The 524,572-nt window shown below is 44.2% G+C and overlaps 2 protein-coding genes across 7 annotated transcripts; both read left to right on the top strand.

Moving 5' to 3' along the window:
* The first annotated feature begins 39,365 nt into the window (after positions 1-39,365).
* ZBTB7C (zinc finger and BTB domain containing 7C) lies at positions 39,366-326,151 on the top strand. Of its 5 annotated transcripts, none has more exons than XM_084628971.1 (4): positions 39,366-39,553; positions 197,843-197,904; positions 309,977-311,173; positions 323,828-326,151. In XM_084628971.1, the coding sequence occupies exons 3-4, from the start codon at positions 309,993-309,995 to the stop codon at positions 324,462-324,464; spliced, it is 1,818 nt and encodes a 605-aa protein (XP_084485097.1). In that variant the 5' UTR covers positions 39,366-39,553; positions 197,843-197,904; positions 309,977-309,992; the 3' UTR covers positions 324,465-326,151. The 5 variants fall into 5 exon arrangements, with proteins under 5 accessions (XP_084485097.1, XP_084485099.1, XP_084485098.1 ...); XM_084628973.1 differs by lacking the exon at positions 39,366-39,553 and adding an exon at positions 46,823-46,881; XM_084628972.1 differs by lacking the exon at positions 39,366-39,553 and adding an exon at positions 149,139-149,206.
* Positions 326,152-382,593: 56,442 nt separating this feature from the next.
* On the top strand, positions 382,594-448,564 carry SMAD2 (SMAD family member 2). Of its 2 annotated transcripts, XM_084628967.1 has the most exons (11): positions 382,594-382,743; positions 396,327-396,612; positions 428,631-428,720; positions 429,826-430,019; positions 430,589-430,723; positions 436,161-436,235; positions 439,114-439,167; positions 440,934-441,146; positions 442,509-442,646; positions 442,807-442,951; positions 446,627-448,564. In XM_084628967.1, the coding sequence occupies exons 2-11, from the start codon at positions 396,377-396,379 to the stop codon at positions 446,748-446,750; spliced, it is 1,404 nt and encodes a 467-aa protein (XP_084485093.1). In that variant the 5' UTR covers positions 382,594-382,743; positions 396,327-396,376; the 3' UTR covers positions 446,751-448,564. The 2 variants fall into 2 exon arrangements, with proteins under 2 accessions (XP_084485093.1, XP_084485094.1); XM_084628968.1 differs by lacking the exon at positions 428,631-428,720.
* The last annotated feature ends 76,008 nt before the right edge of the window (positions 448,565-524,572 follow it).

Raw genomic sequence — 524,572 nt, 5'->3', positions numbered from 1 at the left:
GGCGGAAAATGGTCAGGTTTGTGACAGTCCTTAGTTCTGAAAGGAGTTCATTCCACAGTCTCAGCCCACTCCTGGAGAAAGTTTGGTCTCCCTGAAGATACCATGAACCAGAACAGGAAACTGGAGCAATTTGTAGCATAAGAATATCAATTCCATTTCCATCCATTTGACTGAATTAAGCTCTTGAGTTTGTTGGCCAAAATTCTCAAGAATGATGACAGTAAATATGGAGAACCCACCCTCTGAAAAATCATCCCTCTAGAGATGTCTCCTTGTGGGTATCCAAAAACCCCAAACCAGTTGCTTAAAAAAATCTTAGCTGCTATCCTCTCACAGTATCTAGATGCCTTTGATCTTCTTGACCCTTGGCAATCTGGGTATAGACCAGGCTATGGCACACACACTGCATTGGCTGATGATCTCCACCTGTCAATGGATGAAAACCAGGTGTCTATGTTGGTATTATCTGCTGCTTTTGACACAGTTGATCACAAGGTGTTGCTGACTTGCCTGCAGAGCCTAGTGGGAGGAGACAGGGCTGCTCTTTGGTGGCTTCATTCTTTTGTCTTGGAGAGATCTCAGTGGGTAGTTGTGGGCAATTGCTCCTCCTTCCAAACAGCAGTCAATACTGCTTCTAGGGGGACCAAGTAGGTAAGGGAACATCTTTTACTGGACCAACTTCTGTTGCTGGAAGGTACAAGCTTTCGAGCACAGAGAGCTCTCCTTTGGGTTATGATGGCAATTCTGCTTGGACTCAGAACATGAAATGCTGCATCCACCCCCTTCTCCCCATGTTAGAAGATTTCTAGATCAAAGATAAACTTCAGTTTGGATAGACTGCCCGGCGCTAGTTTATGTCAATAATTTTTTCTAGAGCACCACATTAAATAAATATAAACCCATCTGCTAAAGGGACATCCCTGAACAACAGCTACCTTTAACGTTGATTAGGGAACACTCAGAACAATGTGCCATACTTCAGTCCTGTTCTCTATTACAAAGCCATCACAGTTTTTAATAGGTCATAGATTCTTAGATTTTCAGGCCAGAAAGGACCATTCTGATCATCTAGTCTGAGTTCCTGCATAATGCTAGCCATGAAATTTCACCCAGGGGTTCCAGCATCTTGCCCAGTAACTTGTGGTATAACAGTAACTCTGAGCATTTTGCATCTTCAAGGAGCTTATTTACATTTCAGATTCTGTAACTGGGATCAGAGCCCCACTGTGCTAGGCATGATCCAGACACAGCGTAACAGAGTCCCTGCCCCAGAGAGCTCACAATCTAATCTAAAATGCAAGAAGTGAGTGCTGCCAGAATGAGGAGGAGCAAGAGGGGCGGGGAGAGAAATGAGGGAAGGACATGCATTCACATAGGCAGTCGTGCACAGCTAAGTGGTTTTGAATGAGTTAATTAAAACTAGAGATCAATAATATCAAGAGTCCCTATTAGCTCTCTGACCAGCTTTACAGACATAAGGAGGTTGATCACACGTTGGAACTATGCACCTAGCTCGTAGAATAGGCACTCTACTAACCAACAAACAGAACATGCTCAGATCCCTCCACTCCTGGGAGAGGCAAGGTATGGAAGGGATCTCAAGCCACGACCAGGTGCAAGAAACATAACCCATAAATTTAGAGAACTGGAGCAAATGAAGCAGAGGCAGCCATAAGCTGGGAAGCGAACTGTCACATCCTCACATTCCAAACTAGTCATATTGAAATAAGGTGCTATTGGGCTGTTAGGCACTATCAGGACAGGATTGTATTTCTATCACCTCCAGAGAAAGGGAAGTGCCTAGAAAATGTAAAAGGAAACTTAGTTTGATAGCATCCTGTCTGGCAAGAACTCACTTATCAATAGCTGGGATGTGAAATCCTCACTTCTGTATTGTCTTGTCATTATAGTTCCCATTTTGCTATTGTTTGTCTATATAATCTCTGTCTGGTTCTGTGATTGTTCCTGTCTGCTGTATAATTAATTTTGCTGGGTGTAAACTAATTAAGGTGGTGGGATATAATTGGTTACATAATCATGTTACAATATGTTAGGACTGGTTAGTTAAATTTCAGGAACATGATTGGTTAAGGTATAGCAAAGCAGAATTCAAGTTTTACTATACAGCCTGCAGTCAATCAGGAAGTAGGTGGGTGGGAGGGGGTGGGTGTGTGGGTGGGTGAGGGAGATGGGAACAGGGAATGGGGGTAAGAAAATTGGAATCATGTTTTGCTAAAGGGGGAAATGGGAACAGGGAATGGGAGTAAGGAAGTTGGAATCATGTTTGGCTAAGGGTAGGAATGGGAACAGGGACACAGGTGTAAGGCTCTGTGGTGTCAGAGCTGGGAAGGAGGATACTAAGGAAGGAAACTGGAATCATGTTTGCTGGAAGTTCACCCCAATAAACATCGAATTGTTTGCACCTTTGGACTTCGGGTATTGTTGCTCTCTGTTCATGCGAGAAGGACTAGGGAAGTAAGTGGGTGAAGGAATAAGCCCCCTAACAGCTTCCTTCAGCCAGAGTTTAGCTAACAAGGGCTTCTGGGATCTCAAGTGCAATACAGACAGGACAAAGGGACAGTCTCCTTCGTTCCCCACTCTGCAAAGCTCTTTTCATAGTTCTGGATCGTTCCTGCTGGGCTAACTGGCTCCTGTCCCTTCCAGCCCTGGCTAACAGTGGGCAGAGTATCTGAAGGGACAGGAAAGAGACCAATGCCAGATGACAGGGTGGAGTGGGAAGGAAAGGGGAGAAGATCAAATCTGAGGTATGCTGGGGCAAGTGGAGTCTTAGAAAGAAGGGCAATTTGAACTAGACTTTGAAGTGAATGGGGTACCAGGGGAGATGTAAAGTGAAGCTGGAATATGTTAGTGGAAGATAACCTCACGCCAATGGCTACTCTAAGTACAGATGATTTGGGGCGGGGGGAGAAAGAAACATACACAAAGTGACTAATGATGATGCAGGAGCTCAGATATTTAGAATAGTGCCTGTGTCCTTTTCACACCTGTATGATGAACATCTGTTATAAAGCAGGACCAGCCCCATAATCCCCATCCTCAAACAGCCCCATGGGTCCCGGGTCACTTGCAAATCCTGGTTTCGTTTGCCTTTTAAAAAAATGCAGCACCATGTTGCAGGGTGTTTTATGTCTCCAGCATCAGGTTCAGCCACTGGCTCGGCTCCCTGATTGGTTCGGTAGTTTAACCAAAAACAGCTCCCGCCCTTTCCAGGGTAAACTACACTCCAGGGGAACAAAAGCTCAACAACTCTCCAGCTCTTGGTGCAAGGGCTCACAAACTGTCCTGTACCAAATGGTAAACTCTTACTCCTCCCCGGGGGTCTTTCTCCCCTGGCTGCACTAGCCTCCTCTCCACTCCCTCTCACTGGGAAACCCTGGCACAGGTGAATTCTCACCCACTCACCTCGCACTGAGAACAGGGAGGTTACGTAAGTCCCCTGCCCCTTTTCCCAGCAGGCTTTGCTCTCAGAATAGACTTGCCCATGCTCCCTTGGGAACTGCAGAATGTGTCAGCTCTGGGTTGCAACTGTAACAGGGCTATATCCGGGCTTGGTCTTAAAGGGCTAACATGCTGTGCCTCCATTGACTCACCTAGGCCTGTCCCCTGGATCTTGCCTGTCTCTGCTCCCCTTTGTCACCGCAGCTTCTGCTTGCCTAGCGTTGGCCTCCTTTAGAGCTGGTGGAAAAAACAGGCACATGGTTTTGTGAGCTTTTCGGTTTAAAACGTTCAAAATTCTTTGACCAGCTCTGGTCTCCTCTCCATCTTTTCAAGCAAACTGGCTTCTTGCTTCGAGAGCTTTCTCCTGTGCTGCGCATATAACCTGGGGCGGTCTGCCTGTTTCTCTGCCTCATCCATTGTCTTTTTCATTTCACATCTCAGCTGAATACCAGTTTTCTCTCTTGCTCTTCAGTTCTCTCTCCATCTGCTCTTATTTGGAACACCGCTCGTCCCCCTTTTGCACTTCTATAGCACTCTGCAGCCAAAGATCTCAAAGAACTTCCACAACTATTTAGGAATTCAGCTGTGCCTCAACCCTATGAGGTAGGTAAACAACAATGACCTTGTAGAGAGAGAAACTGAGGGCATTCTCTGTAGCTCAGTCACACAGCACGTCTGTGGCAAAATCAGGAATAGATTCTAGATCTCCTGTCTCGCTCTCGGTTTTGCCTTTCACCCCATGCAAACACCCTTCTTTCTCTTTTTTTTATAACTGTGTTATACAACTCTAAACAGCATTTTGGGATACAGCTTACATGAAAGATGCTATACCAAATCTCTTTGTATTGCACTGTGCTTGGATCAGATCTGACCACACCTGCATTTGCATATGTGATGTTGGTCTAAAACTGGAACCCATCCCAGATCCTTCTGCTTCACTGTATATATTTAGAGGCCTTGCAGAGCCTGACAGGCCAGGCAGCAGCTAAACTGAACTCACATGGTGTCAGGAGAAATGTGCTGCAATATGAGGGTAGCAACTGAAAGGCTAAGGTAGAGCAGCAGTTCTGCAATTGAACTGGGCAGAGGAATCCAAAAGCATTCTTTGGATCTTAGACACAGGCTCATTCAGAAGAAAACGCTATACGGTCTGCAGCACGAGATGTTTGGGAAACTAACATTCTGGTGATGATAATTGCACAAGGACATCTTATACTGTAGGCTCTGAGAGTGGCCATCCTCCTTCAAAAACATAGGGCAGATTTGTGCTAGGATTAGCCTGGTTGTTAAACTCTGTTATTACTTCTCACCTGGCTGGTTTATATGGGGAGGGTTTTTTTGCTGGGGCCAGACACCACTCAAGAGGAGTGGGAGAGAGGGGGGTAGCTGCGGGTGGGCTATGCTGAAAAAGAGACCGATTTGGTCATGTTGAGATTTGTGGAAGATGTGCCAAAGAAAAAAGACTAGGGTGAAATCCTGGCCTTGTTGAAGTCAAAGACCAATTTCCCATGGACTTTAATGGGGCCAGGAGGTCATTCCACATGTGATGATCTGAGGAAACTTGCAGAAGTCATAGATGCATTGGACCGTGCGTCTGGCAAGGAATTGAATCTTCATTTCAAAATATCAGGTGATTTTTTTGTGCTGATGCTTTGTTTTGTATCCAAGAGTACAGCTTTATAGAAGGTGGATATGTTGCTCCCTTTCTCTTGAGCTGGGCAAATGGTTCAGAAACCCCCTAGATTCAAGCCCTGATTGAGTTTGTGGGACTGAAAATCAACATCACTGGGCTAGATCCTCACCTCATGTAAATTGGCCAAGCTCCTTAGACTTCGGTGGAGCTACTCTGATTTACAAGGCTAAGAATCTGGCCCATGCATGGTCTCAAATGCAATGCCCTCAACTGATACAATGGCAGCCTAAGGGCAGTTGCACTTGATTATGCAACTGTCTCTGCTGTCACCTGTACAGGCTCTGCAGGGTGGGTGTCACAGAAAAATGATACTAAAACATGATGTACACATTGGGGCCTGGGCTGCAGCTATATCTGGAATCTGAAGCTCCTGAGTTTACTTACTACGCCTCAACACTTCTTTCAGTTTTGCAAACACTAGTGAGTTCAGCCTCGGAATTAGCTGAAAGTTAGAGGTCCCTTCACCTCTAACTACCATATCCGCACTTGCGACCAGATAGAGGCGCAAGAATCCAAATCTGCACCGGAAATTGGTTGCAGGCCCCAAAATTTCATGCAACTGTTACTGGTGCAAATTGCACCTGCTCCAACTTCGCTACCGCCCACGTGGGAGTAAGGGGTAAAGCCCTGCCCCCACTGAGGTGTCTACCGTTGCTGGAAGTAGCACACCCCTGCCCCAACCCCTACCCACCCAGCCCTTGTATTGAGGAACAATGGTTGTCGTTTGTGAAGGAGGAGAATGGAGAAAAGAGTTCTCAGCTCTCTCCCCAACCTCTCACAAGAGAGATCAGATTGTGGCCCAAAGTTCTGAGCAACGGGATGAACTTGGATGGTCTGCAGAATGGCTTTGGAAAACACTCTTGCACCAACACAAATTTAGCAAACAGTTGTACACAGAGCAGTATTCCACTAGGTGCTGGAGCAGGCAGGTAGAGTATTGGGTCTCAGTGTCAGTAATCAAGGGTCTTGTGCAGAAAACTGGTCCTTACGTCCACAGGAAGGTCCCTGAATTCTGTGGCATGTTGGTGAAGCCAACTGGAAATCAGGCAGCTCTGGATGCTGGGCAGAAAACTCTGCCCTGAATGTTTCTTCTAAAATAACCAGCAGTAACATATGTAGGCAGTGTTGTTGTCACCGTGATAGTCCTGGGGTATTAGAGAGGTGGGCGAGGTAATATCTTTTATTGGACCAACTTCTCTTGGTGAGAGAGGCAAGCTTCCGAGCTTACACAGAGCTCTTCTTCAGGCCCGGGTAAGTTCAAAAGCCCGTCCCCCTCACCCACAGAGGTTGGACCAGTAAAAGATATTACCTTACCCCCCCCGGTCTCATTAGTGAAACAGGTAGAGTTGTGTCTTCTTCTCTTTACACAAGAAATATGAAGAAAGCACAAGGTCACCATGTTTACTAAATATTCACACGTAGCAACGTACTGCTACTCCGATTGATTTCTGGAGGCTTCCACAACAGAAAACACAATGAGCATTAGTACAGGGCACATAGTCTAAAGGGATAATACCCAATTCCTATACACTACATTTAGCAATACTGCTGTTTAACGTCTCACCGTTACCATTAATGCTCCATTAAGATGAATGGGGCACTTCACACCTCTCAAAACTATATTTCAAGCTGCCTGCAAATTAAGGCAACAGTGCACCAGTTGAAAAGAGAGCTTAGACTATGGGCTTGTCTACACTTGAAATGCTGCAGCTGTGCAGGTAATTTGCCTCCCTGCGAAGCAGTAGCTAGGCGACCAAAAGAATTCATCTGTCAACCTAGTGCTGTCTACACTGGGGTTAGGTTGGCTTAACTATGTTGCTTAGGGGTGTGGATTTGTCACCCCCCCCTCCCCCGCGTGACATAGCTATGCCAATGTAAATTCTCAGTGTAGAACAGCCCTACATCTATATGGCCCCATAGTTTGCACAGTTTGAAAGGAGAGTATGTTAACACAAACTAAATACCTTTTAGTTCACACCAGCAACGTCCACATGGGGGAGTGACAACACAGCATGTCAGCGTATGTTGCAGCTCACACCCCCGTAGTCTGACCTGGGGGGCCATATAGATAAGCCCTTAGAATTCTGCAGCACAATTCGGGGGCAAGGAGTGGATTCTGCAGCAAATTCCATAGCTGTGGAATTGTGGAATCCAGGAGGCCCTATCACTATTTATACACTTCCTACAGTTTTACATATTTCCTTGCACTAACATTCCCAGCTTGTAAGAAGGAAAAGCACTGGGGAACCCTGAAAAAGTGTGGGGATAAGAGACAGATGGATTGTGAACCCCCATTTCCACACAAGCTTCCCATTCAAACCTGCCTCACTTCTGGCTCTGCTGCCTTCTCTTTCTGCTACAAAAAAAAAAAAAACAGAAGAGAAAACTCTGATGGGCTCCAACAGGGCTGCTCCCTTTCTGCTATATCTAAGCATTGGGAAAAAGAGCTGGAAACTGCCTCAGAGCTGACAGCTGAAGCAGACTCAAGCTGCATGTAGCTGTTTGGGAGCTGATGTAATATGTAAATCCCCTTACATCAAAATAACAGCATCCAAAAAGCCTCAGTCATCGTCACTTGGTATCAAACCCAGGGTCTGCTCAGAAGCTGCCAGCACAACAGCTTAGGGAAGGTGACAAAGAGGAGTTTGATATTGCTAGGGACAAAAATGGTCCTTCATGAACACCTGCCTTCTGAGATCTATCTGTGGTGCTTACGTGGCGTCCGTTACTGTAGTAACAGATTATTTTCCCTCCCAACAGCCCTGTGAGGAAAGGAAGTGCTGTTATCCCATTTTACAGATGTGGAACTGAGGGACAGAAAGGCTAGGGCCCAGATCCTCAATGGCTCTTAATTTCCATTGGATTCAGTGGAAATTAGGAGCCTAAATACTGCTGATAGTTGGGGCCCAAGTGACTTGCCCAAGGTCCCATGAGAAATCTGTGGCAGAGCCAGGAATTTAAGCCTGGTCTCCCAAGTCCCATGCTAGCACCTGGACCACTCTGGACCACCCTTATTTTTCTGGTGGGAATTTAAACACAAGGAATAGGAAGGAGAAATAGTGCCCGTAGCAGTGGTCCTGAGCCCAGCACAGTTTATTTCAAACAATACATGCATGCATATGTGCAAAAACACAATGGGTACAATTTTAAGAACCTATGTGACTTAGGATCCTAAAACCCAATTATTTTCAATAAAACATAAGCTCATAAATCACTTAGGCTCATTTGAAAATTTTACTCACTGGTGATGTTTTGACCAGTCGTATAGGAAATGAGTATGATTGTGTGGGTGCAGAGGGTTGCATAAGATACCCCCAAAAAGCCCCTAAAAATTACTTGTGTGGCATAGAAGGTATGTATTGATTTAATGCTGGTGAAAGAGGTCAGATATTGCTCAGACTGCCAGCTGTTTTATACTCTGCATCTGCTGAGTTGTGTAAGATGCTCAGATACCAGTGTGACATGTACTATAAATGCATAGAGCGGGGTGGGCAAACTTTTTGGTCCGAGGGCCACATCAGGGTTCCAAAACTGTATGGAGGGCCGGGTAGGGAAAACTGTGCCTCCCCAAACAGCCTGGCTCCCACCCTCTATCCGTCCCCTCCCACTTCCCGCCCCCTGACTTACCCCCTCAGAACCTCCGACCCATCCAACCCCCCCTGCTCCTTGTTCCCTGACCACCCCCTTCCTAACTGCTCCCCGGGACCCCACCCCCTATCCAACCCCCCCGCTCCCTGTCCCAACTGCCCTGACCTTTGTCCACACCACTGCCCCCGACAGCCCCCATGGGACTCCCACGCCTATCCAACCACGCCCTGCTCCCTGTCCCCTGATTGCCCCCTGAGACCCCCTGCCCCTTATCCAACCCCTGCCCCCCCGCTCCCCGTCCCCTTACCATGCTGCTCAGAGCACCAGGACTAGGAGCCGCTCTGCCCGGCTGGAGCCAGCCATGCCGCTGGGCAGTCTAGAGCACTGCGGCAGGCCAGGAGCACTCGCAGCTGCGCTGGCTGGCAGGAGCTCGCAGCCCCACCGCCCAGAGTGCTGGTGGCATGGCGAGCTGAGGCTGCGGGGGAGGGCTGGATGTGGCCCGTGGGCCGCACTTTGCCCACCTCTGGCGTAGAGACACAGCTCCAAAGAATGAAGTCTTCCATTTACACACACAACACGGGTACTGTAATGCAAACTTTCCTGCAAAGTCCTCCAACCAATGTGTGTCAAGCCCAATCTGGAGGAAGTGAGAGGAGAGTTCTATCTTCCTGTCTGTTCAGTCATTGCTAATACTGCATATAAGCAGCGAGGCCAGTCAGTACTGGCTTTTGTGATAGGAACACGAGCCCATTTGGAACTAGACTCACATCACCAAGGTCATCTATCTGAGGATAACAAATTTCAGTCAGTACCAGGCTGGATTTGAACCAGAAACCTAAATGTTCTTCATCCCATTTAAAAAAAAAAAAAATGACCCATCCAGCTCCTGGTCTGTCCAAATTACATTACCTGACTGGTGCTGTCATCCACTCAGGTTGTTTTGATTTATCTGCCTATTGCGTCTTGTCATTCACCGAGATTATAAGGTGTTTGGAGCTGGGATTCTCTTTTTACCTATTTTATACAGCATCTGGAACAGCAAGACCCCAATCCCTGACTGAGCCCTGTGGGCTCTGCAGCAGTGCCAATAATAAACATAGTGATGCAGTACATACAGGGAGATACCAAAAACTGTCTTTTAGAAGGAATAAGTGAGGAGTAACGAACTCACAGGAGACAGGGTTCCCTATGGAGCTTAACAACATCAGACTTGTTTTGTTACATTTCAGAGATAATTACTGTAGTGACGTGCACATTTCTGAAGTGCAAAAACAATACTTTCACTTTGCAAATGCGAAGACACGTCTCTCTTTTTGAAAAAAAAAGTCTGATGGGATCTCAGCTCAAGACAATGAATCCATCTAATCACAAAGGATGACAGCACTTAAAAAAAAAAAACACATAGAAAAGCTGCAGAAATCTTCCCAGTGTAAACTCCTGCTCCATGCACTGATCCGTAGTGTAGGAAGAGAGGGCGGCCCAGATACAATCTTGCCTTAACTGAGGTAAAATTGATATTACTATACTGCTGTGGCAGGGAAATGATTACTGTGTTGTATTGGGGGAGGGACCGCAAATGCCCTGGAGGTGTTAATGGACTAACAAGGCTCTTGGCACAGGTGCTGACTTTTCAAAGTGCTCGACCCCCCGGCTTCGCCCCAGATCCCGTCCTCACTCCACTCCTTCCTTCAAGGCCCCACCCCTGCCTCGCCTCTTCCCACTCCCCTCTTCCTGCCCTGCTCCACCCCTGCCCCTTCCTGCCCAGTTCTGCCTCCTCCCCACTCCCTCCCAGTCTCTTGCCTGCATGCCATGAAACAGCTGATTGCAGCAGGCAGGAGGAGGAGGCGCTGATCCGCAGGGCCCGCTGGTGGGCAGGAGGTGCTGGGGGTGAGGTGGGGGGGAGCCGATAGCAGGGCTGCTCCAGCCCCGGAGCACCCACGGAGTCGGCACCTATGGCTGCAGGTATCAATCCAGCCCTGTCTGGTAATGACCAGGAGTTACTCTGGGGTAATCTGTACGAAATGAGTTGACCCCGCTCCTGGTTCTAGTGGACAGTTGTCCAGCCAGCATATTGCACAGCTTAGCATCTGTGTTGGTAGAGAAGTGGTTTGGAGGTGTCTCCTGGAAGTGCACAGTTCAGGGAGGCTGCACCTATATTCCCCCCTGCGATCTACCAAAGGCGCCCACTCTGGGCTCCCAGCTCCTCAGCCATCACCTCTCTTGGGTGGAGACCCATATGTCATCACGAGGCTGCACAGTTCCCTGCCTATGCTGTGATATTCTCAGCAAGCCAGACTGCCAAATAGGCCAGCACCTGCACTTGGCTTTCTCTATGAAGGCTAAGAGCAGCAGTTCTGAGATGCCACAGTGCTTTCTGTAAACAAGCACATTTATTCTTAAGGTGAAAGCATTAACAGAAAAAATATATTAAAAACAATCAAAGAACCTACACACATGCTAATGATCTTACCAGAGCTCACCTGCCAACTCCAACAAGAGCTGTGGGATGAGTCAGTCCTTCAAACACCACAAATGGATTTTTCTGTGGTTACATGTTCAAATCAGTCTTAGCCCAGAACAAGCACCTCCCTGAATAGTTCTGTTTTTCCTATATGCATCTTGGGCCTTTGATCTTCAAATTTCGGGAACAGGTCATCAGCAGTCAAGAGGCCCCTCCCTCAGAGAGTAGCTTCAAAAGGCTGATGTGGGAAATTTGCATTCATCTCACCATGCAGATCCCTAGGAAAACCACTTGACACTGTTTACCCCCAAAGGCCATTCTTGTCTGGCCTATTGTTCAATAAGGTCCTTTGAAGTTCATAACACTTACTAGGGTTCACCTTCCCATCTGCCACGTAGAGAAATTACATATAATCCCAGCACACAATAATTCATAATCTTTGCATTTCATACAATGGACTCCAAAGATATTTGAACTTAATTCAATATGGGTTTCCAAGGACGCTGCAGGAAATTGCCAAAACTGTCAAAGTACCCTTGGGGTCACATGTGTTGCCAGGTCTCATACTGGCTTTGACCTGTGAAGAATGGAGAATTTTACTCTCGGGGACTGAAGGGCAGCACCTTTCGCCAGCACTAAATTCTCACACAGAAACATTGACGTCAAACAGTTGCCTACAAAAGGCAAAGCCGTTAGCGCAAAGGGCCTCCTTAAACCCCAGAGATCCCTGCCAGCCATAATTTCCCCTTCTGGCTATCGCCAACCTGTGTAAACTACAGAAGCGTCTCAGATGCTCTTTATTTATGTGTGCGGCTGAGCCAGCCCAAGACTGGGGTGTGTGCACAAAGCAGCAAATCAAGGCAGTATAGATTGCCAGCCCCTCACCAGAGCATACACTGTGAACATGCACACCTTACACCAGGGTTTATTACAGGATAAGGGGAAAAGATTTTGTCAAAGCCCCTTCTTAAAATACTGGTAGCACATAACTGGGACATCTGTAGGCATTTAGGGAAGGCAAGTCGCGCAGGATTGGGTCCAATACATATTTCTGCTATCGTCTTTTTTTCTAAGCCCAACTGCCCTTTAACCAACTCTGCACCCCTGTGGAGTCCTGCATCTCCTAGGACCAGCATCTGCTTCCACTGACATCAATATCAGTGCTTGGACGGAAGCAGGAGTGAGGCCCCGATGGGTAGATAGCTCTGCCCATGATAACCTGTAGCCCCTGCTGTTTTGTTCCTATCTGTGGGAACAGGATGTGGGGGGAAGCCCTGCCTGCATCACTGCGTTTTCTTCCCTGTCTCACACCTCACTGTGCTCATTGCTTTTACGTAGGTCTTTTTTTTTTTTTTTAAACTAAATTAATTGGGCTGAACAAGTCTTTCAGTTGTAAGACGCTTGCTTGAGGCCACAAGAAAAGAACCACAACTCTTTTAAGTAAGGATGCACCTTTTCATTTTCATGACCACCTTTCTAACAGTGAGTGATGTGTGCGCAGATCAAGACCAATTCACCAAACATGAGCACAATAGTCTGATAAACACACCACCACAAAATGCTGATATGCAGCCTAGAAACACATCCACTTGCCTGCAGGACATAAAGCAGCCACAGCTAAACTGTGTTTATAATAAGGACAAATCTATACAATGGACAATCTTGTCTTCTCTGCGCTTTGGGAAACGCTCTCGCACTTTAGAATTTTTCACACTGAAGGACAAAAGAAATCACACAAAACTCCTGCATCCCTTAGCTCCAATGAAAGTCTTTTGGTAGGAGTGAGCCTCTAAACCATTTGCATAAACCATAAACATTATCTAGGGACAAGTGCATTCGCCTTTACAATCAGATTGGATTAATCAATTTATTTTCATTAGCTAACCATAGTCTTTGCCATACAACCTCTCCCTACATTTGGGGTATGCAATAAAAAGTCAGGAGAAATTACAAGTTAAACTTGATCTCCAGCAGCTCAGAGCTGAATGAACCCTTCCCAAAGGCCTGATCCAAAGCCTCCTGAACATAAGAGTGGCCATATTGGGTCAGACCAAAGATCCATGTAGCCCAGTATCCTGTCTTCTGACGGTGGTCAATGCCAGGAGCTTCAGAGGGAATGAACAGAACAGGTAATCAAGTGATCCATCCCATCACCCATTCTCAGGTTCTGGTAAACAGAGGCAAGGGACACTATCCCTGCCTATCCTGGCTAATAGCCACTGATGGACCTATCTTCCACAAACTGATCTAGGTCTTTTTTGAACCCAGTTATAGTCTTGGCCTTCGCAACGTCCCCTGGCAACGAGTTGCGCAGGTTGACTGTACATTGTGTGAAGAAATACTTCCTTTGGTTTGTTTTAAACCTGCTGCCTATTAATTTCATTTGGTGACCCCTAGTTCTTGTGTTATGAGAAGGAGTAAATAACACTTCCTTATTTACTTTCTCCACATCAGTCATGATTTTAGAGACTTCAATCATATCCCCCCTTAGTCATCTCTTTTCCAAGCTGAAAAGTCCCAGTCTTATTAATCTCTCCTCATATGGAAGCTGTTCCATACGCCTAATAATTTTGTTGCCCTTTTCTGAATCTTTTCCAAGTCCAATATATCTTTTCTGAGATGGGTGACCACATCTGCACGCAGTATTCAAGGTGTGGGCATACCATGGATTTATATAGAGGCAATATGATATTTTCTGTCATGTTATCTATCCATTTCCTAATGATTCCCAACATTCTGTTCGCTTTTTTGATAAGCGGAGATGCATGGTAACATGGACACAGATGCTGATGGTGCCTATCTCATGGATATGAGGGGCCCATTCCTTGTGGATTGCCAGGATCCATGGGGCTTGCAGGTCTTGTCCCCGAAAATGTTGCCTGCCCCCAACCCCTGCCCATTCAAAAGGATACTTTGCAGGAAGCTCAAGGAGCTTAGTTTCTTCTGCCTCTCTGGTTTCACCGGCCGTACTTTCGATACCAAGGTGACAGGTGCCTTCAAGATCCCTAAAACTGTAAGCATATGTGGCACCAAGAGTCTAGGATTATTTTATACAATATTCACCAGTTTATGAAACTCCACAGTGATAACCTTCTACAAGGTGAACAACAGAGTTATATAACTAAGGTTTCTTTAAAATTGCCACTGGGTCTCCTTATGGATATTTTGGAAATGCCAGAACTATTCACGGGAGCTTTTTAAGAGGCCTTATGAGATGAACAACAAAACATGCTGAAAGGTTACCATCAAAATCACTAAGGACCATGATCATCTGTATGTGATGTGCAGCCCTTGCTTCAGCGGCATATTTCCTGTGCAGCTCTTCTTTGGCTCATGAAAAAGACTGTGCTCTGAAAGGTCAGAAAGGTAATTAAAGAGACAAAAGACCAGCTCTTCCCAACACCAAAGCAGGTTCTCAGTCTAAACGTTTGCCTGCCAGATCGTGTCTCCTTAGGCTTATTAAAAATTAAGTGTTTGTTTTTTTAGGGATGGATCACGACGATAGGGGACTGAACTGCAAGTACAATCAGAATCACTTAGAAAACTATTCCATTTTGGTTATGCAAATGTTTGAAAAGCAACCTGCTTTGTTATACTATTGCAACATTAGAAGACCCTAAGACAGACCTCCCCCACCCTGCCCCAGCAATGCAAACCCAATGTAACTGGCTAGTTTATGGGTTTACAGCTGCGATGCATGACTGGTGTGGTGCCAAGGTGGCCGGAATAAACCAATGAATCTGGCTCACTGTATCAAATAGGAAATGGGTATGCCTGATTTGTGTTCTAGGGTGACATACTGACAGTGGGGGAGGGATTCTCCACTGTGCTAGACAGGCTGGAAAGCAGTTGGATCTGGCCAGCTGAGAATTCACCTGGCATGATAGGCTGGCTCTGCACTATCTGGCTCCTGCAGCACCTGCCAGCCGGTCCCAAAGCAGGGGATGTATCTAGGGCTGGGGCTGAAGTGCACTGCACTCTGGCTGTAACCAGCTGCTGCATGGTCTCTTAGAAAACTTGGCTTGTGTTTGTAAAGACCAGAATATGTACCACAGTGCCATCTTCCGTCCCAATTATTCAGTCGTATCCTGTTGGATCAACCCAGGCTATCAGTTTGCAAGAGCAAATCTGGGTCTCTAGCCTTAGCTGCTTTCCCCCCTCAATGGTATTTGATTGCTCCTGCTGACTGCAGTTGTTGCATGCTTTTCCTCACATCCAGAAAGGCAGGTGAGTAATAAGCCCACCCACAGAACTGGTGCCAGTTCCTTTGCGTGCATGAGCTGACTCGGGACTCTCTGGACGGATGTGCTATAATCCTTTTCTCCCGGAGGCTCATCTTCATTCCTGAAAATGCAGCCAATCTTTCCTGGCCCAGAGCCTGGGAACAGGAGTCTCTTCCTAAACTCAGGTTTCCTTAGCAGCTTACTGACTTGGGGATACTTCTCCTTGCCATTTTCCCTGAAGGCAGTTCACATCCATGCCTATGCTTTCTTGGTTGCCTTGCCTTCACTGGATGGCTGGAGCCCTTTTGGCAACTACGTTAAATGTCATAAAGGAGAATGATCCTTGTACCAATACCAGAGAGATTCAGATGCTCTCTCCTCTGGAATCTCAATTGCCAGGAAATTCTTACACTATCAGGGCTATATTCCCAGCTGGCTAAGTCTTCCCCCAGCAGATGCTGCATGGGGTTGGGATAATCATCATAGACTGCAAAAGTCCATGTTCCTGACCAGCCCTTGTACTGGACAGGCAACTTGGCTGTAGGCAAGTCAAAAGAGTTTGACTTGAAGGGTTGAATCATCACTTGGACCTCTGGGTCGATTAAGTTGGGGTCCACAAAGGATTGGTGGATAGCCAACACTTGTGCTCCGGTGTCCCTCCACGCTGTAACCTTCTTCCCGCCCACACTCACAGTTTCCCTCCACTCTGAGGGTATCTGGGAGGCATCTGGGCCTGAGGACCTTTGGTGTGACCCCGGTGCAATGAACTGTAATTTGTTGGGGGTTCTTGGGGCAGTTGGCCTTTACATGTCCCGGCTTGTTACATCTAAAACATTGCCCAGCTGACTGGTCACTGGGGTCAGGTGGGTTGCTGGAGAACGGTGTGGTGGGATAAGGTGTTTGGGGTTTTCCTTAGGGTGTAGTTGGGGCTTTGGGTTTCCCCTGGTAGTAGGGTGTGATCTGAGGGTGTCTCTTCTGGTATCCGCTTAAACTGTGACAGGGTTGTTCCTCTCTCCTCCCTCCACCCATTTTGTTACAGTTTGCCCCGCCTCTCTGGCAGTCAGGGACTGCTCATATTGATCAGCATAAGAAGCAAGACTTTCTGCTGAGTCCATTTTCTTATCATCTTTGGACATATTCAGGAATTGCTCCTGTATCATCAAATCCCTCATTCCTTCAAAGCTAGTTACATCCCGTCCTTTGAGCCATTTATCAAACAGATCTGTCATCTGGTTTACATAAGCCACATTACTTCATCCAGGCCCTCTCGTAAGGGTTCTAAATTTTACTCTGTAAGTTTCAGGTGTAACTTGAAATTGTTTTAAAACCAAATCCTTGAATTTACCATAGTCAGAAGCCTCACCAATAGGCATCTTATTGAATATGTCCAGAGCTCTTTCAGTCAATTTTGCTACCAATGTGGTCATCTTGTGAGCTTCAGGAATTTTATGGAGTGTGCACAGTCTCTCAAAGGTGAGAAAATATTCAGCAATATCACTGGATTCATCATACTGTGGACATAGTTGCTCCCATTTGGGGATTGTTGGGGAAGGATGGTTAGAGTTATCCAGTAGATTCCACTCAGTCCTTGCATTCTCTAACTCCAGTTCATGCTTCCTCTTTCCCCCCCCCTCCTTCATTTCTTTTGCCTCCATAGCTCTCTTATGGGCAGCCTCCTCTGCCTCCTCTTGGGCTTTCGCTGCCTCCATAGCTCTCCTGTGAGCAGCCGCTTTGACTTTCTCTTCTTCCATAGCTCTCTTGTGGGCAGCATCTTTGGCTTTTTCTTCTCTTTCAGCAGTTTCTTTCTCAAGTTGTTTTAATTCGACCATTCTCTTGTACATCCAGTTCTTTTTGGCTACCCCTCTCTGTCATCCTAGTCTCTCTGTGTTTAACTAGCTTGACCCGAGAGTTAGAAAAAAAATAATCATCTTGTGAATTCCCAATTCGCTGTGCTGTAATCTGATACCTTTGCCTCTGATACCTTTGCTTCCAGCTGTTCCCAGCTAACAGAAAAATCCTTTTGTTATGCAGCTGCTTTGTCTCCAGGCAAAGAGACAGAACCTGCAGCTGTAATCAGCTTTTAAAAAAAACCCTTCCTGCTTTTTCAAAATGATCTCTGATTCAAAATGATCCCACTGCTCTGCCACCATGTCAGGGTTCCTGCCCCACTCTGAACTCTAGGGTACAGATTTGGGGACCCGCATGAAAGACCCCCTACGTTTATTTCTACCAGCTTAGGGTAAAACTTCCCCAAGGCACAAACTTTTTGCCCTTGGAGGGTACGCTGCCACCACCAAGTGTTTTAATAAAGAATCAGGGAAAGGACCACTTGGAGTTCCTATTCCTCCAAAATATCCCCCCAAGCCTGTACACCCCCTTTCCTGGGGAGGCTTGAGAATAATATCCTAAACAATTGGTTACAAAGTGATCACAGACCCAAACCCCTGGGTCTTAGAATCATAGAGAAATGAGTCAGGCTTTTAAAAGCAACAGAACTTTATTAGAAAGAAAGGTAAAAGAAGCACCTCTGTGAAATTAGAATGGAAGATAATCTCACAGGCAGGTAGATTCAAAACATAGAGAATCCCTCAAGGCAAAACCTTAAATTATAAAAAGCCACAAAAACAGGGATACACATTCCCTCCAACACAGCGAATTTCACAAGTCAAAAACAAAAGAAAATCTAACGCATTTTCTAGCTAGATTACTTACTAACTCTATAGAAGTTGGATTACTTGCTTTCTTGATCTGTCCCCAGCAGAGGCATCACACAAACAGACAAAGCCTTTCTCCCCCCACCCAGATTTTAAAGTATCTTGTCCCCTTATTGGTCATTTTGGTCAGGAGCCAGCCAGGTTACTTGAGCTTCTTAACCCTTTACAGGTAAGAGGATTTTATAGTACTGTATCAGAGCTTCTTACCCCCTTCCCTTTATATTTATGACACCCCTGTTTCGGGAATAACAGAGGAAGTTCAGGGTATAAATGTGCTTTCTCCCCCTGGGAGAGAGGGAAGTTGTTTTTGTAACAGCAGCAGCAAGAAGGCAGCTGCCTCTATACCTTCTAGATGCCTTTTTGTTATAAAGTGGAGGGGGATAAATTGTTCTCCTTATCGACTGAGGACAGAACAAGAAATAATGGGCTTAAAGTGCAACAAGGGAGATTTAGGTTAGACATTAGGAAAAACTGTCAGGGTAGTTTAGCAGTGGAACAGACTAACTAGGGAAGTTATGGAATCTCTGTCAATGGAGGTTTTAAAGAACAGGTTAGATCAGAGGTGGGCAAACTACAGCCTGCGGGCCACATCCGGCCCGCGGGATCGTCCTGCCCAGCCCTTGAGCTCCCGGCCGGAAAGGCTAGCCCCTGGCCCCTCCCCTACTGTCCCCTCTCTGCTGCAGCCTCGGCGTACCATGCCACCAGCGCTCTGGGTGGTGGGGCTGCGAGCTCCTGCTGGGCAGCGCAGTGGTGTGGCTGGCTCTGGCCGGGCGCTGCGGCTGCCAGACATGCTGCTCTGAGCAACATGGTAAGGGGGTGAGGAACAAGGGGGTTGGATAAGGAGCAGGGGGTCCCTAGGGGCAGTCAGGGGAAAGGGAGCAGGGGGCGGTTGGAAGGGGAGGAGGTTGGGGGTGGTGGTCAGGGGACAGGGAACAGGGGGGTTGGATAGGTGTGGGAGTCTCGGGGGGGCCTGTCGGGGGCGGGGGTGTGAACAGGGGTCGGGGCAGTCAGGGGACAGGGAGTGGGGGGGTTGGATAGGGAGTGGGGTCCCGGGGGGGTGATTAGGGGACAAGGAGCAGGAGGGTTGGATGGGTTGGAGGTTCTGATGGGGGCTTTCAGGGAATGGGAAGTGGGAGGAGGCGGATAGGGGGAGGGGGCCAGGCTGTTTGGGGAGGCACAGCCTTCCCTACCCGGCCCTCCATACAGTTTTGGAACCCCAATGTGGCCCTCAGGCCAAAATGTTTGCCCACCCCTGGGTTAGACAAACACCTGTCATGGATGATCTATACTTAGTCCTGCCTCAGTGCAAGGGACTGGACTAGATGACCTATGGTGGTCCCTTCCAGTTCTAACTTTCTACCAGTTCTGCTCTGAGCAGGGGGTTGGACTAGATGACCTACTGAGGTCTCTTCCAACCCTAATCTGCTATGATTTCTAGGATAATAAAATAATTGATAAATACATGTAATATTCCATAGGACCAACTTCTGTTGGTGAAAGAGATAAGCTTTCAAGCCTTCAATGAGTTCTTCTTTAGCCTATGTGGGTGACCAGATATTCTGGTTTACTGGGATTGCCCAGTTTGAAGTGACTATCCCAGTGTCCTGGTCAATTTGACTAAACTGGGGCTTTGTCCAGGTTTTACTCCAACTGTGGGTCATGTCTGATTACTCCTTCCCCCTCAGGCAGAACCAAGGAAGGGGAAGCAGGGAAATAGAAGCGGTGGGGGAGCAGCTCCCGGCCCAGCAGATATTTCCAGAAGGTGAAGAGAGGGAGGAGGAGGGCAGCCTCTGAGTACTGCCCCATTAAAAGGAATGAGGAGAGGAGCTGAGGATTGTAGATGGGCTATGGGGAAGATTGGTAGATATGGGGTGGGGGGAGTTTGTGGGGAAAGGGAGAAAATAGGTTTGGGATGGAGGTTGGCATTCACTGGGGGGCATACAGAATTGACTTAGAGGGCAGAGTCCTTCCCCTGTCCTGCCTTTCAGGTGTCCTGGTTTTGTACCAGGGCAATCTGGTCACCCTGCTTATTCACCATGCAAGCCCTAAGGGTATAAATTGGGCGTAAATGATGCCTAGGCCTTGGTGCAGGCCCTCTTCACAATGGTGAATCGTGCCAGGGCGTTTCCCTAGTTCATGCCAGTTGAGTTCAACTTCAGCCATCTTGTTTCATAAGAGAAGAGAGGTTGAAATGTCTCAGTGAGATTCAAATCCCAGTTTCAAACCTGGGCATTCAGATACCGAATTGGAGCTCTCCGGTTTGCGCTAAAGGGTATATGGGTCCTGGGGGCCCTGAACCTGCAATGAGGATCCCTGTCAATGTTGAAGACAAGGGGGTGCCTGTGCAGAGTGAATTGCAGGATCAGGGCCTGTACGACTATTTAGTAGCCTCATGTAGGCTTCATGGGTGAAATCCTGACCCCAGTGAAGTCAATGACAAAACTCCTGCTGACATGAATGGGGTCAGGATTTCACCCCACAATCCCTAACTTAAGTACCCATCTTTGAACAATGGGCCCACAGTGTGTTTTTCGGTCATCAGCTTAATTAGATAATGACATTATAGTGTCTTAGACCTCAGAAGGAATAGGGACCTATCAGGCGTATAGGATTTTACAACAAAACCACACTCGCCACCAGATTTAAATCATTACACATGAAGCAGATGCCTAATCCGCTAAACTACAGCCTTAGCAGTTAGAGAAATCTGCAGGAGTTAAATTAGCCACCAGAGGGAGCTCACAGTATTCCATGAAGGCAAAGGAAACAGAGAAAGCTGTCAAGCAAACATATGAAAGCGGCCGAATTCCCAGCCCATTCAGCGAGGTGGATTTCCATGTTCTGGCTGCTTTACTCGCACCGCTCACAAACCAACACCCTACACCATAAACTGAAATGCAAATGATGTTCTGAGAGAAGGAGAACTTTCCTCCAGCACTGATTCTGTTTGTCCTGAGGTCTTGAGCCAAGACTATTTGCATTTGAGCCACTTGAAAATCCAGAGTGTGCCTTGGTACTAAGTATTACATGTATTTTATTTAAAAAAACTGCACATAGATTTGCCAAATCTTGAGGTCCTCACTCAGGAAAAACTCTCATGAGTTTCAGCGGGACTTGAGAACTTAGCCCTATATTCTTGTCTAGTGATATCTTTTATTTAGCTATGGTCAAATCTATGCCCCTCATTCTAGGGTATTACATATTACACTCTGACCCCTCAGAACAGCCAGTTTAGGGTTAGCATGTATATCCTCTGGCTCCAGAAGCACAGGGTCTTACCACCATCACTAATGAACACTCTCCATTAGCAGTTATTAGTAGAAGGGTCAATGGCACACAGCTGAGCAGTGCCTGTTCCATCCAGAAGGTGGCAGTGGTACACATACACCCTTGCCTACAGTATTATAACTAGTCACGCCAATTGTTGTCTTCGGTGCAATCCACAATGCTTTTAACAAGCTAGCCGATGATCCCCACTGGCCATCTTTATTCTTTTCACTTAACATACATCAGCAGGCACAGGAATCTGCTAAATTTATCCTCTGTGCCTGAATCTAAGTGCACAGGCCACATAGGATATTTTTAATTGTAGGTAAACCTCATCTACAAACAACCTCTCATTTCAATACTATAGATGGTACATTTTCTAGGCCAATTGCACTCAAAACCTGTGCTTTCTTTCCACAAGTCCCAAATCACTGTTTTCTCCTGAGTCTTTTGGTGCTAGTGTAAGCAGGATGCCACTTGGCAAGGAAATCAATTCTACAGGAGAGCTGGGGAAGGATGTGGCCCATGGCTCCGAGCATTTGGCTCACGCTGGAGTTAAAGCCAGGGAGGTTTTTGTGCCTAAAGCAACATGGTTCATGCAAATGCCAGAGTCACAGAAAGTGCTAGGCTCTGAGGACAAACAAAATGTCAAAAAATAAGTTATTTTTCTGCTAGATTCACAAAACCCCATGGCATACAAATGAAAATGAGCCATCTGGTCAATCATTTTGAGATCTTAAGTTGAGCATCCAGAGTCAAATTTTGCTGTCAGTTACACCAATGCAACCCCATTGGCGCTATTCATTGGCAAAACACATATATTTGCCATCAGCTGCTGTCATGAAATAAGCTTAAGTAACTCTGGGCTCATTCATGCTCTCATTGAGATCAACTAGTGTACAGGATTGGTCTCACAGATGCATCCCCCTCACTCCCTCTTTTGAGCAGTTTCTAAACTGAGATCCTGTCCATTCTCTTATGTTTAGGTGCTTATAGTGGACCCCTTCAGCATATGTGCCGCATGGCATCTATCTGAAGAATGCTCTGAAAAGATACTTGGTCCCACTGAAGTCAAGGGAGTTTTGTCATTGGTTTCAATAGGGCCAGGATTTTGCCCCTGATTTTCCTGGTTCTCTCATCCTGTCAAAGGACACTCTGTCATTATAATGAATGTGCCACCTGAAATTGGGGCCCCCAGTGCTAAATCCTGCCCCCCAAAGTTTACAGAAAAAAGGGAGGATTATTATCCCATGATACAGATGAAGATTTGAGACACAAAGTCACAGGCAGAGTCTGTGGCAAACCCAGGAACTGAAGCCACATCTTCTAAGTCACAGTCCAGTGCTTTAACCACAAGGCCATCCTTCCTCTGTGCTTTTTCCCTCCCTGTTTATCTTCAAATAGTCAGGTGTCCACCCCTCCTCTTGAGGGCCCGATTCTTACCTCACTTGCACTACTGTAAATCAGTATTCAGAGTAACAGCCGTGTTAGTCTATGTATCCGATGAAGTGAGCTGTAACTCACGAAAGCTTATGCTCAGATAAATTGGTTAGTCTCTAAGGTGCCACAAGTACTCCTTTTCTTTTTGTAAATCAGTAGTAATTCTACTGACGACAATGGAATTAGCCTGCTGTTAAAACCCGTTTAAGGGAGAGAAGAATATAATTTATCAACGGAGAGTTCTGCGTGATTTACCAATAAATACATAAACAAATAAATAAAAATCAGTTTTGCTCCTTGTTGAACTGTCAGCTCCAGACCAAAATCAATTACTGAATTCTTTGAGTAAAGCAAATAATGTTATAATGGAAAGGGAAGGACCATTAGATTTCTTGGCAGAATCCCACACTTCAGCTGTGAGCATTCAAACTGGCAGCATACCATATTTAAAAAGGCAGACATTTCAGAAACAGGGATCTATGTCTGTAGTGAATATACCTATGCAAATTCTTTTGTATGGCTTGGGTAGGTAGCAGCAATTACAAATTTATATCTAGATTTGATAGCCAGCACATTGTCATAGCAGTGAGCTGGTGAATGACCTTCAGGCCACTGGCAAAATAATGAAGGAGACACTCAGATATGATGTGCTCCATCATTTGTGCCTGGTGACCACAGTCACATACAGGTGTTCGCCTCATTTTCCATTTAAAGAGGGTTTTTTCCCACATCTCCCATGAGATGTCCTGATCTGATTCAGGACATGATTTATGTCTTTCCAACATAAATCAAAACCCAGTAGTTCCTCGGCAGGGACAATGACGAGCTGTTTGTTTTGAGCAGTCAAATCGCTCCATGTGGCTCTCCCCTGAGCCTCGGCATCGAGTTGGGTGTAAGGGTCTTGTGCGGTTCCATGGAGAGTTGCGGGATTTTAATCTTGTCTTTGGCGGTTTCTGCAGGCCATCATGCAATGGGATCCTCGTGTTTGCATTGACATGGCTGAGAAAGCAAGATGACTGGGCAGCTCTTCTAATCCGTGCAGGCTGGATGTGTGATAGGATCAGGAGCCAGTCAACTGGAGTCGATTTGAGCATCCCTGACACTGTACGCATGGTCCTATTGAGGTGAGTATCAAGGAGTTTAGTATGACTGTTGTGAGACCACACTGGTGCACAGCATTCAGTCGCAGAATAAATCAAGGCAATTATTGTGGTTCGTAAGGTCTGTGGACTGGAGTCCCATGATCTTCTGGCCAATTTTCTGATAAGTGCGACACAAGACCTGACATTATCGCGGGTGTTCTTGAGGTGTTGTCAAAAGGTCAAACTCCAGTCCAGTGTAACGCCAAGATACTTTGGGTCAGCCTCATAGCTGATGATCTCACCTCAGAACTTCACACCCAGTTTGGTATTATACATCTTATTGCTCAGATGGAAAGTGGTCACTATGTTTTTTTTCAGATTAGGCCTATGTCATAACCATACAGCTAAGGGTAGCCTAGAATTCCTCCTTACCTGTAAGGGGTTAAAAAGCTCAAATAACCTGGTTGGCATCTGACCAAAAGGACCAGTGGGGAAAGAAGATACTTTCAAATCTTGGGTTGGGGGGTGGGGGAAGCTTTGTTTTGTGTGTTCTCTTGGGAAGCAGAGGAGCATCAGGTCAGAAAACTCCTTCTCCTATAAACCATTCTAAAAGTCTCCCATATTACAAAAACTGTAAGTAAAAGGCGTGTTAGATTATCTTTTGTTTTACTTATGAATTTTTTCTTTGCTGGAGGGAGGTTTATTCCTGTTTTTTGTAACTTTGAAACTAAGCCTAGAGGAAGTTCTGCTGTGTTTTTGAATCTTTTGCTACCCTGTAAAGTTATTTTCCATCCGGATTTTACAGAGGTGATTTTTACCTTTTTTAAAAATAAAATCCTTTTTTAAGAACCTGACTGATTTCTCTATGATCCTAAGACCCAGGGGTTTGGGTCTGTGATCACTTTGTAACCAATTGGGTAGGATATTATTCTCAAGCCTCCCCAGGAAAGGGGGTGTACAGGCTTGGGGGGATATTTTGGAGGAATAGGAACTCCAAGTGGTCCTTTCCCTGATTCTTTATTAAAACACTTGGTGGTGGCAGCGTACCCTCCAAGGGCAAAAAGTTTGTGCCTTGGGAAAGTTTTACCCTAAGCTGGTAGAAATAAGCATAGGGGGTCTTTCATGTGGGTCCCCATATCTGTACCCTAGAGTTCAGAGTGGGGAGGGAACTCTGACAGTCTACATTTCCAGCACTGGAAATAATCAGCCATTGTGTTAAGATCTCAGGTTAGGGTGCAGCTGATGATATGGAGGCTTGTGTGCTGAACAGCTAGGGCAATGCCAACTGCAAATGTGAATTTCCTTGACTCCATCACTGGTATATCTGTGGTGTATTGATAAAAAAGTATCAGGACCAGGACAGAGCCCTGAGGGATGCCCGAGTTAAGAGTTCTTGGTCTACTGTTCTGGCCATTAAGGTGTACCTTAAAGCGGCAGTCCCTAGTCATTGCCGCCAAAAGGTGGATAGTTTGTTGGCAGTGAATGACATAGGAGATCTTGAGGAGGAGGCCCTATCTCCAGACAGAGTCATATGCTAAGGACAAATCAACAAGGGTGATCCCTGTCTGCGACTTACGTTGGAATCCTGCCTCAATGTGGCCAGTGCGTGAAGCTATTGGTCACAGCAGTTTCTCTTCAGATGAAATCCTGCCTACTCCGTGGGGAGGATGTCTTCAATGTCTGACAGATGGCGGAGCAGCACCCATTCCATGGGCTTGCTGGTGGCTGAAAGGAGAGAGATGAGGCGGTAGTTGGTTGCATCCTTCTGGGAGTTTCCCAGGCTTCAGTAGGACAACCACTGTTACCTGTCGCCAGCTCATTGGCACTTCTCCAGTTCTATGCACAGCAGTGAAAAGCACCACCAGTTGTTCCTGCCCCGTCTCCCCAGGTTCTTGAGAAACTCTGAAGGAATGCCATCAACCTCTACAGCTTTCTGGCTTTTGGTTTCTGACAGTGCAAAGCTGATCTCCTTGACAGAGTATGGAGAGGAGAGTGGAGATTCCTCTGGGCATTGGTGAAGGTTTCTGCAGAATTCCTGTTGGACCTCGTGGAGTGTAATCTTGTCTGTTGGTGTCTTGCTGTTAGAAAGAAGATGAGAGGCGACAGCATTTGCAGTAACCTTTACTGGGCGACGCATTACTGGCTGGGCTCCTCCAAGTTGCCACAAAAGAGCAACGTCACCCATGTCTTGTGGCTCGAATGGGTGAAATCAAGGCTTTCAACAGTCTCTTTCCACTTTTCCAGGCGCACCGAATTCAAGGACTCAAGCAGCACAATGGCTTTATGTCGTCGCTCCTTTCATATTCCATTAGGAGGGGCTCTTTTGTCCAGCAGGAGGTGAAAGCCTTGCGGTAACTACGCGGGACGTACTTCTTGGCGGTCGATTTTAGGATGTTTGTAAAATCGGTTTGAGCCGTGGGATCTGACGTTCTGTTTCTGAAGTGTAGGCGTCCCGGTCAGCCATGCAGAAATTCCAGTCTGGCTTTGGCACCAACTGCAGAAGAGGCTCCTCCAGGCTGATCTGAAGTTGGACCATGTTGGCTACGTGGGAAGTGACTCGGGATGGTTCTTCTTGTGGCCAGTGGGATACCTGAGGTTTTACGGGTCATAAAACACAGGTCTGTGATCCGTTTTCCACCTCACAGACCAAAAAGATCCAGATTGCTTTGGATCATAGAGCAGGTGGAGGTCTTCAAGGGAGGCCCATTCTGTGATCTGCTCCCCAGCTGTGTCATTTGAGCAGTATCCCCAGTTTTTGTGATGACAGTTAAAGCCACCTATGTAGATGGCCGGGTGAGGAACGAAAGGTAAGATTGGACCAGGCCCCATGATGTTAGGTGGCTTGTATATGTTAATGATGTCCCTGATTCTAACCATGTTGATCTCTCTTCCACTAGTTGATGATTCTTCCACATCCTCTAATCCATTCTGCATGTTCACTGCTAACCCATGTTTGGGATGGCTAACAGCAGTGATTGTGTCTGTAGAGGATATAGCTATGCAAATTCAGGGGCAATGTTATGATTCTGTGCACTGTCCCTTGAAATGGGTAGGACCAGCTTCTCCACTGGTGTAAATGAAATCAATGAAGCTATGCCCATCTAGCTCACTGAGACCTTCTTCTGGGAGTTAAGAGCTGTGCCGGGAGTTACATCAAGATAGCTGTCATAAAATGAGGAACCCACTGCGTGGTCTCTCTGTAAGGTGACAAGTCATCCCTGAACTAGAGCCTGATTAAGCTACATATTCACTGATTAGTCATTTCAGTGCTAGGCTCCAGCCAATCCACAAGCCAGGAACTGGTCTGGTGACTCTCAGGGCAGGTATATAAGTTTCACAGGTGAAACAGCAGCTCAGTCTGCTCCTTTTCACTCCCGGGCTTGGAACTCTCCCCTACCTGATAGTGGCAACAGACTCCCCAAACCTTAATCTGCTCTTGCTCCAGCCCTGTTCCTAGTCCTGCTCCAGCCTTGCTGTCTCTCTGGCCTCGTTCCATCCCTGCTCTGGACTCCTGATTCTGGCTCTGACCGTTAAGCTCAACCATCCCCACCATGATTTCTGACTCTCTCATTGTGATTTTTATGATCTGAAATTAAAGATTGAAAATGCAGTGCACGTTTTGCACTAGGAAATCATCATCTACCAATTTTCTTTCAAAATACATATTTGTATTTGATTATCAGCATAAAGATGTTGCAACCTTTCTTCCTCCACTCCCAATCATTTTATAAACTAATGCCAGGTATAGTCTGGCCCTTTGTCTAATCATCCTGTTCTACAATTTATACCATAGACCAGATTTATTTCATGCAAACTTTTTTCTTTTTTTCTGCTTCTGAATGTGGACAGAATTGGTGCCTAGATACCATGTGGATAAGTGTCTTAGAAATACTTGAGATTGTCAGACCTCGAGATAAGAAAATGAAACTGACAAAGGAGTAAGGGCTTACTTTGAAGATACATTCACTTTGAAGATAATGCACTTTCTCAAACACCCTGAGTTGAAACACAGAGTAGTTCTAAGTCAATCTCTGCAGGTTGGACTGAGTATTCTGTTCCCAGCTTAATACACAAGTGACACAAGCCCTATTACCCACTAAAGTATATGATAGAGAAGACATGGAGCTATTTATCTGTAAGTCCATCTCTCAAGTATCAGATCGAGGTTTTGGTTCAGCCCCATCTCCAGTTTACATATGGCTGGGCAGGAGAAAAAAAATTCACAAGTGGATCCACCCAAGAGAGACACTTGGACTGCTTAGAATAGAGAATTATCTCACTTTGCATTGGAGCTGCATTTGTCAGTGCTTTCCCAGCTAGCAGCTGTCCCAGTACCAATAGAGACTGCAGACTGTTTTCCATGGGGAAAATAACTGGACTGGCAAGGAGAAGATGGGCCTCCCTTCCTTCCAGCCTACTCACTTCTCCCCGGAATCACTCACTGCCCATCCCCGCTACCTTGGATCTGCAGAGTGCCCTCCACTGGGGCAGAAGGCACAGGGGAGCACTGCTGCAGAGGCCAATGCTCTCCCATTCTGTGCAGAGGCGTGAGAAGGAAGGCCCCCTTTGTGCATGGACCTAGGGGATACAATAAGGCTCATGTTCACTGAGTGAGAACAGAGAGTCAAAAAAGAAAGACTCAAAGCAGTCTTTTGAAAACCCTGTCCCTGGGCTTGAGCTACGTTTCGTGATACAAACTACAAAGCCAAGGATACTCTGGCAGGGGCTTTGGGAGGGTTCCTATGAGCCCCTTGTTAAAATTCCCCCATCAAACTGAAGGGTGGGTTGTGACCATTTTCCTGTCCTGGTGGAGTTTTGTTGTTGCGTGATTTTCTCTCTGCAGTGACACTTTCTACCCCTATCGATGTGCCTTGCCTATGACTGCCTGCCTAGCAGTGTATTATCCTTTGTGCCTATCAAGTGGTCAGTAGGTGAAGGTGTCCACTGGTTAGTTAGCACGTCTGGTATGGCTTGTGCTCAGGGTATATCTACACTACGAAATTAGGTCGAATTTATAGAAGGCGATTTTTAGAAAGCAATTTTATACCGTCGATTGTGTGTGTCCCCACTAAGTGCATTAAGTCGGTGGAGTGCGTCCACAGTACTGAGGCTAGCTTGACTTTCGGAGCCTTGCACTGTGGGTAGCTATCCCACAGTTCCCGCAGTCTCTGCTGCCCACTGGAATTCTGGGTTAAGCGTCCAATGCCTGATGGAGCAAAAACATTGTCGCGGGTGGTTTTGGGTACATGTCATCAGTCGCCCCTCCTTTCCTCCCTCCCTCCATGAAAGCAACGGCAAACCATTGTTTTGCGCCTTTTTTCCGTGCAGGCGCCATACTGCTTTCAGCAGATGGTGCACTAGGACTGCTAACCGTCGTCGTCATCCACCGTTTCAACTCTGCTCGGCTGCTCTTGTCTCACCATAACACGGCAAGCGTGCAGCCCGCTCAGCTGTTGTGTCCTGGCAGCAGATGATGCAGTAGGTCTGCAAACCATCGTCACTGAACGACTGCTTCCGCTGCCACTCTGCTCTCCTGCAGACGCCATACCACGGCAAGCATGGAGCCCGCTCAGATCACCGTGGCAGTTATGAGCATTGTAAACACCTCACGCATTATCATGCAGTATATGCAGAACCAGAACCTGCAAAATCAGGCAAGGAGGCAATGGCAGCGCAGTGATGAGAGTGATGAGGACATGGACACGGACTTCTCTCAAAGCACAGGCTCCACCAATTTGGCCATCCTGGTAGGAATGGGGCAGGCTCATTCCATGGAATGCCGATTCTGGGCCCGTGAAACAAGCACAGACTGGTGGGACCACATAGTGTTGAAGGTCTGGGATGATTCCCAGTGGCTGCGAAACTTTCACATGTGTAAGGGCACTTCTGTGGAACTTTGTGACTTGCTTTCCCCTGCCCTGAAGCTCAAGAATACCAAGAGGAGAGCAGCCTCACAGTTCACAAGCGAGTGGCGATAGCCCTGTGGAAGCTTGCAACGCCAGACAGCTACTGGTCAGTCGGGAATCAATTTGGAGTGGGCAAATCTACTGTGGGGGCTGCTGTGATCCAAGTAGCTAATGCAATCACTGAGCTGTTGCTATCAAGGGAAGTGACTCTGGGAAATGTGCAGGTCATAGTGGATGGCTTTGCTGCAATGGGATTCCCTAACTGTGGTGGGGCCATGGACGGAATCCATATCCCTATTTTGGCACCGGAGCACCAAGCCGCCAAGTACATAGACCGCAAGGGGTACTTTTCAATGGTGCTGCAGGCACTGGTGGATCACAAGGGACGTTTCACCAATGTCAACGTGGAATGGCCGGGAAAGTTACATGACGCTCGCATCTTCAGGAACTCTGGTCTGTATGAACAGCTGCAGCAAGGGACTTTCTTTCAAGACCAGAAAATAATGGTTGGAGATGTTGAAATGCCAATAGTTATCCTTGGGGACCCAGCCTACCCCTTAATGCCATGGCTCATGAAGCTGTACAAAGGCAGCCTGGACAGTAGTCAGGAGCAAGTGCAGAATGGTGATAGAATGTGCATTTGGATGTTTAAAAGCGTGATGGCGCAGTTTACTGACTTGGTTAGACCTCAGCGAAACCAATATTCCCATTGTTATTACTGCTTGCTGTGTGCTCCACAATATCTGTGAGAGTCAGGGGGAGACGTTTATGGCGGAGTGGGAAGTTGAGGCAAATTGCCTGGCCACTGATTACGCGCAGCCAGACACCAGGGCGGTTAGAAGAGCACAGCAGGGTGCGGGTGCGCATCAGAGAAGCTTTGAAAACCAGTTTCATGGCCGACCAGGCTACGGTGTGACAGTTCTCTTTGTTTCTCCTTGATGAAAACCCACCCCCTTGGTTCACTCTACTTCCCTGTAAGCCAACCGCCCTCCCCTCCCCCCTCGATCACCGCTTGAAGAGGCAATAAAGTCATTGTTGTTTCAAATTCATGCATTCTTTATTAATTTTTCACGGAAATAGGGGGATAACTGCCAAGGTAGCCCGGGAGGGGTGGGAGAGGAGAGAAGCACTGGGTGGGGTGGGGGAGGAGGGAAGGACAAGGCCACACTGCACTTCAAAACTTATTGAATGCCAACTTTCTGTTGCTTGTGCAGTCCTCTGGGGTGGAGTGGTTGGGTGCCTGGAGTCCCCCTGTGTTCTTGGGCGTCTGGGTGAGGAGGACTTGGGGAGGAGGGCGGTTGATAACACAGGGGCTGCAGTGGCGGTCTGTGCCTTTCCTGCACCTCAACCATATACCAGAGCATATCAGTTTGATCCTCCAGTAGCCTCAGCATTGCATCCCGCCTCCTTTCATCATGCTGCCGCCACCTCTCCTGTTGCTCCAGCCATCTGTCCTCACATTCATTTTGTACTTTCCTGGACTCTCCCATTGTCTGCCTCCACGCATTCTGCTGGGCTCTTTCAGTTTGGGTGGACTGCATGAGCTCAGAGAACATTTCATCGCGAGTGCATTTTTTTTGCCTTCTTATCTGCGCTAGCCTCTGAGATGGAGATGCTAGTCGCAGTGTTGAAACATTTGCAGCTGGGGGAGGAAAAAAAGGAAAATTAAAATTGAAAAAGACACATTGGCCATTTAAAAGGAGGGGCTAATGTTTTCGGGTTAATGGGCATCACAAACCCAACTAACCCTCCCCCCCCAATTCTCTGGAATGATCGCTTCACCCCTCCCCACACCACCTGACTAACAGCGGGGATGATTTCTTTTCAGCCACAAGCAAACAGCCCAGCAGGAAAGGCCACCTCTGAATGTCCTCTGAATAAAATTCCCCTATTTCAACCAGGTGACCATGAATGATATCACTCTCCTGAGGATAACACAGAGAGATAAAGAACAGATGTTGCTTGAATGCCAGCAAAAACTGGGACCACACACTGCCATGCTTTCTTATGCAATGATTGCAGACTATGTGCTACTGACCTGCCGTGGTAAAGTGTCCTACCATGGAGGAAGCAATAAGGCTGCCCTCCCTAGAAACCTTTTGCAAAGGCTTTGGGAGTACCTCCAGGACAGCTTCATTGCAATGTCCCTGGAGGATTTCCGCCCCAACCTCAGACACGTTAACAGACTTTTCCAGTAGCTGTACTAATTTCTTTTCAGCCACAGGCAAACAGCCCAGCAGGAACGGCCACCTCTGAATGTCCTCTGAATAAAATTCCCCTATTTCAACCAGGTGACCATGAATGATATCACTCTCCTGAGGATAACACAGAGAGATACACAGATGTTGCTTGAATGCCAGCAAAAACCGGGACCACACGCTGCCATGCTTTCTTATGCAATGATTGCAGACTACATGCTACTGGCCTGCCGTGGTAAAGTGTCCTACCATGGAGGAAGCAATAAGGCTGCCCTCCCCAGAAACCTTTTGCAAAGGCTTTGGGAGTACCTCCAGGACAGCTTCATTGAGATGTCCCTGGAGGATTTCCGCCCCATCCTCAGACACGTTAACAGACTTTTCCAGTAGCTGTATTGGCCGTGAATGTATCCCAAGTCTTCAGGGAAAAGTAATCATTAAACACGCTTGCTTTTAAACCGTGTATTATATTTACAAAGGTACACTCACCAGAGCTGCCTTCTCCGCCTTCAAGGTCCGGGAGCCCAGGTTGGGAGGGTATTGGCTCCAGGGTGATAAACAGTTCTTGGCTATCAGGGAGAATGGTATTTCCACTTGCCTGGTGTGTGCTATCTTCCTTGTCCCCAAAATCCTCATCCCTGTTGCATGAGACTCCCACCTTGCAGGGGTGGGGCAGTGGTAGGGGCACCCCCTAGAATTGCATGCAGCTCATCATAGAAGCAGCATGTCTGGGACTCTGACCCCGAGTGGGCATTTGCCTCTGGGGTTTCTTGGTAGGCTTGCCTAAGCTCCTTAAGAGTCATGCAGCACTGCTGCGGGTCCCTGTGATAGCCTCTGTCCCTCATGCCCTTGGAGATTTTTTCAAATATTTTGGCATTTTGTCTTTTGGAATGGAGTTCTGATAGCACGGATTCATCTACCCACACAGCGATCAGATCCAGAACCTCCCGTTCGGTCCATTCTGGAGCTCTTTTGCGATTCTGGGACTCCATGGTCACCTCTGCTGATGAGATCTGCATGGTCACCTCTGCTGATCAGCTTGCCACACTGGCCAAACAGGAAATGAAATTCAAAAGTTCGCGGGGCTTTCCCTGTCTACCTGGCCAGTGCATCCGAGTTCAGAGTGCTGTCCAGAGTGGTCACAATGGAGCACTGTGGGATAGCTCCCGGAGGCCAATATCGTCGAATTGCATCCACACTATCCCAAATTCGACCCGGCGATGTCGATTTCAGCGCTAATCCCCTCGTCGGGGAGGAGTACAGAAATCGATTTTAAGAGCCCATTAAGTCAACAATGGCTTCATTGTGTGGACGGGTGCAGGGTTAAATCGATCTAACGCTGCTAAATTCGACCTAAACTCGTAGTGTAGACCTGGGCTTTGACTCTAGAACGCGGATGGAGTCAAAAGGCTGCTGATGGGTTTAGGAGGCAGGACATGTATTCCGAGATCAGGGAGCAGCAGCACGTTCTGTCTGTCAAACACAGGGGTGTGATTTACATCTGCTTGTTATTTTGAAAATAATCAGGGCCAAATGCGGTAGCTGGTGAGCAGGCTAAGTGCCAGGCTGCTAGCTAGACTTCTCCATGAGGGCCGGAAGGAAACCTCCCCAGGAAGGCTGCAGGGGGGCAACCCTACAACTAGTACTCCAATTTCTGTAGCTGGTGCACTCCCTCTCTATCGGGGAAATTGGCTGGTGGATCCTCACAGTTGCTGATCCACTAGCCCTGACTCCAAATCCTTGAGGCACGGAGGGGGTGAGGGGAGGAGGGGGCAAAGTCAGAACAGATCTTCATGACAAGCAGGCTTTGTGGATCCTTGGTGGTGTCTACAAATCCTGCCCCAACTTTCTGCAGTGGAAGCACCCTTCCGTGACAGTAGAGGAGGCTCAGGATTTGACTCTCCAGTTCTTTCTAATGGGGACCCCAATGTTTCAGTCCTAGGGTCCAATCCTACACTTAGTTATGGAAGATTTCTATTTAAATCAATGAGAGTTTTGTCGAGGTGAAACATTCAGCATCAGAACCCTAGTTTGGATAATTAGCTGAACAAGGTTATCGGCACTGCAGCAGCACCAAACCAGGATCAGAGCCGTATTGTGGTAGGTGCTGTTCACACACAAAAGATACACTTGAGAACAACATACCAAAAAAACCAGTGGCTTGATACTAAGCATCTCTGTAAAATATGAGGGGAGTTTGTTTTCTGGCCCAACAGTGTTCGAAGATATCCTGGAAATGTCCTGGCTTTGGATTTAGGTATGAATTAAAAAACAAAAACAAATGACTGACATGAAGGATGGAGTATGCAGCAACTGCTTAATGTTAAAGTTCGGAGCACTCTGGTATGACTCATCATATGCTTACTGCTCTCTGAAAGCTGGAGGACAGGAGGGGAAGGGAGCGGAAGAGAGGAAAGAGGAAGGGAGGAAATTGATGACATTCAGGGTTACCAGATGAAGCTCAATGTAGGTTACTTTCTGATTGATTTGGGTAAACTTCACATGAAAAATAAACAAACTGTCAGATGCTCATCTTTTCTTCCTTTTGCAGCAGAGACAAATGAGTACTTGAACTAACCTGATTCAACAAAGAGAGGAGCTGTGGAGACTATTTTAAAGAATAAATAGGATTTATTTTAGTTATTTATCTACTTTCTGAGAGCCAAATCTTACTCTCTCTTGATGTACCCACAGGAGGTTGAAAAGCAGCCCAGGAAATTCTGCAAGAGTTACCTCATTGTGTCTTCAGGGGTGGCATTAGCATCTGCAGAGGATTCAGGGAGTGTAGCCTCCAGATCTTAAGATCCATGGAAAAGGACACATCCCATTCCCATGGAGGATCTTTTTCTCCATGTAGCTATTCAACCTCCCCACACATCCTTTGTAAGCACAATCAAGAATCCCTGTACCAGGTAGCATCCATACACAAGGGAGCAACAGCAGCAGCTGTTGCAAAAGAAACTCAGTGGGAATTCATGCTGCTCAAACATCCCTAACTCCCAATGAGATTTCCCATCAAAAATCCATAAGGTCAGCAGGGAATAATGCGCTGGATAATGTCTATTTCCCTGCTCTGCCACTTTGCATATCTAGATCTACATGCATAGATCTACACACATAGACAGAGATCTACACGCGTAGAGCTCACTAAAGAGCATCCCTGAGGGTCACCGTCTCACAGAGAGGTGACGAAGTTATAGAGCAGTGGCTCCCCTCTGACAGCAGGGACCTGGGATATTTCATCTTCTCCATGTATGAGGGCTTCTTTACGGGAACTGCTCAACAGAGCAGTTTGTCCATCCTTCAGCTTTACTCTAGAGGGAGGGTGATTTCCAAAGTAAACTCTGCACTGCTCATTAGCCACTGTGAAAATCAGCAGAGCTGGCTGTATTGGAAATGGAAATGGACTGGCACTGTTTTTGTCTGTGTTTGCAGCAGTTTGACCAAGAGACCCAGGAAACCCTGACAGAAATTGTGTCAGTCTGCTGTTTAATTGGGCAGAAGGTAATCATACCATCAAATATATTGGGGGGGGGATTACATGGGGGAGAAAAAGAGTGATTTACACTAAAGGACAATAATGGCACAAGGAAAATGGGTATAAACTGGCCATGAAGCAATTCAGGCTGGAAATTAGTAGGTTTCTAACTATCAGAGGCAGGGGTGTACAAAGGAATAAAAAATGTGGCTGCTTCTGAAGGGGCACTTTTTGTGCCCTCCCCCCACCCCGCAGCCAGAGGAGCTGCCTCCCCTCCCCCCCCATCTGGAAGAACTGCCTCCTGCCCCCGCTGCAGCCCTGGGGCTGGTGGAACTGCCTCTCCCTCCCTCCACAGCCCCAGCAGCTGGAGGAGCTGTCATCTCCCCCCACAGCCCTGGGGCCGGTGGAGCTCGCTCTCCCTGCTCTGGCCCCGGGAGGAGTTCTGTGCCCCTGCTGATTGGGGGGCGGGGGGCATACCTTCTGGAACAGCTTTCCCTTAGGAGGCATGGAGGCAAACAAGCTAAGGAGTTTTAAGAGACAGCTTGATGAGTTTATGTTTGGGATTACATGAGGGTTGCCCCCAATAGCAGGGAATTGAATGCAAAGACCCAGAAGGCCCCTTCCAGTCCAATGTGTCTAGATGCCTAAACCAAAACACAGCCATGTACTGCCACCTTCACCCATCCCTGCCTTAGGCTCTGCCATTGTGGAGCATGAGGGGTAAGTCTGCACCCAGGACAGGTAACATCCCTCTCAGCATGGCTGCATGAATACAATTTTCTTTCTTGGGCTCTTTCCTCCCAACTTTTCTTTATGTTTCCACTTCTCTTCTCTCTGCCTCCCTTCCCTGCCCTCTGTTCAGTGAGCTTACTTCTGGCATAGTCTCCTGCCACCACGCTGTGCTCAGGCAAAATTCCCACTGGCTTTTACTCGAGCACTCCTGCAGTGAAGATTACAGAGTTTATTTTCTTATTATTTAACATTTACATTTCAGTAACCACTGGAAGTCACAAGCAAGTCGGAGCCTCATTGTGCTCGGTGCTGTACAAACAGAGGAAATTACAGTCCCTGCCTCAAAGAGTTTACAGGCTGAAAGAAAAGACAACAGGTGGAGGAGAGAAACAAGTGGGAAGGGAGAGGGGTGGAGAAGAGTGGCTAGGAGAACAGAACGAATAGGATAGCTCTTGCACAGAGAGCTCACAGGGGCAATTCTTAGCCAGGCAGTTGCCGCCAATCACAACTTTACCACCTGCACATCCAGTACCCGAGGCCCATTTGCCCTGCACTGTGGCAAAGGGATTTGAAGGAGAATAACAGGGTGGCTTTACAGATTTTGGCTGGGAGTTCCCCCAGGCCTGAGGGGCGGCACAGGCAAAAGCACAAAGGTGCTCAGGGTGGGAGAAGCAGGCAACCCTGGCTGGTAGAGGGAAGGCGGGAGTCAGCCTTGCAGCAGCAGCAAGGAGAGACAGAAGGAGGCTGAGCTGCGAGGTCGGGACAAGGAGCCTGTCTGTGCTCCATGCGAAGGCGCCCAGCCCCTGAAGAAGTGGGGTTTTTACCCAGGAAAGCTTATGCTCAAATAAATCGGTTAGTCTTTCAGGTGCCACCGGCCTCCCTGTTGGTTTTTTTTTTTTCCAGCCTGAAACCTGTGCCCCCCACCCCCGGGGTGCCCCCCGCGGGCCGGGTCAGCTCCGGCCGCAAGGGGGAAGGTGAGGGGCTGCGCTGCAGCAGACGGGAGAGAGTCGGGCCCTAGCAGGGGCTCCCAGCCACTCATTCATCTGGGCTCCGCCTTCGCTCCCCCCCCCGCGCCGGCCCGCGCCCTCGGCCCCTGATTGGCTCCTTCCCGCGTCAGTCGGCCTGAGTTTATTTGGTCGCGTGGACCTGTCAAGTCCGGCGCGTGTGGTGGGGGGGGATGTGCCTTGACCGGCCCTCCCCGCTCCCACGTGGCAGGCTGGGCTGGCACCGGCGGCGCGTCCGAGGCCAGGTCTCCCGCGGCTTTTGCAGGCCGGCCGGGGGCAGCGGACAGTCTGAATCAGCGCAACCAGGGATCCGGCCGCCTGCCACGAATCAGTGGGAACTTCCCCTGCCCCCCGCAGAGCGCTAACGGGGCCTCCCGCTGGGCAGTGAAATCCACCCCCCTATGGGACAGGCCCCCCCCCCTCACCGTTAGCAATAAGCTGTGCAGATACTTGGGAGAGCCCCCCCATCCCTGGTAGCAATCACCTGTGCAGAAAGCTGGGACAGCCTCAACCCTCCCCCCCTCTCGCCATTAGCAATTAGCTGTGCAGATACCTGGGACAGCCTCAACCCCCCTCTCCTCGCCGTTAGCAATAAGCTGTGCAGATACTTGGAAGAGCCCCCCCATCCCTGGTAGCAATCACCTGTGCAGAAAGCTGGGACAGCCTCAACCCCCCCCCCCGCCGTTAGCAATTAGCTGTGCAGATACCTGGGACAGCCTCAACCCCCCTCTCCTCGCCGTTAGCAATAAGCTGTGCAGATACTTGGGAGAGCCCCCCCATCCCTGGTAGCAATCACCTGTGCAGAAAGCTGGGACAGCCTCAACCCTCCCCCCCTCCCGCCGTTAGCAATTAGCTGTGCAGATACCTGGGACAGCCTCAACCCCCCTCTCCTCGCCGTTAGCAATAAGCTGTGCAGATACCTGGGAGAGTCCCCCCATCCCTGGTAGCAATTAGCTGTGCAGAAAGCTGGGACAGCCTCAAACCCCCCCCCGCCGTTAGCAATTAGCTGTGCAGATACCTGGGAGAGCCCCCGCATCCCTCGTAGCAATTAGCTGTGCAGATACCTGGGACAGCCTCAACCCTCTCCCCCCCCCCCCGCCGTTAGCAATTAGCTGTGCAGATACCTGGAAGAGCCCCCCCATCCCTGGTAGCAATTAGCTTTGCAGAAAGCTGGGACAGCCTCAAACCCCCCCCCCCCGCCGTTAGCAATTAGCTGTGCAGATACCTGGGAGAGCCCCCGCATCCCTGGTAGCAATTAGCTGAGCAGACACCTGGGACAGCCTCAAACCCCCCCCCCCACACACACACCGTTAGCAATTAGCTGAGCAGATAGCTGGGACAGCCCCCCAGCAATGCACAGGACCCCCGGCTGCAATGACTAAGGGAAACCCTACGTGCCGCGCCTCCCGGGGAGCTCCTCGCGCCATGCCCAGAATTGAGGGAACCCCTGGCGTGCAGTGACTCAAAGGGACCCTCCTTTCTACGCAGCGCCTTCAGGAGATTCCCTTGTTCCCACCCACACACCCAGCCGCGGGGAAACCCCTGGGCCCTCCGGGACACCCCGGGGCTCGCCTGTTAGTTGCCTGCCTTGAGCGCGGGGTTCGCACGGGCTGGCCCATGTCCCCCCCAGCCCTGGGCAAACTTCTGCCTGCTCCGCGGGGAGGGAGCCCACCAGAGCCCCCAGCCGGCAGCATCCCCCACCCCCTGGGCACGGCCTTGCCCTGGGGCGGCAGAGCTGCGGCCCCTTCCTCCAGCCCCTGTGGGTGCCCCGCTCCGGCAAGCCCGGGGGTGGGGGACAGGCACAGGGGCGGCAAGGGAGGGAGCCTCCGCAGGGTCTAGCAAGGGGTGGACGGCGCGCCTGGCCCCCTTCCTGCGTCTCTCCCAGCAACAGTTTGCCTCTCAAGCCCTAGAGGGAAGAGTGTGCAGAGGCGACACGCCGAGTGCATGTGTGAACGGGGGGGGGAGGAAGAAGAGGGGAGGGGAGGGAGCAGGCTACAGACATCCGGGCCCTTTGCACATTCCAGTCCCCCTGCCCTGTGCAGCAGCCGCCACCTCCGGGAGACGCTGCCAGCCGCCAGCAGAGCGAGCGCGGCAGGGCTCGAGCCCCGCGGTGCAGCGGCAGCGGCTGCCAGCGCCCGACGCTGCCAGCCCGGCCAGAGCCGCAGCTGGTGCCGGCTGCGCGGCGGGGAGACGCGGACAGCTGAGCCGCTGCCGCCTCCGGGCGACCCTGGCAGCCGCGCGCCGAGTGAGGCGGGGGCGCTGCGCCCGCAGCTGGGCGGCGGGCGGAGAGGAGCCTTCCTCCACCACCCAGGTTGGTGCCCCGGCCGCCTTCCCCAGACCCCCCCCCCCCGCCCGCGGCTCTGTCCCACCCTGGGGTCCGGCTCTGGTGCCCGCCGGAGGGATGCTGCCATGCTTGCGGGAGGAGGGCTCGAGTGATTCTTTCAGGTCCCTGGGGGAGGGCTCTGGGCTGGCATTAGTGGGCGAGAGGAACGGGGGATGGCTGGGAGGCAGGATCTTGCAGCTGGAAGCAGGGGAAGGTTGTGTCTGCAAAGGGCGGGAGCATTTGCAGAGCGATCAGACAGGTGGTTTTCTTGGGAAGTTTCGCTGTAGTTTGCGTGGAAACCATAGTTTCCATAAGTCTGCCTGGCATTTGGAGGCGATTTCCTGTCCTGCCCTATTGGAGTTTATTTATTTACAGAGGCTGTGCCGGAGCCATGGAGCTGCCTGCAGCTGGGCAGTGTAACAACAGCTCCTTGGGATGGCTAATGGAAAGGTGGGGATGGGGGGTGCTCGTGCTGAAGTAGTGAGAGGACAAAGCTTTCAGCACGTCCCTGGGGTCCAAGGCACACAACAGGCTCTGCGAATTGGCAACTTGTTACATTTTACAGCAGCAGTTAGAATTTTATCCTTTAATTGTTTTTAGTGCAGACTTCTAGATGGGCAAAAGATGTATAGTGTCTGGTTTGGTGACATGAAAGAGAAAAAGTAAAGAACTAAGAAATTGCTTTAACAAGTCTCTCTTGGCTTAAAAATCACATACTAAAACCAAACCCCAAATCTCTTTACCTACTGCTGTTAATAACACGGTCAATTTTAAAATCTAAATGGATGTTAATTTTGTAGACAGCTTTACTTTTAGGATCTTATGTTCTAGTGCAATGCTGTATGTTTTGGTAGCAAACATTGGGCAGGGAGTGTGTGTGTGTTTAAACCCTATTTATAATGCTTTCTAAAGAAGAGTGAACACATTTCCGTTGCTTTTAGTTTCTGTAAATTCTTGTTTTTACAAAATCTAAATTTTCAGCCAGATTTGACCCCAAGACTTACTGTACCTTTAAGCATCCACAATGTTCATGCCACAATTAGGAATGAAATGGAAAGATAAGTATATCCTTTCACTGATTTGCTCCATAACTCGATGTAAATGGTTAAAAGAAATCCATCAAAACTCTGCTAACGCAATGTGTTTTTGTACTTATAACAAATGGAGGAACAGTCTCTGACTGTAAATTTGTATCCAGGAGGGAAAGGCTGGGCTTGTGGTTAAGGCACTGAATGTGACTCAGGAGACTTGGATTTAACTCCCAGCTCTTCCTGTGTGACCTTGGACTTGCTTCATTTTCTGTGCCTCAGTTCCTTCTCTGAAAATGGGTTTAATAATATTTCCTTACCTCGTGGGCATGCTGCAAGGATAAATCTATTAATATTTGTGAGTGCACGCAAGATATTCTGGTGAGGGACCTGTGTAAGTAGATATAACTGAAATTGCATTTCCCTCTTGTCTATACTCTAATGGGATAAAGAAACATCATCAAATGGAAATCCTCCTAGGGAACTGTAGGAGACCATTGAAGTCTGTAAATTCTTGTTTTGTTTGGGCCTGAACTTGCAGTCATTGCACATGGAGGTTAAGGACTGCTGGGTCAGTGATGAGAGCTGCCTTGAGACCTTCTGGAACAGAACTTGGTATCGGGGGGGAGGGGGGAACTGAACACCTAGACTTTACGAGTTACTCCCAAGCAAAGCCCTTTAGAAGGAAGTCTTGCTGTTTCAGTATTCCAGCAGGGATTAAGGAATGTGTCAGCCTTGTGGATTAGTTTGTTGTCGGCACAGATGTTAAATTCAAGGATTTGGACACCTTTCTGGATTCCTTTTTTGCAATAGTTTAGAAGCTTGCAGATGAAGAAAGATGGGGCTACCCTTTCACAGGGCTATTGTGGCTTTAGTTTATGTTGTAGCTAACAGCATAAAAAGATTAAAGAATAATGATCCAACACTTAAGTAAAACAACAGGAAGCATTATTCTCACCTGAAGATTCTCTGCTACTTTACAACAACCTACGTTGCAGACCCTGAATCACAGATAGCTGAGAGGGCAGAGAACTCTTTTAGTTATGTTGTCCATCTCCCAGCTAGCTGAAAACTTGTTGCACCTTGCATTATTCTTGAGTATTCTCCCTGAGATTCAGGGAGCAAATAAGCAAGCCAAAGACTAGATTGAAGCTGACTAGGTAGAAGGTGCTCATATTTAACAGTGCAGATAACTAACCGTTGGAACAGGTTGCCAAGGTCTGTGGTGTAGTCTCGGTTTCTTGGAATCTTTAAATCAAGACTGGAAGGGTCTCTGAAAGGTAGACTGTAGTTCAGACAGAACTTATGGGCTAGATGCATAACACAAGCTATGGAATTTCACCCAGTGATTCCTGCAAGAGGTCAGACTAGATGATCGTAATGGCTTTAAAATCTATGATTCCTCCCCACCTTGATGGCCCAATCTGCTATCTTTATTGAGACAACACTCCTGCTGAAGTTGCTGGTAACAGTACTTAATTTAATAGCTCTTACACTCAAGCAAATATAACCTTGAATGAGAACGTCTGTTTCAGTTAATATAGCCTGCCATAGAGCAGCCTGTAACTTACAAGATGTTCTTTTACTACTTGTAAATGATACTGTCTTCCTATTTTATGCCCTCCAATTTTGTGTTTATGGGGAGGTAGCTCTGCTGCAGCAGATTGCTGCCATGAATTATCTATCACATCTCCTTTGCTCACCCTCTCAGCACTAATTTCACAAACTCGCTTTACAATGGAGGGGGCCCAATCCTTTTCTCATTGAAACCCACTGCAGGACTCCCTTTGACTTCAATGGGAGCAGGACGAGAACCCTGTTTCGTGTACTAGCTTTTCAAATTCACTGCAGGCCAGATGCTTCCTTCTGGTTGTGGGAATGGAGGGGAGGCTGAAGCCATGGGTCTCAGCTGGGAGGCAGAGGGAGGGAGCGAAAGCTGCATAGTATTCCCTCCTGGGTAAGGATAAGCCTTGTCTGTGGGAGCTCATGGAGCTTCAGCCAAATGGGTAAAGTGGGGACTGGCTGGAGCAAAAAGGGGTAGAGAAGCAGCTGGACTCCACTGTATTCTTCTCCCCCTTCAAGCCCATAGGCCAAGCCTGTGCCCGCTACTGCTCTGTGCATGTACAAATGCAGTGGCTCCCCTCAGCTCTGCATGGATGCAATGACTCCTTGCTTCCAGAGTATCTTCTACAATGGACTGTCCCTGGAGCTCATGGAGAAGTAGGGGAGGTTCTGTTGGTCCAAACTCCACACCTACGTTTACCCATAATGTCTAATGGAATGTGGACCAAGGCTGGGGTGGGGATACAGCTGTGGCTAATTAAATGGCAGGACCTGCATACAAACTTACTAGTTGACTCTTGTCCTGTAATTGGATCCATATGTGTGGAATGGTCAGTGGTGCTCAGCATGTGTATCGGGGCCCTCCTGTGTAGCTCTGATGGCTGGATTGCAGACTTGCATGGTAAATTCTTGGAGGCAGAGACGGTGGGTGAAATCCTGGCTCCCTGCAGTCAATGGGAGCTTTGCTACTGACTTCAGTGAGGCCAGGATTTCACTCCTTAACGTGGGTACTGTGTATATATACAGCACCTAGCACTGTGGGGCTCTGAATGGAATCTTTGGGCACTGCTGAATTTCCAGTACTACTAATATTACTAAAAAGTGGAAAGGATTGGCTGAGAAGTGGAGTAGGGAAAAGACTGGACTCCTGCTGGACAGCGAATACATTGCTCTACTCTACCATGGAAAGGGGAGGGGAACTTGGTGGGCCGCTTTCAGTGCTGATGACGGAGGGACCTTGCCTTTGACAGGTCTGTTAGCATTCACAATTACCAGGATGTACAAGCAGTGGTTAAAGTAGATTGGAACAGGAGGGGGAGCTCTCAGGGCATCAGTCAGGGAGGCTGGGGAGCTGGGAGGAAGCACTGCTTACACAAGCCTGATGTAGCTCCCTCTGCTTTTAGCAAAGGAGGGGCACCTGTGCTCCTCTCCCTCCCCCACCCAATTCCCCTTACTTTAACCTGCTGTATACAGAGAAATATTAGTCATTACCTTTGACTTTATTATTAAGCCTTAAGATGCAGGTTTTTTTATTTAAATCTGAATATTGCAGGCTATACTATGCCATTGATTTTTTTTAAGTCAAACTCCCCACTGAAATCATTAAAGCTTAAAAATTGATGGTACAATATGGCCTTTTATTAGCAACATAACTTTCTTTTTTAATCAACACGAAAGGGCAGAGTCTAAGCTCAGATTTGTGTTCCACATCTCTGCAACACTCAGACAATGCCCCCTCTTCCGCAGAGCAGTTCCATAGCTGTCAATGCAGCTTTACAAGGCTATTCTTTAGGAAAACATAAAGAAGAGAATCAATGTCTGCGAGGTCCCCTTTTCTATTCTCAAAAAGAAAAGGAGTACTTGTGGCACCTTAGAGACTAACCAATTTATTAGAGCATAAGCTTTCGTGAGCTACAGCTCACTTCATCGGATGCATACTGTGGAAAGTATAGAAGATCTTTTTATACACACAAAGCATGAAAAAATGGGTGTTTACCACTACAAAAGGTCTTCTCTCCCCCCACCCCACTCTCCTGCTGGTAATAGCTTATCTAAAGTGATCACTCTCCTTACAATGTGTATGATAATCAAGTTGGGCCATTTCCAGCACAAATCCAGGTTCTCCCCCCCCACACACACACAGACCCACTCTCTTGTTGGTAATAGCTTATCTAGCTATTACCAACAGGAGAGTGGGTCTGGATAAGCTATTACCAACAGGAGAGTGGGTCTGTGTGTGTGTGTGGGGGGTGGGGGGGGAACCTGGATTTGTGCTGGAAATGGCCCAACTTGATTATCATACACATTGTAAGGAGAGTGATCACTTTAGATAAGCTATTACCAGCAGGAGAGTGGGGTGGGGGGAGAGAAAACCTTTTGTAGTGGTAAACACCCATTTTTTCATGCTTTGTGTGTATAAAAAGATCTTCTATACTTTCCACAGTATGCATCCAATGAAGTGAGCTGTAGCTCACGAAAGCTTATGCTCAAATAAATTGGTTAGTCTCTAAGGTGCCACAAGTCCTCCTTTTCTTTTTGCGATTACAGACTAACACGGCTGTTACTCTGAAACTTTTCTGTTCTCCTCTTCCAAGGCCTTAGAATGTGGGGAATGGTTCTATGTGTTGTTTTAAAATGAAAATAGGTGAACATTGACTTTAGTGGTCTATTATTTGTTATGTCTCTCGCTGCTCATGCAGAGACAGAGTTTCTGGTAGGAATGAACTTGCTATTTTAGTAACTGTGGCATTTTCCTCAAGGGAATCCCTCAGGGTTGGCCATTATGGTGTCGTACTGTAGCTCAGTAAAAAGATGGATTCGCTGGATGGATCTCCTCAGACATGATTCTTTCCAAATGGCAGGTTTCAGCTATTTATGCCTGCACCTGTTATAATACTTAGCACTTATATAGTGCTTTGCATGTTCAAAACCTTGCACATTCACTAGTTAATCCACACAAACACCGTCTGAGAGGTAGGTATATATTGGTGTCCCTTCTCAGCTGGACTGATCAAGGTCCAGTGTTGCCAACTGTTATGATTTTATTGAGTCTTGTGATATAGTTGATTTATTTAAAGCCCCCACTCCTGGAGTCAGGTGAGCACATCAGAATCTCAGTTTTTATTATTTTTTAAAAATGAGTGTCTAACCACAGAAAAGCTTGCAAATGGGACCTGAGTGCACCCCAAAAGGCTCAGAAGACAAATAAAAAGAGCCCAAAATGTATTTTTTTCAAGTCTCATGATTTCTGAGGTGGGGAGATTGCAATCTTGAGGGTCACATATCTAGTCAATGCCAGAGTAGGGATTAGAAATCATGAAGACCAGGTACTAACTTGCTGTGTGGCTTTGGCCAAGCCATTGCTGCTCGCTGCCTCAGTTTCCCCAGGTGTATAAAGTGCGTGTTATACGTAAAATTGGGTTTCTAGCTTTCACTGCTATAGTTATGTGAGTGCTGCACAGTTTCCTTGCCCTACCACCTGAACTGGTCCTGCACTCCGCTGTTCTCAGGGCTCCTATTCTTCTGCTGGGCAGGGTGTGGTATACCTCCACCCTGAAATGTCATCCTGCTTCCTGCCCACATCCACTCTCCCATAGCGGGAGCAAGAAAATCCACCCCTGAGGTGACTGATGTAGCCTTTCTTTCAAAGCAGCTGGAATTGCAAGAAGGATTTGCTCTCTCCACTTGAATAGCAGCACTGGTTTCAGGCCTAACCTGCAGCTGGGGAAAATGCTGCCCCCTTCCAGTGGACAGTGGATGTGCTGTTCGCCTAGTCATCCTGTAGGATATACCCTAGGAATCGTGGGCTGTTTGGAACTGATATTCAATGTTAGGACTTGATTATGCTCAGGGCTCTTAACTCCCTCTGATGTTGGCAGGAGGGGAGAGTTCTCAGTGCTTCTTAGGATTCGGGCCTTGGTTTGTGGTCTTGACTATCAATTTCTGTCACTTTATTAGCACCTGGTTGTGAGCACAGTGGGCTGATAACTCTGATCTGGCTGAGCCAAGTGCAGGACTACATAAGGTAGAGCAAAGGTGGCCTTAATTATGCAGTGACTTGTGAGCTGGAGGCCAGCTTGGCTCCTGGTGCCACTTAAAACAGAGGTGACTTAAGGAGAATGTGGACTCAATTGTGCAAACCTCACTTACTGCTGGGAGTAACCCTTATTCATAGGAGTGGTCTGCCACTGCCTTCAATGGAACTGTTTGGGAGAATGTGTGTTTTTCACGAGGCTACGGCTTGCAGGATTGGGCCCTGTGTGAGAAATTCCTCCTTCAGAATGGAGGAATGCACACAGTATAAAATCTGGGGACTATTTCACTGCCGATAGTCACATGCCCCTACAATCTGTAACTATTATAGAATACATCCAGACTGGGAATAAGGCATACGTGTTTAACAATGAGGGTAATTAACCACTGGAACAACTTAACAAGGGCTGTGATGGATTCTCCTTCACTGGCAATTTTAAAATCAAGATTCGAAAAGGTCTGCTCTAGTTCAAACAGGAATTGTTTTGGGGGAGGTCTCTCGCCTGTGTTATGCAGGAAGTCAGACTAGATGATCACACGGGTCCCTTCTGACCTTGGAATCTGAATCACACTCTGTTACTGAAAATTGCAAAGCCATAAAGCAAGAATGGGGCTTGTATAAACCAGGCTGTCTGGAAAATTAATGAAAAGTGTGGTGATGGCTTACTCAGAGTGACTTCTCTTATCTCTGTGGTAGGTAAATCTCCTAATAATGTTACTTCACTTTTTACAAACAAGAAGAAATACAAGTAAAGATGCTGGAGGTGTAGATTTTTTTTATCATCATGTTTTTAGGACTGTTATTTCCACACCTGATTATGCAAATGGGTGAATAACTTTACTCTGGTGAATAAAGGCATGTGTGTGTTTGCAGACTTGGGCCTGTAATCAATATGGGGAGAGGTCAGAAAGGGATTTTGGAAAGTACGTAAGTGACTAAGGAGCACAGGACAATGGGAGTTGGGCACCTAAATCACTTCTGAACATCGCACCTCTTTGATTTTGACCCTTGAAATTATATATAAAAGCAGGATGAGATTTTTCATAAGTGTCTGCAGGAGTCAGACGCACCAGGCCATTGACTTTGAGTGGGCGTTGAGTACCTAACTTCCTTAGGTGGTCATGGAAGTCTGATCCTATTATAAGGAAAAGGCAGAATGAATTCTCCAATGACTTATTGCTTACCTGTACCCTGAAGATCACATGGTTTACTGCCCACTCTTCAGTTGCTTGCTGGAAACAAAGTTTCTTACCCCCAGTTAGAGTAAGCCAGAGATTTCACATTTCTTGGTCAAAATCTGGTGACGAAGAAACTTTTGAAGACAAAGTGAAACTGAGGATTTTAGAAATGAGGCCGAGGAACATAAATATCACTTTCAGCTACTTTTAAAACTTCAACGCCCACATTTGCAAACATGGGTGCTTACAGTTATGCACCTAAATCCAGATTCAGGCTTCTACATGAAAGTGGCCTGATTTCTTTTCATAGGTGTTAAGTACCCCCAGATCCTAAGGGACTCCGTGACAACTGTGGGTGCTCACACCTTTGAAGATCAGGTCATTTATATTTAGGTGCCTGCACATGGCTTTAGAAGCCTAAAGTTAAGCACTAAGTTTGGAAAATTTTGTCTAGTATATCCTCATTTACTGCCAGACCTTAACCACATTTGCAGTGCTGCTATTCTTCATCACCTGTCATTTAGATGAGGTTCACTGGAACAGACATTTAGTGATAGAACATGTGCATTCAACTAGAAGTACCTACTGTCATTGTTTTATGCTGTGTTTGTACAGCGCCTAGCACAACTGGATCCTGCTCTGTGACTGGGGCTCCTAAGTGCTAGGGTAATACAATAATAATAATAATACTTTATTGCAGTAAAATGGAGAGTTCTTCTTACTAGCTTATCTCACATGGGTGCTGTGAGCCTTAATTAGTCTTAGCAAAATATTTGGGATGATCAGATATACCATGCTACATACATACAAAATATTATAGTTATTGGTTTTAAAAAGTATCCAGGAAGACATCAAAGCTCTTTAAAGGCCATACCCAAGACCCATGGAAATCAGTGGAAGGATACCTGTTGCCTTGGGTAGGTGTTGGATCACGTCCTAAGAGCACATTTACACTGCAAAAAACAAACACACACACCCCTCCCCCCCCCGTAGCAGCGAGTCTCAGAGCCGAGGTCTGCAGACTTGGGCTCACAGGGTTTGCGCTATGGCGCTAAAAATAGCAGTACAGACGTCCCTGCTCAGGCTGGAACACGGACTCTGAAGCCTGGCAAGCAGGGTGGGTCTCAGATCCTGAGCTCTAGACAGAGAGGGAATCTCTACACTGCTATTTTTAGCACTGTAGCATGAGCCTCAGTCTCTAGACCCAGGCCCTGAGACTCGCTCCCACAGGTTTGGCTGGGTTTTTCTGTTTTTGCAGTGTAGATGTACCCTAAGTGTCTTACCTTACATGTGAAGAGCAATAGCCTATGCTAATTCTCAGGCTACCATTTCAGGTAATAAATGGAAAGGAGGAAAACCCCGTAATCGTTAGAATAGGGAAGTTACAGGATTATGGACTGTCATGTGTGCTTCTGTGACAGAGTGCTGGGCAAAAGTACTTGAGCCAGCACTCTGGTTACTGTAGCTGAATTCATTACACCAGAGCAGACCTCATTAAGAAGAGCCGTGCCTAACTGATAGGCTGAGGAGTACTAAAGAGGCTAATTAGACATTTAGGGAATGATACAAAAGGCACAGGAAGGAAATGGGATGGGAGGAAATTGGGAGGTCGCTCTTCCCTGCTTGCTTCAGGAGCGGAGGACTCCCTAGGACTGTAGGTGCAAGGCTTAAATAGCATACAAGAGTGGTGGAAACCAATATGGTAAATAAACTGTATGGGGTGTTTTATCAGCAAAAACGTCGTTGAGCTGTTTGTGAACTTGAGCAGAGGCAGGAGCAAGCAGGCCCTGCCACATGCTGATATAATGCATTGTTTGTTTTTTCATTGATTTGTTTTAAATTAAATCAATTAAATTAAATCCTAACAAAATAAAGAATAGGCCTTAGCCTGCATTCTTTCCATGCATGCCACTCCCACTGAAGGCAATGGGAATTCAGCATGCTTTTGGACAACAAGATCTAGATGGCGTATTTCAATGCTTTGTACTTCTGCAGTGCTTCCTATCTGAGAATCTCAAAGTGTTTTGCAAGCATTGCTGTGGTGCCAGATCTCCTGATTTATCCTGAGTCTTGCAACACTTGATGGTTTTCTTGAGGCCCCAGCTCCTGGAGTCATGGGAATATGAGAATTTCAACTTTCATTTTTTAAAAATGTTGTAGCCCTCATGGCTGTAGAGAAAATCTTGAAAATATGATCACAGTGTATCTCAAAGGTATAAAAAACAGAAGGTGGAAAGAACTTAACATATACGATTAACATTTTTTTAAAGCCAATTTCATGATTTTTGAATGTTTGAGTTTAGCAATACTGCATTAGTAAAGCCTTGTCATAACTCTTTCAGGCACTATTATAGCCATTTTACAGATTGGGAAGACTCGGGTACAATGGTGTTAAAAGAGCTTGATTCTGTGAGGCACTAAGCGTCCTCAACGCCTTATTTAGGCTCAGGTACTAAGATTTTCAATGCTTGGTGCCTCAATCCAAATTTAGGCAGCTAAATACAAGTGGCCTGAGTTTCAAAAGTACTGAAATCAGTGGGAGCAGATGAGTGCTGAGCACTTCGGAAAGTCAGACCACTTGTGTTTAGATGCCAAAATACGGATGTAGGAGCCTAACTTCTGGCTCGTGTTTTTAAAAATCTTCATCAAAGTGACTTGCCCCAGGCAATTCAGGGAGGCTGTGGAAGAGCTAGGAATGGAACCCAGACTATATGACACCCCAGGCTGTGTTGTTACCACAAGACCACTCTTTCCCTCTTAGGGCTTGTCTACACTTAAAATGATACAGCAGCACAGCTGCGCTGCTGTAGCTCTTCAGTCTAGATACTGCCTATGCCAGTGTGTGTGTGTGGGGGGGAGGGGTGTTTTCTCCCATCACTGTAAGTAATCCACCTCCCCAAGAGGCGGTATCTAGTTTGATGGAAGAATTCTTCTACATTGGACTTAATTCGGCTTAACACCACTCAGAGGTGTGGATTTTTGGCACCCCACAGTGACGTTGCTATGCCGACCTAATGCTTTAAGAGTAATAGCCGTGTTAGTCTGTATTTGCAAAAAGAAAAGGAGGACTTGTGGCACCTTAGAGACTAACCAATTTATTTGAGCATAAGCTTTCGTGAGCTACAGCTCCCTTCATCGGATGCATACTGTGGAAAGTACAGAAGACGTTTTTATACACACAAACCCTGAAAAAATGGGTGATTGTCACTACAAAAGGTTTTCTCTCCCCCCACCCCACTCTCCTGCTGGTGCCACAAATACTCCTTTTCTTTCTCCTTACAATGTGTATGATAATCAAGGTGGGCCATTTCCAGCACAAATCCAGGGTTTAACAAGAACGTCTGAGGAACGGGGGGGGGGGGGGGGGGAGGGGAAGGGAAGGGGAAGAGGAAGGGGGGGAGGAGTAAACAAGGGGAAATAGTTTACTTTTTATAATGAATCAACCATTCCCAGTCTCTATTTAAGCCTAAATTAATTTTGTCCAATTTGCTATTACCAACAGGAGAGTGGGGTGGGGGTGGGGGGAGAAGGTCCACCTTGATTATTATACACATTGTAAGGAGAGTGATCACTTTAGATAAGCTATTACCAGCAGGAGAGTGGGGTGGGGGGAGAGAAAATCTTTTGTAGTGATAAACACCCATTTTTTTCATGGTCTGTGTATATAAAAACATCTTCTGTATTTTCCACAGTATGCATCCGATGAAGTGAGCTGTAGCTCACAAAAGCTTATGCTCAAATAAATTGGTTAGTCTCTAAGGTGCCACAAGTACTCCTTTTCTTTTTGCTAATGCTTTCATGTAGGCCAGGCCTGAGTGAGGAATTTCTGTCCTCCTCTCCCATAAGCATGGACAAAGAACAACCCTAAGCTTATACCATTTTCTCCAGGCAAGATTCTCATAAGCTATTATTTTGGGTACATTGTTTGTTTGTTTGTTTTTCAAACAAGATAAGTTTTCATTGTGTTTGAAAAGCTCTGGGGTTTCCTTTTCCCCTCCCCCTCCTGGATAGACTTTTATAGACTCTGGCTATAAAAATGGGGAGGCTCCATCCAGGAAGTATTAGAATATAAAAGGAAATATTTCAGTTCTGTAATGAATGAAGCTTGGCAAGTCCAGAGAGGATGTGGAGAGAAAGGGGAAAAAAAAAAGTGGCAGGTGTGTTTAGAGGGAAGGGCGTGCCACCAAATACATTTTAAGCTCTGGAAGTTGTGCCACTCATTTTACTGCACTCTGGAGAAAAGAGATTTGGTTGCTTTTTTTTTAATCTCCTTGTGACACACTTTAAGAAACAACGCTAGCCGTTCTTTTATCTTGTTTCAACTCATCAAATGAATCAGAGCTTCGGTTATCTCTTGTGCTTTTCAAGGGAGATGCCCAAGGTTTATTTAACAAAGAGCTCTTGCCTTACAGAACACAAGTTTGCATTTCTGTAGGAAATGGCCGTTTGGGGGAAATATTCTACCCATAAGTCTGCCCGCTTCCTCTGCTGGATCCCGAGGGAGTGGCTACAAAGGACCTGGGTTACAAAGGAAGGCTTCAAAGAGCGAGATGAAATGAGCAGCTCAGTCGGATGGGGGGAGGATTGGAGTTAGGGCACTGCTCCTGTTGAAGCTGATGAGAAAACTCCTAGGGAGCAGGATTGGGCCCTAAGGTTTTTGTCAAAGAAAAACTGTATAAGGGAAGCCAAATGGAGTGCAGGGTGCTCAGCACCTTGCAGGACCAGGCCCAAAGATGTAGGGAACCAGCTGCTTGTTCTTACCTTCAAGTAGGAGAATCACTTTCCAGTGTTTAACTCTTTGACGTTCAGAATACTGCAGTGAGGCACTTGCATGGGCTGATGGCATATGATCTGCCCATCCACACGGACTAAACCCAAATTAGGGGGAGGGGGTGGAGGAGGAGATGTGGCTAATGTGGGAAATATGCAGGATGTTGGGGAGAGATTCTCTAGTGTGCAGAAAACAATTATCCTAATGAGTGCAAAGCTGAAGAGCCTCTTTTTCCGTGACTGTATTTGCAGAGCACCTCCCGGGGGGGGTGGACTGATGCTGTTGTACAGGTGAGTCGCATCATACGCACATTTAACTTACATGAATTCAACTATATGCACTCAGCAAAAAAAAAAGAAAAATAACAAGATACCTGTAAATAGTGCGGGCGATTCCTCCCACCATTCCACTCAATGAGCGTATGCCCCAGAGTGAGCGTGAAATGGGAGACGTGAATCTGGTGTTCCCTCAGTCAGTCTCAGTTCCCACGTGCCTCTCATAGTGTGAGCATCTCGCCGCGCTGAGTGTGATTCTAGTGTTTAAAGATACTGTACGTATTTTTTGTATAACTTGGCCCCTAAATGCAGGCCAGCTACTTCAACTGGTGCTCAACCGAAGAAACAGCGATCTGTTCCAACGCGGGAGGAAAAACTGGCTGTGTTGGACTTATTGAGAGACTGTATGTCGGTTTCCAACGTGGCGCGTAAATATGGCCCCAATGAATCTAGCATCCGTGCCATCAAGATTCGAGAGAGAGAAATTCATCAAACCGTGGCATCAAGTGCTCCAATTACTGCTAAAGTGACAAGCCAGGTGCATGATAAGACTTTAGTGAAGACTGAAAAAACTTGTGGCTGGAAGACATGAACCGTAAATGTGTGCCTATCGATGGCAACATGTTGCGAGAAAAGGCTCTTGGCCTCTTTGCGCTGTTAAAACCTCCTGCCAAAGAGGGACAACCTTCTGATGAGAAGGAATTCAAAGCCAGCCAAGGTTGGCTTTACAGTTTTAGGAACCGCTTCAACCTCAAAATGTGCAGACTACTGGTGAGGCTGCGTCTTCCAATGAAGAGGCACCAAAAGCCTACCCCGAACAATTAAAAGAAAATCCTAGAAGAAAAGGGCTACCTTCCAGAACAAGTTTTTAATGCTGACGAGACTGGGCTCTTCTGGAAAAAAATGCCCAACCGCACTTACATTTCGCAATCAGAAAGACAAGTCCCTGGCTTCAAAGCAGCTAAAGACTGTGTGACTGTTGTTTTGTGGCAATGTGGCTGGGCATTTAATAAAGCTGGGCTTGCTCTACAGGGCTGCAAATCGCCGTGCCCTAAAAGGCAAGAACCAATATCTCCTGCCTGTGTTCTGGCAATCAAATAAAAAGGCTTCAGAGTAACAGCCGTGTTAGTGTGTATTCGCAAAAAGAAAAGGAGTATTTGTGGCACCTTAGAGACTAACCAATTTATGCTCAAATAAATTGGTTAGTCTCTAAGGTGCCACAAGTACTCCTTTTCTTTTTGCAAATAAAAAGGCCTGGGTGATGGCAGCATTATTTCTGGATTGGTTCCACAAGTATTTCATTCCGGAGGTCAAGCAGTACCTCGAAGAGAAAGGACTTGGCTTTAAAGTGTTGCTGATCGTAGACAATGCTTCTGGCCACCCTGCAGTACTCCGGTTTGCGCATAACAATGTTGAAGTCGTCTTTCTACCCCCCCCCACCCAATACCACCTCTATCCTCCAACCTCTCGACCAAGGTGTGATTCGCTGTTTCAAGACCACGAGGCTTACGTTCTCACGGATACGTAGCGCTATGGATGCTGATCCCAATCTTAATGTGATGGAGTGTTGGAAGTCCTTCAACATTGCCGATTGCATCACTATTATTAAACAGGCAATGGATGCAATCAAGCCTGAAACAGTCAATGCATGTTGGTGAAACTGATGGAAAGAAAAGGAGTACTTGTGGCACCTTAGAGACTAACCAATTTGTTTGAGCATAAACTTTTGTGAGCTACAGCTCACTTCATCGGATGCATACTGTGGAAAATACAGAAGATGTTTTTATACACATAAATCATGAAAAAATGGGTGTTTATCACTACAAAAGGTTTTCTCTCCCCCAACCCCACTCTCCTGCTGGTAATAGCTTATGTAAAGTGATCACTCTCCTTACAATGTGTATGATAATCAAGGTGGGCCATTTCCAGCACAAATCCAGGTTTTCTCCCCCTCCCCACCCCCCCCCCCAAAAAGAACCAAAAAAACCCACTCTCCTGTTGGTAATAGCATTTAGCCAGAAATGGCCCACCTTGATTATCATGCACATTATAAGGAGAGTCATCACTTTAGATAAGCTATTACAAGCAGGAGAGTGGGGTGGGGGGGGGAGAGAACCTTTTGCAGTGATAATCACCCATTTTTTCATGGTTTATGTGTATAAAAACGTCTTCTGTACTTTCCACAGTATGCATCCGATGAAGTGAGCTGTAGCTCACGAAAGCTTATGCTCAGATAAATTGGTTAGTCTGTAAGGTGCCACAAGTCCTCCTTTTCTTTTTGCGAATACAGACTAACATGGCTGCTACTCTGAAACCTGTCATTATGATGGAAAGAATGTGCGAATGATTTTAAGGGTTTCCTGACCATTGAAAAAGAAGTGAAACGCATTGTTCACGTGGCCAGGCAAGTGTGTGGTGATGGCTTTGTCGACATCGTTGAGGAAGAAATTTAAGAATTAATTGAGAGCTATAGAGAAACAATGAATAATGAAGAGTGAGAGGAACTGATCAAATCGTCTACAGAAGACAAAGATGATGACGACAAACAGGAAGAACCAGCAAGTTGGAATCTTCATAAATTTGCTGAAGTGTTCCAAGCAGCGAAACACTTGAATGATTTAATTTCTGAATACGATCCCTCTATGGAATGAAGCCTCAAAATCACACGTCGTATTACGGATGATTTGAGACCGTATCAAGACATGTTTGAGCAGCTCAAGAAACAACAGTGACAGTTGCCGATCACCATGTTTTTCAAGGAAAAACAACCAGCAGCAGATGAGCCTATGCAATCAACTTCTTGAGCTGAGCAAGAGCCAACCACTTGGTCTACGACTTGCTCTCTGTCACTTCCGTCTCCTGGATTGACATCAAGCCCTGACGACCCCCTGTAATTAAAAATACAGTACTGTAAAATTTGCATATGTACTCTTTATACTGTACGTTACTGTATACATTATACATGCATACATATTACTGTACAGGGTTGTATACACAGAACCATGTACAGAATACTGTACTTTATGGGCGATTTAAGGGATTTTCAAGGGTAATTTTGACTGTATGCGATTTTTGCCTTACGCGCTGACTTTAGAACCTAACCCCCGCGTAAGATGCGACTCCACTGTATTGTTTGTGTCATAATGCTGGTGCTGTCATAACATAGGCTCATGTGTAGATGCAATAACACAGTACAGACGTCCCAATATGACAGGACTTTGGGGCATTCTGACCCCCTAGTCTCCCTACCTGAAATATGGACTCCATGCCAGTCACATGGAAGGACAGTCTTATGGTTAATGTATTGGATTGGTACTCAGGAGCTCTTGGTTCAGTTTCTGGCTCTGCCATAGCCTTCCTATGCGACACTGGGCAAGTCATCTTTTCTCTGGGCTCAATTCTCCATCTGTAAAATAGAGATAATCATACTTTTTTATTTGTCTTCTCTAATTACATTGTAAGTTCTTCACAGCAGGGACTGTCTCTTACTATTTGTGGGGATGGTGCCTGATACAATGTGGCCTCAATCTTGATTGGCATCTCAAGGAGCTACTGTAATACAAATAAATATTAATAAAGTAGCATTCAAAAGAGTAATGGGTTGAAGATCTTACATATACAGAGGCCTTTCATCAGAAATGATGCCAATGTGTTCACATAGGCATGAAATGCTGCTGCTAGCGCTGAAATGTAGCCATCTCTGGGGTGGAGGGCAGCAGCTACCTAACACAACTAACACAACAGCGTAGGACCTACAGTATAGAACGCTGCATCCGCTTGAAATGGTAGGAAGAATGTGGTTCAACCAATGTAATTAACCAGACTGGAATTTGGCCAGGCTCCTACTGCTAATACCCAACTCTTGTGAAAGGTGTCACAGGATCTTTATTGCCTGTCGTTGGGCATGACATTGATTTTATGGATCATCTGACAGTTTTGACCTTCTGCAGCACAGTGATCCCTGCAGGGGCATTGGGTCTTTGGGATCCTGAGTGTCAAGCTGCTATATAAAGTGTGGAGTATTCTCATTTGGTACTGACTCACAGGGAAAAGTGCTGCCTTCTGAAATGCTGTCCCCACTTCCTGTAGATCTTGGGTTTTCCCCATATAGTGCACACCTAATTTACCTCTGCTTAGCTTCTGCGATCTGGTGCAGTCACATCTCTTTCAGTCTCCCTAGTATGTCTGAGCTATAAGAGGGACAACTGTGCAATTTGAAACAGCCCTTAGCAGCTGGTCTAACATACGTACAGGGAGGGGTAATTGTTTTTAATGCCCAGTTTACTTGGGGCAAGTCTACACTAGAAACACTAGCACCTGCACTGCAGCTGGGCCACCTTAGTATAGACGTTTACACAGTGACGGAAGGGGGTTCTTCCATCGCTGTAGTAAATCCACTCTCTGAGAGGCGATAGCTAGGTGATAGAAAAATTCTAATGGTGTGTGTAGTGGGGTGTAGGTTGGCTTAATTATATCGCATTGGGCATGAAATTTGTCACCCATAAATTTGCGTTTCTTTTCTTTGTGGCTATTTGACTGTAATATTTTCTAGCCGAATGTATTATTTTTTATTTTACAGTTGTGCTTTGGTGTGGAGGGAGGGATATGGCCATGTGTGAATGCATAACTTCTGGTGTTAAACACTAGCTGTGTTCCACTCCAGAAGTAGCTGCAGGAATATTGGGTGGAGGGGTTCTTGTTCCATAAACCATGCATGGAGTGGTTTGGGATCTCTTACTATATAAATCCAAATTACTATGTCCTGCTTTCAAATACAAGCTACTGAGTAATCACACAAGTAGGTACTTATTCTCCCCATAATATTTATAACAGCCACAGAAAGAAAGAGACAGACTTGATGGTATTAATGGGGACCATGTGGTCCAGTTGCATGCTCTTACATGGAAGGTTAAAACAGCTGTAAATGGACTCTTATAAAGCAACCTGATCAAAAGGGCAGGCAAGGAGAAGACTGTTTTTTGTTTTTCATTGTACTTTTTTTTTTTTTTTTACATGGGCTGGCTTTATGATAAACACAAGATTAAAATGAAAACCCCAAAGTAAAAATAAAAAAGGGTGGGCAGGAACACAGTGACCTCAAGTAGACCGTAAATGGGCTTGAGGTTAGAGTCCCAAAGGGCCTGAGACATGAAAGTCTGTGACTGTTTACAGTTTAAGGATTAAATTTCCTCTCTTGGTTTCCAGAAGTCAATCTCTGTGACATGAAGAAGGATATGAAAGAAAACATTCTGGGTATTCATTGTCACTTTTAAGCATGCTGATTGTCAATGAAATAGAGGAGAAGAGAAACATGACTGATGATAGTCACTTAAGTTGCTCAGTAGGGATTTGTAGCTGGCATTATTACTGCAGTGCCGTCTGCCAGCAGTCCTATAGTTCAGATCTGTCAGCATTTCCATTATAAATCTCTGTTTTCAGAAGTTCAGAACATGATGGTAAAATTTCTCTCTGGGCTGAAATTTGGTAGAGGAGACCTCAGTCTATCAGATTTCAAATGGAAAAAAAAAGGGTAATTTTTAAGTTGTATAAATGCAAAAGTCAAAGGACTACATATATCCTGCTAATCTTTCTCATGTGAATTGACTCTGATCAGTGACGACTAGTGAATAGGACTTAGACGAGTGTCATGGATTTTGCTGCTGTCTTGTAACTTAAACATATCTTTGTTTTTTTACTTCTTTTACATGAAACTTCAGGCGGGCAAATCCTTCTTGGTGAATGTATTGAAAAGTAGGTAGCTGAGAGATGGAATTTAAAATAAGGAATGAAAATGGAATGAAAATTAACAAGTAACTTCATTTCTTGACAGGTTTTTTTTACTACAATATTTCAAATTTTGGGTCCATAACATGCATGTAAATGCACATTGTTAACGATACACATTCATAACCTACATTTGGTATATCATAATGTATATTGTAAATGCGGTTATGTACGTTTATACACATGCGCACCTACACTTGAGCATACAGGTCTGTGCAAAATATTGTAAATTCAATATTAAAGTTGCAAATTTAAAATCACAAAATAGTAAAGAAATATAAAAAATGAAGGTTCCAATAACAACATTAACTTGACCACGTTGCATATCTTCTGTATTTTATAAGTAATACATTTTATGACATAACTTCAAAATATTAAGCTACACATTTAACAAAAAGAAAAAGCCAAGATAATCTTGATTTTTTTTTGTGGTGTTAACTGTGCAATTTTTAATATTGCATTTGCTGATTTTTGCATTTGTGTGTGTGTGTGTGTGTATAATATATAAATGCATGTGTGTATAACATTGCATTAATGGAGTTTTTGTATGTAATTTCGTAGGCTTTTAAAAAGGAAAAAAATAACATAAAAATGCCCATACCTAATAAAGTTAGTATTTTAAGCGTCTTTGTTTAGAAGTTGCATGTCTTTGTATTACCCAGGTCCTCCATTCCACTATTGCCATCGTTCAACTAACTTTGACTCTGATGTTTTCTATCTCATATTATAGCCCAATCTTGCAAACACATACTGTACTGTGTGCATATCAGTGATTTCACTTCCATGTCCCATTGATTCCAGAGTCATGTCTTTCAACTGGAGGACCTTTGGAGTCATGTGTACGGATGGTTCCAAAACCCATTGACTTCAGTGGACCTTGGATCAGATCCTATAAAAAACTGTGACCAGATTTTGGGTGCTGTGTAAATCATAAACAATCATGAGCAGAAATGATCAGGAATGCAGTCTCCTTGAGAATCAAAGCCAACAAACCATTTAGGCCATCAGAGAATAGAGATCACATGCAAATCCAATACTTTAAAGGATTCATCTAATGAAGAAGCATCTAGATCCTGTTGCAGATTTTCAACAGCAACTATTCAAGCCTCTCCAGTTCTTCTAGGGTTCTTATAATAAGAAAACAAAACAAAACAAAAAACCCAAATCCACCCTTCCCTTGAAGCAGTCTAAAATAACCAAGAGTTTACATGTAAAAAAGGATGTTCTTGTGGTAAGGGACTGGGCTGAGAGATCTAGGTTCAAATTGAACTCTGCCACAGCCTCCATATGTGACTTGGGCAAGTTACTTAGCGTAACATGTTCAAAGTGTGTAAGTGATTTAGGAGCTGAAAAACTGTAACCCTTTTCTGGGTCTCAATTCCTCATCTGTAAAGTGGGGATAATCTTACATTCTTTCTCACATCCTCTGTCTGGCTTGTCTTTCTAGATTGTAAACTCTTTGGGGCAGAGACTGTATCAATGTGTATGCAGAGTGCCCAGCGCAATGGGGCCTTGTGTTCAGTTGTGGAATGCTGTATACTACAGTAATATTGCTAATAACAATAATAAAAGCTGGGGGAAATATGCTGCTTGAGCCCCAGTCTGAGAGAATTTTACTTGAAGAAAATGTAATTATCTTGGCTTGTTTGTTTGGTGAGAGAGACCCAGCTGGAAATGTGTCTGTCTTCCCTTGTAAAATACCTGTTTGTTTACTCTACTACCAACACATGAAAAGGAAAAGGAAGAAAAACTAACTTCACCTCTCTGCAGAAGATCTTCCATTCATATCGGTTTGAAGGAAACAGAGGGTTGGGGAGGGGTGTGTTATAGGTATTCTAACCTCATGAATGGCTCAAATTTAAAATCAAGTAACAGCTCAAGCCCACACCCCCCCCTTGCATTATGGCTGGAGTTTACCTCAAAGCCCCCTTGTTCACTATAAGTACCTGATCCTGCAATCTCTGGTTGTGGAAAACTTCCATTCAACTAGGTGGGAGTTTGAACAAGGGCCACGGACAAGGGCACTGTATTTGAATGGTGTATTCTTTTGTTATTTTAGTAAGAGCCACACAGTTGTAACTGTGGCTGCAAATGACAGCATTTTACGCATTTAAGCCCAAATCCTACCATCTGATCTGCCTGGGCAGACTCCATGTCCCTACGCAAAGGCCCACCAAGATCACTCTCAGGAGTGTGGCTGTAGTTACTTGATTTTTGCGTGCAATCAGGTTGTGAAACCATATAGGGCCAGATCCTCAGTTGGTGTAAATTGGTGTAGCTCCATTGACTTCAGCAGCGCTATGCTGATATACACCAGCTAAGGATCTAGCCCATAAATGCTGTCGTTTGCACTGACACTTAATTGGGGAAGCAAGTATGTGTGGGATCAAAACTGTGCCTGCAATAGTGGGAACTGGGCTTTTGGAGCTAGATTTTTCAAGGCACTCACAGTTGGAGCCAGATTTCCCCAAAGTGCTCAGCAGCTCTGCAACACTTCTGCCCAGTTTCCTAAGCAGCTGTGCACCCAACATCTTGATCTCTTTCGACAATCTGGCCCATTTACAGCAGTGCCTAAAAGGGAGCTGAGCTCTTCTGAAAATCTGGTCACTGGACCACAGCAGAAATGGCTTAGCTACCAACTGCTGCTTCAGATGGGCACATAATGATTTTTGCTAACTAAGGAATTTAACCCCTCGCAACCAAAACAGCGCAGCAAATTTACTGTGTCTAAAGCCTGGAGAAAGTGGGTATTATGTTATCTCATAATGATGATATTGGGCAGCTTTAGTTCCGAGGCCAACCCCACAGCAGTTAACATGATGATAATGTTATTTATCACATCACCTCCACTTCCAGTGGACGCATTGCCGTGAAACTAGATGGAACCTTAAACAATGTTTGCATTAATGATTTTCATCCCGTAACCAAGCTGAACTGAGGGTTGTTTGGTTTTGGGGGCTTCTCCTATTTTAAAATAATGCATAGAGTTTGTGCAGAGGATGATGCGATATCACTGGTTATTACTTCCTTCCCTTGTGCACCCCGTACAATGGGCAACCACAGAATGTTACCAGCATAGCCAGACCTTACATCAAGACAAAGCTTTCCTTGGATATTACCAGGCAGTTTGGATGAAGGATTTGTTCTTGGGAGTTGTGGCCCAAAGGCAAAAGCAAAGTTTAAAAAAAAAACAAAAAACCGAGGAGGAAGTTAAAGTAACCTTCCAGTCTTGAGCTAGTTTCCTTTGTTGTGTTTTTTGGCAAGAATTGGTATAGCACTCAAGGGGAAATTTGCTGTAACTTTCCATTCTTGCTACCCATTGTCCTGCCCGTGGACACCAGATAAAAGGGACGAGGGGGGCGGGTGGAGGGGGGGGAATTGTTGGTAGAAATATCAGGAGATTATACTTCTTTTAACCCTCTGATGCTCACCCCATAACAGTGTCCAATTATGGGCAGATGGATCTCATGTTTGTTGCACACACTGTTTGCTTTTCAGGTTTGTACTGTTTTAAATTAAATTAATTAATTTGCCTTCCCAGGTCATGTTTCTATGAGAAGCAGGAGGTCTAATATCATGATGCTCCCTGTGGGAGGTGTAAAACTGGGGAGAGCTGGATACTCAACACAATCCCTCCTTTGCCCTAGGCCCAGAGGGAGCCCATCTAGCAGGGCCACCCCAGAACCCGAGATCTGTAGGTCAGGTGGGGTAGGGTTGGCATCTTCCCTTTCCCTTCAAATCTTTGGGGCAAAATGGCAGAGTCTGCTGTCACTGGTGCAGCTTTCCCCTCTGTAGTATTAACCCCCTTCCTGAGTCCCTGAGGCCAGGGGCCATAGAGAGCCAGTGTGTCGGACAGTTCTGCAGAGGCAATGGGCTTCTCCATAGGTAGGCCTTATCTTGGTAGATCCCCCGTGCAGATCTTGGTGGATCCAGAGCTTTAGCAGGCTGAGCCTCTGGTCTGTTCCTCAGATGTAGGAATACCACTCTGCTCCTGAGGAGAGCAGCCCAGGAGCCACAGTGGAATAGAAATCCATTGCTATTTCCACCACACCTGGGCATTTTCAGCTGCTTTCTAGTCCTAGCCCCTGTGTTTCAGCAGCACATAGGGTTAATTTCGTTCAGTAATGAGCCTCTTCTCACCCACCTTAAACTGTCGCTGTGATTTTGGCCCTCTTCCCTTTTGTCTCTCGCCTTTGCCTCCTGGTTGCCTGGCAACCCCATTGCTGTTGATGGGACTTAGTCATTATACGTTACTCTTACTCCCTCTCCCCCACCCTGTACTTCTCAAAAATAGAAAAATGGCCCACGCTGGATTCCAGGAACACTGCCCCGGGGAGTGCCGAGCGCCTGCGTGGCAAGCAGAGGTGACTTATCACATGTCCAGGCCAGCTAGAGGACTTACCTCTTCAGGAGTCACTAGCTAATCTTGGGCCACATGTTACGTCTCTGCAGGGGTTTCCCTCATGGGGCTTTGGAAGTGGCAGACACTTCGTCTGCCTAAACCTACTAATGTCCTGAGAGCTGGATGGAACTTAAAGCACCTTACAAGGAGAGAAGCATCCACCTCTCCACCGCAACCTTGGCTCTTCCTTGCTCCCTGGGGAACCACGGAGCCATGTAGGGGGAGCAGTCACTGGATCTGCCCACACCTGAGATAAGCGTACCACAAAAAAACAGGTGCTTCATGCCTCTTACCCATACTCCCCATAAGGCACGGATCTCCAATCCTGGGACAGGCCTCAGGGAGGTCTGAGATCGAGTGGGAAGAATGCAACAGAGCCAAACCTCTCCCCCTGACTTTCAGTGGCACTTGTGGTCCTTCAGTGCATCTAAAGATCCCACCTCGGCCACTGGCTTGGTGCAATTTGTCACCCTCCAATCCCGATAGTGAAGGGTAGCATGCCCCAATCTGGCAGTCCTTGCCTCAAATGGAGTCTGTGGGGAGTTTTTTCTGACTAAGGGGTGTAGAATCAGGCCTAGAGAGGGAGCAAGTGAGAACAAGGTTGCTGCCTGTTCAAAGCCAGTGGGGATGTCTTGTCTGTTTCTGACACTGACTGAGCACACAAAACACACACTATAAACAGTACTCTAGATGGGGCCTCACCAATGCCGAATAGAGGGGAATGATCATGTCCCGTGATCTGCTGGCAATGCTCCTACTTATACAGCCCAAAATGCCGTTAGCCTTCTTGGCAACAAGGGCACACTGTTGACTCTTATCCAGCTTCTTGTCCACTGTAACCCCTAGATCCTTTTCTGCAGAACTGCTGCCTAGCCACTTGGTCCTTAGTCTGTAGCAGTGCATGGGATTCTTCCTTCCTTAGTGCAGGACTCTGCACTTGTCCTTGTTGAACCTCATCAGATTTATATTGGCCCAATCCTCTAATTTGTCTAGTTCCCTCTGTATCCTATCCCTACCCTCCAGCATATCTACCACTCCTCCCAGTTTAGTGTCGTCTACAAACTTCCTGAGAGTGCAATCCATGCCATCCTCCAGATCATTAATGAAGATACTGAACAAAACCGGCCCCAGGACCGACCCTTGGGGCACTCCGCTTGATACCGGCTGCCAACTAGACATGGAGCTATTGATCACAACCCATTGAGCCCGACAATCTAGCCACTTTATAGTCCATTCATCAGTCCATACTTATTTAACTTGCTGGCAAGAATACTGTGGGAGACCATAACAAAAGCTTTGCTAAAGTCAAGGAATAACACATCCACTGCTTTCCCCTCATCCACAGAGCCAGTTATCTCATCATAGAAGGCAATTAGGTTAGTCAGGGATGACTTGCCCTTGGTGAATCCATGCTGACTCTGCCTGATCACTTTCCTCTCCTCAAAGTGCTTCTAAATTGATTCCTTGAGGACCTGCTCTATGATTTTTCTAGGGAACGAGGTGAGGCTGACTGGCCTGTAGTTTCTCCCGATCCTCTTCCTTCCCTTTTTTAAAGATGGACACTATGTTAGCCTTTTCCCAGTCATCCGGGACCTCCCGCGATCGCCATGAGTTTTCAAAGATATTGGCCAACAGCTCTGCAATCACATCCGCCAACTCCTTTAGCACCCTTGGATGCAGTGCATCCGGCCCCAGGGACTTGTGCTCGTCCAGCTTTTCTAAATAGTCCTGAACCACTTCTTTCTCCAAAGAGAGCTGGTCACCTCCTCCCCGTTCCGTGATACCCACTGCAGTTGTCTGGGAGTTGACCTTGTTCATGAAGACAGGCAAAAAAAGCATTGAGTACATTAGCTTTTTCTACATCCTCTGTCACTAGGTTGCCTCCCCAATTCAGTAAGGGGCCCACACTTTCCTTCACTTTCTTCTTGTTGCTAACATACCTGAAGAAACCCTTCTTGTTACCCTTAACATCTCTTGCTAGCTGCAACTCCAAGTGTGATTTAACCTTCCTGATTTCACTCCTGCATGCCCGAGCAATATTTTTATACTCTTCCCTGGTCATTTGTCCAATCTTCCACTTCTTGTAAGCTTCTTTTTTGTGTTTAAGATCAGCAAGGATTTCACTGTTAAGCCAAGCTGGTCGCCTGCCATATTTACTATTCTTTCTACACATCGGGATGGTTTATCCCTGTAACCTCAATAAGGATTCTTGGAAAATACAGCCAGCTCTCCTGGACTCCTTTCCCCCTCGTGTTATTCTTCCAGGGGATCCTGCCCATCAGTTCCTTGGGGGAGTCAAAGTCTGCTTTTCTGAAGTCCAGGGTCCGTATTCTGCTGCTCTCCTTTCTTCCTTGTGTCAGGATCCTGAACTCGACTATCTCATGGTCGCTGCCTCCCAGGTTCCCATCCACTTTTGCTTCCCCTACTAATTCCTCCCTGTTTGTGAGCAGCAGGTCAAGAAGAACTCTGCCCCTATTTCGTTCCTTTAGCACTTGTACCAGGAAATTGTCCCCTACACTTTCCAAAAACTTCCTGGATTGTCTGTGCACTGCTGTATTGCAGGATTATAACTGGGTGAAGTTCTCTGGCCTGTGTTATGCAGGTGGTCAGTGTAGGTGATCTAATGGTGCATTGTCGCCTGAAATTCTAGGAATCTACAAATTGATTAATACCCCTATGATACAGACAAATATGTCATACCCTTCTCACAAGTGGAAACCGAGGCATGGAGAGGTTAAGGGACTTACTCAAGGTCAGAAAGTGTTTTCCACCAGTGGTAAGGCTAGGAACAGAACCTAGGAATAGTTCTTTAATCAAACCAATCAGATCATTTATCTTAAGAATATTTCCTTGAGAGTCATAGGGTTGAATTTAAAGAAACGGATGCTTGCAAAAATGCTTCTAATTGGCCAACTGCATACCCATTCATAGTAACTTTATATGCAGATTAAGTGCCGTTTGCATTCATTCTGTACATGCATTGCACAATCTGTCCTGCCACATACAAACACCATGTGATACCAGCATTAGTCATAAATGAGGGAAAATTGGTTCTCCTGAAGACTGAAAAGTGTTGACCTATTGAAATATACAGGGATGAAAATGAGCCCATTTCTCCATAGGATCTGCATAGTCATGCACTTCCTCCCCATGCAGAAACTCATATATAACTGATGACCTGTGGGAAGAACTGTGACACCCATGAGAGATCCCCAAATGTTTCTCATTATTTAGGGAATGCAGGTCATTTTGTATTGCGATATGTAAAAGGGAGTCTGGAGGGATAACAGAAGAGGCTCCTCTTAGTCTGTTTTGTTAAGTGGACAATAGTTTTTTAATTTATGATCAGAATAAGCATAGGAAACTGCATAGGTCATGCATGCTTCATCTTAGGCCTCTTTGTTCTACCAAAGGAGGAGCATTTATACATGATTTACTTCCTATGTTATCCAGAACTACTGTTATTGATTTATGCTCCAGAGGTTGACACCAGGTTTAAACTATAATTCTCTGCTTCGACTTTCAGTTCATTGCATCTTGAGGCTTTTCCTTTGTAGGAGTCAGGGCTGCTCTAATAAGCTTTAAAATATTTCCCACCCTCTATTTACCTAATATACCTGCATTTGTATGGAATAATTGATGCTATAGGGCTCATCAGTGATGTCTTGACTGGGCCACAGTTGAATTGTGCAGGTTATCCCAAACAATGCCAGCAAAACCTTTCTGCCAACGCTGCGCCATCACACATTATGTGTGTGCCACTTATTTTACAGAGATCATTTTAGAAACTCGTCAGTGTGTTTGGATTTCTTATTGGTACAGTTTCCACTGGGAAAGCCAAAAATCTCTGTAGAACTGTGAGTCCAACTATACAGGGCTTGGAAGGAAAGGGAAATTATACATTTTGGACACCACTGAAAATTACCTAAAATAGATTTTCTATATATAATGATGATGTGGTTTTTAGGGTTAGGTATCTCGGAACCTGCTAGGGCTGGAAGCTAGTATCCCAGTGGAAAGGCAAAATCCTCAGCTTTCCAGTGATGTCAGTTTCCCATTTTTAAAATTCATGTGTTTAGAGAGTCAGGAAATTCAAACTATTCCGGGGGCAAAGTTTACTGTTTTCTGTTGTCCCTCCTGTCCTTTAGGGCCTGTGTAATTTTGTAAGAGAAAAGTCCATATTTGGGGGAAATCAGGAAACATTTTTTGGCAGGATTCTGTTTTCTTTAACAAAATTAATAGTTGTTTTGAAGTGGCTCAGACATTCTGAATGTTAGAATAAATTCTGGGTGAGATGAGTTAGTGGTCAGAGTGCAACTGATTTGTCAAAGGGGCATAATAAGTGTACTTATCACATGGGTCTGCAATTTATCCCCTGGATACATGGAATATATATTTATAAATTAATGGCACAATATCTGTGGTGAAACTGTGACTGCTTCCTACCATGCTGACAAGTTTGGTCTCATTGTTCCTTATGCTTTCCCATCTGCCTATCTGTATCCACCTTGGATTGTAAGCTCTTTGCGGGAGAGACCATCTTGTGCTGTGTTTTTACAGCACCTGGCACAATGGGTTCCTGGTCTATGATTGGGGCTCCTAGTGCTACTGCAGTACAAATAATTATGGTCTGGATCCACAAAGAGACTCAGGCATTGCAGTGCCGAGAGCATGCCTACCTGATCGGGCCATGGAGGCAAGATAGATGGGGCAATGGCTGTTTATCCCTTTATCCCTTGTTTGATGATTATGTGGGAGCTGAGATGCAGTCTGCCTGAGGAGCAGAAACTTGAGCATCTAGGGGATTTTTACAGCCAAAATGTGGACGCTGAGTGAGTTTAGATGCCCACAGGGTTAGGAGGCAGCTGAACAGGGGTTTTATGGATCACAGCAGTACCTAAAACTGGGACTTAGGCAGTAAATCCCTTCGTGGATCTGGCCCAATAAAACTACAAATTTTGCAGATCCACGTGAACCAGTTTGGTTTCTTAAACTAACTAGAGTAGGTGGCTTTAATTGTATGTTTCCTGCATGACTTTGGTACAGTAGAACCTCAGAGTTACAAACCCCTCAGGAATGGACCTTGTTCATAACTGAACAAAACGTTATAATGGTTCTTTCAAAGGTTTACAACTGGACATTGACTTAATACAGCTTTGAAACTTTACTGTGCAGAAGAAAAATGCTGCTTTTAACCATCTTAATTTAAATGAAACAAGCACAGAAACAGTTTCCTTCCCTTGTCAAATCTTTTTTTAAACTTGTCCTTTATTTTTTTAAATAGTTTACGTTTAGGCCAGAACTGTATTTGCCTTTTTTTTTTTTTTTTTTTGGTCTCTGCTGCTGCTTGATTGTGTACTACTGGTTCCAAATGAGGTGTGTGGTTGAGTGGTCAGTTCATAACTGTGGTGTTTGTAACTCTGAGGTTCTACTGTACTGACGAACAAGTGTGGATAGGTGCCTGAGATCAGCAGTAATACAATAGTGATATCTGTCTCTGAGCCATGCAATGGCATTTTTGTGATTACCTGTATAGCATTACCTGCACACGCCCTTTGAGCTGATAGCATTTTACTGGAGCGCCAGTGGCCACAAATTCTGTGTCTTTGTGAGTGACTGTTTTGTTTAAATTGAGGGAGCACGTCCTGATTCATACAAAGTACTCACAGCAGGGAGGGATATGCCACCAGGTGCCGCTGTGACAGACGTATGGCTTTGGTAGCAATGCAGCAGGGAATCTGTGGAGAGGTTTGGAGAGGTTATAAACCCTCATGCTTCAGGGCATGAGCTGACCACTCACTGCAGGATTTAGGAAGGAACTTCACCTATGGGCACGTTATTCCATAATTGCTCATTACAGGGGTTCTTTCGTCTTTCTTTGAGACATCTGGTGCCACTAGGGACAGGACACTGGATTAGATGGGCTGGCAGTCTGATCCAGGATGCCTGTTCCTATTTCCCCTATCCTCCTAGAGATGGTGGGGGGGAGTGGGTGGCTAGCCTGTTAAATGCCTGCTTACACTTCCACAAAGATCAGCTCTCCCTGTCCCCGCCACTTGCAATCCCAAGGGCGCCTCTTCCCTAAGAAGAAAGGTGTGGTGTTAACTAACATGAGGTAAAATCCTAGTAGAGACAAGAGACACCTTAGCAGGTTGAGGCAAACGCTGTGGAGGAAGCCTGGGGTTTACCTTGACCTGCTAATTTGTTTGGAAACTGCAAAGTGCCTTGTCTTCACTAGGATTTTACCTCATGTTAGCTTGTGTTAAGGACACACCTTTCTTCCTAGGGAAGACAATGAGGAGCAGCCCTGCCTAATCTGAGTGAAAAATCAGAGGGACTTAGGCCAGGTCTACAATATAAATTTACATCGGTATAACTCTGTCACTCGGGGGTGTGAAGAATCCACACCCCCGCGCAACACAGTTACACCGACCTCACCCCCGGTGTAGTCAGCGCTATGTCGATGGGAGGGCTTCTTCTGTCATCATAGCTACCGCCTCTCGTGGAGGTGGATTAACGATGCCATCAGGAGAAGCTCTCCTGTCGGTGTAGTTGCGTCTTCACTGAAGTGCTACAGCGGTGCAGCTGCGTTTTAAGTGTAGGCTCCTAAGCTGCATTTGAAAATTTTACCCAAAGTGTCTCCGTGCCCTCAGGGTTCCATGTGTAAAATGCGGCTAATAGCGCTCCCTGCCTCCCAGGGAAGTTGGGAGAATAAATACACTAAAGATTGTGAAGCGCTCAGATGCTTCAATAATGAGGGCCATAGATAAATAGATACTTGGTGCAGATCTTGATTCCGTTTGTAGCTTACACAGCGAGGGTCTCAGTCAGTTCAGGAAATAGCAGGGTTTGGCTGCCTTTTGTGAATAGGCAGAAGACCAGCAAGGCCTGTTGCAGGACAGAAGGGCCCGGAGCCTCCAGTGGGGCCCCTCTGCCATTCCACAGACTTCAGTGATGCTGCACTGATTGACCCCCGCTGAGGGCCTGCCTCAGCAGACACCCAGCTGTGCAGAGCGCAGAGCAAGACCCGTGCTGTGGCGGAACAGGGCCCGGGAGTGGATGTGGGGGATCTGACATGATTTCTGTGTTACAGGAAGTTGTCTCTAATTCAGGCTCATAAATAGACTGAATACAGGTGGCTAGTTTTGCTTTGCTTGGTTAATTCTCTGGAAAGGTTTCAAGTCCCAGGTCTGAGCGTTGCCACGTGCGTGTGGTTGGGGAGGGGAGCTGTGCGGATAGAGTGACTGCTGTAGCTGGCACTTAGTCATACCCCCTTAGGAGCAACCAAAGGGCTCTTTACACATGAGAGTCAGTCATGGAGCATCACTGCAATACCGGGTAGGTGCCTAGCCCTCTAGCCCTCATTCACGTGCATAGTCCCATTGATTTGTGTGCGATGACTCATGAGAGCAGGAGCTAAAGGATCAGGCCCTTTGATAAGGGTGCTATTAATCTCTGCTAATGCGAGGTGCACGTTCCACTCAAGGTCGCTGTGACGCAATGTGATCCACTCGCAGGGAAGGGCAGGGGGTGTTTTCACTGCTGTGCTTCCTTGAAGTGTCACACTGAGCGAGGGCAGCTTTTTGTTCCACTCCATAGGAACCCTGCTGGTGATGGGCTGCAGCAAGGATGCACTGATTGGGGGCATCTCCAGCTAATTTAGCAGAGGTCCTACCTCTGCCAGTGACCCCAGAGGTTACAGCTGTTGGCCCTTTGCATCTCAGCACCCACCCTCTGCCATGGGCCTTGCACACCTGCACAGACTCTAGAATGAATCTGGATCAAGTCAAGATTGGATGTTTTCCTAAAAGATGTGCGCTAGTTTGAACAGGAATTATTTCAGGGAAATGCTCTGGCCTTTGTTATACAGGAGGTCAGACTAGATGATCGCAACAGTCTCTTTTGCTTTTGTAATCTATAAATCAGTCTATGCTGACAACTGATCTTTTTTTAACCAAGAGATTTTGAGATGAAGTGTGGGGAGTAGAGGAACAAGCCATGCTGCTTATGCTCCCTTGTTTGGTTAAAACTGTTTCAGTTTGTTCAGGCCGTTCACCACCCTCATCTTTGTTTCCCACTCCCAAATCCCATTAGCAAATGAAGAACCTAGTCCGGATTACTTGTAGCACCTTAGAGACGAACCAATTTATTTGAGCATAAGCTTTCGTGAGCTACAGCTCACTTCATCGGATGCATACTTTGGAAAGCTTATGCTCAAATAAATTGGTTCGTCTCTAAGGTGCCACAAGTACTCCTTTTCTTTTTGCGAATACAGACTAACACGGCTGTTACTCTGAAACTAGTCAGGATTGTCTGTCTTGCGGGTTTTTTCTAACTGACTAATTTTAAAAAAAGCAAATGTGTTTGCTTGAGATTCTCTGCCACAATCAGCTTTTGTTTGTTAGTGTTTGTAAAACAGAAATAATCTGGAGGCTGCCTTTTTTTTTTTTTTAAAAGGGAAGGCACCTCTCTTGTTTGAGGTGAAGGGGGTGGGGGAGGGGGAACCACACAGTGGGACGATGTCTGTGGCTAAGGCCCAGAAGTGCCTGACATCAGCGCTAGTTTCAGTGCCCCTGACTCCCACTGTCTAGAGGAAGCAACTGACATTTCCTGTATTTTAAACTTTCAGACCAAATAATCACAGAAGCCGTTTTTCGAAACTCACATATAGGGCACAACTCCTCCACAGTGTAAGTCTTGGTGGAATCGCACCAGAGATGAATTTGGCCCATGATATTCGTTGGCATGTCGTTCTCATGCTCTAAAATTAATCCCCTTGTTTAATCTCTTTTGAGCCCTTTTGAATTGCCTTTATGATGAAGCAGGAGTTGCTCAGAATTTGTCTACGAACAGTTGTTTAGTTTTGTTTCCTGTGGGGTCTTCTTTTTAATAACATATGCCATCCCACAGCAATGGAGATTCCGTCTCATTGCGTCTTAAGGTGGGAATGAGTTTCTGTTCTTTCTCTTGCCAGCCTTATGACTCTGAGTTATAAGTAAATTACATCCATATCTAACTCCTGCTTATTATCATAGTTACAATGAGGCCAGAAGGGAGAAGGCCGTGGTAATAAAGGCAAGACTAAGATAATGGGCTAGAGTTATAGCACTGGGGATAGTAAGGCAAAGGTGAGGTTTTGCTTTACAAAGAAGAAGAAAGTGGCAGGCTGGATAGAGGACAGGAAAAGAAAGAGTGGGGTCAAAGAAACAGGAGATGGGGAGAATAGGGGGATGGTAAAGAAGGGAGGAGGCGAAGGAGGATTAGGAAGAAGAATATGAAGTTTGGTTTCGGGGAGGCTGAGTTTGAAGTGGGAGCAAGATGACGTGGGGGAGATGTCTGAGAGACAGCTGGGGTTGCAAGGCTAGGCAGAGGGGCGGAGGCTGTGAGAGGAGAGCTGAATTTGGGAATCATCTGTATAGAAGTGACAGCTGAAACCAAGGGGGCAGATGAGGCTACAAAGAACCCTGTCCCCAACAGGTAGGGGAAGAAGAACAGCCATCAATGATGCTGCTGCTGGAGCCATCACCAAGGTGAGAGCAGAGTCAGGAGAACACAGGACCGTTGAAGCCAAGGGAAATGGGAGTATACTGCAGCCTACTGCGTCTGGGGCAACAGCGAGACCAGGACCAGTGAGAATAGAGAAGATCTCTGTTGCCTCACCTAGGAAGAGGGCATTGGGGACACTAGAGGGAGGACAGGAGCCAGGCTGCTGAGGAATGAACCAGGAGCTGGAAGAGAGGCTGTGGGAACAGACACGCATTTTAGGATTGTGGAGGCGATAGGAAGTGGGGAATAGGATAATGCCAGGAGACTGAAGGTAGCAAGGTTGTGTCTAGAGGGAAAAGGGGTCGAGCAGATACAGAGAAACAGATAAGGAGGCAGAGACGGAGCGAAGGAAGTGCAGAAGTGGGAGGGTGTGGAGCCATGGGGACAGGCTGGGCAGGTAAATGCAGATGGCTGCTTCAATGAATGGGGATCCCAGTTACTCGGAGAGCAAGGTCAGCATTATTGGGCCCTGCCTATTTGCTTTTAACTGAGCATGAAGGGCTGCATGGCTTGCCCTCTCTGCTGCGGCCACAACTTTTTGCACTGTGAAATGCTGAGGAGCTGAAGATATTTATTGGTCAATAATATGATGAATGTTCATTTACAACTAGAAGAATCAGTGACAATGAGTTCTCGGGGATGATTTCTAACAAAAGGCAACAAGAAGCCGCGCTTTCCTATGGAGGCCTGGGGGAAGCGTAAAAATATATAACCAGACTCTTGTGCTAACATGAACCTACAGGCACATATTACCAGGTATCCCTCCATCCATGTATGCAGGGGCTGCAGGAGGTAGCTGCATGCAGACTGCATGGGGCCACTGAGCCAGAATAATCCATTTTGGGTTTTGTTTTTCTGGACCCTTTTAATCTTACCCGTTGACAAAAGCAGGCTAGTACGGTAAGTCATTTCCTTTCCAGCAAGCATTCAGCGTGCCACCCCTGGGCTCTGCCTCCCCCACCCCCATGCCCCTCTGCACAGATCGCTCCTTGTTCCATGTTCTGTACCACCCAGGGCTTCCTTTCCAAGTTTTCTCACACCCTTCTATATTTGTGCAGAAGAAATTTTAAACTTTTTTTAGACTTTTAAAGTCACAAAGCCTGGTAGCTGAGCATTCTAAAGGGTCATCTTAAAAACAGGCTCAATTCTCCACTGAGCTCAGGCGTGGTGGAAAGGAGGATCTGACAGGGCATCCTTAAAATGCTTACTGCAGCAAGGAATTAGGCATAGGGGAGCCTTGCTAGAGAATCATAGAATATCAGAGTTGGAAGGGACCTCAGAGGTCATCTAGTCCAAGCCCCTGCTCAAAGCAGGACCAATCCCCAATTTTTGCCCTGATCCCTAAATGGCCCCCTCAAGGATTGAACTCACAACCCTGGGTTTAGCAGGCCAGTGCTCAAACCACTGAGCTATCCCTCCCCCCAAAAGGTAAATAGCACAGGATGGTTTTGATCCATCGACCTCTGGGTTATGGGCCCAACACGCTTCCACTGAGCCACTCTGCTCTACAGTGGAGGGTGCAGTGGTGATCCCTCTACCAGGTTTACATCACCAGAAGTCCCAAAACAATCTTTGGTTTCACTTAATGCTGGTTATGTGGTACAACGTGAACCTGGTGGGCCAGAGGGAGTTACCAAAATCGCTTTGTGACATTGCTGGCCCTAAGGCTGCTGGCATTTCTGTTAGCAAGCCAGTTGGAAGATGGGAATAGGACAGGATTTGTTAGTGCATGCTAGATGAGTTGTTAATTATAGTACGGTAATGCCTAGAATCTCCAGAGAAGATCAGGGCCCCATTGTGTTGTACGCTGTGTATATACACATCAGAGACAGTCCCTTACCTAAAGAATTTACAATTTAAATAGATAGTCTCATTATCCCCCTTTTACTGACAGGGAATTGAGGGCCATATTTTAAAATGTATTTAGCTGCCTAAAGATGCAGATAGGTGACTAATGAAATTTTCAAAGTGCTGAGTTGTCGTACTTTCATTGATTTCAACAGGAGCTAGGTGCTTAGAAGTTTTTGAAAACCCCACTAGGTGCCTAAATAGCTTTGTAAATCTGGCCATGAGCAACATGCCCAAGGTCATGCAGGAAGTCTATGGCAGAGCCGGGGCTAACGCTGGGTCTCTCAAGTCCCAGGCTAATGCTCTAACCACTGGACCATCCTTCCACTCTAGGCCCAGCTCAGTGATGACATAAATAAGAACATAAGAACGGCCATACTGGGTCAGACCAAAGGTCCATCCAGCCCAGTATCCTGTCTGCCAACAGTGGCCAACGCCTGGTGTCCCAGAGGGAGTGAACCTAACAGGTAATGATCAAGTGATCTCTCTCCTGCCATCCATCTTCACCCTCTGACAAACAGAGGCTAGGGACACCATTCCTTACCCATCCTGACTAATTGCCATTAATGGACTTAGTGAGGATGTAACTCATCAGTCTAGTGCCTTAACCGTAAGACCCTCTTCCCATCCACTTTTATTGTACCTCAGTGCTGGCGTTTTTTTGAAATTTAGGATTTGTGCTATTTTATCCTGTCCTCCTCCTGTTTTATAGGTTTAATTTCTGCCCTTTCCCCATCTTGTGCGTGTGAGAAAGAGAAGGATGTGAGACTGAGAGCACTGTACACCTAAGGCCTTTGCGTATCCCAGAACAGATGTGATGCAGACTTCCTCGCCCTGCGTAACAGGAGCTACCTGTTAAGTATGTGGAGATAGTTCAGTTTCCATGGCCCATTCAGACCTTGGTCTGTCTCCTAACACTGCCAGGTATAATGGTGGTTTTGTCGTAGACACCTGGCCAGTAAGAATTAGAAAGAAACCTGAATTTCAGAATTCAGATCCAGATCCTGATTTTGACCCCCATCTGCTCCCCCAAAATTTGGGCTCTTCAGATACAGGGTTTGGCATGGGCACAACTCCAGTGGGAGTGGAACTGAGGCCATCAACTCATTTCACTGAGTTCACCATGAAATATCTTTTGTTCATTACTGACCTAGGCTGGAATTAAACTTAGTGACCTAGAAGTGAACGACTTTTAAATTAAAGTCTGTATCTAATGTGTAATATAATGTAGACTGTTCCAGTGTCTGTCTGAGTCCTTATTACTAATATAGCACTACCGTTATTACTCTTTCTTACTCTTTTATTGCTAGTCATTCTTTAAGTTGTATATTGCATAGATGAAAAGGCAGAAGATAATTTCTTCATATCAGATAAAGGCTTATTGCAAACCTTCTTTGCTGAAATCTTTGTGGCCTACACTCCGAATTCCCACTCAAGTTGTAGAAGTGTTATTGTTAAACTGTAATTGGTTACTGAATTATTGAACTGTACAGCTACCTCTACCAGGAACAAAAATGAACACTTAACTTGCAGTTGTCTCAGCTGGGAAACAAATATAGGGCACTGCAAGCCCAATCCCAGAGGCGGAATAATTCTTCAGAGTCTGTTTTAAAAGTTATTTTGTGAATGGAGAAATCATGCAGTGGAAGGCTTCTACCAGCAATCTATTAACTGCTGCCTTTATAATTTGTAGCTAGACTACCTGAAATTTGTACTTTTTTAGGAAGAGGTAAAATAAATCAATTCTGGGTCCCAGAAAACTAAAGCCTGATCATGCTCCTTTGGAAATCAATGGGTGTCTCTTCAATGCAGAGTTAACTTGAGTTGTAACTCAAATGTTGCCCTAACTCAAGTCCCACTCACAAAAAATGATAACTCGAGCGCGGTGGTGCTTTTCACTCAAGTTGGCTGGTCTGAGAGGGGTTGTAGGCTACAGCTTGTCAGCTGCTAATCTGATCGTCGCAGAATCATAAAATTATAGGACTGGAAGGGACCTCGAGAGGTCATCTAGTCCAATCCCCTGCACTCAAGGCAGGACTAAGTATTATCTAGACCATCCTTGATGGATGTTTGTCTAACCTGCTCTTAAAATCTCCAGTGATGGAGATCCCCCAGCCTCCCTAGGCAATTTATTCCAGTGTTTAATTACCCTGACAAGAAGTTTTTCCTAATGTCCAACCTAAACCATCCTTGCTGCAATTTAAGATCATTGCTTCTTGTCCTATTTTTAGAGGTTAAAGAGAACAGTTTTTCTCCCTCCTTGTAACAACCTTTTATGTACTTGAAAACTGTATTACATCTTATGTCTTGCTTACGACCCTCCTGCTAATACACCCCAGAATGATGTTTGCTTTTTTTGCAACAGTGTTACACTGTTCACTCATATTTAGCTTGTGATCTACTATGACCGCCCGATTCCTTTCAGCAGGACTCCTTTCTAGGCAGTCATTTCCCATTTTGTACATGTGCAACTGATTGTTCCTTCCTAAGTGAAGTACTTGGCATTTATCCTTATTGAATTTCATCCTATTTACTTCAGACAATTTCTCCAGTTTGTCCAGATCATTTTGAATTATAATCCTATCCTCCAAAGCACTTGCAACCCCTCTTAGTTTGGTATCATCCGCAAACTTTATAAGTGTCCTCTCTATGCCATTATCTAAATCATTGATGAAGATATTGAACAGAACCAGACCCCAAACTGATCTCTGTGGGACCCCATTTGATATGCCCTTCCAGTTTGACTGTGAACCACTGAAAACTACTCTCTGGGAATGGTTTTCCAACAAGTTATTCACCCACCTTAGTGCAATTCCATCTAGGTTGTATTTCTCTAGTTTGTTTATGAGGTGGTCATGTGAGATGGTATCAAAAGCCTTACTAAAGTCAAGATATACGTCTACTGCTCCCCCTCCCCCCCCCATCCACAAGGCTTGTTACCCTGTCAAAGAAAGCTATTAGGTTGGTTTGACACGATTTGTTCTTGACACATTCTGTCATGTGGATGCAGGCTAGTGCCACTCCAGTAGCTTGGTAGAATTCCTCCTGTGTGCCCAAAGAGGGCAAGCAAGTTCTCCCGCAGTTTACTAGAAAAGAATTCACAGAGTGGCTCCGTAGCACAACGAACCATGGGATGTGCCCCCAGAAGTCTTAGTGCTGTGACTATAATGACAATGAGGGCACGGTAACTTGAGCGTTATAACTCACTATGGCAGCTCTCCCTTGAGTGAGGCTAGCTTGAGAGGAGTAATTTGAATGTAAATAGCTTAAGTTAATGCTGCAGTGAAGACCTTCCCCAATGGCAAAATTCTCCTTGACTTAAATGGGAGGCAAATTGTACCATAAACCTCTAGGGGCTGATTTTCAGCTTGGCCTTCACCAGGCCGTTTTAAAGTCGCACCTGCAGTTGTGTGCACATAGGCATCCTACTGACAGAAAAGGCCTCTGCCAAGAATTACAGCTGCAAAACTGCACCCACAGTTATATTTGTCCGCAAGTTGCTGGCACAAAAATCCATCCCTTCAGGTTGAGAGAGAAGTTTTTTCTCATTGGTGAGTACTAGCATTAACTCAGCAATGAGCCGGAATCATCGTTCATTTGGAACCGTTTCAGTTCCAACCCTGCTATGCAGCTTCTTCTGTCCTTCTGGTGTCTCTCTGTGCAGGGGTATCTGAGAACTGCACTGTGACCCTTCAGGGTTTGCTCTGAACTGGACTGTGAAGTTTTCTCCTCCGGCTGCCGACATACATGACTTGTTGGTGCTGGCTGTGGCATTGGGGCAGTATGAAGTGGCTACACCTCTCAAACAATTCTGCACCGTGCTGTTGACCCTGTTCTCTTTTAATTAAAATGTGAAGATAAATAACTTTGCTCGAGCACTTGGGGAAAAAAGGAAATGAAGGTCATTTGTACATTGGGCTGCTGTCAGCCTCAAGTTAGACTCATGCAAGAGCCATTTATCCTGGATATTGCTTACTCCCAGCTAGGGTGACCAGACAGCAAGTGTGAAAAATTGGGACGGGGGGTGGGGTGGGGGTGTAATAGGAGCCTATATAAGAAAAAGCCCCAAATATCGGGACTGTTCCTGTAAAATCGGGACATGTGGTCACCCTACGCCCAGCTATAGTGCACGTGGCAGTTACCTTCAGACAAGAGAGTTTTTCCACATTTGTTTTTTGTTTGTGTTGCTCATAGAAAAATCTAAACACACCCCAGGAAGCTGGCTATGTATTTTAGGGACATACCTGGCCCTCATTACTTTATTATTGCTGTTATTGTTATTTTTTACTTGTATTACCATAATGATCGTGTTGTCCACAGATTGAGAAAGGAGGTGGTGGGGAGGCTTGGAGGAAGAGATTGAGAGCTCTGTTTTAGCCATGTTAAGTTTGAGCTGACACCTAGAAATCCACAAGGAGATGTAGTTCTAATAGTAATGATAATACGTGGGTCTCTGAAAAGCCCAGGGCTTGGGGGAATCCCTGGCTGGCACAGATTTAATGTAATACCCGACTGCAACATCCCCAGACCCACTAACCTGGCCCTTAGTAAGGTCACTGAAAACTAAATTAATGCTCAGTGGAAAGAAGAGTGGTAGTGTTTAATTGTTCGCACGGTTAGTGCTCCTTTGCTTTGCTCCCACCCAAACTCTATGTGCTAGGAAAGTGAGATTTACTACAGTTCTTTTTCTGCAATGAAGCAAGCCCAATTCTGCTGTCAGTTACTCTGTGTAACTCCACGGACTGCAGATTTATATAGGTGTAATTGAGAGCAGTATCCAACCCCATGTTATAGAACTTTCCATTTACACCTTTTGTGCAAAATTACTCTTCCTGTGTGGAGTCGGCCGTATGGCAGCTGTGGTTATAAAATCTATCTATCTATCTATCTCTTAATCTTTCAAATAAACTGCCGAGACCTAGAGCATTCATGACTTCCAGAATGAGTGATATACAAAAAAATCACAATTAACTTCAAAGCACAGAAGAGCAAATTAGTTTGAAGCCACACTTCACTGACACCCGACTTGGGATCAGAAACCAGTGCTTTTCTTCATAGCAATTTAGCTGTGACTTTTAAAACCCTAATAATATTTTTAATCCTAATTTGTAGCATGTAAATTTCAACAGAGATCAAATGTATGTGTAGTGCCAGGAAGTGGGCCCAAAATAATCGCCTGCTCCATGGCATTCTTTTTATCACACTAGTAGGTAAACAAAGTATAACAAAAGATCCAGCCTCCTCGGCACCATGCCTGTTTCCATCACCTGCACTTTTCTGGTGCTATCATAACATGGATGTTTTTACGTCATCAATAACACAGTAAAAAGGTATCTTATGCTGGCAGGTTGCCAGGGCTGAAAAGGTTGGTGGCATGACACCCAGGCTTGCTTTCTTAATTCCACCTTGATTGGCTTAGCACTGCATTTTCACTCACTGGATGCCCATATTCTACAGCTGTCCTGAAAAGAGCTGAAATGTTCACACCATTTCTATGTGCATCATGGATACAGACAGCAAAAAGGCTGGTTGAGTGCCAGAAAATGGGGTGATCATAAGCGTCTATTCTCTCTCCCTCCACCTGCCTAAGCAGCAAAGCTTTATTGCTGAAATGGATATTGCACCAGATCCTCAGCTGGCGAAGACAATGGAGCAACTCTGATTTCCACCAGCTGAGGATATGGCCTATTATTAAATTGTTGATCTTTGTCTTTCATACTTTACAGACTGCTCTCATTTTAATGCGTATTAAAGGACCTGGTATACTTTGACTGAGCTACTTTCCAGCAAAGTAGAAACAAAGCAAAACAAGAAAGAATGATCAAATGAGAGTCTAGAATCTCTGGGCCAGATCCCCAGCTGGTGCAAATCAGCATAACTCTATAGAAGTCAAGGGAGTTACGCCCATTTCCGTAGCTGAAAAGCTGGTTCAGAGATGGAAAAGATGTATTAAGTCATTTAACACATCTTCCTGCAAGCGCAGAATTGTTCCCCACAGTTTTCTTTAATCTATTCTTTATCTCTAGTTCACTGTTCACTATAGGATTTAAGCACTATATTCTCCAGTGCTTTGTCCACTCTAGTTTCCAGTGACCCAAGTGATTGAGCTTCCATGACATCCCTTACAATTCTTCTCCTAGCTGTTGAAAGATGTAGTTTTGTGGTGATATCGTTTAACTGCGTACAAAGACTTCAAGAGTGAGAATGTAATGGGGGGGGGCACTTGCTACTGAGCGCCTCGTAGTGGCTGAGTCCTTTTCTCACCCCTGGCATGCCCTGCAAGCTGCTGGCTCAGCTTGGTGGGTCTTCTGTGGGTTGGCCCTCTGGCAGAGTCACAAAGCTGATTGAACCCCTTGTGGGACAATAAAGAGTCCGGTAAATTAACTGTCTATTTGCCCTCGCTAGAGACTTCAGCTCTAGCTCTGGGCCCTTTAAATTCAGCCCTTTGTTTGGGCTCTCAAATAAACCCTGTCCCCTTTTTGGGGTTTATGCCACTGTGGTTGGTAGGGGAACCTTGGCCCAGCAACTACTCCGAGTTCCAACCCAGCGACTCTACATGGCCACCACGCACTGTTCAACTTCAGTTTCTTCCTTGGGCCTCTCCCTACCTGGCCCCTTTTTGCTTCACCCATATCTCAGGTCTTCTCTTCCTGCAAATGGTCTGGGCAAAAATTACATTGGAGAAGAAAACTACTAGAGCCTTCCCTGTGATAGTGTTTGGGGCGTGCTATAGACCGCCGGGATCTAATTTGGATATGGATAGAGCCCTCTTTAATGTTTTTAATTAAGTAAATACTAATGGAAACTGTGTGGTCATGGGAGACTTTAACTTCCCAGATATAGACTGGAGGACAAGTGCTAGTAATAATAGTAGGGCTCAGATTTTCCTAGATGCAACAGCTGATGGATTCCTTCATCAAGTAGTTGCTGAACCGACTAGAGGGGATGCCATTTTAGATTTGGTTTTGGTGAGTAGTGAGGACCACATAGAAGAAATGGTTGTAGGGGACAACCTTGGTTCAAGTGATCATGAGCTAATTCAGTTCAAACTGAACGGAAGGATTAACAAAAATAATTCTGTAACTAGGGTTTTTGATTTCAAAAGGGCTGATTTTCAAAAATTAAGGAAATTTGTTAGGGAAGTGGATTGGACTGAAGAATTTATGGATCTAAAGGCAGAGGAGGCCTGGGATTACTTTAAATCAAAGCTGCAGAAGCTATCGGAAGCCTGCATCCCAAGAAAGGGGAAAAAATTCATAGGCAGGAGTTGTAGACCAAGCTGGATGAGCAAGCATCTCAAAGAGGTGATTAAGAAAAAGCAGAACGCATACAGGGAGTGGAAGATGGGAGGGATCAGCAAGGAAAGCGACCTTATTGAGGTGAGAACATGTAGGGATAAAGTGAGACAGGCTAAAAGTCAAGTAGAGTTGGACCTTGCAAAGGGAATTAAAACCCATAGTAAAAGGTTCTATAGCCACATAAATAAGAAGAAAACAAAGAAAGAAGAAGTGGGACCGCTAAACACTGAGGATGGAGTGGAGGTCAAGGATAATCTAGGCATGGCCCAATATCTAAACAAATACTTTGCCTCAGTCTTTAATAAGACTAAAGAGGATCTTAGGGATAATGGTAGCATGACAAATGGGAATGAGGATATGGAGGTAGATATTACCATATCTGAGGTAGAAGTGAAACTCGAACAGCTTAATGGGACGAAATTGGGGGGCCCAGATAATCTTCATCCAAGAATATTAAAGGAATTGGCACATGAAATTGCAAGCCCATTAGCAAGAATTTTTAATGACTCTGTAAACTCAGGGGTTGTACCGTATGATTGGAGAATTGCTAACATAGTTCCTATTTTTAAGAAAGGAAAAAAATGTGATCTGGGTAACTACAGACCTGTTAGTTTGACATCTGTAGTATGCAAGATCTTGGAAAAAATTTGAAGGAGAAAGTAGTTAAGGACATTGAGGTCAATGGTAAATGGGACAAAATACAAGATGGTTTTACAAAAGGTAGATTGTGCCAAACCAACCTGATCTCCTTCTTTGAGAAAGTAACAGATTTTTTTAGACAAAGGAAACACAGTGGATCTAATTTACCTAGATTTCAGTAAGGCGTTTGATACCCTGCCACATGGGGAATTATTAGTTAAATTGGAAAAAATGGGGATCAATATGAAAATTGAAAGGTGGATAAGGAATTGGTTAACAGGGAGACTACAGCGGGTCCTACTGAAAGGTGAACTGTCAGGCTGGAGGGAGGTTACCAGTGGAGTTCCTCAGGGATCAGTTTTGGGACCAATCTTATTTAATCTTTTTATTACTGACCTCGGCACAAAAAGTGGGAGTGTGCTAATAAAGTTTGCGGATGACACAAAGCTGGGAGGTATTACCAATTTAGAGAAGGACTGGGAAATCATACAGGAAGATTTGGATGACCTTGTAAACTGGAGTAATAGTAATAGGATGAAATTTAATAGTGAGAAGTGTAAGGTTATGCATTTAGGGATTCATAACAAGAATTTTAGTTGTAAGTTGGGGATGCATCAATTAGAAGTAACGGAGGAGGAGTAGGACCTTGGAGTATTGGTTGATCATAGGATGACTATGAGCCGCCAATGTGATATGGCCGTGAAAAAGGCTAATGCGGTCTTGGGATGCATCAGGCGAGGTATTTCCAGTAGAGATAAGGAGGTTTTAGTACCGTTATACAAGGCACTGGTGAGACCTCACCTGGAATACTGTGTGCAGTTCTGGTCTCCCATGTTTAAGAAGGATGAATTCAAACTGGAACAGGTACAGAGAAGGGCTACTAGGATGATCCGAGGAATGGAAAACCTGTCTTATGAAAGGAGACTCAAGGAGCTTGGCTTGTTTAGCCTAACTAAAAGAAGATTGAAGGAAGATATGATTGCTCTCTCTAAATATATCAGAGGGATAAATACCGGAGAGGGAGAGGAATTATTTAAGCTCAGTACCAATGTGGACACGAACAAATGGATATAAACTGGTCATTGGGAAGTTTAGACTTGAAATTAGACGAAGGTTTCTAACCATCAGAGGAGTTTCAGAGTAACAGCCGTGTTAGTCTGTCTTTGCAAAAAGAAAAGGAGTACTTGTGGCAACTTAGAGACTAACCAATTTATTTGAGCATGAGTATGCATCCGATGAAGTGAGCTGTAGCTCACGAAAGCTCATGCTCAAATAAATTGGTTAGTCTCTAAGGTGCCACAAGTACTCCTTTTCTTTTTGCATCAGAGGAGTGAAGTTTTGGAATAGCCTTCCAAAGGAAGCAGTGGGGGCAAAAGACCTATCTGGCTTTAAAATTAAACTTGATAAGTTTATGGAGGAGATGGTATGATGGTATAACATGATTTTGGTAATTAATTGACCTTTAACTATTCATGGTAAATAGGCCCAATGGCCTGTGATGGGATGTTAGATGGGGTGGGATCTGAGTTACTACAGAAAATTCTTTCCTGGGTATCTGGCTGGTAAATCTTGCTCATATGCTCAGGGTTTAGCTGATCGCCATATTTGGGGTTGGGAAGGAATTTTCCTCCAGAGCAGATTGGAAGAGGCCCTGGAGGTTTTTCGCCTTCCTCTGTAGCATGGGGCATGGGTCACTTGCTGGAGGATTCTCTGCTCCTTGAAGTCTTTGAACCACGATTTGAGGACTTCAATAGCTCAGACATAGGTGAGAGGTTTATTGCAGGAGTGGGTGGGTGAGATTCTGTGGCCTGCGTTGTGCAGGAGGTCGGACTTGATGATCATAATGGTCCCTTCTGACCTTAGTATGTATGAATCTATGAAACCGAACTAAGCAAATGCAGCCAGAAACAGACTCTGGCTATCCTGTAAGCTCCTAAGGCCAGACAGGAGCACCCCACCTTACCCCTCTGGCGCCAGTGAGGGACTGACCTGCTCGGGCCCTGCAGCGCCTTTTATCTGAGCCTGTTGGGCTCTGATTGGCCGCTTCTGAGAGGCCTGTAGGCAGGCCTGCAGAACCCACCCTTTTTGTTTCCTGGGACAGGGTGTAGTAGGACCTGGGGCCTCCGGGAGCCGCAAAGGCCAGCTGTACCCCTCACAGAGAGAGATAGGGCTGGATCCGTACCAGACTCTGCAATAGCTTCCTCCATCGTAGCCATTAGTAGTGGGTCTTGGTGTGCCGGAGCCCCCCAGGGGATGCAGTTGCAGTGGCTGCACTCTGGCTTGTACCAGAGAGGAGGAAGTAGCTGCGATCACCCTTGCACCAAAGGGGCAGTTACTGCCCTCAAAATGAGTGACTCAGGCCAGGCAGGGTGTGCAGGCAGAGCTCTGTGTCAGGCCTCCCTGCAGCAGCCTCTACCTGTGCCTCAGTGGCAGGAGTTACAGCTGTGCCCTCTCAGAGGAAACCCTGAAAGTAGTAAGCAGAGGCCCTGTGTGTGGCTGATCTCAGGGGGAAGCAGGAAGCAGGGAAGAGTACAGGGCTGTTATCCTCTAGGTGTAGGGTGAACATGAGAGGACTGAACTGGAAGTAGGTAAAGAGTAGGTTGAGCACTTGGAGAAGAACAGTAATATTACCTAGCTTCTCATCGGTAGATCCCGTTGCTGAGGTTGGGGGAGACTAGCTCAGGTGGGCAGAAAGCCCAGGTGCAGCTAGCCCAGGTGGGCAGAATGGGGAAAAAAAATCCCAAGAACAATGGAGTTTGGATAGAACATGGGATGCTGGGATGAGCAAAAAGGAGAGCCCAGGAGTAGTGCTGGATTGTGGGATCTCAGGATGCCAAGGTGAGCTGGGTTGAGACAAAATGATCATGGAAATATGGCATTTGCCTTTATAAAAACAGAACGCATCAGCCTGCCCTGCTAGCTTAGTATTGCTTATTGTTACCATATTAGTGTTCTGAGTCATAATAATGAGGGCTACAGCGTTGTCCTGGAGTCTCCTTGAATTAAATATTAAACTTTAATTAAAGACTGTCATGTGATGAAACCCCCAGGAACACATCCAACCAAAACTGGCAAACCTAATAATAATAGTAATGCAGCCTTACCATCTTGCCTTAGGCAAGCAGCTTGTTTTGGCAACCGTCGTGGCGGAGCAGGTTCTGTGCCTGGGCTGGCTGCAACCAGAACAATGTTGGACAAATGGGAACATAGAGTGGATTGCTGAGTTGATGGGGGGAGAAGCAACAAGCAGGCGATGATGGGAGAAAACAGAATGAAGGAATGAAACTGCAAGTGCAGGGGGAGGCATGAAGGGAGTTGGGATATTTTAGATTTAAAAGGTGAATGTTGTGGGCCAACTCCTGGCCGCAGCTGAGGCTGACTTGCTGTTCTTAAGCAGCACAAATCAGTTGGGAAACCCATCCAGCCAGATACCTGGGGATTCCCCTGCCTTAGGGGAATTCCTGGGTGGTACAGGACTGGTGTAATGACTCCTAGGGCACCTCTACTCCTAGCCCATTGGGTATGAAATCTGGCAAAGGAAAAGGGCATGTGAACATGGTGCCTCTGTGCCTGGTTGATTCCTAGGTGCTGCAAGAACCCCCTCGGGTCCATTGGCAGCTGGCATAAGATAAGTCAGCCCTGAGAGTGCTCTGTGTTGTATTGGAGACCAGGGCAAATGCTTATACTGGTCATGGGATTGGGGCGTGACCAAGGTGGTTTAATGCCCCCTTTGCTGCTCATGTCCATGGACCTGCCCTGAGTGCACCCAGTTTGTGGGTGCGGTAGGGGATTGGGCCTTTGTCTTTAAATCTTATTGGTGACATAACACAGAAAAGCAAGGCATGATAAAAAACCAGTCACTGAGGTTACTCAAAGGCCCACGATGGTTTGTAATAACATAATCATAGAATCATAGAATATCAGGGTTGGAAGGGACCCCAGAAGGTCATCTAGTCCAACCCCCTGCTCAAAGCAGGACCAATTCCCAGTTAAATAATCCCAGCCAGGGCTTTGTCAAGCCTGACCTTAAAAACCTCTAAGGAAGGAGATTCTACCACCTCCCTAGGTAACGCATTCCAGTGTTTCACCACCCTCCTAGTGAAAAAGTTTTTCCTAATATCCAATCTAAACCTCCCCCACTGCAACTTGAGACCATTACTCCTCGTTCTGTCATCTGCTACCATTGAGAACAGTCTAGAGCCATCCTCTTTGGAACCCCCTTTCAGGTAGTTGAAAGCAGCTATCAAATCCCCCCTCATTCTTCTCTTCTGCAGGCTAAACAATCCCAGCTCCCTCAGCCTCTCCTCATAAGTCATGTGTTCCAGTCCCCTAATCATTTTTGTTGCCCTTCGCTGGACTCTCTCCAATTTATCCACATCCTTCTTGAAGTGTGGGGCCCAAAACTGGACACAGTACTCCAGATGAGGCCTCACCAATGTCGAATAGAACATATTTAAACCACATTTTGAGTATGTCTTCACTGCAGAGTTAACCCAGTGATTGGCACCCAGGTCTGAGCAGCCAGGTTAGCCTAGCCACACTGCAAAGCCCTCCTGGAGTTACGGCGTCCTCACTGGCATAGTGCTCACCCGTGTGTTGCTAGGACATCTGAGGGCATATCCCACAGTTCTTAGCACTGAAATGAACTGAGGTGCTCTATTATTCTTTCCCCGTGAATTGGGGAAGAAATTTTCTGCCCTTCTGGGCATAAGGGAATTGTGGGAAAGCTCTGGAGGACTTCCAGAACTCAAGTGCTTTAGCCTGCATCCTCACTGCAAAGTGGGCGGGTTACCAGCCTGCCTCATTTGGACTTTAGCTTATGCTCTCTGTTGGGCCAGCTAGCCTGGCTGTAAAGTACCTGCAAACTTTGGTGAGAGAGTTTTGTGTGTGGACAGTAGCTGGGTTAGGGGTAGCACTTGAGTATGAGCCCACGTTAACTCTGCAATGAAATCATTCCCTGCAAGACAAGTCCCCTTAAACTCACAAGCCTCAACAGGAACCATGCCAGGTTCTTTACTGTGCATCGCTTGGCACTAGACTCCTGTCTTAATAACTGTAAAGACCAGGGTTGCCAAGGTCTTTCTGTTGCTATAGTGAGATTAGATAGCACAGGGCTTCTGAATTCCGCCTTCCCCTATGCTGAGGAAAACACAATCAGTTTGCTTTGCTTCACCAATAAGATTTTCCCAAGCAGTGACTCCTAACTGCACCCGAAATTCATACCAAATGCCTTTCTCTTAATATAAAAAAAATTACTTATAAAGGCATTTTCCCCTTGAATCAATTTAAAATTCTCTCAGGCTGAAATGAGTTTACAGCTACAAATTGTGAAGTTAAAATATGTATTCATCTTCATATACATGTCAGTCCAGCACAATGCTTCCTATCTGGGTAATTAGTAAGTGCTGTGTTAGTCCAATCAGCAGGCTGCTCTGGGACACAGCTTTGCCTTTCAAGTATGGGCGTGGTGCGGAGATGATTTATGAAATGAATTTGAGTGCTCTGAATCTGGTGAGACTGCCGAGGGGAATTGCTATTGAAATCAAGAGCTGGAGGGGTTGCATGCAGAAAATCGGGGCACAGTTCTTATTTTACGACATTGCCAGCTGTTCGTTGTCTATTGCACATCATCAACAATTTATAGCATCTGGCCCAAGGATCAGTCAAGAGTAAGACACAGTTTTATTTTAGGTTTCAGAGTAGCAGCCGTGTTAGTTTGTATTCGCAAAATTTTATTTTAATTTTCATGGTGGCTCTGACTACTGTCCCCTTTGTGTATTTAACAGTAATTCAAGTGAGGTTCCCCAAATGCAGGATCATGCTGGGTAAGAGGAAATTTTTCCCCCCTGTTTGTGTTTGAGATGTTCTTTACAAAGCAACGAGATTGAACTCTATGTGACCTGGTACTAAGTGGAGTGAGGCACATCCATCCCCACTTCAGTGACTGCAGAGGACCCACTGTGTTTCTGCTGTGTGTGTGCAGGGGGAGGGCGTTTGCATGATGTCTCTGTTCAGTGTGGGGCTTCAGGTCTGTGCACACCATGGATCCCAGCTCTGCAGGGATGTCCTTGCATCTTTGCTTAGTGTGCCTTGGGGGAAGAACAAGGGCTGGAGTAATGCATCTGGTCTCCATTGCCCCCCAGGGAGAAGAGAAACAATGGGGGCTACTCAGGGCTGCAGTAGTGTCTTCAGGCTGGCTCCACTCCTGGTTTGTGGCCCAAAGAAACAGGCTTGCTTCCTCAAGAGCTTGTGGAGGATCCCCCTATGCAAAGCCCAGCTAGTCAGGCTTGGTAAAGTGGGTGTGGGAGGATTTGCCTGGAAGATAGAGGTCTCTTTAGAAGAAGCATTGCTTTGGGTTTGGCAGTCTCCCCATGTCATATGAGGCATAGAAGTGGACTAACGGAGAAACACATTCTTGAAATGTTCACTTTAGAGTTGGGATGCTGGTCTAAAGACTTAATTCTCTGACTCGGGTGGAAGGAGCCCGAGAAGTTTATGTCACCAAAAATGTTCTGTAGTCACTGAGCAGAGGGAGACGTGTTGGTGAGGGACAAACTAAACACTGAGATAAAGACATCACCATCATTTAAGACACTGGCTCTCAACCTTTCCAGACTGCTTTAACCTTATTATGAATCTGATTTGTCTTGCGTACCCCCAAGTTTCACCTCACTTACATACTACTTGCTTACAAAATCAGACCTAAAAATACAAAAGTGTCATAGCACACTATTACTCAGAAATTGCTGACTTTCTCTTTTTTACCATGTCATTATAAAATAAATCAATTGGAATATAAATCTTGTATTTACATTTCAGTGTGTATCCTATAGAGCAGTATAAACAAGTCATTGTGACATTTTAGTTTGTACTGACTTCATAGTGCTCTTTATGTAGCCTGTTGTAAAACTAGGCAAATATCTAGATGAGTTGATGTACTCCCTGGGAGACCTCTGTGTACCCCCAGGGGTATGCATACTGCTGGTTGAGAACCAATGATTTAAGAGACTGGTTCAGGGCTGTTCCTTAACTAGGGTAAATGATCCAACAGAGCTTACACCTGCAAAGGATCGACTCCCGAGTTTTTATGTTAGAGAGCCCATTCACACTAATGACATAGACATGGATCCACATAATCATGAGTGCAAAAGCTAGATTAAACATTGCATATGATACAGCCAAGACCATTCCAGTATCATTCACAATATCACCTAGCTTGCGCTCTCAAGGCTGTCAATAAAATGGAGCTTCTTGCTGGTGCGCACTTGCATAAAGTGCTTTGGGGTCTGGAGGTGAAGATGTGCCAGACATTCAGCACATTTCACAGGTGGAAAAATGGAGACACAGAGAACCTGAGCGACTTGACTTTGTAGCATACCAGTTGATCTCTAAGCCAAAAGACCTGGCTTCAAACCTATTCAATAGATAGATATATCCTTAGAGCTTGTTGAAAAATGGAGTTTTTTCTATGAAAAGTTTCAGGTTTTGGTGGAAATTTGAATACTGAAATACTTTGGCTGAAAACTGAAATATTTTGACAGGCCTGATGCATCATAGGAATTGTAGTTTCATTGCCTCCAGCTCCCATTCTCTTCTATAAGGTGAGCTCCCTGATCTGATTATGTCTCCCATAGAATCATATTAATATGGGGCTGGAAGGGACTTGGGAGGTCATCTAGACCATCCTGCTGAAGAAGGGAGGTGGTGTATCATGGGAGATGTAGTCTGATTGGGGAGCCTGTCCCATAAAGGAAAATGGGAACATGAGGCGATCGAACTACAACTGCTATGAAGCACCATGGCAGCTGTTATAAAGAGGACAGCGTTTAGTTGCTCTCCATCTCCATGAAGGTAGGACAAGAAATAATGAGCTGAGCTTAATCTGCAGCAAAAGAGATTTAGGTTAGATTAGCAAAAACTTTCTAACCATAAGTGTAGCTAAGGACTGGAATAAGCTTCCAAGGGAGGTTGTGTAAATCCCATCACGGAACTTTATAGGGATGGGTTGGACAAACATCGGTCAGGGATGGTATAGGTTTATTTAGTTCAGCCTCAGAACAAGGGGCTGGACCTGATGACCTCTTGAGGTCCCTTCCAGCCCTACATTTCTATGGTTCTATTATTTCCAAATCAAATTGTACAGTATCTGTTTTCAAGAGTTTGTTTCTTCAACAAAAAATTCCAAAATTTCAATGCAAAACACATTTTTACACATACACAAGAACTGTTGTAGTTGAAAATCCAATTTTCCATCAAAAAACAGTTTTGACAGAAATATTTCAACCATTCCTATTTATTCTGCATCTGACACTTGTCATCTCTGTGGCTATATTTAATCTCTTTGCGTCAGTAACCCCTTCTGTAAAATGGGGCTGTACTTCTGCATTGACCTTTGTTGACATGTGAGATTATCACAGATTTTTTCTTGCATATTGAAAGGGTTTTATTGTAACCACTCTGCATTACATGCATGGCTGCTGGACTACAGAATCCATATAAACACAGATCCCAACCTTATCCTTGATCTCACCACTGCTTTTCTCAGCGCTGCCCTTCCTGACTCATAGTCACTTCAGGGTGGAGCTCTAAACGTACTATGTTAACATATTTTTTGTTGGAACTGTCATGACTTAATCTTATCATCATTCGGTGGCAATGGCTAAATGGCACTAAGTATGTTAAACAATTATGGCTTGCATGAGCTCTGTTAAAAGGTTAAGTCCTGTTGGTAAATGTCATGCCCAGGAAGTCCAATTAAAGCTGATATTTATGCAATTGCACTCTCTGATCCCAAATGATTATTTAAGAAGCGATCGAGGGCCTGTTTCTTCTCCCACTAAAGTCCAGCTATTTTGGTAGCAGCAAGATTAGGCCCCAGACATGTTGACTTTTCAGATTTCTGGTGATTTTTATGAGCATCTTCCCTGTCCTTTTTCTACAGCTGGTTTCCACTGTTCCCTCTTGCGTTGCAGCTGTCATAACAAATGTACTTGGATTAAGAGAACATGGAACTTTTGAGGAAGCAGTTTTTACTTACACATATTTAAGTCCAAAGAGAAAAGCTTAGTTAAATATTCCCTAGGAGGAGGTGCATGATCTGTCACTGTAGTATCCGAGCACTTCACAGCCATTAATGGACTCTGTTCTCACAACCAATACCCCACAAGGGAGGGAAATATTAGCTCAGCTTTGAGTGAGGAGCAGCTGAAGCACCATGTACAATAAGAGCAACATTTTCCAAAGTGCCTAAATCCCATTTGGAAAAGTGACAAAGGGCCAGATTTAAAAATGGATGTAGGTGCCTAAAGATGCAGATAGGTCCCTATTAGGAGCAGTGGTGGGAAAGAATGAGGTGACAAAGAGGAAGCCAATACCAGATCCCTGATGGAAATGGGAAGGAGAGTAGAGAAAATGGAGTCCAGCTCCAACCAGTGGAGCAATCCCGTGGAGAGTTTTCAAAGCAAGGAGAACAGTTCATAACTGGATTGTGAAATGAATGGAGCAAGTGATTGGATTGTAGTAAGAATCAGGCTAGGAGTCCTTAATCTTGTTTACAATTGATAACCTGCTCTATTATACTAAATATAAGTGCGGTACGTCATGCATTTTTCTTACTCTTTGGGAGGGTTGATTTATGGTGTTTACAGGCATATTTGCTTTGAACTGTTAATACCCTAAATGAAACTCTTAGGAATCTTTTAAAGCCTTCCATCCTCACCCTGGCATGATGAAGTTGTTTATTACACAGCTCACAGAGCACTGCAAACAGTTGGAGCACTTGATTGTTTTAATGTTCAAATGTTATTAACCACATCCTACAACATGTCAAGCTTATTCTGCTGGTTGTTAAACTAATGTTATACTTCATAATGAGTACTAACGCCAGGAGGCCTACATTATGCATGGCCACTAATGCTTTCACTTTGTTACTTTGGTGTACAGGAAAGTCACTGATGGAGATTTAGGGGGCCAGTAGCATCCGTGAAACCCTGACGTGAAGAGCAGAATTTGGCTTTTTGGGAGCCACTAAGTTTAGGAAGGCAGCAGCAAAGCTTCAGCCCTGTGGATCCTAGGTATCCAAATCCCAGATTTCATAAAGAACCAATATCTTCTTAAAATTATTTGCGTGTATTTTTAATCCTTTGAGACTTTGAACAGAGCCTATGTTACATTGTTACTTCCTCTGAGCTAGAGTTTAACTAGCCTTTCTGTGCTTTAGCTTGTTCTAGTTGCTTAGAGGAAATATAGAACAATTTCTGAGTTTAGTTTTCTGTGCTGAACTGGACTTCTAGCTCAGCTGAGCTCTTCTGTAATGACAGACAATTGGAATTTAAGATCCCAGAAATTCCAGGCGTGTGCGTGCTCTCTCTCTGTGTAATTATCAAAGCTCCTCTGATAGTTTACACCAGCTGAGGATCTAACCTAGGATATCGGTGCAAGTTTGGAGCCCTGCACTACTTTTATACTGGACCTTAAACTGGGGTGCTTCAGCCTTAACAGTGGAGCATCTACCACCGCTCTTGTAGCAAGAGAGATCTTGATTGCAGCAGAAAGAGCCGCTAAGGCTGCACATTTTGGTCACAGTACACATGCAAAATGCCCTAGGGTTTCTAGTAAACGTATTCTCAACACCTTTCTGCTTTACACAGAGCAGGATCATTTCTCAGCTCTTCAAAAACAACTTTCCATAGGACTGAGTATAGGAGTGGGAGTGCTGAGAGCCATTGAACCAAACTGCAAATCCTGTTGGATAAATAAAGGGGGGAATAGTTCCCTTTGATGGACACCCAGCCAGTTAGCTGTAAAATTCCTCTTGGTAGCTGTTCTTTACCCTTGCTTTACCTGTAAAGGGTTAAAAAGTCCCCCACGTAAAGAAAAGAAAGGAAAAAAGTGGGCACCTGACCAAAAGAGCCAGTGGGGAGGCTAGATTGTTTTAAAATGGGGAAAGAGAATTTTCCCTTTGTCTGTTGTTCTCTGGGCTGCAGGGAAGGAGTATTATTGCTATAAGCAGAAATGCTGTGTAAAGTTTGAACCAGGTATGAGAAAATATTTTCCATACCTAGAAGGAATAATTTGGATAGGGAGCGTTTAGTTAGATGCTATTAGCTTTATTTCTTATTTCGGCTTGTGGATCTCCTCTGTGCTAACCCCTGATGCTTTTGTTTGCTTGTAACCTTTAAGCTGACCCCCCAGGAAGCTAGTTTGGATGCTTAATTTTTGGAATTGCTCTTTTAAAAATCTAGCAAGTGCCTAAGTTCCAGATGTATTTTCTTTCTTTTTGTTTTAATAAAATTTACTTTTTTTTAAAGAACTGGATTGGATTTTTGGTGTCCTAAGAGGTTTGTGCATGTTGTTTGGTTAGCTGATTGACACAACTAATCTTTGTTTTCTTTTTCAGCTCTTTCCCGGAGGGGGAGTGAAAGGGCTTGAGGGTACCCCACAGGGAGGAATTCCCAAGTGCTCCTTCCTGGGTTCAAAGGGGTTTTTTTGCATTTGGGTGGTGGCAGCATTTACCAAGCCAAGGTCAGAGAGAAGCTGTAACCGTGGGAGTTTAATGCAAGCCTGGAGTGGCCAGTATTAATTTTTTAAATCCTCGCAGGCCCCCACTTCCTGCACTCAGAGTGACAGAGTGGGGATTCAGCCTTGACACCTGTATATGATGGAAACCCTTTCCACCCAGTTCTAGCACCTATAACTGTAAAGCTTAGAAACTACTGTTTTGAGAATGTTAAAAAGACATAGATATAGTTAAAAACCCCTCCACCTGATCACTGGATGTATTGTCTGTCTAATTTAGAATGTCAGCTTCTTGGGACAAGGACCATGTCTTTCTGTTTTGTATAGGAGCAAGCAGGCTGATGATGATCATCTGATGACCATTTGAGTACACTGACAATATTATGATGCCAGAATGAAACAGCACTAATTCCTGCCTGCACAAGCCCATGAAGATGTTAACATGTGTCAGTGTGAATGTGACGATGAAACAAGGTGATGTCAGAGTTAACCTGTGGAGACTGTGGTACAGTGTCAAGACAAAACGGTCTCAGTGCAGCTCTTTGGAGACTGGAGTGGGAGGACATTGTAACATCTGATGTGAAGCAGTGTCAAGAAAGTTCTGCAACAGCAATGAAACAATCACCATCCCTTCCCCTTCTCCCAGCACAAGAAATCTCATACACACTATATTTCAGTATATTGAAGGCATAAATATGGAATAGCAAAGACACGTCCACAGCCCACTAGCAAATGGTAAATCTCACTGGGATACATTCATTATGGAAGGAGCTAGAAGCAAATGGTTTTGTGCACTCCTCTGCCGTACATTTTTGATCCTGCTTACCTCTGTAAACAACCCCAGGGACGGGTAATATTTGCTTTGGCTCTTCCTATTGTAACTGTCCCAAACCTGGTGTAACTTGATGCAGTGGGCCTGTACTTTATTTCCCAGTATCTCTGTGTGTGTGTGTGCGTGTGGGTGCCAGAAGTGTACTTGACAATGTAGTTTGCACAAGGGTAATCCCATCAGTGCAGAACCTAGTGCCATGTTGTTTTGTACTTGATCTCACCCATAGCAGTGGTGCCTGATGACCATTTCCCCTGGGAGCACTCCTATACTCAGTCCTATGGAAAGTTGTTTTTGAAGAGCAGAGAAGTGATTCTGCTCTGTGTGAAGCAGAAAGGTGTTGGGCATATGTTTACTAGAAACCCTAGGGCATTTTGCATGTGTACTGTGACCGAAATGTGCAGCCTTAGCGGCTCTTTCCGCTGCAATCAAGATCTCTCTTGCTACAAGAACAGTGGTAGATGCCCCACTGTTAAGTCTGAAGCTAGTTCCCCTTTACAGGCCTGACTGAATTCCCATTGAAGCCGAAAGGCTGCCACTGATTTTGACAGTCATTAGATCAGGTCCTAGAAGCCACATTTTCAAACCAGTCCTAACTTGCACCAATGAGAAACCAGTCATCTTCAATCTTTGCATGCGGTCTCTTTTCCCATAGATAGAGGCTTTCCGGGAAATTTTGGTAAAAATCGGACTTTGAGTTTTGAAGTTATGGTGCTCCGAAAATGCAGCTGTAGTCTGCTTTTTAAAAATTAAAACCAAACTCATGATTCTAATGCTCAGATCATGTCTTCAGAGCAGGGTGGATTGATTTAAATAATGATTTAAGTGAAAAGTCTCAATTTTAATCATTGATATGAATCAACTTTTCCATTTGTACTTCAGTTATTTTCAAAGGATCTCCATCATATACAGGTGTCAAGGCTGAATCCCCACTCTGTCACTCTGAGTGCAGGAAGTGGGGGCCTGCGAGGATTTAAAAAATTAATACTGGCCACTCCAGGCTTGCATTAAACTCCCACGGTTACAGCTTCTCTCTGACCTTGGCTTGGTAAATGCTGCCACCACCCAAATGCAAAAAAACCCCTTTGAACCCAGGAAGGAGCACTTGGGAATTCCTCCCTGTGGGGTACCCTCAAGCCCTTTCACTCCCCCTCCGGGAAAGAGCTGAAAAAGAAAACAAAGATTAGTTGTGTCAATCAGCTAACCAAACAACATGCACAAACCTCTTAGGACACCAAAAATCCAATCCAGTTCTTTAAAAAAAAAGTAAATTTTATTAAAACAAAAAGAAAGAAAATACATCTGGAACTTAGGCACTTGCTAGATTTTTAAAAGAGCAATTCCAAAAATTAAGCATCCAAACTAGCTTCCTGGGGGGTCAGCTTAAAGGTTACAAGCAAACAAAAGCATTAACATAACCATTAAATTTTTTGGTTTACAACTAAATAGAGATTTTATGCTAAATTTGGTACATCATTTTGCTACCTGGGAGGGTATACTGTAACTATAGTGCTTAAATAAATGTATATAGCTTAATATTTTCAGATTCTTGTCAGTTAATTGTAAATTTTAGTATGCTAGAAAATGGTGAGTGATATATTTCTTATTTACTAGATAATTGGCTTTTTGCTCATGATTTGTGTCAAGCTTCCTTAGGATGGTAACTGGAATTTAATTAAACACACAACAGTATATAATTTTTATTTTTATTAAACTAAACAAGCCCTTAATGCAGTACATGACCTATTGTGCCATATTTATAAAGCTTGACCTCAAAAGTTAGAGTATCTCTTTTTCCCCTGATTCTGTCATTATCTGGAAAAGCAGCCTTTAACTCAAGTTTTGATAGAGATTCATGGATTCAGCATATTTTTAAGAGATTTTTTTTAAAGAGATTATAATAAATTTAGGACTTAATATACTTCATATTTAAATTCAGATTTCATTTTAAACAGGTTTATGTTTAAAAAGAAAACTAACAAAACAAAAAAAAATCCAGCTTTTATTTTGCTGGCTGTGCTGGAAGACCTATTACAATAGTTTTTGGAGAGTTAATAGGAAGGGAGATTAAAAAGCTATGAAAACTTGATGCGTATAAAGAGCAGCTCCTGTGGTGTAAATGTTCATGAATATGAACTGATCTTCTGGCACCAGCTGCTAGACTGAGGTGGGAGGAAAGCAGGGGGAAATGTGGCAGGGCAGGAGTCCAAGATGGGGTATGGGGGAAGGGCAGGAAACCAGGAGGGACATGTACTGGAGGGGGTAGCATGAGGCTTCCTGGTCTTGAAATGGGGGCATGAGGTGGAAGAGAGGACTTTAGAGGAGCTAGGAAGAGGGGGCACCAGAAGGATAGCAGAAACTGGTGGGAGGGGTGAAGAGACTGCAGGAATTCCAGGTGTACAGAGGAGGGGAAGCACAGAGAGGAGATGGAAGGAGGGAGCAGGGAATTGGGGAAGACCTAAGTACATGGGTGCAGTTGGCATGTGGAAACCCAGAGGGGACAGGGAAAGGCAGAGTGTTTAATACTTCTGCTTTGAAGGCATAATTATTTACTAACATACGAAAGCCTGCTTTGGCAGCTTTTCAGAAGCTCACAGAGCAGGGCTGTCCTCCTTCAGGCCTTTTGCACTAATCAGCCTCACATTTTGTTGATCGTTTAAACAACAAACCAACACAGAGAATTTCATAAACGAGAAACTTTGTTACAAAGAGTTAATACTCACGGTTGGAGGCAGTGTGGCCTAGTAGGTCAGGTATTGGACTGGATGGATCTGTCATTAACCTTCTGTGTGACCTTGGGCAAATCACTTCACCTCTGTCTCTCCCACTTTGTCTTGTCTGCTTTCCTGGTCAGTGCAGGGACTGCTTTTCACAATTTGTTTGTACAGGGCATAGCACAATGGAGCCACAATCTTGGTTGGGCATTACTGTATTACAAACAATTAATAATGTTTTTCAGTAGAGTCCAACTAATGCCCAAAACCAATAGGACACTTCTTTTGTTGTTGCAAAAGTTCTGTGCCATTTGGAAGATTTAAATGTCCGGAAGCCACCTCTGCCATATAATCCATCGTCACCCACTCTCAGCCCATACAAAGTGAACTTTCCATCCAAATGTCAACGTTCCCTCTTAAGAACCTTTGCAAAAAATATATGCAAAGGGCAAAATAACAAATTGCTGGGGTTTTATCATCTTCTTGTCCTTAGCCAAAGGATTGTAGAAGTTCGTTGTTTTGACCTTTGCATCTATTTTTGCAAATTTTATTGGGAGTTAATGAGAAATTTGGCTGGGTTGTGTAAATCAGCTGGAGTGAAATAAAGTGCTGAGGGACTATATGTAGGCTTGGGAGAATTAAATTTTTTTCTTTTATCATTTTGATGGATTATCAGTGTTTTTAAGCATTTTTTCCCCAATTTTATCAACTTAAATTTTCACATCTGTGCAAAGTTATGGAGGGTAAAACTATCTGGCAGTCAGACAATAATTAAATGCAATAGATGTTGAGATTCAAAAAGTTAAAGTTTAATAACTATTACAACACAAATGATCAACATCACATATCAAAACATATGAAGTAAAGTTAACTCAAACTCTTAAGTTCTCAAGCAGTGTTCTTCTTACTTTGCCTATCTGTAACTTTTGATTATTATTGATGGAAATATTTTTTCGTTGGTCTGTGTGTGTACAGTGAAATCGACATTTACCAGTTAAAAAACCTAATCCTTCCAACTCTAATTATATGGCAACAGGGGACTAACTGGATCTCTTATTGTAGCAGGCAGGCAGTGTTCTCCTGTTAACATGAACCGTTGCCAAGTGGTTTTGATTCTGCTAGGAGATGTTAATATGATCCAGCTGTGACTCACTGGTGCAAGAGGTTTGTAATTCTGCCTGCATATAAGGGAGATGGGAATGGTGCTTTAGAGCGCAGGGAGGATCTAGGGTGTGAGCTGAGCAGTCATGAGGGAGGAGCCCCCAGAGCCGCCAAGTCTGGGGCAAGGTTTGAATGAATTTTCGTGATTTCTATTAATAGACACAAATGCCAGGAAGGGGTGAGTTTTCACTGCATAGTAGATGAACTATGTTTAAGAGCCTGGTGGGAAAGGCTCAGACTCGGAAAGGGGGATGACTTTATTTTTTCTTTTTAAACCTAATGCTGTTGTTGCTATCGCTAGTTTTCTGCATCTGCAACATTCACCTCTTTTTAGTGAGCAGGGTGGTCTTGTGATTAACACACTGGACTGGGACTAAAGTATGCATTCAATTCACGACTCTGCCACAAACTTTTTGTGTCACCTTGGTACTTAGGCCCTGGTCCTGCAAACTCTTGGACACATGCTTGACTTTAACCACCTGAGTAGCTCCATGTGGGACTGCTCATATGCTTAAAGTTAAGTATGTGTACAAATATTTGCAGACTTGGGGTCTTGGTTTCTTTGCCCTCACTTCCCTATCTGTAAAATGGAAATAGCAGTTTCTGTGTCTGTTATGTCTATTTTTGCTCATTTGTTCTTTCATTATTGGGATATATGACTACTTTGTAAATTATTGATTGATTTCAGGTCTTGCAGTTTTCATAGACAGAAACATTTACAATTCAAAGAAAGTCAGAGCTTCTGCTGCGGGGCTTTGACAAAGTGCAACAGGCAAATGACCAAACGGAGAGTGGGGAAGGACAAGGTAACTGCAAAAACAAACACGTTTATATAAACTAGTAGTAACAGTGCTCTGAGGAGACAAAAGTGAATCTCAGAAAACAAAATAATAATTCTAACTCAGAAGTGTGTGGGAACTGCTGAGATGGGGTGCATCTGCAAAGGGAACCAACAAGCCTAAAAACCCCTTCATCGAGGAGCACCAAGCTTTCTGGCATAGGGGTCTGAAATAGCCCTCACCTGGGCCTCTGTCCAGCAAAATACTCAAGAATGTGCTTAACTTTAAGTCTGTGAGTAGTCCAGTTGGTTTCATCTGGATCTGGGCCCTGAATCAGGTCCTTGTGAATCACCCATGTGAATCACCAGAGCTCCAGGGCACTGTGGTGTTGCTGGAAATGCCAAGAGGCCATGAGAGCCTTGCTTTAGGCAGTTGCTTATTTTCATTTTTAATAAAAAGAAATACACTTTAATTGAAAAATGAGCCAGTGCTACTCCCCTCACACCCTTTACAGTTCTTCCTCTCCTTTCCGTTTCCTCCTCCCACCTCCTGTTTCCTTCTTCCCACCAGAGTCCACTCCCTGTTAAATAACTCACCCTGTCCCATTTTTAGCCGTATGGTATATACATTCGCATGGATCCAAGAGTGTCCATTTAAAAATGTTTCAGTGGCTGAAAATATTCATTAAAGCAACATATGTTACTAGCCCAGGAGGTTGGTTGAAGTAATAGAGAAGGAGCTTAAACAGCAGTGTGCAGAAGGGGAGCTATGGGGAACTCCTTGTTAAAACTTTGTTACGCAGCTGAAATGCAGATTGGGATGATTTTCATGTCTCTGATGGATTCCCCCCTCCCTGCCTTCTCCTTCCATGCATCTTCCCTGGGGACATGGGGTTTGTCTCTCACTAAGGGGACCATTTTTTCTTTTTTTTGTGTGAGTAACCTGTTAAAATGCCCGCCGCACATCCCTTGGTGTTAGTCACTCTTGAAAGTGATCCAGATTCTACTCTCAGTTACAAGGGCGCAACTCCCATTGACTTCAAGAGGCGCTTCACCCATTTATGGTAACCGAGGCGTATCCAGGGGTTTTATCACTTATTCCAAGCATAATTTCCAGGTTGTTCAGTCTCATGTCAAACTTCAAAACAAGATGTTTATCCTCCTTCATGCTGCCGGATTATGACTTGTAGTAAAAACAGTGTGCATAGATCTCTCTCCTCTCACCCAGCTGCTGTATGACGATCCTATTGTACACACATAGTACATGGGAAGAAAAAGGTGTACAAGAAGCCACATGGTAGGGAAAAGAAATGCCAGGTGAACCAAAAGATGAATGTTATGCTGAATAGCTAGTTCTCACTGAGATAAATCACTAGGCCAATTTGTAACCATAACTGAAGACATGCGTCCTATGTGACATTTGAGTTGTGTTGCAATGTGTGGGTCTCTGTATGGAATAATGTAAAGTGTATACAACAAGACCCTGCCAGTCAGTGGAAGAAATATTGCTTCTCAGGAGACTGAATTGAATAGTGTGGCTTATAAGACATGATGTATACTGGCCTGAAAACATTTCCTCTGAATGTGAAACCATATTGCAGCATAGAAGGAGCAAGTGCAGATATGTTCTTGTCAGAGGAGAAAGGAGAGGGAAGCAACTCACGTTCTCTTTAATATACATGCGCACATACATGTTAGAGCTGCTTGGGAAATGGGGTGGGGGGGAAATAGTTGTTGAATTAGGAGATCTATGAAGCCAAGATTCTCTCCTTTGTTTTTGTACAGCACCTTGCACAATGGGGTCCTTATTCTGCTTGGGGATTTGGGGATCCAAATTCCCTCAGCCTCTCCTCATAAGTCATGTGTTCCAGACCCCTAATCATTTTTGTTGCCCTTCGCTGGACTCTTTCCAATTTATCCACATCCTTCTTGTAGTGTGGGGCCCTGTGCAAGTATTTCACTGTAGAGTTCCATTGTTGCTTAAAATTTAGACTGTGCAACTAGTTAGTGAAGTCCAGAGAGAGAATAATGGTTTAGGGCTAGGTTCTGATGTCCATCGCCCCAAGGTATTTGAAATAATAACTCCTTCAAAGTCAGTGGTGAGTTGCTATTAGTTGGAATTATGCAATTGCAAGAGAGACTCAGTTCTGAGATACCCGAGTAACTCTATGGCAGTCATTGGATACTCCGTATTTACATCATGTACCTGGGATCTGGATCTGGCCCAAAGGGTGGGAACTGGCCCAAAGTTCTGGCCTCCACGTCTGCTTGTCCACCAAACTGCCAACTTACTTCCCCTTTGTAATAAACCGGCCCCCAACTCCTGAGATCATTCTTGAAGAGATGCAGAGCAGTTGCTTGGTATATGGACAGTAAGTTATAATCAGTTCCCAGTATTGTGTGAAATATTGGGTGGCATGCACATGCATGATGTTTTTGGCTGGTGAAAAGTGATTTTAAATGTCCTTGTTTCCTGTTTCACTTTTCTTAAGTGAACGGAGTGCCATCCAATGTTGGCATGGACACAGGATTCAAGGACACTGCCTGCTCCCAAGTGAACAAGGGACTGACTTCAGCTTCATTTCCCTCAGGACAAAGGTTGTAAGAGAGGGGAAAGCATGCCTTTTGGAAGGTTGGCCTCCCCATCGGGGGCGGGGTGGGGGGGAAGAAGGACAGGCTGAACTCCCAATCTCTGCGAGCTTTTGGTTTCCTTTCTGCATGTTAACTTAGTTTGCTTCCAGGTGACAAACACTATGCCTAGAGGAAAAGACGTTGCTGTCTGTGTGTCTTCTACAGAGATGTTCCACGAGTTGACAATCCATCATCTGTGGAGGGGCCCGGGCTGCGAGTTAGTGAGCACCCTCAATTCCTACTGCTCTCAATGGGAGTGGAGGACACTTAGCACCTTGTAGAGTCAGGCTCTTAAACATGCTTATTTAAGCATCACCTCATAACATAGTATAGTCACTATTCAGTGATTTATATTTGTGCGGCCAGAGGTCAAATGGGTTGGAAAATCTGCACTGGGGAGAGGCGGCTTTGCGAAAGAAGTTAGGTTTGGGGTGTGTGTGTGTGTTTTTGGTGGTAGCTTCTCACCTTTCCTCCTTGCCCTAGTCTCTGAGTATGCATGTATGAATACAAGAATTCCCTCTTCTTTCCTTCTACTCTGGCTGTTGGCTCCTGGACAATACAGCATTTGCATGTGCTTCTCCATGGCTGTGACTGATTTCCCAAGCAGCTGCAATCATGAGAGGCAAGCATACATCATGTCTCCAGTGCCACAGCACGTGCAGTTTTAATCTCCTGCAAGGCAATATTTCTCACGATGAGTGGCAGGTGCCTTCATTATTTGTCAGCTAGATACTGATCAGCACTCTCTGGGTATATCGGCACCGCAACTAAACACCCGTGACTGGCCTGTGTCAGCCGATTTGGGCTCGCAGGCCTTGGGCTAAGGGGCTGTTTAATTGTGGTAATTGTGGTATGGACGTTCGGGCTCGGACTGCACCCTGAGCTTTGGGGCCCTCCCGCCTCTCAGGGACCTAGAGCCTGATCTTTGCCAGATGCTACAAATGAGCTACATCTTCCCAGCCAATGAGTGCAAATGACAACTGTGTTGTACTCCTAGCTCTAGCCCCCCAAGACAGGGGTCGTGTCCCTGGATTGCCCATGTGATACCATGTCACCCACGACCCACCACATCCGGTCTATAATTCTAAATAAAAGCCCCATATCCATTGCACCTCCACTTTGGTTTTTTTTCTACCTCAAGATTAGACAGGCTGTGAGTCCTGCGTGAGTGGCCTTTACAACAATCGAAATAGCTGTTAATAGATACAGGTAATAGCAATAGGTCATAAATAAAATAACTGCCAGACAAATATAAAGGTAAAGCCTGTAGGTCCTAGTCAGTCTTTTTAAAAACACACAAAACTGGATGGGGCCTCTAAAATATCCTTGGAGACTGGTTCTTGTTCTCTGTAGATCATTTGTGTGGCAGGATAGTGGGTGGGTAAAACCTTTAAGTCCTTTTCTTTCCTTTCTTTATAGCCTTGGGACTCAGACAGAGTCACAAAAGAGGGATAGTCCAGTGGTTATGGCACTAGCTGAGGACTTGGGGAAACCTAAATTCAAGTCTCTGTTCTGCAGCAAACTTCCTGTGTGACCTTGGCAGATCACTGAGTATCTCTGTGCCTTAGTTCCCAATTTGTGAAATGGGGTTCATTGCACTTCCCTACCTCACAGGGGTGTAGCAGAAGGCTCAGACTTTATGGCAATGGGTGCCATGTAAGTGCCAAAGGTAGATAGGTAAAGCTACAGTAGAGAGAATGAACTAAAAATTCTTTCTTAACCCCAGGGCCATGTTCTTCTGCCATGCAATCTGAACAACCTAATGTCATTTCTGAGAAAAATGTTCCTTCCCATCCTGTTGAGGAGACTGAAGGAGGGGGAGATACAGTGTCATTCCTGTCAGTGCGCTAGGGAATGCAGTCACTTTTATTTTGATATTAAAGACATATTTTAAAGAAATGTCAACTTGTGAGTTGTCACTTTTATGATAAAAAAAAGATGTTTTCGCCCCCATCCGCTCCCGGGGGAGTTTCAAGAGTAGCAAAGAAGAATCTGTTGTGGGTTAGCAACCGAGCTTTTAATTAATTTTAATTATTTTGAAAATGATGTGCACTGTACTCTGATCCTTAATGGTCAGCCTCTAAATTCCCCCTGGATTGGGATCTGCGCTCTTGGCAGTGGAGTTGGGTATTATTGCTGGAAAATATTGTTTAGTTTAATCTTTCTGGTAGATCTAGTCTCCAACTGACACAAGAAGCAGGAAACGCTAAAGGCAAAATTCTCTTCCCTAAATCATCTGTGAACCTCTGAGATTTCTAATGAATACTCTGCACTCCCTCCCCAAGGAAATCTTCCATTGCAGTGAGTTGCATAGGGACTGAGTGGTACATGCCATGTCTGAAATAAGACACCATGTCCACAAAGCACTTAAACCCATGCGTAAATCCCACTGAATTCAAAGTTCAGGTTAAGCCTGTGCCTACATGCTTTGCTGAATCAGGGCTTAAGAGGGAGTGTGGGGAGGAGGTTTCCTGAATTTATCAAGCATCACAAGAGATTTCTCATCCAAAAGTGATGTGATTAGACCTGTGCTTGGCCCTCTGAGAATGGAGAGAGGTGTGGTGTAGAGATCAGCTGCTAGATCAGGAACGGCTCAAACCCCAAACACATTAGGGTAAATCCTCAGCTCATGCAAACTGTCACTGCTCCATCAATGGAGTTTTGACGATTGACAGCAGCTGAAGATCTGCCCTGGTTCCTAGCCCTATCCTGAGTGTGTTGTACTTACCTCTGACACATGCTGGTTTGGGGGGACACGGGTGTGTGTCCCTTTTTTACACTTTAGCAACACTTGTGTGGTTTGTGGTGCCAGTGAAGCTAAATTAAATAGCATGTGGGATATACCATAGAGATCTGCACCATAGTTCCAAGAAGGGAAAACTTGGCTGAAATTTGGCATATGAAGAGAGGATAGTGGATTTGGGACTGAATTCAATGCAGCCAAATTATTGTTTTTCTATTCTGGCAGTGCCTGAAGCTCCCCACCAGCTTGGGGCCCCGTTGCGCTAGGTACTCTACGAACATAGAATATACGGCAGTCCCTACTTTTGGGGAGCTTACATTGTAAAAGACAAGACTGACAAACAGCAAAAAAGCAGCTTGATGCAAGTCCAGTTGGGTCCCTTCCTGGTTTTCCCCTTCTCATACCAAACCATCTCCCCTGTGCCTGGCTGCCAGTCAAACTTCTTCATAGCCCGTGCTCAGCTGTGCCTGGATTCATACCCGTTTACAGCAGTGAGTAACTGGATCCTTTTATTTTCTTTGCTTTTCATTCAACTATTACTCTCCTAAAAAAAAGTACTACTGTATTGTCAGATTACCCCCTCCAGGTATTTTCCCTAGTTGAATTCCTTGGGGCTGATCCTGTGAGGTGCTGAGTGCCTTCAGCTTCCACTGCCTTCAGTAGGAATTGAGTGCTCAGCACCACAAAAGAGGTACTCAGGATCACACATCATCAGGCCTCTGCACTGATTTTTCTGACTTCCTAATTCTTTCAATTAAGACACAAAGCAAATATTTTCCAATGTCAGTACAGTATTGTTGGCAGCACCAAGGGAGGCTCATAGAAATGTAGGGCTAGAAGGGACCTCAAGAAGCATCAAGTCCAGCCCTTTATGCTGGCATAGGACAAGGTAAAGCTAGAACATCCTTGACAGGTGTCTAACACAGTGGTGGGCAACCTGCGAGCCGTGGGCCACATGCGGCCTCTCAGGGTAATCTGCTGGCAAGCTGTGAGAGAGTTTGTTTACATTGACCATCTGCAGGCACGGCTGCCTGCAGCTTCCAGTAGCCTCGGTTTGCCATTCCCGGCCAATGGAAGCTGTGGGAAGTGGCGGCCAGCAAGTCCCTGCGGCCCACGCTGCTTTCCGCAGCTCCCATTGTCCGGTAATAGTGAACCGCAGTCACTGGGAGCTGCGGGCAGCCATGCCTGCGGATGGTCAATGTAAACAAACTGTCACACGGCCCGCCACCAGATTACCCTGACAGGCCGCAGGCTGCCCACCACTGGTCTAACATGTTCTTAAGAATCTCCAATGATGGGGATTCCACAACTTCCATTGGAAGCCTGTTCCAGATCTTAAACTCTCTAACTATAAGGGTAGTTTTCCTAATATCAAACCTAAAACTCCCTTGCTGCAGATATTAAGCCCATTACTACTTCTCCTACCTTTAGTAGACACTGAGGGCAATTGAACACAGTCCTCTTTATAGAATCCCTTAACATAACTGAAGACTAATCAGTAGGGCCCTACCAAATTCATGATCCATTTTGGTCAATTTCAGGGTCATAGGATTTTTAAAATAGTAAATTTCATTATTTCAGCTATTTAAATCTGAAATTTCACGGTGTTGTAATTGTAGGGGTCCTGACCCGAAAAGGAGTTGGGGGAGGGCAGGGGGGTCGCAAGGTTATTGTAGGGAGTGGGTTGCGTACTGCTACCCTTACTTCTGTGATGCTGCAGTTGGTGGCTGGTAGCTGGAGAGCGGCGGCTACTGGCCAGGAGCCTAGCTCTGAAGGCAGAGCCGCCGCCAGCAGCAGCGCAGAAGTCAGGATGGCCTGGTGTGGCATTGCCAATTTTTACTTCTGCGCTGCTGCCTGCAGAGCTAGGCCTTCGACAGCCACCACTCTGTGGCTGCCCAGCTCTGAAGGCAGCAGCGCAGAAGTTAGCAAAGCTTTTGACACGGTCTCCCACAGTATTCTTGCCAGCAAGTTAAAGAAGTATGGGCTGGATGAATGGACTATAAGGTGGGTAGAAAATTGGCTAGATTGTTGGGCACAACAGGTAGTGATCAATGGCTCCATGTCTAGTTGGCAGCCAGTATCAAGCGGAGTGCCCCAAGGGTCGGTCCTGGGGCCGGTTTTGTTCAATATCTTCATTAATGATCTGGAGGATGGTGTGGATTGCACCCTCAGCAAGTTTGCAGATGACACTAAACTGGGAGGAGTGGTAGATACGCTGGAGGATAGGGATAGGATACAGAGGGCCCTAGACAAATTGGAGGATTGGGCCAAAAGAAATCTGGTGAGGTTCAACAAGGACAAGTACAGAGTCCTGCACTTAGGACGGAAGAATCCAATGCACCGCTACAGACTAGGGACCGAATGGCTAGGCAGCAGTTCTACAGAAAAGGACCTAGGGGTTACAGTGGACGAGAAGCTGGATATGAGTCAACAGTGTGCCCTTGTAGCCAAGAAGGCCAATGGCATTTTGGGATGTATAAGTAGGGGCATTGCCAGCAGATCGAGGGACGTGATCATTCCCCTCTATTCGACATTGGTGAGGCCTTATCTGGAGTACTGTGTCCAGTTTTGGGCCCCACACTACAAGAAGGATGTGGACAAATTGGAAAGAGTCCAGCAGAGGGCAACAAAAATGATTAGGGGACTGGAACACATGACTTATGAGGAGAGGCTGAGGGAACTGGGATTGTTTAGTCTACAGAAGAGAAGAATGAGGGGAGATTTGATAGCTGCTTTCAACTACCTGAAAGGTGATTCCAAAGAGGATGGATCTAGACTATTCTCAGTGGTAGCGGATGACAGAACAAGGAGTAATGGTCTCAAGTTGCAGTGGGGGAGCTTTAGGTTGGATATTAGGAAAAACTTTTTCACTAGGAGGGTGGTGAAACACTGGAATGCGTTACCTAGGGAGGTGGTGGAATCTCCTTCCTTTGAAGTTTTTAAGGTCAGGCTTTACAAAGCCCTGGCTGGGATGATTTAGTTGGGGGTTGGTCCTGCTTTGAGCAGGGGTTTGGACTAGATGACCTCCTGAGGTCCCTTCCAACCCTGATAGTCTATGATTCTATAAGTAAGGGTGGCATGGTATGGTATTGCCACACTTACTTCTGTGCTGCTGCTGGCAGGGTGCTGCCTTCAGAGCTAGGTGCCCGACCAACAGTTGCTGCTCTCCAGCTGCCCAGCTCTGAAGGCAGTACAGAAATAAGGGTGGCAATACCGTGTTGCGCCTAAAATAACCTTGTGACCCCCCCCCCCCCGGAAACTCCCTTTTGGGTCAGGATCCCCAATATGAGAAATGATGGTTTCCCTGTGAAACCACACAAAGACCAGATTTTTCAGGGGTAGACCAGATTTCATGGTCCATGATGTGTTTTTCCTGGCTATGAATTTGGTAGGGCCCTACTAATCAGGTATCCACTCAATCATCTTTGCTCAGGACTAAACATGCCCAGTTTATTTTAAATCTTTCTTCATAGGCCAGGTTTTCTAAACCTTTTATCATATTTGTTGCTCTCCTCTGGACTCTCTCCGATTTCGCCACACAGTACTCCAGCCAAGGCCTCATCAGTAACAAGTACAGCATGACAATTACCTCCAGTGTCTTACACATGACACTCCTGTTAACATACACCAGAATATTAGCCTTTTTTGCAGCTGCATCACACTTGTTGACTCATATTCAATTTCTGATCCCTTCAGGGATTAATTTGTAATGAAAGAAGTGCCAGGGCTCAAGCAAATTTTTTACTTTCATAACTGACATGGCAAACCCAGAGGTGCCATGGCTCAGCCATGGCAAACCCTGGCACACATTAAGCACTGGATCCACTATAACCCCCAGATCCTTTTCAGTAGTACTACCACCTACCCGGTTATTCCCCATGTTGTAGCTGTGCATTTGATTTTTTTTTCCTTCCAAAGGATAAGTGCAAAGTACTTCACTTATTGAGTTTCATCTTGTTGATTTCAAACCAGTTCTCCAGTTTGTCAAGGTCTTCTTGAATTTGAATGCTGCCCTTCAAAGTGTTTGCAACCTTCCCAACCTGATGTCATCAGCAGATTTTATAAGCATACTCTTTTGCTAGTCTCTAAGGTGCCACAAGTACTCCTTTTCTCTTGTCCAAGTCACTAATGAAAATATTGAATAGATTGGACCCAGGACTGACCCCTATGTGACCCCACTAAATACACCTCCTCAGTTGGAACCATGAACCTTTGATAACTGCTCTTTGAGTACGGCCTTTCTACCAGTTGTGCACCCATCTTTATAATAAGTTTATCTAGACCACATTTCCCTAGTTTGCTTATGAGGGGGATTGTATCAAAAGCCTTACTAAAGTCAAGATATATTATGTCTACTGTTTTCCCCCATCCACTAGACCAGCAACCCTGTCACAGAAGGAAATTCAGTTGGGGTTTGGCATGATTTGTTCTTGACAGATCCATGCTGGCTATTCCTTAATCCTGTTATCCTCTGGGTGCTTACAAATTGATTAATAATTTGTACCAGTTTCAAAGTTAGGCTGACCAGTCTATAATTCCTGGGGTCATCTTTGTTCCCCTTATTAAAGGTAGATACTATGTTTGCCTGTCTCCAGTCCTCTCACAACTTACCTGTCCTCTGAATTCTCAAGATAATTGCTAATGGTACCGAGATTGCTTCAGCTAGTTCCTTAAGTACTGTAGGTTGAATTTCATCAGGCCCTGCCAACTTGAATACATTTAATTTACCTAAACATTCTTTAACCTGTTATTTCCCTGTTTTGACTTGTATTACTTCCCCCTTGTTGTTAATATTAATTGTTGAGTATCTAGTCACCATTAACCCTTTTAATGAAGGCTCAAGCAAAATAAGTATTAAACACCTCAGCTTTCTTGATGTTATTAGCTCTCCTTCCTTACTAAGTAGAGGACTACGCTTTTCTTCATCTCTCTTCTAATGTATTTTAAGAACCTCATCTTATTGCCTTTTATGTCCCTTGCTAGGTGTAACTCACTTTGTGCCTTAGCCTCTCTGATTTTGTCCCCTCATGTTTGTGCTGTTCTTTTGTACTCCTCCTTAGCAATTTTTCCATGTTTCCACTTTTTGTAGCATTTCTTCCTGATTTTTCAGGATCATTAAAAAGCTCCTGAGGGAGCCATATTGGCTTCTTCCTATCTTTCCTTTGCATCAGGATGGTTTGCATTTGTGCCTTTAATGTGGTCTCACTGAGAAACTGCCAGCTCTCCTGAATGCCTTTTTCCCTTAGATTTTCTTCAATTCCTCCCTGTTGGTCAGAATCAAGTCTAAAATGGCGGTCCCCCCCCCAGACCTCCGTTTACTTCCTAAAAGCAGTCCCCACAGGCTCTACCTTTTTTGCCACCCCAAGCAACGAACCAAAAAAAAAAGCGCCCACTGAAGAAGAAAAAATGAAAAAGCTGCCGCCGAAGTGCCACTGAGGAAGGGAAAAAAAACAAAACAAAGAACGGCCGGAGTGCCGCCCCGAGAACGGCCGGAGTGCTGCCCCGAGAACGGCTGGAGTGCCGCCCCTTCTGATTTGCCGCCCCAGGCACCAGCTTCAGGTCCCCAATAACTTACTGGGAATTTTAAGTTTTGCCATATTACTTTTGCAACAGATATCTGGGTAGTTACAGCCCCCCATTACTACCAGGCCTTGGGTTTTGTATATTTCTGCTGTTCTAGAAATCTCATCTACTTCCTCTTCCTGATTTGGTGGTAGACATTTACATGACATCATCCTTATTTTTCATCCCTTTTATCTTTAACCTTTACCCAGAGACCTTCAGCTGGCCTGCCTCTCATCTTCTTGTGGACCTCAGAACAAGTGTATATTATGTTGATGTATCATGGAACACATCCTCTGTTTTTATCCTGCCTCTTCTTCCTGGACAAGCTATACCCCTCTCCACCACTATTCTGGTCATCAGAGTTATCCAACCAAGTCTGACACCAATTAAGTCATAATTTAGCTTATGTACTAATAATTCCAGTTCTCCCTGGTTACTCTCCTTCCATACTCCTTGCATTTCTGTATAGACACCTAAGATATCAAGCGTATTCACTGATTTCCTCTTCTTGCTCGCATGACTATATTGTAATTTTCCATGTCTCCCCACTTCCCCACAATATAAATCCCTCTGTTAAGGTCACCTTTTGGTGCTTACCTGTGAGCTTTTGTCACCCGTGGGCTCATGACACAAACATCCCTGATTTTCAGTTTGATAATGGAAACCCATTATGATCCATGGAAGATATGGTTAGGAAACAAACAGGGAAACACTCCAAGACATGGAAAATTAATGTTTTTTTCTGTTACATTTAAGGTTCTGAACAATTTCTCCTTACTGATAGAGGAAGTTCAGCTTGGCTAAAATTGCTTGAAGGAGGTATTAAAACGATATATTTGTACAAGTTGCCATTATGCATAGGATACATTTGTTTGGGTGCAGATTACTGTTGACCTTTCATTGATGCTAAGGGGAAAAGGGATTTCATGTGTTTTTCGTCAGCACCACAATTTAGCTGCAGAGTGGATAAATACTAATGCAACTGACATATACCCTATTAGAGCCCACTGATACTCTATTATGGTCTGGGACCATTTCCAATTTGGATGAAATCTTAACAGGCGTCATAAGGTAATATTAGTGATGTCATGTGTTTATAGCACCTTTAATTTCAAAGTGCTTTACAAACTGTGCATCAAGAATCTCTTCACCCACCACTGAAATAGTCACTTCTGGCGTAGAATACAAGAGCTGCTTAGCAAGTAGATCCTTTAAATCATTACTCATGGAAGTAGTCGCACTGAAGTCAGTAGCTGCCATGGAAACTTCATTACCACAAGTGGTCATGGTCTCCATCTTACATCTCCCCCAAAAGGTGGCACCTCCACCAAAGCATAACTTTTTCAGATGCTATGCTGGTGCATTAGTATCTCAACTCATGCTTGTTAACTCCGTGGTATGATTTCCTGCACTACCTTGTGTTTTCTGTTGGAGGGCTATTGGCTAAGTACCACCCAGGCCTGACCTTGTACAGAAAACAAAATCTGGTGAGTTTTCAGCCTTAACTGAACAGAGGAGAACAGCAGCTGTGCCTAGCATGGTTGTGGCCAGTCAGTGTGTTCCATTCCTGGTCTGCATATCTTGGATCAGGGCCTTATTTTTTCCAGGCATTAATTCTTTACTAGTTGAAGGGCCAACTTAGTTTCAAAGTTGTTTCATTTAACAGTGGGAATTGATTTAACCTGTCTCCCACAGTATTTACTGGGAACCAAGGTTTGGAGGTTATCCATCAGTGGGAGGGCATCAGCCAAAGACAGAAAATACATGGGGAGAAAAGACCCAAAGAGAAGAAATCTGTTCTCTGTCCCCAACCTCCAAAAAGAAGCTGTAGAGAGACCCAAAGAAAGAAGGGAGGCAGACAGGAGAGGGAAAGGAGACATACATCTACATTCTTTGTAAAGATTCAATTGCATAAATTATTCTTCACTTCCATCTCCTAAAAGCACTGTTGTCATGTTGCATTATGCCTCACCCATTCCACTCCAGAGGTGGCTGCACATAAATGGTGGATAATGCAATTAGTGTAGACACTGGGCCAAATTCTGAACTAACTTACACCCAGTGTGGCCTCAAGTAAATGGGAATCACAAGATGAGGGAATAAATCAGCAAGGAATGGAGTCCGCGGTCTGTGAAACACCTTGCTATGGAAGCTGCTATATACACGTGGAAATTACTCTTAGTCCTCAGTTCTATGCTAAATCCTTAGTTGCACAGACTGGAGTGGAGAGAGGAGATGAATCAGTACTTCAGATCTCCTGCAGCCCTGGTCAAGGGTCTCATTGCAGGAGGCAGGCATGTTTTCTTATTGAATCAGACTCTTAATTATAAATCCAGGTGAGTGGACATTCCTGTGGTTGGAATGTCCATTTTTCACAGTTTTATCAATTGGTGCAGTGTGCTATCATTCGGCGAAAATTACAGTATTAAAAAACAAACCAAACCCGTGGTACTATCAGAGGAACGCTAAAATGGGGAATGGACACTGATAATAGTCAGGGCTCTTTATTTCTATTTCCTGCAGTGGGAAAGAGTTAGGATTTTGCTGGGAGTCATTGGGCCAGATTCTAATACCCGTAACTTATATTCAGTAGTAGGCCCATTGAAATCATGTCCACATGGTGGAACCCAGAAGTCCAACCCTGCAACTCTTCCGGTCTGTTTACAACCTAGCACATGGCATTTGGGTGCTGACTGAGATCACAGGCAAGAGGATTACTCACATGAGTAGAGGTTGCTAGATAATACCCTTGATTGTCATTGCTGGACTAGTCTCACAAATCTGTCAAGGCTTGATATGTTTGCACACGTGTGTTGGGGGGAATTATTGGAAAAACGATATTTATTATATATGATTACTGGCAAATAAATAAGGCTCTGACTTCCTCTGCCGTGCGAATGCTGAGACAGTTTTCTCCTGTGCCTTCAAATCTGGTGATTAATATAACAATTATTCCTCACGAATGACAGCAGTATATTAAGAATGAACCCCATGTCAAAATAAATGGAGAGGTTATTTTCAGGTCATAGGCCAACCCTTCTCTTCATATATAAATATATTTTTACACGGTAGAAATATTTCCAGACTTGAGGCATTTCCAGTGTTTGGTGTTTAAGGCATGTACAGAGATAGATCAGATACAAGCACAGCGAAGATTTAAAACATGGGTTCTCCGCCTGGGGGTCATGACCACCCCTACCGTGCCCTTCCTGTGTGGTTAGATGGGAGGGGGATCCCGGCTAGGTAAGGAACAGGTTGAGAACCACTGATTTAAAACATAGCGGGAAGGGGGAGTGGGGTAATCCAGAATAACACTAAGAGGTGAAGATCCTAAAAGTAATATTTTGTGAAAGGGAGATAGACCTAGAAGTAGATTAGATGCAATATATTTCTGCCTCTTCTGGTGACCAGGTGTGTAAGGTAGAGATTATGGGCTTGACCCTCCCTGGTGCAGGTGCAGGGTGTTGCATGTATCAGCACAAGGTGAAAATGGATAAGCAGCCCAGGGAACTTAATCCTGTATTGATGAGATGTGTAGCTGCCCAGTTACTCCCATCTAGTAGTAGGAAGAAGGTCAGAGAGGTAACACAGAGCTAAGCCCCTCATGCATGCCGAGGACTGCATTTGAGCCCAGACATGCCCATTCTTTACACAGCCTACTACTCTTCTCTACAAACAGACTTGTAAGTATGGGAGAGGGTCCACATAGGGCTTGAGACTCACTCCTGCGTAGTGCAGAGGATAAAGCATAACCTTGCACATTCCCAACCCTAACCTCTGTTCATCTGTACATAGCTGCACAGGTACAGCTTGCCCTTCCAGCAGGGCCTTCCACAGTAACTTGCAGAAACTAGCCTTACAAATTGAGCGCCTGGAATTTTTTCATCAAAATGGTTTTAAGATCCAAAATGGAGGGTTGGGGTTTTTTTCTGGTGAAAGTTAAAACATTTTTTAGAAGTGTCAGTTTTGGCAAAAAGGTGGTGTTTTGATAATGTTGAAATGTCCCATTTCAACATTTTCAGAAGAGAATGTTTCAATTTTTTGTTTCCAAGTGACTTTTTGAGACAATTTTTTAATATAAAGTAGAAATTGGAGTGGAATGTTTCCATTTTATCAAAATGAAACAACTTGATTGACCCAAAATGGAAAAAAAATCCAAAACTTTATTTTGCGGGTAATTTTTTCTCTTTGTTCTGTTGTAGAACAGATTTTTTTTTTTTAAATTGCAGAATTTCCCACAAAATGGAAAACCTGGTTCCTTAATAACTGGTTAGAAAGTAAAGCCTTCATATGTGATCCAAGCAAAATTCAGCACTTCTTTGATAAGGGTCCATCTTGATTCAGGAAATCTTAAATAATATGCAGAAACACTGAACTTTCCCCTTGTATCTTTCTAAGGTACTTATGACAGGTTTCAGAGTAGCAGCCGTGTTAGTCTGTATTCGCAAAAAGAAAAGGAGGACTTGTGGCACCTTAGAGACTACTACAGAGACTATAAGGTACTTATATGGCCCTATAGACAAGTGGTCACCTCATGAGGCCCCCTGGTGGCCGCAGGGCAGCTCTGCATATAGTCCTTCACCTCAAGTTTCCTTTCTGGGATCCCCAAACTCCACACTGGGTTTTTTCTGTCCAGTCACAACAGCCCTCCTGGGGATCTGATTTAGTAACTTAAAGTTCACAACTAAACATAAAAGTCTTCCCTTCAGCATAGCCCAAGCTCCCCTGGTCTGCTCTGGTCAGGGTTTCTTACTCCCAGCCCTTCCTAGCTGCAGCAGGTCTCCGGGTCTTCCCTGCAGGAGCCTCTCTCAGGCTAGTCTCACTGCAGCCTCCTGAGCTTCTCCCTTTACAGCAACAACCTCCTGCTCTTTCCAGGAAATGGCCTGATTCCCCTCAGGTGGGACTCATTCTGTAATCAGGGTTGGCGTGGCCCAAGGCTCTCCAGCCCAAGGCAAGCCACCCTGTTACAGGTCCACAGTGTCAGAGTATTTGGTATCTCACAGCCTTGAATGTATTTATCTTCCCAGTGCTCCTGTGAGGGAAGGAAGGGCTGTTATCCCCATTTTACAGAAGGGGAACTGAGCCCCAGAGAGACTCAGTCACGTGCCCCTGGTCACTCAAGGAGTCTGTGGCAAAGTAAGGAAATTGGGTCTCCTGAATCCTAGCCTAGTGCCCTAACCTCTGTGTGATGCTACCTTTCAATCCTGAGGCAGGAGTTTCCCAGATGACCGCTGCCCGTTGGCTCCTCCCAGAGGGAAGGGAGGGAGCCGTATTCTGACAGATCTTGAAAGGGAGTCATTCCCCTTTCTTTTATTAACTTGGTTTATTTGCATTAATTCCCCTTGCTGTTTGTTCATGGAGTACCCTGGAAGGGGAGAGACTTTAAAGTGACTTGGCTGGAGTGCCAAGTTGGAGGAAGAGGTGGACCACTGCAGAGGCGGAGTGCCCATTGGCAGAAGACACCCAGCCAGGGGGTGGGGGGAGGAGAAGAGCTGCTACACCACACCTGGCCACAAGGTTATGCGAGAAGTGTGTCACCCCCTTCACACCTCCCTGCATGCTGTGACTGGGCAAGGCCAAATGGCTGTAGAAAAGTAGTGGGTGGGAGATATGTTAGGTCCAGGCTAAACAAATCCCTGGTATCAGGATAAGTTAAATGGCAGCTGCGCCAGGTCAGTTAAGACACCTGGGGCCAATTAAGAACTTTCCAGAAGGCAGGGAGAATGTTAGGTTGATTGGGACACCTGAAGCCAATCAGGGGCTGTCTGAAACTAGTTAAAAGCCTCCCAGTTAGTCAGGTGGGGGCGGATGTCAGGAGCTGTGGGAGGAAGTTGCACTGTTGGAGAGACTGAGCAGTACACACCATATCAGGCACAAGGAAGAAGGCCCTGAGGTAAGGGTGGAGCTTGAGGAAGTGGAGCTTGAGGAAGTGAGGGCTGCTGTGGGGAAGCAGCCCAGGGAATTGTATGTGTCATGTTTCTAAAAGGTCAGCTACCATAGCTGATACTATTAGGGTCCCTGGGCTGGAGCCCAGAGTAGAGGGTGGGCCCAGGCTCCCCCTTCCCTCCCCTCCATCCCCCAATTAATCACTGAGACTGGGAGACAACAGAGACTGTGCAAGGGAGGATAGCTTCTCCTCACCTCCCTTTCTGGCTTATGATGAAAATGGCTCAGTAGACTGTGACCCTTGTCTCTAGAGAGAGAAGGGTTAGGTGGAGGGTCACAGTGAGCCTCTGAGGCTAGCAAAATCTGCCAGGAAATGCGGGACCCATGGAGACAAGGACAGAGCTTTGTCACAATACTTAAAGCATGATTGTAAACGATTCACACTCCTTCCTGTAGATGAAGCTCAGGGGACTGCTAAGTAAAATGAAACATATCATGTGCTTTTCTGTGGCAAGCATTAATTATCTCAGGAAGTTTAGGGCCTGATCCTGCTCTCGCTAAAGTCAATGGCAAAATTCCCACTGATGATAGTGGGAGATGGCCAAGTCCTTGATTACTATTTTGAGAGAGAAAATGCTTGATCTGTTTTTCCAGAGCTTTTGGGGTACAGGATACCTCTTCTGGAAGCCTGGAGTGCAGAATCATAATAGAGATGGGAAAGATCTATCAATCCTTGAGATTCTCCCCTCACTTCCCTGGCTAGTTCCCATCAGTGCATTTCCTGGCACTTTGTCAAGCATCATTTTAAATATCTCAGCTAAGTGATGGGATATGCATGACTTCCCTTGCAAGAATATTCCACTGTGCAATAGAACAGGCTAGGACTTCTTTCCCTTTGATATTCAACCTAAACTTTACTCTGGTTACTTTCATCTGAGTATTCCTGGTTATGCCCTCTGGCTTGAGGTGGGAGAGGTCAGGAACCAGAATCTAAACCAAGTCTCCCACATGAATAAGGTGCTCTATAGATTCACCAAGAGAACCTGGTGTGAAGCATGCTCTGATGGAAAAGCCCTGTAAAACTCAATAGGGGTGAAACCAACCCACTCATACAGAAATGTATTAAGGTTCTACAAAATGGCTCTGAAGATTCTATAGAATTTCTTTAACAAAGCATGGAATCCTTTCTGTTGTGTAATTTTTTTTTATAACTGTCTTTTGGAATTGTATTACTGAGATGTAATTCTCTGTTAAATTCTATAGGATGGTCCAAAAACCTGTAGAAAAGAATCATGTTCTAGGAAATTCAATAGAGCTTTTCTATGGGGGGGGCTGCAGCTTGTGCATCAGCATATGGAGTTGCTGAGCAAGCATGTTTGAGCAAAAGAGGAGATGTCTGTAAATCCTTAATTAATAGGCAAGCTGCAAAGCATCACCCAAAAGGTTGGTATCTAAGTTGGCTAGATAGGGCTGCCCACTAGTCACACCATCTAATCACCAGTCCCAGTGCCTACCGGCAACTCTAGAGCTGTCAACACCATGGCATATAAGACAGGCGTCAGGAACCTCTGGATGAATGATTCTCACAGCTTGGGGCGTCAGCTGTGAGCCAAAGCAGAGGTTTGGGAATAGCCATCTGTGTGGTGGTGGCATCCTATTGCCTTTTGTTTCTTTAATTGCTAAGGGCTAGATTGTACCGTTTTTGGCACAGCCTTGCGTTGGTGACAGCAGCAGGGTCAAAATATTTAATCTTGTTGCCTTGGTTTCCTCATCTGTCAGCTGAGGGCAACAATACTTACCTACCTCCCAAGGCGCTTGTGAGCACTAATTCAATAATGGGGCGCTCTCTTGCTCCCTTTGAATCCAGTGAGGGATTTCTCCTTGATACCAGTGGTGTCCAGATTGGGTCCAGTGTTTGTAATGCTTTGGAATCTGAAGATGTCACATTCTAGGAGTTCGATCCAGACCAGTAAGGGGTTGTCACCACCTGCCCTGTAACCCTGGGAGCTTTAAATGCTCTGCTGCTCTGTGTCACAGCTTGCACACCAACGACCAGCAAACAGGGATGCAGTTTCCTGAGTGTCATATGTTGGGCTTTACCTATCGCAGCCTGCTGACAACAGAACAGCCTCACCGAGGTCTCCACCAGCCTGGGTTACTAGTTGTAGAGTGACCCTAACACACCTCCAGTCCTGAATTTCCTGAAATCCATCTGCCCTATAACGTGCAGATCTCTCCTGGAACATTCAGAGGAATAATAAGATTTGTTGCTCCTTTTAAAGAGACCAAAGCAGAGCAGCTGGTTGCTTGAACTGGAGTCAACAGTCTCTTCAATTCAAACACAATACAGGGTTGGTTCAGATTAAAAGTAAAAGAAGTTTAACAGAGATTTTAAGTGAGTTCAGGTGCAAGGGATAAAGACAAAATGGTTACAAGCCAATAAAATACACTTTATAATGGCTAAGAAGAGCTGCAGCCTTGGTTCAAGGTACATTTCTTACTGATCTTTTTTTCTCTCCAGCCACGGATGACTTTCGCAGAAGTACAAGGTGCTACTTTCTTTTGTCTTTCTCAGTGAAGGGTCTTTGCCTAAGTAGGTTTCTCACCTATATTCAGTTCCCAGAGACTTTAACCCCCTTGGCTGAAGGACCCATCTTAATCAGCTTGCAAGAGCTCTGTCCCCTTGTCTGTCCAGTGATGGAAGCCAGCACGGCTTCTTCTCTCTCTCTCTTCCCTTATGTCTTCCCAAACTCACTGTTTTGTCCCCAGACTCAGGGTGACCTCATGCTGTTCTTCCCTTCCTGTGGGTGGGCTTCCCCTCTCCCTGCTGATGTGTATGTAAATAGGGTTTCCATTGTTTTTGGTCACACTTGGTTAATGTCATTGGCAGTAGGTATGTAGCTGCCTTCCTCTTGTCTGGGTGAGTACTTGTTTCTTCCTTTGTTTGGCCACAGACTTTAAACCATAACATCAGTGAGTATCTATAACTCCTCGTGTAGTGCTAATACTCAACTTTCACAATGATATTTATCACCAGGGTGTCATTAACTTTCATAAGAGACGTTACTTGAAACACTTCTATAATACAGCAATACTGTATACAGTCAGTTGATTAAATTACTTATCATTTGAGATTCAGACCTCCTGTCTTTATAGTCCAGTAAGCCATTGAAATGTATTCTCAGATAAAGATCCTTTTCTCCTTCTGGGAAAAGACACCATGCAGTCTGGTGAAGACTTCATGCTGGTTCCTCCCCTACTGGCAATAGTTAAGTCATTACCTCTTCCCCTTGTTAGCTTGATGGCGTTGTCTACCTTTTATGTAAATGAACCTTCATTGTCTGTGCCTGATGACCAGGCTGGTCAGCCAAGCAAACACATTTCCTTGTGTAGGGTGGACTGGGCTTATGCATTGCTTGCCAAGCACTTAATTCTAACACATATTTATAACTCTTTGTATTCACCTTGTGCATACATCACACAAGAATATTAGTGATCAATGATATATTAACATGCCACCTCTTGGGTATATATAATGATGACAGTGTGTTAAGTGTAGTGATAAGAGTTGCTGATGGAGTAGTGAACCACAAATGGGCTTCTGTGTCACAGTAAGTGTGATTTCCCCCCCCCCCCACCTCCCTGCCACGCTCCAAGAGCTCTTCATGCTGTGCTAACTCTGCTTCCACTGAGCTGAAGGAGAGTTTTGTCATTGACTTCAGTGGGAGCAGAGCGAGGCCAATGTTGAGTGCCTTTGAAAATCCTACCTGGTAAGTGTTCTGGATTGATAGCTTACTGTGAGTCAAAATACTTACAGCAGGTGCCAAGAAGATACTGAACCACTTCTGCTATTTCCTCGAATGATCTCAGCCTGAGCACCACATGGACTTTTAAAAAAACCTGTCTACATTAAAATAAATAAGGCGAAACCGAAACAAGGGCCAACAATACTTGAGTTGGTCGTTTCTCTTCACCTCGCATTTTTGGCTGACTCACTTCTATTTTTCCAGCAGGCTCCTGAGCATTTATGCACTTTCAAAATGGATTTAACAAGCACACAACCAGGATGCTTTAAAACCCGATTTCTTGTCACACGACTCTTCTTCAAAAGACGCTCTCAGGGCTAGAAGTTACGCAAAGATTTTGGGGTTCTGAAATGTGGCTGCTTTTCAAAGAAGACTTAAGGCTAAGTTCTTTCATTTTCCCATTTCCATCAATAAGGCCTTAACCCTGCAAACACTTAAGCATGTAATTAGTCACATTGACTATTCTCGTGCTTAAGGTTAAGTACATGCCTAAGTGTTTGCAGGATCAGGGCCTAAGATTCCAAACGTCTGCTTAAAAAGTTAAGCACATGCTTAAGTGCTTTGCCGAATCAGAAGAATAGCCCATTTACATCAGTGGGGCAACTCACGTGCTTAGCTGTATTAAGGGCTAACCGAGGACAGAATTTTCCTAACAGTATTTAAAACGACTAAGGGCCACAATTATACATTCTCCTAATTTATACTTTCCAGATATAGCAGTACAGTATTTGTCCCGAACGAATGCTGGCTTGTTTAGCTGAAAAAAATCACTTGTGTCTATTTCGAGTGCCTGTGATTTTTTTCTTTATATAGTGCAGATGGTGTGTGTCATTTAACAGTGCAACTCAGAAAGGAAAATGCTACCAAACATTTGCTTGGTTATTCCTATGTGTTGGCACAGCAGAGTTTTCAGAAGCTTGACTGTAGGTGGGGAAACAAGCTTTCTGTTTCTCGTATGCAGGGTAAACAGCTTCACTTTAAAAAAGTGACTTGCCTTTCTGGGGTGCTTACGTATGCAGGGCCTGATCCAAAGCTCATTCAAGTCAGTGGTAAAACTCCCAGTGTATGCCTACGCAGCATTTTGGAGCAAGCCTCCCAACCCAGGCTGAGAGATCTGGGCTAGAAAAACAGCTGTGTAGACAGATAGCACTTTGAAGTTGCAGCTCAGCCTCTGAAGCCTAGGGAAGGGGGTGGGTTTCAGAGCCCGAGCTCTCGGCTGAGCTACAGCTTCAAAGTACTGTCTACACAGTGATTTTTAGAGTGCAAGCCCAAGTCCCCCCTGGAGCCTGAGTCTGACCTGGGATTGGAGCCTTGCTTCCACTCACTGCAAAATGCTGTGTAGACATAACTGAATTGACTTCAGTGGGCTTTGGTCCAGATCCATATTTAGTGAAATGCTTTGTAATCCTTGGGAAAGAATCATGTTCTAGAAATGTAAGATCCTTACGAGTATTAGCCCTTTTAATGTAGGATAGTATTCAACCCATAATAACAAATAATACAGTAACTTAGATTTCTAAAGCACCCTTTATCCTGAAGTATCCCAAAGCACTGCATAAATTGCATCCATACAAATCACCCTTTCAAATTCCAGCTTGAGCTTACTCGTATAATAGTATTTTTGTAGCATTTAGGAGCCCTAGTTGTGGACCAGGATCCCACTGTGCTAGGTGCTGTACAAACACAGAACACAAAGCCTGTCCCTGCCCCCAAAGAGCTTGCAGTCTAAGTATAACTGGGACCAAACTTATGTAACCCACTGGTTAGTGTGTGTGGTACTGGGCCCCCTCTGTGCCCAATCCACAGAAGATATGAATCTGTTGTGGCTCCAACTACAGAGCCATGGCTTTTTAGCTCAAACTGTAGCAGTTCATACTTTTAGCTCTGGAGGCTCCCAGTTCAGTCTCTGGTGAACAACATGCTCACCTCCTCCCCCTGTCTCCTCCCTGGCCAGTGCAACTCCCTAGTAATGGTCTTTGCTCAGAGGATCTACTACGTGGTAGCTGAAGTAGCAACTAGGGGCTCATGCATGACTCATATATCAGTGTTCAGGCCTGTGAAATTGGGCAGTGGCATGTTCCCTGGCCTCTTCCTTTTCCTGCTCCAGCCTATCACCTCTATACTGCTTCTCAGGCCCTTCTTTCTTGCCTGCAGAAGGGTTGGCTGGAGAGCAGCGTTAGGCCATAGTGTGATGTTTCTGTTTATTAATAACACTGGGCCAGATTCTTTCCCCCTGTACTGGTCTTCACTACCCAGCTTTTTCCTGGACTGGGGTCTTTGGAGCTGCCATAAAACAGCATAACCAGCCCAGGATAGATGATACGGCAGGAACAGGAAGGGATTTGTCTGGGCCAGGGCCAAGTGTGCCTGAGCACCACCATTTCTCACTGGGCGTAAGGTCCCATGGAAACCATGGCCAACTGACGCAAGTAAGAGCAGCCCCTAGACTCCTGTAACAGATGCCAGAGTTGGGGTATCTTGAGAATCTGGCATCTGTAACTGTTTCCCTAACTGCCCTCCCTGCCCCTCCCTTGTGCTATGTGGATCATAGCACAGGAGAGAATCTGGGCCCCTGGATCTAAATCTGCCCTCAGACACTGAGGGCGAATCCTGTTGGAGTAGATTGTGAGTCTCTGAAGGCAGAATTTAGCCCTTTGTTTCTTCACCCGTGGTAAAGGACTGTTTAGAACTAAAATCTTCTGCAATACAGTGTGGTATTTTACGTTACGTTCCAGGCAACTCTGTCTCGGTGAGCCTCCCAGTAACATCCAAAGCAATAGTGAGAATGAGGCAAGGTATGAAAATGTGGTTCAGGTTCAGCTATAAATTAGCCTCTGCATTCTGCCTCTCAGCCTGGAGTGATTTCCAGATTCATAATGTACCTCGCCAGGAAGCGCGGAGCCCAGAGGTGTTTTAGCCTTCATTTTGGAATGACCAATCTGGCAGCTTCAGTCACTCTCAAGTGGCAACTCTAGGCTCCTACAGAGATAAAGGCTCAGGTAATCACACAGGTCCCAAACTGTGCTCTGCCTTATGTCGTCAGGGCAATTTGAAAATCAATTTGATGTCTCCCACAGGACCAGAGTGACATGCTGGGTCCACTCATTAGAATTCAGGGGGCAGCATTTTGTGCGAGCCAGAGGCTTGTGCAGTATTTTTCCGGGAAAGTCATAAAAATAAAGCATGACAATCATCCCCCCTAACTAAAGGCAACAGTAGCACGGACCACATCCCCGGCCCCAGCCGGTTACACAGCTGGATTCTGTTTGGGCTTCAGAGATGGGTAAAGCGAAGTGCTAACCACAGAAAGTAGTGTGATGAGCAAGTAAGAAAGCAGATGCTGCTACCCCCTCATTTCCAGCACCGGCGTGAGGGGGACTCTTTGAACAGTGGTTTAGTCAAGCGGTTAGAAGATTTGAGGTCAGAGTCTGACATGGCTAGTGATGAATTTGAAGGCAATGGAAGAAGAGCAGCAAATGTTATGAGTAGGCTGCATAGACTTTCATGGACTGACTCCTGAGGAAAGATTAAAAGTGTTAAATACCTCTGTTGTGGCTAAGTGACAGTAATAGGGGCATAATTACAGTCCACAAGATACTGGAGGATATAAGAACCAAAGATAAAGAGAGATTGTTCAGAGTTGGGGAGGATGGTACTATGAGGGGTAAGGGGATGAAACTAAGCAAAGGAAAGTACAAGCTCCATTTACGGACACTGAGATCTGTGAGGCTTTGTAATCTATACATTATATTAGGCGCCTTCTACATCATCTGCTCTCATGTCTTTCCAGTTTATCACCCTCTGTTTTCAGTATAGCTACAATTACCTAATAAAGGGCTGGATTCTCTTCTCATGGATACTGGGGCGAATGCAGAATAATTCCATTAAACTCAAAGAAATCATAGTGTAACTGACATCAGAATTAAAGCCCACAGGAGCAACTCCTTTGAAAAAAAACAGGGTTGCCTTTTGTAACACTTATTATAAGGGAGGGTGTCAAACATAGGGCTTGCTCCCTGTATTGATATTCAGGACAGTCAGAATCTCAGTAAGTACATTTCTAGACTTGAGAGTTGAGAGAGACTCTAGAGTTGCAGAGTTAACCTTACAAATGGGAGTGTAGCCGACACAATGTCATCTTCCTGAGTCTCCAGGCAGCCTGAGACAATAATGAAAAGTGTGAACTCACCTGCCCCCTATTCATCTCATTGGGATGCCAGTGATTTAACTCCCTTCTAGATCATCATTAACTCTTTCCATGTTGATTATTTTACTATGGGAAAGGGAGGCTAAATTTTCAATCGTTCTACTAATTTTGCATGCCTGACTTTCTGAGTTCCCAGCATGAGACAGAGGCATCTGGCTTTGAGAGGTGCTTGCCACTTGCAGCTCACATTGACTTCAGATAGAGTTGTGGGTACTCCACACCTCTGGAAATCAGCTCCTTAAAAGTGTTTCCATATCCCACAGCATGTATGTTACATCTACTAAGGGCAGGTTACACACAGGTTTTTTGCACTGGTTTAAACCCCTAATGTTGATACACTTGAAATGTCTAAACCACCTCTAAACCAGTTTAGCTTAATCCAATAATTTCCTGAATTGAACTGAACACGTATAAACACTGCATTTTTGTTACGGGTTTGAAATCAATGTAAAATCACTTTAGTTGCACTGGTGCAAGTTTTCTAATAAAGCCCTGAGACCCCCTTACACACATGTACCTAAATGAAACTTACACAGCATTACACGTCGCATCTGGATATGGCCGTTTAACCCACCACTGAAATTAGGTCATCATTCTTATGGAAAATAAAATAAAATTAGCCACTCTGTTTCCTGCTGCACTTTCATTTTCTTCTTGGTGCTGTTGAAGCAATGTTTGCTAGGGCCTGTGCCCACTTTTATTTCAGAGTTCATAACGTGTAATTGTGTTCAGGGCCAAATATAGGGAATGGAATTCTAGGGTGGGCTGCCTGCCTGTCACACAACAAAGCCTCAGAAAGGGTGTTGCCTCCTTTCAACATCCTCCTCCATAACCACTTGATCTGGTTGCGTGGTAACCCAGTGATCGTGCACAATTTACCTCCCCACCCTCCTTCCTTTTAACCCCCAGTCACCGCAACTGGCCTGATTTAGCCACTCGGCCTCTCTGGTTAATGTCAAATCAGCAAATGATATTTGTTGAGTTCTGTATTTCCTTGCCAAGTTTGGGTGGGGTGGGGCAAGAGGAAAAAGTGATCCAAAATATGGAACGATCTGCTGCATCACTGCACTCACTTCTCTGCTGATCTATAGAGGTGTCAAGGAATTAGGAAGAGACCGTGCTAAAGTTCTGCAAGTTCAGAATGCATGGAATTCCTTCTGAAAGGCAAGCAATGAGTTAAGAAGAGTTTAATAACTGCTGTGTTGACACAGAAAGTCATTCTCCATGCAGAAGCAACCTGACTCTCGAGAGGGAATGCATTTGCAGTGCAATTCTGCATTCTCTCTCATTTCTAGAGTGCCCATTACCATAGTATGTAAGGGCCTGATCCTGCACATATGCGTGCGAGTAACCTTATTTTTGTAGCAATCCTGTAGGTTTTGTGGGAGTAAAGTTACTCGTGCATGTTGGCAGCATTGGGCCCTAGGTCAGTATGTAACTACACACACAGCCATACCCGCAGCTATGTATATCCTGAACAGCTCAGTTAGGAGAATAATCCTTTATATGTGCCCAAGTAAATCTGGGATTTAGGGCTGGGAATTTCAAAGGACCTAAGGGTGTTAAGTGCCCAACTCTCACTAAAAGTCCATGAGAATTGGGCACTGAATCCTTTCCTAGATCCCTTTTGAAAATCCTTGTCTAGGTGGTGACAGCTGCTCCAACAAATTACAATAGGTATAAAGAAGGAAGCTGGGTTTTCCAATTCAGGCCCACTGAAAGCAGCAAACGTCCTCCTTTACAATGGGTCCTGCCAATTGATTGTATTCCAATATGTTTGAAATGTACTGGAGGACATAGGCACCGACTCCGTGAGTGCTCCGGGGCTCAAGTACCCTCAGGCCTGGATTCATCTTTTGTGGGCCTTGGTGCCCCTGCTCCTCCCCTGCTCTGCCCTGAGGCCCCACCCCTGCTCGGCCCCTTCCCACCGAGGCCCTGCCAACGCTCCGCTCCGAGGCCCCACCCGTCGCTTGCACAGGGGGAGGGGGCGGAGAGGAGCACCCACCAGGAAAAACAAAAGTCGGTGCCTGTCTGGGAATTCTGTGCTGATTAAAAAAGTATAATGTACAACTACAGCCATGATCTAACGTGTTGGAGCAGGAGTCAAGAGATCTGGGTTCTGTGCTGGGCCATGCCACACATCTGCTCCGTGACCTGTGGCACATTAACTGAATTTCTCTGCAGCTCCGTTTCCCCTTTGGAAAAATGGGGATAATACCCATGGCACAGGGGTGGGCCTTGATTCATTACTGTTCGTAAAGGTGCCCGAGGGAATAAATAAATTGTTCATTATTAATGATTATATGATATTACTGTTTATTGGTGTTAAGATTTGCCAGGAGCAGAATTTTTCCCCAGTGTGTTGTGTAACTCAGTGATTGCTGATGGGAATTGTTTGAATAACAAGAGCAGACAAGGAGCCTGCAAAGTGTTTAAAGCCAGGGGGAAAAATAAGACAAAATTGGACCAAACCTGACAAAGCGCCATTAATGAAATTCTACAGCGGGCCGTGGGAGGGCACCCCAACACAGTCAGCAAAAATGAATGTGGGAGCATACGACTGCAGTGTCCTCCTTTAGGGACCAACTGAGCGTCTTGGGGGGGCCGATCCAAGTTTGAAGCTTCACCTGTTGATGTGGGGGGAGGGGGAGAGAACTTCCTCAAAGGCCTGTGACGTTGCTGTGATTACCACTACTTTCCACAGTCAAGCGGAGTGACCAGCTAGTCTCTACTACTCAAAGGAAACACATGTCTAGGAGCGCATGGGCGGCGTGTGACCCCCCCAACCTCTTTGGGGAGGCTAGCTCACTGGCCCCGCCCCTTCCACCCAAGGCCCCGCCCATACCAGTTGCCTGATGGGGGAGCCCTGGCTGAACTGCCCTGCTCCCCGGGCTGCTGTGAAACAACTTCCATAAAAAGACCGGGACTGTTCAGCTTAGCAAAGGGACGATGAAGGGGAGACATGACAGAGGTCTATAAAATCATGACTGAGGTGGAGAAAGTGGACAGGGAAGTGTTATTTTCCTCTTCACATAACACAAGAATTAGGGAACACCCCACTGAAATTAATAGGCAGTAGTTTTAAAACAAACATAAGGAAGTACTACTTTGCAGAACGCACAGCCAACCTGTGAAACTTGGGATGTTGTGAAGGCCAAAAGTATAACTGTGTTCAAAAAAGAATCAAATAAGTTCACGGAGGACAGGTCCATCAACAGCCATTAACCAAGATGGTCAGGGATACAACCCCATGCTCCAGGTGTCCCTAAACCTCTGACTGCCAGATGTTGTGACTGGATGGCAGGATGGATCACGTGAAATTGCCCTATTCTGTTCATTCCTTCTAAGGCACTGGCCACTGTCAGAGACAGGATATTGGGCTAGATGGAGCATGGGTCTGACCTAATATGGGCCTTCTTATGTAGTTATGTGTCTTTGTTTAATACTACCAGAGTTAGAGCTTTTATTGTAAGTAACTATAAAGGTTAGAAATACACATGAACAGAGGACATTCCAGGTTAAGGCTGAAACCTGTTCCTTAAAGGAAACCTTTATTTTATTTAGGCCCAAAATTTAGGTATTGTTTAAATAAAAGAGAGGAGGCGGGAGATATTTACAAAAACTAATATTCTCTGAATAGAAAATGTATCAATATATTAAAAAATACATACAAGAAAATAGAGCTGGGGTGATTTAAATATTCTCCTGTAGCATCAGACAACCCAAGAAGAAGAGTGTGTACTAGTGTGCCAGAACCAGAAAGTGAAACCGACTATAAACAGAAAATGAAACTAACCAGTTTAGTTTCAATATCACCAGTGAGAAAAAGTGCAATAAATAAACAAATAAGCAAACGCCTACAATGGTGAGAGGTAAATTTTATGCTTAAAATTATTTCAGCTTTAATCATCTAAGATGTTTTTACCCTTATGGAAAAGGCCTATAGGATTTAGTAAGGATAAAACCAATGGATTCTAGAGAAATGCAATAGGGATCTGCAGAAGCTACTCTCAAAGTTTAAAGAATGTAGAAGAGAATGATCGCTATGCCATGGGTTTTTGAACCATCTTATTCTTTTTCTCTATTAAATTTTATAGGAAGGTTAAAAAAAACCTGTAGAGAGGTAAAAAGAAAAGGAGTACTTGTGGCACCTTAGAGACTAACCAATTTATTTGAGCATAAGCTTTCGTGAGCTACAGCTCACTTCATTGGAGGCATAAAAGTGGAAAATGCAGTGAGGATGTTTTTATACACACAGATCATGAAAAAATGGGTGTTTATCACTTCAAAAGGTTTTCTCTCCCCCTACCCCACTCTCCTGCTGGTAATAGCTTATCTAAAGTGATCACGCTCCTTACAATGTGCTGGAAATGGCCCACCTTGATTATCATACACATTGTAAGGAGAAAAGGAGTACTTGTGGCACCTTAGAGACTAACCAATTTATTTGAGCATGAGCTTTCGTGAGCTACAGCTCACTTCATCGGATGCATACCATGGAAACTGCAGCAGACTTTATATACACACAGAGAATATGAAACAATACCTCCTCCCAGCCCACTGTCCTGCTGGTAATAGCTTATCTAAAGTGATCATCAGGTTGGGCCATTTCCAGCACAAATCCAGGTTTTCTCACCCTCCAACCTCCCCCCCCCCCACAAATTCACTCTCCTGCTGGTGGTAGCCCATCCAAAGTGACAACTCTTTACACAATGTGCATGATAATCAAGTTGGGCCATTTCCTGCACAAATCCAGGTTCTCTCACCCCCTCACCCCCCTCCCAAAAACCACACACACAAACTCACTATCCTGCTGGTAAAAAGAAAAGGAGGACTTGTGGCACCTTAGAGACTAACCAATTTATTAGAGCATAAGCTTTCGTGAGCTACAGCTCACTTAAGCTTATGCTCTAATAAATTGGTTAGTCTCTAAGGTGCCACAAGTCCTCCTTTTCTTTTTGCAAATACAGACTAACACGGCTGCTACTCTGAAACCTATCCTGCTGGTAATAGCTCATCCAAAGTGACCATTCTCCCTACAATGTGCATGATAATCAAGGTGGGCCATTTCCAGCACAAATCCAGGTTTTCTCACACACACCCCACCCCCATACACACACAAACTCACTCTCCTGCTGGTAATAGCTTGATTATCATGCACATTGTGTAAAGAGTTGTCACTTTGGATGGGCTATCACCAGCAGGAGAGTGAATTTGTGGGGGGGGGGGGGGTGGAGGGTGAGAAAACCTGGATTTGTGCTGGAAATGGCCCAACCTGATGATCACTTTAGATAAGCTATTACCAGCAGGACAGTGGGGTGGGAGGAGGTATTGTTTCATATTCTCTGTGTGTATATAAAGTCTGCTGCAGTTTCCACGGTATGCATCCGATGAAGTGAGCTGTAGCTCATGAAAGCTCATGCTCAAATAAATTGGTTAGTCTCTAAGGTGCCACAAGTACTCCTTTTCTTTTTGCGAATACAGACTAACACGGCTGTTACTCTGAAACCTGTAAGGAGAGTGATCACTTTAGATAAGCTATTACCAGCAGGAGAGTGGGGTGGGGGGAGGGAAAACCCTTTGAAGTGATAAACACCCATTTTTTCATGATCTGTGTGTGTAAAAACATCCTCACTGCATTTTCCACTTTTATGCATCCGATGAAGTGAGCTGTAGCTCACAAAAGCTTATGCCCAAATAAATTGGTTAGTCTCTAAGGTGCCACAAGTCCTCCTTTTCTTTTTGCAAATACAGACTAACACGGCTGCTACTCTGAAACCTGTAGAGAGGTGCCATTGTCTATGAAGTTTTATAAGATTTTCCCATGAAGTTGCTTACAAACAGTATCACTGATAACCCGATTGTGTAGCTGCGCCTACAGAGGCAGAATTGACTCACCGCCAGAGCAGGGCTAGACACCATAGTCTTAAAAACACCTGCGCCCTGTGTACACCTCAGCTACCCTTGTAGCCAACAGTAGTGCAGCTGCACCAGTGGTGATTTACAAATTCTAATTTTCCTGCGGTAGATACAGCCTTTTCACATCTCTAAACTGCAATACAATATACATCCCATGCAGTATATAGCATGTGTTATTGATTTGCAATACTATAGGAGAGGCTGTGTGGCCTAGTGGTGAGGGCATTGGATTAGGACTCAGGACTCATCTCTGTGGTGTGACTTCACACAAGTCACTTCACTTAGAATCATAGAATCATAGAATATCAGGGTTGGAAGGGACCCCAGAAGGTCATCTAGTCCAACCCCCTGCTCAAAGCAGGACCAATTCCCAGTTAAATCATCCCAGCCAGGGCTTTGTCAAGCCTGACCTTAAAAACCTCTAAGGAAGGAGATTCTACCATCTCCCTAGGTAACGCATTCCAGTGTTTCACCACCCTCTTAGTGAAAAAGTTTTTCCTAATATCCAATCTAAACCTCCCCCACTTCTTTGTGACTCTCTTTTCCCTCCTACCCTTTGTCTGTTTAGACTGTAAGCTGTTTGGGGCAGGGCTTGTCTCTCTCTCTGTGTACACGCAGGGCCTAGCACAATGGGTCTCTGATCTCATTTGAGGCCTCTAGGTGCTGCTGTAACCCAGACAATAAACAATATTAATTTCAGAATCTCTCTGATTTTGAGGATTTAAGGTGATCCCTAGGTATTGTCTCAACCTGTGGGGGTGTGATTTAAGTGTGATGCTGCTTTTTTTCCTCCACTTAGATTAAAAATGAGACCAGTTCCATAGCGCTGGTAACTCAGAGTTGTAGGGACCTGCACTTACTTTAAGAGCCTGTACGGCTCTCTGATCCATCCCATTCCTTCCAGCTCCTACATGGCTGCTGAAAAGGCAGAACTGGGCAAACAACAGTAGCTTTTTATATTTTGATCTTGTAGTTTTGATGTGATTCAGAGAAAATAAATGCTGCATCTTTAAGGATTGGCCTGCAGCTAAGTATAAGGGTGTATTAACTCCACCCTACTGCTTTTTTTCCCCCTTTGGTGGTCCCCCCCCCCGCCCTTCCTCTCAACCATGAAATAACCAAAGTTTTAAAGCAATGGTCCTTCAGCATGCAGGCAGAGTTATCTGACTACGAGTGACCCACAGAAAGCTAAAAGAGTGGGACCTAGTGGAAACCAAATCTCATCTTCATGTAAGTATTGTGCTCCCTTATCTGGTGCTTATGCAGTTGTTATAATGAAGAGCTTAACAGAATATGTTGCTGTACTGAAGACATCTCTCAGAAAATTCCAGCCTGGTGGTGTGCTGATGTTAGGTAAATCAGGTACAACTATTCTCTGCTTGCAGGTGAATAGCTCTGAGCAGATAGATCTATGGTAGAGACAGGTTTTTAATTAGAACTGTGTGCGTTGGTAAAAGCTGTGGAGCTGGTGTGTTAGTGTATTTTCAATCAATATGCTTAACGGTTTAGTCAATTCAATCTTAGTTTAGTCTATAGTTTTCGGCTATTGAAAGACCAATTAATTCCCTCCTCCATCCCATTCTTCTTCAGCAAGAATCTGTTGATTTATCAGCTATCTTTTAAAAGTGACGTTTGCTCTGATGTGCATCCACTTGCTTTTTATATGGTTGGTAAAGGTGTGGGCTCTTGCTCATTTTGTACAGTTTTTTTTCTCTTGATAAGCCAAAGAAACTGCGGGACTAGAGACTAAAAATCGCAAAAAAAACCCCACATGCTGTGCTATTTTGGTAGCAGCAAATTATGCGTTCTACAAATTACAGTTGGTTATGAACAAAATGTGTCTGTCTGTTACCATATAACAATGTTCTGCCTTCAGATGGCCACTAATATATTTAAACTTATGATAATACCGATTGAAATCCAGTGCCCTCTTTTTTCTGAGTTCTGATTTATTCCTACCCGCCAATGTCATACTTAATTATACAGCCATAAAACTTATACTTCACAGATGGTTAGGCATTTTATTAGAAAGGACTTGAAGTTTAGGTTGTTCCTTGAATAGCTGGAAAGTTTTAGTTCCCTGGTTATAGCTTGCTTCTTTTCTTTTCTTTTCTTTTTTCTTTAACTGTGAGACTAGAAAAACAGTTTAAAACTGAGGATATATACAGTCTGTTTATTCTGAAACACACAAATGTCAACCCAGAGATACTGTAAGCATTCAGAAACCACAGTGAAGCATTTGATGTATATACCTTGATAGAAAGAACAGGAGTACTTGTGACACCTTAGAGACTAACAAATTTATTTGATCATAAGCTTTTGTGAGCTATAGCTCACTTCATCGGATGCATGAAGTGGAAAATACAGTGGGGAGATTTTATATACACAGAGAACATGAAACAATGGGTGTTACTATACATACATACCATACCTTGATAGACACATTAGATTATATTTGAGAAGTTGCCCCACCTAAAATAGTACAAATTGACTCTAGCATTTGAGGCTTAATGGGTTATCTACCAACTGTAATAAAAAGTAGTAATTTTCATTTGGTCTTTTTTTTTCTGCAGAAGCTGGATAAAACCCAAGATACACATATTCACTTGCACTCTCTCTCACACACACACACTTACAGAAGCATAGCAGATCCATTGCAAATTTCAGTAAATTTTCAAGTTGTAATATCGAGATAACTTCAAATTGTAAATTTCTAAATTAATCTTTAATTAAAGAACAGATGAATTGCTCTTCCTCTCCTCCCCTGCCAACTTTCCTCAGAACAATACGCCATCCAGCCTGGAACCTTGTCCCACTCCCATCACAACCACATAACCAATAGTCATCTAGGTTGGTACCCTGTTCTCACCTGCCTCTCCCATCAGACCAATGGTCCATCTAGGCTGATACCTTGTCTTCAACAGAGGCCAGTACAAGATGCTTCAGAAGAATGCCTGCCTGGGATTTGTTGTGAGGCATGAGGCTGAAGGTTAAGACCTACATTTTCCAAAAAGATACTAATCTTAGATGCCTCCATTTCTGGGTGTCAAACTTGAGACTTGATTTCCAGAGTCACTAAGCAGCTTTCATTGACTTCACATGGAGCTGTGGCTATTCAGCACCTTTGAGAATCAGGCCCAACCTGTGTCAAGTGGCAAACTCAAAAATGGAGACACTCAGAATGAATGGACTCTTGAAATTGTAGCTGTAAATTAAAGCTGGGTGGGAATCTTTTGAGATTTCAAAAGATCTTCCTGTGCCAAATTGGGACACAGGCAAAATCTCAAGAATCTGGAGCGGGGACGGACGGACACACAGAATGTTTTATTTTGATTTTGACCTTTTTTATTTAATTTTCTTTTATTGTAAATGAACTTAAATTTTGAAGTGAAGAAACAGAACTTTTCATAAAAAAGTTACAAAATCCCATTGACAATTTCAAAACAATTTTATTCAAAAAATTTTCATCAGAAGTCACCCTTTCCTGAAAAAAATTTGGTTTCAAAGAATCAACATTTTTCCTGATAAAAAAATAGTAAGTTGAAAAATTCCTGTCATACTGTACCCTAAATGGTTTCATACATCTCTGGGCTTAGCTTACTCCTTACAACAGATCATTGCTTTTATAAATAGAGAAAGGGTAGGTGAAACTATGGTAATATGGTTACTAAATCCTGAGCCAAATGATCATGTTCTCCAGAGCACTCCTTAGCTAGATTTCTTCTTCTATGAACCTCACTTAATTGATTTAGATTTAAATAGATGCAGATAAAAGAACACTTCTCCTAGTTTCTAGGCACTCTTGCCATCAGAAGACAATACCGTTATCATTCCAGATCCAAAAGAGCAGCAAAACATACTACAAGCCAAAACCCTGCTCCTTCAAATACTTAAACACATGCTTAACTTTACTCATGTGAGGCTAATCCTCGAGTCTAGACCATGCTCTATACATGTACTGAGAATGGTGAATAAACACATGCTGAAAATGTCACCGTACTATGAGCTACTGCCAGTGCTGCTATTTGATCATACCAGCTATGAGTCCCCGGAACAGATCTTGTCGTCTTGTTCCACTTTTACACGACTCATTGTTTCCTTTCCAACTTCCCCCGACCCACCTTCTTCACAGACCGCATCACATTTTAAAAAGGAAAACCACACACGCTTTGGGGGCAGAGCTGTAACACATGATAGAGGACGGGGAGACAGGGTTTATTTGCCCTGACGTTTTCATTCAAATTACAGGTGCCTTTTGCCTTGGCGGATGTGTTTCTCTTACAAGTAAGCGCCTCGTCATCGTTTCCCCAGTGCTCTCCCGCTTATCAGGTCTGGGCTTTTTGCTTTCCCTCCTCTGCTCCCTGCTAGCCCATTATCTGTACTTACTGGAGTGCAGGAGGTCAGCCATTTTGCTGACTGCTTGGAGAGAAACCTACACAGTGGCCTTACTCCATTCTGAGCACCCTCACTGTGATCCAGGCTTGGATCTGCATTTATATGTTAAGGCTGAATTCAAAGTCGAGGGGGAATCCCAGGTCCCTGCCTTTTGTTCAATAAACTCGATGATCCTTCAGTCACTGGGACTCACTCAAAAGATATTATTTACATGGGTGCTTCTGGTTTCAAATCTCACGTGCTCAAAGGATTATTGGCTATGGGATTGGGATAATAAATCCAAAACCAGTCCCCAACATTATAACAGTACTAGGAGAAACTATTGTAACTGCAGCTCCTGCCTGTCTTTTTACGTCTTTCTCACTGCTTCCAGCAGAGTTCAGCACCCTCCTTAGAGTTCTGTTTATTTCTTCCAGTGGTTTCCATAAATGCTCTGAAAATGTGTAATGTCTACTGCACTTCACAGGGTTCTGAAGCATTTCAAGATCCTCAGATGGTAAATGCTGTACAGATCTGTCTATCTCACCCCTCACCGTTGCGTCCTCATCCATGTTTGATGATGGTGATTTAACATTTATATTGCAGCAGCACCTAAAAGTCAACCAGACAGGGCCCCATTGTGCTAGGCGTTTCCTGCCCTAAAGGTCCTACAGGCTAAAAGACAAGACGTAACAGGGGGATGAGACAGGCTCATGGTGGATGGGGGATATGGGTTGTTGAAGCTGAGGTATTACTCTTATTCCATTCAGAAACATGTGAATTTGATTTTTTATGTCTGATGCATCTTTTTAATTCTGATGAATAGACTACAAGTTAGATCCTACCAGTGCAGACCAGCCCTAATACCAGCAGATCCAGCCACAGGGTCTCTCTCCTGTGCAGGGGGATCTTTGGGTGGAGTAGAGCTGGTGCAGAGGCTCCTAAACCATCCCCATTCCTGTGGCTGGGGTATTTGCAGTCAGGGAATGGCAAGGGATTCCCTAATCCCCAGCTGCTGCAGTGGCCTCTTGAGGCTCATGCAGTTTAAAGCAGCTCTCAGGCTGCTCCAGCATGTGCTGGAGAACCAGCCCAGAAACCAACAGGCCCAGAATTGGAAAGGTCCAAATGAGGCATGAAGCCACTGTGACAGGGAGGCATTCGCCTCTTGAGTGCCTCCTAGCAGCTGTGTGTGGTACTGTAATCTTTTTTTCCCATTCCTGGCACCCCCTGAAGGTTGCTGATCTCATGAGGTGGGTCTCCAGTGGTTCAGCCCTGCAACCAAGTCACACAATCAAAAATGGATTCCTTCTACCATGGCAAAGAGTTCCCCAATTGGCCTGTCCTCGCCAGGACTTCAGCCCCATCTCTGGGCCCTTTAAATCCAGCCCTTCGCTTGGTCAGCTAAAGGAGCCGTGTCTCCTTGGGGCTAGGGTGCCTTTGCCAGTGCCTGGTGGGGAACCCAACCAGGGACCCTATAAACAGCAGCCACATCCTGCCTCCTTTAATTAGTTGCTGCTGCATTCTTGGGGCCTCTTCTCACCTGGCCCCTTTACCTTCACCTATTACCTTAGGATTACCGTTGTCAGGGCCTCTCTCTCAGGTCAGTAAATGCAGTCCCGTCAAGCTCCTCTGATCAGAGAGAAGCCCCCTTCCTCACTCCTCTGCTTCCAGCCAGGGACTGACTTGCTAAGGTCCTGCAGCTACCTGAGCCGGCTGGGCTCTGTTCGGCTGCTTCTGTGCAATCATTCTAAGCAAGCCGGGGAGACCCATCTTTCTGCTGCTCCCTGGGGCAAGGTGTGGTGGGACTGCAGGGTCTCCAGCAGGGGGCCATGAAGGGGTAGGTGCACTCCGTCACAGCTACTTTGCACACACCCCTCCTCAGCTGTGCTTGTAGCTGAAGAGCTGGCCCACCATTTTTAAACAAGCTCTCCCATACCACTGTGGTTTGTTCCGTATCAGTGTCCAAGGCCAGCTTCTCAGGTGCCGTGTGGCCACTTTGCATGTGATTTGTAGCCATGGAAACACAGCATTTTGCCCTGGGAGGATCCCTCCAGAGATGGCCAATCCCCTTGAAGCAGAGAGTCTCCTTCTGCTGGGACACCCCTATGCTATGCTGGGACACCCCTATCCGTGGCTGTGGTTTTGGCTCTGTGGTGGCATGGCATGTACCATTTGTAGGGTTAGGGGAGTGCAAAGATTATTAGTGGTAATTATTTGTACTGCAGTAGCACCTAGGAGCCCTAGTCACGGGCCAGGACCCCAGTGTGCTAGGTGCTGTACAAACACAGAACAAAAAGACAAAGAGTTTACAATGTCAGTGTAAGACAAGAGACAACAGGTGGATACAGAGAGAGGAGGGAGTGCAAGGAAACAGTGAAACAATATTGATCAGCATTATGAAAAGGAGTACTTGTGGCACCTTAGAGACTAACCAATTTATTTGAGCATAAGCTTTAGTGAGCTACAGCTCACTTCATTGGATGCATACTGTGGAAAGTGTGGGTGGGGGGAGGTATTTTTTCATGCTTTGTGTGTATAAAAAGATCTTCTACACTTTCTACAGTATGCATCCGATGAAGTGTGCTGTAGCTCAGGAAAGCTTATGCTCAAATAAATTTGTTAGTCTCTAAGATGCCACAAGTACTCCTTTTCTTTTTGCGAATACAGACTAACATGGCTGTTACTCTGAAACCGATCAGCATTATGCCACCATTGTCCACTCCCACCTGCATAACTTGCCCAGAGTTCTCATTGGTTGTGATTTACAGCTGGTAAAAAAAAAAAATTGAATTCCCATCCCACGGGAAATTCTGGGAATCTCAGAATGTTTCATGAACTGAAATACTCCAAAATATTTCATTTCAACCTTATTGAAATGTTTCATTTTGACTTTATTGTTTCCACACAGATTAAATCAGAGTAGATTCAAAATGATACAGTCTGACATTCTCGAAATAAAACGTTTGGATAATTTCCCACCGAAAATCTTGATAAAATCTGTATGTTTCCACAACACATACAAATTTAATCGAATAAGCATTTTCAAATGTTTCATGGAAACCTATTGTTTTCGGGGAAAATTTTGACCAGCTGTAGCTATAATCACGGATTTGCCCTATAGAGAGCTAGATTAGAGAGAAACAGGAGTAAAACAAGATGCCTAGCTGTCTTACAGTCGGAGCTGGTGAAATATTTTTTGAATGAAACATTTCAAACAAATGAAGAATGGCCTTTTTTCAACAAAATGTTTTTCAGAAAAATTTTGCTTTTCTTAAAAAAATAATCAAAATACCCCCCCCCCGCTTTTCCCATAAAAGAGAAAGATGGAAATTAAAAAATGTTTTTTTTTTAAACCAAAAATCTTTACCACTGAAATAGGAAATAAAAACCCAAACTGATTTTTTTTCAGAGTAACAGCCGTGTTAGTCTGTATTCGCAAAAAGAAAAGGAGGACTTGTGGCACCTTAGAGACTAACCAATTTATTTGAGCATAAGCTTTCGTGAGCTACCGCTCACTTCGTCGTCGGATGCATACTGTGGAAAATGCAGAAGATGTTTTTATACACACAGGTGTTTATCACTACAAAAGGTTTTCTCTTCCCCCACCCCACTCTCCTGCTGGTAATAGCTTATCTAAAGTGATCACTCTCCTTACAATGTGTATGATAATCAAGGTGGGCCATTTCCAGCACAAATCCAGGTTTTCTCCCCCCCACACCCATCCAAAAAACCCACTCTCCTGTTGGTAATAGCTTATCTAAAGTGATCACTCTCCTTACAATGTGTATAGACTAACAGGGCTATTACTCTGAAACCTATGATAATCAAGGTGGGCCATTTCCAGCACAAATCCAGGGTTTAAAAAGAATGTCTGAGGAACAGTGATGGGGGAGGGGGAAGGAATAAACAAGGGGTAATAGGTTGCTTTTTATAATGAATCAACCATTCCCAGTCTCTATTCAAGCCTAAGTTAATTGTATCCAATTTGCTATTACCAACAGGGGTGGGGGGAGAAAACCTGGATTTGTGCTGGAAATGGCCCACCTTGATTATCATACACATTGTAAGGAGAGTGATCACTTTAGATAAGCTATTACCAACAGGAGAGTGGGGTGGAGGAAGAGAAAACCTTTTGTAGTGATAAACACCCATTTTTTCATGGTCTGTGTGTATAAAAACATCTTCTGTATTTTCCACAGTATGCATCCGATGAAGTGAGCTGTAGCTCATGAAAGCTTATGCCCAAATAAATTGGTTAGTTTCTAAGGTGCCACAAGTACTCCTTTTCTTTTTGTGATTTATTTTTTTTAGTTTTCATTAAAAAAATATTTTTTGAAGTTTTCACAAAACATCCTTACAATTTTTCTACCCGTTCTGCTTATAACAAGACCTAGTGGTGGTGATAGCGGGGTTATTGTTAGTGGGCCTGATTCTGATTTCACACATAGCAGTATAAATTAAGAGTAACTCTACTGAAAAGCCAGGTGCTGCAGAAATCACAATCATGCCCAATTTCTTTCCGCCTAAGGGTCTCAAAGTGCACTGGGCTGTGTACTTAGGGAACACTGATATACCACTGGAAAGCCACCACACAACAATAAAACTCCAGTTTAAGAACAGGAAGAAAGGAATATTTTTCCACTGGAAGTGCAGGTGGAGCTGTAGGCATTGTGATGAGCATTATTTATGAAGTGGTGGTTGTTCCTCAAACCTATAAAATGATAAAGGATGGTACAGTGGTTAGGACGCTAGCCCGGGACTTACTGTGCGGGTTCAATTTCTTGCTCTGTCACAGACTTCCTGTTTGGCCTTGGGCATGTCACTTAGTCTCTCTGTGTCTCAGTTCCACATAATTCCCTACCTCCCAGGGATGCTGTGAGGATAAATACATTTACGATTGTGAGGTGCTCAGATATGACAGTAAAGGGGGCCATATATGTGTCTTAGATAGATGGCCTCTGCCTACGATACTTACAAAAAGTAGCCAATCTAAAACCATTTAGATGCACAGAATGTACCAAGTGATAATGCTGGCTCAAGCTGGGCAAGTAATCTTGCAGTGATCATTGTTGCTTTGCTTTGCTTTGCAGAAAGACTGTTTCAAGTAGGCATGAGAAGGAAAGCTATCCATTGTCTTAAATAGACTGTGGATCATAGTTTCATAGAGATTAAGGCCAGAAGGGACCATTAGATCGTCTAGTCTGACTTCCTATATAACACAGGCTATTAAGTGTCACCCATATAGCCCTGTATGGATTCCAATAGCTTGAGTTAGACCAAAGCATTTCAGTCCTGAGGAGACTAAATTGTTGTGTGCTGCAGGCAAAAACTAGGAGAGAATGAGGGGCCACCAACAGCCAAGACCCCTGCAATGGGCAGAAATTGATTACATAAGATGTGTCCAGGTACTCCTAGCAGGTGACCCAGGCCCCATGCCACAGAAGAAGGTGAAAACTCCCCAAGGTCCCTGCCAATCTGACCAGGGGAAAATTCCTTCCTGATCATACCCATAATGCATGGGTGCACATGTAATGCCGACAGATCCTGATCGTCGGCAGGTGGTATCGAACCTGGGATCTCTGAAGCTTAGCATATGAGCCTCTACTGCATGACTTATCTGTCTCTAGCTGGCCTAGGTGCCACTAGAGGGGGACAGAGCGCCACAGTAAGCAGGCATGGGTTACACACACGCACCCAGGAGGCCGGCGGCAGGGGTGTGAGAGAAGGGGATGGCTTGGAAGAAGTTGTCAAATGAGATTGGGAGAAGCCTGCAAAGGGAGAAGCTTGGTCAAAGTGAAATAGGTGAGAGTGTGTGATTCAGTCATGTCTAGCAGAGAACAGCACCACCTACTGAATTACCAGCATCACTCCCTGAAGCACCTATGTCTTCCTTGCCTTCATGTGACAAGACCAGAGCCCCAGGTGAAATGCAGTCCTGACATCACAAGAAAGCAGAGTGAGAATTAAAGAGAACTACTAGGATACCGAGCATGGGGAGAATGGTCAGACAAAACTCCAGGGCATTTAACTTCCCAATCAGATTTCCACTTCTTCATGGACCTGATTCTTTAGTCATTTTTTCACCTGGATAAATCGAGAGTGAGTCCACTGAAGTCCGTATAGTCACAGCAGTGAACCACTGGGCTAAGTGTCAGGAGAATCAGGCCCAATAGTTAAGACCTGGGTTCAATGTCCCAGTGTACCACAGCCTTCCTGTGTGACCTTGGTAAATCAGTGAGACTTACGTGCTTTTGCAAATGTTACCCTTAGTTGTTCCAGTTGTTATTTGTGTTACCCCAGGACCCCACTGTGCTAGGCGCTGCACAAACACAGAAGAAAACAATGGTCCGTGTCCCAAGGATCTTACAATCTAAGTATAGGATAAAAGACTATAGACTGACCGATGGAGTAGAAGGGAACAAGGACAGTAGTGCCAGCCTGATCGGCTGTGGTCTCAGTGTGGCCTAGTGGGGTGTTGTGAGGATGGATACCTTAGAGATTGTGAGGTACTCGAGTACTACGATGATGGAGGCCCTGGCAGCAGCTGGAATAGATTATCTGTGTTGCGGCATTGGCAAAATCCACATTCTCCCTCCAGCAGCACTCAGGCATGGTTTGTGAGGCTGGTGGGCCAGGCTCTCTAATGCAAAGCTCTGTTATATAGATTTCACGGGGTTACAATATCATACTCCTGTTTTTGTGACTCCATGACAAGCCTCCCCATACTGTCCGTTGCAGCTTTTATCGTTCACTCTGCAAGGCCCTGCCTAGGGTCTGGAAATGCACGTGTGAGTCAGCGGAAGAGAGAGGGGCTCAAATTCTGCTCTCAGTATCCCCCAGTTTATCCCCATTGCCTTAATTTGACAGATGAGGTATAAAAAATTGACGATGTGCCTTTTGCATGGCAGCCTGGAGAGGCCGTTGGCATCCTGCTGCAGCGCTAGGGGCTTGGCTCATGGGGGTGGTGGAGAGGAATGCCAGGGAGATTGTGCCTCAGGCAGCTTCTTCTGTTGATGCTCCTTGCATACATGAGGCATGCGATCTGTTCCCCTTCACGGGTCAGTGCAAAGCAGGGCCACGACTCTGCCTCCTTCAGCCCCCCAGGGTGCAAGTGTGTGCAGGGATTGGCTTCCCACTTGAGGTGGCAGGGCCCTCAGAGCAGAACGGGCTGAATGGGCTCCGTTGCTGTGCAGCTGTACCTCAAGCCTAGAGTGATGCTAATGGCCAGGCTGTTTAGAGGCTTGAAATGAAGCGAGCTGGTAAAACCTGAAAGAAAAAGCCAAGTCACAGAGACAAGAGCACGTAACACTGGTCTCCTTCAGATCAGCAGTTAACACAGCACAGATAGGCCTCAGAGAGAACGAAGTGTAGACAGTGTTGTCAACCCCAAATGTTCAAAAATCATGAGTCAGGCTCACTAAAAACCATGAGATTGGCTTTAAAATCTTGAGATTTTGTAAAAATAATAGCATTCTTTTTGTTTGCCTTCTGCTTTTTGAGCCTTTAGGGTGCAGCGGGGTCACATTTTAAAGCTTTCTCCACAGCCACGGGGGCTAAAAACTTACTTTTTCCTTAAGAATGAAGGCTGAAACTATCACCTATCCACCTGACTCCAGGAGCTGTGGCTTTAAGGAAAACAATAATTATCATGAGACTCATGACAAAGTCATGAGTTGGCAACGCTGCACAGAGCAGAGGAGGGCAGGCCGGTGAGCTGCAGACTGGAGCGCGGGTTTCAATCCCCTGGGCAGAGGGAAGATAACATATGTACACTCGTAGCTGATACTAACACCTGGCAATATCTGCTCAGAACGGCCATTTCGAGACCACACTGAAGCAGAGAGCAAAGCACTTTGGGGCAACAGTCCCATGACTGAGTGGCAAACAGGGACGCTTTATTCAGCAGCTAAGGAGATGGCGTGGCACATGCTGGGGAGTGCAATGGACCTACCACTAAGGCTACTTAAGAGCTTGCTTTGCCATGGTAGCCACAGCAAAGGGAGAGAATTCTCCATTGCAGTGCGTTGGTTTGGCAAGGGCAGATTCATCTGAGCTGCCCTTGTGGTAGCCAGCCAGCCAAGAAATGAAAGAGTGGAGGAGGGAAACCCAGGCTGCCACATCACAGGACCCAGGGAAATTTCTGTCTTTCATCAGGAATCTGCAGCCTTGCAGAGAAAATCTTTCAGGGGACTCTGAAAGGAGTCACAGGGCCAGATCGTTGGCTGGTGTAAATTGCCCTAGCTCTGTTTCATCAGTGGGGCAAGGCCGCTTTACACCGGACAGGGATCTGGCCCAAACTGACTTTAGTATTTATCAGTCCATCCAACATTGCCAGAAAATATAAGAGAGATTTCCTAGGGCACTGCAGACAGCCATAGTACCAACACTGACGGTGGGTGTGTTTGCTGTAATCCTCCCTCAGGGTCCACCCGTGGAGGTGACTTCCATGCATGCATCTCCCCGTTCCTGTGCAGGGAGTCGGGTGTTTCCGTGGCACTGTTCTCCCTTCCCGGGAGCCATTTGAGATCTCTCTACCATCTGAAGAGCTGCATGTGGGGAGTGGATTGCAGGAGCAGTGTGAGGGGGATCAAGGGCTGTAGGTGAGGGAAGCTCAGAGTTCCCATTCCCAATGAACCCCCGGGGTAATCCACGGAATTGTCCAATTGAGTCTGCCTGAGTATTGTCACTGAGCCCTTTCCATTCTGGGGAGCCAACTCCCTTTGTAGAAGCTCAGGGGGCAGCTATGCTGGGGCAGCATAGTTTATTTGGAGCTGGTGTGGAGGATCGTAGCCACCCTGTGGGTAGCCCTGGGCTTCCTGGACATACCTGTGGATCTAGAATAATCTGGGGGTGTTTTGGCTCAACCCCCTGCTTCTTCCAAATGGCAGAAGTGGGGCAACCCTCCCCCTTCAGATGATTTAGGAGGAATCTGTGTAGGTGGAACCCCTGTCCTTCATCTGCTCAGTTTCTGGGATGTGTGTACACAAGTCGGTCTCTGCCCATTGTCTGAACTTGGTGTGGTACAAACATTTCAGGGAGGTTCTTGTTGGTTTAGGGTTAGCTGCAGTAGGTGTTGTTAAAATGGAAGGTTACCGTCTCCTAATGAAACCAAAGCAGCATCTGCTTGCAAATTTCAGCACATATTCAATAGCAAGCCAAAAAGGAGTGTGGGTGTGTGTGTGTGTTTGTGTGTGTGAGAGAGAGAGAGAGAGAGAGAGAGAGAGCACCACCTGGAATGGCAAATCTCATGTAGAAACCCAAGTGAGCCCTACTCTTCCATGGTTGCACAGTATGAAATTAACTTGGTTCTGCCCTGCCCGTTGTTCCTAGCCATCATATTAAGTGCTGTGAAGACCCTTATATAGGCGGCTTCTTTCTGTTCCCAATTAATAATCCCAGATGCATGAGCTTGTTCATTTGTACAGCATTTGCTCTAACAGCTATCAGCATTCACCAGTCTGTGGAGCAGCTCTTTACAGAACAATAGGACAATCAGCACCCCTGCAGTCTCAAGTGCTCATATGCTGGCCTTGAAGTGGCAGCAAAGAATTAACTGGAATAATAGTTTGACCATTTAGGTTAATTGATTCCAGGGAAAAGCCTTGATGGAAGATCAGGGCTACATGGGGTGTGAATCATAGAAACAGAGGTAACCTCAGCTTGCAAGATTTGGATGTGGATTTTAATTGCCCGAGAGTTGGGGCGTGTTCAGAGCGGGGGTTTTGGTTTCACATTATTCTGGAGGTGGGGATCAGCGGAGACATTCAGAGTCAGGTGTGCGTTTGGGTTCTGTGCCCCACCAAAGTCTGGAAGAGTTTGACTGCAGGGCCACATCTCTAGGGGGAAGGAATGCTGTGTCTATGGGCCAGTGCTAATCCAGTGTGTAACACTGGCTAGTGAAGCCACTGCCACTAGGTCCAGGAGAGCGGGGTGCAAATCAGGAGGTAACTTGACTATGTGAGGGGTCTAGGCCCCAGAATAAGACTTTGAACAAAGGCCAGTCATTATGAGAGCAGATTGTGGCTAGTCCTCGTATGTGAGCACATCTAGGCCTTCCTTCTCCTTGGACAGCCTGTTTAAGGGCCAGCCTCATACTTGGCCTTTGGGGAAGTTATGGGATGAGTCCACTCCCTCTGCATCTTGGGACATCTGGGAAGCAATTCACATGGAATAAGGATGAAGTTTTAATGACCAATGTCCTGGGGAATTCCAGGGCTAGAAGCTAGGCCTGTGTGTCTCTGGAAAACTGGGAAACTCCTTTTTCCAGTGGGATAATACTCCTCTTTGTGGCCCTGAGATACAAGAGTGTAATCCTTTTCCTGGTCCAGGAGGGAATATTGCCCATCTCATGCCTCTGGCCATTTTTAAGGGCTCACAGGCCTCAACCATGGGCTCACAAGTTAGGCCATGACCATCATCCGGCAGCTCACCCAAACGACAGGAGAAGGGGGCTAGCTCAGAAAGAGCCCCACCCACAAAGCTCCTGATTGGGGGAGACATCCAGTCCCACTGATTGGCTGGAACGTACTATTTAAGCCAGAAAGAGGCACTGGAAGGTGTCTGAGCAACTAGGTGAATTCCTGGTTGGCTGCTACTATGGTCCCTGCCATCGTGCCAGACTCCAGAGCCCGGCCTTCCCTTCTGATCCCAGACCCCTGTCTGTTCCTGGATCCTGCTTTGCTGCCTAACTCCGTGTCCCTGTTCCTATGCCTTGCCTCTGACTCCAGCTTCGACCCTGGCTTGGTACCTGCCTCTGACCCCTGTTCCAGTTCCCAGCTCCTGATTCTAACCATTAGGCACGGCTGCCCATGCCCCAGTCCCTGCGCCAGGTCAGTTTTGGGAAAACAACAACACATGGGTGAGAATGAGGAACTGTTTATAAGTCTAGTAAATAATATGAGCCTAACAATGGCTTTGAAGTGGCTGTTAGTTCTGGTTTCTTATTCTTCTTTCCATCATTTTGCTCTCACCCTGTTCTGTAATGGCAGCATGGGCTCTTCTGAGAGTTCACCCTTTGGGCTACTAGGCTGGTCCCCACTTAATTAATTAAGCCTCTGCCCTGGTCCCTAATGACATCATTGATCAAATGTAAGGCCTTTTGCTCCTCCTCCTCCTCTGATCCCAACTCCAGCTTCAAATGTGTTCCCCCTTCTCACTGCTCTTCCAGTCCTTAATGAAACGGCATGACATTTACAAGTCCCTGCACTATGTTACTTGCTTCAGCCTTTCCCTATCAATCATGTGCTCTGCCCCGTTTTCTGAGTCACATGTCAGTCTGCCTTCAAAGTTGCCATTGCCTGTTGGCTGGCAGCTGGCCGGCCGGAAGCTACCCAAATGACACAGTACTGTGTGTGCCAGCAATCTCTGCTGTTTATTAAAACTATAAAGCTTTTGTGACTTAGGTCAAAAGGGAAAACTAAAATCCCATTTACTTGGATGGAAAAGCAGGAGATGCTCCATGACATGAAGGCTTGAAGCTGCTGTGAAATTAGCACAGTGCATCTGGAGCAGAGAGGAGCATTTGCTTTCCTGTTCCATGGCTCTGGTAAAGCTAGTCTTAGAGATTTGGATAGCACAGGTGCATCCTTTGTTTCTCTGTAGGGGTGACACTTGTCCAGGGGAATTGTAGGAGCATATTTCCAGCAAAAGGGTTGCTCTCTGATGGGTTCTGGAGAGAAGCATCAGGTGTGTGGTTAATATGATTGTTCTGTTCCTCCATCTTTGTATAAGTCTTTTCAGCTCACATTACATTCTGGCAAGGAAGAGTGTGGGGGAGTCAGAGGAAAGGAAATGCCTTACAAAGTTGTTGCTCTAAGTAAAGATGGAACTTTATAGAGAAACTTACAAGCAGGCCTCTAGTCTGTACATCCTTTCATTAGGAAAGATCTGTAAAGCCAGGGCATGGTTGATGGCTCTTCCTGACTGATATTCTGTTTTCAGCATGCACTGATGGGAACACTTTGGTGCCAGTCACATAAATTACAGGCATGCAGAACATAGACAAGAAAGGACCCAGCTCCACCAAGGCTCACCTTCTAGAGAGTCTGGGTTGGGCTATATTCTCCTGATTCTAACTGATGATCCCTGTTTGATGCTCCAGAGAAGGGTGAACAAGCCCCTGAGATTTGCACCAATGGGGACAGTCCTTCCTGCCCCCTGGAGAGGAGATTCTTCTGTGCAGGAGTGAGGGCAGGATGAACCATGGCGCTGTGCTTTGCTGGAACATTAAGGGTATAGGAGTCCTGGATGATCAATGGGGCTGCGGCTGCACAGATTCCCCAGCCAAACCTCCCTCTGTGCAGGAGCTCCAGGCCAGCAGCCTGGAGAATGCAGTGACTGCTGCAGCCTTCAACGGAAGATTCCATTCCCCTGCAGTTGAGCTCTCCTCCGCATGGTCTGTTTACTCTGGCTCAGTACAGGGAGCAGGACGGGGCCCAATATTCCAGAGAGAATTTCCTTCTTGCTCCCAGATTTGGTGATCAGTTGACTCCCCCTGTGCATGTGAGCTGGAATCACAAAGGCTAAGTATCTCAGAGCAGAAAGTTACTTTCTCCATGTGCTTATTGTGCTTGGTAGAAAATAATGGCCTCTTAAGTATCCATTTGTGCTATTACGAAGATGCCAGCTAAAGTGTACAGAAAGTCAGCTATTGCCATGGGAACTATTGGTTAACCTTCTAAAGTATATACATAACAAAGAAGAAAAGCTTTTATTTATTGGCAAGTCTCTTTTAAAAATAGATTCAGATTTTTATTTTAACTTCCCAATATTCATTTGGAAGCTGATTTCTTAGGAACGTAGGACTGGCTATAGCTGATCAGATTAGGGTCCATCTATCCAGAATATTGTCTCTGATAGTGACCGATACTGGATGCTTCAAAGAAACCCCATAATGGACAACTGTGTAATAACCTTCCCAAAGAGGAAGTTTTCTTCTTATCGCCATCATTTGGTTATGTCCTGAAGCTTGAGGGCCTATATCTGTTATTTTTTAAAAAATTCTGTCTGAAGTAACTATTAGAGCAGTCCAGGGAACTGAATTACGCTTCTGCAGAAAATGTCAAGGTTTTGGAAAAGTTTTCATCCCAAAAGGGGATAAAAAGCCAAAACCTCCACATGTGCCATGGAAATGAAATTCCACAATGTTTCATTTTGGAAATGCCAAAACATGCCAACTGCAGGGGTGTTCTGGTGTTTTCCAAAAAGAAAGATGCTTTGCAGGACCCTGGAAGCTCTGGAATCCCCCGCTCCATGGCAGCCCATCAGGCAGGCTGCTGAGGAAACCAGCTGGGATTGCATCAGGAATTTTGTTGAAATCTACACATGCCCATGGAATGTTTAGATTTTGAGGAATCAGTATTTTCCTATGGAGAAATGTTTCATTAGAAACTTTCCTACTAGCTGAAGTATCTGTGGATATTCTCATGAGCCTTATAAATAGCCAAGCCTTTTATGAAACCTACTAAGCTCTTAGCTTCAATGTCTTGTGGCAATGAGTTCCATTGGTTATAATTATGCATTGTGTTTAAAAAAAAAAAAAAGTATTTCCTTTTATCAGGTTTAAATGTTGCCTTTCAGTTTCATGGGATATTCTCTGTGTTCTTGTCCTTAGAATTGCCTGATTTACCTTTTCGAGACGATTAATTATTTTATATGTCCTCTCGTTTGTCACCTGTCTAAACTAAACTCACTCTGTGTGTGTGCGTGCGTGCGTGTGTGAGTGTGTGAAAGTCTTTTCCTGACCCTACTCATTTTTCTTACTCTCCTGTGAAGAAAATCTCCTATATCTGCTGTATCTTTTTCTGAGATGGGGCAACCAGAACTATGTACTCTATTCCAGGTGAGGCTATGCAATTGATTTACATAAGGACACTTGCCGTGTTTTCTCTCTTATTTCTTAATTCTTTATTTGCTCTTTTGACTGCATTGAGCGGGGTTTTTCAGTGTACTGTCTGCAACAGTATTTTTTTTCCGAGTGGTTGCGGATAGTTTAGAAAGCAGCAGTGTGTAGGCGGGGTTCAAGGGATCCGTTCCCCTGGGAATTGCCTGGCCTTGGTCAACCATAAATTTACTCGGGCATACTGCTGCCCAGTTGCTTAGCTTTTTTGGGTCCCCCTGGAGCTGTTCACAGCCTTCCCTAGCCTTGACGACTGGGACATTATTAAGCACTGTGCTAGGCACCAGTTTCAGTTAGGGATAGAAAAAAGAAAGCTAACATGCAAAGGAGCTGTTTGTTTAAGCTGCTTTTCTTCACAAGGGTTGTGGTCACCTTGCCAGCACCCAGAAATAAGTCTGGGCTAGATCACTACATCCCACAGAAAAGTCTCTGGGGTAAGGTCAGAGGGAGGAAAAATCTTCAAAGTGCTCTTCATTGCCAGATCATTCTATAGGGGGAGAGGGGTTGTATCCTTTGGTTCATCTCCCACAGCCTACAACCTGCGAAACCCCAGAGTCCGTTTGTATCTTTTGTGCCTCCTGACACGTCCCTGACCTGCTGTTGGCCTCCCTAGCCGCATGACTCCACTGGAGTTGTGCTATCAGGGAATGCCCCACTGCCTCTGGGAGAACAGGTCCAGTGGGGCCACACTGCCCCTGGGGACCTGGGTGGGGTGTAGTGGTTCTGCAGTATAGAGGGAGCTCAGTTCAATGCTTGTGGAGCTTCTGGCAATATCAGCTCTCTCCTGGAATTTCTGTGGGGTGGCTGGGAGTGAAGTGGGTCCCACTAACTCTGCTCCCTTTTGCCTTGTCCCTTTTCCCCTCCCCATGCGTGAGTCCCAGCCCCTGCAGACCTAGCTCCTGGGAAAGGGAAAAGCTGATGCTGTGGAGCTGGCAGAGACCTCCCTGCTCCCTCTGCTCAGAAACAGGGAGATCCCTGCATGAAATTTCTCCTTTGCATGTGAATCACGGGGACATTATCTAGCCTATTATAAATCATTAATACGACTTTGAGGAATGTAGATTAGATCAGAAGTGCAACAATTTGCCCTCTCGGTAACTGAGAAACGTTTCTTTCCTTGCCCATTTCATCATTTCCTGTTTGATAAGAATTCCCTTTCCTTATGTTTCCTCTGGGGCACAAAACAAGCCACTCGTTCGCTTCCTTGTGTGTCAAATAGGACATGGGCAAAGATGCCAGTGGTGATAAGGTTGGTAGATAATTTGTGCTTCCTTTGCTGACTGGAGTTCTAGCTCTGTAGATGTGGACACAAATTGTAGCTGCTACAAAAAGAATGACTATTTTTTTCTCACTGAAGCGTAAAAGAATATCTACATATTTCGGGCAAGGTTTTTGAAAGTGACTAGTGATTTTTGGGTGCCAAGCTAGAAGGGGCCTAATTTTTCAGAGGACAGGTTTCTAAGCCCTTTCTGGAAACCAGGCATCTTTAAGGTTCTCAGGTTGGACACTCCCAAAATTGAGGCACCCAAAATCACTAATCCCTTTTGAAAATCTTAGCCATAGATGCTGGAGTAGTAACGTGGTTATCAAGAAGAAAAGGAGGACTTGTGGCACCTTAGAGACTAACAAATTTATTTGAGCATAAGCTTTCATGAGCTACAGCTCACTTCATCGGATGCATTCAGTGGAAAATACAGTGGGGAGATTTCTATACATAGAGAACATGAAACAATGGGTGTTACCATACACACTGTAACCAGAGTGATCACGTAAGGTGAGCTATTACCAGCAGGAGAGCGGGGAGCCGGCAGGGGGTGGAGGGACCTTTTGTAGTGATAATCAAGGTGGGCCATTTCCAGCAGTTTACAAGAACATCTGAGGAACAGTGCGGGGTGGCGGGGGATAAACATGGGGAAATAGTTTTACTTTGTGTAATGACCCATCCACTCCCAGTCTCTATTCAAGCCTAAGTTAATTGTATCTAGTTTGCAAATTAATTCTAATTCAGCAGTCGCTCGTTGGAGTCTGTTTTTGAAGTTTTTTTGTTGAAGAATTGCCACTTTTAGGTCTGTAATCGAGTGACCAGAGAGATTGAAGTGTTCTCCAACTGGTTTTTTAATGTTATAATTCTTGACGTCTGATTTGTGTCCATTTATTCTTTTACGTAGAGACTGTCCAGTTTGACCAATGTACATGGCAGAGGGGCATTGCTGGCACATGATGGCATATATCACATTGGTGGATGTGCAGGTGAACGAGCCTCTGATAGTGTGGCTGATGTGATTAGGCCCTATGATGGTGTCCCCTGAATAGATATGTGGACACAGTTGACAACGGGCTTTGTTGCAAGGATAGGTTCCTGGGTTAGTGGTTCTGTTGTGTGGTGTGTGGTTGCTGGTAAGTATTTGCCTCAGGTTGGGGGGCTGTCTGTAAGCAAGGACTGACCTGTCTCCCAAGATCTGTGAGAGTGATGGGTCGTCCTTCAGGATATGTTGTAGATCCTTGATGATGTGTTGGAGAGGTTTTAGTTGGGGGCTGAAGGTGACAGCTAGTGGCGTTCTGTTGTTTTCTTTGTTGGGTCTGTCCTGTAGTAGGTGACTTCTGGGTACTCTTCTGGCTCTGTCAATCTGTTTCTTCACTTCCGCAGGTGGGTATTGTAGTTGTAAGAATGCTTGATAGAGATCTTGTAGGTGTTTGTCTCTGTCTGAGGGGTTGGAGCAAATGCGGTTGTATCGTAGAGCTTGGCTGTAGACAATGGATCGTGTGGTGTGGTCTGGATGAAAGCTGGAGGCATGTAGGTAGGCATAGCCGTCAGTAGGTTTCCGGTATAGGGTGGTGTTTATGTGACCATCGCTTATTAGCACCATAGTGCCCAGGAAGTGGATCTCTTGTGTGGACTGGTCCAGGCTGAGGTTGATGGTGGGATCAGTGTGTAAGGTAACACCCATTTTTTCATGTTCTCTATGTATATAAATCTCCCCACTGTATTTTCCACTGAATGCATCCAATGAAGTGAGCTGTAGCTCACAAAAACTTATGGTCAGATAAATTTGTTCGTCTCTAAGGTGCCACAAGTCCTCTTTTTCTTTTTGCGAATACAGACTAACACGGCTGCTACACTGAAACCTGTGGTTATCAAGATATCAGCTGGGTTGCTCAATATGATGGGTTGGAGCCATGGTCCATCCCTCCCTTCCTTCCTGTTTAGTTAGTGTGTTTTCCCCAACTCTGTCATGTAGTTGAATAAAGCAGCATGTTCCCAGCCTGCAGTTCTGTAAGGAAAGTGTGCTTCTTACGCACTGAGCGGTCCCCTCACAAAAACTGGAAAATGTTTCTCTCCTGGTGCCAATCATTTTGAAGAAGATCAGTACAGGAGCTTAAACTAGAGGGTGGGACTTTTTAAGGCACTCAGCATTGCCCTAAGTCTGCTCCCATTGAACTCAGTGGGGGTTTAACCTTTACTTCGATTATAAGCTCTTTGGAGCAGGGACTGTCTCTGTGTTCTGTGTCTGTACAGTGCCTAGCACAACTGGTCCATGACTGGGGCTCCTAGGCAATACAAATAATGAATCATGTATTGCAATACAAATAATGAATCATGCTAATTAATAATGCCATTGACTTCAAGGGGGGGCATGGGCGTAGTGAGGTCAATACTAAGTGCTTTGGATAAATCCTGCCACCAGTGTCTCTTTAAAATTTGTGAAAGATAAAATGGCTGGTGATCACCTTGCTCGACCCCAGCATCACCAGCTCTTGTGGGATGGTTATGAGTCTTGAAAGATTTGGTGTTTTTCTTAAAGCCCCAGCTCCTGGAGTCATGTGCAAATCTGAGAATCTCAGCTTTCTTTCTTTCTTTCTTTCTTTCTTTCTTTCTTTCTTTCTTTCTTTCTTTCTTTCTTTCTTTTCTTTCACCCTTCAGCTTTTCTGCCTATGCAGGAAAGGCGAATTGTTTTTCTGCAATGAAATTTTATATAGAAAAACTGAATGCCTCCTTGGTGTGCCTGGGTGGGGGGAGCCCTGAAAAGCAGAGCGTGCGCTGGTTCTAATTACAGGTCTGGAGAGGCTAAGTGCTACAGTCCGTCAGGAATTTATACCTTTCCAGATATACTTGAAAAGAAATAGCCTTCTTAACAAATTCAAAGCAGGAGCCCAGCCTGACAAGCTTTCTTTGATTTGTGCTTATGTTAATGCTTCATCTTTGAAAATGTTCAGAATGGAGAAAATGAGCCAGGCTGTTTTTAAATTGGGGGTCGACAAAATGTGGGTGTGCCCCACTTGTACTTGCCAACTCCCCTTTCCCGTGCTGGATGTATGCAAGCTGGCATTGATGGGTGCACCATTATTAGTGGCATTCATTAGCAGTAGTGTGCGTATTATGGTAGTGTTCAGAGGCTCCAATTAGGACTCAGGTCTCATAGTGAGGAAGGATGGGTTTGTAGGTAAGCCATGGGGCTGGGACTCAAGAGATTTGGGTTCAGTTCCCTGTTCTGTTGCAGACTCCCTGGATACATCTATACATCCCCCCCCCCCAAAAAAAAAAACAGAAACAAAAACTAAAACAAACCCCCGTACGGTAGTGAGTCTCAGAGTCCAAGCTGCCGACTTGGGTTTGTGCTACAGTGCTAAAAATAGCTGTGTAGACGTCGTACGTGAGCTGGAGTTCAGCTCTGGAGCCTGGGGATGCAGGTGGGATTCAGAGCCCAAGCTCCAGTCCGAGCTGGAACATCTACATGGGTATTTTTAGCAGTGTAGTGTGAGCCGGAGCCTGTAGACCCAGGCTCTGAGACTCACTGCCACAGGGTTGGAGGGCTTTTTCCTGTGTACCCCTTGTGTAAGATCATCTATATCTTGCTGTGCCTCACGTCCCCACTTGTAATGTGGAGATAATCATCCTTCCTTTCTCCCACTCATTATGCGTCTCATCTATTTAAATGGAAACTCTTTGGGGTGAGGGCTCTTTTACTGTGTGTGTTCATACATCACCTAGCACAATGGAGGCGGATCTTAGCTGGGGCCACGAGGTGCCACCAACACATAAATAACCATCCTTATTCTGCTGAGGGGTGTACCGACAAGTAGTGAGAGACCATTCCTGCCCTGCGAGCTTCCAATCTAATTTAAGCCTAGTGGCTTTTACAAAATAGTGGAGGGAATGGGGGAGGGAGAACAATGATAACAGTGATAGGAAAATGTGATCCCATAGACTATTTGCACAGTTAGTCAGTTTAGGAATGACCAGAAGGAGCAGCCTAGCCATTATCAGCTGGCAGCTGACTCTAGGCATTGCAGTAGAAGTGAGTCATGGTAAGCGACTGTGAAGGAGGACACGGTGGCTTTGTGGACTAGCCCAAGGAGGGCATTCAGTGCGTAAGGAGCAGTATGGGAAGGGAGTGTGAAGACATTTGGGGGTACGAGAGGTAACCTGGTGATGTGGGCTGGCATTGTTGGGAGAAGGGAGGATCAGAGATGGCACGATGTACCAGAGCAGGCCTCTGCACACACATATACATATGCATATGGTGCATGTGCCATTCAGCTTGCCAGTTTGGGTAATTTGGCCCATCCTATAAGCTATATCACGTGACATTTTCATTTCCTGGGGTATAAAATTAAGTATGAGAGCTCCAACCTGCTGGATCCAGCTGCTAAGATGGGCTGAAATCACAAAGCTGACATGTGGGCCCCATTTTGAAATCTGCATGCTAATGAAATACAGTTCAGCGGCCTCTTTTATTTATACCGGGGACTTGCCGTGGTTGCAGCCAGGGTGTAGCTGCACCAGTGCAAAGCCCTAGTTTAGACAGACAAAGCCACTGGATAAACTCCATTGGTGCAAACAGTGGCTTTGCCAGTGTATGCTAGGGCAGCAGTTCTCAAACTTTAGCAACCCAAGGATCCCCATTTTGATTAAAAAAAATTGCGGACCCGCTAAGCTCCCCGCTCAGCCCCAGGACCCGCCCCCACTCCACCCCTTCCCCCCAAGGCCCCACCCACCCCACCTCTTCCACCCCTGCTCCACCCCTACGCCTTCTCCTCCCCGCCTCTTTCTGCCCCCTCCCCCGAGCGCACCCTGTCCCCACTCTTCCCCCGCTCCCCTAGCACCTCTAGTTCCCCAGCGTGCAGAAGGTACTCCGGGGGTCCGCCGGCCCTGTTGATCAACTCTTCCCCCTCCCTCCCTCAACTTCTCCCCCTGCTGTTCCCCGTCATGCAGGGGGTGCTGGGAGGGAGGGGGAGGAGTTGATCAGCGGGGCCGGCGGACCCCCTGGAGTGCCCTTGTGGGCTCCCAGCAGCCTGCGGAGCCCGGTTTGAGAAATGCTGTGCTAGGGGGATGTACCAGTGCACTTACACTTGTTTCTGTCCAATGGCTGTAATAGATACTCATCCCAAGTGTAGACAAGGCCTTAGTCACTGCTAATGTAATAATAATGCTACTCATAGGAACTCTACTGTGGAGGGAATGATGAGTTACCTACTCCCTAGGAAGAGGGAATGCCCCCATTTAAACTGGTTCTCGGGGGTATCACCCCATCCTTTGAGCTGCGTTTCGAGAAAGGCAACACTGGAATCATTGCAGAGATTTTAAGGGCTTCGCCAAGGAGTCGAGGAGGAGTCTTTGCAACTACTGAACCCTTCAGCAAAGGTTGGCTGTTCTGACACACACGGCAGATGTTAGTCATGCTGCTTCATGCTCTTGCGGAAGGTGCTTCGATACCATGGTGATGAGGAGGGCGGCATAAGAACCCAAACAGAAGAGAATAGCCAGGGAAGGAATTTTGACACACTGTGTAGCTTGTGAGTGTGTAATGTGCCATATACAGTTCACAATGTGTAAACCCCATTGTAGTGCACAAAAGTGCCCATGGTCCATTGCACACATTATACAGTGGGCACTGAATAATAATACTGCTGCTTTCTAACACCTTGTAAGGGGCAAAAATTGTATGGGGATTGCTATTAGGATTGCAGTATCATCTTGGGACCCTTGTCCTAGACCAGGGCCCCATTGTGCTAGGTGCTGTACAAACCCATAACAAAGAGCAAATCCCTGCCCCAAGGAGTTTACAATCTAAGACAAAGGAGAACAGTTGGATACAGCAAAAAGACGTAGCACAAAGAAACAATGAGACAAAACTAGTCAGTATGAAAAGCAGCGGTCACATAGCATATACACAGTAGCACACAGTACTGCAAGATGCTACATATGCATATCTAAGGGAATCGAGAAACTGCATCATATTCTATTGTATTATTGAGAAATAGTGTGTAATCATGTAAGTAAAGGGTTGTGTTGCAACGGATACACCCCAGGGGAGAGTTAAGATTGCTTATAAACAACCTTAACTCTGGCATTTCCTAGCTCTGGATGGCTCCATCATGCAATTTTAATGTTGTTCTAATGTAGCTTTTTATGGATATGTTGTAGTAATTGCCAAATAATTGATAATTGAAAACAAATATATTTTAAATTATAAATCCCAGAAGAAAGAGTTAAAGCTGAACTTTGCATTATAACTCTGCATTCTGTTTTTCCTACCTACATACTTGTACTCTCATCCTCGTGTTGTCTGTGTGTTTGCTTTCTCATTCCTAAGACTGCTAAAATGCAATATTTTTTGCATGGAAGAAATAGCACATACAGGGTATGTTCGCCACTAGAGTTATGTTTTCTTAGTCCAATCAAGGGTGAAAGAACATCTTTAATAGACACAAGCCAGAAGTAGTTTACAGCTCCTCAGCTGCATAGATCAAGGATTCTGTAAGGAGTGGTGCTGAACTACCTTTTGAGAGGATTAAGCTGTGGATTAATGAGAATAGGGGGAAGAGTTGGTACAGTCAATATTTTTATTTTGAAGGACAGCTTAAAAGCACAGACTTGTTCACTGTTAACATCAAAGGTGTAGGTGGGAGGCTATGAATGGTTGTGATCTAAAGGCTGAATATTTTACTGTAATAACCAAGTGTATCTGAGTTTTTCTCAATTGTAACCTTGGATGAGCATCTTTTAGCATGACTTCGGCATCCGGAGGATTTCATTCAGCACTGAGAACTGCGAGCACAGGGGTGTTATGACGTGATAGGAATAAGAGCAGAAATGGTTTTATCGTGTATGGTTTATTGAAATTCAGCTTGGGGGAGGAATAGAAATACATTTTGGGCCATATCCTGATCCAGTGTCACTCCACTGTCAGGGATGCATTTGGCCCATGATATGTTGCACTAAGAGGTAAGGTTGGGATTTCCAAAGGAGCCAAAGGGAAGTGGGTGCCCAAATCCCACTGAATTTCAATGGGGGTGGGTGCCTAGCTCCCTTGGGCTCTTCTGAAAATCCCAGCCTTAATCTTGTCCCTGTGCCAAGGGAAATCTGTGTCCTGACAGCTAGGCTTGCCAAAAGGGATCATCCTGGGACGAAGAATTCCCAGACTGCTGGGCAGCCGCTAAGACTCCAGTAGCCCGATTGCCCCGGCCAATGTAAGAGGCAAGCTGCCAAATGAATCCACACAGCAGCCGATCCACCATGCCCTTCTTTGTCCCCTATCCCATTATGAGGCTTGCATGAGGATTCCCCATATAACGGAGCTTTGAGTTCTCCTCCCCAGTCAGCTTCCCCAGATCCTGCCCCCCTGCTCAGCCGGGCTGCATTGGTTCCTGTTGTATCTCACTAGGTGCACCTAGCTCCCTCAGTTTGGGTTTGTAAGTTTATTCCTACAGCGTTCCTGTAGCGAATAGTCCAGACAATTCCCAGAATGCACATGGGGAGGGAGTGGCAAAGAAAAGGAAGAATGTGAGCTCTTGCCAAAGAATGAGGGGAATTTACTTTACCTTTGAGTCTTCCTCAGAAGGGTTCAGGTACAACGCAAACCGACAACGAGCCTAAAAGAACCACAGAGGTGCAGAAATCTAACTTAGTGAAATGCCTCACGACTCCTGCTGCTGTGATCTGCTGTTGCTGCTCCCAGGGAAACTCCCCAGGCCTAACGCAGCTTATTAAGGAGAGCAATTTACAGGGGCAATTCTTATTTTTTCATAATGCTCCTTTTCCCCAGCTGGCACGTTCCTCTGCAATTCTGAGTACCCCAGCTTGGAGAAAACCATAGAAACCACCTGACAAGTGGAAAGTGCCATCCGCTGTGCTAAGTCACTTTTCACGACACCAGCCCGCACAGGCGAAGGCAGTCCAATACAAGACTGCAACCCGCAAAGCTCCTAAGTCTACATCCTCGGTGCCTTTTTCTCTCCCACACACCACGTTGCTCCAGAGCTACAGGTGTGGTGACAGAAGACAGACTTCCAAGGGTGTCCTTCCAAGAAATCAGTAAGCAAGAAGAGTAACAAAAAAGGATATTTTGCTGGAGTCTGTAAGCCTGCCATCAACGTTGCATCTGGAGTTCTCAGAGGTGAGGATGATGGCCAACTGAATCCTGAGGGTGTTCTGAAGGTGACAGGAGATCAGTGAGCACTCCACGCTGCCAAGGGCATGTCAGCAGCCATGAGATGAGGCTGTTAGCAAATTCTGGTTCATCTTACACTATAATTCTTAACCAGCTCCACACTGTGCTATTTGCCAGTTCCCAACCTGAGGTATGTCCTCCAGAGTTATACCCTGAAAGGTACAGGTGCCGACTTACTCAGATCCCAGGGGGTGCTTGACCCCTGCTCCACCCCAGGCCCCACTCCACCCCCTCCCCCTGCCTCTCCCTGCCCCCGCTGCTCCTCCTAACTCCCCCCCATGCCTCCTGTACACCGCTGAGCAGCCGATTGCAGCAGGTGGGAGGTGCTGGGAGGGAGAGGGAGGAGCTCATCAGTGGGGCTCCCAGCAGGCATGAGGTGCTGGGAGGAGGGAGAGGTGCTGATTGGGGGTGCTTCTGGTGCGTGCTGAGCACCCACAGTTTTTTTCGGTGGTTGCTCCACGGAGTCAGCGCCTATGCTGGAGGGAATGGTGGATCTCCCCTCCCCATAAATGTCTATTTTACAGCTACCCTTAAGTACAAAGACCGTAATGCTCCAGGGAAAATCTGTGTAGTCCTAAACAGAGTTTCTATTTCAGGGTGGAATCATCAAAGGACTCTTCAGATAGTATTAGATATGAATAGTACAGAACCTGTCTTGTAAACTGAAGATGGGATACAAGCAGGAATCGTCTCTGACTTTCTAATACCACAGGTGTTGCAAAAAAGTTCAAGCACAAGATCCACCTAGAAACAATGTGGTGTCTGTACAGCATAAAGTGCAAAATGCATCAATTGCACTGAGACCACTGCTTAAGGAGGAGATTCTGAAATTATGCAAAGCAGATATCATTGAACCGACTGATTCATCAGAATGGGTTTCTCCTGTTCTCAGCAGGAAGCCTACTGGTGCTGCCAGCATGTGTTTGGACTTGAGAGATCTAAACTCCAACATTGTGGTGGATTGTCGTGCTCTAGCCAACATCAGTGAAATACTGCTCACCTTGAAGGAGGCAAGAGTCTTGATGACCCTTGGTTTATCCTCCACTTACTACCAGATCCCCTTAATGGAAGAATCCCACAAGTACACAGCTTTCATCATTCCAGAAGGTTTGTTACAATTCAAAGAAATGCCATTTGGGTTAGCCTCTGCAGCATCTGTATTCCAGAGAATGATGCATGGGATCTTTAGAGAGACATGAGGGTGTTACTTACAAGATGACATTGTAATCTATGGCAAAGATGAGTCCAAACATGATATCATCCTTAAAAAAAGTTCAAGAAAAACTTCAATGAAATGGACTTACCGCAGCAAGAAGAAATGTCAATTCCATACCAACTCAGTGACCTATGCAGGACATACGATCTCTCAGAATGGCATAAGCCAAAACCAGACCTGGTGAAAGCCACACCAAAGCCTGACAACAAGGACAAACATTGATCATTTTTGGGATTGTGCAAATACAATTCCAAGTTTGTACAGCAATTTGCTATGAAAGTAATTCCTTTGCGTCATCTCCAAAAAAGGATGTGAGGTTTGAATGGGATAAAGCATGCACGCACAGCTTTAATGAGATAAAACATGCATTTTCCACCAGCCCAGCTCTTGCCCTTTTGATTCTGAGAAGTATACAGTTGTCACAACAGATGCTTGTGAGTATGATTTTAGTGCTGTCTTGACTCAGCTAAAAAATGGATGAGAAGTCACCATTGCATTCACCTCCAGAGCCCTTACTCATCCATAACAATCCTATTGTGTCACTGAGAAAGAATCTCTGGCATGTTTCTGAGCAGTAAGATGCTTCAGAACCTACCTGTGGGGTAGGAGATTTATCTTAAGATCTGATCACAAAACTCCTTCAGCTTTATTCACCACATGAGGTTCTGGATGAGCAATACCAAGAATTGCTGAATGGGCCACCAAACTAATGGACTTTGTCAGGAAATCAATGTAACTGCCATGTGCCAAGAACAACGCTGCAAATTGTCCTTCTCACCTACCCATACTTTATCACGAGGGTGCAATAAAGATGATGAAGAGACTGCCATTGCACAGATCTCTGCTACAACTCAAGGAATGATCAGTCTCAGAGTGGGCAACAGCCATGAGTGAAGATAAGGTACGTCAGGACCTAAAGACTTACATAGTCAATGGATGGCCTTACAAGATAACACCAGAATACTTGCAGCCATATAGATACTGTGACAGAGTCAGGCCAGATGGCTACTGAAGAGTGATAGAAGGCAGATATATTAGTCCCAGATTAAGTAGATCTCTTTCCCCTGAGTAAGGTAACGGGCAGTTCCAGAACAAGCAGGAACTTGCTGGAACCAGTTAAGGCAGTCAGGCTAATTAGGACACCTGGAGCCAATTAAGAAGAAGTTGCTAGAATCAATTAGGATAGGCTGGCTACTCAGGGCACTTGGTCTTAAAAAGGACCTCACCTCAGTTAGGGAGAGGCTCGTAAGGAGCTGGGAGTGAGAAAACGTGCTGCTGGAGGACTGAGGAGTACAAGCGTTATCAGACACCAGGAGGAAGGTCCTGTGGTGAGGAGAAAGAAGGTGTTGGGAGGAGGCCATGGGAAGTAGCCTAGGGAGTTGTAGCTGTAACCCAGGTGTTACACAAAACACTGTAGACAACTGCAATCCACAGGGCCCTGGGCTGGGACCCGGAGTAGAGGGCAGGCCCGGGTTCCTCCCAACTCCTGATCAGACACAGGAGGAGTTGACCTGGACTGTGGGTTCCACCAGAGGGGAAGGTCTCTGGGCTGTTCCCCGACCCACATGGTGGATCAGCAGAGACTGTGGGGATTGTTCTTCTCTTTTCCCCCAGGCTGGCTAGTGATGAGGTTATCTGAGTGAACAGCAGATCTGAGTCATGAAAGTGGCCAAACTGAGGGCTGCCGTGAATCTCTGAGGCGAGCAAATCTGCCAATAAGGACCCACCAAGGCAGAGGAGGAACTTTGTCACAGTACACATAATGTGAATGGTCCCTTGTAAATTAATGGATTTTGAGAATTGACCATCTTGTTGTGCCTACACTTCTGAGAGAATGATTCATTCACCTGAACATGAAGGACATCTGGGGAAGAGTCTAATGAAAAGACAACTGTGACAAGACTTTTTGTGGCCAGGGATGGAGAAGCAGGTTGAGGAAATAAGAATTTCCTGGCTGGTGCTAGTAGTAATAAGTCAGAGAAAACCTTCAGCATCTGTCGCACACCTGTTAACTATCCCACTGGCCATGGGAGAAACTGACTCTCCACATAATGGGACCTTTTTAAGAGCAGCCTGTTGCGCAAAGGTTTGCCATAGTTATGGTAGACTATCCTTCAAAGTGGCCAGAAGTTACATCCCCTGGAAAGGTTATCACTGAAATAGTGGCTAAGTTCATGTCTAAGCCTTCACTTGAGAAGGATTTCCTAAGGAATTGGTACCTGACAATGAAATGCAATTGACCTCCGCTGAAATGCAACACTAGCTTAGTCGCAATGGTATCAAGCACGAAAGGGTTTCTTTATACCATCTGAGAGCTAATGGTCTGCTTGAGAGAATGAACAGATTAGTGAAAGAAAGTTTGCAATTTACCAGGTTGCAAGTGAGACCAGAGAAATCAGCTTTAAATGAAACACTGTTTGCTTACAGGACCTCTCACCACTCAACAACAGGAGTATCACCTTTTGAACTGTTAAGAGGACGCACGGCCAATATTTGACTTGCTACCTGTCAAGGGCTTACACATTTTCCTTTTTAAACCAAAACTTCTAATGGAACTATTTGCAAATGTGTTAAGAACAAGCAGGAGAAATACAGATAGTGTGTAGATTGTAAGAAAGGTGATAAACCTCAAGTTTCAAATTGGAGATTTTGCTTATGTGAAGCTGCCATACAGAGTCAAAAAAGGATGTTAAAAATATTCATGTCCTTTTCAGATAATCGAAATCCAAGGTGATTCTGCTGTATTAATAGTAGGAAAGAAGTGGAATATTTCAAGCTCATCAGCTAGCAGCTGAAAAAGAGAATGCTGAACTCCACCTTGGGCCAGAGAATGTCAATGACGCTGATAGTGATGATGGACAATCTATGGTAGCAGGAATTGCTCCACCGCCTAGTCTCATTCCTGCCTCTCCAGGAGACATGTGAGACAAAGGATACAGCCTAAAAGATTGGAAGATTTTGTTACTGGAGTCAAGTGACAGCGAGAAATGATTGTTTAAAATTTTACAATGATTATTCTAAAGGGAAAGGGTGTGTTGTACTTAGCTAAGTGCAGATGGCTACTCCAGTTTGTGTGTTTCTAGGTGGTTCCTGTACCTTAGAGTCCAGGGACTACAATTCCCAGGATGCACCAGGGGAGAGGGAGGAGGAGAAAAAGGAAGAACGTGAGCTTTGTGAATGAGGGGAATAAACCTTACCTTTGCTGTTATCAAGCCTCCCCCGAGTCTTCCTGTAAGGGGTTCAGGTATGCAAGTTCTTTTGCATTTGGGCCCCTCTAGTGGATTTGCAACAACCAGAAATGAAGGTGGCACCCGAGTAGCTTGATGTAGCAATCTGGTTAATCACCTGGCGAGAAGCGAATTGGATTGGAAGGTGAAATCCACAGTGCTGGTTGGTGGTTCTGTGCCTGCTACGGGAGGTGGCCATCTTGCTAAACTGAATCAAAATCATGATCTCTCTCTGCTGGATCGCTTTGCCTCCCATCCAGTCACAGGGCTATCGTAGGACTCCCCTGGTGTGTAAGTCCCCATTCAGAACAGGAAAAGATTATGGAGCACTGCACTGATGGAGGTCGTGCAATTGTCCTTTTGTCGTGTGCTTGCTTTTTAAAATACCAGTCTGAAATTAGGAGTATGGAGACTGCAGCATCATAACTCACTGCAGAGCTACGTATAGAGCCCTGATCCAAAGGCCATTGGAGGAGATGGGATTCTTTCCCTTGACTTCAGTGGGCTTTGGATCAAACCCTAGCTTCTTCTCTGTTCATTAAAATAGCTCAGGATCCAGACAGGCTGTTATTTAGATCCAACAAAGCCAAAGTCTCCCCTCCGTATAATGCATCTGTATCTAACTTAAAGCTCCTTGATAAGTAGGGCTGGCAACTCTTCCTACAGATAAAACCTCACTGGCCTCACAGCATCCTCTCCTGAGAATCCCATGCCTCCCTCCCCTCTCCCCCCCCAGCTCAGGTTAGTCATGTTGGAGCAATAAAGGGGGCAGGTAGGATGCTTTTCCCCTTTTCTGCTCTGTATTGTGTTGTTGGGTGCACTTCACAAGAACATGGACAGCTTCCTTTCGTATCCTCTGTTTCCAACAGGACAAATACATCAACCCCGGCCAACCCAGAGTAGTGGTTGTAGCAAACAATGAGTGTGGCTTATCTGTATTCCAGTAGCGCCCCCAGGTGTGATTACAAATGGCCAGTTAGTATGATGGCAGAGGTGGTAGGCTGCATCTGCGCTAAGATGCTAAGGGGGGTTTCAAGTCATGTTAGCTAACTTGATTTGCAAAAGTGCCTCTTTTCCTTGTCTAGACAGACCCTTAGCCCACAGGGGAGATTTCTGAAGGCAGAAATGGCAGCGAGGTGCCTAACTCCTGTTGAACGTCTGAAAACCTACCCACTTGTCTAGACTATTTTTAAGGTGTCTTGATAGAAAGTGCTAGGGTTCAGTCAACCAGTTTAGCACGTTAGTCTACTCTGCCTTGTCTACCCCTGACACTAGGACCTGTTCGGTGGAACGTGTTAGCTACCTTCTGATGACCCCCCTACACAAGAAAAGGTCTAACAGGGACTCCAGCAAGACCTGATTCTCAGGGGTTGTGCATGTGTATCCCCACAGCAGGCCTTAATGTTTGGCCTGGTTTAGCCTCAAAAGACTCCAGCCATGGGGCTCTCACTGCTTCTGTCCTGAGTGCTGCTTTTCCTCTGGAATGAGGGAGCAGGGAGAATTCCCTTTTTCCTTTTTTGCTTTGTCTCCCCCTTCTTTCCCAGGCGTGTCTCAAGCCGTCCCCTGGCATTCCTTTTCCCGCCCACCCTCCTGCAGAGCAGAGCCCTGCTCAAACCCTAACTCCTGCAAGTGGTGGAGGAAGCTAAACGGTCTGAACTGCTCCCCCTGAGTCACTCCCTCCCAGCTCGCCCTCAGCACTTTTCAAGGCCCAGCACATTTGTTGCGAACTCCAGTCCCGCTGCCATAAATTTCAAACGCAGCTGGAGTTGACACTGTGCGATTGCTTGGCAGAGTCAATCCAGCATGAGGGGCCAATGTTTTCTAACAGCTGAAAAGAAGAAAAAAGAAAAAAGACTTTCCAGTCTATAATTGCCAGTGCCCTGAGGAATCAAGAGCTCTGTGTGCCCAGTTCCCTCCCACTATGGCTTTTCACTTCCCTCCTGGCAGGCGCCCACCAGCCACAAACCCTGTCAGGGTTTCTGTTTGTTTGTTTCACAGCCTGCTTTATTTCCTGCTTAGGAAAAAGAAGCAACTCTAGGTTTTAATTTCTCTTTCAAGGCCTGCTCCTACTCCACTGAAGGCCATAGGAACAGCATAGGGCCCATCAGTCTGTAATCAATGTGGTTGCTCAGAGGCAAATGTCTTTTGCAGGGCTCAGTGTTCCTTCCAACGCCAGTTACTTCTCATGTTCAGTGTTAGCAGTATTGCCAACTCCACGTGTTCAAAAATCAAGCCCCTGACCAAATCACGAGATTGCTTTAAAAATCATGATAGTTATAGTCAATAGTAAGTTTGGGGTTCTTTTCATTTGCCTGCTCTTGTTGAAACATTTGGGGTTCAAGATTTCAAATTTTCCTCTGCAAGGGCTAAAAATGTACTTTAAAAAAGAAAATGTAAGCTGAGATTCTCAGGTAATAAGATAATTCCAGCAGCTGCAGTTCTAACCAAAATCACGAATATCAAAAGACTCAGGATAAAATCGTGAGCATTGACAACTCTGCTAGGGATTTTTGTCTTGGGTTTTTGGAATTGCTTACTAGTAGGGCTGAGCTACAAAAGCATTTGCACTGTGCCCAGTTCTGTAGCCCTTACTCACACTTAGAACTGCTCAAATTATTAACTCTCAGCAGATGATTCTGCAAACACAGCTTTTTGTGTTGTTTTTTGTGACTCATCCACAAGTGGGTCATGACGTTTTCTACTTTGTTCGTCAGCAGATAGTTTGTGTTAACAAATTCCAACCTCTGGATTGTTCCCCAGCTGTTTTTCCTATTCATTGCATGGCCTGATTGGTCACCTCAGTCACGTGGTGTCGCCTCTGTTTCCTGGTTGGATGACCATTGCTTTATAAGCAGGAGGTGTCTGCCTTTGCGTTTGCAAGCATTTGTAGTTATCTGACAAACCTGTTGCACAAATAATAATAGCTTTTCAAATGCTCTTACAACTGAAGTCAGAGGGAGTTGAGGACATCTAGAATCTTCCAGCAGGCATGGAGGGCTCTGTACAGAATTAGGCTCTGTGTCACTGGAGATGATGCACCAATAATTTACCGTACATGTTATTGGTGCAATGCTGTCCAATGGCTGAAGAGCATGATGCAAGGCTGATGCTAAGGCTAGACTTGAGGCTGGATTTCTTGCAAGATAGTATGCTGTCTGGCCGGGCACAGCATAGGGCCACATGCAGTTGGATTCTACATACCCAGTTGTGGTTTCAAATATGATTTTGAGTATTTTCTTTCTGAATATGCTTTAAAATGCATCTCTCCAGGGGAGCAATCCAGCACACTGTGGGGCTAGATCCTTAGCTGGACGCTATGCCAATTTAGACCAGCTGAGGATCTGGCCCATTGTTCTGCCTTGTAGATAAAGCAGGATTTTGTGAATAAAAACAAATCTAAAACTTTGCAGAACAGTTTTGTGCAACTTGTATTTTCCCAAACCATGGTCCTTGCTCCACCAGGGCTCTCTAGAATGCTTCCTTTACAATTCCTTTACAGGATTGACCATGCTGAGAGCCAAACCATGGAGGGATAGAGAAGAGATGGGTGGGAGAGAGTGGAGAGACAGAGAAGAGAGCAGTGGTGGCTGGAGAAGAGAGACGGGTCCATGAGAAGATCTCTCTCACTTAGTTATCCGCTGAATGTAAACTCTGGACAACCCTGTGTGTAACTCATTCCTTTGTGTGGACCAGATCCTCAGGTGGGGTGAATCCATTGATGTAAACAGATGATGGTCTGTCTCATTATTTTAGAAGGTTTTTTTTATGTTCATATAACCATATCTATAAATGTAAACCGTATTTTTTTTAAAGCTATAGGGACAAACTCGTTCTCAAATTAAACTATTTCTACATCTGTAGAAACACTATTGACTTCAGCGGCGTTACACCGGATTGATACACTTTTGTTCATTTTTCAGTGCACGTTAAGTTGCTAATCACTGTTGATTAACCTTTTGAACACTACAGGCCAGGTTCTCAGCTGGTATAAATCTCAACACAGTTCAAAGGAGCTCTGCTGATTCACACCAGCCAAGGCCTACATCTCTAGCATAATCATGACCTTCCTTTTTGTCAAATGTCCTTCAGGATTTGGAGCATGTACCTCAGTTTGTATGGACCCCCAGGTTCTATTAGTGCCCCTTCAAGATATGTAGGCTGTACTCACTGGATCACCCAAGGAGGATGGTTAAATAGGTGAGAAGAGCCGTTCCTGATCAGGAGCTCAGCATGTATTCCTCTTTAATAAAATCAATTATATTATTTTGGAATCCGTAGCCTTATTAAAATATTAAAACTATTCTAATATCCCAGCACATGGCAGTATCGCAGTAGGAATCTGCAGGATTTTGAAGCTTTTTCTGCAGTAATATTTTTTGTGATTTCCCCCCCCTCTTTTTATAAAGCTAGTGGTGGTGAAAATTCGGATAGTGGAGCTGGAAAAACACCACGGCAGCCATTAAAAACTCATCAGCCTTACTGAAGAGAACTAGATTTAGGACACTTCATTATTGGTAGTATTCCTTTGTACTTTCTTTACTTAGCCTAGCACATATCTTGAATATTCCAAATCCTCAGGTTTACTATCACAATTATTTATTCAGTTATCCAAGCCAATTGAGCAAGTTTTAAGGGCTCTCCTTGTGCTGTACTTTGCCCCTTTTGGGTAAGTTTGTTAAAACGTCCTAGCTCTCTGCATTGTGCATGAAAGCTCCCGTATTAACCCGAAAGCAAATAAACCTTCCATGTTTGCAAGTATAAAACTATGCGACTGCTAGGATCCCTAACGGGTTATTCCATAGAGCTGAGCCATCACTTTGGAACACTGCACTGTTTCTTTAAATTAAAGAAATAATTTAAACAGACAAACAGAGTTTCTGGAAATTAGAGCACAGTAAGAATGAGGAGATTTCTTAGGCTTCTGTTTAGAGCAATAGCAGAAGAGCTAGGAACTGCACTAACCAGTCAAGGGGGGGAGGGGAGGGAAGAGGGAGAAGTTTGCCTCCAAACAGCTTTAAAACTCCATTTCCATGGCTACTGGGTGATGGGACCTTTCTCTGAGCAAACAGCAACAAAATGGGCCTGATTCTGGTTTCTCACACAAAATGGGCCTGATTTTATTACACACCAGTGTAAGTGGGAACAGAATCAGGCTCTGCATCTCTGGGGATGGGAAGGCCATCCGGGAACTGGTTTTGGCCTAGGCACTGTAAGTAGAAAATCCAAGCCAGTAACCGTAGTTGGGTGAGTGCCCGGACACAAATTCAGAGTGAGGTTCCCCACCATCTCCCCACATGCAGTGCTGCAATGCCATCGTTCCCTTTCCATGCTCTTCCTTTTATGTCCACCACCCAAAACGTCATTCTCGTTATGTCACCGTTTACTGCGCCCTGGTGACTCTCCGTCCACCTAGCCCTATCTCTCCCCACCCTGGAGGTGGCCTCTTCTCCTGTCCCTTCCGTGCCACATCGCTAATTCCAGTAGTCTCCACCTCTCCCCGTAACTGCCTTCACTCCTTCCACTCCCTTGCATACCATATCCATTGCTGGCTCTGTGAAGGTGGTCTTTGGAAGAAGCTCTGGTAATGCTCCTTAGACTCACAGCTCTCCCCTCCACTCCCTAGCTTCACAGAGGTGCAGGAGTGGGAGTTATGCCAGGGAATAAGTCAACGAAAGAAGCACGGTATGAGCTGCTTCTACCCCTACACACCTAACCCCACCTTTTCACTGTGGGAGACAGGCTGCGGCTTGATCAAGAAGGTTATGGCTCTGAATCTAGGATGCTCTCATGATGAGAATTTTCCCTTGCTGTCCTGTGTAATCCATGGGTATCCTAACACCTGTTGCAACTTGTAGTTGGTACCCGGCCAGAGGCAGAGGTGTGAAGCGGCAGGGGGAGAATGGTGAGGAAACCTGCCCTCTGGTTTAGTCACTTCACCAAGAATCTGGATAGCGCAAGAGATCCAAGGCTGATTTCTTCACATCGGAGAGGGGAAGGGAGAGAGTGGGGGCACTCATGCTTTTATCGTGCATGGGTGAGATGGTTTGTTTGACGCTCGCCCTGTGGCGTAGACTGTATCCCCCACTTATGGAGGTGAATGTTTCTGTAACAGGGAAGGGATGGGAGGTGAGAAGAAAGGATTGTTTGCTTCTCAAATCCCTTCCCCTTGGAGAAAGAGAAGGGGGACTGGCCACTCAGAGCCCTGGGGGTATCCAGGCCACCCATGCAGAAACACCAGCACAAAAGCCCCCTCAAGCTCTCCCTCTGTTTAAAGTGTGCCGGGCTTCCCTACCCATGATGGTTCCCTTCAGTGGTGCTTTGCTAACTGAGTCTTCCTATCTGTGTAAGGTACTAGTATGGCCCCCGTCACCACAGGATCTGAGTGCTTCACAATCTTCACTGGATTTATCCGCACAACACGCCGGGGAGGTCAGGCAGGACTGTTATTTCCATTGTACAGCTGGGGAACTGAGGCACAGAGAGGCTGAGTGACTTGCTCCAGGTCACACAAGCAGTCTAACGGAGAAGACAATTGAATCCAGGTCCTATGCCATAACCACTGGCTCATTCTTCGTCTCAAGGTTTCTTAGCTTCTTTTTAGACACTCAAAGAGGCACCGTCTATACTGAGTAATTTTCTTTCATATTCTTTGTGGAACAACCATGGACATTTGACTCTGTTAGGTCCTGTGCAAACAAAACATTCTTGTATTAGTGTTATTTATATAGTACGAATTCAGCACTCATAAAAGGTGCCAGCGTGGCAGCTCTGAAGACAGAAAATAGCATCTGTACAGCATGAGCAGTTCCATGAAAGTTTTCCTAATGTTATCCCTCTCCCTCATTTCTCCAATGCCATTGGGTCTCAACCCTGAGCTAGAGAGACCACCTCAAGGACTAAGAAGCTACTTTAATCTCTATGGCCTATTTGATTCCAGGCCTCTCTTCTCAGATGGCCAGCGAAGGAACAACTGATGTTGCTATTAATGTGTGGGGGTTTTTTTTGGTCATTTCACTTCTCTGTTAGGGACTGGACTGAGACCACCATCTTGCTTTGCCTAGGCCATGAAGGCTAATCCTGGAAATGGTTTAGTGCTTCCAGAGATACTGAAATCAATGGAAATTGAGAGCTCTCAACCCCACTTAGGAGGCACTCGGCATCTCTCAGGATCAGGTCCTCAACAATTATTCTGTTCTAATTCACTGCATGAATTATTGGGTGAAATTCTATGCTTTATGTTATGCAGGAAGTCAGATTAGATGATCATAGTAGTCCATTTTGGCTTTAAAACCTGTGAATCTATTCTATTTAGGTTCATATAGTCCAACCAGCCACTATGGGAAATTAGTGCCTCGGTTACTACTGACTTGAGTTGTTTCAGACCTATTAATCTAGAGGTGAAAAACTCCAGAATTCGTCTTACTAGGATCCTGAGATTGCTGCCACATGGCATTAGAAATTTTGCACCTAGTATTTAGATCCAAGGGCTGGATCCTGATTCTAATCTGAGCTGGTTACTCACTGTAATCTTCAGTATAACATATCCTTCTGCCCGCTAATCCGCCTGGAAATTAGTCAAGTTTAGGCCCTCACTAAAAACCAGATGCAGTCCGCGAATGGAACTTTCCTGGCTAAATTCATTTCTTTTTCTCAATGTTGTCACACTGTAGATCAGTGATTTGATGCTGTAATAAAAACTGGTGTTCCAAATTACAGCCTCAACGCCATCCAAAAGAATAAAATTAAATCATTTACTTCCAGAGTGGGAATTTCTTGATCACTAGTCTGGCTGTGTTTTCGATGTGTCCTGTTTAGGAAAGAGCACTCCTGAACTTAACTTTCAGAAAGCTGTAACAACATTTTTAATAAAATCATTTCACACCATCAAAAATAATCCCAAACTCAATGTGTCGGCTTTCTCTGGAGAAAAACCCCACAAGATTCAGAATTTTCAGAAGAGCTCAGTACAATCAGGGACCAGATTTTCAAAATAAAACTGACTCCATTTAGGCACCAGAATGTGGCTAGATCCTTAAAAGGGATCTTTATGTTGGGGGCTGAGCCTATGTTTGGGTGCCTAAATGGGAGCTTGTCTGACTTGAAAATCTGGCCCCAGATAAGGGTGTTGAACACTTACTCTGATTTCTTCTTAAAAATCTGCTCTAAGCTGCATAATTGGACATCAGAACATATAGGTGCCAATTCTGCCCTGCTTTGCACCATGTGCAGTTCCACTATTATCAGATTACTCCTGGGGGAATTCTGCGCAAAAAATTAAAAACTCTGCACACAATATTTTAAAATTCTGCATATTTTATTTGTCAAAGTAACACAATATAATCATGCCAGCTTCAATTATTTTGGTAATTTATTTCAAAATACCTGTCAGCAAATATGTCTGTAGCAATGCAGACAACAAAAAAGATTCAGGAAATGTTTTTTGACAGATTCCTTACTAGGCATATTAATACAGAACTCTGAGTAATAATTAATTTAAACTACTATACAGAAATGTATTTCCCGCACCGCTCAGAAGCAGTGTAAGGGCTTGCGGAAGTCAGGGGTAATGGAGGAGCAGAGGGAGTGGGAAGTAATTATTGGGAAGGAGCCTGGGTGTGAACTTGGAGTGTTGTTGGGTGTGGGTGGAAAAAGTATGGAACAGGTTTTTTGGGGACAGGGAGGGATTGTTAGGGAGCCTCCACCATGCAGGCCCTGGCTGACCTCTAGCCCCTCTCATTCAGTCGGGCACATCTGCCCCCCATCCCCATGTGGCCTTTCACCCCCTATCACCATGTGGCCCTTCACCCCACTCAGTCACCCCCCCACCCCATGTGTCCCTGCATCCCCACGCCCATTCAGACCCCACTCCAGTCTGCCCCCCCACTAGCTCTTCTGAACCCCAGTCTGTGATCCCCCAGCAGCCCCATGTACCCCATGCTGTCCATTCCCCCTTATCCCATGTCTCCTGACCTGGCCCCACAAGCAGGGCGCTGTGAGGAAGCCAGCCTCTTTCTCTTCCCTATCTGCAGCTGGGGCTACTGCTGCCTGGGAGTGGCTACTCTGTTCTGGTGCCACAATGGCCACTGGTGGGCGAAAGAAGTAACTGCAGTACCTTTCTGGAAGAGTGTATTTTCTGTGGGAAAATTTTTTGCATGGCATATGAATTCTGTTCGTGCGCAGTGGGACAGAATTCCCCCAGGAGTAATATCAGTAGGGCTGTATGGGTTATGAGCATGGATAGAATTTGGTCCAGACTTCTTTCCATTTGAAGGGCAAGATTCTGCCTTCCACCTCAATAATCCCAAAATAAAAAGCCCACTGTAAACTGGAGCTAACTCTAAGGGCCTGATTTTGAAAAGTGCTGACCCTTTATGGAAAGGTCTAACTGAATTTAATAGGGATAGAGCCAACAGAGTGGTACAGAAGTTGCTCTGAACCCCAATCAAATTTAAGAGAAAATGAACTTCTTTCTGTAGGGTTTTTAGGTTTCAAACATCCAACAGAATTGTATAGCAGGTGTATCTGTCTCTCTTAAATTCTATATGATGGTTAATTTAAAAAAAAATCTGTAGAAGGTTATCATTTCTATTACATTCTGTAGGATTTTTCCACAATAGGAGGATTAATAACAGCAACTTCCCTTTGACTTCAGTAGGACTTGCGGATGCTCAGCACCTGTCGGGATCAGCCCTTATTTTAGGAGACCAGGAATAATAGTGTTACAGCAGAATGAAACTGATGATGATGAAACTGGCTTCACAGTCCTGGAGTGGCATCCATCAGTACCACAAGACTGGTCCTATTCTAATTCTGGTGCAACAATGTACAGTGACATTTCCAGGATCAGGGTCGGAGGGTTTCGACTGGGCTGGGTCCTGTTTTGACAGTCTTCGTTACAGCTGTTATGCCCTGCGCTGTTTTTAAAAAAGAAATTACAGCTCACTGCCTTGTAAATCGTAGTGAGGAGTGGGGATGTAGCTTCCTGCTCAGGAGCCTTGTTAGTTTCCTGTGTGAAGAGAAAAGAGATGAAAGTAGGTTGAAAAGGACCAAGCAGGGAAAGAGGAAGGGGCGAGGAGCAAGAAAGGGAGTGAGTCTTTGTTAAGCAGCAGCACTGCAATTAGTATTCTTTCACATCCCCTTTTGGGCTTGGTGTTTTTCTTGAATTAAACGAGCGGCTAAATTCATTCACTCTGTGTTTTTAATGGCTGGTCTCAAAGCTTTGAACGTAATTGACGCAAAGATGTCGTAGGTCAGATGGTGGTTTTCCAATTGCTTGCTTTATTAGGATGTTGCAACAGAAACCTGTGGGAATAAACCACTGAGCATCCCCTCCCCAACCATGCACACACAGACTATTGGTCTGCATGCTGTCAGCTGTGCAGGTGTGAGTCAGAAATAGCTGTACAGCAATACTCAGGTAAAGCCCCTGCAAGGACTGGTTACACACCATTTGAGCACCGAATTAAGCTATAGGGCATTCTGAATTTGAAATGAGTGTCCACATAAAAGATTTGTACCAATTTAACGAAATCGGTTTCTCATCCAGTTTAGCTCAAAAGGTGCAGCTTTTGTGTGGAGCCTTCAATGAGATCAGAACCAGGCCCCATATATTCAGGATGAAGGGATAAGAAAATCAGCTCCATGTTGAGGTAGCCTGGATGTGAATCTGATCATACACTATGTAACTCCATTAGACCCCGTTCTGATCTCATTTACACGGGCATAAATCCAGAGTATGTACACCAATATAAAAGCAATCAAAACTGGGGCCTGTGCCTGGAAATGGGTTCTTATGACTCAGAGTTTCTTAGCTATGGGCCATATCCCCAGCTGGTATACACTGGCTACAGCTCCATTGACGAGCTGAGGATCTGGCCCTGTCTTTTCAGCACTTCCAAAACAATCAACAATACCTCCAGTTAAATGAGAACTCATTTGGGCCTTATGGTCACAGCTCTACACTGTAGGAACACTAAGGGGCACAATACCTCCAGGAGATTTGACAGGGGTATACCTGCTGCTACACCCCTTAAGCAGGTACAGTTTGCATTCCACTCCACAACTGGCTGTGGCCCCTCCCTTTTTAGTGCTAGCCTCATGTTCGGATACCAGAACTAGCATTAAATTGTAGGAAGCGCCTGAGAAGGGGGGGAAAGGGGAAGAATCAACTTGTCTCCTTCCCCCTGCAGTGGTAGAAAACCAGACCACACCCTGGTCCTAATTTAGTTATAAAAGCAAAAGTGACTACATGTTACACAGCATCAGCAGAGCTGGTGGCTAGCTACACATTGATTCATGTACCTTCAGGGCTTTTAATGAGCTGTGAGACGTGACAAGACATTAAAAAAACACCTGATGAGTGGAAACTGAACAGAAGGTGCTATTCAATCTTCTCCTACCCTCACGCCTATGGATTCTCTCTCTCTCTCTCACACGCCCACCCACCAAGCGTTCTGAGAGACTATCCAGGTAACTGGACCTCCAACTCCACTTCTCAGGATTCTTCATGAATTGTCTTCAAGATTTCAACACAGCTGATTATTCCTCAATTTGTTATAACCTGAAAATAAAGACAGATAAAGGCAAAATGTTCTGGGAAGAATGCCAAGCCAAAGGCATTAAATTATTAAGTGATCTGTATCCAGATAATGGATTTATGGCCTTTAACAACTTTTAGGAAAAAATATAATGTTTTTCAAGACCAGTTTGGGAATTTCTTTAAAAAACAGGCTCTTCCTTTTTATTTTATTGCTATTAATAATAACCCCCCCTCCCAATGAAACCATATAGGAGAATATAGTCTGCAGATTTCTATATAGGAATTGGAAATTAACAATGGGAAATGATCAACATATTTTTAAAGGCACTTTACAAGTCTCTCTGTATTGGAAAAGGTACAACTATCCATCAAAGCAAGGCTGGGGATAAAATAATTAGAAATCACACAACCATAGCAAGAGAAGATTAGTGCTAAAATTAGAAGGCATAACGTTGTTTTTAGATGATATTGGAATCTGAGCAGTGTTTTATTATGTGGCATTAGTTAAGGAAAAGCACAGCAAGAGGTGTGAATTGTCCAGATTTGGTTGTGTTAGAATAAAAGTGCTATTGCCACTTTTGCTTGAGATGATCTACAAGACAATATTGATTGAAATCCTGGGTTGTCACCTAACGTAACTCTACTTTTCCAACACTTGGGCTTGAAGAGAGGTAGAATGGTCTGGCAGTTAAGGAATTGGTTTTGGCCTCAGGAGAACTAGGGTCAATGTTTAGCTCTGCCACTGATTTTCTGTGTAACCTTGGGCAAGTCACCTAATCTTTTTGTGCCAAAGTTTCCTGTCTGTAAAATGGAATGATTCTTTCTCCTACCCTTTGTGTATCTTTGGGCAAGAACTGTCTCTTGCTGTATTTGAAGGGTGCCTAACACAATGAGGTCCCTGATCCTAGTTGGGGTTTCTGGATGCTTCTGTAAATACTACTAATAATAATGATGGTGCTCTCACTTACATTGATTTTATACCTATGTTACGCCATTGACTTCAATGGAGCTACTTCTGATTGACACCAGCGCCAGTGGGATCAAGATGAGGCCTATTGGCTGGTCTTGTGGACAGCTGTATAGAATGTTCCAGTTTCAGAGAGTCCCTAGCTTCTCCCAGCTGAGTCCTGTAGGAGGAGCCTTTGTTTTTTTGGTAATATAAAACTTTTCATAGATTCTAAAGCCTGAAAGGACCACTGTGATCATCTACTCTGACCTCCTCCAAAACACAGTGCATAGAACTTCTCCAAAACAATTCCTAGAGCAGATCTTTTAGAAAAAACATCCAATCTTGATTTAAAAGTTGCCAGTGATAGAGAATCCACCATGACCCTTGGTAAATTGTTCTAATGGTTAATAGCCCTCACTCTTAAAAATGTATGCCTGACTTCCAGTCTGAATTTGTCTAGCTTCAGACAGGAAATCAGGCGTAAATTTTAACAGGAGGATAGATACCGTGCATTGGGATCTGTGTTTTAAATGGATCTTTGCTATTCAGGATCATGTCAGGTAAAGGCTGTTTGAGTAGCTATAAGGTGAAAAGTCCCTCTCCACTCCTTTTCAGTGTAATTGCTTTTAATCTTTAGACACTGTACTGCTCCTTGATGTTTACACACTGGGGAGTGGCACTGGCTTGCTAGTGCTGGGTGGGGAGCATAGCTTGGGAGGGGTGCTAGAAAGTGAGGAAAAGCTGCCTGGATAAATGCTGCCAACTGGCGTAATGCAGAAGCTAAAATCGTAGCCTTCCAGTTCCAAGGTTAAAAAAAAAATCGGCAAAGAAATGCATGAAATTTGAATCTCCAGAAACTGTTACTCACGGTTTGTTTTTCAGAGAGCCGAGGCCTGATGTTCCTATGCGTGTTCACACATGTTTGTGTCCCTACTTTGCATGCACAGTTACTGCAACTGCGTGTGCAGTCTAGGCATTTGAGCTTACAACTGGGGATGTTGGACTCATTTGTGTATGCCAGTGGCTGCTTTGCAGGCCCACTCATCATTCATCAGCACATCACTTTTAAGTATGTGAATAGTCCCACTGACTTCAGAATTCAGTGAAAACCGTTAAGGAGACGTCCCACTCATTGGCTTCAATGGGACTGCTCGCCTGTCTAAATGTGTCTTAGTGCTTTGCTAGATCAGGCCCTTACACACTAAAAGGTGGACACTTACAAGATAGGATGCAATGTGAAAAACCAGAGGTGGGGGAAAATTAAGTGATTGTTTTGAGGTAGAAGAAGATTAAAAAAAATTAGTGCCTTATGCTCCTCTGGGCTACTTTAGACGAGTGTAACTGAGTGGAGTAACTCTTGATTGACACCAGCACAGGTGAGAAGAGAACCAACCCAATAATCTCACTCCTTAGGGACCCTGTGGTAACTGTGAATGCAGAGCTGGCTTGCACATGTCAGCAGATCTTGGGCATCGACCTTCTCAAGATCAAGCCCTCAGCTGGAGCACAAGACACGTTATTACTTACTGAGCACAGACAGAGTGCTTGGCACTGAACATACAGGGGAAGAGAGAGCCCTTTCCCCAGTGGCTTTCAGACCCTGACAGCACAATTAGGACCCACGTAATGCATTGGGTGATGGAGTCTTGCAAAGGTTGTTGTTGAAAGGCTTGGTGGAAATCTCCAGTGAAACATCTTGATTTTGAATAAAAACGTCGAGGATCAAATCCAGCCGAGGTGTCAGCCGTAGATTCCAGTGAAAGCAGCATGTGGGCCTCAGAGGGCACGACTGGGGTTTAAACATTGTTCTGAAAGTCAGAGTGAGTTAGCACGAGGCCTGCTCCTGCATTCCCCGTACCCAAAAAGAAAAAATTCCTGTTGGCCCTGTTCCTGTTCTCCATTGACCTGCACCTTGTATAGTCATTTACACTAGTGCAATATAAGGGTAAAACAGGGATAAAGTGATACCATTTTACACTCATTTTGCACTGCAGCAGGCAATGGAAAATCAAGCCCATTGTGTTCAGTGGCTGTTTAGAACTGCGCTGCAGGATTGGGCCCATTGTTAGTCCTGCGTCTCAGTTTAGTTTACATTATTGTGTGTGACTCATTAATGTACACATTAGCTATACATTTGTAGGTAAAATGGAGAACGGGTAAGGTGCCCATGCTCTGTGGCTTGGGAATGTTGCACAGTGAATAAACCCCTGACCTGATGCTAATGTCCACTGTGGTGGGCGTATTATTTCTTTTGTGTATAGTCTCTAATGGGGAGGGAGGGAGGGCGGGGTAACATATTAGCTAGATGGTCACTAAGCACAAAGCAGTTGCTCTTGGCAATGAGATCGTAAAGCGAGATCCAAAACATAGATGGATTTGGAACAAGGGGTTGTGTAATGCATGGCTGCTGGTCTGCGAGTTTGTTAGAGAGACATAAGGGGACTTCCTACATCAATGGAGAGGGTTTTGTCCGGTCTGGCTGTGTTAAAGCCGTGTACACCCGGGTTGTGATTTATTTATTTATTTTGGTTCAGAAGAACTTGCTTCTCTCCAGTATCAGGCCCTCGGACTGTATGTTTCTCTTACAAAAATCGTCCAATTTCAAATTGGGGCCAATAGCTGCTGTCAGACACTCCCAACCCAGCTAGTCCATCAGCACTAATAACTCACCCACTCTGAGGCTCCACAACCCACCCTCTAATCAAAAGCCTGGGAAAACAAATAAACCTTTCCTGGAAATGAACAAACTCTGGTCCTGCCAGACCAAGGTGGGGATGCAAGTTCCAGAATCTAGGGCTCTCCACTGTCTATGCCCTTACACTGGCCTCCTCCCATTTAAAACTGGGGAAAGTTAACTGGAGCATCCCAGCTTGATCCAGTGACCTAAAAGGACAGAAGCAGCCCTCTCTAAGGTACCCAGGACCCAGCATTCTGAGGGTGCTTTAGATTAAAACCAGCACCTTGAATTGCAGTGGACTGTGCAGAATGTGGGGTGTTGGTGTGATGTGTTCCATGGGAGATACCATGAGAAGCCAGTGCACTGAGCACCAGCCACAGTCCCCACATGGTGGTGTTACCAACATTACTATTCATTTTATTTGTTGGGTCTGCACTGACTGTCTTGACCCAGGGGTCTTGGACGTGGGTCCGCAGGGTGCCTGGGGTCATGATGCTCCAACCCTCTACCTGATGGCTGATTGTCATCGGCTACAAGTGGGGCCCCTTGAAGCCCAGCTCAGCTAGAAGGCTCCGTCCCTGGGTCCTGATTGGTGGAACACTAGAGCTCCTGACTAGCCTGCTCCCCTTATTAAAGCCAGAAGGGGGAACAGGAAGCTGTCTGTACATATGGGCTCCACCCTCCTTCTGGCTGCTCGCCCAGCACTACCCGCTACTGTCTCCTGGCCCTGACCTCTGGGTTTCCTGACTTGGTCTGATTCCTGGTATCTCACTCTTGGTTCCTGACCTTAGCTCCTGGTTCTGAACCCTGGCTGCTGTGGGGACGCCGCCTGTGCCTTACACTAACCATTAGGCCCAGCCTATGCCCTGGCCCTGACACTGAACATGTGCTTGTCGCTGTATGGGACATGGCTCTAATGACACCCCCCGCTGTTGAAGGGCCAGATGGTGGCTGTCCCCTAAGCAGCTCTACAAGGGGAAGGGAGTAAGGGCACAGCAGAAGTCAGCTATCAGCTTCAGTGGAGTTACACAGAAGAATCAGGTCCTATCTGATAGTGCCCCTGGACCATGCAAAGCTGTGGTCACTTGTTTTAATGAGTTAGGATGCAGTCACATACCTTTTAAGAGGCTTGCCACCATGTAGGCACAGTAACCCGTGACGTACCTCACTACCAGTCATCATAGTGCTCTTTAACCCATCCTGCTTTGTTCTGACTGCACTTGCAAAGGCGGTGGTGCTGGTTCTAAGCCAAGTAGCTTTTCCCTGGGGTGGAAGAGAGGAGAAGGTGCTACGTGCAGAGCAAGTATACACTAATAACCATTAGGGATGGGCTGAAGAGATGGACGATTCAGAGATGGGAGTTGGGTTTGAAAACCGAGAGTAGAGTCAAGGTCATCTGGGACCAAAATCTTGTAATGGCACCTGCTAGCTCAACATACTGACTGGGTCCAAAGCAGAACTGCAAAATAGACGCATTCCAGCTGTAGCTCTCACTTGGACCACAGTCATCAAAGCTTAATATGTGTGTATCAAGTGGTGACTTGATTATGATGTATAAGTATCTTCACAGCGAGAAAACACGGGGTGCTAAAGGGCTCTTTAATGTAGCAGACAAAGGCTTAACAAGAACCCATGGCTGGAAGTTTAAAGCTAGACAAATTCAAACTGGAAATAAGGCATCATTTATTTTTTTTAACACTGAGGGTGATTAAATCTTGGAGCAACGATCAAGGGAAGTGGTGGTTTCTCCATGTCTTGATGTCTTCAAATCAAGACTGGATGCTTTCTGGAAGATGTGCTTTATCCAAACACCAATTATGGGGCTCCATAAAGGACTAACTGGGTGACATTACTGGGTGCCTGTGATATATAGGAAGTCTAATTAGATGATCTAATGGCCCCTTTGGGCCTTAAAGTCTATGTATCTATGTATATTCAAATGCGCACCCATTTTGTCATAGTGTGGTTCTCTCTCATTAACTTGCATTGAGAGAGTTAAGTTTGACAAAATTGAGTCATTACCCCTCAAACACACTTCAAAGAGTTTTTCTACTAAGTGACGGCAAAAGTACTAAAATTGACTCTGTGGCCTTAGAACGTGGACTTTAAAAAGTGGATGTGGCAGAATTTTGCTAATTCAAACTCATGACTCCCTGCAAAATACTGAATTATGGGTACAGTTGGGTGCCTTTAAGAGATACAGACAAAAGATGCATGACAAAACACACTGTATTGTAATATCAAACAGAACAGAACTTGGTCTTATGGAACACGTTTCATATTCAGTGTATTTCAAAGCACTTCACAAATGGAGCATTCATTATGTGCTTAACAATAGCTCACACACAGCCCTATAGAGGAAAACCTGTTTCACTGAGAGAGGGAATATTGGCCAGGACACTGCGGTTATCCAGAACTCCTGTTTGAAAAATACCATTAGATCCTTAGCATGCATTTGGACAGCTACCAGAGATGGTCAGAAGGGGCCTTAATTTAATGCATGGCTTGACGGCGCTATATACAGAGATAGGTATATGCATGCATATCACTGAACACAAGTGGATCACTGTGAGCATCCTGGTGTGAGAGGGACTGAGCTGTGAATTTTACAAGGCTGTACTGTCTATAAAAGGATGGGGATGAAGGTAAGGAGTTTTTGCTCAAGTGGATGTGGCTGAGAGACTGTTGTTGATGCGTGTAATATAAATACTTAAACAGGCAGATGAGATGCTGGGAGTGGACGATCATTTTTGCCAGAAGCTGGGAGTGGACGATCATTTTTGCCAGAAGCTGGGAGTGGACGACAGGGGATGGATCACTCAATGAGTGCCTGTTCTGTTCATTCCCCCTGAAGCACTTGGCATTGGCCACTGTTGGAAGACAAGATATTGGGCTAGATGGACCATTGGTCTGACCCACTATGGCCGTTCTTATGTTGTTATGTTCTTTGGGTTAACCCCTTGTTCTCTGTGTCCCGTTTTGCCACATATTGCGGACGCCCTGCTTTGGAGGCTGCTGGATGCTGGCTGTGTAATAATGCACAAACGCACATCTCCCTGTTTTTATTCTCCTGCCAGTTTCCATGACAGCTTCATTGGCTTAACTCATGACTATTCATTGTCTGTTCTCATTTACGGTCAGCCTTGCAAACCAGATCCCTGTATTGGAGTTCAGTGGTGTAGCTCACCCTTCGAAGGGAGGGACATTAGCTCTGTGCTCTGCAATCCTAAATGGAACCAGTTGAACAAGATCAGACTCCTGTCATCGGCTTCTGAAATTGCCATACACTCAGTATCAGGCGCCTCACAAACAGGCCTTTTTTTGGTTTTAGTCTGGAAAGCACGGCGTTGACATGGGCTAGCTGTCAGTGAACAGACCTCATATCTGGAGCGGGGAGGTGTCTGTTGCTCCCAGGAAGGAGAAGAAAAGGTTAATTCACTTCCCTGGAAGGGAGGAAAGGTACCTGCCACACCCTGAAGGGACTGTACAAATCTGTCAGTCCAGGAGGGTGGGGGCTGGCGGAGGGGCCTCATTAAGGAAGTAGCCCTTTGAAAGGGAAGAATCTGGGGCATGGGGAAAACCCTTGATCTCTGGGAGGGAACCTGCTAGATCCCTTCCTACAGTCCTTGTGCTAAACAGGGGGAGGGTGAGACCCTTTACCCCTTTACTTAGACTGTATTTGGAATCAAAGGCAAATCTGTAATGTTCTCTGAAGTCCCAGGGTCACGTGTAAGAAACTAATCCCTCCAGGGGATTGGAATAAATCCATGCAAATAGGGGTTTTCTTTTCTGTGGTTATATTGTATTGTATAGTGCCAAGAAACACTAACCAGGATGAGGGCCCATGGAGGGAGGCTCCATAGAGGCACCGAGGAGGATCCAGTGCTAGGAGAGAAGAAGTATTATTGTTCCCATTTTACAGGTGGGGAACTGAGGTGCAGAGAAGTCAGGTGACTTGCCCAAGGTCACACAGGGAGCGTGTGACAGAGCTGGGAATAGACCCTAATCTCTTTGGTCCTCGTAGTCCCATGCCTTAGCCAAAAGACCTATGTTCATCTGCGCAGCTTCTTGTTTGAACCCTGGCATTGGCTGAAGCCTGGGGACCTTACAGCTTCATTTGAGGATCATATAGTTGCTGGGATGAATTGTTGTCGTATTCACTGTGTTACAAACCTCTAAGCAGGAGGAGAAGCAGGAACCAGACAAACTGCTCCGAAGCGTGCATTTCCGTCACCGCTGTCTCCATTTTCATGCAGCCAGTGTTCACAGACAGGTGGAGACGATGCAGTAATAAGAGTTCGCCTCGTAGCCAATGCTGTCTGCTGTGCTGTCACCCTGGAGTAGGATTTTGATGATGTGCAGACTCTTTCCTTTCCTGTGTGCCTCCTGTTCGGTCAGGTCAGGTCTGCTTTCCAAGAGGAGGTGTCTTAAACCGCTGACGTGAGCAGCAACAGTAGCAAATGCAAACTGGCTGCCAGCCCCAAGCTCGTGTAGGTATTTATTGGACACCACTTGTAAATTAACTATTTCAGAAAAAAGGGAGGTAACCCTCTTAGCTTTCGCTGTGAGCCAATTAACCTGCATTTAAGAAAAAGAAACCCCTGCACGATGGCACTGTAATGGATTGAAGCCAACTCCAGACAATTTACGGGGGTTGAAGACTTGTTGTATGTCACGCATCGAAATTCAAAGCCGTGGCATGTGCATTGACACAGGGCATCACGTTGCATGCATGTTCATATCAGTTCAAAGCTTTGTCCCTCCTTACTTCAGCAGGGGCTAGGTTCTGCTAATCTTTGCTCGTGGGAATGACCCTTACTCATCTTAGCAGCTGCTTAGAGCTTCATGAGACTTCTCGTGTGAGGAAGGAATGCTCTGGTGTGGAAGGGTTCGCAGGATTGGGAGCCCTGTTTGGGAGACGAGGATGTTATAAAGGTTTAAAGAGAGATGATGTTAAAGTGTTACAACACTCCCAGTGACTGCGCTGGGAGAAGGTTTGGGATAATTTAAGTCCTGGTGGTTGAGGGAATAGCCCCCTACACCACTTGTCTATGGGCAGAATCTCTACATGTGGATCTCTTGCCTCCATGGCACTGTTTCTATATCGACCCCCTACCTACTATGGACTCTGCACTATGCATTCAGGGTTTGCCCAGGGAAAGAATTGTGCCAGTTATCCGGCTTCATGGGGATTCTCTGGAAAGCCTAGCTGTGCTATCTTTTCTGTGGTCTCCAGGGTAGCCAGTGCTGGAGGGCTCTCTGTTAGTCTGGCTCCCCTGGAGCTATGCCACTAAGGAGCAGCGTGGGAGGTGGTATGTCTAAGGAGTGGTGATCCTACCTCCTGTGAGATGGGATAACATGGTTTTGGTAATTAAATATTCATGGTAAATAGGCCGAATGGCCTGTGATGGGATGTTAGATGGGGTGGGATCTGAATTACCCAGGAAAGAATTTTCTGTAGTATCTAGCTGGTGAATCTTGCCCATATGCTCAGGGTTTAGCTGATCGCCAAATTTGGGGTCGGGAAGGAATTTTCCTCCAGGGCAGATTGGAAGAGGCCCTGGAGGTTTTTCGCCTTCCTCTGTAGCATGGGGCACGGGTCATTTGCTGGAGGATTCTCTGCTCCTTGAAGTCTTTAAACCACGATTTGAGGACTTCAATAGCTCAGACATAGGTGAGGTTTTTCGCAGGAGTGGGTGGGTGAGATTCTGTGGCCTGCGTTGTGCAGGAGGTCAGACTAGATGATCATAATGGTCCCTTCTGACCTTAGTATCTATGAATCTATGAGATGCTAAGTAAACTCCGCTCCCATTGACTGACTGGCCATTTGGGATGGACAGCATTGGGTCTCTAATAGAGTTCCTGGTCATGGAATTGCAGAGAAGGGCTTGCAGCGAGCCTAGAGAATGTGTGCCACTCTCTGTCATGACTGATCTCAGCGCAGGGCACAATGGGGAGATGTAAATGGCTCCTTCTGGGAGCAGGGCAGACGCTAGTCAAACCAAACCAGAAAGGTTTCGGATGTAGGAAAACGCCCGTTAATACAGTGACCAAAAGCTAGTTTCAGGAATTGATCAGGGAACAAGAGGTGAATAGAAATATACGGAGAGGGGTCACACAGATGTGCATCCTGCCCAGAACTTAGCCCAAGACTGCAGCATCTTGGAGAGGCCTGCGCTGTCTGCCTTGCAATCCGGGGGTAAACCTCCTGCGGCGTGAATACACCCGTGGATAACCTGCACTGTAATTATACACATCCAAGACAAAGAGACAATCACCATGAAATCCTCACACTGCAGAAATAAGAACAATGATATTCATATCACTGTCCACACCTTCATATATTAGGCCTTCCCACAGCCCTGTGTTATTATTCTTCAGGCTGTAAGAAAAATTGAGGGCTGCAGTTTTGTTGTGGAACGCCACTTTTACCACACGCCACAACTTTTGATACTTGTCGCAAATTTGAGTGAGTGGCATTCCGACATGATCCTCAGGGTCACGATGCCACTAAATTTGGCCCAGCCATCCCTTCATCTTGCTTGCCTTCAAGGGCAATGTCTCTTCTATGCTGCTGGCCTGCTTTGGAAAGCAGGCTGCATACCGTGGAAGAAGGTGCTGGAGCTTAGGTGTGGGTGAGTACCAAGGGCTGGTGCTCCTTGTAGGGGTACCCAGAGTTTCCATTTCTCATCAGGAAGCAGGTAATGGTCCATGGACCTGTAAAGTACCAGAAAGATTGAAAAAGTTCTGTTCTTTACACAGTATTTTCTTACTGGTTTCCTTTGTATATAAATGAATCATGTGTGTTTGTTTTGGATTTTTTATGGTACTTGAACAGACCTCACCAAAACGGCAACTTTAACAAACTGGCCACAACTTTTAAACTTAAAATAATCACAACTTTCTCACAGCCTTAATTATTCCCATTTTACAGCTGGGGAAGAGAAACACAGAGGGGCAAAGTGATTTGCTCAAGGTTACATAGTGAGTCAGTGGCAGAGCAGGGATTAGCATTGTTACTGTACTGACTCCTAGTTCCCTTCTTCCAACCACTGTCCAGCACTCCAGAGAGACCAAAACATAATGGGAAGCAATCAGCCAAAGTATTAATGATGCATATTGCAAGATTCTGCGTAAATGACCCTTTTCAGCAGAATACTGAACAGGGACACCAGGGGACAGGGTACCAGATCTTTGAACATGTACAGGAGGAGATAGAGTATCAGATCTTTTGTCAGCAGGGTCTCAGAAGGAATGGATTTATTGGGCCAGGTCCTCAGCTGGTGTAAATCAGTGTCCCTTGACATCAGTGATGGTACACTGGGAATCTTGGTCCATTGTGTACATGTTAGCACCTCTTGCTAATCCTCTAAGGAAATGCAGTACCTTGAGATTAGCCTTCTCATTGGGAGAATGCACTGTTCTTTCTTTACACTGCTCCTGGTATTTTAGGGACTATCATTCCCTCTGCAAATTGTTTTCTTTGGGACTTCAGCAATGTATTTCCTCATATACTAATTGGAATTTCTCATGTCTTTAGTTTTTTAATACTAATTTCATTCTTCCTCTTCGACTCCTTCTCTGCAATATCTGAAGCGCAGAAATATTTTTTCAACTGGATTTGGTTAACTTACATTTTCCTGTTTGTGAAAGGTTTCTCGGGGTCTTGATAACTGTTTCTGTTCTGCAACAGTTGTCATGGACATGTGTCTCTTTCCTATGGACTGACTTCAATCCTGCTGTGTTTTCTAACATCCCATAAACACATGGCTTCCATGCAAGCATTACTATTACATATGCACGACTGATTATTAGGTGAGACTTTCCTGATTGCTGCCTATGTAAAGAACATATCTCTGTCTATCAGGAGACAGAGAGAGCAAGCTAAAGGGAGCGTAAGTGATGGTTTAGATTTGATAGATTTATCTTCACGAGTGACAAGACATAATTTATGAGTGGCGTATTTACAGGTGAGTTATCCTTCTGGTGTCCCTTCAAGAGTGGAGGTTAATGCCAGGCCACTGCTGATCCATCATTATTTTACCTATAGAATTTATACTTCTTCTCATACCTTTTCAGCAACTCTTTTGAGCTTTTTGGATAAGGTCTCTTCGTCTATTTTCTTGTGATGAACAACTGTGCAGTTGTTCACCTGTGCTCTTGTTTTGTTTGCTTTAAAACTAGAAATGGAGAATTATCTATCAAACCCTTAAGAGTTTTTTACTGCCACCCGTCACTGTATTATCTGAACACCTTCCATGGAAAATGGATTAGCAGGAGTGAAATCCCTAGTGGGATTCATGGGGTCTCTAGTTCTTTTCCCTGTTCGGAGTATAAAAGCATTGCTTGGGATAGGGTTAGTTTGTGTCTTAAACTCTGTGAAGGCTCATAAAGGCTCCTGGGCAGTGCTGGTGGTAGACAGAGTCCCTGTGACCTGGCTGGGGGGCAGGTGCAGGGGTGTAGCTGGTGCAGAGAAAATATCCTCAAATCGCAACATGCAGAAGCACTGGGCAGGTGGAAAACAAAACCAACCCCAGCCCAGGCTTCCAGAAAATCTACCCAACAGATATGACTGGGCTGGAGGAGAGGAAGTGAATCTGAAAGCAAAATGACTAACAGTAAAAAATAAAAATTGAAATCAATAAATCTCACATTTTAAAATAAAAAGGCAACTAACACAAGGGACAATTATACAGTATCAGATAGCGATACAACCTGAATTCCAGCAGGATAGGAAATATGGAGCAAAAACCACTCAGGTGCTTCTAGATACAGATAAGGAAAGCAATTCCCATTTACCCATAGAAATAAAAAAGAGGTCCTGATAAAACACTCCAGGACTGGACTGGATTAGGATTCTTGCTGTGAAAATTCATTACCGGCATGCAAAAGAATGAATATCTCGCAGCAGAGCTAAACTGACTACAAAACAACATTCATCTGGGAAATAGCTGATTCGTTCAGAATAAATAGATTTCTTTCAAAAGGAGGAGGGAGAGTGAATCTGTGGAAAACCTGTATCTCTGCCCTGACATTTATTATGCAAACAAGTGTACACCTCTCCAAAAGCGGAAAGATAAGTACGTTTCCAAATACCGAATGTAACTGCTCAAACTAACTTTGGGCCAGATTGTGATATGACTCGTGCTTTATTCCACAAGTACTTAGTTGACTTTAGTGAGACTTCTTGTGGAGTGAGGTACTACTCAACATGAACATGTGTACTGTAAGCTTTAAAGCAAATCCAGGCCAGCAGAGGGCTAGAATTTTCATATATATAAAAAGCTTATATTTGGTAATCTTTTGGGGGCTCATAACCTAGCATTTTTACTTTGGGCCAGATTTTAAAAGGTATTTAGGTGCCTAAATATGCAGACAGGCACATAGGCTCTTTTGAAAATACCACTTGGTGCCTAACTACCTTAAAAAATCTGACCCTTAGTCCTTACTAAGGCAAAATTGCCATTGAGGTGAATGGGGAATTTTGCTTCAGCAAGAGCTTTCCACCCCAGAGTGGCAGGATGTGACCCTTAAACTGAATTTAGTGCTCAGCACTGAGGACTAAGGAACTGATCCTGTACTCTTGATGCACTTAGGCAGACACCTGTGTCTGCATGGAGCCCCACTGAAGACAATGGGGATCTGCCCACTGCAACAAATTTCAGGACTGGGGCTCCAGGCACAATAATGAGAGGCTGACAAATTAGTGTATAAACAGCTAATGGTCTTACTGTAGTTACCATGGGATAAGCTTGGGGAGGGGGAGAACGTAGAGGGGGAAAAGGGATATGTATGTAAATAAAAATAGCTTATTTTACTTTGTCTTTGTATTTATCTATTTGCATGAACAAAAATTCTGGCCCCACTGAAGCCAATGGTGAAACCACCATTGACTTCAGTGGACCAAGATTGCCCTGAAGATTTTGAGCACACAGCTTTCAGCAAACAAGCTTTCCCAACAGCTCTGACCCAAACAAACAAAAACTCAGCCTTGTGCCTGCAATAAGGTCATTTGCATGGCCGAATGGGACAGTTTGCATGTGCAAAAGGAGGTTCTGAGATACATAAAAACTTATTTGCCCCCAGAATATGGGGTGGGCATCTTCTTTACCTTTAAGAGCTAAACTGAGAGATATCTGCACTAGTCTCTGGCCAGAACTTGGTGGTGGTTATTATTATTTATTAATCCTGTTTATTATGCTAGTGCATAAGGCCCAGTCAAGAATGGCACCCTGTTGTTCTAGGAGCTGTACAGACACACAGTAGTAAACGGGCTCTGCCCCGAAGAACTTAGCAAGCTTGTCTAGCTTTGCCCTTCCAGCCCCTGTGACAGGGTTACACAAATATCTCCAGTTCATTAAGTGAGAGAATAGGTTTGAATGATGAGTGGCAGGGGACTGTGGGTGTCTGAGGCTGGTTACAGGCCGTGGGAAGGGAACAGCTTTGCATGTTCTCTTTGGCTAATACAGGAGCCCTCTCTGATTTGTTTGGGGGCAGTCTGTGTTTGTTTTTCATCTGCTATGTTTATGCAGTGCATGACAGTGCTGCCCTCTTGTACTTCTCCAGCATGGCTCTGCTAATGGGATGTGACCTGATGGCTTTGCATGTTTAAATGAATTAAACACAGCTGCTAGGAAAATACAGTAACCTGATGGTACCATGGCTCCATAGTCAACATTATAATTACAAAAAGAAAAGGAGGACTTGTGGCACCTTAGAGACTAACCAATTTTAGTCTCTAAGGTGCCACAAGTCCTCCTTTTCTTTTTGCGAATACAGACTAACACGGCTGTTACTCTGAAACCTGTCATTATAATTACAGCAGCACTGGCCTGAGAGTTCCACGCTCTCTGGTTTGTTTTGAAAATAACTCGAAACCTTCCCTTTGATCAATTGTTTCATCCCCTTTTTCTCCCTTCTCCTCTTCCTCATTTGGTGTTTAACCCTTATCCCACTCTCACTCCTCTGCCACCTCGTTCAAGTGCTTGTCTCCCCACTGCTTCTTAATCAGGCACATAGGCAGGTGGGTTAGCTATCCTGATTGGTCACAAAGAGTGAAACATGGCAAGCCCCCTCTCACAATCTGGGGCTGAACTGATACCCTGGATCTCCCCTGTTAGTGCTGAGTGTTGCCCTCTAGTTTATATAATACAACAATAATAACAATACCTATCTCTTCCACAGGACTTTTCATCAGTAGATCTCACAGCCCATCACAGTCTTTCATGTATTTATCCTCACAATACCCCTGTGAAGTAGGAAGTGCTATTATCAGCATATCCTTCCTCTTTATTGTACATATGGTAGTTTGAAGCTGACAGCAACCCCGTTGAGAATTGAAGGATTAAATATACTGTCCCCAAAGCCAAATCCTATACAGTGTTGCATCTATCATGTAGACATTTCAGAAACTATACATTACTTTCAGACTGCTAGAGGGAGGCATCTCAAAACATGCTGCTTCTCCTCTCATTTCAGCCTAAATACCTTTACACTAGTTCACAGATTTACATGCTTTGCTCTGGTGACATTTCAACAGGAAGCATTTACATAGGAAGTAATGCTAGCAGCCCAATTGATTTTTCCCTAATCAGTCGCAATGTTGCATCCCTGTTTGTAAGGACGGACAATGCCCACTAAAGATCAGAGGTGTTACATTTCCACAAGAACCAAGCAAAAAAGCCCCAGGTCAAGCAACACACGTCTGGTTTCATTATAAACTTGCACCAGGTTCACTGAAAGATCCACTCAAGTTTGAAATTTTGGAGCAGACCTAGGGCCAGTGAGATAAATTGTGGTTGCATATCAGAACCCAGAGAGGAGCTCAAGCTGCAGAATTTCAAACAGCTCCACACCTAGGTCTGGGGTGGGGGGGAGGGAGTGTTGGTGTTTGGATCCAGGATTTTTGTTCAGCCCCACACGCAATGTGCAGTGTCCTGAGTGTGTGCTCACTTCACCAGTTACATCCCATTGCAGCTCCACTGAGTTGATGTCCCAGAACGGTGCTCAAGGCCTGCTGGACAAGTATTCTGGAATTCTGACTTAATGGACGTTACTGTCCTGCAGAGAACTATGGTTGATGCATAGTGCGGATGTACTCGTCCAATTCTGAGGATGCTTCTCATATCCATACGACTGTCATTGCATTAGTGTGGGTGGAGATTGCAGCGGGCAGATCTCTGGTTGTAATGATCACATCTCAGGTCCCATATGTTGTCTGCAGCACTTTTGTCATATATCTGTTCTGAGTTGCTAAACAAATGTCTATGCATTCAGTCTGAACCAATGAACTGAGTGAGTGTGATTGGAGTTGTAAACGTTATGAGATCCTGCAGTTTACGGTAAATTTTAAATTGGCTTGCCAATCAGGGTACTTTTTTAAAGGAAAGTCATTTTGATGTGTTGCAGAATGCAATCTGGCAATTTCCACTATTATGTAGATGCTATCAACATTATGGAACAAAGCAGGTGCTCCTTGGTGGACTGGTTTTAATGCATTCAATTTATATAGTTCATACATATTTATCTATTGTGGAAAACCTGTAACTTTTTTCCCACTGGCTGTCCCCTTCCTCAAATTATTCTTGTTTGATTATTTCTGTTGTGGGAGTGCTGAGCTGTCCCATGCAGGTTTAGGGCTCCATTGTTCTAAGTGCTGAGCAAAAACACAGGAAGACATGATCTCTTACAGCCCATGGCTCCAGTCCTGCAATTGATAGCATGCAGCAGACTGCTACGCCTGCATGGAGCCCCTATCACTTCAGTAGGGCTCTGCCTGGATGCAGCAATTGTGGGATCAAAGCCTAAGAAATAAATCACTAATAAATCCCCATAAATGCTTGGGGGAAAATGTAGAGATAGGTTATAATGATAAATAATAATACCTAAGGTAATTAAAAATCAATGACCAAGTAACAGTGCATATTAAAAATTAATTTTCAGAACTATTTTTGAGGGTTGGATTTTGAGAAGTTTATTTAGTGCTCAGCGGCCATCCTGTGCCTTAAACTGTGTCACTGGCCTGTCTGGATGGTGACTTCCTGTTTTGGTGCTAATTATTATTCATTGCTGCTAATCCGTTGCTATTGTTACCTATAATGATAGGATTCTCCATTTCTGTTGTAGGGAGTAAGTGTTGGCAGAAGGCTGATATATATGACATAGTGGGTCTTTTTTAAACAGCGTGCAGCAGCAGTCAAAAAAGTTAACAGATTGTTAGGAACCTTTCGGAAGGGGATAGATAATAAGACTGCAAATATCATAATGTCACTATATGAATCCATGGTACGCCCACACCTTGAATACTGTGCACATTTCTGGTCACCCCATCTCAAAAAAGATACATTAGAAATGGAACAAGTACAGAGAAGGGAAACAAAAATTGTTAGGGGTCTGGAACAGCTTCTATATGAGGAGAGATTAAAAAGACTGGGACTATTCAGCTTGGAAAAGAGAGGATGAAGGGAGGAATCTGATGGAGGTCTATAAAACCATGAGTGGAGAAAGTGACTAAGGAAGTGGTATTTACCCCTTCACATAACACAAGAACCAGGCATCACCCAATGAAATGAACAGGCAGTAGGTTACAAACAAACAAAAGGAAGTACAACTTCACACAGCGCACAGCCAACCTGTGGAACTCTTTGCCAGGGAATGTGGTGAAGGTCAAAACTACACCTGGGTTCAAAAAAGAGTAAGATAAGTTCATGGTGGATAGGTCTATCAACAGCTATTAGCCAAGATGGTCAGGGATGCAACCCAACCCATGCTCCAGGTGTCCCTGAGCCTCTGACTGCCAGATGTTGGGACTGGATGACAGAGGATGGATCACTTGATAATTGTCCCGGTTCTTTTCATTCCCTTTGAAGCATCTGGCACTGGCCACTGTCGGAAAACAGGAGACTGGGCTAGATGGACCATTAGTCTGACCCAGTATGGCCATTATTATGTTTTTAGGATGTTCATCACTCTAGTAGCTGAATGACTATTCTGAGCATGAAATCTTGACCCTAAAAAGGTCAATTGGGCTTTTCCTATTGTCTTCATTTGGGGCAGGATTTCACCCCGTGTGGCTGATTTCTCTCTGTAACAGTCTTGCTGTGTTTGCCTTTAACATCCTACCTTGTTAGCAGGTGTGAAACCTGTCGGGAAAGGGTTAAGTGGGTTCTGCTGACTTACGGGTGATGGTGATTCCTTCTGCCACCTGGCTATAAAGGAGATGGCAGTGTCTCTACAGAGAGCAAGAATCTGGGACATGGGCAGAGTAGGGCTGAGGAAGGGACCCCAGGAACAAGCTGTGCCTGAGGGAAAAGTATGAGCTGAATTCTGTTACCTTGGAGATTTCTTGGCTAATGAAGCCAAACCCCAAGAAAGTGCCTTTGTGTTTGTTGGCTTTAAGACAGCAATTCCCATTACTGGTGATGTTAGTGAAGATTAAAAAAACCTGATTTTAAAAGTGTTGAGCAACTAAAACGAATAAATGGTAGTAACGTTAATGAGCAGAATAGAGACACTGCTTAGCCAGCCTGTACCAGCATCTGCTTTCCAGTGCAACGAAGCGTGTTAATACACAGCTGTTTAGTAACGCTGTCTAACCAGGAGAGGTTTACTTAAAAGATGGGGAAGATATCTCTGTCAGGGAGTGATTTGTGAGGTTTGTTTGGATGGCAGTAAGTCCCCAGCCTCTGATTGTCAGAGCTACTTTTTTATGTTATTAGCTAACGCACACATACATTGCAATAATGCTCCATGTGTTTGTGTATGAGTGCTGTTCCCCTTTGCTACATCAAATCAGAATTGCTCGTTTGTGTGTCATAGGCCTTTTCCTGAAAATAGCTGAAGGTTATCCTTCTTTAATTCAAGTAGGCGTCTTTGTCTCTGGAGCTGGGGAAATCTGAGTTTTATTCCTTGTGGCACCAGGGGGCTGCAGATTGGCCAGGTACTACAGCACACCAGCAGGCATGACACCCTACACGGCCGTCGACTTTTCAGTGTATTAAAACAGAGTCTCTCCTCTCCTTCCCAGTTCTTACATCAATGAGCTAAAGTTCTGTGTCCTATCACACTCATCAGATAGTCAAGTAACACAGAGTCCTGGAAACCGCCCATATTTTACCTTGTGGCTCAGAGAGGGCCCCATTGTCTTTGCAGGCTTCATGCAATAGCAGCGCCTTCCAGCTATTCATGTCATACCAGGTGTCATGGATCCATGGTCCAGTGCTCTTGAAAAGGTCCCGGGGAAGAGCCCTTCAGTGTGCCAGCCACTTAAGGTTCCACTCTTTCACTAGGGTAAGCCACTTGGCTTCACCGCCTCCTGGGACCGAACCCTGGAGCCTTCAGCACCCCTGCTTCATGCTGTGAGCTCCCATCAGTGAGTCCACCTGAGTTGGATGCCTGAGAGAGAGACTTCCACACCCAAAGGGAGCAATGCACCCCCATCCCCCCTTAAACTGCAGTGACTCTCAGCCAGTGGTGTAAAAGCAGCAGGGTTTATTAGATGTCTGGAACACAGTGGAGAAAGTTCTTGGTTATCACAGAGAACAGAAAGTTACAGCATAGTCCATCTCAGTCAACGCAGAGCCCAGCGCCCTCTGGTCCGTCTTTTCCCAGACCATGACAGTCTTCTCCCTTCCAGCAGCCCCACACTAACTACAGCCCCCCATCAGTCCTTTGTTTTTGTCACCTGGCCCTCCTCTTCGGTCCTTTGTTCTCCAGCTGGTCAAACACAGCTGCCTTCCTAAGGAGCATGGGTCATCCATGATTGTTAGATGCTAGGTGCCAAATGTCCGGGCACTTGGAGAGGCCATTGTCTTCTTGGACTCCCCATGGGCATGGGGCCAAGGCACCAGATAGTTAGGCGTCAGTCACACCTGTATCTCTGAGTATCTGCCAAGAGTAAACAACCTTTTCCTTTTCCCACCACCTAGTTAGCCATGCGGCACATAGGAGAAACTGAGGCACACACAGTATTCATCAAGAAAAGGAGTACTTGTGGCACCTTAGAGACTAACCAATTTTTTTGAGCATAAGCTTTCGTGAGCTACAGCTCACTTCATCGGATGCATACTGTGGAAAATGCAGAAGACATTTTTATACACACAAACCATGAAAAAATGGGTGATTATCACTACAAAAGGTTTTCTCTCCGCCCACCCCACTCTCCTGTTGGTAATAGCTTATGTAAAGTGATCACTCTCCTTACAATGTGTATGATAATCAAGGTGGGCTATTTCCAGTACAAATCCAGGTTTCCCCCGCCCCCAAAAACCCACTCTGCTGTTGGTAATAACTTATGTAAAGTGATCACTCTCCTTACAATGTGTATGATAATCAAGGTGGGCCATTTCCAACCCCCTCCCCTCATATGTTCTTGTTAAACCCTGGATTTGTGCTGGAAATGGCCCACCTTGATTATCATACACATTGTAAGAAGAGTGATCACTTTACATAAGCTATTACCAGCAGGAGAGTGGGGTGGGGGGAGAGAAAACCTTTTGTAGTGATAATCACCCATTTTTTCATGGTTTGTGTGTATAAAAACGTCTTCTGTATTTTCCACAGCATGCATCCGATGAAGTGAGCTGTAGCTCATGAAAGCTTATGCTCAGATAAATTGGTTAGTCTCTAAGGTGCCACAAGTACTCCTTTTCTTTTTGCAAATACAGACTAACACGGCTGTTACTCTGAAACACTATTCATCCAAAATGTTACAGATGATTCCCACTCTGTCACCCCAGGCAGCAAGAGTACAGAGTTTGGTGTGCTAATGAGAGGCAAAGTCTTCCCTTATAGTAATTCTGTGGTAGGAGGAATAGGTTCATCGGAGATCTGATGTGGCATGTTAATGATGCATTCAGAGTCAAAGAGATGAATTAGAAACCTGACACCATATCCAGTAGGGTATGTTTGGTTCATCCAGCCCAAGTAGCTAAAAGGGACATTGTGGCTACAAGAAAAGCCACAATAGAGCCTGTTTACTTTATGTCTTATCTCGTTCAGGCTCCAAGAACATTTTACTGGGCTGGCTCAAAGCAAATGGCATCGGTCACAAACCATCTCATTTTGGAAGACCAGCAGGAAGCTGCCCCTCTTTTGTCCAGCAGGCTGAGCTCTAGTTTGGTATTTACACGAAGTGGTTGCTTTGTTTACGATCTTCAGAAAACTTTCAGATCTACTCTTGAACTGTAGGTAGCTCGTCACACCTATTTAGAATTGAACTGTAATGCACCACAGCCCCTTGTATATCCCAATACATTTCAGATACTCTCTTAGGAGACTCCTTCTGGTCTACAAACGATGAACCTTATGTAGCGAGCCATTTTGTCTGTGGGGATTGTACCTGGGACCTTCATCAGCAAAAATCGAGGCCTCTGTCTCTTGAGCTAAAGGAGAATTCCTTTAAGAGTGATTAAGTATGAGGGTGTTATAGTTGCTGTTGTCAGCCACTAGAGGAAAACCTGACGTGAAATCCTGACCTTGTTGAAACCAATGGGAATTTTCACATTGTTTTTAACGGGGCTAAGCTTTCACCCAATGATCTCATGCACCAAACCAATCCATTGCAGGTACCCAGTGACTTCAATGGAAGTTTTGCCTGAATATGGCCGCAGTAATAAGCCCTGTGGTTATGTTCACAATGGACCATATTAAACTCTTTGCCCTTTTGTTGTTGACTTTCTGCTATTTAGCACCAAATGAGCCATTAGTCCTGAGCAGAGTGCTTACTCATCAGCTAATGATCTGAATTGGGGATGGGGCTAGGACAGGAGGTCAGGCTTAAGTGCACAAGGTCAGAACAGCTCCAGATTCTCAAAATCAAACAGCATCATTAGTGGCAGAGAAGGCTCGCTCTTGCTGACCGATTATACCACGGGCTTTACAGTCTTTACTGTTAGATCACTGAACAGAGTGCAGCTAGGGGGATGTTGCACAAACCACTGTGCGATATAAAAGTTACCTGTGACTCCAGACATTGCTTACTACATAAATAAATATGCAGTTATTATTTAAGACTTCAGCTGTATGACAAGGGAAAATACAGAGCATTGAAGAGATTACTGGGGTTCTGTTCCCTTTTCACTACTTGAACTTGTATAAACTATAATTATCTCACACATTTAATAAAATAGTTAAAATGCTTGAAGCCCCTTATTATTCTATTCTGGGACATTAACCTACTTGTAGATCCAAGGAGAAAATGGAATTTGCACCATCCCATAAGATAGTGTCCCATAGAGGCTGGTCCAGGATTTCAGTAGAAGAGGAAGGAAGACTGTTTGAATCATTGAAATCAACCAGGAAATGTACATAAGCAGTCTCAGTAGTTTATTGTCTCAACACCTTAGTCTGAGTTTCCAGCTCTAAATGACTAATTATAACCATCATCTTTTATATTTTGTTGACATCTTCTAATTTAAAATTTAGAAAATATAAAAATTCAAATTTGATATGCCCCTGTCAAATGTAAACAATTAGATTAAGCACAATACATGACTATTTTCTCTATTATTTGAGTGACTCCAGCGTGGTTGCACTCTGCTAGATCCCGGAGAAACTGTAATTGTGTTGTATCTTCATTGATTGTTGAAGATCCACTGATGTAAAAAAAGAATCTTCCTTTTTAAATCCAAATTTTAGGCCACGTTTGGGCTCAAATCTTAAACCTAATCTGGAACTGGGTTCTGAATCCACTTCTAGTGTCTCATCAGTTTTGCTTTCACTGCTGCCACAGTGCTGCTGTGTTTGGGTTTCACAAAACCGTGCAGGAAGTAGTACTCTCAAAAGGATTTTACCATGAAAAAAATGTATTTGGTTTGGTTTAGTTAAGATGCTTTTATTCTTACCAGGCCACATTTTGAAAAGGATCTACCCTGCAAGAAAAAATGTGCGTACAAAAGTGCACCTGTGGTTGTGCACGCAAATCCGGTAACTGCACGCACAATATGCCAGTTGGGAAACAAACTAGGGCCCTGATTCAGGAAAACACTTAAGCATATCAAAGCAATGGGATTTCATCATATAACTTCAAGTGAAGACGATAACATTACTTACACTCTATTCCAGCTGCTGTGTTGTAGTGGTTTGCTCATTCCAGTGCTACATTTCCACTCCAGCACAGCTACTGTCCACTTAGCATCCCTTGAATTAAAGTGTTCCACATTTTAGCCTTTCTATATTTCATTAGTTAATCTAGCAGTTTGGTTACCTGTCTAATCTGATCCAATCACCCCATCCCTATGGCATGTAGGTGTTTTATTCCCTGTTTTGAAATAGAGAGTCTATATCTTGATGACGTAGGAGTGCAACGTTTGCAAGTTATTTGTTGAGCTGTTAGCTGCTATTCAACCATTTTTTTGCCTTTCTCTTATTGTCACCACTGTATTATTAAACCAAAGACAATCACCAACGTAAGCGACCGGGCTTATCCCAACACCACGGTAATTATATTCACTGATGAAATACTACATTTAAATAGGTTTCAGAGTAGCAGCCGTGTTAGTCTGTATCTGCAAAAAGAAAAGGAGCACTTGTGGCACCTTAGAGACTAAAACATTTATTTGAGCATAAGCTATCGTGAGCTACAGCTCACTTCATCAGATGGAATCCACTGAATGCATCCAATGAAGTGAGCTGTAGCTCACGAAAGCTTATGCTCAAATAAATTTGTTAGTCTCTAAGGTGCCACAAGTCCTCCTTTTCTTTTTACATTTAAATAATGTCAAGCAACATTGACTTTAGCAAAAGCCAGAGTATTCAAAGCTAAGTGGGACTTAAGGGGTGGGTGGGCCTTTTGCTAATGTAACCCACTGGTGAGTGTGTGATTTAACCCGCTGGTGAATGTGTGTTACAGGGCCCTTGTGTGCCTGACCTGTAGAGGATATGAGTCTTTTACAGCCCCAGGTAGGGAGCGTTAGCTGAAATTGTAGCAGCTCTTACATTTAGTTCTGGAGGCCCTCTTCACAGAGGTGGATTTCACCCTGATAACATGTTGGATATGCCCACTTTAATTCAAGTCCTTGCCTTTTCTTATTTCACAACAGGATGGAACATCCCACTTTTAAGACTTCCTGGCATTTGCTGCTGTTGGTTTTATTTTATTTATATTGTAGTAGTGCCCAGAGACTCCAATCAGCCCATCGTACTAGGCACTGTATACACACGTAGGAAGACATGGCCCTGGCCTCCCACAGTTTAGAGTCCAAGAATGACCTTTTACATGCATCACAATCTTATCGTTTAAGTGAATGTAGTTCCTGGTATGTGACTGTATTTGTTACACGGTGTTGCACTTGTTTTGATATTATCTGTTGCCACACTGTTAAGATTCAGGCTGATGTTGAAGGAGATGCCAGACCAGTTTAGGTAGCACCTCGGAGTCCATTATGTGATGCTGCTAGGTAATTTCATGCTACAGAACTGCAGGCTTAGTTTTGAGCACAAAGAGGGATAAGATACAGGGAATCAGCTGATCTGGACATTGTAAGCGTGATCTATTAGGCAATGGGTATGAAATTGTACTTTACCTTTACAATAAAAAAGTGATTTCATGAGGCTGGGGTGAGTGTTGTGAGGGTCGTAGGGCCTGATTCTGGTTGTCAGGCCCAGTATGCTGGAGTATATCAGGAGTAACTCCGCTGTGGCCAATAGAGCTAAACCAGTTTACATCATCTTTAGCCTTCACCCTTAGCCATATTCCCAGACTACTTGCAGAGTGAAGTGCTACTCAAGGGGACCAAGGGAAAGCAGAATGTGGCCATCAGGGTGAGATCTTCTCGACAGGTTGATAAATCAGGTCTGATTTTTTCCCCCTTTTTTTAATTTTCCAGGAGATGGTCAAGGCTGCAAAGGGAACGTCTGCCTGAGATTTGAAGCCGAGACAAGGGTGATTGTGAGTATAAAGTCCTGCTACTTTGAGGTTGTAAGTGAGGGGCTTTTGGAAACAGGGCTAGTGGGTTTCCCAGAGAGACGTTAATGTCCTGACCTTTTAGCCACCTGAGGGATACGTTCTTGGGGCCTGATCTTGCAAGGTGCTAAGCATCTTCTATGAGATGCTGAGCACCATCAGCCACTATGGACCTCAATGGGAGTTGAGGGTATGCAGTGACTGCCAGTCTGGGACACTGATGAGTCAGTAGAAGCCGAAAACCCCTCCAAAAAAGAACAAATTATTTTTAAAAAAAGTAAAGTGACAGAACTGCAACATGTGCTTTCCATCAATCTGTTGAGAATATTATTGTGCTTTATACATGCATATATTTCCTTGTACGTTGTAACCCTACCTGTAAGAAGCAGAAACAGATATTTTACCATCTACCCAGATCTATGATATGCCAAAGGATTTTTGTTGAACACTTTAATGAATGGCTTGCAGTTTCCTTATGCCTTGTCCTAATGCAGACCTCCCTGGTGACAAAGGACTCATGGATCAGATGGTTGCCCAACATTCATTGATAGAAAGAAAGGATTTCAGATTTTTACGATTTAAATGAGCTGAAGAGTAGGGGCCAGATCCTCCAGTGGTGTAAGTTGGTGTTGCTCCATTGACCTGAGCTACACCGATTTGCACCAGCTAGGGCTCTGGCCTCATATGTCACCACACAGCTGGATTGGTGGCCCTGTTGCTCACAACAGCTGAATCCTGAGAAGTACTGTGACCTTTCTGAGCATCTTAATAATAGTGGGTCAGGTCCTAATGTCCTTTGTCCAGGCCTCGTTCTCTCAGCCTTACACGTGTTGAGAAGTGCCTTCGCTCCTGGAGTAGTCCCACTGGATTAGATTGGTTCTTGTACTGCATGCCTGTACGGGGGCATAAGAGGGAGTAAGAATTCCCCTAGCATGCCTGCAGGTGCTGCTTGGACCTTAGGTCTGGGTGTTGAGGAGTAAGTGGGTGATGTATGCAGAAATGAGAATGCATTGCATGCATGAAACTCCCCCTCCATCCAAGCACAGGTAGATGGGGAGGGGTATGGAATGCGGGCAGGACAGGTTGCAGTGAGCTGGTGCAGAGAGCATAGCGGTATAGGCCAGGAGCAAATTCTGACCCACCCACCTCCACTCTGCCGAGCAGTCTCTGGGATGCTCCTGGGACAGTGCAGCAACGTGGGTATGGTATAATCTAGCCCACGGAAAGGAATGATGCTACCCATGGAGTAAAGAATTAATGGTCTCGAGTCGGGGGGCAAAACTGGGGCCTTGGCTTTTCTCAGCCTTTACTCAGGCAATCTCCATATTGAAGAAAATGGGAGAGTGCCTAATGCCAAGAGCCCCGCAGGTCCTGCTTGTGGAAATACCTGTGAGGAGTGAGTCTGGGGGGTGGAGGGAGAAAGCACTGCCAGGATCCTGCTCTGTGTTCTCTGGGTTGCTCTGTCCGGGGTGGAGTTTGCCCACTCAACTGAGACCCGATCTGCAGGTGCCCAGCGCCGTCCGTGAGGAAGGGCTCAGGATCTGGCCGATTGACATGAACGAGAGTTGCAGATGATGATTAGAACCTGTCAGGATTCGGCCCAGTTTGTCCTCTGTTGCACATACTTGGATGGTCTCTAAATCCTTTTTGCATTTTTCCTCTCTCCTCGTGGTTGTTCTCAACTCCTCCCTAGTTGCCTTATGGTGTGTGACAAGCTGTTTCCTCCCTCTCCTGTATTGTTAATAAAGATACTAAAATAAGGTTTAACTCAGATTCTTGTGCTCCCTCCACCATTCCACACCTCCCACTAGCTTAGTACACTGTGTTCATTCTATCCCTTTGCTCCAGGTTCTCCAGTCCCCATTCATAGCCAGGCCAACGAGAATTGAATCTGAGCACTACGTTTTGTGAAGGACTGGATGGAATGATTTAATGAAATCCAAATAGATCCAGCTACCACTTGCCCTTCATCCACAACATGACAATTTCTACTAAAAGAAAGCAGCCCTGAAGCTTGTCTGGCAAGCTGTGTTCTTCAGTGCCATGTCTTCTGTTGTTGGTGGCTACAGATGGTGATGCCCAGTTCCCATTTCCATCAGCTATGGCTGATTTGGAGATGAGAAGTAGGACAACACCATCCACCTCTTGGTGCACGTCCTCTCACTAATCTGAGCACTAGTCTGATATAGGAGTAATGGTCTCAAGTTGCAGTGGGGGAGGTTTAGGTTGGATATTAGGAAAAAAATTTTCACTAGGAGGGTGTTGAAACACTGAAATGCGTTACCTAGGGAGGTGGTGGAATCTCCTTCCTTAGAGGTTTTTAAGGTCAGGCTTGACAAAGCCCTGGCTGGGATGATTTAGTTGGGGATTGGTCCTGCTTTGAGCAGGGGGTTGGACTAGATGACCTCCTGAGGTCCCTTCCAACCCTGATATTCTATGATTCTATACCAAATCCTGATGCTGCAAGCTCCCGAATTCTTACTGACAGAAAATAATATAGCATTGCGTCTTTTGCCTCTTTTTCTAACACCACTTACCATTCCGAAACCAGTGTCACCCCTCTGCCAAGCAGTAGCAGATGGTGTCCAGCGTGAGTCCACTTCCCAGGGTGGAGAAATCAGTGACGTGGAGTCTGGGTATAGTCTAAGCGTAACTTGCTTTATTTATACACAGACAATGGGCTGTGGCATAGTCTAACCCATGGGCAGGAACGATGCTGCCCATGGAGTAAAGAATTGATCATCATAAGTGGACTAAGAGTTCAAACAGCATGCCTGGCAATCCCAGTCTCAGCCCAGCGCCAATGCCTGGTCAGGGACCAATTCTGTCTCAAGAACAGACTCCAATCAGAGCCCAAGGTAGAGAGCAAATTCTCCTGCTGAAACACAGCTCCCTCTTTCCCACAGCTGTCTCTAAACAAAGCTTTGCACAAACCAAAATTAATAACAACATACCATATCTTCCCAAGTGTCAAAACTTGCTCACACGCTAAGCAACGGAACTCAGAAGAGTATATGTAAGTGCCATCTGGTGCCACCTACCATAACAACAGTGTGTGTGCCCTTGAGATCTATGCACTTTGGCGCTTTGGTGCATAGACCTCTGCCTCCACATGAGAAGAGTCTCAATTAGGGAGCTGTGGGCTCAGCGCCTCCCAGGATCAGTCTCTATTAATCTCTCTGTGTCTCAGCCCTTCTCTTTAAGGTGGGGATGGTGATGGTTCCCACTGTCACAGGCATGTGATGGTCAATGAATGAATAGATGTGAGGCACTCACATACCACTGTGGGGGCATTATATGAGAACCTAGATAGAGATGCAAGATCCTCAGTGGCACTAAACTGATTTACTCCAGATGAGGCTCTGTCCCTTAGCTCAGGGTGGCCAACCTGAGCCTGAGAAGGAGCCAGAATTTACCAGTGTATATTTCCAAAGAGCCACAGTAATACGTCAGCAGCCCCCATCAGCTCCCCCACCCCAATCCCAGCACCTCCTACCCACCGGCAGCCCCACCGATCAGCGCCTCCCCTTCCCTCCCCTTCCCTCCCCATGAGCTGTTTCGTGGCGTGCAGGAGGCTCTGGGTGCGGGGGGAGAAGCGAGGACATGGCAGGCTCAGGGGAGGGGGCAGGAAGGGGTGGAGTGGGGGCAGGGCCTGTGGCAGATTCAGGGGTTGAGCAGTGAGCACCCCCCGGTACATTAGAAAGATGGCACCTGTCGCTCCAGCCCCGGAGTCGGTGCCTCTACAAGGAGCCGCATGTTAACTTCTGAAGAGCCGCATGGGGCTCCGGAGCCACAGGTTGGCTACCCCTACCTTAGCTGAAACAGGCAACCAGAAATCATAAACCCTAAAAGCAGGTTCAGCCTATTAAACATACATTTATACTATAGTTAGTGTTAAATAATTGGCGTTTGTTGGCATATTTGACTTGGATACTGTTTAGTGATTTACCGAACTATCCATCAGTCTTTATAATCATCTCATGATCCTTTCTTGGGTTTCCATGTATTTACTTTGTCTGGGGTCTGCAAATCTCTCCAAATAGATTTTTCTCCTGCAACTTTGTTCATATTTTTTTCCCTCTCAAAGGAGCCATTTCAGTCTCCTTACAATTTGCACAGACATTTCAGTAAGCTGCGACACAATCTGTCTGCTGACAGGGATGTGATCTGTCCTTTCTCAGCTCCCGCTATTCTTTTTTTGGTGGACTCCCCATGAGAAGTAAAACTCTAATTTGCTGCTAAGAAATAGAATCGTTATCTAGATTGAAATAATTTCTTTTTCCAACCCACCAACTGATAAAACATCAAATTGGTGGAGTTTTCTTATCAGCCCATAGAATTTGTAGGACACAAAATAATGACCTGTCAACTTGCCTCGAGCAGGCCAGTTCTGTAGCTCTGCACCAATCACGCGAACCCTACCAAGAAGTGTACGACAAAATCTAGGGCTGTCTTGATGGTATTTTAATAAGGATATTTAAGAGGACTTCTGAAAAGCCTCACAACTGGATGGGTAATGTGAGAGCTGAGATTTTATTACAACCCCTTATTATTTTTGGTAGCTTTAGGTTACTGTTTTTACAGTAGAATCTACACTTATGCTAAGTTTAAGGCAGTTGCATATCTTTTATGTTCAGGATCTGTTAACTAGAAAGAAATATGCTGGCTTGAGTTACTGGAGCTGTTACTTTTCAATTTGGTGAAAAACTGGCTGCTGGTAACCCGAGTTGCAGTTTGACCAATATTAGCGCCTGATCCTGCAAACTTCCAGTACAAAATTTTGTCCACTCATTTAGACTACATCTATTTTGGGGAGCCCAGCACAATGGTGCTATTTTCCATGGGTGCAGAGGTCCCACAACTTCATTTGAAGTTAATAGACGCTTCAGATGCTCAGCCAGATCCAGGGTGTGTCAAGTATGAGCCCTTAGAAACTGAAGGAGCCTAAATTAACAGATGTGTCTGAAAACCCTGTCTCTGCTCATTAAAGCTGCCCTTATAGAAGCAGTCCCATTGAAGTCAGACTCTCACATGAGTAAGGACCACTTACACATGAGAGAGTTTGCAGGATCAGTCCTTCCTGATGTGTGTTTTGATGCCATTGTGAAAGACAGGCTTGGATACTGATCACTGGTAGGCTGGTGCAAAACAGCTCATCCGCTTTTGCACAGACACATTTGAAATGGGACTACGTTAATTTGAACCTGGTATCATTTAATTTGCTCTAGCAGGGTCTCCACTGGGGAATTTCAGTGCAACACTTCACTGCACGCTGGAGCTCACACCCCCCGTAGTCCACATTGCAGGGCCGTGTAGACATGCCTTAAGGAATCCTCTCCTTGGGAAAACAGGTGAAATCGCTCAACCGCCAATGGTTTCAAGACCTCTGACTTCATTTATGTGAGTCTGAAGGTATGTCCGAGATGGATTGACATACCTACATTAGCTTTTCCTATGCTAGCATGGCTAAAAATATCACTGACATACCCAGGGAAGGTGAGATCCTGCATAGGATAGCTCCAGGGGAGTGATATGACCTTGTTGTAAATGTCGACGGGGGGATTCTGGAATACCCTCTTTGTGAAACTCCTGTGGAATTCTAGAGCCATTAGAAGGTGATTTCTGCGTAGGGCCTGGGAACTGACGTCATTGGGAAGGGAGAGCTCTCTCCAGTCCCCAGGATCAAGCTCCCACCAGCCGTAAGGGTTAGTTCCTAACTGAGCTGCTCCCCTCTTTAATTAGACTTGTTCAGACAAGTCACTCTGCCTTGGGCTGGAATTTTACCCCTACACTTCAAGATTTTCTTTTTAAAGAAAAATTTCTAGTCTTGATCTTCAAATATCGGCTACTCCCAGCCTTTCATTTGGCATTCAGATACATTTTTGTATTTCCCTTGAAGTACTTGTTATATCATGGTAGCACCTAGAGCCCCATCATGCTGAGAGTAGTGAGAGACTGTCCCTGCCCCAGTGAGCTTACAAGGTAAACAGACAAGACTGAGGAAGTATTATTATCCCCATTTCACAAATAGAGGTGCTCAAGGTATGTCTACTCTGCAAAAGACCCCATGCAGCACTGAGTCTCAGAGCCGGCTCAGCTGACTCGGGCTTATGGGGCAGTGTAGATGAGCCCACTGGGGCACTGAAACCCAGCGTGGAGGAGGGTCTCAGAGCCCAAGCGGGACCTCTACACTGCTATATTTAGTTCCTTAGCATAAGCCCTGAAAGCCCAAGTCAGTTGTTGTGGGCTCTGAGACAAACTTCAGTGAGTTTGTTTTATTTGCTATGTAGACGTTCGCTGAGTCAGAGAGTGATTAAGTAACTTGCCACACACAGCCTGCAGCAGAGGTCTTCTGCTGTCCCAGGTCTTCTAAGTCCCAGGCCTGTGCCTTAACCGCAAGGCCATCCTTCCCCTTACATCCTATCTGAGATTAAGGAACTGGTCTTGCTCCCATTGAATATAATGGTAGAGCTCCCATTGACCTCCATGATTATGCCCCAATGTAGCTACAGAAGGGAAACATGCAAAAATCTAGTTTAAAAAAAGAAAACAAATCTAGGTTGGACAGGGCTCTCGCCTCCTGCTGTGAATTACTCCAGCCCCCAACCAGCACAAGGCAAAGCAAAAAAGAAAAGCAACTCTGGAAAGGGTCAGTTCTTACTGCTCAATTGGTCATCTGTCTGTAGAGCCAATTTCTGCAGCTTTCTGTGGCATGGCAGGCCCCTAGGTAATATTTGACTGAATAGAACTGTAAGTGTTTAAACTGTATTGATGGAAACAGCTGTTTTATCCTATGTGCCTGAGATTTCAGCCCATCAGACATGAAGCAGGTCAAGATTCTTATGTCGTGTGTATTATAGAAAAGAGAACAGAATACGCTTGATAAAAGTGGGGACTTAAAAGAGACTCTTCTTTAGGTATGAAACTTTCAAGTCGCACAATGCATCAAAGAGCCATAGTCCGTACATTGAAAGGAGCGAAAGACATTACCTAATATTTTTACAGAATGAATAATAAGCATCCTGCGTGCCTGGAAGCTAATTTAGAAGTACAGCTTGCACTGTGTCTCCCCGGTCTGAATTGCTCCCCAAAAGAGTCCCTAGCAAAAGAAAATGCATTTGGAGACCAATTTTTCTCCATTTAAATGCCCCCTTTTTGATAAGATTTACTTATGAAAAGATGAAATAAAGTCTGTGCTAGAAGCAGCATGTCTCAAAAGAAACTCGGGAGCCAGTAGGGATTCCACATCTCCCCTCCCCTACACACACATTTTTGTTCCTTAAATATTGAAAGCGTTGCATGCAATGTACTGTAATAGGGTCCTTAGGATGCAGGGGCCATATATTAGCATCGGGGAGTGGGGGGTTCTTATTCTTCTCAGGCCCTACATTCTTAGGGAATGGGGAGGTGTCTTAGGGGGAAACCACCCTACCAGCATGGTCTTTGCTTTTGTTCCAGCAGAGGCTCCATTGTTTTGTTCGGACACAGTACAGGATAACCTGTTGCTCTTTGCAGCAGGAGTTGGAAATCTTGCACACAGCTGAAGGTACTAGTTATGTTTCAGGTGTTGCTGTCATGCAAAAAATGCCTTTTTAAACAGTAAACTGTTCCAGGGATCCCTTGATTTATTAGAGGGAGCATTCTGTACCTGCTGTACCCAGCAATATAATGGAACTGTGCATGATAGGTGAGATTGGCCCCTGTGCAATGGCCCAACCAACCCCTGGGGGCTGAGTGGGATTTGTGTGGTGTTTGTGTAGGCCTGAATTTCACCGTATGTCAGGACACTTAGGGCCCAATCCAGCTCTCACTGAAGTCAATGAGAGTCTCTCCACTGGCATCGGTGGGGTTTGGATTTAGCCTTAAGCACCCAAGCTTGAAGTCATTGAGAGTTTTGTCAGGGGCACTGAAGGAAGCAGGACCTAAAAATGAGGAGAGTGGAGCCCATCTTTTCTAGACCCTTAAAAATAGTTTACTTCCTGTGTGGTGTTCAGTCCCTGAGAACTAAATCCTGTGAGATGCTGAATTTTCTCAGCCTCCAAAATAGTAATGCGAGATGAACGAGTTCAGTGACTCTCTGGGGTCACCTATGCCTCACAGGGTCGATGCTTGTGAGAAGAAGTGTGGATGGAACCTCCAGAATCACCAACCAGAATGTTATGTTAACATCGAGACACGAGCTAGGTGATCTGGATGGGTTAGGGGCTTGCTGATGGGATTAGGGAGTTTATGACATTAGGGCTGCCAGTTGGAAACGGGATGAGATTGGTAATAAGCGGAAGTTGCTACCTGCAGGCTCTGTTGGCCTCTGTGAAATAAGCTGGTGGCCTCCCACCACATTCCACTGGACATCACAGAACCGCCCCAAGTTCCTCACCCTTGTTGACAGCAGAGAGACACGGATTGAAAAGGCCCCAGAGACTGAACTAACCTTTCACCTCTCCAGGTTGGAGTTGAGATGCATTAGGGCTGCAACATGGGGGAAGCTTGCATTCCTGCATTGAGCAGGGGGCATCCATCTCCAGGATTGTCAATGAGGTATCTTACATGAGCCTTTAAAAAATATACCATGGAAAGTGTCTGGGGAAGCAGAACAGAACAAAACGGGAAAGTGTGGCAGGAAGGATCACTATCTCACCATCAGCAAACGGGCAGCACAACAACGCTGCAAAATTGTCCGACCTGGACAAGCCACAAAAATATCAAGGAAAGTGGAAGCTACAGGTCAGCTGGATTTCTTTTCCCCCTTTGCCTTGCAGAATGAGCTGATGCTCCAAGCCTGCTTCCTGCTGCCCTCACTTGTCACATCAAACTTTATTTTTACCATCTGTGGAGACATAGTTAAATTTTAGTGCTCACTTATCTCCTTCTCCCCCAGGCCACAATTAATTGAGGCCAGGAGGCAGGCAGGGCTGCTCAGGCAATATTTACAAGAAGAAGGGAATGTTAATGGGTCACTTGGGCCGAGCCCTGTGGATGGGGGAGATGCTGCAGGTGGGAGGTGACAGTTGGCAAGGGAGGAAATCTTTGGAACCTCGCACAGGCCCCCAGAGTGATTAAAATTGCTGAGAATTAGGCTTTTTATAGCAATGAATTAAAATCTGCTCCCCACATTAAAATGCTAGTGCTGGGTCTCTTGTTTCTCTGGAACTCTTCTGGTGGCTGGGTGGCAGCGAGGCTGTGATGTGAAAGAGAACAAGGAGCCCGGAGGGAAAAAGGCATAGAAGCTAAAGGAGCCTTTCGGAGTTATAAACTCCTCTGATGCTGCAAAACTTGAACGTGGGAGCTCATGAAGAAATGACAGCTGCTCCTCTCTCAGCTCAGCCTGGCAGCAGCATTCAGCTGATTATTATTATTTAAAGAGACAAGGTGGGTGAAGTAATATCTTGTATTGGACCAACTTCTGCTGGTGCAAGAGGCAAGCTTTTGAGCTACACAGAGCTCTTCTTCAGGTCTGGGAAAGGTACTCAGAGTGTCACAGCTAAATACAAGGTGGAACAGATTGTGAAGCATAAGGAGTTAACAGATGTTGCAAGAAACCATTCAAAATGAAGTGGGAAAGTAACACCCCTCCAGTATTAGGACAAAGGAGATTTACAGTTAGTGGTTTATAGACTGTTGTAATGAGACACAAAACCAGGATCTTTTGAAGGTGTTGTGCAGATTTCCTTTGAGGATGAAGACAGAGAGTTCAGATATGGAGTAATTGTTCTGTGAAAAGTGTTTGCTCCCAGGTAATAGGGTGTCTTTGCCTTTTATCATTTTTCTGTGTGAGTTCAGATGAGAGTGAGGTAACTGTCTTGTTTCATCTACATTGCTGTTCTAGGGGCATTGGATGCACTGAATGAGGTACGTTGTGATACAGCATGTTTAGAACCCAGGGATCTTGAAAGGTGTGTTGTGTGGGATGTTGATCATCATAGCTGTGGAGATATATCTGCAGGTTTTGCATCTCTTGTTTGGGCAGGGTCTGGTGGTGCTCTGAGTTGGTGTCTCCTGGTCTGTGGGCAGCTTGCTTCTGGTGATGAGCTTGATGAGGTTGCGGGGGTGGGGTGTTGGGCCAGAAGATGGGGTTCAGGAAAGATCTCTTTTAGGATGGGGTCCCCATCAAGTAAGGGTTGTAATTGTTTGATGATACCTTGTTATAGATTCCAGTGGGTGGTGGTAGGTACCACCTTGGGGTGTGTGGTCTCTGGATTTTATTTTTCTGTATTGAAGCAGTTTCTCTCAGGGTAGATGTATGTCCTGTTCCAGGATACAAACTATTTCTTTAGTTCCTGTTTGGTGAAGGCAATTTTAAATGTGCTAAGGTGAGACTCAGCAGGCCAGGGTCCCACCACCATGCTATGTGCTGTTCATACACAGAGTGAATGGTAGTCCCTGCCCCAAAGAGCTTATGATATGAAATACAAGACCTAGTAGGTGGATATGAGAAACAAATTGGCAAGGTGGGTGCTGGCAGGGACCAGGGGAATACAAATAATAAGAGGTTGCACATTTCTTAGCTAAGCAGGAGCAGTATCCCAACACGCTACCTCCCGAGCTCTTATCAGTTGGGTTTCCTCTGCAAAATCTAAGGGATAAAGGAGTTCAGGAGAGCAAGCAGTCTCTCCTGGAGCCCATATTAAAGGCACAACTGCAAACCATCCCAATATGAAGAAAAGATAGGAAGAAAATAAGAGGCTAATATGGCTCAATCAGGAGCTCTTTATGACTTGCAGATCAAAAGGGAATCCTACAAAAAGTGGAAACATGGATGAATTGCTAAGGTGCAGTACAGAAGAATATTACAAGCATATAGGGACAAAATGAGAAGGCTAAGACACAAAATGAGTTACACCTAGCAAGGGACATAAAAGGCAAAAAGAAGAGGTTCTTTAAATACATAAGGAGCAAAAGAAAGACAACGGAAAGCATAGGTCCTCTACTTAGCAGGGAAGGAGAGCTAATAACTGATGACATCAAGAAGGCTGAGGTGTATAATGCCTGTTTTGTTTCAGTCTTCACTGAAAAGCTTAATGGTGACCAGATACTGAACACAATTAATATTAACAACAAGAGGGAAGGAATTCAAGTCAAAATAGGGAAAAGACAGGGTAAAGAATATTTAGATAAGTTAGCTGTATTCATGTTTCAGGGCCTGATGAAATTCATCCTAGGATACTTAAGGTATTCACTGAAGCAATCTTGAAACCATTAGCAATTATCGTTGAGAACTCATGGAGATTGGGTGAGGTCCTAGAGGACTGGGGAAAGGCAAACATAGTACCTATCTTTAAAAAGGCTAATAAAGAGGATCCTTGGAACTATAGATCAGTCAGCCTGACTTCAATACCTGGAAGGATATTGGAACAAATTATTAATCAGTTTGTAAGCTCCTAGAGGGTAATAGGGTTATACGGAATAGCCAGCATGGATTTGTGAAGAATAAATCATGCCAAACCAATCTAATTTTCTCCTTTGAGAGGGTTACTGGCCTAACAGATGGGGGAAAGCAGTAGATGTGATATATCTTGATTTTGGTAAAGCTTATGACAGAGTCTCACATGACATTCTCATAAGCAAACAAGGGAAGTGCAGTCCAGATGAACTTACTATAAGGAGGGTGCCCAACTGGTTTAAAGACCATACTCAAAGAGTAGTTATCAATGGCTCGCTCTCAAACTGGGAGGGTGTATTTAGTGTGGTCCCGCAGAGATCAATCCTGAGTCTGGTACTATTCAATATTTTCATTAATGACTTGGATAATAGAGTGGAGAGTATGCTTATAAAACTTGCAGATAACACCAGGCTGGGTGGAGTTGCAGGCATTCCACTGGACAGGATTAGAATTCAAAAGGACCTTGACAAATTGGAGAATTGGTTTCAAATCAACAAGATGAAATTCAATGAAGATAAGTGTAAAGTAATTCACTTAGGAAGGAAAAATCAAATGCACAACTACAAAATGGAGAATAACCGGCTAGGTGATAGTATTAGTAAAAGGGACTTGGCGGTTATAATGAAGCACAAATTGAATATAAGCCAACAATGTGATGGAGTTGCAAAAAAGGGCAATGTCATTCTGGAGTGTAGTGACAGCAGTGTCAGATGGAAGATACAGAAGGTAATTGTCACACTCTGCTCGGCACTGGTGAGGTCTCAGCTGGAGTACTGTGTCCAATTCTGGGTGCCACATTTAGGAAAGATGTGGACAAATTGGATTGAGCAACAAAATTGATAAAAGCTTTTGAAAACCTGACCTATAAGAAAAGGTTAAAAAAATAGACATGTTTATTCTTGAGAAAAGAAGGCTATCAGTCTTAAAATATGTTAAGGGCTGTTATAAAGAAGACTGTGATCAATTGTTCTCCCCGTCCGCTGAAGGTAGAACAAGAAGTAATGGGCTTAATCTGCAGCAAGAGCGATTTAGATTAGAAATTAGGGAAAACGTTCTAACTATAAGGATAGTTAAGCTCTGGAATGTGGAATCCCATTGGAGGTTTGGACAAACATCTGTCAGAGATGGTTTAGCTTTACTTGGTGCTGCTTCAGCACAGGAGGCTGGACTTGATGACTTCTCAAGGTCCCTCCCGGCCCTACATTTCTATGATTCTGTGCACATGATAGAAGAGGTGAGTTTGGAGGAGTGACTAGAAGGAAGATAGAGGTGGTGGCCTTACAGATTTTGACAGGGAACTTTTCCCAATCTCTCATCCTCTCTTTGCAGAGGGCCAGTGTGAAGCCAACATTCCACTCACGTCCCACTTTAAGCCCTCCAGACGTGGCTCACATGGCACTTGCGTGATGCCTGGGCCTCATGCCATCCCAATACACAAGGTGAATTTCACCCTTAATGTGTGTAGCGAAAGTACAGTTAAGAAGGTCAGTGGAAAGTGGTCTCCAAATTAAAGATCCCTTTAAAATTAACCATCTGTGAGTCAATCCTTTAAAAACAAATGAAGAACGAAGAAAAAAAACCAGAGCTAGCAGGAGATCAGTTGGAAAACAGACATCTGGCCTATCTTTGGGGGCTGGTCAGTAATAATAAATGCGGGGGGGGGGGAATATGGCAGCACAGATTACAGGACAGGAGGCAGAGATCCACACCCTGCCTCAATGCTACTGCAGTTTCTGGCTTTTGAGCATTGTGCTTGATTTTTATACCCTGCATTAATTATATTTTAATTATTATTATTATGCCTCTTTAATTGTCTGTGCAGTGCCCTGAGCACCTTTGAGGGTAGGGATGCTTCATAAATGCTGACTGTTTTATTAAGGTCTGGTTTATACGTTAAAAACAGAGTGGAGAGAAGACATACTTAGGCTCACACATCTCAAAGTGGTTTCTCTTCTATTGTCAGGTTCAGATGCCAGCTTTCCTTGTCTCCCTTGCCTTCCCATGCTGCCCAAAGAGGAAAACCTGGTTCTGCCAGTATCTTACCTTGGGCCAGTACTGTGCCTTAAAGGGAAATTTCACCCAGATGGCACAACCCATGTGGCAGCTTCCAGGGCGTGGAGTGCTTGTTGCCACAAATGAACCATGCAATGTTTGTTGTGAATTTTGGGGGAAGTTTCTCATTCTAACTGGCGTTTCTGAGCCTGCTGCCAGAGGCAGCATCTGGCTGTAAAGCGAGGTCATTCGTGACACTGGGAACAAAAGACCCCTGCCCACGAGAGACTGTAAAGCAGTTTGCTATAGAGAGGATCCCAGCTGCAAAGTTTGGATCCGGATAGGTATTCATGGTGGGGGCTGGGCCAGCCCCTTCTCCAATTTCCAGCCTGCTTTTATAATGATGTGAAGGGGCTCAGACTGGGATTTTCCAAGAAGCCCCAATTGGGTCTTGGGTGACTAACTCCTTTATGGTCCTTTGTCCTTGCTCTGTCTGCAAGATAGCGCATGAACCCTGCATTAGGGGGAAATTCACCCTTGTGCAAAGAGTCAGCCTGAAGCCCATGCTCTTCTGAATCGAGACTTGGGAATTCCACCCCTCGTGGCCAAACTCTGCCTCCTGGGGATTAGCTTTCCTGGAAACTTGAAACCAATAGCATAAAACCTTTCCAAGGATTTCCCTCCAGAACCTCCCTGTCTCTGCTCCCTGATTCCCTCTTCCTCAGTAGGCACTCCTCTCCTAAGTTCCCTGTAAGCTGTGCAGCGGCCTGTTAAGCGCTGTACAGGTGCTCAGGGAACCTGCCCTGCCGGGACCTGCCATGGCCTCCCCCCACCCAAACCCTCAGCCCCGGCCCAGACCTGCCGCAGCTGGAGTGCCCCTCCCCCAGCCTATACCCTCCCCCAGCCCAAACCCAGCCCCCGCCCGGACCTGCCACAGCCCAGGGAGGGGCACCTATCCCACGGACCCAGCCCCAGAACTACCACGGCAGGGAGAGGCACCTTACGCCCCCCTCCTCTCCCAGCCCAGGTGCTGCTGTGGGTAGAGAGAGCTGGGGGGAGTGCTGTCTCCCCGCTGTAGCCCCAGGGCAGCCTGCACCCCAAGCCCCTCATCCCTGGCCCCACCCCAGAGCCTGCACCCCAACCCTCTGCCCCAGCCCTGAGCCCCTCATCCCCAGCCCCACCCCCGAGCCCACACTCCCAGCCAGAGTCCTCACACCCCTGCACCCCAACCCTCTGCCCCAGCTCTGAGCCCCCTCCCACACTCGGAACCCTACATGTCACAGTTTATTCGTGATGACACGTGAACCGTACCCTCTGAACTTTCAGACTTCTGGGCTGAGCAAAAGGGGTGCTGTTTCCCTCTGAGGCTGGCCAGCAGCACAGTTGTCATTGCCCAGGATTTTGCATGCTGTGAAGAGGAATCCGCATTTAAGTACGTTGGGGGCTCCGTGCTAGCTCCAAAGGTTGATAAACACTGTCAGCTCCTGTTTGGGCCTGGAGCTCTGAAGAAAGACCTTGCAAAGAGGGTCACAGTCTGAAGCAAGCTGGGGTCTGAAGTAATTGTGTTTTGTAATGGTCTGCCAGGTCGGTCAACCCAGTTAAGATTTTATTCTCCAAAAGCTCTTTTGATCACTCAGTATTAAGCGCAGGATGTGAAATAGCAGCCTCCAGGAGAGGCCCGCAGCATCCTGGGGTCTGTGTGTGATTACAGATCCGGTAGCCGCATTAACTTGGCTAGTGCCCATGCTGGCTTTGTGGACAGGACTGCAGTTTATTACCCCTGTTTGACTTGACACAGGTAGGCGAAGAGGAGTTTGATTAGCCTGCGGTGACAAAATAAATCCGTTTTCTAATGTCTGCAGCTGAAGAAGGGGACCTTATGGCAAAGGGGAAGGGCCACCAGGAAACGGGCCTGTCTATTATTACTAGAAATAGTCCACAGAGGTTTAGGCTCGGGTTTGAATTTGAGGCTGAGTTGCGTGCGATGGCTTGAATATCAGCAGTACTGAGTGCCCACAGATCCCGCTGAAATCAGTGGGAGCTGCAGGGTTCAGCACTTTTGAATATCAGGCCAATATGATATATTGGCCCTTTACAATCCCGCCTAAGTAAAAGGCATCTGGGCTGACTCAAGAGCAGGGTAGGTTCTGAACTGTGACTCAGTCACAATTAAAATCCTGGCTTTTCCATCTGTGCCAACTCAGCTGTGCTAGCTGATGCGCTGGGGATTGGGCTGTACACCCCCCCCCATTCCCCACCCTTGTCTGCACACAACTGGGCCTCTTGTGCACATCTCTCTATCAGCTCTCTATAAATCATCCTGGATAAATATACACACAAGAAGTCTCTGGATCTGTGTGAGCGTGGGTATGTCCGTCTCCCTCTAGTCTATCTTCTGATCTGTCGTCCACTGATGTAAATGGCAAAGCTTCTATTGACTTCCATAGTGCAGGATCAAGCCCCATGTGTATGCCTACTGAATGCGTTTTATTTAAAATGTAGCTAACTCGTTAGCAGAACTGGTGTTAGCCGACGGCCAAGGATGTTTGGTGAGGTGCCAGCTATGCCCGTTTATACCATCCGTGACTTTAACCGCTAGGACGCACTGTCCCTTCGCGGCGGGCAGCCCGGGCTAGGCTGACGGATGCCCCAAGGTCCTAACCACCCGTGACTTTAACTGCTAGAGCTCAGAGCTCCTTCGCAGCGGGCAGCCAGGATTGACTGACAGGTGCCCCAAGAGTTTGCCCCGTGGAGGCGGCACAACTCAACGCTAGGCTCTTAGTACTCTCACCTAATGGCCAGGCTTTAGAGCCAAAACGGCTGAGGTTCTTTAATTGTGTTGGTTCTTTTACAGTAAACCAGAGAAAACAAGTCGGGCTTATGCACAAATGGTTACCAAAATTTATTAAGCTAGATTCTAATCATGTGGTTACAAAATTGCTAGTGCCTACTTATTTAAATGTAGAGATGTTACACACACAAACAAGTTACAAAACTGAAGCCACAATCCCAAAGAAAGAAAACAAAGTATTTGTTCCCAGAGGCACATTGCAGCAGCACACCTGTGCTTTCACAGCTTCAAAGGCTGTGCTGGAATATATGTTAAGTGCCCTGTTCCGGCTTCCTCCTGTGTTTCCAGCAATGCTGGTCTGAGGAGGGGGGGGGGGGGGGGTGGCTGTCTGGCAACAACTGGCCAAATTTTCGTCATCAAAATAGATTTTTAACCAAAAATGTTTCCAAACTAAAACGAAAATTTTCACCAAAATGTGGGGGGAGGGGTTTGACCAAAAACAAAGGCTGAAATTTTTTCAGTTTTCAATAAAATATTTCAGTTCTTGATAAAAATTTACTTTTTCAAAATCAAAACTTTTTACTGAAAACTGATTTTATTTTTTGTTACTGAAAATGTTTTTTAGAAATCTGACTTTTTTGTGGTTTTATTTTTTTGTTGATATTTTTGCCCATGCCCTGTTGATGGAAAACCATGTGTCAGGAATGGTTTGGAAATGTGGCTTTCATCTAGGCAATCTGTGTAGGTTGTGCCCTTATTTATCTTGTGATGATCCGGTGACGGCAATGCACACCTTGTGACCTTGAGGCTTGGTTACTGTAATTCCTTCTTCTCTGGGTTATCGTGGAGGCTGATCCACCACTTACAGCTCATTCAGAATGCAGTCGCTCATGGGTTTGAGGTCACTCTTCAGCCCACTATGCATTCTTTACGCTGGCTGCCTATTAAGTGGCAGATTCTGTTTTAATTAGCCTCACTGGTTTATAAAGGTCTGAATGGGACTGGCTCCAGTTATATCTGAGACCTCCCCCTTGAGCCTCCATCTGGCGGGTTTCTGCATTCACATACTACCTGATATTTAGGGGATCCACCATTAGACCTGAAGTCAGAGGCAATCAAGCTTCTGCTTCAACAGGGCAGATAGCAAGGAACTCCTGAAATTCGGCTCATTCTATTTCTCCCCACTTTTATAAAACACCTACAAACTTTTTTTCCCCAGGGGAGTTTTTAAATGATGATTGCTGTTGCTGTTTTATTGTTTGGGATTTTGGGGGTTTTTTTTTGTTTATCCACCTTGTCTGTAATTTGGTAATGTGCTTTTATTAGTTAATGAGAAATTGTTTTATGCTTGTCATTCAGTTCCCGGAGTGCTTTTGAGGAGTGGATGCTTCATAAATATGTTATTTTATTATTATTTATTATTTATTAAAATGATTTTTTTTAAATCCTGTGAAAAATAATTGGTCTTTTTTGAGTAGCTTTGCTCTTTAGCGTTTTGTTTGGTGAGGTTTGATTATTCCAGAATAAATACAGACTTTGGGAGCGCCAGTCTCCATTTTGCTACACAGCGGAAGCTCCATTTCAAAATGAGAGGGGAATATTCCTCTTTTTCTTAACAAAATTATTAATTTTGATCTATGCTGGAGAGTATTCGTGTCCTGGTGTGAATGCTAGTAATTATCTTGTGGGTTTTACAAGCCCATACTGATTTGTCTTGGTGGTGCAGGAGATGTAAATATCTCTATGCTGTTGCCTATTATAAGTGAGTTTTGGAAGATGGTTTCAGTCTCATAGTCCATCTAAAACTGTGGGGAAATGCCATTTGAAAGGCTGTTGAAATACAATTGCTCACTGATTTACACACTCAGGAAAGTGCCCCTTTGCTTGGAACTGTGTGCTTAATAAAAGCTTTTCAAGTGGTGCTTTTACTAAACAGATAATGGAATGGCATTTTATTTTCTGCTTTAATCCATTATGCTAGTGTACGGAGGCATATCTATCTGATAGATTGTAAGATACCAGAACCAGAGAGTCAAACCACATCCTTTTTTATTTCTCTGAAGCAAATTTTGTATTTTGGAGAGGCACCAGGCTCATGGCACTGGAAACTCAAATCTTCTGCAGCAAAATGGCGACAGCATGTACAACTCTGAATAACAGTGCAATGGTGTGTCCCAGTCCTCATTTGGAGCGGTCACAGCTACTGGTGAAAAAGCAGTTTGCACTGTGTGGCCCATTCAGTCTGTGTTCTTTCTGCAGACACTGCCAATAAAGGAGCCAGCTGCAATCTCTCCACCGTGGAACTGGGCTGAGAACTTCCTGCTTATGTCACAGGAGATGTAGAACAGCCATCTGTTGGCGATATTGCTCGGTAGAGAAGAAGGGTGGTTTGGATTAAGACATGGGCATCTGGGTTCAGTTCCCATCTATGCCTGAGCCTTCCAGTGTGATCTTGTATAAGTCTCTTAAGCCCTGATCTAGCAAAGTGCTTAAAGTTAAGTATGTATTTTAGTGCTTTGTTGGGTTGGCCCTTAGCCTCTCCATGCCTCAGTTCCCCAGCTGTAAAATGGGGATACTACTCAACTAGCTCTCAGGGATGTTGCGAGAATATATTCCTTCATGATTTTGAACTGCTCAGTTACTATGGTAATGGGGCCATGCAAGCAGATAGGCCGATGCTAGTCAGCCATCACGAACCTCATTTGGAGTTGAACTGGTGAGAAAAGGCTTCCCGTTGTATTTACCCATCCCCCGAGCCACTTGCTCTCCCACTTTTGTTCTGTAACATCTGTTATTTTTTGCTCCAGGCATTATCATCGTTGGTTTCTGTGAATTGCATTTCATGCTGGGCACCTAGGACAAGTCATCAAGGCCATAAGCGTGACATATCTAGGCACTGGAGTTACATTTTGCCCCCCAAGCGAGTTTTTATTGTAGGAGCAATGCTGGGCAGGTAGCATCTAACCCATGGTAAGGTAGGCGGGCTCATTCCCTCGCCTTAGTGTTGCAGCTTTTCCGAGAAACTGTAAACTGTGAAGAACAGAGAGAATGATCTTTTCTAACGTGCCATTCAGGATCGCCTGTAATTGTTAGCTGGAATGCCTGCTCAGAGAGCAGTTGGCTGCTGGGTTAGGAAAGAAACAAGAAGCTTTGGGAACCAGAAAAGGCATTAATCCTGTTGAGACTCATCCTTACTAATTCTTTGTTTCCGTCAAAAACCCAGCACTTAGCTGCTTTCTTGAATGAACCCAGTGTCTGTGCCTCCAAAAACAACTTGGTCCAGTGAAAAATAAGAGCTGCTACTGTCTCGTGTCTGGTCTGAAATGCTTTTTTCTTTAACTTGCATCTGTGACCCATCTCTACAGTAAAATCCTATTTGTATATATGGACACACGTACATAATCCCTGCTAAGCACAATTGTCCAAGGGTCTGATCCTGCAGCCCTTAGGGCTATTGAAGTCAGCTGGACTGGTCATGTGAGAAACAGCTACTTAGTGTGTAAGGTTTTCAGGATTGGGCCCAGAGAGCTGTACAGAGAGAGCTGATCAGAAGCCAAAGAGAATAGGAAAGTTTTAAGGAGAGATTTAAAGAGGGGAAGTGACTCAGTAGCTTGGAGGGAAGTAAAGAGGGAGGAAGGGAGGGTGGAGGAAGAGAGTTCCAGATAGACGGGGTGGTGGGGATGGGTGGGCAGCATGAATGAAAGGGTGACCCCTTCCTCAGCTCCAGGGAGCTGCTGGACGGGGACAGACAGGCGGCCAGGACTGGAGGATCAGAGTGCGTGGGAAGTGGGGGAGGTGGATATTGGGGAGGCTCCCCATAACAAACTTTTCATAGTGTGGACCACATTTTAATAGGGAGATTGTCTTGCAGGCCACCGCCCCTCCCATTCACAATTGCATAGCATCTCCGGGCCAGCCCCAGCAATTGCTTGGATGGAAAAGCAGTATTAGGAAAGCACTTAATGTATTTTAGCTGTCTTCTAATACAGTTAAGCAGCTGGAAATGAGGAGAGCTGGCACCATGTCAGTAACCAGCTCTGCAAGGACTGTCCGCAGATGAAGGGCAAGAAGAATAATTATGGGCCTGGAAAAACTCTCGCATGAAAAAAGACTGAAAAGCTTGGGGTCGTTTACCTTAGAAAGGAAATGAATAAGAGAGGATGTAAGTGTGTATAAAATAAAAAATGGTCTAGACAAGGTAAGTCAGGAGCTTCTGTTCTTCCTGTCTCATAAACAGAAAAGGCAGCAAATTCAACACTCATAACAGAAAATACTTCTCCACTCAACATGTAATCAGACTGGGGAACTCACCACCACAGGATGTCATTGAAGCCAAGAACTTAGATTCAAATAGGGATTGGATGCTTATAAGTCAAATATCCAGAGTTGTTAATTACTGCAGAGAGAGAGTTTTGGAAGGGGTATTAAACTCATGCTTCAGGATTTAAAACGATCTCTAACTGTTAAGGATTAGGATCAGACCTTTATGGGGGCAGATTATGCCACATCCACTATGAGGTTTCTTGTGTCTTTCTCTGAAGCATGTGGTGCTGGCAAAGATGCTGGAGTAGGTGCACTAAGGGTCTGATACATGTATAGCAATTCCTATTTTTCCTCACTCTGCAAGCCGCCAGCTGGCTGCAGACCAGAATGTGAAAACCTCTGCAACAGAGAATTCTGAAAACTAGGAGGGCAGTTTTGAAGTGGACTCTGGGATGGATAGGAAGCCAAGAAAAAAGGAACGAGAGATAACTCCTGCACTGAGAGAGTAATCTGGCCAAAGCAGTTGGGACACCCTGAAGATTAGACAGAAGAAAATGTACAGCAGGAAGGCCATATAATGAGGAATTGTAGTAATCAAGGTGGAAGAAGATTAAAGCACAAGCAGAGTTACAGCTGAGACAGGCTCAAGGGAAGGAGAAAGTCTGGCAGTGCTCCAGAGGTGATAATAGGCAGATTTACTGACCAAAGAGAGGTGGGAGGCTAAAATGAAGTAATGTTGGAGGTCAAGAATGACTCCAAGTGTTTGGGCTTTGAAGCAAAGTTAAAATCTGAGCTAAAGAGGTAGGACTGTGGGACGTAAAATGTGATTTTTACTAAATACATAGATTTTTTAAAAAATATCTAAAAATGTTACATTTGTTACCCCAAAATCTGGATGTGAGATCTGCAGCTGAGCTCTACCAGGTTGTACATTGGCAGGTATGAGTGGGGTGTTTTTGGTTTAGAGATGACCCTGAACCAAAAACCTTTCATCTGGAGACCACTGAACATTACGACGCATAAAAGTGGAAAATGCAGTGAGGATGTTTTTATACACACAGACCATGAAAAAATGGGTGTTTATCACTTCAAAAGGTTTTCTCTCCCCCCACCCCACTCTCCTGCTGTATGATAATCAAGGTGGGCCATTTCCAGCACAAATCCAGGGTTTAACAAGAATGTCTGAGGAAAGGGGGAGCGGGGATGGTAGGAAAAAACAAGGGGAAATAGGTTATCTTGCATAATGACTTAGCCACTCCCAGTCTCTATTCAAGCCTGTGCTGGAAATGGCCCACCTTGATTATCATACACATTGTAAGGAGAGTGATCATGTTAGATAAGCTATTACTAGCAGGAGAGTGGAGTGGGGGGAGAGAAAACCTGGATTTGTGCTGGAAATGGCCCACCTTGATTATCATACACATTGTAAGGAGAGTGATCATGTTAGATAAGCTATTACCAGCAGGAGAGTGGGGTGGGGGGAGAGAAAACCTTTTGAAGTGATAAACACCCATTTTTTCATGGTCTGTGTGTATAAAAACATCCTCACTGCATTTTCCACTTTTATGCATCCAATGAAGTGAGTTGTAGCTCACGAAAGCTTATGCTCAAATAAATTGGTTAGTCTCTAAGGTGCCACAAGTACTCCTTTTCTTTTTGCGAATACAGACTAACACGGCTGCTACTCTGAAACCTAACATTAGGACAGTTCTGATCCAGATCTGAATTGAGCAACTAGGGCTTAGCTGTATCATGGACCTGAACCAGAACCTGGAACCCATGATGTTCAGATCCACAGATGCAAATGTTGTAATTGGGACTAGTTCCCATGGTTAGCAGAGAGGACACTTCAGGCCATTCCCCTGTGTGTCCCATCTTGTCTGGGGGATAGTTCGGGAGATTTTTTTTCTTTCTCTTTTCTTACAGCAGAACAACAAACTGTTAAAGCTTGCCACAAGCAAGCACGAGGGACACTAGAATTTATTGGAGCAAAGCTTCCTCCTTTTGGGGCAGTCCTACCAATGCAGCTCTCTGCCTGGCAAACAGTGTGCTGCCATCCTCAAACAACATGAGTGCCCTCTTTTGAAGAAATGGACGTGCCAGCTGCAAGGCAAAGAGATGCAGTAGGAACAAGGTGAAGTTGGGTGGGAGGCAGCAATCACTGATGGCCTGATGATATGATGATACATATGGGCTGTTGTCTCCATCAATTTCTATTAGAATCACTAGGAATCACTAGGAACTGAAGATAAAGGTTGTTTTATTTTTATACTTTAAAGGGATTTACTTTCTCCGGTTTAAATTTAGATTTCTCTCCTCTCATTCGCAACCCCTTTTAGGAATAGATTATGCTAGAAAGAAAGGAAGTTTAGGACACTAATCTAGAATTTAGGAGACCTGCACTCAAGTCCCTGCTTTGCTACATACTTCCTTTGTGACCTTGGGCAAGTCCCTTAGCCTCTGTAATGCTTTCCTACCTCACAGGAGTGGTGTGAGGATAAACTACATAGTGAGGTGCTTCGATACTGTGGTAATGAGAGCCATGTATGTATCTTAGATATATTTGGTGGCCTTATCCCAAATGCCCCAAATTCAGCCTATCAAAGCCTTGGATGGGGCAGCATGCCCCTTAAACAGCTGGTCTTCCTCCCAGACTGGGCCCTCATAAAAACCTCTCCCTCTATCTGCATCCCAAGTGCAGTTGCAAAGGTTACAGAACGATAAAAGAAAGTAGCTCCCTTTAATGAGACTCCTTAGGCTAATGTAATTTTGAAATAGCAAACTGATCCAGCACACTCATTTCCAATAGCTGCAGTTTAAAAAGGTGGATGGAGATTTGATCCAAATATAGCCTCTGCCTTCTGGGTGCTCATTTGGTGTGAAATGTTAGCCCCTTCTGGACCTTATCATTCAAAATCAAATCTGTGGTTCATAGAGCGCTGACAGCCGTGCTATGATCAGACCGTTGGCCATCAAACTTGGTATTCTGCTTACAGAAACTGACAACTCCTAATGTTTCAGAACAACTGACACCCTCCTTCTCCTACCATTCCTATTGAATACTCCTTACCAACCGTAAAAAGAAAAGGAGGACTTGTGGTGCCTTAGGGACTAACAAATTTATTTGAGCATAAGCTTTCATGAGCTACAGCTCACTTCATCGGATGCAAGTGAGCTGTAGCTCACGAAAGCTTATGCTCAAATAAATTTGTTAGTCTCTAAGGTGCCACAGGTCCTCCTGTTCTTTTTGCAGATACAGACTAACACGGCTGCTACTCTGAAACCTACCAACCGTGCGGAAGATAGGTGAAGAAAACGATTAGCTCACTCACTGACACGTGAGACTGGATCATCCTTGCTTAGTCTCCATAAGTAAAAATTTTATTGGTCATAAAATGATCCAGACCTTCGGAAAATCTAAAATCCACAATACTGGTGAGTAGATGTTTGGTGAAGAAGTGTTTCCGTGTATTTGGTTTATATTGACCAGTCATTAGTTTCATTGACTGACCGCTTATTCTTTTGTTATGGATAACTGCAAGGGGCCATCACTATGCCCCTCGTAACTGAATTGCTTAGTGAAGTCCCCACTAATTTTTCTCCCTACCTCAGTTTTTTTCATCATCCTTTCATTGTGCAACTCTGGAAATCTTTATTTCCCTTCTCTAAACCTTCACAGTCCTTGCTATCTCTTTCTTAAGATGAGACAGAACTGGATCCAGTGTTCCAGATGAGGATGTGGCATGACTGGCTGCAGTGTCATCTTAACCCTCCTTTAAATGGATTCTCTTTATATCCATTTTCTTCAAAGCATTACAGGCTATTTAATGTTGATAATACCCAGCACTTACATGCAACTTCATGGGTTAAAAGCAATGTACAGCGAACTCTTTAACTAATCAGTGACATCCAGCTCTCAAACCCTTACGGCAGTAGCTATGTAAGCTATGTAAGGTACTTTTAGATAGCGCCCATCACTGTACTATCTTAGCTCCCCACAGTCTTTAATCGATTCATCCTTCCAACACCCCTGCGAGGTCGGGAATTGCTTTTACCACCATTTTACAGAGAAGGAACAGAGTGACTAAGGCCCTGAAATCAACGGGAGTTAGGCCCCTAAATACCTTTGAGCAGTGGTTCTCAACCACGGGTCTGGGGCCCCCTCGGGGGCTGCGAGCAGGTTTCAGGGGGTCCTCCAAGCAGGACCAGTGTTAGACTTGCTGGGGCCCAGGGCAGAAAGCTGATGTCCCACTGCATGGGGCTGAAGTCTGGGGCCCAGAGCAACTTAGCTTCATGGTGTCCCCTGTGGCATGGCGCCTGTGCAATTGCCCTGCTTGCTACCCCTTAATGCCGGCCCTGGCTTTTATATGCAGAAAACCAGTTATTGTGGCACAGGTGGGCCGTGGAGTTTTCACAGCATGTTTGGGGGGCCTCAGAAAGAAAAAGGTTGAGAACCCCTGCCTTTGAGGATCTGGGTCTAAGTGACTTGTCCAAGGTCTCACAAGAAGTCTGTAGCAGAGCAGGGAACTGGTCCCAGGTCTCCACAGTCCCATTGAAGTGCACTAACTACTTGGCAATCTTTCCTCCTGATTTCACAAATGGAAAAACTGAAGTGCACAGAGATTAAGGGACTTGCTTACGGTCGCACAGTGAGGAAAGGGCAGAGTCAGAAATAGAATCTAAGTTGAGTCCCTTGTTGTACCTACTAGACTATGCTGCTCCCCTGTGTGAAGTATGAGACTTTCTTCAGCAGTTCCATAACAATAATACTTTGCCTTATATAGCTTTTTCCATCCAAGGGTCTCAGTGCACTTTACAAACATAATGAACTTAACCTCCAAACATATCTCTGAGGTTGTAGATAAGTATTATTCCAATTTTAAGGATGGAGGCAGGGAAGCTGAGGCACAAAGGAGCAAGTGATTTGCCCAAGGCCACATTATAAGTTATTGGTGATACCACCCGGATGTTCTCACTTCCTCTCTGCTTTACCCGCAGGCCCTTCCTTCCTCTCTCTATGGTAAAGGCAGATTTGCAGCATTTTCGTGCCACCAAGCTGCTTTTTGTAAAGCTCAGGACAATAACAAGAGATCTGTGTCATTATAGTGGAATTGGTGCAAAAAGCTCCGTGAATGTTTGTCTGAAGCCGGTGGGACAGGAAATTTGAAAGAATCATCCCTCCAACAGATTGGCTGGATTGATAGAGCCAAACTACTGCAGTGGTTATAGTGATGGGGGATGCTGAAGATCTGCTCTATCGCAAGCTGAATCAGGAATCCTGTCAAAACAGGGAGAAGCCCAGATCGTTATGCGTGCTGTAAAGCAATTAAATACATCAAAGAGATATACCCTATTCCTCTCTCTAATGACCAGGCATTAGAATTGACTCCTGTGGTTTGTAAGATCTTGACCCGAAGACATCTCACAACAGTGTGGGGAATGGATGGGAAATGCAGCAATATCGTGCATCTATAATGCATCTGGTTGTCCTCTAGTTTTTCTCCTTGCCATTGCTATGCCCATTAGCTCATCAGTGGAGGAGTTTTTGTATAAGTTAGATTGGAGCAGCCGGGCTGAGATGATAAGAGCCGGCATATGTGCAGCACGATACTGTTACCTTCTGCTGCGTATGCCAGTAAAGGAATGCGGGCTGCTGCTTCTTTGAATAAAAATGGTAAATTGGGAATTTAAAAATCAAATTAGTGAACAGAGGAGCTCAATAAATTGTTGGGGCTATAGACAAGTGCAGGAGTGAAATGGATTCATTAAAATACAAATTATTTAAGAGACCAACCTGAAATGCTATTATGCAGTGTGTCAGTGACTCATTTTTATTTCACTGAGACTCAGCTACAGTTTGCCTGCACATGATGAATGAGCACTTTTTACTTCTTTTTTTGAAACGCGGCACAATATATGCAGTTAGCGCCATAGTGTCTTTCACCCTGTTAAAATCAGGCCCTCGAGGAGCAATCAGAGTGAAATCTTCAAGGTGCACCTCACATGGACGACAAAGTTCAGCATAGTGAAGAAGTAACTGCAGCCTAGCTACCCCGGTCTGTTTGGTCTGCCTCGCTACTATGCGGTACGTTCCCACACAGCTTTAAAGCAGTGCAGCTCCGCTTCCTCTCACCACACTCTGGCTTCCCCTATTTGGGATTTAGCTGAAATGAGGCTTACGCTTTCTGGGCCAGATTCTGCGCTCAGTGACAACTGTGTAAATCTAGCCATTCCGCAGAAGTCAAGGGATTTACCTCAGAATTAGACCCTGCTTAAGCATGCGCCTAACCTTAGTCACATAAAACCAGTGGCACCACTCCTGTGCTTTAAGTAAGGCATCTGCTTAAGTACCTAAAATATGCTTTAGTCAAACACAGGTTATTGGGCTCAGTATAGGAGTAACGTGCTGATGTTCTGTGACCTGTGCCATGCAGGAGGTCAGACCACATGAGTTAATGGTCCTGACTGGCCTTAGTCTATGACTCTACTGTGCTGAATTGGGGCCTTACACAGCAGCTTCTGACTGTACTATAAATCCAGTACTCTCTGAGCCTGATCTTCCAGTCACTGGGTGTGTTGTCTGGGTAATGACTGTAAGATAAGGGGCCCTTGTCTCTGCAGATATTTTTCTCTCCTCTATATAGTTTGCTCTGGTTCTGCTCGTTCAATCCTTGCCTAGAACAGAGACGAAAATGTTCTGTCTCCTCAAGTGTTAATTGCAGCTGAATAAAGTTGCAGCTGACTCCCCTGTAACAAGGCTTGGTTAGGAGATTGGCGCTTTAGCTGTGTGAAATTGTGTAGGAGAGGCTAAGAAAACCATTCCAGCCTAAGCAGAGAGATTGGGGTGGGGGTGCGGGGCGGGTCGGAGTGGGAGGGCTGAAACAGAGAGTTGAGGTAATCTCTTTTTTAGAGAGACAGAGTGTTTGTGGTTATATCGCATTCCTAAATCTGCCTTCTCATGAATTAGGCTATGGGACTGGCAGAGAAAGAAGAGGTGGGGTGAGCCAGTCCAAACCGGCCTGGCAGCAAAAGGGGCGTTTTCTTGGCATGGTTTTCACCAAGCGTCCTGGCACTGCAAACCGTCTGAGAACCTCAAACAACGCTCAAGCATTTAAAGGGACACCATCGGGTTAATGTCAGCCAAAAATCTGAAAAGAAAAAAAAATCCTGAAAATCATTAATAATGTTTCCATGTATTTAAATAGCAAGGGCAACCACTTTTTAAGATTGGTTTGGATTTGCTGTGTTTGCAAACAAGCCTGCATTGTGCTAGTGCATGAGAACCAGGAAGATGGGATGCTAAAGGGGGAACTGACTAGTTAATTTTCCTTGGCCAAGCTGAGAGAAATGCACAACTGGATTTTTAACCTGATTTTCAATGGCAAAAATATTTAAGGACCGGAGCATTTTTCACCAGGACACCTCAAAAGGCTAGATTTTGCCACCATAACCCATGCTGAGTAGAACCTTCCTTACTCCGTAACTCGTCCCATTGGCACCCAAGAGACAACTCATGAAATTTAGGTATTTTTTGGTATGAGTATGGATATTGTAGTGGCACCCAGTGTGCTTCACAGCAGTTGGAAAGCATGATCACCCTCACTTTGCGGGTGAGGAAATGGAGGCAGAGAGGAGTTAAGGCCAAAATTTTCAAAAGCGGCCACTGATTTTTCGGGTACCTCTGTTTTGGCGGCTTTCAATCTTCGGGGCATCTAAGACAAGAGACAACCAACATCAGCAGCCACTTTGGAAGATGTGGGTCTCTGTGACTTGCTCAAGGCCCGACAGAGTTTAGGGACAGGGTGATGAAACATGTCTGGCAGAATGGAGTCATCTGACTTCTCTTCTCTGAGGATGAGATGGGTTTCTGTAATGTCCTGGCATTAGATAAGACTTTGATTTAATGCCTTATCATCGCCTGAATTCACCTTCAGCGCTAACAATATGTTCTAATGCTGTGCTCCGGTGTGGAGGATGGATGGGGCCTTTTTGGGTTAAACATCTGGGCGTTGAATGGCTGACCGCGCTTTGTCCCTGAAGCAAAAAGCCCTCCAAGGAGTCCTTGAGCATGATTTTGAACAGAGAGTTTTCAGTCATTGTTTAGTAGCAAAGTCACATGTAAATGCAAGGTAAGAAGAGTGTGATGCTATTAGCCAGAGTTCATATCCAGAGCATCAAAGAGTTGCATAGAGTCCTTGTTGAACTCATAATGCTCGAGGACACATCTCAGGGAGCACATACAATTCTGAACAGCCCTTTAAAAATGCCAGCACATGAAAAATACATTTGAGGCCAAATTCATCCCTGATGTAACTTCATTGGCTTCAGTGGATGAACTGGAATGATGAATGAACATAGGAATAATTAATGTTTTGCATTTCTGCAGAGCTTTTCTTCCAGGCCTTTGCTAGCATCAACTAATTAAGTGACACAGCCTGAGCTGGGCAAACCCTGCAGGGTTCAGTTTGTGAACCAAACCTACAAGTCACTGTACAAGGGTTGCAAATGAATTCATCCCTACACTGAGTCCTCCATGAGAACATCCCATCCACCTTTCTCCTCCCCTCTGGCACATACTGGCCCTGGGTACCTGGCATTGGCCACTGTCGGAAGTGAGGATACTGGGCTAGATGGACCTTTGGTCTGACCCAGTATGGCCATTCTTATGTTCTTAGTACCAATCTCCCTTCCAAGATCCTGGGCATAGTAACCTTATTAAATGGAGGGGGTGCCATCTGGCTGCCTGCTATCTTTGCGGTGAGAGGATTAACAACCAGGACCACTGTCTGTGCACACACACACACACATACACACACACACGCAATCCAAGGGTCCTCTGGTGACATGAACGTGCTTGACACCTCCAAGATAAAATCCTCCATCTCCTGCTGCAGCAGCGCTGTACTGAGCAACAGGGCCAGGTAGTGTCCCATGAGGTCTATTGATGTAGCTGAGGAACCATCAGGAGCTGAGAAAAGAAGACTGAGGTGGGTTTTAAGTCTTTAAATATGTAAAAGGTTGTCATAAAGAGGGCAGCGATCTGTTGTTCTCCATGTCCACCGAGCACAGGACAAAAAGTAATCAGCTTAGTTTGCACCCAGGGAGATTTAAATTAGATATTAGGAAAAACTTCCTAACTATAAGGATACGTAAGCACTGGAACAGGTTACCAAGCGAGGTTGCGAAACCCTCCCCACTGGAAGTTTGAAGAGCAGGCTACACAAACACTTGTCCGGGATGGTCTTGGCTAAAGCTGCATCTACACTACAAGCTAGGGGTGTGATTCCCTTGCTTGTGTGCACATACTCGGGCTAGCTGGAGTAAAAGTAGCAGTGTAGCCACAGTAGCACAGGAGAGTGTATGCCCAGGTAGCCTTTCCTTTGCTTGGTGGGTAGGGATTCTTGTGGCTGCTGGAGGCTAGGGTTGAGGGAATTTGGTCCGGGGAGTGGCGGGGCGGGGGGGGGAGAAAGCAGGATGGAGCCCTCTATTCTCATGGTTAAAGAAAAAGGAATCTCACAAACTATTTGAAATCCCTATTGAAATACCCTAATCTGCCAAGCTCAATCTAATGGCCTATGTATTGTCACTCGGTGTAGATGAGATTTTTGGGGTGTGGGGAAAGTCCTCAAGCAAGTGGAACATGTGGCAGCAGCAAACACATGTTTTGCCTCCCTCTTCAGAGCCTGCTCACCATTGGTCTAGCATTGTACACCGACGTTGGAGCTTATAGAATAAAGCCTCATGCTGGTGGTTCAGGGTTCAAACCCTGCTGTCAGTCCATGTGGGATTGTTTATATTCAGATCCCTGCCAGCCTCCTGCTGCAGAAGGGGAGCCTGGCAGCTTGTTCCTTTCAACCCTAATGCTTGGCTTATGTTTTCAAGGCTGTCTTTGCAAGGAAAAAGGGCTAGGAACTTACTCTTTAGAAAACTGAACCTCTCCTTCCCTTTCGGGGGTCCATGGGCCCCAAAAGCCAGCTCTGGGCACAATATAAATAACAATAATCAAATGAAATGAGACGTCATTCAGAAAGCTGGGAAGTGAATGTAAACTCTTTGTAGCATCTCTGTGAGCCTGCAGGAACTGAGCGGAATTTCTCCAGGAGACGACTTGAACTTTTAATTGCATTTTGACTTTCCAGCTTGCTTCCCTTTAATCACCACTGTGCCGTTCAGTGGCTCCCACCCATCCTGGGAAGGTGAAACTGGAGCAAGACTGGAGACAGAGTGTGAACGAAGTCACACAAAGGGCTGCCAGGGTTGGTTGTCCAATGTTTAGACTGCGCTTATAAATTATAACCTCTGTGAGCTCTAAATATGAACAATGCCTTAAATGAGATGGGACATGCACAGCCCATAGGAAACAATATTGTATGAGCCAGTCTACACCCAGGGATAAAGATAAATGATCTGTGTTTATACTGTAAATAGAGTACACTTCATGCGTGCTGTGCTAATATGGCACATCCAAACAGTATTCCCACATTTCCATCCATTATCAAACCATGCTGGGAGGAATTTTAAGGCTTATACTAATTTTGTTAGAAACTCTTCATAATGCATTACAGTAAAATGAAGGTCTGGAAAACATGCCTTATAATGAGAGAGTAAAGAAGCTTAAACTATTTCATTTACCCAAGAGAAGGTTAAGAGGTGACTTGATCATAGTCTACAAGAACCTACATGGAGAAGAGATCTAGCAGGAAAAGGCAAAATGAGATACTGTGGTTGGAAACTGAAGCTAGACAAATTCAGACTAGAAATAAGATACAAATGTTTAGGAGTGAGGGTCATTAACCATTAGAGCAATTTATCATTCTCCATCATTTGAAGTCTTTAAATCTAGACTGGATTATTATTATTTAATTGTATTATTGTAGTGCCAAGGAGCCCACGGATTAGGACCCCACTGTGCTAACTACTGTACAAACACAGGACAGGAGGATTATATGTTAGATAAAATAGATGCTCTAGTTCAAACAGAAGTTGTGAGCTTGATGCAGAAACTACAGGGTGGGGTTCTTTGGCCTGTGTTATGCAGGATTAGATGATTATTATGGTCCCTTCTGACCTTAAAATCTGCATATGCAAGAATAAAATAACCCTTTGTTTTGTATAGAAGATTTCCTGCAAACTGGATTCCAAAGCACTGTGTAGACTTAACTAACAATACAAGTTAAAGAGTTAAATACTAAATAACAGAGGGATATTAAGAGCTATGGACAAGCGAGGAAAAATATTTTCAATGACATTTGAAAAAATGTGGAGGGTTTTTGAGGCAAAGGAAGACAAACATTGCAGAGGAGAATGCTTTTGTACCAACAGAAGGAAGCTATCTGGTATACTGAATATTGTTAGGCTTTGAAGGATTAGATTTTTATGGGTAATTATTGGTAAATGTTGATTTTACTGTACACACACAAACCAACAACAAAAATTTCCATTGATGATGATGATGATGATGATGAATTTTACAGATAGGCACAGTAAGAAAAATACTACTTGAGAACTTATTAGAGTTTGAGTTACGGATATTTGCTTTGTATATTTTGACGTGATGTGAAGAATTTGTGTTTGAATGGTTATAAAGCTTTAACTTTTTGAACCTCTGAATGACATCTACAGTCATTAAGTAATTATTGTCTGGCCCCCTATTTTCTGAGTCCCCCTCTAAGCTCCCACATGTGTGAAAATTAAAATTGATTAAAAAAATGTAAAATGCTTAAAACCAATAATTTGTTGCAACTGTGAAAATTTAGATTGATAAATAAAAAAGCTTAAAAATAAGCATTGTTATTAGCCATTGAAATGATAAAAGAATAACAATAGGACAGCTATTCCTATTATATAATGCAGTTGGAAGAAGAGGAGATAAAAGTCTGGATGTTTCTAAGGGAAAAAGAAATGACCCAAGATGTCAATTTCAACTGAAAGATCATACAAGTTCAACATTTTCATTTTTCACATTGTATGTTGTAGCAATTTGCTGGGCAGGGTCAGGGAACAGATAATGAATCTGCAGAAATGCAGGTTTCAGAGTAGCAGCCGTGTTTGTCTGTATTTGCAAAAAGAAAAGGAGTACTTGTGGCACCTTAGAGACTAACAAATTTATTTGAGCATAAGCTTTCATGAGCTACAGCTCACTTCATCGGAATGCATCCGATGAGGTGAGCTGTAGTTCATGATAGATTATGCTCAAATAAATTTGTTAGTCTCTAAGGTGCCACAAGTACTCCTTTTCTTTTTGCAGAAATGCAGTTATTTGTATAGCTGAGCCCATTAGAGCTAAGATTCTGTCAGCTTTTCCATATGAAAGGACATTTTTTACCAGGTTGCGGCTGGGACATAAATAGTTTCATTTCAGACTGAAACAGTCAGTAAGTTCTCAGCCTGAGAGCACATTTTAAACATGATATTGGGAAGGAAATCAGGTCTATCACATTTTTAATGTGGGAGAAGCAAAATGACATGTTTGCCTCTAGCCATTAACATGAAATTCTGCAGGCATCTATGGCCTAGTCCAAAACCCCTGGAAGTCAGGGGGAGTCTTTCCATGTTTTCCGGTGAGTTTGGATGGGGTCCTTATTCCATAATAGGGAATAGCTGCTTGTGTACTGAGTCACAGTCTAGGCCTGAGCATAGGAGTAGTAGTTAGGGACTCCTGAGTTTTGATTTGAACTCTGATACTGATTCCCCTCTGTAGCTTTGGGGAAATCACTTAAAGCTGGATTGTCCTTGTGTCCTTGCATGGAGAGGGTGGAGTGGGGAGATAAGCAAAGAGCTGCGCTCTCATCTTGTGCAAGGGTCAGAGACAATTTGCTGTCCTCTGCACTCAGGGGAGTCGTGATTCATGAGGTATGCCATATTCCAAAACTGCGTATAACAGTTCATTGGGAAGAGAAGGGCTCAGGGGCCATGACAGAAGCTACAGTATTATGTAGTCCATTGGCAGGAAGGAAGGTCTTTTGGTTAAAGCACTAGCCGTGGGGTTTGGGAGATTGGAGTTCAATTCCTGGCACTGCTGCAGCTTTACTAATCTAACTGATCACCAGATGTGGGCGTGGGAAGGGATTTTCCCCCAGGTCAAATTGGCAGTGATCTGGGGTGTAGGGCAGGAATTCACCTTCCTCTGCAGCATGGTGTGTGGGTCACTTGCCAGTGGATATATCTCACTTAATCAAAACCGGTGCTAGGCGTAATCAGACTAAGCAATTGCTTAGGGGCCCAGGCAGCTCAAGGGGGCCCCCTATTAATTATTAGCACGTGTTGTGGGGTGTGTGGTAAATGTTCCTGTGTAGGGCTCCCAGTGTGCTGGCATTTGGTACTGCAGGGGCCTTGGGCCGAGGTGTACCTCTGTTCCTGCTAGTCTCTGCCAGTGGCACACAATAGTCTAGTCTCCTGTGGGCTTTAATACGTTGGTCCAGCTTCAGTAGTTGAGTTTAGTGTGCAGGTGCTGGGTAATGTTGGTGGCCAGTGCTGTACAGAAGGCCAGACTAGATGACCTGGTGGTCCCTTCTGGCCTTAAGCTCTAACTCTGTGACTTCCTGTGTGACCTTGGGCAAATCACTTAACCTCTCTGTGCTGTGGTCCCCATCTGTAAAGTGGGGTAGTAATACATTCTTTCTCCTACCCTTGGTCGGTCCAGTCCATTTAGAGCATAAACACTTTGGCAGGGACTATGTCTGACTATGGGTCTGAACAGTGCCTGTCACTACGGGGCCCCGATATTGGCTGGGGCCTCTAAATGCTGCTGTCATGCAAGTTATGAATAACACTAATAATGAATGCTCTCATTTAAAATTAATCTGTATTAACATTCATTTTCAGTAGCGCCCACACTCTCCTGGGATAACTAACTGTTAACTAAGGCTGTAGAACAGACTCATTTAACTCTCTCTCTAAGTGGTCTCGCTGCCAGTGGATGGGACAGAACGCCACACCCAGAATGTGTGTGGGTTACACTGGCACCGTGTAAACACAAATGGAAGTGGACTCCCTGCCTTGAAGCTCTGACCCTCTAAAAACGAAAAAAGTACTTTAAGCTTTAAAAACAAGCAGAAAGAACTGGCTGCTGCCTAAGGAATTTATACTTTAGCAGAGTCTAGCAATATATCCAGTATTTATATAGGTATTCATTCAAGCAGCTATATATGCATTCATTTGATTTATACGGTGAATCGGTGGGAGCAGCAGTTGTGACCACTCTTCTCTCAGACACAGCCTTCACACTGTTTGTTATCCATTGGCTTTCTAGGCTCTGACTGCAATTCAGCACAGTGAAATGAGCGCAATCTTCAGTGCAGGGATTCACAATTGTTTCATACCTGCTTGGTGGTTGGTGGAAACGGGAAAAGGGTGAAACAGAAGGATGAATTTAATTTGTGATACTCAGACTTTGTGACTTATCAAAGCCCAGAGCTCCTCATGCTGCCACTTTGGGCATCCTTTTAGGTGTATGGCACACAGTTTGACTGCGGAATAGTGAAAATGCATCCGTGTCCTTGTAAGTGGGGATGCGCCAGCCTCAGACAGTTCAGAGGTTCTCTTTGAATAAGCACTCCGACCCTGGTTTAGGAAAGCACTTAAGCTCATATTTAACTGTAAGCACATGTTTAAGTCCTTTCCTGAAGCAGGGTCTCAAACTTTTGGAAGCTTATCAGACCTTTGAACTAGTTGGGTCTGCAGAATTCCCTCTCTCTCTAATGGCCTTATCTGGCCCCCCTCACTGAAGTAGCTGAGCGCCTCACAATATCCTCACACCACCTGTGAGGGAGGGCCAGAGCTATTATCCCCATTATACAGATAGGGAAATGAGGGGCAGAGAACTTTGTTATTTGTCCAAGGTCCCATAGGAAGCCTGTGGCACATCAGGAAATTGAGCCCAGGTCTCCCAAGTCCTAGCCTAGTTCCCTGGCCTCTGATTATCCTTCCTTTCAAATTGGATGGTCAATCTCACCAGAAAATGTCTCCTGCTTTTCCTGCGCTCATTTATCGTAGAAATAGGGAAGGTGGGGAAACATTTTCCAAGCAACAGTAAAGGTTTAATTCAAAGTTTGGGCAGAGGCTCTGCTCAGGTCTTATTTCACCAGCCCTCCTTAAATCCTATTTGATACTTAAGTGATGTGTCTCATTCCCAATGTGCAATGTCTCTATGCTAGACAGAGGTGTGGGCTGTGATCCTGTTGTCCCTTACAAGCTAAGCACAGTTGAGCTAGCTCAGTACTGTGAATGATTGTACTAGGAGCGCTGTCATTTGTATAATGTGCACTAAAGGCCTCACCTCTTGTGATCACTGAAGAACCCATGACACCATTTTAGTAAGAGTGGAGGAGATAACCCCAGTAACCTGAGTGGATTCCAGTTTCAGTGATATTCTGCCTAGCCAACACTTTCTCTCAAGTTTTACTTGGCTAGACCATTCTTCTTCACTTTGTCTTAAACAGAGCCAATGTGTTGCTTTACACTGTTGAACAGCTGGTGTGCTTCAGCCCAGAGGTGGCTGCATTTTGGTGGTTGTTGAAGTGGTTCCCTCTATAGAGTTTATACTGTGTATTAATTTGAGGCAGATACTCAGCAAATGTAAACGACTGTAGTTCCAGTGAAGAAAGTGGGGTTTTACTGATTTACACCTGAGATTCTGCAAAAAGAAAAGGAGTACTTGTGGCACCTTAGAGACTAACAAATGTATTTGAGCATAAGCTTTCGTGAGCTACAGCTCACTTCATCGGATGCATGAAGTGGAAAATACAGTGGGGAGATTTTATGTACACGGAGAACATGAAACAATAGGTGTTATCGTACAGACCTTAACGAGAGTGATCAGATAAGGTGAGCTATTACCAGCAAGGGAGGAGGGGGGGACGACAAAAACCTTTTGTAGTGATAATCAAGGTGGGCCAGTTCCAGCAGTTGACAAGAATGTGTGAGGAACAGTGGGGGGCGGGGGGAATAAACATGGGGAAATAGTTTTACTTTGTGTAATGACACATCCACTCCCAGTCTTTATTCAAGTCTAATGTAATGGTGTCCAGTTTGCAAATTAATTCCAATTCAGCAGTCTCTCGCAGGAGTCTGTTTCTGAAGTATTTTTGTTGAAGAATTGCCACTTTTAGGTCTGTAATTGAGTGACCAGAGAGATTGACGTGTTCTCCAACTGGTTTTTGAATGTTATAATTCTTGACGTCTGATTTGTGTCCATTTATTCTTTTACGTAGAGACTGTCCAATTTGGCCAATGTACATGGCAGAGGGGCATTGCTGGCACATGGTGGCATGTATTACATTGGTAGATGTGCAGGTGAATAAGCCTTTGATAGTGTGGCTGATGTGATTAGGCCCTATGATGGTGTCCTCTGAATAGATATGTGGACAGAGTTGGCAACGGGCTTTGTTGCAAGGATAGGTTCCTGGGTTAGTGTTTTTGTTGTGTGGTGTGTGGTTGCTGGTGAGTATTTGCTTCAGGTTGGGAAGCTGTCTGTAAGCAAGGACTGCCCTCTCCCAAGATCTGTGAGAGTGGTGGGTCATCCTTCAGGATAGGTTGTAGATCCTTGATGATGCGCTGGAGAGGTGTTATTTGGGGGCTGAAGGTGACGGCTAGTGGCGTTCTGTTACTTTCTTTGTTGGGCCTGTCCTGTAGTAGGTGACTTCTGGGTACTCTTCTGGCTCTGTCAATCTGTTTCTTCACTTCCGCAGGTGGGTATTGAAGTTGTAAGAACGATTGGTAGAGATCTTGTAGGTGTTTGTCTCTGTCTGAGGGTTTGGAGCAAATGTGATTGTATCGTAGAGCTTGGCTGTAGACAATGGATCGTGTGGTGTGATCTGGATGAAAGCTGGAGGCATGTAGGTAGGAATAGCGGTCAGTAGGTTTCCGGTATAGGGTGGTGTTTATGTGATCATCGCTTATTAGCACTGTAGTGTCCAGGAAGTGGATCTCTTGTGTGGACTGGTCCAGGCTGAGGTTGATGGTGGGATGGAAATTGTTGAAATCATGGTGGAATTCCTCAAGGGCTTCTTTTCCATGGGTCCAGATGATGAAGATGTCATCAATGTAGTGCAAGTAGAGTAGAGGTGTTAGGGGACGAGAGCTGAGGAAGCGTTGTTCTAAGTCAGCCATAAAACTGTTGGCATACTGTGGGGCCATGCGGGTACCCATGGCAGTGCAGCTGATTTGAAGGTATACATTGTCCCCACACGTGAAATAGTTATGGGTGAAGACAAAGTCACAAAGTTCAGCCACCAGGTTTGCCGTGATATTATCGGGGATACAGTTCCTGATGGCTTGTAGTCCATCTTTGTGTGGAATGTTGGTGTAGAGGGCTTCTACATCCATAGTGGCCAGGCTGGTGTTTTCAGGAAGATCACTGATGGATTGTAGTTTCCTCAGGAAGTCAGTGGTGTCTCGAAGATAGCTGGGAGTGCTGGTGGAGTAGGGCCTGAGGAGGGAGTCTACATAGCCAGACAATTCTGCTGTCAGGACTTTTTTTTTTCCTCTCCTGCTGGTAATAGCTCACCTTACCTGATCACTCTCGTTACGGTGTGTATGGTAACACCCATTGTTTCATGTTCTCTGTGTATATAAAATCTCCCCACTGTATTTTCCACTGCATGCATCCAATGAAGTGAGCTGTAGCTCACGAAAGCTTATGCTCAGATAAATTTGTTAGTCTCTAAGGTGCCACAAGTACTCCTTTTCTTTTTGCGGATACAGACTAACACGGCTGCTGCTCTGAAATCTGAGATTCTGGCATTCAGTAAAGTCCTTTGGGATCCCTTAGGATAAATCTGGCTTACAACTATTACAATTTTGAATAATATACCCTGTAAAATCCTTTGAACTCCAGATAGATTATTTTAATAAGGACTTAATTGCCTTAATAAAGATTTTTGCTGGTTTGTTATAGTCCTGGCTTTTTGGTTAAGAATGTTTTGGCAGCACGTAACTCATGTTTTGAGTCAGATTCTGCATATAAACATAATATGGATGCCACAGAGAGTAATCTTCCATGACTCGGAATAGATAGCTTCTAATTCTAGCACTAGCTGGAAATGACTCCTGACTCTGCAAAACAAATGGTTATTAGAAATTAAATTTTTCCTTAAGACTCATCCCTTCCCCAATGCCCACAAGAAAGGAGCCAATAATAATGATTTTTATTAAAATAAAAGACAAAAATCAGCAACTGTCAATTGAATTGCCAGTATATGGAATCCCTAAACTATGATCACTCTGTTATCTGTATGATCACTCTGTTATAGACTTTGTCCATTCTCTCCTCCACATCTCCTCCCTCCTGCTGTTTCCTTTCACTTGTTGCATCACATCTAAAATTAAGCCCAGCTCCTTCAAACACTTGTGCATCTGCTTGACTTTATTACCGTGAGTCTCACTGCTCATAGTAGTGAAGTTGAGTCTGTGCATAAAGTGTTCACAGATCAAGGACTTAAGACTGTAAACATTTTGGGGACGGGGAACTTATATTTTCATTTCAGTAACAGTTTCAATAGCATTTTTTATTAAAAAAAAGAAGTCACCAAAAATTAGTGAAAAAATGAAATTAAAATAAAAGGTTCATCAGATTTTCACACACACAAAAAAAAGGTCTTGAAAAAAGGCCTCTTTTGGACATATTACATTGTTCTTCGAAAAATTTCAACCAGATGTGGGAAAGTGTTACATTTAAAATTGAAAGCATTACTTTCTCTCTGCAAGTAACACTTTCAATACTTTGTTACTGTTTTCCAACTGGCAAACGTTGGAGAATATTCAGGAAGTGGGGAAAAACCCTCAATTTTGAAACAAAAAATTGCAAAAATTTAAAAAATCACCTTTTTCCTCTGAACTGTTTTGTTTTGAAAAATTTGTGAAAACAAAATGTTTCATCTTTAGTCACAACAAATAATTTCCAAACACAAATTTCACGAAACAACACCAAACAAAATTGTGGAAAACCAAAAATTTCAGAAAGCAATTTTTTTTGTTTTTCCCCTTCCCCGAAATTTTTTTTTCTTAATTTCTAGAAAACAAAAAATGTTGAAAAAAGAATTTAATTTTCAATCAACTCTAATCTGCTGCTGATGTGCAGGGGAGTGCAAATAAACTCTAGGACTTCATAGGACTGCAGCTCCTGTTACCGAGAATGTCAGCCTTTTATATTACCTCTCTAGTTTTAGTAGACTATATTACTTTCCTAACTGTTGTTTCTTATACCAATGAACTACCTGTAGATAGGATCTGGCAGTGCATTTCTCTTCTTCCTTCTGCTGCTATGTTTCATGCCATGTTAGAAATATTTAGTCTCTTGTAAAAGTCCTTTATAGATTGGAAGACCAGTTCATCCTGAGTAGGGCTGATTGCAAAAATGAGAAATCGATTTAATGAAAAAATTCAAAGTAGTTCCCATTTTTCAGGGTTCAAAATTGACCCATTTTCTATTTTACATGACATTTTTTGCAATATCTTTTATCATAATCGTTTTTGAGATTTTTCATTTACCAAAACCCCTGTTTTCAGTAAGAAAACATGGGTTTCTGCAAATGAAAGAATTTGGAAATGATTCTGATAAAAATGTTGGTAAAATATTTATAAAATATCAATTAAAAATATAATGGAAAATGTCTTGAAAAACAGAAAATTGCAGTAAAGATAGTATTTTTTTTATTAACAGGTCAGAGGAAAAGGCCATTTTTTGACAAAAAGGCCTTTTGTGCAAAAAATATTGACCAGCTCTAATTTGGGGCATACCTACTCTGGCCCTGTGTTTCTCCACCCACTCTGATTCCTCCCCTCCAGCCCCCATTGCTCAATTTTGTCTAGCAAATGACCCTCAGTCCAGCCCTGTTTGGCCACAGCTGCCAGTACTAAGAGAAAGGTGGGAATGGCCTCCTCTTCATTCTGCTTTGGTCTGTCCAGAGAAGAACTGACAACACTGTGCCCAGAAGGGCTCACATTCTTTGCTCATGCAACTCCATTGGGACTATGCCAAGAGGGAAATTGGTTCAGTGAGTTTGATACTGCATTGTTTGCACACCCCACACTCCCATTAGAAATCAGTGGGGGTGTGGGGGGTGTGAGGGAGTGTTGTGTTGGGTTTGGTGTGCAGGTGCTGGGTGGTGGTGATGGCCTGTGATACAGGGGAGGTCAGACTAGATGATCTGGTGGTCCCTTCTGGCCTTAAACTCTAAGCCCTATGACTCTGCAGGAAAAGCGGTGGTTGGCGATTTCTGTTCCTCTCCATTGCAGCATCGGGCTGGCATTTACTGGATAATGCCCAAGTTTTGCTTTTGCCTTATCTGGGGCCCCGTGTATCAGTAACATTGACTTCACTTATTAATTTACCCAGACACTCCCTAGAAACCGGGTAGTCAGAGAAATGACAGATAGCAGGTTGGGTGTGGGGATGGAAGCCGTCTCATTTTTTGTCTAAATACAGAGGGCGTACAGTAAGTGTTTCAAAAGTCAACTTGTTCTAAGCAATGACCTCCTCAAATCAATGCCTTGAAAGCACTGTGTTGCCATCTGGGTATTTGACACTTGGTTTCACCTCTTATGTTAGAAGACTCACCCTGTATGAAATTTTTAATTCGACTAAAGCTGTGATTTGGGGTTTTTTTAATGTAATGTTATAGTGTAAACCAGCAATCCAAAGCATGGAATGTGTATACTGGTGCTCCTCAGTTTTAAAAATATCTTCATAATACCTGAGGACAGACAGAAAAAAAGCTTGATTATCTATGTCTGTAGTATTTGGCTTGATGCACTGAAACTCACACAACTTACAGCTGTCAGGGAATGAAAGAATTTCAAGAATCAGAGTATAAAGGATACAGGTAGCTATGTAGATGGCAAGGGTTCTGTCCTGAAAAGCCTGGCTCAAGTGAGCAGCAAGTAGTTCTACTCTAGCCATCAGATGCAATGTGGTCTAGTGGCTAAGGCACTGGCTTGGGAGCCAGGAGATAAGGGTTTTATTCCTGACGTGGACACTGATCTGTTGTGTGCCTTTGTGCAAGCTGCTTTACCTTTGCTTTCCTCCCCAACTCTTTGTCTTGTCTTGTTTATTTAGATTGTAAGCTGTCCAATGCAGACATATCTCTTATTACGTATTTGTACAGTGCCTGGGACAATGGGGTCTGGTCTCAGCTGAGGCCTCTAGGTGCTACTGTGATACTGTGTGTTGGGTTTAGTGTGCAGGAGCTAGTGGCCTATGATATATAGGAGGTCAGACCAGGTGGTCCCTTCTAGCCTTAAATCCTATGACTCTGTGACACAAATAAATAATAATGGGCCTGGTTCTCCTCTTATACTGGTGTAACTCAAGAGTGATGCTAGTGAGATGGAAGTCAGACCCATGGGTAGGGTTGCCAACATTGTATTTCAAAATAATGGACTGTTTTCTTAGCACCCCTGCCCCACTCTTCCTCCCAATATTATTATTACCATCATCATTATTATTGCTATTGATGATGATAATAATTAAATATAATAATCAGTGCTCACTTACATTTGCCAGGGGTATTTATTGCTGCTTTTTGCAGCACTCTGCAGCTCCTCATCTTGTTGTACAGATATGAAAAATATAAGAGCCGTCCCATGGGCCTGCTCACGTAAGTCTACCTCACCTGAGGAAAATGATGCTGGATTGGCCCCGATTCATCAGAACGGAACTGATGCAGCACAGCCCTCTGCATGAATATTATTGCATATTATTCCAAGGTGGCTTTTGAACCCTGGACACAAACGTGGATTTCTGATTGTCTGTCGGTGATGTCATTCCTTTATTAATAGTGCCTGGAAATGCATGTGCCTAATTGTTCTCTCTCTCTGTCTCTCGCTTTACTATATGTAAATTCCATTAATGGCTTAGGGGAACTCCAGGCAGTGCATTTCGAGGGGATTACTGTACCTGTTGATGGTTAAAATCACTCAGTCTTCCACCTCATGCCTTACCCACCACCTGAGTTGTGAGATAATCACCCAGACCAGTACCTCCTGTTGGGTCTTATTGGCTAAATAAAACCGCATTTATGTGCTCCTTGCCTCTGTTTTCCTTCCTGCTCAGCAGATGAATGCACAATACCTGATGCTTTGTTAAATTATACCCAGATCCTTTTAAAAAGAGGTGAAAACATCTAATCCCACCAGTTTTCCTTAGTTTCAGCAAGTTTCACGTTTAAAAATGAAGCAAGAAAACAACCCCCACCCCCACCTCCCCCTGAGAACTCTGATTTTAAACTGGTGTAAATGAGCACAGTTCCATTAACTCCACTGGAGGAGCTATGTCAGATTACAGCAGGTGAGGATCTGGTCCAAAGGGTGTCAGGCATTAAGTGTATGCTATATCTGTAAACATCACCTTTTAAAAAACAGACTCTTTCAAAGGAACTTCATTTACTTGTTTTGAAAACAAAGCATGAAAAGCTATTGGTAAAATTGGTCCATGTCCCACACACTGGTTAGATCTTAATAGTACAGGTGGACAGCTAGGGCTCTGTGCCAAATACTTTTGGTTTAGAGGGAGTGGTGGGAGTGAATTCTCATAACCGCTCCTTGAAAGGCTTAACTTTCCTCACACAAATCAATGACAATCTCCACTCTACTGCAGACACCCTCGGAGCAACGTTGCCAGTTTCCCATTAAAACAAAGCGGTGAGTTTTATGATAGACCATGCACGGTGGGGACAAAAGGGGGAATACAAGAGGTGAAAAGGTGGGTTGGATGCTGCACTTTTCCACACTGTGGCGGGTTTCCAAAAGATCTGATTTTCCTTACAGTGTTTGTGGCTTATTTAATCAAGGGGAAGCAGCCTGAATTTCATGTGCCGAGGCTTATCTAGTTCATTTCTAAAAGATCTCCAGTGTGCCTAGAGCTCTGTAGCATGTTTCGGTTGCTGTCCTCTGTTATGATCTATCATGGCTTACATGAATTTTAATTGCTATTCAAACCAGAACCTGCGATTATCTTTCTGATTTACTTGTGCAGCTCCTTGACTCTTTACCAGGCATGTAATGGAGCATCTCAATTGGTGTGGTTTTTGCAAGTCCGGTTCAGATTTTTTGTATCTGTGTTTAAAAGAATCTGTTAGCTTCTCCTGTTGATTAGGCAGGTGGGTTCTGAGCACAGGCAAAATGTGTAAAATGATTGACGATTTTATTTTATTTTTAATAATTTTTGTTTCAACTTTTGCTTGTTTGAAAATTCTAAGAGAAAAAGATCCTTTAAATGTCTTAGTAGACTGAATTCTTATGGAATAATTGTCATCAAGAACTCGTTTGGAATGTAATTCTTATTATACAGCTGTTTGGTATGGCTTTAGTGAAGTTTAAACTGATCTGCTTTATGTTGTCTGTGCAGAAAGCAGTAATTGTGTGGAGGAAACAAGAAGTACTTTATCCTAAAACCTTGAGTCATCCCTATTTGGAAACTCAGGTTAAAATACGAGTGAGTGTCTTTGTAGATCTTCTTGCTTCTTTTTAGCAAGTCCGATGCTGATATGCTTCCAATGCAGTGTTACAGAGTTAACTTTTGTTGTTGTTTATTTTCTAAGTGCAAGTCAAAGTGCTGTTTTGATGGTTCAAAATCTCTCCCAAATCCTGGTAACAGGGATAGCTATACCAGAGTATGTGATGAGGGTAATTCCCATAGCCATGTGCTACATAACATTCCATATATTTGCATGATTTCTTGCTTATGATATTTGAGATGTTCTTCTTAAAAGCCAGACTTGGCTATTTAAAGATTTTGCAGCCGGAAAAGGATTTTCAGTGCTCAGTGATCTTTGAGTTATTTGTCTCTTTTGTATGAAGTGTGCTTGTACAGACACAAACCAGTTCAGAAATTTCTTAGTTATGTGATTGTGCAGAGAAATAGAATTTGTTCTGCTCTTGTATAAGCACAATACCACTATGGTCTAATCCCTCTAGTTACATTATTATGGGGGAGTGCAAATGGTTGCTATAATTTTTTTTCTTCATTGGATTATGGGGCTGTTAGTGAATTGTAGCATAGTTAGGGGGCTACAAAAGCATCCTTATATATATGTGCCAGTACACCTCAGGCCAATCCATCACAGTCCTTTTTTAAGCAGAGCCACTTGTGTGTGGTTTTGTGAAGTGAATGAATGCCCACTAGGGGATAGTTGTGAAACTGACGTTGATGGTCCACATATTACCAAGTCAAATTTGAATCCAGGTCCCTGGAAATGAAGTTTGCGAGGGTGCTCTAGGTGATGAAACTCACTGTTGAAAACCTTTCTTGAGTTCTAATCCCAGACTCATTGCACCACGGGGCAAATCCTCAACTGGGATAAATTGGCATAATTCTGTATGCTCCTATCAGAATTTACCCCAGCTGAAGATCTGCCACGGTCTGTCCAGGGCTAGTCACTTAACTTCGCCGTGCATCAGTTTCCCCTCCTGTGAAATGTAGATAATAATAAGTACTGACCTATTTCACAGTGATGTTGTGAGGATGAATTAATGTTTATGTTTGTGTCGAGCATTACTATTGAAAAGTCGGTGCATTTGGGACATCCAGCTCCCTCCGCACATGCAAGCTGCTCTCAGATTTCATGTTGAAAGATGGTTGCTTACGTGCACAGCAATGACTTATCATGAGTTGAACTGTGCATATCCAAACGCCAGGTATGGATTTACTTACTACAAGAGACTGCAGCCATTAGAGTCTAGTATATACAAATTAGCACACACAATTATATTTGCATATTAGCTAATGCTGTTCAGATTGAGCAGGTCAGTTTTTTCCAATTGTCCTGGGCCTGAACCATATGAAACCCAACACCTAAACTAGACGCAGTTGGCCTAGTTCAAAGCAGAATAGCTCCTTACCTTTGTGCCTGTGTCACAAATATATACGCCATTCAGGGACACATGAAACAGTACTAACACTTAGCGCTCAACACCTGATCCTGCAAACCCTTTTTCATGTAAGTAGTTTTTATCAATGGAAGTAGACTTATTGAAATAAATGGGACTAAGCCCCTTGGGGCAGGGACCATCTTTTGTGTGCACGGCGGGGTCCTGGCCCATGACTGGGACTCATAGGTGCTACAGTAATACAGATAGTAACAATAATAATACTCGCACAAGTAAGGGACTGCTTCGGTGAATAAGGGTTTGCAGGATCAGGCCTTTATCTTTTGCTTTACGTGCCTGTTTTTTTTCTTAGGGCAAGTCTACAATACAGAATTAAGTTGACCTAAGTTACGTCGATGTACAGCCACTGCAGTAATTAAATTGCTTTTCCATGTCCACACTACATTCCTTGTGCCGGCTGTACACGTCCTCACCAGGAGTGCGTGCACCGATTGAACTATCAGTGGGGGGCATTGTGGGATGGCATCTGAAAGGCAGAAACAGTTGATGTCAGCAACTTGGTGTCTACACTGACACTGTATTGACCTAGCTACAATGACCTGAGCACAACGCCTCTCGCAGAGGTGGAGTTATTAAGTTGGTGTAGTCGGTGAGAGCTACATTTTAGTGTACATTTTACAGAGTTAGGTTGATGTGAGCTGCCTTATGTCGATCTAATTCTGCAGTGTAGACCAAGCCTCACTTGCACCACATTTAGTCACTTATGCCAGTGCAAAATGCTGCCATTCTCACTGAGCAGGGTTTGGCATCCACTTTGCATTTCCTTTGCCCAGATGGAAATGACTAATCAAGGTGCCAGGCAGTGAAGAATCTGGCCCTACATGTTTAAGCACTTTATGAACATGTATTCATGTAAGGGTGGGATTTTCAGTGGCGCTTTTGGGAGTTAGACACCATCTAACCGTCTAACTCCCATAGGCCCCTTTGAAAATCTTACCGTACATAAATAATTAAAAGCTAGATTTCACATATATATATAATTAAATCATTTGTATATATATATATAAAATATAATAAATGGAAAGGCATTCAACTATTTTTAAAGCAAAGAACGTCCTTTTTTTCAGATTTTGAAGCCTCTTGCTATTCCTAAAATATGTCACCAATGTAAAGATTTTTATAATACATGGTTCTCACAAATCAGATAACATAACAGTTTAAGATAACAAAGAGAGATCATAAACTAGTTCTAGCCTTAATAAATCCGGGGGTGTGATGATTTTAGTAAGCATTGTCAGGTCTGGTGTACTGAAATCTCCTGAGGTTCTAACCGCTGTCTGTTTCGCTGGACTCTCAGCTCCGTTCTAGCAAAGGGAACTCAGGCTGATTAAAATAATTACTAGCAATAAATATTGTTGGTTGTTTTGCTTGATAACCTTCCCCTAGAATCACAAACTGTTTTACATGTTCCACTGAATCTGTCTCTAAAATGAATTGAAGCAGTAGAATGGTCAATCTTGGCTTTAATTTTAAAGGTCTAATCCCTGCAAGCCTAGTTCACGAGAGAAGCCTCGTTCACTTAGCTGAGTAAGGATCACTCATGTGTTACAGAATGAGACCTTAATACCATGCTGAATAATAAATACAGGCTTTGTTTTGCATGGACAAGTCAACTCCTGTTATGATGGCAGTTTTAGCCAGCACATCGGAGGTCAGTAGATCAGGTTGCACTTCATTTTAAATTCAGTGACGGCAAAAAAGTTTGACTCTTTCCCCCTTTCCTTTTAAATATAAAGATTAATACAGGGGAAAGGTTCGGCCGCATATAGCAGGGTCCCGGAATCACACAGGTGTAGAATTGTATGGAAATGTTTGCTGTGTTCTGATCCAGCTCTGCGACAGTACAGGTTTAGTCAATGAGACATCTGGATGGGTTATTTTCTTTTGGCTGTGAGCTTTAGAGATGAATATAGGAAGGGGATCTGGTGCTGGCTATTTCTGCCCAGAGCAATATGGAGGCTCTTTCACATTAGTTAGAGCTCTTTTATTTCTCGCTGTGTGCTCGATAATAACTTTCATTTAAAAAAAAAATTAACTCCAGTGTACAACTTGCTTAAAAATGTATTTTTCTCCTCATCTCTACTGATTGGTTCCTGGCAATTGTAAGCTATGTCCCAGGGCAAGTCCCTCTCTCACTTGTGCCACTTGAGAGGGGAATGGTCCTGTGCCCTCAGCTCGGCTCTGTGAGCCAGAGACCAGAAGAGCGTCAGTGCTGCAAGGTTTGGTTCACACTGGTGTTTGCAGGGGCAGAGAACAAACACCTGCAGCTCTGTGTGAACTCACATCCCCACCTCACTCCTTTGTCAACCCCCAGCCTGGCACCAACAATGCTTGGGATCTCTGTCTCCTGATCGTTGCTGCCTGTCGGGGGCATTCCCTTTCTTGCTGCTTCCTGCTTGGGAGTGAATTTTGGGAGGGGGGCTCCCCTGAAGTCCCCCCAGCTGCCACGCTACACATACTTTAAGGCCCCTTTACACTGTCAGAGCTGTAAAAAGTCAGGCCCTAAGAGTTACGGCTGTATCTGTCCTGGTGCTTGGCAGGTGCTGAAGAGGAAGAGGGGATGTTTCCCTTCATGGTGGCCCTGAACAATGTGTTTGTGTGTAAGAGTGGAGGGTCAAAATATATTCTAGACTCCTCAGAAGACCCTGAGGATTTGGCCAGGAGTCAGTGGCTCTTTCTAATGGACTATCCTCCTCTCCCTCCCCCATCCCCAAATATACAAGTTTGGGGAGTTGCCACCTATTGCCCACTGATGGCCCAACCCCAGGAGAGGGAGGAGACCATGGGGCTGGCCCAAAGACAATAAGCATAGAAATACTGGTGTTTATTGGGAGGAGACAGGGTGGAGGGATGGAGATTTGCCAGCTTTCCAGCTATGCAAACAGCCAACACCCATGTTAGCTGAACTTTCTGTTTATCCTCGCTAAGCCCATCACCATGGTATCTGGCACCTGTTGCAAAAGTGGGTTGAGATTCCGAGAATATGTCTCACCTGAACCCCGGACTCCATTTGAATGGGGCTTTTAGCTGTGCTAGGAGCTCCTGAGTTCTAATCTTGACTCTGATGATGCCTTTATGGCATGGGAGAAGTCACTTAGCCTCCCTGCCTTCAAGTCCTGACAAGAGCTAGGTAGTCCGTGTACTGTGACAGCTGCTTATTATGGTAATTCTAATCATCTCACTTCAGGGTGGATAAAAATTGATGATTTTTTTGGAAAAATAAAAATTTAATGGATTTTTAAAATATAAATTGCTTGTTTTATTTAAATCAGATTTTTTGATGTTGTTTAAATTATAAAGACAGGTTTCAGAGTAGCCGCCATGTTAGTCTGTATTCGCAAAAAGAAAAGGAGGACTTGTGGCACCTCAGAGACTAACCAATTTCTTTGAGCATAAGCTTTCGTGAGCTACAGCATCCGATGAAGTGAGCTGTAGCTCACGAAAGCTTATCTTTAAATTATGATGTTTTTCTTTTTAAAAATAAACCTGTTTGAAATGAAATCTGAATTTACTACAAAATATATTAAGGCCTAAAATTTATTATACTTTCTTAAAATGCTTAAAAAAAAATAAATGTGCTGAATCCGTGGGCCTCTTTTAAAAACTTTGAGTTAAAGTCTTCTTTTCTGTATAAAGAAAGAATCAGGGGGGAAACATCAAACTCTTAAGGTCAAGCTCTATAAATATGGCACAATAGGTCACATACTGTATTAAGAGCTTGATCCTGTGGGGGACCCTACCACTGGGTACAAGAGATTGGCAAAGTCATCACAGGCATTGGGACCCGGCCTCCGACTCGAGGCGATCATGTGTCTCATCAGGATCATCCACTGAGCCCAGCTGGGTGGTCTCACACTCCTATTTAATATCTTCTCCCTACCTGAGCTCTGATTGGCTCAGTTCTCAAATTATGAATATTTATGACTCCTCATTCACCATGGAAACGTACTTTCTAGTTCATGGAAGAACACGGATCTGCCCAACAGCTACCAGGGCTTGCTTCTGGATGGTGGAGAAAGTAAATAAGGAAGTGTTATTTACTCCTTCTCATAACACAAGAACTAGGGGTCACCAAATGAAATTAATAGGCAACAGGTTTAAACAAACAAAAGGAAGTATTTCTTCACACAAAGCACAGTCAACCTATGCAACTCTTTGCCAGAGGATGTTATGTAGGTCAAGATTATAACAGGATTCAAAAATGAACTAGATAAATTCATGGAGGATGGTCCCTCAATGGCTATGAGCCAAGATTGGAAGGGATGGTGTCCTTAGCCTCTGTTTGGCAGAGGCTGGGAGTGGGCGACAGGGGATGGATCACTTGATGATTACGTGTTCTGTTCATTCCCTCTGAGCACCTGGCATTGGCCACTGTTGGAAGACAGGATACTGGGCTAGATGGTCCTTTGGTCTGACCCAGTGTGGCCATTCTTATTGTTCTGGGCACTTCCGGTAAATGAACTTGCTCTGCCTCATTGCACATACACAGGCAAAGGACAAACAGACAGAAATCCGTGAGTTTCTCAATTGCCTTTCTCTGTCTCTAAATAAATAAAATACTGCAAAAGGCTACACAAGCATAAATCTTGGATTGTTGGTAATTCTTTTGTTTTACTGGGGATGGGGTGGGGTCGGGGATTTATGTAACAAGGGAGAATGAGCCGAGTGTGCAACGCTGGTGTCAACGCAGGACACTGTGGGAAGAAGGAGAAGCATTCTTCAGGGTGCAGCCTCTAGTACTGATTTCAAAGCCTGGGATCTGGAGGAAAAAACCCTGCCATGGCTACAAGTCATAAAAAAGACCCTATTTGGGAATATTTTCAACAAATTCCTGTACCTCCTGGCAAAAAAGGAACACGTGCCAAATGTAACAGTGCAACAAAGAGATGCAAGATCCGGTTATCAGAATGAAACAACGTTACGAAAAATTCTGCTCAGAAGGCAATGGCTTTGAAGATGATGATGTGGACATGTCTGAAAAATCTGGATCAGCTGGTTAGTAAACTTATTTTTGCACCATTCTTATGGACTGCCTGCTATATCTTACTAGGCTAGTCAATGATAATTTATATTATTGTAATAAATTTGTGTTTCGAGTGGGTTGCTTATGAATTTCAAAGTGTTTGTGTTAAAATATAATTAGTACGTTAGTTTGTTGTGGGAGTATTTATCAATTAAATTTTTACTGCTGGACTTCTGAAATTATTTTTTGTTGCTCAATATAATCAAACATCCTAGGTGAAGAATTCCTATTTAAAAGTAAAGTTTTATTAGGCATTTATGAATTTTAACATTTAAAAAAAATTTCAAGCTGTTTCGTATGTTGCTAGAGATAACATTTTAAATACATTTACACAGTCCTTATGATTTATTATTTTCCCTAGAAAACTGGCTTTAGAATAAATTGTCATTTAATCAGTGGTACAAACAGCTGCAGTAGAAGGAATCTTTCATTTACAATCTAATTTTTTTAAAGCAGTGCGCTGAGTAATGCTTTGTGAGTGAAAGTGACTTCTTTTACCATTTTGTTTCAGAGTCCAGTGCAGACATAAGGGGTTCTGAACATCCATCTGCAGTGTCCACCAGCAGAGCTGCAACTAAACATATGTCAGATAGTAAATTATCTGTATTAAAAAAAAAGATTTTCTTCATCATCCAATAAAACCATGGATGAGATTGCAATCAAGACTAGCAAATTCCTGGAAGACTCCATAGACGAAAAGATTGCTCAGTTCTTTTATGCAACAAATTCTCCTTTTCGTCTTGTTCAGAACAAACATTTCATTGACATTGTTCAATCATTACGACCAGACTACACTCCACCCAGCAGAGCAGACATTCCTGGATACAGTGTATGAAAATGAAATTGAACCGTTTGCAAAAGACATTGACGGAAAATTCGGTAATCTGAGTCTTGATGAGTGGAGCAATATACACAAGGATCCAGTAATCTGTGCTTGTGTGACAACAGAAAATGGGGTTGGCTGTCTTACAGAAACGATACATCAGGAGATGCCCATACAGCTGAATACTGAAAAGAAGTAGCAGTAAAAGCTACAACAAACTGTGAACAAAAATCCCAGTGTAAAGTGCATTAAGCTTTGTCACAGCCCATGCTGGAAATGTATAAGATGAAAAAAATGTAGAAGAAGATAATGAAGGGAACTCAAAACGTATAACGTATGATCGTGATGCTCATTCGCAGCATCTTTTAGCCGAAGACTTAAGTACAACTCCAGGAATAAAGGAAAATGTTGAAATTGCAAAATACTTCTGTAACAACTGCTTTGCTTCACATTCACTGAAGAAAGTGGGAGGACGCAAACTAATTCTCCCCCAAGATATACAGTGGAATTCGGTGGTTGACTGTTTTGAGCTGTTTATTAAGAACTTGCCTATTCTGATGAAAATTTGTGAAGAAAGTTGTGACAAAAATAGATAGAACTATCACAGCCAAAGTAGTCAACATTGGACTAAAGAGAAATGTAGAACTTACTTTGGATATACTGAAATCTATTTCCATCGCCTGGGACAAACAGCAGAAAGATTGTTGCTGTATTGCTGATACTGGTAAAATTCGGAAAGAACTTCAAGAGACAGTGAAGAAAGAAACACCCAACAACAAAATGAAGTTGCAGGCAGTAAAGAAGCGGATGGATCAAGCACTTACTCCATCTCATTTTCTTGCCAATATTCTCGACTCAGAGTACCAGTGTAGATGCCTAACTGCTGAAGAAGAACATGCTACTATGACATGGGGATCTAATAATCACCCATCAAGCATACCAACTATTATACATTTCAGTGCTGGAGGCGAACCATTCAAGCAGTACATGTTTGTTGATGATGGTTTAAAGAAAGTCACGCCACTGAACTGATGGAAGTCACTAGCTAAGCAGGCTGGAACCATAGTTTGTTGAAGTGTTAAACCAGCTTTTCACAGCAGTAGCCTCTTCTGCAGGCCCAGAAGGAATATTTTCTTCATTTGGACTAAGTCATTCAAAGTTGAGAAGTCGACTGGGAGTTGAAAAAGCAGGATAACTTGTCTTTCTCCTCCAGTCAATGAATAAAAATGAGGAGAGAAGGGATGAGACTGACTAGATTTAAAAGTCTGAAGGATAGCCTGAGTAATTTAGGAGACTATTGTCTCATTTTCAAGAGACTTAGGTGAGTAGGAACTTAAGCTCTGGTCACTTTCACTATAGGCATATTTGAACATTTTTCCTGGATGATCTGAAATATCAATTTAATTCACTGACTACAGTTAATCCCTCAGTTCCTTTAATAAATCATTTAGTTGTAATTGTGAGACATGTTTTGATAAGAGATGTTTATGTATTTTTAATATTTAATGTTGTTTTGTTTAATAAAAATAAATGTTACATGCTTTGTGTGCTTAATTAAATTACAGTTACGATCTTAATGAAGCTTGACACAAATCACGAGCAATAAGCTAGTTGTCTAGTAAATAAGCAATGTATCATTCACCATTTTTGAACATATCAAAATGTACAATTAATATAAGAAACTGAAAATATTAAACTATATCATTGCTTAAATATATATAGTTATATGTACCCTCCTAGGCAGCAAAAAGATGAACCAAATCTAGTGTAACAGTTATAAATCAATGTGTTTTAATAGTTATATCAATCAATGAGAATGCACCCTTCTTCAGAAAATAACTGAAGTACAATCAGAAAAATTGATCAAAATTGATTATTTAAATGATTATTTAATCGAGCTTTGCACATGGTGATTTAAATCACTGATTTAGATTGTCTTGGTTTAAATCAGCCCACCCTGTCTCGCTGTCACCTTGTGCCACCCGTGTCAACCCACCAGAGGGTGGGTAGTGCTGCAGAGCTTTCAGTGGCCTGCAATCACCATCCTGTTCCCAGTGGACAAACTGTGAAACCCTCACCTCATCTGGCGTAAATGGGCAGTTACAACAGAGGGCCCAAGGACTGGATGGACATAAGGACCCAACGATCCCCTCGCCCTTCAAAGTGGTCCATCTGGCTTGTCTGTGTGGTCAACAGCCTGCCGATCCTTCAGCAGGAGTAGAGGTTGCTCAGAACCCTGCAGGAGGCACTCAGGACCTTGCATGATTGGATCCAAAGAGTCCCAGAAAGACTTAAGAAACAACCAGTTGGGAGCTTTTTGAATGGATTTCTTTAAGCGGAGATCAGTTATAAATACATTCCCCTCGAGCTTTATCAACAATGTTTTGAACAGTGGTCTTTATTCTGCAACCCTCACTCACGCTGAGTAACAAACACCCTTACTGTGGGAATATTTACAGATTAAAGACTACTCAGCATGAGTTAGTGCAGCAGAACCTGGGCCCTGTCTTTATTGATATCAAAGGGCAGTATAGTCAAGTGATTAGCGTTGGAAATCCTATAGTCTGTTCCTAACTTGCCACTGGCTTATTGCGTGACCTTGGGCAAACTCCTAGATTTTAAGGCCAGAAGGGATCATTGTGACCATCTGGTCTGTTGGCGTGCACAACACAGACCATAGAATTTTACCCAGTGGTTCCTGCATCATTCCCAGCATATCTGGCTGAGCTAGAGCATGTCTTTTAGAAAGAGATATCTCGTCATGATTTAAAAACTTCAAGTGGTGGGGGAGCCACCATACTCTTTGGTAGCTAGTTCCAATGATTAATTATCCTTACTGTTAAAAACTTGCACCTCTTTTCTAGTCTGAATATGCCTAGCATTGGCTTCCAGTGAACAGATCATGTTAGCTCTTTTAGAGCCCTCGTCTAGATTTTTTTAAAAACCCTATATGTGCCTCAGTTTACCTTGCCTGTAAAACCACTTGAGATTCTTTTGAAGAAAAGTGGTAAAACAAATACCAGTGTGATGATATTAACATATAGCTGTAAATTTCCTGCAGATATTATTTTTATTATGTTTACTACAGTGGAGAAGCAGGATCGTTTTTAATATTCTAGCCTTTCAGCGGTGTGCAAGCACTTTCAGAACACTTTTGTTGCAATTAATTATAGTGTAATTAAAGCAGAGTGACTATGCTAACTGGGGGGCAAAATCTTGTGAAACAAAATAGTGCTTAGGTTGATTTTGTAATTGCTCCGGGTGCCCCAGATACAAATTAGAGTGTCAGGCTTTTTAATTTACAGAAGAATCACATACACAAGTAAATTAGGGTGAGGCTGCTGCTTGCTCTACATGCCTCTGCAAGGGAGCAGTGGGTGCAGGGCACCTCCTTTCCCCTGCCTCCCTGCAATAACTACCCATATTGGTCCCTGGGCTAGGTTGCTGCTGCTTCTTCTGTGCAAATCAGCAGGAAGCTGGGGGAAGGGGGACAGGGAACAGCTAAGATTTGACTCCACCCTCCCAGCCCACAATGCACTGGACAGTGCAGCTGAGCTGGCACAGAGTGGGAAGTAATCTGTGACCAGGAGTGGATTGCTTCCCCGCCACCCTCAAAGCAAGAGGGAATTGGGCCCAAACTGGGACTCTGCATTGCTTTTGGATCCGTGATCTGCTGCCCCAGGCACTGCGCTCTTGCTTATACAGGGCAGGTGGTACTGTTTAGCCCTTAGAAAACCTTCCCTTACTGCCTTCAAAAAGTTCCCAGGTGATGCACCAGCTGAGGTTCTGCTTAAGAGGTTTACTACTTCTCCGGTGGATGACTACTCTTAATTCTTATTAGTCTATGGAGAGATAAAGCAGAGCTGTAGTGCACTGACTCATCTATTACAGGTAATCTGCCAAGGTCATAAAAAGGGGTAGTTCCCTTTTCTGCTTCTTTAAGGAGGACTGAGAGCTTTATTTTAAAGGTTCTTTCCCTCCTTTTTTTTTTAACCTTCGCTATATATCAGGAATATCAAGACTTGTCTTCCCTGTTTTTGATGGAGGTCTACTTGGCGGCTTAGAGCAATGGAGTGGGCAATTTCTCAGCTTTAATTAAAAGGGCTGGAGTTTTGAATAAGGAGATATTTTCTCCCAATTGTTAATAAGACATTTGAGTTGGGTACATTTTAACAAAAGCAAACAAGACACAGAGTTTACAGTATTGCCAGCTCCAAGTGTTTGAAAATAATGAGTCACATCCTGAGATTGGTTTTAAAACCATGAGATTTAACAAATAATACATTATGGGTTCTTTTTATTTGCCTCTGGGTGTTGGAACATCCAGGTTTCACATTTTCAAGCTTTTCTCTGCAGCCTTGCAGCTTAGAAACCCTTTTTTTTTTTAAACAAAAGCCGAGATTCTCTGGTAATAATGTGATTCCGGCAACTAAGGTTTTAAGAAAAACACGAAATATCATGAAATTCACAATTAAATTGTGAGAACCAGTGCCACTGAGTTTCAATCAGTGTACATAAAAATACTTTCCCGTCTCAGTTGCTCGGGTTTTACTTCCTTGTTACCAGTGATGTCAGAATCTTGCTGGTTCTCCAGTCATCTGTATAGTCTTCCAGGGGAAAAAAAAAGACTTTCAGTTTTTGATTAAACAGACAAAGAGGAACACACGTCTATTTTCCCCTTGGCAGAAATAATCTTGCGCCAAGGAAAAGGGATAGAATGATCCAGGCCTTTTGTAATGGGTCTCCAAAACCTTTCACTTCTAGGTCACCAATTCCAGTGCGAGCTAGGTCAGTAGTGATTAAAACCTGTTGCTGGCTAGTGGCTGGAAGATGTTCATGGTCTTGGTCCAGTTGCAGGAGGCCACAGCACAGAATCTCCTCCTGTGATTAATACTGGGTGATAGACAAAGAGCCCCAGGACTGAAGTGAGCCTAGATGCTGAACTATTCACTCGCTCTAGCATGTTGGCGGGCAGTGGGAGGACGCGTATAGTACCAGTGTCTGCAATGTACTCGCTCTGTGTGCAAATGGGGAGCCTGAGTCTCCAGGACTGACAACCTGGCACCTGCTATGAATACTAAATCTACGACACCAATGTAAAGCCCTTACACTGATTAATTTGAGCCCATGATGCTCTTATCCTGGTTTCAAAGTAATTGTCTCTCTTGTCCACAATTTTCTCTCCTTACATTTCACTGCATATTTATTAGGTTTTGTGAGGCTATCTGCAGCCACATTAAACCAATTTATTCCTTGAAATGTCTGACCTTTGATCTGCCAACTGGATCCTTTCAGAGCCAGGAGAAGAGCCTTTAATAAAATGCACATGAAAGGCTGGCTGTGGATTCTGTCAATTTCAAAACCTGGTCTGGTTAGTAAAGTATTGGATGAATCAGTTATTACCTAGTAATTATTGCTGTTGTTTTTGTGCTAGTAGGGTATATTCACTCTCTTTCTGGTAACTTAAAGCACCTTATAAGCTCATGTTACATAAAATGAATAGCCGGTTTGAATGCTGGTGCATGTATGCATATACAATGTATATAATTCAAGCAGTTTCCTGATCCCTTTAGCCAGCTCTAGTCCTAACATAAATGGTCGCTTTCAGAGGCAGTAGATGAGTGAGGTGCATTTCTCTTTAAGGGTTAAATGTATGGAATGTTCATGTTACATTTAAAGCCTATCTCCTCCGCATGGGTTCTGGAAGGTCTTAATCACTGCCCCATCTCTTTAGACCCTGTGGCAGGCCACCGTTCTGAGCTTGACCAGCGCTGCTGGGAAGTGCAGAAGAGGGGTGAGGCCATGGCAAATGATGATAATATAATAATTACCATCTGTAGATCTCAGAGCACTTTACAAAGGAGGTAAGTACTATTATCCCCACCTGTAAAATGGGGCACAGGGACTTGTGTGACCTGCTGAAGACCATACATCAAGTCAGGGCAGAGCCAGGCATATAATCCATGTCTCCTGAGTCCCACTGCACTGCTCTATCCACTAGATCATACTGCCTCATCATGACCTTTCAGAGTCCTTGGGTTTCTAAGGGGAGCATTGTGCTTAACCCTCTTACAGGGGGGCATAAAGGAGAAGGGGCTCTCTGCAACCACTCTGTCCCTTGGGAAGGAGCCGAGGGACATTATTCATATTCATAAGTTTACAGATTCCAAGGCCAGAAGGGACTATTTTGATCATCTAGTCTGAACTCCTGGATAATACAGGCCATAGAACTTCTCAAAATAATTCCTAGAGCAGATCTTTTAGGAAAACATCCAGTCTCGATTTAAAAATAGTCAGTGATGGAGACTTCACCGTAATCCTTGGTAATGTTTTGTTCCAATGATTAATTACCCTCACTGTCAAAAATGTATGTCTTGTATCCGGTCTGAATTTGTCTAGCTTCAAATCCAGCAGCTAGACTGTGCTATATTGAAGAGCCCATTATCAAATAGAAGTTCTCCATATAGGTGCTTATAGACTGTATTCAAGTCACCCCTAAACCTTCTTTTTGTTAATCTAAACAGATTGAGCTCCTTGAGTCTATTACTGTAAAGCAGGTTTTCTAATCCTTTAATCATTTTCATGGCTCTTCTCTGAACCCTCTCCAATTTATCAACATACTTCCTGAATTGTGGGCACTAGAAATAGACACAGTATTCCAGCAGCAGGTGCACCAGTGTCAAATACAGCAATAAAGTAACCTCTCTGTACTTCTGTCTTATCCAGTCTCATCTATTTTATGATCATTCGCTGCTTGCATTATAGAAATGGATAGAGGCCCTAACTGATATGAGGGTCTTTTGTGCCAGGACTGTACACACACACACATATGGTGAGAGACAGTCTGTGCCCCAAAGGGCTTACGTTTGACATAAACAAGTCAGACCGCATGGGAGGGGAACCGGGGTGTAGCAACTTGGCCAAGGATGGACAGCACGACAGCTGGGGATGGAACCCTGATGCCAATACCCTCTAACCACCCAACCATGCTGTCTCTCCGTCTGTTTCTGTATGGCTTCCATCCCTGTGGTATCTAAGCACTGTACTGTGAATAGTCTTTACTTTCGTGAGTAAGGGTTGCAGGATCGGGCCCTTTCCCGGTATTTTAAGAAATGCGTTACTGATGTTGATATTGTTTATTTTTGAGGTGTCTGCACCTTCCATTCTACAGCCTATCGCTCCTTGTCATAGCTTTGAAACCACTGAGACCAATACATTATTTTATTATTTATAGAGATCCATGGGGTATATGGTGCTTTATGGGCGAGCTCAAGACAGACTCCCTGCCCTGAAGAGCTTGCACTTTAACTAAAGGCCAGATCTTCAGCTGGTGTAAATCAGTGCAGCTCCTTTGACCTCAGTCAAGCTATGCCAGTTTCCACCGTCTGAAAATGGACCTCAACTTTTCAGAGTAGATACTATGATCCCCAGTCTCTGTTACCCTGCATCTTGTGCAGTCATTTACACACATGCAGATTTGAATAAAACACCACTAAATCAGAATGATGGCTTTTGGTGCTCATTTTGCATGGGTTTGAATGACTACACACAGTGCAGGGCAATGGAGACGCAGCCCCCCATGTCTTATATATTTGTACAGCACCTAGCACAAAGGGAGCCAGCTTCTAACTGGGGTTCTGGGTGCAACCACAATGCAAATAAATGATAAATAATAATAGGAGGAGAAAGCAAAGCAGAGGGGATGGGGAAGGAGTAGGACGAAGGTAAGGACGATAAGATCACTATGTCCAGTGTCACATGGCAGGCTAGTAGATTCCTCTTGGAGGCTACAGCTTTTTTAAAGGTTTAATATAAAGGACTAAAGATTCAGCTGTGCCAATAAGAACTCCCTGCAATCCTGGTGGCAGCTGAGCTCTAGTTCAGCTCCTGGCAAAAACTAGAGCAGCCATGGAGCCTTTGGGCTACTCTGACGTGCACAAGCTCATGGGCTGTTGTGCGGACAGAAAGTGCATCTCGATCTGGCCTTAGTTGTCTTGATTTGATGGGAGCTGTAGGCTCATGAACTTGTTTTCACCCCTGCTGCCTCCATATGCAAGACAGTCCCAGCTCACTGAGTGCTCCCTGTAACTTTTATCTCCCACAGTGGAACATGGCTGTGTGTTGGCTTGCAAAGATATCCTTGAATTGGCACGCAGTTGGGTGTACTTGGAGCTGATGAAAGACCCTTAGGACCACACAATCCAGCCTGTATCTGTGGCTTCACTGTGCCAGTAGGTGGAGAGACAAAAAACCCTTTCCTTTGAAGTGTGCAGTGGATCACATTCTGCTCCTGAACTCCATTTGGCCTCAGCAGGGTGTTTCTTTAAATGGTCGATCACACCTATCATTATGGCATATTTTTGAAAGCGTGGGGCACAGCATCTGAAGCTTTTCTTCACACCCCCTCAGCTTCCTGCTCCAGTGACTGAAAAATCCCTTGATGGTGTCAATACACCGCCCTCATCATTACCACTTCCTGGTGTGCGGGGTGGAGAGCGCTGATTAACTTTGGTCATCTAAGGCTGGCACTGTGTTTATTCCTTGGCTATGTAACATTTGATTGTGATCAGCAGCCTGGGCAGTGGGTTTTGATCACTTTTCAAAATGATGTCTGAAGCACACACATTCTGTTACATAATATAGTGATCAATCCTGACCCTTTCAGTTGTGAAATCAGTTGTGAAACTGACGTTGATTTCAGCGGGAGCAGGATGGAGCCATGAAGTTTAATCACAGCAATTATGGTTTCTAACACCTGCTTGGATCTCCAATACATCACACTATGTGACAACATGTTGTACAGCAACTCCATTTCACTCAGTGTGGTGCAACATAGCAGGTGGTAATTTGTAAGTGAACTTAGGGGTGTGCAAATATATCTCAGAAGTGGCCTTGTCCTGCCTTTGAAACTCTGACATTTGTTTTTTTACTACTGCTTGTCATCTCTTACACGGGTCCACAGCTATGATTTGTTTTTACAGAACGATGGCAAAGCTCTGATAAATTCAAAATTCATTAGAATGCTGGAGTCTCTTCCATCTCGTTTCATCTTACAGCAATGGCCTCGTGTATGCCGTATGGGGAGGGACTTACCCCTGCCATTCCCAGCTTGCAGAATGTCACTGCAGTGAAATATGGAGTTTCAGGGGAAGAGAGCCATCTGGACAGCTTTCTAGCACATCTGCGCTGACTGATGTAGCTTTGTGAGGGCCTGATTGCCCATCCTCTAGGATTCAAGTTAAGAATTTATGGTAATGTCTGCAATCAAAATGGGAAGTGGAAGGGAGGGGGGATGAAGAACAAGGAAGCTTGGAAATGTAAACAGGCTGATATTTCCCTCACCCAGGCGTGCTTTTAGAACCATATCAATTCTGATCCTAAAATGGTTAATGTCGGAGGACTGTCGTAGGTTTGCTTATCAGCATTCAGCCTAGGAAATGAACAGAATATTGCTGGTGAATTACTGAATCGACTCTAAATGGACATGCACCTAAAATAAACTGGGTGGGGGTGTTGGAGACAGATTGGAGAGGGACCCCAGCTTCAGAATCCAGCTGATCCTGATCCGAATTTTTAGAATCCTAAACGTGAGGGCTCTTTGGATCCAAGGTTCTTGTTCAGGCAAATATCAGCTTGAGACTGTGTTGTCTTTTGTGTATATAGAGAGCCACAGTGTCCAGAAGCTATGCAGGCTACTAGGGCCAGAGCTGATAGGGAGGCACAGAGTTTATACTCTGATGGCCCTTGTGTCCTAACACATCCCTGGGATCTGCATGGGGATTCAGATAGGTTTGTGGGCAGGGCCTGTGACATGTTCTGCACAGGGAGCAAATCTTCTTTCCCACCTGAGTCAGAGCTGTAAGGGAGGAACTCCATGAGGGGCTCCTCACAGAAATGTCCTTCCTCAAAGCCTGGTTACTGTGGGTTTCATCGTGTAAAGGGGAGAATCTGGGCCAATGTAATTCCTCTGGATTTTCACTAGTGTAACTGAGAGCAGAATCTGACCCAGTACAGTGACAGTGTCGAGTTACAAATCATTTGCAGGTAAACCATGAGGTTTTTGAAGTCCTGTTCTCCAAATGTCTGAAATTTGTTCTGGCTTCTGGATGTGAAACTCACTTCTAAACAACATTCATTTTTCCAGAGCTCCAATTTTATACAAGATCCAGAGATCCCTGGAAACCTTCATAACATTAAGATTTACCTGCATGAAAAAATGTTCCAAAACAGATCTCCTTCCCCATATTGCTGACAGAATCTCAGGTGTTAAAATCTCATTTACTTTCCCCCTTGAATGCTGATCGTTTACTTTCTGTATTTGTCTCAGCTTGGCCAATGTAAACAGACTGGTTAGTATCACTGATGAGTCTGCTTAGTTTCTAGTCAATTTTACTTTCAGCTTTCATAGAGCTTAAGGTCAGAAGGGAGCACTAGATCATCTAGTCTGACTTCCTGAATATCGCAGGCCGTTAAATTTCACCCACTTACCCCCATATTGAGCCCAATGACTTGTACAAGCTTTTCTTGTTTTAACACAGTGTTTGGGTTGAAAACACACACAGCAGGGGAATGGTTGAGTCTAAACAAAAAACTGTTTGCAGTGAAATTTCAAAATCTGCCTAATATCAGAGACCGTTTCTTTTGGTCTTAGAGTTTGTGAAAGTCACTTTCTACACAACCCTACGTTTTGGTCCAGATTTCGCCTTTGAACGTTTTCTGTAGGAATCAGTGAATTTGTTTAAGTCCAGCGTTTCCTGATCTGATGCCCTTGTTGTTGCTTTAGTTCTTTTCATTTATAGTCAAATCAAGATGGCCCTGAACTGAAACCCTGGATCTGAACTCTGGGCCTGTTTCTTCACTCGCTTACACTGGTGTAAATCATGAGTGGTTCCACTGAAGCCAATGGCCCTGCTTTGCACCTGAGCAAAGTAGGTGGAAAATGGTACCAAACTAGAATTCTCCACTCACCCTGGTGGTAGCATTTTAGCACTCACTTTGCACAGTTAAATGGCTTCACAAAGGGAAAGGTGTTGAAGAATTAAGCCCAGGGGTGCTACACCAGTGTGAGAGGAGAATCAGACCCTCTGACCATTACTGCCTCTCTGCGAAATGGAGTTAATGCTTACTTATGTAGCAGGCATGTTATAAGGATGAAATAATTGCGAGGCCAAATCCTGCTTGCCTTATTTACACAAGCAGTTGCAGTGTTGCCGATTCTGATCTAACTTGCACTCGTTTTAAACTAGTGTTAACCCTGCTGTCTCCTATGTTGTTGCTCCTGTGTGTATATAAGATGAGAATTCGACCCACTTGTGTGAGTAAGGGACCCAGGATTGGGCCCCGGACGTGTGAGTAAGGGACCCAGGATTGGGCCCCGGACGTGTGAGTAAGGGACCCAGGATTGGGGCCTGATTCTCTTACCCAACCATAAAATCCCCATCTTGTAAAAGAAAAATGTTGCATGCACAGACAGAATAAAAGACAAAGGGAGAAGAACTTTCCCTATGTTTTTCTTCTTAGTCAATCAGGGCCTGACTCAAAGATGAGTGGGGTCAAGGTCAAAAGTCTTTCCACTAACCTCAGTGGGCTTTGGATCAGAACCTGAGGCTGAGATTTTGAAAGAAAGCCTTAAAGGTGCCCTATTGAATTAAGTAGGAGTTGGGCATCTAATTCCCTTAGGCTCCTCAGAGAATACTAGCCTCATGGGACAGATTGCAGGCAGGGCTCAAACAAACCCCAGGCTCAACTCCACTCCTTACAAAGTCTGTGGGAGTTTTGCCATTGATTTCAGCAGGGGCAGCATAGCGCCCCAAAGTCATGGCCAGAATCAGTCCTTGCAATTGCAAAGGGCTGAGTGTTTTGTAAGCACAGCGACGATATTTGTCTGGAGCCCCGAATGCTAAATCACAGCTTCTTGGCTGAAGTGAGCATCTGGGAGACTGCATCATTTCAAGCCTTGCCGTGTCCTCTCTGCAAAGGTAGATTTGGTTTCAATTGATAAAAGGGTAATAGCACAGGGAATCTGGCTGCAGGATGGCTCACAACCAGTTACAGTTCTCTCTGGGCAAAGCAGCAGTGAACTGGCAGATACAGCGGAGCTGCACACCACAAAGCTTTATACTTAGCAATAGAGTAACAGGCAAGGGGCTTCCTTCAGCCTTTCTCCCTGTGCCTTAAAGACAAGAAAATCTAAACAATGGACCACATGGTCCCCTCGCTGCATGGCATAGGGGTGCTGGGAAGCCCAGAGGACTAATGAAACGCCATCCACCTGACCCTCCACAGTAGCAGAGTCCCCTTCGACAAAGCCACCTGGTGGTTGTGGCTCTGCGACTTTGGGGAGGATCCAGGGAGCTGCCTTTTGGCAGGGAGTGCTCTTCTAGCAGTGGAATTGACATGAGAGTTACGCCTCTGGCGGGACTGGCATTATCTTCCCCACATCAGCATCTATCGGTCTGCGCCCGTTGGAGATGGAGGTTGCAAGTACAGCAGAGGGAGCGTATGGCAGCATTGAATCATGCTGTGAGGAAGTATGGGGCTGTGACTAATGGAGAGGCAGGACTTGGGACCCCCAGACTTGCAGTCCAGTTTCCCCATGGATCCTTGAGCTATGTGCCGCTTGAGGGACACAGAACTTCCCCCCTTCTGCAAGACTGCAAGCCCCCTCCCCTCTAAGGGCACCATGCAGCAGCAAAAGCCAGAGCCAACGTTCTCGGACTGTAGCAAGCAGATTCCCCCACTCCTGGTTTCTCCTGCAGGGGAGCATGTGGCCCAGTGTCATTGCCTCCATTTACTAAAGGGATTAGGTGATTTAATTAACATCCTGCTTGACGAGCCTGGCCCTACAGTCCAAATAAAACAAGGGCATCTTGCGACTCCGACAGCTGTTTCTAACTCCTAAGCTGATTGACACATCATGGAGTGCAGGAAGCCAAGATGGGTGAGACCTGTAAAATGACGTCCGTCAGGAACAATGTGCTGGGTTGCTAGATTAGCGAGGCTGAGCTGGGAGCATCCTCCTGGTGAGGCAATGAGATTGCCACATGCATGGTCCTAGTTCGGTGTGGAACTCTCCCTCCATGGCAGAAGGGGGGATGGGAGGGCATGCAGCAATTTTTTTCAATAAGAAGGGCAGTAGTAACAGTAAAGGAAGGTTTGCCCAGTGGTTAGAGTGCTAGCCTGGTGACTTGGGAGACATGAGTTCAGTTCCTCCAGAAGTTTCCTATGTGACTTTGGGAGAATCACTGTACCTCAGTTCCCCACCTGTCGCCGCCTTACCCTCTCAGGGTGTTGTGGGGATCAATACATTAAAGATGCTCAGGTGGTACGGTAGTGTGGCCGTGTTAAGTAGCATAGATAGAATAAGTCTTCGCACACCTGTGATTCACCTCTGTGAAATCTCTACAAAGGACCTGCGCCAGTGACAGCTACTTCATGTCACCTTAAGTGACCACACTAAGGTAGAAATGGGCTTGAAGCAAACCTGCCACATGTGAGTACCTTGAAAACTTTGGAGAGATTTTGATCTGGAGCCAAACTTTGCAGCTGGCCCCTGTCTCTACAATGAAGTGAAAACAAAAGTTTGCATCAGAACAACCTCCCTCTCTGACTTTGGATCTGGAAGTTTACAGAGAGATTCAGGGCAATCTCTCGACTACAGCTTTCCCTAAAGCCTCCAATGTGATTTTTGTTTGACCTTTAGCTAAAAAGCACTCCTCCCAAAGAGCTGATTTTTGCCGGTCCTTTGCGCCCTCGTTCTTTAGCTAGATCCTGTAGAGGTAGGTAGTTGGGTTGCTTGGTTGACTGATTTCACATTCAAATAACCAACAAGGGAAAAGGAGTAGAAGTGGTTCTCAAACTTCTCTGCTGGTGACCCCTTTCACATAGCAAGCCTGTGAGTGCAACCCCCACCCCCCTTATAACTTAAAAACACTTTTTTATATATTTATATTTAATATATTTATATATTTAATTTATATATATATTTTATATAAATGCTGGAGGCAAAGTGGGGTTTGGAGTGGAGGCTGAAAGCTCATGATCTCCCAATGTAATATCCTTGCAACCCCCTGAGGGGTCACGACCCCCAGTTTGAGAACCTCCGGAGTAGATTTTCTTCAGTCATGAAAAATGATGGCAATGGGCACCAGGACCAGAATTGCGTCTGCTCACATCAGGATGGAATTTGGTCCTAGGGTGATTTTTATTTGAAAGCCTCCATGTTGGGTCAGGTAAAGCTGCCTGGAGGCAGAACTGACAAGTCTCCTGAATAAATAGCATTTATGTGAGCTGTTAAGTCTTTTTACTGTAACAGCAGTGGGCGAAAACAGTACAGAACTTCTCAAATGCTGCCTGCCTGTATCAAATGATGTATCTCTAAAGAAGGGACAGACACACACACACAGAGAGAGAGCCCTCAAGGGAAATTTGAGTTTTACAGTACAGTAAATATATTGGCTCAGATTGTCTCGTTGGAGATGGCCTGGCTTGTAGGGGGTGGCTCCTTACGCTGATCTCCTCTGGCCATGTGGAAGGAGGGGCAGCACCTCCATAATACTGTGCCCCATAATTCCCTCCCGCTGAGAGCTCTCCGCAGGGTGAGGGATCCTCAGCTGGGGAGGAGCCGGCTTGACTCATGGCCTCTCATACTCTGTGTCCTCGTACCTATTACTCTTAAAGCTGGACTCACTTCACTCATCCTACCTTCTCTCCCTAGTAATGACATCCACCTGTTGCAAAGCTTCACTCCATATTTTACCATAATTCCCAAGATATTGGGTCACATTTATCTAGGTGTAACTACATGTTGGTGGGTGAGGTGGCCCTGGGGGAAATTGCCTTTTGGGCAGAGCAGAGTTCAGGGAGAGGGAGGCTGGTGGTGGAGGGATTCTCACTCCTGCCTCCTTCTTAGGTGGGGAATATCTGGGCACCTCTAATCCCCCTTGCCAATAACCAGGAGCAGTGGTTGTTCCTTGTGCATTTGCCTGCAGCCTGACATGCCTAAGAATGCCAGGTGCCTCTGGAATGGGCCCAGGGGAGGCACTGACCAGCCTGCTGCAGCATCTATCTCTACACTACACACTAAGACCAGGCTCTGACTCAGATTTGAGCCAAGCCCCCCTTCCGTCCACACACAAATCAGTTTGACTCAGGTCAGCAGGCACTCCAGAGCTAGGTCCTAGAAGCCTGCAGGGGGGGGGGGGTGTCAGAGCCCAAGCCCTGCTGTGACTCAGGTCCAAGCTCTGTCATTTTGCAGTGTGGATGCAGCTCAAGCCACAGGTTTGAGTCAGAAGGTCTCTGTAGCATTGGCCTGGCTGTGAGACCCAAATCCAACAATTGTAAACCTAGATTTACAATGCAGAGATGATACGGAACCATGGACTTAGAATCACCAAGTCTGCAAGCCCGGGTCCCACAGACCCAGTTTTACAATGCAGTGTAGGCATACCTCTAGTGCTTCAGGATAAAGACAAAAATGCAAGTGATGCAAATCTGGTCTGGGCTTGATTGGGGAAAGAGCAGAGAAGGGGAGCAAAGCATTCCCTACCCTTAAAATAGGACCTAAGCACTGCTTAGTACTGCTGCATCCCCGCTGCATGCTAGCAATGCTGCTTCTTCTGGTGGCTATTGCTTTTCTCTGTGCGACTCTGGGACTGGTATTTTTTACTGCCCCTATCCAGTTCAAGGATTCTTCTACCATAATCCTTCTATTCTGACCATTATTCAGCATGACCTCTATTTAGTGTAGTGGGTCAAATTCAGAGGTGATGTGTATGGTGCTATAAGCTAACAAGTCAGAGCAGCATGGTGTCCCCATTGAATTGCCCCCCCCGCCCCCAAATCAGTAGGTGGGTGTAGAAGGGTCTAAGTGAGTATGAGGTGGAAGACAGCTGCTGTTTTGTAGTACACAATGATAGCACACAACAGTTTAGGACAGGAAGTCAAGCGGACTCCCCAATCCAGTCAAAACTTCCAGTGGATTTAGGTAGGCAGAATATAATTACTAATATTGGAATGTGGCCAGGACACCGAGTCCAGCTTCCGATATAAAATTCCTTGCATTGCCATTCATGCAGATAATGGGCCAGATCCTCAACTGGTATAAATGAACGTAGCTCCTTTGAAGTCAATAAATGTCAAATTTATCCCAGGTGGGGATCTGGCCCAGTAGGCTTAAAGTCCTCCCGCTACAGCGGTCACTAGTTACCTATGTAAGGGCAAAGAAGAGAGGATGCGTCCTTGGGAGACCAGATTTAATATCCTGTTTCCTTTGGGACCTTGGCTGAGTCACTTAGCTTCTCTGTGCCTCAGTTCCCCACCTGTAAAATGGGGATAATAGCACCACCCTACCTCACTGGGGTATGGTGAAGATAAATACATTAAAGGCTGTGAGACACTCAGATGCTATGGTAATGAGGCTAGGATAAGTACCTTAGAAAGACAGAAGACCTTTGCTAACTCTATGTAGATCTCCTATAACAAAAATATGCTTTCCAAGATACCAGATTCCACTGAATTGGTTGTAGACTGAACTATTCTATAAGGGCCAATTACATCATTTTGACTCTTTTTTCTGAAAAATCCCACAGTGCTTAGGATGTGGAATTCACCTTGTATTTGTAATGCAGACAGGGTCATTTTAACTTTCTGTATTGGTTTATCGGCATCATATGTAAAGATATAAATGTGCATATGAATGAAATTAGTAGGAAGAGAAAATGCTTCCTTGGGATACTAAAATGGGTTTTATAGCTCTTATTCCAATCACAATTTAACCGGATGACTATAATAAATACTATTTCAGCCCCAGTTCAGCAAAGCACTAAAGCACATGCTTAACTTTAAGTATGTGAGGAGTCCCATGGACTCTATAGTTTAATTTACTTCTGTCAAGGTTCCTCCCCCACTCTGAACTCTAGGGTACAGATGTGGGGACCTGCATGAAAAACCTCCTAAGCTTATCTTTACCAGCTTAGGTCAAAACTTCCCCAAGGTACAAAATATTCCACCCGTTGTCCTTGGACTGGCCGCTACCACCACCAAACTAATACTGGTTACTGGGGAAGAGCTGTTTGGACGCGTCTTTCCCCCCAAAATACTTCCCAAAACCTTGCACCCCACTTCCTGGACAAGGTTTGGTAAAAAGCCTCACCAATTTGCCTAGGTGACTACAGACCCAGACCCTTGGATCTTAAGAACAATGAACAATCCTCCCAACACTTGCACCCCCCCCTTTCCTGGAAAATGTTGGATAAAAAGCCTCACCAATTTGCATAGGTGACCACAGACCCAAACCCTTGGATCTGAGAACAATGAAAAAGCATTCAGTGTTTTACAAGAAGACTTTTAATAAAAATAGAAGTAAATAGAAATAAAGAAATTCCCCCTGTAAAATCAGGATGGTAGATATCTTGCAGGGTAATTAGATTCAAAAACATAGAGAACCCCTCTAGGCAAAACCTTAAGTTACAAAAAAGACACACAGACAGGAATATTCATTCTAGTCAGCACAGCTATTTTCTCAGCCATTTAAAGAAATCATAATCTAACACATACCTAGCTAGATTACTTACTAAAAGTTCTAAGACTCCATTCCTGGTCTATCCCCGGTAAAGACCAGCATATAGACAGACACACAGACCCTTTGTTTCTCTCCCTCCTCCCAGCTTTTGAAAGTATCTTGTCTCCTCATTGGTCATTTTGGTCAGGTGCCAGCGAGGTTACCTTTAGCTTCTTAACCCTTTACAGGTGAGAGGAGCTTTCCCCTGGCCAGGAAGGATTTCAAAGGAGTTTACCCTTCCCTTTATATTTATGACAACTTCAATGAAACTACTCATGTGTTTAAAATTAAGCATGTGCTTAAGTGCTTTGCTGAATCAGGGCTTTTGTGTGGCTCCTCACAGGCCTGATGAGGTCAGGAGAAAAATATTTAAGGCATTGCTTTCAACATGTTAGCCATGCAGTGCATGAATGTGAGTGCAACCAGGACGTTTGCATACCCAGCCGGAATGACTGCAAATGCAAGTGTCCAGGTAGCCACAGTGCTCTTGATAAGTGGCGTTCGTGCATATTAGGTGTGCAAATGCGTATGGATTTTTGCATGCCTAAACATTTGAAATTGAGGCCCTCTAGGACTGCTTTACGATGACGCTCAGTGCCTGTGCCATTGTCGCTTTCCTGACTTTCATGGTGATTGATCATTTGTAGACACGATACAAGACAAATATTTGGAAAGGATGGCTTTATGGACAGGAAAAAATCCTTTCTCTGAGGAGAGCCCAGATCTAGTTGGTGCTGTTTCAAATTAAGCTTTGACATAGGAATCCTAAAAGCAGCAGACAAAGCTTCACCCATTTCTCTCCTCGCTATCATTAAAACTGAAGTGTGTTGTTTGGATTTAGTATCTTGCCTTTCCTTAAGAGCATCTAATCTTTTTAGAACCATTTTCTGTTTCTGTCTTCAGACTGTCGAAAGCCTTCTCCGCTGTGTAGTGAAATGCAACGCCCATCTTAAGCAGCTCCGTATCCTCTTCTTTTCCCACAAAGACAGAAGGAAAATAACAGCTTAACAAATCTGACCTGTCTGAATTTCCCTTACTCCAATTTGCCACTATTATTTTGAGTGCACCACTTTCCCTCCTTGCCACCCGCCTATTGCAGGGATATTGCAAGGAACCTTTATTGTTTGCTGAACGATTCCCAGCAATTTGCTGTTTGCTATTTATTTGGGGCTTCTTTAATCCTTTGCTTGCTACTACCTTATTTTTACTTCTCACCCAGCTTTCCAAACTGGTTATGTTTTTCTTGTTTATGCTACTTCTTGCTGTACATTCTTACTTTACCACAATCATGTCCCTTCCTCAGTTGAGGTTCTAAAGGGGATGAATTTTAGTTACAAGCCTCTTCAACTTTTCCCACTTTTCTGAAGCCGATCTCTCCATGCTGTTTGGGATTCCAGGGCAGTTTATTGCTTTTCCCATTTGATTTTGCTTCATGAAAATCCCAAATCTAACACTGGCCATTGCACTGAAATCAAAACGCCCAGTGATGTCAATGGGCCATACCCTGAAGTCTCTGCTCATTTTTGTTGCTTATCCATATTCTGGCAAAATCCCATTTACTTTACTGAATTCCTGAAATTTGTCAATGAAAGGTCTACAGAATTGGACCTATTGTTTTTGATCTTGCTGTGGTCTGCTCATTGTAGAGCAAAATTCAGCCCTGTGCAGAGGGTCAATGGAAGATGGTTTTATAGTTAAGACAGTGGATTGTCACTCAGAAGTAACTTTGTTTCCTGGCACTACCTGTGTAGCCTTGGACAAATCACTAATCTCTCTGTGCCAAAGTTCCTCACCTGTACAAGGGAGATATTTCTTTTCGTCCACCCTTTGTCTATCGTGTTTATTTAGATTGTAAGTTCCTAGGGGCAGAGATTGTTGCCTTCTCTGGGTTTTGTAATAGGACACTGTTTAGCACAGGGGTTCTCAATCTGTGGGTCGGGACCCCTCATCGGGTCATGAGGCTGTTACTTGGAGGGTCACGAGCTGTGAACTCCACCCCGAACCCTGCTTCGCCTCCAGCATTTATAATGGTGTTAAATATATTAAAAAGAGTTTTTAATTTATAAGAGGGGGGTCACACTCAGAGGCTTGCTATGTGAAAGGGGTCACCAGTACAAAAGTTTGAGATGCACTGGTCTAGCACAATGGGGCCTATCCTAATTTGTTTCCTTTCGGGGTTACAGCAATATACATGCTTATTAAAGCTACCTTTATACATACCACTAAGGTTGTGCATAGCTCCTGTTTTCCCAGTCAATAGCTGTAGAATTACAATTCCCCCTCCCTGGACCATAATCAAGGTCCTGGGAATTATTGCAGGACTCTCTTATCTGTACACACATTTCCTCATCTCTTCATGTTAACTGTCCTGAAGGCACATAGCAACCAACAGGAATCTTCTGACTAACCCCATTGTTCTGAACCTCTCTCCAAATTATCCTTGCTGCGTCAGCCACAAACATGATTGAATTTGTTTCTGCAGACTCCATCTCCCTCGCTAATATGGCGACAAGCACGCCCCTTGTTTTACGTTGCCTATCCCATTGGTCAGCTCTGAATCTTGGTATTTGCAGCATTCAGTCATTTCCTGGTTTGACCATGTCTCCTGTTCCAATAATATCATTCTGAGCCTTGGAAACATAACTACAGTTCAGCAGCCCTTAGTTACCTATGCTGATTGGAATGTACACCATCAGCCTCCTTTCCCCTCTGCTTCACCAAGGGCCTCCATTGTCAGACCCACCACCTCCTACATTATTAAACTGGAATTTAGAAAGATCCCCTGTCAGCTCCTCTTTTTCCTCATCACTCTTTGCTACTTTTAATCAGCAGGTGAATTTATGTTTGAGTAGCAAATCTGGGTTTTCTCCACCCACTGGTGATTAAGAGTCATAGACATGAAAAATATTCTGTTGAGTTTTTTTTCTCCTTCTAAGACATGTTTTTTTTGTGGGTATAATCCTGGAGCTGCTGGTTTAATTAGCGTTTTCCTGAGCATCACTTTGCAATTACATTGTGTTTCAGGGGGAAAATCAGGATCTTTCTTGATATTAAACTGATCCGTTCCCCATTATCTTCTAAAAACAAAGAGGTTCTGCTCTCTTTATCCTTTAATAAACTGATCCTGCTCCCATTACCCCTTAATACCAAATGGATCGTATTTCCATTGCCTCTTAATAAACAGATTGTACTTCCATTCCCCCATAGTGCTAAATGGCATTGTACATCTATTATTCCTGAATAGCAAATTCTGCTCCCACTGACTTTAATGGAGATAGATTTAGGCCTACACAATGTAAGATACTTGGGGCTGGGATCTTGTCTGGATGTCCGTAAAGCGTAATCCAAGCATGTGGTGCTATATAAATAACCATAATCAAAAATCAATTACAAATTATTTTTTCTGTAGTTTTAGTTTTGCAAATGATGAAAATATTGACTCACCAATTCATAGAAGGGACCTCAAGAGGTCATTCTATTCCATCTCTCCATTCTGAGGTAGGACTAAGTATCCTTAGACTATCCCTAACAAACATTTGTCTAATCTGTTTCTAAAAACCTCCAATGATGGGGATCCCACCACTTCCCTTGGTAATCTGGTCCAGTGATTATACATCCTTGTCATTAGAAAGTTTTTCTAAATCTCCCTCGCTGCAGATTAAGCCCATTACTTCTTGTCCTATCTTCGATGGACATGGAGAACAATGGATCACCTTCCTCTTAATAACAGCCCTTGGCATATTTGAAGACTGTTATTAGGTCCCTCCTCAGTCTTCTTTTCTCAAGACTAAATATGCCCAGGTCACGTGTTCCTCATAAGACAGGTTTTCTAAACCTTTTATCATTTTAGTTTCTTTCCTCCAAACTCTCTCCAATTTGTCCACATCTTTCTTAAAGTGTGTCCAAAACTGGACACAGCACTCCAGCTGAAGCCTCGCCAGACCTAATAGAGCAGAACAATGCTTAAACACCCCTTTGTTCCTTAAATAAAATTAGGGTTAAATGAAGCGTAGCTTCCTCCATGGAAAGAACAAAATGCATGAAATACTGAAATTGTTTAGATTTGCCCCGAAGTAGGTTCAAGTTAAGGCACATCTTCAGGGCTTTTTAAATGTATCTGAAAATGTCTCTGTTTTCTGGTTTTAAACAAAGTATTTGCAGTTCTTACACAGAGCTAGATTCTAATTGTAGTAAGAGATTTTGGGTGTGTGCTGATCATGACAGAATGCCCACGCCCTTAGGGTGGCTTGAGGTGTGGCATAGTCGATTGCCACACAAGGCATTTTAAGGGTGTGTTATTACACAATAGCTGCACACCCTGCCATGTCTCACTACGTTTCATTAGCGATGGGCCTGGACCAAACTCCCAATTCCAAACAGCCCTAAAGTTTTGATGAATCCAGATTTGCACCCAAAATTAGTAGCTCAGATGTGTCTCTGCTGGTATACGGTATCTCTGTAGCGAAAACCACATAAAAAAAACCCCTCAAATATTTTACCATGGAGGAAAATCAAGGACAGCCCAACCCTACAGTGGGAGCTGAGGGTGCTTTAGTACCTGGCCAAAGATGTACAGACCCTCACAGGTACCCCCTGAGGGCCTACATTGGCACAGCTTCGTCTCTCGGGGGTGTGAAAAATCCGCATAAGCATCTAAGGACATAGTTAAGCCAACCTAACCCCCAGCGTGGACAGCATTAGATCTACAGAACAATTCTTCCATCAACATAACTAATGCCTCTCGGGGAGTTGGATTACTTACCGCGATGGGAGAACCCCTCCCATCGCTGTAGTAAGCGTCTACACTGAAGCACTACAGAGATGTAGCTACAGTAATGCAGCTGTGTTGCTGTAGTGTTTTAAGTGTAGACACAGCCTAATAAGTAAGCACAGAGCATTCTCTTTGAGAACAATCCATGAAGTCCACTAGGGACTTTACTAGAGCTGTTGATTTTAGGTGGAGGGCACTTAGATTACCAAGAGGTCTAGAGGTTTAAACACAAAGGGTGATATTTACCCCTGTGCAGAAGGCTAGCAGAGGGGGCCCTATTCTGAGGACTTGAGTTAGATTTAAAGGGTGCACAGTCCTTATGCTGGCCTTCTGCAAGGAGGTGAATTTCACCTCGATTGAGGCATCTCTGACACTGGCTCATTGCGTGGCGTTAAGTAAGTCTCCTAACCTGCCTGCCTCATTTTCCTTGTCTATAAAATGGGGATAATAGTACTTACCTATCTGTCTCACTGAGGTATTGTGAGCATTAAATACTGATGCCTGCAAAGTGCTTTGAACATGTATAGCATTGTGCCAGTGATATGTGTTATTACTGAATTGAAGGACTACCAACTGAATAAGGACTATTCATGCAAATTATGGCTTGTGGGGTTGTGCCCTCAGGGTCTGGCTTGAAATTAGGACCAGAAGAGACCACTGAGATCATCCAGTTTGACCTCTTGCATGGCTACTCAGTACTTCATTGCCACTAATGTCTTATTCATCGTTGTCTTAAAATTCTACAGGGATAGGGCCTCAGCCACCTCCTTTGCTAATCCATGTCCAGTTAGTCTCAGAGAGACACTCTTCAGTGTCCAGACTCTTTCTTCTTTACCGCTAGGTCATTATTCCTTGTCTTACCACCCAATTCTGACTCCACAGATGATTTTATTAGACTAATTTTTAAGTGGTGTGGGGGATATATTTAAATGAAACACATCCAAGGTAAAGTTATGGAAAAGTCTTCTCTTTCTCTGTGCCACATGATTGAATAGGGGGCAAGAGATGCAACCCCCTTATTAAAATAATATAATTTCTATCTCAGATAGGAATCAGGGATGTTTTTAATGACTGAGCTCATTAGACGGACTTTCCACTTAAAGTGTCTATCTGGCAATTAAGGCTGAAAAAAACATGACTGATGACCACACCTTCTGTGGCTTAATAGGGAGTCTGAAGGCTGATCTTATTATCACACCGATACAGTCTGTGATAAAAAAGAATTTAAGATACTCTCCTGAGATTTATTTGCCCATTAAAAAGTTGCCAGTGGAAGGTTAAGAGTACTTGTAAGGTCAAAACTGAACAGAGTACAATAATAAATGCTTGGAAGCAGTGTGGTCTGTTGGATGGTCCACGGGACAAGGATTCAGGAGGCCTGGCTCCTATTCACTGACCGGTTCTGCTGCGTAACCTTGGGCAAATCATTTTACCTCTGTTTTCCCTCCCTCCATCTATTTTCTGTATTTAGACTTTAAGCTGTTTGAGGCAAGGGCTCTATTTTAGTGCCTAACACGATGGAGCCTTGATCCCACCACTGTAATATAAATAATTACAATAATTGCTCACAGACTGAAAAGTACCAGCACTCGGAGTCCTGGGCATGCAGGATTCCCGGTCAAAAATTTTTTACTTGCACCCATTGCCCAACTGGCAGGAATTGCTGCGCAGAATAAATACAAGAGGTCACCTCCCCAGCTGGCGTAAATCAGTCTGGGTAGCTCTATTAACATCAATGGAGCTATGCTGATTTGCACCATGTGAGGATCCAGCCCAAGAGCTTTATTTTGCCCCATGTACAGAGTGATCCCTGGAATAGTCTAATTCAGTGTGAATTATTACAGATTTTCCCATGTTGATAATGAGAGGAGCATGACCATTGCAATTCAAGGGATTAAAATAAACACAAGGAGAAGCTACCTTTAGAAGGGTTAAAGGAGGGGGAAATCTGTTTGTTTGTTACCTTTGTGTCTTCAGATGGATTTTCTTTCCGTTTAGCAATGAGTGATACTTGTACATTTTTTTAAAATGTTGCTAAGCTCTTGCACATGCTGTATAAGATACACAAATGCTGCTACATAGAACTGAGGAGATGATCACCCAGAAAACTACGTTTTTGCATTAAAAGAAAAGAAAGGGGTTTATGTTGTACAAAAAGACCTTCCTCATTGAGAGCAGATTTTTAATGGTCAGAGTGGTAAGGGGTGGCTAGAATTCAAACCAGGGCAGTTTGCAGAGAGGAAGGAAGGGAATGGTGAAGTGTCAGCATTGCCCTCTAATGCCATCTTCTTGGACCCTCAACCATTCCCATGCCAGCCCCTTGAAACCCTGAGCAATGAACTCCCTCCCAAAGTTCCTATTTTTCCTTTTGTTCGCTCTACCCGCCCACAAGATTTTCACGTGACAGTTCTCCTCCTAGCTCAGGAGGGAAGAGTGTGGCTTCCTTTGGATCCCATCAACATCATTTGGCCAAAGGCGTCTCTTCTGAGCATTAATCTGGTCCACCACTCTCAGTATGCTGCCTTTTCAGCACCTCCATCTCCCTCCAGCCATTGCGCAAAGGACTAGGGGTCAAATTTTCAGGAGCACCTAAGTAATTTGGGAGACTCAGTCTCATTGAAAGGCAGTGGCACTTGGCCTGCTAAGTGCCTAAGTCACTTTTGAATATGGGACTTCGGCTCCTAAACCACTTAAAAGCTTCTGAAAAGTTTAAGCATGCTTTATAAGGTAGCATGATCATTACACTTATAATTTTCAAGGCACTGGACAACCACTAACTGACTGATCCAAATAGCACTTGCATGACACATGGATGTGTTATTATTCCATATTCTAGAGACTGGACCTGAAGAAGAGGTGCTGGGCACCTGAAACTCCAGTTGAAGTCAGTGGGGGCTCAGCACTTATGAAAATCAGGGCCTAAATTACTTACTCAAGGCCAACAAGAAAAGGAGTGGCAGAGGGAATACTAGAGTTCAGGAGTTCCTGATTTCCTGGCCTCAGCTCAGTTGGCTAGTCCATACTTCATTCCTTCTATCATAGCATAATCACAGGCTTCTGCAATAGGTTATTTTGCTAATCGAAATTATTTTAGTGCCAATTGCTACAGTGACAATTACCATTAAGGGCAGAACTGATCAAAGAAAGCTAGTAACTCCCTTATGGCATTAGGATATGGTTGTGCAAATGAATTTTAGACAGTGTCTTTCTGTTCCTTCCAAAAAACCAAATCCTGCCCAACACAGCCAAGCTGGGGACACCAAGATGACCCAGCAGGAAATTCTGGGAGTTCATCTGTTAAAACCTGGCTCATCCATTCACCTGTAAAGTAACAAGAAAATTGTACACATCTGTTTGCCTGGTGCAATTTCTAGCACCGTTTTATGAAGCACATAGATTTGGTGCTTGTACAGGTAAAATGTTTGTGATGATTTTACAAGGCTGATCTGAGGTCCCAGCTCTGATGGGTCAGACATAAAAACTGGCAGCAATCAACAATGTATTGAAACGTTACATGAAAAGCTGCTCACCTTTGATTGATCTCTCCAGAGTACAAACAATTCGGTTTCTACTGACACATCTCTGACTGAAACCAAAGCAGTGCATGGAATGGTGAACCAAATGATTCTGTTGTCATGGCAAGGGCTGGTAAAAGATCAACAAAATTTATATTGTAGCAACACAGAGAGTTGGAGAAGATGGACAAAAGCCAGAGGTTACGCAGGTATGGCTGATCGTGCCCTAAAACTGTTTGGTGGCTTATGTGAAATAAGTCAATGGGCTTGGTCCATTTACACATCACTTCAATTGACACCCCCTGTTAAAAACCTCAGCAAAGAGAATAGCTGCTAAATTGGCCATGAGAGTAAAAAAGCAACTCAAGTTGTATAATTCAAAAAGCGCTGCCTTTTACCAGGAATGGCGTGAATGACTCTTTGAAGCCTGCTAGAGCCCTTGCTATGCAGATCTTACTTTGATTGGGAAGTGCTAAGTACTCCAGTGAAGGGGTAGGAAAGATGATCTAGGGCAGTGGACTGGGACTCAAAAGCCCTGGGTTCAGTTATTGGCTCAGCCACAGGCTCACTGTGTGTCCTTGGCCAAGTAACTAAATTTACCCTGTGCCTCAGTTCCCTATCTGCAATATGGGGATAATACTGCATCCACTGATTGTGAGGTGATGCTGGCCGGGTAAGTATATGGATCAATGAGTACTATGGAAAGCCTACGATAAATTGACGTATCCTCCCATCCCCAGCAGTGGTCCCTCCACAAACGGGAGGCAGCATATGTGGGTGCTGTCATTGCTCGTGCTGTACACATGCTGCAGATGTAAATAGAAGATTTCTGTCTCCAGCATTGTCAATCCATCCCCTTTCACAAGCTCTGAACACAAAAGGAGTAACAAGAAAATAAAAGAAACACTGTAGCCCAGAAAGCCATTCTGTGTCTTTCACAATTATATAAATTATACCCTTCCCTTACCCTTTAATCACTGGGCACATAAAATGAGCTTGCAGCAGAATCAAATCCTTCCCATTAAAGTTTCGGAGCAGAAATACACGCCCCGTCTGCCTGTTTAGCAAGTAGCACTGTGCACTAGCCTTTTTCTTAAAATCTGCTTTATAACAGGATTTTTCACTTTCAAGGCTGGCCATTCCTTTTATTTTCCATCAAGGGGGGAAAATGTATTTTCACAATTGGCCTTATCTTTATTACCTCAGCGTTCTTTGAAAGTATTTACTTAGTGCTTCCAAACTCAGTGCAGATGCTCTGATATGCCCATGTGCACGAGACAAAGGTGGAAAGAAAAGACAAAGCTCAGTTAGGGCTCTGTTGTGGCTCCTGCAGGGCAGGTCTCTGCACTTGGGGTGAGGCATAGGCCCTGCCTGAGAAGTGGTGGCTGGCAGCAATTTATTGTTGTTGTTTTATACTATTTATTTGTATTACAGTAGCATCTCGGAGCTCACAAATGCTAACCCATGCCATCACCCATCCAGGCTACATAAAACATTTATTCATCCTCTGCACCTGCTCCCCAGGTGTGTTATCTTTTTTCTAATCTTTGCCTCTCTGGGATTTGTAAACTCCTTGGGACTGGAATTGGCTCTGCCTGCATCTGGTACAGAAATGTACATGCTATTGACACCTGACACATTCTACAACTTCTATGGCTGCTCATTCTGCTGCTAATGATAATTTTAACCCACTGGTGATTGGGTGTTACAGGTCCCTGTGACAGGTTGCCCCCCCTTCTGGGGTGCCACCTGGGGTACTGGGGTACCACTGAGCCCGCCTGTTCCACCAGCTTGGGCTCCCTCACCCTGTCCTGCTAAGACAGACCGTCAAGCCTCCTCTCGCTCACACACAGGTAGGAACACACCCAGCTGCAGAAAGACACAGGCACTGAAATCAGTACTGCATGGGAAGGCTTTCAGCTAAGGCAGAGGTTCTCAAACTGTGGTCCGTGGACCACAAGTGGTCCGCGAACTCCATTCAGGTGGTCCTCTAAAGTGCACGCCTGGGTGGCCACACACGAGAGGATGAAGGGCCACCCACCTAATTAGAGGAGCCATGCCTAATTAGGTGCCTGGACCCTGGAGAAGACACACATGTCAGGTGAGGTGATGGCCTTGGGAGGAATAGAGGGTAGGTGGGAGGGGGCAGTGGGGTGAGAAGAGGAGTTGGGAGGAATTTGGAATGTGCAGGGCTGCGGCGGCCAGAGAAAGAGGCGACTTTCTCCAGCTCCAGGGCTGTAGCTGCCAGGGAGAGACCCCCCTCCTTCCCAACCCCAGCTCAGGGGCTGCTGTAGCGAGGGAGAGACCTCCTCCTTCCCAACCCCAGCTCAGGGGCATCTGTGGTGGGGGAGAGACCTCCTCCTTCACAGCCCCAGCTCTGGAGCTGCTGCGGTGGGGGAGAGAGGGAGAGGACCCCCCTTCTTCCCAGCCCCAGCTCAGGGGCTGCCGTGGCAGGGGAGAGAGGGCACATCCATCACATTAGAACAGTAAGACTACTGATATTAAAATGTGAGTTGTGTGCTTTTATTTGTTGAACAAAAAAAGTTTATTATTAATTTTTTATACAGCGCTTTTATCCAAAGCGCTTTACAATAGTTAACTAACTGTACAAACAACATTTGGAAAGATCATTAAGATCCAAGGCCATTTTCAAGTGGTCCACAAAAAAAATGTTTGAGAACCACTGAGCTAAGGAATTTCCCAGCACTCAAGTGCACTCCCCCCAGGAGAGTAAACCCAAAATTGCATTGTCTTGCACTGCACCGAGAACTGTACAGCATAAGCTAATTGAAATTTGCCTTCTCCTTCACTGTGGAGAGAGAGATGCACAGCTTTTTGACCCCTCCAGTTATGAATTACAGAAACTGGGTTTAAAACAAAACAAGTTTATTAAGTACAAGAGGTAGATTTTAAGTGATTATAAGGGATAGCCAACAGATCAAAGCAGATTACTTTAGTAAATAAACAAAAACTGCAACTGAGCTTAACACGCTAGACAGGATATAATTAGCAAATTCTCCTGAGCGATAAACAGGCTGGCAGATTCTTAAGGCAAAATTGCTTTGTTTTTTTCAGGTTTTCATACGCAGGCTAAAGATCCTTTTAGCCTGGGACCATCACTTCCCACAGTTTAGTCCTTGCCCCTCAGGTATTTCCAGGTGTGTTGTTGCAGAGAGAGTGAGGTCCCCCCATGATGTCATTGTCCCCCTTTTATGTCTTCTTCCCACTTGCTAGAAAGCTCTCTTGCTGTGACCTGGGTCAAACAGTTCCCATTGAGCAGTGCTATCTCTGAGAGGTTTCTATTGTATACAGTTCCTGGGGTAATCCTTGTTTGTGTGCATCTCCTCAATAAACCATTAACATTGTTTGGCCCTTTTACTGTTGTACCTGAAAGGCTGCTTGTGGGTGTTTTCAACCTCACAACATGTTTCAGTAACACATACACAGCCAAACTTCATAACTTCCCATACGACAATAACACATACAATCGAACGACAGGTTTCAGAGTAACAGCCGTGTTAGTCTGTATTCACAAAAAGAAAAGGAGGACTTGTGGCACCTTAGAGACTAACCAATTTATTAGAGCATAAGCTTTCGTGAGCTACAGCTCACTTCCTCAGATGCATATCGTGGAAACTGCAGCAGGCTTTATATATACACAGAGAATATGAAACAATACCTCCTCCCACCCCACTGTCCTGCTGGTAATAGCTTATCTAAAGTGATCATCAGGTGGGCCATTTCCAGCACAAATCCAGGTTTTCTCACCCTCCACCCCCCCACACAAATTCACTCTCCTGCTGGTGATAGCCCATCCAAAGTGACAACTCTTTACACAATGTGCATGACAATCAAGTTGGGCTATTTCCTGCACAAATCCAGGTTCTCACATCCCCCCCACCCCCATACACACACAAACTCACTCTCCTGCTGGTAATAGCTCATCCAAACTGACCACTCTTCAAGTTTAAATCCAAGTTAAACCAGAACATCTGGGGGGGGGGGGTAGGAAAAAACAAGAGGAAACAGGCTACCTTGCACATACAATCGAACGAGATATTCATGTCTAGGAGATCAAGACTTTTAGAATGATACCTCACAAGGCATACTTTGTACAAAGCATATCCTAATTATATGACAGTGGTGAATATTGGGGTGTCAGGTTGTCAAAGTCTCCTTCTGTACTGATTTGCAGAGGCTAGGAGTCTTCCACTGCCCCAATTTGAAAGAGTTGGCTCCTTAGCTCAAACTGTGGCAGCTCATGCTTTTAGCTTTGGTAGTCTCTGGTTCAGTCCTTAGTCGGGTGGCCACTCACGCATTCCCAGAACATTCCAGTATTTCCAGGATTAGGCTCACCTCCGCCACGGTGACAAGGTCACACTGCACGGAGAACACTGTTTTGTAGAGTGCGCCTTTCTATCCCCACTGACTTAACTGCACACGCACATCATGCCAGCTAGGGTGGAGCAGCTTGCTCTTCAAAATGGCGTCCCCCACCTGAAACTGGACAAAACCATGTTCCGGGTTATCTCAGTACCCAATAAGGCACAAAACACCCAAAAAGAGGACTGCCCCACTTAAAACTGGACTAATGGCCTGCTTAATCCTTAGTGTGTCTACCAAGATGGCGGCCATCACAGAATTAATAGCTCATCTGCGACAGTTCAGGACTCAGGGTGCGCTGCTTGGGCAATATGTGGTGGGCATTCAAGTTTCTTTTAAAGAACTCAAACTCCATAGTTTACAGGAAATTCTTTGAGATCCTTCGAGAAGCTGGACTGGACAACTCAATTCAAGTTTTGAATGGACACATATGATGTGTCAGCATTTGTGTACGTAATCCCTGAATTTGTGTACGCAGGTTGCATGACTGATTATCCCTTTGAGTACACAAACGGAAGTGCAGGGGGCAGGTGTACAAATGTGAAGGCTGAATATACAAAAGTGGAGGTTGTGATACACACTTGCTTTCCCCTGGGGTAAGATAGCCTGTACTAATTCAGATTTGTCCCAACAGGGCTTTCCCTTATGTACTTTCCATAGGTCTGTGTATTATTGCGGATTGATGTAAGACTCATGCAAATTACTAGTCTCCTTGTCTCCTGCAGAAAGGAGTGTCCCTCTTTTTAAAATAGGAACTCATTCAACTGCATTCAAAGCAGAAGGAATTTAAAGGGCCAGGCTGTATGTTTTTATCTTCAGGCATAGAGATTTACACACGCACTCCCATTGCCGTTAAAGTTGCCTGCTGGAAGTGTAAATCAGATTCCACTATATTAGACTCTATATATTCCAGAGAGCTCATGTGAGACATCAAAAAAAAAAAATACAGTGATGAGTTTGCTTTGGCTTTTAAAGGCTGAATTGAGCTATATATATTCAGTCAAATATGAAGTTCTAGTTACCCTCCTGATGCTTTCACTATGGAAGAGACTTTTTTTACCACCTAGAGCAAGAAGCTATTTGGTTTGATGTAGATTCAAATTTTACTTTTAAGCATAACATGAAAATACAGCAGAGGAAACCACCTTAAAATACACAGAAGAAAATGCACTTCTGAAAAAACATTCGCTCGTGTGAGTAATTTGCATTCACGACACACAAAAGTAGACACACAGGCGCACATGGCATTGAGGAACTTATGTATATTTAACTACACCATATATTTTAATACACAAGCTGCTTTTACAAGGCCTGAGAAAGACCTGGAGTTTATAAAGTCATGTAGCCAATAAATGTGGGTAACTTGCCAGTAACTGTGTTCATTTCCTACCCAACCACTTCATTTGGGAGACGGGTTGGAAAGCAACCTTACCTGATGACCCCACAAAACCTATGTAAATAAGCCTTCCAAACATCCTGCTACTCCATGAAATGTCTGGGATCCCTACCCAACAAAATATCTCCTGCTTCTCTGGGACTGGATGGGCAGCTGTCTCTCCCAGCCCCTTCAAAAATACTGTTCCAGACAGAGGAGGCCATTGTGTAAAGACCTGATCAAATACTCATTGTCTTCAGTGGTCATTGCATTGGGCCTTTAATCCCTAATTTTGTGGTCCCCAAGGATTGGGGGTTGGCCTGCCTGCCCTTAACCCCTGCAACAGCTCTTTAGTGAATCACCAGAAATGCCTGTTGATAGAGACAAATAGCAAAATACTGCTCTTGGTCACACCTCCGCAAACTCATTAGGGATGTACAGGTATAAGTGAACTTGGCCAGCAGCTTAACTAACAGGTTCTTCTATGCCACTGACCATATGAGCACCCCCTGGATAAAGTGGGAACATCCCAATCTAAAAGCATGAGCCTCTACTGCTTGAGGAAAAGGACTGAGGCCAATTCAGCAGGGTGCTTAAGCCAGATATGTGACTTTAAATGCTATTCTCTTGATTCTGCCCCACTGAATTCAATGGGAGTGTTGTCCTTGACTTTGATGGGAGCAGGATCAGAGTCTGTATGCACAAATTCTGAGGTTGCTCAGGGGCTTGGATATTGCTTAGGAGGCAGAGGGCAAGTGAGGCTATAAAAAGGTATATGGTAAATGTATATTGCTCTGTAATAGATCACATAGTTCCACAGCTTATCACATAGCTCTGCAGTTTGTCACATGAATAGTCCCTCTGTCTATGTGGTTTGTATGGGTGTATATTATAGTTTAGGTTGATTTGATTTTTGCAGAGACAAGGTGAGTGAGATAATTTCTGTTATTGGAACAACTTCTGCTGGCGAGCGAGACAAGTTTTTGAGCTTGCACAGAGTTCTTCAAATATGGGAAAGGTACTCACAGGGCAGAGCTACAGTACACCCTTACTGCAGTATAACTCTACATCACTCAGGGGTGTGAAAAATCCATATCTCTAAGCGACGTAGTTATACCAAGCCTAAACCCGCCAATATAGCTATTGCCCCTCACAGAGGTGGAGTTATTAAGCCAATGGGAGATCTCTGTCCCATAGGCTTAGAGCGTCTTCACCAGATGTGCTACAGTGGCACAGTTGCATCGGTACAGCTGTGCTGATGTAAATTTTTAATGTAGACCTGCCCTGAATGTCACAGCTAAATACACGGTGGAATGGATTTTTTAGCATACGTAGTTAACATATATTTCAAGGGGCCATTCAAGGGAGAGGGGGAAAGGCAGCTTCTGGGGGAGGGGGTTAGTGGGTTGTAGATTGTTGTAATAAGACAGAAATCCAGTGTTTCTATTCTGTCCATGATTTTTAGTTTCTAGCAAAGTTATGAATTTAAGATCCCAGGCTCATCTTTTGAAGATGTTGGGCAGGTTTCTTTTGAGGACGAGGACTGAGAGGTCAGATACAGGGTGATCACTTTGTGAAAAGTGTTCACACACAGGTGACACAGTGTTTTTGTCTTTTATCATTTTCCTGTGTAAGTTCATTCGAGAGTGTAGCGATTGTCTCGTTTCACCCACATAGTTTTTATTGGGGCATTTAGTGCAGTGGATGAGGTACACCATATGTTGTGATAGGCATGTGTAGGATTCATAGATCTTGAAAGGTGCGTTGGGTTTGATAATCATCATAGCAGTGGTGATGTGTCTGCAGGTTTGCATCTGTTGTTCTGACAGGGTCTGGTCCTGCTTTGAGTTGGTGTATCCTGGTCTGTGGGGAGCTGGCTTCTGATGTTGAGCTTGAAGAGGTTGGAGGGTTGTTTGAAGGTCAGAAGAGGAGGGTACAGCCAGGAGGGATTTCTTTCAGGATCTTGTTCCTATTGTTGTAATTGTTTAGTGATACCCCCTATGGGTTTCAGAGTGGGGTGGTAGGCAATAATTAGGGGTGTGCAGTTAGAGCGGTTTTTATTTCTTTATTGAAGCAGATTCTCTCAAGGTATTTGGATGGCTCATTCCATGATATGATCTACTTCTCTGGTAGAGGGTCCTTCTCTGCTGAAGGCAGTTTCAAGTGAGTTAAGTGAAGGTATATATCCTTGACTTTCTCCTCAGAGCTCATTCACTGGTTTCTGAGTGCCTGGCTGTAGCTAACAGATTTCTCGGTGTGCTTGGGGTGGCTACTGGGTTTGTGAAGGTAAGTGTGGTGATCTGTGGGTTTCTTGCATATAGTTGTCTATAGGGTTCCATTGTTGAAACTGATTGTGGTGTCCAGGAAATTGATGCTAGTGTGGGAGTGTTCTAGAGAGAATTTAATGGATGGGTGGTGTTTGTTGAAGTTGTGGTGGAAATCTATGAGTTTTGAACATATATATGTGTGTATATATATAATTATGTGTGTATATATATAATTGTGTATATAAATATATATATGTAATCAAACACACATACATTACACACAAATATACTGTAAATACCCACAAGGCAACTCTCTAATAATTAAGTTATTTTTTATCCATTTGGAACAATTTTGCTATAAACAGGGGTTCTCTCCAACCATAATTGTACAGTACTCAGCACATTGGAAAGCATTTTAGGACTTTTTTCAGGGTACAATAAGTGCGGTCTAGAGCAGGGGCATATATTTTGTAGGACATAGCCTATCCTCAGATATGTGGATATAACTTTCATTGACCTTACATGAATCAAAGGATATGATTCGCAAATATATATCTATAATTTGTATATGTGTACTTTAAACACAACACACAGGCCTTATGGTGACTTTGGTGGGTCTCCTTGATGAAAAACAAGGAAAAATAAATTAAAATATTTTAAAGGATATCTGGAGGATGGTGTGGATTGCACTCTCAGCAAATTTGCGGATGATACTAAACTGGGAGGAGTGGTAGATACGCTGGAGGGCAGGGATAGGTTACAGAGGGACCTAGACAAATTGGAGGATTGGGCCAAAAGAAATCTGATGAGGTTCAATAAGGATAAGTGCAGGGTGCTGCACTTAGGACGGAAGAACCCAATGCACAGCTACAGACTAGGGACCGAATGGCTAGGCAGCAGTTCTGCGGAAAAGGACCTAGGGGTGGCAGTGGACGAGAAGCTGGATATGAGTCAGCAGTGTGCCTTGTTGCCAAGAAGGCCAATGGCATTTTGGGATGTATAAGTAGGGGCATAGCGAGCAGATCGAGGGACGTGATCGTCCCCCTCTATTCGACATTGGTGAGGCCTCATCTGGAGTACTGTGTCCAGTTTTGGGCCCCACACTACAAGAAGGATGTGGATAAATTGGAAAGAGTCCAGCGAAGGGCAACAAAAATGATTAGGGGTCTGGAACTCATGACTTATGAGGAGAGGCTGAGGGAACTGGGATTGTTTAGCCTGCAGAAGAGAAGAATGAGGGGGGATTTGATAGCTGCTTTCAACTACCTGAGAGGTGGTTCCAGAGAGGATGGCTCTAGACTGTTCTCAATGGTAGCAGATGACAGAACGAGGAGTAATGGTCTCAAGTTGCAGTGGGGAAGGTTTAGATTGGATATTAGGAAAAACTTTTTCACTAAGAGGGTGGTGAAACACTGGAATGTGTTACCTAGGGAGGTGGTAGAATCTCCTTCCTTAGAGGTTTTTAAGGTCAGGCTTGACAAAGCCCTGGCTGGGATGATTTAACTGGGAATTGGTCCTGCTTTGAGCAGGGGGTTGGACTAGATGACCTTCTGGGGTCCCTTCCAACCCTGATATTCTATGATTCTATGATTCTAAGTCATGGCCTAGAGGAACTACAGGGTTTGTCTACACACACAAGCTATACTGCTTTAAATATACCAGTATAGTTAAAGTGGTACAATCCTCCGAGTGTGGATGCAGTTATACTGTTATCTAAGTGCTATACTTGCATAGCTATTCCCATATAGGAAAGGGAATAAGCTACCGCAGTATAAGGTATCTTTATAGCAGTGATTTGTGTCCACACTAGACACTAACTGTGTCCCCTCAAAATGATATACTTATAGTGGTCCAAAAAATGTGTCAGTTGGTGTAAATCATATGCTAAGGCTCTAATTCTGTGCCTTCTTTGTACAGACAGACCCTTTAGCCTGAGTTAAGGTTAAGTATCTTTGGGGTCCATTGTATTCAGTGAAGGTTTATGTATTATTATATGCTGGGATTGTTTGTAACCTCTCGACGGGGAGAGGTGGCAGATGTGAGACCTATGGGTTCAAAGGATTATATTGAACAATGTGCCAGACAAAAATGGACTTTTGGAACAAAAGGTATGAAGTGGTTTTCCTGGGGAATATGTAGGGAGAGGTGAATGCAAATGCCCCACCACCAGTTATGTAAAAACCAAGCCCTTTGAAGCTATGCTATGAGGAGTAGGCCTTTGTCTGCTGATCACTTGTTGGATAAGGCCAAGATCAAAGGCCAAAGCTGTATAAAGGAAAGACTGAACTATTCATGGTGGTTCTGGTTCTGAATCGGAGATGGTTGTGAACTTGTAACTATGGGGAAAACCCAGTTGTGGGTTTTGAAGGACTGACAACTGCCAGAGCCTGAGGCTGGAGTTGGGATGACATCTGGTAAGCTTTGAACATGTGTATGGGTTCTTTTCTTGTTTTTAATATGTTTTTCTGTAATGCTTTTACCATAAGAATAAATGTGCTTGCTTAGAAAGAGTTGTGTAGTAGCATATAACTGTGGGCAGCGATGCTGTTCATAGCCTCTGGAGAAAAATCAAAGCACAGGTGCTCTTAGGTGGTCTGGATTGCTGGAGATAAGACAGTGTAGGCAAGGAACTGTGCAGCCTGGAAAACTCCCAATCAGGAAGGAGGGAGACGTGGGTAGCTGCCCCAGAGAAGTGACAGCTGAAGTGCTAGGAACCTAGAGTGCGTGCCCTCAAGGTAACTTCATTTAAAGCACTGAAGTCACTCCATATTTGCACCAGTGTAACTGAGAACAAAATTTGGCCAAACAAAGACAGAAGAAAGTGTGAATCACATCAATTTAAATTCCTTTAGACTTGCTGGGTCTGATTCTGACCATAGTTAGTGTAAATCTGGAGTACCTCTATTGATGGCAAGACTTTCCCCTCTGAACCTGGCCTGAAGACACTGAAGCAGTTCCCACTTCCCCCTACAATCTTTTGCTGTAAAGCTCTTTATGAGCCATTCTAATTGATTTTGTGCATATATTTATGTTATGGTACCACACGTGTGATTTAATCTGACATTGTAATGACAGTGTGGTGAGTTCAAAATGTAGCGGTTAATAGAGCAGCTAGGGGAAAAAATTAAAAAGCCTTTATTCTCAATGGCTCTTTGCGTCATAGGAAGGATCCAGACAAAATCCAAACCCCATCAGCAGTTCTTGGGTTCCATTTGGAAACTGCCTGAGGTTCAATATATGTCAAACTAAATCAACGAGACGGTCTCTGTGTTCTACACAGTAAGGCAGCCCTTTTGTCTGTAAGGGTGGATTCTTCTAAAGTACCGAGAGCAGGTTTTGCTGCTTTCTTGCACTCAGGAACTATGGCGTGAAGGGCCTGCCATGATCCTCTATCTGATCACAACATGGAGTGGAAGGAAGGGCTGCGAGTTAAATCCGAACTTGAGCCAAGTTAATTTTGTTAAGCCGTTGGTTTGCAATGCCATATGTAAGGGTCATTTGCCAATTCCATTATAAGCCTCATTTATAGCTCAGCTGTTTTAAATCGAATCGAGTTGAAAGTTGACATATGCTAGTTGTCAGCTGGGGTGCAGACTGGCCTTCCTTTAAAAATGTCTTGAATGGCTTAGGGGCCCAATCCTGAAATAACCTACTCATGTAAGTAATCCTTCCTCTGTGAGTAATCCCACTGATTTTCAATTTCTTCTTTGATTCACGGCTGCAAGATCAGGGCCTTAGATTTTTTTTATCCCCTCCCCCCTCCCCCCACATCAGTTCTAGATTGTCTAAAAATCATTCTCAGGGTCCTTTTTCTTCTTGACTGTCAGTAACTATGTATCCAGTGCTACCAGCACTTGTTTGTGTGAGTAATCCTCACTTACATGGCTAGTCCTGGTGAATTAAAGGAACTGCTCCAAGTCAGAAGAGTTTGCAGGATCTGGGACTAAAGGAACAGTTTAGCTACACTTTTGGCCCTCCAAAGGCCAGGCAGCCAAACCAGAGGCCTTCCTCAAAGGAGCAGTCAGGGTATAACTGAGATCAAAACTGACCTCTCATCTTTAGCTAAATCACACTGTAAATCTGGGAATGGATTAAAGTGGCCCCCTTAAGACAGGTACTTGCCCATTGGTCCTTAGTTCACTGTATATGGTTACAATAAAACATTACGTAAACCAATGGGCAGGCTGGAATCTGCAAGTCTGTGGCCTTCAGAGAGCTCATTAGTCAGTCTGTGTATATACAAAACCTAGATTAAAATATCATCACCATTCCCAGGCCTTCTGTGTTGGTGGGTCTGTCAGCATTTCCATTAGAAACCCCCAGTTGCAAGGGCGTTATAAACATCGTGCGCGTGGCTGACATTTGGCACGTGAGGTGTGATTCTGGGATCCGTCGCTTTGCAGAAAAATGTCCTGGATTGTTGTTCATGTTAAATAGGGGTGGGAAATGGATATTACCAATGACTCTATCTTGGATTTTGTTTCGTTTCCATACTGCACATTGTGAATTGTCAGTGGGACTGCTTGCATATGGAAGGATACTCACATGAAGAAAAGTTTGTAGTATCAGGCCCAATGTGCATTTCTCCTCCATGCCTGTGAGTAATTCCCTTTGGTGTCATGGACTTACTGCATTTGAAATGAAAAATAACTAGAGGACCCACGGCAGAGAGATTTAAACTACAGAGGAGCGTGAATGAAAGCCCCGTTTCCATACATCCCTGACCTTGCAAGCAGTTTGGATCCAGGGGTCTGGTTCCACTACTGCCTCTAGCTGCAAGTAGGCCCCGCTCCAGACCTGAACTATGTGACCACTCCCAGCACTATAACATGCTGTTGCAACAAAACCCTGGATTCCGAAATCCCCAAACTTTGGGGATCTTCAGCTCTGAATGCAAAAGGTGTGGTTCATGCCAAGCTGCAGTTTTCAGGATGGTTCTTAGTGTGCCAGACCAGTTATCTCCTTTACACGATAGCCCATGCGAGTCCAGAGGACTGCTGTTCTGGTCCAAAATGCTAACGTTCAGACGCAGAGGCCTTGTCTACATGGGGAATTGATTGGCATAGCTATTGCAGAATAAATTATCCTGCTACAGCTGTTCCCGAGTACCACCTGAGTGGATACTTTATTCTGAAATAAAAGTCACTTTCTTCTGGAATAGAGTGTCCACATGGGGCGCTATTCAAGATAGCGTCTCTGCTACAGCTATGCTGGTCAATTTTCTATGTAGACAAGGCCTGAGATGACATTTTAAAAAAGAAACAATAACTGCAAAAAATCCAAAGGGAACCAAGCAGAAGAAATGTCATCTCATGGCAACAGAGGGACACGGTGAAATCTGCAAGTGGGGTTAACTACTTGGCCCTCATTAGAGTCCATGAGACTGTAAAACCTAAAACCAAAAATGTCATGAAGCCACAAAAGCAAATGAGTGTAGAGTGAGAGGTAAGAGTCAATCCTGAGTCCAGATATCAATCTTGGATCACTAGTCTCAGCTGTGAATGTCCTGGCTTCTGTGAATTTCAGTCAGATCCCTGATCCTGTGAGGTGCTGAGCACCTTCAGTTCCTATGAAACAGAGACTCAAAAATGGCCACAGTCACCATCTGATAGGATTGGTTCAATTATCTTTCTTTTGCAGACAGGTAACCTGAGGCACAAGGCAGCAACATGTCACAGTGAATCAATGCCAGAGCTGTTGGTAAAACTCAGGCATTCAGACACTTCCTCCTTGTAAACTGGTGGGATGGCCCAGTGGAAAACTGGTCCAAAGGGAAAGGAAAGGGAAACTGGAGTTAAACCCCTTCTCTACCAGAAACCAGGTAATGCCTCTGCAGCCTGTCACGTCCCTCTGTATGGGCACCACATTAATCGGACCATTGCAAGCATAAAGGTTTTGAGAGCTAAAAGTTGCAGCATTTCATCCTCTCGCCTGTCCCCAGTTATACAGAGGGCTCAGCAGCAATGCTAAGAAGCTAGGCACTCATGTTACTCACTGTTCAATGTGTGTCATGTGTCCCCAATCCACAAAGGCTGTGAGGCTGTGACGGCCTTTTAGCTCAAGCCTTAGCAGTTCATGCTTGGTGGAGGTCCCTGGTGTAATCCTCAGTGTGCTGACCATGACAGTGCCTGTCACACCTACATCCCCTTGTGAAGCCAAACTGATGCCAGCTTTTATAAACATAGGACCTGGTTCTGATCTCATCTACAGTGGTACAAATTAGGAGTAACTCCATCAAGGTCACCTAGGTGTGAGGTTAGAATCAGGCCCTTGCTACTTTTAAAGGGGAATCACCAAAATACATACAATGGTTGGGACTCATCACTAGGGATGGAGGAAGAATTGTCAGGGAGGACTAACTAGGAATAATGGGATGAAAAGAAGCAAGTGAAAACTATGGGCTAGACATCAGGAAAACTTTCCTAACACAGTACGGTCAATAAGATTTCCCTTCCAAGGGAAGTGGTGGGATCCCTGAAGCTGGAGTTGTTCAGATTTATGCTTGAACAAGCATCTGAGCAAGGGTCTGCAGGGAATAACACCTCCCCGGCAGGGGGTGGAGTGGATGCATCTTTAAATTCCATGATTAAGGAGCTGCATTTCACCTTCTCGCCAGTCTGTACCTGCCCCTAATCCCATAGTAAGCCTGCTTAAACAGTGCACAGCTTTCTGTTTGCATTGTTTCCTGCACCCTACACCCAGCACCGAAGCAGAGATCCCTCCACCCCCTTCTTGGTGACTCAGGCTGATGGACTGTGAACAGCCGCCATGACGCAGATCCATCTGTTTCTGATTTAATGCTCTGACCCTTTTATTTTTACTCCCTGAGACCTTCATTTAGTGTCTTTAACTTTTAAGATTTTTTTTCCCTTCACTTTTTCTTTAGCCCATGGGTTATTTTAGAGCTGAGTTTTCATGAAGAATGGTGACACACTGGCCTAGCATGTTGTCCAAATTCCCTTGGTCCTGTCCACTCTGGAGGGATGTGAGCCAAACCAGTTTTCCATGGTTAAACTGGGCACATCCTGTAATGTTTTCTGTCAGGAAGTAAACCCACCCAGTGCATGCTGCTAAATAGGATATTTGTGTTGTTATTATTCCTTTTCCTCTTTTTGGCTCTGAAGAGAGAAAAGGCCAGGGAGAGAGAGCCCTTCTTTCACACAGTGCTGAAATCAAATTAGAGGGAAAGGGAAGCTCTGCCAAAGATGTGAGTGAAGCCCAGCTTTGGGAGGGATCGATAGGATTCAGAAAGGAATTAAATACATCCAGATCGTACTTAAGAGTGTTTTGTGGGGGACTCCAGCCATGGCAGGGGTTGCTAGAGGTTGTAAATGTACCCCACTAGTCAATGGGTGTTAGGTTTTGCCCCCCTCTGTGCCTGATCCATAGAGGGTCTGAGTCTGTTACTGCCCTTACCTATAGAGCCTGGAAGTTTAGCTCAAGCTGTAGCGACTTTTGCTGTCTGCTGCAGAGCCTTCTGGTTCCAGCCCTGCTGCCGGTTGTGACACAAATATGCCATCCCCCCGCCATACACAGAGTCACTGGCCACAGTTAGCATACCCACTGCTTCTCCCTCTGTGCACAGAGCTTCACTCTGCTATGAGACATGTAGCATGGCCCTTCTGCTCGCTGGCCCCACGCTGTGAGAGCATCCCATTTCTGGTGTGTTTGGAGCTTTATAAACCTGCCCTAAGATCTGTCTGACTCTGATCTCACTTGCACCCTTGTGAATCAGCAATAACTCCATTGGAGACAGAGGTATCACACCAGCGTTGATGAGATGAGGATAAGGCTCGACCTGTCTGATGACTGGTGGTCAGCTATGAAGGTGATGTGAAAACACACTTCCCATAGCTTCAAGGCCTACCTTGTGTTTTTGTTCATTTTCACAGACACTCGAGGAGCACAGTAAAATGGTGACCAGGACAGTGAATTTGGACAGTTTATTTTTTGTAGAAATGTAACTCCCTGGTCAAGTAGCTGGGCAATTTCTCTTTCTACCCCCAAACCCCCGGAATATCGCATGGGAGGGGACGTGCATCACATAGAGTGTAAGTGAGTTTCCATCAATGTGGATTGGATGCTAGGGATAAATGGAAACTCAGTTACACAGTACATGACACACACACCCTGCCACAGGATTTTATATGCCATCTAAAAGAAAAACAGAGATTTTCAGATATGGGGATTGATTCTGATCTCAGCTAATCTTGGAGTAAATGTAGTCACCCACCGGCGAGGAGAATACCAGGTTTAACAACCAATCTTGTAAAAAGAAATATTAAATCTTTATAGGCAAGTCTTGGTTTTAACTCTAACCTGAACAAGGGCATCACCAACAGTGCAGTGTCCTCTCATACTGTGGTGGACACTGGGTTAGTAGTGATTCAGAAGGGGGAGGCCATGTGGATAACACACTGGACTGGGACTCAGGCGATGTGGGTTCTGTTCCCAGCTCTGTCACTGGCCTCCTGGGTGACTGTAAGAATGGCCTGATTAGGTCAGGCTGATGGTCCATCTAGTCCTATATCCTCTCTTCTCACAGTGGCCAGTGCCAAGTGCTTCACAAGGTATGAGCAGAAGAGGGCAATTATCAAGTGATCTGTCATCCAGTCCCAGCTTCTGGCAGACAGAGGTTTAGGAACACAGAGCCATTAATGGATCTATCCTCCATGAACTTACCTAATTCTTTTTTGAATTATACTTTTGGCCTTCACAACACCCGCAGCAATGAGTTCCACAGGTTGACAGTGCATTTTGTTAAGTACTGTTTGTTTTAAACCTGCTGCCTATCAATTTCATTGGGCAACCCCTTGTTCTTGTGTGATGTGAAGGGGTAAATAAAACTTCCCTATTCACTTTCTCCACACCTTTCATGATTTTATAGACCTCTATCGTATAACCCCTTAGTCATCTATTTTCTCAGCTAAAATGTCCCAATCTTTTTAATCTCTCCTCTTATGGAAGCTGTTCCATACCCTAATCATTGTTGTTGCTATTCTCTGTACCTTTTCCAATTCTAATATATCTTTTTTGAGATGGGGTGACCACATCTGCACACAGTATTCAAGGAGTGGGCGTACCATAGATTTATATAGTGGCACTGATATTTTCTGTCTTATTGTCTATCCCTTTCCTAACGGTTCCTAACATTCTGTTATCATTTTTGACTGCCACTGCACACTGACCAGATGTTTTCAGAGAACTATCCACGATGACTCCAAGGTCTCTTTCTTGAGTGATAGACCCCATCATTTTGTATGTATAGTTGGGATTATGTTTTCCAACTTGCATTACTTTGCACTTATGAACATTGAATTTCATCTGCCATTTTGCCACCCAGTCTCCCAGTTTTGTGAGATCCCATTGTAACTCTTTGCAGTCAGCTTTGGACGTAATATCTTGAGTAATTTTGTATCATCTGCAAATTTTGCCACATTACAATTCATCCACTTTTCCAGATCAGTTATGAATATGTTGAACAGCACTTGTCCCAGTACAGGTCCTTGGGGGACCCTGCTATTTATCTCTTTCCTTTCTGAAAACCAACCATTTATTTCTACCCTTTGTTTCGTATATTGTAATCAGTTACTCATCCAAGAGAGGACCTTCCTTCTTATCCCATGACTGCTTACTTTGCTTAAGAGCCTTTGGTGTGGGACCTTGTCAAAGGCTTTCTGAAAGTCCAGGTGCACTATATCAACTGGATCATCCTTGTCCACACGCTAGTTGACTTCCGTCAAAAATTCTAATAGACTGGGGAGGCATGATTTCCCTTTACAAAAGCCCAAAAGTCCCTTGACTCTTCCCAACATATCGTGTTGGTCTGTGTTTCACTTATTCTCTTCATTACTATAATTTCAACCAATTTGCCAGGATTGCATCTGGAGCTCTTGTTGAATACCATCTCATCCTGAGGGACTTATTACTATTTAATTTATCAATTTGTTCCAAAACCATCTCTACTGACACCTTAGTCTGGGACAGTTCCTCAGATCTGTCACCTAAAAAGAATGGCTCAGATGTGAAGCTCTTCCCCACATCTTCTGCAGTGAAGACCAATGCAAAGAATCCATTATCTTGTGTCAGCCTGTGTTAGAGACATCAACAGCTTTGTCGTCCTTAAGTGCTCCTTTAGCACCTTGACTGTCCGGTGGCCCCACTGATTGTTTGGCAGACTTCCTGCTTCTGATGTACTTAAAAAAAAAATTCCTGTTAGTTTTTGTGTCTTTTGCTAGTTGCTCTTCAAATTCTTTTTTTGCTTGCCAAATTATACTTTTACACTTGCCAGATTTATGTTCTTTGTATTTTCCACAGTAAGATTTGACTTCCAATTTTTAAAGGATGCCTTTTTGCCTCTAACCTTTTCTTTTATTCTGTTGCTTAGCCATGGTTGCATTTTTTGGTCCTCTTTCTGTTGTTGTTATTTTATTTGGGGGTATTCACTTAGTTTGAGCCTCTATTGTGTTTTAAAATAGTTTCCATGGATCTTGCTGGATCTCATTCTTGTGACTGTTCCTTTTAATTTCCATTTAACCAGCTTCCTCATTTTTGTGTAGTTCCCCTTTTTGAAGTTAAATGCTATCGTGGTGGGTTTCTTTGGTATTCCCCCTCTCCCATGAGGATGTTAAATTTAATTACGTTATGGTCGCTATTATCAAGTGGTTCAGCTATATTCACCTCTTGGACCAGATCCCGTGCTCCACTTAGGACTAAGCCTCTCCTCTTTTGGGTTCCAGGACTAACTGCTCCAAGAAGCATCATTAATGGTGTCTAGAAATTTTATCCAAAAGTGACATGCTCCCACTCAGTATCAGGATAGTTGAAATCCTCCATTATTATCAGGGGTTCTGTTTTTGTAGCCTCTCTAATCTCCCTGAGCATCTCACAACCACCGTCCTGTAGTATATTTCTACTGCCATACCAGGGGTGGGCAAACTTTTTGGCCCGACGGCCACATCGGGGTGTGAAAATGTATGGAGGGCCGGGTAGGGAAGACTGTGCCTCCCCAGACAGCTTGGCCCCCTCCCACTTCCCACTCCCTGACTGCCACCCTCAGAACCCTCCACCCATCCAACCCTCCTGCTCCTTGTCCCCTGACCACCCCCTCCCAGAACCCCGCGCCCCAAACCGCACCCCCCAGGACCCCACCCCCTATCCAACCCCTCCTGTTTCCTCTCCCCTGACTGCTCCCAGTCCCCGACAGGCCCCCCAGGACTCCCACACCCTATCCAACCCTCCCTGTTCCCCGACCCCTGATCGCTCCAGCACCTCCGCCCCATCTAACCGCTCCCTGTCCCCTGACTGCCCCCCAGAACCTCCTACCTAACCTGCCCACCGCCGCGCACACGCGTGCCGTTGCCACCCCCTTACCATGCCGCTCAGAGCGGCAGGAGCTCGCAGCTATGCCATCCGCGCTGCCCAGGAGGAGCAGCGGGCCAGAGTGCTGCCCACGCAGCAGCGTGGCTGCGGGGGAGGAGGGACAGCGGGGGAGGAGCCGGGGGCTAGTCTCCAGGGCCAGGAGCTCCAGGGCCAGGCAGGATGGTCCCGCGGGCCGGATGTGGCCCGTGGGCCATAGTTTTCCCACCTCTGTGCTATACTCTCATTATTCAAGCATGGAATTTCTATCCATACAGATCTTGTGGTGCAGTTTGATTCATTTAAGATTTATACTATATTTGACTCGCTGCTTTCTTTCACATATAGTGCCCCTCCACCAGTACAACCAACTCTGCCATTCCAAGATATTTTGTACCTTGATCTTACCATGTCCCATTGTTTATCATCATCGTTCCCCAAGTTTCTGTGATGCCTATTATATCAATATCCTCATTTAACACCAGGCATTCACATTCACCCATCTGAGTGTACAGACTTCTAGCATTTGTATGCAAGCACTTATAACATTTGTCAGTATTTAGTTGTGTGCCTTCATGTAATTGTAATTGATGTTATTGAATGGGATCTTTTTCATTTAACCATTTCTCTTCAGTTCCTACCTTCATCAGCTTCTATCCTCTCCTCGTTACTAGGATATAGAGTATCCCCTTTAATAAATCCTCCCCTAAGGGATTTGTTTGTCCAAACCACGTGCTCTTCCACACCTGTTGGGTTTCCCCAGCCTTTAGTTTAAAAAATCCTCTACAACCTTTTTAATTTTACATGCCAGCAGTCTGATTCCGTTTTGGTTTAGGTGGAGCCCATCCTTCCTGTATAGCCTCCTCCTTTCCCAAAAGACCCCCCAGTTCCTGGTAAACTTAAATCCCTCCTCCCAACATCATTGTCTCATTCACACGTTGAGACTCTGCAGTTCTGCCTGGGGGAGCTGAGCTGACTCGGCCCTGGGTGGTCTGGCTATCAGCAGAAAAAGCACTTTGGATGGATGTGGCAATGACCAGTCATTGCTGAATCCAGTCAACACTGACCCCTCACCCCCAAAGTGGATTTTATTAATTTTGTATCTTTACTTGTGAGTAGATGCAGCCCTTGGCGCACCATCTGGAATCTGGCTCTAATATACACATATCTCCAATAATTGTTCATGTTTATGTGCACGCTTGGTATCATTTATCTGCCTGACCACGCTTTGCCAAAACACTGTTCAGTGCATTGACTGTCCCTTGCAAAGTGGATCTCAGACTTCCTCAAGCTGTGTAACAGAAGTGACCTACAGGCACTGATTTCAGAGATTTATGTAAACTCGGAAATTAGCAAGCGTGTGGGGTAATTAAAGCAAACCTGTAAGATGGAGCCAACGTGAAAAAATAAACCTTCAATTATGGAAGGCACTGCAGTGTACAGGGTTGCTTCTGGAGCTCCCGTCTGCATTATCTCAGGCTTGCATTCTTCCAGTGGGACTTGTGAGTAACGGGGAGAGTCCAGGGCTAGATCCTGGATGGGTATTATGGCACCTTTATGCCAATGATGGGCTCATAACTTAGAGCAGCCATTGTGTGCCCATCATGAATAGAGCAGCTTTAATTATGACAGCTGGTAACAGCCCACAGCATGGTGCTCCAGGCACACCCTCTAATACTATGCCAGTATTTTATGCCACCTGGGGATTCCCCCGTGTAAGGGGAATCCCCAGTTAGCTGTTGAAGCCACTGTGCCATGCCTATGGACTGATGCAAAGGAAATGGGGGCAGAGCTGGTGATCTGACCCAAAATTTTCATAGCATTTGCTCTAACTGTATTATACATTGATTCTCTTTGATTTTAATGATTGTTCATGAGAAATATATGTAGCGGTAAGCGATCATCGGTGCATGCAAGATTTTCAGACAACTGCCTGATATCAAGGTGAGGGGCACCCTAGGAGAGGATAGACAAATGTTCATTGGAATTGCACCTGTAAATCTCCATGTGCAGATGAAAGAATAGACACCAACTAAAATAAATAGAAACACAGGGAACTTTTGCAAAAATGCTTGACCTTTACTCAAGTAACCTCAACTGTTTGTTACTGAGCGCCCCCCAAATCCGGCTGCAGCCCGTGGTAATTGGGACACTTGGAACTTGTAAAACCAGACCAGCCTCTTGCAAGATCAGACCCTTTTTTGTGTGAGTTGAGCAGGTTTTGGCTCATAATTTGCTGTTCTTCTGATTTTATCTTCAGATCATCTTTGGCCTTATTTGTGGCATATCTTGTGTGTAACTTGTATATCACACAGGATCATCTGCTGGTGATAGATTCATTCGCACATGTGTAATATTTGTTGCATCATCATTTTAACGAGCCTTTAAAGATTCCAAAAGATGAATTCATGAAGGGCACAGCAGATACATTTGTCTCCACACCTTAGTGAATGAATGAGTGGCATTTGTAATCACTATTTGTCGTCTTTAACAAATAGTTCTCATGATACTTCCAAGGTGCTGTTATAATAGAAAAACCAGATCTTCTCCAATATTGACATGCCTTATGTCTACTCTACATGCATAATTTTTTGATGATGTTAGAAAACTGGACTGAATCATAGTCATTAAAACTGAAAAGCAATTAACAATGTCATCGTTTGGATGAGAGAGACAGTCAAAGCTCTGACCGACTGCGTTCTTTTGAGGTCACACTGTGCTTTTCAAAAAAACAGAGATCCTCACCCCGCTGTCCTGTTCTGATTCCAATTTGGGTAATTAGATTCTGCCTATCTACATTTCTCCATGGAATCCCAGATGAGTAGGCTACCTTTCTTCATTTCCTGTCCTACACTGAGTGCATTGCTGTTGTGCATGGTAACACAGCTGCACACTCCACTGCAGAGGTGGCTGCATTTCAGTGGCAGGATAAAAATGTAAGGCTGTCTTATAAATAGCCTATACTTTATTTTGGTTATTATGATGAGAGTTGCTTGAGATGGACAGAAAATAATGTTCTTTTAACATAGTTTGTGTGTGTGTAAAGTGTATATCTATGCTTTTGGGTGGTGTGTGTGTGTGTATATATATATATATGGGTCTACTCTAAAAAATGACTATGTTAAAACAGTGCTGTGGGCTTCCATGTTGTTTGTATGTCAGTTACTTCCATATCAGACATGCTGTTCACCATATAAAAAGGTGTTTTTGAATGTGCAGCCCAGACCACTCAGGCTAGGCTATGAGAGTCCATGTGAGTTCTTCCCTTGGTGCATCATCAACTGTGAAAAAGGTCCTGCAGGCCAAATGATGCCTTCGGCAACACCTGTTTTACCTTGCTACTTTCACTGCATTTGCAGAGCTGTCACTGGATCTTAGGAAACCGTTCTGTTGATGGTGTACAAAAACAATGTGCACAATGAAGATGATGCACAAGAACCAATTAACCATTGCAATAGCTTGCCTAGGAAAATGGTGGATTCTCCATTTCTTGCAGTCATTGAATGGACAGATTTCTAAAAGATATGCTGTAGCTCAAACAGAAGTGATGGGCTCAATGCAGGAAATACTGGGTAAAGTTCTTTGATTTGTATTATGCAGGAGGTCAGCCTACATGTCCATAATGGTTCCTTCTGCCCGTAAAAGCTGTGAAACTGAAAGAGGGAATCGTATCCAGGTTATGCGCTCTCTCTCTCTCAGCTGTGTTGGCTCTGCAGGGCTAACAGGATTAAAATATAATACACGGTTATTTTTGTCTTAAATGTCAGCAGATTGGATTCTGAAGAGACACATTAAGAAGCAAGAGTTGAGTGAGAAGGTGCCAGATTTGCATAGTAACTTTTCAGAGTTGACTTTAAAACCCTGTACTCCAGCGATGCTGGGGGTTCCCATCCCCTGAATACCCTGCCTTTTTGCAAAGTGAATTTAAGCTCAGGAGAAAGGCCAGGAAGAAGGCATTTGAAAGTAAAGGACAGGTCTGATACAGACAGTTGTAGTATGATCTCACCCACACTGCTCCACCAGTATGTTCAACCCCGACATCTCCTGGGCCACTCAATCTTTGGCCAATGGTGCCAGTTAGTGATGGAAGTTTATGTGATGTGACCACACCCATTATTAATTATTATTATTATTGCAGCAGTGTCCACTGGTCCCAGTCCACACAGGAAAACAGAGCTCTGCCCCAAAGAGCTTGCCATACAAGGCTATAATCATGCGCTTGACTCTATGTGGTTGGACCCATGTACCCATTCACTGGGGCTGTGCCTGGGTGCAGAGGCCAGCCATGTGATATTGGTCACAGGATCAGGACTTCAGCAACTGGCCTGCAACTGCCAGACTCATTCTGCGCCTGTTGCAGGTTAGAAGCAGACTGAATGCTTTTCCCATTGCAGCAGGGTAAAAAAAAGAAAATGGAGACAAGCATCTCCCCTAGCTGACCTGATGCTTTCTCTTCCTTTCTTTCAAATGCATTATTTCATGTGTCTCTATTTCCTCTTCCCCTACCCTCCCCGATGGTAAAGCCTGTGAGCAAAACTCTAAAATTCATTTTGCTTGACCTAAATAATCGGGTGGATGAGCCTTGAGTTTATTACATCCTGCATGGGGGGAAAAAAGATGAACTGGTCTTTGTGGGGGAGGCTGGGCTATATTATTACAGTATCTTTAGACTGCTCTCTTCCAACCCAGCAATAAAATTTGTGGTAGTACATCTAGCAATATGCTGATTTAAATGCAGCTTTCCACGTCCGTCTCCCCCACCCCCCTCCAAAAAACCTCTGTCTTTTTGTTTGATCAGTCCCTTTAAAAATCTGATTCTTATGCTGTGAGTGGGACGATGTTGTATCCCATTTCTTTTCTTTGTCGTTTCAATCATACAGCGGGTAAGTGAAAAACAGGCAGGTAGTGCTTTCTGCACCAGCTTCTTGCCTTAAGGGGAAAACAGTAGGTATTAGGGTGGGTGGTTTTAATAATAGGCTATCCTGGAGACAAGATGTTCAGAAGGGAGGTGTGCTCAAGGAAATATTTGCCTTTTTGGGGTTTGTTTTTTTTTAAATAAAAACGTATATCTTTCGTAGTGTGCATTTTAAGATTCCGAGCTACTTTTCTGCAAGGGAAGAGATGCATTTTGGGAGGCTGTAGAAAGCAAGGGACAAGGGGAGCTTTGTCATTTTAGCTTTTGAAGGACAGAGGGCCAGCTTCTTATCTGGTGTAAATCAGTGTCGCTTCATGCCGTGACACCTGTTTACACCCAGTGACAATCTGGCCCATACTTATGAAAATTGTCATCCGATGATTGTTCATATCACTTCTGTGGCACCTTTCTTCTAAGTATTATATTAATTATCCACTGCAATCTACCTAGCTACATGTGCTTAGCCCTGTTTGTTCAGAGGGGCAAACTGAGGCAGGAGAGATGAACTGACTTGCCTGAGGTCACCCAACAAGTCACTGGCAGAGCTGGGAATAGATCCCCAGAGTTCCCATTCCCACAATCGCCCACCTCTCCCAGACAATGGCATAGCTAATACTGAATGTGATGACCAGGAATTATTAAGCATCGGTTAGCGTATCTCTTAGAAGGTGGCTGCTGCAGTTTGACAGATTAGCCTACTCTCGCATGCACATCTTAATTGCCTCATTACCACGATGCACAAATAAAAAATCATACCTTTATGGGCTGATTGATGTAGCAGGGAGCGATGCAAAGGGACAGGCAGAGTTGGGAAACAACCCTGTCTGCAAAGGGGACCATATAAGGGGGAGCATTCAGAAAGTCCACCCACTTCTACATCCAGCTGTCAAGTTTGACACGGGAGGAAAGGCTTTGGAATGAGGGCACATCCCCAAATGGCAGAGCCAGGACGATGGAACTGCCCCTATTATTGTTATTTATGGGGCACAACCAGCGTCCCCAGCATTGCACAGTTGTCGGTGAAAGCGTGGCGAACATAGAGCAGCTCCCTGCCCAAGGAGCTAGGCAAACAGCGACAGGACGATACAAGCCAAAGCCAGTGTGAGAAAGGTACATTCTAGGCAGAGTGCTTCGGCACGTCGGGGACCTGCTGATGAGGTGGGACTCGTTTCTCTACTGCATCTATACTTGGGGTTTTAGACCTGAAACTTGCTGATGTGGGATTTCTAAATTCCGGTAACTGAGAATGATTGATGGTGTGTAGAACAGTGACAAGACTCAGCAGAGAGAACATAATCAGCAATATCTTCTCCTCAAGGGACACTGTTTAATGAGAAAAGCAAAGTAAGTAAACACGAGTAAAAAAAAAAAGAGAGAGAGAGAAATTCCCCCACTGAAGCTGGGGATTCATCCCAGATCTCTGACTTCTGGGTATGGACCATAACCTTCCCATGGACCATAACCAAGCAGCCAATGTATAGCCCTTCCCCTTCATGCTGGGGCACGGCGAGGGTGAAAGTTAGCTGAGTTTAACCCCTTGTTCAGTTGGGACCACATAGTATCAGTGTCACACACTGACCAGGTGTGACTGGGATTGGGTGGAATTTGGGTCCAAAATGATGGCCCATCTGCTTCCACTGAAAAATGATTTGTCCTTATGTCTGGAGAATGTTTTGATGCTTTTGAATTAGCAGTGAATCGGGGGGGGGGGGGCAGAGGGGAGGGGAAGAGGAAGGGCGGGAAGAAATCACAAGAAACTTTGGTTTTGCCAGGAAGTATAATTTTGACACTTGCTAGCAGATGATGATCTGATGCAGTCTAAGGCTTTTTTATACGGAACACAGAATTCAGAATGAGCAGGAGTGCTGTGACCAGTGGGTAACATCTCACTCCGCTGGTGGTTTTGCCTTGATGCACAGAATGTATCCTGTAGGATGTGGTCTCTTGAAGGAATATTCACTGACAGAAGAACATCTCATGACAAACTGGTTTCTATCTAATTGCCGTCTTCTCAAAAAAAAATGCTCCCAGAACTAAACAGCTGTCAGCACTCACAGGATCTGAGGGGTAAAATTATAGCAAACAAGAAGCCAGGAAATATAAATTTGGAAAAGGGAATTCTTGGACAATTGTTTTTGCAAATAAAATGCTCTGTATTATAATAATATTACATGCAAGCATGCAATTACGTTTGAAAATTGCAAGCTTCCACCAAAGAGTCAGGCAGTTGGAGTTTTAAGCATTGTGTATTTAAAGGGACAGCATTAGAGATTCAATACTGAACCTGCCCTGCCTAGACTGGATGGATGGCTAGAGAGGCAGAATTTGGGCAAGTATGAAGATAGACAGATAGATGCATTTTATAAATAAAAAATGAATACAGTCCCCCAATCAGAAGAACATAAGAATGGCCCTACTGGGTCAGACCATCTAGCCCAGTATCCTGTCTTCCGACAGTGGCCAATGCCAGGTGCCCCAGAGGGAATGAACAGAACAGGTAATCATCAAGTGATCCATCCCCTGTCACTCATTCCCAGCTACTGGCAAACAGAGACTAGGGACACCATTCATGCCCATCCTGGCTAATAGCCATTGATGGACCTATCCTCCAGGAATTTATCTAGTTCTTTTTTGAACCCTGTTATGGTCTTGGCCTTCACAACATCCTCTGGCAAGGAGTTCCACAAGTTGACTGTGCGTTGTATGAAGAAATACTTCCTTTTATTTGTTTTAAGCCTGCTGCCTATTAATTTCATTTGGTGACCCCTAGTTCTCGTGTTATGAGAAGTAGTAAACAACACTTCCTTATCTACTTTCTCTGCACCAGTCATGATTTTATAGACCTCAATCATATCTCCCCTTAGCCATCTCTTTTCCAAGCTGAAAAGTCCCAGTCTTATTAATCTCTCCTCATACGGGAGCCGTTCCATACCCCTAATTGTTTTTGTTGCCCTTTTCTGAACCTTTTCCAATTCCGATATATATTTTTTGAGATGGGGCTCAGCTATTGTGGGCATGAACACATGGGGATTCTGTGTACTCTTTTTATACACTGCCTGCTTCTAGGGTTGGACCGGACAGGCAAAGTGGAGGGATGCAGGGCTCACAAGACATGGCACATGGATGAAGAGTCTCATGTGAAGTCTGCCAGCCTTGACGGTGCTCCTGAGCCAAGCCAAGCCATTGCTGCAGCTTTTTGCTGTAACACATGCTGTGCATTGTATTTGAATTCCTCCTGGCAGCCTTTTATCTCTGCCTAGTGTCTGGCTTCCCAGGGTGTAGTCCCCCAGAGATGGTGAAGATGGCGGAGAAGATAACAGAGGAGAATGCTGAAGTGGTGCTGTTTAGCCTGTATGCCGCTCACACAGAGTTAGTCACACAGAGCTGCTCGTAGTCAGTTATTGTCATTTTCACAGCTCCACTTTCGGAGCAGTGGCCTGGCCTGGTGCTAGAGTGCTACTGAAGATGGATACATCCTGCCGATTAGCCCAAAGCAACTCAGCACTGAACTTTGAGGGAACAACCCAAAGCCCTGCATGTCAACACCCCAAGCTTTGAGACAATTCAGAGGAAGGTTTGAATTCTGACAGAGCAGAACAAACCAACAGCTACCTAGGACTACCTAGGACTGAGGGGGGATTTGATAGCTGCTTTCAACTACCTGAAAGGGGGTTCCAAAGAGGATGGCTCTAGACTGTTCTCAATGGTAGCAGATGACAGAACGAGGAGTAATGGTCTCAAGTTGCAGTGGGGAAGGTTTAGATTGGATATTAGGAAAAACTTTTTCACTAAGAGGGTGGTGAAACACTGGAATGCGTTACCTAGGGAGGTGGTAGAATCTCCTTCCTTAGAGGTTTTTAAGGTCAGGCTTGACAAAGCCCTGGCTGGGATGATTTAACTGGGAATTGGTTCTGCTTTGAGCAGGGGGTTGGACTAGATGACCTTCTGGGGTCCCTTCCAACCCTGATATTCTATGATTCTATGACTTTTGCATATCAGAGCCACTCTGAAGCTCTTGGTGGTAGCAGGGATAGAACTCACATCCTCCTGCTTCTAACATAGCCTCTGATCACTTGACCTCAATGAGACCCCCCCACAGTTATTTTTACTTTTATTAGCTGTATAGGGCTTATGAGACATGGGTGATCAATGCCGATTCCATCCATTAGAGGGCATTATACTCAAACACACTAGCCAGTTCATTGCTCAGCCTCCTTGAAGGAAAATAAATCTTCTTAACATAACTAAGGAAACGGACCAGTTCCAAGTACCCTTTCACAGCACTGAGCAATTTAGTCGTCCATGATTTACCAGGTACCATTAACGATGAATGTACAATCTTGAAGAACACAAGTGGGATGTCTCATTATCACCTATTTGGCAGACTCTGCAGAATAACCTAGACTTTCATTTCACCTCTCAGAGTCCAGACCATTTGTACCACTACTGCCTCGGTAGGGAAGAAACATTCCTGTTGTCTAATATTAACATTAGTGCATTCTGACATAATTTGTATTATTTCTTTTTAAATGATCCAAATGCTAAATGGGCATTTCTCTCTCTCTCTCTCTCACTCTGAGGTCTCTTTTTTCTGCATTCTTGTTTTCTCTATGGCATAATTTACAGTGGAGAGTCAAAAGTTAAAAGGAGGAGTGGGAAGCAAATGACCAAAAGAAAATCTTTTAAAGAGTAGACTGCAAAGCTGTGATCGTCGGAGCCAAGACATGGGCTTGGCTGCGCTTTCACAAATATAGCTTCTAGGGCGTGGCTAGGGCAGGTTACAATCAGTGGCTTGGCTGGAGTTCTGCGTGCTGAAAGGAGAGACAATCGCTAGCCTTCGCTGCCAGCTCTGCCTGTGTTTGTGTGGCAGGGTGGGGGGCTTTGACTGCTATTGCTCTGAAGGGGGTGCAGGAGGTTCCCGAGCCAAAGTCCGCCTCATTTGGAATGCTTTGAAACCTGGGGGCAGTGGGTGTCTCAGCAGATTAATGGCCTGTGGGGTTTCCCATCGCAGACTTGAATTTCAGACCCAAGCCAGATCAAACGGACCAGAAATTGCTGATGGTAGCAATTTCACAAATGGGTCAGGTAGTCCCCACCCTGCTCCCTCTTAAATCAGAATTAAAAAATCCCCCCAGCCACTATGAATGCTGGGCTCTGACGCAGCAGACTTTGCTTTTGGAGAGGCCTGGACTGTGGAGCAGAAGTGGGGAAAGGTACCTTGACAGCCAGGGAAGATTGAAGGCCTGCCTGGCATTCAGCGTCCTGCCCATGGGAGCATTACTACTGACCTTGCTTGGAGATTAAGCTTCTTTGCATCACTTCTAATGCACACTGACACCTTGGGAACAGTAAAGTACAGTGTACCACAAATGCAGTTAGCCACAGTAGATATTATGGCTTCTGCTAAGTTGCCTTTACAAACCCTGTATCTAGTATAAAATAAACACTTGGTTAGTACCTTCCAGCTGAGGATCATAATGCGCTTTACAAAGATGGAGCGGTATTATTCACCCCATAGTATAGTTAGGGAAATTAGTTTAACTGGGGCATATAGAGTAAGGGCCCTATTTTCAGACATGGCTATGCCTTTGATCCATGAAGCATCTACATAAGTGGCCTGATTTTCAGAGCCCCTGCAGCTGCCATCAAATTGGCCACTTTTGGCCTAAGGCCCAGATCCTCATAGGTGCTTAGGTGCCTAACTCCCATGGGAGGATTGGGGCCTAAGTGACCTCCCCAACGTCAGACAGACAGTCAGTGCAGAGTGAGGAACAGAGCCCAGGTCTCCTGAGTCCCAGTGCACTAACCATTAACCATACTGCCTGTTAGTGAAGTGATGCTGGTTCTCATCCCACAGTTGTCTGAAATTGCCTGCAGCCCCTTAGCTTCCTTTATTCCAAGTCACTTGCATTCTTGCAGGAGAAATCTTTCAGCCAGAAATCAGTTTGTGAAGCATCTATAGGTGCTAAGGTGAACATTGAATGTATTATTACTTTTGAGATTTGGGTACTATAGAGCCCAGCCCTGACTCATATGAGTGCTCCCAATGGAGTCAGACCCTTTTTAATACAAGCCATTCTTCAGGGCCCAGGGCTCCCTGGATGGCAATCCACCTGTTTACACCAGGGAGAAAATTTAGTCCTGTACATGCAACATGTTATCATTATAGAATTATGCTTTTAGAAGCTGAGCTTTTCTTGTAATAAAATGATGAATGAGTATTGAGCACTCTCATAAATAGAGTATTTGGAGATATCACTCAGAGCTTAATTGGAATGCAGTCATTTTAGGCGGCCTACCCACTATTTTTACAATGCTATAATTTTCTATTATAAAATGTATTTTTCTGTTAAACTCCATGTAATCAGTTTTTGGTCTCTCACTCTCCCACTTCCTTTGTGTGTGCACGCTTTCATTTCTTTAAAGGGGTGGCATTCATCGTTTGGAATACGTGCTGAGGCTGCTGATTCTATTTTTGGATCTGTTATTCTTGGAGAAAACACCCTTTAATTGGGGTGGGGGTGAAAGAGGCGGGAATAGGAGGGGAGCTTTAGGAAGGAAAGCGTTTAGCTGAAAGCGTCAACTTCAGAACTCTTCCAGCTTGTGTCAGTTCCCCCCGGGGCATGAGAATCTTAAGGTCATTTCTAGGATTGGTGTCCTGTATAGCAGTGCAGAACTGCACAGCTGTCAAACTACCAAGCTGGATAAGAGTGCCCTTTCTACAAACTTACATACATTTTTAAAATTTAAATTACATGGCTCCCCTTCAACTCTGCCAGGATCCTGAAATGTTATCAGCTTTCCTGCATGCTTTTGGTAAAGCAGAAACAGAATGAAGCTTGAGAGAAATGCAGAGTTAAAGTAAATGAAATCTAGTCTCTTTCCAAAAAGTGAGTTATAAGTAGTTTCAGGTACAACATCTGTCCCTCCATCCCCCTGCTAACTTTTATAGTTTTACAATCACATTTCCCCTATCTTTGAATTGTTTCTCTCTCTTCCTTACTGCTACATGAAAGACCTGCACAAATAGGGAAAACTGATTGACTGTCCAGGAGATACAGTGAGATTGACTACACACAGAGTGCTGTGAAATACACCGCAGAAACAACCTGATATATGTTCTTCCAATCTCTCTCCGTTACAGTGATCTTGCTGGTTATCAATTGTAGGTTAAAAAACATTAGACAAATGTAATTTTTAAGATGATGGTATTTCTTTAAAACAAAACGTTAAAAGATAATGGGGCAAAGGAAATGTCATTCCCTATAACTGTTATTAGGATGCAAATACCTGAGAAGGAAGTCATCTCTTTGCAGCCACCTTAAAAGCTATTTACTATCTTACACCTGCTTGGATGACTTGGCGGATTTACTTTTTTTTAATGGCTACTTTGAACGGCTATTTTGTAGCATGTCATATGGGATCTGTTGGGTTAATTGTGAGGAAAGTTAGTTAGCCGAACATAGTTAAGCCCAAAACTGTGTAACGAATCAATTTGCAAACAACAGACATGGATCAGGCTGGATCAGACACATATCAAGGGATCTCGGATGAGAACCCTTATTCTTCAGATCTAAAACATGAGCTTCAGTCACTTGAGCTAACCAAAGCCTCTTGTAGCTACTTGTAGTATTAGGTCCTGTTTTCTCTTTTTGGCCAGCCTCTTCAGAGCAAAATCATTCACTCAGTCATACATACAAGCCAGTGTGTTACAACCATCACTTTCAGCCTTTAAATCAAGACTGGATATCTTCTAAAAGAGGTGCTCAAACAGAAGTTATGGGGCTGACGCGGAAATTCCTGTGAGAGGTTCTGCAGCCTGTGTGACGCACAGGGTCAGATTAAATTATCATAATTGTCCCATCAGGCAGTAAAGTCTATTAACCAGAAACCAGGTAACCTGGATTTTATTTCCAGCTCTGACAAAAAGTTACTGGCTTAGGGCAGTCACGCTCACTGTCCCTCAGTTTCCCTGTCTGTAAAATGGGGACAATGGTAGCAGTGTTCTGTGTCCCAGTTCACTGATGCATTTAAAGCCCTTTGGGATTGCGGGAGGGAAGATGAGTCAGCACTGCCCCGTAACGAGCTGGTGCATGTGCACCACTCCCTGCTACTCATGTCATCAGTGCTAGTCTGTGCGGTGAAAGAGGTTTTCCTGTAGCTCAAGTGGAAGGGGCCTACGGTTTTGAGGCAGAAGGAACTCAGTTCTATCCCCACTGTCACCAAGAGGCCACAGTATGGTGACAAGAGTGAAGTGCTACATGGCTATAGATTTTTGCCGTGAGAGTATAGCACTCTCCTAACTGGCCGTGCTTTCACACGGGCTGACCGTTTTCTGCAATGGCTTTTGTTTCATGTAGAAAGAACAGCCCTGCATATAAACAAGAGTTCTCGAGGACGTGGGGGATTTGCCTGCTCTAAAACAGGCCTTGGAGAGCAGGCTGGCTTGCGCTAAAAAGTGACTTAGGGCTGGAGGTAGTCCCGAGGCAGCTGTTTTTGTGCTGAGAAGCGATGTCATCGTTTTCCCAAGGCCTTGGCTTGCCAGCTCCCACATAGTAACCACCAAACAATGGCTTGTTGGGCATGGGGGTGGGCAAGGAGGGGAGAGATAACTACAAGGTCTCAGCTGGTTATTGATCTTCCCTGGGTGGGAGGAGGAAAGCAGCATTGCATGAGAATTCCCCTGCCCAGAGGGAGACACGCTGGAAAGTCTGATCCCTGGGTTCACACCGATGCTTTCCCATCCCAAAAAGCAACGTTTGGTCAACGTTTAGGGTGGTCAGATCCAGCTGTCCTTCCTCAGGAAAAGCCAACAGGTTTGGTTTGACCAGGGGTTTGCTAACCAATTCAAGCCAACATCCTGGGAGAGTGAGGAGAAGGAGGCGACCCAGCTGCTGCTCTGATGGCCGATTCCCCCCCCCCCCGCTACCCCTGGCTAACCACCTTCAGCCAGCCACAGCCCCACCCTCTCAGCTATATGACCCCAGGAGCAGGAGGTGCTGTCCTGGGTTGGAGTGGCAGCCAGCAGGGACCCTAGTACTCCACATGGCAGCTGAAGAGGTGCTCAGCCTATCAGAGAGCTAAAGGGGGGAATTATGAGGAAGCGGTGGGGGGAATAGAATGTGGGGAAGCAAGAAGAGAGATCTCGAGGCTGGATGGAGGAGAAGAGACAAGGGCGTGGGGAACAGGTTGCAGGAGAAATCCAGCAACATGAGGAGCCAGTGCAGGCTGGGTGGGAAACCTCCAAGCCACCAGCATGTCTATGGCCTTCCAGCATCAGGGGAGTGGGTTAGCCGTCCCCCCGATTGTCCTCCCCTGCCTGTGCTTCTTTGGAAAATTACCCATAGAAAATGGTATAAACTGCACTGGTAACTGTGCAGTGGGAGTATTGCCTGAGTGAGGACTGCAAGGTTGGGGCCTTGGGGATGAAACAGCATTAACGCTCTCTCTTTGTGTGTCTCTGGAGTTTCCAAGGGGTTAATAGATTCAACATGAGTCTGGTTGTTTTAGAAGTCTCTTCTGCATGTGACAGTGTTACTATATCCCTAGCCAGCTGGAGGAAATGTCTCCTGTTTTCTGGGATATCGGAAGTGGAGGCTCTTTTGGAACCGTTTGAAAGAGGAAACATCTGACAGATAACACTCGGAGGAACCCATTAATATCAGGTTTTGGGTGTAGGCTTTTTTCTTCCGAATCCCCTTTTGAAGCACAAGCTGCACGGGTGGGGGCCTTTGAACGGTAGCAGAGTGGATTTGGTAATACTCTTGGAGATAAATGTGAGCGATACAACCATTGCATCAAAGAGGCAAAGCCGTAAGTGTTAGACCCCCGTACATCCATGCCGCAACTTTGACCCCAGTTCTTTGCACAGTTGGTTCTAAACATGGTCAGTGCCCACAAACCACATGGCTAATACTCAGTTACTGATGATGGCAGCTAACCATGTCTCACCTTTGTAAGCACTGTAGGTGATGGGATCACTTAACTGGGTTTGCTGCTTAGCCAGTTGGCCAGTCCTCCTAGCTCTTTGTTCAGTAGGACATCCCAAACATGCTGTTGTTTGCTCTCCATGTGTATGTCCCTTGGATCGTCTATCCTATGCCAAGGCAATATGGGATAGCTGTGTTACAGCGCTAATAACACTGCATGTTAGGAAGGAAACTGGTCATGCCATGTCATTCATGGCATACCGGGTACGCTTTTATTATTCTTATTTATTCAGATAGTGATGTACATAGTCATAGTGCCTCGCAAAACACAAAGAGCTTAGCATGTAATTCAGGCAACGCAAACACGGGCAATAAATTGGGTCTGGGAGGATGTGGGAGACATCACTGGGGAGAAATCAGTGGGAAAGGATTCCTGGAGGGATGTGGAGGAGGAAAGAGGGCAAATGGGGATAAGAAACGGGAAGCTGTCCCAGGCATAGGGAACAGCCTGAGTGCAGGCCTGAAACTGAGAGTGGAAAGAGGGGACAAAGGGAGAGAAGACTGAGAGAAGGAAGTGGAGAGCACAGGGGGAGGTGGAGAAGAGATCATGGAAGGCTTTGAGGAGCTTGAATCTCACATAGCTCCATAATGTGTAGGGAGCAGTGGATTTTTTGAGCAGCATTTTGGAAAGAGGAGAAGTAAGAAATAGGGAAGCAGGAGAGAAGAAGGTTACAGTGTTTGAGATAAGAGGTGACCATGGCACAGTCAGCTTTACTGATACTCAGAGACCTACTCTCTAATTCCTTGCTGTCTGTATTTTGTTCTAGGGCTCTAAATGAGAATATGGCCAATGGCATTGAAGATCTTATTGGGATCCCATTCCCAAATCACAGCAGTGAAGTCCTTTGCGGTTTAAATGAACAGCGGCACGATGGTCTACTCTGTGATGTCATCCTCATTGTCCAGGACCAGGAGTACAGGACCCACAGGTCTGTCCTTGCAGCCTGCAGCAAGTACTTTAAAAAACTCTTCACTACTGGCACTTTAACAGACCAGCCCTATGTTTACGAGATTGACTTTGTCAAGCCTGAAGCACTTTCTGCTATCCTAGAGTTTGCCTACACTTCAACCCTCACCATCACCACCTCAAACGTCAAGCACATCCTCAACGCAGCCAAGATGCTGGAGATCCAGTGCATTATCAATGTATGCCTTGAAATCATGGAGCCTGACAGAGAAGCTGAAGAGGAAGATGATAAAGAGGATGAAGATGACGATGATGACGAAGAAGATGATGATGATGAAGAGGAGGAGGAGGAGGAGGAAGTGGAAGATTTTGTGAATCAGGAGAACCTCACAGATGTCCAAGAAGTAAGCTGTCACCAAAGCCCTTCAAAGTCTGACCTTACCGAAGAAACATACACAGAAGCACCTAGAGACTTCCCACACCATTACCCAGCCCATAGCTCTGCCGGCCACTTGGGCATGATACGAGACTTTTCCATCGAGTCATTACTAAGGGAAAATTTGTACCCTAAAACGAACATTCCAGAAAGGAGGCCAGCCCTATCTCCCTTCACACCAGGCTTCTTTCCCCACCTGTGGCATGGAAATTTCAGTTCCTTTTCCCAGCTAGAAGAGCAGCAAGTGGACAATGGCCCTTTGGACCTGGTGATCAAAAAGAGGAAGATTAAGGAGGAGGAGAAGGAGGAGCTCCCTCCAGCTCCTTTCCCTAATGACTTCTTCAAGGACATGTTTGCTGGCAATCCAGGAGGTCAGCTAGGGCACATTAAGGCAGAGAACGACTATAGCGCTTATCTCAATTTTCTAAGTGCCACCCACCTGGGAGGAGTGTTTCCTCCATGGCCCCTGGAGGAAGAAAGGAAGATAAAGCCCAAGGCATCTCAGCAGTGTCCAATCTGTAACAAAGTCATCATGGGGGCAGGGAAGCTGCCACGGCACATGAGAACCCACACAGGAGAAAAGCCATACATGTGCACTATCTGTGAAGTTCGCTTTACCAGGTGTGCATGAGTTATTACTGTTGGATTTAGCAATGCAGCTACAAAAGGGGGATGGTGCCCTAATAAAGCATTGATGGATTTACTGAATCCAGCAATACAGGTTGCTAACCATAAATGCTATTTATAGAGATCACTTACTACGCGTGAGCCTGTGGCAGGTTAGGGCCTTAGTGGACAACGAGAAAGATCTCAGTGAAGCTACTCCATGGAGACATAGGCATTTAAGCAATGTCTCCTTCCACTTAAGAGTAAAGTGAATATCAAGGAAATAGGGGCCTGACCCAAAGCCCATTGAAGTCAATGGAAAGACTCCCATTGATTTTAATGGGTTTTGGATCGTCTATCCTAGCCCAGGCAGTATGGGATAGCTGTGTTACAGTGCTATGTTAGGAAGGAAACTGGTCATGCCATGTCATTCATTGCATACCGGGCATGCTTTTATTATCCTTATTTATTCAGATAGTGATGTAACTGACAGCCTGTCAATTATCCAGATAGCTACTAACCAGACAAGAGTGTAAATAAAGGTATGTAACATTTTCCAGCTGGTCATTGTTTACCAATGTGGAATCCACTGTGGAAGCACTGCAGAAAAAGGTGTGTGACCAAGACCGGTGAAACAAATCAATGGATGTTTCTGGCTAAAATGTTTTTGGCTATCTAGATAATCTAGGGGCTGATTCAAAACTCACTGAAATCAATGGGAGTCTTTCTGTTGACTTAGTGGAATTTGGATCAGGACTCTATTTTCTTGTAGTTCACTGGCAAGCCTTGTCTATGCATTGTGTTAGAAAGCACATTAACTAGCACCGGATTAAACATGGTTGTGGACTGGGTGTGGACCACAACCAGCTACCACCTGTTTAAACGCAACTGTCCTTGTCCATACTAAGGCTGAGAACATGCTAATTATAACATTGTTTTCTGTCTTGTTGTAGCCGTGTTGGTCCCAGGATATTAGAGAGCCAAGGTGGGTGAAGTAACATCTTTTACTGGACCAACTTTTTGTTGGTGGAACAGCAAGCTTTCGAGCTACACAGACAGACTTCTTCTTCCCAGACCTGAAGAAGAGCACCCACCTTCTCTCTCTAATAACATGTTAGTTACCAGGTTTTCTAACAGGGTGCATGTTCCCAGTGGAGACAAGGATGAAATCAGCAAGCCTGGGTCCAAATTCTGTGCTGGTTTACACCCTTTGCACCTCCATTGACTTCAGCAGGGCCCTGGGAGGATATAAATGAGCATGGATTAGGCCCATTGTGCTCTAAGTCGGCGACACAGATCTCTGATGCAGCGCCATGCAGCTCGTCTCTGAAAAGCTTGGCCAATTAAATCCACGAGCAGAGAAAAACAGATTCCTGGATCTGTTCTTGCTGAGTATAATTAATATCTAACAAGTAGAATCTTTACCATAATAAAGATTTCTGACAAGAGCATGGTATTTCAGCTTCTGGCTGTGAGGGAGAGAAAGCCCTGTTAGGCTTGGGGGAGCGAGCTGTTGAAAATAACATGAACAGTCGGAAGAGCAGACCGCCTGACAATGGGCAGATACCTGGGGTGCATCAGCACTCAGCCTGCCTTTTCTTCCTTTGTCCCTGTGATAATGTTCAAATGCAGTCTATGCAGATGATGGGGATTTGACCTGAAAATAAATGTCCCTGCCATGCTACATTAACACAGCTGATATCGCATTCTAATATGTTGCACATTGTACCGCAGGCCAGTGTAGACAACGTGATCTGGCTAACCCCGATGTTTAAAGGGAAAGGCCGATTGCCTGTGTTAATTAATGACTGCAGGCAATTTGTTCCTACTGTTGCTCTCGCCCCACCCCTATTTACATGTAAGTGCTATTGAAAAACGCCGTATTGTTTGCACTGGACACATACAACTTCCATTTAGCTACATAATAGGGAGCAATAGTACAAACTTCCCAACCTGCCCTGCAAGTATGCCTCACCCCTGACCTGTAGGGACTGTTTTCGTTTTCATGCCCATGCAGTGTTTGGCAGCCTCTCTGTTGAGGCCACTGCCATTAATGCCCATTACCACCAGGTGTGGTTGCACTGGTGCTGCGGATAACTGTCCATAGGGAAAGTAGCTAAGACCACAGACACACTTCACACGCACCATCAGACATACCTTGCTCTTATATAGCATTTTTCGTCCATATTATTTATGTGATCATAGCACCTAGGAGCCCCAGTCATGGACCAGGACCCCATTGTGCTAGGTGCTGTACAAACCATAGATCTCAAAGCACTTTACAACGATGGTCAATATCATTATCCCCATTTTACAGATAGGGAAACAGAGGCTGTCCAGGAGCAGACTAGGGAATAGAAGCTAAGGCTTCTGCATCCCAGTATAGTGCTCTGACCACTAGGTCATACTGCAGGTTGAACCAACAGCCTGCCAGTAAGAAGCTCCATATTGCATTGCCTATCTGTGTCTCCTTCCAGTCCTCTCCCAAAACTCATATCTATCTGCAACCAGCTATACGAGTATAATTGTTAACTGAACATAATTGGTATGCTGTAGCTTGTGGCAGCTTATGTGCCATCCAGGGGACTTTGTTCATGGAGAAGACGCTACATTAGAAAAACATTCTGGAACAAATTCTGATCTGGGATGCACATGTGGTCCCCATTGACTTCAGTGGGAGCTGAGCGTACAGCTGAGACAGAATTTGTCCCTTTAGCAAGCAATTCCCGTAAAATGAGAAATGACACTTAATGGTCTCTTTATTGTTATTAATCATTTATATTGTGGTAGCAATTAGAGGGCTCAGCCAGTTCCACGTCCCAGTGTACTGCATGCTGCACGTGTATTTATATTAGCTCCTTCCAAACTCACTTGAATATGGATATAGCTTTTCCAGAAGTTGTGGGGTGAGATTTTCAAAAGTGCTCAGCTTTGATCTGACTTTGCTCTCATAGAAGAACATAGAACAGAAACAGAGTTAGGCCAATGCAGGATGCTTTCCACCAACTGCAATGGGAGCAGAATTAGGCCAGGGCCAAGTACTTTTAAAAATCTCACCTGTCTATTTGACGATGAAGGGCAGATTTCAATTTGGGCAGGAAGGGCTTGATTCTGAATACCCTCTGGGTGTACCACTCCCACTGAACTCAGGACTTGGGCCTTAAGTGTTTTCTTATGTCATATTGTGTGCAATAATATAGACAATTGAGAAGATATTAAATCCGGAGATGGACAAAACAGAGACTGGTTTGGTTTTGTATAACCACCACCACAGGTGGTTCTGATCCAGGACCCAGTTATCCAAACTTCAGAGTTCAAAGAGGATTGGATGAATGGTTCTGATTTTGTACCACTGCAGTATAAGGGTACTGTATTACACATTCTGCTTTCACACATCAGATAGTCTATATTACATGATTTCTAAATTCATACCAAAGAAGCAGAAGCTAGAAAATGGGTAGCAAAGAAAGTCAAGCAAAACTAAAGCCCTAATCCTGCCTAGAATTATGCAGTTATGTAACTTTACCGCCATTGACTGCTATTTGGTTGAGTAAAGTTTGCATGCCTACGTTTTTGCAGGATCTGCCCCCCTGAGATCATACCATCTAATCACACAACACGAAAGCCTTTTTTCCCCTCTCTGATACACTGAACAAAGTGGCACCTTAGAGACTAACCAATTTATTTGAGCATGAGCTTTCGTGAGCTACAGCTCACTTCATCGGATGCATACTGTGGATACCGATGTTTCCACGGTATGCATCCGATGAAGTGAGCTGTAGCTCACAAAAGCTCATGCTCAAATAAATTGGTTAATCTCTAAGGTGCCACAAGTACTCCTTTTCTTTTTGCGAATACAGACTAACACGGCTGTTACTCTGAAACCTGAACAAAGTGGGCATTTAAAAACCTTGAGATTTTTGTAAAGGGTTTGAAATAGCTTTAATGCGCAGGGGGAAGGGTTGTCTGTTACAAAGAAGGCCAGGTATGTTTTTACTGTAATATTGGTTTAATGTTGATTAGTTGTGATTAGTTTTTAAACCCAGACTAGAGTGGTTGTGATGCCCATGGAAGAATTCCTGAGCAAACATCTGCCAAGTGTTGCTGCAGTGCTCTGGGAACACTGCAGAACTCCGGGAATCCCCTCCAGCTAAAGAATAGATTAAGGCCCCCATTCTGCAGCTGGATCTGTGAACTCTTGTTCCTGTGTAAATCTGATTGCAAGAAACAGGGCTAATTTAATAGGACTTTGTTGTTGTTGTTGTTTTAAATGAAGATTGCTTAGACTCTAGTCTGATTTTTGAAGGTTTGGAGGACTAGAGAAAACTGACAATGTGTTAGCTGTCCTGTTCACTGCATTGTAGCCATGTTGGTCCCAGCCAGGTCCACAGTTCTCAAGGAGAGGGTCTTCAAGCCAGAATGACTCCCTTTTTTAATTTGTTGTTATTATTGGTGTTGTGGTAGCAAACAAGGTCCTAATCAGTATCATGGCCCTTGTGTGCGAGGTGCTGTATACACCCCCAGATAGACACCTTTCTGCCCCAAAGATTTTATAATTTAAATCCTCAGTTCTTCAAAGACTTGTGCTTAACTTTACACACCGAGTGTTCCCATTGACTTAAAGGGGGACTTTCAAAGGCAAACACTTGGATAAGTCTGTGCAGGAGTGGGGTCTCTTTTGAAACAGGGTGCATTCAGTGAGTGTGACAAACCAAAGAGAGAGAGGGTGGATAAGAAAGGTAAGATCCAGGGGTTCCGTAAGTTACATTTATGCATCTCCTGATGCTTCCAAATCACCTGAAAGTGCTTTAAAAAGAAAAAAAAAAGTAAGCTGATAATTTTTATTAAAAAATAGAAAAACAAGCCAGTAAAACCCTCCTGCTGTATAACACACTGGCTTCTATTAACAGCTATCCATAGAATACTCCTGTAACTCACATTGTAGAGGCATGTGCAGATTGTATCTTACTGACAGTTGTTCGTAATGGTCTGAATCAGTTGTGTCTGTATCTATAATATACAATTCTGGCACCCAAAGTGTCTGTCAAGAAAAGGGATCCCGGTAGGTTAAAAATTATATTACTATAATATTTTTTTAATTATATTGTTTTTAAATTATATTGTATTGTAAAAGTATCGGTGACAACTGAACCTAATTGGTATGCTGTAGCTTGTTAAGGTTGCCTGATACTTCCCATTATAGGACCCCATTTTCAGTTGTTTATAACTTTGCAAATCTTTAACCACTTGAGGTGAAATTTTCCATGCCGGGTGTCTGCCTCAGGCGGCTTTGAAAAATTTCAGCCAAAATGGTCCAGCTGTTTCTGAGAACGAGGCTGGGAGGGAACAATACATTGTTTTGCCCATTTTAAAAAATTCTGATGGCCTTTTTTTTGGAGGAGGGACTTGAAATTTGGCAGGGCGGCCGCCTTTGTGTCAGGCATATGCGTTTTACCTTCCCCATGAAAATCCACCCACATTTGGTCAAGCTATAAGCCTTTGGAAAATCACAGTTCGTGCATAATCAGTAGAGACTTAGATTTTAGCAGCTAAATTTCCCAAAGAGTCCATCCACCACAGTGGAGCAGGACTATGCCTGTAACTGCAGCTCTGGGCGGTGCAAGGGCTGGGCATATGAACTGAGAGCAGGGAGCCTGTCTTTCCTGTGCTCTCAGTGACCCCTCTGCTAGGCCTAGGCAGAGGAGGAGGCTGCCAGGTTCAAATGCAGATGAGATAAGAGCTGGCTGGCCCTGCAGGGAAGGTGGGGGAGTAGATTAGGACAAGAAAACAAGAGGTAGAAGAGAAACTATGATGCATATGTGCCCGCATTCCACTTCCCTGCTCCTCCCAAGGCCCCCACTTCACCCCTTCCCCCAAGGCCCCATCCCTGCAAAGCCTCTTCCTGCCCCTGCTCTGTCCCCTCCCCTGAGCACACCCTGCCCTCGCTCCTCCCCCTCCCCCACAGTGCCTCCTATATGCCACTGAACAGCTGATCGCAGTGGGCGGAAGACACTGCGGGAGTGGGGGGACCTGATCAGTGGGGCTGCTGGTGGGTGTTGAGCACCCCCTTTTTTTTTCCCCGTGTGTGCTCCAACCCCGGAGCACTCACAGAATCAGCACCTATGCTATGACTGGAGGCTGATGGGAGGGAAGAGGAGAGGGAAATGGACGGGGAGTTGGGATGGAGGGAACTGGGACTGACTAGTCAAGGAGACTGGGGCCTAGAACCCGTGTGGGGTCGGGGGGAAGACAGATGTGAGGAAGAGCTGGGGTGTGGGGAGAGAACTGGCATTTGATGGGCAGAGACACTCAGTCAAGGATTTGTGGAGGAGAATACTGAGATTGAATGAGAAGCCTAAGGAAGGAGATTGGCACAGGGACCCAGTAGGGATGGAAAATGTGGGAGGAGGAGAGATCAGATGAGGGACAGGGAGGGGGAGACTGAAACTAGCTGGACAAAGACGCTGGACACAAGGAGCTATGGGTTTACAGGGGTGGAGGAAGCTGGGAATGGCTTGGCAAGGAGACTGGGAGTAGGGGTGAGACAGAGATAGGGAGTCCAGAGGGGTGAATCATAGAATATCAGGGTTGGAAGGGACCTCAGGTCATCTTGTCCAACCCCCTGCTCAAAGCAGGACCAATCCCCAATTTTTGCCCTAAACCCCTAAATGGCCCCCTCAAGGCTTGAACTCACAACCCTGGGTTTAACAGGCCAATGCTCAAACCACTGAGCTGTCCTTCCCCCCCAGGGTGAGGCTAGCCTGGCTGGGCAAAGAGAATGGGCCTCGGATGAGAAGCCTGAGGAGTGGAGAGTGGGACTGGCTAGGTTTAGAGAATGGGACTAGAACAAGCAACTGGGGTGGGGGGTGAACAGGACTGGGACAGGGACATGTTGGAGGGGACTAGGCAGAAGTGGTCACCTTTAGGGGGGAATGGGCAGAAGATTCTGTGCCCACTAGAACACACTCCCCTCCAGAGAGTGTAACAGAACCCAAGATTCCTGAGTGTTACCATTCTTCTGCTGTCAGCAAATATCTGTGAAACCCACTGGCAAAGAAGCCATACCCCTCTAGTGCTGACCCACGTGAGGATGACAACTGACTACCAGGGGCCTCACTTGCTAGGGCAAAAGTAGTGTTGGTTTGCCCCTGACTTTGGTCTATATGCTCTGCTTTTTGTGCCCCCCACCCCCTCCCCCACACTTTGCAAGATATAATATAATCACATATCATGTTCTATACGTTGACATAACTTTGTCCCCTCCCTCCCCCTAGGAATTTTTCTGAAATGACGCCCCTGTCAGTCACTGGTTTCAGAGTAGCAGCAGTGTTAGTCTGTATTCGCAAAAAGAACAGGAGGACTTGTGGCACCTTAGAGACTAACCAATTTATCTGAGCATGAGCTTTCGTGAGCTACAGCTCACTTCATCGGATGCATACTGTGGAAAATACAGAAGATGTTTTTATACACACAAACCATGAAAAAATGGGTGTTTATCACTATAAAAGGTTTTCTCTCTCCCCCATCCTACTCTCCTGCTGGTAATAGCTTATGTAAAGTGATCGCTCTGCTTACAATGTGTATGATAATCAAGGTGGGCCATTTCTAGCACAAATCCAGGGTCCCCCCTCACCCCCCCAACAAACCCACTCTCCTGTTGGTAATAGCTATCTAAAGTGATCGCTCTCCTTACAATGTGTATGATAATCAAGGTGGGCCATTTCCAGTACTGGAAATGGCCCGCCTTGATTATCATACACATTGTAAGGAGAGCGATCACTTTAGATAAGCTATTACCAGCAGGAGAGTAGGGTGGAGGGAGAGGAAACCTTTTGTAGTGATAAACACCCATTTTTTCATGGTTTGTGTGTATAAAAATATCTTCCGTATTTTCCACAGTATGCATCCGATGAAGTGAGCTGTAGCTCACGAAAGCTTATGCTCAGATAAATTGGTTAGTCTCTAAGGTGCCACAAGTCCTCCTTTTCTTTCAGTCACTGCTATCAATTACTCTCTTACCTCACCCAACCTTAATTCTGGCATTTCCTAACTTTCTGAGTGCTTGACTTTGCAGCCTTAACAATGTTCTTTTAATGTAGTTTCTTTGTGTGCATATATAAATATAATTTAAATCTTAGTCATGTTACAAACATTTTAGATAAATAAAACTGAAGGGATTTCAGAAATCAGATTTACTTTCTGCTATTATGCAGTTTGTTTCCTTTCTGCCTTTCTCTTCATTCTGGACAATTGAAATTGGCTAGGCATTTTCACTTTTTAGGATCTCGAGCTATGCTGCAATGTTGAGATTTGCAAACACCGTAGGAGAATGTTCATTTTTTTGAAAAAATCAATTGGATTTTTTAAAAACTCATCGAAACATTTCTACTGGTCTTAGACTTTTCCAAAAAATATTTATTTTAGAAATAAATGTTATTTGGCTACTAAATCCAATAGGTGCTTTTAAAAATCTTCACCAAAATCTAAATTTGGAGCTGCACAATATCCCTTTAATTTAGATAGTGTATGTGCCAAACTGTAAATCTTTGTATAAGTCCCTGGGATGTTACTATAAACAACTAACTAGTGTAAAATGTACCTATCCATATTCTGCAACGATCTCAAAATCTTAACAAGTTGAAACACCATATTTAAAAGCAAGCTCGTGTGACACCTCATGGTCATTGGGTGTATAACAGAAAGGGAAGATTTAGCACCAAATTATATTTCACCAAAATGCACTAATCAGCAATGCCAATCTCACCAAATGTAGTTGTAGCCATGTTGTTCCGACGATATTAGACAGACAAGCTGGGTGAGATAATATCTTTTACTGGACTAACTTCTGTTAGTGAGAGAGACAAGCTTTTGACAGTGGCTCGAAAGCTTGTCTCTCTCACCAACAGAGGTTGGTCCAGTAAAAGATATTACCTCACCCCCTTTGTCTCTCCAGTCTCATGAAGGTCATCCTATTTCCCAGTGGATGTTAATCTCTGGTTTTGATGATAGGAAATTATTTAATTTTTTGCTTGCATTTTTGTCAAACAATTTCTTTTGACTGCGTAGGGGACCAGATGCAGGATCTGAAAGTAGAAGGGTGTGATTGTGCGGCTTTTAGAAGAACATGAAATAACTAGAAAACAATAAGTGCAAAGTACACTTTGGAACAGCAAGGGAAAGGCAGAATTTCATAGACAGAGTCGGTGGTAATGGGGCAGAGCCAAACCTCTCATCTGTTGCATGTGCAGTGCTAGAGAGCCCTAGGGGGATTGAACCTGGGACTGTGGGATTTTAAAGCCTCTACTTCTTGAACTCAAAGACTCTGTTAGCTAAGGCTGCAGCAGGCTCAATCTATATGTGGCCCAGCCACCACTAGAGGGGGACAGAGCACTGCACCCTTTAAAAAGATGCATGTGATCTGCTGCAAGCTTGGCCAGCCCAGCTAGCCAGAGCAAAGGACCTGGGGGCCATTTGCTCTGGGGTCCCCCTCCCCCCTTTAGTTTGATTTTTGCCCCTAGGGGCACCAGGAAGAAGCAGTCCCTGCCCCCATGGGAGCCCACTGACTTGTGAGCCGCCCCGAATCTGCCCCAGTGGTTGCTGGTGATCAATACAGTAGCCTGCCTCTGGGGAGCACACTCCCTTCTCAGAGCTCTTAGCCACAGCTAGCCCGGGAAGAGAAAAATCAGGAGCAGGATTTGAACCTGGGGCACACACGTAGCAATATGCAAGCATTATCACCACACTAGCCAGGGAAAGTCCCTTTGAAAGGGCCTGAAGTCAATGGGAGGGAGCTGAAGTCAATGGGAGGTGAAGGCTCCCAGCGTCTCTCAGAAGGTGTTCAGCATTTCCCAGGACTGGGCCCAGAAGCTGTGTGCCATTGGCATTACCCGGCACCGCTAGCAGGGGTACGGAAGCTCTCCATCGTGCCGTGGTTGATGTAGATCAGTGGGGGCAGTAGGGAGAAATCTGCCTGTGTTACGCCTCCTTTGTAGCTAGAGACAGCCTCAGTTGCCAGGGCAGCAAATCTGCCGCCTTTCGCCAGCACTACATGCTCTGGATAAAGGGAGTTTGAAAATTGTTCCCAGCTAAAATTCTACTGCTTGAGTTCCTTGGGCTGGGTTTTGACATGGGTGCAACACAAGGAAATTCTCCCCACCCCGTTGCATCACCTGCCCAAGGACCTGGGACAGTTGCAGTCCCTGACCTCAGGGGACTTCCCTCATCCGTCTGCCCTGAAGGGGGCAGGGAGGCGGCAGGGCCATGGCACCAGTCCATGGAGCAGGCCAGCTGCATTGGAAGAAGCAGGCGCCCCGTCCCCCCTGAGCTTGTCCCTGTGGTGGTGTGGCTCTGTACTGCCCCCTGCTGGAGCCAGAGGCTAACTGTCTCGTTGGTCTTGTGGGTTAGCGAGCAGATGGTTCTGTGGATGCCATTAGATGGAGCTTCCTGAAGCCTGCACGGAGCTGAAAGCAGCTGTGCCGAAGGGGCCCGGTGTAGCTGGTGTTATGGGATCTTCCCTTTCGTCAAATAGAAGTGAGCATGGTCGGCGTGTTTGTTAGGATGGATCTTAGGGCTCATCTATACAGGAAAGCTATATTTAAATTGGTAGAACTATACCAGTGTAATGCACCCCCTGCCCCCATGCGGGCACTCCTATTCCATTATAACACACCCACACGGCGAGTTATACCATATAGCTACAGCTGTTTAACCATACTGATATCATTATATGGCCATCACTGGAAACATTTCCCATGGAGATAAGCTCTTGTGCTGTAGGGAAGCTTGGCCCACCACTCCCAGATACCAATGTGCACCATGCTATCTATGTCCATTGGAATAAGAGGCGGTCAGGTCAGGGATCTTACATGGCCGCCTCATTTGTGGCAATGCCGTCATTGGGGCTTAGATCCCAAGGTGATCGGTGCCTTGGATACCACTGGAGCCATGTCAGTGGCTGTCTGCCATGTCACTATGTGCTGTGCCTTATGGACTGTAGCTGGGGTGTCAGCTCAGAAAGTTAAATATCTGCTTTTCCTGCTCGCCCCCTCCTGGGCAGAGATGCATGGACAGCTGCACCTCTTGTGTCCCCTGGTTACAGGACTACTGCTGCAGGACCCATGCTGCCACGGATGTGTCCTCCTGATGCTGCTCAGTAGAGGCTATTTGGGAAGTTGGGAGGAGATAGAACTAGGTAGAGTTTACTACCACTCCATGCTAAGGGCTCAGATCTGCTCTGATGTGTCATGGCTCCGTCCCTAGCCTTCCCCACTACACCTCTGCTGAGCCTCAGCAGAATGCCTTCCTTAGGGAGCCTGGGCGTGCATCTTACATCTGTACACCAGCCTACAGAAAGCCTGAGTGAATGGGGTTCGCATGAGGGAGCAGTGCCGGGATTGGGGTGGAACAAAACCTGACCCACTGGCAGGGCCTGGGGTTTTTCCAACTCCAGGGCTGGAAAAGTCCATACCCATAGATGTGGGTTGTGGCCATTGATTCTCACTAAGCATGGACCCAATGGCCATGCCTTTGCTCCTCCCCAAATGGCCTCTCTATGGTGGCCTATGCAGAGCTGGCATAGGCTCAAGTCCAAGGTATGCAGGTCGTGGAGACCCTGTCTTCTCCATAGCTACATACCCTGCCTGTTGGAGCCACAGCCGGTCTGACCTTCTGTAGATGAGTGAAAGTTCACCCTTCCAGAGCAGACAATGTTGCCATGTTTTTTCCCAGAAAACTGTGCAGCTCGTCTCACCAGGTTTGGGTGGTAGGTGCTGTCCAAGGCAGAGACTGTAACTATCTCTGTGAACAGCTGACAAGCGAGGATCAGCAACATGCAATGGCTAGGGGGAGGGAGTCCAGCCCTAAAGCACCTGATATACGTATGCAGATCTGCTAATTTATTTTTTTTTAAATTTGTAATTACATAAATATCACTCTTCCCCTGCTGTCCCTCAGCCTGGTCATTAAATGCTGGGTGATTTCTTGGATCCATCATTGTAGAAATGGGTCTTATTTAATTTGTTTCCTCCTTTAGCATTTAATGTTAAAGGTTGATTGTCAAATAACCCAAGAGACTTGCACGTATCACAACATTTTGGATACAGAGTTGGAGCCAAATGATCTCCAGCCTGGAAAGTGAGAGTGTGGAGTGGAAACACCAACTCACGTTATCTGTAGCAAGTGGGTGGGTGGATTAGTTCTAGGTAGGGATGAATTTTAACCTACCTCTCCGGCTACTTATGTCACCCTTCATCACTTTGTCTTAGGCCCAAATCCTCAAAGGTATATAGGTGTTAAACTCCCATTGAAATCAGTGGGCATTAGGTGCCTGCATACCTTTGAGGTCTGGGCCTTAGTGCCTCCCAAGTATCTCTCCTGACAATATCCTGGGGTGGTAGAGAAGCATGAGTATCCCCAGTTTACAGATGGGGAAATAGGTAGAAAGAGATTAAGTGACTTGCTCACGGTCAAGAGGAAGTTGATGGCAGAGCTAGGATCTGAGTTCCAGTCTCATACCATAACCACAAGACCATTCTTCCTCCCTGGCACTGGCCTTTTTAATATTATGTATATTTAAAAAAAATAAAGGCTACATGGGGGGTTAATGTGACAGCACCCCTTGAAGTGTCTATGCTCAAGTGATAACAGGTGGCTGTGACGTTTGTTTTTCAGGCAGGACAAGCTAAAAATCCACATGCGGAAACACACGGGAGAAAGGCCATACCTCTGCATACACTGCAATGCCAAATTCGTGCACAACTACGACCTAAAAAACCACATGCGCATTCACACGGGTGTCCGGCCTTACCAGTGTGAATTCTGCTACAAGAGCTTCACTCGCTCCGACCACCTCCACCGCCACATCAAGCGGCAGAGCTGTCGAATATCCAGGCCCAGGAGGGGGCGCAAGCCCGCAGCCTGGAGGGCAGCCAGCTTGCTGTTCGCACAGAATGGCCAGCCAGATGAGAAAGGCTTCATGATGCCTCCGACTCTGGAGGAAATGAGCAGCCATCTTGGCACCACGGCCATGTGCCTTCCAGGCCCCAGCCACAAGCACTTCATGAGTGGGGCCAAGAACGCTCTAAACCTGCAAGATCTAGAGAGCCAGTTCGAAGAAACCCAAATGAAGCTGTTTGGGAGGACGCACCTGGACATGGAAAGGAACAGGGGCATCTTTGCCTTTGCCCTGGGCCATAACGAGAACATCTCGGCACGGCCATACTTCCCTCTCCCTGACCCTTGGAGCACAGGATTCAATGGACTGCCTGGACTAAACCATGTGGCCCCAATTTCTGAGGCTAGCAACTAAACCAGTTCTACCCATGCATTGGGTGTGGTACGTTCTGTACCATTCTTAAAGAGTGAACGACTCTCTCTGATTCTCACCTGCTGTCTCTCATCATCTCACTCCAAAGAAACAATTGGTCACCCATGTGAATCTAGACGGTGCCGTAGGATGGTAGGCAGAGCCACACCCGAGCAGACAATGGACATTCTTCTGAATGAGGTGCTGCTGTTGGGTATTGTTCTGTGATTGTACTAGGAAATGTAGGTTGAGTTTGTCAGTGACTCCACCAGCACAATCTGCTAGGGGTGTCCTTTTAGACCATTTGTAGGACCCTTGGCATAAGAGATGACAAGCTTGTCTCCTCCCAGCAGTAGAGCCTCCCCTTAGTTCTTGGAATCCAGTTTTGAGGGAGTGGAAAGGGTCAAGCTCCAGGATGCAGATGGCTCGTCTTTTGAATGCTTCTGAAAACATCATTTGCCTTAGTTTGGAGGTCAAGACAGTGCTTCCGAAGGAGATTTCCATTGCTCTCCGTTCGTGATACCAGATGGTTAGCTGGACATCAGTGAAGATGGCAAACCATTTTTTTGCCACTTCTAAATTCCTTGGTTTTTTAACCCCGTAATCAAATGACCAAAACAGTCTGAAAGGGCCTCGACATGGGCCAGATTCTTAGCTGGTGCAAATGAATGCCGCTTTTGGCAGCTATGCTGATTTATTGCAGCTGAGGATCTGGCCTAGGGTCATTACTAATTACTAGCAAATATGTCACATGTCAGAATCCCTTGACAAAATGCTGAGCATACAAAGACCCTGCTGTATAGGATCATCTGGGAAAAGGATTTGGATATTGCTCAGGGGATCCTGATTGAAAATTATTATACTAAAGAGTCCACAAAACACGACTGCCACTGAGTGCTAGTAGAAATCATACTTCTTCAGCATTTGTCAGCTCAGAAATATAGGGCTTACAACATAAAATATGAGATACTCCACTGAAAGAAGGCTTTGATAGCAATGTGCTTCTATTTTCCCCTTTTAAACAATGGGGGTAACTTTTTAACAAACAGTCTACTGATGTGACCTGCAGTTAGTTTGATGCCAATACAGAGACTGGTTTTCAGTTTAATGAAGGCTCAAAAATGTAAATTTTAAAAACTATGGCATGCTCTCTCTATTTTTTACTGTTATCTTTTGGTTTCAGCAGAATCAAAGAGAACCAGAGGACCATAGTTTCTTTTTTTTTTTAATTTCAGTTCATCCATTAAAGGTACTGCTCTTCAGTCACAATTCAAGGAGGGTTTCTCTACCGGATCACTGACGTTGCTACATCCACGGGACAAAATGAGCACCCTCTTCGAAGTCGCTCTCACATATGATTCCCTTTGTCAAGAAGCACTTTGAGCATAAATAATTCCTTTCTGCTTTGAGAACACATATAAAAGAATGATCCTGATGAACTGCCTGATTCTAGCTTCCCCCTGCCCCACAAAAATAAATTCACAGAGACCCTGTGTGCAATGAAAAGTGAGGACTGGAAAGAGAACTTTTTAAAACTGCATCAAACTTTTTTTTGTATATGTACCAACTTCTTATACAAACTACATTTTACAGACAACTGGTTATTTCAGGTGTTTTTGTCTACAATTTGGAGTCATGTAAAGTATCCAAAGATGCTGAGTACTGTATAATCTACAAGAACTTGAAGCAAGGTGTGTTTTTGTTTTTAATTTTGTTTTTGGTTTTTAATTTTTTTTCCTGTTTGTGCAGAAAAAAACTTTGGACATTTTCTATTTATAACTATTTTTATGTGATTGCTTTATGTACAAAAAAAAAAGAAAGGAAAAAAAGATACCCAAACAAGTTTGCCTTAGTTAATCATGGGACAATCATCCTTAACTTTTGTTGAACCTATACATTTTTAAAAAAGACAAGCTACTTTTACATACTTATTAAACAGTATTAATTGAGTCTCTTAAATTATGAGCAGGACTTGGTTCTTGTGTGAGGGCAAACATTGGAAAGCCAAACAGTTCCAGAAGTCCAACCAATGGCAAGTTTTTACAACAACATTTAAATGCCAATTTGTTTGCAGAATATACAAATTTGGCAATTTCCAAAGGCTTTTTGTAAAATATTCGCTCCGTATTTAATTGTCTAGCTGCAATGTTTATGGTTAACGGAAACCATTGTTGTTATTATTACGATAAGAAGTTAAGGTTGATTTTCCTGAATGAGCTCATTTTGGTTGTATGTAGCTGGCTGAGATCATTTCATGGTGGAAGGAATATAACAGACTCTATTTCTGCCTTGCAGTTTCTTTACATTTCAATGTTGTGCGGTGATGTTGGGCCACAGGTATATATAGAGGTGTGCATGTGTGTGTGAAATATTGGAGGGAGCATCTCACTGTGCATTCTCCATAACCCTTCCATAACTCAGCCTTGCTCTCCTAATCATGAACTGCATGTCAGCCGTGACTGTCAATGATGTTCTTTTCAGCTGCTCCCTGAGAGTCTGAGGCTGATAGCATTTATAGCAGTATAACTCTATTAGTTGCAAGGGAATCCCTTCTGATTTCAACTGGTGTGAGATCAGATTCAGGCCTTTTGCCTGGAAGGAACTAGAGATGGCCACATTCTCTCTGAGCTACTGGTGAGGTGTAGGGTGACCAGATAACAAGTGTGGAAAAGTGGGACACTTTTTTTTTCGGGGCTGAGGAGATGGGAGAAAGGTAATATAGTTGCATATATAAGACAAAGCCCCTAATATCGGGACAGTCCCAATAAAATTGGGACATCTGGTCACCCTAGTGAGGTGGCATCTTCTTCCTCTTCTCATCATTTTTAATTATGGCCCAGATACTAGAGGTACTTAAGCATATGCCTAATTTTAAGCACTTGTGTAGCCCCGTTGACTTCAGGGCCTATTATTCTTGTCACAGTTGAAGAACGACATAGCTCTCAATTTTTTAGAAAAGTCCAGAAGCCTGAAAACAACAACTCTATCCACCTGGTAGAGCCCCAGGTAAGTCACCTTGAGACACCAGATGTTTGAGTAGCTACATGTTCAATTAATCAAATGAAAGGATAAGTGCTAAGCCCTGGTCAGCTTTCCCAGTTGGCCACATATACCTACTTACGGATAAGAAAACACACAGTAGTTCAGTTATATTGTCTGGTCAGACAGCCATCATCCTCAGTACCAGAAAGATGTGGATAAACTGGTGGATAATTCCCACACACAAAATATATTTGCCCTATACCCACACACGGGGGACATGTCATTCTGTCATGATGCATGCACTAATAAGTGATGTCTACACTGCAGCTGAGTGTGTCTCCCAGCCTGGGTGGCTCTGCTTGATCTAGTGCACAGTTAAGTAGCAGCGTGGACATTGTGCCATGGTCTAGCCACCTGAGTCCAAGGCTGGCCAACCTCCTGGGTCCATACTGAGGCAGCTAGCCCACACTGCTATTTTTAGCGTGCTCGCTTGAGCAGAGCTAGCGCATGTCTGTCTTCCCGGGCTGGGAGACATGCTCCCAGGTGCAGTGTAAACCTACCCGTTCCGACCTTAAAGTCTATGAGTCTATAGGGGCCACGATTTTGAAAATCTGGTGCTGCAAACATATAGGGAGCCAGTTTCTGCCAAGTTCTGAGCACTCTCAGTTACAATTGTCAGGCTTAGGAAAGTAATGTTGTCTCCTTTCTTTTGTCTCTGTGCAAAGGCAAAAGAGAGAACATACCTTCAGAATGTTTCATTCTATACGGAAAGGAGAGCAGGAGTTTCTTGTGACCCCACAAATGGGCATGGACAGCTGGAGAACGGAAGCAGCTCTGCCTCCAGTCCCCTTCCCTATTTGCTGTGGAGAGTAGAAAGCTACTGCACAGATAACAGGTGAAGGAACCAGTGTTTCCAACTCTCATTATTTTATCATGAGTCTCAAGATAGTCAGTATTTCACTTGAAGCCCCAGCTCCTAGAGTCAGGTGATTACAGGAGAATCTCAGCTTGCATCAAAACAGTAAGTTTGTAGTACTCATGCTTGCAGAGAAAAGCTTGACAATGTCCCTTGCATGCAAGGCTCAGAAACCAGAAAGTAAATAAAAAAGACCCCAGCTTTTAGTGTTCTTTTTAAATCTTGTGCTGTTTATGCCACACTTGTGATTTTGGGGGCAGAAGGGGGGCCTGACTGAAAAGGTCAAAAATGCTAAGCTTGAATATGCTTACTAGGCGCTTTCCCACTCTCTCTCCCCCCACACCTGAGAGAAAAATGTAACCACCTCACAGCACAGTGTATAATACCTGTGGCCTGGAAATGCCTTTTTAGTTGTTTTTATGTGTCGAACCAATGTTTTACTTGACTTGCACTAATTGCTGTAGAGCAGTATATGGTTAGATTTCTTTGGTTTGATTTATTTTTTGGTTGCAATTCCTATTGGCTAATGAGCTGGCAGTCCTATAAACATACCTGTTGCACATTTTACACCCCTGGACAAAATAAAATATAACCTGAAACAGCCAGTGTCCTAGATATTCTGATTGTAGCCACTTTGCATCCCAATGCCCCAGCCGGCACCATGGAAAATTCTGCTTCCTTTTGCAGAGCATTGAAAAACCAGCAACCCTTAGGGCTTGAGCTTGCAAGTCCTTGCTTGGGGTTCAGCCTCCAGTGAAGGTGCAATGGATGCTCCATGTGGGCTGCAGTAGAGTTAAGTGCTAGGTGAAGTCCTCTAGGCTATGGGTTTGTCTACACTTCAAATGCTGCACTGGTGCAGCTGCGCTGTTTTAGTGCGTCAGTGAAGATGCTGTCTACGCTGACGGGAGGGCTTCACACATTGGCGTAGGTAATCCACCTCCCTGAGAGACATGAGCTATGAGAAGTCCTCCCATGGACTTAGCACCATCTACACAGGGAATTAGGTCATTATAACTGCACTGCTCAGTGGTGTGGATTTTCCACACCCCTGAGTGACATAGTTACACTGACATAAGTTGCTAGTATAGACCAAGCCTTAGTGATCGTAAACCCCAAGCTCCCTGCAAACCCAGGCCCCTATTCAGGAAAGCATCCTTACTCTGCAAGATACACTGATGTATGTTCATGAATTGAGGGGCCACTGCATACTCATGTGTGCAGGATACAAAAGGGTGGAGTGGAGGCAAGAATCGGTGTTTCTGAGGGAAACTAGTCCTCAGCATCATCCTCACATTCATCTGGCACTCAGATCCGGATTTTGAAAGGTAGTTAGGCATTGCAATGAGAGCAGTGCGTGATTTTGCAGATAAAGCTAATTTCACAAAAAAACACAGTTTAGGATCAACCAAAACATTTTGTGACTTCACATCAAATTTGCTGAATTGCTTCAGTTAACAACAAAAAAAAAACATTTTGTTTCGACATTTTCTAAATGAAACACTTCCATTTTTCAATTTCAACAATTTTATGGTCAAATTTTACTTCAGATTTTTTTTTCAAAGGTTGAAAAAAAAACCTAGAAAACAAAAAGATCTGTTCAACTTGAAATGAATTTTTTCTCCTTTTTCGGTTTGCCAAAAAGGTTGGAAAACACTTACCTTTAAACACCACAAACCCTGCATCTTGGCAGGGGGTTAGACTAGATGACCCTTGCGGTCCCATCTATCCCATCTATCTCTACGATCTTGGGTCACCCTGAAGCAATTTTGTTTTTCATTGTCCAGTCTGGCCATCCAACCAAGAAATTGGTTATCGGTGATTCACATATCTCTCATTGCGACGTCGAGCAAAGCTTCAGTCTCTAGGAGTTAGAAGCCAATGGGACTTAGGCTCCTGTCAAGGTTCCTTCCCCACTCTGAACTGTGGGGACCTGCATGAAAAACCACCTAAGCTTATTTTTACCAGCTTAGGTTAAAACTTCCCCAAGGTACAAACTATTTTACCTTTTGTCCCTGGACCTTATTGCTGCCACCACCAAGCATCTAACAAAAATAACAGGGAAAGAGCCCACTTGGAAATCCCCCCCAAGCCCTACACCCCCTTTCCTGGGGAAGGCTTGATAAAAATCCTCGCCAATTTGCATAGGTGAACACAGACCCAAACCCTTGGATCTTAAGAATGATGAAAAAGCAATCAGGTTCTTAAAAGAAGAATTTTAATTAAAGAAAAAGTAAAAGAATCACCTCTGTAAAATCAGGATGGTAAATACCTTGCAGGGTAATCAGATTCAAAACATAGAGAATCCCTCTAGGCAAAACCTTAAGTTACAAAAAGACACAAAAACAGGAATATACATTCCATTCGGCACAGCTTATTTTATCAGCCATTTAAACAAAACAGAATCTAACGCATATCTAACTAGATTGCTTATTAACCCTTTACAGGAGTTCTGACCTGCATTCCCACTCTGGTTCTGGCAAAAGCAACACACAGACCGAGAGAACCCTTTATTTCCCCCCTCCAGCTTTGAAAGTATCTTGTCTCCTGATTGATCATTTTGGTCAGGTGTCAGCGAGGTTATCTTAGCTTCTCAACCCTTTACAGGTGAAAGGGTTTTTCCTCTGGCCAGGAGGGATTTAAAGGTGTTTACCCTTCCCTTCATATTTATGACAGCTCCCAAGTCAATTAGGTGTTGCACCACTGAATGGAGCAACACCTAAATAACCTTGCTCCCTCTTAAGCCTGACTTCTCTTGCTAATAGGCAGGAGTCACTCGGCAGCTGCACAGCAGTGTGCTAATGCATGGCAGGCTCGGATTGCCCTGCACTCCATCTTCTGCACCACGCTTTTACTTTGCTCTTTGGCTCCCAACTGACCACACCTCTGCTGCATGGGATCAAGCTCTTATTGAAGTATTGGGCCTGTTCTAACTCCGGTTTAAGGTAGGTCTACACTTGTGGCTACGTGTTGAGTACCTACACAGCACACTGCCCTCGGCACGGGTATAAATAACGGTGTAGATAGTGAGGCACTGCTCAGGAGAGTGGCATACAGCTACACCAGAAGCTTAGGGTATGTACCTGAGACGTGTCTCTGCACCCTCAAGCAGTGCCTCCCCTGTCTGCACTGCTATTTTAAGCTCTGTGTTGTCCCATCACCTGCCTGCTTGCAGAGTGTTTCCCCGCTGCCTCCTCTCTGCCAAAGCCTTTCACTGCTGCATGGAGCTACCCACCACAGTGTGGACTGGACACAGTGTATCTTTTTCACTGTGACGTCATGGGATGTAGCTACACATACCCATCACGCCACTGCCAGCATAGACCAAGTTGCTGTTGCAGTCCACACTAACCCAGTGTGGATCTTTGGCCCCCCTCAAGTGGCTGATGGATCGAGCCATTTACAGTCTATTCTCATGCACCCAGATCAGGTGCTGTGCAAACACAGTTAAAGAGACAATGCCTGCCCTGGAAGGCTTTCTCCAACATGACAGGTAGCATGGCCTAGTGGATGGAATCAATAATGTGGGAGTCAAGAGATCTAGGTACTTTTCCTGGCTCTGCCGCTGACCTTGTGTGGGAACTTCAGCAAGTGTCTTTTTCCGTCTTCTGTCTTGTCTGTTTAATCTGCCAGCTCTCTGTGACATTGTCTATTACTCTGTGTTTACACAGTCTTAGCATAACGGGGGGGGGGGGCCTGATTTTGTGTAGACTCTCTAGGTGTTACTGCTATACAAATAATACCTCCTAACTTCTACACGCAGAGGGGAGCCTGTGGCTCTCAGTGGGTGTGCGTCAAAGGAGGGAGCTTACCACTGCTACGGGATGGTCTGCCCAGTCCCCACAGAAGCCTTGTTACCGTGGATCATAGAATCATAGAATATCAGGGTTGGAAGGGACCCCAGAAGGTCATCTAGTCCAACCCCCTGCTCAAAGCAGGGCCGATCCCCAATTAAATCATCCCAGCCAGGGCTTTGTCAAGCCTGACCTTAAAAATTTCTAAGGAAGGAGATTCCACCCCCTCCCTAGGTAACACATTCCAGTGTTTCACCACCCTCCTAGTGAAAAAGTTTTTCCTAATATCCAACCTAAATCTCCCCCACTGCAACTTGAGACCATTACTCCTCGTTCTGTCATCTGCCACCACTGAGAACAGTCTAGAGCCATCCTCTCTGGAACCCCCTTTCAGGTAGTTGAAAGCAGCTATCAAATCCCCCCTCATTCTTCTCTTCCGTAGACTAAACATCCCCAGTTCCCTCAGCCTTTCCTCATAACTCATGTGTTCCAGTCCCCTAATCATTTTTGTTGCCCTCCGCTGGACCCTTTCCAATTTTTCCACATCCTTCTTGTAGTGTGGGGCCCAACACTGGACACAGTACTCCAGATGTTCTGCCAGGTTCCAGCTCGAAAGGAGAGGGCAGGTGAGGTGAATGTGTGTGGGGGGAGGGGTCAGCGGCATAGCCGGACTCTGTGGCTCCCAGCAATACTGCAGGAGGGTCCTGGTTTTGGGGGCGCTTCTAGCCATCCGGATTCTGTGCTGTGCAGGAGCCGCAGTCAGCCAGGAGGACGAGGAAGCAGTGAGAGGCCCTTGGCCTCCAGCATTGCTGAGCTCTGTGGGGTTTGGGCTTGGAACCTCCAGCCTCTTTGTGAGGTGGTGGGGACAGAATCCCGTTCCCCTGACAGAACCGTGCCAAGAACTTGTGTGAGTTCGTTGGGTTTCTACTCTCATGTGGGTGACTGCTCTGGGGGAGAGAATGGTGTCCAGAATTAGGCACTGTGGTGACCCCCCCTCCTCCCTCCCACACAGGGAGCCAGCACCGTTAGGCCTACCCCCCATTTCAGCAATAAAAATGTCTCTTAAATGGGACTTAGGTGGTGGCACATAGGCAGGGGCTAGCCTCCCTGCATCAGGACAAATGTCACCCATGGATTTTAAAATGTGCCAAACAAAAGGCTGACACCCAGTGGCAAGCACAGTACAAAGAGCAGGCTAGGGTTACCACCTTTGAAATGTTTCAGAGTAGCAGCCGTGTTAGTCTGTATTCGCAAAAAGAAAAGGAGGACTTGTGGCACCTTAGAGCCTAACCAATTTATTTGAGCATGAGCTTTCGTGAGCTACAGCTCACTTGAACTGTAGCTCACGAAAGCTTATGCTCAAATAAATTGGTTAGTCTCTCAGGTGCCACAAGTACTCCTCACCTTTGAAATGTAACCCCCCTCCTACTTCCCCCCACAAGGCATGCCTGCTGCAGCTCCACCCACAAGGCAACCCCCCCTTCAACAGTCATTAATAGTATCTCAAGAGATAACACGTATAGATTAGATTGATAACATCATTTCCTTATTTAAACTGCAAACGTGGGAACACTGCAGCATCTTTAGCTGGACACAGAAACTTCTCCCATTCGATATCCCAGTGCATTGTGACAATAATGTAAATCTTTAGATCCATGTAAAAAAAACCTGGCAGATTAAATTATTTTTCTGGCAACTGGCAAATCCACAAAAAAGCCAGCCAGGCCAGTCAAATCCCGGCCAGATGGTAACCCTAGCTCCGCTGGCTGAGAAGGCTGGGGCTAGAGTACAACAGATGTGCTTTTGGCTGCAGCTCGCTGGCAGTCGTTTCAGCATGTGCCCTGTCACAAGAGTATCCAAAAAGAAAACAAAGGGCTTGTGGATACTGCACAACACCCCTGTCTCCCCACACCCACCCACAATGGATAAAGGAAAAATAACCACCTTGTTCATTATTGTTTCCCTACAGCTTCCAATGATTCTCAAACTCACACGCCCCCGTGTGATGGCCTTGTGTTACTACACCGCCATTTTAAATACAACCTGTGGAATTACTGCCTGTTTCCAGGTTTCAGAGTAGCAGCCCTGTTAGTCTGTATTCGCAAAAAGAAAAGGAGGACTTGTGGCACCTTAGAGACTAACCAATTTATTTGAGCATGAGCTTTCGTGAGCTACAGCTCACTTCATCGGATGCATACTGTGGAAACTGCAGAAGACATACCTGCTAAAGGTTTTGTATTTTTTTTCCTTTTCTTATGCTGCCTGAGCTTTTATTTGTCATTGGGGGGAGGAGTATTGTTTGTTCCTCATCATTATGTGCCTGATTTTCCACTGTCTTACATTTTGTGTAGCTGTCTGCACCTATCTATGCAAAGTGGGTCTAGCTAGCTATGTTTAGGCCCAGAGGTGCAAAGGTATTTTTGATGTCAATGGAAGTTAGGAGCCTAAAGATCTTTGAGGATCTGGATCTAACTACACAAGCTACAGGGCAGTGGAAGATCAGGCCTAATATAAAAACATGCGGAAAGGGGAGATTTGGATCTTGGAGTCTACCACGTAGGTGCAGCAGGGCTAATCCTACAAAGTGCTGAGTACTGTCAACTCCTATTGCCTTCGGACAGGATGGAGTCTTAGGCCTGGTCTAAACTTAAAACTTAGGACGACTTAGCTATATTAACTCTGGCTGTAAAAAATTTTGCACCCTGAGCACCGTAGTTAGTTCTTGGTTCTAGCTCCCATTGATGTCAGCAGAACCAAGAACCAGACATTGCCAGGTGGATGGAAGAATCCCATTGACCTAGCTACGGCCTCTCCGAGAGGTGGATGAACTCCATCAATGGGAAAACCCAATCCGTTGACGGAGCAGCAGCTACACTCTCGTGCCATAGCTTGCAGCACAATGGTGTTGCCGCTCCAGCAGCTTTAACGCTCTTGGGAGCTGTGAGTGCTCTGCATAGTGCAAGATTTACTGCAATGTTACTGGAAACCTTTGGTTCCTAGAGGCTACAGTGATGGGTGCCTTAAAAACGCTAGTCAGTAATGACGACACAGGTGTGGATGAGATCCAGTTGCAAAGGATATGACTAAATGACGTGACCAAGATCTGGTGTGTTGCTATTCAAGCTTCCAAGGTGTTCTTGGGCAACTTTTATATGCACTTGCAGCTCCAAAGATGATCAGGCAGCAACTATACCTATGCAGAAGTAGAGTGCATTAGTGGGTTAAGAAGAAATTTGGCCTGAGCTAAAAAGATTGTAGAAAACAACAGAAATGTTATTTATAAAGCTCACAAGAGGCCCATGGAGAGTGATGTGTTTCGACTGGATCACTTGGGCTATGGGACATCACAGTGTAATGAGTTCTGTTCTGTTCTTTACAGGCTCATACACTGCTTTCATCACCAGCTCTTTGAGGCAAGGGCTGACTTTTTTTTTGTTCTGCCTTTGTACAGCACCTAGCGCAATGGGGTCTTGGTCCATGACTGGGCTTCTAGTTGTACTGCAGTGCAAACAAAAAGTAAATAATAATAGTATCTGTGTATATAAACCACTGCCTTCCCTGAACCGAATCAGAACTGCTGGAAAGTCTGTTCTAAGCCTGTGTCACTACATGCTAACTCAAGCTTGTCAAAAAGTTTCAAAATTCCAAGTAACTTTTTCCATTAATATTTTGATGAGAAGATTATTCAAAATTGTGTCCAAAGTTACATTTAGGATTTTTGAGGGCCAGGTTGTCGGGGGGAACCATTTACAGAGCAACAAAATTTTGGATTTTGGGAAACAAACAAAACCACGAACAACAACCAGGGATGTCACAAAATTGTCACCAAAAAGTTGCCCGTGATTTGATCAGCCCTAAGACCCTCAAAGGCCCTTTTTAGCTCAAGCATTAAGAAGCCCGTGTCTGCGGAGCTGGGGGCACTGCATTCTAGCCACAGTGCTCCTGGGAAGTTCTGAGTGGCCATCGTGCGAAGTACCCTGGCAACCATTAAATGCCAGATGGTCACAAATCTGGTGCAATGTATTTGAAAATGTTAGAGTAAAGGCCACCTTCTGAAAGCTTAAAAAATAAAAGTCACAAAGGGAGGGTAAGTAATAAAAGAGAGCAGATCATAAATACAGGGCACCAGTGGCTAGTCTAGAGAGAGCCCCTTGGTGGTAGGAAGTTTGAAATTGATTTTTTAAAATGGTGAGAGGTGGACTGAGCTGGCAAAAGCCTGACATAGCCTATTAAGAACTCATGCAGTGGTGGGATCACCAGCACTGTCTTAAATTCAACCTGGCTGCCTGTAAATGAGCAATGTGAAATGTTCTGGGCTGGCATAATATGCCCTGGGTAACTCAGGAGGCAACGGCTAGTGTATAGTGCACTAGCCTGGGATTTGGGAAAGCTGTGCGGGGGGTCCATGCTCAGCTTTGTCACTTACCTGCTGGGTGCCTCAGTTTTCCCATCTGTAAAATGGGGCTGAGAAGACCATCTCCTTTGTAAAGCATTTTGAGATCTGCTAAAGAAAAGCTCTATGTAGCAGCTACGTATTATTATTGTTTATTAACGCAGGCTAGCTAGCAAACAGGACACTGCATTTCTCAGTGTTGCCAACTCTTGCTATTTTATCCTGAGTCTCGCAATGTTAGTGTTTTTCTTAATGCCCTAGCCCTGAAGTCATGCCTCTGCCAGATTCTGTACTCTAGTTTTAAAAAGTAAGTCTCCTGCCCTCATAGGTGCAGGGATAAGTTTGAAAACGTGAATCCTAAAAGTTCAAAAGCCAGAAGGCAAATAAAAAGAACTCCATCGGTGTTTGTTTTTAAAGCCCACAATTTTTAAGCCAGTTTCACAGTTTCTGGGGCCTGGCCTGGATCAAGAGTTTGAATACTTAGGGTTGGTGACACTGCAGTCTAAACATGCTGCATGTGACAAAGCTGCCTTTCTTTAAGCTCTAGCTGAGTGGGGCTAATACACACATGGAGATTTTAAGATGAGATCTGGGGGGGAAATGAGGCACATAGTCGTCCGCAGAGAGCTGGCAGAGCTGAGGGTAATCAGTACTCTCGCTGAGTTGTGGCTCAGGCACACATTCGGTTTCAACCCAGCTGGATTTGCACTCTACGCATTTTGTTTACAATACATACCTTCCTCTTACAGAGCACTTGTCCTCAGTAGATCTCAGTGTGCATTACAAAGGAGGTCAGTATCATTAGCCCCATTTTACAGATGGGGAAACTGAGGTGCAGAGAGGTGATGTAACTGGTTTCAGGCCAAGCAGAGCCAGGATAGAACCAGAGGTGCCAGAACAGGGGTTGTGGGGGAGGGAGCCATGGCCCCATCACTTTTAAAAGTGGGAGGGCTGCCAGCGCCAGTCGTCCTCTCCACACACACACTTTTTAGAGAGCTTCCGCCACTCTGGGCTAGAACCCATATCTCTTGAATCCCAGTTCAGTGCTCAACAGGAAACAGAATGAAAACCACAGAGTTTCATTAAGTTTCCATGGCAAAACCAAGACTTTCGCATGAGTTGGTAACAACAAGTTTCACGTGCTTTCAGATTTTGCTTAGAGAGGGCCTAGGCTGAAGAGTTCAGATCTAGAAGCCATTCTCTCCACAGGCTGGCTGTGGAGGTTTAGTGCGACCAGCTCTAGAGGCAGGAGCTAGCTGCTAAGTCCAGTTTGGAGCCAAAGTTTGGGAGTGTTCAGGTGTGGGGGTGTTGACTGAGGCCCAAGTTGAGTTCTGGTGCAAACGTTCCCTTCTGCTCTACTAGGCCGAGCAGTGTCAGTGAGAGTGTGATGATCCTTCCGCAAGCTGAAAGCACATAAACAATCAGGAGTCACTCCCACACTGAATAAAGAAAGAGAAGAAGGAAATGTTTTCAGATGATTTACTGGTGGAGACCTTAAAGCAAGCAACGAAGAGAGAGAGGACGCTGCACCGCGATGAGTCAAAAAGCTAACGTGGGAAAAATCCATTTCCCGCTGATATTTTGATTAGCAGCTTCAGCCATCATCCCAGAGCAAATCCCCAGCAGCTGGGCACAGAGTTCAGTGTCAGCTGCCTGACAGCCTAGTTGGGAAGGCATGTTAAAAGGTTAGGGACAGATTCACATTGTCCTCAGGAGTTTTTTGTTTGGCATGAACAGACAGCACTCCATTCTGAAGTTCAAGAAGCATCATGCCAACTGCTCTTTTAACTCCCCACATGCCAAGAAACGAGCTCACTTGTGAGCCACCCTACATTAACTCAAAGACTGACCCTATAATTTTTAGGAAAAGGAACCTGACAGCTGAGCACGTGGGATCAGGTAAATTACAGAGCTAGTAGGATGGTGGGGATGTTTGGAAATGGGGTCTCGGTGAGGGGGTATATCTGGTTTCTGCAGCTCCCTATGGAGGCCCAGTAATCCCACTACACCGTACCCCAGGAAGCTGCTACGTGACTGGAAAGATGCAGGAATTGGGTGAGACTCGTTGACCTCTGTAATGTAGGTCAGACTAGATGATCATAATGGTCCTTCCTGATCGTGGGCACTATGAATCTATATGTCCAAATGGGTAGAGTGGGCTTTGAAGGCCTAGTGCCAATGACACAACAGGAGAGAAACACAGACGTCTTCCAATTCTGCAGCCCTTCCACGTGCAACTTGCCCCCTGTCTGAGCACAGGACTGGGGAGAGGAACTCGAGTTCTAATCCCAGATCTGAAGTCCTTTTGGGCAAGACAGTTCATCTTTCTGCCTTAGCTTCCTCATGTGTCAAATGAAAAGAATGACCTTATTGACCTGTGCGCATTAGTATTTAATAGGGGACACTGCAGCACTTTGAGACGGTAACGCTTTATATAAGAGATGAGTATTGGTCATATTGGTTTCAATGACAGTTACTGGCTATTGCTGTGATTGGCCCAGGGTTGTTGTAGGACTTCTGAAGGGCCAGAGAGATGGTCAGTGCTATTGTTAACGGGAGGGCAGATGTCCATAGGTCAGTCTCATTATTAAATGTTGTCCACACTATGATGAAGTTTGGAAACCCCTGAGCTATCATGTGTACGCGCACATGCTTTTCTATCATGTTAAGTCACGGTGAGTCCATTGTTCAAGTGTTTCGTGGAAAGTGTCTCCTTATTTTTGGCTTAGTTCACAAAAAACATGACTAATCAAATTATATGCTGGCAGGTTTCAAAGGAATGGCCCTCGCTGGCAGTTGCAGCGAAAGATCACGAGCCCTGATGATTCTGGTTGGTGGGGAAATAGAACAAATAAAATAATCCAGCAAAACTGAACAACCCAATAAATCATGTATCAGGAACTTGTATAGAACAGGGAGGGTGAGCAACTTGCCCTTTATACAGTAAAAGACCAGTGAAGAGCTTTAAGGAGTAGAGTGATGTGGCAAGAACGGACGCTGACTGAAGAAGTGGCACTGCACTACAGTGAAGAAACCTGGAGAGAGGATGGTAATGATAGGCAAGGGGAGAGAGGGCCAAATGGATGGGTCTGGGTTTTATTAGCAGGGATGATAGTGAAAGAAAGGATTTTTAGCAATAGAGGAAGTCAAAACTCTTCCATCATGAATAGCAGTGGAAGAGGTGGAGTGTGATTGAGGGAGAGGAAATAAACAGCACAAAGCCAATGGGCCTGATTCTCCTCTATTTTTCACCTAGTTTAGTTATTTACAATCAGTGAAAAGCAGTTGTACATTTGCTACCAAATCAGAATGGAAACATTTAACTGTCCCGTTTTGTCATTTGTAGATGACAACACAAGATGCAAGGCAGGGGGAAACCAGGCTAAACAGTCTCCCCCATGCTCAAATGAGTTTATTTTCATCTCTTCTCCTTAGTGTTGTCCTCAGAGTACTTTTTCCTGTAGCCAAGAACTCAAGTGGCCACAGAGAAGGTGTGTGATGGAGGTCAAGCAGGGAGTAAAGAATCTCCAAAGCCTACACAGAGTAGGAGAGGGTTTTGAGAATATTGTAAATCACATTCTGAAGCAGACCTAGGCTTGTTTTCCACTGTCACCCCTTAACCTTCTCTTTGTTGAGCTACACACATTGAGCTCCTTGAATGGATCACTTTGAGGCATGGTTTCTAACCCTAGTCAGAAAGGAAAAGAGCAGTTCAGATGCTTGGTACTGATAAACCAAGTGAGAAGGAAAGACACAGTGCACTCCGAAAGGATTTTGCCCGGTATGGTGTATGGCAGGATTGGGTGCAGAGGAAGGAGGCATGTCAAAACGTGATGCAACGGCCACCACGAACTCTGTGGGAGATGACCTGGATACATAAGGTAAGGTGTTTTGGAGATGATGACCAGTCGTTATTAAAGCATGGGCCTGGGATTCAGGATATCTGGCTCCAATTTCCTCCTCTGCTACTGCCTCCCTGTATGACCTTGGGAAAGCCACTCTGCTTTGGTTCTCCATCTGTAAAAAGGGGACAATAAACTTTTTCTTCTGCTACTCTTTGTCTCTCTGGTCCATTCAGGGCTAGATCACAACATTACAATCTAGACCCAAGTGCTCTGTTGTTGGGGCAGCCTGGAGTCACAATCTTTGTCCCAGTCTCCCAGTTGCCCTGGGGAGGGTGTACACTGTGACAGGTCTATACCCAGCACGGAGCACACTCCTTCATATGTCAGTGGTGTATTGGAAGGTGTAGTTCATATTCCACCTCTGCCCCGCTTTCCTGTCTATCTGCATGAGAGGGGATCATTATAGTTCTGGACAGCCTGCTTTCTCGTGTGTGTAGGAAGTGGCTCTCCCACACATGGGAGAAAGGGGGTGCTGTATGCCTCCTTACCACCTGGGACTGGCATGCAGAATGGGCCACAACCTGGTCATTAAACTGGAAGCTCCATAGGCCTGGGATTGTCTCTAACTACGTATGTACAATACCTCGCACAATGGGGCCCTGATCTCAGTTGTGGTTTCCAGGTGACACTGCAAAATTAACAAAATAACTAAACATGGATTATAGTCCATGGCAAAGCTCCCATTTTTGTCTCTGCTGATGCAGGATCAGGGTCTAAGAGAATCTGTGGGCAGAAATTGCTCTCACTGAATGTCTGAAAAAAGCTTGCAGCAACACTTTTAATGCTGCCTTTAAAATCGGATACAGAGGGCAGTGATTTATGAAAGATAACTGGCTTGTGTATGCTCTTCTCTGCCAAAAGTAATTGCAGCTGTATTTGTTGTTCAGGAAAGTGTAGTTAACAGGATCTCTCTGATTAGGCAAATAAATGGATTTATATGATAAGGCTCAGGCAACCTTGACATTTTGGGGACTGCTCTTGGTTCTACTGACGTCAATGGGAGCTAGATCGAGCCTTAACCCTTGTGTAGAAGGTGCTGTCATCTCCCGAGCATCTCTTTGTATCTGAGTGTGGCTCTTTTGTGGCCTGCCTCAGTTCCCCCTCAGTGATATAACAATGATTTCACTTTAGCAGCCTGCTCAAGGAGAAGCCAAACACTCTACAGCAGTGTATCTCCATTTAATAAAACCTTTTGACAGGAGCACTTGTACCAGGGTTTCAAGGCTGTTACCTCAGAGCCCACACAAAAGGCTCTGGGTTCCAGCAGTGGGTCCTTCTGCTGTAAGGCCTCAGGCTTCTCTGCTGCCTGGAGAGCACTGCAGTCTCTCCCCAGCTTGGTCAGGGTCTCTTCCAGGCCTCCTTGCCTGAAGTGATTTGTAATTCACTCAGCCCCCCACCGGCTTTAGGAGCATGGCCTCTGCCTCATTCACACTCCCCTCCTTCAGAGACTCCTTTCCTCAGGAGATCTCCTAACAGAGCTCCCCTAAACCTTTTATGAGGCCCAGGTGCTCTTACTTAATTAGCTGTCTGCCAGCTACTCAGGCAGTTAACTATCCCCAGGTAGACCTTGGTTGGCTAATGAGGCTGGGCATTTGACTCCCCTTCGAGGGCTAGCCCAGGGACACCTTGCTTTACTATTGTTTATGGCTTTAACTTCTGTAAACAGACAATCCATATTCACAGATTTTAGGTCTAGAGGGGGCCATTGTGAGCACCTAGTGAAGTCTGACCTCCTCTATAACACAGGCCAGAGAATTTAACCAAAAATGAGAGCGGCAACAAGCCTATACTTCTGGTTGAGCTAGAGTATATCTTTTAGGTCTTGTCTACCCTACAGATGGTAGGGTAGATGCAGCTTATGCTGACAGAAGATGTTTTTCTGTCAACATAATAATATCTCCTCCCCGAACAATATTAGCTATACCAGCAGAAGTGCTCATCTGTCGGCATAGCTCTGTCTACATTGGGGGTTTTGCCAGCATCGCTATTTCAGGAAGGGTATGGGTTTCCCTCCCCACACCCCCACTGATGTAGCTCTGCAGGCCAGATCTACTCTGCAAAGTTTGGTCAAAGAAACGCATCCACTGCAACGTGCTATTCAACTTAACTATTCAAAACAAAACAAGTCACTGCTAGGAATGGGTGATTCCCCTTCCCAACTGCTTTTTTTGTTCATTAAAGGACACTCAGGGTATTTCTACACTGCAATTTAAAACCCATGGCTGGCTGATGCCCACTGGCTCGGGCTGGGGCTGCGGGGCTGTTTTATTGCAGTGTAGACGTTCAGACTTGGGCTGGAGCCTGGCTCTAGAACCCTGCGAAGTGGCTACACCATATCTGAACAGCCCCTTAGCCCGAGCCCAGCAAGCCTGAGTCAGCAGGTGTTGGCCAGCCGCGGGTTTTTAATTGCAGTGTAAACCCTCAGACCCAAATCTCCCTTCCTCCCAGGGGAATGTCCCGTGAAGTGGTGCAACACTGTCCCATCGACCCCTTGCAGGAGGCACAACCCTTCCCACACAGCCCTCTCCCTCTCTAGAGACCCTTCAAGTAGGAAGAGGGATAGGCAGGCTAACTGCCCACAGATGATAGCAGTGTCTTGGATTTGGGGCAGAAGTCAAAGAGGCCTGCTGGCTAGCCTGTCAAACCAGGAAATGGGAGTAGGCCAGTTCGCTGTCCCTTGAAGGTGCAGGGGAGAGAGCATCTGGGCTCCCCTCCTAAGAAAACTTAAGGTGCGGGGGAAGCTTGAGCTTGTTAGGGAGACGTAGGTTACATGAGGAGGGGAGGTGGTTGAATAGCCAGTGTGCTGAACAGCAGTGCAGGCTGGGATGCTTCTCCAGATGTTTGGCTAGCTTGAGAAGTGCTGTGTGTGCTTTCAGATCGTTGGATGCTTTGAACAGGCCCCAGACATCAAGTCGTACGATTCCCCCATCTACAAATGCCTATTTTTCCTTTGCATTAATACTTTGTCCAGGTATATAACAGCCCCCGCCAGGTAGGGCTGACTGTTAAATTAGCTCATCTTTAAGGGCCTTCAGCATCACACTAGCCTCTCAGCAACTCTGTCTGACTATTAACTTCCAGGAAATAACCTCGCCATCACTCATCCTTATTATCAAGCGCTCAGGCCCTGATTCAACAAAATATTTAAGCTTATGCTTAACTTTAGGCTTGTGAGTAGTCCCCTCGGACTCCCTTTGTGAGCCTGGGAAGGTCATTCAGACTTTCTGTGCCTCAGTTCCCTATCTGTACAAGGGGGATAACAGCCCTGCCCTACCTTGCAGATGTGATGTGAGGATAAATGCATTCAAGATTGTGAGGTGCGCATTTACTACTGAGTAGTGACCTGCATTATACCGGTCAGTAGATAGATCCAAAAACTCGTGTCTTATAAATGAAAGGTATGTATTGCATAGAGCAGGGGTGGGCAAACTTTTTGGCCTGAAGGCACATCAGGGTTGTGAAATAGTATGGAGGGCCGGGTAGAGAAGGCTGTGCCTCCTCAAACAGCCTGGCCCCTGCCTCCTAGGCGCCCCCTCCCACTTCCCGCCCCCTGACTTACCCCCCTCAGAACCCCCGACCCATCCAACCCCCTGCTCCTTGTCCCCTGACCACCCCTCCCAGGAGCCCCTGCCTCTAACTGCCCCCCAGGACCCCACCCCCTATCCAACCCCCCCCGCTCCCTGTCCCCAGACTGCCCCGACCCGATCCACCCCCCCACCCCTGACAGGCCCCCCCAGGATCCCCAAACCATCCAACCCCCCTCCTTGTCCCTTGACTGCCCCCTCCCAGGACTCCTGTCTCTAACTGCCCCCCAGGACCCCACCCCCATCCAACTCCCCCCGCTCTTTGTTCCCCCCCCCGGGACCCCTCGACTCCCCAGACCCCACCCCTATCCAACCCTCCCTGCTCCCTGTCTCTTGACCCTCCGCAACGAATTTTTGCCCCATCCAACCGCCCCCTGTCCCCTGACTGCCCCCAGGGACCTCCTGCCCCTTATCCAACCCCTCCCTTCCCCCGCCCCCTTACCATGCTACTTAGAGTGGCAGGACAGGCTTATTGGAAAGCCTGGGTGATGGGCGGGTGCAAGCCACGCTACCTGCCCGGCAGCATGGCTGCGGGGGAGGGGGAACAGTGGGGGAGTGGTCGGGGGCAAGTCTCCCCAGCTGGGAGCTCAGGGGCTGGGCAGGATGGTCCCACGGGCCGGACGTGGCCAGTGGGCCCTAGTTTGCCCACCTCTGGCATAGAGACATAGGGCTGGGAGGGACTTCAAGAGGTTTCATAGATTCCAAGGCCAGAAGGGACCAGTGTGATCTAATCTGACCTCCTGCATAGCATAGGCCACAGGACTTGCCCGAAACATTTCCTAGAGCATATATTTTAGACTCCACCACAACCAATAGTTATTACCCTTACTACTGTAAATGTACACATAGGTCATCTCATCCATTCTCCCCTTGCTGAGGCAAGACCCAAGTGTAACTAGACCATTCCTGCCAGGTGTTTTCCCAACCTGTTCTTAAAAACCTCCAATGATGGGAACTCCACACCTCTCTTGGCAATCTCTTCCAGTGCTTAACTATCCATATAGTTAGGAAGTTTTTTTCTTGATATCTAGCGTAAATCTCCCTTTCTGCAGATTAAGCTGATTTCTACTTGTTCTACCTTCCGTGGACATGGAGAACAATTGATAACAGGCCACAACATATTTGAAAACTGTAATCAGGTCCCCCTCAGTTCTTCTTTTCTCAAGACTAAATACGCCCAATTTTTTAAGCTATCCACATAGGTCAGGTTTTCTAAATCTTTTATCATTTTTGTTGCTCTCCTTTGGACTCCTTCTGGTTTGTCCGCATCTTTCCTAAAGTGTGGAGCCCAAAACTGGACACAGTGCTCCAGCTGAGGCCTCCCGAGCACTGAGCAGAGAAGAACAATCATTTCCTGCTTCTTACATACAAAACTCCTGTTAATACACCCAGAATAATAATAGCCGCTTTTTTTTTTTTTGCAACTGCATCACAGATTGAATATGAGCCAACAGTCATCCACTGTAACGCTCAGATCCTTTTCAGCAATACTTCTGCTGAGACAGTTATTCCCATTTTCTATTGGTCATTTGCTTTTTCCTTCCTAAGTCTAGTACTTTGCACTTGCCTTTATTGAATTTCATCTTGTTGATTTCAGACCAGTTCTCCAATTTGTCCAAGTTATTTTGAATTCGAATCCTGTCCTCAAATGTACTTGCAACGCCCAGCCAATTTGGTTTCATCCACAAAATGTATAACTGTACTCCCCTCTCCATTATCCAAGTAATTAATGAAAATATTGAATAGTACTGGGATCCAAGACAGACCCCTGTAGTACCCCACGAAGATACCTCCTCCCAGTTTCACAGTAAACCATTGATAACTACTCTTTGACTACGGTCTTTCAACCAGTTGTGCACCCACCTTATCGTAATTTCATCTTGACCACATTTCCCGACTTTACAAAAATGTCATGTGGGACTGTTACCAAAATCAAGATATATCACCTCTACTGTTTGCCTTCATCTACTAGGCCAGTAAAACTGTGAAAGAAGGAAATTAGGTTGGTTTGGCATGATTTGTTCTTGATAAATCCATGTTGGCTATTACTTATCACCCTATTATCCTCTAAGTGCTTACAAATTGCTTGCTTGATAAACCCTGCCAGTATCTTTTGCCCAGGTCCTCTTTGTTCCTCTTTTGACAGACAGGTACTATGTTTGCCCTTCTCCAGTCCTCTGGAACCTCACCTGTCTTCCGTGAGTTCTTGAAGATAATAGCTAATAGTTCCCAGATTCAGAGTGGTAGCCGTGTTAGTCTGTATCAGCAAAAAAGAACGAGAAGGACTTGTGGCACCTGAGAGACTAACAAATTTATCTGAGCATGAGCTTTCATGGGTGAAGTGGGTTTTAGCCCACAAAGCTTATGCTCAAATAAATTTGTTAAAGTCTCTAACGTGCCACAAGTACTCCTCGTTCTAGTTCCAAGATTGTTTCAGCCAGTTCCTTAAGTACCTTAGGGTGAATTTTGTCAGGGCTTGCTGACTTGAATACATCTAACTTATCTAAATAATCTTTAACCTGACCAGCTTTGCCTCCTTGTGCTCTGAAATGAAACTGGAGCAAACTAATCTGCATGTATTTGTGTCCTTCAGCTGATCTTTTATTTCACAGAGGGAAAAAACGTAGTGGAAGTCAGAATCCGCCTCTTCAAAGGCAAGCTGGGGTGATAATATGTGCTAGCTTGAGTATTACCGGGGAAATGTTTTCAATTATCGGAAAAGGTAAAACACATGGTTTTTACTGAACAGAAAAACCCTTTGGTAGCTCTCTTCTAAACAAAGGAAGGACAGTTAGTGAGTGGGGGTGTGACGAAGTGGGACTGTTCTTAATGTTTCCTCTGCATATTGTGGGTGTGCCTCAGTTTCCCCCATGCAGTTCTTAAGTATCTAGGTGGTGGGATAAGGGTGTATGATCATTGCAGAGCCCTGGAGGGCAGGTGTGTGCAGGGGTCTGGACACAGAGAATGGCCGACACCCTGTTTCCTGGCAACTGATGGCCTGGACCTTCCCCCCTGCAAGGTGAGAGCTAAAGGGTTGGAGAACAAAGGAATCAGGTGACCTCCTGGCTCGGGACAGGGACAAAGCCGAGAGGAGGAGGGGCTGGAGAGAGTTTCAGTTTGGGGCTGGCTGGGGACATGGAGTGAAGTGCAGACGTGGTTGTCTGAGCTCACTGCCCCCCAAAATGGACCCAGCTGAGGGGTCCTGTTCTGTGTACCTACAAGCTCTGTTTTAGAACATGGTCTAATAAACCTTCTGTTTCACTGGCTAGCCGAGAGTCACGTCTGACTGCGGAGTTGGGGTGCAGGACCCTCTGGCTTCCCCATCTGGTTTTGCCATCAGAAAACGATGATTCATTGAAATTTAAATGTTTTGCAGAAACGTGTAGATTGCTACAAATTTTGACTTGGCGGAAGGGTGTGTGTGTAACAATAACCCCAGAATGGCACATTCTGATATAACCAGAGTGGAATGTTTTGACTTTTCCCTTTCAAAATGACTTTTTGACTCAATTTTCCAAAAAAATTATATTATATAATATTTTGACCATTTCAAAACTGAAACATTTGGACCAGAAACTGCTTTCTGAGTTTTGCTTTGTGGAAGATTTTGTATTTTTTTATTGCCTTTTGGAATGGAATTGTTGAATATTCATCAAAATAGAAAATCTGGTTCCTGCCCAGTTCTGGTTAGCTTTATTATCCTCATTCTGTGGATGGGAAAACAAAAGCAGAGGGTTTAATGATTTGCCCAACTACCAAGAGAATTAGAATGGCTAACGGGTGGGATTTTTAGTACTCCTTGGCCTAACTCTGCTCCCATGGAAGTCAATGGTACTCTTGAAAAGTCCACTTAATTTAGTGCAATTTATAACATTATAAATATTGACCAAAACATGTTAGAACAACACTGCCTGAGAGATCTCTGTTTGCTAAGCAATATGCATGCTGCATGGATGTTTATGCCATGTAGCCTGAAGCTCTAGGGGGTGGGAGCTCTCTGCTCCCATGTGTTGATGAACAGGGCTACAGAAAACTGCATTTGCATAAACTTTCTACCCAGAATTCCTCCAGTGACACTTTGACAGTCCCCATAATTGTACACCAACTCAGAATTGGTAGAGTATTGGGACTGCACTGCAAGAGAGGAAGAAGAGCTCATCCCTGATGGTAGGGAGTGTATCCTTGATCACAAATACTTTACTTAAGGGTTTTATGCTACTGGTTCCCTTCCAGTGTAACTCCCATCTAGAAATCCTCTGGGAGAACTTCTTGAAGATGCTGCAGAAAATAACAGCAGAGCGGAGTGAACTTTGAGGTTCTGTTGTATAGATATTGATTTCAGAGGCCAGAAGAGTTAAAGGTGTTTATATACTCCTATTGCTGTTTAATGTTAGACAGTGACAGTAGGCTTGGGGTTATTTTAAACAGAGGCTTTGGTTTTACTTGGTTACTTGGCAAACACTTAAAAGCATTAATTTCAATTAAAAGTTTATTGATTAAACACAAGAAAGGACAAGACATCAAAACAGACATTTATATTGAAACTAGTTGAGTGATTATGCAAAACAGTCAAAACTTTTAAAGCTTTTCTCCTTTTGGAGGCTAAATATCAGTTTCTCATTTTCAGAACAAACTTTTTTTGATGAAAAGGAAAGGATTAATTTTACTCTCGGTCCTGATGTGTAGAGAGCATTTACTTATCTTGTTGTTAATAAACAGACAGACACAAGGTAGAGGAGAGACAGGATAGCAAAGATGGGCGAAATGCAGCTTTTGGTGATATTTTTGGAACACTGAATCGCTGGTTAGCTATGAGTGGATGCGTTTGGTTGGCAAGTCACGACACCTGTTGCTTGGATCCTGGTTTACAATCTGGTTAGGGACATCATCTGATTTGTCTTGTTTAAGAAGAAAAGAGCCAGCTTGGATGAATACAGCATAGCTGACTTCAGCATTTGATGAAAAGCGAAGAGCATGAGAGAGAGAGAGAGGATAGAAAGGGAAAGGGCAGAAAAAATCACAAGGGAAGGGAAAACAGTGCAGGATCTTACGTGCCTCTGCAGTGCTGGTCATTAGATATCCTGTCTGACGGCCGAGGACTGGAAGTCATGACAATGTGGTGATTTTCAGCACTTGCAGGTGAAAAGAAAGATTTTTGAAAAAAAGACATCAGCAGTTCAGCTCTCCCAATCATCTCCCATTCCATCCCATCTCCCAAACTACCAGGACAGCAATTCATCGACAGGACATTTCCCTGAGAGGAAGGTCAGCTGGCCTTAATCATGTTCAAAGTCTCTTTTTAAGGAACCCAAACTCGGGGGAGCCATAGTTCATTTTCCTCATTATTTTGTCCACCAATTAGGCTTAATATCCGTCATGCCAATTTTGGTCTATTAACTTCCAGTTCCACATTTTCTGTTTTGACTAAGCATAATTTCAGTAGTCCTTGGATTATATAAAAATGGCTTTTTGGTTTAGACTAATCCAGCTTCTTTTGTACTTGTTACAACATTCAACATCATAAACAACTTGACCTATTTTTCATGGTTATTGTAACATCTTATGAACTTTTACATACTTTTTACTTTTGAGCTCACAGTTGGGGGTATGCTTTGCTGGCCCAGTAGTCACAACAATCCCTCCTATCTGGCCACTAAATAAAGCTAAAATCACTAGTGCTGGGCTAAGAGTTGGAGCCTCAGGACAGAACGAGGCAGCATTTCCCAAGGAATTGGAATCCGGCCTGCTTGAGGATTCTGGGGCTGCGACCCACGAGGGCAGTGACATACTAAAGGGACATTTGCCTATTGGACATTCACACCAACAGGTGGGGAACCAAGTTAACAGGCTACTCCCAAAGTTACCCTGAGGCAGTGTTTCATTTATCATTCATATAGATATATTGTTGCTGTGTTCCTATTTCCTCTAACAGAGTCTTTCCTCATTTCATACACAGACTAAGGGCTTGCCTATGCTACAATGGCAGAGCTAGGGTACTGCAGCTGTCGTGCTATAGTGTAGATGTTCCCTACAGTGGCAGAAAGTGTTTCCCATAGATATAGTTAATTCACCCCTCAGAGGCAGTTTCACAGTTGAGGACAACTGCATCTGTATTTCCCCTCAGTGGTCCAGCAAATACACCCAATCTCAGGCTTTCAGCTGTTGCTTCTCTTAGGTTGAGACCCCCATCTGACTGCCTCCTGACCAGGGAGTGTCAAGGCTGAACAGTTCCCTGTGATCACTGTGTCACTCCCAGCAAAGACAGGCTAACCCTGCTTCTCCTTCTCTCTCATTCCGATGCTGTTGCTCCCAGTCTGCAAGCGGCTGGATTTCCAGACACAGGATCCCTCTTCAGCTGCAGCGTCTCCTGCTTCAGCGGCTGAGCTGTCCACACTCCTGCTGCAGTGCTGTGCTTGGCGTATACAGCTGTGACGTATAGCTGCACTGGCGGCAGAGGCCTAGGCCAGGTGCACACTAGAAACTTTTGCTGGTATAGTAGGGTTGGTTAAGGATGTGATTCTTTCTTTCTGTTTACTTACAACATTTCTAGACCAACAAAAGCCCTAGTGTAGGTGCACTGATACCAGCTTAAAAGTGCTTTTTGCTGGTACAGCTTATTTCATTTGGGGAAGCTATACCCGCAAAAAGTTTTTTAAGCCAGAATAACTGTGTTTACACTAGGAGGGTTTGCTGGCACAGTTCTACAGGTATAGCTATACTGGCAAACATTTTTTAGTATGGAACAGGAAAGACACAATTTGCTCTGGTTCAGGAAAAGCTCCACCAGGGCAAACTGCAGCTTTCCCGGTCTACACTTGGGGTTGGCACTGGTGTAGCTACGCCCAAAGGCTAATTGCTGCATCAGTCCAGGCCTGAGATTCAGCAACCCCCATTCTTTGATTATGGCATGGGGGGAGCTCACAATCCACATTGCTGAGACTTCAAGCAGAACCCGGAATGACAAGTCTTCACATTCCTGACATAGCTAAATACAAACAGTTGAGGAAAAACCCACCCAGCCCCCTTTTTAAAAAAATTACAAAACAGTTTGGGTCTATTTTGCCCATCAAAAGAAGCAGAAAAGGGCACAAGCTCTTTTTATTTTCTTTTTTCCCTCTGGTTTGGCCAACTTGCACTTGGCAGAGGTGACTGAATGTCATCACTGTACGTCTTCTTTCCCCTGCAAGATCACCAGAGCTGCCAGGAGGCCTAGTCAGCCCTTAGCTAGGGCTGCTCTGACTTAGGACAGCTAGTAAAAGTTTTCATGGGGCCAGGAGACTGGTCAGGGATTGCTGGAATGCACCATCCCTCTGTCCGGGTCCCCTCCCTGGACCTGCCCCTGGCACCCCTGCCACTACCCATATGTGAGTTGGAGGGGGTGGCTATTACAGCTAAGCATTTTCCCTTCCACACGCACCATGGGAGGGAACTGGGCAGCTCTATGGGGCAAAGAGGCTCTAGCATATGTCAGGACCTGGCCTCCAGACTCACTCCATGTGCAGCTTCCAAATCCTTCTGCCTCGTTCCTTCCATTTCCCTGGCCTCCTTTCCTGACTCTCTCCTGCTGCTACTCTGAAACCTCTCCTCTCTCATCGTTTCTACCTCCCAATTAGTGAACTCTTTAAGCACAACCATTATCCTGTCCTTGAATAGCTGTGTAGTCTAACAGCATGCCCGGGAGTGGTTTACACTAACTAGAAAATAATAAGTCCCAGATTTTTGGATATAGAAACTGTAGATAGACAGTAAGATTAAATAGTGTCAAGACTATTCCCCTTTAGTTAGCCTGTGAGACTGTTCCCCTTTAGTTAGCCTCCCAGGCTGGAGCTAGCAATGAGCCACAACTTTCTGATCTTCTCCAAAGTTTGGGAGTGTTCAGACTGGTGCACAGAGGTGTGCAAGAGCAAAGGCAGATGTGCTTAGCAGCTGTAGTGCTGCTTGCCTGAGCCAGTCACTATGCACACGCAGACCTTCATGCTAGCAGAAGGGAGAGCATTCTTACCTACTCTAGGGATAGATTTCAATGGTAGGCACATCCCTGAGCAAGGGAAGTTGCATGAGCTGCGCTAACCCAGAAGTACCCATAGGAGGCATTACGCCATGGACACACTCACTGAGTCACAATTCCTCCCCTGTTTCCTCTTTGCTCCTGGGTGATTTTCTGCTTCCATATACCAACATTAAATTACTATCCCCCATTGGGTGGCTCCCATACTCTGACTCAACCTCATTTACTTGCTGGCCAAGGCTTCCCCCATTCCCCGCCACACCTGCTCAGGGGTGGGGTAAGTCGGTGACTAGTTCCAATTACTCAAATGCCCCAGGTTCTGGTTTTCACTACAGAGTTATATCGGGGGTATCTCCTTTGATCAGGCCCATAATCAGAGTCAGAATCTAGCCCCCAAAGAGATATGGTAAAGATGAATTAGTCAGGAGTGCTCTGGGAAGTAGGATACTGCTTAATGTAGTGGTGGCGGATCTGAGTCATTAATGTTTATAAAGCTCTTTGAAGAACTAAGCACTTTGGGGCAGGGACTGTCTTTTGTTTTTGTTTGTACAGCATCTAGCGCAATGGGGTCTTGGTCCATGCCTGGGGCTCCTAAGTGCCATCACAATACCAACGATTAACAACTCGAATCTATATGCTAGGTATTATTTAAAAAAGACTTGTGTTAGTCAGTAGAACCACAGTAAAAATAAATTTGTTACACTTTTTAAATTTATGGAACAGGAAAAAATGTCCAGCTGAGTTTCAACACCAAGTGTCAGCCAGAAGCAATTTGAAGAGGCCAAGCTATTACATCGACAAATCAGGGTCTGAAATAAGAGTATAGGTTTGGGTTCTATTAGTACCACTCTCCACAGTGAGATTACAATAGCCAATGTTAAAGGGTTAATGCAATTTTTTTTAATCAGCCAGAATAAGAGGTTTCTAAATTTAAACTGTTAAAATAATCAGCATTTAAAATAATGTTCCAATGAAAGGTGGTGAAAAATAAATCTATTCTCAATGGCAGAAAGAGAAAAATGAAGTAATCACTTATCCAAATCATAATTTAATTCATTGTTATTAGATGGTTTTAGATTGCTTGCTCACGCCAGATTAGGGGCTTGAAGTAAATGACTGAAATCCTCTTTAGAATCCCGAATTGCTAAATCCTTGGCTATTTCTCCATTATCATGCTTTGTTTCTGATCCATCTCCATGTTCAGGACTTAATCTTAATTTATTTGCGAATGAGTTCTTCTTTTCTCTTAAACACAATCTCCTACTTTCTTGTAACAGCCATTCCTTTCATTTAAAAAAAACAAAGAAAAATATCTCCAAGGCAAACACTTATGCACACATCATTTTTGCTCATTTGAGTAGCCCCGTGGTATCTTGACGGGTCTACTCCCATGAGTAAAGTTAGGCAGGTGCATAGGTCTTTCCCGTTTTGACGCCAAAGAACTAACTGATTCCATAAATCTGTGGTTTTCAAACTGCAGTTCACAACCCAGGACTGGGTCGTGGAATGTAAGGCACTGGGTCACGGCGGCTCTGGTCAGCCCCACCAACCGGGCCGTTAAAAGTTCCATCAGTGGTGCTGCCCAGGTAAGGCAGGCTAGTTCCTACCTGTTCTGACACTGTGCTGTGCCCTGGAAGCGGCCAGCAGCAGGTTTGGCTCCTAGGCGGGGGGACCACGGGTCTTTGCGCGCTGCCCCAGCCCTGAGCACCAGCTCCGCATTCCCATTGGCTGGGAACTGGCCAATGGGAGCTGGGGGGGGTGAGGGTTGCCTGCAGGTGAGAGCTGTGTGGAGCTGCTTGCGCGCCTCCGCCTAGGAGCTGGACCTGCTGCTGGCTGCTTCCAAGGCATACTGTGGTCCGTGATGCCAAGACAGGCAGGAAGCTTGCCTGTGCACCCCCGCTGCACTGCTGACCAGGAGCTGACAAAGGTAGGCCTATGCCCCAATCTCCTGCCCCAGCCCTGAGCCTCCCCCCAAACCCAGAGCCCCTTCCTGCACCCCAAACCCTTCATCCCCGGCCCCACCCCAGAGCCTGCAACCCCAGCCCAGAGCACTGACCCCCTCCCAGACCCCAACCCCCTGCCCCAGCCCTGAGCACCCCCCCAAACCCGGAGCCCCCTCCTGTATCCCTAAACCCTCACCCCCAGCTCCGTTGGGTCACCGGCTTCAACAATTTTCTTCAACTAGGTTGCCAGAAAAGAAGTTTGAAAACCACTGCCATAAATGATATTACTCTTGCACGTTCTCCATTCATTTCAGCTGAATTCTTAACAATGGTACATACAGAAAAACTGGGAGGGACTAGGAGGGGAAAATCATTAGTCCCCACTTAAGCACATTCTTCATGCTTTGCTGAACTGGCTCCCTAGGTTCTGATCCGGAATGGAAAGGTTTCTATTGACTTCATTGCACTTTAGATCAGATCCCTCAATAATTACAGCACCTTAGATTGTCAAAATTCTAACAATCAGGGTATAATCTAAATGTTGATCATGATTGCTGTTGTCCTGCCTTTTGTAAGGCTCCTCAGGGCTAGAGCCCAGAGTAGCTGACATGCCCACATTGCCACCAGGAAACCACACAACCGTATCTCCAAGGAGCATTGTGGAGATTAGGTGGCACAGGAAGTGCCACCCAAATGGTCCAGAGTGACAGCACCCTGTGACCTTCTGATCGGCCCGTGATCACTCTTTAACCCTGGAAGGTGGCCCAGGAAGTTGGCTGGGCAACCATGTGGACTTCTGGTCTGCTGAGACTCCAGTCCTCACCTTGCTTTCTGATCTCCAGTCTCTGACCCAGCCTCATTCCAGGCTGGTAACTACCTCTGATCTCCGGTCTCTGACCCTTACTCTTGCCTATTGATCCTGGGTCTAGTGATTACTCTGATCCCTGCTTGCTAACTACCGCCTCATGATTGTCCTTGACTTGGGGACACCAATCCAGCTGAGACCGGTAGGCCAGACTGCCTACACCCTGTTCCCTTACAGTTTGTCTAGACCACTTTTGATGCCCTCTGTGGAAGTCCCTTAGCACGGATCTGGAAGGGGCAGGTCTTTCACCACCACCCACCAGACCTCACGGAGCACCGGATCTGTGGGAGTGGTTTGCTCAACTCCAAGCCAAAATTATGTGCTTTGGGCCCAAGTGGATCAGCTCCCAGCAGAAAATCAGATGCTCTGCGCATAGCTAGCATGGTCCCAGGAAGAGAAGGCCATGCTCCAGGCTTGGGTTGGGCCGCTGTTTTGAGGGGGTTCCTCAACCCATGCTGTCTTCTCTTCCAGCTCCACCCTCAAATTTATCCCACTGACCAGGCCAGGGTGGGACTAATGGTCAGCTTGTTAGTTGGAGATGTGCTGGATTGGGCTCCGCCGCTGGAGCAGGACAGCTTGGTGTTAACCAACTGGCATGCCTTCCTGAGAGCATTTTCTGCAATATTTGATGACCTTCATTGCAGTTGCTCAGTGTAAGCTGCACTATGAAGGCTCCTTTCCTGATCTGTGCCAACAGCTGCCCCTGCAGGCCCAGGTCCAAGGGCATGAGGAATATATATGGTCCATGCTATCCTCAACTTTAAACTGCAGAGGGGGAGACTGTACTACTTTAATAGAAGGGGAGGAATATGTTCCCGAAGACCGCTCCTGGGAACCTGCTGCCCATATCCATGCCCCGTCCTGATAAAAAGGTTTCATCAAGACAAACCAGCCCCAGCTCCAGCCACAAGGAAGAGTGCTCCTGAAGGTGGGGAATAACATAAGGATCCACAGGGCGTGGTGGTCCAGGAAGTTGGGTGGTGGTCCAGGAAGTTGTCCAGGCAAACATGTAGACTTCTGACTTGCTGTGATGACAGACCTCGTCTCGCTTGTTGCTTTCCAGTCTCTGACCCCAGCCTGACCCTGTCTTTTGCCTATTGATCTGGCTCTAATAATTACTCTGATCCCTTCTTGCTGACCACCACTTCGTGAACATCTTTAACTTGGTGAAACCACCCCAGCTGTGACCACTAGGCAAGACTACTTACATCCCAGTCCCTTACACTATTTCTCTCAGCTTGAGCAATGCAAATAAAGGTGAGCTTTGCTTATTTTTTTTAAATAGCTGCTTTCTAATCAGTTTTGCTTTCTATATCTCATGCCCTAGTGCTGCGATTTAATGTTACGTTTACAAACTATGCAGAGAACTTTTTTTAACGACTACTTCTGGGATTAAAAGCAACAATGAAAACATTTCAAACATTTTTTTTTTTAGCAAACCTAAATTTGGACCAAATGTTACTTGAGAGATCTCCATTTAATAGTCTGAGTGGTACCACTTTAACCCAACTCTACCACACTGCCCGTCTCTCTTCCCTTTAGCTCCTGGCTAGCAGAGGGCTCTGGAGGTTATCAGACTGAGGGATGTGTGAAGAAAAGGGAGGGGAGTGCCTGGCATTCCATGGAATGCCAAGTCAGGGATTCTGGGCCAAATCCAAAGATGCTGTAAACTGGCATAGCTCCATTTAAGCTAATGGAGCTATGGATGCTGACATACAGCAGCCAAGGAGCTGCCTTTTTTGGGATGGGAGTTAACTTAATACTCCTGGGGGAATTCTGCACCAAAAAAACTGTAAAAATTCTGTGCACAATATTTTAAAATTCTTCAAAATTCTGCATATTTTATTTGTCAAAATAACACAAAATAATCCCACCAGTTTCAATTATTTTGGTAATTTATTTAAAGCCATCTGTCAGCAAGTATGTTTCTAGCAATACAGACAACAAAAAAGATTCAGGAAATGTTTTTTGTCAAATCGATTCCTTACTCGACATATTAATACAGAATTTTGAGTAATAATTCATTTAAACTATACTACCGAAACATTTCCCGCACCCCTCAGAAGAAGTGCAAAGACTTGGGGTAGTCGGGGGTAAAGGAGCAGCTGAGGGACAGGGAAGTAATAGTGAACCTTGGGGGATTGTTGGATGTGGGTGGGAGAAGTATGGAACAGGTGTTTTTTGGGGGGAGAGATTATTAGGGAGTTGGGGAGCCTCCCACATGCAGACCCTGGCTGATCCCTAGCCTCTCCCATTCAGTCAGGCACATCTACCCCCATCCCCATGGGTCCCTGCACCCCCACTCAGCCACCCCGTCCCCATGTGGCCCTGCACCCACACTCCCTTTCAGCCCCTGGCTCAATGCTGTCACCCCACTAGCTCCTGTGGCCCTGCCCCAGTCAGTCGTCCCCCTCAGCCCTTCTGAACCCCAGTCTATATGACCTCCCAGCAACCCCATGTGCCCCACTCTGTCCGTCCCACCCATATCCCGTGCCTCCTCACCTACCCCCGTGGGCAGGGCAGTGTGAGGAATGCAGACATTGCCCTCTCCCTATCCATGGTTGGCTGTTCCGACCAGTGAGCCCACGGCCCTCTGTTCTGGTGCCACAGCAGCCCCTGTTGGGTGTAAGGTGTAATTTCAGCCCCTCTCCAGCAGAATGTGTTTTCTATGGGGGGGCATAGGCACCGACTCCGTGGGTGCTCCAGGGCTGGAGCACCCATGGGGAAAAAGTGCTGGGTGCCGAGCACGCAGCGGCAGCCCCCCTATTGGCTCCTCCCCAACCCACCCCCAGAGCCTCCTGCTCGCCAGCGGGCCCTGTGGATCAGTGCCTCCCCCTCCTTCCCCGCGCCTCCCGCATGCCACAAACATCTGTTTCAGAGCATGCAGGAGGCTGGGAGGGAGGGGGAGGTGCAAGGACGCGACTGGGGGAGAGGGGTGGAACTGGGCAGGAAGCAGCAGGGTGGGGGTGGAGTGGGGGTGGGAAGAGGCGGGGCAGGAGTGGAGCGGGGGTAGGAAGAGGCGGTGGGGGGGTGGGGCCTTCGGGGAAGGGGCACTTTGGAAAGTCGGCACCTGTGCTGTGGGGAACATGAATTCTTTGTGTGTAGAATTCTCCCAGGAGTATTTATATTAGTGATTTTTTTTCTCTGTAAGTAATGAAATTGCGGAATTCTCTGAAGTTCTTTCCTCTGTTTTTGCTCTGCACTTGTCTTGACTAAGAAAAAAAGGGTGGTCTTAGCTCCCGTTAGCTAACATCTGGTAATTAACACAAGCTGAACTCCAAGTAAAGACAAAGTAGTTTTAACTCAAGTGAACAGGCTGAAGGTAAAGACTAGTAGGGAGCCTAGTGTTTGCCTTAACCTGCCAATACATGTTAACTGCAAACTACCTTAACTCACCAAAGATTTTACCTCCTGTTAGTTACACCATCTTTAGCTAATATGAGGTAATTCCAGTGAAGACTGTTACTCAGAGGCCAGGTGTCTGGAGGATATTGCTTAGACAGCTCTGAGATGGTGACAACTATTAATTTTCTCATCAGTGTAGCTGTAAATTAATTGTTTACTGTCTGTCTAAAGTAAAAATTAAAAAAAAAAAACTGTATGAACAAATATGCTTCACCTGTGCAAATGTGCTGCTTGCCTGGAGCTAGAATTCAGGATGTGACTGAGAGTCTGCCAAGACTCATCAAGCCTTCAGACCACTACCCCTTCCTACTTCTCCACATGGGCACCAGGGATACTGCCCAGAATGATCTTGAGCAGATCACTGCAGACTATATGAGTCTGGGAAGAAAGACAGAAGAGTTTGGGGTGCAAGTGGTGTTCTCATCCATCCTCCCTGTTGAAGGAAAAGGCCTGGGCAGGGACTGTCAAATAGGGCAAGTAAATGGGTGACTGCAGGTGATGTCGGCAAGAGGGCTTTGGCTTCTTTGACAACGAGCTGATGTTTCAGGAAAGAGGATTACTGTGCTGGGATGGGCTCCATCTATCAAAGACTGGGAAGACCATCTCTGGAGATTATCTGGCTAACCTAATAAGGAAAGCTTTAGACTAGGTCCTATGGGGGATGGTGACAAAAATCCAGCTACTGTACATCTAGGCTCAAATAATGCAGACAAGAGGACAGGGCTAATTTTGGGAGAAGGGTCTAGAAATCAAAACTGCATTAAAAAGGCAAGAAAAGCAACAACAGGGCAGTATAGAAAATATCTTTGACGCTGTATACAAATGCAAGGAGTATGGGGAACAAGCAGGATGAACTGGAAGTCATGTTATATGAAGAAAATTATGACTTAATTAGCATCACAGAGACTGCTGAGAAGGATCTGGGAGTTGTGGTAGATTACAATCTCAACACGGGTCAACAATGCGATGCTGTTGCAAAAAAAGCAAATGCAATTTTAGGTTGCATTAACAGAGGCATAGCACGCACGTCATAGTACCGCTCTGCTCAATGTTGTTAGGCCTCAGCTGGAGTACTGTGTCCAGCTTTGGTCACCAATGTATGGAAAAGGATGTAGAGAAACTGGAAAGGATCCAGAGGTGAGCGATAAATATGATCAAAGGGATGGAAGGCATATGAGCAAAGGCTGAAGGAACTGGGTATGTTTAGTTTAGAAAAAGGGAGATTAAGAGCAGGGGACATGATAGCGATCTGAAGATACTTGAAAGGCTGTCATAAAAAAGATGGAGAAACATTGTTCTCTCTTGCCACAGAGGGCAGGACAAGAGGCAATGAGTTCAAACTGCAGCATAGCAGATTTAGATTCAATCTCAGGAAAAACTTCCTAGCTGTAAGAACAGTAGAACAATGGAACAGACTGCCTAAGGAGGTTGTGGAAGTTCCTTCCTGGAGGCTTTCAAAAAGAGGCTGGATCGCCATCTGGCTTGGATGGTTTAGACACAACAAATCCTGCATCTTGGCGGCAGGGGTGGAGGTGTTAGACTAGATGACTCTTGTGGTCCCTTCTAACCCTATGATTCTATGGCAGGGGTCGGCAACCTTTCAGAAGTGGTGTGCCGAGTCTTCATTTATTCACTTTAATTTAAGGTTTCGCGTGCCAGTAATACATTTTAATGTTTTTTAGAAGGTCTCTATAAGTCTGTATATTATATAACTAAACTATTTTTGTATGTAAAGTAAACAAGGTTTTCAAAATGTTTAAGAAGCTTCATTTAAAATTAAATTAAAATGCTGATCTTACGCCGCCGGCCCGCTCAGCCCGCTACCAGCCTAGGGTTCCATTCACTTAGGCTGGCAGCAGGCTGAGCGCGGCCTGTGGCCAGGACCCCGGCTGGCAAGGGCCCGGCAGCCAGAGCCCCAGACCGGCAGCGAGCTGAGCGGGGCCGGAGGCTGGGACCCCAGACCGGCAGTGGGCTCAGCGGCTCAGCCCGCTGCCGGTCTGGGGTTCTGTCCACCGGTTCCTGCCAGCCAGGTCCTGGCTGCCGGCCCCACTCAGCCCGCTGCCAGTCTGGGATCCCAGCCCTGCCCACATAGAGTGGGTACCTACCTTTTCCCTGGTTCTAGCCCATTCTCTTCCTCTCTCTCTGCACTGAGCTGAGGGTGGGAGTGCACTGAGCACAGGGCTGGGGGGGAAGGAGCAGGCTGGGGGTTGGGGTATAGGGTCTGGCCAGGAGCTAGAATGAGGGAGGGGGCTCAGGGTTGGGGCAGGAGGTTTGCGGGTGGAGTGCTTACCTGGGAGGCTCCCATTTGGTGCAAGGGGTGCAGGTGGGAATGTGGGGGGGTGGGGGTGGGTGCAGGAGCTCCCGTTTGGTGCGAGGGGTGGGGGTGGGAATGTGGGGGGTGCAAGAGTCAGGACATGGTGTGGGGGGGGGGTATGTGTGGGGGGTGCAGGAGTCAGGGCAGCGGGCTGGGGGTGTGTGAGGAGGGTGCAGGAGTCAGGGCAGAGGGCTGGGGGCATGTGAGGGGGTGCAGGAGTCAGGGCAAAGGGTTTGAGGGGCTGGGTATGTGTGGGGGGTATTGGAGTCAGGGCTGGGATTGTGGGGGGGGGTGCAGGGGTCAGGGCAGAGGGCTGGGTGTGTGTGAGGGGGGTGCAGGGGTCAGGGCAGAGGGCTTGGGGTGTGGGCTGGGGTCGTGGGGGCGCTCCCAGCCCCTTGCCCTGAGTAGCTCATAGCAGGGGGCTGGAGGTGATATGCCCTGATTCCACCCCCCTTCCCCAAAGCCCCGTCCCCACCTCTTCTCCACCTCCTTCCTGGAGCAGGGAGCACTGCGCCTCCCTTCTCCCCCTCCCGCGAAAGGGCCATCAGCCGATGGGCGGCAGGGAGGGAGAGGAGGAGGGGCAGGAACCCCGCATGCTGGGGGAAGAGGCGGGGGAGGGAGGAGCTTGCCTGCCCTGCAATAGTAGCTGGCAGGACCAAGCTTCTTCACCCTGGCCCCATAGGGGTGGGGGCGGGGCGGAGAAGAGCGGGCCGGGGTGGGCAGGATTTTTAATGGCACACTGCTGCCTGCTGGGGTCCCGGCCTGGGTTCGGCAGCGGGCTGAGCGGGGGTCAGCGGCTGGGACCCGGCAGGCAGCAGCGTGCCATTAAAAATCGGCTCGCGAGCCGTCTTTGGCCCACGTGCCATAGGTTGCTGACCCCTGTTCTATGGAATAGCCCAGTGAGAGAGAGAGGAAGCATATGAGACAACTCTTAGAAAATCAGTGTGCTAGAAAATGTTTAGCTGTTTCAATGGTCAAGTTAAAAAGGGACTAACTTGGCACCCCTCCTAGAACTCCTCATAATGGCAGTTATCATTTAAATAGTCAACTCTTTTCTATCGTGGCTGGATTTCCAGCTATTGCTTCATTTCACTGAACTGTTCTTTACTCGCCTGGCATTTTGTGCGTGTGAAATATTTTTGGTCAGATTTCCTTACACAGGGAGAAATATAAGGCTAGTTAAGAACAGACAAGTGATTAAGCCTTAAGTGAGGTTTAATCCTCCTTAATCGCATTTACAGAGCTGGTGGTTGGATATAAGATTAAAGCTATTAACAGGCGGACACTAGAGCATATAATTTCTTTATCTAACAAACACTGCTGTTTTTATTTAAATCTGGACTCTTTATGCATAGGGGCTAAATACAGACTAGAGGGATAATCCGCTCCTCCCTCCTACTGCAACTCAAACATTCTGGGGTGTTGTAGACAGTGGCGGTGCTAGGAGCTCTTTTCCACTCAGGGAGCACATATGTCAGCATTCTGGTGGGTGCCCGGTTGAAGGAGAGAAAGGTCTCCTGGAGCCCATTCACTTCAGTGCTCTCACAGTCGGGCACCTCTAATATGGCCTTGGGTTGGTGGAAAAATTAAAGATCTGTGTAAGGCAAAGAATTCTATGCCGATCCTTTCATCCCGCAGGATCACTGAACACGTCATCAACTGTATGTACAGCACTACTGAAATGCAGGCAGCTGTGGGGTGAAGGACAGGAAGCAGGTGGATAACTGGCACACAGGATGCTGCATAAGCATGACAGGAAAGAAGTCTTTGGCTGAAAGTTCTTGGCCAAACTCCTGTAAAGAGAGTGCCATAAAGTTTTACAGGCACACATGGCCACTTTTTAGAAAGTCTTATACAGGAGACTCACACAGAATAAACTTCACGGTGTTCAGTAGAGCTGGTTGGAATATCATTTTTGGTTTAAATTTTTCGAGCCTAATGCTCAGCTATCTGTTTCAGAGGGCATGAGGGACTGAATCAAACCACTGGGATTTGAACTTGTGGTTCTAGGGAATTTAATATATGCCTAGCATGCACAGACACTGGCTTCCAATTGTCCCAGGGGGTGCTCAACCCCAGCTCAGCCCCAGGCCCACCTCCACTCCACCCCTTCCCGCAAACCCCCACCTCCACCCCTCATCTTCCCGCCCCAGCCCTCACTCACCCCTTCCTCCAATGCCCTGCCCCCACTCCGCCTCTTCCTACCCTGCCTCTTCCCACCCCCGCTCCGCCCTTGCCCCACCTCTTTCTGCCCCCCTCCCCCAAGCGCGTCCTGTCCCTGCGCCTCCCGCACCCAGCACCCACAGAGTCGACACCTATGCTAGCATGTTGCTAACACCATTTCTCTTCTCCAACTCATATAAAACACATCCAGTGACCCCTCCCCACACGTGAACCTATCAGGTACCAGGCTGTTCCAGCCCCCCTCTCTGCCTTGTACAGGACAACCCTTTCCTCTTCCACAATTTTTGGATGAGTGAGGGATAGCTCAGTGGACCTTTTCGAAGGAACTTGGATTTCCTTCAAAAGGCAGATGAATTATAAGATGCTAGGAGAGGAATCATGGGAGTTGTTTAGTTTAAACCTAAGTCCAAGAATTCCAGTAGATTTTGGTAAGGATCACACAATGTGCTGTGAGAAAAATCACAGAGTGCAGAGAATCTAGGGGCAGAATATTTCACCCTGGGATATTTGCCCAGAATGCCGTGTGGTTAGTTTGAAAAAGCACAGAGCTGTGTGGACGCAATGATTCACAAGATAAGTGTCTTAAACTGGCATAAACAAAATGCGCGGGTGTATTCCTTTGCTGTTGCTATTCAACATTAGTTATAGAAATAAACAAAATAAATCCAGAAAAATCTTTACTTTTAGAGAAGGGCTAACTCTGGCCTTTGCCACAAGGGTTGACCCCAGTTCCACTGATCTTCTATATCCACAGGTTTGTATTGTCTCAGGCAAGGGCTATGCATTGTAGCTCCTGTCACTTAACACCCAGAAACCTTTCAGGTGATGCCTTTTATGGTCTTGAAAAAATAAGCAGTCTGATGGCTTCCCTGGGCCTGTTCCAGCTGTGACTATAATCAGGTATGTCACAGCTCATGATTCGTTATCCATGTCAGTTGCTACTCTTATCATCGTGCTCATTAAAGGGCAATAAAAAAGATTCCCCCACTCTGATAACCTTATCTTTATTGAATTTTAAATGATTTTTGAAACCTTTCTGGCAGTTCAGTCTTCTACCGCCTTCTCTCCTTTGAAGATATTGTAGAACTGGGAAAGAAACTGATGAGACCGAAACTGTTTCAAACAGCTGTTTTTCCAAGCAACTAAACTTCATTTCCAGATCAGAGCTGAGCTTAAAATACCTTGGCTCTGCCTCTGAATTCATCTAGCAGCAGGAGACCATTATCCACTGATATTATCTGTTAAATAACTGCAAAATACCTGTTGATAGCCGCAATATGCACGTGCTTAGAGAATCTTCAGGCAAGTCTGAGCTTTTGCCCTGGATGCACTTAGGAAAAAACCCAGAGCATCTTAAAGAGAATGAGTCAATGTATAAAATCACTGTCCTCTGAAAACAGCGTACCCACCACTATCACAAGTAAACTCTGAGATGATGACTTGAAGAGATTAGAGAGAAAAATAGTTTTTGGCTTTTCATTTTGTTCCCTTTCTGCATTTGACAGCACTTCATTGTGCCTAGATGGTCCCAGAGGTTAGCTAATGAGCAGTTGTTTTGCCCTAGTCATGCATGCTTCCTGGGGCATTTACACATACTCTTCTCCAGCTTCTGCAAGACCTGTTTACCAGTAAAAGAAACAGCACAACTGAAAGTTAAAAATCAGCAGGCAGCTCTCTGTTCAGAGAGGAAGGGGAGGCAGGCACCACTGCATCTGCTGGTTTGGCTCTTGGACCTGCTCCGTACCTCGGGTAAGGCCAAATCTACACTAAAAAGCTAAACTGACCCAGCTACGTCACTTGGGATGTGAAAAATCCACTCTTCTGCGTGACATAGTTAAGCTGGTATAGAAGGTGCTAGGTTGTCTGAAGAATTCTTCAGGCCATGTCTATCCTACAAAATTATGTCACTCTAACTTATGTTGGCATACAGTCACTGCAGTTATTAAATTGCTTGTGTGTGTGCACACTTGGCATCAGGAGCGCTTGTAGCGATTGTATTGTCAGCGTGGGGCATTGTGGGACGGGTCTTGAAAGCCAATAACAGTCGACGTAAGCAACCCAGCGGCTACACTGACGCTGTGGTGACCTAATTATATCGACTGTGGCTCTATACCACTCGGGGAGGTGGTGTTGCGAAACCGGTGTAGAGAGGCACTTACGGTCGGCATGAGCCACATTTAAGTGAAGACACTTCCACAGCTAGGTCGACACAAGGCAGTTTATGTTGATGTAACCATGTAGTGTAGACCAGGCCTCAGTCCTGGGGAGCCGGAACGGGGGGGGGAGGGTAGGGGGCCATGGCCCCATCACTTTTTACCTGCCTTAAGGGCGAGCAACAAGGTAGAAGGGGTGGAGAGGAGCGAGCGTCAGGGTGGGGGCCTCAGGGGGAAGAGGCAGAGCGGGCGCAGGGCCCCAGGGGAACGAGGTGGAGTGAGGGCGGGTTCTTGGGGGAAGAGACAGGGGCGGGAAGGGTGGGAGTGGAATCTCAGGGGAGGGGCAGAGCATAGGCAGGGCCTTGGGGCAGGGGCAGGGCCACGGTCCAGGTGCCAGTTCCCCCCCTCCCCCCACACTTCTAGGGAGCTTCCGGCGCTCCTGCCTCAGTCAACCTAGCTACCGCCTCTCAGGGAGAGTAGATTAACTACAGTGATGGGACAACCCTTCCTAAGAAAGTGCTGTCACCCACTACAGCATTGCAGCTACCATCAACCACCATTCCAGCTACCGGGATTTGTGTTGTAATTTTATTTTAGGCATACTCCCACCTTCAAAGACATGACAGAATGAAACTTGAGACCCACAAAATTGGTATAGTAGAAGAGATTAAGACAGTTCCCTGAGATGATTCTTTTGGTTTTACTTTAATTTTCTTCAGAACTACGAGAACCAGCTTCTGTAGTGGTGTTGTTTTTTCTTCTCCTAGGAGGTCAGAGGAAAGTGGGGTGTCATAGGCATCAAATTTAAAATGTTGTACCAAATGTGAGGCTCTTTAAGACTTTGCATTGTCATAATGCTGAGCACTGTGATTACTTACTCCCCAGTGGCAAAAGGGTCAGAACTCCAATCAGCCTGCTGCAAAAGCACCGGCACCTCTCAGCTCAGTTTTAAAGATGTTTTCAGAACCACCCACCAATCCCACAGGTTACCTTACAAACCTAGCAAAGCAGACACCCACTGCTTGCTGTAGCAGACAAAACCACTGCTGAGTTCAGATCCAGTTACCATAGAAATGGCACACACAATGAGCTGGGTCTATTATCCATGTCCTTCTGCTCCAAAAACGAGGTCTCTACCATCAGACTTATTTTCTACAATTTTGCGGTAATCTTTAACGCTAGAAGGAGAACTAATGTCATTCTGACATCTGAATGGCTGAGCTGGGGGCCTTGCTAATGTTTGAAGTTTTTACTTGTGCAAACCACTTTTCCCTTTATGCTTCAGAACCCCAACCCAGTGGATGATGGTGAAGACGAACTCCACTAAAGATATTAATGTCACTCCCCACTTCCTTCCGATGAAGTGAGCTGTAGCTCACGAAAGCTTATGCTCAAATAAATTTGTTGTCTCTAAGGTGCCACAAGTCCTCCTTTTCTTTTTGCGAATAAAAGACTAACACGGCTGCTCCTCTGAAACCTGTCATTATAAAAAGTATTTACGTTGCTTTGCATACTGTTGTGGAAATGATTTATTTTGCAATAAGCACTTACGGCACCATATGTTAGACATTTGTCTTTTTCAGGCATTGCTTGCTCCTCTTTAGAAGCTATTGCTCTACATCTTCGTTTAGTCTGTGTTTCCCTTTGTTTTGTGTGAAGTGTACATCTTCCAACAAAAAGAAAAGGAGGACTTGTGGCACCTTACAGACTAACCAATTTATTTGAGCATGAGCTTTCGTGAGATACAGCTCACTTCATTGGATGCATCTGATGAAGTGAGCTGTAGCTCATGAAAACTTATGCTCAAATAAATTGGTTAGTCTCTAAGGTGCCACCAGTACTCCTTTTCTTTTTGCGGATACAGACTAACACGGCTGCTACTCTGAAATCTTCCAACAGTTCTAATGCTTTCAACATTTGTAGCTGTTTCTTTGATTCTTTGCTGCTGTGGCATGTGTCAATGACTTGATTTAGTTCTAACTCTGATTGCTGCATGCAGTGTAGTTGTAGCTATGTTGGTCCCAGGATATTAGAGAGACAAGCTGGTGTGAAGTAATATCTTTTATTGGACACTTTTCACAAAGTGAGCACTGTATATCTGACCTATCAGTCCTCCTCCTCCAAGGAAACCTGTACAGCACTTGTGGAAGACGAGCCTCAGAGCTTAAATTCATAACTCTGCTAGACACTGAAAAGCATGAACTGAACAGAGATACTGGATTTATCCCTTAACAATCTGTAACCCATTAACCCCCTCTTTGTCCTATGACTGTAGAGGTGTTAAAGGGCCACTCTGCCTTGAATGGTCCCTTAGAACATGTGCTAACTACTTATGTTAAACAGTCTGCTTCACCTTGCATTTAGCTGTGACTCTGGGAGTACCTTTCTCAGACCTTCCTGAAGAGCTCTGTGTGACTAGAAAGCTTGTCTCTCTCACCAGCAGAAGTTGGCCCAGTAAAAGACATTACCTCACCACTTTATCTCTCTGGTTGTTTCAGCAGATGTGTTCTGGCTTCATTATCTTTGGTGCCTAAAACTATGTGATCTTTTATAAGTCTGTCTGCAAGTGTGCCAAATTTGCATGAAGAGGCTAAAGAGCATAGTCCTGCTGTGCCCTGGTCTAGAGCTTCAAATTAGAAAATACACTTCTCATGTATGACATCTCTTTTAGGCACAAAGGGCTGAATGTACAAAAGGAGTTAGGCACCTAAGTCCCCTGTATTAGGCTCCTATGCTGCAGTTTTGGCTCCACGGTGATGCACAAAACTCCTGCCTAATCCTTACACGTGCCTAAACTTATTCAGGGTAAAAATTCCCAGGATACTTATTTCAGAGTAGCAGCCGTGTTAGTCTGTATCCCCAAAAAGAAAAGGAGTACTTGTGGCACCTTAGAGACTAACAAATTTATTTGAGCATTAGCTTTCATGAGCTACAGCTTACTTCATCGGATGCATGCAGTCATACTTATGATTAGGATACTTATGTTTCTGCCTCTGGGCATGAACACTGCTGCTTCTCTGTGGCATCCAGATGCCTAGCTCCTGCCTAACCCCCTCAGTGCTTCACCAACTAGGGGAAGACAGACGTTCGACAACCTAAATCAAACACAGGGCCTGATCCGGTACATGTGCTCAGGCTATTTATCCACAGCAGAACAGTCATATGATCAGAAAGAGAATGACTCAGTATATAGGGTTTAGGGCACCCCGCTGGGAGGCGCCTAACTAAAAAAAAGGTTCCTGGCTGAGAGCCAATAAGCTAACATAAGCAGGCACCTCCCTGTACCCTGAATTTAGATGCCTATCTCTGAGAGAAGGGTGGGGCTTAGCACCACCCCGGTAATTGGCATCTCCCATGGGCTAACTTAGATGGGGTGCCGCCTAGCATGCTGGCTTTTGTGAATTACAGTCTAATTCAGTCTAAGGTGCCTATCTGTCTCCATTCACTGTATAGGGAGCCTGGGGACCTAACTCAGGCTTTGTGAATCACACTATTGTTGCAGGTTTCAGAGTAACAGCCGTGTTAGTCTGTCTTTGCAAAAAGAAAAGGAGTACTTGTGGCACCTTAGAGACTAACCAATTTATTTGAGCATGAGCTTTCGTGAGTTACAGCTCACTTCATTGGATGTTGCAGTGATTTTTCTAGGCTGTGTCACACCTAAGTCTTTTGTGCATTCACCCCAAATTATCTTTCTAAAGCATCTAAGATTTTAATTCCATCTTGTCTTTTTTCATCTGCTAGCTGTAAGTGCTGGTCCATCAAAAGCAGCCCTTGCCCACTGCTGTATTCATAATAGCCACGCTGAACACCATGCTTTCTTCATGTAAAAAGAAAAGGAGTACTTGTGGCACCTTAGAGACTAACAAATTTATTTGAGCATAAGCTTTCGTGAGCTACAGCTGCTCATGAAAGCTTATGCTCTAATAAATTTGTTAGTCTCTAAGGTGCCACAAGTACTCCTTTTCTTTTTATGGATACAGACTAACACGGCTGCTACTCTGAACCTTTCTTCATGTAGTCTTCCTAGTTTGTCTACAAGGCCCTGAAGAAGCACCGGTTTTCAGAGACACCGCTGTGCAGTTACATTGCCTGCAGGAGTGGAATGTTGCTCACAGCCATTACAGCCACAACAAAATAAAAACAGTAAAAAATATTTCACTTGTGACACCATTCTCAAGAGAGGTTTCAGAGTAGCAGCCGTGTTAGTCTGTATTCGCAAAAAGAAAAGGAGGACTTGTGGCACTTTAGAGACTAACCAATTTATTTGAGCATAAGCTTTCGTGAGCTAGAGCTCACTTCATCGGATGCATTCTCAAAAAGCAGCCACAAGAACCCATTTGCAGTGTACAACAACAAAAAGTTTTACTGATCCTACAAAACTGAGGCCCTATGCTACATAGTCTTGAGCACCAGCTACCAACACATCTATTAACGAACTGCATATATCAGTGGTTCTCAAACTTTTGTGCTGGTGACCCCTTTCACATAGCAAGCCTCTGAGTGCGACTCCCCTTATAAATTAAAAACACTTTTAAATATATTAACACCATTATAAATGCTGGAGGCAAAGCAGGATTTGGGGTGGAGGCTGACCACTTGTAACCCCCCACCCATGTAATAACCTCGCGACCCCTGAGGGGTCCCAACCCCCCAGTTTGAGAACCCCGGCATATATTATATACAGGCATCTCCTTCCTAGAATACTCTCATAAAAGTAGCAAAGCCCTTACCCTTAACAGTGACTTCATATTTAGGCTATGTCTAGTCTAGAATAAAAGATTTTTTAAAATGTTCCCTAGCATATTCTCAGATGATTATCGGGGCATGTGTACCAAGGATTAAAAACTGTCTAACTGATAGATCTCAAAGAGTAATTGTATATGGGAAAACGTCATGCAATGCGAGTATTTCTACTGGGGTCCCACTTGGCTCTTTTTGGACCAATACTATTAAATACTTTTATCATAATGTAAAATTATTTCTGGCAAAATTTTTGCAGATGACAGTTTGATGGAATGATAAAATAATTATAAGGATTGGTCAGGTCTTTGGATTACATAGTAAATGGGCTCATTTAAACAACATGTTTTAATACAGCAAAATACAAGGCCATACATCTTGGACTCAAGAATGTATGTGAAATTTATAGAATTGGGGTAGAGGCATCAGTTACCCCAACCTTGGTTTGCCCCACCTCCCAACTTGTCATAGGCCACTTTTTGCACCCCTCTACCTGCTCCCCCCAGATTTTGAAAACTATAATATAAGCCCATATAATGTTCTATGTGGTGACACTATACTTCCCCCACCCCGCCCAGAATTTTTCTGAAATGGTGCCCCTGGCTGGTGGATTGTATTTTGGAAAGCAGTGGCTCAGAAAAGCATTTAGGATCATTGTGTATAACCACCATCAACCTCAGCCTGGACCAGTCCACACAAGATATCCACTTCATGGACATTACAGTGCAAATAAGAGATGGTCCCATAAACACCACCCTATACTGGAAACCTACTGACTGGTACACTTACCTACATGCCTCCAGCTTCCATCAACACCACATCACATGATCCATTGTCTACAGCCAAGCTCTAAGATACAACCGCATTTGCTCCAATCCCTTAGACAGAGACAAACACCTACGGGATCTCTATCAAGCATTCTTAAAACTGCAATACCCACCTGCTGAAGTGAAGAAACAGATTGACAGAGCCAGAAGGGTACCCAGAAGTCACCTACTACAGGACAGGCCTAACAAAGAAAATAACAGAACGCCACTAGTCGTCACCTTCAGCCCCCAACTAAAATCTCTCCAATGCATCATCAAGGATCTACAACCTATCCTGGAGGACAATCCCTTATTCTCATAGACCTTGGGAGGCAAGCCAGTCCGCACTTACAGACAGCCTCCCAACCTGAAGCAAATACTCACCAGCAACTACACACCTCACAGCAAAAACACTATCTCAGGAACGTATCCCTGCAACAAACCCCATTGCCAACTCTGTCCACATATCTATTCAAGGGGCACCATCATAGGACCTAACCACATCCGCTACGCCATCAGGGGCTCGTTCACCTGCACATCTACCAATGTGATATATGCCATCATGTGTCAGCAATGCCCCTCTGCCATGTACATTGGCCAAAACGGACAGTCTCTACGTAACAGAATAAATGGACACAAATCAGACATCAAGAATTATAACATTCAAAAACCAGTTGGGGAACACTTCAACCTCCCTGGACACTCAATAACAGGCTTAAAAGTGGCAATTCTTCAACAAAAAAAACTTCAAAAACAGACTCCAATGAGAAACTGCAAAACTGGAATTAATTTGCAAACTGGACACCATCAAATTAAGCCTGAATAAAGACTGGGAGTGGATGAATCACTACAAGAACTAAAAAAACTAACTTCCCCCTGTTGTTACTCACACCTTCTTATTAACTGTTTGACATGAGCCACTCTGATTACCACTACAAAAGTGATTTTTCATCCTGTTGATAATAGCGCACTTTAATTGAATTGTCTTGACCCCTTACTTGATAAGGCAACTCCCATCTTTTCATGTACTGCTATATATATCTTCCTACTGTATTTTTCACTCCATGAATTTGATGAAGTGGGGTTTAGCCCAAGAAAGCTGATGCCCAAATAAATTTGTTAGTCTATAAGGAGCCACAAGTACTCCTCGTTTTTTGTTTTTTGTTTTATTTAACGTGAACATGATCTCCTAGTGTCATGTGGTGGTTAAAAGAACAAATGAAATCCTTGGATGTATAAGCAGGGGAATATTGAGTAGAAGCAGGGTGATGTTATTACCATTGTGTGCAAGTTTAGTGAGACCGTTACTGGAATACTATGTTCAGTTCCAGTGTTCACACTTCAAAAAGGATGATAAACTGGGAAAGATCCAGAAAAGAGGTACAAGAATGACTTGAAGTCTGAAAAACTTACCTTGCAGTGAAAGACTAAAGGAGCTCAATCTATTTAGTTTATCCAAAGGAAGGTTAAGAGGTGACTTGTTCACGATCAACAAGTACCTGCATGGGGAAGAGATTTCTGATAGTGTGGCCCTCTTGAATCTAACAAAAAAAGACATGATCCAATGGTTGAATGCTGAAGCTAGATAAATTCCCAGCAAAAATAAAATTCACATTTTTAATGGTGAGGATAATTAACCATTGGAACAACTTACCAAGGGAAGTGATAAATTCTCCATCATTTGAAGTCTTTATAGAAGACAGAAGAACTAACTCCATGTAACTGGGGCTGTAATAGACTCATCAAACAATGCAGTGAAGATATTTTTGAGGGTCTCTGAATTCTCATTTGATGGTCTCCAGATCTTGTGCCCAGGTTTACAATGTATTCTCAGAAATTGCTGGCGTTTGAAAAATAAACAGAACATACAAAAGCTGCAACTAAAGTTTTGCACCACTAAGAATATAAAGGAAACACCATAAAGAATTTTAAATACTTCACAAACTACTGTACGTACACAAAGATCCCTTCTCCATCCACCTCAACTACCAGTCTCTCCCAGATGGTATAGAAAATTGGGGTAAATCTCATTTAGACTAATCTATACAGACATATGCTTAATTAGCAGAGTGTATTTTACATGCTATAAAATGGAAACAGACTGTATTGCAATAACTGACTGATCACAGCATAAATTGGTTTATTCTGATCCTTCCGACTGAGGCACAAACTATTTCTTTATCATATAGACTTAATTGTAACTATTAATTAAACCCAAGTCACTGAAGGGAACAATAGAAAAGCAATAAAGATGAGATAAAGATTAATCAAGCTAAAACCCTGATCATGCCAAGATTGATGCATATGCTTAATTTTGTGCATTTGAGTAGCCTCACTGACTTTAGTGGGATTACTTATGCATGCAAGTTAAACATATGCATAATTATTTGCTGTATTGAGGCCTAATATTATTTCAGAAAAGAAGCTATTGTCCCATAGGCCCTATCTACACACAAATTTGCATTATTTTATTAAAGGAGATTTTAGGTAAACTGGTGAACCCCCCTGTGTAGAGTGAAATCGAAATATCTAACAGTGGTTTATTTTGATTTAGCATAAACCCATTCCCTGTTGACTTAAAATGAATCAAAATAAACTGTTTAAATAGATTTAAAGTGTTCACACACATACCGTTGCACTGATTTCACAAAATAGGTTTGAAGTCACACTTTTACTTAATCCAGTACAACTTTGTGCGTGGAGGGGGCCTTCGGTATTAAGTTATTTGCATATCTTAAGATGGTTGTATTAATTTACCCATGAGAATTTTACAGTATGAACTTGGAATGTGAATAAATATACTCAATTATTTTAGCTACATTATGCCTTTCTTTTAATAAATGCCACCTTTTACGGATAATGTCTGGCTGTTTTGTCTAATATGTTGATATTCAACAATTCATTTCCTTTTTTTTAGGGCTTACTGTACATTGTTAGTCTCCAACTGGTTCATATTTCAGAACTTCAGTGAAGTATTTGTTTTCTAAATACACACAATAATAATGAGACAATTAGTAAAATAAAATATTATTTATTATTATTAATAATACTTTTAATATAGTGCTATTTACATGTGTGCATGGTGCTTTATAGATAAGGGGAAGGCATGATTTTATAATCTCAAAGGGTATAATCCTGCAAAAAATTTACACAGGTATGTAACATTACATCAATTTAGACATAAATAGGAGAAGGGGCATCAAGGCTTAGCTAAGGGTTCTCAATTTTTTCACTGGGTGACAGTTTCCATCCCATCTACAATCACATGGACTACCTCGTCTCTCGTTTGCAATTGTATAACAAACTTATGTGCAGCTTCAGGAAAACTGATCACATGAAACATTAGGAAAATATTTATATACATTTTTAAAACAGTTGGTTTAACACAATGTTGCAAACTCTCATGAATAAGGAGATTTGGGCCCCTGCCACAGGTAGTCCTGTAATAACTTGAAACGTTCCAACCTTCGCACCACTGGGAGGGAGTAAAGAGAGAAAGATTTTTCTCACATAATTCCAGCTCTTCCAATAAATGACGTCAATGCTTCTAGGTGTTTCACAAGCCTTAGCAACCTTTGGGTGGGGAGAAATTACCTTTCAACTTTTTCACAGATAAAATAACGGAGAGCTTCCCTAACATCATGTAAGTCAAGTAGGTCCTGTCTACACTACAACTTTGTCTGACACAAGTTATGTTGTTGAACAGCTGCAGATGTTTGCATATCACTCAGGTGTGTGAATACTTATCTGCTTGCATCAGTGCTACAAATACTAATCTCGAGTGCTTGCGTTGATGTAAAGAGCATTGCACCACAGGTAGGTAGCCCAGTGTGCCAAGTACCATTGTCAAGTAAAATGCCTTTTGGGACATATTCACAGTGTTTTGTGGGATAATAACCATTCACACAGGGAGGTTCCCAGCATGCAAGTTTCTCTACCTCATAATACATTCCACATCCCATAATTTTTGTGCTGTTTTTTGAAAATGCCACAAATCTGCACAGTGCTTTTCAGTTTCTGCCATCTCTGCCAGAAGCATGGAGCCTGCAGAGCTCATGTTATTCTCAAGAACATTCCAAATTCAGGAGGCATGATTCTCCTGTTCTTTCAGACCTTCAGGAAGTACCACATTGTCATTGCTGTGAGGGTGATGAGGATATCTTTGAGGACATAGCAAAAAAAAAAAAAGTTCCAGGTTGCTAGTATTGTTTGTGGAGCACTGCTCCTGGGCTTGAGAAATGAGCAGTGACTTGTGGGATTGCATCATAATATAGATCTGGATTGATGAGCAGTGGTTGCAGAACTTCTGGATGCAAACTGTCACATTCCTGGATTTGTGTGCTGAGCTCAGCCCAGCCCTCCAGTGCGGGGACACTAGAATGAAGATGTAATGTCCTGGGTCTGTGAAGCAAGGCTTGGGAGTTCCTAGAGAGCTGCCACATCCTAGGTTCCACGCAATAGCTACTGAAACCAGCTGGAAAGCTGCTAGGGCTATAGCTCTAGCCAAGAGACCACCCACAGAAACTCTGATTGGAGGATTGCCTGTCTCCACCAATTGGTCCAACTATGCCATTTAAGCCAGGAGGAGGAACAGGAAGTTTGTGTGAGCAGCAAGGAGGTTTCCTGTTGTGGCTGCATTGGACCCTGTTTGTGCCTGCCTCCTGCACCCAACCCTGTTCCTGGTTCCCACTCTGCTCTTTGCTCCTGCCTTCGTTCCTGCTCCCACCATGTTCATACTCTGTGCTTGAGCCTTGCCTCTCCTCCTACCCTTACGCCTCACCTTCCATCCTCAGTGATCAGTCCTGGTTCCAACTTCTGACCTTGACCCTTGCTCTGGCATTTGGTATTTGACCTCAGCACTGACTCTCAGCTTCAATTTCTGGTTCTGACTCTAGCTTGCCCCCTGGCTCTGGAAACTGGCAGTTGACTCTGGTGATGACCCTTGGCTTCATTCCCCACCCTGGATGCCTGCTCTGACTACTAGGCCAGATTGTCTGTATATTGGTCAATGACAGCAAGGTGCATTGACTGTGGAGAAGCAAGTGGCAATCACACTCTGGAAGCTTGTAATGCCAGAATGCTATGGGTCAATGGGAAATCATTTTGGAGTTGGAAAATGCACAGTCGGAGCCAGGTAGGGTTATTAATCATCTTCTTCTACACAGGGCGGTGACTCTTGGCAATGTACAAGAAATAGCGGATGGATTTGCAGCAGTGGGGTGACAGACGGAACACATATCCCTATTATGGAACCAGCCCATCTTGCAACTGTGTACATCAACAAAAAGGGATAATTTTCCATAGTTATGCAGGCATGAGTGGATCACTGAAGATGATTCACCAACATCAATGTTGGTTGGTCAGAGAAGATGCATGACACTCTGTCTTTAATAACAAAGGATAGTTAAGAAAGCTGCACGCAGATAGATTATGTTATCAGTGGGTTACCAGGGTTGATATGGAAATGCCAATAGCATTTCTGGGAACCCAGACTATCCTTTGCTCCCCTGGCTGATGAAGCCGTATACTGGCCATCTTGACAGCGCCAGGGAAAGCTTCAACTAAAGGCTCAGTAGGCACAGAATGACTGTGGAATGTGCTTTTGGTAGGTTGAAGGGTCGCTGGTGTTGTTTACTCACTAGATGAAATCTCAGCAAGGAAAATATCCCAATGGCTATAGCTGCACATAGTGTACTGCATAATATATGTTAGGCAAAGGGGGAAAAGCTGCTTCCAGGGTGCAGATGGAGCAGCAGGCTGCTAAATTTGAGCAGACACTAGGGCTGTTACAGGAGCCCAGGGGGAAGCCATGCATTTGAAGGAAGCATTAAAGTTTACACCAGTGGTTCTCAACCTGCTTGTGGCCCAATCAGCACAGAGCTGCAGCCCATGGGACATCCTCGGGGCCATACAGGTAGTATTGGCGGTGGCCTACAATGGTAAATAGGTTGAGAACCACTGGTTTACACAGTCAGCCACAGTAGTGTTCTGCCTTGAGATAATGTCTGTCTTGTGTTATGGGTTGTTGTTTTTTTTGCCATGAGGATCTATTCTGTTGTGCCTGTTGCAGGTGATAAATACTGCTGGGGCTAGGGCTTTGCCTGCCACTATGAATTATGTGGTGCTTGCAGTACACTTATGAATATGACTGAGTCTTTTCCTGAGGCTATGAACTCTGTGGGGCTGGGTGTGCATTTATAAGTACTGTTTGATTTCTTGATTACTGCTATGCATTCTTAAATATTGGTTGTGAGCTAACAGAGATTTTGATTTTCCAAAAATATAAATTTATTGAGTGGAAAAATGCAACGCACACAAAGTGCAAACAAACATACAATGTCATACAAACTTCAAACTACTTTACAGGTTGAAACTTTTAAAATTCCTTTTGAAAAGGAAGTAAACACTTATGTCCAGAAAGGTCATTCAATGTAGTCCATTATGGCTATAGATACATTGACCAATGAAAACCAGAGATTGTATCACACATGAAGCTGTGGTTTTCCTGGTTGTCCTCCCTAGTCATCTTCCTTCTCCATTTCCTCCTTGCTGCTCATGGAAGATTTCTCCATCTTAGACATTTTAGAGGTAACTGCAGGGTGCTGGTGAGGTCACTGCCAAGTATGGCTTGCAGCTCATTGTAAAAGCAACAGGTCTGTGGGATAGCACCAAATTTCTTGGTGTGCTGCCTCACCTTGTGGTATGCCTTGCATAGGTCCTTTGCTTTCATGCAGCACTGCTGATGAAACCTGTTAAGCCCCTTTGCCAGTATCCCTTCTGCAATCTACTCATACAAGTCCATGTTTCTATTGCTGTTCTGTAGCTGTGTTTCCCAGCCTCTTCTCTCCACAGTCCAGAAGCCCCACACTTCCTGCCTGCTTCCCAGTGTGCATGGAACTGGCATGGTCAGTTGGACTTAAACAACATAGGAGAGCTACTAGGTGTGCTTACCAAGGTGGGCAACCAGAAAATTGCATTTCAAAAAATGCTGGGCTTTTAAAGTGTGTGGGTGGGGGTGGATTTCTGATCTCTGTGACCTCCTGGGCAGTGGAATTTAAAATTGTGGGCAGGGCAGTCACGATTGCACCAACTGGGACAGTGGCTGGATGACTGTTAGGCCTTGTCTAGACTACAGGGAAAAGTCGATGTGAGTTATGTGAATAGCGTAACTCAAGTCGACGTAACTTAGATCTACTTACCATGGGGTCCACGCTATACGATGCTCTCCCGTTGACTCCCCCTACTCTTCTTGATCTGGTGGAATACAAGAGTCAATGGCAGAGTGATCTGCGGCCGATTTAGCGGGTCTTCACTAGACCCGCTAAATCGACCGCCAATGCATCGATCACTGCACGTCGATCCCCTGGTAAGTGTAGACAAGCCTACAGGGTTGACACAGATCATAAAATGTCTACCCTGGCACTGCATTGACCAAAGTAGTTCAACAATGGCTCTGTGCTATTCAGGGAAGTGATTTTACTGCGTTGCCATAATGGGCTGCCTAGGCTGACTGGAGACAAATTTGAATGTAGACATATACATAAATAGGTTGACCCAAGGTGACTTAGGTCAACCTAGCTTTGTAGGTAGACCAGGTCTTAGGGATAGAACTGAGGTCTCTAATATTCCTGAACTAATGGTATGTCTACACTATGGAGTCTATGCCAGCATAGCCTACGCTGTCCTACCTCACTAGTGCAGCTGCAGCTGACAGTAACAGGAGTTTTTCTGTCAGAATAGGAACACCACTTCTTGAATGCTGTTAGCTGTATCAGCAGAAGCCATTCTTTGTCTACACTGAGGGTTTTGTTAGGATTATTTGGTCAGAGGTGTATTTATTTCAGAAACCTTCTAATAAATCCACCCCAACTAATATAACTATGCTGACAAAAATCCCAGTATAGAGGCAGCTATGTTGATGGATGAGTGCTTCTGTCAATGTAGCTCATGTTGTTCAGGGAAATGGTGTTCATACACCCATAGGAATTTTTCTGTGTCTAACCTAGGGGGACCTGGCTATGCTAGCTTGGCTATGCTAGCATAGGTTCCCTAGTGTAGATCCTTGGTTCCCAAACTTGTTTTTCCCAATGACCCTTTTGGAAAGTGTCCCAGATCACTTTCATTTTCAGTATTACCAGAATGCCCCTGCCAGCGTGGGAATACCTGTGTGATGTTTAGCTGTCACTTTCTGTTCACAGATTTACAACAGTGTTGCAAAATATACAGTCTTGGCCAGGCAAGCCAGACTTTCTTTAGACAGAAAGAAAAAAGAGAGTGATCGGAAAGAGACGGACTTAGGTAGGGAAGGAAAAGAGCACACAAAGTGTGTGTGTATGAGAAAGAGACTCACATTCCAGGTGGTATTCGGGATTTGCCACTTTCACTGGCTAATGTCATCTGGTTCCCTCTCTTTGGCCCAGTATGGTAGGGACATCTTTCAGAATTAGGATGAAGATGGGCTGGGGTGGCAGGAGACAGTGAAGGCGGCAGCCATAAAGCTAAAGCTTGCTGCAGCTGTTGTTGACAGACAGCTGCTGCTTCTGCCAGTTTTCCCTAAAAGTCTTTTCTTTTTAAGAACTCCCCAAAGGGATTGTTGGGCAGAATAGTCCATCTTCTCATTATTTCGTCCACCAACAGGCCTAATTTCCGACAAGCCAATTTTTATTAATTGATTTCCTCTTGATTTCCTACTCCTCTTGTTTACCAGTCATGATCTTCAGACGGTCCTTGAGTGGTATCAGTAAACCCCTTTCTGTTTGGACGAATTTAGTCTTTTTTTTTTTTTATAGTCAAACTCACAATTAGGAAAAATTTGTAGCCCCATTTATCACAGCACAACCTAAACCCGATTGTAGACACACCTATGGCAATGGAAGAATGCTTCCATTGATGTAGCTACCATTGTAGGAATGCCACCTCCTCAAACACCAATGGAAAAACCCCTTAGGTCAGCATAGGCTGTGTCTACACTACAGGGATACAGTAGCATAGTGATGCCACTGTAGTCTCCATCCTGTAGCTATACCCTGTAAATTTAGATCAATCTAGCTACATCACTCAGGATTTGAAAAATTCACACCTCTGATGCTATAGTTAAGCTGAGCTAATGCCAGGTGTAGATGCGACTAGATCAATGGAAGAATTCTTCTGTGAATCACTGCAACTTTGTCACTGTAGTGTAGACATGCCCTTACTGTCTTTGAGAAGGAACACGTCAAATTAGGTGCTTCTAGTATGGCTCTATCCCTTTTAAGCAGCTGTACCACATACTAAAGTTTATGACCAGGGCCCTACCAAATTCACAGCCATGAAAAACGCATCATAGAGCGTTAAATCTGGTCTTCCCCCGTGAAATCTGGTCTTTTGTGTGCTTTTACCCTATAGTATACTATACTGATTTCACAGGGGAAAGCAGCATTTCTCAAATTGGGGGTCCTGACCCAAAAGGGAGTTGCAGGGGGCCTTCAGAGCTGGGTGGCGCCTACTGGCTGAGGGCCCACCTCTGAAGGCAGCAGTGCAGAAGTAGAAGTTGGCAATACCTCACCAGGCCATCCTTACTTCTGCGCTGCTGCTGGCGGCGGCTCTGCCTTCAGAGCTGGGCTCCTGGCCAGCAGCCACTGCTCTCCAGCTGCCCACTCTGAAGGTAGCGCTGCCGCCAACAGCAGCGCAGAAGTAAGGGTAGCAGGACCGCAACCCCCCCTACAATAATCAAGCGACCACCCCACAATTCCTGTTTGGGTCAGGATCCCTATAACTACAACACTACGAAATTTCAGATTTAAATAACTGAAATGAAATTTACGATTTTTAAAATTCTATGACCGTGAAATTGACCAAAATGGACCATGAATTTGGGAGGGCCCTATTTATGACTCTGCCACTGGTTTGTAAGAGAACTGGTTCTTTACCTCAATTGGTATAGAGGCTTTTTACATCCCTAGGTCCCAAGTTCAGCCCCACATTTGACCCAAACAGGGATGTTCCTACATTTGGCTATGCTTGTTTGTAACTAGATCACAATCTGCTCCCAGAGCCAGGAATGGAAACCACATGGAGGATAACAGCATGCTTTCCCCTGAAACCAGTTACTCCCAGAACTGAAATAATAGCTGTCTATGTGGTAGATCTAAAGGTGTGAGTTTAAACTTCACACATGAATAGAACTGGGCAAGAAACTCATTTCCTGTCCAAAATTTTTTTTGAACTTCCCCAAATTTTCTCATTCTACATTGGGACAAAACTTAACTTTGATGTATTTAATGAAAGATATATTAGCTAGAGAGCCCAAAGTATCCAATAGCATAGGAGTTATGGCACTCACCTTGGATGTGGAAAACCCTAGTTTACATCCCTGATTTCGGGACTTACCTGGGATGTCAAAAACCTGGATACAAGTACCCTAAGCCTCTGGCTATTGGTTACTCCGGGGCAGTTCTGGTTCAATCTCTCCTGTTTGAGCTGTTCCACTTTGTACAAGTAATTAAATATTGATGGAGCCAGAGCGATTGACTCTATGGCCTGGAGGTTAGGCACTCACATAGGTGTGGAAGAAGTAGGTTCTCTCCACTGCTCCAATGAATAGTCTAGCCTCTGTGGGTTGTCATATTTTGATTTCATTTTGGTTGTTGGGTTAGCATGCTGGTGTTGGTGGCCTGTGCTATACAGGAGCAGGCCTTAAGCTTTGACTTTAATATTTAGCTTTTGTAGTTTGGTTAATGAGAGCTGTCTCTTTAAGAACAGGGTGTGCCAGACTAAGGGTATTTGAGAGCAGCCTGTGTATCCAGCATTGAAGACCCTGTTGTGTGTAAGCTTGCAAAGGTCAGAATTTGATTTAATACATTTATCTTTCAAGACAGCAAAGCTCATTCGCAAAGGTGTTACATTTGGGTCTATGGGGGGGACCATACACATCTGGGCATTGCTAATTAGCTGTAGAGCCTTTCACCTGTAGGTCACTAGTGTAAATCCTGCCCAGCTCAACACAGATTAAATGTTATTGTTCCTATCTAATGGATCTCATGCAATTTAACAAGATTCAGAAAGAGCCTGGATGCTTCCCTGGGTATCAAGAATAGCCAGGCTTATCGTAATTAATGAGAACAAAGTTGGAGAGAAGGATGAGGAGGGAGGCAGATTATTCCACATCTGCCAAGAATGGGAGTTTTGCACCTTAAGCATCGGGGTCAGAGACGAGATGGACTTTGGTCTGATCCACTGTAGCGATGTCGGTGCTCTTAGGTGGTCACTAGAGGAGACGAGTTGGCTGAGTCCTGGTTCCATCTCCGGTGGCACAAACTGCCCCCTTGCCCCGTTGGGCACTTGCCCGTCCCAGGGCAGCGTGGCCTCCCCGTCGGTAACGTATTTCCAAACTCGCCACCGCGCCTTGCGCTAGCCTGGGACCTTGGCAGGGCAGGGGCTGCCCCTCGAGGGGGTCGGGCAGCATCCGGCACCGCGGGGCGGGCCCCCATCCTGGAGCTGGGGCCGGGGCCTGGATCAGGGGCCAGGGCCTGTGTGGGGTGATGAGGCCGTGTGGGTGCCACAGGTAGTGGTGGTGTGTGGGGGAGTGTGGAGAGCACAAGGCCCAGGCAACCCCCCCCCCCGCATTTAACCTGTGTGTGTGGGGGGGGGGGCTGACTCCTGGGCTTTTAACTCGTGCAGTGCCCAACGCTGTGAACCCTCCCCTCCCTTCTACCCCTGAGTCGGCCACGGTGTGTGAGGGGAGGTCGGCCCCCCCTCGGTGTGGGGGGAGGGGTATCAGAGGGCGCCGACCCGGCTGTGGGACCGGAGGTGGTTGGCGTAGTGACGGGGGAGGGGGAACTATTTCTCTCTGCTGGAATCCGCTGCCGCGCGGAAGGTTACTAGTTCGTTATGCGAACTCGGCGACCGGTTGGCGGAAGGATCAGCGCTCCCAGCCACATTCGGTCGGTCGTTCTCCTTTCTGCGCAACCTCCCCCGGCGGGGAGTGACACCCTTGTAGGCCAATCAGCGACTGCCGTTCCCTTCGCGCTGATCACGCACTCCGTCGCGAGGGCGCCATCACGACGTTTCTCGCCGCCTTTCGCCGATTGGGCTTAAGGCCCGCCAATCGCTACGTCGGGCGGGACGGAAGCCTCTGTCATCCATCCACCGCCCGCTCTCCCTACAACTGACCTAAGGCAGAGCCAACCAAGGGGGTCGCTGCGTGCGCCGCGGCGCCCTCATTAACCAATGGCGGGCGCAGTGGGCGGTGGCAAAGAGGAAGCCACTCGCCAGCGAGAGAGGCAGCGGCAGCGGCGCAGCTAGGCGAGGAAGAGGTTGGTCTCTGGCCGGCTTTGGCGTCGGCCAGGCTGGGGCGGGGGGTGGCCTCGCCAGGCAAGGCGCGGATGCTGACTGGTGGCCCTTGCGTGTGTGTGGTGGTGGTGGTGGGGGGCGCTCAGGCCTGGAGCTGGCCATGGCAGGGGTGCTCCCCCCCTCCCCTTTGTTGTGGTGAGAGGTGGCGGCTGCTGTGGGAGGCTTGGCTGGTGGCGGGGGGGGGGCTGAGGTTGGCGGGCCCTGGGGGGGGTTGGGCCCTGCTCCTTACACTGGGCCCGATCCTCTTTTGCCTCCCCCTCGCCCCCTGTATGGTTAGCAGTTGGGCCCTGTTCTCATCCTGTTCCCAGGAGGTAAACGGGGGCCGGGGGGCGCCTGCTTCTGAGTCTCGGGCACCCTCTGACTTGTGCGGGGGTGGGGTTGTAGGTCAGTATCATTTATCTCTCCCCCCCACCCCAGCCCCCCAAAAAGTCTTGGAAAAACTCAGACTTTGCCAAACAAAAATCTTTACCCAGATTAAATGTGGAAAATTTAGAGCCTGAGAAGCCAACGTTTGTATAAAATTGTGAGCGAGATGAAAATAAAGTTTTGGGGGGGGATGGAAAGTGACTTCCAGCCTTAACTCCAGTGGGTGTTACCCAGGGGTTGACCCTCTCTCCCCTGCTTGTAGGCTGAGAATGCTTATGCTCTTCACCTAGATGTAAGCAAATATCTGTGAAGTATATAATTTCATACACGAATAAGCATACCATTACAGTACATCAGTTATAGCACCAAGTGGCTATAACTACAAATAGTATTCATTTTAGCAATTTTGTGAAATTTCCACTTGTAGCATTGTGTATAAGTGGGGGATAGCTGAGTAAAATTGTTAGTTTATACTCTGTATAAAGGGTGGTTGGGTAAGAAGACAGTCTTACAAGGCTGTTTTGAAAGTTGAGTTTGGGATTCAACTTCAAATCTAAAATCATTCTTCTTGTTTGTTGTACTCTCCTGCTTCACAAACCAAGCTTGTAGCTTTTAGGAAAATGTTCTTAAAAATTACAACATGGAAGTTTAGCTAAAATCTACTCCGGATAGATTTAGATATAAACCTTCACCAGATAAATCTTGTTTGCATATTGTGGGTGACTGGAAACATTTTCCTAAACTATCTTATGTGAGGGCTGAGATGTGTATATCTCTCATGCAATTTTTTTCATGCTATGATAAGCAGCTCTGAGTGTATACAAATAATGAAGATACATTTGTATCAAGAAATGAAATAAACCATTTAGACTACAGCATTTGATCGGAGGGTGTCTTTAAAAAAAAAAAATCTTAAGCGAACCTCTCATTTAACAAGTGGCTGCAGTAAAGGACAGCTTGTTATACTTCCAGTTGTTCATAATTGCAAACTGATTGTGGGGTGGTTGCACTGTCAAAGTTAGCAAAATGCAAACTAAGAAAGTGTGTGTGTGTGTGTATATCTATATAAATAAAAGACCCCCCTCCCCCGACCACTCATTTTTTTTCATCCCAAACTGATCAGGTTCCTGTAGCTGAGAGAGAGGAGCTATTTCAATCAGATAAGATTCCTGTTTGAAATGATTTGTAGACTTTTTCCTTCATAGATGGTTTTGTTCCTTCTCTGGCATTAGAGAAGGAGAGGATTATATTTTGCTCTTCAGGGGTTATCTTAACCTGTTGCTTCCACAAAATTATTAACTGTCTTGCAAGTATCAAGGGAGGTAAAAATCAGTTTGATACATTACTCTAGTTATATTCTTAAATTGCTAAGATTGCTGTCGTGGTATTAACTTCATCATGAGGTTAACTCTATAGTAAGAGTGTAGAAGTGAAGTTCTTGGTCGGTCACCCCCCCGCCCCCCAACCAAACCAACTTACGGTGCACACTCCTAACAAAAAAAAAAAAAAAAAGCAAAGGCGTGATATGGTATTAACCCTCGATGACATTCAATTCTTAAAGAATTTGATTATTTAAATCCAATTATAGGAATTTCAAATTTATGTTTAACAATGTATTGGAAGATATGATAGGCTACCACTGCACTGGATTTCCCTTCTGAAGCCCCATACAATTCAGACTCAAAAGTGCAGATTAGCAAAAATGGTGTGCAGAATTTCAAACAATTCTTCTGATAGCAAAGAATATCCACAATTCTAGTCTCTGTTGTATCAAACTTACAGCAGGAATAATCAACTCTAGTGGGGCTTATAATGTCAAATGGTAATTGAAAAGGCTTACACTTTGTAAGGGTTTAGTTCCTGTCTAAATTGACCCCTTTCTCTCCCCCTGACCCCCCGGTTGGCTTTTCATTTGTTCATACAATGAGAATTTCCAAACTAAAGGCCCTCCTGGATTCTTCTCAATCCTCTTATGTCAACTTGATCTTTCCAAAGTGCTGAACACCTGTAGTTACCATTGAGTTTAATTGGAGCCTGCAAATGTTCAGTATTGCTGAAAGCTTGGGAGATATAAACTCTTCCCATCTCTTCCTAACTTAAAAAAAAAAAAAAAAGTTTGGGAGAACCAACCTTGCAACATGTCTGAAGGGTGAGGAATTTGAGCTCTGTACCAGAGGGAGAAGAGAATTCCAAATTCTGTCTCAATAAAGAACAGTACATATTGAAACTTTAGTTACTGTAAAAGTATTTTAGGTATTCAGATGTATTAACAGTGCATTAATGGGTGCTGTGTGTAAATTCTCTGTAATTGAAAGCATCCATTTATGGGACTGACTTACTAAGTGAGCTATAAATTCTGGTTTTCAAATGGGATGTAATGACTTTTTTATCATAAAGCCACAAACTGCTTGTGAACTGTGCTGAGAGGCAAACAATACCTAAGCTTACTTTGTCAAAATATTTGTAACTGTTAATTTGTTAAACTGAATTGCTGCAGGTCATGCGATGAGATTAGTGGTACAGACAGTCCTGTGTTCAGTACTGTCTGGGCTAGAAGAAATTGAGTGAGTGCAGGTAATAATTCTCAATGCTGAAAGTTGAAAACAGCTGGTTTCTTTGAAATGTCTCTGTAAAAGTGCACTACACAGGCTAAGGTTTCATTCCTCCTGACATTTTACTATGGTTTATGGATAACTGACAATAGCACTAATTATACTCTGCACTACAAGAGAGCAGTTAAGGGAGTGATTTCTTGCTCTCTGAGCAGCTTAGGTTGGAACTTCTGTTTCATCAACAGATCTCATCTATCTATAAATGATGGCTGAAGACTCAGTCACTTCAGGACTGTGTGTGTGTGTGTGTGTGTGTTGGTGGGGGGAACTTTTTAAAGATAAACCATAAACTTTATTACTCTCTGTTGAATCCTTCTGTTACTGTTGTTTTGTTGGCAGACTTTGCTTGACTTGTATGAACTAGGTGGTGTGGTTTTTTTTTTTTTAAGATTACAGTCTGCATTGAGGGGGATTTCAATGAACCCTGCTTTCTAGTTGTCAGCATTCTTCTGGTTTATATTTTATAGTAGAATATTTATATAGTTTAGCAGATTTTTCTTCACTCTTGATTTCTTTTGTTGTTTTGATAACTCTTGTTACTTCTAGTGGCCATTTTAAACATGTTTCTCTGTTAAACGTGCACATTAATGTATTTTTAGTAGTCAAACTGAGATTTGAATAGAAGGCATAAAAGCCTCCATGTACCAGGCAGAGCAAATATGAAAAAATACTCGCATAATTGCCATAGCATTTAGAACCATAACTCTGCTTCTGCTGAAATGGGGTGGGTGGGTGTGTGTGCTTTGATAGCAAACAATGAAATTCTGATAAACTTGCTTAGAGTATTGGGTATACATGTAGTGAGTAACTTAAAACAGATGAAGTGATTAACTTAGTGATGTGGAATCCTTGATAATTGCTCTTACCTAGGTTGCTAAAATACTTCTGCTCTGTTACTCATATGATTAAGGGTATGTCTATACTTAAAACTCTGCTAGTGCACCACTTCAGTGTAGACTCTGCCTACTCCAATGCGAGGGGCTCTCCTGCTCGTGTAGGCAATCCAGCTCCCTGAGAGGTGGTAGTTAGGTTGGTGGAAGAATTCTTCCATCAGCCTAGTGTTCTCTACATGGGGATTTAGGTTGGCTTAACAGTGCTGCTCAGTATTTTTCACACCCCTGTCCGATGTAGTTAAACCAACCTAATTTTGTAGTGTAGACAAGGCCTAAGATCACTAAAAGTGACTCTTCTCCTTTCTCCTGCCTCCAGTTTTTAACACAGCATAAAAATGATCATTTCTATCAGTACATTAAAATCCCTAATAGTTAACCCAAGCTTTCAACTCTAACTCCACATGAGACCTGACATTGTCGCTAATAAAACAGCAAAGGAGAAAAGTTAGGCTTATGTCTTTAATACTTTAACTTGTATTAGCCCTTAGTATTTGAAGAAAAGATCTGGCTTCTAAAAACTTTCATAATTCCATAGTAGGCACTTGAGTCTCTCATAATATACCTAAAACGAAGGTATAAAGTCCATGGGGCCGTATGCGTTGCATCTGAGAGTGCTAAAGGAGTTGGCAGATGTGATTGCAGAGCCATTGGCCATTATCTTTGAAAACTCATGGCGATCGGGGGAAGTCTCAGACGACTGGAAAAAGGCTAATGTAGTGCCCATCTTTAAAAAAAGGAAGGAGGAGGATCCTGGGAACTACAGGCCAGTCAGCCTCACCTCAGTCCTTGGAAAAATCATGGAGCAGGTCTTCAAGGAATCAATTCTGAAGCACTTAGAGGAGAGGCAAGTGATCAGAAACAGTCAACATGGATTCACCAAGGGCAAGTCATGCCTGACTAATCTAATTGCCTTCTATGAGGAGATAACTGGTTCTGTGGATGAAGGGAAAGTAGTGTTCCTTGACTTTAGCAAAGCTTTTGACACTGTCTCCCACAGTATTCTTGCCAGCAAGTTAAAGTAGTATGGGCTGGATGAATGGACTGTAAGGTGGATAGAAAGCTGGCTAGATTGTCGGGGTTAACGGGTAGTGATCAATGGCTCCATGTCTAGTTGGCAGCTGGTATCAAGTGGAGTGCCCCAAGGGTTGGTCCTGGGGCCGGTTTTGTTTAATATCTTCATAAATGATCTGGAGGATGGTGTGGATTGCACCCTCAGCAAGTTTGCAGATGACACTAAACCGGGAGGAGAGAGAGAGACGCTGGAGGGTAGGGATAGGATACAGAGGGCCCTAGACAAATTGGAGGATTGGGCCAAAAGAAATCTAAGGTTCAACAAGGACAAGTGCAGAGTCCTGCACTTAGGATGGAAGAATCCAATGCACCGCTACAGACTAGGGACTGAATGGCTCGGCAGCAGTTCTGCAGAAAAGGACCTAGGGGTTACAGTGGACGAGAAGCTGGATATGAGTCAACAGTGTGCCCTTGTTGCCAAGAAGACCAATGGCATTTTGGGCTGTATAAGTAGGGGCATTGCCAGCAGATCAAGGGACGTGATCGTTCCCCTCTATTCAACATTGGTGAGGCCTCATCTGGAGTACTGTGTCCAGTTTTGGGCCCCACTCTACAAGAAGGATGTGGAAATTCAAGAGTCCAGCGGAGGCAACAGAAATGATTAGGGGACTGGAACACATGAGTTATGAGGAGAGGCTGAGGGAACTGGGGATGTTTAGTATACGGAAGAGAAGAATGAGGGGGGATTTGATAGCTCCTTTCAAGTACCTGAAAGGGGGTTCCAAAGAGGATGGATCTAGACTGTCCTCAGTGGTAGCAGATGACAGAACAAGGAATAATGGTCTCAGTTGCAGTGGGGGAGCTTTAGGTTGGAAATTAGGAAAAACTTTTTCACTAGGAGGGTGGTGAAACACTGGAATGTGTTACCTCGGGAGGTGGTGGAATCTCCTTCCTTAAAAGTTTTCAAGGTCAGGCTTGACAAAGCCCTGGCTGGGATGATTTAATTGGGGATCAGTCCTGCTTTGATCAGGGGGTTGGACTAGATGACCTCCTGAGGTCCCTTCCAACCCTAATATTCTATGATCAAGCTTTATAAGACTTTCTAAGTCTTCATGAAATAAGGTAAACAGGCTGTCTTAATTCTCAAAAAAAGCAATGATGTGGCAATGGTGGCTCTTGAACTCTACATAGAGTGATGAGTTTTAACTTTCAAACATCGGGGGTAGCTGTATTAATCTGTATCCACAAACAACAAGGAGTCTGGTAGCACCTTAAAGACTAACTTTCAAACACCCTTTTTTTGTAAGGGTTCTGAGGCATCTACATACTACATAAGTGTGCAGTGTGTCAGGTAGATGGAGATATTAATGTCTTTATGATTGGAGAGTAGGTTAAAGTGTGACATAGCACAGGGTTGGGATTGACTTGTTACTAATTAGTGCCTCAGGATAGCTCACCCCATGGTGCTAGGGAATCTAGAGGGATGATATTCATGCATCCTCAAGAGTGGATTTCCTTTGGAGCTTTGGCAAGTCACTTAAGATATGATCCAACTGTACAGTTTGCTTATCAGGAGATGGGGAATGTGCTTCGAGACTCTCACAGAAGCTACAAAAGTACAGTGTTTCTAATGATAAACATGTATTTTGGGAGGTATTCAATGCTCCATTGTATAAGAATGCAAAATTTGCTTTTAAACGAGGTATTTAAATTGGTAGTACTTGCAGCATTATGCCTTTACGGTTACCCTTAAGTAAAATTGTCTTAAGACCGGGAGGGATCTGCCTTAAGCTTCAGCAGCTGATGTGAAAGCTGAGCAGGGTCCTTGGCTCCGCCACTTGGGGCACTGGCCCATTTAGCTAGCCAGATGGAGCTTCTGACCAGATGGAGCTTGTTGGGAGGTGAGCAGCTTTAGAGCCACTCACCACTGCTGGCCTAATCGGCTGAAGAGCTGAACTGGGGCTGGACCTGAGGCTATTGCTCAGCAGGCTGGATTCCCCCCACCCCCAGTGGGGAGGAGAGGGTGTGCAACTGCTCTACCTGCTCAAGACATAGGGTGGGGCAGAGGAAAGTGGGGAGGAGGGGAGAGAGCTGAGGCTTTTGCTTAGTACATGAATCTGTTCTTGCACATGCAGTTGCTGTTCAGAACCTAAGCAGCAGCACTAGAAGGAGGCAGGCTGAGTTTCCCATGTTATGAATCCAGTGTTGTATTAGATCATGCCCACTTCACCTCTCCCTTATTGCATATGCTAACTAGTGTCCCAGAATTCCAGAAGTAGTGGGGGAAGATAGATGTGAATTATCTGGCTCTAGGGCTGAATTGTTTCTTTGGTATCCAACTACCGACTATTGGTAGTCATACTGACCTTATTCCTTTCTGGAAGTGCAGAGTGTCTTCAGATTAGAGGCTCCTTTCATTTCAGTTAGTTTGGTGCAAAATTCAAGTTTTCTACAATCTAAGGTGGACGGAAAAACTTTCACAAATTTTAAAGGCCATGTGTTCCTAGTCGAATTTAACAAAATATCTTCCTTGTTTGCGATACTAACATGGCTCTATGAACCTGGAAATCAGTCTTTTGTTTAAATGACTCTTCTTTAAAGTAAGATTGAAAAAAATATGATTATCACTGTTTAGTTTTTGCAAGCTTCTCTTAATACTGTATTAACATAAGATATATTGTAAACATTTTCCTTTGTTGAATGCCCTATTAGCCTACATAATACTGAAAGTTGGTGTTAACTAAATTATTTTTAACTATTGTCTTGCATATATTAAGCTTCAGTTAACTGTGGCATTGTACTGAATTAATAATAAAGTTGACCCATGAAGGGGATGGGAGCTGCTGCTCCTCCCTACCCCCCTGTTTTTTATTGACTGAAAGAGGCCTAAAACTTGGAAAGCTTACTTTTAACATTAGAACATGAGGCTTTGTCTATTGTGGTCTTCTATAAAAGACTGATCATATGACATCACAGGGGGTTAGACTAGATGATCTCCTGAAGTATCTCCTGATATTCTATGAATCTATGAGAAGGAAAATGGACTCTTAGCCTCTCTAAATCTTTTTTTGAGCTCCACAATGAGTCTTCAGCAGGATTCTTTCTGGTGGTGCTCAACACCCTTGCTGCCTTATCTAAGGGTATGTCTACACTAGTACTTACTGTGGTATAGCTTACATTATGTCATCCTAAGTGATGGTATAGACAATGCTGTATTGGGGGGGAGAGCTTCTCCCACTGACGTAGTTACTGCCACTCACGTGGCTGGAGTAGTTAAGTCTGCTTAGAGTGGTTACATTAGACCAATGGCTCTCAACCTTTCCAGACTACTGTACCCCTTTAGGAGTCTAATTTGTCTTGCATACCCCCAGGTGTCACCTCACTTAAACTACTTGCTTACAGAATAAGACAAAAATACAAAAGTCACAGTACACTGTTACTGGAAAAATTGCTTGCTTTCTCATTTTTACAGTGTAATTCTAATTTACTTCAATTGGAATATAAATATTGTACTTGCATTCAATATAATATATAAAGCAGTATAAACAAGTCATTGTTTGAAATTTTAGTTGGTACTGACTTTGCTAGTGCTTTCTCTGTAGCCTATTATAAAGCTAGACAAATATCTAGATGAGTTGATGTACCTCCCTGGAAGACCTCAGCATGCTTCCAGGAGGATACATACCGCTGCAGCTCTGCTGCTCTAAACTCTCTCTAGTATAGATGTAGCTGAAGAGTGCTGGGGTTCTCAGACTCTTGTACTGGTGACCCCTTTCACACAGCAAGCCTCTGAGTGTGACCCCTCCATACATTAAATTTTTTTTATAAATTTAACACCATTATAAATGCTGGAGGAAAAGTGAGGCTTGTGGTGGAGGCTGACAGCTCACGACTCCCCCATGTAATAATAATAAGAGGTCCTGATCCCCAGTTTGAGAACCCCTGCCTTAGAACTACAGTAAATCTTCCAGTAAAATGAGGGAAGATCAGATTTTATTTAATCTTTCTAAGATGAGCAAGCAGACTTGTGATCTGAAATGTTTTCAGACCTTGTACATCATGAACAAAGTGCTTTTATAAACAGATTTTCCAGACATTCAAGCAAGTACAGCCTTTGTCCTCAGGATTTTAGTCTTTTGCATGTCAGTTGTAAGGATTCCTCTTCATCTTCTATGTTGGTTGTTGCCAGGATGATTGACTTATCCTTAACACGTGTGCAAAGGTACTGCAGCAGAATTGAGTAAATTAAGATTTAGAATAGTAAACTTCAAAATTATGACTTAGAAGTACCACAGTTAACAGCTTTTAGTCTGCACTAATTCATGTGCACATCAGAAAGCAGAAATATACTTGCAGCTAGATAAAACAGGTGTTATTTCAACTCCCCATTAAAGATGGATAATTTACCTCAAGTAGGCTAACTCTCCTGGTAACCTGTGTTTACAGCACATAGCCTTGAGGAGCGCTTGCTATTACAGACACATGCGTGGAGTGCTACGTCCTGCCTACATAGCAAGATGGCCTCATATCCTTAGATTGCAATTTCTGGGCTGTCTGCATTGCAAAGAAATGCTCTGAGACTCAGCACCAAGCCTGAATCAATTGACTTGGGCTCACAGGGCTCAGACTATGGGGCTAAAAATAGCCCTGTAGACCTTCAGGATCAGGCTGGAGTGTGGGCTGTGAAACCCACTGAGGGGGAAGGGTCTCAGAGCCTGGGCTTCAGCCTAAAACCAAATGTCTACATGGCTGTCTTTTTAGCCCTGCAACCAAAGCTCCCTGAGTCGGTTGGCCCCAGGCTCTAAGACACAGTGTCATGGGGTTTACTTTGCTGTGTAGACATACCCTGAGACGCAACAGAAATGGCAGTCTAAGACAATGCAAAGGATGTGGAGAGGAACAAAATAGTTAATATAAATTGCTTATTCCTAATTTCCCCTGTATCTAGCCACTGTTAATTCAGTAATTTTGTTGTGTGTATTTCAGAAGTGCATCTAGTGATTTGATGCCTCATTATAGGGAGGGTATTCAGTGTGTTGGGGTAGCGTCAGTGTGTAGATAACTATGTCAGAAGAGGACCAATTTTGAGGATGTAATGGTGGGAGCTTCCTTGGCTTTTGGTACGCTTACCTGAGCTCCTTGATTTTTTTGTATGACACTGCTCTGTGTCCCTGGAGTAGCCTCTTTCCGTCATGGCCCTGGAGACTTTAGCGTACATATTAGTGTTTCTTTTTTTTTCTTTGGGAACATAGTTCTGCCATAACAGATTAGTCTCCCCAGCATGCAATGAGATCCAGTACCTCCTGTTCAGACCATGCTAGAGTTCGTCTGCGAATCCGGGACTGCGTGGTCTCTTTTGATGGTGGACTGTATGGTTGCCTGTGATGGACTCTGCTGATGGTCACCAAACAGGAAATTCAAAAATTACCTGGGCTTTTACTGCCAACCTGGCTAGTGCATCGGAGTTGAGTGTGTTGTCCAGAGGTGTCACAAGAGAGCATTCTGGGATAGCTCCCGGAGGCCAATAACGTCGAATTGCGGCCACGGTACCTGTAACCCGGAACTGCAATCTTGATTTTAGTGCTACTCCACTTTGCGAGGTGGAATACAGAAATCTGATTAAAGAGCCCTTTAAATCGAAAAATGGTTTGGTTGTGTGGATGGAATCAGTTTTATTTCAAAGTAACTTGGCTAATTCCGAAATAACCGCGTACAGTAGACCAGGTCTTGGAGGCAAACAAGAGTATGTAAGATAATGAATTGAAGGTAGGTTGTTTGCAGGCTGTCTTATAACACAAGAGCAAGGGAATATTCAGTGCCTTGAAAGGTAGGATACATTGGTTTAAATCAAAGCAATTAAAATTGGTGGTTTTATCATGATTTAAATCAGCAAGCAGAAAACCTTGATGTAAATCATTCATTTCAGTCTTATTTTGCATGTGTATTTTTTTCCCCGTAAAGAGAGGTTGATTCTCACCGAGTAACCAAAAAGGTATTGATTTGCAACTAAATACAGCCTTTATGCTAAACTTGGTGCTTCTTTTGGGTAACCAGGACAATGCATTCATTCATCTAGTATATAGCTTTCGTTTACTTTTATTCAGACTCTTAACCTTTTTAGAATTTATTTGTTAAATGGTGAATGATGGATTTTTATTGTAGTTTGTGTTACTATCTAGTTGGATAGAAATTCTCAAATACATGAGAACACTTTAAAACTCTTATTAAATAAAACTATCTTAAAGGTGCCATAAACTTCTAATTCATCAGGGCTATGGTTTGCATAGCTAGCTAACTGATGGAACAAAGGAAATTGTTTCTGGTGGTCCCGTTCAAGATTTTAGAAGGTGTAGATCTTATCCTCACACCTAATTTTTATGCATATGTTTGGAAGAGGAAAACAAGATTTCCTGTCTCTTTTTAAGCTCCCTATTGATTTCTTAACTTTGAATGAACTAGTCATTGAATTGAAGTAGTTGAATAAACTGAAGAGATTCTCTTGGTAACTGCAATAGAATGTGTAGCTGTCAAAACAGCTGCTTTAATACTTCCACAAGCTCTGGTTCCTGGTGCTTAGCCTATAACTCCCAGCAATTCTGTGGTTTGACTTCAGCAGCAAACATGTATTGCTCAATATTTTAAATGATTAGTCTAGTAAATTTAGGCTTTAACATCTTCATATATACCTTTCTTATACAGAGCTCTGTGTACAAGCCAAAGTTTGAAGAGGGGGGTGGGTTCTTCTCAAATCTGTTTTCCTCAATGAAGTCAGTGGAGCTAGTCAATGAGACATGTGTAACTAAGATTGTAATTTATATTTTAAGTGTTGGGAAATTGATCCTGGGGAATATTTCCAAGGATCAAACAGTGTTCAAAAATTATAACTTAACCAAAAGAAAATGCATGTTCAGTGAAAGCAACAGTTCTGTATCCCTGTAAACTCACATTTTTTTTTCTTTTCAAAATTTGAGATGTGAAGCTTTCATATTGAAGCATGAAATCAAACAAATATGGTTGATAGCTCACATGGGAGAAATCTCGATTTAAGTAAAATCTGTTTCCCCCTAATATAAAGGAAGTGGGTGTGCATGCAAGCACTGGTTGGGGATGTAGATTATCTTAAAACCTCTGATTTAGTGGACTGATTTTTAGGTTTGGGAGCCAGGAGGAAATACTGAAGTCCCACAGCTCTGTGAAGTAAACATTACAGGTGAGGGAATTGAGGCTTGACAGTTAAGTGGTTTTTTGAAATTCAAACAGCAAGTCCCTGCTGGAAACGCAGTTAGAGCCTGTAGCTTCTGACTTTCCAGTCCCATGATTTATTCACAAGACTGCTGTCCTTAGGAAAGTCACAGCACTTGTTTGTCTCCCCCCAACCCCCACTATGAAGTTGGTTCTGAATTTATATGGATTATCCAAAATTACTAAACAATAGAAATTACAGAAATTAAGAATTCTTTACAGTAGTTAAAGCAGACACACAATAGTCAAATGGCATCAGGCAGGGTGACTTCTAAGTAAGGCATGTATTTCAGTGTCCTTTCCAGTCTTGCAGCTATATAAACCCGCAGACATCCTGTTGACTTCTTTCTGAACTGATAGCAAATATGAGATGAAAGACCGTATGATGCAAAAATAAATCTAATTACTTCTGTTGCAAACACCAATGGACAAAAGCTTGGATTAAATACAAATAAAGTTCTTGGTATTTGTACTGAATTTTGGAAGACTTCATTGCCAATGTTTACACACTTCAAATAGCTTGCAGAAAACCAGTACTATGCCTCCCTGTTAAATGTCAGTTTAAAACAAAACAAAAAAGTAACTTCAAATTGACAGCATCTCATGTGCAAACAAAATTTGGTAGCCATTTAAATATTCTGGTATGGCAGCAAATGGCTAGCTAAAAAGTTGGTAGAAGACTTCTTCTAAGCAACAATGATCGAGTGACATGTCCAAGTCATGAATTAAGTAAGTCACGTTTTACTGCAAGCTGGACAAAATGTGCACCATGGTATATATATCTTTGTCAAATTTATCAAAATTTGAAGTGAACAAATGAATTGGGTTTGCATAATCTGCTCAGTTTGGAGGATTATCCTGTACTATGTCCCCTTAGTAGCATCTAGATGAGTCACTCTTTTTTTTTAAAATTCTATTGTATTGAACAGCTAACTGTAAAATGAGTGGATTAACTTTTTTTAATGTTAACTTAAGCAGTATCATAAGCGGGAAAACTATAGATCTGATGCAAAAATTTGTTTTCTGGACTAGTCACAGACAAGTTCTTATAGAACAAGACATTTTTCTGTTTAAAGCCCTTGCTTTTTTTTAAACTGAGCACAGATGTGTAGTGTGTATTGTGACTTGTAGAACTTTCACAGTACAGTATAGGTACATGGTGTGCGTTTGGAGTGAGAGGATGGATGGCTTGCTACCGCTTGCGTATTGGAAAAAGGGAGAACTTGTCCCTAACTGGAATCTAGTCTGTGAAGCTAACATAGAAGGTTAATGTCTTCTAGTTAAAAAACAAACACTTCAATTGTTGGACTAGGCATTCTAGAACTTCCCCAAGTTCTGCTGCCTTTGGGGGTAAAGAGTCTTACCCAAGGCATCTGCCCCACTAAAAACTAGGTGTTAATATATCATTCTTTCTTTCCCTAGATTGGATAGGGAAGTTAACTTACTGGACACAAAGTGCTGTTTCGGAGAACATGTCATCCATATTGCCATTCACTCCACCAGTTGTGAAGAGACTGCTGGGGTGGAAGAAATCAGCTGGTGGTTCTGGAGGGGCTGGTGGTGGTGAGCAGAACGGTCAGGAGGAAAAATGGTGTGAGAAGGCAGTGAAAAGCTTGGTCAAGAAGCTCAAGAAAACAGGACAACTAGATGAGCTTGAGAAAGCAATCACCACTCAGAACTGCAATACAAAATGTGTTACAATACCAAGGTAAGTGCTGTCTGGTTTGAAATTATTTCAAACTATTTAACGAGTGACTGATCAGACACCTATTTTAAAATCATCCGTACTGAACATTAACTGTGTAAGTAACATGCTTCAAAATATTTAACTTTTTTCTTTGAAAACTAGTAGCTTAACATGGTCTAGCAGTTCTTATTTTAACCTTTACAGTTGAACGATGTTCTTCATAAAGTCTCTAAATCTTCAGTAGGACAAATATTTTAAGACATGCCAATTAAAATTACTATCTTGATCCCCACTTATGCAGAATGGTTCTGTGAGCTGTTAGTTTTTAGCATTTTCTTGGATTCTTTCAGTTAACAGCCCTGGAAGGGCCTACAGAACCTGCATTTCTTCTAGTGTAAAATTGACTGTTTTTCCTTGGTCAACACTTCAGTCAGCTAATTGTGTGTAAAGGTCATCTTTAGGTGTGTGGTAAACTCATGTCAGTTGTAGAATCTGCAGCACCCACACCCCCTCTTGGATGGGAAATCTGAGGCATTTTTGCTGTGAGAACAACTTACTGTGTACTTCTTCTTTGTTACCAGTTAACGAAGTTAATTCCTGTTAACTTCGAGTACATCTCTTCTGCTTTATATTGATATATAAATGAATTACTTGCATTTCTTCCTTTTTGACTTTCTCAACTTTATTCATAGCAACTCCTGTGTGAAAGGATCATACTTCGTTGTAGATCTTAGTCTGGCCTACTGTAGATCCATATCGTGCATAATACCATACCGCTGAGGCATGTGCATTATTTTCATTAAACTCTTTTCGGAAAGTAAATATGGGAGCAGTTCTTGAGTGCCTTGTTTTTCTTCTGAAAAACTTACTACAGGATCTTACAAAATGGGAACTCTCTCGGCACATAGGAGCTGCTTAAGCAAGAGTGTTGCTCCTGTTTTTGAGAGGTTGAATTCTGTTTGTTTAGGACGTGGGCTGGGATATAAACTTAAAACTGCATACAGACCTTAATGCACAGTAGAACTTTTACTGTTAATGGATGGCTTTCAAACCTCAAGGGCAGATTATAGCCATTATGTCGTAATAGCTTTAACATCCCTTGTTGCATATGGCATAGCCTTTTGGGAAAAGATGTTCACTTTTTAGTGCTACTCTTACTTTTGCCCCCATTCTTCTTTCTTCCTTGCAGCAACTCACTTCTGTGGACTTCATTCCCATCCCCTTCCTCATGCAATCTAGTCTAATGAAATTAAATATATATTGCAGACATGTGTTCTCTATTGGCTTTAGTAGCCTGGGGTAGAATTCACACTTTTTGGAGCAATTAGGTTAATTTTTTAGGATATCTGTTTGCAAATTGGCAATCAGTTAACATTTGGGAAGTTCTGCTACCACAAAGCTTAGGATATAAATATTGTTTTTTAAATGAAAGCTCAGATTCTTTTAAAATCTGATTGTGCCATATGGGACTATATTGATAAAAGGTTGGATTTGACTTTTGGCCAAATTGTTAATCTTTGACACTTCTCTGGTAAACTTCTAGAAGGCCTAACACTTAAAACATAAACTAAGTTGTCCAAACCTCTTGAACTAGCTTACATTTTCTAGCATTGGCTTTGTATACTTGCATGTAAGAGGAGTATTTTAAGTAGCATGTCAATTTATCACTGCGTTCCATAGGCTGTGTTTGCACCCCCATTCAGATAACTTCTCATGTTTGTGCAGACTGTTGGGGCAGAGTAGTTGAAATTAATCAGGGCTTAATGAAATACCATGGTAACACTGGGTACAAAATATATAGGAATGGCAAAATAAGTTATGCTGGTGGGGCAGTGGCACTCTGCTTTCTTTTAGATAATAAATGAATCAAATGGTGCCATAGAATCTCTCTAGCCAGAAATTACATGCATAAATGCATATAGCAGTAGGAATATGCTCGTGACCACCTGACCAGGATGGTGATTGTGAAATGCGCCGGGAGATTAGAGGCACTACAAAAAATAGAACACCCAATGTGGGATTTCAGCTATCCCCATATTGACTAGGTAAATATCACCTCAGGACAGGATGCAGGGAACAATTCTAGACACCATTAATGACTGCTTCTTGGCACAGCTAGTCCTGGAACCCAAAGGGAGAGGCAATATTTTGATTTAGTCCTAAGTGGAGCATGGGGTCTGGCACAAGAGGTGGAGATAGCTGAACCATTCAGTAAAAGCAACCATATTGTAATTAAATGTAACATCCTTGGAGGGGAAGAAACCAAAGAAACCCACCACAGAATCATTTAGCTTCAAAAAGGGGGACTACCAAAAAACAAGGATTCTAGTTAAATAGAAATTGTCAAGTGAAATGTCTGCAAACTGCATGGAAACATCTTAAGAATACTGTAATAGAGGTTCAAACTACATGTATACACCATTTAAAAAAAAAAAAAAAGCACAAGAGGACTGAAAAAACCACTACAGCTAAATAGAGTAAAAGTGTTCCTTTGAAAACTGGAAGTTAAATCCTAATGTGGAAAACAGAAAGGAGCACAAACTCTGGCTCTTGAAGTCTGAAAGTATAATTAGGGAAGCAAAAAAAAATTTATTTTTTGCTAGTTGCTCTTCACATTCTAACAGCAAATTTTTTTAAGTACATCTGAAGTGGGAAGACTGTTGACCAGTCAGTGGGGCCACCAGACAACTGAGGTGCTAAAAGAAAAGGAGGACTTGTGGCACCTTAGACTAACCAATTTATTTGAGCATAAGCTTTACTGAGCTACAGCTCACTGTAATGAAGTGAGCTGTAGCTCATGAAAGCTTATGCTCAAATTGGTTAGACTCTAAGGTGCCACAAGTACTCCTTTTCTTTTTACGGATACAGACTAACATGGCTGCTACTCTGAAACTTCTAAATTAACTCTTAGCACTCAAGAAAGAGATCCTGGAATCATATTGGATAGTTGTTTGAGAACATCTGCTCAAAGTGCAGCATCCGTCAAAAAAGCTATGTCCCTGTCTAAATCTACAGTATGCCTACATCTTGAATAATGCATGCAGTTGTGGTTGCCCCCTCTCAAAAAAGATACTAGAATTGGAAATGGTGCAGAGAAGGGCAACAAAAATGAGGGGTACAGAAGAGCTTCTGTATGAGGAGAAAGTGAAAAGACTGGAACTAATCATCTTGGAAAAGAGACAACTAAGGGGGAGTATGATGGGGTCTATAAAACTTTGAATGGTGTGGAGAAAGTGGATAGGGAAGTGTTGGCCTCATCACATAACGCAAGAACTAGGGTTACCCAATGAGATTAATATAAAGAAGTACTTCACACAACACAGTCAACCTGTGGAACTTGTTGCCAGGGGATGTTGTGAAAGCTGAAACTATAACTAGTTTCAAAAAAGAATTAGAGTTCATGGCGGGTTGGTCAGTCAGTGGCTTAACCAGGATTGTAAGGGATGCAATCCCATGCTCTGGGTGTCCCTAAGTCTCTGACTGCGAGAAGCTGGGACTGGATGATGGGATGGATCAGTTGATGATTGCCCTCTTCTGTTCATGTCCTCTGATGCGTCTGGCACTGGCCAGTGCCAGAAAAGAGGGTACTGGGCTAGCTGGATCATTGGTCTGACCCAATATGTTCCTATGTTCTTAATCTTTTGTTCCCTTAAGCAGTCGTCATATCAAATTGAAGTGCAATTTCTGTATTACTGATACCTGGTGTATTCAGAATGTTCCAAGTCTGTTCTTCAGCATCCTGCCTCTGTGCCTCCTTGTTGCCCTAGCACATCAACTCAGAACTCGCTGGGAAACAGCATCCATGCACTCAACATCTTCTTTGCTTGTCTGACTGTAAAAATAAATTAAGACTGATGCAAACAGCTGCTTGGTCCCTTCTGACTACCTTAGGAGTAAGAATCTGGAACCCAGAGAGATGTTTCAGTCTTCTCTATTACTGTTTAGTTTTCTAAACCCAAGTTCTGTGAAGTACATGTGGCCCCTTTGCTTCTGGGGCTAGAAGATTGCAGGCTTACAGGCACTGAGGGTGCCCCACTCCCCAGAAATGTATTCCTTACTGGAAATACCTATAGTCACCCAACCTACTAAATGTGGTCATCTTAGAGTACCAGAACACTGCAGTTGCTGAGATGTCTGAATCAAAAAAACTAGAAGATTATACTAATTCTTCTGAATAAGAATTTGTGTATTCGCAAAAAGAAAAGGAGCACTTGTGGCACCTTAGAGACTAACCAATTTATTTGAGCATAAGCTTTCGTGATCAAATAAATTGGTTAGTCTCTAAGGTGCCACAAGTGCTCCTTTTCTTTTTGCAAATACAGACTAACACGGCTGCTACTCTGAAACCTGTCTTCCAAAAATTGACATTCTGAATTCAGCTGTTCTGTCTTCTGTGATCTCTACCACTACAATGTTACAGTTCTTCACTGCAGTGAATGGTAACAACCTCCTCTGCAGAATTTGAATTAGAAATCTGGATCTTCAACTTTAAACTGGGGAATAGGATGACTACCTCTTTACACACTGATCTGTAATGTGGAGGAAAAGCTGGATGATTGTGAGGAGGATGTCCGCTTGAGTGATATATGCTGAAGGTCTCATGTGGTCAGTACTAAAATATCTTTGGAATTTCTAAACATTATAGATGTTTCCTTATGCAAAACATGTTGTAGCCAACACAGGGGAATTCTTTATTAGGCCTTGTCTTAGCAGATAAATAGTAACTGATCAGAGTTAAAAATAAACAGAATCTATCTTAAGCACAAGTGAATAGGACTCGATCACATATATAATGTGCAAGTAGAATAAAGTTCAGGCCACTAATATGTTTACTTTGTGAAACTGGGTGTACTAAAACACCAACCTGAGAACAATTGAGCCAGATCAGTTGGGAGAAAGAACTTATTCAGAAAATGCAAATAATTGGGAATTGCTTAACACCTACCTCAATGCCCCACAAGCCACAGTTGAGGAGGAAGGAGGTGGCCATACTGGTTAAACTGACCAGGGTTAGAGGGGAAGTGAAGGCAGCTTTTGGGAGTGTGTGCTGGAGGGATGAGTGAAAGGTATGTAACAAATGTAAGAGAGGGGAAGTAATGAATATAAATCAGAAATTGGGAATTAATGAAGATTGATGAGGGAAGCCAAGGGCCCCAAGGAGAAATCTGACCACTGATCCATTGCAGTGCTTGCACAGCCTCTGCTTTCCACAGGCACAGGAGAGACAATATCTCCTGTCTACTCCAGATGCCTTTGGTTTGGCGCATGTAGTTGGCATCATTAGTTGGGCAGTTGCTCACAACCGAGAGCTGCTAGCTGTGTTTGCCAAGCTGGATAATCGGGAAAAGGCATTTCAGAAATGCCTTCATTTCAAGCTGGGCTTTAAAGGGGAGAGGTACCTTCTGGTGTCCAGGACCTCTGAGTAGTGGAGTTTACAATTGTCAGTTAGGCGTGATACAGCTACTGGAGGGCTCTTAGGTTTGACATCAGTAACACACTGTACTCCGTTTCTGTGTTGACCTCAGTACATCAGCCATGGCTCAATGCTGTTTTGGGGAGGTGGTCTTACTGTGTGTGTAATGGGATGTTCACGCTGGTGGGAGACATTTTGAGTACAGAAACGTGCACAACTAGGTCAACACAAGGTGGCTTACATCAGCCTAACTTTGTAGTGTAGATCAGGCTGAGTTTAAATAACTTAAATTTTTAAGTAGCATCACAAGACTGCATACTCTTCTCAAATCTTAATGGCTCCTGGAACCAATTTTAATTCTTACATCTGGTTTGTCAAGGCGGCTATATTCTAAATAAACTTACTGTATATACTCTATATCGTAAGCTGGTTAGTTTATAAGCTGACTCCTTCTCCCCCCCCCCCCCCATGGATAATGGAAAATTTTTATGACCAATTCATAAGACGACCCTATAATTCAGGGGTCGGCAAACTTTGGCTCCTGGGCCACCAGGATAAGCTGCTGGCGGGCCGAGATGGTTTGTTTACCTTGAGTGTCCACAGGAATGGAGGGTAAACCTAAGTAAACAGTGTCCCGGTGCACCAGCTGCTTAACTTGATGGGCTGGGACAGCAACTGGTAGAGTCTTGGGGGGGGGGGGGGAGCAGGGAGAGAGAGCTGGGGATCAGGGGAGTAACCTCTGTGACCACCTCCCACATGACCCCACACTCTCTCCCCTTCTCACCTTATCTGGGGAGGGCCAGGGGAGGATGTCTCTGGTCTGGTTGGAGCTGCTCTGGCAGGCCAGACCAGGCAGTGCAGCTGCAGCGTGGTCCAGCAGGCTAGGCCAGGCGGCATGACTGCAATCTGCTTTGGTGGGCAGGGCTGCAGCTGCTTCAGAGGCTGGAGGGAGAGACTCTGGCCCCACCTCTTCCATTCTGGCTGTGCTGCCTCTCCTTGCTCCCTCTGTTGGGGGGAGGGGCTGTGTCCCACATCTCCCTCTCTATACCCATTCATAAGCTGACCCCCTTCTCTGATGCTTCCCTTTTTTACTAAAAATTGGCTTATGAACGAGCATATACAGTACTTCATATGAGTTTTATAATATACAATGTTCAATGAAAAGCTGTTTGTGTAATTTAAAATAAGTTATATCATACAGTATAAGAATTGTTCTGAGAAAGCAGAAACACATGGAATGCATGTTGGGATTGCACAGCAGGGATGCTTAGCCCTTCCTAAGTGGGTCAGTAATCTAGAGCAGAGGCTAAGTAAGTGCAGAGTTCCTTGTGATGCTAGCAACCTAGTAATTTGTGGTTAGCTGGCTGAATATTCCAAACAAATCAGTGGGATTTTAATCCCTTTCCTCTTTAAGAAAACAGCGGGTATTACAGGTGGCAACATTTGATTTTTTTTTTGTTTTGTTTTTTGTTTTCTAAAATCCATAAACATGTTCTGCTTTCAGGAATTTAGTTTAAAACTACCAAGTCCAGGCATATTTGTAAACCGATGTCAAACAGCACAGTGTAGTACTAACAGTATTAACTGTACAAAGGAATTCCAAAAGATGAATTTTATTTGGAATCCTTGTGAAGAAGCAGTTTCTTCCTGGTATTCAGAAAGGCTTTTTAAGTGACATGGGTAATTTTGAAACCAGTGTCATAATAACATAAGAATGGCTATAGTGGGTCAAACCCAAGGTCCGTCTAGCCCAGTATCCTGTCTTCAGACAGTGGCCAGTGCTAGGTGCCCCAGAAGGAATGAACAGAACAGGGTAACCATCAAGTGATCCATCCCCCTGTTGTTCATTTCCCAGGTTCTGGCAAACAGAAGTTAGTGACACCATTCCTGCCCATCCTGGCTAATAGCCATTGATGGACCTAGCCTCCATGAATTTGTCTAGTTTGTTTTTGAACCCTGTTATGGTCTTGGCCTTCACAACATCCTCTGGCAAGAAGTTCCATAGGTGGACTGTGTGTTGTGGGAAGAAATACTTCCTTTTATTTGTTTTAAACCTGCTGTCTATTAACTTCATTTGGTGACCCCTAGTTCTTGTGGTGTTTACTACTTCTCATAACACTTTCTGTACCTCAGTCATGATTGAGGTCTATATCATATCTCCCCTTAGCAGTCTTTTCCAAGCTGAAAAGTCCCAGTCTTATTAACCTCTCCCCATACGCTGACCAAAACTGAATCCCTTGTATAAGCGTTAGCTATAACTGAAATCAAACCTTTAACTAACCAAAGCATAATACATGGTGAACAGTCAAATAGCTGCTTCCCCTATCTAAACTCAGTATAGACTCAGTTGGCACTATGCTGCAACTTCAGTGACCGGTCACAACAATAGAGGAATGGTCAAATCTGAAATATTAGCATTCAAAGCATAGGATTGCCCCTAGGGTACTGTCTGGTTGTCAAAACTATTTGACAGAGTAAATGTTCTTGAGATGTAGAACAAGCAGGAATATTTCTGGTTTCAAGGATTTATTTTATAAAACTGAGCTGTCTATGCACCAGCAGAATTCATAGCACCAACATCAAAGTGCTTGATTAAAGCAAGCTGGTGTTTCTCAGATGGAGAGTCTCCATCTAATCAGAACTCTTTCAAGAGTAGAAATCTACAATGGGACTTCAAAGGATGCCATCAAACCAGCATTGCTTGGTATCTGTTCCACTGCAGGCTCAAGGAGCCTGAATAAAAGGAGGAGGTGGTGGTGGTGTACTTAGGGTCTACTCAGGGTAGCCTTTATTGTGCTCGGGGATTCTACTTTTTGGTTTCTAAACTTGTTTTCCCTGCCTATTCAGTACTACATGACTTTCTAGAGGCAGTGGAGAAGCACTATCATAGTAGGTTCCATGGCTTTGAGATTACACAGGATTCTAAGGGAGTGTCAGCTGGTCTGGTACAAACTTAAAAGTAAACCTCCTTTACTTAAGGATTTCCCAGTAAGTAGCAAAGGTAGCCATAGCAGACAAATTGAAGTAGGTTTTATAGAGTACTAGAGATCCATTAGAATCAGGAAGGCTTTGATCAAAGAAGGAAGGCTTTGATCAAATGTCTCAAGAAGTGGCACTAAAGAATAGTATTTTACAAGTAACCCTGTAAAAATGGCCACTGAGGCTCTTGTAGGACTTTGTTTACACAATCAAGCTGTTATAAATACTTTTAAGTCTCTTTTCAGGATCCTGGTCTGAATATAGAGTGTGGAGTGTGTGGGTTTTGTTGCTAATAGTCACAAGCTTTGTGTGAAGTAAATCTAGGCATCCAGAAGCTTCCCAGAACCACACTTGTCTTGAATCTCATTCTAAACATGTGCCCTTTTTCTTCCAGGCACAGATGTTGGTTCATTATGATAGCTGAACGTTGTAGATCAGAGATTAATGTTTCACCTCCTGTTCTCTGAAGTGTCCTCTTTATGCAAAATGTGGGGGTTTTTCGTGGAAGTTTAAGCCAGTGCATTTTTATTCTGTTGTGTTTCTAATATGCACTGTACAAGGGTTCATTAGCTAAGAACTGTAGAATCTGGCCTTGTTCTCAAGCATGTGAATGAATTCAGACAATGACTATCCAAAAATCTTAGAGTATGCAATAAGTTCTCAAGCACATGTATGCTGGTACTCTACAGCTGTAGTTCCCAGTGTCTCCCACACTGCAACGTTTATCCCCTTCCAAACTGGAACCCTTTGCCTTCTAGCTGTGATACATCCCTTCCTTCCCATATTGCCAATTGGCAGGGTTGGGGAAAGGAGGAAGGGGAGGCTGGTCACTCCCTTGACACCTGTAGCTGAGTCCCAGAGTGAGATCCTATGTCCTAGCCTATTCATGTGGAGAAGTGTCTGGAGCAAGCAGTGATGGTATTTGATAAAATCATAGCCTTACTGCTTTAGTCCATTTCAATGCAGGTGGTGGGGAAGCCCTAGTCAGGGAAAGGTCATGTCTCTGGTTGGAGAGTGAGACCAGAGGGGCAGGGATGAATACACACAGCTGATGAACAAGCCCCTCCTGGCCTCTGGGGGTGGGTGGAGAGATGCATGGCTCGCAAGTGAGCCCCTCTTGGTCTAGGGGGGGAATATACATGCAGCCGGTGAGCGAGCCCCCATTGCACCGGGGTGGGGTGGGGAAGAGACGCATAGCTGGTGAGCAAGCCCACCCTGGAGGTGGAGATATACATGCGGTAGGAGGGAAAACCATCCTGGCTGGGGAGAAGAGGCTGGCACAGAACAAGTGCAGCTGGTGAATGAGCCCACCTTGGCCCTGGGGAGTGGGTTGGTAGGGAACATGCGCAGCTAAAGCATTATGCTCTGGATTGCAGCTTTACTCAAGTTCAGCGCATTTTTTTGTCCCCCATCCTAATCTCCTTCTACAGAGGGGCAGATGTGCCAAAAATAGAGGGGCGCTGCAACAACATGGGCCATGTAGCAATGCCCATAGCTGGGACCACAGGAGCTGATGCTGAAGGGATCATAGACTTTTTAAAAATTAACATTACTCTGAACATGCCAAAATTGCAGCCTTACTGATTAGTGAAATATTCATATGAGCAAGGGCAGAGTTGCATTTGGCAAGGAAGAATAGTCTTTTCAATTAAACAAGCAGTTTAGAACGACCATGTTAGAGCCACAAACTTTTGGTGTGGAAGAGGTACTTGTGGTTCTGAGTGCCAACTTATTCACATTATGGTGGAGAAGAATGCTTATAACACTTAGTTTTAGTGAAGTTCACAACTTTTACAGCCTTAAAGTGCCTCTTGTCACTTCTAGCACTCTCTTGTTCCATTCACTAGGAAGCTTTGTCAGCCAAGTGGTTACATGGCATGGGATCCTATAGGCTGGATTCTCGTCACGGGTGCTATTGTCATGTCAGTTTGGGTACCATGAGTGCAAATGAGTCTACAGAAAGTACCAAGGCTTGTAACTGGGGTAATAGTTTACCCCTTGTGTCTTGATGTTTCAGAATTTAGCATGACCAACAAAGTCAAAACTGTCTGTCCTGTCCCCCCCCACTCTGTCACCTGACAAATTCATGACATGATTGTAAATGTCTGAAGACAGCAATTTAGAAAAATTCAGGAGAGCCAGTGGCTCTCATTACAACCAGATGTTGCTACTAATATGCACCTTCTGCCCAATTTAAGATTTGTTGAATAGGAAAGTTTGACATATGAGGACTTTATGTATTGTCCACTGACGGGATGCATTTTTGGGAAGGAATCTTTGGAGCCTTCCAACAATCTGTTCTTGCAGCTAGACTAGACAGGTACATCATGGATGCTAGCTATGGTGTTTGGAGAACTTCACCATAAAGTGGACACAAACATTGGGTACCCAGTTGCAGCAAAGTGGCCAGTTCCATGGCAAAAATACTGAATTATATGTTGTGTGTGTGTAATGCCAAGTTCCATGGCTGCAGAATTGCATAATCCACAGGACCTTCATTGACATGAATAGAGCACTTAACACTTTTTTGGACCTACTGTTTCCGGCTTTTTTTCAGATTCTGGTGAGGCATCATTGCATTGGTTTACGATCAGCTGATCTGTAGCACTTTTTAGCAGTGAAGAGAGTTTCAAACAATCTTTTCCCTTTAAATTTTTGCATAAGAAAGGGAGCAGGGTGGTCACATCTCTTCTCTCCCACCCCACCTCCCTTGCAAACAACCTTTTCAATATTCTCTGGGGGCATCATTACACTGACTGAAAACATACTCCAAACTGCATTGTAGATTACATGTGGCTGGGTGACATCTGTGACCAAATGCACCCCTATATTCACACCCCACACACTATTGTAATATTTGTACAAAATATGCATTGTGCAGTGTCACTTGAAAATTTATAACTTCCTGGTCACTAATATGGTGAAATGTATGTAGCAACATGTGTAAAGTTTATGAACATAAACTGAAACTATGACTGATATGTGGTTACCAGACAAGTCTGGGGAGTGGATAAACCTGTTTCTCAAAAGACAGAGGACAAACGGAGACCTCTAGTCAAGTGTCATCAAAGTTGATAGGCAATCACCTGTCAAGTGGCCATTCTTTGGCAAAGGGGCGGGGGAGGGGGCAGTAACAGATCAGTCTACATTTTAGGGATCAGCATGGAACCTCTTTCACTAGAAGACTCCAACCTCACCGCAGGAATAAACTTTATCTAGGGGTAACCTTCAGGAAAATACATTTCAGAGGGTAACTGGACCATAAAGTGAGGGCAAACCACCCCCCCCCCCCCGTATTATCACTTTCACCTAAGAAGACAAAGGAAGGAGCCATTTGACTTTGGGGGAAAATCCTCAACTGAGAATTAGGTCAGTAAAGTTGCTGGGAACCTGTCGTAAGAATTTTACTTTGAACCAAGTTTAGTTTGTTAGTTACTAGAAGGCATCTTATCTTTATTTCTCTAGTAACCATTTCTGACTTTAATGCCTTGTACTTGCTTAAAGCCTTATACATGTACTCAACCTATCTTTTTAGTTAAATTTGTTTTATGCTTGAATCAAAACTAATCCAGTGTCTTTAAACTGCTACTTTAAATGGAGTTACACGCAGTTCAAACTGTTGTACATTGACCCTTCATAGGGCAACAGACGTAAAATATCTGAACAGTCCAGGATAGGGCTGCACAATGCAGAACACATTTTTGGGGTGGGGGGAGAGAAATTCAGAACTGGGAGTGTTAGGTTCACCCTGAAAGTGACAACCAAGGCTGGTGGAAGCCAGAGTGACTAGAGTGTGCTGGCAGGCTGCAGCTATACACAGACACTTGGAATGTGCACTGCCTGCTTGTTCGCTGTTTGAGCGGCCCCTGTTGAGAGCTACAGCAGCAAAGCTTTGAGAGGCACCCCAGGTTGCAGGGTAGATGGTGACACAACCCCTCTCTGGTCTGGATTGCACCCCAGCATGTGACATCCACTGTAAATGCTGAGTGGACATTTGGTAGGAACTCCGTGCAGTCTTCTATATCAGGTTTTGCCTTCTAATCTGCAGGAAGCTTAAATTCTGAATTTAAGTGACCATTATGGATCTGTTGGGGAGAAGATGCTTAGAAATAAGCCCAAGCATTTGCAGTTCTTCCTCTGAAAGGCTGTAAAGAAACTTGCATGCACCCTTGCATTTCAAAGCTATTTAAGGTTTTTGTTGTGTTTATGAAACTTCCTCTATCTCAAAACCGAGACTCTTAAACTAAAACTGCAGTAAAATTTTTGGTGTAGAGGAGTCTCAAGGGGTTGGTATGCTAATTCGGGAACTTACTGACTGAACAAGAGCTTAAACAGGTTAAAATGAAGTGAAAATAGCCACATGGGGAAATAATTGGCGCAGCTGGCACTAAAATCCCCAAACTGTAATTTTTCAATGGCTTCCTGAAGTATGAGGATCCTTAAATTTCCCAATGCCCTTGTCACCTGAAACTGCTTTTAAAAAAGCTGCAAAATGGCACTGTTGCAACATTCCTTTGACAAAAAACTATGTTTGGAGTATGCTGCCATTGCAAATGGGTCAAAACGTGTTGGCAGGGTAAAAAGCATCTGGAATTGGGACGACAGTATAAGCTTTCATATGTATGTTGCTACGGCTAGCTTCATACTTCCACCTTTTGGTGTTTGTCACAACCCTAGCTGAGCTCTCCCTTCTGGACACTTACCAGGCTGCTGTGTTTGGTCCCAACACACTAGATCCATATGTTTTCTGCTTCCTGAGGTCTGAGCAGAATCCAGACATTTGCCCCCGCTTCTTAACCGCATGCACTACTCTGCAATTAGACACTCCTGCTTGGCCTGAGCAGCTGACTCTGGCTTATGGGGCTTGGCTAAAGGGCTGTTTAATTGTGGTGTAGTCATTTGGGCTTTGGCTGTAGCTTGGGCTCTAGGACCCTGTAAAGTGAGGGGAGGGTGGGGTCCTAGAGCCTGGACTCCAGCATGAGCTCGAATGTCTACAGTGCATTTAAACAGCCCCTTAGCCCAAGTCTCACAAGCCTGAGTCAGCTGGCGCTTGCCATCTAAGTCTAATTGTAATGTATACATATCCTCAAGGTGCAATTCCTTTTGTCTGGTCTTTTGTAGCACCCCTTTTTGAGCTGAGACCTGTCCCTCCCTAGTCTAGCTGCCTAGACCTTGTGACTGGCCTTGCTTCCATTTTGTAGACAACCCTCCATTGTGTCACTACCTGCTGGAATTTGTCTAAGGTGGAAGTGAAAAAACAGCCGAGAAGGCAGACCCACCTAACAATCGAAGTGGAGTTTGTAGTCTGCTACAGGTACAGTTAATAAGCAAAATCCATAAGTTGCACATAGTTCTCCAGTCCTCACACCCCTCTATTGCAGTCATTCCTAATATTCAACCAGCTTTCCCCATGGTACAGCTAAAAGTGGCCCTTGGTGTTCCCTTGCAGGAGGGGTAGATTTTATTCCAGCAGCCTCTGACAAGAGGTCCGAGATAGTGAAGATGAAGAACAGGAGGCATAAGTAGATACCACCAAATGTCAAAGTTCAAAACTGCATCTGGGATGCAGGATCCTAGGTGCTGACTTGAAGAAATTTACTCTGGCATCAATATCTGCAGTCTGCTCTGCCTTCCTCACTTGTGCTATTTTTTTGGTTCTAAACTTTTAGTGGCCACACAGGAGGGGGCAAGGATGTATTGGGTGCCCAAGGCTCAGAGTGGGAACACCTGACATTAAACTTAGTTTTAAAAAAAATCTAATCCGGATAGGCACAGACTTCATGAAAGGAATGCCATCTTTCTATCAATTACGTCTTGGTTTCCTGTCTTCTCTGCCAAGGTAACCAGTCACATTAACTGTAGTCCAAAGTTAGGTGTTTGATCTCCATTATGGTTACCTGATTCATTGGAATGTTAGTGCTTACACACAGGTGTGTAACAGAGTTCCTGCAGCAGGATATTAGTCTCTCATGCCATGTTCATTTATTTTCCTCAATCATTCACTATTGTAATTGCAGACTTTGAGTATGTATTTTCATTTCCTTATTTTTCTGTACACCTCTTGGTGTATTTGGCAAATACACCATCTGGACCACTTTATAATAGGGCTTTCAGCCTGATGAAACACAGCAGAGGGGGCTATGGATTGAGGAATTGGACTTCACAGTGCAGTAGTCAAACCATGCATCCTTAGATGGTGAGTTGTAAAAAATTGTACAGTTTTATAGGCAGACTCAAAAGCATTTTTATTGTAACAGCCTTTAGAATTAAAGTAATGCTGTCTGCCTAAAGGTATTCTTACCTTTTGGTTCTGTGCAAGGCTATGGCTGCAGTTAAGGTTCTAATCTTGTCTATTAGCTGGAACTGTTGAATCCCCTATAACAGGGACCATTACAGTTTAGGTTACAGCATCATGTAACATCACTGTTCAGGCAGTCCTTCAAAAAAGAAAATCTTTGTTAAATAATCAGGCTGAAGTCTGCCAATTTTAAGATCCTGCTATTCAAGAAGTTATGATTTAACCACAACATCTGCTGCAGTGTTCATAGATTTAAAGGCCAGATGGGCTAGTGTGGTCTTCTAATCCAGTGGTTCTCTACCTGTCCAGATGACTGTACCTCTTTCAGGAGTCTGATTTGTCTTGCATACCCCAGAGTTTCACCTCACTTTAAAAGCTCCTTGCTTACAAAATCTGACATAAAAATACAAAAATGTCAAATGTCTATTACTGAATGGTCTTACTTTCTCATTTTACCATATGATTATAAAATAAATTAAATATAAATGTTATATTTACACTTCAGAGTATTCACTGTCTGTATGAAATTTTAGTTTGTACTGACTTCACTAGTGCTTTTTATGTAGCCTGTTGTAAAACCAGGTAAATATCTAGTTGAGTTGATATATGCTTGAGGGGGTACATGCCCCCTGGTTGAGAACCACTGGTCTAGTCTGACGTGTGTAATGCAGGCCATAGAGCTTCTCCAAGTTGGTGTACCAAGCAAGCAAGAAAGCATTGGCATGTCAGTTAATCTTCATTGTATGCAAATATATTTTAACTCTCTATAAACTAGTATTTAGCTGTCTTTGTACTATTCACAAAAAAAGCTTGTATTTTGAGTCAGTTGGAAGCAAGGATCTGATATTTCATAGTAAAAGATTTACGATTTTTGCCTCAAAGGTGAAGTACCAGTTCCTGTTCCTTTTAACAAAGAAGCTTTGACGTATTAGTGGTGTTTCTGCCTCATATGACTGGGAGTTGCTTGTAGAGGGAGGACTCTCCTATTTGAAGAAACTGTCCCAGACTTAGCACAAGTGGCAATCTTCGCCTGGGAGATGAGAGGATCAACAGTATTTTACATTAGTAAGGAGGGTGTTCAGAGACGGAAGAAACACAACTACATTTGGTATCTGTTTGACTAACAAGATGGTCTACTGAAAATATAAAGGAATTGCCCTGTGTCTTCCTGTACAAGTAAATGCTTGGAAGTGGCTAGGTATAAGAAAACAAATCACAGCTCCACTCAGATTGATGCAGTAACTGCTTGTGATTCCATTAGTGGAAAGTGTCTTCCTAACAGATGCCAGTGAAGGAGTTGTACTGTAGCCAGGAAGAAGCGTAGATGCAGCTTCAAGCTACGACTAACATAAGGTCAGTTTGTCACTCAGAAGTTGACTACCATGGTTTAAAGCCCATACTGAAGCCCAAATTACCCCATAAATAACACTTGGTTATTTTGATTCAATTTAGGATTGGATCCTTATTTTTAATGTGCATCTACACTAAATATCTGTATCCTAGCCTTAACCATGCACGTAATCTGATATGAAGACACTAGTGTAGACATGATTCTTGTGTTTTTTACTACTCTGCCATGAAAACCCGATCATAAGATTTTTTTCATGATACCATGGCAAAAACTTTTGAGTGCTATCTGTGATGTTTGCTTTCACTTGCATGGATGCATTTAAAAATGTTAGTGTGTCGTCAAATCTTCCCAACTCTAGTTCCATGCACTTTGGGCTAGTCCACACTAGAAGTGCTACATGGGCGTAGCTGTGCTGATGCAGCTGCGCCACTGTAGTGCATCTGATAGTTCTCTCCCCTCAGCAGAGACTCTCTCCCATTGGCATAATAAATCCACCTCTGTCACAGGAGAAGCTCTCCCACCACTGTAGCCCTGTCCACACTGGTGCTTAGGTCAGTGTAACTTGTGTTGCTGAGTGGGGTGGCTTATTCACACCTCTGAGCAATGTAAGTTTGAAGTGGTAGTGTACCCTGGCCTCAGGTTAAAAAGGAGCTCTAGTGTAAACAGGGCACTGGTATTTTTAGGGCTGCCAAACTATTAAAAATTTATCTCTATTAATTGCATGATTGATCGCCCTGTTAAACAATAATACCATTTTAAAATATTTTTGGATGTTTTCTGCATTTTCAAATTGATTTCAGTTACAACAGAATACAGTGTACAGTGCTCACTTTAAATTTATTTTTGATTACAAGTGTTTGCACTGTAAAAATATTTTCAATTCACCCAATACAAGTACTCTAGTGCAATCTCTTTATCATGGAAGTTTGAACTTACAAATGTAGAATTATGTACAAAAAATAACTGCACTCAAAAACAGAACAGTGTAAAACTTCAGAGCCTATAGTCCAGTCTGTCCTACTTCTTCAGTCAATCGATAAAACAAGGAAGTTTGTTTACACTTACTGAAGATAATGTTGCCCTCTTACATAAGAATATAACAGCCATACTGGGTAAGACCAAAGGTCCATCTAGCCCAGTGTCTTGTCTTCTGACAGTGGCTAATGCCAGGTCCCCCAGAGGGAATGAACAGAACAGGTAATCATCAAGTGATCCATTTCCTGTCTCTCATTCCCAGCTTCTGGCAAATGGAGGCTAGGGTCACCATTTCTGCACATCCTGGCTAATAGCCGTTGATGGACCTATCCTCCATGAATTCATCTAGTTTGTTTTTGAACCCTGTTATGGTCTTGGCCTTTACAACGTTCTCTGGCAAAAAGTTCCACAAGTTGCATGTGCGTTGTGTGAATAAATACTTCCTTTTGTTGTGTTTTAAACCTGCCTATTCATTTCATTTGGTGACCCCCTACTCCTTCTTGTGTTATGAGAAGAAGTAAATACTTCCTCATTTACTTTCTCCACACCAGTCATGATTTTATAGACCTCAATCATATCCTCATTAGTCATCTCTTTTCCAAGCTGAAAAGTCCCAGTCATATTAATGTCTCCTCATACAGAAGCCATTCCATACCCCTAATTTTTGTTGCCCTTTTCTGAACCTTTTCCAATGCATGTTTTTTGGGATGGGGCAACCACATCCGCACGCAGTATTCAAAATGTGGGTGTACCATGGATTCATATAGAGGCAATGTAGTATTTTTTTCTTATCTATCCATTTCCTAATGATGCCCAACAATCTGTTAGCTTTTTTGTCTGTTGCTGCGCATTGAGTGGATGTTTTCAGAGAACTATCCACAAAGACTCCAAGATCTTTCTTGAGTGGTAACAGCTAATTTAGACCCCATCATTTTATATATATATAGTTGGAATTGTTTTCCAATGTGCATTACAATTTATCAACACTGAATTTCATCTACCATTTTGTTGTCCAGTTACGCAGTTTTGTGAGGTCCTTGTATAGCTTTTCACAGTCTGCCTGGGACTTAACTATGTTGAGTAGTTTTGTATCATCTGCAGATTTTGCCACCACACAGTTTACCCCTTTTTTAGATCATTTATGAATGTTGAATAGGACTGGTCCCAGTACAGACCCTTGGGGGACAGCACTATTTACCTCTCTCCATTCTGAAAACTGACTATTTGTTCCTACCCTTGGTTTCCTATCTTGTAACCAGTTACCAATCCATGAGAAGACCTTCCCTCTTATCCCATGAGAGTGTACTTTGCTTAAGAGCCTTTGGTGAGGGACCTTGTCAAAGGGTTTCCGAAAATCTAAGTACACTATATCCACTGGATCCCCCTTGCCCACATGCTTGTTGACCCCCTTGAAGAACTCTCGTAGATTGGTGAGGCAGGCATGATTGCCCTTTACAAAAACTATGTTGACTCTTCCCCAACAAGTTATGTTCATTTATTTGTCTGACAATTTTGTTCGTTACTATAGTTTCAACCAGTTTGCCCAGTACTGAAGTCAGGCTTACCGGCATGTAATTGCCGGGATCGCCTCTGGAGCCCTTTTTAAAAATTGTTGTCATGTTAGCTATCCTCCAGTCATTTGGTACAGAAGCTGATTTAAATGATAGGTTACAGACTGCAGTTCTGCAATTTAACATTTGAGTTCCTTCAGAACTCTTGGGTGAATACCACCTGGTCTTGGTGATTTTTTTAATTTTATCAATTTGTTCCAAAACCACCTCTGACATCTCAATCTGGGGTAGTTCCTCAGATCTGTCACCAAAAAAGAATGGCTTAGGTTTGGGAATCTCCCTCACGTCCTTGATGCAAAGAATTCATTTAATTTCTCTGCAATGGCCTTATCTTCCTTGAGTGCTCCTTTAGCATGTCAGTTGTCCAGTGGCCCCACCGGTTGTTCAGCAGGCTTCCTGCTTCTGGTGTACTTACATTTTGCAATTACTTTTTTGTCTTTGGCTAGCTATTCAAATTTTTTTTGCCTTCCTAATTATATTTTTACACTTCATTTGCCAGAGTTTATCCTCCTTTCTATTTTCCTCACTAGGATTTAACTTCCACTTTTTAAAGGATGCCTTTTTGCCCCTCTCTGGTTTTTACTTTGTTTACTCTTCTTATATACAGTGTCACCAGAAAGTGAGAACAAGCTTTTGGATGGCACTTTTTTAGCCAGCATTGCAAGGTGTTTACATGCCAGGTACGCTAAACATTCATATGCCCCTTCATGCTTTAGCCACCATTCCAGAAGACATGCTTCCATGCAGATGACACTTGTTTAAAAAAAAAAAATGCATTAATTAAATTTGTGGCTGAACTCCTTGGAGGAGAATTGTATGTCCCCTACTCTGTTTTACCCACATTCTGCCATATATTTCATATTATAGCAGTCTTGGATGATGACCCAGCACATGTTCTTCCTTTTAAGAACACTTTCACTGCAGATTTGACAAAGAAGGTACCAATGTGAGATTTCTGAAGATAGCTACATCTCTTGACCCAAGATTTTAAGAATCTGAAGTGCCTTCCACAATCTGAGAGGGACGAGGTGTAGAGCATGCTTTCAGAAGTCTTAAAAGAGCAACACTCCGATGTGGGAACTACAGAAACCAAACCATCAAAAAATAAAAATCAACCTTCTGCTGGTGGCGCCTGACTCAGATGATGAAAATGAACATGTATCGGTCTGCACTGATTTGGATGGTTATTGAGCAGAACCCGTCAGCATGGATGCACATCCTTTGGAATGGTGGTTGAAGCATGAAGGGACATATGAATCTTTAGTGCATGTGGCACATAAATATCTTGCAATGCCGGCTACAACAGTGCCATGCAAATGCCTGTTCTCCCTTTCAGGTGATGTAAACAAGAAGCGGGCAGCATTATCTCCTGCAAATGTAAACAAACTTGTTTGTTTGTCTGAGTGATTGGCTGAACAAGAAGTAGGACTGAGTGGACTTGGAGGCTCTACAATTTGACATGTTTTGTTTTTTTGAATGTAGTTATTTTTTGTACATAATTTTACATTTGTAGGTTCAACTTTCATGATAGAGATTTCACTACAGTACTTGTATTGGGTGAATTGAGAAAAATACTATATTTTTTTACAGTGCAAACACTGGTAATCAAAAATAAATATAAAGTTAGCACTGTACACTTTGTATTCTGTTGTAATTGAAATCAAGATATTTGAAAATGTAGAAAACATCCGAAAATATTTAAATAGTATTCTATTAACTGCGATTAATCACCGTTAAATTGCTTGACAGCAATTTTCAGTTTGTATTCTATTTTACAGTGTGATTAAAAATGCAATTAATTGCTTTTTTTTTTAATTAATCACGTGAGCTCACTGTGATTAATTGACAGCCCTAGTGTTTTTACCACTGGGAAATACTGGAAAGACACCAATGACTGTCAAAAGCACAGACAGGCCAATCTTCCTCACTATCTAATTTTGCTCATAGCAAACCTAGAGCACTGACTATGAACTGCCTTTTTATTTTTATTTTTAAATTGCAATGTTTTTGCCTACCGCTTGTTTAGTTGCAATGTTCACTGAGGGAAAACTTCAAAGTTCATTGGACGCAGGGCCTGAGTCCTATCATCCTGAAAGACTTAATCTGTTTTCCTGTCATTCAGCATTGTGTGAAAGAGGTCAACAGGATGTGTGTGTGGGGGGGAAATTATGGGCTGCAATGAGTTCACACCTCATTGTATGTTTTAGTTGCATCGGAAGAATCAAGTTGTGGAAATAACCCTTAGAAGAATGCAGCATAGTAATGTGACTTTAGAGTTCATACAGAAGACAATGCACAAAATTTTGTGCGGGTTTTTGTTTTAAAAAAAAAAATATAGAATTCTTCAGTAGCCATTTAAAGGCACAGGTGGTGGTTCCCAGTTTAGGTTTTGTGTTAATCCTTGAAGGTTTTTTGCCTTTTAATTGTAGAAATAAGAATTAGGGTAATTTATTATTAACCAGAGCACGGCAGCCCCCGGGCCAACTATTCTCTCCCAACCTCCTCCTTGTCTTTCCCCTGGCAAGGTCAGCAGTGGGAAGCCAGAACCTGGCACTACAGGTTGGCTGCTGCTGTGGCTGGTGCCATGGAGTAGGCAGGTATAGCGCTCCCCATCTCCTCTTGCTGGTGCCTGGGGCTGCTCCTTAGCTCTCAGCCCCCTTTGAGTGCTTGTGCAGCTAAATCCCTCACTGCACGTACCCCCTTGTTACTTCCTCCTTGAACCAAAACTTCACCCCTCAGACATCAAACTGAGCTACCCACTACCTCTGTGCTCTGAGTAGTTTTCAATCTCTTTGAGCTGAGCACACCCATTTGAGTTATAATTTTGGTTGCAGACCGCCCCCTACCCCAGACAGGCTGGGTGGCCTGCTGAGGTGAGTCAGGGATGGAAGGGCCCTTCCTGCCCACAGAATGGAAGTCAAACTACACCTGTGCCCGAGCACCAGTGCCCTGTGGGGCAGAAGGCTCGGAGTCCCAAGAGGGCATGCCTCCCCCTGCCCTGCTGAGCCCTGGAGTTTTTATAACATGGGTGGGCTCAAAAGAAAAAGGTTGAGATCAACTGTGTTAAGAAATATAAGGTAATCTGAAATAAGGCACTTAGAGCAAAATAAGTGCCCCAACTGGGGTTTTCATCCGGTTCAGTTAAAACCACAATTTGTTTAGGCCTAGGACTGTCATTGACCTCAGAGGTAATTATCTCCACTTCCTCTTGGTTTGGAGGCGTGCCCTCCCCATCCCCACCGTGAAGTTTAGTTTACATGAACTAATTATAATCTGTAACATAGGCTTTTAATTCTTCTAAACAGGAAGAAGGTTGACTAAATGACACTTGGAATCTCTTTGCTTCAGCTGCTGATGGCCTTCCACTAAAATACAAAAGCCAAGTCCCATAACTACCTGGTGTTACCCTGAAAAGGCAGATTTAGCAAGGACTCTGAGCAGATTACTAAAATGCCACTTCTAAAACGACTCTAACTGCATTTTCAAAAAGTACAGATTGTTGACCATATCAAGCATTTACATGGTCCTGAGCACTATCGTATATGAACACCTCAGAATTATTAATGTAATTTACACTCTCCCCAACTCTGTGAGGTAGGAAAGTATTACCCTCACTTCTAGAGATGTGGAATTAGAAGAAGAGACCAATTTGCCTAAGGCTACATAGGATGTCTGTGGCAGAGCAGGAATTGAACCTAATCTCTGAAGTCCAGTCCACGGCCTTAGCTTCAGTGCCATCCTTCTGACTCTGGCTTAGTACAGCTGGGGAGAGGGGTACAAAATTCCTCTGATTTGTAGCATTGTCTGGTTGCTGCAAGTAAACTAAAATAGCCATATGACATGTTCTTTCGATAGCTACCAGCAGTTTCATAGGAATTGTCCTGGCTGTTGGTATCAGAGCACAGAGAATGTCCTTAGCAGATGGAAAATGGGACTAGATATAGTCTCATGTAGCATAGATCTGCTACAGGAAGCTAACCTTATCTTATAAATAAAGTGCTAATAAAAAGTTCATGACATCTAGATAGGGAAAATGAGAACATGAATTAAATTCATAGGATGTGGCATTTCAGGCCACTGTGGCCTCTTCTGTATTGCAGAAACTGAGAACTAACTAGTGTTTAGTTCTCCTACCTCTCATGTCAACACACATGCTCCTAAAGGTACAGGTGTTGCTTTGAGGACCTTTAGTCCTTAACTGTTGTAATGTACTTTATGTTAACGCTGTTCCACAGTACGCTGCTCATTGCTTAAGGTGACCTCTCTAATTTACTTTCTGTACTGCACCAGCTTCATTTGGACCCGAGGCCACTTAACTGTACGAATATCACTGCATGCCTCATGAAGATCAATTGCATGCTGTTTTCAGAGATCGACTCTTTTGGGTTGGCTGATATCCATTACTTTTGTTATCTGGGACATCACATAATTCAGTGGCTCTCAAACTTTTGTACTGGTGACCTCTTTTCACATAGCAAGCCTCTGAGTGTGACACCTCCCCCTTATAAATTTAAAAACACTTTTTAATATATTTAACACCATTATAAATGCTGGCGGCAAAGCGGGGCTTGGGGTGGAGGCTGACAGCTCATGATCCCCCAGGTAATAACCTCGTGACCCCCTGAGGGGTCCCAACCCCCAGTTTGAGAACCCCTGACATAACTGAAGACACATACAGATGCTGGTGGCTGTTATGGAAAAACTATCTCACTAGGAGGGTGGTGAAGCACTGGAATGGGTTACCTGCGGGGGGGGGGGGGGTGGTGGTGGTGAAATCTTCATCTTTAGAGGTTTTTAAGGCCTGGCTTGACAAAGCCCTCGCTGGGATGATTTAGTTGGGGTTGGTCCTGCTTTGAGCAGGGTGTTGGACTAGATGACCTCCTGAGGTCTTTTCCAACTGTAATATCCTATAGGAAACTAGGAGCTCAAAGCCAGGTGAATTGTCATTTGCAATACTTTCTCATATGACCAGCTGGTTGAGATGTTACTTGGAGCGACAAGCAGTAACAGGATTTGAAGATTCAGTATGATAAGGTTGGGACAATAACAGTAGTTCCAACTGGTTACCCACACAATTATTTGATTCTCTCACTCTAGGGGCATCCACCCTTGCCCTTCCGTGGGCTCAGGGCATAACCTTTACACTCTCTGGATTTGCATGGTCTCTTACCAGTGAAAGAGCCTTGCACAGTAATATCCTACTTAACCTCTATTTATTAACAATTACCAAAACCAAGAATGCATACACTAAATGTACAATGCTCACCACTCCGACTCCCATTAAGGCAGATTAACTTTTTTTGATGACCAGTCAGGATCAGGTCATCTGGCGGAACTCCAGTTTCTGCACGGTGTCCTTGGCAGAGTGTTCAGGTCTGGCAGCTCTGATCTTGGAGCTGTGTCCTCGAGTTGGTTCCCAATAACTTCCTTTTAGTCTCCAGTTTATATTGTGAAATTTGAGTCCTGCTTAGCTGTACTTTAACCAATCATCTTACTAAAATTTTACTAACAAATCCTAACATGTTGTAACACAATTCTCTAACTTAATCGTACCCCACCACCTTAATTTACACCTAGCAAAATTAATTATGTAACAGACGCAAAGAACCAGACAAAGATCATACAGCCAAACAATAGAGAAATGGGGACCATAAAGATAAAACAATAAAGAAATGAGGATTTCACAACCACAACTATTAAGTGACTTCTTGCCAGACTGAATGCTATCAAACTCAGTTTTCTTTAACCATCTTAAGATGTTTCTTTATCTGGTGATGGTGGGCACTATTAGGATAGGATCGCCTTCTTACTAGCCTGATATTAATTGTTTTAATGTAATTTAGATGAAATGTGAGGATGTGACTTCCTGCTTCCTAGTTCATGGCTGCAGACAAAGGTTGCCATATGGCTACAGGAAAAGCCCTCATCCTCTCAAGCTCAGGGCTGAAAAGATGAGAGCTAGACTCCATTTAGGACGATCTCTTCCACCCAGAGGTGCTTTTGGATAGAATGGAGGCACAGTGGTAACTGACTTGGAGAATGCTGATGCCAGTGCACGGAGTGGACCAGCGGGTTAAAAAGCTGGAGCAGGACAGACCACACATTGTGTGGGGATCTCAGGATCTATTTTCAGGTAGCAAGGATCAAGAGAGTGGCCCAGCTGTGTTGTCAGGAAGGAGTTTGGATACAAAGGGTATACAACTTTTTATGTAAGTGGGCTGACTTTTTTGCAGAGTGGTTTTGAGTCGTTGCTTCTTGAGTTCTTGTGCTCTCAATAGCTCCTTTAGTTCATAATCTTCTCCCCCTCCATCTCTGTCCCACAAGTGGCACTTATAAAACTCCTCACCCCATTCAGTCAGTTGCCGCCACCCTCCCCCCCCCCCCCCACTGGCTTGGCATACCCCATGGCAACCTCCCTTTCAGCTGTATGGGTTGCTGAGCAATGACAGATGTATGGATTTAAAAAGGAATATTAAGATGAAGGGAGAGGTTTATACTTAGTAACAATTTTCTTTTCTAAAATCAAATATATGGCAAGAAATTATACTGATCACTATGGACAAAGTATTTAGTGTATAGCTTTTAGCCCACATGAGGAACCAGGGAATATAATTAGCATCATCTGTTCTTCCGGGAATTAAATTTCATTATCTTGCTATTTAATGTATGAAAATAGGCCTAAACAGATTTTCCAGGCAAGTGATGTACAAATAAACCACGAATAAGAGCAATGATGACACTACTTCATGCCTGTTGTCAGATATGACTCAGGCTTCTGTAAATCTAGTACAACACCAGTTGGTTATGGTTACTATCTTATCTCAACTCTTGGGACTTATAGCAAACTCAAAGCAAGTTCTCCAGCACTACAATCAAATTTTGGAGAAATGCCCTAATACAGTAAGTACAGCAAACTAATCAGCTTTTCCATTACTCTGACAGTTGTTTCTCTCCCTCTCCCCCATTAAGATGTGAGGGTTCTGTTTGCTTTCAGCAAGTAACCTCTGTTAGTTCAGATAAAGTGACAGCCACAAGCCTTATCTCCATTCCACTATTGCAGTAATCTAGCATTCCCATGTCCCAACTCATTACAAAGAGTGTGAATTCTAATGCCCTTACCATCTCTGGTCCAGTGGGTACCCTTCAGGAAAGAGTAGAATGAGAACTTAAACAAGCTGTTACTTTCTTTACTGTCTCCTAGTATTTAAAAGGATGGATTGGGTACTACTGTGGTTAACTGTTAACTTATTTTTCATTTCCATTGCTGCTTCGGAACAACAGATGACTCAGAATAGGTGTGGTGACAGGCAGACTGGATTCACACTGGTGGAAAGGCTCATGGACCTAATGTCTGGAAAAGTAAAAGCCTGCAAGAACTGCTCTTGGGACATAGAGACAGTGTACAGGTTCAAGAAACACAAAATGAGTGTCGCCTCCAAAGGATATGACAAGTTCAGGCATGAGGATAGGGAAATGATACAGGACTGTTTCAGGACCAAGAGAAATGCAAATAGACAACACCATTCTGAAGTGAAATTTAACAAATAAGCATGCTGGGAAACTAATTACTACAGAGATACAGCTGGCCAGTATGTGTGTGTCTGTCCTCCCACTCAGTACTGCCACTTCAGCTAGAGACAATACTGCCTGTTGAAGTGTCCCTACTCTCCAGCTCCCCTGCAACCATTCCACTCCTTTGCAAGACTGTGACAAGGAAAGTGGATCCCAATTATGCCTTTCATGAACGTTTAAGAGATCTACAGTCCATTGTAGTTTACTTAACTTATTTGATGTGGTAGCTGTCCTGCAACCACATACATGTATAACACTTCTTGAAAAGAGAGGCTCTCTGTTGCTTGCACCTAAAGTGTGCTGTGTTCTAATACCAAAACCACCATATTCTTGCACCTCAACAAATCATAGCTAAAGCAAAAGATATAGAAATGTTTAAAACCATCAAGTCAAATGCTGCCACCACATCAGTCTAATGATGGCATGTCATGCCATCAACTCATGTTGAGTTGGATTGTCACTTCTCATCATTTACTCCACACGGTCCTTACGGATTGATATACATGATACTTAACAAGAGACATGTAATACTTAAGGAGAAATCTGCCACCAACCAAACTGTGACAATCACTGCCTCCTCCCAATGCTTCACTGTCACTTACACTTACGTCAGCACTATGCTGACTGCAGGCTCTTCTAAAAGTAATAGCCAAGATGCATAAGCTTTTCTGTCCAGCTGTGCACAGGAAAGTCCTGTTCCCTCACTCCATAATTTGTAGTCAGGAACTGATATTAAAGTTGCCACTTGGTGGTGGTAATCTCGAAAAGCCCTAAAGGATGGTGGCAGGTTCATCAAAATTTTTGCATGCTTCCAACTATTGATATGCTAAGAATTACTTCAGGTTTTTTTTATCCTGCTAATTGCTCTTCCATATTCTCTTCTCCCTACTAACTTAGCTCTGCTTGTTACATTCTGTTGGTTATTTATTTGGCTGGCTTCTAGTCATTAAGACTCCTGTTTGGCTCAAACTTTCTTATGTCTTGCCATTTCATCACACCCCTGAACAAAAACTATAAAGGACAGTGTATCTACTCTCCGATTCTTATAGCATGGAGGTTTCTTGGACATGTTAAAGTTAAGGATTTTAACTTGACCAGTTTCTGAAACCTCCTCCCCTTCTAAATTGTATGGTCACAGCACCAAATACTAGCATGAGCCTTCTTGCAGGATGCTTACTAATTACTGCTTGAAGAAATTCCTGTGTTTACAGCCAATGTATATGCAGATACTTGAAGTTGCCCATTAGGTGTTTCTGAAAGTGCCTGTACTGTGAACTCTTCCAAATGAAAGGCAACATATGCTGCCTTGAAATAAATGCTAAAATTTAAGTTTTTGTTTTTGTGTTTAAAAATCCCTCAAAGCTGCACTCAGTCACCTTTTTTTCCCTGATACAGAGGCTGGTAGGGTATGACCCTACTAGAGTATTTGGATTATGACCAGGGTTTCGAGCCAGATGCTCTACGTATGGTCTGTTCCATTCCAGAACTTACCAAAGAGTCCACAGACTCCAGTGTAAGAGCTGCTTTGCAACCTCATACTAATTGCTCCTTTCTATATAGGTTATATCAGGTAATGTAAAATAGATTTCTGAAACATGATGTAGGGCAGTATCCCTGCCCACCTCACTGAATGACACGAGGCATCTTTGCCCACCTTACCATTATAGGTCAAACCACAACTGTCCTCTCCCGTTACCCCTATTTATAGGTAAATCATTCATCATATTCAAATCGGACACTAATCTCTTCCAGTCCATTGCACTTCTACAAGTTCACTGATGCAGACTACCGGTTGTTTCCATATGTCCAGATTTAGGCAATACAGCCAATGAAAAGCTTTTTCTTACCTTTTCTAGTTGGGCTCTTCCTTTACCCCCTCCTCCTGCACTATATTCCAGGATACCTTCCTCACTAAAAGTAGCAGCTTTGGCATTCTGCCACAAATTTGTGGAAGCTTTACTGCAATTGTTGGGTCCATTTGGACAATTTCATGCCCAGAACAGCTTCCTTTGGAACTTTAATCTCCACTTAGGAAATGATGAAATGGAAGGGCTGAAAGCACACTGCCTGTGGTAATAGAATGAGGATCACTTAAAGAATCTCACTGCTCTGGCCAATGTCACTTCTGGTAGTCAGACGAAGAGACAGCTTGCAAATCCAACTGTTGCAGCTCTCTGTATGGAAAGGTTTGGGCATCCAAAGATCCCCAGCAGAAGCATGTATTGAATTCTGAGCTAAAGAAGGGAGATGTTGAGCTGAAGGGACCTAATCCTTTGTCTACCACATCTGTCCTTAAGGGCTGTCATGCAACTCAACTGGGCTAGCCTCCCTCCATGATGGAGATTCTCAATTCCATCTGATGCAGAAGAAGCAATCTCAGTTTCTTCAAGGAGGACTTTCCATAAAGACTAAAAGACATATTTGGCAATTCTCTAAAATCCAGCCAATTAAAAAATCATGAGGAAATGAGCTCAGCTTCTTCCTGTTTACAGCTACATTTCTGAGTAAGGGTGACTATACAAGGCCTTATCAAAGCTCTCATGTAAGCAGTTATACCACTATAGCCTCTGTGTGGATATTTTTATTAAGGTACAAGAGTGCCTCTTTTGGTTTAGCTTAAACTCCTTCCCAAGAGACAAAGTAAACTGAAAAAAGTCACTCGTACTGGAATGTGTCCACCTGGGTGCTGGTGCTGTATTGGTTTAAATTCTCATTTTATGTTATACCTACATAGAAAAGTCCTTAAGTAACTGTAAAGAGAAGATGGGAGTGCTAGAAAAATGCATACATGAATCCTAGGTTGAGATTGGGGCAATCAGTTTACATTACCCTTTAAGAGTCGTGTTACAGGGGTGATAACAGGACTGTAGAAAAACAAGTGATTTTAAAACAATTTATTGCATCTTGACTAATGTATATCTCAAACCTTATGGGGGAGGGGGAGATGAACCCACCTCATACCGAAAAAGTAAGGACATCAGAGTCTAATTAAGTGGTTAAAACAAAAATGGATCACTAAAGCAGTGGAGTGTTTGGTCACAGCTCCTTTGAAATTCTTTTTTTTTTTTTTTTTTTTCTCAAAAAGGCACTCCTACAGAGGACAAAGCCCATACCAAGCTTGAATAATTGGTTTTTAGAATGCAGTATGCCTTCCAAAGGAACAAATGTCTTGCAATCTCAAATAGTGCAGTAGATCGTTGTTTCTCCAACATTCCCTGTTCACTGAGAGTGATTCTTCATCCCAAAAGAGGTTTATGGGAAAGCTGACACTGAAAACACAGGCTTAGACTGGAATGACCCAATTTTATTTGTGGGGAGTGATTCTACTTTTTGGCATTGGAGCCAGGAAGGCTAGCAGATTGGATTATCTCAGATTTTTATTATCAAGGCTTGCTTCAGAATACAGTCTTTTTTTTAATGTCTTCCATTTTGAAAGATTTTTTTCATTCTGTTAATCAGTTTATGTAGAATAAAAACGAACATTTAAAATCTTATTCCATTGATTGGACTGGTGCTTTTTTTGGATGCCATCTGGTCTGAAATCTCTGGGTGGGGCACAAAAAAGGAAAATGCTCTGGATGTGGGTTAGATGGTACGTCAGTATAGGTTTGCCACAGTGAGCAGTAACAAATATGGCAATGCTGATCCATTCTACTGATCATATAAGTTGGTTTCAAGTGGGTTCCATCCACACAAATCCATAGGTTTCCTTGACTATATTTATATCAGGACATCTACATCGGTGGCTTGTCATAAATGGTTGGAGTTGAGGTGAAGACCCAGTGTAAGTTAGCCCTAAAGCTCGTGTTGGTGTTACCTCTGTTCTAAGCAAATGTGTGCCCTGGCTCATAATGGGTGACATACTGTCTGCACTCTGGACCTGTTGAAAGATAGAGACTTGATAACGTTTGTGATTAAGTATTCTCACTTTTTGAATAAAAGCATCCTTCCCTCCTTAAACAGTGTTCCAGGGTTCATTGCAAAATACAGTGTTGTGGCGATCAATCGGGAATACTATTTGCCTGAGATCGGTTGACTAATACTGTTTTTTCCAAGCCACTTAAGATGAGCTAACAACTTGGTATCTCCACAAGTGTTTGGAATTAGTCCTTAGCCATTTAGACTAAAGTGCTGCTTGCATTTATCATGTTCTAAGTAATCCATTCAAACCTTACACTAAATTGTAACATTACTGCTGTGTTTGAAGGAGCCACATCTCAAAGATACCCAACTCCAATCATAAAACCATAAAGGCTTCATAGGTCAATTAATACCCAGCCCACAGTATGTACTAATGAGTCTTTAGAGCCAGGCATCTTACCAATAGTGATGCATATTAAAGGAAATGATCTAGCCTAAAGACTGCAAAATTTTATTAGTAAAGCGTCTAAGGGATCACCAAACCAAAGGTGATTCTTCACTCAGGTTCCTTATCTTGTTGCTTTTCCATGACACACAGATGCTAAATAAAATTCCCGTAAATTGAATTACCCTTGGTTGTAAATGGTGTGTATGTGAACGGTTGCTGTTTGGTGAGTTTCTTTATGCAAAATAGAGAACTCCTATACAAACCATTTGTGTGAAAATGAAACGTCTCATTTTATTTTTAAATTGCTCATTAGCACTTACCTCTGACTTCTTAGTATAGGATATTTTACGCTAATTTTAATAAACGTTAAATATCAAAGCTTGAGCTTGTAAATAAGGGTTTGAAGATCTTGAATTTCTGATCTATAGTAGCATTTTAAAGGTGTGTTAATAACTTCAGCAAGCAAACTTCAGACTGCTTTATAACTGGCACTTGGCATTTCAAAGCATTGTATCCAAACATGAACATTCTCTTAAGTTTCTGAGGAGCAAGGTTATTCTGTTTTTTATAGATGGGGAAAGCAAAGTTGTTGAGTGACTTCCAAAGCCAAATTGTTCTCTGTGAGAGAGAGTCTGATAGAGCTGGGCATGGAACATTGAATACCTCGCTCCCGGAAACATGCTGCCCAGTCTACAACATCACACTGTCTCCTCTTCACTTAAAACTGTTGTAATTATTATTGTGGAGGCTCTTTTTTCACTGCTGCAATCCATCCATTAAAATCTCAAAACTGATTTAGCAAAAAATATTGGCTTTCACAGAATGGTAAGGGAAGGTGGGGTTTTCCCCCTCCTCTGCAGCTTATTTATGGTTTTGGTAGTCATTAGTTAAAATGTAACTCTAAGATGGGCTACTTTGAAGCTATTGTGTTAGACTATATACTTTTTTGTATACACTGTGGCAGCAGCAGCAAATAGTATTTGATACGTGCTTTAATTAAGATTTCTCATCATTTTCTGTAAAATTGTCTTAACGACAAGACAGGCACTCTTCTGAAATGAGTTGCAGTTTTTCTAACTTGGAAAAAGCAGTAAGCTAGCATCTGAATGGAAATATCACATTGGTCCTTACATGGTGATGTCTAAAAGTTGTTCTCCTTATGCTGTAGCAGTTCAACTTAAGATGCACATGGCCTTACTTTATGAACTCCTTAAATAGGTTTATTTAAAAAAAATTAGTTTTTAAAATCTTGTTTACAGCCAGGTTGATGAAGTTTTGCGTGTTTTAAGGGACATTACAACTTTGTTGATTTCTTAAAGCCAGAGAAATTGTTCATCTTTTTAAAACATTACCATTTACCTTGAGTCACATGTTCCATTTTATTGACCTCCTTCATATAGAAAATAGAGCATTTGTGTTAGGTTTAACTGATCTCTAATGCTATATCTTCTATGTGAAAGGAAGTATTATGTACACTTTTCCATGTTTTACATCATGGTATTTTGAATAACCATGTTTCCATATTCACATCAATTTTTTTGTTTTTTGTTTTGTTTTCAATTTATGCACAGCACTTGCTCTGAAATTTGGGGACTGAGTACACCAAATACGATAGATCAGTGGGATACAACAGGCCTTTACAGCTTCTCTGAACAAACCAGGTGAATATGCTGCCCTCTGTCTCATCATAGAGATCTTGTGGGAGGGATTGGCTTTGGAGGGTCTGTAGAGGGATGCTTTTGCCATAAATTCTACTAAAATGCTTCCTAGTCATTGTATGGTACAGCACTTCAAAAACAATTGCTTGCCACTATTTTAAAAAAAAAAAGTTCTCAGCTGATGTTTTGACCAATGAAAATTCTAATTCTGGAATAATCCTCCTTCCACACCAATGCCATTGAAAGAATGGGAAGACTTGGAAAATGCAAGCGCTAATGTGTTTTGGTATTTATAACAACCAGGTTAGCACACTTAACGCCTCAGGCCTAATCGTACAAAGTTTTTTTTAAATTTCTTTGTATGCCATAGATTTTTGAACTAGTAGCACATATCTGATCAATTAGCAGGATTTAAAGAATTATTCTTAGAAAATTAAATAGGCTTTTCTTCATGTCACCTTTACTTTGTGTATCGAGGTTTGTCTCTCCCATCCCATAACAATCATAAACATCTGCATTTGTGTAAGCTTATGCAGTCTGTCTTAAAACTAGCAAAACACTTTCAACTGGTAGCAAGCTACATGAATACTCAAGTATATAATTAAATTTCACACTTTTACAAGATGTGTTCTGATGCTTTTTGCATTACTGTTATACTGCCATGTGGATCACCTGAGCAGCTGACTGCTTTAGGTTTATTTGAAGTCCTCTGGAAATTACTCTGCTTAAAGCATCCATGCTACAGCGTAGTCCCGAGGGGTAGAAATTGAGGGAGTGTTAGTGGTGTGCAATGTGAACAAATATCTTGTAAATGTCAAATTCATATGAAGTATTCATCTTATGTGCTTAGAGGTGTAATGGCTTTGTTAATGAATCCCAAACTCATTGGCATTAACTTATTCTAGAGCTTCTCAAGTTACTTTAAAAGTACTACCTTCTGAAGTTCTCCAGCAACAGCAATTTAAATATTATAATCCTTTTTGTTTTCTGAGGGGGTAGAGAAAACACGCAACTCCCACCCCCCCTGCCTCCCATTCTCCAACCTTTTGATTATGATGATTTTTAAGATACAGCCTGTAAAATATTTTTGAACATCTTCCCCATATAGGTCTCTTGATGGCCGTCTACAGGTATCTCATCGTAAAGGATTACCACATGTTATTTACTGCCGCTTGTGGCGCTGGCCGGATCTTCACAGTCATCATGAACTTAAGGCAATTGAAAACTGTGAATATGCTTTTAATCTTAAAAAGGATGAAGTATGTGTAAATCCTTACCACTACCAGAGAGTGGAGACACCAGGTAGGAAGACTGCTGTTTGACATTTTAAAGAAGCCCCAGTACAATATTTACCCAGAAAATTCTTAATAGATTAGTTGGAGTCTGTTAATAATATTTAGGGTGCAAAAATGAGCAGAATAAGGTTGTCCATGCTGTTTTGCCAAAATGGCAAGATTTGGATGAAAAAATAGCATGGATTTTGCAACCTCAAATAATTTGACTATTAGGCCACTTTTCAGTTGTGGTAATGTGGTAAAACTTCTAAAGTGTATATATTATTTGTGTTGTGTTGGACAGTTTCAAACCCTCAGTTTAGCGTGAAAATGTCTGCAATTAGTGTAGTGAAATCCACCTACCTTTGACTACTGAAAACATAAATGACCATGTTCAAAGCTGGCTGATATGGGATAGTCTTATTAAATAGGCTTTTTACAAATCTGATACTTCTGATAACTAATTTAGAACTACTCTGTAATGGCCTGAGTTTCAGAACAGCTCAGTATATCTGAAGATCTGGTTTTCACAGAACATAGAGAAGTAAAATAGATGTTTATGGGATCTCACTAATGTTTTATATTCTACTTTTCCAGTTTTGCCTCCTGTGTTAGTGCCACGACATACTGAGATTCTAACAGAACTTCCACCTCTTGATGACTATACTCATTCCATTCCTGAAAACACTAACTTTCCAGCTGGAATTGAACCACAGAGCAATTATATACCAGGTATCTTTCCTTCTTTCTTTAAAAGAGACTCTTTATATTAGTCGTTAATGTCCATGTAATAAGTCAAAGATGGAAATTAAATTAAATCGGTAATTGTTCAGGTTACTAGAATAACAAACTCAGGATATGCTGTCTAAACTTCAAAGTGAGGTTTTTTTGTAGCTACAGTAATTCCAGTGAAAATATTTATAAATATGCTTTTTGTACAAAATAAGTCTATATGCTTTTACTAAACTAATAAACCAGCTTTGTTTCATAAAACACAAATATGACACAGTGTATGTGTTTGTTTTTATTAGACAGCATGTCTAGGATTTGATGCTGTTGAGAACAGTGGTCTAACTAGATAAATGATCTGGAAAGGGGGTGGGTGAACAGTGAAATGGCAAAATTTGCAGACAGTACAAAATTTCTTAAAATTTAGGTCCAAAGCTGACTGCTAGGAGTTATAAAGGGATCTGACACTACTGGGTAACTGCATGACAAAATGGCAGATGAAATTTGTTTTTGGTAAGTGCAAAGTAATGCACATTGGAAAACATAATCCCAACTATACTTTAAAGGTGATGGGGTCTGAATGAGCTGTTCCCACTCAAGAAAGAGATCTTGAAGTCGTTGTGGATAGTTCTGTGGGAACACCTTCTCAGTGAGAAGCAGCCACATCTTGAATACTGCATACAGTTCTAGTCGCCCCATCTCAAAAGATATATTAGCATTAGAAAAGGTACACAAAGGAAACGACGACGGGGGTGGGGGGAAGATATGGTAGAAGTCTATAAAATCATTAATGGTGTGGAGAAAGTGAATAGGGAAGTGTGTTATGTGAGGGAGTAAATAACGAGAACTAGGGCTTATCCAATGAAATTAATAGGCAGCAGGTTTAAACCAAACAAAGAAGTATTTCTTCACCCAACTCAGAGCCAACCTGTTGAACTCATTTGCTAGGGGATGTTGTGAAGGTCAAAAGTATAACTAACTGGGTTCAAAAAAGAATTGGACCTATCCTCCATGGACTTACCCATCAATGGTTATTAGCCAAGATGGTCCGAGGATGTAACCCCATGCTCTGGATGTTCCTAAACCTCTGACTGCCAAACAGTAGGACTGGGCTGCATGACCTGTCAAGGTTGCATGTATTTTTCTAAAGTTACAGCACGTGCAGAACTTCAGGTTTCAAACTGTCTAGTAATGAGGGTCTTCAATACCAACCTTCAGCTTTCTGTTTTGGGCCGCTTTGGTGCTAGTAGGAGATCTGTGTTCTGAGGCAAAGACCGTATACAGAAAATTTGAATGACGAAGGTTGAAGGTTAGCAACTGAGAACAGGAGGGATGGATTAGATTAGAAACAGTTATTGACCTTAACCATAGCTATTGGCTCAACTGTAATGAATGCATCAGAGGTGGGAAGAGTCCACTTTCACAGTGGATTGTGTTATGGAGTTACCTTAATATAAATAGAACAGGAGTACTTGTGGCACCCAGAGACTACCAAATTTATTAGAGCATAAGCTTTCATGGCTACAGCCTACTTCATCGGATGCATAGAATGGAACATATAGTAAGAACGAACACACACACACACACACAGGAAGTTGCCATGCAAACTGTCAGAGGTGAGCTAATTAAGATGGGCTATTATCAGCAAGAGAGAAACTTTTGTAATGATGATCAAGATGGCCCATTTAGACAGTTGACAAGAAGGTGTGAGGATATTTAACTTTAGGGAAATAGATTCAATATGTGTAATGACCCGGCCACTCCCAGTCTCTCTTCAAACCCAAGCTAATGGTATCTAGTTTGCATATTATTTCAAGCTCAGCAGTTTCTCATTGGAGTCTGGTTTTTGAAGCTTTCTGTTGCAGAATTGCCACCCTTAAATCTTTTACTGAGTGGCCAGAGAGGTTGAAGTGTTCTCCTACTGGTTTTTTAATGTTATGATTCCTGATGTCAGATTTGTGTCCATTTATTCTCTTGCGTAGAGACGTGGTCAGGATTGGCCAATGTACATGGCAGAGGGGCATTGCTGGCACATGATGGCATATATCACGTTGGTAGATGTGCAGGTGAATGAGCCCCAGATGACATGGCTAATATGATTAGGTCCTATGATGGTGTCACCCGAATAAATCTATGGACATCGGGCTTTGTTGCAAGGATAGGTTCCTGGGTTAGTTTTTTGTTGTGTGGTTGCTGGAGAGTATTTGCTTCGGGTTGGGGGGCTGTCTGTAAGTGAGGACTGGTCTGTCTCCCAAGATCTGAGAGAGTGAGGGATCATTTTTGAGGATAGGTTATAAATCTTTGATGCACTGGAGAGGTTTTAGTTGGGGGCTGAAGGTGACCTGTGTGTGTGTGTATTTTATATATATAATTTTCTTAATATGTTCCATTCTATGCATCCGATGAAGTGGGCTGTAGCCCATGAAAGCTTATGCTCTAATCAATTTGTTAGTCTTGAAGGTGCCACAAGTACTCCTGTTCCTTTTGCGGATACAGACTAACACAGCTGCTACTCTGAAACCTGAACATAAATGTGGCTAGTAATCATATATAATGATAGTACAGTTCAGAAAATAGTTACATTGGGCACTTTATTGTGTGGAAACAAAACGTTCATTTCTGGTATCTACAGCTGTGATCCCATAGAATATGTGAGAAATTTCCACAATACATGCTAGTTTTTTTGACTTCATTGTAAATTTTGTCTGGTATCTGTGAAAGTTGAATTTCCTGTATGACTTAGTCTTGTTCAATTCCTTTGGTCCCCCAAGTGCAATCTTGGATTAGTGCAGGACTTTAACATTTTTTGCAATACTTATTCTAAAAGTAGAAATTCAGAGTTTAGGGCTTTTTACTACTCATTTAATTACAATATTAACCATCTCTCAATTACCATGGTAATACATCTATTTTAATAGCAATCAAGTGCCCTCCAGCCATTTAAGATTCAGTGAAGATATTTAAATCTTTTCCCTTTAGTTTGTAAACCTTAAAAAGGGGGAAAGGCCTCAATAGGTGCCTTGACAGCAAAAGGCTTGCCTGGCTCAGAGATTTTGTATATAAAATGGCTGCCTGAAGTGCAGTGAGTTAATGCCTTCATAGCAGTTGAGAAAATACATATTTTTGGGGGCAGAGGAAGCCAACCATAGTCTCTTGTGGCTTTTTTAAACTCTTGACACACACTCAAATTAGACCCCACTTCTAGTATCAAAAATCCTCTTGAATTTTTTATGTAATTAGTAGGGCTGTCGATTAATCGCAGTGAACTCAGGCGATTAACTAAATTAATTGCACTTTCAATTGCACTGTGAAACAATAGAATACCAATTGAAATTTATTACATTTTTGGATGTTCTACATTTTCAAATATGTTGATTTCAAAGTGTGTAGTGCTCACTTTATATTATTTTTATAATAAATATTTGCACTGTAAAAATGTTAGTAGTATTTTTTAATTCACCTCCTACAAGTACTGCAGTGCAGTCTTTATCATGAAAGTGCAACTTACAAATGTAAATTTTTGTTTGTTTGTTACGTAACTGCACTCAAAACAATGTAAAACTTGAGAGCCTACAAGTCTACTCAGTCCTACTTCTTCAGCCAATTGCTGAGACAAATAAGTTTGTTTACATTTATGGGACATAATGCTGCCCGCTTATTTACAATGTCACCTGAAAGTGAGAACAGGCATTCGCATGGCTCTTCTGTAGCCAGCATTGCAAGGTATTTACATGCCAGATATGCTAAACGTTCGTATGCCCCTTCATGCTTTCACCACCATTCCAGAGGACGTGCTTCTATGCTGCTGACGCTCGTAAAAAAATAATGCATTAATTAAATTTGTTGTTGAATTCCTTGGGGGGAGAATTGTATGTCTCCTGCTCTTTTACCCACATTCTGCCATATATTTCATGTTATAGCAGTCTTGGATGATGACCCAGCATGTGGTGTTCATTTTAAGAACACTTTCACTACAGATTTGACAAAACACAAAGAAGGTGCCAATGTGAGATTTCTAAAGATAGCTACAGCACTCAACCCAAGATTTAAGAATCTGAAATGCCTTCCAAAATCTGAGAGGGATGAGATGTATACCATGTTTTCAGAAGTCTTAGAAGAGCAACACTCCAATGGAGAAACTACAGAACTGAACCACCAAAAAAGAAAATCAACCTTCTGCTGGTGGCATCTGATTCAGATGATGAATATGCATCAGTCCTCACTGCTTTGGATCGCTATCGAGCAGAACCCATCATCGGCATGGACGCATGTCCACTGGAAGGGTGGTTGAAGCATGAAGGTGACGTAAACAGGAAGCGGGCAGCATTATTTCCTGCAAATGTAAACAAACTTGTTTGAGCAATTGGCTGAAGTAGGACTGAATGGACTTGTAGGCTCTCAAGTTTTACATTGTTTTATTTTTGAGTGCAGTGTTATATTTGTACATAATTCTCTAAATTTGTAAGTTCAACTTTCATATTAAAGAGATTGCACTACATTATTTGTATTAGGTGAATTGAAAAACGCTATTTTACTGTGCAAATATTTGTAATAAAAAATAGTGATATATAAAATACTGTACACTTTGTATTCTTTGTAATTGAAATAAATATATTTGAAAATGTAGAAAACATCCAAAAACATTTAAATAAAAGGTATTCTATTTAACAGTGCAATTTTTTTAATCGCTTGAGTCCTAATAATTAGTTAAAATTTAAGATTGAAATTTTCTTAAAAAAAACTAAAGAAGGTGATGAGCATAAGAACTTTTGTGGTGCTTTGAAAACAAGTTGGAATTGCCTAGAATCAGAGAAGGGAACTGGCATGGATGGGATCATTGTCAATTGGAAGGTATAGCTAGTGAGTGACATAAGCTTTCCCTGGATGTTGAAGAGGGAAATGGGTGGAAATGTGAACTGTTGTAGTGAGGGCTGGTTTTCTGTAATGTAGAAAATTCTAAAATGTGGGCAGGGTAACTGATTACATGGCTCTGTCCTACGTGAAGGTGGCTAGTTCATGGATTTTTTTTCAGTGTTGAATTCACCAAAGGGCTTCTCACTTTTAATTCTAGTAAATGTGAAAGCTGCTGATCAGTATTGCAAAATTCTGCAACTGGCTGAAATGCAAGTGTGCTACAAACAAGAATTGTGTGTATATATAACTTCATATGCATTTATGTACTGAACACTTGACAAATGTCTCTCTCTATTTTTTTACAAGATTACACCCAATTTTCACCTAGATAAGGCACAGATTTAGGGCTAGAAGGTATTGCAGATGCTGCTGTCACGAAGAACACTCACCAATACAAAGTCCTAACTCCCTGCTCAGATAGTGTATGGCACAGACTGTCTAGAATGAAAATCCTAAAAACTTAATCTTGTCAGCATTCAGTGAGCTAACGTATAGAATATTGACACAATTTGTTTGCTCTTGGCAGAAACACCACCACCAGGATATATCAGTGAAGATGGAGAAACAAGTGACCAGCAGTTGAACCAAAGCATGGATACAGGTAAAACCTATTAATCTCTTCACTATGTGTGCAGCGTTGGGATTTCTAGGTGTGATTATCTAACACAATGGGGTGACTTCTTTCAACCATGGTTGTAATAATGTAAGCCTAACTATGGAAAGTGGGTAGAGGTTCATAATTTGCTACAGTGACCTGTTATATAAAATTGCTTTAAAAAATGTTAAAGGGTGAGGGGAACTGAATTAGTTTAAAAAGAAATGGTTTACTGATACCACTCAAGGACTGTGTTTGATTGAATGGTAAGAAGAATAGGGGACCAGAAAGCGATGAACCAAAATTGGTACTTCAAAAATTAGGCCTACTGTGGCAAAATAATGAGAGGATAAACCATTCTTCCCGTCATCCTTTTTGGGGCCTTTAAAAAGAAGCTTGAGGAAAAAAGAACTTTTACCATCCTCATGGCAGAAGGAAAAGGATTGTTGCTGTAACCAGACCTTAATACTCCAGTGAGGAAGCTTGACTATCATCACCTCATCAGAGGGGAACTCAGCTTGATACATGTTAGATCCTGCTGTCTTGCCTCCCTCATTTGTCCTTTTCCATACCCCCACTATCTTGCCACCTGTCCTACGTCTTCCTCTCTCTTGGCTTTTCACCTGATCGTAAAATCATCTGCGCTGCATGGCACCAGCATAGCGAGATGTGATGGCCCAACCAGCTCTGCTTGGCTGAAGGATCATTGAAGGAAAGGATCTAACCAGATTATGTTCTTGGCGAGCGAGGTGAGCTGGGGTCCAGAGGTGGCCAATCTACCAACCAAAAGCATCTGTCTGAATGACTAGCTGACTTATATCCTGAGAACATCAACAAAAGCTGTATTTCCCACCCATTTATATTATCCTATCTCCTGTCTATCTTGTGGCTGTTTTGTCAAAAGCAGGAAAGGGACTATCATTCCCAACTCAGAGTTGCACAACAGAACTAACCCTTTTCCCCCACTAAGGAGGACTGTTTGGCAGAATAAGAGACTATAACCACTGTTCATCCATTTAAAAAAAAATAAACAAAAAAAACTGTTAAACTTTGGACCGTTTCAGGGTCCTGCTAACACGTTTGGCTCTTCGGGCCCTTTATTCCATCTAAATTAACAAAACACCTTTTCACTACAAATCATGGTGGCATTCCCCTGGTATATACAAGCATATTGTTCCAATCTCTTCTGAAATTTCAATACCAATTTAGTATGAACAATAACTATATGGAAATGACGTTTTACGAAAGAGCATAAGACTATCCCAGGTAGTTTCAAGGATGAATCATACTGGGGCATTCTTGCAAATATCCAGACTATCCTGAAAAGAGCATCTTGTAGATAAGTTTATATTAGCCAAAGAAGTTGACACATCCTGCTTTTGTTTCCAGACGTCTAGGGGGCTGCTTGATCTGATCTGCTTAATGAAATAGTATGACCATTTTGAAAACCTTATTCTATATAACTTTTTTCCTGTTGTACTCATCACCATAGAATCATAGTCTATCAGGGCTGGAAGGGACCTCAAGAGGTCATCTAGTCCAACCCCCTACAACAACTCAGTTCCTATTCCTGTCACACATCACCTCCATATTGGTGCACATAACAAGATTGATTCCGCACATGGACTTAAAAAAATTAGAGGGAACCCTGGTCAGCACTGTTACCTCTGGATGAGAAGCTCCTGCTGACACTGGGTACAGATAGTCTATCTTGGCAGTCTGTATTTAATGTTGGCAGTCTTTCCACTTAAATTGGACTCAACTATGCTAGCTTAGCTAAGGGCTGCAGTGCCTCACCAGGAAAGCGCGATGCCTTAGTTAGGAAGGCTAACTTGCTAGAAGCAACCTTGTGTTTTGTCTTTGCTTCTTTCCCCTGTATTTCTTCTCCAGTCAATAGCAGGCTGTGCAGGAGAGTTCATGTTTCTTTTCTCAGACTTTCTTCATCCTTCCGTAAAGAATAGTCTTTTAAAAATATTATTCAAGCTGTGTCATTTCCAGTGACATGCCCGGCCTCCAGTGAGAGTTTGGATCTCAAAGCTTCATGAAACCTCTATTTGTCACATCTACCTTCTCTTCTAGCTGCCCTCACTGGAAGTCAAGCAAGAAGCCACTGGTTTCTACAGTTGATAAAAATAAACAAAATATGCATGAGGATATAAGATATAATCACATGCGGTGAATGTAATGTGAGTTCCTGCCAAGTACTTAAGATTTCAGCATTAAAAGTGTTTAATACAGTAGATCCTCAGTTATGAACATCTGAGTTACGAACTGATCAGTCAACCACACACCTCCTTTGGAACTGGAAGTACGCAATCAGGCAGCAGAGACCCAAAAAAAAGCAAATACAGTACAATACTGTGTAAAGCATAAACTACTAAAAAAAAGGGGGAAAGGTTTAAAAAATTTTTTTTGACAAGGTAAAGAAACTGTTTCTGTACTTGTTTCATTTAAATTAAGATCATTAAAAGCAACATTTTTCTTCTGCATAGTAAAGTGTCAAAGCTATATTACGTCAATGTTCAGTTGTAAACTTCGGGAAGAACAACCATAATGTTTTGTTCAGAGTTATGAACATTTGAGTTATGAACAACCTCTAATCCCAAGGCCTTCATAACTCTAAGGTTCTACTGTACTAACAAAAAGCAAAAGTAGCTTCTAAAATATGTATACAGTTGGGCAATTATGTGTGTTGATATTTTAAACTAAGGATAAGCCACTTCATTTTAATCTGGAAAACTGGTTGCAAGATATCAGACGTGTTTGTAGTTCATTACAAAGAATAATATCCTAATATAATGTTAGCATATGGAGAAGCATGGTCTTCTATAATCTAAATGAAACACTCAGAAATTATCTAAAATATTCTGAATTATTCCTCCAGGATCTCCAGCAGAGCTATCTCCTAGTACTCTCTCCCCAGTTAATCATAGCCTGGGTAAGCTGGAAATACTTCACTTTTAACTGTTTCCTAAATTGTGTGCTTCGTATATGTATCATCATAAATCTTTCTCCTATTTTTGGGTGCTGATTATTCACAGAAGGGTGGAATCTGTATTAGAAGGAAGCAGTGTAATGGTTAGCTCTCATTAATGGTATCTTCACTAAAACTCTGGTTTAATTGCAAAGATGTTAAATGCAAATAAGTGTGGTACTTTTTTTTTCTTGTAACTGTTGGGACCTTAGCAAAGGGAGAGTAGAATGGCTGAGGGTATGCAAGAATGATGGGAACAGGAAGGGGATTTTACTTGTAAGAATAAGGGCTTGTCTATACTACCTGCCAGATCGGCGGGCAGCGATCAATCCAGCAGGGGTCTATTTATCGTGTCTAGTATAGACGCAATAAATAGACTGCTGAGCACTCTCCCGTTGACTCTGGTACTCCACCAGAATGAGGAGTGCAAGTGGAGTCAACGGGAGAGCGTCAGCTGTTGACTTACCGCAGTGAAGACACTGTGGTAAGTAGATCTAAGTACGTCGACTTCAGCTACGCCATTCACGTAGCTGAAGTTGTGTATCATAGATCAACCCCGCGCGGCCACAAGGGAACAGCTGCTTCCCTCCACCGCTTCTTGCTGAGGTCTTCAGCTGTCTGCTGCATAGGTAATAGGAAGAACTGCAAAGGATCACAGACTCGCTTGGCTTGGCCAGGCGTGGGGAGGGGCATGTGGCAGGAAAATCAAGAGAAGCTGTGTTGGGAAGAACAACCTCTGAAGGGTGAAAATGGGAAAAATAACTCTGGGGGATGACTTGGAAGGTACAAGGGAAGAGATTTGGGTGGTGAGGAAGAGGCTAGAAGGGGGAAAACTAACAAGCAAACGGGACAGTGTAAAAAGGCAAGGGTTTCTCCCTAAGACCCCAATAGCCTTATCAGTGGCCCTGTGTTTTGGACATACAATTTAGAATTTTAAACCTAATACTCTACTGGATAAAATTGTACCCCACTCTTTATTTCCTCAGTTATAAACAGCAGTTGCTCAAATCTACTGAGTGAGTGGTGATCATGTGAGGGTGTTCCCTCATTTGAATAGAGGGTTTAGAGATGGGTGAGAATGACTAGGGACATGGAAAAACTAATCTAGAGAGATCGAAGGGACTGGGCTTGTTCTTGGAGACAAACACTCTCTACGTTATAAAAGTGTACAAAATAAAGATTTTTGTATGGAAGATACAAGGATAATAGAAGCTCCCAATGTATTATGAAAAAAGTTGAGGATATTAAATTTAAAAAGCAATAGTTTTAAAACCGATAAGGCATTACCCATTCATATGGATAACAGGAGTATCCCAGTGTTACAGTACATACCGGGGTGGGGAGGTGGTGGTGGTGAAGGGATATTAAAAACACTTGCTTCAGGACATAACCACAATAGTTAGAGGTTGACTTGAGAGGAAACTTTTCTTTGTAGTCAGGCTATCCCATAACTATTTCTGTAGCATTTGTTACTTGCCACTCAGTGACAGGATACTGGACTGGATAGACAATTGGTCCAGTATAACACTTTTTATGTTCCTTTGCAGAATATGGGCTGTGAGGAGGAAATTCTCTCTGCATGAGCTATGGAAAATGAAAACTTAGTTACTGATTGATTTTTATAGCTCAGAGCTAGTGCCAAGACAAATCAATTTGAATCAATAAATATATATTTTTAAACATCTGTTTCATTATCACAGGAATTCTCACTTTTTTTCTTTTTTTTCCAGACTTGCAGCCCGTCACTTACTCAGAGCCTGCATTTTGGTGTTCAATAGCATATTATGAACTGAATCAGAGAGTGGGAGAAACCTTCCATGCATCACAGCCTTCATTGACTGTAGATGGCTTTACAGATCCATCAAATTCAGAAAGATTTTGTCTAGGTTTGCTCTCCAACGTTAACAGAAATGCCACAGTGGAAATGACAAGGCGACACATAGGTATATTCTTAAATCTTGTAACTATCTCTAAGGGTAATGGCACTTAATTGAATAGATCTGGGTGGTTTTTGCAAAGTTCTGAGTGTGTTACAACTTAAATTGGATCAGCACAGGATTGGGAAAATATTAAATCAGCACAATAAAATAAACAAGCAATATTTAATAAAATACTAGCAGTACCAAATTGTGTTGTTTTCTTGCCTACCTTTGGAATGTAAAATGACAATTTACAACTTCCAGATAAAGCTGAAACTAGTCTTAACTGTGCTAATTTGACATTGTAAAAAAAATTCACCAAACAGTTACTGAAGTTTGCAGCATACCATCTTGACTCTGGCCTTTCAGTAGAGCTGTTGGAGGTGGGGGAGAGGCAGAAGTAGACTTCTATTTTGCTGGATTTCAATGTGGATTTTTTGTGAAATCTTTCACATTAAATCAGAACTTTCAAAAAGCAATTGTGGTTTAAAAGTCAGTTCTTTGAAAACTTTAGATTTTTGGCAACTTCCAACATACAATTTAACTGCTCAAGCAAAACTGTCAATAGAAAAAATCCAATTGGGAACCCCTAGAACAATAAGCAAACATTTTTTTTGAAAATGGAATTAAAAAAAAAAATCACTTCATAGTGCACCTCCTTGCTGAATGAGCTATTAGAAATAGTTTGCTATTAGAAATATCTCATATCTTTTTTAATACAAAAAGAACTAATTCAGATCAGGTATTTTTCTAGACAGGAGAGCTAGTTCATATTAAGGATGAGCAGGAAGAGGCTGTCTTTTCATAAGTGCCAAATGAAGTCCTCTGGTGCCTTTGTCTAAGGAGTAAGCGCACACTGGGGTAGGGGTGGGGCAGGAGTCTATGCGGTGTGAGGAAGGCTTTGGAGGTGAGAGGAAGTAGCTGACTATCCATGAGCCTTGTTCTTCTTAACCTGCCACACTAGTATTTATACGAAAACGAACAAGATTTAATAAGAAAGTTAATCTACTTGTTTTTATTGCAAGTATTGCTTCGACAGAGGGTATGTGCGGAATCAACATTGCCTTCAAACTTTGATTCTGATTAGTACTTTGAGACGAAGCAAACAGAAGGAAGAAAGAATTTCTTGTCAAGAACAGACTTTGTTCTCATTCAAGAACAAAACATTCTAGGGTTGTGGGAGGAGGAATTCTTCTGAGCAACATCCTGCTCTCCCTACATGTGTCAGCTGGCAATATGGCCATATTGCCAGCTTAACTGATTCACCTTGCAGTTCTGAGAGGGGGAAAAAAAAAAAGTTGGCCCTCAGTGAAATAAAGCAGTCTTCTAATATGTCAACCAGTTCAGATCATATCATAAGTGAAGCTTCTACTAATCTTGTTTCAGGAAGGGGAGTGCGTCTGTATTACATTGGTGGGGAAGTTTTTGCTGAGTGCCTAAGTGATAGCGCAATCTTTGTTCAGAGCCCCAATTGTAATCAAAGATATGGCTGGCATCCTGCAACGGTATGCAAAATTCCACCAGGTAAGAGCACAAGTACAAGGCATACTAATCAAGAAATTGAGTACATTTAAATGCATTGTCTTCCTATTAACTTCTAGAAGTTGGCTCTTCACATTGCCCTCATAGGAAAGCCTGCAAGTATACATAGGCTGTAGTTTTCTAAACTTTTTTCTCTTCATAGGATGCAACCTGAAGATCTTTAATAACCAGGAATTTGCTGCTCTTCTGGCTCAATCTGTAAATCAAGGTTTTGAAGCAGTATATCAGCTAACTAGAATGTGTACCATAAGAATGAGTTTTGTTAAAGGATGGGGGGCTGAATACAGGTATGAAACATTCATTTTTACTTTTACATTTACTCTAATCAATTTTCTCCCCTTCCTCCTGTCCCACTCATGCCCCAGCTTGAAAGGCAGACAATTAGACTGCCACCAGCTTTAAAAATACACTGTCAGCAAATAAAACAAGAGAATGCAATTGTGTTTCCATGGGAGTGAGTGTGTTCTAAAACCCTTATGGATCAATATGTTAATTTGTCTCACATTCCAGGAAACTAGCTATTCTGCTAAAAGTGTGGTGGTCTAGATATTAGAGTTAACTTTTTACATCTGATCTTACTTGCTCTCCACCATCTAGTGGCTTTGACGTTTGTGCTGTGATTACTTGCCTTTTGTAAGATCTACATAAAACCATTGTGTCTCAGTGCTGCTCCATATGGAGTGTAATGAGCTGCTTAAGATGTGATGTTGGTTTCAAATGATGGTAACCAAGGAATAAATTTGGAATGACTCTTTCAATAAGTGTATTATAAACAATAAAACAGCTAGAGAATGCACGTTTGGGAGGTGGGTAAGAGTTTGGAACTCATTGTGGAAAACTTAACTATGCCAGGAATACGATAAGTTTGATTGTATTTGTGTAGTAAAACTGCTAAGAACAGTTTTACGAATGGAAAAAGTTCCTTTTTATTCATTGTTGAATTTATTCCAGTTATGCTCTCTAATAGGACTATTTAAATCTATAGAGGAAAGGGTTCTTTATAAAATACAATATGAGAATTCAGGAGGAACAGCATCTGACTTATGAGTTGAGAAGCTATACAGAAAAATTTGGATTACTTTGTCCCTGGGGAGAGAGGTGTATGACTAATCCCCCCCCCCCCATGTCTGAAGTTTTTTCCACAGAAAGAATAGGGACTTGATATATGAAACATCTCTACAACGTGTAATTACTGGAAAATGGAATTATTTCAGGCTTTGAAGGTGTATATTTAATGCTGTGTAGGTTCTACTGATGCTTTGTCACCATTTGGGTTTAAAAATGGATCCATCCCAAGTTTCAGGTCGGGATCTGAGATAAAATGAGGACTTTGAGTCATGGAATAAACGGGAAGTGCTCTGTTAGCAAGAGGTAAACTAGAGGGAAAACTGGCCCAAGCTTTGAGCTAGGGGAGTTGGCTCAAAGGGATTGTGTGTACACTTAAGAAAAATTAAATACAACATTAAAATCATATATCAGTATAGCTAAATGAAATTAAAAATAGTGTTCAAACTACAGAGCGCCAAAACTTGAAGCGCGCAGAGCTTCATAAAGAGAGAAGGGAGGGCAGAAGATTGCAGTGGTAAGGGTAGTGTGTGTGTGTAATTTTAGATGGCTAATAAATGTTGGGTCTGCAAGATCCAGTGGAACTATTGGTAGAGTGGCTAAGTAACTATTCCTTACTGAAAAGGAAAGGATGATCTAGTTTCTCTGCATCTGTATGTTTGACAGAGAATGTTAAATTCTTGATGTCTTGTGGGTAATAAACAGGATGAAGTGGAAGATTCTGAGATTATTGAAATACTTCTAGGCAAGATAACTGGCTAATCCATGTTGTCTAGTAGAAAATTTAAGCCATTGTCAGTTTTTTATGGGCTAGTTAACAAAGGTGAGTTAGGACTATTTGTAGGTAAAAGTAAAAACAGAATTGTATGTAAATGATTGGTCTTGGAGAAGTCTCTTGGGGTTGTCTGTAATACTTAAATTATGAAACTTGTAGATGACACTAAAATGGTGTGGTTAAGGCAGGAGGATATTTACAGCTATACAGGATAATCTTGATTCAGGTGAGTGGTCTGAGGTGCCTAAATGTAAGATGATGAAATTAAGTAGAATTTATCAGCCTTGTGAAATGTCCAAAATTACATCCCTGGGAAAGTCAAGGTAAGCAAGGATGAATCCGTGCCTAATCTAAGTACAAAAGCTTGCATTAACGCATTTCCGTCTGGTAGTAGGTCTGGTTGTTTTGGTAGACGAAATGTTTGTTCTTTGCTTCACATGATGGTTTGTATGTGTTGCATGAATCCAGAGACGCAGTTATCGGGCCCAGGTTAGAACACATGAACTTGCTGTCCAATTTTAGTACCTTTTTATTTGAAGAAAGGTAGTCCAGTTGGGGAGATATAGTAATGGGCTACATGGAACTTCTGTTCTGTTTTAAAGAGGACTTGGGACTAAATGGATTGTATTTCCTTGAGATGAGAGAGGAGATTTTTATGCCAGGAACATTTTGTTCTGGCGTAAGTATTATATTATCAAGATGGCAAAGTAGTCCAGAATACACTCTGATAGAGGGTGGACACTGCCTCATTTCTTCTACAGAATGTAAAATCACAATAAATACCACCTCGTTCTCTTGGGATGCTGGTCTAATAACTTTTTTCTGCTTTTACACTTCCTCTTATTTATACAAATAAAGATTGATAAAACCATGTTGTAAACTGGTGGTTGTGGTCCTAGTGACAAAAGTAGAAAGCATCAGGATTGCTTGCTTAACTGCTGGCTCTGTTGCATTATGCCACCTCATTTTGTGTGTAAGGTAGCTATAAATACCAAGAAAAAAAAATCTATAAAACTACTTAGCAACAGTGGACCTAATCCTGCAGTCCTAGGTCAGGAAAACTCTCTTGGATTTCACTGAGAGTCTGGCCCCCCACCCATTCAAGGCCTGATCTCCTACAGACCTGTAAAGTGAAATAACTGCTTCTCTCACGTATAGTACATCCAGTACTTTCATACCAACTTTTTCTCTTAAAGTACTTGAGAGAATCGCTTTTGAATAGCAAGTCTGTAAAATAGGAGTGTTGGGGGTTGAAATTATTACTTCAAAAATTTAATGAAGCCTCAGCAACAATGTGGCTTTTTTACAGAGTGCCATACATAAAAAGCTTGCCAGGTGGAAAAATATAGTTATATAATAGACGAGGGTAATGTGTAAAATTTTGAAGTTGTTTGAGGAAATTACAATACACTACAGAGAAGTTACAGGAAATCAGCAGAGGAGATGTTAGGTTAAGTGTTATCGTACAGAAACACCAATGTAACCACACGCTCAGTTATGATGCACTTGTTTCTGACAAAATCTAGCACAGCTTCCTTAAATTTTTCTCTGCAGCAATTTTTATAATCAACAGATCTGACTTTCTTTTGGTTACAGTGTTACTACTACTCAGCTGTATTGGCTCTGTTGTTCAATTCCTTGTGCATAAATAATAAAATAGTTTGTCAAGTTCCAGTCAACTACCTGTGCAACCCCTTTGAAGGCAAGGGGCTTACTTAAGCTTTTTTCTGTTTACTTAATGTCACCTGCAGGACTTTTTAATCTTAGTGAGCCTGAGAAGTTAAATATCAGCTTTACTGAAATGTGGGTATCAGGTTGAGTTTGTAGGGTGGACAGTCTGGTTTTAAAAATAAATATATAACTAAAGGTGATCTCCTTTTAATGTGACAGTTGGAGCAAAAACCACAAAGGCAGTTTAATCTTGGTGCATGTGGAGATTAATACGAACCCCTAAGGTACAGGTGTATCTTGTACATATTTGGAAAGACTCTGTCTGCAAAAAGTTTCATTCCTGTAGTGCTTGAGTCTTCTCTTTTTTTATATATAGTTTTATTTATTTTTTAATCACACCCCTATTGGCTTCCAAAGTCTCTTGGTAACTTCTCTTCTCTTTCTTCTCTAGACGGCAAACAGTAACAAGCACTCCTTGCTGGATTGAACTGCATCTGAATGGACCTCTACAATGGTTGGACAAAGTATTGACTCAGATGGGCTCTCCTTCAGTACGCTGCTCCAGCATGTCGTAAAACACCTTCCTCTGTTACCAGTGGGCTAAATATCAAGTCCAGTCAACAGACTTAATATAACAGCTCGTCTGTCTTAGTATTGGTGTGTGGTTCCCATGAACTATTTACTATTCAAAAAGGTTTAAAAACAACAACAAAAAACAAAAAACAGCACTTGAGGTCTCATCAATTAAAGCACCTTGTGGATTTTGTTTCCTGTACTCTGATACTAGATGAAAATTTCATGTATAGAAACACCACCTGAAGGAGGAAGGGACAGTTCTAAAGACTCTTAATGGTGTTTTCATTGGGTGTATAATTGAGTGTCCTAAAGGTTTATCAATAACATGAATAGTTGCATATATGTACATCTAATGTATCGATCTCCAATATCCCAGTATTGTGCTGTTGTACATTTTTAGTACCCATAAACAGATGTGTGCTCTTTTTAATTTTGGGCATACTTCTGATAAAATTCCAAGTTCTCTCTAATCCTATATTCTTTTTATATTTTTTATATATGCAGGTTTTAAAGATGTCCTTTAAAAAAAAAGGGGGGGGGGGCGGGGGAGGCCAACTTTCCTTGTAGAAAAAAAGCTTAACTTTTTGCTGCCTTCTTAAAAATCCCTCCTTTGGAAGGGAAAGAAATGCCTGAATTTCATCTCTGAAATCGTAAACACTTTGTATACTTAATGGGGCCCAAAATGAATTTATATTGTAAATTCTGAGTCTACCCTAGGAGCCTACTTTTCCCCCTCCCCATCCAAAGTAACGCGTCTGTTGCCGGCAATAGATGCACTGACGCTGCCGGCACTGAGGCATTTGACTTTTTTTTGTACTTCAGATCGTTAAGAGCAAATACTTTCTTTCATGAAATGAAAATTTATAGTAGCATTGAATAGGCTTATGGAAACGTACAAGCTATTGGCTTACCCCTTACACCTATATTTTAAATCTGTCACTTAAATTTTGAGTTTAATTTTTGAGCCCAAATACCTTTAAACAGCTTCCCCCAGGGATAAACTAGACTTTTTTCCATGTAGGTTTTAAATAGATGCAGCTTTTTAATATATTTAGTGATGGAATGTAAATTCCTTGATCTGAGTGGTGTTGTATGGCTTAGTGACAGACCAGATCATACGCATTCATTATGAAATAACGAGCCTTGTAAAAGTAGGTGCTTCTGCAAAAGCTCTAGGATAGTGGTTGCTGAGGTATGACCAGCAGAGGAGGATTTTTAGGTTCTTCAATACAGTGCATGTTATTGTGAACCCTTGGACACTACATCTGCACCATACTAAAAATATTCTGAATTATATTCTACAAATAAGTCTGGGTTGGGGAAGGGTTGGGAAACTGTATAGAAGGGTTATTCTGACTTGAAAAATATACATCTTACTAACAATCTTGTGATCTAGCTGTCTGTCATTCTTTTGTTATTGTGGCAGTAGCAGGATTGCCTTTGTCCCTGTCTCCCCCCCCCCATTGTTTCATTCATTACACTAGTACTGTACTTTGTAAGTACAGCTAGTGATTACTTAGCTTTGAGAACAAAATGTGGCCAGTGTTACAGCTTTTAATCAGTTGACTGAATTGAAGATAGTGATGGATATTTTTATGCCATAATGAATAGGGCATATAAGCAATACCAAAAATTAAGCCTTGAAAAAGTGGGCCAGGCAACTTTTAAAAATTGGAAATGCATTTACCAGTTTGTGGTAGTTTTACCAGTAGACTAATGTATTGGTAGAACTTGTGAACCTAAGAAATAAGCTTCATGCGTGTTGCATTTGCCTAATATGTGAATACACTAATAAAAGTTCTAATTCTCATGATGGTGGTTTTTATTAATGTTTGACAGCGGCCATATCCCACAACCACTTTACTTAGTGAATTATCTTATGGAAGAGAAGTCATTTCAGTCTCAGCATACACACTGGCCCAAGTTTGCTCTAATTCATTTTAGAGTTTTCTGCCTTACCTCCCCTTCTGGGAGAAAATAAAGTAATGCAGCATTCAAAATGAGTTCAAAAGCAAAATTGCTATCTTAAGTATTGTGTTAGGGGGAGAACTAGATTAAAGGAAACTAGAATTAATGGTAGGAAAATTCTCACGATGTGAGATTAGATAGATATGTATTAGACAGTTAAGGTAAATCTGAAGTAATATCTTTTATTGGACCAGCTGTCATACTTAATCATGTTTTATATTATCTGCTTAGAACTTCCAGAGTTCTTTTTAGCCTATATTTAACAATGAAAACTTTCCAAACTGTAAATAAAAGGGGAAGTCACTTTTTGTTGCAAATACAAATTGAATCATAAGTACTAGGTCAGATGTCTTTTTCCAGAACGGTAGCTAGAGAAGAGTGACTCTCTGGGTGAAAGACAAGATGTTTTTGCCAACACATAAATTGCACTTATGAGTAGTCTGAAACTTGGATAAGCTATGTGACCTGATGCTAAGGTCATATGCTGTGCGTTTGTTTTTTTTTCCTTCCAGCTTTGTTGACACAACTATTGCTCACTTAGTTTTGAACACTACAGTAACCCTGAATAGCCTTTTTTGGGGGGGCACATCCTCCCATCCAGTGTACAAGGAACCTACAAATACTTATCAGTGGACCTATGGAGCTGAAATGAAAGTTTAGACTTCCACATACTTACATGATTCCAGTAACTTCAAGAAAAACCTCAAATATCCTGAGACTCACAATTTAATTTGTAAGCACTGGCAAAACAGTGCCTCTGTTCCCCTCCCTTTGTATATGTTGTCTCTTTATACTGTAAACTCTTTTCAGCAGGGATTCTCTTGCTATAGCTTTCTATAGCACCTTGCTCAAAGGAGGGTCCCTAGTTCTTATCAGAACTTCTAGGGGTATGTCTACACAGCCCATGGCAAGCAAGCCTCCCAGCATGAGTTGACTGACTTGGGCTTGCATTTGTGCTCTAAAAATGCCTGTATAGACAGTGCTTTGAAGTTGCAGCTCAGGCTGCAGATTGGGCTTCAAAGCCTGAGCAGCAGCCCAAGCTGCAGCTTCAAAGCTTTGTCTACATTGGTATTTTCAAAGCACCAGCACACGCCCTGCAAGACCAAGTCTGTTGATCCAGGCTGGGAGGCTCACTGCTGCGGGTTATGTAGACATGTACCCTCAGTGCCACTCTAATGCATATAATTTGGAACATGATGGAAGTTTTTAATGGTGTCTTGCAGTTAAGGCACTGGACTAAAACTGAGGACAATTGCTGACTCACCCAAGGACACAGCCTGTGGATGTTACGTAGTCATTGTGCCTTAACTTCTAAACATACAGGTGTTTGTAAGATCACCCATGACAGTAGAATCTGAGCACCTTCTCACGTGTAAGAAGAAAAGAGTAATCTTAGGTTAATACATAATATAGATTCTGTTATATGAATACATAATATATCTCACTAAGCCTCTTATTTTCAAGTATCCAACAACTCCATATTGAGAGGGCCTGACATTTGCTGGGATTGATCTATTACATAATCGTTCTAAACTGTGGGCTCAGTATACTGAGGGGAAATGGCATGTTTTAACCATTGATCTTTCAAACTTAGTTGTGGTGTCAGCTTTTTTTCGTACCGAGGTTTTATTGCAGCTGGATTTTGAGTTAAAGTATTGTGAAATCAATTTTCACTTTATTCCACCCAGACCAAATGTTTATTTTTATTTGAAGTACAAAATTTGTTCCAGTAAAGGGAACACTGCTTGAATATAACCTAATGCTGGATACTTGAATATTCAAGAGTTTATCTCATTATGTGAGTTTTAATAAAGCGCTATTTCACTGGAAGAAATCTCCATTTAACAGATAACATGCATGCCATATTAGAAAGCACTTCTAGAAAGATATACTTGAGGAATTTATTTTGACTGCTTCCAATTTGATGGCCTATTCATAGCTATGAAATACATCAGTGAAATGTATATCTCCTAAATCTAAGCATGTGTAGTTTAGAATATGCACACTACTCATATTTTAAAATGTTCTTGTTCATATAACCAGTGCTCACGTTGTACGTCCTACTTGATATCTTGTCTGTCTTCAGATTGTGATCTCAACAAAGTAGGGATTGTGCCTTCTGTTTGGAAAGCACCTAGCTCGTAGAAGTTACTGGAAAGTTCACCAGATCTACGAAGAATGGAACCGGGGCTCCAAAACTGAAAACCGTTTTTGCCGTGGCCTGATGGGCCGCATTCAGAACACAGCACAGGCAATTGCAATAAGAAAGGCAGATGATAACCTTTTGGTCAAACCTCTGCTCTTTCTGGTCAACCACCGTATCCTGCTGACCGACATAGAGATCTTAATGGAAGTGGATGGCAAAGAACCATATTAGCTCCGACTGCTCCTTTCAAATAAATACCAGAGTGGTGAGGGACAACTGCTCTTAAAAAGACTGGAGGCTCACGAGGATCAGTCTTCTTCCTTCTCCTTTCAATGTGCGACCCTTGTGAGGTGTGGTAGTGATAGGTTAACTGCCACCAGCTATACGTTTGTCTAAAGCCATAAAAGAAGGGCACTACTGGCAGCAATGAAAGTACCTATAAGAAAATCCCAGCTGGCAGCTGCTCTGCCCAGAGGGGAGACAACTTTGCAATGTTGTCAGGAAGAGGAGAAACTCTTAGAGGAGTTGGCTTAGAACCTGCCTAGGACTTTCATAGAAGGCATCTGTGGTGTAGAGCTGTCAAGCAGAAGCATAGCACTGGCTTTGCTAGATCAGCTGCTGCTCCTTGATGATCAAGTAGTGGTCAAGAAGCAACTCTGGATTGGCAAGAAAAAGGTTTGTTCCTCTTGGATGGGGTTTTCGGAACAATTATTTCCATTCTGGATTGTATTTCTGTAGCATGTCTCCCACGGTTCTGATACATATAGGCTATTCCGCTCCTGTCTACAGTTTCTGGAGGCAATTTGAACCTGTAGTACAGCCCGTGCTAGCCATGCCCCTGCCCTCTAGCTTGCTGCCAGAACGGCCTCCTAAGTAGCGGTTCACTTGGCTCCTCATGCTGGAGCCACAAAACAGAGCTGGGAGGGCAATGTGTGTCCTGCCTATTCTCAGGCAGTAGGTCCTGGCCCTGCTAGAGCATGGGGCTCTGAGTCAGACAGGCCTGTTGGATCTCCCCCTGCCCCCAAGAAGTCATGACTCCAACACAGAAAAGCCCGAGCAGGAGCTGCAAAGCATATAGATCAGTCCATAGATGAAGTCTTTGGCTAGCCAGGCTAGGGGGTAAGTACAGGACCCGAAAGACAAAACCCTTAAAGGGCACCACGTCCCCCTCCCATAAGTACTAAAATGGATCCTAAATTCCCTTCTTCCCAAATCAAATCAACTCTAGTAATGAGACCCTATCACCCAGGGCAGGGGGAGTGGGACTCTGAAGGGGAGGACACTGAGGGAGACTCATCCAGAAGGCTGAAGCTGCTGCATAAAACAAACTGCAAGAGACCACACTTCCTGGCCACAGCTGGGTGGCCGTGCCCATTAAGTAGGTCAAAATGGCTAAAAAAAAAAAAAAATCCAAAAAAGTGTCGGTCTTGTCTTCTCTTCCCTCCGCCCCAGGTGTTCATCCTTGGGCTCAACCCCTCTCCTCCCTCCAGTAAGGAAGGAGAGCTCTCTCATTTAGGCGCTGAGCAGAACGTGGGTGGGTGGGAATGCAGCAAAGGTTGTTCCTCCCTCTTCCCTCATTTAAATGTTTGAAATTGTGTGCAAAAGGGTTGTATCCACAATCCAGATCCAACCTGAACAGGTGCACAAGGACAAGCCTAAAAACAATATCGGCCTTCTAAATCCTTGCCTAAGACAGCAATTTTGCTGCACCCATCCTTTGAGAATATGATCAGGCTCAGAAATGGGAAAAATCTGACACCAGTAAATGCATAAGCAGGCATACACTTAGATATTACAAGTTATGAGAGCCAAAAAAATGCCATCAGTTATACCATATATCGATGCTCCAGGGACATCTCTCCCAAAGATGCAACTGAAGGGAAGCCACCCTCAGAAGGGACTTGGAGGCTTTTTCCACCAGCCTTGGCCCTAACAGCTACATACCGCACAAGTGTGTCAATATCCTGGCTGGACGATCGTAAGGCCATGAAGGATAAAGATCTTCCACCTCTCTGGTTTACACTGAAGAAAATTTACCTAGTAATAGCCTTTGGGGCAGATGGCACAATGGATGCAATGAGATTTCCAGTCAATGCCATGGCATCCTGCTTAGCCAGAAGCCACATCTGGGTTTGCCCTGGAAGGTCAATGCTCTGGAAACTACAGACTGGGGGGAGGAATAGTCCATTTTTATCAGAATTGCAGGAGATGCTGCTAGCAGAATTGTAAATTTCTTACCTGATTTCCTTTCTCCTCTTCTCCCATCCTAGCTCCAGGAGTGTCCAATGGAGAGGAAAACCACAGCTAATAATTAGCCAGGCACATGGGAGAACCGGTGGGCGAGAGAACACCTTCATAATGAGGTAAGAACATGTGCTTAAACTCAGAGGCACTGTGCAGTGTAGGAAGCGAAGCATGGGAGGTGAGTCGGCGTTGGGGACTAGAAAGCACTAACAGAACGGTGAAGGAGTGGAGTGATGGGGTTAAAGGAAAGGAGAGAGAAAGTGGTGTAGTTGCTGGAAGAAGCTGAATGTTTCAGAGTTTCCTGCAGCAAGTCTGTGCATTTACTATCTCTGTGCTATGCTCATCGTAGAGGTATCCAAGCATCTTTTCCGGTAGCTAAGCGCCTTTTAAACTGGCATGTACCAGTTACAGAATTAACAAAACTCATCTTTTCAGTGCTGTAACAACTTGAATGTAGCTCCTAAAACAAGAACAATGTTAACACAAACTAAAGCAAACGGGGGGGAAAAAAATCTACATTTTTCTCACTGGTATGCCCAGTGCTGTCTGGGAGTGAAAGCCAAAGCTAGCAATACAAAAATGGGTAAGTATAGTCCTCTTAAAAACAACTCGCACTAATTAAAGAATGTAGAACCAGTGCGATTGTAACTTGCGATTGGAGTATAACTTTGGTTGGAAAGAATCTGGTACACATCCTAAACAGAGGGTTTTCACAAAGCATCCGTCCCAGGAAAGGGACAGTGTGGGGAGAGGTCTGGTTACAGTCCTCCATGACCACTGGTTCTGAAGAACAGGATTTTGCTGTTGCTTTGCCTCGCCAGAGTGCGCTCAAAACAATCATCCCAGTTCTTGGAAGAATTCCAACACTTGCCCAAATGAGACTTTTCTTATTTGTTTATAAATATTTCTCTTAACATGGGGTTATCATAGAATTTAGAAGAGGGACCTCAAGAGGTCATATATTCCTGTCCCCTGCATTCAGGGCCAGATTAATGCAGGGGCTTTAGGGGCTGCAGCCCTGGGCTAAGGGGGGCCATGGCATGCAGGCAGGCATGCCGTGGCCCCATGCCACTCCCAAAAGCGGCTGGCTGCTGGCATATCTCTACAGCCCCTGGTAGGGGGAGGGAGGGAGGTGGCTCCATATGCTTCCCCCATCCCCAGCACTGTTCCCGCAGCTCCCATTGGCTGGGAACTGGCCAGTGGGAGCTGCAGGGGTGGCACTTACAGGCGGGCATGGGCAGCACACGGAGACATGCAGTTCCCCTTCCCCCAGGGGTACGCAGAGACGTGCCAGCAGCCAACCGCTTCCGGGAGCAGTGTGGGGCCACATGTGGTAAGCGCCTCCCAGCTGGAGCCTGCACCTCACGCCCCCTCCTGCACCCCAACCCTCTGCCCTAGGTCAGAATCGTCTCTTGTACCAAACTCCCTCCATAGACCCTGCACCCTCTCCTACCTCCCAACCCCCTTCCCCAGCCTGGAGCCTTCTCCTGCACCCAAACTCCCTCCCAGAAAGAAACTAATATAACAGCTGTTCTAAGGTAAGAAGTAGGCTATTTTGAATTAACGTAACTATATTCTACATGTTTTAAATACTGAACTGTAACCACGGAACGGCTGTGTTAATTATAAGGCAAGTTTGGTATAGCGTTAATAGCCTCGATGCCATAATTGTGATCATTTTGTTTTAAATTAGGAAAAAGAATTCATTTATACAGGGGCCCCACAAAATCTTTACACGGTTAATCCAGCCCTTTATAGAGTTAATCCAGCCCTGCCTGCACTCAAGGCAGGACTATGTAATAACTAGACCATTCCTTACAGATGTTTGTCTTAAACCTTAGACCATTCCTTACAGAGATTTGTTCTTAAAAACCTCCAGTGATGGAGATTCCACAACCTCCCTAGGCAATTTGTTCCAGTGCTTAACTACCCTGACAGTTAGGAAGTTTGTCCTCATGTCCAACCTAAAACGCCCTTGCTGCAGTTTAAGCCCATTGCTTCTTGTCCTATCCTCAAAGGTTAACAAGAACATTTTTTCTCTCTACTCCTTGTATGTACTTGAATACTGTTATGTCCCCTCTGTCTTCTCTTTTCCAGACTAAACATACCCAGTTTTTGCAATCTTCCTTCATAGGTCAGGTTTTCTAGACCTTTAATCGTTTTTGTTGCTGTCCTCTGGACTTTCTCCAATTTGTCCACATATTTCCTGAAATGTGGCATAGAGTATTCCAGTTGACGGCTAATCAGCATGGAATAGAGCAGAAGAATTACTTCTCGTGTCTTGCTTACAACACTCCTGCTAATACATCCCAGAATGTTTGTATTTTTTTGCAACAGTGTTACATTGTTGACTCCTATATTTAGCTTGTGATCCACTATGACCCCCAGATCCCTTTCCGCAATACTCCTTCCTAGGCAGTCATTTCCCATTTTGTATGTGTGCAACTGATTGTTCCTTCCTAAGTGAAGTACTTTGCATTTGTCCTTATTGAATTTCATCCTGTTTTTACTTCAGACCATTTCTCCCGTTTTGTCGAGATCATTTTGAATTTTAATCCTATTCTCCAAAGCACTCGCAACCCCTCCCAGCTTGGTACTGTCTGCAAACTTTGTAAGTGTCCTCTCTGTACCAGAGGTACTCGACCTTTTCCTTTCTGAGCCCACCTTCCCCAACATGCTATAAAAACTCCAGGGCCCAGCAGGGGTGTGTGTTGTGTGTGGGACAGGAAGGGGGGGCAGATGGGACTCGGAGCTCCAGCCACCGGGCAGGTGGGCAGTCCCCTCAGACATAGGTGTAGTTTGATTTCTATTTTGGGGGATGGGGCCCAGGGAGGGAGCACTATCTCCATCCCCTGACTCATCTCGGCAGCCCACCCAGCCTGTCTGGGTTGTTGGGGGAGGGGTGCAACCAAAAATTCCAGTAGCTGGCAGCCTGGTACCCTTGGGGGTTTACCCAGCCTTCGCAGGCCGTCCGGTCAGTGTCGGGGCCTCGGAAGCTGTTGGCCTCGGCATCCTGCCCTCCTCTTGAGGTAGAGGCCCTAGAAAGGAGGACCCCCCAGGCCAAGGAGGACTCAGGGGAATAGCTGGCTGGACCACCGGGGCACATGGCAGATCCCACTGCACCAGCTTCTTCCGCCTCGTTGCCAGATGAAGCTATTACGGATCCCCCTCATTCAGTTCCACAAGATGATGCTAAGGCTCATCAGGAGCTATTGAAGAGGGTCGCCTCCAACCTGGGGCTCCAGGCTGAGGAACTAGAGGAGCCATCGGACTCCCTGTTCGATGTCCTTTGCTCCACAACATCCGCTAGGGTGGCTTTGCCCTACATGAAGGGGTAACAAATTACGAATGCTGTCAAGGTTCCTCCCCCACTCTGAACTCTAGGGTACAGATGTGGGGACCTGCATGAAAAACCTCCTAAGCTTATCTTTACCAGCTTAGGTCAAAACTTCCCCAAGGTACAAAATATTCCACCCTTTGTCCTTGGACTGGCCGCTACCACCACCAAACTAATACTGGTTACTGGGGAAGAGCTGTTTGGACACGTCTTTCCCCCCAAAATACTTCCCAAAACCTTGCACCCCACTTCCTGGACAAGGTTTGGTAAAAAGCCTCACCAATTTGCCTAGGTGACTACAGACCCAGACCCTTGGATCTTAAGAACAATGAACAATCCTCCCAACACTTGCACCCCCCCTTTCCTGGGAAATGTTGGCTAAAAAGCCTCACCAATTTGCATAGGTGACCACAGACCCAAATCCTTGGATCTGAGAACAATGAAAAAGCATTCAGTTTTCTTACAAGAAGACTTTTAATAAAAATAGAAGTAAATAGAAATAAAGAAATCCCCCCTGTAAAATCAGGATGGTAGATACCTTACAGGGTAATTAGTTTCAAAACATAGAGAACCCCTCTAGGCAAACCCTTAAGTTACAAAAAAGATACACAGACAGAAATAGTTATTCTATTCAGCACAGTTCTTTTCTCAGCCATTTAAAGAAATCATAATCTAGCTAGGTACGTGTTAGATTATGATTTCTTTAAATGGCTGAGAAAAGAACTGTGCTGAATAGAATAACTATTTCTGTCTGTGTATCTTTTTTGTAACTTAAGGTTTTGCCTAGAGGGGTTCTCTATGTTTTGAATCTAAGACTCCATTCCTGGTCTATCCCCAGTAAAGACAGAATATAGACAGACACACAGACCCTTTGTTTCTCTCCCTCCTCCCAGCTTTTGAAAGTATCTTGTCTCCTCATTGGTCATTTTGGTCAGGTGCCAGCGAGGTTACCTTTAGCTTCTTAACCCTTTACAGGTGAGAGGAGCTTTCCCCTGGCCAGGAGGGATTTCAAAGGGGTTTACCCTTCCCTTTATGACAAATGCCCATGGCAACACCCCCCCTTCCTACCCTCCATTTCAAAAAGGGCTGAGCGCGAATACTTTGTGCCAGCTAAAGGACACGAGTACCTGTACACTCACCCGGTTCCAAACTCCCTCGCAGTTGAGGCTGTTAATCAGTCAACCCAGGCTATACCCAAAAATAGACTCAAAGAGACTGGATCTGTTTGAGCGAAAAATTTATTAGTCTTCCAGCCTTCAGTTGAGAGTGGCCAACCACCAAGCCCTCCTCAGCCACTACGACTATAACGCGTGGCAGGCCATGGCCAAGTTCGAGGCTTCGCTTTCCGAAGGGTCCAGGAAGGAATTCTGGGCGATCCTAGAGGAGGGCGCGGCTGCAGTCAGAGCAGATCCTCCTGGCAGCTGCAGACGCGGTAGATTCCACGGCTCGCACCATGGCCTCTGCCATCTCCATGCGACGGGGCACCCTGGCTGCTCCTCTCTGGCCTGTCAACTGAAGCTCAGCAGTAGATGCAGGACCTCCCCTTCGACAGCCAGGCCCTGTTTGCAGGGCACGTGGATGGTAAGTTGCATGGACTATAAAAAATTTCCCGCACGACCGTGAAAACTCTAGGGCTGTAAGTTGCTTTTCCATTGGCTCATGTAACAAAAAGATGGGGGTCATCCCACTGAACAGTAACTTTCAGGGAAAAACAGGAAATGGTTTGTATTTTTAAAGGCGCTTTCCCAAGTACCAAAGGCCACCCCGATTCTCCTAACGCACAGGGATTTTCAGGAAACAATTCCATGCGACAAGTCTCAAAAGAGAGTTAGGTTGTACTTCATTTACTTATTGTGGACCTGGCCAACCGCTCTTGCTATTTAAATTAGATTTCATTTGAAGAAAAAATGGTGGTAGCCCCAGGCCATGAAAATTTGGAATCAAGAAATATTTTTACAAAAGAAAAAACAGTGTGCAATTTGCAATGCAAAAGCTAATGAAATCCATATTCCATGGAGCATGTTCACTGTAATTTTATGAACATGAAAGGAAATGTTCAGAAGTAAGTTAATACTCACTGACAGAGGAAGATTCTCTCTCTGCCACTGTGGTACAACCTGAACAATGCACTGTTTGATGCTGTTGGCTAGGAACTGATATTTTATGTCCAACAATATTTTGTTTGTATTATTTAAAGCAGTTCATTCCAGCACTCAAAGGCTAGATCCTGAGCTGGGGAAAAATTTGCATGGCTCGACCAAAGTCAATGAAGCTGCACCAATTTGCACCAGCTGAGGATCTGGCCCAAAGTGTTCATAGAATTTTTTTTTTCCCCTAACAAATGTAAATTTAGTTAGTCTAATGCAGTACTGCTTCTCATTGCATGTGGAAGGCTAAAGTAAATACGCCAAAGGTTTCCTGGGAAAATTTAGTACACTGCAGAATGATGAAGCCTTGAAATGTACAAGCGTTATCAGTGCAGTGTTATGGATGGGAGAAGCCGTCAAACACAGCTAAATGCTAGTCAGGAGAGGTGATTTTAAAAATTCTTGTCAGCTGGGACAAAGTTGTGTCTAGGCTTTCAATGGCCTTGACGAGCAGCCACAGCCTGCAGTGAAATTTACATGTGGCAATACCGCATAAAAATGTACCCGCTCCGATGGCAGTAAATTAAAGGAACAGGTTTGATCGTAAACCTCCTGGAAAAGAGGAGGCTATCAAAGCAGGCAGGATAATTAGCATAATTACATCACAGCAAATGCAAAGGAGATCATATTAAGGGATATTGTATTGCAGGAGCTCTGCTTCAACTGGTAGTACATGTTGAACGAAGGGCTAATAGACTGCTTCAGGGAACAGAGCAGTAAAATCTTGTTATGAATTTGTTTATCAAGAATGCAGAGATAGGAAGGAACAATGAGGGCAGTTAACGGGCTGAATTATTGCTTTTTTAACCTTGCTTTCCCCTGATATTCTTTTCTCAGTGCCCCAGCACCCTGTTTGATTGGGAGCAAAGGAACAGCAAGAGCCAAGAGTAGACTATAGGGCCCAGCAGCAATTTATACACCAGAAACTAGGAATCTGCTTATATCGATGCATCTCTCCTGCGGTCTTCCCTTGATCTCCTTACCGTTATTTATGCTGCTACCTTAATATTAATGATTTCAGCTGTCTCTCAGCTACCCTCTTGTGTGTAGAAAGCCAATTACACCAGCTTACATTCCCCTCCCCTGTTCTGCTTTAGTTCATTGTCTCTCTGGGCTGAGCGCTGCTTATCTCATATGATGTACTGAGAAGGGTCAAACAAGGTCAGATGGGAGAACTCCAAAGCGAATGAAAGAAATTTAGTTGGTGATTCACTGTTCCCTTGGAGTCACTATTGAGCGTGGGATGTTTTGCTGGTAGGAGGTGCTCTCTTTCTGATGAGATGTGGAACCAAGGCCTTTACAACATGAGGTTGTTCAAAATCTACTTGCAGAAAGTGAAGATGGTTATCTTATGTCCTGACCAGTTTTGTATAATTATGCCATTCTGTCTAACTTAAAAAAAACAACCGAACAAAAAACACCCTCTTGGAGTATTAAGTAGATAGATTTTCCTTCACTTCCTGTCACAGCTGCTGCATTCCATCCCACAGGTGGCTGCATTTTGATGGTAGGTAAAGTGAAATGTCTAGATGAGTAAACCACTAGGTGTCCTAGGGATGCTATACAAACATATAACAAATGATAGGTCTTGCCCCCAAAGAGCTTAGTTCTTAACCCCTTCTGTCCTATGTTCATAAATCTCACCATATCTTAAACTTGCTTTGTTCATGTGAAAGCAAACCCAGAGCCCAAGTCCAAGAAATCCACCTCTCATTCATGAGAGGGCTAAAATCAACAGAAATGGAAAAACTGATGGGAATTTTAAAAAATAAAATTCTGCAGCTTTCAGATGAGTGATATGAAACAGCCACACGGTGGCAGCAGACAATAAGGAATGAAAAGTTCCTGGGTTGGCTTTACAATGGAGTGACACAACGCTAGGGCACAAGAAGGTCAGTGGTCACATACACATCTACAATTTTCTTAAATAAAAATAATCTCGAGCCCATAACTTTTACTTTTACTTCTTTCTTGCCTGAAAAGTAAATGGATTTCATGTACTGGTTGAGTTCACCACCAGCAGAGGAAACTCCACACACATGCTTTCCCTCTGCCACTAGAGAGAAGTAGCTTATTCAGACTATGGCCGGTAGGAATCACTGACTGGCAGGCTTTCTCCATATTTTCAGATCTCTCGACAAATTTGTGTCCATCTCAAGGGCTTCACGGTTGTTTCTGCATTCCACAGGGACTATTCAGAACTTCCTGGTGGCAGCGTGGATAGAACTCTGGCTCCTCCTGCTCCAAGAGCATAGGCCCCAGGCTCTTGAGTTAACAGACTCTCTAATAGAGCACAGTAATGTGGGATCTGTGGCCCACAGAGCAGTTCTGATTCCATCCAGCGGAAGGCAGGTGGGGCACATACTCATCAGTCCAGTACAATGCAGTGAACATAGCAAGGGTGACTTGAGTCTAGATCACATTCTAGGACTCATTGGGTTGCGTTTGGCCCATGTGGTATAAACTGGGCTCCCCTGTTTTTAATGCCTTTTTGTGAGAGACTGAACAAGCTCAGTCTGTTTAGTTGATCAAAAAGACATAGAGGTGACTTGATTAGTATCTTAGAACAGTGTTTCTCAACCTTTTTGATACCAGGGACCAGTTTGCTGCCTTCCTAAACCGTGTCAGGGAGATCTCAGGGACTGGCACTAGTCCACGGACTGATCATTGAGAAACACTGTATCTTCGAACACATAATTGAGAGAAAATACTAGGTACTAAAGGGCTTTTTAATCTAGCAGAGAAAGGCATAACAAGGACCAACAGCTGGAAGTTAAAACTAGATCAAAAGAGTTCCTTGCACATAACCTTACAGACAAAATCTTCAAAGACAAGGTTGTCTGCACAGGAAAGGTCAGATACACATTTTGTAGAGTTCTTAGCCCAAATTCCATCTCCTAAATTATTCTGTAGTGTGTGAGCTGGTTGCTACCCTCTGCACCAGAAGTGGCCCCGTCCCAGTGGTGGATTACGTGTATATTTTGCTTTGAGGTCAAAAGTGCTGTAAGTGTAAATTATGTATTATTTATTGTCCTAGTGGAGCTTTCAGGACTGCCTGGTAGTCCTGAAAGTTACCTAGGCATGAATGAGGACCTATTATGTAAAAGGGAATTGATGCAAGAGGGGGAATGGTCTAGTGGTTAGTCAGACAAGCTGGGTTCTCTCCTGACTATGATGCAAGCTTTCTGTATGGGCTTGGGCAAGTCACTGTGCCTCAGTTTCCCCCTCTGTATAATAAGGTCGATCTGCTTCTCTAGATGAAAGGTGCTATGTAAGTGGAAAGTCTTGTTAATGTTGTTGCTTGTACCCCAGCTCCACGCTTTTATGTATGTCTACACTGCACACTAAGCCTGTTTACAGCATTTTGAAGATTTGAACAGGAGTACAATAGCCCTGTTTCAGGTAGTGGTTCTAGTTGGCCCCTCCATAGTTCTTTTGGGCCATTGGGAAATGCTTAAAAAGGAAAATGAGTGGTGGGGGTGGGTGGGTGAGAGAGAAGGGGGGAAACAATCTAACTACAACAAAGATATATGCTAGGATAAAAAGCAGCAACGGATCTGATAGTGGTGGCAGATAAGGGGAGTTCAAGTAGCACTGAAGATTCTTTCCACTAGATCCAAACAGTGCCTGAAGCTGGATCAGTATCTTCCAGAGGAAAGGATCCTCTTGCTGCTGCTTCACGTTTACCTTGAAGACGTGACCTTCTTAATTCTCTTTTTAATATTTGCTTATTGTAAGTGGCACCGATAGCCAGTTGCATGATCTGAATCAATGCTGATGGGAAAGTTGAAATCTCTAACAGCTGGGCCATGTGAAACCTTTCAGAAATAAGGGGGCAAGCAGGCCCTTTCATATGACTGTCTGAGCCTAGAAAGGCCCCATCACTTGAGGCAAGCTGTGCTATCTTGTGGTGGCTCTTTACGTAGTTCCAAACAATGCCATTAGGTGGTGGTCACTCCATTCTAGGAAGGGTACCGCTCCCTTGTTTGTATTTGTGACAGCAGCCTTATCCTACATGGTGTTTAGTGCATGATGGAAATTAACTGTCTTTTGTAATAATATGATTGGATTGTGGGGGACAGAGAGAAAATAATGACAGCTAGTGCCATAAAGGGCTTAGTCTGAAGCAGTTCCAGCAAGAAGAGCGGGTAATGAAAATCTACAATATCCATCCCCTCCTTCCACGTACAGCAGATGTTTCAGAGCATAAAAGCAGTTCTTCTCTTTGACAGACATCCGATCTCTGATTAGCCCATGTTTAAGCGTGGCACCATTCTGAATGCTCCCAAGGATTGTTACAGCGCTGTTCCTCCTAATTCCCTTCTTAATCATACAGGGCTAGGCTGCACAAGCCTTCCTCAGGTAGATGACGGCTTCCTCAGAGGAGTAATCCCTGATTTCCAGGGCTGGCTCGAGGTTTTTTGCTGCCCCAAGCTGAGATGGGGCTGGGGCTCGCAGGCAGCGCGGGAAGCGGAGGGAGTGATGTCACCTTCTCCCAGTGCCTGCAGGGGCCTTCCTCCCCCTGGCCACGCAGAGAAGCCATGCTGTACTTGCCCTCTCCTCCCCAGGGGCCTGGCAGCTCAGAATCCCAGGGCTGGGGCTTCCCCTTCCTGCCGCAGCTGGGGGTGTGGAGCCCTCGCCCCGTCTAAGTGGCGCAGCTCCGAGAGTGCAACTGCCCCAGGATAAAAAAAAAAGGGGTGGCCGGAACGCCGCCCCTGCAAATGTGCCACCCCAAGCACGTGCTTGCTTTGCTGGTGCCTAGAGCCGGCCCTGCTGATCTCAATAGCATGGCTCCTGAGAGTAAGCGCTAACCAACTCTGATAAGAGTGCCACAATCTAGCCTAGAGCGTTGCCATAAGAAGAACTAAAATCTTTAAGGAGAAAGAACTTTCCACTGTTCTCCAGTGCTTCCGGAATATTTCCATATGGAATTTCAGCTCACTTGTCATGGATCATTAATTTGTTACTCAGCACCCTAAAGTGTGCTCGGCCCTGTACAAACAGACAAATACAATGGTGACGGGTGGGAAAGAATAGACTAAACAGGGGTGGGAGCATTTACAAGCTAGAAATATAAAAACTTCCTGTGCTCGGAGTGCTGTTTGACCTTCACCCGACGCAGGCAGCAAATGGTGTGACTTTTACACCCGGCCTATGTGTGTCAGAACTAGGGAACTAAGCTTCCCAGACTCAAAATCTATCTTCAGCAATGTGTGAGAGATTTTTTCTTGGCACAGGCCTGAGTCTGCCACTTTTGCTTGTGTGGAGTAGTCTCTAACTCTGAGTTTAGCCGGGCTACTTACAGATTAAGGTGCTACTCACTAGGAATAAGGTGGCAGAATCATGCCTTAAATATTAGCTGTTTGAGTGGAAAGTGACAAAGTTTCATAGTCTCCGCAAACCCCCACAAAATGAGGGCACACAAATTGGACCATAAATGGTGGTCAAGTATTGTGTGTACGGATATGTACACCCAGAAATTTAGCTGTCACATTTTTGGGAGCAGTATAGTTGTAGCTGTGTCTCTAATATTTTTGGGAGTCTCTCTGAAAACTGTAGAGGCAGCATAGATGGTCCAGTGGTTACAGTGCTAACCTGGGACTTGAGAGATCTTGGTTTGTTCCTGCTCTGCCACAAACTTCCTGTATGACCTTGGGAAAGTCACTTAGTCTCCCTGTTCCTCAGTTCCCTGTCTGTAAAATGGGGATAATAGCACTGCCCTGCCTCATATGTGTGCTGTGACAATAACATAAACACATTGAAATGTTATGAGGAGCTCAGATACAATGGTGATGGGAGATGGGGTAATGGACTGGGAGTCAGGAATTCCTGAGATCTGCTGCTAACATGCTGTTTGATGCTGGGCAAGTAATTTAGGCCAAAGAGAGAGAGAGACATGTCAACACTCAAACTTGGTTGCCGAAAGTGAGACATCTAAATCCAGATTGAGGCAGTTAATTGAAAGTGGTACAGAGCATCAACAATTTCCATTGATTGCTGACATCAGGCCACTTCTATTTCAGGGTCTAAGGTAGTGGAGGTAGGTGCCTTATTTCAGACATACAAGTTGACCTTAACTTCTCCCTCCCTCACATTCCCCATCTGCAGCCAGAGATGACCATTCTTACCTAGTCCATAGGGGTGTTGGGAGCCCAATTCTTAATGTTGGAAAAGTCCTTTGAGAGTCTTGTATGAAAGATGGATTAGAGGATTGATGTATTCACAGTAACGTTAGAAAGTGCCAATCTTTATTGGGACTTTTATTTACTTTTGTTTTGTTTCAATGCATAGTAAGTAATGGTGCACGAGGATCAATTCAACACAATGGATGAAATCTTGGCCCTAGTGAAGTCAATAGCAAAAGTCCCATTGATCTCAAAGGGGATGGGATTTCACTCAGTGCGAAACTCAAGGGAAACATCCCTTCATCCAAATTATTCATTAATTCTTTCTTTAATCCAGGGTGAAATGATTAAAAATAAAAAGGAGACAGTGGTTTTGGGGTGAGGGGAGACACTGTTCACACAGAGCAAAATATAGGGCCAAATTCTGCTCAGAATTACGCTAGGGTAAATTGAGAGCAAATCCACTGCTGTTGATGGAGTTGCTCTTGGTTTACATTGGCATATTTAACTGCATTGTCCTCGGCGTTTATATGGCTTTGTACATCAGTATAAATAGTCGACTTTTGTCCAAAATGCTAGCCTATTGTTTTTCCAATGACATAGATCTGCGTTGCATTTTAAAGGCAATCTAGTAAGAACAGATCGCTTGGGATTGCAGATTTCAGTTTCTATTATTCATTTTCATTCCTTTTTTGGGCTACTTTAAAGCCCCATAACTTTCTAGAGAGAGCATTTTGTGTAGGGTTATTGGAATTGTGACTGTATAAAGCTGAGCAGAAATAGTTTTACTTTAGCAGTAAAATAAATGCAAAATGTTACAAAAAAGACCCCAAACCCTATATGCTTTAAAAAATAGTTTATTATTTGCATCCTTTGTTTCCACATTGTAAGCAAACACATAAGTGCTGTCTATCCTCCTCCTGCTACACATGGCCAGTGGGTAAACCATGGGTGTATGTACAGGAAGAGCAATCTGAGCTGTAATTTTCAGAGGATAAGAATCCAATTGGAAGTTCCTCTAAAGGAACTTTGCCATTTTCTGTCTTTCACTCTTTTCATTTTTGAAAATTTCTTTCTGAAACATTACCATTAATGCCATTTCACCGCTGGTTCTTAGTTTTAAAATCTGAAAACAAATAAACAAAAACACTTAAGGGCTGTAAAACCTCAAACTTCTGTCTCAAACCAACCTCTGGGCTGAGGAATAAATGTCACACTATGGGCAGATTTACAACATAATTGACCATTAGGGGGTCTCTTGCTCTTTCCTTTGACGTAGAGCTGGTCAGAAATTTTTTGATGACTTGTTTTTTTTCCCTTGAAAAATGCTGATTCATCGAAACAACCTGTTTGTGAAACTAGGTTGGGTTCAATGAATTTCCTGATCAGAAGAAATGTCAAGAATGGTTCTTAAAATTGTCTGTCGTTTTGACATTTTTGATTCAAAATGCTGGTTTTCTGGTTCAAAACAACTTTTTCTGTCAAAATATAAGATGATTAGGCTGGGAATTTTTTTAAAAGGTCTGAATTAAAATAAAACACTGAAATTATTGAAACAAATTTTTTATTGACCCAAAATAAAACAAAAATAAGTTTTTTTGGTTCATTAATATTTTTGAGATTTTGACTTTTTGGCCCAATTTCAGGCAGGGGAAAAATGTCAAACTCTTGAATAGTCACAAGATGGGGAAAATGTTTCGTGCTCAGCTCACCTCTGAAGCATCTGCTAGCAGCAGGATCCTTGACTAGATGGATCCTTGATCTGATCTGGTTTGGCAATTCCTAGGGTCCTATAACTGTGTATAGATAAGACAATGAAAGAATGGGATAGTGGAGAGACATAAGAAAGGAAGAGGGATATTAGAGATGCTCTCTAAGGCAGGGGTGGGCAAATTGCTGGATCTGGCCCGTGAGCTGCACCACATGGCTCAGTCCTGCTTTGGTGGGGGGCGCAGGGTCGGGGCCTCACCATGCAGCTTGGCCCTGCTCTGGCCGGGGTGCAGAGTCAGGGGCCGCACCACGTGGCTCCCAGAAGCCGCGGCATGGCCCTACTCCAGATCCTACATGCTCCAATGGGAGCTACATGGGCGGCACCTGCAGATGGGGCAGTATGCAGAGCCACCTGGCCGCACTGCCGCGTAGGAGCCGGAGAAGGGACATGCCACTACTTCCGGGAGTCGCTTAAGGTAAGCACCGCTTGGAGCCTGCGCCCCCTGAGACTCTTCCCATGTCCCAACCCCCTGTCCCACCCCTGATCCCCCACCGTTCTCAAAACCCCTCGATCCCAGCCCAGAGCACCCCCAAATTATACGCTGGGCATTGATTTCAGAGGGGATGTCTTGTGCATTTTAAATCAGGGCAGAGTTTAGACCATAGTCTGACCAATTTCTCCCAGGACACATCTGACCCCAGCAGGCTCAGATTAACCAATGTGCACTTACATATGGCACTTATCTCGGGGGGGACAATACCACACACAAAACCCAACACAGGGTATCATGGGGGGTGGTGGTCCCTGCCTGTACACAGTGACAGGGCCAGTGGGCTGAAGCGGAGAACCAGACCAGCCCTGCAGGACAGGAGCTTGTGTGAGGTGGGTTTGCTTTCCAGTACCCAGACTTGTGGTCTCCCACCCCCTTGGGGCAGGACCTGACACCCCCCTCTGCTGGGGGTCCCCACCCCGTGGGAGCAGGAAAGGCTAGGGGGGCAGGGGCAATTGCCATTGTGCACAGGGCTTCAAAATTCTCTAGTCCGGCGCTAGATGCCAGTGCCGATCTGAGGACTGGCTGGCTGGCTGGGAGTGATGTGATAAGCTGGTGAGGACCTTGGCTGGAAGGACAACCTTCTGCTGAAGTGAATATTCTGTAGTGCACATTGAGTTTCCTCATCGATGAAGGTACAAATCATCTTATCCGTTCAGGCTTTGACACTTGATGAACCAGGTTTTGCCTGCATCTGAATCTTAGCCCTGGATGAATGGTTTAAGACAAATGGAAAGTGTTCTGAATACCTGGCCCAACTGGATTCAATGGGAGGATCAGGCCCATTTAGTTTAACATTTTGGTACTCAGATATTTATTTGTAGCATAATGATGCTAAATTGTTGCATCTAGTTACCTGCTCAGACACAATAGGACAGGAGTAATCAATTTTTTTTGTCAAATTTCTTGATCATGGTATTGTCAAGGTTCAGACTCCAGTGAAAATAATACAAAACCAATAACAATACTGATAAGTAAATAAAATGTTACGGTCCGTTCAAAAGCATCTGGCCGTCCGGCTTTGGCCCGCGGTCGGCCTATTCGCTATCCCTGTGGTAGGAGAATTTGAATAGTGCCCCAAACACCCAGTATTAACAATAACTTTGGAGCAGAGATGGTCTTTTTACTCTGTTTTTACAGCACCTTCCACACTGGGGTCCTGGTCCGTGACTCCAATCATTTACCAAACTCAATGGTAAAACTTGCTTTGGTTTTTCATTGCTTATTAATGCAAATTTCTTGAAGGTGGGAGATATTTGTGAGGATTTAATTAATCTTTGGGAAATGAAATCATGTTTAGAATCCCAAAATGAGGCCTTGTCTAGAATCGAAATCACAGCTTGATTACAGAATCCAAAATGTTAATTGGACTAGAGTCCAAAAACTGGCCTTGACTCTGAATTCAGATGGATTAGAATCCAAGAACCGGACTAGGATGTCAATTCATGTAATGCTAGAATGCAAACCTCACGCTGGACTGCACTCTAAATCTGAGGCTTGGTTAGAGCCGAAATGATCAGTTACAGGCAAAATAATTCAGACTCCAGGTGAATTTAAAACCGAAAATGCTGGTTGTGATTATTGCTGCTAATATTCGCTTTAAAGACCACACAGAACTTTTGTCCAGGTAGCGTTCTGACATTTATCAGAATAATCTGACTGACTGAAAATGATATTCCTATTTATAAGTGCCTGCTCAGTGACCAAGTGATCAGAGCCACAGCACAGTAATGATTTTGTTTCTGATTAAATGTTGTTGACACAAATAAGTCTGAGCTCAAAGAACTTAGAAGTAAGGACCTTGAGGGCAATGTTGTTTGAAGACCAGAGAAAGTAGAACAAGCTGATTTAAAAGATAAGGTTATTCTGCATTCAAAACAAACCTTTAGCTAATAATACTAAATGGCAACAAAGGAGAACCTGGTCATTTACGGGTAATAAACTATTAATTAGAGCTTGGCCATAAACTATTCCCGACCTCTGAGTCAAGACAATAACCAATCTTGAATCCTTTGTTTCTGTTCTCATGACTCCAACATTTGACACTGTTGGATACAGGTGAGTTGAGTTCTTCTCTCCCTTCAGGAAAGGTGAAGCCTGGTAACTTGAGGATATTCACCAACTTAAAACTAATTAGTTTAAAATTAAATTTTCCACTCTGGCAGACCAAGCACAATAAGAGGGATCTTAAGACACAAGAGGCCTTTGGAAAGGAGGAGGGGGGCGAGGGGGAAATAAAAGAATCAGCATGCACTTCAGACGTATGCTAGGACTAATTATCTATAGGCCAGATCCTCAGGTAGTTTATAATCCAGCTGATTCCAATGAAGAAATGCCTATTTATACCTGCTGAGGATCTGGCCCCTCTTTTTTTTTCTCCCCTCCTTACCTCTCTTAGTAAATGTCAGCCAAAGGAAAAATAACACTGCTGATCTTTCTGTTTGGTGTCATTCGCATGAAACGCACTGAGGCCAGCAACTCAGCTGTCTGCCTGCACCAAAAGAGAGCTCAAAGTTGCCTCTTCGTATTTTATGTATCTGGTTTTGGAACTTTCTTGATGAATGAATAAATTAGGAGAGGGTAAATCTACTACTAGATTTCAGCCTCAATCCACCTGCCCTTCATAACCCTCTGCCTCTCCACCTCCTTCCTTCCCCAGTCCCTTTCACCTCTGTTTTTCCTTTAACCCCTTCCTGGCTTTGCTTCTCTCCCACCCTTGCCCTGTATACACTTAATAGGTAGAATAAAATGAAATAGTAAAATAAATAACCATAGTGGTGCTAATAAAGATACTGTTCCTGGTCAGCTGAGCAGATGAGCACTAGAGCGTGTGGTGGTGGTTGAATGTGAGAGGAACTGTAACTGTTCATGAGCAATAGTAGCCCTTCCCAAAGTACAGTATTGATTTAATGGATCATTAAACCAAGATAAATAATGCTGAAGTGTACATGAAAGCAACCAGGATTTAAACATAATTACCCAAGGAGACTTGGAGCTTGGTTCTCCTCTCATTTATGCTGGGGTACATCAGGAGTAATGCCCCTGAAGTGAATGGAGTTGCACGGATATAAAACCTGGGTGATCCTTGGACTCATTGTTCCACAGTACATCCTTTCTGTTTACCGGAATAATTCTGGGCCAGATTCTGAATGCTAAGGTGGAATAACTCCAGGGACATTACTGGAGTTACTCAACTTTACACTGATGTCAGTGAAATAAGTCTGTCACTCTGTTTTTAGTTTTACCGTTTTAGGAGCTGCTTTAAGGTCACTTATTTAAGATTTAGAATGTCTGGGCTAAGTTTTGTATATTTCCATGCAGTCCTGGTTCTGTGTGGAGTTTGTACATTTCAAGATCTAAAAGGACCATTGTGATTTTCTAGTCTGACTATCTACATGACCCGGATTGTAGAATTTCAGCCAGGGATTCCTGGGTTGAGCCAAACTTAAGGACTTCAAGTGATGGAGACTCCATCACATCCTTTGGTAACTAGTTCCAATGGTTAATTAACCTCGCTGTTAAAAATTTGCACAAATTCTAGCCACAGTTGCAATTATGCAATGTAATTGAAATCTCTGTGGAATTGCAGGGCAGAATTTGCCCCTAAGACCCCAGAGGAGGACTTGAAAAATCTAATTAACCACCTTAAGAGATTTAATTCACCTAAGCTAACTGAAACTGCGTGAGTGAACTGGAGAGGAAGAATTCCAGACCTGCTTACCATACATTCATTAGCAGGGTATTAAGTTTTATGCCATCATAACAGAGTCCTTTAAGCTAATCATACCTTGAGGTTATGACACTGTTACCTAGCAACTTCTGAAAGTTCCTGGTATTACAAATTAAGCAGCCCCCTTCACTTGGAACAGCTAACCAAGACAGATACCTTTACCTGAGTTTGCAGAGAGTCTGAAACAATTGTTCTTAGATATGAACTGCTGCATTTGTATCGACACTTGTTAACTCAGATGCAAATGATGGTACTCTAAATGTCAACACTGATAACTCTTTCACTGTTTATCCAAGTGCATTTTTTTAAAAAAGGCAGTACTATAAAGATCCTAAACACTGCTGAAATGAAGAAACAAAGCACAAAGAGTGACTTGCACAGGAAGTTTGTGGCAGAGCAGAGAATTGACCCCAGGACCCTTCCCTGTGGCAGCCTCTCCTGTCCTGTGGGACTGGGTATGGCTCCCCACTCTGGGTGTTGTGACCCAGTGCCACATGCGCAGCGTCTGAGTGACAACTTTGTGATGAACGGGCAGCTGGGCCAAATTTGAGTGGTATTGCAAGTTGGTGCACAGGGTTGCTGCGCTACTCCAGTTTGGCACCCTTGGTTTCGTTCTTTCTGTGGATGCAACTGAATCCATGAACTCGTGCTAAAGCTGCCTCTGATATTTAGGCACATATTTAAGGGACTGGGACCAAGCAGCAGATCCCACTGAAGTCAATTATCTCAACTTTTCAAAATGTGCTGGTGTCAACCGGGCTGATTTGAACAGATTTTTCACATTTAACTAGGAAATACAGCAATTGTATTATCCATTTCTTTATTTTATTTTATTGTATGGCTGGAAATTTGCAATGCTAATGTGAACCACCTGGACCTTGACTACCTCCCGTCTCCTCTTATAAAGTCAGTTGTTTGGACACCAGAGGGTCTCTCCCCACCCCCACAAGGGATGAGATGAATTTTTTCCCCCTGGACCTCAAGAGGGCAGCAGAGAAAAGCAAAGCTGACTTGGCTAGGAGCTCCTGTATGTGGTAGGAGCAGCTGTGTTTCAGTATCCAAACGCACTTCTCTGTTAGGAGGGTAATTTAGAGCAATTACACCGATTATTATTGCTTTTCTAATTAGTGCTTTTCCTACAGAATTAGCTGAGTGTTTATTAGGAGCCGCTTGTTGCCAATAGCTTAACTGCTTCAGCACCGGTTTCTATCAAACGTTAGTGGGTTTTTATTTTTTTCTGTGTGTAACGGTTTTTGTTATCTGGTTTCACATAAAAGCACCGATTAAATATTCATTTTGCTTTGTTACATATAGTATTAAATTTTTATGAGCTGCATGTTCTCCTTGAAGTCTTTCTTGGGGGAGATAGCCAGAATCCTTTTTGTTTGTTTGCTTGGGTAATAGGGTTCCTGCGGGTATCAACATTTGGGATTGCAAAGAGCCATTCTCAGGGACTGCTGAGTCTGCCTTAAACTCAGGCAGGTGGAATCACTGCCCCTCAGCGTACCCTCTTGTGTGTATGCTATGCTGCACAACGCTGTGAGATGAAGGTTGGTCCTCCATGTAAGGTGCTGGGTTGGGACTTGGAAGAATCTAGGTTCGATTCCCAGCTCTGCTACAGGCTTCCTGTGTGCCCTTGGGCAAGTTTTTTGATCTGTGTGCCTCAACAATTCTTCCTTTGTCTATTTCGATTGCAAGCTCTTCAGGGAAGGGATTCTCTTCCTTATGTGTGTGGACAGTGCCCAGCACAAGGGGACTCTGATCTTGGTTGGGGCAGTAAAATGTAAGACTAATAATAGCTACGACAATAAAGTACATGAAATCCCCCACTGCAGATCCTGGCACAATGTGGTGATTTAAAGAGCTTGGTTGTGATTCACTTCCGTGGTGTATGAAAGTTGCACTCCCATGGGTAGCTTGCCTCCCCTCTGGCAGAATTTACCCTACCAGAGGGTTGTAATCCAATCTGTATTCCCTGGGCAGGGTGACCAGATAGCAAATGTGAAAAATCAAGATGGGGCTGGGAGGTAATAAGCATATAAGACAAAGCCCCGAATATCGGGACTTTCCCTATAAAATCGGGACATCTGGTCATCTTATCTCTGGGGCTTCTACTAAGGCCTTGCCTTTGCTAGGGTTTTACATCACTTAGCTAACTCAAGTTAAGAACACCCTTTTTTTTTTTTTGTAGTGAAGACGAGGTCTAAGAGAGGACCGCTGCAGTTCTTCAGGGGGTTCCATAAGACCCCACTGGTGGAGGCTGCTGGGTGATGAACTGAAACCATGTATCTCCTAGTTGGCCTGGCTCTGTCCTCTCCCTGGCCAGCCGTGCCCATTTTGTGACTGTGAACAGCTGTAGGCCCCTAGGTGGAGTGGGAGTTGTTGGTGGCTTGCATCACCGCTACAGATTAACTCTGTTATGTTGGTTCTGCTGGAGGGATGGGACTTGCACAGACTCTGATTTTCTTGGCTGCAGTGGGTTCAGATCACTGCCTTCGTGTTAGCTCTCTGAGGTGTAATGGGGTAATGGTGACAGGATGGATGCGTTCAGATAGGCAAGCTAGATGCACAACTATATGGCTTCGAGACTCTTCCTGTTCAATAAGGTATATGTAAATCAACAAACCAATAAATTAGTTACCAGACTTTCCTCTGGGCCATCTGCCCCACCGTTCTCAGCTGGCAGTAGATCTGAATGAAGAACTGGAAAAAGCAACTTGCGGACTATTTCAAACTTTTGCAGTCATTTCCAAGGCTTTGAAATGGAACAATTTTTAATGGGGGGGGGGGAAAAGTTTCGGAATTCTAATTTTTCTTCCTTTCTGCCCCCCTTTCCGGCACTGTGTGAGACAGGGTGCCAGCAGCAGCACCCTGATCACTGACGTTGCTTGCAGCATACAAAAGGCTGCCGGCTCAGCTGGGGGAAGTAGTTATCCACTTTGCGCTGGGGGATTACGAGCTGCTGGACGGTAATTATTAGGCTGTTGATGCTGTAAGTGCGAGGAACAGGAAGGAAGAGCTCAGAGGATGAGCTGTGTGAACGTCAGAAGCTGCGCGGGAAGCTCCTGCTGCTCTATGTCTGTGCCTGGTTCTGTTTGCAAAAGAACTGGAATAAAAGGTACACATGGTGCAAGGAAAATAGCCTTGGTGTTTGACTGTGGGCTGACCCAAACAGGCAAGAGAGCATAGGTGACAGGATGAAAATCTGCCCCTTGATGTGTGTGGTCCAGTTCTAGAGAGAGAGAGTGAAGATTCCTTTTCTGTGCCACAAAGAATGGCACAAAGAGAGAATCCTTTTCTGTGATCATCACACAGCTCCTGCCATGCAGCTCTCCATACCAAATCGGAATGAAGTTACAGGACAGTGCAAGGTCATGTTGAATTTATTGTACGGGTTATATAACCAATGCTGGAACTGTTAAAACAAAGGATTAGTGACTTAGACGCCAAGATGAGCCCTCAACTGTTGCAGAGTGGGATGTAGGCAGTCAGAGCAGTGGTGATCAGGAGCCAGAGGTCAGAGCTGGAGTCAAACTCCAGGTCAAAGCTGGAATCAGTAGTGGGGGTGGAGCATAGAAGCAGGGACCTGGAACAGGCAGGAACAGGACAGGGAGGCAGGAATCAGGAACAAAGCATCGCTCAGGAGTTGGGTGAGAAGGCATTGTCCAGTGTAGCAGCCAGAGGCGCCAGACATCTCCAACTGGGAACTTTGCGGGCTGTGTCTACGGTGAGCTAGGATCCGCTAGCCCACACTGCCTGCTGGTACCAGCAAGCTGATAGGTAGTGACTGCGGTCTGAGGGCTGTGTTCGGGACCCATGACCACTCACATCAACAATTAGAGAATACTTACTGTTAGATCAAACACATTTAGCATCTGTGTATTAGAGCAGCACAAGTAAACAAGCCAAATGTACGGTCTCTGTGTTCCTATGAGTTTTTATTTTTTTAAGGCTGCTGTTTCATGTTTTCTCTTAGATACCAGAATAGCTACATTGCAAAACATTGAACAGAACATAAAATCCACAAAATTACACCATACCTGTGGGTTTCCAAAAGCTAGCTTTGCAATAAATTCCCAGGGATAAGTCTGATAGGAAATACACAAGCTAATGTGTGTCCACACACATAGTGAGCAAAGCTGGTCCCCTAATAGTTTAAATAGAGGAAGGTGGAAAGATAAATGAAATTCATAGTCAATAGATCATTTCTTATCTCCCTCATCCCCCTCTTGGGGGAAAAGGGTTCAGTGTTTCCATAGGAAGAAGTAATGTCTATAAAGAAGTTGCTGGATGTGAGAATAACAGAGGGACTGTAGGATATTCTGTTCTGACTATCCAGGATGCATTTTAAGAAGTGTGTGGAGCTTAGTGTCTCTGGAGCTGTATGGATGTTAAATTCATAACTGACTTTCTTGTGCGCACACTTTCTTGTGCTCGATACTTCAGAGGGGATTTCTTTCCCTCTACTCCCCTTTATGTTGAAGGCTACTGTAAAAAAAGAAAAATGCTGCTGAAAGTAAATCCTAGGGTCATTTCCATAGAATCCTAGAAAAGAGAGATGGAAAATATCTATCAGGCCGCCTTCTCTAGTCCGTGGGATCAGAGCAGGGCTCTGCCCTCTCCTTGTCCACTCCCGACCTGCTCCAGAGAGTGGCATGCTGCATCCAATCACTTCTGTGCACCCAGGGCTGGGCGGCTTGGGTACAGATTACTAGGGTTATGATTTAATCATGGGTATTTTTAGTAAAAGTCATGGACAGGTCACAGGCAAGAGACAAAAAATTGTGGCCTGTGATCTGTCCATGACTTGTGCCATAAATACCCCTGATTGAATCAGGGGGGTGCGGGAGAGGGTGCTGCGGGGGAGGGGAAGCCTATGGCACCAGCTACGGGGGCAGCCCCAGGGGGCCTGCTGCTGGTGAAGGGAGCCTCAGGGGGCCCATTGGCTGCTCCGGCCGCCCCAGGACTACTGCCAGGAGCCACCAAGCTATGACTGCTCCCGCTGCCCCCGGGACCACTGCTGTGGCAGTACCCGGGACGAGCCACATTGGCCGCTGCTTGGCCGGTCCCCGGGACAGCTGCCCGAGGCCACCAGAGCAGCAGCAGCCGGTGTGGCTGGCCTTGGGGCCGCTCCAGCAGTGATCGGTGTGCTTGTCCCCAGGATCGCCTGAGCAGCTGGCGCTGGGGTCAGCCACACTGGCCGCTGCAGAAGTCACGGAGGTTGCAGGAAGTCACGGAATCCGTAACTTCTGCGATCTCCATGACCAACAGGGAGCCTTAGTTATTACTCTCATCAAGGGGGTATAATCCAAGTCCACTCTATCGCGAAGAAAACTATTAAATCATCCTGCACTAGCCCAAATGTCTCCCTCTACAAAGTATTTACACCGTCTTTTCTATTAAAAGACAAGGAATTGTGGCTTTCATGACTCGCTGTCCCCTGAGGAGTCTTGCACACAGGACTGGTCCTGCCTCTGCTCTGCATATGGCCCTTGTACTGTTGTTGTAGCTGAGGTGGTCCCTGGATATTAGCAAGACGAGGTGAGTGAGATAATATCTTTTATGGGACCAATTTCTTTTGGTGACAGAGACAAGCTTTTGAGCTTCGCAGAGCTCTTTTTTGGGTCAGAAGGATGTGCAGCTCGGAAGCTTCTCTCTTTCACCAAGAGAAGTTGGTCAGATAAAGGATATTACCTCCCCTGCTTTGTTTCTCGGTCTATGACAGTACAGTTCAAATCAGGACAATAACCACAGCCAAGGCAGCAAGCAGTAGCTGGCTGATTTTTTTTAAAGAAAAAGTGGGATTTTTGTTTTGTTTTGAAAATGGCCTTTTGTGTGTGTGTGGGGGGGGGGGGGGGGATTGCCGACAATGTTTTTCGTCTCTTCCGACAGAAATGTTGTGCCTTGTTTTTAATTTTTTTAGCGGGAAATGTTGATGGGAAAACATTATAAAATGATTATGAAAAATGGTCTCTGGTCTGCCAAAAACGTGGATAATGGTTTTGATTTAGAAAAATTGAGTAAAAATTTGAAAAAGGAGTCAGTTTTGAACATTTTTCATTTCCCACCTCCTGCCCCCGCCAAAAAACCAAGCCCAAGAAACAAACCCCCACAGACCCTGAGGTGGCTGCATTTTAGTGGAGACTGCGGTGATTTGTACAGTGCGTTGGCTTTGTAAAATGGTTCAGCTGGAGCGGTGTTATATGAATGTAAGATACGAATAGTGACCCAATCCCCCTCACTCCCATCCTCTCAAAGCAATCCGCTGATTCCTAGGCCTGGACTTAGTGACTTCCTTGTCATCCTTTCGCCTCCTATAAGCTTCTCCTCCTTTTTGTATCTTATCCTTCCCGTAGTCTAAGGGGGGAGTACTTGTGGGAGGATGGTGTGTCGGCAGAGGGAGTTAGACAATAGCGCAGCTACAAGGCAGGGAATGCTTAGCCAAACTTTTTCCAAATATTAACGTTTGGGGGGAATGGTGGAGGTTTAAACTGGCTGGGATTTCTCAGACTTGGGTCTGTCTATTGTTTTCATAGTGAGCTGCTCCCTGGTATTTCCCAGCTGCTCATTTGCAGACCCTCACTTCGGTTCCTGTGTATTTTTTTTCTACTGGTAGAATAACTACATTGCAAAACATTGGCATAAAATCTGTGGAATTACATCATACTTATGGGTTTCCAAAAGCTAGCTTTAGAATAAATTCACAGGGATAAGTAGGAGAGGAAATACACTGACTAATATGTGTACACAGTGAGCAAAGCTCTTCTCTGAACAGGTGGAAGGCCGTAAGAGAAATTAGTTTTTAAGGTTTCTTGCGAGTCCTATTTTTATAGGAAAATATGGCTGGTTAAAGATGTGAGAGATGTGGTGGTGGTCCATTTCAAGGCTACAGTTTTGAAATGGCTCCATTGGATTTGGATAGTACAGTACATTTGGTCATCTAGTAGAGGATTTCTTTCAATGGGATATCTAGCTAGTGACTGTTGTCCTTTCAGAATGCTTGTCTGGGATTGGAACCCAGGGTAACATGAGGAAGAGAGAGTGTTGAGGGCCAGCAGAGGACATTTGTAAAGGCCATGGTATTACGATTAAAAGGGCATTATGGGCTTGATGCAGGAAGGACTAGGTGAGGTGCTGTGGCATATGTTATACAGGTCAGACTTGAGGATCACAATGATTCCTGCTGGCCGTGAAATCTTTGAATGATGTAGCTCGTTGAATACATATTTTGGGCAGTATATATTATCATCTTGACTTCAGTATGGTAACCTGTGAGCCTCTTGTGACTTTTGAGACCGAGGGTCTGATCCTGATCTCACTTGCATTGCTGTAATTCTGTGGATTTCAGCAGTTCACTCCTGATTTGACTGATGGAGCTGAGGACAGAAGCACACCCTCAGATGCTGTGGCGGGCTTTTCAAAAGTGCTAAGGGAGATGGATGCAGAGCTTGGGAGGCACTTCGGTCCAGATCCTCAGTGGTATTTAGGTGCCTACTCCCATTGAAATCAGTAGCAGTTAGGTACCTACATACCTGTGAGGGTCTGGGCCACAGGTACTTTTGAAAATACCACCCCAGCTCCCTAATTCTGCTTTTTACAAAGTCAAGGGGAGCTTTGACATTGTCTCCAATGGAAGGAGGATCATGCCCCATTGGTTAGCCGCTTTGTTTAACCATGTGATCATTGCACTATTCAAATAAGAATGTATCCCTATGATCCATATCTTTTTACGATACATGTGTAAATCCCATTTGAATTAATGGGATAGTGTGGTGCACACCCATGAAGAGGCCAATCTTAGCCTATAAAATCCCCAAACCAGGCCCTGCCATGTGATCTGCAGAGAACGAAGATGCAAGTCATAAAATGTGGTAGTCCATGCTAATAATAACAATAAATAAGATTCTGCACTTCTGTAGCCTGCATCTCATCCCAGTAGTTCCAAATCCTTTGCAAAGGAAGATAAGTAGTATGATGTGTAGGGATTGTCTACTTGTTATATGTCTGTATAGTGCCTAGTTCCAGTGGAGTCCTCGCCTCTAATACTACTGTCGTACAAGTAATAATTAATTATGGGTAAGTAACATTATCCCTATTTTAGGAGGGAGAGATTGTAACTGGCCCAAGGTCACTTGATGGGTCAGTGGCAGAGTTGAGACTTAAAACCATGTCTTCTAACTTTCAGCACCATGCCCCAACCACAAGATGGCTCTTGTCATTCTTTTCCTTTCCCTATAAGAAGTGATAATTGTCATGTAATACCCATTTAGAATAGTTCTTTTCATTCAGAAGGATTCTAAATTTTCTGGGCCAAATGTAGTAAAGGGTGCAACTCCAGTTCAGTCCAGTGGACGCTGAACATGCTTACTCCAGGGCAGAATTTGTCTCTGTCGGCTGAAAGGATCCACATTTATGCATACACAAGAATCACTCCTCGGACTGAAATGCAGCCATCTCTTAGGAGGAACCTCAAACCTGTTTTGCTCTGTGGGAAGACTATATGTGACAAGTTAGAAAAGGAAGTGGAGTGGTATGGGTTCTCTAATAATGATGCGAGTTTTGTATCTCCTCTTAACCACCCAATTCCTATCAGGCAAACACTCCCACTGCTGGACAAAAATCGAGGTGAGTTAAACACAAATAGACTCCTTGTGGGAGTTGCATTTCATCACTTTACTGTTAAAGAGCTGTGAAAATCAGACTGGGTCCCAGCCGGGTTTGGGCTGGTTGTAGGAAACAGAGACAGGCTTTCTGGCCTGTGTCTCGTGGTTTCATGACATAGAAACAGAAATGCCCCAGCAGATTAAGAACATCCTCTTTCACCTAAAAGATAAGGGAGAGAGCAGGGAATCAAGGAAAAGAAAGAGCAGAGCCATTGAATAATTGATGAGCTGCAGACCAATCAATGCTACAGCAGAGCAGGGCTAATTAAAGGTTTCTAAGGAATCCCTGTAGTAATTTACTCAAATGTAAGAAGTTCATTCTCGCTCTTTTTTCTGTTCTTAGGAATTCCAGTTTTAGGCTTCGGCAGTCTCTAACCACTGTTCGCTTTTCCCCTCCAGGGGGGTGTTTGCTATGGAAATATGCAATTAATATAGCAGCTATCATAATTGCTAATTATTAAAACAACGCTACCCCCTTTTTCGTGGCCTACTTTCATGTTTAAAATCATTTAAATAACAGGGAAAAAAAAAGTTAGATGGAAGCAGAGTGACAGGGCGAGAGAAGCGTAATCCACAAATGCGAAGCCTCAAAGCCTGCTACCCTTTGCTGCGATGTTACCGGCTCTGAGCCGATCCTACAGTATCAGCATTAAAAGCCAATATTGCACATTTTGGATACAGGATGTTTCTTGAAATAACCTTGCAACATGCTGAGGAAATGCTTTAAGACACCAGGAGTAATTCTAACTTGTTTACAGAATAGAATGCATGGAGGCCGGTTTGCCTGCATTTCTAAAGAACCCGTGACTGGTATCCAGGTGCTAGCTATTTATATGGAATATTAATAGTGATGAGAAATGAACTGGCAGAAGTATACAATATAAAGGGAAACATGAATTGCACTGGGCTAGATTCTCCGCTGGTGTAACTTGGCATAGCTCCATAGGACAATGAGGATATATACCAGTTGAAAATCTGGCTTTGTAGCATAAATCCATTTAACCAAACCCAGCTCAACAGATGCTGTTGGTTAACTAAAACCCGGTTCTGTCCCCAGAGCTAGCACTATGGTCTCATTAAACTCCAGGTTGCCCACCACTGCAACCGGTGAAGAGCTGGGGGTGACTTTCCTGAGGTCAGCTTGCTGAAGGGAAAGGTGGAAACTAATTTCCCCAATGTCAGTGAACTGAGGGGGAGCATTTTTTTTGCTGTCTCTGATTGCCAGCTGGCCTTGGGGGAGAAGAGGCTGCATTCCAGCTGTCCTCAAGCCTCAAGTACAATGCAAGGCCACCTGCCCCAGCTCAGCCAGGGTCTTCCAAGAGTGTGGGAGGTGGCTCGACCCCACCACACCTATACAAGGCAGTAAGGAGTGGACAGTCTGCTGCCATCACTTCCTGTTGGAATTAAAATCCCAGCAGCCTTTGTGTGGTTGCTAGGGTATAGTCAGCTGTCCCTGGAGTAGGGCTGGCCCTAGGTGTGAGGGGCCCTATGCAAAGTCGATTCAGATCCTTTCTATCTCCATCAACAGCTATGACCATTATTATTGTTTTATCTAGTATTGCCTAGAGTTGAGATAAGGCCCTGTTGTGTTAGGTACTGCACAAATACATACCGAGGTGGGCCCTATCCCCAGGAGCTAACAATCGAAATAGACAAGATAGGCACACGGTGGCGGAAAGGAAGGATAGTTATCCCCATTTTGCAGATAGGAAACTGAGGCATAGAGGGATTCTATGTGTCCAACATCACACTAGGAAGTCTGAGACAGAGCTGGGAATTGAACCTAAATCTCCGGAGTCCCAGTCCCCTTTACTGCAAAACCAAGATCTCCTCATACTCCCAGCAGCCCCCTTTAGCTGACTACTGCTACTGTGGTGATGACACCTCCTCAACTTGAGTCTCTGCAGCATCTAATAAAATCCCTTTGCGGATGGGAAGCCCCAGGGTGTGATTAAAGTGCAACTTTCCAAGCAGGGAGGGTAACCATAATTGGGGAAATTTAGCCTGCAACCTTCTAGTGTGTCTCAGAAAAGGCCATGGCTGGGATACTGAAGAAAGGGCTATGGCTAGCAGGTCAGGTGTTGTGTGTATTGCAGGACTACTGGAACTCTGGGACCTGACATGGCTGTACTGATTGCATAGATCTAAGGCTGTGACTTCATTTGACCTAGTTTTCTGGTGCACTCCATTATTCTATAGGTGTCATGTTGGTGAGATACGGAGTACAGGGAGGAAGCTTGTAGCTAGTTCCTGGGGGACTCCGCTCATGAGCGTCTTATTACTTGACTTTATTCTACTCTATTGTTACATTCATTTGAAGCTCTCCTGAAAGCTAGATTTCGGAAAGCTGTAAATGATACTTAAAATTAATGTAACCAAGACTCCCTGAGAGATGAACAGCATGAGCATCAAAACCGCACAGTAAAAAGAGGGAGAAGTAAACCCCACCTTTGAACATGCTGGAGGTGTATTACGCCCATCTGCATGTGTGCTAAACATCAAACAATGGAAACAGAGAGGTGGTCCTTTTTCCCGAAGCAGGCCTGGTGTTTGTAGATATAAGGTTAAAAATGTCCCTTTGTGTACTGGCAAGAGAAAAACCTCCATTTTCTTCCACACATAAATGAAAGCAAAAATCAACAGGGTTATAATAAAACATGAAAGGCTTATGTGTAAGCTGGGAAGCAAGGCTTTGAATGGGTTCCTGGTGGTCTCAGGTGGTTGAAGGTATATCTATAATACAGAAAGCAATTAGAAATAGGTTTTCTATTAACTGGCTTACTTTACTCACTGCTTTGATGAAACTGACCTTTCCTTCCCCCAGTTCTGGAGAAGGCAACAGGTGTTAGGCAGACAAACCCTCACATCCAGAGGTTCAACATGGACGTTGATTCTCCATCTCTTAGCTTATCTCACTGGCAAAGAATGATGCTGCAACCTGTTTCTTTGTTTGTTTTCATGATGTCTGAATCCTGTCTCTAATTACTGCTCTCAGAAGATCTCTTTGAAAGTATAAAACAGACAGTAGACATAGTCCAAAAAGCAACAGGCCAAATTTTGTTCCTAGTTCCTTTATTCCTAGTTCACAGGTACACCTCCCATTCAGATGAGCAGAGAGCAGAATTTGGTCTATTTTTAGGAGGTTAGGGCAAATTAATAGCCTCTGTTTCTCACACTATGGGTCACATTTTACCCTTAAAATTCCCAGAGATGTCAATGGGTGTTTTGCAGCAACATCAAGGATACAATATGGCTCACAGGGCTTAGGTTGGCCCTGGTGAAAAAAGAACAACTCCATGGAGTCATTCCCACTTACACGAGGGTTGAATTGAGCCCCTGGTAGTTTGGAAGAGGGTACTGGTTTTCTCTTATGAAAAGAGTTGGGAAACTTTCGTGTCCAGGCAGACCAGAAATGACCTCGGTTTTTGAAGGCCTTAGTTGAATGATTCCCCCACCCCATTAAATGTATATGGAACTTAATTCACTTTAGAAGGCTGAACGGACCCTGCCAAGATTTGAATTTGTTGTTTATAAAATGTGTGGTGGCTTGATCCTTCCTGTTACTTTCCTCATGGCTGACAGGCTATGCTTTTAACTTCAACAGCAGGAAGAGGCAGAGTCCAGCTGTGGCTGATGTTACTGTATTCCTGTGCTGACCCATGGTGACTGTTCAATCAGTGGATCAAACATCCCGATGGGAAGACTGCCTCCTCTAGTTGAGAAGCTCTAAAACGATTAAAGGATTCTATCCAGGTGACTTTTTTGTATCTTGGGAACTAGAAGGCTGAAACTTGGAATGGAAGTTCTTGTATACCTCTACAAACAATATTTGCTGTCTATTTCAGGAGTGTGTGTGACATTCCCTGCGGTACAATCTGGCCTGATGGACAGCTGTGTCCCCTCAATTCTCCAACCTGGGGTGTCTTTTGTACTGCATTGCTCTGAGAATGACCACTCCTAGTCTGTTCACACACAGCCTCTAGCATGAAAAATTACTCCCAGCTGAATTATGAGAGTGCTTCTAGCTAGCCACTCCTGCAGAGCAACACCAGCAAGCTCCCAGTCCCAGACTTGTAGCCATAAACGTGTGTCTTGTACCGCCCAACGCCCTCCTGGACAAGACAAGCTCATAGAAAGTCTGTCATTTTGTGAATAGAAAATGAGATGCACAAACCCTGTAATGTCAAATGGAAGTTCCTGAACACTTTGGTCCAAACACACTGCTTAGATAAAACAGTAAAGCAAGTTTATGAACTACAGAATGATAAGATTTTAAGTGATTTCAAGTAATAAGGCATGAAAGCCAGAATTGGTTACAAAGAAATAAAAGGTAAAACTCAAACTAATACCTAACTTAACAAACTAAACGAATTTAAGGAAAAATGTTTTTTCTCTCCATATGCTTACAGCAGTCTGACTGGAATTTCAGCCAGAACCCCTACTTCAGTTCAGTGATGCTTCTTTTGTCTTTCCAAATATTGTTGACTCTGTGAATAGAGATATGGGGGAAGAGGTTATTTGGGGCCTTTGTTCCTCATTTTTGTATCTTTTCCTCCCCTTTGAGACTCAGTTCCAGCTGGGGTTCAGGCAACAGCCAGTCCGTTTACATGGGAACCCCCAGCAGTTCCACTGCCAATATATAAAGTTCTGGCTTACCCCCTTCTTCCTGCCAAAGAATGACCACTGAACCAGGTGATAGTCCACTTGATTTTGTTGACACCTGGCTGAGGTGTTGGCTAGCCTTTTGTCTCTGGGGAACTGGTCTGGGGAACTGGTTTTTCTAAACTTGGAACATCTCAGTAACATCATATAATAGAATCTTATAACTTTACATACAAAGTTGACACATTTTACCAGGACAATAATGTTCAGCACATTGAGTTTTCAAATACCTCGCAAGGCATACTTTGCACAAAATTTATCCTGGTCTTGTAAAAAGGATGAACATAGGGTTGCAGACTACCACAGTGGGCTGATAGCTCAAAACCTTGTGATGACTTCAACTGTCATGGCAAGACCTAGGGAAAGAGGTGCTCTCTGATAGCAGGGCCTCTGTCCTTTAGGACTTTGAAACTCTACAAACTCCTTCTGGAAGTCAACCAGTACCCAAAAGATGTGATGTACTTTCTAGCTGAGAAACTGCTTAGCAAATAGGCTACTTTGTTCTGTATTAGCTGAAGTTTCCCAGTGGATTGATGGTACCACCCCATGTAGAACAGATGGCAAAGTGGGAAGTACCACGGGTCTGCATAACCATGACAGTTTGCCTCTGAGAGTAAAGGATGCAATTTGGTTGCCAAAGGTGGATGAGAAGCTGTGACCTTGAAAAACTGCCGTTACCTGGAAATCCAGAAGCAGCTGCAGATTCTACCCCTTCCAGATTGAGAACCTTAGAAATACGGGATTATTAATTATGAATGTGTATGGTGTGTATTAATTATGAATGTGTATACAATAATGTGTATGGTGGTAGCAGCTAGAGGCCAGGAACCCATCGTACTTGGCACTGTGAAAACATAACAAAAAGACGGCCCTTGCCCAGAAGAACTTGCAGTCTAAGAACATGATAGGCCAGACTCCACTAATAGGCATGTGGATATGCTTCGCACTGCCTCTGTTTGCTTCTATCCTACAAGGGCTTGTCTCATTCGTGTCTGGGATGAGCCTCAGCCAGCAAGTCATCTTCCATGGCCCAATGTTTGAGAAACTGACAGATGTTGCACCTTCAGCTGGGTCATCAGCCTGCAGAAGAGACTCTCCCCCCCCCCCCCCCCTGCACTCGGACTATGGCTACTAGCCAGGATGGGTAGGGATGGTGTCCCTAGCCTGTTTGCCAGAAGCTGGGAATGGGTGACGGGCTGGATCACTTGATGATTACCTGTTCTGTTTGTTCCCTCTGGAGCACTGTTGGAAGATAGGATACTGGGCTAGATGGACCCTTGGTGTGACCTAGTATGGCTGTTTTTATGTTCTTATGACTTCCTTGCTAACATCCCTAATAGCCCCTATGAATTTGAACAGGAGGAGGAACAAAGGGGTATCACAAGGCTCTGACTGGTTTCCACTGCTCAGCATTTGCATGAAGCAACTGGTTGGTCACACAAGGTTCTCTCATCCGTTGTTTCCATTTGAAACATATGTCAGACAAAAATTACTTGGCCAGTCTCTTTCCTCTATAAAACCTTTTGGGCTCATGAAACAAGCACTGAATAGTGGGATCGTATCATCATGCAGGTGTGGGATGTGGTGACAGAACTTTTTTGGATGCGGAAAGCCACCTTCCTAGAACTGTGCACGGAACTCACTCCAGACCTGCAGCGCAAGAACACCAGAATGAGAGCTGCCCTCGTGGTAGAGAAGCATGTGGCAATTGCTGTGCGGAAGCCGGCAACGCCAGACTGCTACTGGTCAGTCACGAATCAATTTGGAGTGGGGTACTGACTGGGGAAGTTGACTGTTGGGGCTGCGTTAATGCAAGTGTACAGGGCAATAAATCGCATCCTGTTACGAAGGACCTTGACTCAGAAATGTGCATGAAAGAGTGGACGGCTTTGCAGAAATGAGTTTCTCTAACTGTGGAGGGTCGATAGATGGCAGACATATTCCAATTTTGGCACCAGACCACCTTGCAATGAAGTACATCAATAGGAAAGGGTACTTCTCCATGTTGTTACAGGTGCTTGTGGATCACCGTGGGCATTTCACTGACATCAGTACGGGGTGGTCTGCGAAGATGCAAGACACATGCATCTTAAGGAACACCAGCCTGTACAGAAAGTTGCAAGCGGGGACTTTCTTTCCTAACCAGAAGATCAGTGGGGGGGGTATTGAAATGCCCATAGTGATCCTGGGAGACCCTGTGTATCCCTTACAGCCATGGCTCATGAAACCTTACACGGGACGCCTGGACAGCAGTAAGGAGTGGTTCAACAACAGGCTCACTAGGTGCTGAATGACAGTTGTGTGCCTTTGGCAGATTAAAGGCACACTAGCGATGCCTTTCTGGAAGGCTGGACTTCAGTGAGGATAATATTCCTGTGTCATAGCTACATGCTGTACGGTGCATAATCTCTGTGATGCTAAGGGCGAAAGGTTTGCTCAGGAGTGGAGTGCTGAGGCAGACTGCTTGGCCACTGATTTTGAGCATCCTGATGCTAGAGCTGTCAGAGGAGCCCAAAGGGGGGCGATTTGAATCAGGGAGGCTTTGAGGCAGCACTTTTACAATGACCACCAGTAACCTATATTTGGGTCTGAGTTGCTTTAATGTTCCAGGACATGTAGTTTTCCTAGGGGGGCAATGGTGACATTTGGGGCCTTATATTCCTGTAATAAAGTGATTAAAATGCCTGTGCATGTATTGGCAGTGCCTGCAATCTCACTTTGTTTACCTGGTTGCAAGGCAGTGGAGTTCAAACTGCTAACCAGAGTGGTCAGGATGGGCATTGTGGGATACCTCCTGGAGGCCAACTAAAGCAATGAAAAGAAGCGTGGTGTCTATACTTGCACTTTAACAACAATGTAGAGGAAAAAGACGTAAATCTGTTGTGAGGGTGGATGTATTTTGTTGCCAAAACCAGGCATCTTCCCCCGACAAAAGTCGCCTTGCTGTGTGTACGCACTCACTGTTTGGGTCGACAAATGGCAGTTTTGGCAACAAAACTTAGTAGTGTAGACAAGGCCTCAGACAGGGGCCCAGTCTGTAAAGAGAATTAACTGGAACTCTAATCTACAGAAACTCTGCAACTTGCCTAAAACATTTAGGGTGAGAAATTACATTTTGTAACGTGTTTCTTTGGTGTATTAAGCTTATTTTGTGTGTTTTTTGTTTTATTTGCTCAGTAATCTGCTTTATAAGGGATAGCAAACATATCAAACACTTAAAATTTATCTTTTGTAGTTAATAAACTTATTTCTTGTTTATAACACAGCCCAGTTTGTGCAATTCATATCTGCGGGGGGGGGGGGCACGCAGCGTGGGCAGGGCGCAGGGCAAGAAGTTGTGCATATCTCTCCACACATTGAGGGAGAGGGCAATATTTATGAGCTTCTACTCTGCAGATCTTTCTATACAGCGCAAAACAATATTATTTTGGGTTTACTCCCCAAACGGGGTGTGCACGTGAGTGCTGGGTGAATCCCTGAGCTGATTCCTCCCACACAGAGCTGATCTCAGTGTCTCTGTGTCCATTGGCAGCTGGGTGTGTCCCTACCTGTGTGTGTGCCAGAGAAGGCTTGAGGGCCTGGCAGAGCGGAACAGGGTGAGGAAACCCAGGCTGGTGGAAAGGATGGAACCAGTGGGACTCCAGCACATCAGACCCAGATGAGTGGGGGGGCTAACCCATCATAGTGGCATAGTTGAGCAGGATAATGCGCACAGCTTTTTGCTCACAGACACTAGTGGTGATTCTAAGTGAGTTTTAAGTGTGCTGGCTAGAGAACAGACGAAGTGGTTACTGGTTTGTTGTTTTCTGTTTGCTTATTTTGGGTAAGGGAAATAGGGACAGGAAAAGTAGGAAAATGGATGAAAGTGAAGCGACCAAAAAGTTGGAGCTCTACTGGTTACAAGTAGAGGAGAGCGAAAAGATGCACAAGAGACAGAATTAAAACAGATGGAAATTGATGAGAAAAAGGCTGCAATCAGAGAGCCCTGGAACTGAAAGACAAATAACTGGAGGAAAAAGAAAGAGAGGAAGCATCAACTTGTCTTAAGAGACAGAACCCCACACCAGGGGCTCCACCCAGTTTCGCTTCTAATTTTTCCCACCCATGTGCGGAATGAATTATGATAACATAACATACACGTGGCGGGGGTGGGGTTGACGGGTTTGGAGTGTGGGAGGGGGCTCAGAGCTGGGGAAGAGGATTGGGTGCAAGCGGTGAGGGTCTTCGGCTGGGGGTGTGGGATCTGGGGTGGGGCTGGGGATGAGGGGCTCAGGGCTGGGTGCAGGGGGTGAGGGTTCCAGCTGGGAATGTGGGCTCTGGGGTGGGGCTGGGGATGAGGGGTTTGGGGTGCTCCAGGGCTATGGCTGGGAGAGAAGACTCCCCCCAATGCTCTCTCCCTACAGCAGCATTAGGGCTGGTGGGGAGAGGCACCTCTTCCTGCCGCAGGAGCTCTGGGGCTGATGCTGCAGGATAGGTGCCTCTCCCCTGGTCCCAGCAGGTCCAGAATGGGGGAGGGCCGCCCCGGCTGTGCCTGGGTCCAGACCAGGGGAGGACTGCTCTGGCCATGCCTGTGGCTGAGCCACTCTGGGGTCATGCCAGGTCGTGTCACCCCCACCACACCTGGGGCCATCCTGGGCTGCGCCAACCCGGCCATGCCTGGGGCCGGCCCAGACCACAGCTGGGCCTAATCCGGCTGGGCCCGGCCTGCTTCAGCCATGCTTCCCGAGCTGCAGCAAGTCTGGGCTGCAGGCTGAGTTGGGACTGGAGGAGGGGGCCAGGTTAGATGGGGGCCGGGCTAGATGGGGACCAGGGGAGGGAGGGGATACAATCCCACTATTCGCAGCAGGTCCCCGGGTTGATTCCCTGACCACCTGTGCGGTGCTAAATAAGCTGCTGCATGGCCATGCAGCTTACAGGGAATTTAGGTTCCACTTCTCCAAAAATTCACAATTGGGAGCGGTTGTGCCCAGCATACAGCGAGTCTGGGGACATTGCTGAATATTTCATCACCTCCGAGAGGCTGTGTATGCTCCACAATGCCTGAGGATTTCTGTTGCAGCTAAACCAGGGATAGATCTTGCTCTAGGGAGCACAGAGGGGTGTGTCTCAGAGAGGAGCCCAGGGAAGGGTGTTGGAACCTTAGACTCCACAGAGGAGGTGGGCGAGGGTTCCATTGGCACTGCAGTGCAGGGTGGCAGTGTGCTTCCAGGTGTGGAAGAGGCGGGGTCAGGCCTCTGCCTGACTGAAAGCCACAGGTTCCCCAGGGGCAGGAGAGATGTTGTCAGTGTCTGAGGACATTATCCAAAGTATTAGCTGTCAGGAATTTGCAGCTAAGCTAAAGGCAGACCCCTCTCTAGACAACATAAGGAAGTGGGTCCCAGAGGGAACTCCAGGAAGGGGGTGAGGGAAACTGTATAGAGAGGCTCCTGTGGGAAGGAACAGAGGCCCTGGGGAACCCTATAAGCAGTCAGTTGTACCCAGCCAGCACCTGGGGGGAATTAATGCTGGTAGGGCACGATGGTCCCTTTGCTGGTCACTTGGGGGTACAGAGGAGTTAGGACAGGCTAAGGAGGAATTTCTACTTGCCGGCAATATAGTAGGATCCCACCCCTGTCATATAGGAGGCATTCCTGAGGGTGGCAATGGACATTGTGGGTCCAATGCTGCGGCCCACTTGGAGGGGGAACAAATATATCTTACTGGTGGTGGATTTTGCCACTAGATACCCTGAGGTGGCCACTATGTCTAATATAGAAGCCGAGATAGGGGAAGAGCCCTGTTCACTATATTCAGCACAGTGGGCTTCCTTAAGGAGATTTTGTCTGATTGGGGGGCAAAGTTCGTCGCAGTTATTCAATGAGCTATGGAAGGTGTGTGGTTTGAAACAACTTAAGACTGCCCCCTATCACTCCCAGGTCAATGGGTTGGTGGAAAGCTTCAATGGGATCCTAAAATCCATGCTGGGAACCTATGTCAGGAAAAGGGGCCAAAGTTGGGATGAGTTATTGCCATTCCTTTTGTATGCCTACAGGGAGGTACCTCAAGAGTCCACAGGGGTTTCTCCATTTGACCTTTTATAAGGGAGAAAAGTATGGGGACCTCTCAATGTCATTAAAGACTCATGGGAAGGGCACAATGAGGTGAGGGAGGAACCTGTGACTGAGTATGTTCAGAGGTTCAGAAGGGAGTTAAAGGACATGATGGAAATTGTCCAAAACAACCTCCAAGACAGTCGGGCCAAACAAAAGGCGTCCTATGATAAAAATACTTGTAAATGTACTTTTGACATAGGGGATCTGTTGATGGTACTCAGCCCTGCAAAAAGGTTCAAAATGCAAAACTCTTGGGAGGGGCCCTTCTAGGTGGCAGAAGTGGCAAATGAGGACATGTATCAAGTTAAAAAGCCCCACGATGATACTGTTTCCCAACTGGTACACGTGAACTGGCTCAAATCCTATCACAGTAGGAGGCCGGGGTAAACACGATCTGCTGTTGGAAGGGGAAACTGAGGCACACCCACTCACTGATTTGATGGCTGAATGCCAAGATGGATCAACTCCGGAAAGCATTGACATTTGTAAAGAATTAACCCCAGTCAAAAATGGGGAGATGGTGTCAGTGCTGCGGCGAGGTGTTTTCCAGAAAACCTGGGAGAATCCACTTGCTGTCCCATAAAATCCTCACCAGAGGGATACAACCTCAGGATGGGCTAAGCCAAGCCAAATCCCTCAGTACTTTTGATCTGACCTGAGCTGACTCATGTGTCACAGCTGCTCTAAGACTCCATAACTTGTTCCCCCGTATTTCCAGAGTCTGTCTTTGCTTGAGTAGCTGCTCTGAGCCTACTTCTAGCTTCCTTCTGGTTCCTTTGCTCTCAGTGGGCCTCTTTGTCTGCTCCTGAGGCTCCCTGGACTTCTTTATAGTCTGCTTTGGTTTGGAGTCACGAGATAAATAAGTAGTTTCCCTACAGTTCTGGCAGTCATTGGTTCAGTCATGTGTGATGATGATACCACTGAGGAAGAGAAGTTGATCCCAGAAACCAGGCCATTGTTCATTTTGTAGTGGATAAACAACCGGGAAATTGCTTTTGGATGGGGAATGACAGACGTGAGCAAGAGCGGTGAGGAGACACTTTGTCATGGCCTGCCCAACCCCTTCTTCCGCTTGACACCAAGACTCATCTAAAATCCCCAGAGCTAGTCCTATCTCACTGAGTTCAATGGGAGTTTTCCATGAGTAAGGCTGAGTAAGAACCTCAGGGTTTGATTTGTTAACTCCAAAAGAAGTTTTTTCTAAGTAAAGCATCCAGAATTTGGCTCTGACGAAATATTTATCATTATGTTCTCCTGGGTTTTACTTTTGAGTTTATAAATCCAAAGCACTGAGCGACGCTTTACCTTGTCACCAGCCCACTTGTGCCCATGTCTACTTGGGTTAGACATACAATGCTCAGCAAATACAACATATCTAATGATATTCACAAATAGTTGGTTCAATTGATTGTTGAATAAATTATTTGCAAATTAATGTTTCCACTATTTGACCTGCTCCAGAGAACATTGAACCATATTTGACAAATAAACTAGTTGATTTTTGTTGTTGTTGGCAAATAATGGGTGAAAGCTGTTAGAAAAAGACGGGAAAAGATGGGGCAATTCCTAGGAGCTGCTTGGGACTGTGGGAAGCCAGGGGCTGGTTGGTTTTTTGCTGCTGTTGGACAAGGCTATGTTCACGCTCCTTCAAAATGCGCTCCCCATACTTCCCTCACTCCATTCCCCATGCCCTTTGGGCACATCTTCCTTATCTGGAACTCTTTAATGACAAAACTGACCAACTGCAAATTTCCCTGTTCCCATCCCAGGAGGGCTTGTCTCTATCTAGCCAACTGGCTTCTGTAGAGCACGTTCTGGTAGAGATGGACACACAACCAAATCCTGAATCTGAACAGTTTCCCCCCCAAATTTTGTGAAAGTCAAGATTCAAATCCAGATGAGAATCAGGATCGATCGTGGCTGGCTCATGGACTGAACTAAACTCCTGGATCCAAACCGCCTGTGAGTTTATGGGGTCAATCTGGATCTGAATTCTACAAGCCTCAGGCCCATCACTCCTTTTCAGGAATGAATCCCAGCACAGCTGAGACCTAGAACTCACCAAGTCTCGCACGCAGAATGAAGTGCTGACAGGACTGAAAATGCTAGGAACTGACTATGTTCCTGAAGAGTGGCAGATGGTCTAGCAAACTAGACAGTTAATCCAGCCAAATTATGGCAACAGATGTTTGAAGATGTTTGCATTCAAATTCAAACTGTTAGCCCTCTTGGATGAACCATACAGAATAAGGACGTTCACTCTCCTTATTAATTAAAAGAAAAAAAAATTCACATTGGTGATTGTGCCAAATTGCTGAAGCATTTTTCACCTGCTGTAATTGAAAGCGTTGCTTTTCCCCTTCAGGTGTAAAGGGAGATCCTGCGCTGAAGAAGGCCGAGAATCTCGCCAGTCTCTCTCCCAGCTCTGCCAGGCTGGACATTTTTAAAGGCCACAAAATAGTTAAACATGCTCCTGAGTAACAGCAGGATACTGGAAGAACTGTGAAAGATTGGCGGACTGTAATGATGTGCGCTTGCTATATGGAAATGCCCACCAGCCATCTGCAGTGTCCTCTCCGCTACACATAAGGGGGATGCGGCATCAACAGGAAGAGGGAGCATTATTGATGCTCTTGCCTCGGGGAGGGAAGCAGATAATGGATGTGGGATGTAGGCCGTGCTTTGTCATCAAACGAGGGGCCTGAAAGATGGTGCACTGGAATATTATCAGTCATTCCTTGATCAAGATGTAATACTATCAAGGTCCTTCTCTCTCTCTCTCTCTCTGCACTGCTGAGTGCTTTCATATTGGAGGCTGCTGTAGACTTTGACCTGTTTGGGCTAGTGCACAGGTCCTCCAACTCCCTCCCTCTTTTAACCAATGAACCCCCCCCCCCCCAAAAATCTGAAAGCGATGTGAACTTTATTCGATCACACACAGTCCTATAAGGACCCAGCTTGAAAACATCTTAGCAGTAAAAAAAATAACCCTCTGACTTCCTCCACATGCCAGACTCCCACCCTCTCTGTATCTTTATATAATGTGTCTGCACGCGCATGCTTAAATTTTATTTGTACGGTGTTATTGGCAGGAATAGCACTTTACAGACACATAAAAAGGTCAGTTCCTGCCTTGAGATTGCCATAATATGGCCAGGGACGGCAAACATGGGGTTTTATCACTTCTCACCTGTATTTAGGCAGATCAAATAATTACATTTTTTACAGCACTCTGTAAGGGCTTGATGCAGCCAAATGAGACCTCCCTCCCAGGAAGCTTAGGCGGTATATTAGCTTTATCACTTGATGACTCATAAAATGGTGTGCATCCCTTAGTGATTACCTGGCTTGCTCGACACATCTCTGCAGGGAGGATATATAAATGTTTGCATTATCAGTTTAATAATGTAATGGCCCTTCTCATTTGCTTGTGAAATGCGGTGGCTTCCCTATTCATATAACCATTGTATAGAGGAGTAAACTGAGGTACAGAGGTATGTATTGTCTTGCCCAGGGTTTCTCAGTGAGTGAGTGGCAGAGATGGAATTAGAACCCAGGGCCTCTTGACTTCCAGAGTCTCAGACACACTGTTAATTTAGAAGCTGTTTCTAGAATAGTAAACCAAAAGGTAGCAAAAGCAATGATAAGCGCTCAAAAAGTATTTGTTCCACGGGGACCTTAAGGGAGTAAGAGCAGTTCATTGCACTGCCAATGAAATTATTCAGATCCTTGTTTCTGTGAAATGAATGGAGGCTGGTTGGGATGAGATGGAGGAAATAAGAATGGCCATTCTGGGTCAGACCAATGGTCCATCTAGTAGGTTTACAGATGTGTTCATTGTGCTCAGAAACTTGACAAATAGTTTATACAAACAAATGTCAGTCTATGGATTGTTTTCAAAATGAGTCATATGAGTAGTCATTTATGTGCAGTGTGTGATTTGGTTCCTTAAGTCATGTGGTATTGTTTCCAATTCCTAGTTGGATGACCTAGGATTTATAAATGGGGATATTACTTTTTTTGGTTCCCAAGTTGTGATATTCATAATTTATTTGAAGAAACTTTTGTGCAAATATTAAAATGAGCTTTTCAAAATGGCCATGAACATACTTCTCATATGCACTCATTCCCACTGGTGACACACATGCTTTCTTGTGAACAAAAATTCACTGGAACAAATACTTATAAGTAAAACTGTGTGTGAATACCAGCAAAGTGAAGGAATGGGTTTCATTATCAAGAACGTTTATCCAAAATTACAAACACTGGGAAACAAGAGAGAAAACCAATGCAATGAAGGAAGTGACAGCAGCTTTTGAGAGAGTAACAGGAGGGGAAGAACCCTACAAATTTGACATTTGGGCCAAGATTTTTGAAAAGTGACTATTGATTCTAGGTGCCTTGATTTTTGGATGCCCAACTGAAAAAGCCCCGTCAAACGTGTGTGTAACGCCGACAGACCCTCGTCATCGGAGGGCAGGATTGAACCTGGGACCGCGGGAGCTTAGTGCATGAGCGAAAAGCCAACTGGCTGCTAGTTAAGGCTGTAGCGCACACTCATTAACCTGGTTTCAGAGTAGCAGCCGTGTTAGTCTGTATTCGCAAAAAGAAAAGGAGTACTTGTGGCACCTTAGAGACTAACCAATTTATTTGAGCATGAGCTTTCGTGAGCTACAGCTCACTTCATCAGATGTATGCCGTGGAAACTGCAGCAGACTTTATATATACACAGAGAATATGAAAAAATACCTCCTCCCACCCCATTGTCCAGCTGGTAATAGCTTATCATTAACCTGTCTCTCTAAGTGGTCTTGGTGCCATTAGTTGGGACAGAACACCACACCCAGGAGGTGTGTGGGTTACATGGGCTCAGCAATTTCTGAAATCAAGCCTTCAGAAGGTATGAAGATGGGCTCCAAAATTCCAAGCATCCAAAAATCACTAGTAACTTCTGGAAAATGTGTCCTTTATTTTGACAATTATTTCAATCCCATAACTATGGAATGCTCATGAGTGGGGAGGGCTGTTACTGGGCCTGGTGAGACAGTTATATGGTGATGTCAAAATGACTATTTCTTCTCTTTGCCCGATATTTCTTCTGTCTGACATGATACATTCTGAGTACACTCTTTTCCTACTTTCCTGTGGCTTGCTTCTCTTTCATTTGGTGCTTTTCCTACAATGTACAGCAGTGAACCAATAAAAATTATTATTTTGGAACAATGAACAGCAGTTGATATTATTCCCACTTTTGAATTTTTTCTTATTTTATAACTGCTGGTGCTTCTTTTACAGCTGCTTCATACAATATATTTAAGGTTTTGTGCCACTCTTCTCAGGAATGTGTGAATTCCTTCCATGCCAAATAGATTGGCAGCAAAGTTGGTAATCGGCTTCTTGCAATATCTGGATCTTCCTCCTGATTGTGTTCTAGGAACCTCTGCTTGTAATGAAACAGAGGAGGCAAAGACAGGAGCTGATGCTGTGAATGTTGGTTAGGGTTATGATAGGAAAAAAACATATTGCACAGATATATAACATATATATCCTATATCTGTAACATATATTTAGAGGGGTGTGTGTGTACGTGTGTGTGTGTGTGTACATGTGTGTGTGTGTGTGTGTGTACATGTATGTGTGTGTGTGTGTGTACATGTATATATATATACACACACACACATCTTTCTATATACTCTGTAACTTTTTTGCTTCAGTCATCCAGGTCTGATCAATACAATACAACCAGTATGGCTGCAATTTGCTTCTTACAACTGACTAAGCAAATTTTAGAAGGAAAATTCATTTTCACCTCGGTCTGCAGATTTCAGGATGGATCTTAAGATTTAGTGTTCTAATCCCCAAGGAATCCAACAGGTTGTTGTTTCTGCAATTGCAGGTGAATTGATCATGTAAAACAGGCATATAATGGGATAAAAGAAGAAAACGCTCATTTTGGTTTAAAGTTTACCAGCCATTTGGGTGAACTTGTAATCACTTTGTGGCCCAAATTCTCTCTGGTTTTGATACTCAGCGGCAGTGTAGTCCAGCAAATCGGGCACTGGACTGGGCAGCAGGAGACTTGGATTCTGTTCTCAGCTTGCCACAGACCTGCTCTGGGACCTTGGGTGAGTCACCTCTCTTGCCCCGCCCATCCTTTGTCTGTCTTTGTGGTCTAAGTAAGCTCTCTGGGCAGTGTCTACACTGCATCTGGGAGCAAGCCTCCTTGGCCTGGGTAGACAGGCACATGTCAGCGTGCTAAAAATAGCTGTGTGGACATTGCAGCACCTAGGAGGAAGCTTGGGCTAGTCACCCGAGCTCACGTTCATCCTGCCTTCTGGGTCCGAGCTCAGGTGGCTAGCCAGAAACTCTGCTGGTGCTGCAACATCAACGTAGCTAGTTTTTTGCGCACTAATATAAATCTGTTTACCCGGGCTGTGCCGCTTGCTCCCAGATGCAGTGTAGACATACCCAAGGAGGCCCTGATCTTGGCTGGTGGTAGTGGAATACAAATGAGTAGCAATAACTAGTCACTGGAGAAACTCTTGATTTACTATCAGTGTAAGTAAGACCAGAATCTGGTCCATAAGAGATCGTTTTAAAGAAGCTCAAATACATATTGAGAGCTGGCAATATGATTGATCCTTACTCAAGTTAGTACAATAGTTACCCTGGATGCAGGTGTTCTAGGGCATGGGTTGGAACATGAAATCACTCTCTCCATGAGGGGTTTTATTGCAAGGGTTCCTGTTGAATCCAAATGAACACCAGTGTGGCAGAAGCTCTCCAAGCTCCATGCAGTTTTATGAGCACTAAACCAGCAAAACACAAAGTGTATCGGTAACTCCTACATTTCCCCACATCTCCCTGTCCCGGCTTCCTTATGGCGCTTCTCTCATCTCCCTCTGGTGACAACAGGTCCTTCTTTTACAGTGCTGGACTTCAACAGGCTCAGCTGCACTTAATTAGCTCTGAACTTTGAGCACTTCCCTGAACTGCTTCTGTCCTGATGGGAAATTAACTCCAATACACCAGGTCAATACGTGGCTTGGCAGACCTTCATCCTCGGACCAGCGCAGTAGGTGTGGGTACGTGCAGCAGAACATTGGGCGGTGCCAAAAGACAGAGGCACCTTGTGACACCAGGAAACACTCTCAAGATCCATTTGGATCTCTAATTATTACTGGGTGCATCCTCAACCAAACGGTAGCTAGGATTTTTTTTAACTAATTCTGAAACTGATAGAATATCCCTAGTTTCTATCAGCTGCTCTTATAAATCACAGTGACATTTCCATTCTCTCTGTAGGGGTGTAATAAGCAGATGCGATGAAGAGTTTACATGACACTGCAATATATCATCTATCACAGTGGATGTACACTGAGCAGATCAAGAGTGAGATTTACTCCCAGGAGCACTCCCCAGAGAGAGCTCTCAGGGCTTAGTTAAAGATCATTGTCTCTATTCATCATCTCATCACTGATTTCGGCATCTCTTTAATCTATATATGATTCTATAGGGAGAGCAGTCTGATAATTAGAGGAGCTAGGACTCCTGGGTTCTACTCCCTGACTTTTGCCACTGACTGGCTAAGTGACCTTGGGCAAGTCACTTAATGCCCTTTGGGTGACCAGCAAGGGGTTCAGGATATGGTCTAGGTTTGTATTTGGCCAAGCCTGAGTTGTCTCAGAGCCTGGTGGCTGGATGGGGTGAGGTATGCCCTGATGGAATAGCTTCAGAAAAGTCCAGGGAAGTTAAAGGGCTGCTCCAGCTACTCAGAGGCATGACTAAGCCAGGACAAGGCACAGGTTCTGGTGCTTAGAGCAGAAGCCCTGTGCTGTAGGGGCTGTACTCTGACACAGATAGCACAGGGTAAGGGCTCCTCCCCCACGCACATCTGGGAGCAAGAGAGAGGGAAAGGGACAGATGGGCAAGATTTACTGAACATTCATGGGTTTAGTATGGGGAGGAGGAAGGTTGGGAGTAGGGTAAGGGCTAGGAGGGCTGAGAGGGAGGAGGTGGGTTGGGGTTAGGGCTCCCATATCGGTGTTCCAAAAGAGGGGGTGACTAGAGGCTAGGGGGACAGCACTATGGATAGGGTGCAGAGCTGCACCTGACCATATTGGGGCCATTCATTGTGAGACAGCTTTGGGGAGGGAGGCTTGGAGAAAGGAGTTTCCTTTCCCTTCCTAATTGGAAACCCTTGCAGGGCCTTCCTTAAAACCTTGTAGGTCATAGAGAGGTACAGCCATTCAGCACCTCGGTAAGAAACCGAATTGGCAGCTAGGGGGGCCATGCTAGTGGAGAGTCACTCCATCCCAGCCAGGGTTTGAAGTGCACTCGGCATCCTGGCTGCTTTTCAAAGGGCCACCGGCAACACAGCTTGCACCCCCATCCCTCTCTAGGGCCCAAGGAGGAGCAATGCAGTTGACAGAAATAGAAAGCATACCTGTTCCGTTGATGAATACGGTTACATGTAATGCAAACATGATGTAAATGGTTTTGGTGGCCAGATACCCAGGATCAAGCTATGTCCTGCCCTGCAGCCTTTCCTGGTTAACACACTGTATATAGGAAGGAGAAATGGATCTGAACAGAAATCTTGCAGCCAAGGGAAAGTTTGGATCCAGATGCAAACTTTGCATCTCATAGAATTTAAGGCCAGAAGGAGCCATCATGATCATGTCGTCTGATCTGCACATCACAGGCCACAAAACCTTGCCCACCCACTGCTGTCAGAAGCCTATAACTTCTGTCTGGGTGACTGCAGTCCTCAAATCTTGATTTACAGATTTCAAGTGACCGAGAATCCATCTCAAGCCTATCTCTAATAGAAAGTGCTTGCCACGGCAATGAAGCCACCTGCAGAGTGAAACACAGCAGCTGTTTAACTGCGTACAGCAGCACTGCACAACAGTGGGTGATTGGGAGGTTAGAAACTCAGGGCTATGACTGAGATACCTACTGTCCATCATTTTGGCCTTCCCCAGAAAGGGAAGGCTTGACGCAAGGTGGCGGTGCTTGGCAGCGTGGGAAGGATAAAATTGTCGTGGTGCTTCACCCACTTGAGTAAATATCTGTGGATTCAAGTTTCGTTCTTCAATGTAAGTTTTGTTGTTGTCAAGTGCCATTAGTTTGTCTTTCAATGGCTCTGTGGTCTAGTGATGAATTAAGACATCTGTGGACCACATTTGCTCCTAAGTACATGCTTGCAAATCCTACTTTACTCAAAGGTCGTTGTATGTGTGCATAATTAAGGGTAGATTTTGGCCTTGGTTTTAAATTGAAGGGAAGGTTATTTGCTTACTTTTTTTGGATTTAAACATCCTGTGAAACTTCTTAGGGTTGCTCACTTGGTCAAAACATGCTCTTTCAAAACCCTCTATGTTCGCTAACCTGACCTGGAAGCGAGCAGTTTTTGCACTTCCAATCTAATCCCAACCTATCAATCTGTACCTTAAACATTCATCCTGCTTTGTGGAACGAATTCCATTGAATAACACAGATTTCTGGAAACAAGCCCCTCCCTTCCTGTGAGACAGGAGGAATTGTAAAGTACCAGGACACTATCTATGTACAGTGATGGTGGAACAATTTTTGTAGTGGGAGTTCTGAGAGCCATTGAACCAAACTGTAAAAACTGTATATAATGGAAACCACGTCAAGGCAAGGCAACCCACCCACCTCCAGTTCCAACACCTGTGTCTATGTATCCACATTTCTAATATACCCATCACCATATGGAGTGACTTCTCTTATAGCTCTTAATTTTTCAGTTTGCTTTTGTATTTCAAACACAACAAATACAGACTTTAAGGGAAATGTCTTTTTAAACACTATTGTCTCAGGCTTCAAAATACACCTCTGTCCAAATGCTTCTTAAATCAGGATTCTATTTTGGCTTTGACAATTCTTCTGTGGCTTCCAAGATATGTAGAGAATAATGCATGAGGGCTGTGAGGATCTACTGTAGGTGTTAATGCATGGAATAAATTCCTAACTATTCTAGTCCATAAATCCCGTGTGATTTACAGTGCTACGTTCACTGTTAGCACACTGTCATTTTAGGAAATGACAATCCTGTTTAACTACCTATACTGAGTACGCAGACTGGTATGTTCAGAGGAACCTGCTAATAGTGAAAGTCTGTTTATATTGGAGTAGAATGAATACATTCAATGAATTTCAATATGTAAATTGCAATTTTGGTTATTGTGAAGCCTTCAATTGAAGTGAAGCTGTCCTACTTACTGATCATATTGACCTAAAATTCTGCATAAACTTGATGTTTTACAATTTGCTATGTAAAGTGGGCTCAAGGTGTCCAGCCTCAGGGAACAGTATCCTTTGTTTTTTTCTGTAGTGGCTTTACTCACCTGTAATTTCAATAGAAGATAGGAGCCAGAAGATATTTCTCTGCAGACAAGACAGTGGTTGTGGTGTTATGGTATATTATGTTACTTTCCATTAGACCAAAAACTTTTCATCTCTAACCCTAGGAGATGACCTATAGTAAATACAGTGTCATATTTAGCTTTTGTAAATAGCTCAGTGCTCATGAATGTTTTATAGTGGGGGTAAATATCACGTTCTCTTCACTTATTTACATCCTCACAGCATCACAGAAGACTTGTTGGTATTAAATATTAATCGGTAGCTTGAGTGAATCTATGCTTTTGTCAAAAGTGCATCAGGCCACACATCTTTTTTGGCCTCACACATTCAGAAACCGCAGGATCTTCTGAAGAAAGAACTGGAAGTGCATTACCAGTGTCTTACCCAACTGTCTCTCAGGGTGGATGGCCACAGTTTCCACTGGCTGGTCCCTCTGATGCAACAGAAGGATAGGAAAAAAAGTCACAAGCCCTTCACTGGGCCATTTGAGAGGTCAGTGGTGTAAATGCACATATTCAGTGATATCCTGAAATTCTTATACCTCCCAAACCCACCCCCTCTTTAAGGATTTCATACATTCATAAAGGCCAGAAAGGTCCATTACAGCATCTAGTCTGACCTCCTGTATATCACAGGCCATAGAACGTCACCCAGTTCCTCTTGTATTGAGCCCCATAACTCGTGTTTGGCTAAAGCACATCTTCCAGAAAGGCCTCCAGTCTCGATCTGAAGACATCAAGAGATGGAGAATCCACCACTTCCCTTGGTAGATTGTTTGAAAGGTTAGTTGCTTTCACTGTTTAAAAACTTGTGCCTATTTTCTAATTTGAATTTGTCAACATAAGAATGGCCCTACTGGGTCAGACCAAAGGTCCATCTAGCCCAGTATCCTGTCTTCTAACAGTGGCCAATGCCAGGTGCCCCCAGAGGGAATGAACAGAACAGGTAACCATCAAGTGATTCATCCCCTGTTGCTCATTCCCAACTTCTGGCAAACAGAGGCTAGGGACACCATTCTTGCCCATCCTGGCTAATAGCCATTGATGGACCTATCCTCCATGAATTTATCTCATTCTTTTTTGAACCCTGTTATGGTCTTGGCCTTCACAACATCCCCTGATGTGGGAATGGAGCCAGTGGGGGAATGGGAGGAGGGCTGCTATGATGCAGAAGAGGAGTGTGATGATCATGGGTGAGTGGCAGATAGATAAGATAAACGAAAAGTGGAGTTTGAAAAAGGCTGTGAATGCCCCTTCCCCTCTTGCACCCCTTCCCTCCCCCTCGCATTACACAGCTAGAGTGTGCTGCCCTGTCCTGTGTGGGTTGAGGAAGAAGGTGGCCAAACTCTGGCAGTGGGAGGATCTGGGACAGGGTGGAGGGATGACCCCAAGGCAGGAGAGTCCCCCGGTGCTTGAAGCAGGTGTTGCTGCCTGCAGCCTGCTGCTCTCCCATGCCCTTTGTCTCTAGCATCCTTTCCCTGGTCAGTACAGATCACCCTGTTGGCTGAGTGCTGATCTGGCTCTCTGCCCTTCCGAGGCGTGACTTGTCACTCAATCCTTGCTCTGAGTGGGATTGGCTCATTACAATATGCTCAGCCGGGTTGCTTGACCAAGGGTAGTAAAAGTGCTTGTATAATGTATATCTATAAAACCAGTGTAGCACCTGTGAAGTTTGCATTAAGCTTTCAATTTGTTCTGCAGGGGGTGGAATTGCTAAATCAACCAGGTGCCAGCAAACAGTGCACATCTGATATATGCTATCATTGCTTTCATTTACCAACTGTTAGAGGCAGGTTGTATTTGCCTTCTACCTTAATCAGTGTTAAATTAAAGCAAAGGCAAAAAGATCATTATTTTTTTCCCTTAAGTACCTGATGGATAAGATTTTCCACTAGTGATTTTTGGGGTGCTTCCATTTTGGGGTATCTAAACCTTAAATGGGCCTGATTTTTAGAGATGCATTCTCAGCACTTTCTGAAAATCAAAGGGCTTGAAGGTATCTCAAGGTGTGCACCCAAAATCACTAGTCACTTTTGTATTGATTTCGACCATTTCTAATTTTTTAGAAAATATTGTACTGTTTATCTTAAATTTTGAATCAAACGGGTGTTTTGTACCAGAAAATCAGAATCTTTCATTTTGAAATTGCCAAAACAGTTTGTTTTGACCATTTCTAAACTTAAAAAAAAAAAATTTCTTCAAGCAGAATAATTTGTCGAAACCGACCCATTCCCATGAAAAGAATTGTCATTTTTCTCATCAAAAATGTTTTGTCAAAATTCCCAACCAGCTCTGTTGTAGGTCCAGGTCCAAATTTAGATATGGGTGAGATTTTTAAAAACGCTCATTGTCAGTCTAGCTCTGCTCCCATGCTCCTGTTTAAAAACAACAACAAGCACGTTTGAGAATCCCATTTGATGTGGTTCTTACTTACAACATGGGACATCATGGCCTGTCCCAACTTCTGTTCCAATCAACAGAATGACTCCGATTGACCTGAAAGGAAGCTGGAGCAAGATCTTGGGGATTAACCCACTGAACTAAGTGATTCCTTCCCCAAAGCACAGAACAAGCAGCCGGGGAGCATGGGTTGACAAGAGTACCCTGCCAAGTCCAGGGCCATGTATAAGCAGATAGCTGGGTGTGGAGCTGGGGTAATAATTTGTAATGAATAGTTGCCTTGAAAATGCCTTTTGGAATGCAATAGAATATAATAACCTTTTGGTAGGCTTTTGAAACAATTCTATATAATTTAATAAAAAATCATATCCTTGCTATAGAATTCTATAGGATGGGTGAAAAGCAACAATAGAAAGATTTCATTGTCCGTTAAATTTTCTAGGAATTTAGAGCAATGTCTATAGAATTTTATTAAATTTCTACAGAACCCTCTTGGTTTCATCCTATTAAATTCTATAGGACTTTTCTATAAGGATTTATTTGATGAATTTCATCTTTTTCTGTTCACGCATTGTCCGTGAACATTGAAATCTAGGGAAATATCGTGTTCAGGAGTATTTTTTGAGTAAGGAGGGCTCAAGATTTAGATACTTTAGACACCTGAAGAAGTTTGCACTAAGATCTTGATTCAGCAATCTACTTAAGCAGGCATGCAGCTTCTAGCACATGTCTAGTCCCATGGGCTTCAGTGGGTCTGTTCACAGGCTAACTGTTACTGCTCTCAGTTACACCAGTTTTACACTGGTATAACTGCATGATTTTATTGGTGATTCACATGGGTGTGAGTGAGTGGAGAACCAGGCCCGTTGCGTGTAATGCATGTTTGCTTAGGGAGATTATGTACATGCAACCAGTAGAGAGGGCAGTAAATTTGACAGTGTGTACAAATTCAGAGCTGCTACACTTTTAAAGTATTTATTTGTAAAGGATCTGTTTGTGTTTTGCATCTGCAGAGATGACCTCCATCCTTTTCTTCTGACTCTAAGGCTGAGTGGGGTCATTGACTATGCTCTGGTGTGTATCAGAGAAGTGGTTATTTTGGCATAGAGGAAAGGTGGTGGAATGATGTTTAAAGGCATTGATTTTACATGGACGATGCATTCTGCCCTAAATAAACCCCATGAATACCTTATTTAAATGGCCAGTGTCTAATTTGCTTTATGAGATGTTCCCCAATCCATCCAACCAAAAGACCAAGCAGACTAAAAATATACAATAGAAAAGAAAGTCTTTTAGTTTCATTAACTGTCTGTTTTTCTGACATAGGGCCTGCTCCATTGACTTCAATGGCTCTTATTTGGCAAGAAATACCCTCGCTGCCCCACATGAACCAAACCCATTAAAATGATTGCCAATCTCTGAGTGAATAGCGATATAGACATGAGCTCGTCAGGTAACCATTAGCCTGGAGAGGCAATGTGGTTATTTGTAAACAGCTAACAAGTTTTGCAACATCCATTATGCTCTAGAATAGGCCACTACCAAGGACAAACCTACAAAACAACTAAACTGCATTATAGGACCTTTAAGCCCTTTAAAATTTCCTAACCTCTGAAATCTCCTCTTCGGATCCAGTTATGGCATCACAATGTCAAGCACTAATCTCTCCACTAAAGCCTTTTCACCTATTTCCTCAGCTGCACACAATGTATGTATTTAGACAAAAGCAGCGGCTTTCGGAGCCATTAAAGGCTCAGGCCAAAAGTAAAGATGATTTTCTTATGGCCGAGAATGTCTGGCAGCCAGGGTGGGAAAAGACAGCATTCTTTTGCTGACCTTTATTTAAAATAATCTGTGAGCATTGGGATTACAATGTTGTGGCTAAGATTACTGTGGTATTTAAATATCATGCTATTAGCCAAATGAGGGCGTATATAAACCGGTGATAATTGTCCCTCAGTATTTGCTGTTAGTGCTCTGGTTTTAGCTGTCAGATTCAGCTCACAGCTGGTCCTTTAAAATATCCTCCTCCCTACTTATAAACAGTTATTTATATTTACACCATTGAACAAAATCTTTCTTCTTTTGTTTTGTGACCTCGACACACTTTGCTTTAATTTACTGATCAGTGACTTACCCTCCTAATTAAACGAAATATGTTCCCTTTTCAGGAGGTCATGTTGTATTTTCATCCAGCCTTTCCAGGGTGCATCCATGTTCAACAGAACTATATTTCAATGTCTGTGATTTATTCCATCCTGATTTTTAACTGCACAGATCCCAGAACTGTTTTCTTCCTAGGGTCCATAAATGAGAAGAAAAATGGGGCTCTGTCTTAAGCAAAGGAAACTGGGTTTACTACTTTGCTGATAATCGTGTGTAAGAAAAATCGAATTAAGGGACTGATCCTGCATGCCTGACTCACCCCAAACCTTCAGTGTTTCAGTGGGAGTTTTCCCTTTTGATGGACTGTGGGATGGGACCTCAGATAATTTTCAAGGTGGACGTTTTTGCTTTGTAATGGACCTAATATCCCATTGCCTTTGAGTCACATACGCCTCTGTGGCGGGAGAGCAAATGACTCCACAAGAGGCAAAGCAATGGAGAACCTGGCCCAGTGTTTCTGCTTTTGTTTTTCTTATGAAATGTAATAGTGCCTTCCATCTATTGCAACCAAAATCCAGGAATAGAAATGGAGGAGCTTTACTTTTCTAGGTTGGTAACTGGAATGGCTGCTGTATAGGATGCCACAGGGAAGGAGGAGTGGTACCAGGACCTTAGGAAGAGGCTGAATGAACCAGGTGCCAAGAACCCACTCTGTCATACTGCTACAGAAGGAAGCTAGCTAGCCAGAAAGTAGCCTGTGTTTTTGTGGGTGAGAGTCTGGGGCAATGAAAGAGTTGGAGATTGACAGGGGAGGGGCTCTGAATCAGGTTAGTGCACAGGGTTGTGTATGCTGTTCAGGAATCACTATGTAACAAAGACACTGAGAGGGGTCAGCTTCATTCACTGTTTAACTGATCAGCACTGGGTGGCATGAAGCCCTGCATAACGTAGCGGGTTGTCAGAGCCTCTTAAAGATACAGTTCCCCACATTATAGGCCAGAGGTGGGCAAACTACGGCCTATAGGACCGTCTTGCCCAGCCCTTGAGCTCCTGGCCGGGGAAGCTAGCCCCTGGACCCTCCCCCGCAGCCTCAGCTCGCCGTGCCACCAGCGCTCTGGGCAGTGGGGCTGCGAGCTCCTGCCAGGCAGCGTGGCTGCAAGAGCCGCTGGGGTGTAGTGTATTAAACTGTTCCCCGTAGGTATGTGCTACTTACAGAGCACCAAGACTGGCAGCCGTAAGTAGCACATTCCTACAGGGAGCAATTTAATACACTACCCAGCCTCCATATGGTTTCGGAACCCAGATGTGGCCCTCAGGCCAAAATGTTTGCTCACCCATGCCGTAGGCCTTTGCCTTGGGGCCTGGCTCCTGGAGTCATTGCATATAGGAGGGAAAAATTCAACTTCTCTCATGCATTTACAGTGTTCAAAATTAACGATACGAACTCGAGAAAGGGACCAGGCTGTTACTGTGGACAGCTCTGCTCAGTGTGCAGCTGCACTCGAAAAAGCTAAAAGGAAGTTAGGATGGGAAAGAATAGAGAGACTATTATAAAGCATATAATGCAGCCTTACGTGGATACGGTGTGCTGTGTGGGTCACTCCATCTCCAAAGGCTATTGCAGAAATAAAGAGGGATCAGACACAGACACTGAGGACTGGTCTACACTGGGCGGGGATCGATCTAAGTTATGCTATGTGAATAACGTAGCTGAAGTCAACGTACTTAGATCTACTCACAGCAATGTCTTCACTACGGTGATTTGACTGCTGATGCTCCCCTGTTGACTCTGCCTGTGCCTCTCACGGCGGTGGAGTAGAGGAGTCGACGGGAGAGCGTTCGGGGGTCGATTTTATCGTGTCTGGACTAGACGTGATAAATCGACCCCTGCTGAATTGATCAATGCCCGCCGATGTGGCGGGTAGTATAGACATACCCTGAGAAACATACAAGCGGTTCTCCGGCTCTTGATCAAGAGAGTTTGAAAAGATTAGGGTTATTTACCATAGCAAGGGCACTAATAAGAAAAGATATGATAAAAATATATGAAATAATGACTTGCCTAAAGGGAGAAGGTCAAGCTTCAGTTCTCCCTGTCTCACAACAGAAGAACAAGGGAAGAGTCAATGATACTGAATGATGGCAAATTCAAAACGGATAAAAGGAAATACTTTTTCGCACAGTGTATAGTTAGATTGTGGAACTCAGGCCTCGGGATGTCAGTAAGGCCAAGAATTTAGCAAGATTCAAAACGGGACAGGGCATTTATATGGATATCAAGAATATGCAGAGTTATTGCTATTAATAACAAAAGATTATTAATAAGAAAGGATATTAAACCTCATGCTTCAGGGTAAGCCAATCTCTAACTAATAGAGACCGGGGTGAGACAGAATGTGGGGACAGAGTATCACACATCTGCATACTGTGGAGTTCTTACACCTTTTTCTTTAGTGTCTGGCACTGGCCACTGTCAGGAACTGGATATTGAACTGGAGAGACCTGGGGTCTGATCCAGTCTAGGGATTCCTCTGTTCTTGTGTCATGTGATTACATCAATGTAAGCTTTCATTAAAAAAATATTTCTAGCTTTTTGTGGTTGCAAAAAAAACCTTGATTATGTGACCCAGGTGTAACCGATGCAGCGCTGTCTGCCTGAGTCTGCAGAGAGCCTGAAACAGTAGCTCTGATATTGTAAATGGCCCCCATACATCTCAATGGAGTGTGAACTCCAAGACCCACTGCTATGGGGAGCCCCCTCAACAATACCCCATCAGAGGGCTCTGTCTGTGGTAGAAGAATGCAGAAAACCTCACCCAGTCACTTCCTGCTGCCAGACCAGCCTTTCAAGCAGGGAGAGGGAACTCCTGTTGCCACCTCTGCTATTCCTGAGGGGAGGAGAGACTGCTGCTCCTTGGGGTGTGAAGAGAGCCCCATGCTACTGCCCCTGCCTCTCCGCCAGGAGGGGAGGGCCTCCATGTGGGGGATTGGGTCTTAGGATGCCTAGGGCCCCACATTGTCACCCCTGAAGTGACCCCAGCCTTGTCCACACACAAGTTGTACTGCACTAACCATACAGATCTAATTAAAGCGGTACAAACACCTCCCCTACCCCATAGCATGGATGCAGTTTTACTAGTGTAAAGATGCCTTAGACCGCACAGCTATTTCCATATGGGAAGGGGAATAACCTACAGCAGTATAGGGCATCTTTATACCAGTACAACCACATCCACAGTAGGGGTTGTATCAGTATAACTATATTGGTTAAAAAAATCACATCTCTAATTGACATAATCAGACCAGTACAGAAACTGTTTGCCAGCCAGGCCCTAGAGACCCTGCCTACACAAAGAGTTAACAGCTCTGGAAGATAGTGTTACAGGGAACTGCTACCCTATTGGCTGTATATGTTTGTGAAGACAGAGCACTGAAGTGATTTGCCCAGGGTCACACAGGAAGGTTGTGACATGACTTGAATCTAGATCTTCTGAGTCCCCATTGCATGGCTTAACCACAAGGTCACCTCTCCTGTCTGGCTACTCAGATCCTATTAGGCCAGATCCTGAGGTCCTTGTTGACTTTTGACTTAGTCCTTACTCAACCAACCCCCCCTCCCATTGATTTCAGTGAGAGATTGCCTGAACAAAGACTGCGTAAAGACTGAGTAAGGACATCATAGGGCAATATGAGTTTAAGGTGCTTCAGAAAGTAAATGCTCAGCACCTTGTCTAGCTACCTGCCCATGTTATTTATTGAGTGCCAAGCAATGGGAGGCAGTGTGGCCTAGTGGATAAACAACACTAGACTGGCACTCAGGAGACCTAGGTTCTGTGCCTGCCTCTACCACTGATCTGGGTGTCCTTGGGCAAGTCACTGCCTCACTCTGTGCCTCAGTTTCCCCATCTGTAAAATGGGGATAACAATACTGATTTCCTTTGTAAAGAACTTTGGGATCTACTGATGAAAAGTGTTATATAAGAGCTGGTATTGTGGTAGGATCAGTACCTGTGTGCTGCATGGAGCTTCTGCATTTCCAAGAGCTGGAAAGCAAGATGGTATTTTCTTTGTAGAAAGCAGTGGACAGTGGCTGTTCTGTCCTAGCCTGTGCTTTTCATAATCTCTCTTTTCTCCTATCTCTCATGTTCCCTGCTGTTTATCAGAATTTTTAGTTGTCATTCTTTACACTGCTGTGGTCTCAGTATCCAGTTAAGCGGAGCCTTATATTAGCCATACTACCTAACAGTGCGACATCTGTGAATGGCTTTCTAATTACACAAATAAATCAGCATGATTGGAAATTCTTGAGATTTTATTGGGAAGGGAATTTATAGTGATTAAAACCAATTAATTTTGGGTTTCTGTTCATCCAGTGGTCTCAGATACTTCGGTTTCGACCTGCATTGTCTCAAGGAAGTGGTGTTGGTGAAAGAATAAATTAATTGATTTCTGGATGACATGATAAGTGTAGAATTTTTCAAATGAGTTTGTTATGCATCTTGCATCAGGTGCAGTGTTTCTGTTTTAGCATCTGAAAATATCATTCAGGGCTTTTACTAAAGATTCAGACAGACTGAACGGAATCTTTTTTTAATCAAAATAAAGAACCCTTTTTAATTACTCAGACTCCTTCACTGTTGGAGGTAATAATTGTCTTATGTTCTTAAGTAGCACTGTTATTAGCCTTCCCTAGAGCTCTTCTATTTTCCAGAAGTTAGCAACAGTGTCTGTTGAATGCCAGGATAGAGGATGTGTCAGCTTCAATATTTCTATGTCTTCAGTGCAAGCCAGAATCTTCAGTGGTGGGAATTAAATGTATTGAGCCAAGCCTTTTTGTCCTGTGCTAACATTCCCAGAATGTCTACATACAGGAACATCCCGGCAGGGCACATTAATAAATAGTAGGGGGAAATAGCTAAACCCAGATTTTCAGAAATGTGTGCTTGCAATTGTGCCTGCAAAAATGTGTATACATCTTGGCAGTTGTATGGCTAATGACCGAATGTTGAAATTGAGGGGATTGAAGGTGTAAATTGTACACGTACCATTTTGCGCTTGTGGTTTGGAAAATCTGGACTAAATCTAGAAAATAAAATCTCCAGTGGATATGGTGGAACTGCTCTGTATGCAATAAAACTTTAATTCCTACAGATAGTGCCATTGGTTCAGTGGGACTGGAGATGAAACAAGATACCAGATTTTGGATGACAGCTGTATTGAAAAGGCATGCAGGTTGTCCACAGGAAATCCAGTTATTAATAAGCCAGAGTCAAATTATTTGCTACTCGCAGGTGGGGAATGCAGATAGACACCATACAGGAAGAAATTTAATTTGTCCCCTCATTTAAATTCCCCTCTATTTCCACAATATTCCTCCCAGACATCTCTGCATTTTATCAGGACGTTTTTCAGTCAATGCATCAAGGGATTGATTCTACAGTAGAACCTCAGTTACAAATACCAGAGTTATGAACTGACCGGTCAACCACACACCTCATTTGGGACCGGAAGTATGCAATCAGGCAGCAGCGGGGTGGGTGTGTGTGTGTGTGTGAAGTAGCAAGTACAGTACTGTGTTAAATATAAACTGCGAAAGAAATAAAGGTAAAGTTTTTAAAAACAAGAATTGACAAAGTAAGGAAACTTTCTGTGCCTGTTTCATTTAAATTAAGATGGTTAAAATCAGCATTTTTCTTCTGCATAGTAAATTTCTAAGCTGTATTAAGTTACGAACAACGTCCATTCCTGAAGGGCTCATAACTCTGAGGTTCTACTGTAATTTTGTGTACTCCCAGTTTATGCTGGCCTAATGCTGTTGACTTCAGTGGAGTTACTCCAGATTTACACTAATGTAAGCGAGAGCAGAATTAGACACCAAGTCCTCAAAAGAAGCTGTTTCTACCAGGCATTTGAAACCAATCCTTTAATGTGAGAGGATTTGGATTCCACCACTTATGCAGCAATAATCTCTTATTATATTCAACAGTCTTGCTAATTCAGCCTGCTTTTTATCTGAATGAGAGAGAGAGAGCTTTTTTTTTTTTCAGTGAAATTGTTCAAGGGTATTGAACCTATTGGCTGAGAGTATCATTATTTTGCCACTGTCAGATTGATGGGCATGAGTGGAGAGTATGACTAATAACAGTGTTATTTCCTTATCACGTCCAAGGAACCAGCCAAAATCAGCATCCTAATACAGGCAGAACTTGAGAATCACAAAGAGAGTAAAAACAATGAGGAGTCCTTGTGGCACCTTGGAGACTAACAAATGTATTTGGGCGTAAGCTTTTGTGGGCTAGAACCCACTTCATCAGATGTATGAAGTAAAAGATACAGGAGCAGGTATAAATACATGAAAGGGTGTGTTTTGATTTACCAAGTGTTAGGTCAGTCTAATGAGATAAATCAATTAACAGCAGGATACCAAGGGAGGAGAAATAACTTTTGAAGTGGTAAGAGAGTGGCCCATTACACACAGTTGCCAAGAAGGTATGAGTGACAGTAGGAAGAAATTAGTATTGGGGAAATTAAGTTTAGCTTTTGTAATGACCCAACTACTCCCAGTCTTTATTGAGGCCTAATCTGATGGTGTCCAGTTTGCAAATTAATTCCAGTTAACAGCACAAGAGGCATGTTCACAGTGGTCAGACTTCTTACCCAAAAGTTTTTCCTGCAATTGAACATAATAAAAGATGACTGAAGAGTCCTTAGTGAAGGTGATATAAAACTGTGGCGGAGAGATTACTGTGCCAATCTGCATGCCTCATCAAAGACTCTCACAATATAGGATGACAGAAAGATGAGGATGGAGCCAGAGCCATAAATCAAGCAAGAGGAAATGGTGCGTGCTATTATGAAAATGAAGCCAGGGAAAACACTAGGGGTAGATAACATACCAGCAAAATTGTTAAAAGGGAGTGGTGACTGTGGAACTGGTCTCCTGGAAAATTTGCATTAATGTATGGATGACTAGAAATTGGCTGGACAACTGAAAGGAGGGACTCTTTCTGTCCTTACCAAAGAGAGAAGCGATTACAGAGTGTAGTAACGATCGTATTATCTCCCTGATACGTCACACAAGTGAAGTGCTGCTCTACATAATCCAGGATTGCACAAAGCGAATGATAGAAGCAGAACTAACCACCACAATAAGCTAGTTTCAGAGAGGGACAAGGCACACAGAATCAAATGGCGAACATCCATCACATCAGTGAAAATGCAGGGAGTACAATCACCCGTTGATCATGTGTTTCATTGACTACCCAAAAGCATCTGATACCATCCAACATGACTATCTTTGGAGGATACTGGCAGACCCGCAGATTCCAAAGCATTTAATTAAACTCCTAGCAAGTCTCTACCGACAACATCAGACCACAGTGTGAACAGCAGCAAGTGGTTTCCCACTGGATGGGGTGTGAGACAAGGATGTATTCTGTTCCCAAGCCGTGTCAACATATACGCAGGATTTATTATGAGACAAAAACTGCAAGATTTTGACAAAATGGAAAGAGACGCAATTTCCATTCTTTGAATTGGATTGGTGGTGGTAGCAAAGAACATCGTGTCATCAGCATTTGTAAGATCAGTTAAGAGGTATACTTGTTCACTGGTTCCTGTTTCCAGTTGCTACAGCTCTTCAAAGAGGGGCTGGGTTCTAGGATGCTTCCCAGGTGGTAGCATGGAATTTTGGCCAATGGCTAGGGGGAGGTCCTGGAGTCACGGCAGGAGGCATTTTGGACAGATGAGTGAGGTGGAAGCGTGGGAAGAAGAGAAATGAAGAGATCAGGGGAGAGGAAAGCACAGTAGTTGACACAAGAGGTGAGCAAGGCCTAGACAAGAGTTTGAGCAGTGGGGATAGGGAGGAAGGGACGAATTTTTTTAATAATCAAAGCTGAAGAAGCATCGGGATAACTTCCTAATGAAAGGAAGAAAATACGCTGAGATAAGGAGTCATTATTCTGACATCAGGGTTAACATCCCTAGAAAGTCACGCTCTAATTTTTTGGGAAGGATCTTCTCAGTGTTCCACTGTCTTTTTCAGAGGTTTGTGTTGAGGTGGTTCATCCCTGTGGTACTGATTCCCTCTGTAGTTGGTTGGCGTGTCTCTGAGGCTGGCTGGCGGGGGTTGCCTGAGAGAGAGAGATGCTTCCTTCTCCCTCTCTATCCCTTCCCAGGGTTGAGCATGCTGCTTCCTGCTGGCCCAGGGAGCAAGGCACCAAGCCCAGTTCAACATCCCTGTGTTGTAGGCAGGTTGTAGTGCTCCCTCCAGACCAGCCTGGGTATTTTACTCATTTGCTTCAATTTGAAACATCAATTAATCAAGCCCCGCAAACAATCGTTGAGGTCAGTAGTAGTCGTATCCTAATTTTATGGATGGGGCAAATGAGACACAGAAAGGTTCTCCCAGCAAATCACTAATGGCTAAGGAGGACCCAGGAGTCCTGACTCCCAGTCCACCACTATAACCATATAATCATTTGATTTGGTACCGCATAACATTCTGATTGAAAAATTAGCACTATTCAATGGGAGTATTTCTACTGAGATTCTGTAGGCATCAGTTCTAAGGCAATGCTAAGCACCATTCAATATTTTTATTAAAACTATCTGGAAGTAAACATAATACCACAGTTGATGTGCTGATAACACAAGGAGTTGCAAATTATGATGAGGGCAAGACTGTTGTATAGAGTGACCTGGATCATTTGGTAACCTGGGCCTATTCAAACAAAATGCATTTTAATTCAGCTGAATACATGGTCATACAACTAGGAGCAAAGAATGTAGGCTATACCTACACTGAAAAGCAGTGACTCTGAAGAATTTAGTCGTCGTAGTGAATAAACAATTAAACATGAGCTCCCATTGTGGTTCTGAGGGGAAAGGAAGCAAATGAGATCCTTGGATGTATAAACAGGAGAGCAGCGAGTAAGAATAGGGAAGTGATTCTAGTTCTGTATACAGTACTGGTGAGACTGATGCTGGAATCCTGCATCCAGTTGTGGTGCCTATATTTTAAAAAGGATGTTGAAAAATTGGAGAGGGTGTAGAAAAGAGTGACAAAAATGACTTGGGGGATGGAAAAGATGCCTTAGAGTGAGAGCATTAAGGAGCTCAATCTGTTTAGCTTCTCAAAAAAGATTGAGATGGCTTGATTATGACTATAAATATTTTCATGGGGAGAAAATATTGGCTACTATAGGCTTCTTTAATCTAGCAGAAAGAGACATAATAAGAACCAATGAATCATAGAATATCAGGGTTGGAAGGGACCTCAGGTCGTCATCTAATCCAACCCCCTGCTGAAAGCAGGACCAATCCCCAATTTTTGCCCCATATCCCTAAATGGCCCCCTCAAGAATTGAACTCACAACCCTGGGTTTAGCAGGCCAATGCTCAAACCACTGAGCTATCCCTCGCCCCAACAAATTCACATTAGAAATTAGGTACAAGTTTTTAACTATGAGGGTGATGAACTATTGGAACAACTACCAAGGAAAGTGATGGATTCTCCATCTCTTGATGTCTTCAGATCAGGACTGGATGCCTTTCTAGAAGTCGCTTTAGCCAAACGCAAGTTATTGGGCTCAATACAGGGGCAACCAAGTGCAACTGTATAGCCCATGTTTTACAGGAGGGCAGACGAGGTGATCTAATGGTCTTTTCTGGCCTTAAAAATTTATGAATTAGACCCTCTTTCCCTACTGAGCTGAACATAGAACCCAGGAGTCCTGACTTCAAATATCCATTTAGCAGTGTCTCTTAGACAGCAACATTGTAGGGGATTTCTCTTCTCCCTCCTGCTTATTATTTGCTAATACTATCATGACTTTTTGGTGTGGGGTTCAAAGCACCAGTGAGATCGTTGCTTTCCCTGTTAACATCTAAGAGCCTAAATGTCAGTATGCAACTGATGCCACAGATAGATTATCTGGCTCTCTGTATTGAGACAAAAATCAGGACTCTGATATCAGTAAAAGGAACAGACCTTCTCATCCAGAAATTCTCAGATAATCTTTATGGTTGTAGAAGCAAATCTAGCCAGAATATCAAGTTTTCTGTGGATATCCCAGGATTTGGTTTAACACAAGATCCTAGCTTGCCTGCTTAAACATAATACCAACTGAACTGATCAACTGAACGTAATAATTAATTAATATTACAATCTTTATACTGGGTGAGGCTTAATTTAGCTGATGTCAGATCTAGTTCCCAAGACGGAACCAGTTTTCAACATAGCACTCATATTTTACTCACCCATCTGAAGAAGGGCATATGACAAGAAATACTGTGAAACTCAGTAAAACTAGATGGAGTTGCTGAGTAGATTTTCCTGTGATGGTGGGGTAAGTGTAACATGTTGTAATGGTATACAGTTGTTATATTTGTGGTATAACTGATTATGTTGTAGAGGAAAGATTCAGTGGACCCAAGTAGGCCTAAACTTCCCAAGTAGGCCTAAAACTTTGGTCAAGCTAACTGTGTATATGAAGCATAAGAAGAGAGTGGGGAAAATTCCATTGAGGGGCAATTGCAAACAGCACAGCTTAAGAAATGTAATTATAACCGCTAGAAGTTAGAAAAAACCATTAACCGCAAAGAAAACACCTGTCAATAACAGGAAAAGCTTGTTTTTGCTAAACTCCAAGTAAGGCAAAGCTACTGTTAAAGCTTGTACTATATGCCAAATAAGGAAAATGCTGTTGAAGGAAGTGGGTTTGACAAATTGTGGTTTTCAGCAATATAAGCTCCTGTATTTTCTGTTTACGCCAGGGCAGCTCCGGCTGACTCTCCCTGTATGCGCATGCTTGAATAAAGGAACCTCAGGCATGTTCTGATCCAAACACAATGCATGGTTAATTTTTCCATGGCAATGTTAATTTAAAATGGTTTGGCTTCTAATTCTCTCTCTCTCTCTCCCTCTCGATACATTTAAAATCCAGATCTAGTTAGAAAATTTTCAATGGAAAATGTCATTTTGTCAAACTCCAAAATGCTTCATGGGAATGTGACAATTTAGACAAAATTTCACTTAGGAAAAATAACCAAATGAAGCATTTCAAAGATGTCATTTCAACATTGGAACAGAACGTTTTGAGTTTTCATTTCAAAATGGCTTTTCATTTTGAATTTTTAAAATTTTTTATTTTAAATTTTAATTTTTTAAAAAAAGTTGCAATCTGAATGACACGTTTAGATTAGGTTGAAATGAAATGTTTCCATTGACCCCAATGAATTTTTTTTGTAAGTTACGTTGAGCAGGAAATTTAGAAAGTTTTAATTCAGAACAAAAACAAAATTAGAAATTGTGGAATTTTCCATTGACATCAGAATTCTGCTTTCCACCCACCTCTATTAATATCTGAAACATAACTGACATAGAGAACACTTTCTCTGCGATATGATTGTACAAGAAAAACAACATGAACTGAGATAAGGACTTGAGAGAAAATTAATTGTGATTAGTATTATCAGCTGAATGTCCCTTTGCTTGCATACAGATCAATTTAATTGGATATCTACTTGTTTTAGTATTATGAGAATGTGCATATCATGTCCCCTCTGATTTGTCTCTTGTCTAAACAGGGCATATGTTCAATCTCTATAAACATTTTCATGATGCTAATTATTTTTATTTACTGTTTCTGAACCCCTATTTATTCTAGATCTTTTTTTTAAACAGGTTGACCAATACAGAATGCAGTATTTAAGATAGGAGCATCCCATTGGTTTATATAATGATACAGGAATCTTTCTTAGCTTCTATAATTCCCATCATACATTTTACCTGACATAATTTTTATTGGCTTCACTGAGGCTGGATTCCTATTTTTGAAGGGCAACCGTAAAGCTGCTTGCTCCTTGCAATTTACCCATCCTGTGTTTTGTTTTTCTAGCATTCACATTTCCTTTTTTTTATGTAGGGGTATCCACTTTTTCTCTGATTTTTTGTAATGGTTTCTTAAGTGGCCTCTCTGCTGGTCTAAGGATTTTCGTTTGCTCCCTTTTGACTTTATGGGTCGTCTTGACTAGTTTCCTTATTTGAAACTCCCGTCGCTAAAGTTCAGTATGTGGTATTTGGTATGAATCTTCCCCCAGGGGGTTATTGTTCTTTTACTTAGTGACTCAACTATAGTTTCTTTTTAATCTAACTCTTGTGTGCTACTTAGGTCTACATCTAGAACAGCCTCTCCTCCTGTGTTCTCTAGAACTAGCAGTTCCAATAATTTGTTGATTAAGTGTCAACAAATGACTACTTTAACCTTTTGTCCTATTGTTACATATGACTAGTTTCTATCTGGATGGTCGAAATTACCAGTTGTTATTGCTTTATTAGATTAGGTTGTCTCTTTGCTCTCCCTTAACATAGTGCACTCAATACCCGGTAATATATTCCTATTACTTTTTTGTGTGTCCTTATGACCTGGGTTTATATCCATGCAGATTCTGCAGTATGGTCATTTCCATGTATAACTTTCATCCCATTGGCTTCTATGGAATCTTTCAGCTATTGTTCCATTCACAGACCTAGAGTTCCTACTCCGGTAATAAAGAATCCCATTGACTTTTGTCATTCCACCATGTTTCAGAAATGTCTGTTTGTCAGGGTCCCCTACCACCGGCAGGCATACTAGTTCACCTGCTTGTGCTTCTAAGCTTCTCCCAATTTGTAGACAGACAGAGTAGGGCTAGATTCTGATCTCAAGTTGGGGTAATCCTGGAGCAACTCCACTGATTTATTAAAGGATTACAAGGTGTTTCTGAGATTACAATCCATCCCATTGTTTTTATTTTTGCCTGAAGACCTAATTTTTAAATGTAATTTCTCTGTCCTGTTATTTTTCTGGAATGTCCCTCTGCAAACTCAACCTGTCCCTCCTTCCGTTTTGCTGAAACTTCTATCTTATCCTTCGATGGTGATAGTTACCTCAATATTACTGACAACCCAACCGATGTCTTAATCCAAACTCAGTGCTCCTCAAACTTGTCAGCTCTCACCCAACTCTTAGTTTAATTCTCTCCATGCGTAGCTCCCCTCTGGAGCCCTTTCTGCTATCCCTTCAGCATGTACTCTCCCTTTCTTACATGTGGACACCCATAAATGTAATTATAAAATGAGAGAGAAAATCTGTTTTATTCTTCTCTCTGCCTGCACTTGTCGTCGTCTGCTGCTGCTTTTGCTCCCCTGCCTGTAATAATTCACATTTACTTTGGTTATTTCCATTCAACATTTCCCCCAGATTTGACACCTGAGTAACAAGGACCTCTGAACAAGAATCCCACAACACAAATCCAGCCATTAACAGGCACCCAAAAAACGTCCTATGTGCTTTTGAGACGTATAGGAAAAATCTTAGGGAGGTGGTAGAATCTCCTTCCTTAGAAGTTTTTAAGGTCAGGCTTGACAAAGCCCGGGCTGGGATGATTTAATTGGGGATTGGCCCTGCTTTGAGCAGGGGGTTGGACTAGATGACCTCTTGAGGTCCCTTCCAACCTTGATATTCTATGATTCCTTGTTCTGAAGCTCTGACAATCTAAGGGCCGGATTATACCTCCTTTACACACCTTGAGTCTTCTCCATGAGTACAGCCAAGAAGTCAATGGGATACTTGTCGAGTAAGGTACTATTCAAGCCAAGTGCGGCAGATTCTAGTGCTGATTAGATAGCACATAGAGGAAGTGGAGAAGCCCTCAGGATAGACCTGCACTGAAATAACACTTTTGATGCGCTCTTCTCATCCATCTCCCAGATATATATATATTTTACTCGCAACAGGAACACTGAGCTGGGATGTCTTGTCTTTAACCTTGTCCCCAGAAGCCCCTTCTCCCAGAAATTAGTTCTTATTGTCTGATGCTGAAACATCTCCCATGGCTATGGCATGAACTGGTTCTAAGCTAAGACAGGTAGAGGAGATATTTCCTCTAAGTTTAGATGTGGCTAGTGTCTACTGAACCACTTCCACTATTCTTTAGTACGTGTCTATGAGTCTATGAATTGGGCTTGACTTTGAGGTTCCATTCATGGGGAAGTGTTCTGAAGTTAACCTACACATTTCCAGACTTTTGCAGGAGATGAACCTCGCATTGTGAAGATGCTGGGAAATAAACAGTTTGAGACTCATTCTCAGCATCTAGGTAAATAAGAAGCCATGAAGCAAAGGGCCTTGTCTACAGTAGGGATTTTATCCACTGGTTTAGCTCCACAAGTGAAAACCTGTAGTGTCGACTGGCAAAGCTTTTCCACTGCTCCTGCTTGAAACATGTCCATGCTAGGGGATGCACAAGGGCTATTAGCCATCAATGGCTGCAACCAGTGGAAATCCCAGGAGTCAAAGAGTTAAATTGCTTGTATGTTACAGGTATTTTTCATTGGAGAAGCCCCCTGTCAGAAAGTGGTATCTTTTTGCATGTGAGTTTTAGAATGCTTTTGTGCTAATGCGTTTGTATTGGGACTGCAAAAAGCCGTTTTTAAAAAGGAAGATAAATCTCACCCAAATCTGATAATAATTTTTTTAAAATCTGTGCTCTGCGATTTATGTTGATTGTTTTTTTCTTCCCCTAGAAAAAAAGACACCCTCCCCCCCCCCCACTGCATCGAAGGCTGAAATAATAGCTTTGTAAGCACTTAAAAGCTTATGGATAGGAAACTTAAAACTGGCCAGATTCAGCCCAAATCCTATCCGATTTTCTTGGTTTTCATAAACCTTTAATCAGCTCCCATGGGGCATTTTTGCAAACCATAAAACGTGATTAGAAGACACGTGCACTTCTAGAATTACGACAGCAAGATGGGCTTTGACTTTAGTCCGACTTCAGAATGGGAATTTAAGAAACCATTCAATTGCTAGGACTAACTTATTGCCCTAGGAAAGGCGGGGGGAGGGGAAGTCATGTGGAAGGGCTTCCATCTTTGCTGAGAAATGCCAATCTGTTGGTAAATGGCTCATTAACAGGATCTTGCCATCTCACAAACTCTTGATAGTCTTGGCTGCTTCTTAACTGAAACTGTTATGCACTTCGGGTGACCAGATGTCCCAATTTTATAGGGACAGTCCTGAATTTTTGGGTCTTTTTCTTATATAGGCTCCTATTACCCCCCATCCCAATTATTCATATTTGCTGTCTAGTCACCCTATATGCACTCACCTATGCACGTAGAGAGAGAGACACAAAAACAAATACCCATGGGAGGGCCCTGATCGCTACCTTTAAAGCCCTTAATCAATCTTTAGTTATCTCAACGACTGTTTGCCTGCCTGCCTCTGTCTGCATCCCACTGTACCAGCTGGGATGAATGGGTACTGAATCTGGAGTCCTGGAATGAAACTCCCAGGGTAATTATCTCAACAGAGGGTAGTCCCCCCTTAAAATTCACTTCCACAGGCAATCAGGGTGAGCCCCAATGCAAGCCCCATCTCTTCACACCTGCCTTCTCCCAATAGTGATTCTAGAGAGCCGTCCAACAACGGGAGGCAATATCATTTAGCGGATTGAGCAGGGGGTCTGCAGTCAGGAGACCTGGTGTTTTATTCCTAGCCCTGTGACCTAAGGCATGTTACTACCTATATGTTCCCTCTCTCACCTTTTGTCTGTCTTGTCTACTTAGAATGCCAACTCTTTGGGGCGGGGATTGTCTCTTACTATGTGTCTGTATGGATCTAGCACAATAGAGGCCCCAGCTGAGATAAGACACCATGTGCAACCATAATAATAATTATGAAGAGAGAGCCCCTGAGGCTGATCCAACTTAAGAAGAGACTTTAAATTAGGACAGGAATGGAGTATTAGTCCCTTTGACAGAATTTATGTATTTATATACATTATATTTTGAGGTCAAACAGCTGTTAAGGTGATAGGTGCACTGGAAATGCTATAGCTAGTCTAATTTCACTATATTATAAGATACTGATTAAATTATTTACTAGTGCAAGAATTTGCAAGTTTGTCACTTGGTCATTTTTTTTCAGATAATTTTATTTTTAAAGAATTGAATTCCTTTGTGAAAGGTGCTGGCTGGACAGAGCTTTTCAGTGAGAGATCAAGTTGGGTGTGCAAGTGTAACCCTCTGGTGAGTGTGTTTCACAGATCCCCAATCCCCAGAAAATTTGAAAGTGTTACTTACAGCTCCAGGCAGAGAGTTTTAGCTTGAGCTGTAGCATCTCATGCTTTTAGCTCCAGAGATCCCCAGTTCAATTCCTAGTGTCAGACAAGAAGGTGGCCATCACACAAACAGAACCAATTCTGGAATGAAAATTTCCCAAGCTGTGTCTTAGACCTATTTTGAAAGGACCTCCCTATTTTGCAAGGTCAAGGTAATTCACTCTCTGAGGTAATTCAACTTATGGTCAACCTATTCAGAGTTCCATCAAGGGAGCCACTTAGTCCCAAATGGGGTGGTGTGGACATCTGTTCCTTAGGAAGTGGTGGAGTGACACCACCAATCCATTTCACATGGACATGAGATGGTTGTTGGGAGCAAAGACAACCTTTGATTGTCAAGTGCAGTTTCTGAGCATTCTTAAAGTTGTTCTGCAGAGATCAACAATGTGAAAAAACAACCTGCCCACCCTAACAATCTGGTCAGTTGCACAGGAATGGTCTTTATTGAGATGGATTCTGCACCTTATTGCAAGGATTTGTTGAAGGAAAGCTAGTCATTAAGACGACAGAACAGCTGAATGCACTACTGGAATGTAATCAGATACTATGGAGATAAGGGAAGTACTTCAAGAAAGTATGTAGAATAAGAATAGAAAATATAACACAGCGATATCAGAAGAGGGTGAGTGGCTGGCAGGGTATTTAACATGTAGGACTTTCAGTTTTGGAATTCACTCCCCAACTTGGTCTGAAATTTATCCCATATGTCTTGATCTTCAGGGGATGCTGCATGGCCCATCTCTTTTACTTGGCAAATGGAGGGATGTCATCAGGGCTGATATTTTGGAGCCTTGCCAAGATAGTTTCTTTTGATTGGAATCTCTGGTTGATTATTCTCTGTTTTGGACAAAGCTGCTGTTTATTTTTTTTTGAGTCAAAGGCATTTTGGGCCAGAACAGGTACATTTATTCTTTCCTTGGTTATAATTCAACTAAATAAATGTAGGCAATACAATATTATTTTACTCTGTTAATGTCCATGGAAAAACTATTATTCAAAAACCTGCCTAACGTGTAAACATTTTTAGCACATTGTACTAAAATAATTGAAGATGATTTTATACATGCACGTGCGTGCATATGAACACACACACTTTCCTCACACATTAACTCAAACAAATAATACAGTTCTACAGCTTTAGAGTTTTCTACAGTGGGAGTGCTGCAAGGACTCTTCCTAGACTTTTGGGGGGGAATTAGATAGGTTTATATCGCACAAGCTACCTCTGTAAGATAAATTTGCAATCCCTAAAACTGTCTGCTGGAGGATTACAGTGTGTCAGTGTGATAGGGTCTTACCGTGGCTGTAAAATTGCAGAAGTGATATAAGAATGTGATATCGCAAGTTACATCTAGAACATTATTGATAAAAACACACTCATAAAAGACTCTTATATCTTATGATTAGGACCAAGCCACAAGATTCAGATCAGGAACACATTTCAAATGTCCCAATGTGTGTGGGCATTTAGATCCAAGAGTCTGGTTCAACCCACAGAGACAGGAGTTAACTGCAACATTCATAGCTGGATCTGGATTTGGATTTGGATTACATTCCCCTCACTCACCAAAGTTTGGGAGTATTTGGCAAATTCAGCTCTCAAAGCTTGGGATACTCCAATCCAAGAGTTTGGTTTGCATCCATTTCTAGTTTAAAGTGTGATTCTAGTTTGAAAAGTAACTCTCTGTGGGGTTCTATATTATCCTCCCACTGACCTTCTATTTCGGATCTTCTCACTTTACAAGTGAAAAGACAATTTTTTTTTTTTTTTTTTTTTTAACTGCGAGACCTTCAGACTCCATCAAGGATCTGAACCTCAAGCGGTCAGAATCAGGATTATAATGCAGGGGTTTCTGCGTCCAGAACTGTGTTTAGATCACTAGCCCACACTGCGCGCGCGCTCTCTCTCTCAGTGAATATATTCTTGTGTTGCTATGCAAGCCTTGGTGTCAATTCTTGGCATCCAATGCTTTCTTTCCCAGGGTTACTGTCATTTGTCTAATTTTGTCAGCAGCAATTATTTCTTATCACCGAATAGGAAATAGGCTAAAGAGATTACAGCAGTAATTAGTGGTTTACAGTAGAGAGAGTCAATACACGCACAGTTCTTCATTCACGTTGAACAATCAGCCTCACTTGTTTTAGTTCAAATGCAAGTTAGGTTCAGTGGAATGAGTTGCTGGTCTGTGATGGGAGTGTATAAGCCCTGCACCGAGGAACTAAGGGTTAACGAGCAACTCTGGACCCAGAAGGCCCTGCGCAGCCACACCTGCTGCCTGCCGGGCATGCTCACAATGGAAGCAGAGCTCAAAAGGGAGTGGGCCATGTCAGTCGGGGGGGCCGAGTGAGGGAGCAGTCCTACAGGGTCAGCTCCTGCAGAGAGGCTGCAGGAACTCCACACTGCCTGGACCAGACCCCACTGCTGAGCTGCCAAAGGCCCCCCGTGAAGACCGGGAACAGTGGGCTGGATCACTGCCAAGGAGAACCCCCTGCTTGGTGAGTCCATAAGCAGACTCTATCATGACTCTGGAGGAGCAGAGGCTTCAGTAGGAAGTGTCCCAGGCAGCAGGCCTAGGGGTGTCCACCCCAGGCCTCATATCCTACCTGCCCGTCACAGGGCCCTGGGTTGGAAGTTGGTGAAGCAGAGGGGGCCCGGGTTCCCCTACCGCTGGTCCCACAGACTTTTGTCACTGAGTGACACTAGTGGGCTCAGATTCCAATCCCACTGACGTGATCTCAGACATATTCCAGGTACACAGGCACCTACCTGGTAGTAGTCACCACAATTAACATCATTGTTGGCTGCCTCACCAGAGAGGCCAAGGACTTATGGGCCTTAGACTGCCATACCCTCTTCCCCCTAGAGCAAGCCCTTCCATGCCAGAACTGAGACACATGGGCACAACATTGTGGGGAAGCTTGCTCTATGTTTACACTATAAAAAAAAATTCCCCTTTGGAGGTCCCTTTATAACATGGCACCCCCCTTAGAATTGTTAAAGCCCAGTTTGGTCTAGTAGTATAGAATAGATGATCTCACACCATGTTTTTAACCGTGTTCACGAATCGTGCTCCGGCTTCAGGCTTTGCAGGGCTGTAGCCCACTGTGGGAAGACCTTAAAACCCTATTTTGCTGCTGTCCACGTTGCAAGAATGAACTAAGCTGTAACTGCAACCTCTTGACAATCATATTGTGACAAAGTTCTCTGACAGAATAGATTTTAGAGAGCAGGTGAAATTTTAACAACCTGGAAAACATGGTACCTGAGCTATCGTCTGTCCTTGGTGTCCCAAGCTGCATCACGTGTCAAGTCATCAGACAGACTAGTCTTAATTTGAAAAAATTCTGAGTTTAATAAAATCTAGCTCAAGTGCACAGAATA

The sequence above is a fragment of the Lepidochelys olivacea genome, assembly GCF_965140295.1.
Source record: "Lepidochelys olivacea isolate rLepOli2 genome assembly, chromosome: 5".
Taxonomy (NCBI): domain Eukaryota; kingdom Metazoa; phylum Chordata; order Testudines; family Cheloniidae; genus Lepidochelys; species Lepidochelys olivacea.
This window is presented reverse-complemented; position numbering and strand designations above follow the sequence as displayed.

What these genes read in the sequence shown, in the direction of transcription:
- ZBTB7C (XM_084628971.1), top strand. Translation starts at nt 309,993, where the DNA reads ATGGCCAATGGCATTGAAGATCTTATTGGGATCCCATTCCCAAATCAC. An exon ending in TGTGAAGTTCGCTTTACCAG is followed by an intron (nt 311,174 to 323,827) that starts GTGTGCATGAGT and finishes TTTGTTTTTCAG; the next exon opens with GCAGGACAAGCTAAAAATCC.
- SMAD2 (XM_084628967.1), top strand. Translation starts at nt 396,377, where the DNA reads ATGTCATCCATATTGCCATTCACTCCACCAGTTGTGAAGAGACTGCTG. An exon ending in CCCAGTTAATCATAGCCTGG is followed by an intron (nt 439,168 to 440,933) that starts GTAAGCTGGAAA and finishes TTTTTTTTCCAG; the next exon opens with ACTTGCAGCCCGTCACTTAC. An exon ending in GGTATGCAAAATTCCACCAG is followed by an intron (nt 442,647 to 442,806) that starts GTAAGAGCACAA and finishes TTCTCTTCATAG; the next exon opens with GATGCAACCTGAAGATCTTT.